The following is a 576,716-nucleotide window of genomic DNA, read 5'->3' on the forward strand; positions in this document are numbered from 1 at the left end:
GAGATGATTCACGGGGCCTTGAAACACAGTCCCTCTGGCTGCTAGCACCTACACATGCTCACCTGCTGTGGGGAGGAGTGGCTGCAGCTGGTATACTGTGCTCTTGCCCAGCCAGGTTGTACAGTGTGGAATGCACTTGAGGTGCTCCTGGCCTAGGTGTAGTGCAGCTGCTGTATGGGGAGGGCAGGATGCAGGTTCCTCTAATATTTGGCGAATTTCTTGTTTAAATGGTTTCTTTATCAGCTTGAGAGCTGACTCTGCTCTGTATGTTTTGGATGTGGTCGTTTCAATTTTATATCAAACTATTGATTTCTCTAGCTTAAATTTTTTATTATGGAAAATTAAAAACCTGTAAAAAGGTGAATAGAGCAGTATAACAAATCCACATGTACCTGATGCTCATCTTTAACAATTATCATCTCACATCTCCCCATTCTTTGTTTTTAACTTATTTCAAAATAACTTTAGACTTTCAGAAAGTTGCAAAAAATTATAGAGTTTCTGTATGCTTTTCACTTAGTTTTCTCCAGTGTGAACATATTACATAAGTATAGTGCAGTTATTGAAAGCAAGAAATTGGTTTTGGGGTGGAGTGTGATACTGAGAGTGGGGACACGTCTATAGTGTGTAGACATTTCTCACCCCTGGACTCAGGCTGGTCTACAATGGCCTATGTCTATATTTATGGGTGGAATACAAAACCGTCATGTTCAGATGGACAAATGGAAGGTGAGCCAGGTTCCAAGTCTTGTGCCAAAAGGTCAGGATGGCTGAGGAGCCTCCTGTGAGCCCTCTGTAAGAGCAAGGCCTGGCTCTAGTGGAAAAAATGTAGACTGTACACAAACAGCACTGTGTGAATCTCATCTCTTCCCAGGGATTGTTTTGTGACTTCTGGCAAGCACTTTAATTTATCCGAGGCTTGGTTTCTTCACCTGCAAAATGGGGAGGGTGATTCCAAATTGTCATGGGTGGTAACATTGCTGGCTCTCCGTAAATGCAGTGATGGTTACTGACACCCTCTGACAACTTTTTTCAAAACCTACTATGTGCAGGGTCCCGGGTGGGAGTAGTAAAGGTGAGCAGAGTCACATGGGGTCCCTGCTCTCATGAGGCTTGAAATTTGCAAGGCTTGGAATTTGACTTGGAAATGTCAGGTGTAGTGAGGTTGGCCTGCAGAAGTTCCCTTGGAGCACACACTGCAGAACCACGGAGGAGGTCCCTGCACCTTCTGAGGTCTTCCATCTCTCAGGCTTTGTATTTAGTGCTGGTCTGCTGTTGCAGAGGGGGCTCTTGGAACCTAGACCAGGCCTTGTGGTCTGGGAGGTGTGAGAGAGTGTGGCCTCGGCAAGAACAGGGCTTGCTGCTCTCGTCTCCCCTTTTAGGGTCAGCCACCAGAGCTACTGCAGCAGCCCTTTCCTTTGTTAGGGTCTCCAGGACTGGATGATGGCCTGACCTCTGCCTTCAGGGATGACCTAACTCTCTAGATGCCCAGAAAGTAGTGTGTAGGAGCCACGCAGCTTCACCATGGGTTCTGAGGGCACGGATACCAGAAGGGCCCAGGTGTACTGACAAAAACCCAAAAATGCCACAGGAAGGCTTCTGGACCAAACCAACACCTCTGGGCCAAGGTCACCATTGTGGAGGAAGGAGACAGAGGTGTGATGGTGATTAGAAGGGCTGAACCTGGAGAGGCTGGATGTATTGCAGCAAAAGGGGGAGAGGAGAGGGGCACTTGTCACTCATTTGATTATTCATTCAACAAACATTTATCGAGTACCTACTATGTACCCTGTGCCCTCATTGGTCAATGCCTTTTCCCAAAGCTGTGAGTAGGATAGTGCTGCTCAGCTGTCAGAGTGGTACAGGCTAAGGCACTTGCTGACAGGGAAGTGGGAGGGAGGAAAGATTTGGGACTCAGCACTAAATAAGACAGACCAAATCTGTCCTCATGGAGTTGACATGATTGTTAGAAGAGACACATAAGATAAATAAGTAAAATATATGATAGATGGTAATAAATGGTAAGGAGGAAAAATGAGGCAGGGAAAGAAGGGACAGGAAGAGTGGAGGAGATGCTGAGATATTTAGGGTGACCAAGGAGATCCGTGTTAGAAAATGTAAGACAAAGACCTGAAGAAAGCAAGGGAGTGACTGTGTGGCTCTGCAAGGGCGGAACACCCTGGTCATGGAACAGTAGGTGAAAAGGCGCTGAGGTGGAGTGGGCCTGGTGGGTGTGCAGCCTGGCTGGCTGGGGCTGTGTGAGGAAGTGGAAAGCAGTGGGAAGTAGGGGAGAGGTTAAGAAAACCAGACAAGGCATTCCTGTCATGGCACAGCGGAAACAAATCTGACTAGGAACCATGAGGTTGCGGGTTTGATCCCTGGCCTCGCTCAGTGGGTTAAGGATCCGGTGTTGCTGTAAGCTGTGGTGTAGGTTGCAGACACACCTCTGATTAGACCCCTAGCCTGGGAACCTCCATACGACATGTGGGTGCAGCCCTACAAGGACAAAAAGACAAAAAAAAAAAAAAAGAATCAGACACAGGATCTTCTAGGTCAAAGGAAGGATTTTACTAGGAGAAGTGACAAGACCTGCCTTAGATTTTGTTTTTTGTTGGTTTTTTTTTTTTTGCCTTTTTTAGGGTTGCTCCCAAGGCATATGGAAGTTCCCAGGCTAGGGGTCCAATTGGAGCTGCAGCTGCTGGCCTACGCCAGAGCCAGAGCAACTCGGGATCCGAGCCGCATCTGCAGCCTACACCACAGCTCACAGCAATGCCGGATCCTTAACCCACTGAGCAAGGCCAGGGATCAAACCCGCAACCTCATGGTTCCTAGTCAGATTTGTTAACCACTGAGCCACAACGGGAACTCCAAACCTGCCTTAGATTTTAACAGTACCATTCCGGCTGCTCTGTTGAGAACAGGCTATAGGGGGCAGGGGCAGAAGCAAGGAAAATAGTAGGAAGAGGCCCCTGCAATAATCCAGATGTTTTGTTTCCCTCCATGCCCCCAGCATGTGGCCTGCTTCCTAACATAGAGCAGACACTCACAAATACTGACAGAAGGATGTGTGAATTAATGATGCCCAGACAAGTGCCATGTGCATATACAGAGAAGGTATAGAAAAACAGATCCCAGGCACTGCTGCTGGGGATCCTGATCCAATAGGTTTCTAATGGCAATGAGGAATTCAGATTTTCAGTACAATCTGCTGGTAATTCTGGGCAGCCAGGCTGAACTATGTGTCAGTTAGGAATGCTTTTGGCTGCAAGGGACAGAAACCAGCAACAATGATTTAAACAAGGAGGGTTTTATTTTTATTTACAAGAATTCTACAGGAGGATGGCTTCTGGCATTGGCTTGGTTAAATAACAATACAGTCAGTGTCTCTGACACGCTCTTGGCCTTTTTCTTATTATAGCAAGACATCTGCTGTGGCTCCAGTCATCATGTCCTTAGTCAAGGTAGGAAGAAGAGAGGGCCAGGAGATGTTACCCATCTTGTCTGTATTATTAGGAAAACATAAGCTTTCCTACACGCTCCCATAGACTTCCTCTTAAATTTCACTGGCCATACCTGGTCACATGGTCATCCCAAGCTGCTTAGGCGGCTAGAACAGTAGGAATCTGTACTTCCAGCCTCTGTGGTAGGAGATGACTAGAGAGGAGTTGGGGCTGCCTATGGGAGTGAACAAGGGAGTCTGCCATGGCTCCCCTGGACGATGTGGTCCTTGAGGTCCCTTCCATTTCTGGGGCTTTATCTCCATGATTTGCTGCTTCTCTGATCTCCACTGAGTGAAATCCCAAGCATATCCTTGGATGGGGCCTACTCCATCTTAGATGCATTCTCTTGCTTCTCCTCTTATGTCTGATAGGCATAGAGGGTGACTTTTTGGGGAAGTGGTGGGTTTTATTTAGGGACTGCATTTTTAGCATTATCCTTGCGTAGCAGACATTAACAACAAACATCACCACCTTCTCACTACGACCGTCACATGATGAGAGCCTTTTAGAGCTCACACACTCATGTCCATATTCACGCCCCTTAGCCTGCACCACACACAGGAAAAGGACAGTGTCTATGGTCACCCTCCAACCACACACTTAGGAGTAAGACCAGGATGACCCTGTTCCTCCCACTTTTGGTCCAAGTATCAAGTGGCATCCCAGCGGCAGCTCTTCCTGGCAGTCTTGCAAGATAAAAGGAAAGGTTTTGCTAGCACTGTCCTTTCACCTTGAATGACAGATTTACATAGGGATTTTATGCTTCAGGGGCAAAAGAAACAGGCCTTAAGGTTTAGTCTCTAAATCTATAAAAAGGTCATAGGAACAAAAGGTTACAACATTTAGTCTTGTATGGGAAGGGATTTTTGAAGAAGAATGGGTGAATTCACTGGACTGGCTCAGGTGATAGAAACTAAGCAGGGGGTGGGTCTAGGTGCAGAGGCAGGAAATGGGGACTCAGCAGGGCCAGCCTGTAAGGGTGCAGTGAGGTCTTCAAACCATTTTTTTACAGTTTCAGAAGCCAATGGGAATCACTATATTTGCTCTTCATAAGCTTTAGGAAAAGGTTAACAAAGTTTTGTGGTTGTTTTTGTTTTTGTTTGGCTAGAATTGCATCCTAACAGTGTGCTAAGAAATGCAGATTGGCAATTATATACATCTCTGGTCACATAACCAACACAATTTGCTAGGCAAGTCTTCCTATGCCAGGAGTGCCTGGGGTGGGGTGGAAAATTAAGAGCCTTCTAGGGCTCTGGAGGTGGGGGAACCTCCAGGACAGAGGTCCACAGGGGTTTGGGGGGGCAGAGATGGCTGCAGGATGACTTAACCACCCCTGGATGCTCCAGCCTTGCTGAATAGTGTGGTCCTCAGACCCGCAGTCTAGAAGCTTGTCAGAAATGAGAATCTTAGCCTTCACTCCAAATCTACTGAATCAAAAGCCGTCTTGTAGCAAGATCCCCAGTAACTGATAGGCACAGCAGAGTTTGGAAAGCACTGTTTTAGACTCTGGAGCAGAAAGGCTGCCATCCTGGCTAGGTGCGGGTTACAAGGCCCCGACAGCAAGGGCGCTGGAGAGAAGATAACGGCACGGCGGTGGGGGGTGAGAGAAAGACAGGTAAGTTCCAAGAAGCTCTTTGTTAGTGCGTGTCCAGCCTGGCCTTGCATTAACCTGAGGGCCACGGAGGCTGTCCTTCCTCCCTGAGGACACTACGCACCTGACCTGACCTCTCCGCATGCGGCTTCCAGGGTGTCCCGAGGTGCTCCCTGAGCTGCCTCACCTGGCTGAGGGTACCACCATGGGCAGGGTGTTCTCTGAGACCTGGGCTGCCCAGAAAAGCAGGGCCCCAAGGGGGGTGAGCAGGACGGACGGCTGGTCCAGCCAGAGTCACCTGTTCCTTCTCAGCTCTGCCAGAAAAATCTTGGCAGGGCTCTGAAGCCCCTTTAGAGGGTGGTGCCTTGAAGTTCTCCCAGCAGTGGCTTCTTGGAGCAGGAAGGATACGTGCTCGGAAGGATACGTGCTCAGAAGGAAGAGCCTGGAGTTCAGGAGCTCCCGGCTTCTGGGGGTGGGGTGGAGGGACACAACCCTCTAGGGCCAGGCATTTTTACAGGAGCGAGCGTGAGTATCTCAGATGTGCCAAGTCGCGGGCCCAGGGCTGCTGTATACAAAAGGGCTGGAGGAGGGGGCCGGGGCAGGGGCGGGCTGCAGGGGGCGCTGGAGCTCCAGCAGCCAGCTCTACAGCACCCTCTCTTCACTGGTCAGGGTGGCAATTCTCCGCAGGTTTTCCCTGACTTTAATAAATTCGGGGGCGTGCTCCTCTTCCTTTTCCGGTGGTTTTTCCAGCTGAAGGACAGAGAAGCAGAGATGTGCAGTGGGTAGGGCTAGGGGAGTTCCTATTCTCGAAAGCCACTGGGTTTGGACCAAAGGACTCCCGCCTCTGGGGAAACAGAACCAGAATGTTTTGCCAATAGCCTAGTAGGTGAAGGGATGGAGCATTAGGCTGTGTTTTCCCCGTGAAGTCTAGTTCAAATCGCTTATCTCATCTCGGCCTTAGGTTCTGCATTTCTAATATGGGGATTCTACCAGATTTACAGGGCAGTTGTGAGCAAGAAATCAAGAGTCAGCATGCAATGGATTGGGCAGATGAGGAAACTTTTTCAGAGAAGGGAAGCCTCTAGCCCAAAGTGACACAGCAAAGGGAGTGGCAGAGTGAGGACTCAGACTGGGGTATATCCCTGGTTCAGTCCTCATTTTGTTCAACCTCCTCTGTTGTCAGCTGTAGCCACCTGCAGAGCTCCCTGGTCCAGAAGACAGACTGGGTCTGGGTCTGGGGGCCTCTCACCCACCTGGTTCAGCCTCTGTTGCCGTCTCAGCAGCTCTTGCTCAAAGGGGCACTGCAGCCGCTTGGCTTCTAGCTCCTCCTTCTTCTTCTTGATGAGCTGGTTCCGCCGACGGTGCTCCAGGACACGCTGCAGCTCTGGCTTGCTGTCCACGCCCAGGCCCCTGAGGTGGGAGAACTGTTAGGAGACACCAGCTTCTCCCCACCCCAGTCTTAGGGCTGCACCCTGCAGTAACATCAACCTATACCATTATATTGCATCCCTGGGAGGTGAAATCATTACTCATTACTGCCCAATTATACAGAGAAGGGAAGTGAGGCTCCTAGGACAAGACACCAAACTTGGACTAAGTCATAGCTATGAAGGGGCAGAATGAGGATTTGTACCCAGGACTGACTGACTGTGAAGACCAGGTTTTATGATAGTTCTGATTACTTTCTCAGGATAAGTCTCTAGAGGCAGAATTGCTGGATCAGGCTATTTTAAAAGATTTTGAATACATATTCCCATCTCCCCTTAGAAAAAGTTATCCAGGAGTTCCCATTGTGGCACAGCAGAAACAAATCCAACTAGGAACCATGAGGTTGCAGGTTCAATCCCTGGACTCGCTCAGTGGGTTAAGGATCTAGCAGTTTGCTCTGAGCTGTGGTGTAAGTCACAGATGCAGCTCAGATCTGGCATTGCTGTGGCTCTGGTATAGGAGGGCGGCTACAGCTCCAATTCGACCCCTAGCCTGGGAACCTCCATATGTTGCGGGTTCAGCTCCAGAAAAGACAAAAAAATAATAATAATAATAATAAAGTAAATAAGTGGTGGGGGGATGACTCTAAAAGGCAGTCTGAGAAAATACTCATAATACAGTCAGCCCTCTGTTTCTGCTGATCAAATTCACATTTGGCTGAATCTATGGATGCTGGCTACCTACGGATACTGAGGGCCGTCTGTACCATGCCATTTTATATAAGGGACTTTAGCATCTGTGGGTTTTTGTTTCCATAGGAATCCTGGAGACAATCCCCTGTGGATACAGAGAGACTCTTGGAGGGAAGGGTATACAACACTGAGGATGCAAAATGAGGTCTCTTGGAAGGTTGGTTGTACAGAGCTGAAAACAAGAACGAAAATCACAGCCAGTGCTAATGCAGAAAACGGCTAGTAGAGGGAGCTGTGAAGGCACTACACCTTTCATCTTGGTGCTCGTGAGCAGGGAGGTAGTTCTCAGGCCCCCTTGCAGAGGGAAACTCAGCCCCCAGCTCCCCTTCTCCACAGTCCCTCAATAATGGAGTCCCAGCCCCGATACCTCGAGCCTGCCTCTCTCATTGCAGCCCCCTGGCCTCCCTGCTCCAGTCATACCCCCTCCATGATTGTGACACTTCTGCTAGACCTTTCCCAGGTCTACATGTCTCCTCTAGCCTTACCTTACAGTCTTTGCTCCAGCCACACTGAGCTACTCCAGTTTCCTGTCCATCCACACATGCTCATCCATCTGCTAGGAACATACTACCTTCTACCAGCCAACACCATCCTCCTAGCCAGGTTGACTCCTGCCCCACCTTTAGGCCTTAGCTGAGGCATTACTTCCTCCCTGAGGTCATCCTGGAACCCTCCCCAGGGCCTCTTCTGGAGTCGCAGGCCCATTTGTGCCTCCATCAATGCACCCATCCTCCCACCTGGTTATGCATCCATCTCCTCTGTGAGGGCAGGAACTGGGTCCTAGTCCTGCTTACACTCATCATCTTGCACATGGTAAATGCATAGGGAGGGCAGGTACAGGTGGGTAGCTGAGGGGGAGAACTGGGGCTTTTGGACCTTCACAGTGTCTGCTGGTCACCATGTGGGGCACCCTCAGACGTCCTCAGCCTCTAGGAGACCAAGGATGGCCACTAGGCCTGCCCTCCACAAGGGGCATCGCCCAAGCCCCGCAGACCTGAGGAGGTACTTGCCAGGCTGAGGCAGCCGAGTGCTCCATCCTCACCTTTTGTGGTTCATGAGCAGCTCTCGGTGCAGCTCCTGGTGGCTCCGGGAGGCCTTCACAGGGTTCAGCAGCTTCTTGGGCTTGATGAGCTCTGGGTTCCACTCTCTGTACTCAGGCCGAGCCATCAGGCCTCCGATGTCTGCCCGCTCTCTTTGGATCTCTGAGTACATGGAGGCTGCAGGGATGAGTGGGGGAGCTAGTCAGAGCTGGGCCCATAGTCTCACCCATCCCCATGGACACAGGTGAAGGGCAGGGGTTTTGTTGTCTGACGGATCTCAGCTCCCTGCCACTTGTACAGACCAGGGCAAGCTATCTCACCTTCTGAGCCTTGGTTTCCTCATTTGTGAGACCTGTGCTCAGGGTTGTAAGGGTTGGAGATGATGATTGTAAAGTGGGCTATAGAAAAGTGCTACAGGTTGACACATGCATGTTTTTGGCCTTTGAAAAAAATTTTTCTAGCGAGTTCCCTTTGTGGCTCAGCAGTTAACGAACCCGACTAGGATCCATAAAGATGCAGGTTTGATCCCTGGCCGTGCTTCAGTGGGTTGGGGATCCGGCATTGCCATGAGCTGTGGTGTAGGCTGGCAGCCGTAGCTCTGATTCAGCCCCTAGCCTGGAAACTTCCATATGCTTCAGGTGCAGCCCTGATAAAGCAGAAAGAAAAAAAAATTCCCTCTTATAACAGGAATTATGTTTGAGTTTTGTTTCTCAGTGTGCTTGTATCAGTGGGCTTGGATAAAATGCAGGGATCAAAAGAAAATATCACCCCTTATTGTCCAACTTCCCTATCTGTAGTTCCAAATTCCCTCATGGATGTGTACCAACTTTTCACTTTCTCCAGATCAAAGAGGAGGGTATGAAATCCCATGACTGCTAGGTCTAATTACATAGTGATGGTTGTCAATTTTAATGCAGCTGTCTGACTTCTCGATGGCCTCAGTTCCACCACAGTAGCTTAAAATTTGTCAATTTACTTGAAATTCAGGCAGGAGAGCTCACTCCCCTCTACATTGGCTCCATATCCTTGAAATGCCCAAAAGCAAGTATGAGAGTGAGAGAGACAGAGATAGTCTTAAGAAAAAGTCTAAAGGGGATGACACAGCTTGGCTATTAGCTGCATATAATAGAATGAAAATTTAGGCATTGGCTCAGCTCCCTTTATGACTCCTGCTTTGCTGAGGTTGAGCCTCTACTGTATACTAAGCATACATACTGTGGCAGTGTCTGGTCTGGTATATAGTAGACACCTCACAGATATTTGTTGGTAATTAATAATAAAACTTTTGAGGTTGTACAGATGTTGAAATTGAGGCTTTGGGAGGCTGGTCTTGGTGAACCAATGCCTTAAGGCATGTGATTTCCATGAGGCACCTGAGAGAGGTGTGTCCCTAATTGCACAGCCCAGCCTCTGGTGCCCCACTTGAAACCAACCACTGTGTTGTCTGTGGACAGACCCTCACTTTTTCCCCCTCCCACTGGGAAGAGGAAGAAACAGCATTCTCTGCTTGATGAATGGGAGTTCTCCAAGTCAGCTAGACAGTGATGGTGGTCTGTGCAAGAACCTGTAAGTGGGTAATAGCTCAGTGGGATTGGAAATCACAGGAGGAAAGGAGCTGATGTGGCATAAATTGCAAGGTGACATGTTAGGGAATATAAGCGTCAAAGGGGAGATGACGCTTTGCGGATGGTAGCACTCCAGATGCATGCTTGGCATTTCTATTATTACCTATCACAGTATGCTGTTAGGATTGAGACCCTGTTTGTAAAGTTGCTGTGTAAACTGGAAAAAAGTGTTAATTATGTTAAGATGTTTTGGACGTAGCCAGATCAAGTGTCAGAGTCTTGAGATGTAGTTGCTAATTTTCTTTCTTGAATTCATGTTCTCAAAACTGTTTCTAAAATGAGAATTCTAACTAACTTTCTCTTTTTTCATAAGGCTATTTGTTTCTCTGGTTATATCCTTCTTAATTTTTTGGTCCTTAACAACTAATCCTGGTAGCATTTAGTAGTTTAAAATGGGCACTTGACAAAATAAACAGTTGGTTATACCCACTCCCTCCTTTAAAAATGTGGATATTTTCTTCATCTGTGAGATGAAGTTGTCTGGGAGCTAGCGTATTAGAACACCCTGATTCAGATTGGAGTTTGGGGAATTTTTTCCCCTTCTGCTGCCTTTTCCCATTACCACGTTTCACTGGTCCCTTTATCTGAATAATTCTTAGCGACACTCTCCTTTCTATGTCCTTAGCGCTCATCATACCCAGGCTATTTTCACACCACACTTAAATAACTGCTGCAGCACCTTGGCTGATGGTCCCGCCCTTAGTCCGTATGTCCCCCAAACCTTCCAGAGCTTCATACTTTTCACCAGTCACACCATCTTTAAAACTACTAACTCTAGGAGTTCCCGTTGTGGCGTAGCGGAAACGAATCCGACTAGGAACCATGAGGTTGTGGGTTCGATCCCTGGCCTTGCTCAGTGGGTTAAGGATCCGGTGTTGCCATGACCTGTGTTGTGGGTAGCAGACAAAGCTCAGATCTGGGCTTGCTGTGGCTCTGGTGTAGGCCGGCGGCTACAGCTCTGATTAGACCCCTAACCTAGGAACCTCTGTATGCTGCGGGTGCGGCCCTAAAAAGAGAAGACGACAAAAAACAAAAACAAAAACAAAACAACTATTAACTCTATATTGCCAAAGTGATGAAATAGGAGACAGAAAAAAATTATATAACTTTAGGAAGGGAGAGGGCAGAATTAATATTTGTGTAAGCTATCACTACTTACCCAGAATTTCCAAATGGATTAACAAAAGAGCATTTGGAACTAAAGAGAGTATTCAACCCTGTGGCCAGATACAAAATAAGTACACAAAACCAAGAGCGCCCGTGTAACAGGAATGGCCACTGAGAAAGTACACAGCCATGCAGTTATTCATTCATCCTACAATATGTTTGCGTCACTATAATTTGCCAGCTCTGGTGGTAGACACTGGACACACAGAGATGAACTAGGCCAGCAAGGCTCCCACTCCCACAGAGCTGACATTCTCCTAGAGAGGCAGACAGCAAACATGAACACAAACCAGCAAAAGTAAGCAAATTGGAGGAGGCCGCTCAAGAAGCCAGGGGGTGCTGGGATAGGGACTAACAGAAGGACGCTCCTTCAGCCAGGTGCAGCGGGAGGCCTCTCTGAGGAGGCGACCCTTAAGAACCAATGGTTGAGAAGGAAGAGAGAGGCTGTGTGGGGCAAAGGGAATAGCATGTGTGACTCACATACCTTGAACAAGCTTGGTCTGTTTAGGAAACAAAAAGGCACAGTGTGTCTGGAGTGGCATGAGGAAGTGACAGGGAGAGTGTCTGGAGGGTGGACGGGTGGTTTCAAGGAGAGGAAAGATCACGTCCGAAAGGTCATTCTCACTGCTGTGTGGGGAAATACTGCCAGCAGGCTTGGGGGAATTTTTTATTTGACTTTGGTTTCCTTTACTTCCATTGGGCAGCCTCTGTCTTTCCCTGTTAAATTCCAGAGGAAGAACATCTGATTGGCCCAGCTGAGGATACTTCTGTACAACGGGGTACTGCGTTTTCATTGAGCAGTGGGCTCTGCAAATTATGTAGCAAGTCCTGCAGCCCAGGTCCAAGCAATGACCACCTCTGGCTCAAGGATCTGCTCCAGGCTTTTATCTTTTTTAAGAATAACAACAGAGGTGAGGTGTGACAGATGGTGTTTTGCTGAGACCAGGGTGATGTGGTGGTTGAGGCAGGGGTCCTGGAGGAGGTGGCTGGTTCTTCAGCTCAGAGCTGCCAGCTGGGAAAAATCTCTGCCTTTGCCAGTTAGTGAGTGTTCTGAACTCCAGCAAACATGTGCGATCCATGGACGTGTGTGTGTGTGTGTGTGTGTGTGTGTGTGTGTGTGTGTGTGTTTCCAGGGTTTAGAAAGCTGCTGAGAAACCTTCCTGCCTTTAGTTTAATTAAAAGAGACCTTTGTGTAAAAGAGCCTCACATAGGTGTTGGAATAAAAGAGGCTGCCCGGGAGTTCCCAATTGTGGTGCAGCAGAAACGTGTTTCACTGGTATCTATGAGGATCCGGGTTCAATCCCTGCCTTTGCTCAGTGGCTCAGGGATCTGGCATTGCTGTGGCTGTGGCGTAGGCTGGCAGCTGTAGCTCTGATTAGACTCCTAGCCTGGGAAATTCCATATGCCATAGGTGCGGCTCAAAAAGCAAAATGAATAAAACAAAAGAGGTTGCTCAACAAAGGGCAGGTGCTTGGCCAGGAAAATAGGGTTCTCCTGGGTCCAGCTGGGCCTCCTGAGAAGAGGATGGATCCATTCCCAGGGCTGCTCTGACCAGGTCTCTCAGGCTGCTGGGGTATCTTGAAGGATCTGAGACTTTCAGGGAGGTGGCCATGATGGGGCAAAGAGGTGAGGTGAGCATAAGGTTATCTCTGGAAAGAAAAAGATGAATGCCCCAAGGAAGAGCTGGCAAGGAAGAAGGCCAACTGAGGAGAGAGTTGAGTGGCTAATGAATATCCTTCACTGGTTGTCAGAGGAAGGCAGAATGAAGCTGAGGGGTATGGTCACTTGAGTCATTAGAACCTAGACTGAGGAGTTCCCATTGTGGTTTAGTGGAAACGAATCTGACTGGCATCCATGAGGATGCAGGTTCAATCCCTGGGCTCGCTCAGTGGGTTAAGGATGTGGTGTGGCCTTGAGCTGTGGTATAGGTTGCAGATTCAGCTTGGATCTGGCATTGCTGTGGCTGTGGTGTAGGCTGGTGGCTACAGCTCCGATTTGACCCCTAGCCTACGAACCTCCATATGCCACAGGAGAGCCCTTAAAAAGAAAAAAAAAAAAAAAGAAGAAGGAAAAAAAAAAGAACCTAGATTGAATGTGGGCCCAGCCCCTTCCTAGCCTTGGGCAAGTGTACCTATCTTCTGCAGCAGGAGTCTGAAAACTACAGCCTCTGGATCAAATCCAACCCCTTTGGAACACCGATGCCTACACTCGTACTTACTGTGTACGGCTGCTTCTGCTAGAACTACAGTTTTGAACAGGTGTGACATCTGCTCTTGGTCAGCACAACCCCCAATAAACAACCTAACCTCACACCTTAAGCAACTAGAGAAAGATGAACAAAACTCAAAGGTAGTAGAAGGAAAGAAATCATAAAGATCAGAGCAGAAATAAATGAGATAGAGATGAAAATAATAGAAAAGATCAATAAAACTAAAAGCTGGTTCTTTGAAAATATAAACAAAATTGATAAACCCTTAGCCAGACTCATCAAGAAAAAAAGAAAGGGCTCAAATCAATAAATTTAGAAATGAAAAAGGAGAAATTACACCTGACACCACAGAAATACGAGGGTATTAACTACTACAAGCAACTGTATAGAAATAAAATGGACAACCTAGAAGAAATGGACAAATTTTTACAATGGTACAACCTTCCAAGACTGAACCCAGGGAGAAATGGAAAATATGAACAAACCAATCACAAGAACTGAAATTGAAACTGGGGTTAAAAAACTTCCAACAAACAAAAGTCCAGGACCAGATGGCTTCACAGGCAAATTCTATCAAACATTTAGAAAAGAGTTAACACCTATTCTTCTGTAACTCTTCCAAAAAATTGCAGAGTAAGAAATACTTCCAAGCTCATACTATGAGGCCACCATCACCCTGATACCAAAACCAGACAAAGACTCCACACACGGAGTTCCTGCTGTGAATCAGTAGTAACAAACCTGACTGGTATCCATGAGGACACAGGTTTGATCCCTGGCCTTGCTCAGTGGGTTAAGGATCCAGCATTGCTGTGAGCTGCAGTATAGGTCTGAGACACAGCTCAGATCTGCCATGGCTCTGGCTGTGACATAGGCCAGCAGCTACAGCTCTGATTCAACTCCAATCCTGGGAACCTCCATATTCCATGGGTGAGGTCCTAAAAAGACCCCCCCCCCAAAAAAAAAGACTTCACACACAAAAAGAAAATTATAAACCAGTATCATTGATGAACATAGAGGCAAAAAAACCCCAAATATTGGCAAACATATCCAACAATACATTAAAAGGATCATACACCAGGATCAGGTGGGATTTATCCCAGGAATGAAGGGTTCTTCAATATCCACAAATCAATCAATCTGATACACCACATTAACAAACAAGAATAAAAACCATGTGATTATCTCAAGAGATGAAGGAAAACCTTTTAACAGAATTCAACACCCCCCCAAAAATTTAAATTCAACACCTGTTTCTGATAAAAAAAAGAAAACTCTTCAGAAAATGGGCATAGAGAGAAACTACTCCAAAATAATAAAGGCCATATATGACAAACCCACAGCTAACATTATTCTCAATGGTGAAAAGCTGAAAGTATTTCCACTAAGATCAGGAACAAGACAAGGATGTCCACTCTCACCACTGTTATTCAACATAGTTTTGGAAGTCCTAGCCATGGCAATCAGAGAAGAAAAAGAAACAATCCAAATTGGAAAAGAAGAAGTAAAACTGTCACTGTTTGCAGATGACATGATACTATACATAGAAAATCCTAAAGATGCTACCCAAAAACTGTTATGAGTTCATTTTGGTCAAGTTGTAGGATACAAAATTAATACACAGAAATCTCTTGGATTTCTATATACCAACAACAAAAGATCAGAAAGAGAAATTAAGGAAACATTTGCATTTGCCATCATATCAAAGAGAATAAAATACCTAGGAATAAACCTACCCAAAGAGGCAAAGGACCTGTACTCTGAAAACTGTAAGACGTTGATGAAGGAAATGGGCCAATAATTCTCAATTTGCAGCCTGTGGGACTGGCCTCAGGTGGGAAATAATACGTCAGAGGAGAGACTGGGTGTGTCTCGATTGTGTCTTCCCCAGTTCTGCTGAAGACCCAAGAGGTCCCGAGGCTCCTCCCCCCACGATCCACTGCATGTTGGCCCCATACCAGGCACGGCTCAGGGAGGATCACTAACTGCTAGTGTTAGGGTGGCAACTTTGAAAGCAAACACTGGTGCCCGCCCTGGCCACAGAGAGACAGAAAGCAAGTGGTGCTGATGGAGACCCGAGTCCTGGTTCATCCTGAGAATGGCTATGAGACCCTAAGCTATCTATGGCTTTAAAGCTCCCTTCATCTGCCTTTCCCCTGCCCTGGTGCTTCTGGTTTTGTCTTTGATGGCATCCACTATAACAAATGGCACAGGAGGCAGTAAAGCAAAGGCAGATGTTTTAGAGGCGAAAGACTAGGTTTGGATCATGGTGGTACCTCTTCCCAGCTGTGTGACCTTGGGCACACAGCATAACCTCTCTGAGCCCCTGTACAGGGAGAATAATGGTAGAACTACTCATGGGGCTGTTTGGTGGGTGAAATAGTATAATGTGTGTGATGTGGCTGGCCCAGTGCCTGGCAGTGATGCCCACTGAAGCAAACCACAGTCCTCCTGTCCTGAGGGGACCTGTGTTGAGCACTTGACATTTGATGAAGGCTTACTTGCCTGTATCTGGATCTCTCAATCACTCCAGGAGCCAGCCAGTAGTACTATTTTATTATTTCCATTTTCTCAATGAGAAAACTGAGGCTTAGAAAGGCCAAGCTACTCGCCCAAAGATACACAAAATAAATGGCAAAGCTGGAACCTCACAACTCCAAATTCAGTGCTCTTTCTACCACTCACACTGTCTTCCAGATGCAAAGTGTCTTTCAGTCAACAAAACATGTTTACATCCCTTTTCTCTCTCTGGACACTCAAGAAACCCCAATAAAGAGGCAGTTGAGCCCATTTTATAAATGATAAAATGGAGACCTGATAACTGGAGGGTTCCTAGCCCTCTCACTGGGAGTCCCTGCCAAGCCCCAGAAGCTTCGGGCTTAAGCCAGAACCCACAGGCCTGTCTGCCCAAGGCTGACCTTCATTAGGAGGGGACCAGCTGGTGGCCTTCCCTCCTGGGGGTGTTGATCAAAGTCCTCACTCTTCTGCCCCTTTCCCCACCCCTGCCCTTGTTCCTCATTACTGTTCAAGCTGCTGGGTTCTTGTTGACTATTTCATGGGGTGGAGGGGCAGAGAAGAGAGGCTTTTAAAATAACTATTGGCAAAGGAGAAAGAGGCATTCAGGAAGAGCGACAAGCGTGGCCGCTGGATTTCCTAACCCTTCTTGCTTCTTTCCACCCCTGGGGAAAGTGCCCGTTCCTATTTCACTGATGAGCAAGAGATGAACAGTGCTATCTGGAAGCCTCCCCCAGGTCTCCAGCAGTCTGTGGCCAGTGCCCAGAAGCTGGAATCAGAGCTGCTTGTCCACTGGGAGGCAGCCTCCCCATATTTGAGAAAATGAGTCGGAAACTTCCTGAACATTTTGACTTGGGTCCACTGTGACTTCCTAGTTGGTGCGAAGGTCTAGGTGGGCCTTCAGGGTTCAAATCAATTCCAGAGCAGAGTCCAGGGCTGGGATCTGGAATGGAAGGTCCTTAGCAAGGTTGGAGAGTGCTGTGCAGTTGATCAAAGAATAGTGTCAACATACCAGACATCTGTGCTGGCCCAGCAGTGGCATGTTGCCAGCCACTCCACTTGGCAGAGGCCTCCTGGGGCGATCCCTGCAGGACTTAGCACCAACAAAGGTAGAGCCACTCAGGATCCAAGCCGACCAGAGACACAGGTACTAGGGCTGCCTCACAGCTGGGAAACCACTGGGATTTGTTTCGATTCCAAAAAGTGACACACCTAATCCTAGAACCCTTGCTTTTTCAATTTTCTTTTTAGGGCCACACCCGGGACATATGAAGTTCCCAGGCTTGGGGTCAAATCAGAGCTGCAGCTGCCAGCCTACACCACAGCCACGACAACGTAGGGTTCGAGCCATGTCTGTGACCTACATCACAGCTCATGGCAATGCTGGATCCTTAATCCACTGTGCAAGGATACTAATCAGGTTCTTAAACCCCTGAGCCACAAGGGGAACTCCAACACTTGCCTTTTGACCCAGTTCCAGCCTTGCCTCATACAGTAAAGTGCTATAGCCAAATCTACAGCCAAAGGCAGGCAAGTAACACGTTACCATGTGCCATGGACAGTGCTCAGCATCACAGCCACAGCCCATGAAATCCTTACAATTGATGGAGGAGGTGGGGTACTACTGGGACCACATTTTACAGAGGGAGAAACTCGGGCTCTGATGGGTCATCTAATTTCCTAGATCACACAGCCAGCAAATGAAAGCTCTAGACTCTGAGCTGAGCTATCCGACCAGTGTTCCCCACACAGTGCTACCCATAACACTCTAGCCTTTTATCTACAATTCTTAAGAGAATTACAACTGCTGTACTGTGTGAAAACGGACTTGGGTGAAGCCACGTCACACATGCATTTAGATTCACCTGAGGATTTAGGAGAAAGATGAACAAGACCAGACTGTTGGATCTGGACACCCTTTGCTCTTTGTCTCCTATCCTTGTCCCAGACCTGGGTGTAGGAGGCACCCTTAGGTCATTTCACAGAGAGGGGACGTAGCCCAGGTACTTGGGCTCAGAGCGCTCTGCCCCCTGACAGCCCACCCGGTAATGAGGCTGCCCTCCTTCCCCCAGCACCTCCTCCCGGCACCGCACCCAGCTCGGCAGCAGATTAAGCAGAAGAAGAATAGTCTTACTTCTCAGCTGTGCCTGTGCTGTTGGGAAGGGAACTCGGGCGCAGTGTTGCTAGGTCCTCACTCCACCAGAGTCCCAGGCTAGCAAGGAGGGCCGCCTGCAAAGGGCGGTTCTTAAAGCCCTGGGGATGAAACGTGCCAACGAGTGAGGCAGCTCCGCATTCCTGTTTATTCTGGTATCAATAAAAAGGAACTGTTACCATAGTAACGGGTATTGCGCTTGGTACTCAGCCACTTCCCTGATGCGGAACACTGTGTCCAAGCCACACTCCAGGGAGGCACAAATAAATACCGATTCTGTCAGACTGTTGAGGAATAAGAACATGCCAAGCTTTGTTCTGAGCAAAGCAGCTCAAAGAGAGGCATTTCCCTTGTTTCTAATGGGAGGATCAGTAGGAATGCATGCTGGCACTTCCCTGGCCTAGGGAGAGCCAACCTTCCTGCTGCAATGCCCAGCGCTTTAGGAGAAAATGGCTCTTGGAGCAAAAAGAGGGGAAGCCATGTTGGGTCAGTTCCAGGTCATCCACTGATGGGCTAAAAACTCCATCCATGTTATTTACTCCAAACCCTGAACTTCATCTGAACTTCAGAAAGGAGCCAACAGGACATTGCAGTGGGAGAGAGTAGGGGAGGGGAAGCTGACCCTAAGCCAGGCCAGTGCTTATTTCAGCTACCACTCAGCTCAGGCACCAGACCCTCCATTAGTCACTCAACATCCTTGAGCCTTGGCTTCTGCGTTTTTCTTTTTCTTTTTTTCTTTTTTCTTTTTTTTTTTTTGCCTTTTCTAGGGCCACTCCCACAGCATATGGAGGTTCCCAGGCCAGGGGGTCTAATTGGAGCTACACCACAGCCACAGCAACACAGGATCTGAGCCATGTCTGCAACCTACACCAGAGCTCACGGCAACATCGGATCTGTAACCCACTGAGCAAGGCCAGGGATCGAACCTGCAACCTCATGGTTCCTAGGCGGATTCGTTAACCACTGAGCCATGATGGGAACTCCAAGGTTTCTGTGTTTTTCAAATGGGAGCAACAGGCTGGCTGAGGTAAAACACAGATGAGATGACATTGCTGCTCAGCAAGTAGGATTCCTTCAGAGAGAACTGGACTAGCTGTGATCTGAGGGCAGGGCCCCAGCACAGAATCTGTGCTCCATAGATCTTGGCTCAATCAGTGGGTCTGTGAATGTGAAAATAAAAAATTGTGTAGATGCTGAAAACCAGCATGGGTACTTATAGATAACAGAGGCATTCTCCTCATTTCAGAATCAGTGTTCACTTGAAAATGTGGAAGTGTTTTCTAGCTTTTGTCATCATCCTTAAACTTGAGGGAGGAAGTTGGTTAAAGTTGACTCTCTTCCCTCCTTTACTTTCTCATGAAGAGGCTTGGCTGGCTGGGGGTTGATGAGGCCGAAACATACATCAACCATGAATGCAGGAATTAAAAATGCAATTTTGCCTTAACAAAATATTAGCTAAATGAATCCAACAACACATAAAAAAGGATCAACCACCATGACCAAGTTGGATTCATCCCAGGGTCACAAGGATAGTTCAACATACACAACTCAGTTAATGTGATATACAATATCAACAAAAGGCAAAAACCATATGATCATCTCAACAAATGCAGAAAAAGCATTTGATACAATCCAGTATCCATTCATTGATAAAAAGAATATCAACACACACATCAGTTGAGATTCTAATTTGGCTAAACCTGTTAGTAACTATGTGGCACTAAATAATAAACAGTATATAAAAATAGGAAAAAATATCCATTCATAATAAAGACTCTTGCCAAAATGAGTATATAGGGAATATAACATACTAAAAGCCATTTATGACAAACTTACAGTCAATATAATACTTAACTGTGAAAAGGCAAAAACCTTCTCAGTAAATTATGGAACAAGACAAGGATGCTCATTCTCACCACTTCTATTCTATTTGGTACTGGAAACCCTAGCCATAGCAATCATATGAAAAAAAGAGATAAAGATATTCAAATCATAAAGGAAAAGGTAAAACTGTTATTATATGCAGATTACATGATACTCTATATAGAAAAACCTGAAGACTTCACACAAAAACTATTAGAACTGATAAAGCAAGGTGGCAGGATACAAGATTAACATATAGAAATCTGCTGCATTTATTTACATTAATAATGAAATATTAGAAGAGAAAGTAAAAACAAACAAACAAACAAAAAACCCCCAAGTAATACTGCATTAAAAAAACCTCCTAGGAATAAACCTAACCAAGGAGGTGAAAAACTTACATGTTCATAATGGTAAAACATTGATAAAGGAAACTGAAGATGATTCAAAGAAATGGAAAGATATCCTATGTTCTTAGATTAGAAGAATTAATATTTAAAATGGCCTTATTACCTACCCAAAGCACTCTGCAGGTTTAATATAATTCTTATCAAATCACCCATGACATTATTCACCTGACTAGAACAAAGAATGCTAAAATTTATATGGAACCACTAAAGACCCAGAATTGCCAATGCAATTCTGAGGAAAAAGCAGAAAGCTGGAGGCATTACCCTCTCAGACTTAAGGAAATACTATAAAGCTACAGTAATCAAAGCAATATGGTATTGGCACAAAAACAGACAAATGGATCAATGAAATGGAATGGAGAGTGACAATAAACCCATACACCTATGGTCAGTTAATCTTCAACAAAGGAGGTAAGAATATCCAATGGAGAAAAGAGCCTCCTCAGTAAGTGGTGTTGGAAAAGTTGGACAGCCACATGTAAATCAATGAAGTTAGAATACTCCTTTATACTCTACACAAGAATAAGCTCAAACATAAGACATAAATACAAAAAATTTTGTGACACCGTAAAACACCATAATAATCTCAAGAGTAGAACATAGACAAAACGTTTTCTGTTGTAAATTGTAGACTATTTTCTTAGATTAGTCTCCCAAGGCAAAAGGAATAAAAGCAAAAATAAACAAATGGGACTTTATCAAACCTAAAAGTTTTTGCACAGCAAAAGAAACCATAAACAAAATGGAAACACAACCTATGGCAAATGATATGAATGACAAGGGCTTAATTTCTAAAATATACAAACAGCTCATACAACTCAACAGCAACAACAATCAAAAAGTGAGCAGAAGACCTAAATAAACAGTTTTCCAAAGGAAACATACAATTACCCAACAGGGCACATGAAAAGATGCTCAATATTGTTGATTAGTAGAGAAATAAAAATCAAAAGTACAGCGAGGTGTCACCTCACACCTCACACCAGTCAGAATGGCCATCACCAAAAAGTCTACAAATAATAAATGCTGGACAGAATGTGGAGAAAAGCAAACCCTCTCATACTATTGGTAGGAATTAAAATTGGTGCAGCCACTATGGAAAACAGTATGAAGGTTCCTTAAAATACTGAAAACAGAGTTATCATATGATCCAGCAATCCCACTCCTGGGTCTATATCTGGAAAAAAAAAAGAAAACTCTAATTAAAAAAAGATACATGCAGGAGTTCCCGTCGTGGCGCAGTGGTTAACGAATCCGACTAGGAACCATGAGGTTGCAGGTTCGGTCCCTGCCCTTGCTCAGTGGGTTAACAATCCGGCGTTGCCAGGAGTAGGTTGCAGACGCGGCTCGGCTGTGGCTCTGGCCTAGGCCGTAGGCCGGTGGCTGCAGCTCCGATTCAACCCCTAGCCTGGGAACCTCCATATGCCATGGGGGCAGCCCAAGAAATAGCAAAAAAAAAAAAAAAAAAAAAAAAGACACATGCAGAGAAAAAGTAAAAAAGTGCAGGCCAGTAACACTGATGAACATAGATGCAGAAATCCTCAACAAAATACTAGCAAACCAAACCCAACAATACATTAAAAGGATCATACACTGTCATCAAGTGGGATTTATCCCAGGGATACAAGGATTCTTAAGAGTCTGCAAATCAGTGTGATACACCACCTTAACAAACTGAAGAATAAAGCTATATGATCCACCTTGCCAAAGAAGACATACAGACAGCCAGTAGGCACATGAAAAAATGCACAACATAAAAAAAATGCTTAACATCACTAAATATTAGAGAAATGCAAATCAAAACTGCAATGAGGTACTACCTCACACCAGTCAGAATGGCCATCATTAACAAGTCAACAAATAACAAGTGCTAGAGAGGATGTGGAGGAAAGGGAGCCTTCCTACACTGTTGGTGGGAATGTAAATTGGTACAACCACTGTGGAAAACAGTATGGAAGTACCTCAGAAAACTAAATATAGAATTAACATATGACCTAGTAATCCAGCTCCTGGGCACATATCCCAATAAAACTTTCATTGAAAAAGATACATGTACCTCTGGAGTTCCCGTCATGTCTCAGTGGTTAACGAATCCGACTAGGAACCATGAGGTTATGGGTTCAATCCCTGGCCTTGCTCAGTGGGTTAAGGATCTGGCATTGCCGTGAGCTGTGGTGTAGGTTGCAGATGTGGCTCGGATCCCATGTTGCAGTGGCTCTGGCGTAGGCTCTGATTGGACTCCTAGCTTGGGAACCTCCATATGCCGCAGGAGTGGCCCTAGAAATGGCAAAAAGACAAAAAAAAAAAAAAAAGATACAGGCACCTCTGTATTCACTGCAGTTTGCACTATTCACAATAGCCAAGACATGGAAACAAGCCAGATGTCTAATGACAGATGAATGGATTAAGAAGATGTGGTACACATATATATATATATATATATATATATATATATATATATATATACATATATATACACAATGGAATACTACTCAGCCATAAAATAGACAAAATAATGCCATTTGCAGCAACATGGATAGAACTACAGATTTTCATAAGTGAAGTAAGTCAGAAAGATAAACACCATATGATATCACATATGTGGAATCTAAAATATGGCACAGATAATCCTATTTACAAAACAGAAACAGATCAAGGATATGGAGAGCAGACTTGTGTTTTCCAGGAAGGAGGAGGAAAAGAGTGGGATGGATGGGGAGTTTGGGGTTGGTAGATGCAAACTATTACATTTAGAATGGATAAGCAATGGGATCCTACTTAAGCACAGGGAACTGTGTCCAGTCTCTGGGGTTGGAACATGGTAGAAGAGAGTATGAAAAAAAAAAAAAGAATGTATACATGTATATGTGTGTGTGTGTGTATCTGTGTGGCTGGGTCACTTTGCTGTATAGCAGAAACTGAAGGAACATTGTATTTTTTTTTCTCTTTTTAGGACAGCAACTACAGCACATGGAAGTTCCTGGGCTAGGGGTTGAATTGGAGCTACAGCTGCTGGCCTATGTCACAGCCATAGCAATGACAGATCCGAGCCGTGTCTGCAACCTACGCTACAGCTCATGGTAACTCTGGATCCTTTACCCACTGAGTGAGGCCAGGGATTGAACCTGCATTCTTATGGATATTAGTTGGATTCTTAACCCACTGGGCCACAAGGGGAACTCTGAAGGAACATATTAAATCAACTATAATAAAAAATTTTAAAAACTAAAAAAATATGATCATCTCAATAGATGCACAAAAAGCTTTTGACAAAATCCAACACCCATTTTTGATAAAAGCCCTCCAGAAAGTGGGCATAGAGGGAACCTACCTCAACATAATAAAAGCCATAGATGACAAATCCACAGCTAACATTATTCTCAATGGTGAAAAGCTGAAACATTTCCACTAAGATCAGGAACAAGACAAGGATGTCCACTCTCACCACTGTAATTCAACATAGTTTTGGAAGTTCTAGTCATAGCAAAAAGAGAAGAAAAAGAAATAAAACAAATCCAAACTGGAAAAGAAGTGAAACTGTCACTGTTTGCAGATGATATACTATACATAGAAAATCCTGGAGTTCCCGTCGTGGCGCAGTGGTTAACGAATCCGACTAGGAACCATGAGGTTGCGGGTTTGGTCCCTGCCCTTGCTCAGTGGGTTAACGATCCGGCGTTGCTGTGAGCTGTGGTGTAGGTTGCAGACGCGGCTCGGATCCCGAGTTGCTGTGGCTCTGGCGTAGGCCGGTGGCTGCAGCTCCGATTGGACCCCTAGCCTGGGAACCTCCATATGCCTCGGAAGCGGCCCAAAGAAATAGCAAAAAGACAAAAAAAAAAAAAAAGAAAATTCTAAAGATGCTACCAGAAAAATCTTTGAGCTCATCAAGGAATGCAGTAACGTTGCAGGATACAAAATTAATACACAGAAATCTCTTGCATTTCTACATACTAACAATGAAAGACCAGAAGGAGAAATTAAGGAAACATTTGCATTTACCATTTCATCAAAGAGAATAAAACACCTAGGAATAAATCTTGCCTGCCTTAAGAGGCAAAAGACCTGTACTCTAAAAATGATAAAATGCTGATGGAATAAATCAAAGATAACACAAACAGATGGACAAATAGACCATGTTCCTGGATTGGAAGAATCAATACTGTCAAAATGACTATACTACCCAAGGCAATCTACAGATTCAACACAATCCCTATCAAATTACCAATGGCATTTTTCACAGAACTAGAACTAAACTTTTAAAATTTGTATGGAAACACAAGACCTCAAATAGCCAAAGCAATCTTGAAAAAGAAAAATGGAACTGGAGCAATCAGACCCCCAGACTTCAGACAAAGCCAGTCATCCAAACAGCATGGTACAGGCGCAGAAACAGATCAATGGAACAGGAAGGACAGAAAGCCTAGAAATATACCCATGAACCTATGATCAGTTCATCTACTACAAAGGAAGTAAGAATATACAATGGAGAAAAGACAGTTTCTTCAATAAGTGGTGCTGGGAAAACTGGACAGTACATGTAAAAGAATGAAAATGAGAAAATTCTCTGATGCCATATACCAACATAAACTCAAAATGGATTAAAGACCTAAACCTAAGGCTGCATATTATAAAACTCTTAGAGGAAAATATAGGCAGAACACTCTTTGACATAAATTGCAGCAATATCTTTTTGGATCCACCTCCTAGATTAATGAAAATAAAAACAAAAATAAACAAATGGGATCTAATTAAACTTAAAAGGTTTTGCACAGCAAAGGAAATCATTTTAAAAAAAAAAAAGAGGAGTTCCCACTATGACACAACAGGATGGACGGTATCTCTGCAGCACCAATGATGCAGGTTCAATCACTTGCCCAGCACAGTGGGTTAAAGGATCCAGCATTGCCTTAGCTGTAGTGTAGATCACAACTGTAGCTTGGATCTGATCCCTGGCCAGGGAGCTCCAAATGTCATAGGGTGGCCAAAAAAGAAAAAAACACAAACAAAAAACCCCATAGAATGGGAAGACATTTCTGCAAATGAAGTGACTGACAAGGATTAATCTCCAGAATATACAAACGACTCATACAATTTTAACCAAAAAATAAGCCAATTAAAAAATGGTCAGAAGACCTAGGAGTTCCTGTCATGGAGCAGTGGTTAATGAATCCGACTAGGAACCGTGAGGTTGCAGGTTTACCTGCAGGTTCCTGGCCTTACTCAGTGGGTTAAGGATCCGGCGTTGCCATGAGCTGTGGTGTAGGTTGCAGACGTGGCTCAGATCCCGCGTTGCTGTGGCTGTGGCATAGGCCAAAGGCTACAGCTCTGATTAGACCCCTAGCCTGGGAACCTCCATATGCCATGGGAAGTGGCCCTAGAAAAGGCAAAAAAAAAAAAAGTCAGAAGATCTAAATAGACATTTTTCCAAACAAGACAGACAGATGGCCAAAAAAACACATGAAAAGATGTTCAGCATCACTAATTATTAGAGAAATGCACATCAAAACTATAATGAGGTAGCACCTCATACCCATCAGAATGGCCATCATTAAGAAGTATACAAACAGGAATTACTTTGTGATTTAGCAGGTTAGGGATCTGGCACTGTCACTGCTGTGGTACAGGATTAATCCCTAGCGAGGAACGTATGCATGCTATGGGCCTGGCCAAAACAAACAAACAAACAAACAAACAAACATACTGGAGAGGGGGGTGGAAAAAAGGGAACCCTCCTATACTGTTGGTGGGAATGTAAATGGTTCAACTACTATGGAGAACAGTATGGAGGTTCCTTAAAAAACTAAACATAGAACTATAATATGACCCAGCAGCTCCACTCCTGGGTATGTATCTGAAGAAAACCGTAATTTGGAAAGATACATGCACCCCAGTGTTCACTGCAGCACATCTGACAATAGCCAAGACATGGAAGCATCCTAAATATCTATCCACAGTGGAGTGGATAAAGATGTGGTACATGTATACAATGGAATATCACTCAGCAATAAAAAAGAATAAAATAATGCCATTTGCACAACATAGATGGCTCTAGAGACTATCATAGTATAGTAAGTCAGAGAAAGACAAATGTCATATGATTCACTTATATGTGGAATATAATAAAAATGATACAAAAGAATTTATGTATAAAACAGGAACAGGGAGTTGCCACTGTGGTGCAGTGGTCTCAGAATCTTACTGCAGTGGCTAGGGTAGCTGAGTAGGTGCAGGTTTGATCTTCAGCCTGGTGCAGTGGGATAAAGATCCAGCACTGCCACAGCTGTGGCTCTGATTCAGTCCCTGGCTCAGGAACTTCCATATGATGCAAGTGTGGCCATAAAAAACAAACAAAAACAGAAACAGGAGTTCCCATTGTGGCTCAGCAGTAAAGAACCCAACTAGTATCCATGAAGTTGTGGGTTCGAGCCCTGGCCTTGCTTGGGGGGTTAAGGATCCAGTATTGCTGTGAGCTGTGGTGTAGGTTGCAGATGTGCTCATATCCTGCATTGCTGTGGCTGTGGTGGAGGCTGGCAGCTGCAGCTCTATTCGACCCCTAGCCCAGGAACCTTCAAATGCCATGGGTGTATCCCTAAAACAACCTTATGGATTTCTAAATCAACTTTGAGTTATCAAAGGGAAAACCATTGGGGGGGGGGGATAAATTAGGAGGTTGAGATTAACTCATAGACATTACTATAAATAAAACAGATGACTAACAAGGATCTACTGTATAGCACAGGGAGGCCTACTCCAAGTTCTGTAATAACTTATGTGGGGGAAAGAATGGATATATGTATATATACAGCTGATTCACTTTGCTCTAAATCTAAGCTAATACAATACTGTAAGTCAACTAATCCTCAATAAAAAGTTTTTTAAAAGATACAATACCCCAGTGTTCACAGCACTATTTATAATAGTCAAGACATGGAAACAACCTAATGTCTATTAACAGATGAATAGATAAAGATGGGATGTACATATTTATACAGTGGAATATTACTCAACCTAAAAAAGAACAAAATATTACCATGTGCAGCAACACAGATGGTCCTAGAGAATATCATACTGAGGTAAGTTAGAGAAAAACACCTAGGATGTTATTTAAATGTGGAATGTAAAAAATAATACAAATGAACTTATTTACAAAACATAAACAGACTCAGAGACAAAAAAAACAAATTTATGGTTACCAAAAGGGAAGGTGGGGGAAGGAATAAGTTAGGAGTATGGGATTAATAGACAGTACTCTCGGGGTTCCTGTCGTGGTGCAGTGGAAACGAATCTGACTAGGAACCATGAGGTTGTGGGTTTGATCCCTGGCCTCACTCAGTGGGTTAAGGATCCAGCATTGCTGTGAGCTGTGGTGTAGGTCTCAGACGCAGCTTGGATCTGGCATTGCTGTGGCGTAGGCCAGCAGCAACAGCTCCGATTTGACCCCTAGCCTGGGAACCTCCATATGCCATGGGTGTAGTCCTAAAAAGCAAAAAAACCCCAAACACAGTATTATCTATAAAATAGATAAACAACAAGGATTTACTATATAGCACAGGGAATAACATTCAATATCTCGTAATGACCTATAATGGAAAAGAATTTGAAAAAGAACACACACACACACACATATCTGAATCACTTTACTGTACACTTAAAACTAACACAATATTTTAAGTCAACTATACTTCAATTTAAACATGCAATTTTGGTTCTGTTTGGCCTATATTATTCATTTATCCAGCACTTATTGAATACCTACTGTGTTCCTGGCACTATCCCAAGTGTGGAGATAAGAGTGTGAATGAGACAGTGTCCCTGTGCTCAGGTAACCTACTTTCAAGGTAGGGTTTAGGTAAAATAGAAACAAAAAATGAGATAAACAAAATGTAGAGCTGCAATGCACACTATGATGAAAGCAAGACTGGATGAGGTACAAGGCAGGGACTGGGAGCTGAGGAAGGGTGAACAGTGGGGAGGTGATATTTTAGGGAGACCAGAGTGGTGAGGAGAGCATTCTAAGGAGTGAGAAGAGCTAGTGGAAAGGCCCAGAGTGAGAATAAGCTGGGCATGATGGGAGGAGGCCGGTGGGGCTGGAGTGTGGGGAAGAGGGGTGGTGGGAGATGGAAGGAAGAGGGGGCAGGGGCAGGTCTGCATTCCCTGGGAGCCTTGGCCAAGCCCACCGTTTGGAGCCACTTCAGCCTACAGGGTCATAGATTCTTCAGTATTAAACAATTTTTTGGAAACAATGTGTGTTCCTTTTTGTTTCTTCTTCAAGTGTTTCTCTTGGTGTCCTTTGAATGGTGCCTCCCTTGGCTCCCATCCTGCTGTCACTCCATTCTGATGGTGGAAGACTGTAACCAAACTCCTCAAACCACCCCTCGCTGCCACTGGTCCCCACCCACATGGCCTGCTATGTAGATAACTAGTATTGGGGGCATTTCCTGGGCCCACAATGGCTTGTCTGACCCAATCCCAGGGTCTTCTGCTAGGTGGAGAAATAAGAGGGACCTTGGACCAGGGGGACTGCTGAATACTTCTGCTCACTGCCTGGGCAGGAAGACCCCACAGTCCAGCTCACTCCAGAGAAGCAGACTCTGAGTCCCCATGCCAGCAATGCCCTCCATTTCCATTTGTGTTCCCTTTCTAGAAGGTTCTAATGGCTGCCCCAGAACAACTGAGAGCCAAGGAGAGCTGGCCAGGAATCCCACCAAGGTTAGGTGCCATTTTCCCCAGGCAGTTGGGGCTCACTCTACTTCTTTCACTAAAGCTCTTCTCAGAATCCAACCTGTGTACAAACTCATCAGGCTCAGCCACCAGACTGCCAGCCTGAGGGCAGTGGCCTCACCTTATTCTTTTTAGCATTCCTGTCCTAGTACCAAGGTGCTCAATAATTATTGTTGATTTGCAAAAACCAAAGACATTGAGATCCCTGAGCTTGTGACAGCACCAACTTGGGGTGTGTGTGTACACATGTGTGCATCACCATCTATGAGGTCAGCAGCCACCATTTCCCAAGTCACACCCCATCAGTAAGGAATTAGCCTATGCCCTGTAATGGGATGCACTCAATAGCACGTCTATTTATTGCCCTAAAAAGATGTCCGCTACATGTTTGGTGAAAAACCAAAGTGCAGGAGTTCCCATCATGGCTCAGCAGAAACAAATCTGACTAGTATCCATGAGGATGCAGGTTCAATTCCTGGCCTCACTCAGAAGGTTAAGGATCTGGCGTTGCCGTGAACAGTGGTGTAGGTTGCAGATACGGCTCGGATCCCACAGTGTTGCTGTGGCTGTGGTGTAGGCTGGCAGCTGCAGCTCCAATTCAACTCCTAGTCTGAGAACTTCCATATGCCATGCGTGTTGCCCTAAAAAAGAAAAAAAAGAGAAAGAAAGAAACAAACAAGGAAAATAGATGTCTTTTAAGACTTTACTCCAGGTAATGGCCAAATTCAACCCCAGCCACTGTCTCCTGCCTTACTCTGTGTGGCTTGCAATGGAGGACTTCCCATTCCCCTCTTTAGGCAGGATGCCAGATACAGGGGCCCAAGGATCAGAATTGGAATGTTCTCAGGCCCACGGAAGACTGAAGGGCAATCCCGGGGCCTGAGCACACCCTTCCTGTTCCTCTGAAGTTTGTTTTTTTGGGAACTAAAGGAGCTAAAAGGAAGAGGATAGTGAAACCCAGGAAAATGCAGTCATGAGTGGGAGCTGAGGAATTTTCCTGTACCTACAGTAGGCAGGGCTGCAGCTTGCATTAAAAAACAAATAGGATTTCCCGTTGTGGCACAGTGGAAATGAATCCAACTAGGAACCTTGAGGTTTCAGGTTCGATCCCTGGCCTCGCTCAGTGGGTTAAGGATCTGGCGTTGCCATGAGCTGTGGTGTAGGTCACAGATGCAGCTCGGATCCCGAGTCGCTGTGGCTGTGGTATAGGCTGGCAGCTGTAGCTCTGATTAACCCCTAGCCTGGAACCTCCATATGCTGCGGGAGCCGCCCTAAAAAGCAAAACAAAAACAAAACAAAAGAAAAAAACATAACACAATCCCTCCAAAAACCTCTTTCCTTTCATTTTTGGCCCCCTTTCTCCAAGCTGACAGGTGCCTGGAGCAGCTTATCTGGGCCCAGAAACATCAGAAACGAAGTTTCCATGGCAATCCAAACTTCCTCCTCAGCCCTGTATCCAGTTTAAATTTCCAAGGCCTCTGTTCAAGGCCTCAGTGAGGTTTTTGAGAAGCCACCTGGCAAAACAGCCTTGTGCTCTGCTGAAAGGACATGGCTGTATTTGCAGAAAACCTTGTCATGGGATCCATGGAGAGATTATAAAAGAAATGAGAGTCGCCTTTACAACAAGTTTGAACCAGGAAGAGTTTACCCAGTAGAGGGATTTCAAAGCATGAAAACAGCAAAGTGCGAGGGAGTGGGGAGGAACAAAGAGTCTTGTTACAAGGAAGCTGGCTCTCAACCCAGCCGCAATTAGGCCCAGCTAATCCAGTTTCAGGACCCTGGGCTACCCCAACCTCCAGTATATGTTAATTCACTTGTAGCCGGATAAAAAATGGTCAGTACATCAAGGCATAAGGAGACGGACGTGCGTGCGCATGTGTGAAGAGGGAAACCTGGGCAGACCGTTTAAGCCAAGCAAACTTCCATTAATTCCTGGCAGTGGGGTTGCCAAATGTAGCAAATAAACCTGGAGTATGTCCAGTTAAATCTGAACTTCAGATAAGCAACGAATAGTTTTTTAGCATACGTATACCAATAAAATATTTAAGACATACTTAAACTAAAATATTATTTGTTGTGTATCCGAGATTCAAATTCAACTTGGTGTCCTGTATTTTACCTGGCAACCCTACTTGGCAGGCAGGAGTGGGAACTGTGGCAGCCCTTTTGGGTGCAGAGAAGCATGGTTGCTGCTGTCCACAGGCACCTGGGTGGGGGGTGTCCCTTGGTCCTTGCTGCAGAGAGATGCTTCCCTCCTTGCCAGGGACCTGGCCTGGAACTCCAGGTAGGGTACAGGTAACAAACCTCAGGTGGGCCTTAACTACAACACTGCATAGGTTGCCAGGCATGGCCATGCATGAGTTATTCCCCAGAGGAGACCCTTCCAGCTCAGTGGCTAAAGATATGGGCTCTGGTACCAACCTGGGTACCAATCCTAGCTCCGCTGCTGGGCAGCTAGGTGACCTTCAACTTCCTATTTCCTCATCTCTAAAATGAGGCAGCCATTCTTTTCAGGAATAAATGGGATATGGCCTGGGAGGCCTTTCACACAGTGTCTGCCACTGCATCAGGGCTCCAAAATGCTATCTGTAATTTTGATAACCCATTTAAAAACAGTAAGATTTTTATCCAAGTGAAAAAAGTGGGATTAAAGACTAGAGTCAGTACAATCTCAACAAAGTAAAACAAAACACACAAACCTTGCAAAGCAAAGACTAGAAGGAGGCCACCTATATTACCAGTAGCCGCTAATGGATAATGGGATTATGGGTTAGACTTCCCAGAACCTCTTTATCCTTGATTTCCCAACATATTCATGATGAGCCTGTATTAATACTAAGAAATTAATTTAAAATAATTTGGAATGAAAATTTTTCTGAAAGTATTATATTATGTGGTGCAGGACTTGAGGCAAAGGAAAATGGCTGCCATCTTGGGTTTGAGTCTACAATCCTGTCCTTGGGAAATTCTAAGAGACGGAGGTTCTTGCCTCTTTCCCTAAGTGGCACAGTTGACTCCTCACCCCCATTCTCTCTTCCTGATCTTCCTTTTGTGAGATAGCCAGAGGAGTGGTTCCAGACCACATAGCCCTGGGTTCGAATCTCAGCTCCACCCTTGACTGGCTGTGTGACCTTAGACAAGTCATGTTACCTTCTGAGCCTCAGTTTCTTCATGTTTAAAACAGTGGTTAATACCATTTAACCTTCCTGATAGGAAGGGCACATCTGTTTTATTTATCAGAACAGCCCTGTGCCTTGCATAGGACCTAATGTCTAATAGTGGTCAATAAATATTGGTTAAATATATGAATGAATGAATAAAGGTGATGAGATGACAGACCTAGAGCATTTGGCAGAGAGGGTGGCAATACCTAGTGATCAGCAATCATTTGCATTATCACCGTTCTCAGGATGTGTGCAGACTTGGCATAGGTAGACCAAAGTTTGAATGTGTTTTCTGTTAGCAGGATAGAAAAGATCCATTAGCAGGACCGTGAGCGTGCTGGTTAAGCTTTCTGAGCCTCACTCTCCTCATCTGTTAAATGGGTTGACAGACATTGCAGGGCTGTGAAGACTAAGTCAGTGGCACAGTGCCTAATAGTGTTAAGTACTCCCTCCTGGAGGCCCTGGTGACCAGCCTCTTCTCTCTTCCTGACTTGTAGCTGTGTGTGATGCAGTTACCTGGCAAGCATGTGGCCCTGGAGACTGGTGGTCTGCTATTTTGAATGTGTTAGAGCAAAAAAAGGTTACCTCAAAGTGAGGCCCATAGCTACAGTTCCAGGTTAGAAGGAACACCGGATCTTCAGATTAGAGAGACCCTCTCATATTAGTGAGATGACAGGAATGGATAAGGATACTTGGGAGGGTGTTTTGTAGAGAAATCTCTGTAGCTGGGGTTTGAAATCAGCTTCTTCAAGTTACAGAGTTCCTTGTTTTCTGCCTGCCCTGGCTCAGCCAGATTTAAGACCCTCCCCCAGGAAGGCGCCAGCAGTCCTGAAGTCTTGGCCAGATTATGCTTCTGGGCTTAGAGAATCCTTGTTTCAAACTTCCTGAGCTGAAACTCCTTGGGGCCGAGGGGGCAGGGGGAGGGGCAGGCACTGGTGCTGAAGCCACACAACCTGTGGTTTCTACTCTCTGGCCTAGTGCTTTTGGCTGCAGGGGTCTGGGCAGAACAACCAGATGGGGAAGGTTCCTAGTCCAAGGCACAGAGTAGTTGCCTCATGAGCTCAAGTCCCTTCACATTTTCTTTCTTTCAGCCACCCAGTGGCATATGGAATTCTGCCAGGGATCAGTCAGAGCCGCAGTTGTGACCTACAATGCTGCGGCAACAACTGACAACCGGATCCTTTAACCTACTGTGCTGCTGGGGGATCGAACCTGCATCCTGGAGCTGCAGAGATGCTGAGGACAACCTTGCACCATAGCAGGAACTCCCCTTGACATTTTCTAAGCGCTACTGCCAACTGGACCGATTTTCACCTCTTCTAAACATCTCCAACTGGAGTTCCGAAGAAAACATCCCAAACACTTACTGCAAGCATTCTTTTTCTTCTTTCTACATCCCTGTGTTTTACAAATTATTTTTACACTGATCTTATATTGTTTGTTCCGTTTTCCTAAATAAAAAAAATCGTAATATTCTGAGTAGAAAAGTAGACTGTGCTTACTGAGAGTGAGCAAAACGACACACAGGAGAAAAAACACGTATCCACCTCGAATCCTCAACAACAATCACTGTTTCTTTCCAAATCACTTCCTCCTTCAATGCATATATACCAAAAAACGGTTCCTCACCTTCCTGTAACTTGCCCCCCAGCACAACTTTCCCCTCACCAGACATAGGAAGTCCTTCACCAGTAGACTTGTACTTTTTTACACCTCACCGGGCGCTCCCGGTTTACCCATGTCCGTTTTCCCACGCCCACCTATGCAGTCACGCACTTGTGCTGGGCGCTGCTTCAGAGGCGGGTTAGAAGTTCGTAGGATTGTTGTAGTTAGGAAACAACGAGTGAGAGAGAAAGAGCTCACAAAAGAAAAAAAAAAGATACATCTAAGGGTAAATCTCCAAAAGGATGAATGTAGGAAGGAAAGAATGAAGAAAAGGAAGGAAAAAGAAAAAGTAATTACAAACAATGAAAGAAGGGAGGGAGAAAGGAAAGGAGGAAAGCAGAGCAGCAAAGGACAGAAGCGCTCAGCGACGGGCTAGCCAGGGGCTGAGCACCGTACGCCTGCCGTGTCCTCCTTGCTTTCTGCACGCTCTGTCCTCTCTGCCCGAGGCGGACGGCTGGGTATCCTTCCCCTACTTACCCGACCTGAGCAGCACCGCCCGGTAGAGCCCCGTAGCCTCGGCCGGCCCCCGCGCTCGCTCGCCCAGCCTCTGCGCCATGCGCTGGCGCTTCTGACTGCACCACCAGCACCGGCACCACCAGCCAGAGCGCACCGCAGAGGGCAGACTCTGAGCACCTCCGCGATGGTAACGCGGATCGAGGTCCAAACCCCGTCGCGGATCAGATTACTGAGGCAGTCAGAGCGCCGGCCCAGAGGCGCCCGGGGGGGAGGGCCCGGGGCAGGGGCTGTGGCAGGTATACCCAGGCAGCGGACTGCCACCTTTTGGCTTTCTGGAGTCTAGGGCCAACGCGAGAACCGAGAACTGTGTGTCCTGATTTCCAGCCTTGGCCTCCTACCTACCCTTCTCTATTTACCTGGCAGCTGGCCTTGTTGAATGCTACAAGCGCGTGTGGGGTCCTGAAGGCTTCCTCAGATCAATCAGATCCCAGCACCACCAATTAATAGCTTTGCGACCCCACGATTTAGTTATCTAACCTTACAGAGCCTCAGTTTTCCCATCTGTAAAATGGTGATAACCATAGAACTTATCTCACAAAGTTATGAGGATATATCTATCTGGTATTTAAACAAAAATTGTTCCAAGGCATCCTGGGAAATTTACTAGAGGAAGGAAATCAACCAGGCAGTTTGGAAGATATAAAAAACCGACCATTTTGATTATCTACCCCGTGTCTGGTGCTGTACTAAGTTTCTTCTAAAACAAAAACGAAGGTGTGCTTTCTGTCCTATTTTGTTTTGTCCTATCTTCACAATCCTATCAGTTAGGGTCTATTAACCTTCCAGTTTTAAAGATGAGGAAACAGGCTCAGAGAGGTTAAGCAATTTCTTGGAGGTCACAGAGTGTAGAGCTGGGATACAAACTCAGGTGGTCTGACCTCAGAAATGGGCCACTCTGCTGCCGCTTTGTTATCGCATTTATTCTTTACCAAAGTACTGAAGGGCAAGTATGATAACATGAAAGTAGGAATCCCATCCAAGATCCTATCCAAGATACCACCTGAGAGATGATGTAATTGAGAATCAAGGAGGTGAAGTGGCCTGCTCTTGTGCAAAGAGCTATTTGGAGGAATCAACACCCAATCCAGTTCTCCACCCACAAAACCAATGCCCCCGAGACCCACGGGAACCCCTAACCCCCCCCCCCGGAGCTGTCCAGGGTTCTGGATGGACACTGTTTAAGGCTGAGCCTGTGGACAAGAGAGTCTTGAGCCTGTGGCTGGGGCCTCTGCCACACAGTACCACCTCCCTCTGCTTGTGTCCTCTCCAGTTTTGATGCCACCTAGACCAACCGCCAACCAAGTTGTCTCTGGCTTTCCCTGGACCGCTGCCCATGTCCAACTTCTGCTCTAACTCAGAAGTCCCTGTCACCACATAAAGTCCCAAGGTCCCAAATGACACACTTTGATCTTTGGAGACCTCAGTCATTAGCTACTGATCACATTTCTCATCCACAACCAGCTACCTTGAGTGCCAGCACAGAGTCAGACATTTGGCCTTCACTATCTCATATCCATTCTTCAGAGGATGAAATTGTATCTAATGTACCATTCATAGCCTTTAACCCACACTTTGATCAAGCATGATTATGTCCATTTTTAGAAACAAGAAAAATAAGGCTCAAGTGACTTGCCCATGATCATATAACTAGTAGTGAAGCAGGAATTTGAGCCCAGATGGTGCCAAATCTTTTACGAAAGGAGGAAAACCAAGCCAGCTGTTGAACAAAGCAGGGGTTCAGGAAAATTATGACCAAGGAATGTGCTTTTACTGAGCATTACTAAAAAATTAATTCTGGTTGGACCTCCAAGGAATTCTAGGTGGGTCTGACTTACCTGAGCCATTTAGTCTCTGCTTCTCATTTTTGTTATGAAATACAGCCAGAGGAGAGTATTCTTTCTGTGAATAGAAAGAAAGGAAGTGGAGGTGAGGACCCTCTGTTCCTTGCTGCGGGCGGGGGGTGGTGGTGGTTAAGAGATATTCATAGTATCCCTGAGTCTTTTGACCACAGAAGGGACTGGTCACTGTGGTCAAAGTCCTCTCCAGAGAAAAAGTACTGTTGTTCTTGGAGAGAGAGAAAAAGAGAGGAAGAGAGAGAATTTATTAGATTCCACATATTACAGATTCATATGATATTTATTTGTCAAGGCTCATGCTTTTTTTTTTTTTTCTTTTTTTTTAGGGCAGCACCCACGGCACATGGAAGGTCCCAGGCTAGGGACTGAATTGGAGCTGTAGCTGCCGGCCTCCGCCACAGCTATAGCAACACTGGATCCGAGCCTCGTCTGTGATCTACACCACAGCTCATGGCAACACTGGATCCTTAACCCACTGAGCGAGGCCAGGGATCAAACCTGCATCTTTATGGATATTAGTTGCATTCATTACCGCTGAGCTCACAACAGAACTCCCAAGACCCATGCTTTTTAAAAAAGACTATTTTTTAAAGAAGTTTTAGATTTAGAGAAAACTGAGTACAGAAAGTTCCTTCCACCCTGCATTCAGTTTCTCTATTATTAAGAATATACATGTATATAGATATTCATGCATGTAGTATGGCACATCTGTTATTTATTAAAAAAAAAACTGGGGAGGCCATGCTCACAGCATGTGGAAGTTCCTGGGTTGGGGATTGAACCTGTACCACAGCAGTGATCTGAGCCACCTCAGAGACAATACCAGGTCCTTAACCCAATAAGCCATTAGGGAGATCTAAGGCACATCTGTTATACTTAATAAATTATTAAATAAATTATTAACTAATTATGTTATTATTAACTAAAGTCCACATCTTATTCAGATTTCCTTAGTGGTTTTTATCGTTTTTGTGGGCCACAGCATGTGGAAGCTCCCAGGCTAGAGGTGGAATTGGAGCTGCAGCTGCTGGCCGACACTACAGCCACAGCACCGCAGGATCCAAACCTCATTTGTGACCTATACCACAGCTTACAGCAACGCTGGATCCTTAACCCGCTGAGCAAGGCTGGGGATCGAACCCACATCCTCATGGGTACTAGTTGGATTTCTTTCCACTGTGCCACAACAGGAACTCCCAGATTTCCTTAGTTTTTACCTAATATTCTTTTTCTCTTCCAGGGACTGATCCAAAGTACCACATCACATTTAGCTGTCCTATCTCCTTGGGCTCCTCTTCACTGTGATAGTTTCTCAGACTTTGTTTTTGAAGAACTTGACAGATTTAAGAGTACTGAGAACTATGTTCTTTTTATTTTATTTTATTGTCTTTTTGCCTTTTCTAGGGCCGCTCCCGTGGTATATGGAGGTTCCCAGGCTAGGGGTCTAACCAGAGCTGTAGCCACCAGCCTACACCAGAGCCCCAGCAATGTGGGATCCCAGCCACGTCTGCAACCTACACCATAGCTCAAGGCAACACTGGATCCTCAACCCACTGAGCAAGGCCAGGGATTGAACCCACAACCTCCTGGTTCCTAGTCGGATTCGTTAACCACTGCGCCACGACGGGAACTCCCCATGTTCTTTTATGTTGAGATCTCATCTACACTATTGTCTACCTCGACTGCCTTCTCCTTAACTTTCCTGGCAAATTCCTCATCCTTCAAGAGTGACTTCAGGAGTTCCTGCTGTGGCACATCAGAAACAAATCTGACTAGTATCCATAAGGATGTGAGTTTGATCCCTGGCCTCGCTCAGTCCAGCATTGCTGTGAGCTGTGGTGTAGGTTGCAGACACAGCTTGGATCCCAAGTTGCTGTGGCTCTGGCATAGGCTGGCAGCTGCAGCTCTGATTGGACCCCTAGCCTGGGAACCTCCATGTGCCATGGGTGTGGCCCTAAGAAGCCAGGGGGCAGGGTGGGGGGTGACTTCAGAAGGCTTCAGGTTTCGGTCCTCTATGTCAGTTCTTAGACATTTTTCTTCTCCATTTATTCATTCAGATGTTCAAGGGCTTGGGATGCTTCAGTGAGGAAAACAAAGGTCCTTAACCTTGTGGAGCTGACATTCTGGTGGGGAGATAGGCAATAAACATAATGAATAAGTAGATAATATGTTGAAAGAAGGAAAGTTGAGAGGAGGATTGGGTAGTGGTAAATGGGGCTGTGAGTGGTAGTAAATGGCTGTTTAGAGGGGCTTCACTGAGAAGGTGAGATGTGAGCAAAGACTTATGGGAAGTGGGGGAGTTAGCCACACAAAGAGCTTGGGAGAGAGGGTCATGGACAGAGCAAACAGAGCAACAGTCTTGAGAGAGGAGTATGCCAGAATGTTCAGGAAACAGAGGGTGGCTGGAGTGGAGGGATGCAGGGCTGGTCATGCTCGGGAAGGTCAGTGAGGAAGCTGACATAGAGGGGGCAGCCTTTCCCAAACCCACACTCCAGCCACTAGGAATCACTTGGGTTCCCTGGAAGCCATGCCATTTTTCACTTCCCAACTTTTTCATAAGCTGTCCTCTCTACCCAGGAGGCGCTTCCCAACTTGAAACTGAGCAGGACCTTGCAGGGCTCCTGGGCACAAGCCTTTCTGTATCCCCTATTTCTTGTTTTTAGAGGATAAGCTTCAGCCTCCATGACCTTCCCTGAGTTCCAAAGGGCAGGTTCAAACTGTTGCTAATGAGGTGAGGGAGGGGATGCAGAGATGAGGGAGGAACAGTAGTGCAGCCTTGGGGCAGGGTTCTGGTTCCTCTTCTGAGGAACACACACTACAATATCTTTGAGTTCTTCTGCATATCTAAAACCCCTAACAAATGAAAACCAGAGAGGAAGACCAGCAGATCTAGTCCTGGGGCCACTAAACACTAACTTAGAGGAAAAATGAAAGCTTGCATCTATCCTGTTTCTTATCTGTGGCCTTATTTTCTAGTCTCAAACTATAAAATCACATCCTGAAGCTCCTGTTGTGGTAGAGTGGGTTATGAACCCAACTAGTGTTCATGAGGATGTGGGTTCGATCCCTGGCCTTGCTCAATGGGTTAAAGATCCAGCATTGCCATGAGCTGTGTTGTAGATCACAGATGTGGCTCAGATCCCGTGATGCTATGGCTGTGGTGTAGGCTAGTGACTACAGCTCCAATTTGATCCCTAGCCTGGGAACTTCCATCTGCCATGGGTGCAGCCCTAAAAAGCAAGATAAATAATATTTTTTTTAAAAAATCACTTCCTAATCTCTCTCAAGGGAGTGCACAGTCTTTAGAGCATTAGCTTGCTGTGGCCTGGCAAAGCAATGAAGCTATTTTTTTCTCCTTCACCTAAAACTGTCTCTAAGTTTCTGTTCAGCAACGGAAGGCAGAGGCTGAGTTTTGGCAAATAACTGCCCGGTTACGCCTTTCGATCCTTTAAGTCTTGGCTGAAATACCACTTCAAGCAGGACCCCCATGAATTACGTGATCCCAGAGAAACAGGAGGGAAGGAGGTAGGGCACAACCTTTTTAAAAAAAGACATAGCCATTGAAGACCTGACAAAAACTGATTAGAACTGACTCGGTCCAAGATGGCAGAGAATCTGACATCCAGTAGACTGTGAGCCTCATTCTGGGCTCATCCTAACATATCAGCAGCTAAACAACCCTTCTGCAGGCACCAGGGCATTGGCATTTACAAGGTGGACCATAAAAAGCCAAAAAGTGGGCAGTGGCCCAATTCCTAGAAATCCCTGCCCTCCCCCCCCCCCAAATAGTTGGAATAATCCTCCCGCTCATTAGCCTAAGAAATTACCCAGCCCATAATAACTCACTGCCCCCACATTTCAGGGCCTCTCAACATCTGAGATGGCCCAAATTCTGTCTCTCTCAATGAATCTACTTCTTTCCTTGTGCACGGAGACATGAAGAACCTGAACTTCAGTCAGTCCTGAGACCGCATGTGTGATTTTAATTAAAAAACAGTACATAGGGTCCCAGCATGTGGGTTCAGTCTGGGTCTTGGTCAGGTCTGAGTCTCGGCCCATGGGTTTGAACCCCAATCTGAGTTGTGTGGTTTTGCCAGGGCATCCCAGATTTCCCTTATGTTGATATTTACCACACAGGTAAGATTGAGTCCTGTCTCTTCCACCAGACTGTAATTGCCTTAAAGGGGAACTGGCACTGAAACCAAGCAGGACCCTTGAGACCCTCCTGGGCACAAAAGCCTTTACATGCCCCCTTTGTCTTGTTTGTAGGAAATAGGCTTCATTCAACCTCCATGATCTTCCCAAATTTCCAAAGGGATGATTCAAATAGGAGTTCCTGGCATGGCACAGAGGAAACGAATCTGACTAGGAACCATGAGGTTGCGGGTTTGATCCCTGGGCTCACTCAGTGGGTTAAGGATCCAGCATTGCCGTGAGCTGTGGTGTAGGTTGCAGATGAGGCTCGGATCCTGTGTTGCTGTGGCTGTGGTGTAGGCTGGCAGCTGCAGCTCCGATTCAACCCCTAGCCTGGGAAGCTCCACATGCTGTGAGTGCATTCGCAAAAAGACAAAAGACACACACACACACACACATGATTCAAACAGTTGCCAAACAGGGAAGGGAGAAGCAGTCAAGAAATAATGGTGCAGCCCGGAGACAGGGTCCAGGTTCCTCCTCAAGGAATATACATAACAATATCTTTGAGTTCTCCTGCAGGAACAAGGTCCCCACCCAGGGGGAAGAGGGCAACTGGAGGCAGAACACCAGATTCTTGGAGCACTGCCCTGCTGCCTCACCACCAACCATTCAATTTTGCATATAAAAACTTCCCCCAAACTGTTGAGGAGTTTGGGTTTTGGGGGCCCTGCAATAAGCCTTTCTCTGCTTCAAATTCTGACATTTCGGTTTATTTGGCCTCACTGTGCATCGGACACATGGACTTTGGAAACAGAAACTGTTCACAGCTGTCTCTCCAGGACTGGTCCAAAGCAGGGCTTGGACTGGATGCCCAATGAATCTGAGAAGGGCCCTGTGGGGCTCCTGTGCACAAGCCTTTCCATGTCCCCCATTTCTTGTTTTGAGGGAATAAGCTTTTCCCTCCATGACCTTCACTGAGTTTCACAGGGCATGTTCAATAGTTACTGGAGTTACCATCATGGCACAGCAGAAATGAATCTGACCAGGAACCATGAAGTTGTGGATTTGATTCTTGGCCTCGCTCAGTGGGTAAAGGATCCAGCATTGCTGTGAGCTGTGGTGTAGGTTGCAGACGTGGCTTGGATCTGGCGTTGCTGTAACTGTGATATAGGCCAGCAGCTGTAGCTCCAATTAGATTAGGGACAAACAGTCAAGAAATAGTGCAGCCTTGGGCGGGGTCCTGGTTCCTCCTCAAGAAATAAATATAACAGTATCTTTGAGTTCTTCTGCAGAACTAAAACCACTAACAAAGGAAAACCAGAGAGGATGACACCAGAACCATTTCATTTCACAGAATGAAAGCTTGCATCTACCCTGATCCTTAACTGTGGCCCTAGTTTCCACTTCCAAACTATAAAACTCTGTCTCTGCATTTCTGTTTGGCGGCCATGGACAGAGGCCATGGACAGAGTTTTGGCAACACCAGCAATGATTTATTAGAAGAATAAATGAAGTGAATAAGTGGATGAATGGAGGCACCCATATGGGAGCCCTACCTTCTATGAGGAAAGTGGGTAGTTCCACAGAGAGTACATCAGGGCCAGCACCCAGGGAGGCCACCCCGCCCCCCACTGCCTGGCCAGGGATTATTTGAAGTGGACAGAAGAGCCTGGGGTCCCGATGTTTCCCTAGAGTGTTCCTGTTCTGAGCTCTGCCCTCAAGAAGGGCATAGAAAAGGGAGGGTGTTGGAGTTCCCGTTGTGGCACAGTGGAAACGAATCCAACTAGGAGCCATGAGGTTTCGGGTTAGATCCCTGGCCTCACTCAGTGGGTCAGGATCTGACATTGCTGTGAGCTGTGGTATAGGCCAGCGGCTACAGCTCCCATTGGACCCCTAGCCTGAGAACTTCCATGTGCTGTGGATGTAGCCCTAAAAGGACAAAAGACAAAAAAAAAAAAAAAAAAGAAAGAAAACGAAAAGGGAAGGTGTTTGGGATTCGGCCAAGCCTCTTCTATGGTTTAAACAAAAAGATTAGGAGGACAAGTAACCTCATCTGTAGAAGAAAATTCCAGGTCATAGAAAAAGGAGCGGCTCCAGGGGCCTCGAAGGGGACCCAAGCTTCTCACATCTCCCCACACACCCCTGGAAGTGGAGCTGTGCCCTGAGGGCAGCGTTAATATTACAAAGCTTCAATTTCACAAGGAGCAGCTTCTGGACTTGGAGTTCAAAGAATTACCCCTTGCACACCCGCCAACTCCCCTTGCATGAAAGGCTTATTGGAAAATCAGGCCAACTTCTGTCCAGTAAAAACTCAGTGACCATGGAAGAGTCCTCTCCCTGCAGTAACTGGAGTTTGGTGACCAAGAAAAAATTCCACTTGCAAGCAGTCACTTGCCAAGGCAAAGCTGATTTGAAAAGCCTCCTGGGTCTTTGCTGACGTAGTATGGGTAATTGAGAGTCTCATCCATGGACAGTGCTGATAAAAACAGCCAATTTTCATTTGTTCATAAATGAACAAAGCAAGGTCCCGTGGGTGTTACTTAGTACATGCATCCCGGGTAAAAGGCTAAGGAGGTTGAGAGATGGGGTCTTGGTCTCCTTGACGCCTGTCAAGTAGAGGCACCAGCCTCCACAGGAAGCAGTGGAGCAAAGTGGATAAAAGAAGACTTTGGGGATAGGCTCACTGAAGGTCATTGAGGACCAACCCCAGGAAATTTTTCTCTGCAGTGGAGGCATGAAAGGAAGCAGGTGGTGGCCACAGGAAGGACAGGAGAAATGCAAATGTCTTTGGCCAACACTGAGTTGTGTTCAGCCATAGTTGGGGATATTGTGCACTATACACTAGTATTTCCTGTGGAAATTTTGTCTTCTAGCTTCCAAAAATCAACATTATAACTGGGCTAGCATCCTATAATCCCTGAACAGTGTGAATATTTTGGAAATCAAGGTATAACACCTGCTCATCAAGTGCATGAATCTATACTTGGTGATTATACATATATGTTCACCCTTGCAGCCACCTCTAAGATCAAGATATAAAACATTCTCTACATCCTAGAGGGTTCCTTTGTGCCCTTCCCAGTCAATGCCCACCTTCTCCCAGGGTAAACACTTAGTGTTTACTAGAATTGCTAGAGATTTTTTTATCTTGTTCTAGAAATTCATATACACAGAATTGTAAAATTTCCTGTTTGGGGTCTGGTTTGTTTTAAGCAAAAGTAGGTTTGAAATTCATCAATGTTTTTTTCTGAGTCAGCAATTCATTCTCTTTATTGCTGAGTAGTATCCTGTCAGATGACATCACAGTGTGCTAGTCTGCTCTCCTGTGGATGGACACTTAGGTGGCTTCTAGTTTAGAGCAGGCTAATACAGCTGCTATGACCACCTTTCTATGAGATATTTGATAAACACAGTACTACTTCTGCTGAGTAAACACCCAGCAGTGGAATTTCTGGACTCTACGGTAGATGAAGGCTTAGCTGTGATAGATACTGGCAACAATGATTGTATCAATTTAGGTTGTGCTTTTGATATCTTTAAAACATAGGTATTTTTTGACACACTGAGGTCACTTATGTGCACCATTGTTTGGACTGGTGGGGGAAGGGTGGGGGTACTAGCAAAATGGCATCTTGGATAAATGTAAGGGCCTGAGTTCTAAACTTAGAAAAGATAAGGGTATGACCTCAGAGTATTTGTCCTTGTAACCAGGAGTGAATCAGAGGGAGGCATGTCTCTGTGTATCCTTTACTTAACCCCCATTACATTGTAAAATCCATGAGAAATAGGGACCGTGACTTATTGAAGGATGTGTCTTCAATGTCATGCACAATTCCTGGCACAGAGGTGCTTAGTAAAGGAAAATCACCTTAATAACTGTAGCACATGTTGATGGAGTATGTCCAGGAGCTGAGTACTGTGTTAAGACCCTTCAATATGGTTTCACTTCAATCTCCTAATACAGGGAAGGGGATTAAGATGGCAGAATAGAAGGACTGGAGCTCAACTTCTCTCCTAAAACCAACAAAATTTACAACTAAAGGCTGAGCAATCTTCAACCAAATGGACCAGAAACCTTCAAAAAGATATCCTACTCCAGAAGAAAAAGAGAAGGCCACATCAAGAGGTAGGAGGGATGATTACATGATATAAGCACCCCAATACCTCCCGGGTGGGAAGCCCCACAGACTGGAAACTAACTGGTTCACAGAGACTCACCTATAGGAGTGAGAGTTCTGAGACCCACATCAAACTCCCACGTGTGGGGATCTGGCACTGGGAGAAAGAGCCACTGGAGCATCTGGCATTGAAGGCCAGTGGGGCTTGTGTGCAGGAGCTCCACAAGACTGGGGGAAACGGAGACCCCATTCTTAAAAGGTGCAGACAGACTTTCACGTGCACTGGGTCCCAGGGCAAAGCAAAGTCTCCATAGGAATCTGGGTCAAACCTGACTGCAGTTCTTAGAGGACCTCCTGGGAAAACAGGGGTGAATGTGGCTTGTTGTGAGGGAAGGACATTGGAAGCAAAGCTCTCAGGAATATTCAGAAGTGTGCCTTTCTCTGGAGGTGGCCATTTTGGGAAAATCTAGTCCCACCCATCAGCATCAGGGCTGAGAGCCCCAGGCCAAACAGCAATCCAAGTGGGATCACAGCCCTGCCACTCAGTAAACAGGCTGCCTAAAGACCCCTGCCTAAGACTCTATTATCTGTAAAAATGTCACCAGACCAAAAACCTATAAAAATGAAAAGACAGAGAACTATAACTCAGATGAGGGAGAAAGGAAAAAACCCAGAAATCAGCTAAGTGATGAGGAGATTTTCAGCCTCCAGGAAAAAGACTTTAGACTGTTGATGCTGAAGATGATGTGAGACATTGCAAATAAACTGGAGGCAAAGATGGATAACTTACAGAAAACACTGAGCAAAGAGATACAAGATGTAAAACTTAAACAAGAAGAGATGCAAGATAAAATAACTGAAATAAAAAATTCATGAGAAGCAGCTAACAGCAGAATCCAGGGGGCACAAGAATGAATAAGTGAGGTGGAGGACAGATTAGAAGAAATTACAAATGCGGAACAGAAAGGAGAAAAAAGATTGGAAACAAATGAAGAGAGTCTCAGAGAACTCTGGGACAACATTAAACGAACCAAAATCTGTATTACAGGGGTACCAGAAGGAGAAGAGGGAGAGAACGGGACAGAAAAAATACTCCAAGAGATAATAGCCGAAAACTTCCCTAACATGGGAAAGGAACCACTCACTCAAATCCAGGAAACACAACGAGTACCATTATAAAATAAACCCAAGGAGGAACACCCCAAGACACATATTAATCAAACTGACCAAAATTAAAGACAAAGAGAAAATCTTGAAAGCAGTTAGGGAAAAGAAACAAATAACATACAAGGGAATCCCAATAAGGTTATTGGCAGATTTTTCAGCAGAAACTCAGCAGGCCAGAAAGGAGTGGCATGATATACTTAACGTGATGAAAGGAAAAAACCTCCAACCAAGATTACTTTACCCAGGAAGGCTTTCATTCAGGTTTGAAGGAGAAATCAATAGCTTCATGGATAAGCAAAAGCTAAGAAAATTCAGCAACACTAAACCAGCCTTATGACAAATACTAAAAGAACTTCTCTAGGCAGAAAAGACAAGACAGCAACAGGAAACAAAATTCCACAAATGACAAGGCTCACCAGTAAAGGTATATTATATATACAGTAAAGATACGAAATCATCCATGCACAATTATGCCACCAAAATCAGAAATCATGAGAAGAGGTGGCAGAACACTGGCGATGAAATTGCAATTAAGAGAACAACAACTTAAAACAATCTCATATACATATAGACTCTTATATGAAAATTTAAGAATAACTGCAAACCAAAAATCTACAATTGATACACAAACAAATAAGAAAATCAATGCAAATACAACACTAAAGATAGTCATCAAACCAGAAGAGGAGAGAACAAGAGAAGAAGGGAAGAAAAAAGCAACAACAACAAAAAAATCCAAAGCAATTAATAAAATGGCAATAAGAACATACATATCAATAATTACTTTAAATGTTAATAGACTAAACGCCCCAAACAAAAGACATAGACTGGCTGAATGGATACAAAAAAAAGAACCACATGTGTGCCGTCTTCAAGAGACCCACTTCACTTCTAGGGACACATGCAAATTGAAAGTGAGAGGATGGAAGAAAATATTCCATGCAAATGGGAATCAAAACAAAGCTGCAGTAGCAATACTCATATCAGACAAAATAGACTTTAAAATGAAGAATATTTTAAGGGACAAAGAAGGTCATTACATAATGATCAAAGGATCAATCCAAGAAGAAGATATAACAATTTTAAATATCTACGCACCCAACATAGGTTCACCAAAATATGTAACGCAACTGCCAACAACCTTAAAAGGACAAATTGACAATAACACAATCATAGTGGGGAACTTGAACACCCCACTGACAGCAATGGACAGATCATCCAGACAGAAAATCAATAAGGAAACACAGGCCTTGAATGAAGCATTAGAGCAGATGTACTTAAGAGATATTTATAGCACATTCCATCCAAAAGCAGCAGAATACACATTCTTCTCAAGTGCACACGGAACAGTCTCTAAGATTGATCACAACCTGGGCTACATATCCAACCTCAGTAACTTTAAGAAAACTCAAATCATATCAAGCATCTTTTCTGACCACAACCCTATATGACTGGAAATCAACCGCAAGAAAAAAACTACAAAAAACATGAACACGTGGACACTCAACAACATGCTACTAAACAACAAATGGATCACAGAAGGAATCAAAGAGGAAATTAAAAAATACCTAGCAGCAAATGACAACAAAGATACGACACTCCAAAACCTATGGGATGCAGCAAAAGCCATTCTAAGAGGAGAGTTTAGAGCAATACAAGCCCACCTCAGGAAACAAGAGAAAGCTCAAATAAACAAGCTAACTTTACATCTAAAGCAGCTCGAGAGAGAAGAACAGACAAGACCTAAAGTTACTAGAAGGAAAGAAATCATAAAGATCAGAGCAAAAATCAATGAAATAGAAACAAAGGAAACCATAGAAAAGATCAGTGAAACGAAAAGCTGGTTCTTTGAAAAGATCAACAACATTGATAAACCCTTAGCCAGACTTATCAAGCAAAAAAGAGAGAGGACTCAAATCAATAAAATTAGAAATGAGAAGGGAGAAGTAACAACAGACATCACAGAAACACAAAGGATCGTAAGACTACTATATGCAACTATACGCCAATAAAACGGAAAACGTAGAAGAAATGGACAAATTCTTAGAAAAGTACAATCTTCCAAGACTACACCAAGATGAAACAGAAAAGATGAACGGACCAATCACAAGAACTGAAATTGAAACTGCGATGTAAAAACTTCCAACCAACACAAGTCCAGGACCAGATGGCTTCACAGGCAAATTCCATCAAACGTTTAGACAAGAGGTAACACCTCTCCTTCTGAAACTATTTCAAAAAAATTGCAGAGGAAGGGATACTCCCAAACTCATTCTATGAGGCCACCATCACCCTGATACCAAAACCAAACAAAGGTACCACCAAAAAAGAAAGTTACAGGCCAATTTCACCAATGAACATCGATGCAAAAATCCTCAACAAAATGCTAGCAAAGCACATGCAACAATACATTCAAAGGATTGTACATCATGATCAAGTGGGATTTATCCCAGGGATGCAAGGGGTCTTCAATATCCGCAAATCCATCAGTATGATACACCACACTAACAGACTGAAGAAGAAAAACCATATGGTCCTCTCAATAGACGTGGAAAAAGCCTTTGACAAAGTCCAACACACATTTCTGATAAAAACCCTTCAGAAAGTGGGCATAGAGGGAACCTACCTCAACATAATAAAGGCCATAGATGACCAACCCACAGCTAATATCATTCTCAATGGTGAAAAGCTGAAAGACTTCCCGCTGAGATCAGGAACAAGACAAGGATGTCCACTCTTGCCACTACTCTTCAACATGGTTTTGGAAGTCCTAGCCACAGCAATCAGAGAAGTAAAAGAGATAAAAGGAATCCAAATTGGAAAGGAAGAAGTGAAACTGTCACTATTTGCAGATGACATGATACTATACCTAGAGACTCCTAAAGACTCTACCAGAAAACTGTTAGAGCTCATCCATGAATTTGGCAAAGTTGCAGGATACAAAATTAATACACAGAAGTCGATGGCATTTCTATACACTAACAATGGAAGAGTAGAAAGAGAAATTAGGGAAGCAATCCTGTTTACCATCACATCCAAACGAATAAAATACCTACCTAAAGAGACAAAATACCTACCTAAAGAGACAAAAGACCTGTATTCTGAAAACTGTAAGACACTGATGAAAGAAATCAAAGATGACACAACTAGATGGAAAGACATACCATGCTCTTGGATTGGAAGAGTCAACATTATCAAAATGACTATACTGCCTAAGGCAATGTACAGATTCAGTGCAATCCCTATCAAATCACCAAGGACATTTTCCACAGAACTTGAACAAAACATTTTAAAGTTTGTTTGGAAGCACAAAAGACCCAGAATAGCCAAAGCCATGCTGAAGAAGAAAAATGGAGCTGGAGGAATCAGGCTGCCTGACTTCAGACTGTACTACAAAGCAACAATCATCAAAACCATATGGTACTGGCACAAAGACAGAAATATAGATCAGTGGAACAGGTTAGAAAGCCCAGAATTCAACCCACACACCTACAGCCAACTCACCTATGACAAAGGGGGCAAGAATATACAATGGAGAAAAGACAGCTTGTTCAATCAGTGGTGCTGGGAAAACAGGACAGTCACATGGAAAAGAATGAAATGAGAACACTCCCTAACACCATACACAAAAATCAACTCCAAATGGATTAAAGACCTAGATACAAGAGCAGACACTGTAAAACTCTTAGAGGAAAACATAGGCCAAACACTCTCTGACATAAATGACAGCAACATCTTCTCAGATCCACCTCTTAAGAGTATTGACAGTAAAAACAAAAATAAACAAATGGGACCTAATCAAACTGAAAAGTTTCTGCACAGCAAGGGAAACCCTAAACAAAATGAAAAGACAACCCACAGAATGGGAGAAAATCTTTGCAAGTGAATCCACTGACAAGGGATTCATCTCCAAAATTAATAAACACCTTCCACAAGCTCCATACCAATAACCCAAACAACCCCATCAAAAAATGGGAAGAGGATCTAAACAGACAGTTCTCCAAAGAAGACATGCAGATGGCCAAAAAACACATGAAAAGATGTTCAGCATCACTCATTCTTAGAGAGATGCCAATCAAAACCACTATGAGGTACCACCTTACCCCAGCCAGAATGGCCATCATCCAAAAGTCTACAAACAAGAAGTGCTAGAGAGGGTGTGGAGAAAAAGGAACCCTAGCACACTGTTGGTGGGATTGTAAATTGGTGCAACCACTGTGGAAAGCAGTATGGAGATTCCTCAGAAAACTAAAAATAGAACTACCATTTGATCCAGCAATCCCACTCCTGGGCATCTACCCAGAGAAAACCATGACTTGCAAAGACACATGTATTCTGATGCTCATTGCTGCACTCTTTGCAATAGCCAAGACATGGAAACAACCTAAATGTCCATCGACAGAGGAGTGGATCAAGAAGAGGTGGTACATATACATAATGGACTATTACTCAGCCATTAAAAGGAACAAAATACCAGCATTTTTAGCAACATGGATGGACCTATAAATTATCATGCTAAGTGAAGTCAGTCATACCATGAGACACCAACACCAAATGCTTTCACTGACATGTGGAATCTGAAAAAAGGACAGACTGAACTTTGCAGAACAGATGCTGACTCATAGACATTGAAAAACTTATGGTCTCCAGAGAAGACAGTTTCGGGTGTGGGGCATGCACTGGGATTATGGGATGGAAATCTTGTGAAACTGGATTGTGATGATCATTGTACAACTACAGGTGTGATAAATTCATTGAGTAATTTAAAAAAATGTAAAGTATATAGCTAGATTGGTAACCAATAATGACAGTTTTGCACCATAGGACCCTTGTTTCTTTTGTGATGTTTGCTTCCAAATGCTCCTCTATGATTCAGAAAGCAACAAACTGGGGGAATTCCTCACTTATCCTTATGTTGATCCTGGAACTTTTAATCAACAAAAAAATATTTTAAAAAATCTCCTAATACAACGTAGTCCTTTGAGATTAGGGAAGAGTTTGGTTCCTGCTTTGCAGATGAGGGAGGAAGCTGAGCCCTTGGACAGGTTAAGCTACACAGTGGGCAAGGGGGAATGCTGCAGTTAGTCCGAAGGTAGTCTGACTCAGGAACCTGCAATCCTAGCCACATTTATAAATCATGTGCATGTGTGTGGTGGCCAGAGACTGCACCCCATTTTATAGAGAAAACAGGTTCAGAGAGGTTAGGGAAGGCTTTATCATGGATTTGATAGGGATAGTAGGGAAATTAAATAGTTTAGAAATCCCACTAGGGGATTAAAGACAGAAGGGGAATTTTAAGGGAGTTTGGGAGACTGTTGCAGACTACTGACCACTCAAGAAAAGAATCCAGTAACCTAGTAACAATCTACTCTACCATGAAGGAAGACCAGGTGCATTCCAGTCACAAATCCTGAGAGTTAGAACACAGGACAATAGATATGGGGTCTGAATTTTGTTACATAAAATCAGAGAGTTAATGGTCTTTGAAGAGTAGTGTTTCCGCATGTAGCCAAGAGAGGAATATAGGTGAAAGGGGACATTATACCTTAACCTGAGATGAATGACCCTATTTTAGTATATGTACCATACTTTTGCTAATACACATACGTCTTTTTTTTTTTCTGATCTTTTCAGGGCTGCACCCATGACACATGGAAATTCCCAGGCGATAGGTTGAATTGGAGCTGCAGCTGCCAGCTTATACCAGAGCACAGCAGTCCTTAACCCACTGAACAAGGCCAAGGACTGAACCTCACAGATACTAGTCGGGTTCATCACCACGAGCCACCACAGGAACTCCTTATACATATGACTTAAATAGCATCATGACAGTCCCAGTTAGACCACCCAGGGTTAAAGGAGGGACTGAGGCGGTAAGCCTTGATGTCTACCCCAAATGAGGAAGAAAGTGTCTTCTCCCCTCCCCATTTGTTCTTTGATTATAAAAACGTAGCCCTTTTCATTCTCAGGGCTGTGCTCCCTTGCCAGCCTGCTCGTATCTCCCTCAAGCACCCTGTGGCCAATAAACTCACTCTTTGCCTATTGCTTTGCCTTATGCTGAATTCCTTCTGCAATGAGACCAAAGGACCTTTGTTAAGTCCTGACACCATCTGAGCAGTTTCAGTTAAAAGTCAGTGGGTTTGAGTCCCAGTCTGGGTTTTGGCTGGGTTCAAGTACCATCTAGGAAGGAATGCAGTTTCAGATTCAGCTGGGCCAGCCTCCACAGCTAAATCCCCCCCCCCTTTTTTTTTTGGCCATGCCAGCAGCATGTGGAAATTCCCAGGCCAGAAAGCGAATCTGTGCCACCCGAGCCACAGCAGTGACAATGTCAGATCCCTAATCTGCTGAGCCATCAGGGACCTCCAAAGGTGGAAGACTTTTAGTGTGGCCCTTGACTCCTGCCCCCACACCCCTCCCCATTCTCCACCCCTGAGCCTGTGACCACCAGGCTCACAGGGCCTTCCGTGGGCCTCTGCCTTAGTGCCTCGTTCTCACATAGCCAGGTGACTGCCACTGCAACACCTGCTACTTCTCTTGCTTGCATCCCCAGGGAGAGAGAGAATTAAAGCCAGCCATCCTGTCTTTTAAGTGCTGGGCACTGTTTGGAGAAGGTTCCAAGCCTGGTGAGGCAGGAGGTAGATGGGCTCCAGGAGAGATGTTTGCAACTAGGCTCTTATTTACACTTCCTGAGGAAGGAGACAGGTGGGCTCCAGGACAAACACAACCAGCCATCTATCTATACTTCAAGATAGAAATAACAACAGGCACAAGGCAAATAACTGGTACTTGTCTTCTGTGAACTTGTTAAATAATGGTAATGACAGGATCAAAAGAAGTGCCTTTTTTTTTTTTTTGTCCCTGTTTGGACAAAAGAACGAAGAGGTTGCATACATACTCCCCATCCTCAGGGTCAGGGAGACGCCAACTACACATGTGCAGAGAGATCCCTCTGGGTCAAAAAGGGAGGGGGGGAGTTCCCGTTGTGGAGCAGTGGTTAACGAATCCGACTAGGAACCATGAGGTTGCGGGTTCGGTCCCTGCCCTTGCTCAGTGGGTTAAGGATCCGGCATTGCCGTGAGCTGTGATGTAGGTTGCAGACACGGCTCGGATCCCGCATTGCTGTGGCTCTGACGTAGGCCGGTGGCTACAGCTCCAATTCGACCCCTAGCCTGGGAACCTCCATATGCCGCGGGAGCGGCCCAAGAAATAGCAACAACAACAACAATAACAACAACAACAACAACAACAAGACAAAAAAAAAAAAAAAGGGAGGGGGTACCAGGCCATAGTAAGTCTAGATAACCTTCCCGCCATGATTTGCTTTGAAATCCATCTTGCCCAAAAGATGCACACACAGATCAGGGGAGGGCCCTCGGTCTGGTTGGGTGTAAAAGATAAAACAAGAGAAGACTAAAGAAGAAATACCCCATATAAGTGGTTTAAGTCACCTCTCTGGAGCATTCCTCATTGAGGGGGACACCTATAACCTCACTCCTTTGGGTGTGTATTACTGTTTTACTTTTTTTTGTGTGTGTGTGTTTTTGCCTTTTCTTGGGCTGCTCCCACAGCATATGGAGGTTCCCAGGCTAGGGGTCAAATTGGAGCTGTAGCCACCAGCCTACGCCACAGCCACAGCAACGTGGGGATCCGAGCCGCATCTGCAACCTACACCACAGCTCACAGCAATGCTGGATCCCTAACCCGCTGAGCAAGGCCTGGGATTGAACCCGAAACCTCATGGTTCCTAGTCGGATTCATTAACCACTGAGCCATGACGGGAACTCCTTACTGTTTTACCTCTGCCTTAGGTAAACAGACTAATTCTTTGCATTTCTGTGCTCTGTGTTCTTAACAATTGACTTTATGCCTATTTTTACAGTCTTTGCCTCCTTGAAACATTCTTGCTTTCAACAGGGGGCAAGAATCAGGGCAATTCTGCTTTCAGCCTCTAGCTAGTCTAGTGGCTAGGATTCCTGATTTTCATCCAGGCTACACAGAATCAATGCCAGAACAGAGAATAAGATCTCACTTCAAGCCATCACCCACTGCTGTCTTTCTGAAATCATGGACCTGATCCTTTCCAGGGGTCCACTTGGGTTCCCAGCCTTGGTGGGGTAATGAGGGCACAGCCTTCTATCAAAAGAAGCTTCCGTGATCCCTGCCTCCAGGGTCTTCTCACTGCTCCATCATTCCAGCCCCTCAGGCCTCAGAGGCTGAGCACTGCCCTCCAGAAATCTAAGCTGAGGCACTGGGTCAGGAGCCACCCCCCACCAAGGAGAAGAGGGGTGACTTTCCTTCCTCACCTGCACTTGGAAGGTAGGTTGCTTAATATTTCTTAAAAGCTTGTAAAATAGTTCACATAAGTAATCTAAAAACCCATGGCTGCTTTAAACATTTGGAACAACCCAACTGCATATAAATTTAAAACATTTCTCCTTACTCTCCCCTCTCAACCTCAATGTCACCCCTTCCCCTGGGGTTATCACTGTTTTTGATGCCACGTGTGTACATGTGTGTTTTCGTCATTTTTCTGCAGCTTGCTTTTTGAGCTCTACAATATGTCTTGTAGATATTTCTGTGTTAATATATGTAGATCTGCTTCTCTCTTTTGATCTACTGCACCATATAACACATCGTGATGTTTTGGTTCTCTTCTTCTTCTTCTTCTTTTTTTTTAGGGCCACAGCTGTGCCATGTGGGAATTCCCTGGTCCTGGGCTAGGGGTTGAATCCGAGCTGCAGCTGCCAGCCTGCACCACAGCCACAGCAACATCAGATCCAAATCGCAGCTTGTGGCAATGCCAGATCCTTAACCCAATGCGCGAGACCAGGGATCAAATCAGCATCCTTACGATTACTGGTTGGGTTCTTAACCAGCTAAGCGACAATGGGAACTCCCTAACAAGTCTTCTTTAATATTTAGGTTGTTTCCAATTTATCACTATTACAAATCATTCTGCTCCAAACATCCTTGTGCGTGCCTCTCTGTGCGTGGATGTGAGTGTTGCTATGGAGCAGACACAATGAAGTAGAAGTGCTGGGCCAAAGGGTATATATATTTTAAATTTTAGCAGCTGCTAAAACCTGAACTTTGTAACTGAACAGACCCCTCCCACGTATCTTCTGCTTCGGCTTCTCTCTAAAGTACCTAGATAACAGTATCTGATGCATATTTCCTGAGTGGTTTTACAGATGCTAAGACTCTCAACAAAAGGAAGAAACTAACTACTTGAGGATTATGAGCACACAGCCCTCAGAACTACTGGCACTTAAGGATTGATACTGTTAGCCCCTATGACACCATGACCTCACCATCAACCAATCAGACAATTGCACATGAGTAATCATCTACCCTGGGACTTCCCTCCCCAGCATCTTGCTAAAAGAAACAAGACGCTCACACTGGTTGGTTGAGACATCTTTGGTAAGCAATGGAGCTCATATGTGAGGGCACCATCGTATTCTTCCCTATTGTGTTGGTTTCACCCATGGTGGAACATTATTTGGGATTTTTCCCTTCCATACTAAGGTGTGATCACTTTGGCTTCATCTCTAATGGGACATTGGTTTGGGTTCTCCCCTTTGGAATCAAGCATGGTCATTTGGCTTCATCTCTGACTGCTGGGGCATTGGATGGGAATCTCCTTTCCTGGGACTAGGGCACTGTGATCCGAGAGATCATTTTGCATTGTACTGCATTGATTTGTTTGATATTGGAATACACTGCCATGAATAATTAAGTATGGGTAATCAGAGCCCTGTTTCATCTCGTAATTCCCCTAGACCGTATTTTGAAAAACTGGGAGATATTCAACTATGCTCCCATAAATGAAAGAAAATTATTACTTTTTAAATTTTAACACTGTTTGGCCTTAGTACTTCCTGAGATCTAGAGAAAAATGGTCCCTAGTGGCTCTGCTCTTCTATCAAAGTGAGCCTTTTGGAACTGGTTTGGCTTTTATCTTGGGTGTGTGTGTGAGTGTCTTGGTACCTGAGTCCAAATCCTGTGTTGTTTCTGGTTTTGACCTTCATTAAAGGGTCCCAGTAACTTCAGTGCTGATTCATGTTCCTCTGAAAGTGAGGCATGTGAATGTGAGTGAATAATATATATAGTTGTCCTTTACCATTATTTGTTTAAACTGAATTGAATATTTGGAAACTAGAAAAAAAAAATCCCTGAAATCGGCCACGATGACTGTTTTTTGCATATGTCTTTAGAGAAAGCTTGTTCTCTAGGAGAAACTTGCATTTTTCTTCCTAAGGCTTTAAAATGTAAATATTCTGGAGTTCCTGCTATGGCGCAGGGGTTAAGCATCCAGCATTGCCAGAGCTGTGGTGTAAGTTGCAGTTGTGGCTCAGATTCGATCCCTTGCCCAGGAACGTCCATGTGCCATGGGTGTGGCCAAAAAAGAAAAAAAAGTAAGCTCTTACAAATGAAATACTTCTAAATGTAAAAGAAACTGGCCAGAACAAATTTCAGATTTACATGATCTAAGAAATATTTAATATTACCTTAATTTCTGATATTAAAACTAGCTTAAATTTACTGGTTTAATCAATACAGATATGTCTCACTTTCATTGTACCTTGGTTTACTAATGGCCAAAAAAGTTTATTTCTGTTACAGTTTGTCAGAAAAAAAAAATTGACATGAATTTGTTATTAAATAAAGGTAAATAAGTAGAAGTTTTCAGGTGAACCCTTTCAAGAATAATATTGTTTTGTGTGTATGTCTATCTAAAATACTTTCCCTAGATTTTTGTAACCTGGATTTTAAGTTAAATGACAGGAATTCATTGAACATCCAGGACATTTCAGAGACTATGGAATATGTTCATTACTTCCAATGAGGAAGTGCTAGTATGACAGTTCACAATTGCTTGCTTCTTGATGTTTGCTAGCGATTAAGGTTTTTTGTGCTTAAAATGATAATATATATAATTTAAGCTACTAAAATAATAAAGGAAATATTTCAGTATGCCAGGAAGGAAGGAGGTATGTTTTCAGTAACTGGTATGAAAAATGAAAATACATTTTTTTGCCAAAGGGAAAATGGGTAATCTTATCCCAGAGCTGGTTGCTCTGGATGGAAAAATAAGGGACAAATTAATTTGAAATATAGAAAGTTACAGAAAGTTCGTAGAAGGGGAGCTCTGTAAAGAGTTTTGTGCATGGTCAGGCTGGGATCAGATTAATTTAATTAGGTAAGTGGATTTTTTTTTTTTTTTGGTCTTTTGTCTTTTTGTTGTTGTTGTTGCTATTTCTTGGGCCGCTCCCGCGGCATATGGAGGTTCCCAGGCTAGGGGTCGAATCGGACCCCTACCCACCGGCCTACGCCAGAGCCACAGCAACTCGGGATCCGAGCCGCGTCTGCAACCTACTCCACAGCTCACGGCAACGCCGGATCGTTAACCCACTGAGCAAGGGCAGGGACCGAACCCGCGACCTCATGGTTCCTAGTTGGATTCGTTAACCACTGCGCCACGACGGGAACTCCTGGATTTTGTTTTTAAAAGTCAGCTGGTGCAGGACTAGATTTGGTTCCTCTCTGTTAAGAGAATGAAGTTGTCTTAGAATGCTGCTTTTAATAATAGATTATGTGAACTTCCTTGCCTTTAAGTGATCTATATTTGCTGTCTAAATCTTTTGTCACTTTGGTTAAGTGAATAAACATTAACAGTGACCTATGGTCCTATTTGTTTTGAAACTTTTAGATTTTTTTTTTTTACTAACTTTGTATAAAATTCTAATTAAAGTTCCTTTGACTTCCAGTTAACTTTACGATGTTTCAGAGGGCCCCTAAGACATCTCAGAGAGAAATATTAAACTAACTAGGGTTGTTTGGTATGTTAAATTACACAGGAAGAACCATCAAATGAATGATAAGCCTCCTCGGATCACACTGTATAGGTAAATGTTATTAACATAGACATTCTAGAAATTACATAAAGTTTCTGAAGTTTGGCTATGTCCTGTAATAATGTTCAGCCATAACCCTAGTTATCTTAAAATGTATGTCACAGCAACTTGGTTAAACTTCTTTGTCAAAAACACTGTAATCAGACCTTTGACTTTGTCTCTTTTTAAGTCTTTCTCTTAGACAGTTAAGCCAGTGGTTTGCAAAAATGCTTCAGCTTCAAGAAAATTCATAGAAAGGACTTTTTGACAAATACTTTCATCTCATACTGCTAAAATGGGTAAGAAATTTGCTAAGTGTTAGAAAAAAAAGAAATTTAGTAAGTCTAACAAACTCTTATTTCATAAAACTGTTGGCAAAAATGATTATTTACATGGGATTGGGTAAACTAATGAATGTGGTTATAATTTTTTGGTTTTGTCTGAATTATTACTGGCTTTTAATTTGTGCTTTCTGGATGTAGGGAGGACTTTCCCCTTAAAGTGACTACGATTTGAAGCAACTTGGTAAATTACCTCTGTAAGTGGAATAAAAACATTAATCTTTTCTACCTGACCCATCCAGAAACTGGAAACTCTTTAGGTTTAGTTTTATCAAGTAAATAAGAGAGGCCCCCTCCTAACAAGTACAAGAATCTCAAGGTATTTTGGGGACCTTGGAAAGGAAGGAATTCACCCAAATCTGTAAGGTGAAATCTGTGACAAGCCTTTGGTGTGGCTTTCTTGGTATTTTAAAAGTTCAATCTGAGATTCCTCATGAAAAGTTCCAACACAGCCAATTTAAATTTTTTTTTTTTTTTTTTTGGTTTTTGCTTTTTCTTGAGCCACTCCGGTAGCATATGGAGGTTCTCAGGATAAGGGTCTAATTAGAGCTGTAGCCACCGGCCTACGCCAGAACCACAGCAACTAGGGATCCAAGCTGAGTCTGCAACACACACTACAGCTCACGGCAACGCCAGATCCTTAACCCACTGATTGAGGCCAGGGATCGAACCCGCAACCTCACGGTTCCTAGTCGGATTCCTTAACTACTGTGCCACAATGGGAACTCCCAATATAGCCAATTTAAAAGAGCCTATGTGATCAGTTAACTTTTAATGTGGCCATATTGGTAAAAATGAGGATAACTTTAGAGAGAAAAAGATTATGTTTCAAAATGGAAATTAAGTTCTAGTTTTTGTCTGTTTTTGCTTTTTAGGGCCACACTCACAGCATATAGAAGTTCCCAGGCTAGGGGTTGAATCAGAGCTGCAGCTGCTGACCTATGCCACAGCCACAGCAACGAGGGATCCGAGGTATGTCTGTGACCTATACCACAGCTCACAGCAACGCCAGATCCTTAACCCACTGAGTGGGGCCAGGGATCAAAACCACATCCTCATGGATACAAGTTGGGTTCATTACTGATGAGTCACAAGGTGAACTCCTTTAGTTTTTTTTTAAAGGGCCGCACCTGCGGCACATGGAGGTTTCCAGGCTAGGGATCGAATCAGAGCTATAGCCGCTGGCCTACACCACAGCCACAGAAATGCAGGACCCGAGCCGTGTTGGCAAACTGTACCACAGCTCATGGCAACGCAGGATTCTTTTTTTTTGTTTTGTTTTGTTTTGTCTTTTGTTGTTGTTGTTGTTGTTGCTATTTCTTGGGCCGCTCCCGCAGCATATGGAGGTTCCCAGGCTAGGGGTTGAATCAGAGCTGTAGCCACCGGCCTATGCCAGAGCCACAGCAACGCGGGATCCGAGCCGTGTCTGCAACCTACACCACAGCTCACGGCAACGCCGGATCCTTAACCCACTGAGCAAGGGCAGGGACCGAACCTGCAACCTCATGGTTTCTAGTCGGATTCCTTAACCACTGCGCCACGACGGGAACTCCGCAACGCAGGATTCTTAACCCGCTGAACGAGGCCAGGGATTGAACCCACATCCTCATGGATGCTAGTCATGTTTGTCAACCACTGGGCCACAACAGTGGTTTTAGTTTTGTTAATTGAGGTTAGTATTTGCTGCCTAAGACTCACTTCCCAGATGGCTCTTTGCTGCTTTATTATTGTAAAGTTGAGTTGAGTTACTGAGTTTGTTTCTGAAGCTTATCACAGTGATCTATCTTTGGATGCGGATTGAATGCCCCAGGACCTACAGCCGGGGGATGGTGCATGCCGGAAGGGGCATTATAAAGTACTGCCCTCAACCTAGATGAAAAGACCCCTGTCAAGTACTATTAACTAAGTCGTGTGCAGTAAAGCTAAATGGAATTGACTTTTGGATTTATATTTTCCACTTGAGAAGAGCCTTTGCATTGGATAGTCTGTAGAGGGGACTGACCCCAAAAGACAGCCACACTAGTATGAGAAAAAAACAACAGGAGTGGTGAGCAACTGACCCAGGAGTCTGGACCAGGCTTGTAAGACCTATCGTACTCATCTAATTAAACTGTTTACCAAATGTTTGTCTCTCTATCAACATTGAAAGTTATTTTGGGGAGTTCCCATTGTGACTAGTATCCATGAAGACGTGAGTTCAATCCCTGGCCTTGCTCATTGGGTTAAGTATCTAGCATTGCCATGAGCTGTGACGTAGGTCATAGAAGTGGCTTGGATCCTGTGTTGCTGTGGCTGTGGTGTAGGCTGGCACTGCAACCCCAGTTTGACCTCTAGCCTGGGCGCTTGTGCTGTGGGTTCCGCCCCCCTAAAAAAGGCCAAAAAAAAGTTATTTCTTTACTTTTTTTTTTGAACCATGCCCATGGCATGCAGAAGTTCCAGGCCAGGGATTGAGCCCATACCACAGCAGTGATTTGAGCCACAGCAGAGATAAACCCTGAATCCTCAACCCACTGAGCCACTAGGGAACTCCGACGACTGTTTTACTTTTAACCACACTGTTGCCCTCAATGTTTAGGATGCGATAAGTGGAGTTGTCACAGAGTCTAACTACTCATGATGTATAACACTGCTTGCTTTAAGTCTGTTGCTAGAAGCACATGTTCAATGCTTGTGTGACAATTGGGTATAACTGATAAAATGCATAGCCTGTGTAATATTCCTCTGTTAAACATACCTCTGAGCTACTTATTGTCTGATTAGTTTTTCTCCAATGTGTATAACTGGACAGATATATATAAACAAAAATTAGGCCTAGCACTGAAGGGAATGATGGACCCAGGGCAGGTGGTAGCCACCGTGGCATCTGGAGACAAACATGGTCTATCAAAAGATTTTCAAAAAGGGGAAATTAGGGAAAAATCTTCACATATTCAAGTATGGGGACCTCATTATGGCTTATACATGGTTTAACAAGTGGCCTGTTTTGTGTCTTATTAAACATACATTGTATATCTGGTGTGACCATTGAGGAGAAGAATGCATTTAAAAGTCAAAATAGAGTAGCTATAGTTCAGACATCCAAGGTAAAACCAGGTGGCTATTGTAGACGTGATTTCAAACAGATTTGTGTATTGCTGAGAACTTCAATTTTCTGAACTGTATCAGAATTTAAGGACATTACCAGCCGTTCTCAAACAGTACCTGCTGGAAGTTGCCAACTGCAACCTTATTGTCCAAAGGTCTCCTCTTTTAAGCAGGAAACTTTTCTCTTACTTTAAGAATAGTAGTGACAAGAGGAGTTCCCGTCGTGGTGCAGTGGTTAACGAATCCGACTAGGAACCATGAGGTTGCGGGTTCGGTCCCTGCCCTTGCTCAGTGGGTTAACGATCCGGCATTGCCGTGAGCTGTGGTGTAGGTTGCAGACGCGGCTCGGATCCCACGTTGCTGTGGCTCTGGCGTAGGCTGGTGGCTACAGCTCTGATTCAACCCCTAGCCTGGGAACCTCCATATGCCGCGGGAGCGGCCCAAGAAATAGCAACAACAACAACAGACAAAAGATTTCTTTGAAATCAACATCAATGACTTTCTCTCCCCAAATTCTGAAAAAGTGTCTTTGCCTCAGTTCAGGAGGAAGTAGCCAGAGCAGTCATCGCCCCTCTTCCCCTCCTCAGGATTGAAGATTATCACAGGAAAGTGGGGAATTGTAAAGGAGCAGGACAGTATAGGGCCATCGTGGCACAAAACCCTCCCCTGTATCCTCTGCATTAGCTCCTCTTTGAAGCACATAAACAATAGTATCTGATGCACATTTTTCTAAGTTGTTTTACAGATGCTAACACCCCACCAGGTGGAAAAAGTTAACTACTTGAGCATGCAGCCCTTAGACCTACCAGAGCCTAAGGATTGATAATGTTGACCCCTGTGACCCTACCCTGTTACCTCACCATCAGCCAATCAGAGAGTTGTGTACCAGCTGATACCCTGGGCCTCCTCTCCATCACCTGGCCTTTAAAAGTGCTTTGGTGAAACCCATCAGAGAGTTTGGGTTTTTTAAGTGTTAGTTGTTCCAGCCTCTTTGCATAGTGCCTTACAATAAAACGGCACTTTCCTTCACAACTCAGTGTCAATAGACTGGCTTTACTAGTCTAAAAGTGAGTGAGTGGGTGAGCAAACCAAGTTTTGGTTGCTAACACCTCCACAATGTCTGTACCATTTCAAACGCCCACCCCCCGGTGTCTGAGATTACCAGATACTCTCACTAACTCTGGGGATCATGAATCGAAGTTTGTCTACTTAAAACGAACCTATGGTATTAGAAGTCAGAATGGTGGTTACTTTATGAATAATGGTTGGGAGGGGCACAAGGGGGGCTTTGAAGCGCTGTTGATATTCCGTTTCTTGATCTGAGTAATAGTTACCCAGATATTTTCAGTTCCTCAAAGTTCACTGAGTGGTATACTAATGATAGGTTACGTTTCTATACGTTATTTTTCAATAAAGAGTTCAAACTATTTCTTCCCATCCCTCATTTGACAGGTGACAAAATAGCATCATCCAATGATTATTTTGTTTTGAAAGTTGAGCCTTCCTTTGTTGGTACAGATTCCTTCTTCTGGAATGTTGTATTTCCAGGTCTCATGAGGACACTTTACCTGACAGGCGAAACCCCTTTGCAGAAAGGGGAGAAGGGCCTTGACCTTCCCTGGTCACTGATTACATGCTCTAATATTCAAGATAAATGCCATTCACCCTGTTTTACAGCAAGAAAGCAGGGGCTCAGAGCAGCAAGGTAACCAGCCCAAAGTCACGAACTATATGACTACAGAGTCCTACCCTCCTTGCTACACTTTCAGCTGCTCATGTGACAGGCTTGGGGCTCACCAGGCAACAGGCACGAGCCTGTTGAGGTAGCTACAAGAGCCCAGTGAGGTAGCTATATTGCCATGCTGTTTCACAGTTGAGAACAGAGAGGCTCAGAAAGGTTAACTTGCTCGGTTCACCCCATTGGTAAGTGGGGGAGCAGGGCTGAGCAGTGCTAGCCAAAAGAATCCTGTACAGTGATGGAAACATTCCATGTGGGTGCTAATAATACAGCAGCCACTAGTTGTATGTGGCTACTTAGTGACATGTGACTAGTGCTATTGCGGAAATGAAGTTGTAGTCTTATTTCATTTTCATTCATGTATGTAGCCTGTATTGGACAGTCCAACTCTAAGAAGTCAGGTCAAGGGAAGGAGGAAAGCTGCAGGGCACAGGCAGAAATGACAGAGCCTACCAGGAGGGACCACCTGTAACAGCTCTGACAAAACCCACACACAACAAGGTGGAAGTCTCAGGGCACCAGACCCACTCCTTAAGAAGAGCACCAGGGCTTTGTAATCAGATGTGGCCTTAACAAGCCTCTTAAACCAGGACTCAGTTTCCTCATATAAAAAATAGCTATCAAAATAGGGCCAGTTTTAAGAAGCAATGACAGAATACATAGTACCTGGCACATAACTGGCATTTAATCAGCTATTTAACAGTCATACTATTATCACAACTATTACTAATGAGCATCTGCTCACTTTTAAACTTTTACGTTTCTCATTATATAAAAATCATTTATGCTAACAATTTCAACAATGCAGGTGTATATAGAGAGAAACTTAAAAATCTCCAAATAGGGAGTTCCTGTCATGGCGCAGCAGAAAGGAATCCCACGAGGAACCATGAGGTTGTAGGTTCGATCCCTGGCCTGATTCAGTGGGTTAAGGATCTGGCATTGCTGTGAGCTGTGGTATAGGTCACCTACAGGGCTCAGATCTGGCGTCGCTGTAGCTGTGGTATAGGCGGGCAGCTGTAGCTCTGATTGGACCCCTAGCCTGGGAACCTCCATATGCAGCGGGTGCAGCCCTAGAACAAAAGTGCAAAAAAAAAAAAAAAAAAAAAAAAAACAAACTTTAACCCCAAATCCCCCTCCTAGATGAAACCCTTGTAATTAGTTTCCTATGCGCCTACCCACGAACTGTCTCCATTTCCAGAAACATCTAGAACATTTCAATCTCTCCTTTTGACAACTGCCAACATGAAATGCACTCTTCTGCTACTTGCTTTTGTCACTTTACACATCTCCAGGGTATCTTTCCACACATCCACCTTCAGTTTCACTGCCTTATTTTACTGTCTGCACAATGTTTCCTGGTAAATGTCATTTGTAACTTTTTGGCAGGCTCTTACTGATGCACATTTAGGATGTTGCCACTTACTTGGCTACAGCAAGCACTTTACACATGTCCTTTTATACACCCACCTGGAGGGAAAATTCTTCCCAGTAGAATCACTGGATCAAGGGTGATAGATCTCAGCATTTGTATAATCTCCTTTTCAACCTCTCAGGAGCACTGGACTTGAAAGGAATGTTCTGAAAATACTCCTCAAGTCATGCTAATAATCACCCCTGGAATGTGTTTGCTGGTTGGGTTTGCAACTTTGGAGAAAACATTTTTTTTTTTCTTTAAGCAGATCTGGTTCCTAAAGACAACGTGGTACAGGGATGTGGAAAGGGCCAAGGGAGGGGACTTTGTGAGGGGGCACCTGGAGGTCAAGAGACTGGACCCCACTAATCCCAGCTCTAGCTGGCTGGGGGGTCTGAGGGTGAGAACTCTGCTTCTCTGGGAGGCCAGTCCTACAGGAAGTCAGGCTTTGCTGCTTACGAAAAAACACTCCAGGGGAGCCCCTGAGCCTGTGACCTGGGGTGGGGAATCGGGGAGGGAGGAGACACCCACAGTAGGCCTGGCCAAGGACCGGACAAGGGTGGTTCTCAGCAGGCGAAATCTGAACGGCTCACACACGTCAGAAAAGAGCTTGGCCTCTCCAGAAACCAAAGAAATGCACATGCAAACAATAGACTATTGTTTTTCACTTATCAGATTGGCAGAAATTAAAACAAAATGATACCAAAGTTGGAGAGTGTGGATAGGTGATGTGGGAGGTGGCCACACTGGTGCACTCCTGCTGCAGGGAAATGGTGCTTTCCAGAGTCTATGCCTTTCCCTTCCTAGCAATTTGTTTTGAGAAAATGACTGAACACATGCACAGAGATACACGGTCAAGGAGTTGCATTAATCAGCATCTTTCGTAATAGTAGAAAGATTGGCAAAAAGGTACATGTCCAGAGACAGGGGGGTGGTTGAATAAGCTGAACTATCTCCACAAAATATAACAGTCTGTGGCTAAAATGAACACTGCAGGGAGTTCTTGTTGTGGTTCAGCAGTAATGAAGCTGGCTATTATCCATGAGGATGTGGATTCAATCCCTGGCCTCAATCAGTGGGTTAAGGATCTGGCGTTATCAGGAACTGTGGTAGGTTGCAGACAGCTTAGATCCTGCGTGGCTGTGGCTGTGGCATAGGCCAGCACCTGTGACCTAAACTACAGCTCATGGCAACGCCAGATCCTTAACCCACTGAGAGAGGCCAAGGATTGAACCTGCGTCCTCATGGAGCTAGTTGGATTTGTTTCTGCTGCTCCAATATGGGAACTCCTAATTTGCTAACATGAGCTTAGGAAACCAAGCTGATAACCATCGAGTATATTAAGTCAGTCTAAATGCAATTATCTCCTCATATAAAGACAGTCACCAGCTCTTGTCCACATTAGAAGTCCCCTCTGATCCCAGGAATGTCTTTAATTACAGTAAGAGCAGGAGAATAGTGGTGTCTGTGTGTTGAGCACTAACCCTAACCCAGGCACTGGCTGGTACTTCATGCATGTTCCCTCCCTGGATCCTCACAGTGGCCCAGACACAGCCACTCTCATGTCTTTGAATTTCCTGGGAGAGCCTGAAATGGGCACTTGGGGCAAGTGATTTGTTAAGGGAGATCACTAATGAGACATCTGTAAAGGAGTAAGAGAGGGAAGCAGGATGGGGCAGGGAAAGGTAAGGAAAGATGTGGGTTTAGCTGAAGTCTTGTCTCAGCCTGATCCCATGGACTGTATGTGATACCATAGCACTGTCCCACTTTGAGGCAAGGACATTGGGCTTGTATCCCACCACCTCAGTCAGTCATTGGCTATAGGACAACGGTAAGAGTAAGCAGGGAGACAGGATCAACCTCCCCAGTATCTCTGAGTGAGGCGCTTCCCATAGCCAAGGGCAGTTGCTTTGACAAGAGAGCAGCTATAAGCAGCCAATACTCAAAGTAGCCAGGGGACAGATGTGCTGGACCAGTAAAAGGGATGTAAGCTGAGCACCTACTTCCTACATATTATTATTTTACAGATGGGTTGGAGTAGATAAGCAATGAGATCCTGCTGTAGAGCACAGGGAACTACATCTAATCACTTGTGATGGAACATGATGGAGGATAATGTGAGAAAAAGAATGTATTATATGTATAACTGGGCCACTTTGCTGTACAGTAGAAATTGACAGAAAATTGTGAATCAACTATAACACATTTTTTAAAAAAGTGAGCAAGTAATAAATCAAATTTTGAATTGAAATTCCATTTTGGAGGAGAGAGGAAAAGGATGAGATTATACAGAACACACCAAGGTATTCAAAATTAGTTTTTTTTTATTAGTGTATCTCATTGTTCATTTTGCTATTTTAAAGCTATACAAATATGTTCAATATTCCTCTGTGTGTATAAACTATTTCTCTAAGATAAAAATAGAAACAAACAAAAAACCACCCCAAAACACATGGGGAAACTGTGATTCAGAGAAGTTAAATAACTTGCCCAAGGTTACCCAGCTCATAAGAGTTGGAGCCATGTCTTGAACTCATCTGAAGTCTTGCTTTTAGCCATGAAACTACACTGTTGCTCATTTCACAGAGGGAAAGGGAATTGAAACTGTGAGTGGCCCCATGTCCTCTGCCCTACCAAGTGCCCTCACAATTTACTCTCTGTGCTTCACCTTATCATCTTGGCTGATAAGCAGTTCCAACCTGGGTTGTTGAAAAAGGGAGCCACAAAAAGCCTTTGTGCTTCTACAGAGATCCCTGAAGGTTGAATGTCAGAGCTGGTTGCTAGGAGATGTTTCTCAAGAAAGTTTCCTTTGGAAAATGAGCCCAGGCTCTGCCCACAGCCCCAAGTTATTGTACCTGGGAGAGAGACATCCCAGCATTGTGTTTTCCCCAAGGTACTAGGAGATCCGATTCCTTCTCCAACTGGTTCTGCCAAGCCCCAGTTCAGAGTGTATCTTGGCTGAAAACAGTCTTCAAGCCAAACTCAGAGCCCTAGAGAGTAAGGCCCCTTGGAGATGACCTATCTGCCCTCCTCATTGTGGGGAAACCGAGGCATGGGGGGGTTGAGGGAGTCACAGTGAGGTAGTGCCAAGTTTACGTTTTGTCCCTTTCAGTACTGGACCAGGCAGCTCTCCCACCCCCTGGGCTCTGACTGGTGAGGCAGCAGGGACTCAGGATATGAAGACTGGGTGCATTTCCCTTTATTAATCCTTGGGTTTCAAAATATTCTGGATACAGATGATTACTTGCTCAAATGGAAAAGAAGAGCTGCATTTATTGGGCATCTACTATGTGCCAAACCCTGGAATAGGTGCTTAAGGGTCTTCATCTACTTCATCTGACCTCTGGATTATTTTAGGATTAGTGTCCCCTGGCTGTTTTTTTTTTCCTTTTGTCTTTTTAGGGCCACACCCATGGCATATGGAAGTTCCCAGGCTAGGGATAGAATTGGAGCTGTAGCTGCTGGCCTACACCACAGCAACACCAGATCTGAGCCGCGTCTATGCCCTACACCACAGCTCACAGCAGTGCTGGACCTTTAACCCACTGAGCGAGGCCAGGGATTGAACCTGCATCCTCATGGATACTAATTGGGTTTGTTACTGCTGAGCCACAACAGGAACTCCTGTGATGTGTTGTTGAGACTCTGGATTCTGTTTTCTTCTTCTGAAGAGTATAAGATTTGGTTTTAGCAGGCAGCACAATTACTGGTTGATTCCTTTGAGATCCCATGGGAGGCTTGGTTTTACACTTTGCTAAGGAGAGCAAAGCCCAAGCTATTTCCCAAGCCTCCCTAACTTGACGGGAGTCACCTCCAAACTCTCTCTTCTGAGGATCTTGAAGGCTTTAGCTCTAGGCTGTGTCAGGGCAGGCCTAGGGCAGCCCTTACACTAGAGCGTGGTCCTTACTCCCAAGGCCTGGCCTTCCTGGTGTCTCAGGTCAACAACGCCTGGGATGAAGTTCTGTCCAGTGTCTTCCAGCATTGCTGGACTTGCAGTATCTCAGTTTGCTCTCAACCCCCAACCAGCTGCTCTGGTAAGCCTTGGATTGTCTTGCCCTGTGTGTGCATTGCCCCACCTTTGGGCAAGGACATGTGGGTCCTGGGAGACCACAACCTCTCCCTCCCCCAGACTTCTGGGGCCACCTGGCTGTGCAGCTCCCTTCTCGCCCATGTCCTGTCCTGTAGATTCCTTCTGCTTTTGCTGCTCCAGTGGTGCCAAACTCTGATTGCTGACTCCTGAGCTTGGAGGGACTGTCATGCTCCATTTGGCCTCCCTTGCACTTCTCATGCTCATAAAATTGTCCCAGGATGAGAGCCCAGGTGACGAGGGACCCACCTTGTGAGTTTCCCTTCCCTTAGAATCACAGCGCCTACGGTCCACTATCTGCTTTCCACTACCTGCCAACAGTTTCCTCTTATTTTGTCAAGCATTACAATATTTTGGGTTGTTTCAGAAACAGGCAGACCTGGTAACAGCCAGATGTGAAAGTCCAACTCATAGCTGGGCACTCTTTCCCTGTATTTACCTTGGAATGCTCATAAGCACCCTGAGAAAAAGGATTTAATAGCCTCATTGCAAAGTGAGGAAACCACGGTTCAGATGGGTGCAGTAAGCTGCCTGAATGGCAGAGTGGATGAGCCGAAAACTAGTTTTCTGGACTTCAGAGCTCATGTTTTGACCCAGTACTGCCCCCGCTTTCAGTGGAAAAGCTAAAATCAAAACTATCACTGTCGCCCTCACCAAAACAGCAGTGAGCCAATTTATACATTTTTCTATGTCCCATTTTTCACCATGTTGCTTTATTCCTCTTTCTGCCTTGACCCCCTGGTCTGGGTGATCATCACCCTTCACATGTGTGATTATAATCATTTCTTACAGAGCTTCCATTGCTTGTTCCCTACAACACTTTTGCTCCCCCTTTTTTTTTAATGGCTGCACGTGAGGCACATGGAGGTTCCTGGGCAAGGGATTGAATCTGAGCTGCAGCTGCGATCCTTTACCCTGCTGCACCAGGCTGGGGATTGAACCCTTGCCTCTGCAGCGACCCTAGCCATTGCAGTTGGATTCTTAACCCACTGAGCCACAAGAGAACTCCCTGACTTACTTTCTAACTCCCCTGCTTTCAGCGGCTCCCTGTGACCTACAGTGGCATTTCCTATAGTGCAGAATTGAGGACCAAACCTTCGGGAATGCTGTAGCCCACAGCTCTGCTCTTGAAGATTCTCAGCTAGAAGTGAGAACATTAGAGACTTTGCAGGAAAGAAATGTCTTTAATTGGGCTGAACCCAGCCTGTTGGCCCTGAAACCCTTGGCTCACTTAACACTTATTAAAATCTTGTGGAACACACTGGAAAATGTTGGGCCACAGAGTCAAGGCTAGTCTTTCTGTCTCCATTCCAGGCCTTCTACATTTCAACCTACTCTATTTCATTTCCCATGACTTCCTGTTACAAGCCAAATTCCCACCATACCTGTCTTCCCTTCCTTCTAGCTTAGGAATGATAAATGTCTGCATCTCCTGGGAGTTTCTGCAGTGGGAGACTGGTTCAGAAATGGGATCAACCAGAGGAAACTGAAACCATGAAGAAGAAAGGAACTAGGTTTTGAAGACTTAAGGTCCTGGATCTAGCTTTGCCTGAAGGCATCGTGCTGGGACTTTCAGCTTAGGGCTCCTGCAACCTTGCTTGGTATATCTTTCCAACCTCACGGTAAGTTTTCTGAGATTGAGCACTATGTCCTGTGATTTTCTTCTCTGCCTTTGAACGTGTGGTACCAAGGGTTAGGATTCAAATGTTTCTTAAATGTCATGAGCCACTGTCCCATGAGGGCCTTTTTCTTGGTCCTGGATATGACTAGATGTTTGCAATGTGAAAACAGCTTCATAGTTTCAGCTCTAAGTTTTCCCTTGGAGAGTGGGGAGTGGAGAAAAGAGCTGGCTATGGTGAAAGAAGCAGGAATATCCCAAAGTAGCCCTGCCTCCTGTGTTCACACCTGATGGGACCTGTGACTTGATTCTAACATTAGACTATGGCATAGGTGACAGCATGTCACTCTCACAATCATGGTAGTATGTTTTATGTGTCTGTCTTGTTAGCATGCACTATTCAGAGATTCTCCTTGCTGACTCAAAGTGAGTAGACATGTTGAGACACCCACATGGCCAGGAAGTGTGGGAAGCCCCTAGAACTCTAGGTGGCCTCAAGGACCTGAGAACAGCCTCCAACCAACAGCCAGGCAACATCTGGGGTCCTTTGCCCTATAACCACAAGGAAATGAATTCTTCTAATCACCTGACTGAGTTCAGAAGCAGATTCTTCTCCAGTCAAGACTCCAGATGAGAACCTAGTCTGACTAAGCCCTTGTGAGACTCTGAGAAGAGGATGCAGCTAAGCTAGGCCAGGGCTCCAGACCATGCAAACTGTGATAAATGTGTGTTGTTTGTGTGGGTTTGATCCCTGGCCTTGCTCAGTGGGTTAAGGATCCGGCATTGCCATGAGCTGTAGTGTAGGTCACAGACATGGCTCGGATCCTACATTGATGTGGCTCTGGCATAGGCCAGCGGCTACAGCTCTGATTCAACTCCCAGCTCTGATTCGACCCCTAGCCTGGGAACCTCCATATGCCATGGGTGCAGTCCTAAAAAGGAAAAAAAAAAAAGTGTTTTGTTTGAAGCTGCCAATTTTGTGGTAATTTGTTACGCTGCAATAGAGAACCAGTACAATGGACTTTGGGAAATGAGAGATGTGGGTTTTATTTCTGCCTCATTTGCCAGCAGTGTGACCTTACATGAGTTACATCACCTCTCCAAGCCCCAGCTTTTTCCCTCTATGAACAGGTGCAGCCTTGGGAGAATTAGAGCTAATGCATGTAAAGCATCCAGCATGGGGCTTGGAACAGAAGAGAAGCTAAATAAATAGGAGTTAAGAATTTTTGTTTTTGCTCTTTTTGGCTGCACCCATGGCTTGCTCAAAGTTCTTGGGCCAGGGATCAAACCTGTACCACTGCAGTGACCTGAGTCAGGAGTGATCACACCGGATCCTTAACCCACTGGGCCATCAGGGAGCTCATTAATTTTCATTCTTTTTTTCTAAATTTGTAATACCTACCATGGATTAGTTTGATACATAGAAAAAGTAATTTTTCGGAGTTCCCGTCGTGGCACAGTGGTTAACAAATCCGACTAGGAACCATGAGGTTGCGGGTTCGGTCCCTGCCCTTGCTCAGTGGGTTAACGATCCGGCGTTGCCGTGAGCTGTGGTGTAGGTCGCAGACGTGGCTCGGATCCCGTGTTGCTGTGGCTCTGGCGTAGGCTGGTGGCTACAGCTCCGATTCAACCCCTAGCCTGGGAACCTCCATATGCCGCGGGAGCGGCCCAAGAAATAGCAAAAAGACGAAAAAAAAAAAAAGAAAGAAAGAAAAAGTAATTTTTCTTAACATAATTATGGGGAGAATTTACTTATCTAGGAGCACGGAGCTGGTCAGCATACAACCAGGTGGCCCCTTGAGAATCCCATGCAGGGCTCCTTCCTCAACAGCCCCTTCCTCATACCTGGAATAACAGCATCAGCAGCACCATAAGAGCCAGGCACCTCACTTGGACCATACTTGCAAGATGCTATCTTTGTCCCCTTTTATGCATGGAGATACTGGGGCTCAGAGAGGTTGAGTCACTTGCCCAACGTCACACAGCTGGCAAGTGGCAGAGCTGGGATTTGCCTCCTGCATCTGGAAGGAACCACCTAGTCAACAGCATCCAAACCTGGCCTGGATTCTCCCTTCCCAGTTTGTGTGGGGGTGGCGCAGGGCACATTGGGGTTTTCTGGAACGGGGCAGGGGCAAGGAAATCATCAGAGAGGCCTGGCCCCAGATCCCATTACGCCAGGGGAGATCGGCTTTCCCCTGTTCTGGCGCCGTGAGCAGGGCAGAGAAGCGGGCAGGCAGCCACTTCCCTGGTTATTCAAGTAGAAAATTACAGGTGCCCAAAAATAGCCTGGGCATTCTTTTATTTATGAATAAGCAGCGAGTCCATGGACTTGGGAGGGGGGCTTATATCTATTTTTTCCACTGGCAATGTCTCTGAGAACTACAGGGATGCCTAGCTCTCTTAGGGAAGACTACCCCAGAAGCTGGGGATGCTGGCAGGATTGGGGTGTTTTCAGGGCATGGTCGTGAGAAAAGGAGACGTGACCATGTCCTTCTCAGTTCTTGATGTGTGATCTTGGGCAAATGGCTTAGTCCCTCTGGGCCTTCATTACTTATGTAAAATGAGGTGATTGCCACACTTACAGAAACGTTTATTTTCCTCTGAGCATAAAATTAATACTTGCTCATTGTAGACAATGTATAAAGGGAAAAAAAAAAACCCTCCAAACCCAACACAAAATGACCATTATATCCCTCCATTGCCCCTCCCTAATTAAGATCATCAAGGTTAATATGTGGTAATGTGTACTTTCTTTCTATGCATGTATTAAAGAAGGACTGGGAGTTCCCGTCGTGGCTCAGTGGTTAACGAATCCAACTAGGAACCATGAGGTTGCAGGTTTGATCCCTGGCCTGCTCAGTGGGTTAAGGATCCGGTGTTGCCGTGAGCTGTGGTGTAGGTCGCAGACGAGGCTCGGATCCTGCATTGCTGTGGCTCTGGCATAGGCCGTTGGCTACAGCTTGGATTAGACCCCTAGCCTGGCAACCTCCATATGCCGTGGGAGGGACCCTAGAAAAGGCAAAAAAAAAAAAAAAGACATACATACATACATACATAAATACATAAGGACTGGTAGAGCCCAATGCCTGAGCCACTGTGCTCTAAAAATAGAACCCTCACCTCCGGTCAAAAAGTGAGCTCATGTCTGCCCTGGGGAGGCTTGGAAGCAGGTTCCCCAACACCTTGCACATTCCCTTTCCATTTCCCCAGGCCTCTAGAGACAACCCCAACTCCAGCCCCCTGAGGGTTTGGTGAGGTGGGAAAGCCATTGCACGCATCTCAGAGGCACATGTGGGGCCCAGTGTCTCCTGGTGGGACATACCCAGGATTGGTGCATAACTGGCTGTCCTGGGCATGGTTTGTGGACCCCTGTCTCTCCTCCCTAGAGGGTCAGCACAGGAAGCTGCTGCCCTCTTCCAGGCTGTGTCTTGACTAGTCAATACGTGAAGCACTCAGAGTCGGTGCCTGACACGCAGTATGCTGTCAATACATCTAAGCTGCCTCTCTGACTATTACATCATTATTATTCCTAGTTGGGAGCTAAACAGCCAGAGGTTGTTCCCTTGTGGAGGCTGATTTGTAACGAACCTGAGGGCACAGCAGCTGAATCACTTGCAGGATGGAAATAACACAGCACCCATTACAGTCACTTCCTTTTATCGGGCACAGCACTGGGGGCCAGAGGCGCTTCTGAATCATCTCATTTGCTGCTTACAGCTACCAAGCTAAAGGGTCATCACTAGTCCCCATGCACAGATGAGGGAACTGAGGCTCAGAGATGTTAAGTAACTCTCCCAAGGCCACACAGCTGCCAGGGGGAAAACAGGGGCTTTAGCCCAGGTTGGTCCAATGTGGGATCCCTCATGCAGGAGGCTCAGCTTGGGGGGATGAGGAAGGGCTGGTCCTGGCCCCAGGGGAGCTCAGTGTGTGGTAGCAGAGGCCCAAATCTGTTACTTTCCCAAGTTCCCTGGGTGTGCTGATGGGTAGAGGGAGAAGGCTGTGGGCTCTGGGGTCAGGTTGTCTTGGTGTTGGCCTCTAACTCTGACACCTCTTAGCTCTATCACCCGCTTAATTTCTCCAAGCTTGTTTCCCATCTGGAAAATGAGGATAATCAAGCATTGCTGAGAGGATAAAATTAGGTAACATAAGCTCCCAGTATAAGTGTGGGGCATAGTAAGTGCTCAGTAAATCCAACTCTTACTAACTTTCTTGTTGTTCTTATTCCTGGAGGACCTATTGAATTTCTAAGGACCACCTTGCTTTCCATCTGACTGCTGGGCAGAGCCATGGCTGGTTCAGCTCAGGGAAGCCCTGGCCTTCTCCCAGCACTTGGGGTTGGCTGCTTCATGTCACATAATACGACCCTTGGTCTGGGCTGCTACAGACGCGAGCCCCAGTATGAAAAGTGGTAGCTGGGCACGGGGGTTCTGCCCAGACACCCAGCATCTGCTCCATCCACTCTGCTTCCCCCTCTTGGTGAGAGATCAGCACAATTTTGAAAGCCCACCTTATACTCTCAGTGAGGGTGCAGTTCTGTGTAGCAGGACAGTCAGGCCAATGTGATGTTTGTCCACCCTGGGTCAGGAAGATAATTTTGTAGCGTTTGATTACAGGCAGGTCCCTGATGGAAACTCAGCCCAGACAGCCGCTGCAGCTTGACTGAGAGAAGCAGGGGAACTGCTGCTTCAGGGATTGCTTCCTGGCTCTGGGAAGCACCTGCTGCACCAGGCAGTAATGCTGGGGCAAGTCCAGGCTCAGAGAGTGGGCTCTGAGATGGCTGCCTACCTGAATTTGATCCCTGAGTCCATCAGGGTCCACCAATGATGCGCTATGTGACCTTGTAGCAGGCACCTAACCTCTCTGAGCTCAGTTTCCCATATGGGAGTCACAGTAGTGCCCACTTCACGGGGTTGTTGTAAGATGGTACCCAGTACATAATAATTACTCATTAAATGGGATATTATTATTTTAATATTATTATTATATTACATTGTTTGGAGGAGCTACACACCCTCATGTACACACAGCATGGTGCACTCTTCTGCATAGGGACCCACCGCTGAGCTACTCCCTTCTCAGCAGTCAGTGGGGCACAGAGATCTGTTTCTATTACTCTCCCCCTTTCCTCCATTATCACCCCCATTCCTGGGCTTCAGTTCTCATCTCTTCGAAGGACACACACTCCTGATGGTTGGCAAAGCTGCCATCGCCAGCCCAAGGGAACCAACTGACTCTTTGATCAGATAAAAGGAATAGAAGGGAGCTCCCGCTGTGACACAGTGGGTTAAGAATCCGACTGCAGTGGCTCAAGTCCCTGTGGAGGTGAAGGTTCCATTCCTGGCCCAGCACAGTGGGTTAAGGATGTGGTGTTGCCACATCTGTGGCTTGGATTCAGTCCCTGGCCTGGGAACTTCCATATGCTGAGGATGCAGAAAGAGAGAGAGAAAGAAAAAGTAGCCGTTTGTTAAGCCCTTACTGGGTGCCAAGTACTGTGTTCTGTGGGTTCTATTATTTTATTTATTTTTGCTTTTTAGTGTCTCACCCACAGCATATGGAAGTTCCCAGACTAGGGGTCGAATCAGAGCTACAGCTGCCAGCCTATACCACAGCCACAGCAATGCAGGATCCCAGACTCACTGATCGAGGCCAGGGACTGAACCCACATCCTCATGGATACAGGTCGGATTTGTTTCCACTGCACCACGAAGAGAACTCCCTCATAGGTTCTGTTATTAACCCATTTCGTAAATGGGAAAGCTGGGGCCCAGAGAGATTAAGAAGGTAGCAAAGTTCACAAAGCTAGTGAGCAGAAGAGCCAGGAGCCAAACTGAGGTTCTTCTGACTTCATGGCCCAAGCTCCTAATGCAACACTAATACTGACTCCAACTGGCTAACCTCAGACCCCTCACTCTCAGCTCCTTGGCCTGGTTCCCTGGGAGCCTATCAACCTCTGGCCCCCACTGTCCTTTCCTCTCTAGCATCCACCTACTCTGGCCCTGCTTCTGCCTCTCTCCCTTCATCCGGAATGCTGTCACCCTCCTCTAGGCTTGGCTCATTCCTCCAGGGCTCTGCTTAGTTGGCACCTCCTCCAGGAAGCCTTCCCTGCCCCACCTCACCAGGGTTAGGTACTCTCAGGCCCTTAACTCCCTGTGAGGGGGTAAGCTTGGAGGAGACCCTGTTCTCTGGAAGAGACTCCCTACACAGCTCTCCCAATGACCCAGCCTCCCATGGCTGCCAAGTCCCTTCCCTGGGACCGCAGGGTCTTTGCAGGGCAGGAGGTAGAAGGCAGAAAGCTTCAGCCCTTACAGCCAGTCCAATGTATACAAGTCACACCTGCCCCACCAGGCCCTGGCTTAGCTCCCACAGGTGCCTGTGGCTTCCTGGGGAGGCAGGCCAGCGCTCTGCAGGCTGGAGACCCCTGGTTATGGGCAGAGGGGTGCCTGCAGACCGCAGTGCCAGTGGGCAAGACTGGGCCAGGAAATTCACCCTGGGACATCTCTCTCTCCAGTGTTCACCTGGCTGAGGGCCTGAATGGGACATCTCTGGAAAAACTGCCACTGGAACTTTCCACTGACTGGCCTGGCTCTGGAATGCCAGGATGCAGACAGGAAGCCCGTGGCCTTGTCAGGCTTGAGTCTCTTACCTGCTCGGGCCCAGGCTAGACTCAGAGAGGAGATGTCTGTAATACACGGGCTCTAAACAATTCTAGTGGCACCAGGACCTGACTGTGGGCTTTTGGAACCCTGCTTAAGATTTTTTTTTGGGGGGAGTTCCCATCGTGGCGCAGTGGTTAACGAATCCGACTAGGAACCATGAGGTTTCGGGTTCGGTCCCTGCCCTTGCTCAGTGGGTTAACGATCCGGCGTTGCTGTGAGCTATGGTGTAGGTTGCAGACGCGGTTCGGATCCTGCGTTGCTGTGGCTCTGGCGTAGGCCGGTGGCTATGGCTCCGATTCGACCCCTAGCCTGGGAAACCTCCACATGTCGCAGGGGCGGCCCAAGAAATAGCAAAAAGACAAAAAAAAAAAGATTTTTTTTTGGCCACACCTGGGGCATGTGAAAGTTCCTAGGCCAGAGAGCAAACCTGTGCCACAGCAGCGACAACACCAGATCTTTAACCTGCTGCACCACAAGGAAACTCCCTCGCTTAGGACTTTTTTCTATCAATGTCCAAGAGTGGACCTGCCTGTAATTTACTTTCCTTTCGCTGTCCTTGAACTTTGATGTCAAAGTTATTTTAACAAAAAATGAAGTGGGAAGTGTTCCTTTTTTTTAAACACTAAAAAACATTTCAAAAGTTCAAACATACTTAAAAATGTATTAGACAAGTAAAACAAGTAAAAGGCGTACATTTTGAAACCATCACTATTTATAGAAGACTTGGTTTTGAAAGAGGAAAAGCTGTGAAGGAGCAAGAACATACAATAGAAAAAGAGATAGCCACCTCACTAAGTGGTACCAGGGAAAACTGGAGAACAATGCAGAGCAACAAATTCACAACATTCCCTCATACCACAAAAATAAACTCAAAATGTCCCAGAGACCAAAATGCAAGACCCCAAACAAGCAAACTCCCAGAAGCAAAGGCAGAGAGGACCTCACAGCACAATCACAGCAATATTCCCCTTGCCTCCCAAGGCAAAAGAATAAAAGCAAAAACAAACAAATGGGACCAAACTCAAAAGCTCCTGCACAGCAAAGGAAACCATCAACAAAATGAAAACAATCCACTGAGAGAAAATACATGCAAACAACATGACCAGCATGGTTTCAACATCCAACAGCTCATACAACTCAATACCAAAAAAAAAAAGGAAACAACCCCATCAAAAAATGGGCAGAAGACCTAAACAGACATTTTTTCCAAAGATGACATGTAGATGGCCAATGGGCACATGAAAACACTCTCAACATGGCTTATCATCAGAGAAATGCAAATCAAAACCAACCACAATGATATATCACCCCACACCTGCCAGAATGGCTATCATCAAAAAGTTAACAAATAACAAATGATGGCAGGGGTATGGAGAAAAGCAAACCCTTGCATACTGTTGGTAGGAATGTAAATTGGTTTGGCCATTATGGAAAACAGTATGGAGTTTCTTCAAAACTAAAAATAAAACTGTATGATCCAGCAATCCCACTTCTCAGTGTAAATCTGGAAAAAAATGAAAACATTGATTCAAAAAGATTTATGTACCCCAATTTTCATTGTAGCACCATTTACAACAGCAGTACATGGAAGCAACCCAAATGCTCATCAACATACAAGCAGATTAAGATATATATGTATATATATATAGTGTATACACAATGGAATACTATGCAGCCATTAAAAAGAATGAAATTCAGGAGTTCCCATTGTGGTGCAGTGCAAACGAATCTGACTAGTATCTATGAGGATATGGGTTCAATTCCTGGCCTCACTTAGTGGGTTGGGATTCTGGTATTGCCATCAGCTGTGGTGTAAGTCACAGATGAGGCTTGGATCCTATATTTGCTGTGGCTGGCAGTTATAGCTCTGATTCGACCCCTAGCCTGGGAACTTCCATATGCCCCAAGTGCGGCCCTGAAAAGCAAAAAAAAAAAAAAAAAAAAAAAAAAGGAAATCCAGCCATTTGCAGCAACATGGATACACCTAGAGAACACCACACTCAGTGAATTATGTCAGACAATGATGAAAAGCCAAACACTGGAAGATGTCACTTATATGTGGAATCTAAAAAACAAATGTATATAGCAAACCAGCAACAGACTCACAAAGAAAACAAACTCTGCTTTACCTGCGAAACAGGAAGGAGGGAGGGTGTTGGCTGGGCTGCACCCTGCAGGCCTTGTAGTTGACCAGCAATGAGACCAAAGAGCCCAGAGACAGTGACAGAGACATGAAAGGCTTATCCAAAGCAAAAGCTCCTGGGTGACATCACAGTGGAGCCCAGCGCAGCAAGCTGGAGAGATGACAGCCATCTTTACTACTCTGGGGAGGAGGAGCCTGACACTTATAGGGGAACTGACGTCACCTTGGCTCATCAGTTACCAGGGAAACCAGAGCTGGGCACGTCCCTCACAGCCCTGTCAGGTTAATGAGCATCACAAAGGTGTATGTTTCCCTTTAATGAACTAGCAGGTGGAGCCATTCTGGCCTAAGGATTAGAACAATCACCAGCTGGGGCAGGGGGCAAGCACTTTCACGTGCCTAGGGTGTAGGTGAGGCAGGGACTGGTGGCACATGGGATGTACAAAGAGCAAGACAACAGCTGTCTTGAGTCGCCTGACCATCCAGTCCACTCCAGATACCCTGTACAACCCTTACAATCTTGGTCCTCCCCTCTTCTGTGATATTCCTGAGATCAGAATGACAAGGAGCACTGTAGCCAAACACAATACAAATACAACACAAACGAAACAGAGTCCAAGGGGTGGGCAGCCTTTGGAGCCAGGTGCTTATTGCGTCAATTTTTCATGGGAGTCCCAAGGAGGGTGAGAATGGAGGACTGCAGACCCAGCAGTCACACTCATTTAGCCCTGAGGCCACTACTGTCAGCCAGTGGCTCACAGCAGGGATGGAATGTAAGATGTTTAAACAGGCACAGGAAGGGGAAGATCAAGACCATTAAGCAAAGTTCAAGCAGAATAGCATTCTGAGATAACAGACTGCCCCTGCCCAGTTGTGTCCTGGCCTGCAGTTCCATACTGCCTGTCCACCCGCATCCACCCACAGTTCCCACAGCTGGTGCTGGATGCTGGAGACGATGTTAACAGAATGGCACCTTTCTCTAGTAAGGGGCAGAGATGAATTACCTTACAGTCTTAAGTGGGACTAGGGTAGAATACAGGTGAAATCTCTAAGTCCCTTTCTAGTCTTATTCCCCATGAGACAGCAAAGCCAAACCACAGGGATTTACCTGTCGATTCCAGGGCCGTTTTGTATGTCCCCCTCTGAGGGTAGATCCTGGGGCAAGAGCAAAAACAGCTGAACTCGGGGTGTGTTGACTATTTTTTTTCTCAGTTGACATAGGGTAGGAAATGGGACAATTGCTCCTGGTATATTTCTGCATGTTGAAAGAGCGAGTTTCTCTGTGTAGTTGCTGTTTAAGTAGTCCACCCATCCTTTCAGTTAGCCCAGGAGCAGTGGGGTTGTAGGGAAGGTGTAAATGACAGCATAGGTCAATTTATCGGCCTATTCCTGAACTTCATGGCTGGGAAAGTAGTTTCTGTGGGCGTTGTCGATGTCCCTAGGGCTTCTGTATGTCACGCACAGAGGTTCTAGACCTTGAATTTTGTTTTCTGCATCGCTCAACACCACGGGTAGACCTTTTATAACATCTTCTACCCATTGTCACACATTGTAGATGGCATCTAACCACTGTTCCATCACACTGTATCATTGCTCTGCCCATTTCCATGGCTAGGACCAGAAGCTCAAGGGTACTCATTATTTTGCCATTGCTACAGGCCCTCATCAAACCCTTCCAGGTGACTGGTCATGTCCAATTCACAAGACTGTCCCTAAGTTAATATTCCTAAAGCCCGTGTATGTAAATGTTTAGGGTGGTGGGTCGGGAGTATGCTTGTCTTATTCAACCAGATAACACCCAAGTATCTGATAGATAATCCTGGTCCTGGTGTTTTGTCTGTATTCACCAGCCATCCCTTGTGCAGTCAGATGAGCCACAGGCATGGGGCTGTTACTTTTAAACTGAAAAGAGACTCTGAGGTTAACAGGATATCATCAATGTGATGAAAGAAAAAGACCACTCTCATGGCGGTCAGTTGCCGCAGGGCCCCACGTGCTAGCCTTCCACAACCTGTCTTTATTTCCCAACATCTTGGGCGCTCATGGGAATTTCCTTAGTCTGCTGACTCGCTCACCAATTGTTGGAGGGCACCTCATGGGCCAGCAAGAGCAAAGGGAAAGAATAGATCCTCCCCCAGAGCCTTCTGTGGGAACATGGCTCTGCTGACAATTGATTCCAGGCTTCTAGCCTCCAGAATGTCAGCGAAAACACGTCTGTTGTGTTCAGCCACCCAGCCTTTCTAGTGCCTGGGTGTGATTGTGGAGTCTCCATGGGGCATTTACAAAAACCGACCCCTTCAGGGCTTTGGGGCCTGAAGGCAGGACTCCCATGAACACTTGCCACATCATACGGCCCCACAGTGTTCCCAAGAGATCAGGTGTATTAGGAAAACCCCACAGGGTGGCCCCTCAAGACAGCAGTCACCTCCCAGTTTGTGGCTGAGTTCTGCAGGTTCTGGGTGTGACACCCCTCATGGAAGACCAAGGCCCCATCCTGAGTTTCCTTGGGAGACATTACCAAGACCAAGCCAGCCCTTCTTGGTTTTCCTGGAGCAGTCTACTGATTGTTTTTGGCTCCTCATAGATTTTTATTTTATTTTAATTTTTTTAAATTAAAAAAAAAATCGGAGTTCCCGTCGTGGCACAGTGGTTAAAGAATCCGACTAAGAACCATGAGGTTTCAGGTTTGATTCCTGCCCTTGCTCAGTGGGTTAACGATCTGGTGTTGCCATGAGCTGTGGTGTGGGTCACAGACATGGCTTGGATCCCGAGTTGCTGTGGCTCTGGCGTAGGCTGGTGGTTACAACTCCGATTAGACCCCTAGCCTGGGAACCTCCATATGCCGCGGGAGTGGCCCAAGAAATGGCAAAAAGACAAAAAAAAAAAAAAAATTTGCTCTTTAGGGCCATACCTGCAGCATATGGAAATCCCTAGACTAGGTGTTGAATTGGAGCTGTAGTCCCTGGCCTATACCACAGCCACAGCTAGGCCAGATCCAAGCTGTGTCTGTGACCCATACCAGAGATCAGAGCAACACTGGATCCTTAACCCATTGGGCAAGGCCAGGGATCCAACCTGCATCTTCATGGATACTAGTTGAGTTTGTAACCTGCTGAGCCACAACAGGAATTCCATCCTCTTAGATTTTTAGATGAAGAAGTTTCAGCTCTTCACCTGCTGGTTTCCTCTGCCCCAGGCACTGAGATCTGATCTCTCACTTAAACAAAGCCCCTCCTTCATGTGGGCTTAGGAGACGCTGTGTTCTGAAATCAGATCTGGGGCCCCAGCGTGGGAGCTGCTTTTGGGTTTCTGACTTCTCAAAAGCTGGCTTTTGATTTGGCCCCTCCTGCCCCACCTCCAAGCCCTTTCACGACTGAAACTAAATTCTTCTGTACTTGAAGTTCCTTCTTCAGCCCCACTCCCAGCAGAACTGGAGCCCCTACTAGTTGGTAACTCTACCCACCAGGTGAAGATTTATTCTGGCTAGAGATGGCACGGTTTCATCCCAACACTCAGAAAACAAGTCAGTGAGGACATGGGCCAAGGAGCCAGATGGCTCTGGATTCAAGTCCCGGCTCTGACACTTGCTGGATGTGTGATCTTTTTTTTTTTTTCTTCTTTCTTTTTTAGCCACACCTGAGAATATGGAAGTTCTCTGGCCAGGGATCGATTTAGAGCCATAACTGCAACAATGCCGGATCCTTAACCCACTGCACCAGCCTGGGGATCGAACCCGTGCCACCTCAGAAACATGGGATCCTTAACCCATGCACCACAGCAGGAACTCCTGTGCTGTGTGATCCTGAGCAGTAAACTCACCTCCTTGAATCTGGGTTTTTGCCTCGGTGAAATGGAGAAGACGGGGCCTCTGGGGTGAGGGTTCTGTGGGAGTTCAGTTACTTTAACGCTTTCTTATTCTTCTTTGGGAAATGCCAATTTTACAGATGAGGAGGATGGAGGCCTGAGAGGAATTGTACCTCCTTAGGCTTCTGAACCACTTGGGGAGGTTTCAGTCCCTCTCGCAGGCATTGGCCACCATCCAGCAGTGCCGTGCAGTGAAGGTAGGAGGAAGCAGAGGGCCACCTGGGAGCTTCCCTGACTGCTCCTGGCTCTTTGTAGCTCCTTCTGTGCTCCAGATGCTCTCAGCTTCCCTCATCAGAGGACACAGCAACTGGCCTGTCATCGCTGTGACTCATTTCTCTCCTGCTGCGTTGTGCACCCCCAGGGCAGGGCCTCAGTCTTGTTCACTGGTCTGTCTTCGGTGCCTGAGACTCTGGGACCCAGTAGGTGCCCTGTCAATGTTTGTCCAGTGAATGATCAACAATCAATGAGCAATTTTGCATTGGCCAGGAAATTGTGTAGGTAGAAAATCTGTGTGTGTGTGCATGCGTGTGTGTGTGTACATGTGTGTGTGAGTGTGTGTATTGGGCAGGCGGAGGGCAAATGGGGAACATGGGAATGTGGATCAGAGCCTCAAAACCATTGGAGGGAAAGGAGGGGCTGTGTGGGAAGAGGAGGCACCCAGCTGTGTCCTCCCCACCTGACCTAGGTTCTGTGTGGCTCCTCAGTGAGCCTGGCCCTCAACCCCACCCTTGAGTCACTTCCATGAGACCCAGTCCCCCTTTCTCCCTCCCTTCCTTTCTCAATTTGCTGAGCACCTACTATGTACTAGGTACAGAGGACACAGTCGGAAATCCAACATTAAACTCAATCTCCCTTCCCTCATGGATAAGTCACTGAACTAAATATGAAATTACGAAGTGGAGAGAGCTCTGAGGGCGTAATGGGGTTGGCCCTAGTCTGCAGGACAGTGGGTGTCCCCTGGGGAGGCTGTACCCTCTTCTGACCTCCTTGGTCCCTACCCTGCTACCCCTGCTAATCCTCCAAATTTAGTAAAACAGGTGGGCCCAGTTATGCTAACGCAGCTCTGAGACAAGCTGGCCTCTACCCTGCTTATCTAAACCCCTCATCCTGTGTAGACATTTGAGGTCCACGCAGGGAAGGCTTCCTAGATGTGTCAGCTGAGCTGATATCTTTCTTTCTCCTTCAATTTGTTTCTCTCCCAAGCTGGACTTCCAGCCATAATTGTGGACAGGAAAAGTTTTAGTCTTGGAAAGGGTGATTGAAAAGCTTTTTATATGATTACAAAACAACACTCCTGCCTCTGGGCAAACCTAACCAGCACCAGGGCACAAGCCTCCACTGGTAGAGAGGGGGATGGATTTCCCCTACTCATCCCTGAACGCATTGCTTTTGTGCAGTGCCCAACCTGTACATCTGTTCAGGTGGCTCCTGAACCCAGCTTGGGGAAGGCAAGGGCAGAGGAGAAGAATTAAGGTGGCTTTGGGGGACAGGAAAATTCTGCCCATTTCCTGCTTCCAAAGGTCACTCTGTCTGCCTTCCAATGCCCCTTCCAGCTGCTGCCATTACACTCCCACTCTTCTCCTCCCCCAGTCTTCCACCCTCTCCCTCCCGCCCCTCCCCCCACTCCTCCACCCAAAATTCAACTCCAACTCTCTTCTTTCTTTCTCTCTCTCTCTCTTTCTTTCTTTACTTTTTAGGGCCACACCTGTGGCATATGGAGGTTCCCAAGCTAGGGGTTGAATCAGAGCTACAGCTGCTGGCCTACAACACAGCCACAGCAACATCAGACCTGAGCTGTGTCTGTAACCTATACCACAGCTCACGGCAATGCTGGATCCTTAACCCACTGAGTGAGGCCAGGGATCGAACCTGCAACCTCATGGTTCCTAGTCAGATTCATTTCTGTTGTGCCATGATGGGAACTCCAGACTCCAACTTTTTCAAGAGTTTCGGGCCAGGCCATACTGAGGATGGGGAGAATGAGGAGGGGAGGACAGTGTGTTTACCAATTTGCTCATGCTGGCCAGGAAAACAGGTTGAACAGATGGAACAAAATGGGGCCTGGAACTGAATGACAAAGTTTAGGGTTTGGAAAGCCACACTTACAGTCCAGCATGTGTGCTGTTCCTAATCCCACAATGCCCAGGGGTCTGGTATCTGTGCACTGTGTCCCCTGGCTGCCACTAATGGTGGGGGTTGGCTTTGTGGGCATGTGACCTGGGTGTGCAGTCACCCAGGGCCCATGTTCATAAGGGCTCTCTGTGCTTGGATTAATGCTCTGTGATCACTGTCTTATGCTTTTTTGTTTGTTTGGTTTTGCTTTTTATGGCCACATCTGCAGCACATGGAAGTTCCCAGGCTACAGGTCGAACTGGAGCTGCAGCTGAAGACTTCGCCACAACCACAGCCATGCCGGATCCCAGCCACATCTGTGACCTATGCTGCAGCTTACAGCAACGCCAGTCCTTAACCCACTGAGTGGGGCCAGGTTTCGAACCGGCATCCTCCAAACAGTATTTCAGGTTCTTAACATACTAAGACAAAATGGGAACTCCATGTCTTATGATTCTTAATAATTTTTGAGCAAAGGCCCCCCTCTCCCCCATTTTCATTTTGCACTGGGTCCTGCTCAAGACAAAGTGACAAGGTCAGTGGGTCCTTGAACTTCATTTCTGGGCTCCAGCCAATAGGTCCAGAAAGGTGTCCACCTCCTCCTAAAAGATGTTTGGAGTCTGTCATTTCTACCATTTGGAAGGAACAATGAGAATCACTGAATCCAACCCCCTTAGTTCCCAGATGTGGAAAGAGATTCAAAGAGGAAGGTGTGCCTCCAAGTCTCTTCAAGTGTTTCTCATTTAGTCTTTAAATCAGTAATAGCAATGCAGCACTATTTTCATCCCCATTTTACAGATGAGGAAACTGAGGCTTGGCCATCACACAGTATGTGAATGTCAGAGCCTCAATTTGACCCTAAGTCCTCTTATCCCCTGGTCTGGGTGCTTTCTAAAGAATCCGGATATGGAATTCCCACTGTGGTTCAGAGGGTTAAGGACCTGACATTGTCTCTGGGAGGAGGCATGTTGGATCCCTGGCCTCGCTCAGCAAGTTAAGGATCTGATGTTGCCATGGCTGGGGCAGAGGCCACAGCTGTAGCTCTGATTCAGCCCCTAGCCTGGGAATTTCCACATGCCTCAGACATAGCTGTAAAAAGAAAAAAAAGAATCCTGACCCTGACACAAGGGTCTCAGTTTCCCCATCTGTGTAATGGGGACTGCAGGGTGATGCAGAGGATTTGAGCTAAGGATGCCACATGCCCGGCCCAAGTGAGGGCTGCCTGGCTGGGCAGATGTCAGGGCAACCCCTTGGCCCTGCCACTTCCTTGCAGGTGTCCTCTGAGCCTCAGTGTCCTGATGGGTGAAATGGGATGAGAACATGGGGGGCATTCCTGAGGACTATAAGAGGAAAAGAAGCTGGTGTGCCTAGTTCAGGGTCAGGCAGGGTAGGGCAGAGCCTGCCCTGAGCCCAGAGCATCCATGACAAAGTGTGGCAGCCTCTGCCCTGCTGGGCCAGGAGGGCCGGAGGGAAGCAGTGGGAGTGCCTAGCCTGGTGGCTGCCAGGGGTCAGGGCTCAGAAACTGTTCCTGCTCCTGTTCCTCCTCCTCTTCCCTCATACTGTGTGATAGACTGTCAGGTGTGCCCTCAGAACCCAGGACACACCTGGCTCAAGAACCCTTACCGGAGCACTGCTGGGGCTCAAACCCAGAGAAGGGCTGGATGTATGGCTTGCCATCGGGAGAGCCTCCCAGGCAGCTGGCTGGGCGAGTAAAGGCGGAGAGATCAGGGCTCAGCAAGGAGGCTGCTGGTGGGAGCAGGTCTCTGCTTTTGTCAAGGTGAGGAGGGGACATCATCTCCCTCCCTCCCCATGGGCTGCTGACAACCTTCTCTTGTCCCCGAGCCTCCCATTCTGAGCCCAGGAGTCCTTTGGGGACCCAGGGGTACACTCCCATGGTGCTGTGTGTGGCCTTATTTTCCCTCAGGGAAGCAGCCTGAGCCTTGGACAGAGTGGAGGTGGTGGGTTGGCAAGGATGGTAAGGGTCTCCTAACGAGGTCCTCATGCCTCGCTCAGCTGGAGGCTGGCGAGCGGGAGCCCTTCTGGACCTGGGCTGGCGTGGGGCCCATCCATCACTGGTGGGGATAATTGTTCAGGGAGCCAGTGGGGCCTAGCCAGCTGTGTGCCTTTTGGGCTCTGTGAGAACAAACACTCCTTTCCAGGCCATTTATCAAATTTGGCCATATTTTCCCTATTTTTTTCCCCTTTTGTTTCAGCCAAGGAAACTTTCATCTAATGAAGATGAATGCAAAGCCATGAGTGTCTTGGCAAACGTCAACAGAGTCGTTTAGGGAAGTGAAAAGCCTGGGTGGTGCTGAGTTTGGAGGAATGTTTTCGTGAGTGCTCAGCGTCCAAGCCTTCAAGGGATTATTACACTGCCGATTTGGGGATGCAGATGGCCTCTCTCTGCTGAAGCTCCACCTGCAGCTTCCAGAGTGGCAGGAACAATATCCCCCACCATCCCTGAGCACCTATTGTGTGCCAGGCATCTCGCCTCATCCTAGTATGGAGGGTGAAATCATTAACCCATTCGACAGATGAGGAGGCTGAGGCTTAGAGAGGTGGGATCTGCATATAGTTCAGCCTGCTCAGGAACCCACGTTCATAAGCACCGATTGGATTTCATGGGCGAGGGGTCAGGCTCTTTAGACTGCCCGGTCTGAGTCTCCACTCCACTGCTTACTAGCTGGGTAGCCTGGAGCCTCTTGTCCCCTTTCTTCATGCCCCCTATGGTTTGGGCATAAAGCACACACTTCCAAGAGCTGTTGGAGAATTCAAATAGAGAACTGCTGCAAAAGCTGCAGTGCATGTGAGCTGTTATGGGTAATATTTTCTCAGGGTATCATTTAGTAGTTTTTTTTTTGTTGTTGTTTTTATTATCAGTCCCTTTAAAGGTAGAAATAAGATTCTGGCCTTGGGTGCTGGGCTTGTGTGAGACAGCCCATGAGGCAGTGGACAGAGTGGACAGAGCTTCCACGGAAGCTTGCGGCCTTGGAGGTGGGACATGGCTGATGATTGGGGGATGAGAACTGAGTACCCAGTCTCTGTTGGTCTCTGAATCTTCAGCTAGTGCCTGAGGCCCACAGGAGTTGCTTTTCCTGGATCTGTTTCAGAACAAGGTACTGCGATATCCCTGTGTAATGCAAGGACTTAAAACAAGGCCCCATACAGGGCATGTTGCCTGCACTCATTTCTATAGAATCAGTCCATGCCTGACTGGTCAATGGAATGTTCCAAACAGTTAGAAACACTGCTTCCATGTATTGAAAACACTTTCTTGCAAAAATCCTGACAGTGCCTTGGGTACTCACTTTGCAGATTAAAAAATGCTGAGTTCAAGGGAAGTTCATAACTTGCCCAGGAGGAATGGAAGCAACAATATTTGTGTTTTGATTCTTGGTCCAGCACTCTTTCTGCTATGCCCTTGAACTTTTCAATTTCCTTTCAGTCTCTCTATTCACACTGTGGTCAGAGATACCACCACCTCTCCCCACGTGGGACATTATGATTAAATGCCAGTGTCCATCTTACCCCCCTCATTGAGTTTTGGGAGAACATCAGTGGGGGATTGGGCTCCAGCCCCCTGGGGTGGGGCGGGGGGTGCTGGGGTGGGAAAGGCTCTGACTGGCCTCAGCCAATCACACGGTTTCATTTCCATCCTTTGCCAGCAACAGGTTCAGGATTCCAAGTGAAGCCAATGCCCTTAGGAATGGGTATGTGACTTAATTTGAGCCAGTTTATGGGAACCTTGGCTATGGGTTTCTAGGAAAAAGTCCTGGAGATATGACCAAGCCGTTGGACTTCCGCTTAGGAAACCCAATACAATTCCTTATTGTTTAGACCTGCTGGGGTTGGGCTTTCCATTCCTTGCAGTAGATGGCATTCTAAGTGAACTCCAAGTTATGGGGATTTAAGCACTGTCTCCAGCCTGAAGTCCTCAGGCCAGTTACCTGCTGGGGCTGGAGATGATCCTGACACTCACCTGACCACTCAGCCCCATCTCTACTGTCACAGGACTGTTCTCACCTATCATTACTTGAATACTTGTCAGTCTCCCCACCTAACAGAGAAGGCCAGGAGGGCAGGGACCATCCCTCTCCATCCTTGGCCAAGCTCCCATCCCAGGGCAGTGGGTACCCAGCTAATAATTTTCTGGGGGAGGCTGGGGTGGGAGTGAATGAAGATGTGGTGGATAGAGTTAGGTACCAGGAGAGGGTCCAATGAGTGGGCAGGAATCATCTCCAAGGGGCCACTCTGTCTCCCCTTCCTGGTACTGGGGCAGGGGATCCACAGTCCTCCTATGTGCCTGGAGCTGCCAGGCATTGCAGAAATGCCCTGGTTCTGGTTGCCTGGCCCTGTGAAAATCCTCTGCCTCTCTGGCCTCAGTCTTCCAAGCTGTTCAATGGAGAGGGGACTGGACCACATCACCAAGGGCTTTCCAGAGCTGTTAATTGAGGACTATGATTAAACCATAACTGTGGTCTGGGGATTAAGATGGTGGAATAGAAGGGCTGGAGCTCAACTTTGTTCCTAAAAACAACAAAATTTACAACTAAATGTTGAGCAATCTGGCATTGAAGGCCAGTGGGGCTTGTGTGCAGGAGCTCCATGGGACTGGAGGAAATGGAGACCCCATTCTTAAAAGGTGCACACAGAATTTCACATGCACTGGGTGCCAGGGCAAAGCAAAGTCTCCATAGGAATCTGGGTCAAACCTGACTGCAGTTCTTGGAGGACCTCCTGGGAAAACAGGGGTGAATATGGCTTATTGTGGGGGAATGACATTGGAAGCAAAGCTCTCAGGAATACTCAACAGCCATGCCTTTCTCTGGAGGTGGCCATTTTGGGAAAATCTGGCCCCACCCATCAGCATCAGCACTGAGAAGACCCAGGGCAAACAACAATCCAGGAGGGATCACAGCCCCATCCCTCAGTAAACAGGGTGCCTAAAGACCCCCTAGGCACACAGCTGCCTCTAATCCCATCCAGAGACAAAGCCTCGCCCACCAGAGGGATTAGAATCAGCTCCACCTACAGTGGGCAAGCATCGGTCACTCCCAAGCCTACACCAAGCCCCTGTACTAACTTCAGCCACAAAGGGGGCAGACACTAGAAGTAAGAGAGGCTACAACTCTATTATCTGTAAAAAGATCACCACACCAAAAAACCTATAAAAATAAAAAGACAGAGAACTATAACTCAGATGAGGGAGAAAGAAAAATCCCCAGAATCAGCTAAGTGATGAGGAGATTCTCAGCCTCCAGGACAAAGACTTTAGACTGTTGATGCCGAAGATGATGTGAGACATTGGAAATAAACTGGAGGCAAAGATGGATAACTTACAGGAAACACTGACCAAAGAGATACAAGATATAAAACTTACACAAAAAGAGATGCAAAATACAATAACTGAAATAAAAAATTCATGAGAAGCAGCTAACAGCAGAATCCAGGGGGCACAAGAATGAATAAACAGGGTGGAGGACAGATTAGAAGAAATTACAAATGTGGAACAGAAAGGAGAAAAAAGATTGGAAACAAATGAAGAGAGTCTCAGAGAACTCTGGGACAATGTTAAATTCACCAACATACGCATTATAGGGGTGCCAAAAGGAGAAGAGAGAGAGAAGGGGACAGAAAAAATATTCCAAGAGATAATAGCTGAAAACTTCCCTAACATGGGAAAGGAACCACTCACTCAAATCCAGGAAGTGCAATGAGTACCAAAGAGGAACACCCCAAGACACATATTAATCAAACTGACCAAAATTAAAGACAAAGAGAAAATCTTGAAAGCAGTTAGGGAAAAGAAACAAATAACATACAAGGGAACCCCAATAAGGTTATTGGCAGATTTTTCAGCTGAAACTCTGCAGACCAGAAAGGAGTGGCATGATATACTTAATGTGATGAAAGGAAAAAACCTCCAACCAAGATTACTTTACCCAGCAAGGCTCTCATTCAGATTTGAAGAAGAAATCAAAATCTTCACAGATAAGCAAAAGCTAAGAAAATTCAGCAACACTAAATCAGCTTTACAACAAATACTAAAAGAACTTCTCTAGGCAGAAAAGACAAGACAGCAACAGGAAACAAAAATTCCACAAATGACAAGGCTCACCAGTAAAGGTATATATACAGTAAAGATATGAAATCATCCATGCACAATTAAGCTACCAAAATCAGAAATTGTGAGAAGAGGAGGGTACGAATGCAGGACACTGGAGATGAAATTGCAATTAAGAGAACAACAACTTAAAACAATCTCGTGTGTATATAAACACCTATATCAAAACTTCAGAAAAACTGCAAACCAAAAATGTACAATTGATACACAAACAAATAAGAAAAATCAATGCAAATACAACACTAAAGATAGTCATCAAACCAGAATAGGAGAGAACAAGAGAAGAAGGGAAGAAAAAAAGCAACAACAACAAAAAAATCCAAAGCAATTAATAAAATGGCAATAAGAACATACATATCAATAATTATCTTAGGAGTTCCCGTCGTGGTGCAGTGGTTAACGAATCCGACTAGGAACCATGAGGTTGCGGGTTCGATACCTGGCCTTGCTCAGTGGGTTAAGGATACAGCGTTGTCGTGAGCTGTGGTATAAGTTGCAGATGCAGCTCAAATCCTACATTGCTGTGGCTCTGGCATAGGCCGGCAGCTACAGCTCCAATTCAACCCCTAGCCTGGGAATCTCCATGTGCTGCAGAAGTGGCTCTAGAAAAGGCAAAAGGACAAAAAGAAAAAATTACCTTAAATGTTAATGGACTAAACGCCCCAACCAAAAGACACAGACTGGCTGAATGGGTACAGAAATAAGATCCATATATATGCCGTCTTCAAGAGACCCACTTCACATTTAGGGACACATGCAAATTGAAAGTGAGAGGATGGAAGAAAATATTCCATGCAAACAGGAATCAAAAGAAAGCTGCAGTAGCAATACTCATATCAGACAAAATAGACTTTAAAATGAAGAATATTTTAAGGGACAAAGAAGGTCACTACATAATGATCAAAGGATCAATCCAAGAAGAAGATATAACAATTTTAAATATCTACGGCACCCAACATAGGTTCACCAAAATATATAAGGCAACTGCCAACAACCTTAAAAGGACAAATTGACAATAACACAATCATAGTGGGGGACTTGAACGCCCTACTGACAGCAATGGACAGATCATCCAGACAGAAAATCAATAAGGAAACACAGGCCTTGAATGAAGCATTAGACCAGATGGACTTAATAGATATTTATAGGACATTCCATCCAAAAGCAATAGAATACACATTCTTCTCAAGTGCACATGGAATGTTCTCTAAGATTGATCACAACCTGGGCTACAAATCCAACCTTGGTAACTTTAAGAAAATTGAAATCTGGAGTTCCCGTTGTGGTGCAGTGGTTAACGAATCCAACTAGGAACCATGAGGTTGTGGGTTCAGTCCCTGCCCTTGCTCAGTGGGTTAACGATCTGGCATTGCCATGAGCTGTGGTGTAGGTTGCAGACACGGCTCAGATCCCGCATTGCTGTGCCTCTGGTGTGGGCCGGTGGCTACAGCTCCGATTCGACCTCTAGCTTGGGAACCTCCATATGCCATGGGACCGGCCCAAAGAAATAGCAAAAAGACAAAAAAAAATTGAAATCATATCAAGCATCTTTTCTGACCACAACCCTATATGACTGGAAATCAACTGCAAGAAAAAAACTACAAAAAACATGAACACGTGGACACTCAACAACATGCTACTAAACAACAAATGGATCACAGAAGGAATCAAAGAGGAAATTAAAAAATACCTAGCAGCAAATGACAACAAAGATACGACACTCCAAAACCTATGGGATGCAGCAAAAGCCATTCTAAGAGGAGAGTTTAGAGCAATACAAGCCCACCTCAGGAAACAAGAGAAAGCTCAAATAAACAAGCTAACTTTACATCTAAAGCAGCTTGAGAGAGAAGAACAGACAAGACCTAAAGTTACTAGAAGGAAAGAAATCATAAAGATCAGAGCAAAAATCAATGAGATAGGAACAAAGAAAACCATAGAAAAGATCAGTGAAATGAAAAGCTGGTTCTTTGAAAAGATCAACAGCATTGATAAACCCTTAGCCAGACTTATCAAGCAAAAAAGAGAGAGGACTCAAATCAATAAAATTAGAAATGAGAAGGGAGAAGTAACAACAGACATCACAGAAACACAAAGGATCGTAAGACTACTATATGCAACTATACGCCAATAAAACGGAAAACGTAGAAGAAATGGACAAATTCTTAGAAAAGTACAATCTTCCAAGACTACACCAAGATGAAACAGAAAAGATGAACGGACCCATCACAAGAACTGAAATTGAAACTGCGATGTAAAAACTTCCAACCAACACAAGTCCAGGACCAGATGGCTTCACAGGCAAATTCCATCAAACGTTTAGACAAGAGGTAACACCTCTCCTTCTGAAACTATTTCAAAAAAAATTGCAGAGGAAGGGATACTCCCAAACTCATTCTATGAGGCCACCATCACCCTGATACCAAAACCAAACAAAGATACCACCAAAAAAGAAAGTTACAGGCCAATTTCACTAATGAACATCAATGCAAAAATCCTCAACAAAATGCTAGCAAAGCACATGCAACAATACATTCAAAGGATTGTACATCATGATCAAGTGGGATTTATCCCAGCGATGCAAGGGGTCTTCAATATCCGCAAATCCATCAGTATGATACACCACACTAACAGACTGAAGAAGAAAAACCATATGGTCCTCTCAATAGACGTGGAAAAAGCCTTCGACAAAGTCCAACACACATTTCTGATAAAAACCCTTCAGAAAGTGGGCATAGAGGGAATCTACCTCAACATAATAAAGGCCATAGATGACCAACCCACAACTAATATCATTCTCAATGGTGAAAAGCTGAAAGACTTCCCGCTGAGATCAGGAACAAGACAAGGATGTCCACTCTTGCCACTACTCTTCAACATGGTTTTGGAAGTCCTAGCCACAGCAATCAGAGAAGTAAAAGAGATAAAAGGAATCCAAATTGGAAAGGAAGAAGTGAAACTGTCACTATTTGCAGATGACATGATACTATACCTAGAGACTCCTAAAGACTCTACCAGAAAACTGTTAGAGCTCATCCATGAATTTGGCAAAGTTGCAGGATACAAAATTAATTCACAGAAGTCGATGGCATTTCTATACACTAACAATGGAAGAGTAGAAAGAGAAATTAGGGAAGCAATCCTGCTTACCATCACATCCAAATGAATAAAATTCCTAGGAGTAAACCTACCTAAAGAGACAAAAGACCTGTACTCTGAAAACTAGAAGACACTGATGAAAGAAATCAAAGATGACACAACTAGATGGAAAGACATACCATGCTCTTGGATTGGAAGAGTCAACATTATCAAAATGACTATACTACCTAAGGCAATCTACAGATTCAGTGCAATCCCTATCAAATCACCAAGGACATTTTTCACAGAACTTGAACAAAACATTTTAAAGTTTGTTTGGAAGCACAAAAGACCCAGAATAGCCAAAGCCATGCTGAAGAAGAAAAATGGAGCTGGAGGAATCTGGCTGCCTGACTTCAGACTGTACTACAAAGCAACAATCACCAAAACCATATGGTACTGGCACAAAGACAGAAATATAGATCAGTGGAAGAGGATAGAAAGCCCAGAATTCAACCCACACACCTACAGCCAACTCACCTATGACAAAGGGGGCAAGAATACAGAATGGAGAAAAGACAGCTTGTTCAATCAGTGGTGCTGGGAAAACGGGACAGTCACATGGAAAAGAATGAAATGAGAACACTCCCTAACACCATACACAAAATCAACTCCAAATGGATTAAAGACCTAGATACAAGAGCAGACACTGTAAAACTCTTAGAGGAAAACATAGGCCAAACACTCTCTGACATAAATGACAGCAACATCTTCTCAGATCCACCTCTTAGAGTATTGACAGTAAAAACAAAAATAAACAAATGGGACCTAATCAAACTGAAAAGTTTCTGCACAGCAAGGGAAACCCTAAACAAAATGAAAAGACAACCCACAGAATGGGAGAAAATCTTTGCAAGTGAATCCACTGACAAGGGATTCATCTCCAAAATTAATAAACACCTTCCACAAGCTCCATACCAATAAACCAAACAACCCCATCAAAAAATGGGAAGAGGATCTAAACATACAATTCTCCAAAGAAGACATGCAGATGGCCAAAAAACACATGAAAAGATGTTCAGCATCACTCATTCTTAGAGAGATGCCAATCAAAACCACTATGAGGTACCACCTTACCCCAGCCAGAATGGCCATCATCCAAAAGTCTACAAACAAGAAGTGCTAGAGAGGGTGTGGAGAAAAAGGAACCCTAGCACACTGTTGGTGGGATTGTAAATTGGTGCAACCACTGTGGAAAGCAGTATGGAGATTCCTCAGAAAACTAAAAATAGAACTACCATTTGATCCAGCAATCCCACTCCTGGGCATCTACCCAGAGAAAACCATGACTTGCAAAGACACATGTATTCTGATGCTCATTGCTGCACTCTTTGCAATAGCCAAGACATGGAAACAACCTAAATGTCCATCGACAGAGGAGTGGATCAAGAAGAGGTGGTACATATGCACAATGGACTATTACTCAGCCATTAAAAGGAAAAAAATACCAGCATTTTTAGCAACATGGATGGACCTAGAAATTATCATGCTAAGTGAAGTCAGCCGTACCATGGGACACCAACACCAAATGCTTTCACTGACATGTGGAATCTGAAAAAAGGACAGACTGAACTTCTTTGCGGAACAGATTCTGACTCACAGACATTTGAAAAATTTATTGTTTCCAAAGGAGACAGTTTTGGGGGTGGGGGGATGTGCTGGGGTTGTGGGATGGAAATCCTATAAGATTGGATTGTGATGATCATTGTAAAACTATAAATGTAATAAATTGAGTAATAAAAAACAAACAAACCATAACTGTGGGACGGGATCTGAGAACTTTACAGGACAAGCCAGTGGGAGAATAAATGCAAGGGTGAGGGTGATTACATTCTGCACAGCAAGCCTGTTACACATCACCCAGAGGCCAGTGGGATTGTTGCCTCCAGAAAGAGAAAGAGGTGGGCACATGGGGCTTTGGGTGGGGGTGGTTCACAGATGAAAGATCGCTCAGAGAGAGCCTGACCTAGCTTGCTCGCAGCCTTTGCTCCTCGATGGTTCACCACTGAGAAGCTGGGGAAGTTATGGCTGTTGGGATTCAGCTTTTTCATCAGCCATTGGGTGTGATATGGGTGCCCTCATTGGCTCAAAAGAAGACTTGTGAGGCTCAGAAGAGGATGTACTTATGAGAGGGTCCACTTCAGGAAGAGGCAATATTGCATATGTGCCTATTTTTTCCCAGGCATGCTATCATTTAGGTTTTACAACAATCTGAGGAGGATTATTATCTTTTGTTTATTTTTAATTTTTGTTGTCTTTTTGCATCTGCAGCACATGGAGGTTCCCAGGCTAGGGGTTGAATTGGAGCTATAGCCACTGGCTTATGCCACAGCCACAGCAACTTGGGATCCAAGCCATGTCTGCTATCTACACCACAATTCATGGCAATGCTGGATCCTTAACCTGCTGAGAGAGGCCAGGGATCAAACCTGCGTTCTCATGGATCCTAGTCAGGTGTGTTACCACTGAGCCACAATGGTAACTCCTATTATCTTTCATTTATTGAAGTAGAATATGAGACTCAGAGAGGTGTGGTGACTTGCCCAAGGTAACGAGGATGTGGAGGAACTGACTCAGGTCTGGCTGACTCTAAAGCTGCCGTTCCTATCACAGTTCCCTGCTTCTTTCTCTCTGGGAGGGCTTTTCCCAGAAGGCGTGGGAAGGGGCTGGGCCCATGGATAGCATGGCTTTCAACCTGGGGGCTAATTCTGACTGACTGTTAGGGGAGTCCGGTTTGCTGTATTGAGGACAGTGAGGCTCTCTAGACTTAGTGGGAAAATGTGCAGGGATCAATTTGTGATGTCTGCCACATGTGAGAGAATAGGGAGGTGGTACTCAAGGTATATCTTGCTAGACCTTGTTAGGGTCTTTTCTAGGTTTGGGAAGCTGGTCTCCAAGATGACTCTCCACCTTCATGGTCAGCACAGATAGGGTCTAGAGGCTGAGCTCATTCTCTTCTGGCAGAGAGAAGGAGCAGGAACAGTGCTCCTGAAAGTGGGGATTGGTTAGGGCGGGGGCTCAAGGCTTGGCTGGGAAGGCATCTTTGGGACTCCCAAAGGCTGTGTCAGGTCACCTACCTGCCTTGACTGCAGCTGACCCACACTGACCCCTGCAGGCAGGAGTAAGCATTGCATGGGGGAAGTGCCAGCCCCAGGATAATCAAGTTTTCAGGGGGAGATGTTTTTGGGGATGCTGAAGGGAGGCAGAAATTTCCAGGCCTGACTCTGCATATGAAGCAAGGGAGGTGGAAAGCAGAAGCCAGCACTAGAACGCCCTTAGGGGTCCTCTAGCCTAACACTCCCATTTTTGCAAATGGGGAAATTGAAGTCCGGAGTGCTTCCTCCTTGTGGTCCATGATGTGTTTGTCTCCAAATCTGAAAAATGTAGGATGGGCTGGGTTGGCCATAAGTTTGGAGTCAAGCAGAAGGGGATCAAAATCCTTCCCTTTTCTCCTCTAGCTGCATGACCCTGGCTAAGAAATCACGTCTTGCCTCTGAGCCTCAGTTCCCTGCCTTTAACGCAGCAGGTCATCCATCATGACTTGTTTGAGGATTAGAGCCTCTGTGGTATCAGGCTCTCTGCTTGTCAGGCAGCATCATAAGTGCTTGAAGGGCGACATTTCATGGAACCTCCCACGAGATGGGTACCAGCTCCACTTTACAAATGAGCTGGGATCCAGAGAGGCTTAGTTCCTCACAGTAAGTAGGTGGATGAGCTGGGACCTGGGCAGCCTGACCTCACTGCTGGGATCACAGTTGTGGCCGGCATGGGCTGTGAGCCCCCTGAAAGCAGGTGAATAGACTCAGAGTCCCAGTCCCTCCTCAGAGACTCTGACGTCAGCGTGAGAAGGTGACTGTTGACAAGCCCCCTCCCACACTCCAAGGAATGCTGCACTGACTATGCTATAACCTCCCCAGCTGAGATCCCAGACTGAGGAGGTGATGAGAAATAACATGAAAGTCCTGCTAACAACAGATCACAGCTTGTATATAGCCCACTCTGGGCCAGGCACTCTGTCAAACACTTCACATCTTTAAATTCTCACTGCCGGCCTCTAAGGTAGGGATTACTATTGTCCCCACTTCACAGATGACGAAATGAGTCACAGAGAGCGTCAATCATTTGCCCACAGCTTTACCACACCTGGTGACAGTTGGTTAGCCAGCTTAATTACAGTGATCATTGGTTTTTTTTCCTTGACCCTGCATCCACCTGAACCGAGGCTGGGGGTGGTGGTGGTGGTGGCAGGGGTTGGTTAGGGAGCCTGTAGCAGGGCAGTAAAGGGGTGTGTGAGTATAAGACCAGGAAGTCTGTTTCAGAGATGGAAGGATCAGAGGCTGGCCTTGCCCTGAGCCCCAGCCAGGTTTCTAGATGCAAATCTTTACTGTGAGCTCAGGGAGGGAGGTGGGCGGGCAGTGCCTGGCTGAGGCTTCAAGGAGCTGGTGGGTGCTGTGTGAGGACTCCCACCTGGTAGATGCAGCCCCCTCCCGTGTCCAGGGCCCCCACAGGACCCTTGGGAGCTCCTACCTTCTTCCCCTGGGCAGCTCCCATGGTATGACGTGGACACCCAGCCTGGCTGGACCCTGGGGGCCGGGCTGGGGTCTTCTCTGCAGCGCTGATCTCAGGAGCTGAGGTCCGAGGGGTTCCCGGGGTCCCCAGTCCTCTCGTGGCTCATTCTCCTCAGGCACAAAGGCAGCTTTCACAGCTGCTCTTAAGCCGGCAGCTCCTCAGACAGGCTTAGGGTGATTGATCCTGACGGAGGGGCTCGGTGTCCCCAGGCAGCCACATGCCCTCCCGGGGTCCCTGCAGCTCCTCGCTTCCTGCACCCCTGCCCCTCTCGGGGAAGAGAGAGAGAGGCAGCCGGCGTCAGAGAGAAGCAAAACCGTCCTCTCACCCCGCAGCCACAGTCGGCAGCTCAGGCGCCGCGGGTGACCCCTGGCGGGTCCAGAGGGCGCGCCTTGACCTTCTCGCCCCCAGATGAGAGAGAGGGGGCTGCGTGGGGCTGTCGCGGCATGGGGATTGGAGGGCTTGTGTGGGGCCGTGAAGCCCAGGGCTGCTCGGCCCCATGAATAATAGATTTTAGAAGGCACTCGGGCCCGGGTTCTCCCCGCACAGGGACAGAGAGAGCAGCAGACTTCATTCCACGGGGCAGCGGTCCAGGCGGGGAGGGCCGGAGGGTGGCTGGTCTGGGCTCAGGCCAGAAAAATATCTGGAGGCCAGATTCCAGGCCGGGGGCCAAGTTCTCAACGTCCCCCAGCAGTCGGCCTCCTCCTTGCTTTCACCCACTTGCTTCTCTATGTTGCCAGCGTGGGGCAAGGTTAAGGCCGGAGTCACCTTGAGCTGGAGTCATAGCTCTATTCCTCCCAAGATTTGACCTCTCTGAGCCTTAGGTCCTTCCTCTTGTGTGTGTGGGGTCATATAATCAGCACACAGGGCTGCTGTGAGGTTTGAAAGGGAAGGTGGGTGCAGCTGAAGCCTTTGTTTCGTTAAAGCATAAATCTGATCACGTCATTCCCCGTTTTATAATCTTCCTCTTGGCTAAAGCAGGATAACAACGGCCCCAGCCGACGGGGCTGTGAGGATGAAATGAGGTCATTCATGTAAAGCTGAGCAGAGGATTCCCCGTAGAATTTAGGTGCTGCTATTATGTTGGTAGTGATACTGGTGATTAACCCACTGCCCATTGGCAAGTCCCAGGAAACTAGTTTAAGCACAACGCCATTCCCCAAGAGCTGGGTGGGTGGGGAAACCCTTCCCTTTCCTCCAGCACAGTGCCTGGCACAGTGATGGATTATTACACAAATTGATGATTTATGAAGTGATAGTTGGGGGTGAAGAGGCAAATACTAGGTGTTCTAGATCTGATTTTGCCCATAGAATGGAATTCCCCATGGTTCTCAAGGTCTCATCTATCCAACCTTTCTTTCCCCTCAGACCTTGGCCCAACATCCCTCTCTCCCTGACAGTTCCTGGCCGTACCACCACCCCCTTTACCTCAGGACTTTTGTACTTGCTGTTCTTTCTGCCTGAAATTTGTCCTATCTCCCTCGACTCCATTCTTGATCTTTGCATGATTCTTTCCTCTTTATCCTCAGGCTCATGAGAAGCCTTCCCTGACTCGCTATGCAAAATAGTCTCCTGGGTTCTCTGTTGTTTTGTCACAGCACTTATCAGAAACGGGGATGATACTATTTCTGTGTTTATCATTGCACTTCCCCACTTGGAATGGCAGCCCCACAAAAGTGAGACGTGGTCTGTCTTGTTCATCAGTTTACCCCCTGTGTCTCAAGTAGTGCTGGGCACATTTCAGTCATTCAATAAATATTGGTGGATGGAGTTCCCATTGTGGCGCAGCAGAAACGATCTGACAAGTATCTATGAAGCTGCGGGTTCGATCCCTGGCCTCGCGCAGGGGCTCGGGGATCTGGTGTTGCTGTGAGCTGTGGTGTAGGTTGCAGAGGCAGCTCGGATCCTGTGTTGCTATGGCTGTGGCATAGGTCAACAGCTACAGCTCCGATCTGACCCCTTGCCTGGGAACCTCCATGTGCCGAAAGTGTGGGCCTCAAAAGCAAAAACAAACAAAAAAAAACATTGGTGAAGTGATTAAATAAGTGAAGGAGGATTAGATGAACTAGTCCAAGTATACAGAGTGCTCAACACAGTCCTGGCTCAACACAAGTGCTCCCTGCATGGAATTATCAGTATTTCTTATTGCTCTATTTTCCTCAACACCCTTGCCCCCTCCAGCCAAGCAAAAGTATGACTTCTTTATTTGCTGTTTCTCCTGGGTCCAGCCCCTGCCTCTACTGCTCTTCACTACTTGTTTCCCTGTTCCAAACATGGCAGGGGTATACATGTTTGTAGCATTTGATTCCCTGCAGTAAGGAGAGTCCACAAAATTGGAAAGAGCAGCAACTAAATCAGTAAAAGTGCCGTGAGACAACCCTGAAGATCAAATTCCTCTGTCAGCCATCCCATAATTATCCACTGGCTTGGCTCTTGGTGGGATAGGAAGAGAGAAAAGTAATTTTACACATTTGTTAATTTTTCCCCATCTGCTTTGGAGTTCTGCTGAAACATGGCTTATCAGCCACACGGAAAACCTGCTTGACTAGAGGACTTGATTGGCTGAAGCTCTGAAGCCTGGCTCCTGGCAGCATGTGGGTCTGAAATGCAAACTTCGGGCCCCATGCCACGTGCAGGAGGAAGGGCGTGCTGCCCCCTCCCCACCGATGCTTTATTTTAAGGCTCCAGGTGGCAAAGCCTGGCACAGGGGAGATGATTCAAATACAGACACTGATGATTTATGAAACGATGGTTGGTGGTCAAGGGTCAAGACCAGATGTTCCAGATCCAGCTTTGCCCAGTCTCCCTGTGTGGCCTGGGCACAGCTCTTGGCCTCTCTTTCTCTGTCTGCAAATGGGGATAAAAATCTGCTCCTTCCTGACCCACAACTTTGTGAAATATAGCAAGACCTGTAAAATGTGAAAGAGTTTTGAGAAGAACAAATCTCCCATACCTACCCCATCTATCTCTCCCAAGAATGATGGTAGATGGTGAGAATGTTCACACAGATTCTGAGCACTTTTCGAATGTCATCAGAGGCATTCAGGAGGAGGAGGAAGGGCAGGAGAAGGGGGAGAGAGGGGGATCGGGAAACACTGTTTACCTCAGAGTAATGTTAGTGCAGTGTTTTTGAATTACTTTTTTTTTTTTTGGTCTTTTCTAGGGCCACACCTTCGGCACATGGATTTTCCCAGGCGAGGGGTCTAATCGGAGCTACAGCTGCTGACCTACACCACAGCCACAGCAACGCGGGATCTGAGCCGCGTCTGCGACCTACACCACAGCTCATGGCAATGCCGGATCCTTAACCCACTGAGCAAGGACAGGGATCGAACCTGCAATCTCATGTTTCTTAGTCAGATTTGTTAACCACCGTGCCATGAGGGGAACTCCAGGGCAGTGTTTCTGAAGAAGAGTCTGTTTCCTATAGTGATGGAGATAGACTGTGATTCCAGTCTTTATTCTGAGGCTCCTTAGCTGTGTGACTTTGGATGAGTCACTTGACCTCTCTGAGCCTCATTTTTCTTATGTGTAAAAGGATAACATCGATCCCTACCCCAGGGGCTGTATGAAATGAGGTAATTCATGTAAAGGTCTTTGCACAGCATAGGTGGATGACAGCAATTCTCCATAGAAGTTAGGCACTGCTGTTATTTTTATTTATTTATTATTTTTTTAAGGGCTGCACCTGCAGCATATGGAAGTTCCCAGGCTAGGGGTTGAATTGGAGCTGCAGCTGCTGGCCTGTGCCATAGCCACAGCAATGCAGGATCTGAGCCACATCTGTGACCTACAGCCCAGCACACGGCAGGGCCAGGTCCTTAATCCACTGAGCAAGGCCAGGGATTGAACCCACATCCTCATGGATCCTAGGGTTTGGAACCTGCTGAGCCACAAAGGGGACCCCCTAGGCACTGCTGTTATGATGCTGCTAATAAAAGTAGTGGTAAGTCCATGTATATTGGCAAGTTCCAGGTAACCAGTCCATGAAGTGCAGTACCATTCCCAAGGAGTGGACTTTACCTCCCTTCCCTGTCTAGCTTGGGCTGCCACCTACTGGCGATGATCAGAATTACAGTTACTGGAAAGACCTGCTCGTGGCTGAGGGAACAGATACATCTCCTCCCCTCCTGCAGAATTCTCACTCCTGGGAGAGAGGGGTGGCATGTTGGGGAGCAGGGAGTAGGGAAATACAAGCCTCCAATTCCAAGGTCATGAGTATCTTGCAGAGATTCCTGAAGGCTTGTCCACCCCGAGGATGAGAAAATCAGTCCCCAGGTCTTATTCATTTTACTTCCTGAATATCCCTGAGATTGGTCCGTTTTTTTCTATCCCCAAGCCATCTCCTGGCCAGGCCACCACCCTCTCTCCCTGGATCATACAGCAGCTTCCTCACTGGCCTCCCTGACTCCACTCCCTTCTCCATACACAGCCAAGAGGAATTTTTTTAAAGCCTGCACATGTGATCATGTCAACCCCAGTCTAAGCCTCTCATTGGGTCCCTGCCACCTCTGGACAAAGTCACAGCAGACCCTTTGGCCATAAGGCCCTCCAGCCTCTCACCCTTGTCTGCTCAGCTCTTGGTACCCACCCTCTACCTCTTCCTGGCCTCTCCAACTTCCTGGCCTCGTTAATCCTCTTGCCTTGGCTGGCACACCCCTCCTCCCCTCTGTGCCTGGCAAACTATACATTCCCAAGGCTCACTGTGGAGGCTGCTTCCTCCAGGATGCCTTCCCTGATCTTGAGATCTTTCCCCCAACCTAGTCCTTATCAAGCCACATTGCCCCTAGACTATGAGCAAGAACTGTGCCTGGTTTTCTTCACCAAGTTGTTCCCACTAAGAACCCAGTTCCTGAAGCGTAATAACTTTTTGCTGAGTGAGGAAACTGACTCTTAGTGGGTAAGAGACTCAATGATATAGACTTAACTCTCTTTAACTGTTTTGGACTCTCTGTCCTACCCCAATCTCGAGCTGTCCCGGGGGTCCCTACAGTGGCCACACTGCCCTGAAGATGATGTAAAGAGTCTGATGGGCCCATTTGAAGTCCTGCCTGTCCCCAGAGCTTGGGCACCGGACTTTAGCCTCTGCCGTTCCCCTGCTCAGGGCGTTTGCGCTTGGGGCGTGGGCATCTTCTCCACGAGCCAGGCGGTCTGCCCAGTATACTCTCCAGGAGCACATGTAAAGGTGCTTCCTGCTCCCCTGCCCTCTCCCAGGATTTGGTCTCCTGCCTCTCCCCTCCCAGCCCCTAGCCCTGCTCAGAGACCCAAGGCAGGGCCTGACCACCATACCCCTTGGGCCTCACCACTTCAGTGGCCTCCAGTGTAGGGCACTGATGTGGCTAAGGACTCTCCGTAAAGCCAAGATGGCCGTGTAGGGCAGAGGGGACATGCCCAGGATTTCGCATCAGTCCCAACCCCAGAAGCCCTCAAACAATGGTCAACCTGAGTTGGTGTATAAGTACCCCTGCTCTCTCACCTCTGACTAAGAGATCTCTGAGGTGTGCTTTCTACTCTGATTCCTAGGGGTCACCTGTGCCATTAAGTCCCGCTCACCCACACACCCCTTATTGCTGCCTTCACTTCCCTGTCTCACTTCCGCATCCACTATGGGGGTTTACTGGGATCACTTCCCAAGTAAAGGACTTGCTTATCCCATCCTTATCTTGGGGGGTGCTCCCGGGGGAACCCACATGGAGGCATCCGGGATGTTTTCCCCGAAGCCTTTTGGTCTGGCTGTTCTTCCACCCTTTCTTGGATGCCCTGCTACCTCCCCTTCTCCAGCTCTGGATTTCCTCTAGCTCCCATCTAAACAGCAGGTGGTCACAGTATTCTCTGCAGCTGGTCCTCTGGCTGCCTGTTGCAGTAGGTCTTAAACCTCATGCCAGGAGCCAAGGACTCTTTCACACCTAAATGATATCCCTGTGAAATCGACCTCCTTTCCAGCTGCTTCGTTGGGTGCTTGAAGCCGACACTGGCCTGTGGGAACTCATGGCCCCAGCAAACCCTGTCGAGACCATTTCCATCCCAGGGAAAATGCAGTGCATTAAGGGATGGGGAAGTTTGTTCAAAATAAGCAAGAATAAAATTTAATTGTGCTCAGGTGTGGGCAGTCCATTCTGTTCTGCCTTGGGAGGGAGAGTCAGTCTCTGAGGGAAAGCACACCTGTTCTTGCCACATCAGCTGCTCCGGCAGGACCCCTGGGGCTGGCCACCTCTGGGTAGGTCACATCTGCCCAGGGAGGGTTTTGTTTCCAACAGGAAGAGTGCCAAGTATTTGAGGCCCTCAGCACTTTGCACACTGCTGCCCTCTTCCTTCTCCACTTCTGCTGTCTGTCAGCTTCTGCCAGCCTAGCTCGCAGTGACCTGGGCTCTGGCGCCCAAGGCAGGCAGGAGCATCCTCAGGCCCCGGTCCAGGAAGATCTGCAGCTGCTAATATACCTTCCGGGGCACACAGCCCTCCAGCTCCAACAGCTCTGGCCAGCCCTCGTATTTGTTTGTGTCTGGGTTGTTCTTTAAGAACTAGAGAGAGAGAAAAGTCACCGACAATGTTAGGACTCTGGCCTACATTTGCATCAGGATTTAAAACCTAAATGGCTTCACTCCATCCTCACCACTCCCCCACTGGGAGGCAGTGCAGGTTGGATAGTACCAGCCCATTTCACAGATGTAGAAACTGAGGCTCGGGAGGGGATGCGACTTGCCCAAAGTTTCCAAAATGAGACCACAGCCTTGTCATTCATGACTGTTATACCCTGGGTTGAAGGGGCACCGTGCATGGGTGGGTGGGAGGTCCTCGGAGAGCTTTAGCCCCTCTCCCCAGTCCTCTACCAGCTCTTCTAGGAAGCCCAAATGATAGTAACAACAACAACAAAAAGAAGCATCCTAGCAATTAATGAGTGCTTGCTCCTTGCCAGGCACAAACTGCCTTATGCATTTAACCATCATGATGGCCTTAAGAAGTACTTACTATTATCATCCCATGCTACAGATGGGGAGACTGAGGTGCAATATTAATATTAATGTATAAATTAATATTAATACATGTAATAATAAATGTAGGATACAATCAATTAAGAGTGTGTTGAAAATGTTCAGGCTTTAGTTTTTGGAAGAAAAAAATGTAAATAGTAAACTCTACCAGTGGGAAAACCGGCTAACTCTTACGAAGAAAAAGTAAATTCTAGATGCTGCTTCTTGAAATCCCAGGTTCCCACGTGTGAGAGTAAAAGACAGGATGGTTTTCACCGTGTTGCGGTCTTTGGCTCATCAGTGGGTAATGGGTTGTACTCAGCTGATTATAGGCACCACATCAAAGGTGGTGCTGATTTTTTCTACTTCCATGCCTCCTCTTTGCTGTCATTGGCCCAGTTTTGTTGGGTGTGGACGCTGCACTTTATGGAAGAATGTGCCTGCCCTGCCAGGTCAGCCTCAAGCATCTTCCCAGAGTCCAGCCCCTGGCACTTCCCACAGGGGGCACTCTGGAGCCCCCCGGCCCCTGCCTCCTCTGTCCTTCACCCACAGGGTGTAAACAGAGGGTCTTCTCTATCACAAACTACTTTGCACTATCCCTTGCTTTTTAAAAGTAATTTCTAATTACTTGAATACAGTCTCTTGGAAACACACACAGACAAACCAGACCAAGATTTTCCGTACAAGGCAGACCCTCCTGCAGCCCATGGTGGCACCTCCCCCGACCCCATCCCCTTGGGGTTCAGCTCAAGGCTTCTTGACTTCACCTCTTCTCTGCCTCCCACAGCCCCTCCTGCTCCATGCTGCTGGGTTTCTGGTCTGATTCCTGCAGCAGCCTCCCCACTGCCTTCTGACTCCTGCCCCTTCTGCAGTGCTGTCCCTGCACAGCCAGGGAGACTGTTCTCCAAGTATGAGGACAGGGAGTCTTTGAGGAGGCTGCAGACCCAGATCACAGAACAAGCTGGTTAAAACTTCTCCAAGGCTCTGACTTCTTGCACGACCATTGACCTACTCACTGTGGGTATAAGCCCTGCAGGGAAGGTGCTCACTCATGCCTGCATAGGGCCAGCACTTGCTGAATACTAGTCTTTTTTTGTTTTTTTAGAGCCACACCTGTGGCATAAGGAAGTTCCCAGGCTAGGGGTTGAATTGGAGCTGCTGGTGCCAGCCTACACCACAGCCATGGCAACACTGGATCCAAGCTGTGTCTGCAACATACGCCATAGCTCACGGCAACGCTAGATTTTTAACCCACTGAGCAAGGCCAGGGATCAAACCTGCATCCTCATGGATGCTAGTCAGGTTCATTACCTCTGAGCCACTAGGGGGACTCCTGAATACTAGTCTTTCTTATTAGCAATCTGATTCTGGTCACGCTCCTGCTTAAGCCTACCATGGCTCCCCACTGCCTTCAGGACAGAAGTGGTCCTCTATGTCTGAATCATTGACCCTTAGCTCCCCGTCTTAGATCTGGGCAGAGCTGAATGTTCTCACCACCAGAGACTGGCCAACTCCATACTGGGGAAGCCCAGCCAGTTCTCCCAGTTTTGTAATTGTTCTCAGCTGGGGATGCAGATGGTGACTGCCCTGCATAGGGGGAGAAGGTGCAGCATTTTCTTCCATTCACCCCCTTCCTCCTGTGAGTGCTTCTCAAACCCCACCTGGGGATGCCTCCCAGCTGCCCTCAGCTTGCGCCCCCACCCCCGCCCTGGGCAGTGACTGTGGAGTCCTATGTCATGGACCCCCCTGATTCCTTCCACATACTCAGGGGGCTTTCCTTGTGTCCCCTTCTTGGGGCAATTTCGCCTTCTCCATAGGGAACTTAGAAGGGAACTTGGGGCTCCCCTGGCTCAACCTCCCCTTTCTAGGTGGGGAGACTGAGGCTGGTGGGAGTGCTCCCAGCTGGGCCTCCCCCCCCTGCTCTGGCCCCCACCCTCTTCATGTGAGATTCCCCCTTGACATTCCTTTTGCTTTCTTCCCTCCACACCTTGATTTCCTGCCATGCTTCTTTTCTTTTTTTTTCTCTTTTTGGTGCTTGTCTCTGTATGAATATATGACCCACCTTCTTGTACAATGGTCAAGGTTGCTTCCAGGCGGGATGAGCCATTTGGGCCACCCTGACCTCTGAGCTGGGTGGTCCTCCCCACACTGCCCCACGTGTCCTTTCCAAGCCACCCCAGTTCTTGTCCGTCCATCCCTGGCATCATCACCCACCTTCCCCCACTTCACCGGGACAGGGAGACCGCCGGGCACGTACCTGTTCAAAGGGGCTTTTGCCCTTGAGGTCTTTGGCCCCTAAGAAGACCCAGCTGTCCCGGAAGCCCAGCTGATTTGTGTAGGCACTGCCCAGGTTTGAGAAGAGCTGCCTGATTTCATCATTCAACCTGCAGGGGCCCAGAGAGGATGGTGAGGTCGGAGGGCAGAGAGGAGCAGCTCAGGCACCTGGCCCACCCTTACTCCACCTCCAGCAGGTGGAGCAGCCTTGCTCAACTCAGGAGAAACAGGGCAGAGTGGCCAGGATGCCACTCCTGGAGCCTCTCTGAGGGACTGGAGAGGTGTCAACATGATTTTGCTTCTGTTTACAAATATACATTCACTTGAAAAGTATGGAACTTCTCAAGGTAATGAAAAATTACTTACACTTTCACCCCCACCTTGACATAGTCATTGTAAAATTTTAATTGATTCCTTCATGCCCCCACCCCCATGCACTGTGGGATCATGCCAACTGTTTTGTAAACTGCTTTTTTTTAAAACTTAATACTAAAGGGTGAACACTCTTCCATGTCCTAACTATTTTCTGCATCATCAATTTTTTTTGTTTGTTTGTTTTTGTCTTTTTGAGCCCACACCCGCTGCATATGGAGGTTCCCAGGCTAGGGGTTGAATCGGAGCTACAGCTGCCGGCCTACACCACAGCCACAGCAACACCAGATCCGAGCCGAATTTGCAACCTACACCACAGCTCACGGCAACGCCGGGTCCTTAACCCATTGATCAAGGCCAGGGATCAAACCCGAAACCTCATGGTTCCTAGTCGGATTTGTTTCCACTGCACCACGAAGGGAACTCCTGCATCATCATTTTTGATGTAGTATATCCTCTGTTATGATCATATGTAATAACACATCCTATATCACCATACATCATAATTTCCATCACCAGTTGGCTATTATTGGATGGGGAGAGTGTGTCCAGTGTTTCACTGCTCTAACCACAGCTGTGATGAACCTCCTCAGAACATCTCTTGTGCGCTTGTCTGGTTAGGAGAAGTTGCCAGAAACTGGAGCTGGCAGGATGGTAGGAAAACAGCTCGCCGTTTGGCAGTATGTGATCTGCTTCTCTCTTGGCCTGGCAGGCGGAGGTGCCCACTTACTTGGTTCCTGGGTCATCATAGGAGGCCACCAGCACCAGCGTGCCTGCTGGAATTTCTTTAAGGAATTTCACCAGGAGGCTAGGATCTGGGGGGAGGAAGGAAAACCAGGGTGCTGGTCATTTAGGAGAAAGATGGTGGGTCATTTCCATCTTCTCCTCCTGCCTGAGGGGCCTGACACCGAGCTCCATCTGTGCAGTGAGGGCATCATCATTTGGTGGGTCTGGGGTGGGTTCTGGAATATGAAAGTTCCCCAGGTGATTCTGATTTGCACCCGGGATAATAGCCTCAGGCTAAGGGTGCTTGGGGTTCTCTCCCCTCCTCCCCCTCCTCCCGGGGGACTGAGCACAATCACCTCTCAGGAGCGGTGGGTTCTTTGTACACTGCTGGCTGCCCCCTCCTACACAGTTCAAAGTGTACCCAGCTTGTCTGTGCTGACTTTAGAGGGAACACCCACTCAGCAACTAGGGTCACTGAGAGGGAACACTGAGCTCCCACAGTTTATGTTGAGAAGCAAGGCTCTCTTTGCATCTAAGTCCTGCCTGCACTTGTGAGGTCTCTGCATTTAGCAGAGAGCTGGTCTGTGTGTAGCACCTGAGGAGACACCAGCATACAGCTTGCTTCAACGACACTGATTATTTTTTCCCCTGTTGTGCCTATATTTATAGTCACTTTCTCTGCATAAAAAAATGATAATGGCTTTCTACTTGGGGCATTGATATAATTTCCTTTTGAGACATCTTTATTTTAGTTAAAAAAAGGAAGCGAGCCAATTCAAAGGAACATACTAACAATGCAAATGGTACTCTGAATATGGTGTAACTTGTACAGAAGGCTCTTGAACAGTAGAGGGAGTATGGGTAAGGTTGGCCTAGTGGGCAAAGCAGGGGATACATCTGTCAAATAAGGATGATGAATAGCCCTGCTCAGAGCACTTTGGTAAAGATAAAATGTGAAATGACTCTGGGTTTACATTAAGTGCATTTTAATAGAATTATAATTATTAGTAAGGTTTGCTACAGAATTTTTAGGGCCCAATGCCAAATGAAAATGTGGGTCTTGGAGTTCCTGTCATGGTGCAGCAGAAAAGAATCTGACTAGGAACCATGATGATATGGGTTTGATCCCTGGCCTCGCTCAATGGGTTAAGGATCCAGCTTTGCTGTGAGCTGTGGTGTAGGTTGCAGACGTGGCTTGGATCTGGCATTGCTGTGGCTGTGGTGTAGGCTGGCGGCTTGTAGCTCCAATTGGACCCCTAGCCTGGGAACCTCCATATGCCATGGGCCCGGCCCTAAAAAAAAAGACAAAAGACCAAAAAAAAAAAAAAACCCAAAAAACTGTTTCTGTTTCTGATTCCTTGCCAGCCATGGGTACATCCAAGTTCATAATAAGGCATTATGAAACTTGGTTTCATCCTTTTAATTTTTTTTCCCCTTTCATTTTCAAGGATGACCCCCTTACTTCTGAATCACATGGATGGAGTAAAGGAGGAGGGAAGCGAGGAGAGATGAAGACTAAGTGAACTTCCCCAGCTCCTTCAGCAGCCAGGCTGGCCCCTCCCCCTGATTGCTATGGTCATCATTTAACTGTCACATCCAGCTTATGAAGTAAACACTAAGGCTACCTCTTTTTATAGATGGGACAACCTGAGGTCCGAGCGTGTCACCTGCCTCAAGTCACACAGCCTGAAATCTCTGACCCCAGAGACTGGACCTTTTCACAATTTGGTCCCAGGCCACCCCAAACATCTGCAAGGTCCTTGACAGAGAACAAATGAAGGCCCTGACTCTCAGCCCATGGCCTGACCCACTCTCTTCTCACCCATCTCCAATTCCATCCTGGACCTGGAGGGGCTTTGCATTCCTGCAAGTGGACATCCAGCCTGCCTGTCCATACTCTGTTTAAGCCACCTTCCCCAGCAGCAGCAGCTGTCTCCCCCCCCATCCCTCTGGCCACTTCTCAGTCCTCTGGGTGTGTCTGCAGCATGGGGGGCACACCTGGAAAAGGTGTGTGGGGGCCCTGATGCAGGCTCCAGGTGGCAAGTCTTCCATCCCTGCAGACTCCATCTGTGTGGTGGGACTTGGCTGGAAGACAGCCAGCATGGGAAGCCCTGAGCCCAGGACAGCGACTGTCTCTAAGGGTGCTGCCACGGATCACCTTCCAAATACCTCCAGCCACCACTTCTGGGCAGCAGATCCCCGTTTCCCACATTTCAGCCCCTCCTTTGTTTGCAAAGCCAAGGAAGCTTCCTGCTCTCTGCCTCTTGCTGACTTCTCCCCTCTCAGGTTCCCATGGTTAGGTGGGTGCAGTGAGGTAGGTTCTCCCTAGAGGTGAGGCAAAGATGGGCGATTTGGGAGAGAAGAAACCAGCTGACTGGCAGCAGTGGGGCCCTTCCACCCTGCGGGGAGCTTCCAGGGTGCGTGGTCTCCTGCTTGGCACCCTGGATGCCTGAGCCTAGAGCTGGCCCTGTGATTGCAGGGACCTGGGGAGACACTGAGCTGAGCTGAGCTCCAAGAAGGAGGCTGAGCTCAGTTCATCTGTCCCAGACCTCAGCCACCTGCACAGGGCCGTCTGCTGCTCTTCACTCCCTACTGAGGCTCCCATGTTGGAGGGAGGCTGGACTACGACCTGGGCAGCAGGTGGCATGTTGGACCTGGGACCGATTCTACCACATTTGGAAGATGTTTTGAGCCCAGAATGAGAGTCCCGGCCCCACCCACAGCTTTGCCCAGTGGCCTATGGGTGAGGAAGCTGCCTGTGGGGACTTAGATGTCTGGGCCCCCTGCCCAGGTAGGTCAGTGCCCTGCTGCTGGGCTGTGTGGAGGACAAGGAGGAAGTGGCTTCCTAAATAAGGACTGTCCATGTGGCAGAGAAGCTCAGAAAATATGTCTGTGTAGAGAGAAGAAAAGACATGTGCAGAAAGATGCAGAGAGCTTGGAGCCTCAGAGCTGTCCTTCCTGGGCCTCAGGAGGCCTTGTCCTATCCTTGGGCTCAGTAATGACCCCATCGCCTTAAAATAAAATGCCATATGCAAGCAGGGCCATATGCTCTCGTCTTCAGCATTTCAGGGCACATATGTCTGGCCTCCCACAGCAGCATTAACATTTCTTTGCCTGAAGTCTTCTCTGGCCTTCAGGTCCTCCCTTGTGTCCCTGGGCGGGCTGTTGTGTGGGAAGAACCAAGGAATTAGGGTAGAAGCACCTGGCTCCCTTCCCCTTAGGTGTGACTCGGAGGCATGTGTTTGACACTGGCTGAGTTCCAATTGCCCGAAGTGTTCCATGGGTTGAACAGAAGGGGCTTGGCCCTGGCACACTCCCCCACTCCCTACTGCCATAACCTGAGATTACCTCCATAATAAAACATCACATTCGAATCCTTGCCTCGGGATCTGCATCGAGGAGAGCCCAGAAAGACAGTAGCAAAGAGTTTCAAAGGCGGCAGGATGACCCTCAAACCCCACCGTGCCTCTTTTTAATTGTGTCCATGAAAACAGGAGCCAGTCCCTGGCACCCCGTAGCCTCCCTGCAACAGGAAGGAGCTCAGCCCACCCTCACCTTCAGTGCCAGCAGAGGTACCTACCTCCGGAGTACATGTCGAAATTTTTCTGTCCCAGTATCGTTCCTGTGGTTCCTAAGGGATAAGAGAGAGCAGAACTATTATTTGCCGTAATGTGTCATTCTGCCCGTCTTATTGTGGACAATGGCTACTCTTTAGTCTAAGGTTTAAAAATAGAACAGAATAATAGAGGAATAAAATTAGGTTCTATAGAAAGCATGCAGGACTAAATTAGGTGCCCAGTGATTGCTTGGCTGATCGGGGAGGTACAAGCACATAAATGGTGGAGGGTCTCTGAAATGGAATGGAATCCAACCAATCTGTTTGTATTCTGCCCTGCCACTTCCTACGGCACAAGTTAGCATTTGATCTCAATTTCGGCATTTGTGCGAAATGGGTGGTGAGAACTAAGTGAGATGTATTTATTTATTTATTTTCGGCCTGCACTCATGGCATAAGGAGGTTCCCAGGCTAGGGGGCAAATGGGAGCTACAGCTGCTGGCCTACACTACAGCCAAAGCAATGCCAGATCCGAGCCAGTCTGTGACCTACACCACAGCACACGGCAACACCGGATCCTTAACCCACTGAACAAGGCCAGGGATCGTACCTACATCCTCATGGATATTAGTCAGGTTCATTAACCAGATGAGCCATGACAGGAACTCATGAGATATATTTGAAAGAATAAGCATGCAAGATAAAATTTACCTGCAGACTAGTGGCTATAAACTACAGTCGTCATCATTATTCTCATCTAAATAGGAAATTTGCAACTTGAGTCTTCCAACTCTTGAAGGCAAAGGAATTTGCCATGTCCTGAGCCCAGTAATCTGGATTGCTTTTGTGGGTTTTGCAAAGGGTCCAAAACCTACACGTGCTCTGGACGAAAATGGCAGTTCTTACTCTTGGCCACTAGATGGGGGTGTTGCAGAGAGGATGGCAGCTCTATTTCTTTGTCCCTGTCCCCCTCCCCCAATTGAATTTGTGGATTTGAGATGAGGGTGGAGACAGGGGCCTGGGTGGCGGCAGCTCTCCTAGCAGATGTGGGCAAGATCACACTGCAGCCCCTTTAGGATTCTTGGAGCCGCTAGTGTCCAAGCTCCTCCAGGCACTTCAACTCTGGGGTTCTTGGAAGGGAATCTTTAAAGCCAGTGAAAATGCTTTTGTGATTGTGCGCATCTGTGGATTTTTCTGGAACTGGGGGGAGGAAGGAAGTGTAGACCAGAACAGTTTCTCAAAGGAAGCCCTGCTGTCTAAAAGGTTGAGAAGCACCATCTTTAGCCATCTTTTTGTTATTCTGGCTCATTATGCAGATGAGGACCCTGAGCCCCTGAGAGGAATTCGTTAGAATTTCCACAGCTGGCATGCCATGGCAGGTGGCGGGGGAGGGGGGGGGTCTTTCGGCTGAGCGATTAAGACCTGGAGTCAGCCAGATGCAGGTTCAAATCTCAATGATTCTATTGGCTGTATATCCTCAGCAAGTTGCCTAGCCTCTCTGAGCCCCCAGTGATTTTCTGGAGAACAGGGACTCTGAGCACAGCTCCTTTCTAGCATTGTGATGAGGCTCAACCAAATAGCTAGCACAGTAAATGTTAGCGTTAGTGTTATCAGTGGTTGTCTTTATCTCTGAGAGGAATGGGGAAGGGGGTCCTGTCTGAGCCCATCTCATGGGAGCATATTCTGAGGTTTTCTAAATATTCAGCCAGGTCAGCTGTAGCTGGAGGACCTTACTGCCCTCCCCGCTGGGGGGGGGGGTAGGGGGAGGTGAGTGGAGATTGGCTGGAACAGTCATGTACACTGAGGCTGTTCCAGTCTTCCGGGGTCTGCAGGCCTGGAAGGTGCTCTGAGACAAGCTGAGCTGCCTGCATGCCTCCCTAAAAGGTGCAGCCACAGGGGGAACCAGGCTTCCCTCTCCCACTCAAGACTGAGCGAGGAGCAGCCCCCTCAGCTTCCTGCCCCTCCTGGCCCACACTCTTCTAGGGCTGCTCTCTGACCCCAGCCAGGAAAGTTCCATTGTTGTTCCAGGCTTTGACCTCTCTCTGACCCAGCAGGATTTCTTGGCAGAGGGGAAATGGCTCCTGTAAGTGCAGAGGGCCAATGTTCCAATCTTACCCCATTACTTCCTAAGTGTGGCCATGTGGTCACACCTCACACATGCTTGAACCTCCTTTCCTGCATCTGCTGTGCCTCCTTTCCATCCATCCTCACCTGTGTCCCAGGAATGAATAGCTCTTAGATCCAGGAAATGGCCCCTGCTCCCCATCTAAGAGCTGAAGGCAGACAGGAGGGGCTTGGCTGGGGCCAGACCATCTGGTCCTTCTTTGCCCCTATAACCCACCCTGTTCCAGGCTTGGCCTGCACTTCGCTTCCTGCGCAACGCCTGCTGAAGATGCAGGGTTAGTGAGACCCTGGGCCTCCCTGGGTCTCCCTGCCTCCAGCCTCCCTACTCCAAGCTGGAAGGAGGTATCTAGACTGCCTGGTCCTGGCCCTGGCCCTCAGGCCCTGCTCAAAGGCTTTACCAGGCTCCCTATTCCTCTCTGCTTCAGGTCCATCCTTCTTAGCAGGACACTCAGCCCCTGATCCTCTAGCTCTGCTGGCCCCCCCAAGCCTCACTTGTTACCACTGCCTGCTTCCATGTTGTAGCCAGAGAGAGCCCCTGTGGACCCCAAGCCCTCTCCTCCCTCCCCTGCTCCCAGCACAGTGTTCCCTTGCCTGGAGGGAGCCTCTCCCTCTTTTTTCCTGGTCAACCCCTACTATCCCTCAGGCTTCAGCTGACCATCACCTCCCTCTGGAAGCCTCCCCTGATTACCCATGCCTCCAGCTCTATGTCCCACTCCCAGAACTGTGTTTCCTTTTCCTCCTCCACATGTGCTTGCCACAGTGTGATTCTTTCTGAACTTCATGGATGTCCACAGGGGGCTGTGAAGCCAGCGACTGTCCTTCTAGATCACAGCTGACTCCCAGAGGCCCGTACAGGGCCTGCTGTTGCTATTTGCTGAGAGAATGAACAAAGTGTGCACTCAGTTTGTAATGTCACATTGTCCCCTATGGTTTCATGTGTGTTGGTTTAAGCCAGGATGGCCTTGAGGATGGGGTCACGTTTCATAGGAGCAGTGTATCCAGTGGGGGTAGGTGTAGGGGGCAGGGGCCTGGCCACAACTGCAGGTAGGACTGGGTTCCCACAGGCCAGCCAGGCTGAAGGGCATGCTGGGGCCAACTGGGGATGGGTCAGCAACTCACCATTCACCAGGGCGATGTTCAGGCCTCTGCCCACGTTGTTTTTCACGGGACTCATGATCCTGAAGAAGAAAGAAAACTAAATACAACAGTTGATCCCGAGTGTGGCATGAATGCTCTGCATTTGAGACTCTGGAACCTTGAGAGGGCCCACACAGTGTGATGCAGAAGCACCGGGAAACACACGGAATAAAGTGAGCCATCTGTTTTCTCCCAGAAACAGGCAGTGGGCTGGATTCTCTGAGGAGTCTCTCATGGCACGTTTGGGCCAGAACAGTCTGCTCAGGGAAGAGCAAGGGGCCCTGCCTGGGGCTCTGAGGTATTGCAGGCAGGGCCAGCCCATCTGCCCCAGCCAGGAGAAAGGCAGAGCCGGAAATGTTGCTGCCATCTTGAGGTGTCAGGGGTCCCCACGTGAAGCCAACCATGTTCCTGCCTCCCAGAATCTGTTCCCCTGTCATTTGGAGTTCCTTGGGAAAACTGTCCTTCTCTGTCTCGGGCCAGGAGGGTCTTAGGCTGGACCCCTCTCTCAGGCCTGGACGAGTAGTGGATCCTGTGATGCTGGCTACAATGGTCACATGACCTAAGCCAGCCAATGAGCCCCAGGCTCAGGACTTTTGCAGAGTTAGTTCAGATAGGAAAGCTTGACCCAGACTAGTGCTAGACCGAGCTGTTATGTCAGCACAGCTGGTGGCTCCCTCCTTCCCCACAAGAAGCCCATTTTCAGTAGAGAAAACTGAGTCTAATGACAGAGAAAAGTAGAGCTAAAGAGGGTATGAGAGCCCTGATGACATGGTTTGAACCTCTGGATTCAGCTGGTCCTGAAGCCCACTGACTCTGGTTTTTGGAGACATGAACCAGTAAAAATTTCTGTTTTGCCTAGGTGAGTTGGAGCTAGGTTTAGAATCTGGCTTCTTGTGTAGAATGAACTTGCTATTTCAGGGCCTTTACTACCTAGAAAGAATGGTACACAGTCTTTCTCCTGCATGTGATTGAAGCCCTGGCACCTGCTGCATCTGGGCTTTGATGCCTGGATCTTGATCCTGAACACTCCCTATAGGCATTCCCCTTCATAGGAAGCCAGCAGCTTGGCTGTCAGATAGACCTGAGCTCAAATCCTGACTTTCCCAAAGGTTAGCTGGGTAACACTGTCTGAGCCTTGGTTTCCTCATCTTTACAAAATGAAGAATTATGGCCCTGCCTCTAGTAGTGCTGGGGGCCTGAGGGAACTGATCCTGTGATGCGTTGAGCAAGGTCCTGGCAGATTCGCAAGCTGTTAGGATCATGATTATCAATGCCTCACCCACCTAGAATAAAAGGAAGTACGGGGAAGGTGTGGGCTGATCTCAGGTCTTGCCCCCAGGTCTCTGAACTTGCTAATGAGTGAATGAATAGAAGAAAAAAAAAAAAAACTCAGACACTCACACATGGTCTTCAAGGCACATGGAGGGGCCCACGACGTTGGCTGCCCCGCTGATGATTTTAAACGCAAAGAAGTTGGCTGGGCAGGATTTGCTGAGGCCACACTTAATCTTCACAACCGCTGAGGAGCAAACAGAACAGCTTTAGGGTGGGCTTGGGAAGGGGCTCAGGAGGAAAAGAGGGCCAAGGTGTGGGGTGGGGGCAGCTTGGGGACATCTTCCCAGAGACGCCTTCCCAGGCCACCTAAGTCTGCAGATTTGCCCCTTCTGTGCTTTCACAGTGCCTCCAACAAACCCTATCAAAGGCACAGCTCACCAGCTCTGTGTCTGAACATCTAGAGTTCATTTTTGGGTTTTCCATCACAGCCCCAGCCCCGGCACAGTGCTTGGCAACCTACAGGCCCCCAGTACCTGTGTGCGGAACAGTGAAAGGTGGAACAGAGTCAGTGTGACTAAGGGATTTTCTCAAGAGCTTTCTCCTGGGCCATAGCAGCTTTGTGATCTTGCAGAGTGCCCTGTGGATATCCTCCTGGGGGCCCAGCATGGTGGGTGGGAGTGCCTTACATCAGCCAGGTTCCCCTGGGCAAGGCTTGATCTTCCTCATCTGTGCAATGGGCTAACGATAGTACCTCCCCACTGGGTGCTCACTGGGATAAATGTGCCTGGGATAATGCTCAGTGCCCACTGACTATTCTTATCACTCCTTCATTGAGCAGCTGCTATGTATGGGCTGGACCCTGGGATTCAACAGGGACTAGGCAGGCAGTTCTGGACCTTCCCACTCTGTGCTCAGCACGGTCCCTGTGACCCACTGAGGACCTTGTATGTGGGACCTCTGATTATCTCGGCTGCCTGTTAAGACCTGCAGCCTCTCCACAGGGCCCTCCCAGAACAAAGTCAGGGGGCCTGTGAACAGCAGGAGAGGCAGAGGGTCCCCCAAACACGGCCACTGCAATGTCACCGGCGTTTTCAGCCTGGTAGTTTCTAATGAATATTAATGCGTGCTTTTTAGCACCACCTGACTAAACAGGGCATCAGAGAAAACTCACCTGCAGAGGGAAAGCTGTGATGGGGCAGCCCTTCTCTCTACCAGTCCCCTCACCAGGTGTCTGGCTGAGCTGAGCCAGTGCGTGCTTGGAGCACACCCACAGGTTTCCTAACAGAAGCTGACTCACACCGGGGGCTTGCTGTGTGCTAGGCTCTGTGGCCAGCACTTTATCTTTATTATCTAGTTAAATCATTCCGATAACTTCTGGGCCTGCCGCATGGTAGGGACTGGATCTGCCTTCACAAGAAACACCTAAAGTCCTGGGCGGGGCTGAGCCAAAGCTGGGAGAGTGATTGGGGTCTACAGGGCCCTCACCAGCCTAGAGGGAGCCTTCTTGGGATCAGGAAAAATGCCCATCTGGGGGGGACACAGCCCACTAGTGGCAAGCTTGGCAAGCCCGTGACCTCTGGGTAGGTAAAGATGCCCCCTCCTAGGAGCAAATGCAGCCCACACCAGGGCTCCCTCTGCAGAGTGGGCAGCCCTGATAGACTGAGCGGATCACCCATCCTAGGCTCTTGTTTGCCACCCTGAGTTTTGGCACACCTGTTTGGGGGGTGTAGCCAGATCTCCAACATGGCATGAGAGGGCCGGCAGTCAAGACACCCCTGAGTGGGTGTCCTGGCCTGTGTCTCAAGAGAGAGAGGGCTGGAGGTGTGGATCCAACCCCTCTCCCGCCCTCTGGAGAACGCCCTACAAAGGGTTTAGGGTGAGGCTGAGGGAGTCTTCATCTCCTGTGAGGCTTAGGGCTCCACCCTTGGCTCCCTTATAAAGATAAAACAGTTTACTAAGTTTACTATTTCCTTTTGGCCATTCCCACAGCACACAGAAGTTCTTGGGCCAGGGATTGATCTTGCACCACAGCAGCAACCCCAGCTACTGAAGTGACAATGCCGGATGGATCCTTAACTCACTGTGCCACATGGGACCTCTGAGAAACCCGTTTACTTTTCTTTTTCCTCTCTTTTTTGGCTGTACCTATGGCATGTGGAAGGTCCCAGTTGAGGGATCGAACCTGTGCCAGAGCAGTGACTTGAGCTGCTGCAGTGACAATGCTGAATCCTTATCCCTCTGAGTCACAGGAGAACTCCATGAGACCAGTTTGCTTTTGAGACCAGAGGTACTCACCTGTGCTGGAGGGGTTGTTCCAGGCCTCGGGGACCACCCTAAGAGTTTGCCCAGAGCCTAATCAACTGAAGTTGAGTCTGATAAACCTAATGTCAACAGGCTGGCTTAGCAGGCTTTTCCAGACTTGATTTTCTGACCATCCAGCCTTCATGGTCAAGCTACCAGATGAAGGGGGAGGAGGCCCCGGGTCTCAGCTGCTGGGATGCGGGGCATTTGCTCTGTGAGTTTGGGTTAGGGGGCTTCCTAAGCTGCCCAATCCCCCTGGGAACCCCAACTCTGTTGCTCAGCATGGAGCTGAGCACTGGAGGGGGTGCAGCCAGGGAACTTGGGCTGACTTCAGTAATCTGCTGTGTGACTTGCCAAAAATCTCCCCCTTTGGCTTTTCCAACTGTAAAAGGAGGGAGCTGGTTTAGATCAGGGTTGTCAAATAGGTTTCCTCTTAAATGTCAATGAATCTACTCTTATAGGCTTGATGATAAAGCCTTGCAGCTACCTGTGGGCTTGGAGGGAAAGAGAGCTGGGATTGATTGGTAATGTCTACTGTGGGAGCCATCAAGGCAAAAGGCAGTGTGTGTTGGATTTGCCTTCCCCTCAGTGGCTGGCATCTGTTTGTTCAAAACCAAGATGCAGTGACAATCTGTATCTACTTAGAATGCGACTCAGGAGGCTGCAGTGAGATAGGGCCGAGGGTGTGGGGTGAATGGTTTATGTTGGTGTATAGTCTTTGCTCTCTGTAATCCCCTAGTGCATGGGATCCCTTGTGCTTCTCAGTCAGGTAAAGTCCCTCTCCTGGAGCTGTATCCCCCTGGTCACCACCATGTTGGGGTGGAGGGGGACCTGCATGTGTGGCCTCTTGTAAGGAGGTATTGAGAAGATGGGCTCTGGGCTAGATGGGGGTGGGGATATGTGGGGGGGGGGTATGGGAGTGGGTTCTGATGGTTTGACTCCCACCTCACCACTTACAGCTGCCCTGCCTTGGCCAAGAGATTTCACCTCTCTGAGCCTCAGTTTCCTCATCTATAAAATGGGGATATTTACAGCACCTACACTGGGTTGTAGTGAGGATTGCATGAGATGCCTGTAGAGCTCTGAATACAGTGCCTGGCACACAGTAGGCACTCAGGCAGTGTTACTGTTACTATCACAACTGGCCCTTCCTTCCCCCTCCTCTGCACCTTGGGGGCCGGGCTCATCACTGCAGCTCAGTTCAGAACTCTCAGCATTTCTGACCTCCTTATGCTCTCTCCACCCCTCACACTCTCATCCCTGACTCTGCCACCACAATCTTCACCAGATCCTCAGCTTCCCTGCCCCTAGGCCTTTGTACAGACCAGTCCCTCCTCTACAGGCACCACTGAAAAGCCGCCTCATCCCTGAGGTCTTCCCTGACCCCACCCCACTGGAAGCAGGTGGTCCTTCTGGAGCCCAGAGCACTGTGCCCCAATTCTCTTGGCACATATAGCCCTTTTCCCCCAAATAGACAATCAGTACCTCTTCTGTTTGCCTCTGGGGGAGTCTGTAGTGCCCAACATGGCCCCAGGACTTTGGAGTAGGAACCATAAGCCAACTCTGGAGTCAATGCAGTGATGTTAATAAGCACAGCCTGCATTCTTGGGGTTCCTAGCTGGGTGGGGGGGGGTCAGAGAGGGGAGGCAGGGGTGGGGTGCAGTCCAGGCTGCAGGCTGTGGGGACTGGAGAAGGGAGACAGCTGAGCCTTCCCCATGAGTCTGAATGGCTGAGAAGGGGCCACAGGACTTGGGGTTTTCAGAAGGCACCATCAGGCCATAGGAAGGGAGAGCTGGCCAGCCTCTGGAAACAGGTTTTCCTAGAACCTGTAGGGCAGAGAGTAGAACCCTGGGGCATAGCACCCCGAGGGAAACAGGGGGATGGGTAGACACTCACGTTTCTCCTTGTAGACTGAACCTGCTGGAGAGAAGACAGGATCTGGTTAGAAAGTGCTTTGCTTTCCTCTCCCCCACCCCCCACAGGATAGAGGCTGGGAGCCGGGGAGCAGAAAGAATTTAGAGTGGGGTTGGGCTGGCCAAGCGCAGTCCCTGTCCCAGTGCAGGTACTGAAATGAGCTGAAAAGCTCATCTCATTTGGGAGGGTTCCTTTGCTTGTTGGCTGCCACCTAAACACACACACACACACACACACACAAGCATGTGCACAGATTCATGTACTTACACTTAATACACATGTACACAGACACACATACACACCAAAGATACACACATACACACATGAGTCTTTCCTGGTTAAAAAGAAGTGGGCCTCTATGGTGAGACCCACTGGACTTGGAGCCTGAGAATGTGTGCCCCTGTGCAAGTTTCTCTGCTGGAACTCCATCTCCTCCCTGCACAGCAGGGGCTGTCACACCCACTCTGGCTGGCTGTGGAAATGACCCAGTGAGAGGATCCATAAGGGCCCAGCCTAGCGCTACAGTTCTGGCCTTTGGGAAGGGCAGGATTGTGGGCTGTCACTGTCCAGCCACTAAATCCCACTGTACCAACTGTCTGCAAGAGGCTTCGCATATACTTACATTGCATGCTGTTTGTTTCTGCGGGTCTGCATCAGCTCTCCCACCAGCCTGGCATTAAATCCTAGAGGACAGGGTCCAAGTGGACACAGAAATGCTGGAAGGGTTAGGGGGACACCTGCAGTGACACACTCTCCATTTGGTCCTCAGAAGGTGGACCCCTCCCCCGCCTCAGAGGCACATGTGCCAGGCTGGGTCAGTCCCAACACTACCTTCCTCCTTCCAAGAGAGGGGGCCTTTCTTGGAGTTGGTATGTGCCCTGGGAGAGCTAGGCAGGAAAATGGGCATCTGCGAGCTGGCCTGCCCTGGAGAGAAAGCTGGCCATGGAATGAGGTTAAATAGCAACGAGCAGAGCCCAGGGATACACAGACTCTAGGGGTTTGTGGGGGCTTCTGGATCCAGCCATACCTGAAGTCTGATGCCATGGACTTCCCAATTACCTGACTCTAAAAAAGACATCCTATTTCGTTTAAACCAATTACAGTTAGGTTTGTCATTCTCACCTGAAAGAACCCTGCCCAATTTATCAAGTAAATGAGAAATTCTTTAATCATCTGATTTCTGTATCATATTCCTCTTTGGTCATTTGGAAAAGCCTATGAACTCTCCTTAGAATAAATTTATTCCCACTTCTCTTTGAGACAGTCAGCACTTCTACTCTCCCAGAAGTAAGTTATTAAATGCATACAATAAAACAGATTGGATTAAAAAGGAAACCAACTATCTATCAATATAGTAATAAGAACATTAAAAATGTGCCATAGTAATATATGTGCTCCTGTACTAATGCATTACATCATCAGGTGGGGTGTGTGCAACCAGGTCAGGAGCCTCTGAAGTAAACACAGTTTCCCCTTTCACCATCTGAACACCAGGGGCTTTGCATTGCCGCTTTTCCTGCCACGATAATCATTTTGCAAGACTTGGACCATGTTAGTGCACTTGCAGTTTTGTATATTTTGTAAATAAGTCTGTTTGTCCCCCCAGCTCAGACCATGACCTGGGGCCATGTGGTCCTCATTTTGGGGTCTTTGGGACTAATACAGAGCAGCTGCTTGATGATGGCTGGTTGGAGGTGTTGATTTCTTAAACTCAAGGCAGCTGAGTTCTGAGACGGAAACAACTCCTGCGGTGTCCTTTCAAACACTCCCCTCTCCTACCCAGGTCGTGGCTCAATCTTCTAGAGGATGCCCCTGAAATCTACTCCTGCTCCCAGCCTCCTGCACTGACCTGGGCACATCTCCTCCAAGGCTGGCAGCACAGCCAAGTCAATCTCTAGTCTGTAAAAGCATGATCCTCTCAGCCCAGGGACATGGTGGCCATCACATATCTATACAAATCATCCTGACCTGGGTGTGAGCCACGCTTTATGATGATGAGGTAAGGGTTCTCTGAGACTCCTCTGTGGAGAGTTTGCATTAAAGGCAGGGTGACTGGCTTCTCACTACTACGAAGCTGTGAACTGGCCTGGGCCACTAGAGGTTATTATGTTTGACTATGTCAATAAGCATGCTTCCTGGTCTTTAAGGAGTACAAATCCAGAGGTATAAGCTCCTTCCCTTTCTCTCTTTCCTTGGTAAGGATTTGGAACTGGGAAACCTGGGTTCCCATTCCTGTTCTGACTTCTAAAAAGGGACACTTGGGCAAGTTTCTTGATCTCCCTGAGATTCTCTTTTTCTCAGACCACAGATAAAACCACAATGTGAGGTCATATGTGAGTCCATTCCACAGACATGCCATGAATTGTCCCATGGGGAATTTGTGCAGATTAAATGAGACTATGCATGTAAAGCAGCTAAAATATATCATTCATCCATCACCAATCCATTCATTCATCACCGTCCACCCATCACCCATGTACCTACCCATCCATCCACCATCCACCCATCCATCCACCCATCATCCATCCATCCATCATCCATCCACCTACCCACCCATCCATTCATCATCCATCTATCCATCTACCCACCCATCCATTTTTCTTTTACTTATCAAATATTTACTGAGCATCTGCTCTGAGGTGTTAGAGAGAGATGGATGTACCCAAGAAAAATTCTTGCCTTCAGAAAGCTCACATTCCAAGGGGTGGAGAGAGGCAATAACCAAGTAAACAAACAACATAATGATGGATGATGACTGTGCTCTGAAGGAAACATGCTAACATGAGAGAGGCTAAGGTAGAAAAGGAAGCAAATGAGTGCAGGTATAGCTACGTGGTCAGGAAGGCCTCTCTGAGAGGTGATATTTGAGCAGAGGCCTGAGGGCTCAGAAGGAGCTGGCCACAGGGAGGTCTGAGTGAAGAGGGTTCCAGGCGGAGGGAAGAGCAAGAACAGATAGAAGGCACTCAAGGCCCAGGGAGGTTTTTCCATTTGTCCTTCCCTCCCTGCTTTTCTTCTTCTCTCTGTCCTTCCTTCTTGGGTCACATTTCCAAAATGGCCTTTGATGCAAGCACATGTTCTGGCCTCAGAATAATTTTCTGTTCCCCATGGGCTCCCAGCCTTCCTGACAGCCTGGGGATTGCTTTCTTGTCCTATCCTACATGCTTGGGGTCCCAAAGGCAGGCCCCACCCTGCCATATCTGGCCATCTCCAGGGTCATCTGGAGATGGAGGGGGAATAGATTGGTGACCCATAGCCCTGGTCTGCAGGGCTTTCCCCAGTAGTGAGCCCCACTCACCCATCCAGCGGGGCAGGCGGATGGTTTTCATGTTGAAGCTGATGTAGCTGCGGACAAAGATCCATGTGGTGACCAGGACAAAGATGAGGGCCAGGAGGCGAGGCAGACCTGTAGACAAGGAGATGCTGCTGTGAGACCACAACACTAGAACATATCTCAAGGCTATTCAGCAAGACTACATGCAAGTCCTCCTGAAATCCCCTCAGTGAGACCCACGTTATAAGTCAAGACCACATGTTATAGGGCTGTGGACCAGTCCAAGCCTGGGCGTGGCGAGACCACTGTGAATCCATGTGATAACTAAATGCTGAGATTGTGTTGCACGGTTACATGGCAACTTCCCCCAGAGTGGTGCTGATGGGAGGGAAAGCTAGAAATCCACCTTCCTGAGCTCCACTTAGCCCTCCAGAAAGCATCTCCAGGGATGAGGCCTGGGAATCAGCATGCTGAGGGGAGGCCTGAGAACTGTAGCAGGAGAGCAGAAGGCAGGCAAGCCCTGGCGTGCGAGGAAGGGACACTCAGGGCTTCCAGCTGCTGCTGTGTAACCTTATACAGGGGCTTGGCCCCTCTGAGCTGGAGTCCTTCAGTCACAGAGGACACATGGTAATGCCCTTGCCACTGAGCCCCAAGCCTGTTGGTTACAGTTGTCACCACCAGGCAGCCTCCAGGGTGGCTTGGGGAGTAGGATTGGTCCCTGCAGTTTCCATCAACTCCCCCTGAAAGCCACAACAAATAACACACATTTCTCTCTGCAAGGACACACAGTGGCCTCACTGTCACAGCCTCCCCTGCCTCAGCCAGATTGCTCTCTGACCCTTCATGCATCACTGGGGGGCAACCCTGCATGTGTGACAGAGCCCTCAAACTCCCTGACCTGCTCCCTTTCTCACTCTTCCGTGAGCGCTGAAGTGGGCTACACCATACTCCCACCTCGGGGCTCTGCTGGCCACCCGCCCCCAGCAGAGCCCAACTGTCAGGCCGAGCTCCATGGCTCCTGGCCAGACCTCTCTGTGCACCATCCTTCCTCCTCAGCCTTGAATGCAGCTGTGGCTTCATGCTGGCCTCAAGCTCCTTGTGGTGGAGGAGACTGCATCCTGGGTCCCAGGGGGTGTGGCTGGGTCTGTAGGGTCCCTTGTCTTCTAGGGCATCAGCTAACACTGTACAACACTCATTTTGTGTCAGGTACTGGGTGAACAGCATTTACATACATCATCTCAATTCATCCTCTCTGTCGCCCTCTGTATTGGATGCTATTAATTATCCCCCTTGTACAGATGAGGAAGCAGAAGCTCAGAGAGCTGGTCACTTGGCTAGTAAGTGACAGAGGTGAGCCGTGGACTCAGGGAACTGACTCTAAAATGCATGCTCTTCACTTCCTCACTGGTGTTTGGGAATATGAATGAATGAATGGTGTCACTTTCCTATTTGGTACCTCAGTTTCTCTATCTGTACAAAGAGGGTACAGCACGAGGGTGTAAACCAGAAAGCAAAGGCCTCTCCTTGTGCCCAATTCTGAGGTTTGAGGATTCCAACCCATCCATAGCCCTCCTGGAGGCAAATATTTTGTCTGTAATTTCCAACCAGGGTGAAATTTTCCAAGATAGGATCAATCTCCAGATGGCAGCCAGCTGGGGCGGTGGTGCCGGCATTTCTCCAGCCCTTCAGCCTAGAGGCAGGAAGTCACCTCTTACAGTCTTTCAGGCTCTCCTTGGGTTGGTTTCCTTCTGGCATTCTGGCCTGACCAGTTGAGAACAGATAAAGCCAAATGGCCTCTGAGACCACGATGGGCAGACAATACTGACAGAAAAATGATTCCCAAACCAGTTTGATTTCAAAAATTATTTCCAAACCTCAGCTTTGAGCCTCAGAATCCTCAGAGCCTGGCCGTACCTGACACTCTCATCCTGTCTGGGTGAAGAGCAGCCTGGGGTCAGTATCAGCCTGTGGAGAAAAGAAAATAAAACTGGAGGGAGTTCCTGTCATGGTGCAGTGGAAATGAATCTGACTAGTATCCATGAGGATGTGGGTTAGATCCCTGGCCTCACTCAGTGGGCTGGGAATTTGGCATTGCTGTGAGTTGTGGTGTAGGCTGCAGACACGGCTCAGATCATGCATTGCTGTGGCTCTGGTGTAGACCAGCAGCTGTAGCTCTGATTCTACCCCTAGCCTGGGAACTTCCATATGTTGTAGGTGAGGCCCTAGAAAGCAAAAAAAAAAAAAAGGAAAGAAAAAGAAAAGAAAATTGGAAACTGGAGTTGAGGGTTTGAAAGTGAACACGGCTGAAGAAGAGGGACTGGTGACGGGTCCATCTACTGGGGGGATCACAGTCCTTTGTCCTTGGTTCCTCACCATCTGCCATCTGTTCGCTCTCTGTCTCTCTTTCACATTTGCCTCTGGAATTGTATATTCAACTCAAGGTTTTGTTCTTTTTTTTTTTGGGCCATGCCTGCTGCATGTAGAATTTCCCAGACCAGGGATCGAATAGTGACCTGAGCCACGACAATGACATCACTGGATCCTTAACATGCTGAGTCACCAGGGAACTCCACAAAGTTTCTTTTTTGAATGCAGAGATTAGGAAGTAGAGGGAGTTACAGACTACCAGCCACCGCCCCTTGGGGGATTGATGTATTCATTCATTCATGCATCTATCCATCTATTTGTCCACCCATCCAACCATTTGTCTGTCCATCTATTCATCTGTCCATCCACCCATCCATGCACTCATTCAGGCAGCTGAGAGATGTTAAGCTGCCCAGTCCCAGGGAAACCATTAGTGAGCAGAAGCTCGAGTGATCTCTGCTGCTGGACCAAAATTAAGAGTAATAGGGACTGGGAGTTCCCACTGTGGAACTAGTATCCATGAGGATGCTTGTTTGATCCCTAGCCTTGTTCAGTGGGTTAAGGATCTGGCTCTCCTGTAAGCTGTGGTGTAGGTTGCAGATGCGGCTCGGCTGGGATCCTGCATTGCTGTGGCTGTGAACTTCCATATGCCATGGGTGCTGCCCTAAAAAGAGAGGGGAAAAAAAAAAAAAGCAAAAGGGGACTCGCATAGCACAGGTGAGCTCAGCCAGGTGCCATATGTACATCATTTCCTTTAATCCTCATAGTTCCCCAACTTTAGGGGTGAGCAAACTAAGACTCACTATTGTGAAGCTCAGGGCTATTCAGCCTCCAAGGGTCAGGGTCAGAATCTGGATGCAAGTTTCGGCTGCACAGTCTCCTGGTGCCCAGTCCCCAGCTGCCAGTGCTTTTTGTTTCAGAAGAGAGTTGAAACCATAGATTCCCCCCTTCTTTTTTTTTGTCTTTTTGCCATTTCTAGGGCTGCTCCCGCAGCATATGGAGGTTCCCAGTCTAGGGGCCGAATTGGAGCTGTAGCCGCCGGCCTACACCAGAGCCACAGCAACGTGGGATACGAGCCGTGTCTGCAACCTACACCACAGCTCACGGCAACGCTGGATCCCCAACCCACTGAGCAAGGCCAAGGATCGGACCCACAACCTCATGGTTCCTAGTCGGATTGGTTAACCACTGAGCCATGGCGGGAACTCCAGATTTCCCCCTTATTTAGTCCTGGGCAGGGGTAGGGTTACCCCCAGTCCCACCTCTCCCTGTGCTGCCCCCGGTGCTGGGCCTTTACCAGTCATTCCATGCTGTTGAAAACTTCCAGGAGGTCTCTTGAGCCTAAGAAGAGGGGAGGCAGGGCTGGTAGAAACTGTCCCAGGTCTCAGACCACCACCCAGAGCCAGCCGGAGGGTCTCTGATGGCAATGACTTGCTCCCACCACTCTCCTGCCCCCTCCCCAGCCCAGAATCCTCTTTATCCTAAGAATCTATCTCAACAGACACTGTGTCCAAAGTCCAACTGCCAAGGATCCAGACAGGAGATGAGACCTGGACAACATGGCTACTGAGGCCATGGCGCTGAGTCAGTCCTCACTGTTTCAGTGACAGCAACGGCAAATGCAAACCCATATTTCCATGGAAACCCTTCCACCCACCCTGGCCCTACCCCTCTAGACCTTCCAGGTGAGAGAGCTAAGCTTTCCACCCACAGGGATTTTGTAGAACATTAAATCCCCCAAATTCAAATAGCCAACACTTTTTCCTTTAGATACAAAAATATATTGTGCTCTTGAATGTTCTCAGGATGTGACCTATAGTCCAGGAGCCTCAGTCCCTGGATGAGGCTCGAAGGACATTCTGTGGGGTCCCCCGTGTGTGGAGAAGCCAGGAGACCCGGGGGCTGAACAAGCTAGAAGGACAGGGACAAGGTCTGACAGACGAACAGACAGATGTGGATCTTCATGGAGAGAATGTAATGGAGACAGGCTAGAGAGACCAAGTCAAGCACAAGGAGAGAGAGGAATATGAGAGAGATACAGAGACCAAGAGAGAAAGGAGACAGAGCAGAGAAACAGGAAAGAGGACAGGGAGATAGAGAACAAGTGCTCACAACACGCATCCACCCAGCTTCAGAGAGCGCGTGAGAGAGACAGAGGCTGTGGCACTCACGACAAGCAGAGGTCCTGGCTTCAGAAATTGGGGTGGAATGGGGGGCAGTGAGGGCTCTCCTAGCCTGACATCCCTCCTGGTCAAGTCCCCGATGACCTGCTCAGCCCTGGCAGAGCTTGCTGGCATCCTGGGTCCCCAGTCGACTCACCCTGGTGGCCAGCAGATGCTCTGGAGCTGGAGCCCCGGACTGGCCTGCTGGAGGTGGGCAGGAGGGAGAAAGGCACCTGGGACAGGTACGCAGGGTGGGGCAGGACTTCTCTCTGTAGACACCCAAACCTCAAACAGTTTCCTTCCTTCTTGTTTCTGGGATTACCTCAACCTGTTATTCAGGTTACGAAAATGTGAGGCAAAGGAACAGGAAGAGACATCCTGCTGCCCTGCCTGCTGGTTCCACTGGCCCAGGCACAAATCTGGTGGCCCTAGGCCAGTATTTGGTCACAAGGTAGGTGTGGGGGGGAAGTAGGAGATGGGGGTGAGGGTGAGGAAGTGGGAAGGCATGAATTACTGATAACTGCCCCCATTCTGACCTGACCAGAAAGCCCATTGTCCACTTTCGCTGTCCATGATCCTCTCCATGTGTCCTGCCCTTCTCTCTGGACCACTTCTGATTTCTGGCTTCAGGTCTAGCCCTGTGCATTAGCCCCAGGCATGCCTGGGTTTTCCACGCAGGCCTTAGCTTCTGCAGACCTAGCGCAACTCTGAGCACTGAGGAAATGCTTGATGTATGTTTGAAGACTGAATGAACTGGATTCCTACATAGTCCTGGAAGGTTAGGAAGATGAAACCACCAGGTAGAGAATGAAGCTAAAGTTCAGAGAGAGCAAGTGACTTGTCTAAGGCCACACAGCCTGTTGTGGATTTTATTCCTGAAGCGTTCTCTGGGTACCGGTTAGAAGGCAGGCTGGCCATGCACCGGGAATGGGGGAATATGATGTCAGCAAGGTGTGCCCTGGAGTGTCTCTGGGCCTTCAGTATTGCTAGTCCCTCTGTTGGAACACTGTTCCTCTGTTTGCCTGGAACATTTCTATTCATCCTTCAGGTCTCAGTGTAGAAGTCACTTCCTCTGGGAAATTTTCCCTGACCCTCCAAGTCAGGGTTAAACACACCTACCTATGGTTTTGAATGGGAGACTGTCCTTCCTGGAATAGCACAGCTGTCAAAAGGCCCTGGCCAATCAGAGCACTGTGATGCCTTTGATTGGTTCAGGAGAAAGCATGTGACCCAAGCAAGGCCAATTGGAGTTTTTACTGGGATGGGCCTTTGGGAACTGGGGAGAAGGAAAGCTCTTTTCTCCTTGATGAGGCTAAGCTTGATGTCTGTAATTCTGAGGCTACTGGGGTCCCTTTCTCAGCCACTGCAACACATCACCTCCTGTTGTAAACAAGTCTCACCAGAAGATACAAACATAAGGGCTGAGGAGCAGGGGAAGTGCATGTGGTCTTGGTTTTGAAAGAGTAAGGCAGCAAAAAGCATGTAATGCAAGGAAGGAGGATGGACCTGGGGATCAGACAGCCCTGGGTTTGTTACTTAACTGATTATGTGTTTCAGGGAGCACATCGCTAGGCCTTGGCTTCCTCCTTTGTAAATATGGGCAATGCTATCTACTGTCCTGAAAACAGTGTTGGGCAGAGAGGCCACCTGTCTGAAAGGGACTTCCTGCTTTGGCAGCATCTGCCCTATCAGCTCCTTCCTCCCGGTTGGCCCCATTCGCCCAGCTGCTTCCTGCTAGCACACCTCTGTGGCAGGATTCTTTTATGGATGTTTGCTCTTTCTGTGGAAACAAAATGCCATCACAACATTTTTTTGCCTGCTTGTTTGTGACATTTCTTAATAACCCTAGAGGAGATAGGATGTCAGCTTCTTTGTGTCCTGGAGCCCTCTGTACATAAAGTACCCTTCAGCTCAACTGTGACCTGTCCCAGAGTTCAGATGATAAATTGTTACTTTCAGTCCAGGGTGGGAGGGTTTGAGGAGAGCACCTCAGTGGAGATGTGAGTATTTCCCCTGCTTAAATCTGTCCCCCTGTTGGTCTCAAGATAAAAGCCAAAGTATTTCATGTGGCTTCTATGGCCATTCCTGATCTGAGCCCTGACATGAGGGTGACCTCGCCAAACTTATCACGTGCTGTGCCTACTTCCAACTCTGCTCAAACCCCCACAACTGCCCTGAGTGAGGCTCTCTCCCTCTCCAGCTTTGCACACGTTCTCTCTACCAGGACTGCCTGCCCTTCCCCGCCTCATCCCTGTCCTCCGGTCCTTACCCAGCAGCCCTTTGTTTTTGGAAAGATGGAACTCAGAAGTTTTTCCTAGCCCACCATAGGGCTTCAGGCTCAAAGTCACTTCCCAATCAGCCCTAGGTTGCAGGGTAAGGGGACACTGAGCTCTGTGAACATGTTCTTCATCTTTCCTGTCATGAACTTTGGCCACAGCTCAACTTCACTCTCTGTTTACCAGGTCATTTCTAAGGGGATATGAACTTGAGGCCAGATGAAGAGCTTGGAGAAATCAGGCTGCAGTTCGCACTGGCTCTAGCTTTATTTCTGCACTTTCTTTAGCTGGAGTCCTTGGCTTTTCTAGCACCTTCTGGCAATCACATTTCCTCCTGTTTGCCCAGAGCCACACCTTAAGTCACAGGCCTAGCTGGGGGTATGGCGGGTTCAGTTTCAGATCAGTGCAACAAAGAAAATATTGCTATAAAGCAGGTCACATGAACTTTTTGGCTCCCCAGTACATGTAAATGTATTTATACTATATCATTGTCTATTAAGTGTGCATTATGTTTAAAAAATATGCAGACCTTAGTTAAAAATGCTTTATTGCTAAAATGTGAACCACCACCTGACCCTTCAGCAAATTGTAATCTTTTTTAGAACTATTTTTTTAAATTATAGTTGATTTCCAATGTTGTGCCAATTTCTACGATATTGCAAAGTGACCCAGTCATATATATATATATATATATATGTCCCTTTTCTTATAGTATCTTCCATCATGTTCTATCCTAAGAGACTGGATATAGTTTCCTGTGCTCTACAGTAGGACCTCATTGCTTGTCCATTCTAAGTGTAATAGTTTGCATCTATTAACCTCAAATTCCAGGGCCACCCCACTCTCTCCTCTCCGCCATGGCAATCACAAGTCTGTTCTCCATGCCTGTGAGTCTGTTTCTGTTTTGTGATAGGTTCATTTGTGCCGTATTTTATTTAATTAATTAATTTATTTTTGTCTTTCTGCCTTTTCTAGGGCTGCTCCCGCAGCATATGGAGGTTCCCAGGCTAGGGGTCGAATTGGAGCTGTAGCCGCCGGCCTACGCCAGAGCCAGAGCAACACAGGATCCGAGCCGCATCTGCGACCTACACAGCTCACAGCAACACTGGATTAACCCACTGAGCAAGGGCAGGGATCGAACCCGCAACCTCATGGTTAAGGATCCAGCGTTGCCATGAGCTGTGGTGTAGGTCACAGATGCAGCTCAGATCTGGTGTGGCTGTGGCTCTGGCGAAGTCCAGCAGCAACAGCTCTGATTAGACCCCAAGCCTGGGAACCTCTATGTGCCACAGGTGCGGCCCTAAAAGGACAAAAGACAAAAGACAAAAAAAAATCTCTAGTTGCATCCATGTTGTTGCAAATGGCACTATTTTGTTCTCTTTAATGGCTGAGTAATATTCCAGTATGTATATGTATCACATCTTTTTCCATTCACCTGTCAGTGGACATTTAGGTTATGTCTTGGCTGTTATGACTAGTGCTGCAATGAACATAGGGGTGCATGTATATTTTTGAATGAAAGTTTCATCCAGATATATGCCCAGGAGTGGGATTGCTAGATCACATAGTAGTTCTATATTGAGGGTTTTTTTTTTTTTTTGTCTTTTTAGGGCTGCACCCACGGCATATACAGGGTCCTAGGTTAGGGATCCAGTTGGAGCTGTGGCTGCCAGCCTATGCCACAGCCACAGCATCATAGGATCCAGGACGTGTCTGTGACCTACATCACAGCTCATGACAATGTTGGATTCTTAGCCCACTGAGCGAGGTCAGGGATCAAACCTGCGTCGTCATGGATGCTAGTCAGATTCATTTTTGTTGAACCACGATGGGAACTCCTATGTTGAGTTTTCTGAGGAACTTCCATACCATTTTCCATAGTGGTTGTATCAGTTTACATTCCCAGTGACAGTATAAGAGGGTTCCCTTTTCTCCACACCCCCTCTAGCATTTGTTATTTGTAGACTTATTAATGATGGGCATTCTGACCAGTGTGAGGTGGCACCTGATTGTAGTTTTGATTTGCATTTCTCTAATAATCAGTGATGTTGAACATCTTTTCATGTGCTTACTGGCTGTTTAGTATCTGCTTTATAGAAATGTCTATTTGGGTCTTCTGCCCATTTTTTGATTGGGTTGTTTTTTTGTGGTTGAGTTGATGAATTGTTTGTATATTTTACAGATTAAGCTCTTGTTGGTTGCATCATTTGCAAATATTTTCTCCCATTCCATAGGTTGTCTTTTTAATATTTATTTTTTTTTTTGGCATTTTAAGGCTGCACCTGTGGCATACAGAGGTTCCTAGACTAGGGGTTGAATCAGAGTGCAGCTGCTGGCCTATGCCACAGCCACAGCAATGTGGGATCTGAGCTGTGTCTGCAACCTACAACACAACTCAAGGCAATGCCAGATCCTTAACCCACTGAGTGTGGCCAGGGATTGAACCTGCATCCTCATGGATCCTAACTAGGTTTGCAACCTGCTGAGCCACAATAGGAACAATAACTCCCACCTTTTCATTTAAAAAAAATTGTTTCCTTTGCTATACAAAAGCTTGTAAGTTTGATTAGGATCCATTTGTTTATTTTTATTTTATTTCTATTGCCTGGGAAACTGACCTAAAAAAACATTTGTGTGGTTGTTGTCAGAGAATGTTTTGCTTATGTTCTCTTCTAGGAGTTTGATGCTGTCTTATGTATAAGTCTTTAAGCCATTTTGAATTTATTTTTGTGCATGCTGTGAGGGTGTGTTCTAGTTTCATTGATTTACATGCAGCTGTCCAGTTTTTCCAGCACCACTTGTTGAAGAAACCACATTTTCCCCATTTTATATTCTTGCTTCCTCTGTTGAAGATCAGTTGACCGTAGGTGTCTGGGATTGTTTCTGGGTTCTCTATTCTGTTCCGTTGATCCATATGTCTGTTTTTATACCTGTACCACACTATCTTGATTACTGTGACTTTGTAATATTGTCTGAAGTCTGGGAGAGTTATGCCTCTTGCTTTTCTTCCCCTCAGGATTGTTTTGGGAATTCTGGCCCTTTTATGGTTCAGATAAAATTTTGGATTATTTGTTCTAATTCTGTGAAAAATGTCATGGGTAATTTGATAGGGATTGCATTAAATCTGTACACTGCTTTGAATAGTATGGCCATTTTAGTGATATTAATTCTTCCAACCCAGGAGCATGGGGTATCTCCATTTCTTTGAATCCTCTTTAATTTCCTTGTTTAATGTTTTATAGTTCTCAGCATATAAGTCTTTCACCTCCTTGGTCAGGTTTATTCCAAGGTATTTTATCCTATTTTATTCTATATTTGGTGTGATTTTTAAAAAAAGATATTTTAAATATTCCTTTACAATATTTCATTGTTAGTATACAGAAATGAAACTTATTTCTGAAAGTTAATATTGTATCTTGCTACTTTGCTGTATTTGTTGATCAGAGTGAGTAGTTTTTGTGTGGAGTCCTTAGGTTTTTCTACATAGAGTATCATTTAATTTTAATTTAATTTTATTTTGGGAGTTCCTGTCATGGCTCAGTGGTTAACAAATCTGACTAGGAACCATGAGGTTTCAGGTTCAATCCCTGGCATCACTCAGTGGGTTAGGGATCCCACATTGCCATGAGCTGTGGTGTAGGTCACAGATGCAGCTCGGATCCTGAGTTGCTGTGGCTGTGGTGTAGGCCAGGGGCTACAGCTCCGATTAGACCCCTAGCCAGGGAACCTCCATATGCTGCGGGTACGGCCGTAGAAGAGACAAAAAACAAACAAACAAAAACAAACCACAACCCCCCCCAAATCAATAAATTTAATTTAATTTAATTATTTAGCTTATTTATTTTGCTTTTTTGGGCTGCACCCATGGCAATGTCAGATCTTTAACCCACTGAGTGATGGCAATGTCAGATCTTTAACCCACTGAGTGATGTCAGGGATTGAACCGGCAAACTCATGGTTCCTAGTCAGATTCATTTCTGCTGCACCATGATGGGAACTCCCTGTTGGTTTTTTTTCAGTAGCATGTTACTCACTCTCCATGTGGTTGTGTTTTTCTCATTTTTTTTTTCCTGTGGCTGATTTCTAGTTTCATGTCATTGTGGTCAGAGAAGATGTTTGAAATAATTTCTATATTCTTAGATTTATTGAGGTCAATCCTAGACAATGTTCCCTGTGCCCTTGAAAAGAATGTGTATTCTATTTTTTATTAAAATGTCCTGAAAATATCAATTAAATCTAACTTGTAATTTTTTAAAACATCAAAAATCACTGATCACAGGTCAACAAAGTAAATCTAATCATGATGCATAAGTTTCAAATATTGCAAATGTCCAAAATGTGACACAGAGACAGGAAGTGAGTAAATGCTGTTGGAAAAATGGCACCGAAAGACTTGACAAAGTGTTGCCACAAACCTTCAATTTGTAAAAAATACAGTATTTGCAAAATGCAATTAGGCAAAGCACAATGAAATGAGACATGTTTGTACGGCTCAAATTCCATATCCTTAGTGTCCACAAAGCAAGAAAAACCAATTTAGATACTGCTGGGAGAAGAAATGGCAAACCCATGGCATGCATGCTGCCTCTTGGTCCTCCTGTGCCCATGGCAGACATTGACAACCCATCATGGTCATGGCCTCAGTACCATTTCAATCTAGCACTTTAGGTAGAAGCAATCTATCCCACTCCTATCCTACAGGTGTTCTGAAGTAGAAAATAGCAGACACTCACCATTTTAGGACATACTCTTAGTGTTCTACCGCAGAACCTGTGTCACCCCACCTGAGGGCTTTCTCTTGGCCCATCTGGGGACAGGTTGGAAGAGGCAGGGAATTAATGCTCCTGAAAGAATCTTTAGCTGGTATGGCTGAGAATTTGAGGATAACACTTTAGCTTTCTCATATCCACACAGGTGACTGAATTATGTCCCCTGAAAATTCGCATGAGGTACTAATCCCCTAGCAGTATCTGAGAATATGACCTTATTTGGAAATGGAATTTGGTTTAAATGAGGTCAGTAGGGTGGGCCCCAATCCAATATGACTGGTGTGCTTCTAAAAAGGGGACTTCGGGACACAGAGACACACAGAGAATGCCACAGGAAGACAGGAGTTATGCTGTCACAAGCCATGGAACTACCGGATTAGTAGAGAGGCTTCCTCCTCCTTCCCCAGCATCTTCCCAGACGCCTGGCCCTGCTGACACCTTGATCTCAGACATCCAGCCCAGAACTGGAGAGAAGGCATTCCTGTGGTTTATGCCGCCCAGCCTGCTAAACTTGATTACAGTTGCTGGAGCTGACTGACATGGCAGGTCTGCTCTGAGGGGTGCTCTGCTCTGTTGCCCAGACTCCAGCATGGGGATCAGGCCTCAGTTGCCCACAGTAATCTGCTGGACATGACACCCTCTATAGAGCCCTTCCCTTCCCTGTCTCACTTCCCCATCTGGGTTCACATCCTAAAGAAGCTACTTTCTCTAGAGTCTTTTTCTTAGGGTCTGCCTCTGTGGAAACCCACTCAAAACAGCATCAAACTGACCTGTCCTTCCTTCCTGTCTCTTGGGTTTTATGTTCCTGGGCCCATGTCTTCCTATAGCATCACCCTTCTCCCCACTTCTGACCACGGGCTGCCCTGAAGAACTAGCCTGGCCTGTGGATGGTGGGGTGACAGTGGGGTGGGGTCTTTGACTCTCCTGCCAGGCCCCTCTGGGTCTTCCCACCTGGGAAACCCCCTCACCTTCACTGGGGGCGACAACCTGTGTGATTCCACCCCCAGTAGGGCATCCAGCCACCTCCACCTCTTCCTGGGAGATTCTTTTCCCACTTTTCTCCTTTCTCCAGTCCCCGGGGATCCCCTCTGTGCACATCTATCAGGAGAAGATCAGACTGTTTTATGGGTGATCTCTTGAGTAAAGCTTGTTTTAGCAATTAATGAAAAATAATAAATTCTCCATAAAATGATAAAAAGAGTTACCATTTGTCAAGTGCTCACCACGCACCTGGATTCGGGGGAAGACTTCGCACATCTGTCCTGCCAAATCCCCATAGCAACCCTGTGAGTTGGGTACACTGTTATCTCCCCTTTCTGGAGGAGGAAGCTGAGGCTTGAAGAGGATGAGGAACATGCTGGGGTTCACAGCCTGACAGCAAATTGCAGAGGGTGAAAACACTGGGTGACCCGTCCTCTGGCATCCTCATGAGGAAAAGTGGCGGGCACGAGGGAGTTCTGTGTGTGTAGGAATAAGACTTGCCTCCTGAAAAAGTAGGCATTTTAATTTAAATTCAAAGGATGATTCCACCCCAAGAAAATGTCCTGGAGCCAGGGACCATGATTAAATGCCACTGAAGGCTCCAGTTTTCCTTCCTTTAGGCAAATGAATGTTAGGCAAAGCCATGGCAGATATGAGCATCAGTGCAGCGCCTCTGTGATGCCTGCCCATGCCACCTCTGGAGAAGCAGGCACTGCCCTCGTTCTGGCTGAGGACAGAAGAGGCCCAGACTCTTCCCCACCTTTCCAGAGGGGCATGCCCAATTTATCTTCCCCACCCTGGGGACTTCTCAGTGTGCAGTGGAGGTTTGGGCATCAGCGTGTAGGAATCAGGGGAAGCATAATGGGTGTGGCCAAAGATGCCCCCCTCCACCCCCCGGCAAGCCTGAGACATCACACCATCAAGTGCTGAGCAGGTCTGAGCCCATCAGGGGTTAACTGGGGACCTCTGTGACATCTTTTTTAAACAATTCAACTCAATTATTCATCCTACAATATTTCCTGAGACTCTCCTCTGTGCCATCACTCTGCTGAGAATGAGGGGGCTGGGGTAGAGCAGAGAACCGACAAGCTTCTTCCCTGTGAGAGACACAAGTGTAAGGGGGAAGGGACAAGTCTATGGATGCTACAGTGCAGTGGGACATATGGAGAATACTGGTGGAGAATAATTTGGTAGGGCTTCCTGGCTTGGGGGGATGTCAGAGAAGACTTCCTCTAGGAAGTGACATTTAGGCAGGTGAAGTTCTCCTGGACAGTGGCCCAGGCAGAGGGAACAGCATGTGCAAAGACTCAGAGAAGAGGCAGAACATGACACTCTGATGGTAGAGACCAAAGTGAGTGTGGGGTCTAATGAATTGAATCATTAGGGCCCTAAGGACTGGGGTAATGACCTTGGGCTTTGTTCTGAGGGCAGTGAGGTGGGCACAGGGCCAGTGATGGAACCTCTGTTGAATTTGAAGGAGATAGCACTTCCCTGAGCCCTGGCTCCTGGTCCTTCCTCCAAGAATCCTTCCATTAAGGTGCCTTATCATGCTTCATGGTCAGCCTGGATTTTGGGGGCTGGTTACCCCTCCAGGGGCTCTTGAGTGCCATCTTCATCCACATAGCCAAGGGACATAATAGGTGTGCACCAAGTGTTGTTAGAAGGGAGTGAGAGGCTTTCTGTTTGGGAAAGAAAACAAAGGAGGGGGAAAAAAGGGTTGCTCTCTCCAACTAAAGGGTTCCTTTTGTATTACTCCACACTCGACATTTTCCCCTCAAGTTGAACTCTGTCTGGAGGAGTTAGGCTGCGGAATATAACTAGCATCTTCGGAAAATTCCAACCCAGGCCGTTTTCCTCATCATCCCTGGAAATTCTGCGGACTAACTCTCCTCACCAAAGATGTGGTGTGGGGTGGGGGAAGCATTTGTTCTTCCCAGGGCTTCTTTCTGTTCTGCCTGTGTGGGAAGGGGTTCACTGCAAGGGATGAATTCTGCATGCATGGCTGCGGGGGTGGAAACACTACAGGAGGAGTGACAGGGCTGCAGGGAGACAGACTCAGGAAGAAAGAGATAAGACTGATGTAGAGACACAAACAGGACGAAAAAGACGCAGAGACACCGAGACTGAATGTGATCGACATACTGACAGACAATTGTACTCACACTGGCTTGCATGGAAAAGCACAAGCACACAAGTGTGCGAACACACACACACACACACACACACACACACACGAGGGGGCATTGCTAAGAACCTCCTAGAACCTGCAGCTGTGTGTAACCCTGCTTGGACCCAACTACTCCTACCCTGAGTTTCCATTCACTCCTTCAGTCTGTCCTGAACACCGATCATTGTGGTCCAGGCCTGTGTGAGGTCACCACAGTAACCAAAGGCTGCCTTTCATTCTCTTAAATGGTCCTTCTCGTAAACTCCCAGTATTTATAGGCAATTATTGATCATGCCACCAATACAAAGGGAGATAAACAGAGAATAAATCCATAAACAATAAGGCAGGTCGCTCGAACAATTTGTACCAGTGGCATTTATCTCAGAGGGAAATAAAGCCATTACTTCTATTATGTCCTGCTTTATTTATTGGTGTTAATGGTTTTCTCCAGCTCTGCCCAATGGGAGAATTACTGGGCCATGCAGAGCCGTGCAGCACAATTCTGAGGGCTTTTACTCCTGGGTGTTTCCTGGAATAAGGCAAACACACACACATGCCAGAGATTGCTATTTTAACTAATTTAATCCTGCAGCAGCTCAATGAGGGATTTGGGGAAACAGAGGCCAGAGAGGTCAGGTATTACAGCTGGTAAGAGTGGGAGGAAATGATCCAAGACAAACACAGGCAGAAATGAACGCAGAGCCCGCTCTCTTAACTGCCTTGTCCTGTTCCTCTGGACCAGGGCTTGGGAGTTTTTGGTAAAGCACCAGCAAGGAAATACTTGGAGTTTTGCGGGGCCCCAAATTCCTTCTCAGTCACGACTGTCCAACTTTGCCGTTGTAGCAGGAAAGCATGTAGACAGTATGTCGATGAATGAATGAATGACCGTGGCTGTGTTCTAATAGAACTTAATTTATAAAAACAGGTGGGGGGCTGGATTTGGCTAACCCCATCCACGGCTGTTGCCCCTCAGTGCTGCTGCGCTCTCACCTGAGCCTCAGCCAGCCTGGGTTTGGCTCTGCCCTGGTGGTGGAGAAGCAAGGCTTTCTGTGGGATAAAAGGGTGTCCAAGATCCTGTCTGTCCTCCATCCCTGCTGGCCTCTGCCTTCCTCAGGGCTCAGCTGCCTGTCCTCAGTCCCCATGTGGCTTTTTAGAGGGAGGACTTTCCTATCATTGACCTGACTGGCTTATCACCTGAAGGAGCCTCGCTCAGTGCCTGGCACCCAATAAAGCCCCAGGAAATGGTGGCTCTAGCCATAATTGCACCTCCAGGTTTGCAGAGGCCTCCTTTGTGTGACCTGGGCATTGTGTGACTGTGAAACACGGGGGCTAAGAGTGGGGGCTTTGGAGTCGCCTCGGATTCTGTGATGGGACTGTAGACACAACCCTCTGTCTGCTTCAGTCTCTTTGTTTATCTATGGCCAACACAATCCCTACTTCAGTGAAGATGAGGTGCAAGAATGCACCCAAAGTATGCAGCAGGGAGGGAGTGCTCTGTGACAATAGTTAATCAACAGGCCCCTTGCCCTCTCCCTTCAGGATGCCTCCCTGTGCTCTCCACCTCCCCTCCCCAGGAGACAGAAATCCTTCCAGGATGGGAGAAAAGTGTTCTCTGAATGGGGAATGGGTTCTTCCAGGGCCTGAGAGAGCAGCTGGAGAAAGGAGGAGATCATCCAGCTAAATGTGCAGGCTCTTCCCCTCCCCTCCAGTGGCTGAGGGGATGGGGTGACCTCAGACTGCTGGGCCTCCTTGTGTACATTAGCCCAAGAGGCCAGTTTCTGCCACTAAAGTTTTTCTTTGCTGAGAGCCTGGCTGTGCATCACCAGAGAGGACTAAGTGGGTCAGGGTGGGGCTGTCCAGAGTTTCTGAGTTCATCCTCTGAGCCATGGCAGGCCTGCCATTGGCCTTTCTGAATCAATTTGGCAGGTGGAGCAAAAGGAAATTCACCTCAGACCCAGTGGGTAGTTCTCTTCCTTTCCATCAGAGGCAGCCAGCTTGGCCTCTTTGATTAGATGGTGGCCTCCACAGTGACATCAATGGGATCTTGGGAAGGTGCTGGGAGCTAAGTCTTACCTAGGGAGGGGTGGGGTCCAGATAAGGAGAAAGAGTTCTAATAATAATAATATTAACGATTCTATTAAGTATTATTATTAGTCTACCAGTTTTGAGCCTTTCTGTTTCAACTTCACAACAATCTTGTGGAGCAGATTTTCTCTGAACTTCAGGAGGAAACTGGGCCGAGAGAGATGAAGTGGATCGCCCAAGGTGACACAAGTAGAATGGCATGTGATATTGCCTCATTACCTTAGTATCTAATTAAATTAAGGAAGGATGGATGGAGCTAGGATGGAGTGGCTATCTGTTGCTTTGGCCATCTGTGCAGCATCCATTCTCTCTTCTGGTGACCACCCTGACCTCCTTCGGGATCCCCATCCTCCCCATGTCACCTCCATGCAGTTGGGTGAGGCTGGCTTCATTCTCTGGCTCCAGGCCTGGCTATACGGCCCAGGTATAGCTAATGAGGGTGCTCCATCTCTTGGTCACAGAGGTAGGATCAGAAAGAAATAAAAAATGGTGCAGTCACTTTGGAAAACAGTCTAGCAGTTTCTCAAACAATTAAACATAGTTCCTTTTTTGGCTACACCTATGGCATGTGGAAGTTCCCCAGGCCATGGGCCACATAGCAGTAATGATGCTAAATCCTTAACTAGTACCATTGGACCCAGCAATTCCCATTTTAGACATATGCTCAAGAGAAATAAAACATACATCCACAGAGAAACTGGAATATAACTATCAGCATTATTTATAGTAGTCAAAGATGGAAACAACCCAAACAACCATAATGGCAAATGGATAAAAAAAGTGTGGTATACCTATACAATGGAATATTATTCAGCAATAAAAAAGAATGAAGTACTGGCACTGGCTACAAGAGGGATGAACCTTGAAAACATCTTGGGAAGTGAAAGAAGCCAGTCACAAAAGTCCACATATTATACAACTTTCCATTCACGTGAAAGTCCAGGATAGGGAACTCTATAGAGACAGGAAATAGATTCTGGGTTGTTTGGGGCTTGGGTGGGGTGGGTGGAAGGGTGGAGACTGGGGGTATGGAGGGTGACAGCTAAAAGACAATGAAATGAGGCAATGAAAATCTTCTAAAATTAATCATAGTGAGTAACCGCTCCACATACATGTGAATATACCAAACCCCACTATATTGTGCACTTTAATTGGGAAATTGAATAGTTATGTAAATATTGCAATAAAGCCATTTTTTTAAGGGGAAAAAAAAAGAAAAAGAAATGAGCAGATAACCCAAGCTGGGAGATGAGAGCTTTCCTGGGGCTTTTTATGGACTTGTCAGGAAAAAGGAGCTGCCTTTCTATTATGGTTGCTGAGTTGGGATGACTTAGATCTGGAGATGTTGATGGGTATCTTTGCCATCATGTGAGGAGATGCTGCTGAGAAGAAAGCCACATGGAGGAAACAATCCCAGAGATAGAGATGGAGTCTTGGGGAAGTCATCTGAGCCCCTGGATCAAGCCTTGGTTGAAGTCAGAATTACGTCTGGACTTTTCCATTATGTGAGCTGATATAGGTCATTTATTTAAAAAATTTTTTTTGGATGCACCCATGGCATGTGCAAGTTTCCAGGCCAGGGGTGGAGCCAGTGACCAGAGCTGCTGTAGTCACAATGCCAGATCCTTAACCCACTGTGCCATAAGGGAACTCCAGGTCCTTTATTTGTTAGACAAAACCTAAGTGGTTTCTGTCACTTGTACTGGAATAGTACTTACCACCAGACACATATTTCAAACCTTGCATCTGTGAGAAAGACTCAAATTCCCATCCCACCTTATCCCTCATGAAGTTTGGACACCTCAGCCCCTGCAGAGGCCTAAAAGTTCAGGCCATTGCTTGGCTTTTTCTCATTGGTCTCCTGATGACTTTCCTACCAGAAGCCATGCCATTTCTGACATTTTCCCCAGAATATTCCCCTAAAACAGAACCAACTGTGTCTGCAGCGTGATCCGAGTGCCCAGCACTGTATCTGCTCCCAGCCTCTCCCTCGCTCTCCTGTTGATTCCCAGTGCCCCCACCCCCACCTTCAGTTTTCTCCACCAGGGCTGCCCTTGCCTCTCCCCTGGGGGTCTTGCACTCTGTGGAGTGCTGCCTCCTTTGTGAAGTCTCCCTGCTGTGGCCTGTGTAGCTCTCTGTTCAGTGTATGTGTGTGGGAGGGACGTGGGAACAGGGGCAGTGGCGTGAATGGACCCTGGAGCTGGACTGCCCAGGCACAAAGCCTTTCTCTAACATCTTGGCCAGGTCAACTCACCTCCCTAGGCCTCGGTTCTTCATCTGTCAAATGGGGATATTAAGACCTACCATGCAGAGTTGTCATATTTAAATGAGAGCATCCACATAAATCACAGAACAGCATTCCAGACACACAGTCAAGGCTCCATAGGGGGAGCCTATGCTGATGACTGTTGTGGGTACTGATCACACAGAACTTGTACACATCTCTCTCACCGTGCCTCACCTGCATGCTCTGCTCGTCATCTGTTCACTATTTCGACTGACAGACTCTGAGCTCCTGAGACAGCGCCTGATCATTTCTAGATGCCCAGCATCTGTGGAGCACCTGGCACATGGTAGTGCTCCATTCTGATGGCAGCTCCACCCTGTATTCCTCACCTACTAGATGCCAGGCATCCTGAGAGGTGCTCTGCATCATCTTTTTCAAAATTCATATTAGTCGAACCTGCAAGGAAGTTAGGAATGTCCCCATTTTTTCTGAGATAAGGGAGTCTTAAGAGAGGCATTGTGCCCAGGGTAACAGCTGGAAAAGAAGCGAGCTGGGATTCAGATTCCAAAGGCAGCACCCTTCTCAAGACTTTTGCATCTTTACCTCCCTGGGCCATGCCCCTGGGGAGCAAACCGTAGTAGCATTTCCACCCCTACTTCCCGGAGCCTTCCAAAGCAAGCGAAGGGTACCACCCACAGGAAGTGTCTGCCCTTTTCCAGGGGGGCTGTCCAGGGGACTCCAGGCTGGGTGGAGGTTGCCACCCCTCACAGAGGCTAGCTACTGCCCACTGGAAGCCTTGCCAGGTTTGCCAATATTAGACAGGCTGGTGTCATCTGAGGAGGAGCAGCTAACCAGCCCAAGGACAGGCTGGCCAACCCAGGCTTCAAGCATCCCCAACCCAGCATGTTCCCCTTGGTTCTGCAGTCTCCCCAACTCCCAGTGGAGGTGATGGGCCTGAACGGAACCAGGCAGCTGAGCTCAGAAAAAGAGGTGTCAACAATGACCATAAGACAGAAACTCGGATGGCAGCTGCTTCTCCCAGATGAGGCCAGCATGGCTAATATCAGACAGACAGATAGACTAAAGCAAACACTGGACAAAGCCCTACTGCCCTCACAACCGTGCTTGGTTTGGGTGTGAGCACTTTGCTGACCTCACCTCTCCCCACGAGCTCCTATGGTCTACTCCTTCCCTTAGACTCTGCTGTGTACCAAACGCTCCCCTCCCTTCCATGCCTACCCTGAGAGCCCTCAGTGGCAATTTTAATCTCAGAGAAGTCTGTTCTGATTCCTGGGCTAGTTCCTTTATGTCACAGGTCAAAACTATTTTCAGAATACAGACCGATGGCCAAAAAGCACACGAAGAGATGTTCAACATCACTAATTATTAGAGAAGTGCAAATCACAACTACAATGAGGTACCACCTCACACCAGTTAGTGTGGCCATCATCCAAAATTCTCCAAACAATAAATGCTGGAGAAGATGTGGAGAGAAAGAAACCCTCCTACACTGCTGGTGGGAATGCAGATTGCGGAAACCACTCTGGGGAGCAGAATGGAGGTCCCTTAAAAAACTAAATATAGAACTACCATATGATTCAGTAATCCTCCTCCTGGGCATACCCAGAGAAAACCATAATTCAAAAAGATACATACACTCTGGGAGTTCCCTTCATGGCTCAGTGGTTAACAAACCTGACTAGGATTCATGAGGATGTGGGTTTGATCCCTGGCCTTGCTTAGTGGGTTAAGGATCCGGTGTTGCTGTGATCTGTGGTCGTATCCCGTGTCACTGTGGCTGTGGTGTAGGCAAGTGGCTGTAGCTCCAATTTCACCCCTAGCCAGGGAACCTCCAGATGCCACAGGTGCGGCCCTAAAAAAAGCCAAAAAAAAAAGAGACACCCTAATATTCATTGCAGTACTATTTACAAAGGTCAAGACATAGAGACAATGTCCATCAACAGAGGAATGGATAAAGAAAATATGATACATATATGCAATGGAATATTACCCAACCATAAAAAAGAACAAAATAATGCCATTTGCAGCAACATGGACAGATTTAGAGATTATCACACTAAGTGAAGTAAGTCAGACAAAGAAACATCATATGAAATCACTAATATGTGCAATCTAAGAAAAATGATACAAAAAACATATTCACAAAATAGAACAGACTCAAAGATTTCAAAACCAAAGGGGAAATGCTGGAGGGAGGGATAAATTGGGAGGTTGGGATTGGCATGTATACACTGCTATATACTAAATCTTTAAGTAGCAAGGGCCTACTGTATTGGACAGGGAAATTTACTGAATATTCTGTGATAGCGTATATGGGAAAATAATCTGGAAAAGAATGGGTATATGTATATTTATGACTTATTCACTTTGCTGTACACCTGAAACTAATACAACATTGTAAGTCAACTACACAACAATAAAATTAAAACTGTTTTGCAATGACTATCTGTTCAAGTTCTCTTTTACTTTCTAGCTAGAATCCTGTTTCGCTATCTTGTTAATCATTATATCCTTGTATGAGACATGCAGTAGGTGCTCAGTGGATGCTCATTGAATGAGTCATCTGGGAGGACATTCCTGCACCAGCTGTCTTCCAGCCATGGACTCACAATGCATCATTGAGGCTGCATAGAGGTGGGGAGCACAAATTTTGCAGCCGTACTACCTGGGTGAGCTATTTAATCTCTCAGGGCCTCTGTTCCCCATCTGCAACATGGGAGTACTGACAGCGCCTTCTTCACAGAGGGCATAGGAAGAGTAAATGTGTTATTGCATAGAGAGTCTGGCTAAGCACATAGGAGGTGCTATTTTAGGCTTTAGTGATCATTATCCTAGATGCCTGGACAATGAGAACTGCAGGGAAAAATCGGGGAGATCCAGACTGTCACTCCCATTTTATGGATGAGAAAATTGAGGCTTAGCAAAAGGAAGGGACTAGGCTGCCATTATACAGCCAGAAACTCTCAAGGCCATGCACCTTTTTTGTAACTTTTCAGGTGATTTCTTTAAGAGAAAAATGAGAGTTGGGGCAAAGAACAACACTCCTTCCTACTTCACTCATCCTTCAAGTATTTGTGTGACTCCTAGCTGATGCTCAAGTGTGTTTCCTTGAATGAATAGTTGAGGGAATGAGGAATGAATGTCAAGGGGCCCTTGTGGTTAAGGAAAAACAGCCCTCTGTGTGGGTTATGAACTCCCCGGCTTGCATGCCGCACAACTCATTCTTGTGCCCAAGCCAGATGTAACTAATCCGTCCCGACATACCTTTACACTTGAGCCTGAACACAGCCCCAGAAGCCTCATCATGGCCCACTGTTCATGGAGCCCACTTGGCTCTTCAGGTGAAATCTATTACCTTCCTGTGTCTGATCTCAGAAGTCTCTTAGATTATGCAGTTTCCTTCTTCCCCACCATTCATGCCTCCCTCTCAGGCTCATTCTTTATTTCCTACCCACCACACCTTCATGTTTCTTTCTCTCAATAATGCAGACCCAGAGGTCTAGCCCTTTCCATTCTGGAAGAAACATACCTGAGGGGTCAGGGCTCCCACTTCCCTGCTTCAGCGGAGAAGGCAAGAGGCCCAGCTGGTGCCTTGGGTTCCTGAACCCACCAACCACCACCCTGGACCAGCCTTGGGTTCTCGACAGGGTTAGGGCCTCTCCGGCAGGTCCTCTAGATGTGGCAGGCCTGGAGGGAGGAACAGAGTAGCTCTCTGCCACCTCAGGTGGCCCAGCTCCTCCTGGCCCTGCCCAGGCTCTGCCCTCCTAGGAAGAGGCTTGCCATAAACGCTCCTTGCCCTGTTAAACAATCTCACCAGGAAGGAGGAAGTTGATATAAGGGCTTGGTGGGAGGAAATGAGTCTAAACTCTTGTGTGGCTCTGGAGTGTCTTTTCTATGGAGACATTCGTGGCCTTGGCAGGGGAGACTGGGGTCACCCTGTGAGCAACTTAGGATTGAAGGACCGAAACTGCTGCCCGAAAAAGCAAAACAAAACACAATGGAACCATACTCCCTCAAACAAACCACCCCAATAAGAAACCCCCTCCCCCAGCAGGGATAGTAAATGGGTTAGGGGAGGTGCTCTCACCTGTTCTGGGGCTCTGGGACAGGGTAGGGCTACAGGAGGAAGCTGGGAGGAGGTGAGCCTTGCGGGATGGCGGGACACAGCCAGGTGGTGGGTGGGGGTGGGAACCACTGAGAAGGAGGGGTCAAAGGCTGCCAGAAGACAGTGAGCCCAGCTAATGGGGAAAAGGGGTCCCCTTGATCATAAGTAAGGAAATGGGGGGAGGAATTAAAATCATCGTAAGTCAGGGGAAAAGATTCTGGATTGGGGGGGCCCATCAAGTTAGAAGTTAAAGCTGGAGAGACAGGGAGGGAGGAGAATGGGGGTGGGGGGCATGCCAACAGGTGGGGTTTCAGTGCAGCAGCAAAAGCAGTTTCTTTTCTCTCTCTCTCTGAGGAATCAAGGTGCATTTAGAGGGGCTCTGTGTCCTCCACTCCCAAGCCAGCATGGCTTTGTCATGATTCTCATTCCTGAGGGCTTTTCCCCTTAGCAAGAGCTCTTTCCCAGGAGTCACCCCTGGGGGCTTCCTCACTTGTCTGCTGCCTAGAGATCATGCTGTCCTGGGTTTTTTTCCCTACCTTGACTGCTTCCAAAATAGGACACGCAGCCTCCTTGAAATGAACATCTAGGGACATGAGGTCAAATAGCTGGTGAGAAATAAAGGCGAGTGAAGGCCCTGCAGCTGGTGTGAGAGAAGAGCAAGGACAGTCCCTACCGTGTGATATGGCCAACAGGCTGGTGTCCAAAGTGGGCCTCCTGGGGGCGCATCCCTGGAGCAGACCCTGCTTTCCTGTGTCCTGACTGGTTTGAGTCCAGTCTGGGGTCTCCTCCCCTCCTTTCCCCTCCCCTCCCTTAGTCCTCTCCCCTCTCCCCTCCCCGGTCATTCAGACCTGACCTCCTGTTCACCTCCTTAGGGAGGCCCTCCGTCCTTGCTCCACAAAATAAAAAAGCAAGTCACTGAATTAAAATCATCGTAAGTTCTATGAAGTTCCCCGAGAGAGCCAAAATAGGAGAACTTCTGGAGGTCAGGAAAGGCCTCTCTGAGTGGCTTTTTTTCTTTTTTCTTTTCTTCTTCTTCCTTTTTTTTTTTTTTTTTTTTTTGCTTTTTAGGGCCACACCTGAGGCATATGGACATTCCTAGGCTAGGGGTCTAATCAGAGCCACAGCCCCTGGCCTACGCCACAGCCACAGCCACAGCCACACAGGATCTGAGCTGCATCTGCGACCTACACCAAAGCCCATGGCAATGCCAGATCCTTAGCCCACTGAGCAAGGCCAGGGATCAAGCCTGCATCTTCATGGACACTAGTCAGATTTGTTAACCACCGAGCCACGACAAGAACTCCTGAATTTAATGGCTTTAAACAGTACAAATATCTTACAGATTCTATAGGTCAAAAGTCTGACACAGGCCTCACTGGGCAAATATCCAGGTGCTGGCAGGAATTTTTTTTTTTCCCCTGGAGCATCTTCTAGTTCCCTCTCTCCTTCCCTCTTCTGCTCTTAAGGACCCTGTGAATACACTGGGCCCACCCAGATGCTCAGGGATAACCTCCCTCTGGTAAGGTCAGCTGATCAGCAACCGTAATTCCACGTGCAACTTTAGTTCCCTTTTGCCAGGTAGTAAGTATCACATATCCACAGGCTGCAGGTTTTAAGGCAGGAGGGTCATTATTCTACTAATTACAAGGGCAATCCTATTTTATTTTCTTTACCGTACTTAAAACAGCCTGAAAAGATATTTCCTGAATATTCTTGTCACCCATCTCACTCTCCTGCTATTAGAACAGGTCCTGGTCCTCAGTAGGTGCTCAGTAAAAGTTTTCAGAATGAATGAGTGAATAAATGAATAAGTGCCAGCTCACTTTTGTGTTGGTGTCAATACAGACAGCACTGGCCTGAGACCCGGGAACGGTGACCCCCAACTCTAAGCTGAGCACTGTGTGCCCCTGAGCCTTCCCTCTCTCATTCTAGCTCCCAGGCAGCCTCAAGGCAGCTCTGGGAGGAAGGGAAGGCTCCGGGCAGTCTCCATGGAGGCTTCATATCTTGGAGAAGCAAACTATTGCTGTGAAGTCATCCCCAGTTTTCCTTCCAAGGGCCTCCAAGGGGACACCCTCCCCAGTGTTCACTCAGAGAGAAACCAGCTGGGGCTTGGCTTTGGTGCTTCTTTCTGTGTGTGCCAGGGGGTCACCGCTGCCTGCCCACCCACCCTTCAGGGTGGAGAACGTGGGCTCTGGCCCCAACCAGCCTGGATGTTTCCTGACTGCTCTGGCCCTGCTGGGCCACTTTGGGAGGGCCCTCCCCTTTTCAAGGCTCAGTTTCCTCTTCTGTGGATAATCCCTATGTCACAGGCTGGTTATGAGAATAAAATCAGATGGCACGTTTGAAGGGCCTGGCCCATGGCAGATGCTCAGGTAACTCTGTGCTTCTGTTCACCCCTTATTGGTGTAATATTGTATGTGAATCTGACCCTCCTGCCTCTCACAGGGGATAACACTGAAAGAGAGAGGGCCTGTGTCCAGTCTGGATACAGGGTTTGGCAGGAGGTCTAAAGTGCAATTACTTGTGTTTGACAGTTGATTCACTTCTGTGGGGAGTGCTGGTGCCACAGGCTGTAGCAGTGGCTGGCCGGGAGGAGGTGGGATGTCATCATCCCTTGCTGAAAGCCTCAGGGTACTGGATCTGCTGCCAGCCAGCCTTATGCACCTGGGGGAGGAATTGGAGCTTAATAGCATATTCTTCTTATTTAATTATGAAAGGAACACAGCCCCATCATGAAAACTTTGGAAGACACAGGCCAGTGTAAAGAGAAAAACATCAGGCGAGGATAAACTTCCTTAGGGATGATGTTAATATTTAGGCCTGTTTCCTCCCCCTGGTTGTGTAAGAAAAGTCTTCCCATCCATTCATTTTGTACCCTTCTCTCTTCACTTGTCGCTGTAGCTGGGGCCCTGTTCATGTCACTGAAAACTCGTAGAAAGTTCTTAATGAACCCATGTTACAAAGCACTGTTTTCATTTACCCTCCTCAACTGCTGGGCTCTTGGATCATTTGTGTGTGTGTGTGTGTGTGTGTGTGTGTGTGTGTGTGTGCAGTTGTAAATACACTGCAGTAAATTTTTTGCAGGTACACCTTGTGACCTTTGCTTATCTTTCTCTTTTCTTTTTTAAAAATAAGACCAATAATTCCAGGCTTCCTACTTCACAAAGTTTTATGAGGCAAAAAGGAGAAAATGGTTATCAAGGTGCTTTCAAAACCGTGGGAAAAAGAGCCATCCAAATGGAAGGCCAGATGTCGACCACTACTTCTTCAAGCACCACCTCTAGGGGGGGTGTGTGTGCATGCACATGCGTGAGTGGGTGCGCACGTGCAGTTGTGAGTGTGGGACTAGGAATAATAGTAATAGCATCAGCATTTGTGGAGCATTTACTCTCTACCAGGTGGTCCATTTAAAGATGCATGTGTAATCTGAATTCATCCTAACAACAACCCTCGGAGGGTACTATTGTTACTCATGACTTGCCCATGAGGAAACAGAGGCACAGAGAGGTTAAGTAACTTGCCTTTGGTGACACAGCAAGCAGGAAGCTGAGGATGGACCCACACAAACACACCCCCTCTGAAAGCTGCAGGCAACAATGAGGGCCCTGCAACACTGGAGCAGCACCTTCCCTGGGGCTTCTGAACACCGAGAGGCTCCCAGCAGTTCCTGAAATGAGGTGCTTTGTAAAAATCGAGCATGGCTTGGTGTTCCTGGCAGGCAGACAAACCCATCTGAAGATTATTTATCCAGAGCTGGGGTAGCCTCTGAATTAGAATGCTGCATTCAGAGGGAACAGCCTAGAGGGGCAGAACCCACCCCTGGCCTGTCCGAGGCAGTGTCACTGTGTGTGCATGCATGCACATGTGTGTGTATCTAGATGTGTGTACCCATACGTGTGTGAGTGTGTTTCTTGGGGTCTCACAAGTCTATGTGTGTGTGCAGAGGGATACACAGATGTGTGTGCTTATATAGGCTGTATTTGGCCTCCTGGGTGCCCAAAGACAGAAGAGTTAGCTTACTCATGAAATAACATCCACCACACTCATTTTTCTAGTTCCCATCTTTCAGAAGAAACTGGACCAGGACCTAGGCAGGGATTTCTTGGACTCCCTTCAGCATCAGAGTGGCAGCCTTTTCCACAGCAACCACGGGTGTTGATAACAAAAGGAAGCCAGGGGTGTGCTGCAGAGAAGGTGCGCTGCAGAGAAGGGAGAGCGTTACTGCACAGAGGGGCATGACCAACAAACCACCACCAACATGCATTTTTTCTTCAGCCTCGTTAATTAACCAAATCCAATGTGGTCACTTGTGCCTTGATCCTCTATGTAATAAAGTCAGTGCCTTGGTGTGAGAGACACAGCTAACGACAGAATTCTAATAGAGTTTGAAATTTCCTTCACGAGCAGTAATAATTCATGCCTCCATTCACTTTTTTAGTGCTACTGCTGTTTCTTCACCCAACAACAACAAACAGTGGCAATGGAAGTCCTTTTCTCGATGCCAGGGCTGGAACTGGCAATGGGGGCAGAAGCCCTGGGATCAGAGGCCAAACTGCCCATTGTGAGCCAGCCACTTGGGGGGTGTGGAGGACAGGATGGGTTATTCAGGTCAGAAATCTGCAAAAATTGGAGTTCCCATTGTGGTGCAGTGGAAATGAATCCGACCAGGAACCGTGAGGTTGAGGGTTTGATCCCTGGCCTTGCTCAGTGGGTTAAGGATCCGGCGTTGCTGTGAGCTGTGGTGTAGGTCACAGATGTGGCTTGGATCTGGAATTGCTGTGGCTGTGGCATAGGCCGGTGGCTACAGCTCTGATTTGGCCCCTAGCCTGGGAACATCCATATGCCACAGGTATGGCCCTAAAAAGACAAAAAGACAAAAAAAAAAAAAAGAAAAGAAAAGAAAGAAATCTGCAAAAATCAAGGTATCTGTGGAGGCTGCATCCCTTTCTGGGAGGCACCTGGGAAATTGGTTTCCTTCCCTTTTCTAGTTCCTAGAGGCCACACACACTTCTTGGCTGGTAGCTCTTTCACCATCACATCTTCTCCTCTGACTTTCTCTTCCACCTTCTTCTTCCATTTTTAGGGACACTTGTGATTACATTGGGCCCACCTGGATAATTCAGGATCATTTCCCATTTTAAAGTCAGCTGATAAGTAACCTGACTTCCACCTGCAGCCTTACCCCGACCCTGTACCAGGCAACCTGACATAGTTATGTTTGCAGTGAGAAAGTCAATTCAAATGCTGTAAGAATTATAAAAGTCATGCCTGCTCAGGGTAAAATAATCAGAATAGTACTGAAGTAACCATTTAAATACCCACTTTTACCTACTCTTCACAATTTTTAAGTACTCTTCCATAATTTTCTATGCATATACAGACATTTATATGTGCCTCTTTTGTTCTCTTTCCCTTTCTTTTCCTCTCTCTGTTTCTCTCTTTTGTCTGCTCTCCAAACAGCCAGCCGTCAAGCCACCCATCCGTTCAGCTGGTGTGGTATGAATTTTACTCCACACCATGGGTGTACGAAATGTCGTATATCTTTATTTTTCTAAATCAAGTTAAATCTCACTCTAAGCTCTACTTGTCAGGGTGGTGAGAACTTCAGTATCAACCATCATTCACCTTGGTACAAACCATAATTCGGGAACTCCCCTCATCTTTCCTGGCTGCCAATAAATAGGAGAGGGAGGGGCTTACTGATGTTACAGAAATAGGGTCTGGTATCTCCTTTTCTTTCCACACAGTGACAGATTTCTAACTAGTATTCTGTGAAGGATTCCAATTCAAACAATGCAAAGAAACTGACACACATACAGAAGAAAGACCGCAGGGAACGTAGCAGCGTGGCAGTAGTGCTGTCTCTTGCAAGTGGGATTATGGTGATTTTAATTTTCTTCTTGACACAACTTTTCTTTTTCCCCCTACATTTTCTGCAGTTAACAGATACCATTTTTTTTTTGGTTTTTTTTTGCCATTTTCTTGGGCTGCTCCTGCGGCACATGGAGGTTCCCAGGCTAGGGGTCGAATTGGAGCTGTAGCCACTGGCCTACGCCAGAGCCATAGCAACTCGGGATCTGAGCCACATCTGCAACCTACACCACAGCTCACAGCAATGCCAGATCCTTAACCCACTGAACAAGGTCAGGGATCGAACCTGCAACCTCATGGTTCCAAGTCAGATTCATTACCCACTGTGCCACGACGGGAACTCCGCCATGACATATTTTTTATGTTTACTGCATTATGAATATTTCCCCATCACTTTCTTAAGTCTAGGGTCTAGACAATCAACAAAGCAATAAATCAAGCTCAGATTTCTAGTGTCTGCCAATTTCTGTGATATAAACATACATATGATGGCCAATCTAAACTACCACTGTGAAATCACTAAATGTGGAGTTGGGAAGACAAACCTGGCAGGACCCCACTCTATAAAATTTCCACCACCCAGGGAGTTCCTGTTGTGGCTCAGTGGTAATGAACCTGACTGGTATCCCTGAGGACCTGGGTGCGATCCCTGGCCTTGCTCAGTAGGCTAAGGATCCTGCATTCCTGTGAGCTGTGGTGTAGGTTGCAGATGCGGCTCAGATCCTGCATTGCTAGGGCTGTGGTGCAGGCCACTGGCTACAGCTCCAATCTGACCCCTAGCGTGGGAACCTCCATATACTGCAAGTGTGGCCTTAAGAAGAAAAAAAAATTCCACCATCCATATACAATATATGTATGTAACTTTAAGAGCATAGATAACAATAAAATGTAGGAAAACATTTAGGAACTGATGAGTTTTGAGTATTCATTACCTTTGTTTTTAAATATAATTTAGTTAATTGGTAAGTTTATATAACTTTTAGTGATGGTTATGTTTACCTACTGGATCACAAGATTACTAAGCATGTTAACAAGTGGCTCTTGTGAGCCCATATGAGAGCCCAGCCCCAGCTCTTCCTAATCTGATGACTCAAGCCGAGTAGGTCTTCATCATGTACGCTTAGTGTCTGCCCTCCTGACAGCCTTCTGTTAATACATGCTAATGAAGTTTGACCTTCATTAGCTGTTCTTCTAGTCATTAAGGTCCTTGAAAAAAGGGCAATATTATGGTTCTCTTTGTATCCTCAGCACTTAGCACAAGGCCTGGCACATAGTAAGTGGTCAACAAATTGATGAGAAGACTCCAGCCACTCTTCATGGGGGAAAGACCATTCTGGGAGGATGGACCGGATTATGATAAATTCTAGGCAGGAAAAGTTCTTGGTATGGGGAGAGTATAGTGAACAAGAAGGAAGGAGTGCTTTATGAGGGTCGCAGGGGCCAGATAATGAAGATGTATTGAATTGAGAGGATTTGATGGATTGGAACGGGAGGATAAGGGAAGGCAATCATGAATGACTCTGGGATGAGAACTGGGCAGAACCAGACTGAGATGCCTTCCAAACCCACATTCCTGCAACCTCCCTTTGGTATAAACCTGTCGTAAACAGGCTCCCACCTCCTTTCACCAAAAGCCCTGATGTACAGCATTTGCTGTTTCCTGTGCTACAGATGCTCTCAAATCAAGCCATCAACTAGCTTGTAAGAATCCTGAAGAATTAAAAATCAGATCAGAAAATGGGTAAAAGCCATCTCCAGCACCATAAACCATCACTGGTCTCAGCACCTTCCTCTCTGGGGAGTGAGTCATCAGGTGATCAGAAGCCTCTAATCTTTGCCTCAAAGAGAAAAGTTCTACTTTTTAATTTACAGCCTTTGCCCTTCTCAAAGCCGTCTTTATCAGATGTTTCCACTGTTCCTTTTGAATAACCCCCTACCCCATCTCACGTGTAATCCCACTATCTCTCAGCTGCTCCCATCCTATGCAGCCCATCCAGCTGTTTCAGAAGCATCTCTGCAATAGCAGCTGGTACTATTGGATGGATGCCCAATAGTACCATAAAGCAGGAGTACACTTAGAATTACCAAAAATACTTAAATGGGCCATTCATTCTCTCCACCCCAACATATGCCAATTGCTTCCTCTGGAAGCCAGATTGATGCGGCCCTTAGGACTGCTGAGAAAGCCGATGCTCTTATCTGTGACCTCTTGATATATATATATGCCAGAAAGTTGCCCTTTGCCTGTGAGCAGTGAGAGGGTGCTGAGAGATGTGCCAGATTCTTTCCTTAGGGGGCAGGGGGAGAATAAGGTAGTGTTGACACACATTAAAAATGGCCTCCAAAGAGTTCCCACTGTGGCTCAGCAGGTTAAGAACCTAGCTAGAAGCCACAAGGATGCAGGTTTGATCCCTGGCCTTGCTCAGTGGGTTAGGGATCCAGCATTGCCATAAGCTGTGGCATAGGTTGCAGATGTAGCTGGGATCTGGCATGGCTATGGCTCTGGAGTAGGCTGGCAGCTGTAGCTCTGATTCGACCCCTAGTATGGGAACTTCCACATGCCGCATGTGCATACCCGCCCCCTCAATGGCCTCTGGTGGCCAGTCTAACGGGGACTCCTACACATATCAGTGAAGCCCATTCTTCTGCAGGCAGCTTTGTTAAGGACACACAACTTCGGGGGTGGGGGGGAAGACAAAGAGAATGAGCATTCAAAAACAACTCTGACTTTCATGGTGGGTACAAGGTGGCAAAGAAATGAAGGCCACAGTCCCAGGGCTGTAGGGCATCCTGAGTTTGGAGCCCTGGATGATCTGGCCCCAAAAAGGCTGTGGAACTGAGACTATGCCTCCACTGGGCAAGGCCCTGGGCCCAGGCGGAAGCAGAGGCAGCTTGTACCCACCCACTCCTTCTAGTCCTTCCTTCTCCTTCCTTGCTTCTTGATCTTCCCTAGACATTTCTTCTGGAATGTCCCCAGAGGTAGCTGGGGCAGGTCAAGTCCTTTGTGGGTCAAGCCTGAGGCCTCTGCTCCAAATCCAGCCTCACGAGCCCCTCCTAATTTAAGGCTCAAGAAGAAATGTCCCCAATAGGTTCTAACATTCTTTGGGTGTTCCTGATTCCCAGAAGTGTCCCCTTGGATGCTGGGCACACTCTGGACAATCCAGAGGAACTGTGTGATGCTGGTGGGGGATGGGGAGAGAAGGAGGTTGGAGCTGGGTCCTTGCAGGCACTGAGATTCTTTTCAGCCACCTGTTTGTCAACCCACCCAGGATGGCCCATTGAACTCTGGTGGAGGTGAGTGTTTCCTGGGGCATGTTGCCCTTGACTACCCTGTTTTCCTTCTTGGCACTTAACACCTTCCCCTTCCTCATCCAAGACTGGTTCTGAGGTTTCCATCCCAGTCCTCAGATATTTTGTCATATATACTCTTGAGAAAACGTAGAGAGAGATGGCCAGAGAAAGGGAGAAGGACTTATCTGGAGAGGTCAAGATGAAATATGGTGTAAAAGGCTGGGGATGAGCGTAAGGAAGGAAGAAGAGAAAAATACCTGTGAGGCTTCAAGTGCAGGAACCTGGGAGATGTAGTTTGCAGAGGCTGTCGCCAAGTGTGAGAAAACTGGGGCAAAGAGGCAACAATACTTGGGGGTTATTAACAGGCCTCCTTTCAGTTCCTTGAGAAATACAGATAAAAAGAGAAATTCTTTAAAAATTTTCCCTTAAAAGCTGGACCTCTCTTATTTGAACATGACTCTGCAGAGATTTGGCTGGGAGGCTCCTCGATATTTTAGGGTTACCAAAAAAGTTCATTAGCTCCATTCTTCCAGACTCTGTGCTAGGTGCCAAGGGAGCAAATCTGAGTAAGAAATGATCCATGCCCTGGAGGAGTGGATGAAATTCAATGATTCCAAGAGGTGATGATTCCAAGATTCTAATATTTTAGAATTCTATTTTGCTGAAATTCTCAACCCCGCTGCGTGGCCTGGGCGTATATTGCTAGCACTTGAGTCAGGGGCAGAATTTCTGGGAGAAGACAGTTTGCGTCTCCTCCTCTCTCTCTCCCAGAAAGAATCTGGGCTCTGCAGAGGTTCTGGGAGCAAGGTTCAGCTAGCTGCCTTTGGATGGATCCCTATCACCAACTCAGAGACAGTTTCTTCTGGAACAGAAAACTCATTGTGGCAGGACTGTCGCTCTGGTTCCATTTCTGGTTTTGCTCCAGCTCTGTCTTCATTCTTGGCTGCCTCTCAGTTCACACTTGGCCCATAGAACAGTGCCTGAAATCCCCTGCAGAGGCCAACCTTGAACTAAATCCATAAAGAGAGCTAAGTAAATTCATAGGCCTGAGTCCTTTTCAGTCTCTGTTGAAGGATAATAGCTCGTTAGTTTAACTAAGACCTTGTACCTTGGTAAGAGATGTTGTCCAGAGAAAATATTGATTGACAGTTTGTCCCCATTAAAAGGCTTATATGCATGTACAATTTGCCAACACACTCTCTCTTTTTTTGTCTTTTTGCCTTTTCTAGGGCCGCACCTGCGGCATATGGAGGTTCCCAAGCCAGGGGTCTAATTGGAGCTGTAGCCACTGGCCTGTGCCAGAGCCACAGCGACACAGGATCCGAGCCGCATCTGCAACCTACACCACAGCTCACGGCAACGCCAGATCCCCAACCCACTGAACAAGGTCAGGGATTGAACCTACAACTACATGGTTCCTAGTCAGATTCGTTACCCACTGAGCCACGACGGGAACTCCCTGCCAACACTCTCTTGAGTCTAGATCTCTTCGGGAACAGCAAAGTGGCTGAGATCTTAGCAGATGAGTAAACAGGACCTAACTGAATGAATGTGCCAACTGTCTCTTTTTGCCTAACATTGGTCCCTTTTATTTGTCTTTAGTTTTCACTCATCTGACAATATTTTGGTTTACTTCTCCCCTTCCGGTGTGTGTATTACAAATATGTGTATCCAACACTGGCCTGCTTTGGACTGTCATTTTCTAGAAGTCACGGCCTTAACCTCTATAGCTCTTAGTTTATAAAAAGTTAATAACAATAAGAATCAGTCCTGATATCTGATTATCACTTTATGATTGACACAGTGGCTTCCCTCACGTTACTCAACTTGACCCCTCTGGGCAGGAGATCGTGTAGCCCAGTGATTAGTAGCATCTGTTTTGAGTTAGGAAGACCTCAGACTAAATGCTGGCTCGACTACTGGCTAGCAGTACAATCCAGGGCAAATTGTTTAACTCTCTCATTAGCTCTCAGGATCCAGGGGATTAGATATGATATTTGGCCTCCTGCCTGGTGCATAGTTGATGATCAATATATAGGATTATTTTTTTTTCCATTTTACAGATTAAAGCATAGAGAAGCTAAAGGACTTGCCCAAGGTTATACACCTCAGTCCTGGGTTCCTTCCTCCCTCATGGCGGCATTCCTCCATAAGGACAGGCACCAGTCCTGTGGCTTGAAATCCCTCTGAAAAGATGAAGTCCACACTCAGCAGTGCACTGGGGGACTGTCCTGTCATGTTTCCCAATGGGATGAAATATGCCGTCTGGTGATGTAAAGACGGTACCTCTCCCAACCCCAGGTCAGCAGTTCAGTTTACCCCCATCCCCTACCTCGGCGACAAAGGCTGGCCAGGGCTTGGTGGGGATCCAGCCCCTTCTGACCCCACTTGCAGGGAGTTCTCTTGCTTCCTGTTCTGCTCCTTCTGCTTCTGCCCACACCCACAAAGTGTAAACATTGAAAGCAAATGTTTGAGAATTTGTTCATAGAGCTGTTCAAAGAGAATGCTTGTTCATAGAGCTGGATGATTTCAGGTTATAGAGAGTAATCATTACCAAATATACTTCTCTCCTAATTTCCTTATACCCAACATATGTTTTATTGCTGGGTGGATTTTCTTCACACCTGACCCACCTCAATCAGAATGTGGGTTATCCAGGCTTTTATCAGGGCTTAGCTTTCCGCCCTTGCTGCCAACAGCACATGTGTTCCTGGAACTGAAGTAGAACTAGGCAGGAAAAAACCAGTGGTGTTTGGACAAGGGGAGGGATTCATGTGGCTTTTTTTTTTCCTTTTTTTTAAAACAGGCTAGACTCTTAGGGAAGAATGAGAGATCTTAAAGAGCTGTTGTTCTGGCTGAAAGTAATAGGGGGGAATTCTAGGCATTTTTGCCACTAGTATGGAGAGCCCATGAACTTGGATGTTCCTGTCACCTCCTTCCTTCTGCCCCTCACCACTTCAGGGACCCCATTCTGGGTCCAAGGTGCTTGATGCCAACTCATTTGATTGTACATTTTGGGATCTGACCATTAGGAGAGCACAAAAAGCCGGACCCCAAGCAGCTCTGTAATTCTCAACCTTCGGATTCAACATTGCCATTTTATGCAATCAGCTCAGCCACTTCCTGTAATAAGGAGCTTGACAGGCGGTGAGGGCCAGGGAGTATTTTGTGTATGTTCTTGTGCTCACTGGTCCCCCAGCTCTGACAATTTTGTTAATGGTAGCTCAGCTTTGGTGCATCCGTTATCTATTCTGTGTCACAAAATACTCCAAAATTCGGTAGCTTAAAAAGACAATAAATATTGATTATCTCTCAGTTTCTGTGGGTCAGGAACTCAGGAGCCGCTTAGCTATGTGATTCTGGCTTAGAATCATGGGGTATTGAAAGAGGTTGTGTTCCCCTGAAATTCATGTTAAATCTGAATGCCGCATGTGGAGTTTGAGGTGAGCCTTACTTAGGTCATGAAGGTAGAGCCGTCATGAATAGGATTAGTGTCTTCATAAAAGAGGACCCAGAGAGCTCCCTCAACCCTTCTGCCATATGAGGACTGAGCAACAAGGTGGCCGTCTATGAGCCAGGAGGAGGGCTCTCCTTAGACACCAAATCTGCCAGCTCCTTGATCTTGGACTTCCAACCTCCAGAACTGTGGGAAATAAATTTCTATTGTTTATAAGCCACCCAGTCTATGGCATTATTATTATTGCAGTGCCAAAGGTCACAGCTGTTTGAAGATTTGATTAGTATAGGATGATTCTATTCTAAGATAGCTCACTTACACGTCTGGCCTGTTGGCTGGCTTTCTCTGTGCTTCACCTTCTGGGTCTCTCTGTAGAGTTGCTTGAGATTTTCCACAACATGCCAGCAGGCACCTCCAGGGAGTGATCCAAGAGAGGGCAACATGATGCGGCATATCTTTTATGACCCTGCCTCAGAGGTCACATGCCATCATTTCTGCTACGTCCTAATGGTGACATAGGTCAGCCCTGCTCAGTAAGTGAGGGGATTATACACTGATATGAGAACTTAAAGGCCACCATTGTGGCTGATTACATTTGGTTTACACATTGTAACCCCAGTTTTTGTGTGCACCTTTTAATTATTTTCCTGAGCAGTGTTAGTTTTCAGACTCACTCTTGATTATACCTGCCTAGAAAGCTATACATGACCTTCCAGGCACTTAAGACCTCAGGGCGGGGGGGTGGGGGGGAGGGACTAATTTGGCACCATGGAATATATAGAAGAAGTAATAACAGGTCTGTTAGCTTCTGTTTATCTGTGTTTCTCAGGATACCATGTTGGTTAATGGAGATGAGCAGCAAATATTTGTAGGGGCTTGCAGGCAAGCAGGAAAAATAACGACATTTTATTGAGCACTTATTATATGCTAAGCATTGTGCTGAGCTGCTCACATGCTCATATAAACCTGTGTATATGATGTTATTAAAATCTTTTTTTAAAAGAAGGAAATAGAGGCGCAGAGAGATGAAGAGTCACAGCCCAAAGTCTCACAGTTAGAAAGCAGTGTGGTAAGAATCTGATCACAGGCCGTCTACCTGGGGCCCACAGTCATTTTCTCCCACAGTGAGAGCTCCCACTTGCTCAATCTACCCGGAGTGATGACTGCAAGGCAGACTTCCATCTTACCAAAAATACAGCCAAAATCAGGGGATTTTGACATAATTTGAATGTTTTACACTTTACAAATGGAATTCTAGGGAGTTTCTGTCGCAGCTCAGTGGAAATGAATCTGACTAGGAACCATGAGGTTGCGGGTTTGATTCCCTGGCCCTGTTTAGTGGGTTAAGGATCTGGCGTTGCCATGAGCTGCGGTGTAGGTCGTGTTGTAGGCCAGCAGCTACAGCTCTGATTTGACCCTTATCCTGGGAACCTCCATATGCCGTGGTGCAAAGGACAAAAAGACAAAATAAAACAAAAAAACCCAAAAAATGACCCCCGCCAAAGCCCCCAATGGAATTCTAAAAAATATTTTCCTTAAACAAGAACACTTTTTTAAAGAAAAATAATTTCTATCGTATTTTTCCTCCATAAAACAAGACATATTCATGTGCAGAAAACTGGAATGTAAACATATACAGAAGAATGAAAAGACCTGTGCCCCTGCTCACCAGAAAAAACACTGTGAAAACACTGGGGTTCAAACTGTGTCTCCTCATCTGGGTGGTTACTACCCATACATGCTTGAGACAAAAACAGACTAAGGTGAGAATTTTGTCAAGCACATTGCTCGGACATGTCCGAATGTGTAAATGTGCCGCTGGGTTGATGCACAGCTTAGACATGAGATTTATATGGGGGGGGGGGCATCATTTTTTCCAAATCACTATTGGCAGGTGATCATTTAAGTAAGTATACTCTCCTGCAAGACCAACCTCTTTGGCAAGGCCAAGGTCATAGCCAGTGGGAAAGAGGAAGAGGGAAAGGTCCAGGGAGGAAGGAAAGTTAGGAAAGGCACTTCGTGTCTCAGTGAACAAGTACCTGCCCCTCATCTGCTAGGAAAAGGGGTCTGCTTTCTATCCTTGGGGTGCAGTGCTCAGCTGAGCCCTGTGTGGCTGGAGCATGGTCTTCCACCTGCAAGGATGTGCCAGCACTTGGAGCAGCTCTGACAGCAGGGAAGCTGGAAGCCCTGTCCTGGGTGATGAGCGACAGTAAACTCAATTAATGACCATCGAATTGGGTTTTATAACGCCCTTGGGTGCTGCATACTAAAGTAAGGGACTTCTTATTGAGTTTAATTGAGACTTGTAGCTGGAGGTTAATCAAAATGTCCTTTCAAGTAGGGAACTTGCTGGAGGGAATGGATACAACCCTAATTGCTGCTGAGGATATTTGGAAAGCCCCTCACAGTCCTCACCCACAACCCTGCAGCTGTGAGTTAATTAATTGGGTGGGTGAGTGTGAGCCCGAGAGTTTTCAGTTTTATTATTCTCACTTGATGGATGAGGAAATTGATGCTTAAATGTGGAGTAGAAACTTATTTAAAATACACTTTCTGTTTAAATTTAGCTCCTATTCTTAAAACTATCTTTTTGTTTGTATGGTTTAATTTTTTTTTCTGAACTAGGTGAAGGTTATATATTAAGTGCTTATGATGTGCCTGGTATCTTTAAAAAATAATAATTATTATCTTTTTAAAGTATAGTTGATTTACAACACTGTGCCTTTTTCTTCTGTACAGCAAAGTGATCCAGCCATACATATATATACATTCCCTTTCTTCTATTATTTTCCTTCATGGTCTATCATGCCTGGTGTTTTGTACATTGCATTTCTAATTCTCACCAGGGTGCAAAAATTGAGATCTTATCTCCATTTGTGGGTGAAGAAACTGAGACGAAGAGGCATTCTGTGGCATGGCTGAGGCCCATTTAAGAAATATTTTAGCATTCTATTTTCTGGCTGTAACACATTACCACAAAATTGGTGTCTTAAAACAACACATATTGATGATCTCACAGTTACATAGGTTGAAGGTCCAATGCAAGTCCAAAGTCAAGGTTCTGACAAGGCTATGTTCTTTCTGGAGGCTCTGGGGAAAAGCTCACTCTGCCTTTTCAGCTTCTAGAGGCTGCCTGCATTCCTTTGTTTGTGGTCCTTTTCCCCCACCTTATGAGACAGCAATGTGACTTCTCTCTGACCCTTCTGGTCCTCACATCTCTTTCTCTGACCACATCTGGGAAAGCTGCTTTTAAGGACTCATGTGATTAGATTGTGCCCACTCAGATAAACGATAATCTTCCAACTCAGGGTCCTTAACCTTATCATATCTTCAAAATTCCATTTGCCATACAAGGTAACATATTCACAGTTTATGAGGATTAGGATGTGGACATATGGGGGGCATTGCTCTGCCACTGTAAGTCAAGGAACTGGGACTCAAACAGGGCTCTGTTAATGTTAAGGCTTACAGTACAAATATGGTCATCAAGGCACTGCAGTATTGAAAGGAAGATAAACACAGATATTAATTGAATATGAGAGTCCAAAAATAAACACACACAAGTTTGGCCAACTGATTTTTGCCAAAGGTGCAAAATGGAGGAAGCATAGTCTTTTTAATAAAAGGTGTTGGCCTCGAATAGCCAAAGTGATCTTGAGAAAGAAAAATGGAGCAGAGGAATCAGGATCCCCAACTTCAGACTTTACTACAAAGCTACAGTCATCAAAAGAGTGTGGTATTGGCACAAACACAGACATATAGATCAGGGGAACAGGATAGAAAGCCCAGAAATAAACTCAAGTACATACAGTCAATTAATCTGTGACAAAGGAGGCAAGAATGGATAATGGAGAAAAGACAGTCTTGGCAAAAAGTGGTGCTGGGGAAACTGACAGCTACATGTAAAAGAATGAAATGAGAACATTCTCTCACGCCATCCACAAAAATAAATTCAAAATGGATACTTTCTCAGGTCAGTCTCCCAAAGTGACAGAAATAAAAGCAAAAATAAACCAATGGGACCTAATCAAACTGAAAAGATTTTGCACAGCAAAAGAAACCAAAAAGAAAACAAAAAGACAACTTAAAGAATGGGAGAAAATAGTTTCAAAGGATGCAACTGACAAGGGACTAATCTCTAGAATATAACAAGCAGCTTATACAACTCAACAGCAAAAAAGCCAACACCCCAGTTGAAAAATAGGCAAAGGACATGAATAGACATTTCTCCAAGGAAGAAATACAGATGGCCAACAAGCACATGAAAAAATGCTCAACATCGCTGATTATTAGAGAAATGCAAATCAAAACTACCACGAGATACCAGCTCATACCAGTCAGAATGGCCGTCATTAATAAGTCCACAAATAACAAGTGCTGGATAGGGTGTGGAGAAAAGGGAACCCTCCTGCACTGTTGGTGGGAATGTAAACTGGTACAGCCACTATGGAGAACAGTATGGAGGTACCTTAGAAATCTATACATAGAACTACCATATGATCCAGCAATCCCACTCTTGGGCATATATCCAGACAAAACTTTCCTTAAAAAAGACACATGCACCTGCACGTTCATTGCAGCTCTATTCACAATAGCTAAGAGCTGGAAACAACCCAAATGTCCATCAACAGATGATTGGATTCGGAAGATGTGGTATAAATACACAATGGAATACTACTCAGCCATAAAAAAAACAAAATAATGCCATTTGCAGCAACATGGATGGAACTAGAGACTCTCATTGAGTGAAGTAAGTCAGAAAGAGAAAGACAAATACCATATGATATCACTCACATCTGGTATCTAATATATGGCACAAATGAAACTTTACACAGAAAAGAAAATCATGGACATGGAGAATAGACTTGTGGTTGCCCAGGGTGGCAGGGAGGGTGGAGAGGGAGGGAGTGGGAGGGATTGGGAACTTGGGGGTCAGTGGATGCAAACTATTGCTCGTGGAATGGATTTACAATGAGATCCTGCTGTGTAGCACTGAAAACTATGTCTAGATACTTATAACGCAGCACGACAATGGGAGAAAAAAGGATGTATACATGTATGTGTAACTGGGTCCCCATGCTGTACAGTGGGAAAAAAAAAGTGTGCTGGGGGAAATAACAATAAAAAATAAATTAAAAAAACAAAAATAAAGACAAAAACAAAATGGATTGGAGTTCCTGTCATGGCTTAGTGGAAATGAATCTGACCAGCATCCATGAGGATGTGAGTTCGATCCCTGGCCTTGCTCAGTGGGTTAAGGATCTGACATTGCTGTGAGCTGTGGTGTAGGCCAGAAACTATAGCTCCGATTCAACACCTAGCCTGGGAAACTCCATATGCCATAGTGCAGCCATTAAAAAAAAAAAGGATTAAAGACCTAGATGTAAGGGTGGATATAATAAAACACTTAGAGGAAAATATAGGCTGAACATTCTCTGACATAAACTGCAGCAATATCTTTTTGGATCCACCTCCCAGAGTAATGACAATAAAAACAAAAATAAACAAATGGGACCTAATTAAACTTAAAAGGTTTTGCACAGCAAAGGAAACCATAAAACAAAACAAAACCAAAAACAACTGAAAAGACAACCTGCAGATGGAAGAAAATCTTTGCAAATGAAGGGATTGACAGGGATTAATCTCCAAAGTATACAAACACTTTATGCAGCTTTATATTAAAAAAACAAATGACCCAATCAAAAAAAAAATGGGCAGAAAATCTAAATAGACATTTCTCCAAAGAAGACAAATGGCTAACCCCCCAACCGAAAAAACTCCAAAAACAAAAAGCCATGAAAAGATGCTCAACATCACTAATTATTAGAGAAGTCCAAATCAAAAGTACAACATGGTGTCACCTCACACCCGTCAGAATGGCCATCATCAAAAAAATCTATCAACAATAAGTTCCAGAGAGGGCATGGAGAAAAGGGAACCCTCCTACACTGATGGTGGGAATGCAGGTTGGTGTACCCACCATGCAGAGCAGTATGGAAGCACCTTAAAAAACTAAATATAGAACTACTGTATGATCCAGCAGTCCCACTCCTGGGATCTATCTGGAGAAAACTATACTTTGAAAAGATACATGCACCTTAAAGTTCATCACAGCTGTATTTACAATAGCCAAGACATGGAAGCAACCTAAATGTTCATCAACAGAGGATTGGGATAAAGAAGATGTAGTACATGTACACAGTGGAATATTACTCGGCCATAAAAGGGAATAAAACACCACCATTTGCAGCAACATGGTTGGAATTAGAGATTATCATACTAAGTGAAGCAAGCAGGACAAAGACATATCATATGATACCACTAAGATGTGGAATCTAATAAAAATGATATGAAAGAACTTATTCACAAAAGAGAAACAGACTCAAAGATTTCAAAACTAAACTTATGGTTACCAAAGGGAAAACACTGGGAGGAATGGATTGGGAGGTTGGGGTTGGCGCATACATACCACTCTATACGAAATCAATTGGTAACAAGGATCTATCATATAGCTTGGGGAAATCTATTCAGTACTCTGTGATACCCTCTGTGGGGAAAGGATCTGAAAAAGAATAAATATATATGTATATGTATGGTATATGTAGGGCTGATTCACTTTGCTGTACACCTGAAACTAACATTGTAAGTCACCTATATGCCAATAAAATTTATTTAAAAAAGGTATTGGAGCAATTGGACAGTCTTACACAAAAAAAATGAATCTTGATCTAAACCTCTCATTCTATACAAAAATAAATTCAAAATGGATTACAAATCTAAATGTAAAATGCAAAATTATAAAACTTTTAGAAGAAAATAGAGAAGGAGATCTTCGTGACCTAGGCTAGGGTAAAGTGATCTTAAACATGCCACCAAAAGGACAAACTCATGAAAACAAAAAAATTTGAAAATTGGACTTCATAAAAATCAAAAACTTTCTTCTATAAAAGCCCCTGATAAGGAATGAAAATATAAGCTAAAATATGGGGGGAAATATTTCCAAGTCACATATCTGAAAAAGGACTTGTTTGCAGAATATATAGAGAAATTTTTAGTTTTTACGTTATTTTTTTCCATTGCAGCTGGTTTATAGTGTTCTGTCAATTTTCTACTGTATAGCAAGGTGACCCAGTCACACACATATATATATATTCTTTGAGAATTTTTTAAACTCAAAAGTAAGGAAACAAATAATGCCATTGGAAATGGACCAATGACTTGAACAAACACTTCAACAAATGAGGATACAGATAGCAAATAGGCATATGAATTTATGTTCAACATCACTGACTATAAGTAAAGTGCAAATTAAAAACATGAAGAGGAGTTCCCATCGTGGCGCAGTGGTTAACAAATCCGACTAGGAACCATGAGGTTGCGGGTTCGGTCCCTGCCCTTGCTCAGTGGGTTAAGGATCCGGCGTTGCCGTGAGCTGTGGTGTAGGTTGCAGACACGGCTGGGATCCGGCGTTGCTGTGGCTCTGGCGTAGGCCGGCTGCTGCAGCTCCGATTTGACCCCTCACCTGGGAACCTCCATATGCCGTGGGAGCAGCCCAAAGAAATAGCAAAAAGACAAAAAAAAAAAAACCCAAAAAACCCCCCAAAAACCCATGAAGAGATACCATGACACATCTATTGGAATGGCTAAAATAGAAACTGACAGTATCAAGTGCCAACAAAGTTGCAAAGAAAGCAGATTCACTAATATATACCTGGAAGCAATGAAAATGGCACAGTCACTCTGGAAAACAATGTGGCAATTTCTTATAAAGTCAAGTATATGTTTACTTTGTAACCCAGCAACTGTACTCCTGGATGTTTATCCCAGGGAAGTGAAAGCATTATGTTCCCACAAAACCCCATATATGCATGTTTATAGCAGCTTTATTTGTCACAACCCCAAATTGGAAGTCAAATATCCTTCAGCAGATGATTAAACAAATTGCCATTTTTTAAACTCCATACAATAGAATATTATTAGCAATCAAAGGAAATGAAAAAAAAAAATAAAAGAGTTCCTATCATGGCTCAGTGGTTATTAACCTGATTAGGATCCATGGGGACACAGGTTTGATCCCTGGCCTCACTCAGTGGGATAAGATTCTGGCATTGCCATGAGGTGTGGGTCACAGACTTGGATCCTGTGTTGCTGTGTCTGTGGAATGGACTGGAAGCTGCAGCTCCAATGCGACTCCTAGACTGGAAACCTCCACATGCTGGACATGCAGCCCAAAAAAGCGAAAAAAAAGTGAACTGTTGATGCATGTAACAGTGTGGGTGGATCTAAAAGATACTATGCTGAGTGAAAAAAGCCAACTTCAGCGGTTACATATATTGACATTTATATAACTCTGAAAACAATACAATAATAATGCTGGTTGCCAAGGGGTAGGAGTGGTGGAGCATGTGATTATCAAGGGGGAACCTGAGGGAGTTTCTTTGTGGTGATGGAACAGTTCTGTGTTCTAATTGTTGCGATGGTGGTATAAATCTATACATGTGACAAAATTTTGCAAATCTATACACCAAAAAAGCAAGTAAAAACTGGTGGGATCCAAATAAAGCTTTAGTTAATAATGTGTCAATTTTTGTTAGCGGGGTTATGTTAGATGTTATCATTAAATCATGTGAAGGGGACATCGGAGCTCTCTGTGCTGTTTTTATAATTTCTTGTATTAAATTTTTAAAACAAAAAGTAATAAAACAAAACTCAAAAACAAAACACCCTGGCTCTTCTCATTCCATGTCCAGCTCTGTGTGGCAATACTACTCTCCATTTCATGCTTTCTTATTTCCCTTTGCTGTGAAAGCTGAACTGAAAAAGAGAGTAGAGCCAATATTTTAAGTAAAATGGTGTTTTCCAAAGGGCGTGGTTGAACAGTAATTCGCCAGGATTTCATGCTGGACAAGAATGAATATTCTGTGTCCAGGAATATTTGGGAAATCCTGAGTTACCTAGATTTCCTTCCTAAGAGAGTGCTTTGTAGAACATGAACACATGCTGTGGGTCTCTGAGAGGGGGCTACAGAATACACCCCTTCCCTCCATTTTGTGACCACAGAATCTTTTTTTCCTCCTCTAAGTATCCCAAGAGACTGTGGATTCGTGCAGTTGAGAAACACTGAGCTAAAGTATTCATCAGAGAAAAGCACTACGTGTGGAATCATTTTCACCTTCGAGCCAGGCTTCTGGCTTCAGACACTGGATCCTCTCAGCCTTTTGCCATGTGGTGAGTATAATAATACAGTGGAAATATGTTGGAAAGAAAGTGGATCAATCCTCCTCGTATGAGAGGTCTGAGTTTTATTTCTTTGACTTTCTACTTTGAGAAGAGACTTTGGAGACAATTCTTTCTCTCTGTTTCCATTCTTAGGGTGGGTGGCCCCATTCCCCATTTGAAGGTAGAACTGGATGGAATAGAGAATGACCAACAGTCCACTCCAGAAGCTCAACACGAGGCACTGGGCCTTTGGGAAGGTGAGGTGGAAGGTTATGAGGGCTCTGCAATGTCATTTTATTTTTATTTTTTGTCTTTTCAGGGCCATGCCCATGGCATATGGAGGTTCCCAGACTAGGGGTCGAATTGGAGCTTGAGCTGCCAGCCTACACCACAGCCACAGCAATGCCAGATCCAAGCTGTGTCTGCAACCTACACCACAGCTGATGGCAACGCTGGATTCTTAACCCACTGAGCAAGGCCAGGGATCGAACCTGTGTCCTCATGGAGCCTAGTCAGGTTCATAAACCACTGAGCCGCAACAGGAGCTCCTGCAACGTCATTTATGAGGTAGTCTTGGATGTCATGCTCCATCATTTCTGTGATATGGTATTGATTAGGCATGTCAGCTCCCTTCAGCCATATACAGTGTGGGAGGGGACTGACTACACATGGCATCGATTCCAGCATGAAAGGATCATTGGGTGCCATCATGAAGGTTGACTACAAAAGCTTAGAAAGAAACGACTGAACAAACAGCCTTCAGTGGATGATAAAGAGTTCTCAAATTGCCGAGTGATCCTTTCCCAGAGGCTGGACTACTTTCCTTTCCACAAGAAGCTGCATAATTCTGGAGTCACAGTTTGCTCCTTCTTCCAACAGGTATTTATTGAGCACCTATTCGGTGCCATCAGTTTGCTCAGGAGCTTTGTAGAGGGAGCCCTGTAAGAGATGCGTATTCCAGGCACACAGTCAGAAGCCAGCCAGACAAGCACAGGAAGGAGTACCATGTTGATTCATGACCAGACCTGCCGATTTCCCACTCATCCTAATCATTCTTCTAAGGAGGGGCTCCAGGTAATAGTACCGGCCTGAACAGCACTCTGTCCTTTGTTTATTTGTTGGATAATGACTTCATTTCCTGTGCTCTGCTTAAATGGATCGACTCTTCTCCTGCTCCTCTCTCTGGTCATAATTCTTCCTCTTCCCATTTCAGTTGAAGACAGGTGCCCTCCAAAACACACGCCTCACATTTATCAAAGCTAAATAGCTTCTTGCTGCCTTCTCCCATATTTCTAAAAGCAAGCTCCTCTTACCTTACACAGAGAGCCTAACCTGAACAGAAAACTTGATTAATGCACAACTTCTTTCCTCAGGTTATTTATGTCTCAGTCAAAATTCCCAGTTGCCAGCAAGAAACAGACTTGGGCCATCTTCAGCATAAAGGAATTTATTAGAAGGACAGCAGAGTTCTCAGAATGGAGAGGTGGTTTGAAAATCAAGCTTAGGAAACGGGTGAGAACCAAGGGCTTTCTGTGGCACCAGGCGGCTGGGGCAGCGTGGTCACTGTGACCACACACCTTCAAGTGCTCCTCGTATCCTTGCTTCACAGCCTTAAGATTCAAACTCCTGGGAAACAGAATCTGTTTGGCTTTGCCAAAGGCAATATTTAGCCCCAGGCTTCAGTGGTGGGAAGAAGCACGACCTGACCCATTTTGTCTTAAAAAAAAAAAAAAAAAAAGGGAAAATGTTTCTACACATTTGTTAATTCTCTAAATGGCTTTTTTTTTTTTTTTTTGCCATGCCCATGGCATACAGAAGTTCCCACACCGGGGATGGAACCTGCACCACAGCAGCTACCCAAGGCCCAACAGTGACAATGCAGGATCCTTAACCCACTGAGCCACCAGGGAACTCCTAAATGGCACTTGTTAATTTGTTACCATGCCATTCAAGTGGAAGCTCACCATTGTTCAATGGGGAGTCGATTATTGCACCATCCTTAGGTTCAAACCAAGGCTTGTATTTTCCATAAATGAACTCTCCAAAATGGCAGATACTCTCAAGAAGTGCTTCAATTGGATATTCTGGTTTGTTTGTTTGTTTGTTTTTGGCTTTTTAGGGCCACACTTGCAGCACACGGAAGTTCCCAGGCCAGGGGTCAAATCAGAGCTGCAGCCACAGGCCTATACCACAGCCACAGCAACTCGGGATCCAAGCTGTGCCTGGGACCTATACCACAGCTCATTGCAATGCTCCACTGAGCAAGGCCAGGGATCAAACCTGAATCCTCACGGATACCAGCCAGATTTGTTTCCACTGAGTCATGACAGGAACTCTGGATATTTTGTTAATTTACCAATAATCATCTTCCAATGCCTTCTATTAGGGAAAAGTAGGTGACTGTAACACGAGCAGAAAAATACTGCTTGCCATCCTCTGAATTTTTAATGTATTTGATTTATAAATTAATCCTTCATTTCATTAATTAAAGCAGTGAGGCCGTCTCTCAATTCAAGCTATGTTGCTGAGGATTATTGTGACTTTCTCATTAGCCATGTTAGGTAATAATGATTCATTAACATGAATTTCATCCCTAGTCCTGGTTTTGTGTCCTGCTCTAGCAAAGATCCTCACATTTGCTGGGTTTGTGGTTATGTTTCTATGGTCCATTCTTCATCCTTCATTTTCAATCAACTTGCCTATTTTGGCCAATTTTTTTTTTTTTTCTGAGCATCTTCCACAGGTTGACCTCTGCTTTGCCCCAGGATCTTATAACTTCATTCAGAAAAGGATGTGGTTCTTATTGGATCAAAGGGTCTCTAATTGTCCAAATATCTGTCCCCCAAATCTAGCCCCAGCTTGGTATGTAGCAGAGGCACAATTAATCACTTGTTGAATGTTTGAAAGAATGAGTAAGTGAACAAATGCTTTCTATTTTTCAAGCATCATCCATAGCAAGTATCTTATTCCATCTTTTAAAACATCCCTGAAGTGGATAAAATATAGCCCTGTTGATCAGATGTTCAGGTCTTGGAATCAGACAGAATCCTAATCTTTATTATATACCAGCTGTGTGATGTGAGGCAAGTAAATCTACCTCTCTGATCCTGTGTTTATTCATCAATAAAATGAGAACAATCAGATTCCCTACCTCATAGGTAGACGATGCCCTGTGTGGTTGCCCTGTGTGGAGGGCAGGACCAGCCTCCCCCAACCCCAAATTGTTATAACTGGGAGTGTCTGGGCTTTCTTATTGGCTTGCCCAGATGGGAGACAAAGGTAAATGGGAATTATGGGGGCTCGAAAGCTGTCAGTGGCCAAACATAAAAAATGAACTCAAAATTTTTATTATAGGGCTGTTGTGAGAAAATATCTGCTGAAAGCACGAAGCACACACACACACCTGCTAATAAAAAAACATAGCACAGTGTGGGGCTATAGTGTTTAATAAATGGATTATTAATGCAATGATTAGTCTAACCCTTTTAAGAAGTTTTTACGTCCGTTATCCCATTTCTTCTTTATAGAAACCCAAGAGATTGAGAGACCTGGTCAGAAATAGATTGGTACAAAGGAAACACTCAACAAGTCGTAGCTGTTGACCTCACTGTCACCATTCCCAACATCGTCCCCAGCTTTGCCATCATCACCACCACCATCATTACCAGAGTTATTGCCAAAATCGTCAGCAGCAGCACCAACACAGTGATCACTATCTTCATTATTGCCAGGTCACTATCCCCATCATCATCATCATCACTATCATCCTAAGATTTCTCTTAGATTATCCACTTTCTTAGGTTGGGGAACCCTGTTTTCTCTGTTATTGCAGACAAAATGACAATAAATACATAGGCTCACCTGGCTTAAAAACAGTGTCTCAAGTAGCAAGAAGTCCAATAAGGGTGATTCTTAGGGGCTCAAAGACACCTTTTTTAAAATTATTTTATTGTATTTTCAGGGCTGCACCTGTGGCATATGGAAGTTCCCAGGATAGGGGATGAATCAGAGCTGTGGCCACTGGTCTACACCACAGCTACAGCAACACCAGATCTGAGCCATGTTTGCAACCTACTCCACCGCTCACAGCTATGCCAGATCCTTAACCTACTGAGTGAGGCCAGGGGTGGAACCCACATCCTCATGGATACAAGTCAGGTTCGTTACCGCCTCATGGCTTACATGGTGGGAACTCCTTCAAAGACATCTTTGAAGACTCTGGTTCTTTTCTCTTTCTGCTCTGCCATCCTCATTGCATTACCAGGTTCTCAGCTGGTTCATGAGATGAAGTAGCAGCAGCATCAACACCCACACACAGAAATGTGTGTTTTGGTAGAAAAGGGAGTACTTCTATCATGGGTTTCTTCTCGTCGGCAAATATGTAAGTGTCTCCCCACGTACCCTCTCCTTAGCAGTATGGACTACATGAGAACCTCCTCTGAGGAGGGGTGGAGGTTTCTCTGGAGGTGTTCAGGTAGGGAGGAAATGACTATTGGAAGAAATTTGGGGCCCATCTCTTGTTGTGAATGACTAAGTAAATACACTGGAGTTTGCTCACCCTAGCAGTAGTCACAACTCATTTAGTAACCTGCTGGCGCAGTGGTGGCTCCCTCAAATGCATGATGTCTAGAAAGCTGAGACCCATGTGGATCAGTCCCCAAAAGGTGTTGCAATGAAAATAACGTAGTTTTTATGAAAGCTCTTTGGATGGTGTTGACTAAGTTGCTTTGTTTGTATTACTCTAAGCACTCTGATAATGACAGTCCTTACTCACATCCATGAATTTTGTTTGATGAGCCCTGTCATGCTGCCAATTCCCTACACCCTTGACCTTCCACACACACAAAAACAAAAGCCTCCTTCAGATTTTGCTCTGGCTGCCTCCTGCTATTCTGCTTCACTCCCCTTTCCACTCAATTTTCCTATCTCCAAACCCAGAGAACCCATATGGCCGGGCTAGGTGCTCCTTGGAAGGTGGAGTCAGGAAGTAAGCTGAAATGGTTAATTTTATGTGTCAATTTGGCTGGGCTACGGTGCCCATGTATTTTCTCAAACATTATTCCAGATGTTTCTGTGAAGGTGTTGTTTTTTTTGTCGTTTTGTCTTTTTAGGGCGGCACCAGCAGCATATGGAGGTTCCCAGGCTAGAGGTCTAATGGGAGCTATAGCTGACGGCCTATGCCACAGCCACAGCAACTCGGGATCCAAGCCGAGTCTGCGACCTACATCACAGCTCACTGCAACGCCAGATCCTTAACCCACTGAGCGAGGCCATGGATGGAACCTGCAACCTCATGGTTACTAGTCGGATTCGTTTCCGTTGTGCCACAATTGGAACACCTGTGAAGGTGTTTTTTGCACGTGGTTAACATTTAAATAGGTAAACCTTTGAGTAAAGCATTGCCCTCAATGATATGGGAGTGCCCCACTAATCAATTGAAGACCTTAATAGAACAAAACTGAACCTCCTCTGAGCAAGAAGGAATTCTGTGAGCCAACTGCCTTTGAACTTGAACTGCAACTCTCCCCTGAGCCTGCAGCCTTCCAGTCTTCCCTGCAGGTTTTGAACTTACCCGGCCTCCATAAGTGCATTATTTATTTCCTTATAATAAATCTCTTGGAATTCCTGTTGTGGCTCAGCAGGTTATGAACCTGACTAGTATCCATGAGGATGTGGGTTTGATCCTTGGCCTCACTCAGTGGGTTATGAATCTGGCACTGCTATAAGCTGTGGTGGAGGCCCAGGTGTGGCTTCGATCTGGCATAGCTGTGGCTGTGGTGTAGGCTGGCAGCTGTAGCTCAGATTCAACCCCTAGCCTGGGAAACTCCATATGCTGTGGCTGCGGCCCTAAAAAGAAAAAAATCTCTCCCTCTCTCTATGCATGCATCCTGTTGGTTCTGTTTTTCTAGAGAACTCTAATACATTGGGCCAAACTTGAACCCTCTTTTGACGGCAGGAGGTGGGAAATTAATGGTTAATTTTCATGACAGCCCAGGTAGAAAGATTCTGGAAACAGCATTTTGTTTTCTGCAGCTGCAGGCCAGATTTACTGCCCTGAGCAGATTCCTTCCTGGGCAGACACTGAGCACCCAGCCAGCTACACAGAACACCAGAAACATTGTGTCCTTTCTACTCGGTGTGTCCTTAACCCACTGATAACCCCTGAGGGTCCAATTTCAATATGGATGGTTTTGTCCCCTGGGGACATGTGGCAAAGTCTGCAGACATTTTTGATAACCAAAAATGGGAAGCAGATCATGTGACTGATATGTGCCTAGTAGGTGGAGGTCAGGGATATGCCTAAACATCCTACAAGGCACAGGACAGCCACACAGCCACCCCCTGACACAGAATTGTCTGGTGCATATGTCAGTGCCAAGATTGAGAAACTCTGATCTAGATAGCTAACAAATAAAACAGGCCTTCCTTTCAGCTCTCTCTTCTGAGAGGTGTCTGCTTTTTTCCCCTCTCTGTGTCTCTCTGCCTCCCTGCCTCCTGTTCTCTTCTCTGTCTCTTCATCTCTCTTTCTCTCTCCCCTCTCTGTCTCTGTCTCTCTCTCTCTCTCTCACACACACACATCTCTTTTTCTAGTGTTACTTTATAAACTGAGAGAATTATGATAGAGACCAAAAAGACAGTCTTTTATTTCGCTGTATCTCTGTCCTTAACACCTTGGCACCCACAGCCCTGAGCCCCTGGTGCCCCAGCATAAAATCTGTGAGATTTAAACGTATACTAGGAGGTGCCTTATAAAACATACAGAATAGGATTTGACAAGGTCCATTCCTGATGTCCTACTCCACACAAAATCTCCAGGCAGTAATTTAATATCAGGGCTCTTCTCCTCTTAAAATAGGTGTGTGATACCACCCAGGCCCTGGACTGAAGTACAGTCATGTAATTGATACTGGGTACTTCTTTTTCTGGGTAATGGATTTTATTTTGCCAAAAATGAGCAGTGAAGAGCAGCTAAAGACACACTATTGTTTTTAATAGTGTGTGCCTTGGAAAATGTGAGATGTTGCTGCATAATGATGATAACCATTAACTTCGGGTTTATTCTGGGGTTAATGGACTATTATAATGCTGAGGAAAATTATTTTCCAATATATGTTTATTTTCATTTTTTCTGCACCTCCTCTCTTTTGCCCCATGTTCAGTGTTTTCTTCTTTTGCTTTAAAATGTGCAGATCCCAGACAAATGGCCTGCTGTATTTTCCTTACCATTTCTGATATTAAAAAAAAAAATCCCATGTTAATTATTAGTTTGCACTGGGGAAAAGAAATGGAATTCACTGTCTTTCCTCTGTAGGATAAGTTTAGTGACCTTTCCTTAATAGAAGTCCCATTTCTGTGAGGCTCACATGCATTAAAAATTAGCCATTTACTGCAGGAGAGGAGGTGGAGAAAAGGGAACCCTCCTGCACTGTTGGTTGGGAATGTAAACTGATGTAGCCACTAAAGTGAACAGTATGGAAGTTCCTTAAACAACTAATAATAGAGGTACCATATGATCCTGCAATCCCACTCCTGGGCATCTATCCAAAGAAAATTCTCAATTAGAAAAGATGCACGTACCCCACTGTTCACTGCCGCACTACATACAATAGCCAAGACACGGAAGCAACCTAAATGTCCATCGACAGAGAAGTGGACAAAGAAGATGTGGTACATATACACAATGGACTGCTACATCATATGCTACCATTTATATGTGGAATCTAAAAAAAAGGATACAATAAACTTATTTGCACAACAGAAACAGACTTACAGACTTTAAAAAATTTATGGTTACCAAAAGGGCCAGGTTGGGATGGAGGGATGGACTGGGGGTTGGGATGGAAATGTTCTAAAATTAGGTTGTGATGATGGTTGTACAACTATAAATATAGTAAAATTTATTGAATTAAAAAATAAGGCGTCCTGTTGTGGCTCAGCGGAAACGAATCTGACTGGTATCCATGAGGATGTGGGTTTGATCCCTGGCCTGGCTCAGTGGATTGGGAATCAGGCGTTGCTGTGAGCTGTGGTTTAGGTTGCAGATGTGGCTCAGATCTGGCGTTACTCTGACTGTGGTGTAGGCCAGCAGCTGCAGCTCCGATTCCACCCCTAGCCTGGGATCTGCCATATGCTGTGGGTATGGCCTTAAAAACAAAGAAAAAAAAGAGATACACACACCCTGATGTATATATCTATAATGGAATGTTACTCAGCCATAAAAATGAAATAATGCCATTTGTAGCAACATGGATGGACTAGAGATTACCATACTAAGTGAAATAAGCCAGAGAGAGAAAGACAAATATCATATGATATTTAGATGTGTAATCTAAAAAAGGATACAAATGAGCTTATTTACAAAAAAGAAATAGACTCACAGACATGGAAAACTTAGAGTTACCAAAGGGGAAGGTGTTGGGGAGAGGGACAAATTAGGATATTGGGATTAAAATATACACATGCCTATATATCAAACAGATAACAGATGAGGACTTGCTATATAGCCCAAGGAACTGTAGTCAATATCTTATAATAACCTATAATGAAAGAAATGTAAAAAAGTATATTTATGTGTGCATGTATAACTGAATCATTTTATACCAGAAACACAACATTGTAAATTGACTAAATTACAATAACAAGTAAGATTAAAAAAATTGTCCAAGTACAACCTGGTAGATTGTAATGGCTTTGGTCACCAATGTAAATCCTTTTTAATTCATGGACTATTCATTGCAGGGTCAGGGAGGAAATCTAATGAACTGCTGGTACTGCTTCAGAGGGGCATTCAGCACCAGACAGACCTTTCCACCACCCTGGTGACAGTTGCTGGATGTTGGCTTAAAGGTTTCAAAATGGGATTGAGGAAATAGCCAGCATGCTGCCCCTTATCCAGCACCTTCTCCTGTTCTTCTATGTGAGGCAGATCACTTAGGGCTTCAGACCAACAGCCAGGGGCCCAAAAGTCAACTCCTAAGACGAATCAACCAACATTCATCCAGGGAATGTTTACTTACTACTATCAGGTCCAAAGCCACAGAGACATGAGGGCCTTGACCCCAAGGCCACTGTCCTTATTCTCACAGAATTTTAACACCCCAAACTCTCTCCACTGCTAAGCTAACACTAAAGACAGACGAGACTGCCAAATCCAACTCTGAGCATCAGAGGTCTTACCCACTTTATCTGGTGTCCAAATTCACTGACAATGTTCCTAACGCAAGTTATCTCCAGGCACAGGTAGAGCCAGGAGAGGCTGGGACCACTGGTGTAGTCCCCAGACCCCCTCTTCCTCCAGCAGAATTCCCCCTCCGCCAGATTAAACAAATGAACTCTCTAAGCAATGCCGTTGGGGGAAACACCAGGAAGAGAGGTGTTTTGATCATGAATCATTTCCATGTTACACTCCACTAAGTACAAAGGGTACGTGACATCTTCCAGGGAGCCAAGCCCCATAAATCTACGGATTCCAGCTTTGTTTTTCACGAGCAACCCAGACGCCTCTTGTACATCCTGCTGAAAGCCCTCCCTGGGTGAGGACACTCTCCCTGTAAATACCATCCGTGTTCTCCTGAAGGTCAGTCAGAAGCATGTTTAAGAGGGGCTTTGATTGGGTTGCTTTCCTTTCTTTCCCAAGGCATCCCCTTAAGTGGGAGAGAGTGGATGGCAAGCTCTGCTCACATGTCTCCCCAGGTGCCCCCACTGACAAGCAGCATCTGTCACAGGTGGATGCGGAGTCGGGGGTGGGGAGGGCTGCAGTTCTGTGGCTCCCAGCATCTCTGAGCAAGACTGTCCTGCTCATAGGAGGCCTTGAGGGAGCAGTGTGTGGTGAAAGTCATGACTGAGTGTTGGGGGAGAAGACCCTCAAACCAGAGTCCCTGGGCTCCAGGGCTTTCTACCCATGCTCTGGTGTATTCCAGGGGATAAAAGTTCAGACCCTGGAGTGAAAAAACCATGTGTTCTCCACTCCTTACCAGTTGTGATCTTGCTCAGGTTCTCAAGTCTTTAGAATTCCAGAAAGGAGAAGGACATTGATGCTGAAACTCAGCCTCTGTTCACCAGTGCAGAATCGAAATGCGGAGGTAGAGTCTTGGGCGAAGTAGAAAAAAATAGCTTTACTGCTTTGCCAGGCAAAGGAGGCCACAACAGACCAGTGTGCTCAAAACTGTGTGCCTGGGCCTGGAGTGGGTAATGAGGAGTCTTATAGTGTTCTAGGAGCTGGGCGTGGTCAGCTTGTGGACATTGTTTTGATTGGTTGGTGGTGAGGTAATTGGGAGTCAGCATCACCAACCTCCTGGTTTCAGCTGGTCTGGGGTCTACATGCTTGTGGGCAGCAGTTAACCTCTAACACCTGGTGGGGTTAAGCCAAACTGCAAGGCTCAGAATAATATCTATAGTCTATATTATCTATAGTCCTTCACTTTGTTGAATGGCTAGACTATTGTTATTTTGTCTTGCTTGATGATTTTCCTTTCTTTCTGCATTTTCACACCAGTCTGGTTAAGTTTCTTCTTCTTCTTCTTTTTTTTTTTTTTTTTTTTGTCTTTTTAGGGCCACACCTGCAGCACATGGAGGTTTACAGCTACAGCTGCCGGCCTACACCACAGCCACAGGAACATGAGATCCGAGCTGCGTCTGTGACCTACACCACAGCTTGAGGCAATGCCAGCTCCTTTAACCCACTGAGTGAGGCCAGGGATCGAAACCACATCCTCATGGGTACTAGTTGGGTTCTTAACCCACTGAGCCACAACGGAAACTCCATGAATTTAATCTTTGACTAAGGTTTTCCTCAGACAAAAGGCAGGCAGAGGACATTTGTGCAGGATGGTTCTGGGAAGGCCCTGTAGGGTCCTGCTCTGTTAACAACATTGCCGATCCCTGTTTTTCTAGGGCTTACTCTGGGCCTATTCTAATGCTTCCCAGTGCCCTGGGCCAAGGGGTTGGGACCCTACTGTTATCCTCACTTTGCAGAAATTGAGGCCCAGGGAGATTAAGTGACTCACCCACAGCCATGTACCTTAAGTGTGTAGAGGGCGCAGTCAAAGCCAGACAAACTCTTTTATTTTGTTTTTTGTCTTGTTTTTTAGGGCCGAACCTGCCACATATGGAAGTTCCCAGTCTGGGGGTCGAATCAGACCTGCAGCTGCTGGCCTACGTCACAGCCACAGTGATATGATCCAAGCCGAGTCTGCGACCTACACCACAGCTCACAGCAATGCTGGATCCTTAACCCACTGAGTGAGGCCAGGGATCAAACCTGCACCCTCATGGATCCTAGGCAGATTTCTTTTCTGCTGAAACAGGACGGGAACTCCCCAGACAAACTCTTGACTGGGGCAATTTATTCCCTGACTTGGTTCGATTAGTGGGGCTGCCTTTGCCAAAGTGACTTCATCAAGGACCCCAGCAGTTATCTCTAACCCCTCTTTTTCCCTACCATAAACTGTGTGAGTTTCCAAGTGGCTACTTTTCATTTCCTGTCCTATGGAGAGTGAATGGCTGTTATAAGTAGAAATAAAGCAAGATTTGTCAAAAAAAAAAAAAAATCGAAGGAAAAACAAAGTGTAAGCAAAGAGTTGAGAATGGATTTTATATGTCAGGATACTGTGTTGAAGCAACATTAATACCAGTTTGCTGGCAAAAATCCATGTTTGTTGGGCAGCCATCTAAACGCATGGATGGCCATCTAAATGCATAAAGTCCTTAGTGGGATCAGTGGCAATAAGAGCAGCCTAGCAAAAATGGAACAGGGTCTGGCCTCCAAACATGTCAGGACCCCTGTGACCCTAGCCTAGTCCCTTTACCTGCCCCTCTCCCTTCCACAGGCCTCTGTTTCTCTACCTGTTCAATAAGATGACCCCTGAGCAGGCCAGCCAGGTACTGCCAGCTCTGACCTGCTATGTGGCTAGCCATGTCCTCTACTGGCCCTTCAATAGCATCGTACATCTTTTGGGGAACACAGATGTCTCACAAAGATTAGGGTGAGTGGCTGTTTTTTTGGATTCTTAATTCCACTTAGGAATCTAATGAAAACTACAGATCCACCTCCCAGAAACATCTACGTACATACAACCTTTGACCCACAATTTCAGGAGATTCCTAGAAACTTCCGCCATTGCTCATGGATTTCAGGTTAAGAACCACTGGTGTTAGGCAACTGTATGCTTGCAACGTGAAGATAGAAGCACAAGAAATTGGGTTCAGAAACATAACACATGAGGAAAACATGAACAGAATTTCCCCAAACTCCTATTTTGGTGGGTACTTTCTTGGATAGCTCTCAGTGACCCTTGCTGCCTGGCACTCATGCTTGGTGTAATTCCTTCCCCTTGAGTGTGATCTGGACCCACTGGCTGGCACAGGATGCAGCAAGGGTGAAGGGATGTCACTCTGTGCCCCTCTGCTGCTTAGTCACTTGCTCTCTCTCATAGAAGCTGGCTGCCCTATGAAGAGGCCCATGAGGCCAGGAACCAGCAAACAGCCAGTGAAGAGCTAAGAACTTCAGTCCAGTGGCCCAGGAGGAAAGAAATCCTGCCAACAATCATGTGAGTGTAGAAGCAGATGAGACGTAGATGAGGTCATAGCTCCAGTTGATATTTTGATTGCAGCCTTGTGAGATGAAGTCCTTAGCTAAGCTGTGCCTGGGTTCCTGACCATAAGAGTGTTTATTGTTTTAGGCTACCAAACAACAATTTGGGTAATTATTTGGGGTAATTTGTTGCACAGCAATAGATACATTCACAGTCAAACTCCAGGTGCAAATACCATACAAAAGCCCAGGAAGCCTCTGAGAGGGATGCTCAGTAGGCTCAGTGCCCTTCAAAAGCATGAAAGCAGCCTGTATCTCTGGATTCCCAGGCTAGGATCACCAGGGGTGCAGGTGATCTTAACTCCTCAGGAGCCACATGCCCCTCAGCCTCTGCCAATGCCAAATCTCCCTTGGGTGTCTGAGATCTTCTGGCTTTTCCTTTCCAGGCTCTGGCTTTGTTCTATGGCCAAACACTACAGGAAAAGAAAGTTGACTGGCTTTCACCATCGAGAATGATGAAGTGGTCATCAATTTGTCTCTCTAGGGCAGACGTTCTGTTGCCACAGAGAAGAGGTGACCTTTGCTCAAACTGTGGATGTGACATATTATGTCTTTTGGCTCCCCATTCGGCTCACGGGAGTCATGTCACAAGAAGCCAAGAGGCTGCAGCCTGGACAAATGGCTCTGGGCAAATTGGCGGCTGTGATGAAGGACGGGTCGTTTAGAGGTTGGTTATGCCAAGTTGGATAACCATCAGAGTACAAATCATGCCAGCAGGAAGACATAACGTCAGCTACCATAAAGCATGGAAACAGCCAGTAAGGCGTGCACAGTTGCCCTGGGGAGGTGGGGGTTGCCTGAGATCACAGCACAGGTGGGGTAAAGCCTCCATTAATTTTTAAACTTCTCTGGCCCTGGGGGATCACATCCCAGCAGGAAGGAAGCCATTTTCCACTGCATCGCCTGAATCTTGTCCTATGAGTAGTAGGGAGACTCAGGAGGCAGAGACACTGTACCCTCCTGGGCACCTGCATTTCAACAGGAGACTCTTAGGGCCAGGAAAAAAAAAATTCAAGATTGAAGGGAAATGAGCTGTGAAGGTTGTTCTTGATTCATCAGCGTCTCTACTCTTGGTTCTAGAAATCATCACTTGTCAGAATTCCCCATGAATCAGCTAGCAAAAAATGGGGGGATCTGTTAGGAATTCTGCTGTGCACTTGCAAAGTCACTGTGCTTAACTCAATAAAATAGAGGTGTCTGAACCTTTTTGGTCAATGGCCTCCTCTGGCAGTCAAATGAATCATGTGGAAGAATGCTTTTGCATGCATAAAATAAAATATGTAAGATCATGAAGGAAGCCAACTATATTGAAATAGTTAACAAAATATTTAAAAGTGCAAATTTGGGTTATAGTAATAACTTTCTTTTCAAATTAATGCATTAAATAACTATATCAAACCATGAGTCTAATAACAAACCACCAGAATTTCAAAATATTGATGACTATGTGATAAATCAAGATAAAAGCGACAATTGTAATGTTAAATGGAAATACCTGTGATTTCTAGTGATGAAGTGTATAGGCATTGCTGATACTATTCTGGTTTTTTGCCCACATTCATAATGGAATGGGATGCTTGATCTTAGTTTGAGGTTTGTAAAAATGATGCAAATTTTCCCCCATTCAAGTTCATTAAACTGATTTCTTTCCAAGGATGGCTTGGGATAAGTAAATCCAGGGAAAGAAGCTTATTCTTTTTGTGTATAACATGTTCTGGAAGTTGTAGTCCAAGACTAGTGCAGCTACTCAAGGAAGAATTAAGAGCTCCCAGCCTTGCCTTCTTCCTTCCTTCCTTCCTTACTTCCCCCCCCCCACTTCTTTTCTTTCTTCCTTCCTTCCTTCCTTCCTCTCTTTCTTTTTAGGGCCACACCCAAGGCATATGGAGGTTCCCAAGCCAGGGGCTGAATCGGAACTGCAGCAGCTGGCCCACACCACAGCCACAGCAACACCACATCCAAGCTATGTCTGCGACCTACACCACAGCTCACAGCAATGCTGGATCCTTAACCCACTGAGCGAGGCCTGGGATTGAACCTGCATCCTCATGGATGCTAGTCAGATTTGTTTCCACTGAGCCATGATGGGAACTTCCCCTTCTGGCTTCTTGCTCCAATATCATTAGCATGTGACTTTCACCCTCATGGTTGCAAAATGGCTGTGGCATCTCCAGGCATTGCTTCTGCATTTCACTTAGGAAGAAGAGGTGTGTTCCAGCTGAGTCTGTCCCTTGCTATCAGGAAAACAACCATTTTCCTGGAAGCACCACTCTGTTTACTCCAGTTGACACCTCATTAGCCAGAATTGGTGACTTGGTCATATCTAGCTACACAGGAATCTGGGGAGGGAATATTCTAACACTGCTGCCTAAACCAGTGTTGAGAGTAAAATGAAGGGGAGAAGGATATTGGGTAGATCAACCAATGTTGGCTATGACTGATGTCTGACGTTATAAATTTTCTTCTCATAGCTTCTGACTTCCACCATTCCCATTTGGATTAGCTATAGAGGAATTCAAGGTTGGCCTCATTCATTTAATTCCTCACCCATATGTTCATTTGCTACTTAAGTGAAGGTCGATTTTGTGCCTGGTCTTGTTAGGCATTGGAGTAACTGTGTTGAACAAGATAGCCGTCACCAGGAATCCCTTGGATGCTATGGGGAGAGAAGATAAAAAACATAGTGTAGTGAGATTACAACATTCACTCCTGCTATTCCCAGATGGGGAAGAAAACACTACCTTTTATTTCCTGTAACCCATCTGATCTTCCCTGTGACTGCCTTCTGCTGGGGAGAGATGAAGCTTAACGAGCCAATAATATCTCAGGCTCTGGTGTTTCAATGGTCTCTCTACAGTTCAAGTATCCAGTTTGTTCAAATTTCATCTGCATCTGACAAAATTCTTTTTTTTATAGAATATTATTCAGGCTTTATTTATTTTATTTATTTATTGGTATTTTTAGGGCCGCACCCATGGCATATGGAGGTTCCCAGGATAGGGGTCCAATCAGAGCTGCAATTGCCAGCCTACACCACAGCCACAGCAAGGTGGGGTCTGAGCCATGTCTGTGACCGACACTACAGCTCACAGCAACGCAGATCGTTAATCCACTGAGCGAGGCCAGGAATTGAACCAGCAACCTCATGGTTCCTAGTTGGATTCCTTTCCGCTGCACCATGATGGGAACTCCTACCTCTGACAAAATTCTTAATTGGATCCCACCAGTTGGAAGAGGGAAACAGCAGGGCTCGACCATAAGAATGAAACGGTGGGATGCTTGGAATTCCTGACCTGCCTTGACTTTCCAGTCTTTACCCTGTGTCAACTCTGGTGTATCTAGTGCCTTGGGATTGGGACGATCAGCCTGATAGCTGATCCCACCCATAGTGGTGACTGTGAAGCGGGCAAAACCCCTGCTCCAGGGGCACTGTCACCTGCCAATACACCTCCTCGTGTCATGGCACAGTGGGGATGGCCCCACCCTGACCTTTCAATCTGTTCTCTTTGCCTCCCCTCGATTGCCTGCACCCAAAGGGGTGGGCACTCCTTTTCTGCCACCTCCCCAGTCCTCCCTCTCCTAGCGATGTGGGAACCCTCTGGTCTCATCCACCGGCCTGCTCTTAGCATTTAAGGACAATCACATTAAGTAAAAATACCCTCTCTTCCACCTGCAAAGCCCAGCCAGTAGGCTCAGGTCAGTTTTAGCATCCTCAGCAAGATGATGATATTGAAAGCCAGGAGCTCATCGGCAGGATTTAGATGTGTGTGTATGTGCGTGTGCACATGGGCAAGAGGAGGTGGGAATTTGGATTAAAAGACCTTGCTTTGCTATTTGTGGCACATCACCTGTATTACTTAAGAAAATCAGGTTTAGATACTGTGACTTTTTTTTTTTTTTGGCTGCACCCTTGGCATGTGGAAGTTCCTGAGCCAGGGATCGAAGCTGCATCACAGCAGTGACAATGGCCAATCCTTAACCACTAGGCCACCAGGGAACTCCTAGAAACTTTGATGTACACTTGTTACAATTGCTTCTAATAAAAATCCAATTAATCAATAAACAAAGAGAAAGGGCAATGCTCTGGTTAATTCTATGGCTAACCAAGGATTAACTTAAATTCCTTTTCTATAATTGTTTTTTTAAAAAATTATTTATTTATTTGTTTTGCATTTTAGGGCCACACCCACGGCATACGGAAGTTCCCAGGCTAGGTGTCAAATCGGAGCTGTAGCCACCAGCCTATACCACAGCCACAGCAACACGGGACTGAGCTGCATCTTCAAAGTACACCACAGCTCACGGCAACGCCAGCTTCCCTGACTTACTGAGCAAAACCAGGGATTGAACCCACATCCTCATGGATATTAGTTGGATTTGTTTCCATTGTGCCGCAATGGGCACTCCCATTTTTTATTTCCATAATTATATTGAAGAATCCTTATTCTTCAGGGTTTGAGTGCCCTTCCTGTTTCCTCTTCCTTGGTTGATAGCTGCTAGTGGGGACTCAAGTCACCGGCCTATAGATGAGGAGATAAGGATGGAAAGTGGGCTAAGGGCCGCTGCTCCCAGCCCTTCTTGGGAAAGCCGCTTTTTTGACTCCTTGATGCAAACTCATTTTGCCATGTGTCCCTTTATCCAGAGTTAGACAAGTTACATTCCCAGCTAGTTGAGTTCTAGTGATTCTAGGTCTAACTATACTGTCAGGTCCACACAGATGGGGCAGCACATATCTTGTGCAGCAGACTCAGTGCCTACCACACACCTAGAAGATGCTTTGCAATATTATTTAAATGAATGAATGAATGAAGTACGTAATGACTCATGTTAGTAAATACTTTGCTCTGCATGCATGGAAGAACTTTTGCTCTGCCCATATTTTCCATCGGCAATCCTTCAGGTATCTTTTTGTCAATAGCTCTGTTGGATAAGACAGAATCTTACCTGGTTGGGGCTGGGCTGGAGAGCCAGTTTCTGTCCAACTCTCTTTCCCCCACTACATTCTGTCTTTGGGAACTCTTGTCTTCCCAGAAGAGTTGGAACCCATGACTGTCGTCCCTCTTCCCAAGAACCAGCTCAGACTTCCCTGTGTTATTTCTTTTGGTATGAGGCTGTGAAGCACAGTGGCTAGGACCATGGGCTCTGGAGTTGGACAGAGGCCATGTCCCAGTGGAGACACTGGGCACGCTCCCCATCCATCACTATGAACAGCTACTGTGGCCTTATCCCATCCTGGAGCATGCCAAGGGCAGTCCTGTCTCTGGGTTTTTTTATCAGCTGTTTCCTCTACCTGGAAACTTTTTCCCAGAGCCACCCCCTCCTCAGCATTCAAACTCTGCTCATATGTCTCCTTAGAGGGGGCTTTCCTAATGCTCTCCAGTGGAAGCCCCCTTCCCTGTGAGTTCCTCTGTAACTGGCTCTCTTCCAGCGCATTTCCCCCTGTGTACTGTGGTCCATGTGCTTATGTGGATGCCTCACTAGGATGTAAGTGACCTGAGGACAGGGGGCGTTGACCACCTTGTTCTCTGTTGACACCTCAGCGCTCAGAACAGGGTTTGGTACACAGCAGGCATTGAAAACCTACTTGTTGAAACGAATGGAGGAATGAATAAAGGCATTTAAGCTCTCCTGGGCTCTGTTTCCTCATCTCTCAAACAAGTCTAAAAGTACCTTAGAGGGTTGTCATGAGGATTAATTGAGCTCATGTATTATTAAGGAAGTGATGGCCTTGATATCTTGCTACAAGATGGTGAATTCAAAGACTTCCTTGGCCACCTAAAACTCCATACCTTGTCACTGGCTCTGACTTTTAGCTCTGCTATGTGGATGGGCAGAAGAGATACTCCTGCAAACAATGAAATGGCTTAAAGGACAGCGCTGCCACTTGCATGCTGTTATTTCAAGCTGGTGCTTTGAGGGGTGTGGAAACAATCACACCAGAGGGCTTTCCTCCAGCTAGGCATTACAGGCACAGACAATAATTTCACTGTAAATACATCTTTCCTTTTTAAGCAGAGGGTCATTAAGTTTAACAATGTCAAAATGCTCTCTGTGCGACATACAACTTAATTAGTGCACACGGTAATATTAAACAGCCCATTCATACTGAGAAATATATTTATACATCTTCTTCCTTGGCTTCTACTGATTCGTCCCACAACACACCTTAAATGTAAATTACAAAGGAGTAATTATTTGCCCCTAAAAGAAAGGAGGAATTTGAGACTTGCTTGGCTGGGAGGGAGGGCTGGGGTGGGGGCAGTGGGGTGGGGAGAAGGGTCTCGTGAAAATCTCATTTTCTCAAGAAAACTTTCTCAGACTCTAGGCTAGGTTGGGTACTCTGTTTTTCTCTCCCAGAGCCCTTCTCTTTCATCACACGCATCCTATAGATTTATTTGTCTATCCCCTAGTGTCCAGAATAGGAGATGCGGGTTTGTCTCAGTAACCACTGTATTCTTACCTCTCACACAGTGTCTGGTGCATAGGAGAGGCTCAGCTACCATACAAATCTATTCCAACAAATGCTTTGTTAGCACCTTTTCTTGGGAATTCTGTAATTGTGTGCATGCTGGGGAGGGCAGATGGTTCCAGTGGTCATTAGAAACAGAGTTATGACCTCATTTACAGTCAAGATGAGGAGACAGACATTAAATATTAAAATAAAATTACAACTGTGATAATGGACTTGGGGCTCTGTGTGTCTATTCTGAGACTTTGACCTAGTCAGGGAGCTCAGAAAAGTTTTTCACAAAGAAATGATGTTTAAGCTGAGATCTGAAGGGTGCGTGGGCATTAACAAGCTGAAGGGGGGAGGGAGCAAGCAGGGGCTAAGGCCCTGGGGCAGAGGAACCCAGACACAGGTAAGAGAAACCAAAAGCAGGTCAGGGTGGCTGGAGAGAGAGGAGGTCATGTGACTCTGATGAGTCTGGGGTGGGACCATATCACATAAAACATTAATGGCCACGACATACACAGTAGTTTGTTTATTGAATGAAGAAATTTTTCCACAGCTGCCTTCCTTGGGCCTTCTATTCCTTTCTCAATGCTTCCTTTTCAGAGAACTAGGGCAGGGATCCCAAGAGGAGACAGACATCCTCTGGACATATTGTGGCTGACGGCGTTTTTCTTTTTCTTTTTTTTTTCTTTTAACACTGTGCCTTTCACATGTGAAAGTTCCCAGGCTAGGGGTTGAATCAGAGCTGCAGCTGCCAGCCTATGCCACAGCCACAGCAATGGTGGATCCGAGATTTATCTGCAACCTGTGCCACAGCTCATAGCAACTCTGGATCCTTAACCCAGTGAGTGAGGCCAGGGATCAAACCTGCATCCTCATGCACACTGCATTGGGTTCTTAATCTGCTTAGCCACAATGGGAACTCCGCTGATGGCATTTTTCTAAGATTGTTGCAACAATAGTTCCCACCTCTCAGGCTCTTCTGCAAAGTGCCTTTGCCACAGCCCTGTAGGAGCTGAGCTGGTCTGACCTGTAACTGATAGAATACAGTGGCCAAGAAGCTGTGTGACGGCTGAGGCCAGCTCCGAAAAGATGGTGCACCTTTCACCCGGTGCACATGGAACATTTACTTTGTGGATGTTCCCACTTGGGAAGGTCTAAGCCATGTGGCAACGTCACATGTAGGTGGCCTATCAATAGTCCCAGTTAGAGCTCTACCCTCAAGTCACCCCAGTCGAGGCATCAGACATAGGCATGAAGAAGCCTCCAGATGATTCCAGATGCAGATATCTGGTTCTCTCCACCCATTCGAGCCCTAGACGTCGTGAAGATGAGTTAAGCTATCCAGCAGACCTCTCTGAGTTTCTGACCCCAGAGACTCCATGAGCACAGTCTTGGGGTGGTTTGTTATCCAGCAGTAGAGAACCAGAACACATGTCCAAGAGACGAGATAGACAATTTTGCCAAGGAAGGGCTGCTTCAATTCCCTGGACACTTAAGGTCAGACTGGAACTCAAAGGTTCTCCTCGTTGGACTCTAATTCTGCTTTGTGATGGGTCTGACGACCTGAGAGATATCACCCACAACTCAAAAGCCCACCCCTGCACTTTCCAAGGCAGCAGGGGACCTTGAGTGGACAGGCCACCCTCAGAGTTCTCTTTTTCATTGCTCCAGGTGTGGAAGTCACCCACTGGCTGTGATTGTCTGCCTGGGTCCTGGTTTAATTGTTTGTTTGGGATCAGTTTTGGAAGGATCCACCAGCTGATACAGACTGCTGATGTTTTGCCAAGAGAAATAAACAGCCTCAGTTTGTACTGCAGTTGGATATGGTGTTTACAAAATACAGCAGCTGCCTCCAGGAAAGCCCTGGAATTACCTGGGCTGTTGGATTCCAACCCACCTTTCAAATCTCTACCTGTCAAATTTGGTAATGTGCAGCTGCCACGTTGGTTGTCATGTTTGTCACCAGGTAATCAGGTTTCTAAACTTTCAAACAGTTGCACTCCCTAAAAAAATATGCTGGCGAGAGACTCATCTTGATCATCCCAAACACTAGGGCTTATTTTTTTTCAGCTGAAAAATGGCAACAAAACCTGATGCTAAGCAAATGTTCACTTTTGTGGTCTTTAAAAATGTTATGAATTAAATTGAAAATCAAAATTATTCAGCACAATAATAAATGCTTACTGAGTGTTGTTATTTTGCAATCAGGTGGTAAAGCTGAAACTGTGAATAAATTGCTTATAGTAAGATTTCTCCCCCTCTAATGTTGTAGTGGCAGATGGGTTAATAAATATGCAACACTTTGTAACAACATTTGCAATTTTAGAGAGGTAAAGGCTTTCCCCCTCTCTTTCACACACCACAAAATGCACAATCATCCAATATTATCCTTTTTAATGGAAAAACTTCACTCATGGAATGGAAATAGCATTTTACTAGTTTAGCAAGTCATCATGTGAAAGAACATGTAAGCTGGTACTTAGGTTCTCTCTTCTATCTTGGTAACTTTCCTGACTTCGATTTGGGGGAGCAGTCTGGCACCTTCCTTGGTGACTAAAGGGGTTATTGATAAGTAGCAATTTATTACATGGACCTCTTTGCTTCTAGCTGAGAGGAGGTGGTGTGCGTGATGGCAAGGGGTGGACTGTGGTGACAGGCAGGTCTCCACTCCTCATTAGCTGGGTGACTTCTGGCAGATCCCTTCTGTCTCTGGTCCTCAGTTTTTGCATTTGCCAGGCGGGGTGTAAGTGGTGCTTTCCCTTTGGGGCTAGCGTGAGGATACAGTAATGCAAGTAATGCCTGGTCCACCATGGTCTCCTCAGTGACTGTTCATTTTCTTCATGATTAAGGTGGTGGAGTGGGGTAGGGTTTAATGAGTAGGAGGGACAACTGCAGTTAACAAAATGCTGGTGACAGCTAACAGGAGGGTCAGGCTCTGAAGTGTCCATTTTAGTTGTTCTGGGGACCCTAACATGGATGTAGGGCAGATGCTCATTTAATGGGCTGGGGGAAGTAGCCAAGCTACAAACTCTTTTTTTTTTTTCTTTTTTTCTTTTTAGGGCCTTACCAGCAGCTTACACAGGTTCACAGCCTAGGGGTTGAATCCGAGCTGCAGCTGCCAGTCTATGCCACAGCCACAGCAATGCCAGATCCAAGCCACATCTGTGATCTACACCGCAGCTCATGGCAGTGTTGGATCCTTAACCCACTGAGCAAGGACAGGGAATCAAACCCACATCCTCATGGATACTGGTCGGATTCTATTTTTCTTATCTTTTTAGGGACACACATGCTGCATATGGGGGTTCCCAGGCTAAGGGCCAAATCTGAGCTATAGCTGCTGGCCTATACCACAGCCACAGCAATGCCAGATCTGAGCCGTGTCTGCGATCTATACCACAGCTCATGGCAACTCCAGATACTTAATCCACTGAGCAAAGCCAGGGGATCGAACCTGTATCCTCATGGATACTAGTCGGGTTTGTTAACTGATGAGCCATGACAGGAATCCACTAGTCAGATTCTTAAACTGCTGAGCCACAAAGGGAACTCCCAGAGCTGCAAACTCTTCATCACAGGATGCTGTGGTTTAATTCCTTTGAAAGGAGGTGCTCCTGGCTGTGGAGAGGACTGGGGGGCTGACAGGTTGGTCTGTGGGGTCGGGGGGTGGGCCTCTTCCTCTTCCCCTCAGGGATCTGCTCAAGCCTGGGAGCTCCTGCAAACCTCATGTGTTGGCCTGAAGGTAGTGAGAATAGTAGTTAAATTGGGAGCAGGAGTTCCCATTGCGGCTCAGCGGGACAAGAATCCAACTAGTATCCATGAGGATGTGGCTTTGATCTCTGGTCTCGCTCAGTGGATTAAAGGAACTGTTGCCGCCTCGAGCTGTGGTATATGCTGCAGACCTGGCTTGGATCAGGTGTTGCTGTGGCTGTGGCATAGGCTGGCAGCAGCGGCTCTGATATGACCCCTAGTCTGCACTTCCATATTCTGCAAAATGCGGCCCTTATAAAAGCACTTCCCCCAGAAAAAGCTTGGGAGCAGCAATGGTTGGGATCTGGGGATCTGCTCCAGCAAGCAGTCGACTGAACTGGCTTGTGGAGCCTGTGAGCACTGTTGCGAGGGTCCCAGAAGGAGCTAGGCCACATTTTGATGGGGGTGAGAGGAACAGTGGTTCTGTCATAATTATTCTGGAGGGGAAATATTAAACATCTGGGTTATTTTAACATCAATGATAATTATGCCAACTGTAACTTGGAAGGTTCCAGCACTCTTAGAAGGCCAAATAATTGCTTTAAAGAATCATCACTTTCAGACTAAAACAGTCATCTACATTTTTATCATAGACACAAAGAGAGACTTTTCTTTCTACAATGTCCTTAACTTCATCAGGAAGGCAGATCAATGAAAGTTCATAGCTATTTTTGAGAGTTAAGGGGAATCACTGATGAGGGGTTTGGGTTGGGATCTAAGGATTTCAACATTGTTTTAGCCTCAGGATTCATTGAGTAAGGCACAGGACATCTTCAGAAGAATAATTTTATAGGGTAAATAATTGGAATTTCTCTAGAGATGAATTTATTTTTTTTAAAATAACCACACCCATAGCATATGCAAGTTCCCGAGTAGGGACTGAATCTGAGCAACAGCTGTGACCCATGCTGTAGCTGTGGCAATGCTGGATCCTTTAACCCACTATGTTGGGCTGAGAATTGAACCTGTGCCCCTGCAGTGACCCATGCTGGTGCAGTCAGATTCATAACCCACTGTGCTACAGCGGGAACTCCTAGAGATGAGATTCTTGGTTCCAGCAGTATCTCAGTGAGAACCAGGTTATGCTATAAAACCACACAATACTCAACTTTTAAGCTTAAAACAGTGAAGGTTTATTTCTTGCCCTCACTGCATGTTCACAGTCTCTCAAGGACCCAGGCTAACAGAACAATGCAGATCTCCATCCTAGAAAAGTGAGAAAAATGCTCAGCAGGAAAGTGATCCATCACTTTCATCAACAACTCATCGGTCAGAAGAGATGGTTTGGAGCCTCCTAAGCCCAGGGCAACAGGAAGTGCAACCCTGCCATTCTGGGCGGCAAACAGCTGGAAATACTGGTGAGCTGTATTAGTCACAGTCCACCATCCAGCTCAACAAATGTCCATACTCCAATCTGTGGGCCAAATACACTCATCTTCTGCCCAGGGGAAGACATTCCTCAAGTCTCATCATGCCATGGTGTTCAGCTTAAAAAGCAAGATCTTGGGAGTTCCTGTTGTGGCGAAGCAGAAACGAATCCGACTAGTATCCATGAGGATGTGGGTTTGATCTCTGGCCTTGCTCAGTGGGTAGGAGATTCGGCGTTGCTGTGAGCTGTGGTGTAGGTCACTGATTGATGTGTCCAATTCGACCCTTAGCTTGGGGACTTCCCTATGCCATGGGTGCAGCCATAAAAAGCAAAAAAAAAAAAAAAAAAAAAAAAGCAGGATTTTAGGATGATGGGCATGGTCTCTATACCAGATCCGAATTTGCCTTCTGGTAATCCAGAGATCTAGGATTAAAAAGACAAGTTACAGAGTTCCCATTGTGGTGCAGTGGAAATGAATCTGACTAGGAACTGTGAGGTTGTAGGTTCAATCCCTGGCCTCGCTTGGTGGGTTAAGGATCTGGCCTTGTCATGAGCTATGTATGGTATAGGTTGCACATAAGGCTCAGATCACGAGTTGCTGTGGCTTTGGCACTGGCTGGCAGCTGTAGCTCTGATTCAACCCCTAACCTAGGAATGTCGCAGGTGTCACAGGTGTGTAGCTCCCATTCAACTCCTAGCCTCCACATGTCGCATGTGTGGCCCTAAAAAGCAAAAAAATATTAATATTAATAATAAAACAACAAGTTACATACAACACCCAAAATAGTGTCAGGAGAAGGACAGAATAACTGCAAAGATGGTGGGCCAGCCTCTAGTCCACGACAATTCTGAATTTTGCTCACGGACATAGAGGGCCAGCCCCCGTCCTGGGAGTGGGGACTGTTCCTTGATTAGGTTTGGATTCTTCTGCTCTCCAGACCATTTGGGTCCGTATTCTGGGAGGTTTTCTTTTAACTTTAATTTCTTTTTTCTTTTGTTGTTGTTGTTGTTGTTGCTATTTCTTGGGCCGCTCCCGCGGCATATGGAGGTTCCCAGGCTAGGGGTTGAAACAGAGCTGTAGCCACCGGCCTACGCCAGAGCCACAGCAACGTGGGATCCGAGCCGCGTCTGCAACCTACACCACAGCTCATGGCAACGCCGGATCGTTAACCCACTGAGCAAGGGCAGGGACCGAACCCGCAACCTCATGGTTCCTAGTCGGATTCGTTAACCACTGCGCCACGATGGGAACTCCAAACTTTAATTTCTGTGGCAACATATGAAGTCAATATTGGAGAACATGCCTCCTTGGGAGCCAAAGAGCTTTCTCAGCCTGCTTCTTGCCTGAGGAAGAATGGAGGTCCAAGGGTGGTTTTAAATCTTCAGACATCATAAATGTTTTCAGTCCAGACCGATGAATTCTCTGGCTATACAACTCTCTCAAAAACCTCACTGGCTTCTTATCTATCTGATTCTAATCATCTTCATGTGCCCGTAGTTATATTCACAGTTCTTTTCAAGACACTCTGCTCTTGACTGGAACCTACTGGGCTCAACAGGAAAGCCATGTTCTTGGTTTGTTTCCCACGTAACTTTTATTCTTCTCATTCCAGGCTGCTGGAGAAGCCAGCACCTTGCGCGTTGCAGTTGCCAGAAAGAGGGAAGAAGTCAGTGGCCAAGTATGCCAGCTCTTATCACCTACCCATCTGCTCACATTTTATTGGCTAAAGCAAGTCATGAAGGTATCTTCACTTCTCGTGAGCAGCAGAGGGCAGGCGGCAGCATGCAGCCTGCAGAGAGAGCTGGGCTATTTGTGAACAGCATTAGGGGCCACAACGAATTGTTGCCATTTGATGAGCATGTAGCTGTGGAGTCAGAAAGTAAGAAACGAGAATAAATTGTAAGAGTCACTGATTATTCCGGTAAGTAGGCTAAGTTCAAAGTAGCATGCTTATGAAACATCTAAAGAGTACCAGGTACGTGTCTTGGAGGTTTTGACAGGGAAAACACTTTGACTGTCCCTTTGAGGAGGTAGTCAAAAGAGGTTCAAGTTCTCATGACACAGAAACAGCTGGCTAGAAGAAAGGATTCTTGAAAATTGGTTGTTCCATGGAATTTATACCAAGGACCAAAGAATTTTGGTCTCTGTGTTATTTGATCTTCTAGACAGATTATAAAAACTTCTTCACAGACATGTGAAAGGAAATGTTCTCTCAGATATTATTTGGGTTAACAAGGAAATTGGACACGACCTTGCAAGAAATTAAAGAAAGGCAAAGATCTAAATCAACAATTTTTATTTTTTTAAATTTTTTGCTTTTTAGGGCCACACCCGTGGCATATGGATACCAGGCCAGGGATCTGAACAGAACTGTAGCTGCTGGCCTATGCCACAGCCACAGCAACACCAGATCCGAGCCGCGTCTGCGACCTATATTACAGCTCACAGCAATGCTGGATCCTTAACCCAGTGAGTGAGGCCAGGGATCAAACCTGCAACCTCATGGTTCCTAGTTGGATTCGTTTCAGCTGCTCCATGACAGGAACTCCTAAATCAATAATTTAAAAAAAAAGTGAATGAATGGCAGCATTCCATCAATTTTAGGCTCTGATGGTGGAAATTGCATGCTAGAGCTCTGATACCATCTATCAGATTAAGAAAGTTTTATTCCTAGTTTCTAAGAGATTTTTTTATCATGAACGAATGTTGAATTTTATCAAATGCCTTTTTTGTATCTAAATGTTATATGATTTTATCCTTTTTTCTCTATTAATACAGTGAATCAAATTGATTGCTTTTTTAATGTTAAACTGAAACTTCATTCCTGAAATAAACCTAACTTCATTATGATGTTGGTTTACTACTGTTTATATGTCGCTGAATTGGTTTTCCTAATATTTTGTTGAGGAATTCTGCATCCATGTTCATGAGGAAGAACAGCCTGTAATTGCTATTGTAGCAATCTCGTGAAGTTTTTCTTTTTGTTTTTTAGGGCCGTAGATACAGCATATGGAATTTCCCAGTCTAGGGGTCAAATTAGAGCTACAGCTGCCAGCCTACACCACAGCCACAGCAACGCTGGATCCGAGTCACATCTGTGACCTTCACCACAGCTCACGGCAATGCCGGATCCTTAACCCACTGAGCGAGGCCAGGGATCGAACCTGCATCCTCGTGGATACTAGTCAGATTTGTTTCCGTGGAGCCATGACAGGAACTCTTTTGCTTTCTAATTTAATTTTTTTCCTTTATCGTTTAAAATTTTTTCTAATTAAATTCTTTATCTGTCATCTAATGTTGTGCACGTATTATTCACAGGTATTTGAGAGTCCAGGTCTGAGTCAGGTCATTCCAATATATGCTCTTCTTTCATGCAGATCTTCCTTTACCCATTTTCTCTCTTGGTTGTTGGTCATTTTGGCTTGTCTCTTTGTATGCCTATTCTTTTTGGATTAAATTTTGGAAGATTTGTAAAGGCTAATTTGAGGCTCTATGTGGTGTTATCTTCCTACAAAGAGCATTTATATTGGCTTGTGGCAGGCAGTTAAGGTAGATCACCTTCATGTAATCAGAAATTGGAAGGTAGATTTTTAGACTGTGAGGCCTGAATGAAATAACCAGTTCAACCTCTAGACCTAGGGCATTGTTCTTTAGGAATCTCCTGTAAGCTGTTGGCGATGAACAGAATTGTTCCTCCTTGGGAGGCTCTGAACTTTTGTCTCTCCAGAAGATTTCAGAAACCTCTGCTTATGTTCTGAGAGTCAGACATGGCCTGTGACACAGCACAGGAAAAAGTAGTACTGAATGTTGGGGTCACCTGTTTTTCCCATTGCTCTGTCCTCTTGTCATGGTTAAATCTCTGATGCTGTCAAAAGATTTTATTCATTTACTGCTATGGGTTGAATGTTTGTGTCCCTTCAAAATCCATATAGTGAAGCTTTAATTTCTAGTGTGATGATGTTGGAGGTGGGGCCCTTGGAAGGGAATTGAGTTTGGATGAGGTCACGGGGGTGGGGTGTCTGGGATGGGATTGGTACCCTTATAAGGGGGTGAAGAGACCAGAGCTCTCTCTGTCTCTGACATTTGAAGATATACAGAGAAGTGGTTTGTTTGCAAACCAGGAAGAGGGCCTTTGGCAGACTCTGAAACTACCAATATCCTCATGTTGAAATCTTGGCTTCTAGAACTATGAGAAATACTTGTTCAAGCCACTCAGTCTATAGTGTTCTGTTATAGCAGCCCAAATTGACTAAGTTTTTTTTTTTTTTTTTTTTTCTAAAGCCTTTTCAATTGTTCCTAATGAGAGGCTTGGTCTATAACAAGTTAGTTCCAACCATTATTGGAAGCTGAATCCCTTGGAAGGTTTTGAGCAGATGCATGACCTGATATACTATATTTTTAAGATTATGGCTGCCATGTTGAAAATAGGTTGGTGGTGGTTGCTGGGGTGATGGGTGAAGCAGGCAGAGTGGTGAGTAGGCTACTGCAGTGAGACAATGAGAGCGGATAGTGGCATTGGTCTAGGGTGACAATGGTGAGCCTGGTGAGAAGTAGTCAGATTCTGGATATATTAAGGGTCAAGTCTGTAGGATTTCCTGACCTTCTGGAAGTGGACTGTGAGAGGAGAGAATCAAGGTTCCTTCCTACTTTTTTGGCCTTAGCAACCAGAGGTATGGATTAGCCATTCCTTGAGACAGGGGAGACTATGGCTGGAGAAAAATTATGAATGGAGCTGGTCTAGTGAATCTGAATACTTATATTTGACAATCTTTCAATCCTTTCAAAGGACAAATGCAAGGCAACTGAGGTATTCAAAAAATAATTTATTTTTAAAGAAGTAATTCATCATACACTGCAATTGAGGTGGATCAGTAGTATGAGTTCATTTTGAAGTTGGAGGATGAGAGTACCTGTCGTGGCTCAGTGGTTAATGCATCTGACTAGCATCCATGAGGACACGGGTTCGATCCTGGCCTTGCTCAGCGGGTTGGTGATCCGGTGTTACCGTGAGCTGTGGTGTAGGTTGCAGATGCGGCTTGAATCCCACGGTGCTGTGCCTGTGGTGTAGGTCAGCGACCACAGATCTGATTGGACCCCTATCCTGGGAGCCTCCATGTGCAGCAGGTGCAGGCCTAAAAAGACAAAAATAAAAGACAAAAAAAAAAAGAAGATGGAGGATGACCAGTTTCTCTGCTGGAGGCTGTGGCATGTCCCTGCAAGTGGGTGCATAATCCTACTCGCAGATAACAAGTTAGGGTTAGGGTTAGGGTTAGGGTTGGTCAAAGGCTCGAATGGCTCTTCTGCCCCTTCTATGACAGGCTCTGAACATAGAATTCATTTGATTATTATGATGTGTCAAAAAATCCTTGTCATATCCTGTTCTGGAGATGAGTGAGCTAGAGGCTTTTGAGGGGGAAAAGACTCCCAAACACTGACCTTAGAAGAGATGTTTCTGAAACTTTCCTTTCTTGGACATGCCTGTATCTCTGGTCAGTGACGGCCTTCATGGTGGAAGCAGTAGGAGTGGGTAACAGGCATGAGTGTGTCCAGGTTGACTCCTAAGATCCTGGAAACCAGGCGAGTTCTTTTTTATTCCTTGGGAAACTGAAAGCTAAATCCTACAGCACCTCATTTCTTGATATTTTCGCTCCTCTGAACATGTGAGTTTAACTCAAGATAAGAAATGCTTCGGGTCTTGTTAAACTTACACACTATCTGTTGTATTATGAATTGAAAGGCACATTTCAGAACAAGCGGACAACTGATTATAAATGATCTTTTAGTGCCAACAAAAAGGTGGTAGCTGAGGATGCCAGGTTACTATAGAAACACCAGGGGAATGGAAAGAGTAAGAAGGATGCCTTGCGGAGGAGAAATAGATTTTTGAAAGGAGACCTGTACCCCATGGCTAGTGATTCCCTTTTATAAAAGGTGTAGATAATAGGGAGGAATGTTCCTAAGATTAATAATATCAATAGCCTCAAAATGTATTTAGATATATGTAGTAACTTTCTCACAGATTTAAAATTTAAAAAAATTAGACTCAAAAAATTTGGTATAAGGTGCAATGGAGAAACAGGAAAAATATTTTCCAAACTGCAACCATAGAGAGCTAACATCTAAGCAGGAGGCGAGGTGCTGTAATGAAAACTTTCCTTCCTTAAAAGGCAATATAGATTCTGGCTATCACAAGGACCACTGCTAGTCAGCAGTGCTGCCTCCAGATAAGTCATGAGATTTGATGCGAGCCAGTCCCAATAGGTCCCTGTGTTATCACCTAGGAGAGTTCCTGAACCTATCTGTGCCTCAGTTTCCTAATTTGTTAAGTGGCTAATGCCTACTTCAGAGAGATGTTATGAGGAATAAACAAGAAAATGTATACATACAGTTCAGTGTGATGCTTGGGAATGCAGTGAGAACTCAATAAAGGGTTGCAGTGAGACAGCAAAGGGGACAAGGACAACTCCAAGGGAGTCACTTTCATCCACTGGGAACGGCAGAACTCCTGGTAGCACTGAGCAGTCAACATCCAAAGCCTGTCCCAGTTAAATGAAAAAAAGGACAGTTTTCCCTTCACTCCATAACCTAAGGTATTTGTCAAATTCAGATCAGTAGAAGTGCTATAGGAATACTATAGGAATGCATTTTATTTTATTTTATTTATTTTATTTTATTTTATTTTATTTTTTATCTTTTGTCTTTTGAGGACTGCACCTGCAGCATATGGAGGTTCCCAGGTGAGGGGTCGAATCAGAGCTGTAGCTGCTGGCCTACACCAGAGCCACAGCAATGCCAGATCCGAGCCTCATCTGCAACCTACACCACAGCTCACGGCAATGTCAGATCCTTAACCCACCGAGCAAGGCCAGGAATCGAATCTGCAACCTCATGGTTCCTAGTCGGGTTCGTTAACCACTGAGCCATGATGGAAACTCCCATGAATGCATTTTAAAAACCACTGGGTTTGCGTAAAAATCTGAAACAGCAGTTGTTAGGATAAAGCTGTAGGTGGGATGTGCCCATGTGGCAGAGTGATGCCAGAACCTCAGGTGGCCTAGGATTAATCAAGAGATGCTGAAAATTAGAGTTCCCATCATGGCACAGTGGAAACAAATCTGACTAGGAACCATGAGGTTGTGGGTTCGATTCCTGGACTTGCTCAGTGGGTTAAGGATCCGGCATTGCCATGAGCTGTGGTGTAGGTTGTAGACATGGCTCAGACCTGGCATTGCTGTAGCTGTGGCTGTGGCTGTGGCTGGCAGCTGTATCTCCAATGGTGTGACCCTAAAAAGACAAAAGACCAAAAAAAAAAAAAGAGATGCTGTAAATGCCTTTTATCCCATCAGGTGGATGAAATTATAATGTCAGAAAGCACTACAAGAAGTTTATTGTACTGTTTTAGAGGCTGATGTGCACAATTTTTTTACAGCTTGGTATTGGAAATGGAAATAAAGCCTGATGGTGCTGGAATTAGTTGGAGAGTAAAGAGAGTCAGGAGAAAAACTGCTTCTCACCCCAACGGGATTATAACACCCACCATGGCATGAAAGCTGTGGTGAAAACAGCTACTGAAAGGATTGTGAATTTCCCCGCTTTTCTCAGTTGTCAAAGGCAGCAAACACCGCCCAAAGGGGTGGAAAACCATGGGTTTTAAAGATGTTGGCATTTCTTTGGTGAACTGTTCTGTATTATCTATAATTTGTAAAGAAATTCTAGTTAAAATTTTGAGGATGATACATTTGTAGAGGATGGCTGACCCTCTAAATAGCAAACGAAGGCAAAGCTGAAAATGGTTATTTCTATAACATCTTCAGATAATCTTATCCAATTATTAGAAAACCTCATTATTGTAGCTTAAGGGGAAGAAAGTCAGAATGAAATTACGTAAAATCTGGATTACAGATTCTTTTAAAACAAATACGGTTTAATTATTTCAATACTCTTCATATACCCTCAGATAAAATGTATATCAACAGATAAAATGAGTTGACCTAGAAAAACAGCTTTGAATAAGGCTACATCACACTATGAAGTATAAAAGTTAAAACCTTTAACATACATGAGCTGCTTGGCTTGGAACTGATCATTTCTGAAATCTCTGTTTCGAAAAGGAGCTCTTGATTGGTCTTTACTCAGGAGTAAGACTGAAAATTCATAGTGGAGTCAATTATTTGGGTCAGATCTGAGTTGTTACAAATACTGAATAAATACAGCTCTGAAGAATTTCTGGAGTGTTCATTTTGCAACTACATGGCCCCAGATAATAAATCTGTAATGAATGTTGGCTAAATTTCCCCCATTACTTAGGTAATTGTTAGTTTTTTTTTTTTTAATGGCCTATTGCAAGGATCTGATGTGTTGTTCTTTCAGAGTACTGACAAAACATTTTTTTTTAAAGCTGAACCTTATAGCAAAATATGGAATTCTAACTTACATATTGTATATATGTACCGTTCATACTTTTAGGAATAACGCCATAGCCATCATACATCACCAGAGGTCCAAATTCGAAAGCCCTTGGCCCACTCAGTCATAAGTAATAATCACACAATGAATATATACTAAGTGCTGATTATGTGCTAAGTGCATAGTTCATTTATCTGCATCTTAGATGTCTCCAAATTTTCCAGATTGCTGGTGTAAAATCCTTTAAGATTTTAGAAAAAAACTAACTTACAATCCCACTCTACAAATGGGTGTCACTCCATTTGCGCTCTGCTAAGATCCTTGGGCTGGGACCTATGGTCCTCCAAGTCCCTGTTGACTTGGTAAGAAGCCTTACCAGTTTATCCACTTCCATCCTTACTTTCCCTTCTCAGTCTTTTCTGCACCATGTCACCTCACCAAATAGCAACTGCCTTAAATTCTTCACAAGCCAAATCACCTCCCATTCAAAGAAGTGCACACAACAGACTTTACAGAAGGTTTATGGATGTTAAAGCAATGATTCAAGCAGGTTTTTAATCCCCAGTGCCTCTCCGGCAGTTTCATATTTAGAAGTACACCATATATACAGAGACATTGAAAGCCACTGCTCTACACCTTTGCTCAGATTGGGGGAAAAATGTTTTTTTTAATGAGGAAGAAAAATACATCCAACTCACTAAAAGCTACTATAAATCGGAAGATTCCAAGACTTCTTAACAGTATGTAACTTAATGATACTAAGGCATGAATGACTTTGTGCACTGATGGACTCTAGTTACAAAACACACACTCAGACACATGTATGCATGTTAATTTCATCATCTTAAGACAGAGGCTCCAATCACTTTTTCACAGCCACTCAATAAGCCTCCCTCCATTGGTTGATTTGGAAGCTGGAACCCAGATACACTCATCAACATAAAATGTAATCTGACACCCAGGAAGCAAGTGAATAGTTTAGCTTGGAATGTATACAAGACAGAATGAAGAAAACAAAACAAAAAAGTCATATCTTCCATTCTAGTGGTCATCAACCACATGGGCCAAAGCAAGTTTTTAGAACATTACTGGATTGCCCATAGATGAAATCCATCAAGTGATGGTTAGTTTGTTCATTGAAGATGTCAAAAGCCACTGACACCATATGCCCTTGGAAATTTTTACCTTCCTCATTCCGACACAGCTGGAAGTAAAGAGGAGAGGTAAAAAGAAGAAATGGGAACAGGTTAGGCCAGAGGGTCTCAGCCTTGGATGCTTTTAAACAGGTCACAGCCCAGGTCAGAGGAGGTAGGAATCCCCAGGGTAGGGGGTGGGGTGGCTGACCCAGGGAGCAGTACCCAAATAATGCAATGTGCAGGCAAGGTTGAGTTTTCAGATTAGACTGAAAGCAACAACTGGTGAAACATGGAAAGAGATCTCAAAAATTACAGGAAATGTAAAAAGTGATACGCCCCCCCCGCCCCCCAACCTTTTTTCTTTTTTGGCCATGCCTGCACCATGCGGAAGTTCCTGGGCCGGGGACTGAATCCACACCAGCCCAAGAGCCCAAGCCACCACAGTGACAACTCTGGATTCTTAACCCACTGTGCCTAAACAGTGATATCCTTAAATTAAGGCTACAGACATTGCCAGGGAAATGTATTTGCTAACCAGAGAAACTTATAATAGGAATCTCTGGAATTAATTTTTTTTCTGTTTATCTGGACTTTGAAGCATCTATAGATTCTTATGTTTAGCTAACAAATGCCACCACCATTTTTTCCCCCTTAAATCAAATTTCTTTTGATAATGGCAGTATATTGTGCAGATCTAGATACCTAGAAGAATTTTAGAAATATTCAGATATCAAAATTCAAATAAAGACAAGAATTAGGGGTAAAAAGATATCCTGCTTACTAGAATTAGCCCACAATAGGATACTATTGATACTTTGATCAGCCATAAGATTTTAAAGAAAAAAGAAAGCATTCTTCAATGGAATTGGCTAAAAGGTTTCTAAGTCTTCAGGGTTTGAAATGTATGAATCACTTTTGCATGTAGAAGGAAAAACAAAGGATATACATGTACATGTGACTGGATCACCTTGCTATACAGTAGAAAATTGACAGAACACTATAAACCAGCTATAACATAAAAAATAAAAATCATTTAAAAATTTTTGATGGATTTTCTTCAATTAAGATAATCTTGAGTTTAGGAAGCTGTAAAGTAACATCAGGGGATGGTTTTAATCTCATCTCATGATTTATTTAGAGATTACTGAAATGCTATCATTAATAGAAATTTTATTTCAGAATGATATATTATCAGAAATAAACAAAAAGTAATTTCCCCTCCTGGACTTCTTCAGCCATATACGCCTCATTGTGCTTATCTCAATTATTAAGGTCCCAATGGCAATCCTCTTTTTTCCCCATGACTTTGTAAGTATTCTTACAGCAAATTAGAAGCAATTTCTCCTGATCCACAGGTTAAAATATCAGGAACACTTATTACTATTAGGAGCAAGTTTATAGGCTTTAAATCTTGCCAGGTTCAGCATAAACATTGACAATGATAAGTTAGGCTGATAAAAACCAATCGATACCATTTCCTGCACTTCACTTCTGCAATGCTTCACAGGATTATAGGTGATTAACTACAGAAGAATATGTCAGCAGTAAAATTAGTGTTATCTGTGGCCCATGCTTATTGGTTATTTAATTCTTATAAGTCAAATTATTTTGACTTAATGTGATGCTAAATTATATTTAAACCACCCAAACCAGAACCAAATATTCATTAAGATGTAAAGCCCCAACATTCATGATGAATGAACTTTAACTTAGATTTATCCTTTGTCATAAGTTAACTGTGTTACCTACAGTTATAAGTTCGTATAATTTAAAATATGAGAAAGAAAATTTCTTCATTTTAGGTGACCAGGCTTTTTAGCTTACCTTGTTTTGGATAAAAAGTGAACCTGAAGAGTAATCTTACAGTGTGGTCAGGGATCTGTTAAATAGAAACAAAAAGCAAATCCTGCCCCCTCCCCCGCCCCCAACCACCACTACAAAATTAGAAGCACACACACACACACACACAACCAACCAACCCAGGGAGACACATTTCACATTTCTGGGAATTCTGGTGGAGTCTGGGCTCCCTGGCACTGAGCAAGTAATCTATTGCAGCATTTCTCAAAGGAGGTTCTGTGGTGGATCAGCCCTGTAAGATGCTTGACTGGAAAAGGGTTCCAAAGACAGAGAAATTAGAGCACGTGCCATTCCTTCTTCGACATTCTCTACGTTCATTAGCTCATTAGCCATAGAGAACTTCTCCAGTTAAGACAAATGACTGTTTATGCTTCTACAGTATTTTCCGACATTGTTTGACCATGGGCTTCTTTCCCACTCCAGATACATTTATTAACACTAAATGGAATTTGTTTCTTGAAATACATTTTGAGAAATGCTGATCCTTGAAGTGTAAAAAGGCTGAATATGGAAGGAAGAAACTGCACAACCACTGAGAACAGAGAAATCAAACTCCCAGCAGGCGCTAGCGTCCTCTAGTGGTCACTGTACAGTGTCTGTGAGTTCCACAACTCATTTGAATCTTCATCTTAACTCCCTCATGGTGGAAAAAGAACTTCACTGGAAATGAGTCATGGATTCCATTCTTCTCTCTGCAAACTGCCTTTGGATAATTACCTTCTCAATCTGAATTTCAGTTTCTCAATTGCAGAATCAGAGTTTAAAGAAATAATCCTTAAAAAAATTTTTTAGGAGTTTCTGTTGTGGTGCAGCAGAAATGAATCTAACTAATATCTGTGAGGATGTGGGTTTGATCCCTGGCCTCGCTCAGTGGGTGGAGGATCTGGCATTGCTGTCCATGAGCTGTTGTGTAGGTCACAGACACGACTCAGATCCCATGTTGCTGTGGCTGCAGCATAGTCCGGCAGCTGTAGCTCCAATTTGACCCCTAGCCTGGGAACTTCCATATGCCATGTGTGTGTCCCTAAAAAGAAAAAAAAAATTTATAGTTGATTTACAATGTTGCTCCAATTTCTGCTGTATAGCAAAGTGACTGAGTCATATATATACATTTAAAGAAATAATCTTTTTTTTTTTAATCTTTTTTATGGCTGTACCACCTGTGGCATACGGAAGTTCCTGGGCTAGGAGTCAAATTGGAGCTGCAGCTGCAGGCTTATGCCACAGCCACAGAAACACTGGATCTGAGCCACATGTGTGACCTACACCTCAGCTTGGGGCAACACCAGATACTTAACCCACTGAGCAAGGCAAGGGGTTGAATACTCATTCTCAAGAACACAATGTCGGGTTCTTAACAACTAATCTTTACTATCCTTTCTAGGCCTAATTAAATGATTCTATCTCAACTATTACAATGGAAGAAAAACATAAAATACAATTTGCTTGATAAGAGGTCTTTATGATCAACTTTTTTGGAATGCAAAATGAATGAGGTGTGAAATAGAAAACCTATAGTACAACCATATATAAATAGGTGATTCTTAATCCTCATTATTCTGGCCATTTTGACTAATGACTGAGAGTCACAGGAGGCAATCTAGAATAAACCCAGTTCAGCACAGTATTTGCTGTCATTAAACAGTTAAAAAAAAAAAAAAACACTCCAGAAAATTTCAGCAGCTTGATCTTTAATTAAAGCCAAAGGGCAACTTTAAAATTAGTTCTTTTAATTAATTGTTCTTCAGGTTGTACAATCTGTGATTACACTATTCTTGGTTATTAAACAGTTTGTACTTCAAAAAAAATCAAGATGTGGTTGAAATGACTGATTCAAATGAAGCTAATCTAAAGATATGGAGAACTACAATAAGGCAAATTATTATGCAAAAGTGTCTATGTATTTTGCACATGTCAGTATTTTTCCTTTAATTGAAAATAAAATTAGATTAATTAGAGAAATTATAATTGTCAGGGAAGTTATATCATTGATCTAATGCCACAAATGAGCTGACAGTTATTTTTATATAATTCCTGGGCTCTGTAATTAAATAATAATTTAGAGCTTTAAGACTTAAAAGTCACTTAAAGTTGCATCCTGAATCATATGAAACAAGAAAATGAATCAGTCCCTAAATTGAGACTAAATTATCTTGATACATTTCCGTACTGAATCAAACTTTTTTTCAGGATCCATTTACAATAGTCAGTTTCAGATATAATGTTCAGTACACATTTGATGAGAGAAGTAGAATGGAGGCTTGTTCTCTTTTGCTCAGGCCCACGGAACTAGCAGGATGGGCAAGTGCCTTGGTCTTGCACTGTTAGGAAGCTCTGTAGCCACCATTGTGTCCAGAAATGGCAGGACAAACAGCATAAGAAAGCCCCTTTGGGCACAGCTCTGAAGGCCAACCATTTTGGAAGTGGTTCTCATGCCAAGGAGATTGTGCTCAAAAAAGTAGGAGTTCAAGCCAAGCAGCCAACTTCTGCAATCAGGAAGTGTAATGGGGTTCAAGAAGAGCAAAAAACCCCCCACAGCCTTTGTACCCAATGTTGGTTGTTTGAACTTTATTGAGGAAAATGATGATGTTTTGGTTGCTGGATTTAGCTGCAAAGGTCATGCTGCCAGCAGAGTCCTCTTTAAGGCTGTCAAATATCCAATCTCTCTTTTGGTCTTATACAAAATCAAGAAGGGAAGATCGAGTTCATGAGTTTTGATGGTGAAAACATGACAGTAATAAATTTTCCTATGACAAAAATACAAAAAAAGGAAACTAATAATATAAACTCTTCCTTAGTGATACATGTCCCATTAGGCAAATCTGCCCTCTCATCACGTTGGATCTTATCTATAACAGCGGTTCTCAAGCACGACAGCACATTGGAATTGCAAGGTGAGGTTTTAAAAATTTTCCAGTGCCCAGGTTGCACCTGAGACCAAGCAAATCAGATGCTCTGAGGGTGGAACCTGGGTATCAGTCTTTTTATAAATCTTCCCAGATTCTCCTGTGCAGCAAAATCTGATAACCAGTGAAGCCATATAGCCCAGTCAACGAACTTCCAAGCAAACTGGTGATACCATTTTGATTTAAAATTGGAAGTGGGAAGCACACCTATTTCTATTTTCCAACTCTTCTACAGACATCTCCTTAAAAGAAATTGAAGCTACTCATTTTAAACAAAGTGTAAAAAGCAGATAAGACTATGTGATAGATAACTTTTGGAGTGTCTGCTTGATTCATGAGAAACTCCTTAACTGCCTTTCCCTCCCATTTAGACAAGAAGGTTCTGATGGCCATTAGGCTAAAGTGGGAAAGTTGGAATCCCAAGTATGAGATATCTGAATTGAAATTAAGAGCTAATACTTCTGTGTAGTTGGTTATACAGGCTGTAGCTGGCTTAGTGTCCAGGTGAGTGGACTGAATAGCTAACAAAATTGGGGAAAAAGAAGAGTGTAGAGATGGGCAAAATGGATCAGAGGTGAGCAGCAGAGACAATGCTTTTAGATGGCCAGGCCAGACATCTGTTGTTTTTGCCTGCTTGGCATCCCTCTTCATTTTGTTAACAGTGCTCTTTTCCTCAGGGACTCTCTTGCTCCCATTCCATGCAGTCCTGAGGATAACTGACAAGTCACGCCCACCTATCTCCCTCTTGTTCCTTGAGCAGAAACTCAAGGCAGAAAAAGGTGGCACTGCCATTTTGGTGACCAGTGTCAAGAGAAATTGTTAGCTCCTGCTATAGGATCCTGGGATCTGCCTGATTCCTGCGTCTTCTGGGGTCCGATTGTTCAATGCCCTTTTGAAATCTGGGATCCATGGTGTCTGCTGCTTGAAGTTCAAGAACCCCAGCAGAGTTCTGTAGGTCCTAGCTTGAATCCACTTGGAGGATTTGCAGAATTCTGTTCTGGGGTTCATGAGGCACTCCTGTACCCTTAAATATTTTTGGTTCACAATGTTTTTGATATTGTTAATGACACATCTTAACTAGTACAGAATTCTAATTGACTCCTCTTATTTATATGGATGATCTTGAGAATCACTGAAGCAGCATCAAGGCTTTCCGACTTCTACTCCAATCTTTAAGGTCATAACCAACTGTGTTATCATTCTGCATGCTTTCTGAAGTTGCAGTTATTATTATTATTATTATTTGAATTTTTAAAGTATGAACATCTTGGAGAAAAATTCCTTACAAAGGTATACTTTTGCAATAGGATTAAAAACTTATTGGATACCAACATGGTTCTAAATAATGTATAATCCTTTGAACAGGAGCCCAAATATACTCCTGAAAAAAAGATCTCTTATTTCCTCTATCAAGTAACATTAAATGAGATTACAGTATTGCCATCAAATTCAACTGTAAGCCAATAATTTTTCATTTCCACTGGTAGTCTTTTTTATTTAAAAACCTTTATTAATTAACAAAATATGCCAGATAATATAATAAGTACTTTCTTGAGCTCAACATTTATATAGCTGGCACACAATTCAAGGCTGGTCTACTCGAATTCGGGAAGCACACAATTTTTTCCTTGTGATGCACCGAGTTAGAGTGACATCACCTTAAAGACCAAAGGAAGCTTCCACCATTCCTCCAGGTCCAAGTTAAAGAAGTGATGAGGTGTGTGAGGTATGCAAATGCGTGACTTCTTGTTAAATGTGGATCCATGGAGCTAGATTTGGATCATATTATTAGACTTCAGAGGTAATTGGTAAAAAAATTTAAAAATAAAAGCACAGAGCTAAGCAGCTTAAGTTATTAACAACATTGTGATCTCTGGCAAACTCTAGATGATTATAATGAAATGGAAATAGTGAGGCTAGTGCCAAGAAAGTGTGATCATAAAGCCTGACAAGTTCACAGTAATTCCTTTTCTAAGAGTCTAAGGAGAGGTAACTATCATTTAGGCATATTCTGAAATGGGTAAATAAAAAGAAGCAGTTTAAAAGGTATTCTTCTAACCATCATATTTTATTTTTAATACAAATAGGTAATAAAAGGTTCCCAGGTATTTGCTAAACAAGAATACATTTTCTGAATATCAAGCCATCATTTACTGATTAACACTGCAAAAATTTTGAATTAATAACTCTTAATTTGTTTACACAAAATCATACGAAATTCTATGTAGGATGGGAACCCACAAATGAGAACCAATTCAAAGTCCTAAATTCTTGTCTCTGTATTATTTCCTTCACAGTTCCAAAAAAATCACAGGCATCTACTAAAAGAATGTAGGTAGTCTTAACATTGAACATTATGTACAAACTAACTCCATTTCTCTTAATTACTTTGGTTCCATGGGCCTGTCTAACACATGCAGTCAGAACCACTATCCTGCTCCGTTGGGGTGGCCATTCTCTGCCCTGGAAGGAAGGAAGCTTTATACCAACTCGTAATATTTCCCAGTCTGGGGGTCAAAGTAACAGTTCAGACATGGGTCATACAGCAGAGTCAGCACTTCCTCGTCCTCTTCCACACTCAGGTCTTCTTCACCTGTGGGAAGGGGAACCACAGACATGTTAGCCGCTGGCCTGGCCTGGAATTCTTAAAGTGCAACAAAAGGAAGGCACGGAAGCAGGAATGGCCATCTCTGCTGGGAGGTTTTCCTACTGTGGCAGGATGTTGATGCTGGAATGGAGGAGTGCTGTGGATGTGAAGAGTGTACTTGCCGCATAAGACAGCGAGGAAACGGTGGTCGTAGGGCCAGATTCCATAAAAAGGACAAAATGAATGTGGAGAAATGGCAGGGAGGAGAAAGGATTAAGGAAAAGGGCCAAAGGACTAAAGAATTATGTTAATTAGGGTTAAAGAAACTTGAACAGGATTCAAAATTTGATTATTACCGCTCTAGACATCTTCATGGGCCAGAGCGGCACAATGAACAAACGGTGCAAAGTAAATAATATAATACAGAGCTCAATCCCCATTTATACATCTTAAAAAGGTTACCAGATAAACATGAATTTAAAATAATAATGTAAGATACACAAAGCATAGAACACATATGGAAAACACAACGTCAGAAGATCTGTAATTTTATTAGTTATAGCAAGATCTGTCAAATTTGCTAGGAATAGTAACATGGCTTCATTTTTTTTTTTCTTGTGACAGCTATTTAGATGATTTGGATGAAGAGGATGCCTACAGCCTAAGTCATTAGCAAGGTTTGGTTGGTTTTCAACAAAAAGCATGGGATAAAAAAATGGTTTTACTGTTTCCTGAGAACCTTATACGTGCCCTGTGATGTAACACATTCCACTGGGAGTTAATATAGTGGGGGGATTTTAAGTATGGAAAGTAAAAACTTGTAAAGGTGTCTGACATTTAAAAATAACAGGTTTGGAAACAAAAGAACTTTGATTTCCCATACTTCAAAAACCACTGACAAAGATGAGAGTCCATGTGGGAGGGGCAGAAGAAACTAGTTCAATAATCCTAGAGAAATTGAGGTTATTATTAATTCCAGAAAAGGGAAAACTTGATAAAAGTGACAGGAGACCTTCTGGCTTCAATTATATAAAGGGTGGCAAATGAGTGAGAAATTAAGAAGATTCTGTGGGGTTCCAAGAGAAAGCAATAGGATCAATGGGTCAAAGTTACAAGGAGCCAAATTTTGGCTTAATACAGGAAGAATTTTCTAGACATTAACACTCACCAGGAAATGGAACCTGGACTCTAAGGAGGGTGAACCGGGCACTGGGGCAATCATTTGTGTGAAATTTTGCAGATAAACTCTGTGGAGGACAGGGGACCAGATCCAATGACCCCTGTGGTGTCTCTGATGAGTTTTTGTGACTCTTGGCTGCAGTGGCTTACATCTGTGAACTATGACAGGACTTGGCTAATGGCCACGCTGATAGTGGTAGCTGATCTGAGCACCCTGCACAGGTTCTAATTAAGAACAGGAACTCAGAGAAAGGCTGCCTTTCCTTTATTTTCTATTGTTACCTTAAGAGTGGTCCCCAGGGCCCTGCCTCCACCCTCTTCCTCTAAGTAGGAGAGGGTGGGAATGATTTTCAGGTGGCTGTTTCACATTGAAGATGATCCCCTTTAGGTGACTCCTGCTCATTAAATGACAGTGTGCATGTCCTTTACTTTCAGCTATTCAATCCATCGTCCCTTTCATACTGGGGCTACTTCAGAGAACAGAACAGAATCAGTTGCACCTGCTATGTGACTGAGCAGTCTGGTTGTGGATGAGGCAGTCTTCTTGTGCATGTGACTCACGCACATGAAACAAAAGCAGTTACTAAAGATTAATGAGGAGTTAAAATGGGAGTGGCTTAAGAGCATCCCTGGGCTCTGAATCCAACAAACCTGGGGAAGGATGGGAGTCCTGCTATTTACCACCCATTGCCCTTAGGCTGGCTACAGGTTATTTTACCTCATTGAATCTTCCTTCATTGGCTCCTTCATAAAATGGGAAAAGCCATGCTTATTTCACAGGGTTTTGTGCACTAAGTTGGATACTGGATAATATGCATAGCACAGAGCACTAGTAGTTTTCAGTAAATGATCATTACTATTACTATTGATGATAATAACAATTATACAATAAATAATGAACTATAGGCTATAGCTTTTTCAGTAACTCAGAAAAAGAGTACTGACAAAGCCTAAAGTATCAAGAAAAGCCTTCAGGGAGACAGGCAGCATGACATTTAGACAACAAAGTCAGACAGATCTGGATCCAAATCCCATTTCTGCTACTTCACAGTTGTGGGATCCTGGGAAAACTCACTACTCTAAGCCTCAGTTTCCTCATATGTAAAGTAAGGATAGTAAAGTATCTGTTATAGTACCTATGAGAACTAAATAAGAATATGCTCAGCACACACACACACACAGTAATACTCAGCAAATTTTACAATCATTATGGAAAATGTAAGATATCTAAGTTAGACATGAGAGGGCTATGGTCATTTATACCTCATTCTCTGACCCAAAGTATATCTTTTTGATTTTTTTACTGCCAAAAAAGGTATGAATGAAACACAAAGCCCCCTACTAATTTTATACATTATGATGAATTCATCTTTAAATAAAAAGTGCTTATATCAAACATCATGTACTTTTTCAAGAAGGCAACATTAATTCTCCCCATAAGGTGTGATGTTAAAACTACATTCCACTGAGGTAAGTGATTATGAATCAAACTGTCTCAGAGACCTGCCATCCAATGTCTTGTTTTTACTACATTAAGACATTGGGGGTAATTCTGACCTCTGGAACATAAGAGTTATATGCTATGTAATTGTTTAGTGCATTCTGTGCCTATATTTTCCGAAAAGATAAAATTTTAAGCTGGTGCTATTAAATTTGAAAACTCAATACATTTTACAACTAGTCAGGAATCTTTCAAGATGAGAATAGCTGTTGTAATGGACCATGGGTCTTTATCACCCAATTGCAAAGGGATCAAGGTGGATCCAATTCATTAGCAGAGGTTTGGCTACATAATGCATGCAAACTGAAGCAATAACTGCTATACAAATGCATTTGTTCCAATATGCATCACTAAGAACTGGAACTTCATGCATTATTACCAGGAGACTGAGGCAGATTTTGTGGTTTTTAGCACTAAAGCTTTAAATGGTTGAATTTTAAAACTCTATCAACAATGACATTCATACAAAAATTGGATGATATTATGTATAATTTTATATCGAAATAAGTGCTTTAAACCTGAGTAAAAGGTTTTGTTTTCATTATAACTTAATTTTCAAAGCCTGCAACTTACATCATTTTGCCATTGTAATCTCTATGTAATGAAATTATAATATTGTTAAGCAATTACCACTATGATGTCAAGCAATGGGAAATGTTTTGAAAGGTAATTATTGTGCATGAGTATGGGGTAATTTTCAATTATATTCTAGGATAGCACAGAGTTTGTTTTTCCCCCAAATGTTAAATCGCTCTATTTAAAGACTGGCTCAGAAACTCTAAATGGACAAATTAACAAATAAAACCATTCTCTGTTACCAGACTAAAAGCATCTGGACAGGGGTCCAAATTACATTTTTACTCTTCTTCACATAATAAAACCATTTCTAGTGAAATAAAATTGCCTTTCAGATAATAATCTATTTACAAACTTTCAGCTTCATCCACTTTGAAAGTGGTTAACAGCAATAACAGAAGAAAAACCAAAGAAGCCAGACCAAACACAGCAATATTAGCTGCCCTTCCCTTGGCTAGATCAGTGCAGACAAATAATTCCTCTAGCTCACCTTTTGAAAGTCAATTAATATAAATGCTTAATTATCTATATTTAATGCATTTAACTGTAGCTAATAGAAAACCTATATGCACAAGCTCAGTCTTCAAGCATGAAAATAAATGATGCAGCACAGTTTATCAGATTTAAAATCTCTAAATCAAGACACTGCACTTGATTTTCGATTTTCTGACGCTGCCATCTAGAATTTTTTTTTTACAAGTTAATGCATTTTCTCTCTTATAGATCTTCAGAACTGACTGACTGTATTTTTATGTGCATGCTAATACACTATTGCTTAAACAATTCAACGGTGAGGGATCACCACTGAGAACAGTCAGCCTTAGGATCAATAAAGATGACATTTTAGATAAGATTCTGCTGAATACCAGGTGCTTGCAAACTCTTCCACCAACTTATCTCACAGTAGGGCAAAATGAAAAACCCAAAAAAATGAACTGCTGAGATTGGCTCTTAGCAAATATATGCCTTCAAATGAGAGAAAGATAAATGACTAACAATGGAATGAAAAGGATGAAGAGGTACTTTCTTCTATTAGAAAGCTATATTGGTTTTTTTGGGAAGGCAAATGACATGCCATGATTATAGTTCAGATTTCATTTGGGAAATAAGCACATCACTCCTTCTGTAAAATCTGGTGGCTATATTTTACTTGGAAAATGCCATTTAAACCAACATGTTGAAGGATTTGGTTAGTTACTTAGGACTTACTGCAATTTCATTCTTTCTAGCTAGTCTCTACTTATAATGTGATTCAAATATATGTCAAATCATAACGTTGTACACCTTAAACTTACATAATATATGTCAATTACATTTCAGTAAAGCTAGGGAAAACCTCACAAAACATATGTGCACTTATAAATGTGTTGCTTATCACTCTGAATGTCTTCTCTTGTACATGAAGAAGATCCCTAGCTGGACTATTGAGCTTTGAATCCCACAGAGCCCATGGGGTCTCCAGGGCCTGATTTCAGGCAAGGTGGCAACACTGAAGTCAGGGGAAAATGCATCACAGTTCCAGCAAGGGAAGCTGGGATCCCTCCTGGGAATAGGTGGGGAGGATGGTTTTGGAAAAAGGAGAGAGCCTCAGACACACATCAGTACGTTTACTTCTCTATACTGGAGGGTTCACTTCCAGTTCACGTGAAAACGAGGCATTTCTTTAAGGTGAGAACACTGATTGCCCCGCTCCAATCACTTCTATGCAGAGAAGACACCGTCTCTCATAGCTACGTAAGAAAATATCTCCTTGCCTCAAGGTTAATCAGAGACCAAAAGCAACTAGTTGCCTCACAGGGGAAAGGGAAGGACTTTTTTATTGGTGCTATTTTCCCAATAGTACTTGCTCACTTTGTGTCACATTTTGGTAATTCTCAAAATTATTTCAAGCTTTTGCATTATTATTATATTTTTTATGGTGATTTGTCATCAGTGATCATTGATATTATTACTATGATCTGCTGAAAGCTCAGATGATGGATTTTTTTAGCAATAAAGTAGGTTTTTTTGTCTTTTTCAGGCCACATCCACAGCATATGGGGGTTCTCAGGCTAGGGGTCAAATCGGAGCTGCAGCTGCTGGCCACAGCCACAGCAATGCCAGATCTGAGCCAGGTCTGCGAACCACACCATAGCTTATGGCAATGCCAGATCCTTAACCCACTGAGTGAGGCCAGGGATCACACCTGCATCCTCATGAATACTAGTCAGGTTTGTTACCACTAAACCACGAGGGCAACTCCAGCAATAAAGTACATTTAAATTGAGGTATGTACCTTTATTTAGACATAATGCTATTAGACACTTAATGAACTACAGTGTAGTGTAAATATACTTTTTATATCCACTGAGAAACCAAAAAATTCATGCCTCATTTTATTGTGATATTCGTTTTATTGCAGTGGTCTGGAATTTCAGGTCTGCCTGAAAATACTAAGGAATCACTTCGCAAGCTGAGAGCTGAGATGGGGGCTCTATGAGTCTAAGGACAGTACGATTTTATTCAGAAATGCTCAAGAAAGAGAACTACCTAATTAAAGAAAAAATAAAACTGCATTGGACATTTCAGCTGTACCTAATCTAAATGGGAATTCTGGGGTCCCATTGCAGAGTGGGGCTCAAGGGTGGGGACAGTCCAATCAGGCCTCGGTCAGTGTTCTGCTCCACACTCAGTGGGGCTGGGGCCCAGGCTGTGACCTTAACCTTGTCTATACAGTGGGAATACAACATAGTCCTATGCCAGTTAAGTGTTGGGAGAAGTCATTGTGAGGGAACGTTCAGGAAAACCTGACACAGTGCTGGACACACGGCAGTTGCTTCATTAATGCTGGCTTCTATCACTATTTTCATCACTGGTGTTACTTTCTGGGGTGAAGTTCTCTCTTGCATTTTAAATAAATCTTAAAGATATAAGGAAGATCCAAAGAGCGGACAAATCCTCCTCCTGTGTCCCAGGGACAGACGATGCCCTCATTCCACTCATCAAACATTTTAAGTGTGTTTACAATGTCTCAGGTGCCATGTCAAGCACTATGGGTACCATGGTTGTTCGATGAAGCATAATGTCTGAAGAGATAACAATAAAACTGATTTTGGAAGACCAGTTTTATACTCCGAGTATTAGATAAATGTCATGCAATTGCGTGGTGGGAAATAGGACTGTGAAAGGATTCCTCTGTTGGAGCCAGGTTCCCCTCTAATTAACTGTGAGGAGTCATGAGATTTCTACAAAATTCTTTTATTTTCTTGTAACTCCCCCTTTTATTTTTGGCCACACCACAGAGTATGGGAGTTCCTGGGCCTAAGATCAAAACTGAGCCACAGCAGTGACAATGCCGAATCCTTAACCATTAGGTCACCAGAGAACTCCCTCTATAAATTCTTTCATAGTAATTTCGATATTATATCTATATAATAAGCATCCACTGCTTATTTATGTCTCGTGGGAGATTAATCAATGTTCATAAAAGAATATCTTCTGTGGCTTTGCTGTACAAAAGATATAAGAATGTTATTTTTATGAGACTCTGGTAACTCCAAAAGCCCATCTTACTGCCTTTCTTACTAAAAATCCATGCAAACTGCAAGAGGTATACAGGCCTGAAGAGTTATTATTATTCCATTTTGGAGCTGGTAAGTATGAATAATTTAAGGGTCATATCTGTAAAGGAACAAATGTCAAAAAGAAATTGATAACTATTCTTCGAGCAAAGTCTGGTTCATTTTTAAAAGGTCAGTTTGGTAGTTTTCTTGAGTAAGTTCTGAAATCTTAACTTCTCATTTTTACGTTTCACATGAGCTCCAGGAAAACACATTTTTAATAAGTGTTAAGGGCACCCGTGCCCATGGTAATTGATATCTGGTAAGTATATTATGGCCCAGGAGGAACTACAGAGAGCTGCCCATTTCTCCATCCAGTCAATGACATGGAGTACAGTGCTGCTCCTGCTGACTGGTCAGCTCTGCTGGGAGCTGGACTGTTCACTTCAAGGTGGCATTTACACACGAGACTTTCTGACCCAGCAGAAACTGGCTGTTACACAAATTTATACTGAATAAAGCAGGGATTCAAGGGATAGGTATAAAGCATGCATTTACTTTTGTATGGCTTGGGGCAAGTTTTCTAGAGTTCTGTATTGGTCAGGCCATCTTTCCCTGCTGTTAAAGTGCACTTATGCCTCTAGCTGCATGGATGCATCTCGGCAATAAATAAACAAACAATAAATAAAACTAGTGGTTGGGCCCTGGGGCCAGGCTGCTTGGATTTAAATCCCAGCTCTGCCAATGGGAAAGTTATTTGAAAGCTCAGTTGACCTTTGGAAAGTTATTCAGCTGCAAAAAATAACAACTACAGGGAGTTCCCTTGTGGCATAGAGGGTTAAGTATCTGGTGTTGTCACTGCAGCAGCCCCAGTCACTGCTGTGGCGCAGGTTCGATCCCTGGTCTGGCAACTTCATGTGACACAGGAGCAGCCAAAAAAACAAAACAAAACAAAACAAAACAAAAAACAAACAAACAAAAAACCCCCCACAACTACCTATACAAAATTAGTATCTTCCTTGTGATACTCTGTAAGGATTAAATGTAACCACTGAGTATAATGTCTGGGATGCAGTAGGTGCTGAGTTAACCGTACTGTGTAACAGAAACCCAGGAAGTTTTTCCCAGACTGCCCACAACCATGCTGCCCTTCTCCTTCTGACCATATACACTGGATATTTGAACCTGCTATTTTTCTTTGACAAACACTTTATCATATATTAACACTAGCTTGGTATATTTGTAAGCATGTTGTCTAAAATTAAGCCAATGACATGTAAAGATTAACCAAATAGGAAACACTACTTTTTGATGGTCTTAATTAGCTACAAATTACCCAAGCCTCTCAGAAAATGGAAAGGGATAGCACTCGAAGATCTAGGGTGACAGGGAGAAGGATTGCTAGATCTAGTTAACACTGATTGGAACATTTCTACAGTCCTGAGTTAAATTTGTTAACTTGCCCTCAATGCAAGTTCTGTTTACCTTCAACATAATTGAGCTCAAAACATTGCTCTGTGATGATGACTTTTGACTTTTTTTTTTTTTTTTTTTGGTCTTTTTAGGGCTGCATCCGTGGCATATGGAAGTTCCCAGGCTAGGGGTTGAATCAGAGCTGCAGCCGCTGGCCCACACCACAGCCACAGAAACACCAGATCCAAGCTGCGTCTGTGACCTATGTCACAGCTCACGGCAACACCACATCCTTAACCCACTGAGTGAAGCCAGGGTTTGAATCCGTGTCCTCATGGATACTAGTCAGGTTCATTACCACTGAGTCACGATGGGAACTCTGTGATGGTGACTTTGAGGCATCCTTTTAGCTACACATCACTACTATAGATCTTGGGTGCCTCTGCTTAAGAACCACACTCTCAGTTCCTGTGGCTTATTTAGGACACTTAACGTAACATATTATTTGTTCCCTCATAGCAAGGTCTCCTTTTCACTGCGAAGATCATATTTTTCTGTCATAAGTAATTATAAATGTACACCTCTAAAAAGATTCTCAATTTGAGGGGCACAAGCTATTTTAGATAGTAAATCACAGCGACATCTCCATCCCTTGGGCGGCCAAAATGTACAACTCAGATGTATGAGCGCTCACTCTGAATTCTCTGTACCTGAAGAAAAATGGGATGTTCCACTTTCTCCCTGGGGCAGTTAGGGAAAAAAACCTGGTACCTTTGTTGGAGACATTTATCCGGTTTCAGTTGCCTTTTTTTTTTTTAACTTTATAGATATAGAGCTTCCATCTTCACAATCCAACTTGGAAAACTCTCGCGGGGAGTTCCACTCTGAAGCTGTCTGGCACTCCAGTTACCCATTTTAGATCCCCCTCTACTCCCATCTCAACCCTTCTGTTTCCACCAAAGATTCTTCTCTGTTCCTTTCCTACACACTCCTGATAGACACCTTCACTGTTCACAGTCAGAAACTAATGGGGCATTTCTACAGCTCTCCCCAGGCAAATTTTCATTCCTGCTCCCTTCTAATTTTTCCATTACTAGTATAACTTAGTGCAGCTCCGTGCCAGTCTTTGCTTTAATGAAAAGGCTGTATTGTCTGTATTAATGAAAACATGGGTCTCGGTGATGCTGGAGTATTGGGTTTGCTTTGTAATAATACTAACAGCTGGTATTTGAGAGGTGCTATTCCAAGTATTTCATATATAGTACATCTTACCAAATCTTCATGAAAAACTTGCAGGTAGGCACCATCTATTATTAGTCTTACTTTATAAACCCAAAATTCATAAAAGGCATATAGAAGGAGTTGCCAGAATTCGGATGAAGGTCGACTTGACACCAAAGCCTTGCTTTTACACCTTAGACTATATTTTGCCCTGGGATTAACCTTCTGGAGAACAAGGACAATTTCTCTCTTAAATTCCTTTTAGTTGTAAAGAATCCTATAAAATGAGGCATAGATGATCTCATTTTGACTATCGGAGCCTAAGCAATTGGCATTTAATAAAAACATTGGCATCTCAAATTAACTGATTTTCTCTATTTATAGTTAATGATTTTTATTTATGCATGGCATTTTTCATATTCCCACCTTGAGCACTCAAGCTTCCAGAAGAATCCTGATGCTGCTCTGCTGGCTGGTGACTGGGAGGAACAATTGGTGGGCTCAGCATATTTAACCAGTCCCTAAAAAGAAAAGAAGAAAAATATGTCTGTAATTTCAATACAGATTTTACCTTTCCCCTGATTTTTTAACTCCCTCAGGCTTCCACAAAGAAATATTTTTCCTCCTTTATGTTTCAGAAAATAAGGTATCGAGGAAGTAATATTCAGTTCTATAAATCTATAAACACAGAGTCAACTACTTAACTAACTAGTTGTTCAGTAAATACGTGAACTGAATGATGACTATTCTTCTCAAAAGTTTATTACTGTTGATATTTCAACTATAAGCACAGCTCCTTTCACCTAAGAAATTTATTTCAACAACTCAGAAGAAATGCAACAGAGACATAGCTCCTTAGGACCTTTGGGTAAGAAGGCCTGACAAAGTCACATGTTGTGGATGACAAGACTCCATTTCATGATTCAGAACAGAAGTTAGTCTTGGAGCTGTCATGGACTACGATGGTGGGAGCTGGTATGCATTAACTCAGGGCTTTAGAGCAGGAGAGGGAGTGTGAGGGCCTCTGGAACCCGGAGTGACTCAATATTTCAGTTTTCCTGGTACAAATGGGGGCAAAACCACTCCAGAAAGCCTCCCCTACACTCCCAGTCCCTCTGCCTCTAACTGCCAACTTCATTTCCCAATCTTTTCCCTTCTTTCCATTCTTTTTCTGTTTCCCAGCTCCCTCTAGCAGATACCTGGGTGGGTGTGATGCAAGTCAGTGACATCCAGGAGGCCTGAGTCACTGTGTTTTCTACTTCAAATCCTTCTCATCTGCAAACTTGCTACCGAGCTTCTCCAGGGGAACACAGCAGGCAGGGGGATGCGAAAGATTTTCCAAAGTGAATCTATTTCTTGCATTGTTATTAGCACTCTGTATCACTGACCTTATTCTTCTCAATAGGAACATGTCCTCATGGCCAAAAAATTTCTTCCTAAATTTCTGTATTTCCTGCTGTCTTTTATTTACAATGGGAGACAGACTTGACCAGTAACTAAGAACATCAGTTTTTCTGGTCAATCCTGGCTCCATGCTTCTTAATGTAAGAACTTGGGCAAGTCACTTACAACATTGCTAAGCCTTATCTATAAAAAGATGATAGTAATAGTACTCCATAGTTTGTTGTTAAGATCAAATGAAAAACATGAATGAAAAGCATTTGGCATGGATCTGGGTACAGAGCTGCACTCAAAAAATTTTAGCTATGGCCACTATCACCCTCATTATCAATGAAGATAACAGTATGGCTTTAGCTACAATGATAAACCAAGGTAGGAATTGGATTCTGTTGGAATTAAACCAGGAAAGGATTGTAGAATGATCACAAGTCTGAGAGTTCCCGTTGTGGCTCAGTGGTTAGCGAATCCGACTAGGAACCATGAGGTTGCAAGTTCGATCCCTGGCCTTGCTCAGTGGGTTAAGGATCTGGTGATGCCGTGAGCTGTGCTGTAGGTCGCAGACGTGGCTCGGATCCTGTGTTGCTGTGGCTGTGGTGTAGGCTGGTGGCGACAGCTCCGATTAGACCCCTAGCCTGGGAACCTCCATATGCCATGGGTGTGGCCCTAAAAAGACAAACAAAAACAAAAACAACCCCCCCAAAAACAAGTCTATACAGTAGAAGTTTTCTTTGCAAGCCATTTGCTTTTCCTGTATAAAAAGTACATTAATGTAAAAATTACCCAATTCCTATTTGTATTATTTTAAGATACTTTCATTCACTGCTCACTTTAGCTATCACTAGATTATGGCCAGTGAAATAAGCAAGGTGAGCTTGCTGTGTAACTGAATTTCATAATAACACATTAAGGACATCAGAAAGGATCTGTCACAGACTGCCAAGCTAATGGGGCATTTTCTGATAAGCACCTTTTATTTAGCCCATTTAATTACAGTAGACCAAAAAATTCCTACATTATAGAAAATTACAAAGTCACATACAAATTACCAGCCCAGTGACCTCATTACTCTGTAAGAGTGATGGAGAACAAGGATGAACAGGAGAAAAATAATGTTATCACATGCTGACACTCTCAGTGACAAATTATAAACTCTACACAACAGCAGTAGTAGCTTCTACTTGTAGTCCATGGATGTGTAGAAAAATATAGGTGTTATGAAAGGTAAGATATTACCTCTTAGGCCAATGATCTGGAATGTATTTTTTTTTTTTTTTCTCAGCAGTAGCTATGGGAAGTACAGAGGTTTTTTTGTTTGTTTTTTCAGATTGTAATTTCAGATTGTAGAAAAATTTTTAAGAAAGTACAAAAAAACTCCTATATATTCTTCACCTTGATTCCCCAATTTAAACATCTTATCTCATTTGCTACCTATCTATAATCTAGCAAGCTAGCTATATCATAATCTATCTAAACAGGGGTTGGCAAGGTATGCTCATGGGCCAAGTCTGGCCCACTGCCCGTTTTGGTAGGGTCTGCAAAACAAAAATAGTTTTTATATATTTAATGGTTGAAAAAATTAAAACAATAAAGTTTATATATTTTATTTAATTTTAAAGTAAATGAAATTAATTTTTTTTTTTCTTTTTAGGGCCTTGCCTGCGACATATGGAGGTTCCCAGGCTAGGGGTCGAATTGGAGCTGTAGCTTCTGGCCTACACCACAGTCATAGCAACTTGGGATCCAAGCCATGTCTGCGACCTATACCACAGCTCATGGCAACGCCAGATCCTTAACCCACTGAGTGAGGCCAAGGATCAAACCTGCGTCCTCATGGACGCTAGTGAGATTCGTTTCTGCTGAGCCACGACAGGAACTCCCCAAAATAGTAATGTTTATAAATTATAAAAAAATCATACTTCAGTGTCCATAAATAAAGTTTTATTAGAATCTAGCCATATTCACTTGGTTATGTATTGTCTGTAATGACGGAGTTAAATATTTGTTATGTGGCCTTGTACAGAGAAAGTTTGATGGACCCTGATCTATAACCATGAGCTGGTATTGATTTCTCTAATACTAACACAATACCACAGAGTCATTTTCATCTTTTCCCATATTTGTAACTCCCTCCCAATGCTGAGGAACCTGACTCCCATTAGCCTCAGTATATTTACTTATTTTCTGAAGTACAGAACACACCAAAAGTAGTTTCAGAACTGCTAAGCAAACAAAACAGAATAACAAATAAAACATCTCAAACCTACTTTCCAGGATTCTCTGTTTATGGCTCTTTCTATCTTTAATCAAAATACCATGTTCAAAATTTACTTAAGCTAGTTCTTTTCCCCAAATCTTCAGTGTGGTTATATTATTCATTTGAAATACAGTTAGCATCATCTGCTTCTGTTGGTATTACATTTTAGTTTTTCTTCTCCATTCTTGATTTGTATTACTTTTGTTATTATGTGTACACAAAATATTAACAGTCTAAAAGTCAAAATTACATAGAAAGGCATATTCAGGTAAGAGTTAGATTTCCCTCATTCCTTCTGATCTGTTTCCACTCCTGCATCACTTCAACACCATCCCCACTCACTCCTCCAGAGGTAATCAATTGCATTAGTTCTGGTGTCTCTTTTCTATGTTTCTTTTTTGCAAAAACTCAGCAGATACACATCTATGTTTTCATTCCTCTTCTTTCTAATGCAAAAGGAAGCATACTATAATTACTTTTTCAGTTTTGTTTTTTCAAGTTAAAATATATCCTGGAAATCACTCATACCAGTTTGAAGAGAGCTTCCTCATACTTTTTTATAGTCAGACAGTACTCCACCATGTGGATGTATGTTTATTTCACCACTCACTTATGCTCGGGCAAGTTTTCAATATTTTGCAATCATTGAAATTAATGTAACAATGAATAACTTGGGGCATATCTATTTTTGTATATTTGGAGATGTATCTTCAAGGGAAAATTCTTGGAAATGGGATTCCTGGGAAAAAAGGTAAATGTATACTTGGTTTTGTTAGATACTGACACATTGTCTTCACAAGGCTGTACCCATTAGCATTTCCACCAGCAATGTCTGAGAGTGCTCGTTTCCCTACAGACATGTCACAACACTATGTTGTCAAGTTTTCAATGTTTTCCAATCTGAGAGATGAGAACTTATATCTTAAAGTAGTTTTGATTTCCATTTTTTGGGTATTTGTTCTCATTGTGAACATTATGAGTGGAGTTGACTCTTCACATGGGAGAGGCCACATATGTCATATATATGTGCACATACATGTATCATGTGTGTTTTATATCTGTACCTTTTTTCTTGTCTGTTCTTGTCTGTTGCCCCTTTACTATCATTTTTTGTCTCTTCCCTTCATTTTGTCATCTGTGCTTGTTTATGATGTTTTTTTCCACACAAAAGGTTTTTATTTTTCTATAGTTGAATATATCAATCTTTTCTTTTATTGCCACTGTATTTTGAATCATAGTAAGGAAGTTTCTCTGTACAATCAGGTTCTGTAGAAATTCATGCATGCGTTCTTCCAGTTACTTGCATGGTTTCATTTTTCTGGAGTTTATTCTGGTATATGGTGTGAGCTTATTCTGGTATAAGATGCATCTAATTTCATCTTCTAAAAATAACTGCAGGATTCTTTTTCTAAATGATTTTTTTGGGGGGGTGCACCCATGGCGTGTGTAAGTTCCCAGGCTAGAGGTCGAACTGGAGCTGCAGCTGCTGGCCTATACCAAAGCCAGAGCAATGCCAGATCCAAGCTGCGTCTGTGGCCTACACCACAGCTCATGGCAACGCTGGATTCTTAACCCACTGAGGAGGGCCAGGGATTGAACCTGCGTCCTCACAGATACTAGTCAGGTTCATTATCACACAGCCACAATGGGAACTCCTACAATGATATTATTTTAAGTTAAGATTTAGAGATTTTATTCAATCAAGAAATTTTAAAAGCAACTCACTTTTATGCTATAAATAAAAGGGTTTCATGTTAATAAAATATGAAAAATGTTTAGTTAAAGTCAACAAGCAGTTTTCCTTGCAGGACTTTTGAGAGCCTCTAACACACAGTGAATCTCCTGGGAGGAGGGCAGAATATGAAGACTGCCTACCTCAATGCATCTGCAACTGTTCCATCTTTTTGGATCATGAGTCCACAGATTACATATTGAGAAGAGATGCTTCAGGTTACACCACTTTCCTACCCTGATGACACTTTTTGTTTTTGATTTTTAAATTTTTATTTTATTTTTATTGAATTAGAGTTGATTTATAATACTGTGTTAATTTCAGGTGTATAGCCAAGTGATTCAGTTATACATTTTTTCCAATTATTTTCCATTACAGGCTATTACAAGATATTGGATGTAGTTCCCTGTGCTATGCAGTAAGTCACTGTTGCTTATCTATTTTATGTACAGGTATTTGTAACTGTTAATACCATACTCCTCAAATTTATACCTCCTCCTTTCTCTTTCCCCTTTGGTAACCATAAATTAGTTTTCTATATCTGTGAGACTGTTTCTGCTTTTTTTTTCCCCCCCAGCCGCATCCACGGCATATGGAAGTTCCTAGGCCAGGGATAGAATTCAAGCTGCAGCTGGGACTTATGCAACAAGTGTGACAATGCCGGATCTTTAACCCACTTCGCTGAGCAGGGAATGAGACCCATGCCTCCGCAGCAACCTGAGTTGCTGTAGTCAGATCCTTAATCCACTGTGCCACAGTGAGAACTCCTGCCTCTGTTTTGTTTGTAGAGTCTTTGGCATTACTTTAGGGATTCCACATATAAGTGATATACAAAATTCATCTTTCTCTTGTTCGTTTTGCTTTTATTTTACTTCATATGCATTTAATAATTTCACTTTTTTCAAGAGCAAAAGTTTTTTGGGTAACCTGTGAATAAGCAGAAATGTGTAGTCTAGCGTCTGCATCTTACATGTTTCCACTTTTATATATGATATTTAATACTAAGCCACTGTTCTGACCCTTGAGCAACCAATTTAAACCTCCATTCCTTCCTAACATAGGCAGCAAACAACTAGAGAAGGAAGAGTGGCAGCTGAGGCTCACTCACACATGTCAAGCCTTAGTCCTTACCTGCTTCTCACCCCAGCTTCCTGTGCCCTGGAACCTGCTCTTGCTCTTTGTCCTCCCATTTCCATATCTGCTCTGTCCTTCTGACTTATGGTCTGTTTTGTTTGGTTTCCTCAGTTCTGACTATAATCTTTTTCTCCCAAGGACTGATTCTATCTATCTGTTATGAAAACCTCCTGGTAACTGGTGGATAAGCATCCTTTTCAGTCAGGCTTGCTCCCTGAGCAGGAGCAGGTGCTGCTTCCTCTTCCCTCCTCTTGTGAACCCAGGCAGGCCTCCTATCCCTGCCTCTCCTCTTGAAACTGAACAGAAAGGACTTGCAGGCATACCTATACATGCTGAGTACTGTCACCAGAGAGAGTGTTTAAGAGTCAAAACAATGAATTCACTTCAAATATCGCATAACAAATACGGTGCAGGTGAAGAAGAAATACCATTTTGTGAATCTTCACAGTGGATACATTTATCACTGAAATCTCGCCCTCCCCCGCTCCAGAAAAAAAAAAAAAAAAAAAAAAACCACCACACACAATCTTTTCATTCACCTTGCACGCTAGATTTTTTAAAGTTTTGGCAGTGAGCATTAACTGAGTCAGAGCTAACAGATGTTTTTATAAGTGAGGATAATGTCCTCACTTAGGATAGACTAGATTTCAGTTCCTTCATTTAAAAACAAGATTTTGTTTACAAGATAATTTTACACACATTTATTTCATTCATGTATGTCTTATAAATATATATGTGTGTGCAAACATACCCATATATATACATAAATACGTACATGATATGAGAGCAACAGCTAGCTTGATCACCCTTCCACATATACTGCAACCATTTACTGAACTGCTGTATGTCAGAGCCTGGAAATCAGATGGAAGAAACATTCTAATCAACAGAAAATGACACGGGCTGCTGTGCGCTGGTTAGCTTATTTGTTTGTTCTCTTCAAGGAATTCCTCATATGGAAACTGTCTACAATCTTGTATGCATAAATATTTACTTGGGGAGTTCCCGTCGTGGCGCAGTGGTTAACGAATCCGATTAGGAACCATGAGGTTGCGGGTTCGGTCCCTGCCCTTGCTCAGTGGGTTAACGATCCGGCGTTGCCGTGAGCTGTGGTGTAGGTTGCAGACGCGGCTCGGATCCTGCGTTGCTGTGGCTCTGGCGTAGGCCGGCAGCTACAGCTCCGATTAGACCCCTAGCCTGGGTATCTCCATATGCCGTGGGAGCAGCCCAAAGAAATAGCAAAAAAAAAAAAAAAAAAAATTTACTTGGGGGGAGTAATTATTTGAGAAATCTAAAACATATTAGATATAATTACTCTATGTATTTGTGTGTATATATTGTGTGTATATATATCACAGAGCTATCATAAAGCTCTGGGTCAGAGGAGCTGGCCAATGTGAAATACTTACACAAGAGAGCTTATATAAGGAATTCAGCAATCTGCAGCAATTTCTTTTTTTGCCTTTTCTAGGGTCACTCCCACGGCATATGGAGGTTGCCAGGCTAGGGGTCTAATCCAAGTTGTAGCCAACGGCCTACGCTAGAGCCACAGCAACGCAGGATCCGAGCCTCGTCTTCAACCTACACCACAGCTCATGGCAACACCGGATCCTTAACCCACTGAGCAAGACCAGGGATCGAACCCTCAACCTCATGGTTCCTAGTTAGATTCCTTAACCACTGAGCCATGACAGGAACTCCTCCTTAAACTTCTTTTATATATTTATCATACCTATTTCCTTGTAAAGTTCTTCAGTTGTCTGAACTAAGAAAAAAATCACCCTTTTTAATACTAAATAATCCTAAGTAAATTAAACTTATAAAATACTGTTTACCCAAAAGTATTATAAATGTTCTACAACTATACAGAAATTTAGCAAGGTTTCAACTTACCACAAATCTAAATGGATTTCCTCAATTGCACGTCTCTGAGTTACAAAATTACAAATTTAAAAGGCCCAAATCTCTCCTATGTTACAAGGTCATAAAATATCACATTGCACAAATTCCTTCTTAAAAGACACAAAAAAATGTGTGCCACACTTAATTCTAAATCTTCCTCTGGTCAGAAGACACCCACTCATAATTACATCTTCATTTGTTTGATCATTGGATGAATGTAGTCTTCCCTGTCTGACTCTACCTTGCACCTAGCAGAATGTCTGGCAAAGAACAGGCACTTCCTCGGTATTTACTGAATGCATGAGTATTAAAAGAGTCTGTTAGAATAATGAGAGCTACTCAGTGCTGAAACTTTCATAACAGTAAATAATGCTGCTGCTGCAACTCACTCTTGCATATGCCTTGATCTTATTCTTTCTTTACCTGCTAGGAGCATGCTATTGTTTTCTCATCATGTGCTCGGTACATATACAGGTCAGCCTGGGGACACATGCCTGCCTCTTTATAGCCAAGACAGAAAAACTTAATTTTCTGCCTCAGAAGGCAGAATGGTGGTTCAGAAATATGTTTACTAGTTTAAAACACTAAGGAAATAAATGTTTCTTTTTTAAAAAATTTAAACCTATACAAAGAGCTCTTGATAGCTTTCCTTCTTAAGATTCATCATTCATTTGAGGCAAGAAGCTCAAACAATAAGCTGAACATGAACTATATGTTGGGAACTCTTCTGCATGTTGCTTAACATGGACTGGAATAAGTATTAAGATGCTAGTGTTTAATTTTGGTTAGTTTCCACAGGAGGTCTCTAGCCAGATTCTCAACATTCTGGTTCTGAAGGCATTCTACAATGTGCCCACCAAGTGGTTATCATCAGTAACTTGTGGACTTACTACTTTCAAAGACCACAATTCACCTTCACAACTCTGCATAATCTGATCCTTACTATCTCTGCAACATATTTTTTGCCTTTCCCTCCCTGTTACTGCCACTCTAGGCTTCAGAGGAAGAGCCATATCCTTAGTCTCTTTTCCCATAATAGCCTAGTGCTTATAGACTGAATGTTTATATCACCCCCGACATTCGTATGATGAAATCTAACCCCCGATGTGATGGTGTCTGGGGACAGGGCTTTTGGGAGGTGCTTAGGTCGTGAGGGTGGAGCCCTCACGAATGGGATGAGTGCCTTTATAAAAGAGGGCCCAGAGAGTTCCCTTGCCTCTTCTGCCATAAGAGGTCACAGTGAGAAGACAGCTCTTTATTAAGCAGGAAGAGGGCTTTCACCAGACACCAAATCTGCCATACTTTGCTCTTAGACATCTCTGCCTCCATAACTGTGAGAAAGAAATTTCTATTGTTCAAAAGCCACTAATCTATGGTATACTACAGCATCCCAAATGGACTAAGGCACCTTATTTATTTTATCTTTCAGCTCAAATTTTATTTCGGAGAAGCCGTGTCCGAGTTCTAAGTGTATAGCAAGTTTATTAACAGTCAATGTCCCAGCAGGAAACACTTGGCACACTCAAATTGGGATGAATTGAGGCAGGTTTAAGAAAGGACTCCTTACAGAGGTATGGGCAGGTATAGGGGACACACAAGGAATGCTATATACATAGTATAGAATCCTAGGGCTTTTGCCCCCCACCTCTTTCAAGCGTTAAGGCAAAAGGAAGTGACAAGAATTCACAGAGAAGGCCTTCTTACGAGGACCTGTGCCTAAGCTGCACGCTCCATAAGGCAATCAACCCTGTCTTTCTTCACCCTGGGCTTGACACATACAATACACTGAATAAATGTTCACTGTATGAATGCATTCATTCATTCTTGAACTTGTCGAAGGCCAGGGCTATGGGAGAAAGATGTACAGGTGAGAGTGAAAAGACAGGAAAAGGGATCAGTTCTCTGAGGAAGACCTTGTAGAAAGAAGGTCAGGAGAACAGTGAGAGCAGTGGGAGGAATAACAGGCGTCAGAAAAGGCAGCCAGTTGAGAACATTATGAGAATTACTCTTTCCAGACATTTCCTCTCCCCTCCTAAAAGTGCTCCCAGAGGATGTTTACATTATGGTGACATCTGGAATAGGATCGAGTCTCTTCTACAGCAAAAGCTGGGAACCACATTACAAAGCAAGTACTATATTTTTACCTCACATCAATCCATATTTACTTACAGACGTGAAACAAACAGACATAAAAGGAAAACCATATTTTTTCTTTCTTCTGGCCTCTACAAAATCACCTCCCCTGCCCATGTCTTTGCAAGAAGACTCACAAAACAGACAGGACCCTGCTCCCTCCAAGTTCTTTTTTCTGTGGTGTTTTTTTTTTTTGCCTTTTCCAGGGCTGCTCTGGCATCATTTGGATGTTCCCAGCCTAGGGGTCTAATCAGAGTGGTAGCTGGCGGCCTTTGTCAGAGCCACAGCAACGCAGGATCTGAGGCACATCTTTGACTTACACCATAGCTCATGGCAACGCCGGATCCTTAACCTATTGAGCAAGGCCAGGGATCGAACACGCAACCTCATGGTTCCTAGTTGGATTCGTTAACCACTGTGCCATGACGGGAACTCCTCCCTCCAAGTTCTTAATGTTAAAAGAAACCACAAAAATCAACAACTTCTTTTACTCTACTAAATATACTTTATACATTTTCTGCAAAACTGAATATCCTTCCTGCTCAGCAGATTTTCCTTTAGGTTAAGAAAATATTAATGGCATAGCATCTTGAAATTATTTTACAGACACTGGCTTATTAGATATAGCAGCTAATTCGATTCTGGAGGCACAAATCCAGGCATGAGCCATCAAATTCAACTGTAACACATGAACAGTAATATCCCATCTACTAGAAAAAACATGGGAAAGGCTTTTCTACACTGCTATCAGCACAGCTGCTTCATAATCTTACATTGAATAGAAGTTTATTGAGCCCCTGCAGTGTTGCAGACTTTATCCTGTGTATTGAGGAGTAAAACATGATTCCTACCCCTGAGGAATTCAGCAGTCTCCTGAAGACAGACTGTTACATAAACACTTATAAGAGACTAAAGTAGGTATTGTTAAATAGACATAAGCCCAAGGAATCTCGTACAGTTAGGAGAAGGGTTGTGGTAAGGTTTTTTAAAGCAAAAGTGATGACAGGATTCCTCCTAAAGGATGAGAATGAGGCCACAAGATAGAGAAGAAGAGATGTAAGGATATTCTAGAAGGAACAGCATGCACTATAGCAGAAAGGTGTAGAGAGCTTGAGGTACCTTTAGTGGTGTGAAATGATGGGCCCTGGGTGTTTATGTGTGACACGTGAGGAGACACTACAATTACTGAAGAAGGCAGTGCTCTTAGATGGCCAGCTAAGAAGTTCCTACTTATTGTGAAGGCGCTGGGAATCTATTGAAAGATTTTAAGCCAGAAGAATCCTGGATTTACACTTTAGAAACATCATGGTGACATCTGTGTGGAGAATGGGTTGGTAGGAAATAAGAGAGGGACCACAAGGATCAGATAGGAGTTTGTTGTTATATAATCGAGACAAGAAATAATGGTTTTGTTTTGGAAATTTAGTACATATGTGTATGAAAATACATATGAGGAACATGGAATCCTTCCTTTGACAAAATTAATTTCTCATTGTACCAAGATAAGGTTGGAATGTATAGCAACCTCCTAAGAATACGTCTTGTTTCTGTCATCCCATGAGAGTGAAGGTCTCCAGATATACCTCAAGCATCTTATACTCTAATAAAGACTATTTCAGATTCTTTCTGTATGTCCCACGTACTGTATAAGTTAAATTTATTTATTTATTTATTTAGCCTTTTTGTTGTTGTTGTTGCTATTTCTTGGGCCGCTCCCGCGGCACATGGAGGTTCCCAGGCTAGGGGTTGAATTGGAGCTGTAGCCACCGGCCTACGCCAGAGCCACAGCAACGTGGGATCCGAGCCGTGTCTGCAACCTACACCACAGCTCACGGCAACGCCGGATCATTAACGCACTGAGCAAGGGCAGGGACCGAACCCGCAACCTCATGGTTCCTAGTCGGATTCGTTAACCACTGCGCCACGACAGGAACTCCCTGTATAAGTTAAATTTAAATAGTTGCTGAATATCCTTGTGCCCAACAGTGTATCAGACATATGAGGAAGCTGAAAAATACAAAACTTGGTTCCAGGAAAGTAGTCAAAGATATGAATAGGCAGGTCAGAAGAAAGACATATAAATGCTTCCTGCCTCCTCCAAATATTGGAAGATATTTGACCATGTATACAATTATAGAAATGCAAATTAAAATAATGAGATACTATTGACACACAGCAGCTTGGCAAAAGCTCTGAAGTTTGATGGCATAAGTGTGAGCTGCAGGAATGCAAACTTGTGAACAATTTGGTAATATCTATCAAAATTACTTTTGACCACATAATTTCACTGCTAGAAACTTACTGTAAACACATACTTGCCCAAGCGCATAGAGCTATGTGCATGAAGATGTTTACTATCGCACTGTCTACTGTAACATAAAGCTAGAAACTACCAAAATGCCCATTAGCAGAGAACTGGTTGAATAAATTACGGTACATCCAAACAATGAAATAATATCTAGCAGTTAATGAAGAAAGTGTTGATCTACATGTGCAAAATCGGAAAGAGGTCCAAAAATCTACCCAGTAAAAATAAAAAAAATCAAGTTGTGAAACAGCATGTCATAGAATTTACATTGAAAAACATACATAAATGAAACATATCTTCTTATAAATGCATAGGAAGTTTTTGAAGGATGCACAAGAAACTGTTAACTGTCATCACACCTGGGAGTCGAGAGGTGAGGTTGGGGGTGGAAGAGTAAGAACTGATTTTTACACCTATTTCCCTGTTCTGGTTGCTTTTTTTTTTTTGCTTTCTTTTTTAAAGGCAGATTCTTGCTCTTCAAGAGCTTCCAATTTGATGGTATCTATAAGAAAACTCTTCCGAAGCACAGCTTAAAAATATCTATAAAAAAGTGTTTTAGGTGACAATGGAAACAAGACCGGTCCCTCAACTAAATGAAGAAGAGAGGAAAATGAGGTTCCTTCCTCATGCCAACACGTACCATCTGAGCTGATCCTAGCAGTCTTCCTTGTTGGAAATATCAACTTCAGCAATGAAAGCAGAACATTTTGGGTCTTTATAAATGTTGGTAATGTTCCTGGAAATTGTCAAGATTTCATTTGCATAAACATCAGTTGTTTTATCTAATGCTATAGATATGACTAAAAAATGGTGGTGGCTTATTATATTTAATGCATCATTCATGAGCCTGATTAGAAAAAAAAAAATGGTTCCTGGGCTGAAATCTGCAATGTCATGTCTGACAATTCAATGATATAACTTGACAAAGAATGGTTACAATGGGAAAGTTGAGACACACTCTACAATAGAGGGGAGGCCAGACTAAAAGCTCAGAGGGAACACATAGCCTTTTCTCATTCTAGGAGATGTATTCATGTGAGTATATGAAAATAAATTTAATATTATATTTTAATCAGTTTCTTCAAAGGGTTTTTCTTTCGTTTCTTTTTAGTTGCTAGAAGATAAAAGGTCTCCACGTCATGGAAAACTAAGCAGTGATTCACTTATCTTTACCTTTCATTGGAGGGGAATCATTTTGGGTGAAAATTCTCAAAGAAGTCAGTTTATCTCCTTGAAACAGAAAAAACTAATCAAGCATTGTCTGATTAATTAGAGACACTTGAAAAAAATGTTATCAAGGCCTACAGCTGTAATCAATTTAATCAACATGCAGCAAGCCAATCTGGTTTTCTTGATTAACAAAGCTGAATGTTAAACAGAGTGTGACATTGCGGTGCCATTTGCTAAGGCTACAAATTGAGCATTTTCCCTAAATATTCAAAGTCAGGTCAGGATAAAGTGAAAACTTGCATATGATGAGGATCATGGATGTGATCATTTCAATTCTTTCTTTTGATATTTTTGTGCCAGAAGAAGTTTCATCTAGGTGTTAGAAATTGGTAGTAACTACAGAATGCTTTGATTAAGACACATAAAAAAATTAACTATCTGGGAAGATCACACAATAGTAAAATGAAGACACAAAGTGAAGTGAGATTGCTCTCAGCTTAGGTGTCATCCAAGTTGGTAATGGAATTGTAGGGACAGACTTCCCAGATACAAAGAGGTGATTTTTCTTATTACATTTTAAAGATGTGAATGTGATATGTATCTATATGGTGTCTGATGAGTAAACTGGGAAATTCAGTTTGCTTATATTATTTGCATGAAGTCAACTTATACATCAAGATGTCTAATGCAAGACTGGCTTATTAACTGTTTTTTGCTCTTAAAAATCATTGTTATAACTGTATGGAGTTCCCATCGTGGCTCAGCAGTTAACGAACCGAACTAGCATCCAAGAGGATGCAGGTTAGATCCCTGGCCTTGCTCAGTGGGTTAAGGATCTGGCATTGCCATGAGCTGTGGTGTAGGTCAAAGATGTGGCTCGGATCCTGCGTTGCTGTGGCTCTGGCGCAGGCCGGCGGCTACAGCTCCAATTCGACCCCTAGCCTGGGAACCTCCATATGCTGTAGGTGTGACCCTAAAGAGACAAAAAGACAAAAAAAAAATATTGTTATAACTATAAGATGATTCTATTTTGTACAGCAGATTTTTGCAAACAGTGGAGTTCTTACATGTTAAAACGGCAATTCTCAATTTTTTAGGGGATAAAATCCTCTTTTTTGTGCTTGGAATATAGTAAGAACACAACTAATCCTATGTTACAATCAAATATTATATTTGCTGCATGTAATGTTACCAAAATAGGTTCATTATGGAAATATGTAAATAATTTCCTTAAAAATACACTGAAAATAATTCAAGGTAATCTCAATTTCATCCCCATTCCCATATATTTTCTTGAAGAAAAGTGGAAAGGGGAGTTCCCATTGTGGCTCAGTGGAAACAAATATGACTAGCATCCATGAGGACACAGGTTTGATTCTTGGCCTCTTACAGTGGGTTAAGGATCTGGCGTTGCAGTGAACTGTGGTGTAGGTTGCAGATGTGGCTCGGATCTCATGTGGCTGTGGCTGTGGTGTAGGTCAGTAGCTATAGCTCTGACCTGACCCTTAGCCTGGGAACCTCCACATGCTATAGGTGCAGCCCTAAAAAGCAAAAATAAAATAAAAAGAAATGAAAAAAATAAAAAGTGGAAAAGAAAGAGTTTACATGGTTGTTGAAGAGTTAAAAGCCTATTTGTACATACATATTGTGGTAGCTATGATTTTGTTGGTTGAACATATTTTTCTTCTCTCTCTCTTGAGAACCTACTTCTTCTCTCCTATAGGCAACTCACTCCATGTGGTCTGAGGGAATAAGCCTTCCTTCATCCCCAGTATGGGAATAGGCTTAAGACCAGGATAGGCCAGTGTCTACTTTGTGGCTTTTGTTGAGTTTATGAGGAGGATTCTGACTCATGTCCACCGAAGCATGAATAGGTGAATGATGTCTATTGAGTATATTTTTCCAACAGAAAAAAAAGGGTGAGGAAAACTGTAAAAACTATGGTATTTCTCAAGAGATCCTTTAGAACCTCTACACTTCTATAGAAAACTTGAGTATTATTTTACCCAGGAGAAGGATGCACACAGAATGAGGATTTTTCATTCCAAATAAATATCATTGAAGATGCAGAGGAAGCAACTACCCTTCCAAATAACAGGTTTTATTCTCATATCTTTAGGGAACATTCAAAAAATATCTGAATGCCTGTTCTATGCCCCTTTATACTTCAGTACTAAGTGTTGACAATAGAGTGGTGACCAAGCCACAGTCCTTACTTATATTGGAGCTTACAGTTTAGAGGCAGAGACAGACAATAAAAAATATACAAAGAAGTAAAGGGGTTCAGAACTTGCTGTTAGCAGCTCTTTGCCGAAAACCACCCTCAGCAGGAAACCCCTTTTGCTTTGTCACCTTAGCAAAGCTCTACTGTACCTTCACCTAAACCAGGCACCCCCATGCTCTGCTCATCTCCAGCCCAAGCACACTTCAAAACTTTTGATCACAAAATACCTTGCCTAACCTGTTGATTCTTCCCATAGATCAAAGAAGTAGAAATGAAGCAGAGGGAATTAACAGATGACTAGATCTCTCCTCTAGCTTCCCCTTTAGTAATATCGTAAACAAACTGTGTGAACAAGACAGCACAGAAAGATCACAAGAAATCAACAAGTCTGCATGCAGTGGGGCATGGGAACGACTCTGACCCCAGACTCATGATTCACAGAAATTACTTTCCCCCTTTCCTTTTAAAACTTGCATGGCTGAGCAGAATCTTTGGAGATGGTTTTTGGGGACCATTAAGTCCATCTCCCTAGACTGCTGGCATTCAGATTGAAGGCAACTTTCCTTTCCACCACCAACTACCTCTTGGATATTAATTTTTGAGCGGTGAGCAGTCGGACCTGAGTTTGGTAATAATGCCACCCCAAAATATGTCGATTTGATATAACGATTATTTTGAGCTGAAGGCAATGAGAAGATGCAGACACAAGAAAAACTCTGCTCTCTCCATCTCTTCCAAGAAGGGGAGGATGATTCTTAATCACTGGAGACAACTCTAGATTCTTACCAGAGGGATGTATACAACACACCTTACTAACTAGCCCTCATCTCCAATTACTTTCCCCCACATATTTATACTTTCATAATTTGCCACCTCTAGAGGCTCAAAGTCCCTTTCCTTTGTTTTATCACTTTCCTATACAATTCACTGTTCTTTGGTTAAGGTACTGTATAAGCTCAAGTTCTAATCACTCCTTTGAGATATGTATCCTGAAGGAGCCAGTAAGTTTTGTTTTTCTGTTTACTTTATCAGTTTTCTTTGCAGGAAAACCTAGAGGGGAGAGGGAAAAAGATTTTCCTCCTCTACAGAAGCACAAAGTGCTATAAAAATTTAAACATAAAAGATTTAATGAGTATTTTATACTAACAGCTCTAGCACAGGGTAAATGTGCTACGTTCTCCTAAAAACTCCAATCTATTGCATACGGACTGATTCCAAATGCACAGGGAGAATGGGAACCACAGAATGTCTGATTTGGGGCCATCTCTTAGAGATGGATGTTTCTAATAAAATGGGACTCTCAGATGAACAAATTCAATTCATATTTACAAGGGAAATCCTACTGCTGGGAATCCATACATAATTTCATATGCAGAGCACTGTAACAGGAGTAATGGAGAATCAAAGAGAAAAATCCCATGACTTTAGACTGACCACCTCAACTTCTAGGATTGATTTTCTAAAACCCAGCAAGGCTTGGTTGGTCACTAAATGGAACACCAACATACCCCAATGTTGTATATCTGGATGAACAAATAACTAGGGTGGGACTGTAGCAACAGTGACGACTATCATTGCCACAATAGAAAATATGCTGATAATCCAGTGTGGAGCTGACTTTAGATGTACATTTGGGGTACCAACACAGCACATGATTTAAGTTGCACAGATTTTGATTTGAGCTTAAATTTCCTCTTAAGCCTTGCAATCTCTGGGTTAAACTCTGGGCCTCTCTTTCCTCATTTAGAATATTGGAATTATAGGACTGACAACAGTGGGTTGTGGTAGGGTTAAATAAAGTAATATAGCATATGGACATTCTCATCACTCAGTGCCTGCTACAGAGATGAAGTCAGTAGTGATAGGTGTAGTAACAGCAAGAGTGTGTTAGTAGTTATTATTATTTGAAATTACGGAAAAAGATTCATTATCAAGCAACTTTATATAACACTTTTAGAGAGTTATAAGACAACTCTGTGTTAAACATTTTGTAACTAAGTCTTAAGCAAATCAACAGCATAAAACTTTGCAGCCTTTTCTAACTTTAACTATAGAATAATTGCCTTAAACTTAGAATTCAAAATAAAACCATCTAAACCTTTTTACTGAGTGATTGGAACTTAATGGTGCAGAAAGAGTAGGTGGAGTTTAATATAATGCTCTAATTTAGCTCTCTGGGCTTTTGTAAAGAATAACTACAGGGTATCATTTTCATCATTAAGTGTGTCAGATTATCAGATACCATATTTATGTACTGATTTCCATTTTCTTTTCAAAGTTTGGTTATTCTTTTATGTTCACTAGTCAAATAAAACAATGATATGCTAAAAAGAAGGCTCTGTGAGGCGAATGACAATTTAATTTCCCCCCAGTGTTGGCTGGATGCACAAGAAAATAAAAAACTGGAGGAAGTTGACAGGATCTTTACTTGATTTATTTCCCAGCAGTTGCAGAGTGTGTTAATTGTAACGTTTCAGTTAATGAAAAATATTGTGATAGGAGGCTGATGTGGGTGATAAACGGACTTTTGATCAGATGTGACTACAAAACACTTTTTAAAAACATTGCAAGGAAATAATCAGAATTCTTTTGTTGCTGGGACCATTCTAGTGCATATACTGGGCTTGCCAAAGAGGGCAATAATGCTCTCATGTCGTGATGCTTCCATCAGCATCAAAATAATTATTCATGGTGTTACTCCAGCGGCAATTCAAACTAAAGATGTTCCTTGTTCTGTAGAAAGCTTACATGCTAAATTGTAAAAAAGGCTGGAAGATACAGAAACACTGAAAAATCAGAAAAAGAAAACTGACTGTATTAGACTAAGAATTTCACTAATGGTTCTTACCAATAAATTGGTAAATATATTTTATAAAATAATATATATTTTATGAAAGTGTACTTTACACATAGAAAAGTGCACAAATAATAAATGTACAGCTCAGTGAATGATTCTTAAGTTACTATAACCACCACCTGGGCCAAGAACAGAAGCTTCCTTCATTCCTCCTCCTAATCATTACACTCTCTGCCCCCTAAAGTAGCTCAGATGAGTGACTGATGGAAGATGGTGACTTCCAACACTACCAATTAATAGGCCTGTTTTTGAACTCTGTATGAATAAAATCATACAGTATGTATTCCTCAGCTGTCTTCTTTCCTTGAATATTACATTTGTAAAATTCATCCACAGTTTTGAGTGTAAAGAGTATTGCATTGTATGAATATGTCAAGATTTACTTATGCTTTCTACTATTGAAGGAGATTGGGTTGTTTCCAATTTGAGGCTATCATGAATGTGTTTATGTTGAAAAGTTTTTCCTCTTCCAACTTGGGTCCACTGGTGGAGGCCTGCAGAGTAACTGATAATAGCCAGATTAGCAGGAGAAAAGACAAAGTTTATTTACATGTGTACAAGGAAGTTGCTCAGTAAGAAGTAAATCACTGGAGAGTCAGAGATAAAAGTTTATAAAACAACAAAGTTTGGCGGGGAGGATGGGTTAGGTCTTCAGTGGGAAAGTTTGGAAGGTCCTAGTGAGTTTGTTGATGCTATTGGAAAAGGCCAGTCTGTCTTCTTGGCAGCTAAATGGTAGCTGTATTTTCAGAAGGCTCTGCTTTAGTCAGATAAAGGAAGTTCAGATAAAATTTATTCCTGCATTTCTGTAGCTCAAATGTTTTCACTTTAAAATAAAATAATCTCTACATCAACTCTGGGGGGACTGAGTAGGTCTCCACAGTTTATGCATGTCTTTGGGTACACATACATATGTGTTCTAGTGGCTATTATATCTAGGAGGTAACTACTGGGTAGAAGAATATGGTATGTTCTGCTTATGGAGATGCTGCCAAAACAAGTTTTCTAATAGTCATATCAATTTACACTCCCACCAGCAGTGTGAGCTCCAGTTCTTTGGTATCCTTAGCAAAATTCTTGGTATTGCATATTCTAGCCATTGTTACAGGGTGTAGTGAGATCACAATGTATTTTTAATTTGCATTTCTCTGATTTTCCTATGTTTACTGGCTATTTGGCTATCTTGGCCATTTTTTATTTCTTTTGAATTGCTTCTTTTTTCCTACTCATTTATGGTTCTTTATATACTCTAGACATACATATTCTGGAGCCCTTCCTGATTTGAAAATGCCATCTTCTGCTCTGTGACATACCTTTTTATCTTCTTAAAGTGTCCTTTAATGAATTTTTAATTTTAATATAGTCTAATTTATCAATATTTTCCTTTGTGGTTACTGAAATTGAGCCCTATTTACAAAATCTTTTCCTACTGCAAAACCATGAAGTTCTTCAAAATTGCTTTCTGGAATTGCATTGTTCAATTTGGTAGTCACTAGTCACAGGTGGCTACTGAGCACTTGAAATGGAGCTAGTCTGAACTGAGATGTGCTGTGAATATAAACACACACTGGATTTCAAGGACTTAATATGAAAAAAAGAATGTAAAGCATCTCATTAACACAATATTTTATGATGATTATTTTATAAGGGATCAGAAAAGAATGAGAAGTCATAAAGACGGGTTTAAACTGAAAATTTATGGACAGATGAAAAAATAAATCTTATCTAAATTTCCCTTAGCCGACTAAAGCAGAGCTTAGCAAGAATCAGCTGTTACAAACTCCCAACTCTGGGAATGTCTCTGGTCAAGGAGATGACTGACTTTAAACAACTAAAATTGTGTAAATAAGCCTTATCAGAACCTTCTATCTTTTCCCACTGAAGCCCTAGCCACTCCAAGAATCTCCCTTATTAAGCTGATAAATAAACCCTTTCCTCTGGCTGTTCAATAAGAGAGCTTCTTCTTATTGAATGCTTCCACACGCATGTGTAACAAACCTTTTCTCCTGTTAATTTGTTGTTAATTAATTCACAGTGGTCAAGCCTGTAACTCGAACCTAAGGTGGAAGAGAAAAAAATTTCCTCTACTGTTATATGTTGAAATGATATTTTGGATGTACTGAGCCAAATAAAATATATTTTTAAAATTAGTATTTCTAAAATTTTTAAATGGGTTACTAGGAAGTTTTATTTTATATGGTACTCATTGTGCTTCCTGGATTTGAGTGAGTGGTTCCTTTCCCATGTTAGGGAAGTTTTCGGCTATTATCTCTTGGAATATTTTTTCTGTCCCCTTCTCTCTCTCTTCTCCTTCTGGTACCCCTATAATACGGATGTTGGTGCATTGAACGTTGTCCCAGAGTTCTCTGAGACTCTCTTCATTTGTTTGCAATCTTTTTTCTCTTTTCTGTTCTGCATGGGTAATTTCCATTAATCTGTCCTCCACCTCGCTTATTCATTCTTCTGCCTCCTGTATTCTGCTCTTAGCTGCGTCTAGTGAATGAATATTTTATTTCAGTTATTGTATTTTGCATCTCTTCTTGTTTAAGTTTTATATCTTGTATCTCTTTGCTTGGTGTTTCCTGTAAGTTATCCATCTTTGCCTCCAGTTTATTTCCAATGTTTTGCATCATCTTCAGCATCAACAGTCTATAAAGTCTTCTTCCTGGAGGCTAAGAATCTCCTCCTTGTTTAGCTGATTTTCTGGGGTTCTTCCTTTCTCCCTCATCTGAGTTATAGTCCTCTGTCTTTTCATTTTTATAGGTTTTTGGTGTGGTGACCTTTTTATAGATAACAGAGGTGTAGCCTCTCTTCCTTCTGGTGTCTGCCCCCCTTGTGGCTGAAGTCAGTATGGGGTGCTTGCTGTAGGCTTCCTGATGGGAGGGACTGATGCCTGCCCACTGGTAGGTGGAGCCGATTCTAATCCCTCTGGTGGGTGGGGCTTAGTCTCTGGATGGGATTAGAGGCAGCTGTGTGCCTGAGGGATCTTTAGGTAGCCTGTTTACTGAGGGGTGGGGCTGTGACCCTACCTGGATTGTTGTTTGGCCTGGGGTTTCTCAGTGCTGACTGATGGGTGGGGCCAGATTTTCCCAAAATGGCCACCTCCAGAGAAAGGCACTGCTGCTGAATATTCCTGAGAGCTTTGCTTCCAATGTCCTTCTCTCACAACAAGCCACATTCACATATGTTTTCCCAGGATGTCCTCCAAGAACTGCAGTCAGGTTTGACCCAGATTCCTATGGAGACTTTGCTTTTCCCTGGGACCCAGTGCACGTGAAAGTCTGTGTGCGCCTTTTAAGAATGGCGTCTCTGTTTCCCCCAGTCCCGTGGAGCTCCTGCGCACAAGCCCCACTGGCCTTCAATGCCAGGTGCTCCAGCGGCTCTTTCTCCCAGTGCCAGATCCCCAAACGTGAGAGTTTGATGTGGGGCTCAGAACTCTCACTCCTGTAGGTGAGTGTCTGTGAACCAGTTAGTTTCCAGTCTGTGGGTCTTCCCACCCGGGAGGTATGGGGTTGTTTATATCGTGAAATCACCCCTCCTACCTCTTGATGTGGCCTCCTCTTTGTCTTCTGGAGTGGGATATCTTTTTGAAGGTTTCTGGTCCATTTGGGTGAAGATTGCTCAGCCTTTAGTTGTGAATTTTGTTGTTTTTAGGAAAGAAGTTGAGCTCCAGTTCTTCTATTCCGCCACCTTAATCCCATCTCTAGGAAATTTTAAATTATATATGTCGCTCACATTCTATTTCAATTGATTTTTTCCTCTAGATGTGATTGCTTTTCTTCTGGCAGGCAATTAGGGTAGGGTCGGGGGCTATCAGTGATTAGAATGGTTCAAAATAAATGTATACTGAGTCCTTCAGAGAACTGGTCTATTTCTGGTTAATTTTTCCATCTAAGGTGTAGCTCTTTGGAGCTTACTATGGCCTCTTCTCTTCATAGGTCTTGAACTCGAAGTTTTGTCCTTCAAGTCCATGTGGCTGTTGAAGGCTATGTTCAGGCCCCTAGGCTCTCAGCTACTACTTTCTGAAGTGAAATTTTTCCTGAGAAAAGTGTCACAACAAGCAGGCTGTCTTTCCTGGATTCCCTTCTCTTTGGAGCAAGATCCCATAAACTTTCACTGCCTTAGAAGTTCTCCAGTGGCTTCAATCGGATGATTCTCGGACTTCGTTTGGCTTTTCTGGTTGTTCTCAGAAGGAAGTTCAGTGTGAAACAACCAAGCTGGTCACTGCCACAGGCAGAACTCATGTTAATTAATTAAAAAACATATTATGCCTGTCATTTAATATTGTAGGATTTTAATCATGGTTGATGTGGAAAATGGAGTAAGGGTTTTGGAGAAGAAGCAGTACTAATTTCACTTCACCAAGGAATGTTTTACAGAAGAAGAATGACTTTTAGAGTAGGAGATACTGGTAGTCAGGTGATAATTTCAGAGCTAGGGAGTCACATAAGGCTAGGAATAAATTCCATTCAATCATCTAGATGACTAAAGGAATAACAGAAATTCTAGCTTAAGGAAGACAGATTATAAATGACATGCTAATTCTGAGGGATAGTATTATCTAAAGTCCCTTTTTTTAAAAATGGTTGTACACCCAGCATGTCGAAGTTCCTGAGCTAGGTGTCAAACTGGAGCTGCAGCTGCAGGCCTATGTTGCAGCTTGCAGCAATGTCAGATCCTTATCTCACTGAGCAAGGCCAGGGATAGAATCCGCATCCTTACAAAGACAATGTTGGGTCCTTAACCCATTGAACTGAACCTTGTAAAGAAGGAGTTTATCATGGGGCTCAGGGGCAAGAGGATTCTGATTCACTAGCAATGTCTGCCATGGACAAAGGATGGGGGATAGCTGCACATGACTGTGAATCATAACATCCCAGAAATCATATGCTAGTGATTGAATTATCATGTATAATACGACAGTACTGGCCTGTTTGTAAATTTAAATACTTTAGATTTATTATGTAGGGATTCTGAACATACCACCCAAAATATGCTGGCTTTGCATACTGATTATTTTCAACTGAAAACACTCAGAAACAGGAGATTCAGGAAGGTTCTCTGACCTCCCCTTTTCTACTTAAAAGTAGGACAAAAAATTTCCTGTAAGGTGCTCTTGCTAGTACAGGTGTGACTCTTAATCACCAGAGACTATTAACAGCCCAGAGAGAGGCCTGAGAGGAATCTACAAAACAACCTTTACTAAAACAACACTTATCTTCCATTAGTTCGTCCATATATTTACTGAGAGTTTGCCATTCCTAAAAGCCTAAAGCCCTTTTCCTTTGTCACTTGTCCACGAGTTTATGGTTCTGTGTTAGGATGCCATCTAAGCCCCAAGTTCTAACCATCCCTTTGAGTGACTTTCTCCCATGTGTATGTGCACAGCACACATAAATAAATTTTGTATACTTTTCTTCTGTTAGTCTGCCTTTTGTCAGTTTAATTTTCAGGGCCCACTGCAGAACCTAGGAGGGTAGAGGAAAAAAGGGTTTCTCCTTCTCTATAATTACGTCCCTTTAAATTGGCCGTTGATCAATATTAACCTGACGGAAGATTTTTAATGGAGGACCAAAGGACTTTATATTCAGCTAAGATCTATTTAAGGCTGTAATAAATGTTCTGTAGGGACAGTGAGCATACTTTTCAAATTTACGGAAGAATTGGGCTGAGAGAGAGAATAGGTTGGATGACAGAGTTGAGATTCAGAATGCTCTTTAAAGTTAAGAAAATGGTTCAGATACCAATATCTCTTTCACAAGTGTTTACCAAGATTCAGTTTTGTGTCAAATCCTGGCATGAAATGCAAAGGCGAGTAATTACTGTCCTCTTAGAGCTAAAAGTATGGAGGGTAAGATCAAAATCAGTGAGACAGTTACACAAAAATGTGTACATTTTGTGGTGGTGCTTGAGGGCTCCCTAGGGGAAGTGATACTTGAAAGAAAATCTAATGGATGAATAGGTATTAACCGGGCAAAGTGGAGGGCAAGACAGGAGAAAGCATTCTAGAAAGAGGGAACAGTGGGCAGTGGCCCTGAGGCAGGCAGATTTGAGAAAAAGATAGGAGGCAGTGTGGCTAAAGTGTAAAATTTCAGAGGGAAGATGGTACAAAATAATGTTGGCTCAGTAGGTACGGGCCAAGACACTTAAGCCTTGCTGGTCATTGAAAGATTTTGGTCTTTACCCAATGGAAAGTCAGTGAAGGGTTTTAATATGGGGGTGTCACAGTCAGATCTGTGTTTAGAAGAGGTTACTCTGACTACTTTGTAGGGACTGGGTATAGGTTGTGGGGAAGAAGCACATGTAGATGCAGGGAGAACACTTGGGAGGTTACATTAATGGTCCGGGAGAAAAATGGTGATAGTTTGAGATGACCGAAAGCCAAATACAAGCCATTAGTGGGATACGGGCACTAAAAAAATTAATTCAAGTTACACTAATACAGTGTTCTAGTCAATAGCCTAATTGGATGATTTTGTTCAATTTAAAGGATCGCAATTTGATAAACTCAAAAGTGTCTAAAGGAAGGCAATGAGGACAATGCCAGGACCAGGAATGGCAAAGTGGTGTTGAGGCTGGAAAAGTGAGAGGTTGGAGGAGAAAATGAAACAACCAATCAGCAATATTAAAAAAATGTGAATGGGGTATTATATGAAAGAATGATGATTCAAAAGGTTGTTCTAGAAAGAGAACTAGGACCAAGGGGGAGAAGTTATAGGGAAACCTGTCACCTCAGTGTAAGGGATACTCAATAATGAAAACCACATCAAGCCTGCTTCCCTGGCAAAGATGTGCAAAGATGACTTTTGAAGAGATGCTGGGTTACATCATGTTGATAATCTTTCGAATTTAGGATTCTCTGATTCTCTGAAAGTGTGATCTTTTTTAGAAATTTTATTCCTAATACTCCTAATAATATCCCTACAACCACTGCCATCACTTTCTACCATTTAATGAAACACATGTGCCAGTGCCTACCCCAAATTCTTTATACATATATCTCACTTAATCCTTACAATAACAGTATAAAGTAGGTAGTAAAATATAACCCCTATTTTTTATACAAACTAATTGAGTTTTAGAGAAATAAAGTAATTTCACAAGGATACAGATCTGGCATTTTAATTCCATCAACTGTGCTTTTAACCAGTACACTACATCACTTTCCAAAACCACTTATTCTCCTATATGCTAAGGAATCACATACTGAGCTCAACAATTTTAGCCAATTTCTAAACCTTTAAATATGGAAGTATATGAAACGGTGCATTTCTAATGATGAAACATATTCAATACCATTTCTAGTAACTCTGTCTATCAGGATAAGGCTATGTATGTTATTCTTGAAAATTGGCCACCTCCAAATCTTAGTGGCTTAAAAACAATAAATGCTTATTTCTTGCTCATGTTAAATATCCATATCAGATAATTGGTAGAACTCTGTTTATCACAGTCTTTTGGCAACCAGGCTGACAAAATAGCTACCATCTTGAATGTTTCTGGTAGGTGTCAGAGGAATTAAGAGAGCTCTGGAAAGTTTTATACCTGCAATTAAATATTTCACCCAAGTAACAACATAAGCAATCTTGCTCACAATTCATTGGCTAGAACTAGTTGGGCTCATTGGCTTCACCCAAAAATAAGTGGACTTAGAAGTACAGTCCAACAATGTGCTTGGAACTGGGAGAGCTGGGAACATCTGGCAAATCCTGTTAATAATTACTGCAGACAATAAATATGTAAGAAGGCCAGAAAACATGCAGACAACTTTTGCTGAATACATTTAAGAATTTCTACCAAGAAGAATATTGACTATCTCTTCATATTAGTTTGCTTACTTTCCCCAAGTTGAGAGTATTAATGTATTAGAAGAGGGGAAATGTCTAAAACATGCTGAATAAAAGTCTTCCCTATATATATAAAACAAATTTGGGCCATAATCATGTCTGGGATTCAAGCCTTGGGCATGCAATATTAGTATATTTATTTGCATTTGGGTGAGATACAAGTGTTTAGACAGAAAATGTAATATTTTACTCCCTCACAAGTTTCATTGTACCTAATTATGTAAAAAAGCTATCACTGGTGAGCTGAGAGAAGATAATATGAAACAACTCAAAACTTATATTAGGTTTTGAGTATTAAGATGTTAGAATAAAAACCATTTAAGTGCATTATAGAAATTTTTCTCTGAAAATTCTTGGCAATGCCAGTTCATCACTGTCAAATTAACTAAGAGTATGATATTCAAATCCAAATTTTATTTATATAAAAATGTAAACTTCTTAAAAAGTTTTATTTTCTGATAAATATTTATAATAACATAAAACAAGTAATTCATCATTTCTTGCTGTGACTCAGAGACTCAATTCAAATTTGAACTACTTTTATCCACTATTTATGGGTAAATATAATATTTATATTCATAAGTACTCCATTATCTCAACTACAAAACTAAAAACCTGAAATGAAAACATGAAGACAAATCAGCAGCATCCATAGAGTGTTTCACTGGAAATGGTTGTTAGTAGATAATTTTTTTGTTGTAAGTGATTTAAATGACCAAAGAGAAAGTATATGTGGTGTTAGTGTGCTTAAAACATAATTAAAATTTGTATTACAAATGCTAGTTTAGGAAAGAACTGATTTTAAAAGCTGATGATACTTCCTGTAAGTGATATTTAAGATGATACCTTTTTCTAAAATTTGAAAGCTACATATTTTAACAGAGAATGATCCAAAATATTTTTAAGGTCAAACTGGAAATATGTTGATGATTTAAAAATGCAAACAAGGTGCTTTATTATACTATCAGAGTGTTATTGTAGCTTAAAAATATCATTAAATCAGCACAAACCCACACTTATCATTTCCTGCACATTTTTCATGCCAAGCTGCCTTCTGACTATGAGTAATCTGTTAATCTGCTCTTTGCTTCACAATCTGTCAAACTGACAGATTCATTCCTTCTCTAATACATAATATCTTCATTTACTGTATGCCCTGCTGCATCTTTCTTTTTTTGCTAGCACTGAAATTTAGAAAATCATAAGCAAATTTAGAGAACGTAACATGGCTAGTTGTTCTTGCTTGTTTTCCATTTCTTCCATTATTCCAGCAGGAGAAATGAAAACTTTCTGGACTTCTAATGTGAATTAACAGTATTTCCAAAATGAAGGCAATTTTTGGTTTCAGTAAAAGTATTGTGGGAGGGCAAGTGATAAAATACAAAGTAATTGTACCCTTCACCAAGTCAAGACACTGATCAAAATCAAATTTTCTTTCAATGCTACTGGCCAATGAATAGATTCTCACTTTCCACCTCTAAACCCTTGATGTAAAGAAAAAGATATCATAAAAAAAAGAATATAAGCCATTGACCCAGAAGTTTAGGGATGAACTGCCCCCTCAAAGATAGGGCTTCAACAGCATAAAACCACTGCTTAACTGAAAGGCACATGGTGATTTTATCTAAGCTGAGACTTTCATTTCTATCAGGATGATGCTCTCAGGCCAGGCCAGGCCAGATCTCAAGTTTCATGTTCTTTGTTATTATGGTAATACAAATGGTTCTGCTGTTTAAAAATAGTTCACTACTAATTCAAGGGAAGATATTTTACCCTCTTCTCTTTTCTTGCTTTGATTCAGTTGCTTATTAGCCTCTAAGTTCTGCAAATAGAGAATTAAGAGGTGAAAAATATTAGAATATGTAAAATTCTAATTTAGCTAGTTTCCTTTCATCTTAAATAAGTGATAAAGTTTATTAGCTTATTAGCTACAAATCACCATTTGGTTTCACTTGTTACCAATCCAAGCTTTCATATAATAAACAAAGGTTTATTATTAACCTCAAAAGTCAAAAGCAAGAAAGTTTTTTACAGAAAAATTTGAGAAAATGCCTTCCAACCAGTCTCATTTCAACACATATATAATTTTCTTCCATGCACACAGCCAACACCCAACAGCATTTTCTTGTCCTGAGCACCAAATTGCATCTGATTTGCCTTAATGGATGGCAAGGGAGCTAAAGGCTTTTAAAAAATCAATGGACAAGAAAGAGTCAATAGAACAATAATGTTAGTGTTAATTCAATCAAAGCAACTAAAAGTTTTTTGCCTTTTCTCCTTCAAGTAATTTTAAACAGGCTGGACGTCTGACTTGTATTTATTACACTGAGTGGGTTTTTATGAGGCAATGAACAGCAAACGATGAAGCTGTGAACTCCGGTAAACATAATATATTGCTAGAGTGGAAAATTATGTGTTCTAAGTTTAATCAATTTCAAAATGTAATGGTTTTCATTAACAAGAGAAACAAAAGAATGACATGGGAAAGGTAAAACCAACTGCCAACAAAAGCAGAGTCTGCTGGTGGGTACTGGTTGGGAAAGGCTTTGATTTCTCTGTGCGAAGCTTGCCCTGTGCTCCCACACTCTGAGGCATCTTTCCTAAAGCATTCACCCCCTGCCTTAATGACATGCAGTGCTGCCCGTGCTGGGAGGCCACAAGCTCATTAAAGTTACCTCTCCCTGGTGCTCTGCGCATAGTAGGTGCTTCAGAAATGCTCTCTGAATGTTGCCAAAGGTATGAACTGCAACACACTACTATAGTATTTCATGCTGTAGTGTTCCCTTGTTAAAATAACAAGGGAAGCTATTCTGCAGTAGGTTACAAAGTGAATGGTGAGGCAATGAGTCTATAGATGTGACTGGCTGTGGCCATTTAACCATAATTATGGTCTTCCATTTCTTAGGATTATGTCATTATTATGGACCTTGGCCTGCAGTCCTCTCTCCTCCCCCCTCAGACAGAATAGAGGTGAATGTTATAGAAAGGAATTAGTACTTCGATTTTTTTAAAGGTGCTCATTTCTCTAAAAGAGGAAGTAGAATATTTTAATTAAAAGCTGAAACCATAAAATGTTGGAATGGTAAATAATTGTTTTAGTAATTACCTTCTTTACACTGGACCCTGGGCCAAAGGTAATCTGAGTTCATCATCTGGATGGATAACAGTGACTGGAAAGGCCTGGGTAATTGCAGGACCCTCATATTCTGCTAGTTAAAAATGCTATGATTCTCCAGGGAACCATCATTTTGGGCATAGAAGCTTTGGGGATGTGAGAGCAGAAGACATAATTTGTTGTTCTTGTGAAAATGCGTTTTGTGAGCTCGTAATTTTGGAAAACATGACAATACTTAAAATATTGATGAGTATTTCTTCAGCCCCAAAGGCTTTAAGACTCTTACACAGTACAGCTGTAAAAGACTCAGGTTGAAGTGCAAAGCCCTAGTGTCCCTGAGAGACCTGGTCAGAAAGCATCTCAAGTGAGAACCTGGATGGAGCATCACTGGGTGCCCAGGCAGACTAGGCCAGAATGATCAAGTGGACAGAGTGAAGAAAAAGAAATACTGGTCAGGTGGGCAGGTGTGGCACCCAGTCTTCTGGGTTAAGAGCTAGTTAGAGCCTGGGGCAGGGTGACTTAAGCAGGTATGTGATCTGAACTAACAGGATCTGGTAGAATAAATGATCAGAACAGGAATTAAAATGGGCTGGGCAGGCCAAAAGCAAAGGAGGAAGGAGAAGGGATGGGGCAGGGACTGCCAGCTGCACAGTGCTGCTGATAGATTGTTGGGTCCTCTGAAACCCAAAGGGATCAATGGCCATGATGTTGTGTAGGGCGGGTTCCTGGGTTCAGGGTGGTCAGAGATGGGAAGCAGGATGATTCCTTGGGGATTTCATTTGCTAACAAGGGTGACTTTAACATGGGTTTTCTTTGGAATAGGGCTAGAGGGGCTAGAGAAGCCACTCTGAGCCTGGACTTCGATGTAAACTGGGGAGGAAAGCTGAATTCCTTTCTACAGGTGTTTTTGTCTTTTGTCTTTTTTTTTTTTTTTTTTTTTTTTTGGTTGTTGTTGTTGTTGCTATTTCTTGGGCCGCTCCCGCGGCATATGGAGGTTCCCAGGCTAGGGGTTGAATTGGAGCTGTAGCCACCGGCCTACGCCAGAGCCACAGCAACACGGGATCCGAGCTGTGTCTGCAACCTACACCACAGCTAACGGCAACGCCGGATCGTTAACCCACTGAGCAAGGGCAGGGACCGAACCCGCAACCTCATGGTTCCTAGTTGGATTCGTTAACCACTGTGCCACGACGGGAACTCCCTCTACAGGTGTTTTTAAAGTCTGTTGTGAAGGTTAGACCAGTGAACTGAGGATCTCTCCAGGAGCATGACGGTCAGGGAGCCACTTAAGAGGGTCTCTGGAGCATAGGCTCAGATTCATTCTCTTTTTCTCTCTGTCTCCCACTACACACACACACACACACACACACACACACACACACACACTCTATTCCATTTGCCCATCCATATTCTCTTAGTTGGTGAGGGTTAAGTATGCATTCGACAGCAGTGCCAACTCAAGCAGATTTCTAGTGAGTGGCACCTTACCTCCATAAAATGGGCGTGAAAAGGCAAATACAGATAAGCAAATTCCAAAAGAATACAAATAAAAATTCTCAAATTTGATTAAAAACTGTTTCTATTTAAAGGTTTAATGATAGTTACCAGAAACTTTAAGTTTGTGGATCTCTTCTTAGGGATAATTTGAAACAAATTCATGAAAGAGATTTCATTTGTCACAAGTAAGAACAGGATCAGATTTCAGACACCCTCAAGGGAGAAAAGTAGACAAGGGCTCCTGGGTTCCAGCTAGCAGTTAAGTATGCAGTGATGGAGCTAGTGGAGAAATGGGGGAAAGTCATTTTTGTGAGGTGAGAGTCAATAAATTCAGCACACACTTTCTTGAGTGTCTCCTTTGTGCCTGGCACTGTTTGAGGAGCTAGGGATGGAACGAGTAAGAGGGAAAAGGCCCCTATGCTCCTGAGGTTTACATTCTGGCATATTTTAGAAATGTGTGTATGTGTGCGTGTGTGTACTCAAAAAGCGACAAATAAGTATCAGCTAGTGAGGAGCACTATGCTTAAAAAAAAAAAAGCATAAGGTAATGAGGCTGCCTGGGGCTATTTTAGGTTGGATGCTAAGAAAAGGGCTCTCTGAGGATGTGACATTTAAATGGAGACCTGAATGACAGGAGGAAGCTGCAACTCCTTTTGAGGGTAGGGAAACTCCAGGTAGAGGGGCCATCTCATGCAAAGCTCTTAAGGTAGAGCCAAGCCTGGAGTATTTAAGAAAAAGAGGCAGGCTTTTCTCTTTGGAGCCACAGTGGTGGCTGATACATGGTGAGCAAGTGCACAATGGTACGAAACATGGTCTGAGTGGGGGGCATTCAGGATAAGCAGTAGGACTTGGCCCTAAGAGCAGAGGGAAACTTTTGGGATGTTTTACATGGGGGAATGCTTCAGTCCACTTTAGGTATAACACATAATTCTGGCTGCTGAGTGGAGTACAGGCCAGAGGGGAAGAGAGCAGAGAAAGCAGCTGGGAAGCGGTAGCATTTACCTGGGCAATCTGGGCTATGCCTGCAGCAGTGGAGTGAGAGCAAGGGCTGGATCTGGCATATACTCTGATTGGAGGGAGCGCAAGTACAACTTGCTGAGGCTGGGCATGGGATGGCTTAGAAAGAGAAACCAGAGATTGCTCTTGGTTTCTGGCTTGAGTAACAGAGGGAGAATGGTGGCATCTTCTGAGATGGAGAAAACTGAAGAAAGAACAGATGGAGAAAACTGAAGAAAGAACAGATGTGCAGAGAGAAAACCAAATTATGTTTTGAAAGCTTGGGTTCCAGATATGTACTAGAGATCCAAGTGGCAGCTTGGATAGATAAGTCTGGAATTCAGGGGTGGGTCAGGACTAGACATATAATTTTGAAAGTCATTAGAATATGGAAGGTATTGAACAGTATTATTAAATAGCTTATATTAAGTAGTGCATATTATATTATGTATTAAAGATTAGAGCTATTCTGGGAGTTCCCATCATGGCTCAGCAGAAATGAATCTGACTAGTATCCATGAAGACGCAGGTTCGATCCCTGGCCTCACTCACTGGGTTAAGGATCCGGCATTACAGTGAGCTGCGGTGTAGGTTGCGGACATGGCTCAGATCTTGCGTTGCTGTGGTTGTGGTATAGGCCTGTGGCTACAGCTCTGATTCAACCTGTAGCCTGGGAACTTCCATATGCCATGAGTGTGGCCCTAAAAAAAAAAAGAAAGAAAGATAAGAGCCATTCTAATGGTTACAGTGTCTATGGATCTCTGGGTTGCCAGGGAATGGAACATACATGAACATTAGATTTAAACTTTGCCAAACAAGAACCTTTCACAAAAACACAATTTTATCCTAATAGTAAATAAAGCAATACTCTTGTCCTTCTAAGAGGAAGGGGCAAATCTTGTGAGGACGTAGGAAAATATTTGAAATTTAACTGGCTTACATTCAGGATGAAGATTTTCATTTCTCCATGGTGTCTGGGCATACCTCCACCCTCCCTTGGCTAACATTCTGATGGCACTCCTACCTGAGCCAGGCCAGGTGAACACTGCAGTGGGGAGAGGTACCACACTGTCCCCAGGGAACATGGAACTCAGAGAACAGCTTGAGAAATCATCACCCAAGGAGCTTAAGTAAGACCCAAGGGTTCTAAGTATGGAGAGTCACTCCCCTCAAACCAGCAGGTGTGAATCTGTGGGAAGGGGATTATGAAGTGAGAGGCACAAATATGGATAGCTTGTCCTAGTTAAAGCTAACCAGGGAAGTGGTGAAAGTAAAAAATGATGGTTTTGGTTTTATAAACAAATCATTAAGAATTGACACCAAAATATGATAAATGGTAGAAAACAACAACACTACATTTAGAGAAACTGTGTACATAGTTAATTAGGAAATCCTCTGTTGTGCTTTGGTCTAAGGAGGAATATTTGTTAAAAATCCGACTTAACTTGTTTTAAAATGATCCAAACTTAATCATATGAAGAGGAACATGACATACAAGTTTCTGTATTTAATTTTACTTATTTATACATTTTCTCCCTCTTGTGTTGGTGGGAAAAATAGCTTAAGCAATAGAGGAGAAGCTCATCAGGCCGAGTCCCGACAATTGGAGAGAAAAGAAAAATGAAGCCCCTGTGATCAGTCCAGAGCAGTGCTTGTAGGTTATAGTGACAGGCCAGCTCGCCTCACTCAGGCCGGCTGAACCAGCGGGAACCCAGGTCAGTGGTTATTAATCATTTGTCAAAGTCTGTAGGGATTCATCAGATAATTATAGTTAAAAGTGCATTTATATCACACAAACATGTGGCGAGGCTGTAGAGGATTCAAGCCCTTACACAATCTTCAATGACATTTTAAAAAACTACAGATAAGCGATAAATCATAAAGCAAACACTTTAGAAAGAAAACTATGCCGTCTATGACTGTTGGGGCAGTCTAGAATTATTTCCTATATTATTTCCATAAACATTTAGAACCTTAGAGAGCCTCTGACTACCTTCCATCCACCCCCTCCAATTTTCCAATGAGTTATAAAAACAGTAAGCATAATCATCATCTGAAATGAAAGACTGGCTATCAACTTCATCCATATGAACGGACAACCAGAACATAATCACAGCTTACTTTATAAGACCCATTCCTGAACAAAAATATCTCGAGTGCTTCTGAAGAATCTACATAAACACATAAACAGATGTGCCTAAGGGACAGCTCTAAACCCCACAAACCAATAGATGGCATTTTAAAATAGATGATTTAGAGCTATAAACAGCATCCATTTTGCTCAGTTTGGCAGCATGTAAGTTTACATGCTAGGAAACATTTCTCAACATGAATCAACTGTGAAATTGTTTCCTCCTGCCCAACACTCCTCTAAATTGAATTAGATTATGTTAGCCATATCTGCACCTTGTCATAGAGGCTGTCAGTGCCCCAAGAGGCAGTAGGGATGGACAATGCACTCAAGGTCCAGACTCTTGAGATGCTGCCTAAATATTAGTCAGTAATGCTGGGCAAAAATAATGGTAGATATCACTCTCATGCCTACCAATGAAAAGGGAAATGGCTTTGTTGCAAATCTAGACACACATGGTGATATGACACGGTACCATGCAAATCTAGACACACATGGTGATATGACACGGTACCATGTTTTTTTCGATCCCTAGATTGTAAATTTCTCAGGAAATGATTACCACTGTATTCCAGGTGTATATCTTAGGCCCCTAGGTTTCTGGAATAGTTGCAGATATTTCACTGAAGCTAAAGTGGCCATTTCACCTTCCAAAGGGAAACATAATGCTCTCCTCTCAATCGACCTGCATACATACACGTCCTCCATCCCTATCACGTTTGCATTACCTTGATCACAATCACATTTAATTTAGAAAATCAACAGCCTACTTGCCTCTCCTGTACTGTTCAGAGCCTTTGCACACCAAGCTTTCAACAAGATTCAGGCTTGATGCTTGTTTATCCAAGGAGGGTAGACTGAGAGACTTATCTTTCCACTTCTTTTTTTTTTTTAATATTCACTACCTGTATCTTTTAACTTTGAAGTCTAATTTCAAAGTCCTATATTTTAGGGTCTAAATCATGAGATGCTATTTATTAGAAATACAATAAATATAAATCTTAAGAAGAATCATAGCTTTAAATTTTAAGTTAAATTACATGTATTAATTACATTTATCCATTTTTATATGATCTATGCTGACCTCATAATTTTATCATCTTCTTTATTTGTGGTCCAATAATGCCTTTCTGCCAATTCTCCAAGCTGCTGGATTTATGAGCCAAAAGCCAAGCCACATAATCCATAGGTTTTTTGAATAACTATATAATAATTTTCTAGGAAACTGGTAGATAACCCACTGGAAGATAGGAATGGGGGCATTTTATTTTTGGCTCTAAAATTTGGCTTTAATTTTATTATGTAAAAATGTAAAATAACTTTCCCAAATGAATATTTAATTGGTTAAATAAAACATGCTGTCTGTTTAGTTGGTGAATTTTCTTATATTCTATCTTTGGGAATCACATTGTAAAAGAGATCATTAAAATTATATACTACCACATCGAAACATTAATTAATCAAACCAATATTATGAGGTATGTTTTCTATATAGGGCCACTATTGAAAACCAATTCAATAGTGGAATTGGTTTTCATGTGTAAAGTCTATAATAAGTCTAAAGTCACAGAATCATATGTCTGGAAGTGATCTCAGAGTGCTTGTGACTCAAATTCTTTCCTTTATACATGAAGGTGTTCTTATTGTTAGAGGAAGTCTAAACAGATTGAAAGGCTTGTCTGAGATCATATACTGGGTTAGTAGCAGAAGCAGGATGAAAATTAGGTTCCCCTTTTCCTTTTATTGAAACAAAATGCTCCACTTCCTTTTTTTTTGGGGGGGGTGCTGCCCCTGCTGCATATGGAAGTTCCCAGGCTAGGGGTCAAAATGGAGCCGTAGCTGCTGGCCTATGTCACAGTCGAAACAATGCCAGATCTGAGTCATGTCTGTGACCTACACTGCAGCTTGTCACAATGCTGGATCCTTTTACCCACTGAGCGAGGCCAGGGACTGAACCTGCATCTTAATGTATCTTAGTCAGGTTCTTGACCCGCTGAACCACAATGGGAACTCCAAAATGCTCTACTTTCTAACATCACTTTCTAATCACTTTCATTTATTTAGTCTACAAGTCCTGACTTTGTTATAATTTGGACCAAAGTTGGATTTCCAGTTACCTTGAAGTTTATTCATATATAGATAAAGAGTTTGGTGGTCAAATCTAGATGAGCTGAAGAATATTTGAATACCTTTTTAAAAACACTGAAATTATAATCTCAACTTTCAACTCCTTATTAAATCTATTTATGATAGTGACAATTCCCCTAACATGTAAGAATGACTGGATCAAGTGTATAGAGCAGGAACACTCAAGAGGTTACTAATGAAGAATATTTACTCCAATTATATCATTAATATTCTGTCTAGTCACTTATTTTTTATTTTATTTTTTTTGTCTTTTCCAGGGCCACACCCACGGCATATGGAGGTTCCCAGGCTATGTCTAGTCACTTATGATGGAGCATGATAACGTGAGAAAAAAGAATGTATATGTGTATGTGTAACTGGGTCACCATGCTGTACAGTAGGAAAAAAAAAACTGTATTGGAGAAATAACAACAACAACAAAAAATTCTGGGCCCCATTAGCAGTCCTGTAAACCATGTGGTTTCACATGGCTTCGTTGGCTCTTTATTGCTGAAAGGACCAGCCTGCCTGCTTCCCTGCTTTTCTAGTTCCTAGTTTCAGGCCCCTCCTAAGGTCTGGCTGCTCTTGGCTTCCAGGACACAGGCCTGTATTCCTACGGAACAAGCCTCTCCTGTCTATCTCTCTCTCCTTTTCTCTTCTTCTTCTCTCTCTCTTTAATACTAGCTAAGTTGATTTTGGTATGTTCAACCTGTGAGTCTTAATTTAGACATTATGTAATGGATATCACAATCTGGAGTCAGGGCTACAGAGCTACTGTTGGGGTTCTGGTCCATTCCATGGGATGACACACAGTATAGGTGAGAGAGATTGATAGACAATGAGATGCATTTAGATAATGAGAAGCATTATGATAACTACGATTCTGGGGGTTAAGGTCAAGATAAACTGATTTTCAGGAAATTCTTAGTATTTAATAAATTGTAATAAAGTGATAATTCATCTATACTGATTAACTAGCTTATTTAGCTATTTTTTATTTTATTTATTTTTTTGAAAACTTTATTCCCTCTTTGTTACAAAAATTCTTTTCGTTTTCTTTTTTAATGTTTTTTTTTTCATTACTCAAATGAATTTATGACATCTATAGTTGTATAATGATCATAACAACCCAATTTCACAGGATTTCCATCCCATAACCCAAGCACATCCCCCCACCCCCCAAACTGTCTCCTCTGGAGACCTTAAGTTTTTCAATGTGTATGAGTCAGCATCTGTTCTGCAAAGAAGTTCAGTCTGTCCTTTTTTCAAATTCCACATGTCAGTAAAGAAATTTGATGTTCGTGTCTCATTGTATGGCTGACTTCACTTAGTATGATAACTTCTAGGTCCAGCCATGTTGCTAAAAATGCTGGTATTTTGTTCCTTTTAATGGCTGAGTAATAGCCCATTGTGTATATGTACCACCTCTTCTTGATCCACTCCTCTGTTGATGGACATTTAGGTTGTTTCCATGTCTTGGCTATTGTAAATAGTGCAGCAATGAACATTGGAGTACATGTGTCTTTGCGAGTCGTGGTTTTCTCTGGATAGATGCCCAGGAGTGGATTGCTGGGATCAAATGATAGTTCTATTTTTTAGTTTTCTGAGGAATCTGCATCCTGTTTTCCACAGTGGTTGCACCAATTTACAATCCCACCAACAATGTACTAGGGTTCGTTTTTCTCCACACCCTCTCAAGCACTTACTGTTTGTAGACTTTTGGATGATGGCCATTCTGACTGGGGTAGGGTGGTACCTCATAGTGGTTTTGATTTGCATTTCTTTAATAATGAGTGATGTTGAACATCCTTTCCTGTGTTTTTTGGCCATCTGCATGTCTCCTTTGGAGAACTGTCTGTTTAGATCTTCTGCCCATTTTTTGATGGGGTTTTTTGTTTTTTTGGTATGGAGCTACAGAAGGTGTTTATTAATTTTGGAGATGAATCCCTTGTCAGTGGATTCACTTGCAAAGATTTTCTCCCATTCTGTGGGTTTTCTTTTTGTTTTCTTTAGGGTTTCCTTTGCTGTGCAGAAAGTTTTAAGTTTGATTAGGTCCCATTTGTTTATTTTTGTTTTTACTGTCATTACTCTAAGAGGTGGATCTGAGAAGATGTTGCTGTCGTTTATGTCAGAGAGTGTTTGGCCTATGTTTTCCTCTAGGAGTTTGACAGTGTCTGCTCTTATATCTAGGTCTTTAATCCATTTGGAGTTGATTTTTGTGTATGGTGTTAGGGAGTGTTCTCATTTCATTCTTTTCCATGTGGCTGTCCCGTTTTCCCAGCATCACTGATTGAACAAGCTGTCTTTTCTCCATTGTATATTCTTGCCTCCTTAGTCATAGATGAGTTAGCTGTAGGTGTGTGGGTTGGATTCTGGGCTTTCTATCCTGTTCCACTGATCTATATTTCTGCTTTGTGCCAGTACCATATGGTTTTGATGATGGTTGCTTTGTAGTACAGCCTGAAGTCCGGGAGCCTGGTTCCTCCAGCTCCATTTTTCTTTTTCAGGATGTCTTTGGCTATTCTGGGTCTTTTGTGCTTCCAAACAAACTTTAACATATTTTGTTCGAGTATTGTGAAAAATGTCCTTGGTAATTTGATAGGGATTGCACTGAATCTGTAGATTGCCTTAGGCAGTATAGACATTTTGATAATATTAACTCTTCCAATCCATGAGCATGGTACATCTTTCCATCTATTTGTGTCATCTTTGATTTCTTTCATCAGTGTCTTATAGTTAGTTTTCAGAGTACAGGTCTTTTGTCTCTTTAGGTAGGTTTACTCCTAGGTATTTTATTCTTTTGGATGTGATGGTAAACGGGATTGCTTCCCTAATTTCTCTTTCTACTCTTTCATTGTTAGTATATAGAAATGCCGTCAATTTCTGTGAATTGATTTTGTATCCTGCAACTTTGCCAAATTCATGGATGAGCTCTAACAGTTTTATGGTAGAGTCTTTAGGAGTCTCTAGGTATAGTATCATGTCATCTGCAAATAGTGATAGTTTTACTTTTTCCTTTTCAATTTGGATTCTTTTTATTTCTTTGACTTCTCTGATTGCTGTGGCTAGGACTTCCAAAACTATGTTGAAGAGTAGTGGCAAGAGTGGACATCCTTGTCTTGTTCCTGATCTCAGTGGGAATTCTTTCAGCTTTTCACCATTGAGAATAATGTTCGCTGTGGGTTGGTCATCTATGGCCTTTATTATGTTGAGGTAGGTTCCCTCTATGCCCACTTTCTGAAGGGTTTTTATCAGATATGGGTGTTGGATTTTGTCAAAGGCTTTTTCCGTGGCTACTGAGAGGATCATAATATGGTTTTTATTCTTCAGTTTGTTAATGTGGTGTATCACACTGATGGATTTGTGGATACTGAAGAACTCTTGCATCCCTGGGATAAATCCCACTTGATCATGATGTACAATCCTTTGAATGTATTGTTGGATGCGGCTGGCTAGGATTTTGTTGATTTTTGCATCGATGTTCATCAGTGGCATTGGTCTGTAGTTTTCTTTTTTTGTGCTATCTTTGTCTGGTTTTGGTATCAGGGTGATGGTGCCCTCATAGAATGAGTTTGGGAGTGTCCCTTCCTCTGCAATTTCTTGAAATAGTTTCAGAAGGATAGATATTAGCTCTTCTCTAAATGTTTGATAGAATTCGCCTGTGAAGCCATCTGATCCTGGACTTTTGTTTGTTGGAAATTTTTTAATCACAGTTTCAATTTCAGTTCTTGTGATTGGTCCACTCATCTTTTCTATTTTGATTTGGTTTAGTCTTGGAAGATTGTACTTTTCTAAGAATTTGTCCATTTCTTCTAAGTTTTCCATTTTATTGGCGTGTAGTTGCAAGTAGTAGTCTCTGATGATCCTTTGTATTTCAGTGATGTCCATTGTTACTTCTCCCTTTTCATTTCTAATTTTATTGATTTGAGTCCTCTCTCTTTTTTGCTTGATAAGTCTGGCTAAGGGTTTATCAATGTTGTTGATCTTTTCAAAGAACCAGCTTTTCGTTTCATTGACCTTTTCTATGGTTTCCTTGGTTTCTATTTCATTGATTTCTGCTTGATCTTTATGATTTCTTTCCTTCTACTAACTTCAGGTCTTGTTTGTTCTTCTCTCTCAAGCTTCTTTAGATGTAAAGTTAGCTTGTTTATTTGGGCTTTTTCTTGTTTCCTGAGGTGGGCTTGTATTGCTATAAACTTACCTCTTAGATCGGCTTTTGCTGTATCCCATAGGTTTTGGAGTGTCATATATTTGTTGTCACTTGCTGCTAGATATTTTTTAATTTCCTCTTTGATTTCTTCAGTGATCCATTGGTGGTTTAGTAGCATGTTTTTTAGTCTCCACGTGTTTGTGTTTTTTGCAGATTTTTTTCTTGTTGTTGATTTCCACTAGTACAGTGTTGTGGTCGGAAAAGATGCTTGGTATGATTTCAATTTTCTTAAAGTTACTGAAGTTGGATTTGTAGCCCAGGATGTGATCATTCTTAGAGAATGTTCTATGTGCACTTGAGAAGAATGTATATTCTGTTGCTTTTGGATGGAATGTCCTATAAACATCTATTAAGCCCATCTGGTTTAATGAATCATTCAGGGCCTGTGTTTCCTTATTGATTTTCTGTCTGTTTGATCTGTTCATTGCTGTAAGTGGGGTGTTCAAGTCCCCCACTATTATTGTGTTATTATCTATTTGTCCTTTTAAGGTTGTAAGCAGTTGCCTTATATATTGTGGTGAACCTATGTTGGGTGCCGTAGATATTTAAAATTGCTATATCTTCTTGGATTGATCCTTTGATCATTATGTAATGACATTCTTTGTCCCTTAAAATATTCTTCATTTTAAATTCTATTTTGCCTGATATGAATATTGCTACTCCAGCTTTCTTTTGATCCCCGTTTGTGTGAAATATTTTCTTCCATCCTCTCACTTTCAATTTGTATGTGTTCCTAGAAGTGAAGTGGGTCTCTTGAATACAGCATATATATGGATCTTGTTTTTGTATCCATTCAGCCAGTCTATGTCTTTTGGTTGGGGGGGTTTAGTCCATTAACATTTAAGGTAATTATTGCTATGTATGTTCTTATTGCCATTTTATTAATTGATTTGGATTTGTCTTTGTTGCTCTTTTTTCTTTCCTTCTTCTCTTGTTCTTTTCTGCCTATAGAAGTTCCTTTAGTATTTGTTGTAAGGCTGGTTTAGTATTGATGAATTCTCTTAGCTTTTGATTATCTGTGAAGGTTTTGATTTCTCCTTCAAATCTGAATGAGAGCTTTGCTGGGTAAAGTAATCTTGGTTGGAGATTTTTTTCCTTTCATCACGTTAAGTATATCATGCCACTCCCTTCTGGCCTGCAGAGTTTCTGCTGAAAAATCTGCTGATAATCTTATTGGGGTTCCCTTGTATGTTATTTGTTTCTTTTCCCTAGCTGCTTTTGAGATTTTCTCTTTGTCTTTAATTTTGGTCAGTTTGCTTAAAATGTGTCTTGGGGTGTTCCTCCTTGAGTTTATTTTATATGGTACTCATTGTGCTTCCTGGATTTGAGTGAGTGGTTCCTTTCCCATGTTAAGGAAGTTTTCGGCTATTATCTCTTGGAATATTTTTTCTGTCCCCTTCTCTCTCTCTTCTCCTTCTGGCACCCCTATAATATGGATGTTGGTGCATTGAATGTTGTCCCAGAGTTCTCTGAGACTCTCTTCATTTGTTTTCAATCTTTTTTCTCTTTTCTGTTCTGCATCGGTAATTTCCATTAATCTGTCCTCCACCTCGCTTATTCATTCTTCTGCCTCCTGTATTCTGCTCTTAGCTGCGTCTAGTGAATGAATATTTTATTTCAGTTATTGTATTTTGCATCTCTTCTTGTTTAAGTTTTATATCTTGTATCTCTTTGCTTGGTGTTTCCTGTAAGTTATCCATCTTTGCCTCCAGTTTATTTCCAATGTTTTGCATCATCTTCAGCATCAACAGTCTATAAAGTCTTCTTCCTGGAGGCTGAGAATCTCCTCCTCACTTAGCTGATTTTCTGGGGTTCTTCCTTTCTCCCTCATCTGAGTTATAGTCCTCTGTCTTTTCATTTTTATAGGTTTTTGGTGTGGTGACCTTTTTATAGATAACAGAGGTGTAGCCTCTCTTCCTTCTGGTGTCTGCCCCCCTTGTGGCTGAAGTCAGTATGGGGGCTTGCTGTAGGCTTCCTGATGGGAGGGACTGATGCCTGCCCACTGGTAGGTGGAGCCGATTCTAATCCCTCTGGTGGGTGGGGCTTAGTCTCTGGATGGGATTAGAGGCAGCTGTGTGCCTGAGGGATCTTTAGGTAGCCTGTTTACTGAGGGGTGGGGCTGTGACCCTACCTGGATTGTTGTTTGGCCTGGGGTTTCTCAGTGCTGACTGATGGGTGGGGCCAGATTTTCCCAAAATGGCCACCTCCAGAGAAAGGCACTGCTGCTGAATATTCCTGAGAGCTTTGCTTCCAATGTCCTTCTCTCACAACAAGCCACATTCACATATGTTTTCCCAGGATGTCCTCCAAGAACTGCAGTCAGGTTTGACCCAGATTCCTATGGAGACTTTGCTTTTCCCTGGGACCCAATGCACGTGAAAGTCTGTGTGCGCCTTTTAAGAATGGCGTCTCTGTTTCCCCCAGTCCCGTGGAGCTCCTGCGCACAAGCCCCACTGGCCTTCAATGCCAGGTGCTCCAGCGGCTCTTTCTCCCAGTGCCAGATCCCCAAACGTGAGAGTTTGATGTGGGGCTCAGAACTCTCACTCCTGTAGGTGAGTGTCTGTGAACCAGTTAGTTTCCAGTCTGTGGGTCTTCCCACCCGGGAGGTATGGGGTTGTTTATATCGTGAAATCACCCCTCCTACCTCTTGATGTGGCCTCCTCTTTGTCTTCTGGAGTGGGATATCTTTTTGAAGGTTTCTGGTCCATTTGGGTGAAGATTGCTCAGCCTTTAGTTGTGAATTTTGTTGTTTTTAGGAAAGAAGTTGAGCTCCAGTTCTTCTATTCCGCCACCTTAATCCCATCTTTTATTTAGCTATTTTTTAGAAAGCAATATAATACCATATATATTTCAAAGCTCTAATTCAAGTTTACTTGTCTCTAATGAGCCTAAAATAATGAGGTTTTTCTATATTAAGAAATGACTTGTATGTTAATGAATTTTTTTGAAATAAAATAATTTCAGAGTTATGAACTTTGAAATTATGAAAAAAGAGAATGGCCATTTGAATACATATAAGCTTATTGCGATAAATGTAAAGGCACCAGGCAATACAAAAAAGATTCATGCCTAAAATGCACTAAACATCATATACCTATTAAAATGAAATATCTATGCAAACAGAATAATGCTAACACTTAAAGCAAATTTGCTAGGTGCAAGAACTATGGTAAGAATTTTCCATGTATTTGTACATATGATCTTCTCCAAAGTACTCTGAGGGAATTATTATGCCTGGATTACTTTGATTTAAATGATTTTCTCAAAGTTCCATAGCTATTAAAAGGCAGAAGTGGTATTGAAACCCAGTTAGACTGCACCGCATGACACCAGAGTCTGAATGAGAAACGTAGACTGCACTAAAACTTCTAAAGAAAAGAACTTGGGAAGCTCTGTGGATGTTTAGAAAGTAACTGCATGAAACCAAGAAAAGTACACAATTCCTAAATAACCTTTTAAGAAATTTTGCTTATTAATAATTCTTACCGGGGGTTAGAAGGAGAAGGTGGATTCATTTCTTTCTGATAGTGGCGACCCTGGTTGACAGGCTGAAAAAGACAAAACATTTATGAGGTAGTAAATCAGCATAATGCTCTTTACATATACTTTCACATGCACTCTCATTACTGTAATTTTTTTTTTTCTAAAAAACAATCTGAAAGTAGGGGCTGGTTTGTCTTGCAAAGAGTCAAAGGTTATTTGGGAGATGCAGCAAATAATAAAGTAGTATATGTGAGAAAACACAGGTTATTCGAATGGCTAGTCATTGGACTAGATCGCATCTACTGTGTAATTCAGGCTCATGTATGGAATCCTCCCTGAGGAATTTTTATGCTGTTAACATTGGTTGATATCTCCAGATACAACAACACAAAAATAGTGTGGAACTAATGCCACATGGCAAGTATTAGCAATAACTCAGAGACCCAAATACATAGGATATATACATTTTATCTCCATGTCATTAAGTTCGCAAGAATGACTTCTATTTTCATTAATGGAATTACAAATGTAAATCTTGGGTCAAGGTGGTCATTTTCTCCGAGTGTGTAATAAAAGCTCAAGCATTTTCAGAGAATGCAAAAAAGTAATGCCAATATCTAACAAAAATGTAAGATCTCAATTTTCCCCTCCACAAGAAATCTTTAAGTTACTGTTTTTTTCAAAACATAGCTAAACAACTACATCCCATGTAAGTCTTAAACACTTGCCTCTAATCGAACTTAGTATTTTTCCTTTGTTCTATAAAGGGAGAAAATTCCATTATATTTGATAGAAGTTCTCTATTTGAACATCAGCTCAAAGTATGTGGTTATTTAGCAACCATGTAATTCTAATATGAAAATCATTTTCAACATTCTCATGTTATTATAATCTGGAATTTGGGATATATTTTTGAATTGCATTTAAAGGGCTTCAGTTACTTCCTTACCCAATGGAGTTGGTTTTATGGTTTTCTCAGCCATAATGTGGCCCCGGAGCGCTGATCCCAACCAAAGAAAACAATATAGAAGTGACACCTATACATAAAATGCACTTATCCCTTATTTCCACATACTCCTTATTTAATGTGGGTACTAAAATATTAATGACATGGGTGATGGGAATTCTTTAAACAGTCTTCCTCTATAAATAATCTCTTGGAAGTGTTCCTTTAATTTAAATCAAAACCCTGTCTGATAATCACAGTCACTTAGCCTGACTATCGGTGATGCACCATGAATTTAAATGTACTCAGATACTTTGGTAATTGAACCAATATCAATGCATCACCATTTCAGTAATAAGAAAAAACAGCTGGGAGAACAGTGGAAGGAAAAACATGTCATAAGACATATTTGATCTCACTGGGGAAATAAGACTTCCAGCAATTTGCAAGTGAAATTTAGTTTTATGATTTAGGCTTTATAATTTCACAGCAAAAAAGGAATTAGCAGCTAAAGGGTCTAACAGGTTCTCTAGACCAAATCACAGTGGCACAGAAATGCTCCCAATAATACATTCATTGGTATTCGTTCAGTATTTCAGCTGTACTTAGGCCTCCACAGAATGGACCTCTGCCTATTTATTTTCAGAGACATTTAAATAACTTTCTAAGCATTACAGTCCTGATATTCAGGCAAATTTCCATTTTCTTAATTTTATACTATTAATTCTAGTTATATTTTACTGAATTACTACAACTGACTTACTCCATCCTTGGGAGAATAGAACTGGTTACAAAATCCTATTTTGCTTGTGTTTTGGTTTTCACTTAGATTACACAGACTGGCCCTTCCACATTTACGCATGTTTATATAAAACAGATCCAATGATACAAGAAGTGAAAAAGAACATTATCAATAAAAGACTCACATTCAAATTATTTGTGTTAGAATGTAGAAAAATAACAGGTAGAAACTTTTTGAAGTAGTAAGAACTCCTAACATGAATAGATAGAAAGGTAAACAAAATAATTGAGTTAAATAATTGTAGGGTAGTGGAACTCAGTCTGAATACCCAATTTCTTAACTTAATTTTTAGTACTGAAAACTAATTACTAAGTTGTTACCCCAAGCATTTTATTCAATAACCAACTTAAATTTAATAATAGCACATCATGGCAAGAGCACTCTGACTCACACATGTAACTGCTATAAAGTGACTCATGAACCCTGACTACTAATGACTCTGTTGGGGAAGGATGCAAGTCTTGCTCTGGAGTGGGTACCACACAAAACTGGATGGCCCCAGTTCCCTTTCTCTGTACATGTCTTCTAATTTCATGTCAGACTCAGGGCCAGGAAGGGATTACGGCAATGATGCAGCTAAAAAGCTCCCTTAAGATATTTCAATTCCCATAACTTTGCTTTGATGCTTCGAGAGGGCAGAGCTTTCATTTGGATGAGGTCTTTTTGTTTTTCCAGGCCCAAATCAGCATAAATGTGTGTGTGTCTAATGGTTTCTAAAAACTCTCTAAACATGGTGGGGTAGAGCTTTAAGATACTTCAATTCCCATAATTTTGCTTTGATGCTTTGAGAGGGCACAGCTTTCACTTGGATGAGGTCTTTTTGTTTTTCCAGGCCCAAATCAACATAAATGTGTGTGTGCCTAATGGTTTTTAAAAACTCTCTGAACATAGTGGCGTGGAGGTAGTGGGAAAACATGGATGGGGTGTCTGAGACCAGATGTCCCCATCCACAAATGGAATAGATACATTTCTGTACATATGCAGCAATAAACCTATTTCTACTATTTCTAGATAGGTATTTTCAGAGGCATTTAAATAACTTGCTAAGCGGTCAATGAAAGCACCAGTTGAAAAAATAAGAGTGACTTTTTGGATTTTGGATTCAGCCATATTTAGAGAATTCCGTAAGAAGTAAAAGAATAATAACCAAACCTACAAATAACTATGGCAGAAATAATAAAAGCAGTAACTAATATTTATTAAGCACTTACTCTGGGTTAAATCCTTGACAGGTATTATCTCACTTTATCCTCATAGCAATTCTATGAAATAGATAGGATTAGCAACTCCATCTAACGGAGGAAATTCAGACACTGGGCGCTTACCCAAGGTCTTGCCAGTCAGAAAACAGAGGGCTAAAATTTGAACCCATGTGGTCTGATTCCACAGTTTACTCTTTTAACCAGTAAGTTACAGTGCTTAGTGCAGCTCAGTGGTTCAGGGAAAGTGGTGAATACATAAGTTTTTGAATAACAAAAATGACAAACACAGTTCAGTTAATGGTACGAACAAAAGTGCTCCTGAAATACATTTGTTTGAGATATACAAGACTATCTTCTTACCATAAATTCATTTGATTTCATTCTTATGACATGTCACTATATATTTAAAATTAAAGAAGTTTTGCTACACTACTAAATTTGGGACAGCATGAGGTATAACAGACAATACTCTAAGAATGAGAAAAGCTTTTTCATGGAGTGATTTTCATTGTCACTAAACAAAGAACAACTCACATATTTCAATATTTTCTCCTGACTGCACAGATATTATGCTGACTCTAATATTAGTTTTCATACATCATCTTTTTTTGTTTGTTTGTTTTTTGTTCTGTAGGGCCGCATCTGCAGCATTTGGAAGTTCCCAGTCAAGGGGCTGAATTGGAGCTGCAGCTGCTGGCCCACACCACAGCTCACTGCAATGCCAGATCCTTAACACACTGAGTGAGGCCAGGGATCAAATCTGCATCCTCATGGATATTATTAGCTGGTTTTGTTACTGCTGAGCCGCAAGGGGCACTCCTAGTTTTTGTGCATTATTTCTACACTGTTATAAAGATCAGCTGCTCAACTGATTTATCTGCAGCTTAGCACCATCAACTACTTACCTTTTTAGTTCAGGAGGATTAAAAGAAAACTCATTATATGCAAATAGAGCTGAGAAGTTAATGAATCTGAGATCAGAGCAAATTAAGACCTAGTAACTATAAAGAGCCTGAAATGCCAACATGTTATATATTGGACACACAGCAGCTGGTGATCTTCCTGTAAAAAACACTGATGTGCTGATGAGCCAAGAAAGAACAGATCCTACAAACTTGGGACCTTGTCCTTTTGGTGGTGCTGTTGCTATGCTAGACTAGTGTTGGGAAAACCACACTCATGTGAAACTAACCGCCACTGAGAGCAAGAAGCTTCGCTTTTCCAGGATCAAGCTGCTAGAAATTTTGGGGTGAGGGAGAGAAGTGAAGGCTAAATAAAAGTAAAGGAGATAAGATGAAGCTGCCCATGTTAAAAGGTTAAGGCAATATTTTTTGGTTGTTATGTAAAATCTATGAAAACAGCAAAAATATTGCAAGGCTAATCAGGATCATAACTTGTCCGAGAACCTAACCATATCCTTGTGATTTTATTAAGTGCACTTTGCTTTGTTTTTCTCCAAATATTATGCTCTGCAGTGTGCCATGTTGATGGATGTATATGAGGATGCTTTGTTTGTTTGTTTTAACAAACTGAGGAAACCTATGTGCTCAATTGATGTTAAGTTACAGGAATTGTTAACCTGGAGAAATAACGGCTTCAGAGCATCAGCTTACAGGTGATAGCATGTACATGAGGCCTGCTTTTCCTAAATCTAGGTTAGAGGTGGGACAGAGAAATATGAAATATTGAAGCAATGAGTTTATGTGTAAAGCTCTGGGGGTCAGTCTGGATTTTAATGGTTAAGCTTACATCAAAACAAACACAACAGAACCTCTGCCCACCTTATGGCCCCTCAGTGGTCCTAAAAAGGGAAAATGTCCCAGAAATCTTTTCTGGTCACTCAGGGGCCCACTGAGGGGAACACCACTGGGGGAGCAGCGGATGACTGTTAGCGTGAGCTTATTCTTTCAGGTGCTGGGCACCTGGAGTCCATGTATTCCTTCAATTCCGACCAGGCCAACGGGAGGAAGGGTCTTTACTATTCCCACTTTACAGATGATCATGGCAGCAAGTGGTATAGTTTGAGCCCAGGTTGGCTGAAGTACATTCTAAATTTTTTTGGTCATTACTTCAAGCTGTTTCCACTAACAGCCATTCCTCTTTCTTAAAAAGAACAACGCCCCTCCCCCGCCCCCCCGAAAAAACCCCACACACTTCAAGACATGGTTTTATGCTATTGTCAATAAAAATCCTTCACCAAAATAAAATTCACTTAAGAATCTATTATAGCCAACTCCTAGCTCTCTTCCTAAGACTGCCTAGAGCCCAGTTTTTGAATAAATCTCATGAGGGCTTCTCCTAACAGAACCTTCCAAAATTGATTACTTGTAGCCTGGTTTCCACAGAAGTTGTAGAAGTATTGTTTTAATTGAATTTGGTTCTAAGTTAGAGACTTTGAAAAATCTGTCTGTCAAAGGCCAATGGATTTCTCAGTGGGCTTGATTTATTTAGCAAGAGATGCCTACAAAAGCCAATTTGCTATGAGAAATATGGTTACATTTAATTACACTTTTAAATGACTAATTTATTATATCTAAACACCTTTTAAACAGCACATATTACTCTGAATTGTACAGATGCTGAGGAAAGCTGAGAAATCAAAGCTTGTAGTAAACACAATAGATTTCACTAAAGACTCTTCATTTTGCTCTGTGTAGGCTTCCTGGTTTGACTGCAATGTATGTTAAGTCATTAGGTAAGGATGCTAAACTAAATGTGACCTGCCTAAGTCTCCTTATAACTGTTGATCATCAAGCCCTGACCAGAGGGAGACTTTCCCTTTGTGTGTATATTTAAAATCCATTTATCAAATCTTGAATGTAAAATATTACCTGTATCATTAAGAATTTATTTAAGCAAAGCACAGCTTATGTTTATTTTAGAATTTTGATAAAATGACCTTATTTTAGAGGAAAAAGGACTCTTTTAATATTACTGATTGATTTATTCAACCAGTGACTAAAAACCAGCAGTGATGGAGGGTGACCTCATGCCAGGCTCTGTGCTCAGCATAGGCCTGTCTTTAAAGAGCTCACAACCAGGCCTGGAGGATACTGGTGGCAACGGTTACCTGATGTGGTAAATGCACTGAGTCTGAAGATAATGGGAACCACAGAAGGAAGAAAACAGTTCTGTGCAGAAGGGAGGGTTTCGTGATGAAGTTACATTTACGTTGGGCCTTGGAAAACAAGGAGAGAAGAGGGATGGAAGGTCTCTAGCAAGAGGAAAGGGTATGGCCAATGGTATCAGTGACATGATTTGGACAAAAAGCATGACAGTGATGGGAAAGCTGCACAGTGTAGCTAGAGTATGGAGCAGTGTTGTTGGGTGGGGGTGGGTACTGATTATGAGAGAAGCAAAAATTCATTTCAACTCCTGTTCAAGGTGATGGAGAAACAAAGACACGAAGAGGAGGTTAACTTGTTAAAGTAGAGAATTAACTCTCCTTCATTTCAGAACTTAGAGTTCTGTTCCTCTTCTTTCTACAAAATGAGATTGCACTCATTTTTGAACTCTGGCTTAACTGTAGCCTTCTCTGTGAAAGTATCTCTGAAAACGACAGGTAGAATTAACTGCTCCCTCTTGTGTGTTCCCTTCATTCTACTATCACTCACTAACCTGACTTACAGTGAGCTGTCTACCTCCGATGTGGTAAACATGTCAAGGCTGGTAAAGTCTTATTTGTATCCCCAGCATATTGTACCACTCAAAAAAAAAAAAAAAACCCAAAACAAACAAACAAACAAAAACAAAAACAAAAACAAAAAACCTGTGAAATAAATTAATAGGGGACAGATAAGCTGGGTTGTGGTGAGAGTTATGATGTTGATATTCCGGGCTCTATTGGCAGGAAGGAAGGTATGTCTTTTAATGAGAAGGGTTAAAGGCTTTAGAACTAAATCTTAAGGGATGATCAAGTACAAGGTACAAAGATATGTGCAGAGTCCCTTTAGGGAATTACAAAAGGGATTAAAGCATGGAGTGAAAGGTGTGGAGCAGTATGAGCCTGGAGAGGGAGGGAGGTCTCAGACTGAAATAGAGCAGGACCCCCTGGGGCCTTCCCAGGAAAGATTTTCCCCTTCCCATGTCTTTCACCTGCCTTTTGTCTTCAGAAAAAGTCTAGTCGAAGAGTAAATTTAACCACAGAAGTGAAGAGATGCAAAAAACAAAAGAAAAAACAGTCAAATGGGACAGAATAATAACAGTTTTGGTCAGTCGACAAACAAAGTCAGGCACCTTTAGTTTCTCCTCAAAGGGTATAGATAATATTTTGAGCCATAGCCTTTGAGCTGTTTTGTAGATATTTCCCACCAGGTGGAAGATGCTAGCTATGTGATGACCAGATTATAGCCATGACCTAAGCTGCCACCATTCTAAGAACTGGGAACTAAGCCTAGAAGTGAGGATTAACTGTACTTAGAGCAATCAAGATGACGCTGATCAGATCACTGCATGACCAATTTTAAGATGATTGTTAGAGCTGACGGGTGCTGTTCTGCATGTGGCCTCTCGCCACCACCTATAAAAGCTCTTGCTCCCTGATCAGCAGCAGGGAGTTGGCCTTTGGACATGAGTCTGCCTTCTTCCCTAGCTGCTGGTCTCCTGAATAAAGCAACCTTTCCTTTCTAACATTTGTCTCTAGAGTATTGGCTTTTGAGTGGGGAGCAGCTGGACCTGAGTTTGATAACAAGATCATAAGAAGTCCTACATGTCAAACTAAAGAGGCAATGGGGAGTTATGAAAGGACTTTATGCAGGGAAGAGATAAGACCACATCAGGGCTTTAGAAAGATCGTGAGTATGAATAATAATGATGATAATAATGAAAACTAACCTTAATTTAGTAAATGTTTATTACAGATACAGTGCCAAGTGCTTTACAAGGGCACAGCCTGGATCAGAACCTTGGCGATTTGACTTCAGAGCCAATGCTCCTAACCATCTGGCTATGGTGCCTGGACTGAGAATTCCCAGTTCCCCTGGTATTTGGAAACTGCTGAAGGAATTTGGATAAAAAATAAAGTTCCAAGCTAAGGTATTAGATAGAGAGGGTTATGAGGTAAAAAAGAAAGAGGATTCTTAGGATTTGGAGACCAAATGGGTATGGGAAATGAAGGAGTGGCGGCAATGTGGTGAGCATCAGTGGGAGGAGGACTGTGCCACCACTGAGATACAAGAAAAACAGTATATCACTGTGATAAAGTTATATCTTCTTTCATTTCTTCTTTTTCACTGTCCTTGTACAAATTCTAAAGAGACAGTCATGAGCTCTCAGAAAAACCATAGTGGTTCTTGTAAATTGCTCTATTTAAACTCTATATGAGGAAAAAGATGCAGAGTTCATTAAGGAATGCAATTTTCCATTTGGTGATAGTTCCAATATTGAAACAGACTGAATTTGATGCAATAATAAGCATATCTTATGAATACCAAAGTTAGGCTTTTCAATTATTTTCTCTGTCTAAAAAATAGACTGTTTTCAATTTCTCATTTGGTCAAATAGAGAGGTTATTAAGTTTATTACCAATGGTTATTTTTGGCTGCATACTTTTAGAGCGAAGCCGTTGTCATGCATAAGGACTTCAGCCCTTGCCAGGACAGGACAGTGATGAGGACACGGTATCCAGGGCAACCAAGAGTTCAGCCTTTTCAGTCCATAAATAATCATTTCCCAGCTTGCCCTTTGTGATATTGGGTCTCTGAGCTACTTCACGATAGAATGAGCTTGTTTAGGAGGCTAATGTTCTCTTTCTTACTTTTGGTTTAAATGACTGCTAAGGAATATTTCATAAGGGCAATATTTCGATTCCATTATAAATTGAATTGGCAAAAATCTGCAACTTATTCTTATGCTCATAGCTCTGGCTACAAGGATACTCTGAATAACCAGCACATAGGGGTATTTTTTCTGTGGGTAATACTCTTTGGCACTAAGGTTGCTTGAGGTATTATGCATGCTTGATCATCCAGTTTAATGAAAACACAGTCAAGTAAGGCAAGAGAAACCTGGAGGATGGGCAAGGTGGGAATAAAGAACACTGAGGAAAAATTAACACCATTTTCTCCCCACATCCCTTAGAACCAATCTGAATTCCTCCTCTACGAAGATTTGTAAGTTCTCTCCAGAGTAGAAATCTCAACTTCTGCTAGATCCTGGTGGCACTTCCTTGACAATTAAGTCACATATCTCGTGGTTAGAGGCTCAGACACAAGGGTCATGCCAACCTAGTTCTGAATCACTTCACTCAAGAGACTCAATTTTCTCATCTGGAAATGGGAACTCAATAGTGCTTACCACATAGGGGAGCAGTAAGGAGTAAGTTAGAAACACATGGCCGAGTGCCAGGGCCTCTGAGATTTCTGAGATCTACAGAGATGCTAAAGACTTGGAAAAACAACTGGCTTTAAAGTAGAAAAAGAAAACTGCAAAATTAATAAATATCTACTTATATATTTAAAATATAACATACTGACTGTTAACTAAACCACTTAAACTCAAACTTTATGTAATGTTACATAAGTATGAACCCAAGTTGCACAATTTGGTCTTTCCTTTCAAAAGCTGTGTATTTGAAAGTTACATTTACTGTTGGATGAAACTGCATTTTAATATATTTGATCTAATGTTGAATGTAGCCTTGTAAGTAAATGTTCCTTGAGTCTATGGGGATTTTAAAATGTCTCTAGGTACTTAAAGAAATGGTAGATCTAATTACTAGTATAGTAATGATTTTATTATTCTGCCTCATGACATTCTCTGTGTTGTATAGGACCAATCTGTTGATGTTTATGCTGTGTCTGTTCCAATTAAACCATAAGATTCTTGAGGATCATACTGGAGAATGGACTGAGTCAAAACACTGGGCTCTACCACGGACCAGACATGGAAGCCTCGGCCCAGGATTTAGTTTCTTCATGTGAAAAACAGGAAGACTTTGACCTGTTCTAGGTCATTGGCTCTCTATTGGCTAAGAGAGAAAATGATGGGTCATATTTACAAGTGCTGTAACTGTATAAATAGACAAGAAAATATAAGCTGCTGAAGCCACCTGCAGTGCCTTACACACAGGAAGGAGTCATCATCACCTTTTCTGTTGTCATATTCAAGTAATGTTTCACATCTTGGTAGTCTCTTACTTTTTGTTCATTCATTTAACACATACTTATTTAACAAGTATTGAGCCCCTTCTATGTGCCAAGGCTTGTGCTAGGAGTTGGGGATGCAATGAAATACTCATAGTCTATAGTGAAATCATTCTTTTTCTTTCACTGTATGGTTTTATACGTCACCACACAATTAATATAGAGTATCTGAAGGTAAATAAAACAATCTGAGGCAAGACAGTACCCCTAGACTTAAAACACTAACTTCAGATTAGCTTTCATTTGGCCCTAGTTTTCCCAGGTAAGGCTGGGCTTTGTTAGAGATAAACGCGTGCTCCTTGTTTAAGGAAGTAAACAAAGACACAAAACCCTGGACTCACGGGTGGCAGGCAGGAGTTCCAGGTGGTTGTGTCGTCACTGCTGGTACTTATGCTGACATTACAGTTGTCAACCTGGGATGCACTCAGGCCATGGGAAGCCCCAGTGTCCTCCAGTTCTTCATTCTGTTGCCGCCGTAGGCTTGCCAGCATCTGCAACTCGGATTCACTCATTGGGTTGGGTTGATAGTTTCTCCAGTCATATTCCTGACCAAGAGAGAAGACAGTGACAAAGTAAAGTGTTACTTGCCCTTTCTTAATTTTATGGGCTACCAATAAGTGGTGCTCCATAGTCTTAACCCCTTCAATTGGGTCCCTATGGACAGAGGCCCCACTGACAGAGAACCCCATCCTGAATATGCCTTTATATGATGTCTCCCCTGCTGCCACACCTTGTCTTCTCTCCTGACGTGTCAGCCACACAGTCCTTCATTCAGGTCCTCAAAAAGCATCAAACTCACGTTTGCCTTAGTGCCTGTGCACATGCTAGTCCTCTATGCCCCATGTGTTAATTCTTAGGTGTCCTTTAGAGCCCAAAGTATGTGTCACTTCCTCAGAAAAGCTTTTTCTGACAACCCAAAACTGGGTCAGTTCTTCCACATTATGCGCTCTCATAGAATCTTAAAAGTGTTCATTTTTAGCATTATCACAGTTACAGTTATGTAACTGGTTTTGGAGTCCACAGGTAGTCTATGAGTGCTACAAAGGCAAGGACTATGACTGTCTTACGTCCATTGTATTTTCTACATCTGGTGCCCAACCAGTATTTGAGGATTGACTAAATAAACAAAAATTCAAAGCAGTTTTTTAAAAAAGAAAAATCACTTTCTATAAAAAGTCCAGTTTACAAGAGAACTGCTGAGTTTCATCATTGTGAACATTATCACCAAACACAGTCAACTTACAGTAAGACTGGGAATGACTGATGCTGACAAAAGGCATCAAATAAAACATGAACTTAATATGGGGACATGTAAGGTGTGAAAACCAGAAAGACCTCACAGCTACCATAAACACTTACATGGATTTCACTATATAAGTAATCTATCAAGACTACTGCCAAAAATCTTCAGAGGTTAATATAAATATTATTTCAGCATATAGAGAAGACATTGACATATGGAATTTTCTTTTTTTTTGTTTTATTTTTATTTTATTACTCAAATGAATTTATCACATCTGTAGTTATATAATGATCATAACAATCCAATTTCACAGGATTTCCATCCCGACATATGGAATTTTCAAAACCATTCCTTTTTCTCTAGCCTAAACCAAGTTTGGTAACTAAAATTAATTTCAATATTGCTAAAATGTTAGCATCACATATGAATGAGCAGTGTGATTTACATTCATGATTGGTATATAAAGTAAAAAAACCTTTAAATATTTCTATATATCTGGAAACACTGGTTATGCTCAGAGAGTTTTTTCCATGACATATTAGAATTTTTAAGATATTCAAACCACTATACTTATTTTCCTGCAAGACCCTTTGAGATAGCTATTGCCGTCTCTTCTTTTCTGCCTCATAGGGACGTAAAAAGTTAAGAAAACACACTTTTTGAAAAAAATTCATGGTGTTTCTATGACATTAAAAGCTTTTTAATAAAGCATTACCCTCATCATAATTTGGGGGTTATGAAAGCTTGTGATCTAATAATGTGATGTGGAGATTTCCTGGAAAGTTGTCAGTGGAAACTCACTTAAATTCTAATAGCTCATGGCTCCAGCAGCTTGGACCCTAAGAAGTCATGCAATTTCTAATAGGAGATTTCATGAGTATTTAATATGCCTGGAGAGTTCTTGTGACAAAAGAGATATAAGAACAAAGTTTATATTCCAATTAAGAACACTTACAAAAAGAGAAAAATAAAAATAATTTAAATTTAAAAGAAACAGGGGAGCAATAAACACAAGATGCTCAACATCACTGTCAAGAGAAAGTAAATCAATGCGCCGTTGAGATACCATTCACACCCACTAGGATCATCATAAGACAAAAGACAGAAAGTAACAAGTACTGATGAGGATGTGATGAAATTGGAATCCTCGTACATTGCTGGTGAGAATATAGAACGGCGCAGCCACTTTGGAAAACAATTGGACAGTTCTTCAAAATGTTAAGCACAGGCCATGTGGCCCAGCAACCCACTTGTAGGGATATATCCAAGAGAATTGAAAATATATGTGCATACAGAAACTTAACACACAAATGTTCAGAGAAGCATTATTCATAATAGCCAAAAAGTGGGAAATAACCAATGTCCATTGACTGATGAATGGATTTTTGCTTATCCAAACAATGGAATATTATTAGCCACAAAGAGTAATGAAGTACTGATAGATACTGTAACATGAATGAACCATGAAAACATTAAGCTATGTGAAAGAAGCCAGGGACAAGAGGTCACCAGTTGTATAATATTCATTTCTGTATATATGAAATATACAGCAAAAGCAAGGATATAGACACAGAAGGGAGACAGGCGATTGCCCAGGGACTGGGGATAGAGGGAATGCAGAGAGACCTCTAAATGGTATTGGGTTTCGTTCTGGGGTGATGGAAATGTTCTGAAATTAGGCCGCAGTAGTGGTTAAAGAATCCTGCGAATATACTAAAAACTCCTGAAGTTTATGGTGTATGAGTTATACCTCAGTTTAAAAAAAGTAGTTTAGTAATCACATGTGAAAATGAGACAAGCCACTTGACTTTGCTCAACAGTGACCTGTGACTTGCTGTCCTTTACTTCAGTTTTTCTGTCAAGAAATGGAACTAAACATTCTAACGTGTAAAGTAGGTGTGTTATTTGGCTTGTGTTGCCAATAATCTGCTTTTACAATGAAAAAGGAAATTTTATTTTTATTTCCACAATTTTTCTTAAGAATAAAGCTTTCATATGTATGGTTAATTCACCCATTCATTTATTTAATCCACAAGCCTATACTTTGCCTGAGGTACAACCTCAAGTGATAAGACATAAAAATGGCAGAATGGAGCAGTGCTTAAGTCACATAGATCTAAGCTTGGGCCCCGGTTTCACCACTTTCCAGCTGTATGTGACTGGGCAAATTATCTAACTTCTCTGTGCCTCAGTTTATTCATCTGTAAGATGGAACCATATTATACAACTTAGGGGATTTTTTTCAGTGGACTAAATTAAATAATATATATCAAATGCTTAGTATCATACCAGACAAACAGCTATACTGACTTACGATTTGTCCCTTTATCAGAAAGTGTATACCTTCCAATATATGTTTATTTATAAATTAAACACATGTACAGCTATATTAAAATAGTATATATAGGATAAAACATATATACACAAAAAATGTAAATTAAAACAATTGAGCTTAAAAAAAATAAATGGAAATAATGTGAAGCCCATCCGACTGTTTCTGATATGTCTCTTTTTGGATGAGTATGTCCCTCTTAGGAGAACTCTGGGTTGGCAATCAATACATACTTTCCCTGTTATTACTATTCTTTCCTCTCATTTTCTCTGGCCCTTTTCATTCAGTCTTTTATCCATGCTGTACCATGCTAGGAGCTGGGAGTATAAAGAAAATGAGACACACCTCTGTCCTTCTGGTGCTTAGAGTCTAGAGAGGGAGACGTAACAGGTATTAATAATCAGGGTATTATAATGTACCATCATCAATACTACAACAGAGCTATGACTAAGATGTAACTGCCCAGTATAATTAGAAAAAGCCTCACAGAAGCCTAAGGTGGCATATGATAGTAACTATATTTGTTGAAGAATGGAATGACTGACTTCAAAGAGAGTGACCTCTCTCCACCTCTGGAGATATTGGAACAGAAGCTGGGGAAATAAATACTTGCCTGGAATATTATAGTAATCTGTAGTGGTGGAAATGAATTAATTAGCTCCTTATTCCACAAATACTTACTGAGACCTTATCATGTGCAAGGAACTGGTGGTGCTAAGTTTGCTTAGAACACCGTATTTCCATGATTTTCTTTGTTACAACAGTAAAATGTATTCTGACAACACCCTGGAAGGGGCAGCCAAAAATGAGCAGAGAGAAAGAAGTGACTTTCTTCAGGGTCATGAATAGAGCCACTGGTGGCAGAGAGAGGTAATTAACTTAGTCTCTTGATACATTCTTGATCTCTTAAACCATTTCAAAATCACCAGAAAGGCTAAATCATTTATTATTTTTTTAAAAAGAAGGCTTGCAATAAAGTCTTCACATTAAAGTAGACACCTGTACAAGATGTCATCTAACTAAATTATGCAATTTCTGAGAGGCAAAGAGCCTTATGTAATTCTATCTCTGAAAGGCTCAAACTGTTATGTATAGCCCAATTTTGTCTCAAAATATCCTTGTAGGAAAGAGGAGAGAGAGTATCAATCAGATTTGTTTTAGAAGCAAGATAATGGGTTCAAAGCTATATAATTCAGCTGTGCTCAGATTTCCAGGCAAGTTTTCCCTTTATAGCCATTCAAGCCATTCATTTACATTGATCTTTCTTTCAGGCAATTTTGGGAGACTAAGACAGTGAGGTTACAAAGGTAAGTAAGATGTGGACCCTGCTTTCAGAGGCCTTACAATCTAGTAGGGCAATTAAGAACTTTAAAGTAACATAGAGGTGCAGTATTAATAATCACGCAGTGCTCTGATAATGATTAAAAGGGAAAATGATACCTCCAACAAAATGATAAAACACAATAAACAAAAAAGGGCATCTTTCAACTTGATGCCCTTCGCTTAATTTGTCTTCTTGAGATTTTAAGACAGAATAGCTTAATTGATCAAACATCTGTCTATAGAATTTTGTGAGCCTCAGTTCAATTCTACTGAACTGTGGTGGATGGACACAAGGCTGAGTTTACAATGGGGATGTAGAGCCAAAATGAGACATGGCCATGGGTTCAGAAGATCAGATGAACCTCATTCTATTTTATACGAATGGGAGAGTAACAGAACTGAGAGAAAATTGGGTTATTATTCTCTTTCTGGAGCCTATAAAATCTGAGACTCTCTTTCTGTTGTGAGCCACATGGGAAGTCCAGAGAGACTCTCTTTCTAAATCACATTTGCATTGTGACAGTGCCTAACACCTATGGCATAAGGGGACATCATGTTGGAAAAAACTCTTAATAAAACGTCTAACAATCCTTGACTCTTGGTATTCTTTTAAGTTACACCAAGACTTGAAAGGTGCTACTGCAAAAGAGAGGGTGGCTGTTATAAGAGAAAGGTAATGTGTGGAGAGGGAGATATACAAAATAGTCTGGCATTTCAGAAAAGAGAGAGGTTGCTTCCTGAAGGATGAGTCAAGGCCTAATGGAGGAGATGGTCTTTAAGTTGGGCCTTGAAGGATAGGAAGGGTGATATGTAAGCATATTCTAAGCATCAGGCAGGAAAACACAGGGCAAGTTAGAAGTATGGAGCTTATATTCATAGAAAGCATTATACTTATAGTTTTAGAGGTGGAATCAGTAATACTATTCCAAAGCAACAAGGATGGAAATATCTAGAATTAATCTAAACCTTAGAAGACCAAATAGCTTCCACTTTCTTGTGATTTATCTTATTAAAAATCTAGGAATCAGGGGATAAGCAATGAGATCCTGCTGTATAGCACAGGGAACTATATCTAGTCACTTGTGATGGAACATGGTGGAGGATAATGTGAGAAAGAGAATGTACATATATATGTATGACTGGGTCACTTTGCTGTACAGCAGAAATGGACAGAACACTGTAAATCAACTATAATAGAAAAAAATCTTAAAAATAAAAAAGAGATATGCACAGGAAAAAAATCTAGCATTCTACTAAAAGGTATACTTTTAGAAGCTCTCCAATGGAGACTACCCAAATTTCCATCAACAGCAGAACAGATAAATAAATGCTGTGAGTCACACAACAGGACACTATACAGCACTGGCACTAGTGATATACTGAAGCTCACAAATGCAATGCTAAGTGAGAGAACCCAGGCACAAGAGAGTATACATGGTAAAATTAGGCTTGAGGGCTAGGGGAGGTTGTGAGGGCACAGTTACAGAAAGGGATAATGACAGGGAGAGAGCACAGTGGGGTGTTGGCACTGTTTTCTTTCTTGATTTAGATAATGGTCACATGAGCTTGTTCAGTTTATGAAAATTCATCAAAGTGTATGTTTATAATAGGCATGCTTTTCTATGACTAAACAACAGCAAAGAAATCTAAGCCTCAAAAAGACTTTTCCTAGAAAGTGATTAGTCATTAATCACTGGCACCTTACTCTAGATGGTCTTAGTAGGGGGAAGAAAAAGCAATTTGTAAATGTAGTTGGGAGTCAATATCACTGGAGTTTTAAGTCTGTATTTATTATTAAGAGTTTTGAAGCTGTAATTAGAAAGTTTCAGAAGTTTTTTTGAACTTCAACATATCAGCAAGAAAAGTAGAACTCCATTTTCCAAAACTAATTTTAAACTTTAATTGGCATTTTAATTTGAAGATTAATCTCCCTATTGCTATTTCCAGTGTTTTAATTTGTACATTGACATTATTAATGCTAAGAGCTGATGGAAAATTAGTGTTCTAGGGCATCTCTTCTCCAACTAGCACTCCTTGAAGACTTGTTTTAAATTCCTGCATCCCACTTATCCCACACAAGAGTTTGCTCTGATTCACTGGGGATTAAAGGCCCATTAACAATAGGAAGGAAGAGAAGACAGAAGCCACAAACATGAAATGTAAGCGACATATACTTGAGTACATAACTCACTCACAATAAATGGGTAGCTTTCAGCATGTGTCTTCACCATGCAAAAAGATAAATCCAAACTTAAAGATTAAGCCACAGTACAACTCAAAAAGCTTTGCTAAAGTTAAAGGATGCTACACCAATCTGCACAGCATAAATCAGGAGGCAGTCTATTTGAAAGAACCAACTGGTCAAAATCTGGATTGTGTTTTATATCAATGGTGTTCATGTGGACCTAGGCTTACCCAGACTCAGTGCTGCCTCTGAAATGTCTGTAACAAATATTTCAGCATGAGACCTGGAGACACTTTAAAACCTCTGACTCAATCCATACTTTGTTATCCAGGCATGCTAATCTCTCAAACCATCTCAAGTGGAAAATTCCTGGGTAATTAATTCCAATAGTAGCAACATTCCTTGCAAAGAGACAACTTTCTGTTTCATATATGTGGCTCCTTCTCTTCTTTTTTTCAGTATGAAAGGATTTAAAGAAAAATTCTTTATATTCACGTGCTATATTTGTGTGGAATATCCTTTTAATCAATGACCTAAAAAGAAATATATTTCCATACATTTTGCCTTGGTAGTCAGCTTGCTAATTTTCATAAAGAATTCTCTGACAAGCATAGCTAAATTCTTATTAACCTTAAAATGAGTTGATAAACTCTTTGTAATTTTTCAGTATCTATCTTCTGAGTTCAGGGTACTTTCTGAGTCTAACAATAAATATACATTAGACGGAATCTAGTAAAATCAAACTGAACAGGTTTTATATTATACTCAAGAATATGCCGTCTACAAGGTGACTGTAGCCTTGCACATGGGACAAGCATAGCAGTTGTTGTAGTTTAAAGTATTATTTAAGGAACCAGGATGTTACCGAGGCTGCTCATAGAAATGAAAAGAGCAAAAGTTAGCCAAATGATGTTTCTGGAGTGGGAAGACAGCTTTAAGTAAGTTTGAACTGTTTTAGAATATAAATCTTGTAATATGGTAATGATATATATTAACATCTGTATATGTTTCTGCACATTAAAATACTGCAAAGCTTCAAGTGGCAATAGAAGTTAAGTTGCCAAGTGATCACAGAATTTTTTCAGTGGTCTTTAATTGGGGGTGATGGTCCAATGTGGTAGCAGATGCACAGGCTTTTCTGGCCAAACATCCTGGGTTTGACACTCTGCCTTGTCACTTATATATGAACAAACTAAACCTCTCGCTTTCCGTGTATGTAAAATCAGTAAGGCCTCTTCAGAGGGGTAACGATAGAGTCTGGAGATAGTGTGGGGCACCCTGTAAAGGGCCCTGGGGCATGGCAAGTAGCCCAAATCCTTAAAGTTAGAAATGAGGTTCTTAATCAAAGACCAGATCTCAAGAGTTACCATTGTGGCTCAGCGGAAACAAATCCGACTAGCATCCGTGAGGACGCAGGTTTGATCCCTGGCCTTGCTCAGTGGGCTAAGGATCTGGTGTTGCTGTGGGCAGTGGTATAGGTCGCAGATGTGGCTCGGGTCTGGCATTGCTGTGGCTGTGCTGTAGGTTGGCAGCTATGGCTCTGATTTGACCCCTAGCCTGGGAACCACCATATGCCACAGGTGCGGCCCTTAAAAGACAAAAGACCAAAAAAAAAAAAAAAAATCTCATCCCAATGTGTTTAAAAAATAGCCTAGTGCCTCCTACATAAAATAGGAAAATGACAAGTCTGACTTGCTCATCTTTAAAATGAGGAAAACCAAGACATAAAAAAAGACAGATTTCTCCTATAAACATTAGACTAGTAGGATGCTAATTTTAGTATTAGAATATTGGCGAACTGACAATGAAATGTCAGTGTGTTGATTAAATAACAATGTATTTTTCATTGACTCATACTTCTGATAGTCTCTTAATTTTTGTCGTCTTCCTAGCTACAATTTATGAAACTTTTGAGAATTTGAAATTGTTCCTCTTCATTAAGTAACTGGCACACTGTTCACATAACTAGCTACTCAGATACGGAGATATCAAAATGTCCTAATAGTTTTTGCAATTCCATAACATCACCTAAATTTATTTTTATTTTTATTTATTTGTTTTGATTTTTAGGGCCACAGGCTAGGGGTTGAATTGGAGCTACCACTGCCAGCCTATATCACAGCCACATCAACATAAGTTCTGAGCCACATCTGTGATCTACACTACAGCTCACGGCAACGCCGGATCTTTAACCCACTGAGTGAGGCCAGGGATTGAACCTCCAACCTCATGGTTCCTAGTCAGATTCACTTCTGCTGCACCACTACGGGAACTCTCATCACCTAAATTTTAAATCATAATTCAAAATGAATTATTTTTACATAAAAAATATACTCTAGACCATTTTGCCTTGGTGAACTAAATTAGACACTAGATACAAAGAAAGTGAAAGAAATAATCCCTATAGCGTCAGCAGGAGTGCAGAATGAAAAATACTCAAAAAGAAGGCAGAGGGCTAGGAAAAAGTTACACCTGGGAAAATTTTTATGTCTAATTCAAATACTTTTACTGGTCACACAAATGTTACTTAATCACCAAATTCTGTAGTTTCAGCAATATCCCCAGCAGTACATTGACAGGTAAGATTGAGATAATGACCTTGTTTTTTCAGAGTGCAGTTTCAATAAAACATCCAATATCAGACTCTTTTTCAACGACTATTAATTGGCAGAAATATACAATTTAATAAATGAAACATTCTTCCTAAGGTTTACATTTTGGTTTATTAAATACTGCTAGTCAACTTTCAGTTTGCTCCATCAATTGTGAAGCTACGTACCTACATACCTAATTTAGCTCTGGGAACAGGGGCATGGAGGGTGGTCTGGTCTCTGGGGTATAACTGAAGAGATACTACATCCCACTTCTAAATATTTTTCTCTCTTCAGTGCATCCTTGAAAAATACCAATATGTTACCTGGCAGAAGTGACCCATTAATTTACTCTTATGTGAACACTTGATCCAACTATAAGCACAGGACAAGAAGCATATATTGAACAACCTCAGTTATTAGTTTCTAGAATTTTAAAGGTTTGCTTTAGAATGCTAGGCATACCGGTTTACGTTTCTAACTACTTAGAAATAGGTACAAGAAAATGCACTATTGGATTATGGGCTGTTTCACATGTAGTATCTCATTCAATACTCATGACAACACTACAGAATAAGTTATTATAATTTTCTCCAAGTTTGTTTTGTTTGTTTGTTTTTTAGGGCTGTACCCGTGGCATATGGAGGTTCCCAGCCTAGGGGTCGAATTGGAGCTGTAGCCACCAGCCTATGCCACAGCCACAGCAATGAGGGATCCGAGCTGTGTCTGCTACATATACCACAGCTCACGGCAACATTGGATCCTTATCCCACTGAGCAAGGCCAGGAATTGAACCTGCATCCTCATGGATCCTAGTTGGGTTTGTTAACTGCCGAGCCATAAAGGGAACTACTTCAAGTTTATTTATGATGTAACTGAGGCTCGGAGAGGCTAAGAAATGTGCCCAAGGTCATATAAGCAAAGAGGGACAAAGCCACAACTCAAATCCAGGTCTGTCTGATTTGAGTTGGTGCTATGCACCATGGTGTCCACTGTTCTTGACTTCTAGTTTTGAAGAATGATAATGTGGCGAGACATGACATAGAACTCTGTTTAGGAAAGGCAAGGTGGCAAAGGGGAAGGCTCAGGGCATCATGAGGCCAGTGGGCACCTGTGGTGGAAGCTGCCAAAAGAGGAAGAGTCACCCCTATGTAAACCTGCACAACTGGGCCTGGGTGATGGACATATGTATAACACAAGAGGCAATGGGACCTCGAGACAGGTGTTTTGCAACAATGGAATATTGTTGCAGATAAAGCAAGTCAGGGGTCAGAAAGACATTTATGAATTCTTCAAACAATGCAATATTGTTAGAAAAATCAGCTGCAAACGGCATACTTGAGTGGCAAATTTAGAGACAGATGGCTTCCCTTTGAACAAAGAGTATTATATACCCTAGAAAACAGAAATTTATGTAATGGAATAATGCCTTTAGAACTCTCAAATAATTTACAAATTGATTTTCCTCTAAGTCTGTTGTTCCTCTAAATTTGTTGAATAGTAAAGGTTTATAATGCAAAAAATATATATGATGATAGATATTTGCTACTCCAATACTGGGTTCAAGTTTATCAGGGAGATAATGAAACTAATCTTTTTTTTATTATCCAAAGAAAATGGTTTGATAATTAAAAATTTGCTCATATTATACCATGGCCTAAAATATCTTTTGTTTGATTTTTTTTTTTTTGGGTCACACTCACGGCATATGGAGGTTCCCAGGCTTGAGGTCAGATTAGAGCTGTAGCTGCCAGCCTACATCAGGGCCACAGCAACACAGGACCTGAGCCGTGTCAGCAATCTACACCACAGCTCTTGGGAATGCTGGATCCTCAATCCACTGAGCGAGGCCAGGGATTGAACCTGCATCCTCATGGATGCTAGTCAAGTTCGTTAACCACTGAGCCATGATGGGAACTCCTGGTTTTGTTTTTGTTTTTTTTTGTCTAAAATATCTTTAAAGATGTCCTTCCATAATTCAGTTTTGATTTTCAAAAATGGAAATGTGAGAATTAAACTCAGAAGTTATATATGATTCATTTTACAATTTTCTTCCTATAAAAAGTCACATCTTTTTTTTCTAGAGAGAATACCTGAATTTGTAATTGTTAGGATATTTTGTCCTTCTTATGAAAATAACAATTCTTTAAGAGGATCTAAATTTTTCTGGAACCACCAAGAATGTTACGTGTCTTGTTTGTTTAAATATGCACATAATGCCATTTGCAGGTTTAAAATGATTCATTGAAAATTACTGGAATGCAGTAATACACATGGAAAAGTTTAATTACCAGCTATCTATATGGTTGCAATATTACCCAGAGGGCTGTACTTCTTTCTTAATTAAAAATATTTTAACTTAATAATAGAGTACTTTATTAAGATATGAATAAAACATTCCAAGAAAGAAGTTTACCAAACAGTAAATCAATTTCAATAAGCATTTCTGAAAAGTTACTAATAAATACTCTTCCATATCAAGGGATTAGGAAAATAATCTTCTTGCACCTCCTTTTGTAAGCGTTTTTAATTTTCTTTTGTCATGAAGTCACTTTGCATTGGCAGTTTGTGAGAGCACAGATTTTCAATGGGATGTCCATTTACAATTCCTGATTGTAGTACCTTGATGCCTAAGTTGATGGCTCAGATATGTCCAGTCTGCCACAGTCCAGTAAATGACATGACTATCTGGTTGCTCAAGTCTTAAACATAAGCACCATCCTTGATTCTGCCTGTTTCCTCTTTCTTATATCCTATCAGTCCTACCTCCCAAGTATTCTAGAGATTAGCTGGTTACTTCCTTCATCTCCACTCTGAACTAACAGAGTAATGCCTCAACTGCCTTCCCTGCTTTTATGCCTGCACAGCTGGATCCATTCTGGATGCAGCCAGAGGAAAGAAACTTTTTGAATACAAATGTCATTGCCTTGTTTAAAAACCTTCAAAGACTTACCAACCTCCAGGACCTGTCCTACCTGACTGTACATGATCTGGGCCTGTTTACCTCTTTGATCTCATCCTCTTCTACTTTCCCCTTGCCTATATGTCCCAGCTACATGGGCCTCCTTTATTCCTCAAAGAGGCCCATTTCAGGAGTTTTGTACCTACTGCTCCCGATGCCTAAAACATTATCCCACCACTGGTTCTTGGCAGTGCTGTCTTCTTCTTAAACTTTAGATCTCAGCTCGGATGTTACCTACTCAGTCAGATAATATACAAAGTAACCACAATTCTGCCTAATCCTGCTACTCTATTATATCATACTGTTTTTTCCTTCCCAAGTCTTCATCATAGTTTTTAATCATTTTATGCACTTGTTTATTTGTTGGCACTGCTTTCAAACAAATGAGGAGAGAGGCTTCATCTGTCTTGGTCAGTGTATCTCTAGCAACTGGAAGAATACTTGACATCATAAGTTCTCAACAAAAGAGTTCTTATTTATTTAAAAGTAGAACCAGAATAAATATATCCCATCACCTGGAAGCCTTTTATTTTGGAATTTCAGCCTAGGGGGTAGAAATTCCCATACATGTCACATATGGACTACAGAGCTAGCCAGCAAAGGTGATTTCACACCTTTATTCATATTAATATTAGGTGTACTTCTAGTCCCAGGATAATTCTCAAAATGTTCTTCTTGCATCAAGCACATTTCTTATGAGTTATACCAGTAGAATCTTTCTGGCTTATCTGAGCTCAAAATGCCTGTGTTATAATTCAATACTGGGGCCAGACTATTAAGTATTAAATCTTAAATACACTAAAAGAAAAAAAGGTTTTCATTCAAATTAAATCCATTTGTGCAAGCAATTAGGTAAGAAGGAGAAATAAAAAGAATCAGATTGGAAAGAAAGAACTGTTTCTATTTACAATGACATGATATTTTATATAGGAAATTCTAAGGAATTCACAGAAACATTATTAGAACTAATAAATGTTCAGTAAGGTTGCAAGATACAAAATCAGTTGCACTTCTACATACTAGCAATGAACAAATAAAAAATGAAATTAAGAAAACAATTACATTTTCACAATAGCATCAAAAAGAATAAAATAGGAATACACTTACAAAAGAAGTGCAAGACTTGTACAATGAAAACTATAAAACATTGCTGAAAGAAACTAAAGACATAAATAAATGAAAGACATCCCATGGATTAGAAGGCTTAATATTAAGATAGAAATATTCCCCATTTTAATCTATAGATTCAAGGCCATCCCTATGAAAACCCCAGCTGCCTTTTTGTAGAAACTGACAGGCTGATCTACAAATTCATAGGGAAATGCCAGGGACCCAGCACAGTAGAAGATAGAATATGAAAGAACAAAGTTGGCAACCTCACACTTCCTGATTTCTAAGTCTACTACAAAACTAAAGTAATTAAGACAGTGTGGTACTGCATAAGGATAGACATATAAGTAAATAAAATAGAAGTCAGAGGTTAGAAATAAACCCTTACTTATATGTTTAATTGATTTTTTAAAATGGTGGTCAGACAATTCAGTAGGTTAAGAATAGTCTTTCAACCAAATGAATATCCACATTCAAAAAAGTGTAGTTGAAACCTACTTTCCACTATACACAAAAATGACCTCAAAATGGATCATATAAAGTGAAAACTATAAAACTCTTAGAAGAAAACAGGAGTAAATATTTGTGACTTTGGATTAGGAAGTAATTTTTTAGATATAATTCCAAAAGCAGAAGCAAAGAAGAAAAAAAATAAACTGAACTTCATCCAAATAAAAATATTTTATGTTTCAAAAGACACCATTGAAAATGAAAAGACAACTTACAAAATGGGAGAAAATATTTGCATATCATATATCTGACAAAAAAACTTGTATCCAAATTCTTACAACTGAGCAATAAAAAGATATAAAACCCAATTAGAAAATAGGCAAAGGATTTGAATTGGCATTTCTCCAAAGGAGATATACAAATGGATAATAAGCATGTGAAAAGATGCTCAATATCTTTAGTCATTAGAGAAATGCACACCAAAACTACAATGAGATACCATTCACACTTAAGTAAAAAAGACAGACAATAAGAAGTATTGATTATGATGTGGAAAAATTGCTCCTTCCTGTCTCCTATTGCTAGTGGGAATGTAAAACGGTGCAGACTTGCAGACTTTTTAGAAAACAGTTTGGCAGTTCATTATAAGTTAAAAGTAAAGTTCCATAAGACCTAGCAATTCCCAAGTATATACATAAGAGGACTGAAAACATATGTACATAGAAAAACTTTCACATGAATGTTCATATCACCATCATTCATAATAGCCAAAAAGTGGAAACAACCATCTATCAACAGATAAATGAATAAACAAATATGGCATACCTATACAGTGAATTACTATTCCTGCATAAAAATGGATGAAATGCTACAAAATGGATGGTCCTTGAAAACAATATGCTAAATGAAAGAATTTAAACATAAAAGGCTACATGTTATATGATTCTTTCTGCTTGAAATGTTCAGAAAAGGCAAATCCAGAGACAAAAAATATATTAGTGGTTGCCAGGAGTTTGAGGTGGGGTGGGGAGGGATGAATACGGAGTCACATTTCTTTTGGGGTGATGACAGGTGGGGATACTCACCACTATACTAATGAGGATGCACCACTCTTTTGGGGTGATGAAAATAATCTAAAATTAGATAGTAGTGGAGTTCTCATCGTGGTACAGTGGAAACGAATCCAACTAGGAACCATGAGGTTGTGGGTTTGATTCCTGGCCTTGCTCAGTGGGTTAAGGATCTGGCATTCCTGCGAGCTGTGGTGTGGGTCACAGATGTGGCTCAGATCTGGTGTTGCTGTAGCTCTGGTGTAGGCCAGCAGCAATAGCTCCAATTAGACCCCTAGCCTGGGAGACGCCATATGCTGTGGGTGTGGCCCTAAAAAGACAAAAGACAAATAAATAAATAAAAAAAATAAAACTAGATAGTAGTAATGGTTGCACAACTCTGTAAATATTCTTTAAAAAAGTTGACTTCTATATTATGTGAATTAAATCTCAGTAAAGTAATCATTTTTAAAAAAGTCACCCTGTAGGTTTCTGGGATTTGAAGAAAAATCCCTTTGTGAGTGAGTAAGCATATAACACTCTTTCAAAGAAACTTGTTTTCACAGATTCTTAGTAGCAAACATTAAATGGAGAGAATGTCAATTATTAGAACCCTTCCACTATGACCATGAATTTCTTTTTTAAATTGTTATCTCTGGAAGAACACTTCATTCCTATTGTAAATTCACTTTGAAATGGGGCAGAAAGCCTATGCCTTCAATCATTTTATAGCCTATTAACCTGAGATGATCACATTCACAAATGTGAGCCACAGATTGTAGCAATCACATGGGTTGTTAGAAGGTAAATTTTATTAGCCTGAATTTTGACACTGAGGTCAAAGCTCTCTGCACAAAAGGGAAGCAATGTCCTTTTGCTTTTCTCTCTTTATCAAAGATAAAGCTTCTACCTTTCATCCTTTTGAAGTGATTGCTCTGTCAGTCTCCTTAGCTGTAAAATGGAATAGTAATATCTCAGAGGGCTCCTGCACAGAAGAGACACATGTCAGGCTTGTTCTTTGTAATCTGTAGTGAGCAGCTTTAAGAAAGGTCTCTTGAAATAACCAAAATGGTTTCTGGGAACTGTCATCCTAAAAGCTTCTTAAATGAAGAGAATGGGTGAAGAAAATCCCCCGCTCTCTTTCTCCAAATTTTGGTCCCTTTCCTCCTTTCAATATTCCCTGGTATTATCAGAGAGCACTATCTTTTAGGCAGTGGATTTTGCTGAGTGGCCAGGTACTTAAAGTCCATTTGTGCCTGATGCTCCCAAACTGATTTTCATGCTCTGGTTTTATATCTACAGAAAGATAAAATGATCAAAAAGAAACTATCTTTTGGATACATAGGATGACAGATTCTATCTAATAGAAGGTGGTGGCAAAGAAATTAGGGGGAAAATGTAGTGGAATTCTTCTCACAGACTTGTTTTTGTTATGTTTTTGATAGCCCAGTATGGACTACAAGTGAAGTGAAGTGAAGTAGCATCATAGGATAAATGTGTAAGGTTAATTTATTCACTGTATTCCAATTATTAGCACATTCAAAGAAGAAATTACGCTTAAGCAGGACAAGAACATCAATTTTAGAAATATTTTCAAAAATAAGAAACATGCAAAAAATATTATTGACCATTTTCTTAAATGACCATAAAGAAAATCCATTTTCATTAGGTTAAGTGATCTACTATTTTCTTATATACACACATACACTAATGCACACAAGCATGAGAAATACAGGAAAATATATTTGTTTTATCTTTGGATGTTTCTTGAATAGAGGCTATCACTTTTCTGACTTAGTGCATGTTTATGTGGCATAGCATGGTATGGAAGACACAGGCAGTAGCTCCAGGTTCAGACAGTCTAGGTTCAAGCTGTGACTCCCCTACTAACTGTTATCCTTGAACAAAGTGCATAATTATTCTGGACTTCATTTTCCTTCTCTGAAAAATAGGGACGTTGATAGTTTTTAACCTCTCAAGGTCACTGTGAGGATTAAATACTGCATATAAAAAGTTTTGCCATAGTGATCAATTCTGATCACAATGGTATGAAATTAGAAATCAACCATGGGAAGAAAGCTGGAAAAATCACACATATGTGGAGACTGAACAACATACTGCTGAACAACTACTGAGTCAATGAAAAAATAAAAAGAGAAATAAGAAATACCTGAAAACAAATGAAAATGGAAATATGATACACCAAAATCTATGGAATACAGCCAAAGCAGCACCAAGAAGGAATTTTATAGCAATAAAAAGAAATAAGGAAAATATCAAATAACTATATAAACTTATACCTAAAGGAACTATGGAAAAAAAGAACAAAGGAAGCCAGCCCAAAGGTCGCAGGTAAAAGGAAATAAAAAAGATCAGAACAGAAATAAATGAAATAGAGTCTAAAAAGACAACAGAACATGTCAATGAAATTAAATGCTGGTTCTTTGTAAAGATAAATAAAAGTGACAAATCTTTAGCTAAATTTAGTAATAGAGAGAAGGCTCTGATAAATAAAATCAGAAATTAAGGAGGTAAAATAACAACAAGTACCACAGAAAGACAAAGGATTATAAAAGAATATTATGAACAACAAATTAGACTACTAAATAAATGGACAATTTTTTATAATCATACAACAGTCTAAGACTGAATCATGGAGAAACAAAAAATCTGAATAGACTGATCATTAGTAAATAGATTTAAACATCAATCAAAAATCTCTTCCAAACAAAAGTCCAGGACCAGATGGCTTCACAGGTGAATTCTATCAAATATTCAAAGAAGATTTAATATATACCCTTTTCAAACTCTTCAAAAAATTATAGAAGAGGGAATGCTCCCTAACTCATTTTACAAGGTCAGTATTATCCTGATACCAAATTCAGACAAACACAACAGAAAAAAAGAAAAGGCCCATATCTTTGATGAACATAGATGCAAAAATCCTCAACAAAATATTAGTAAACCAAATATAACAATATATTAAAAAGGATCATATATCATTATCAAGCAGGAGTTACTCCATGGATGCAAAGATGGTTCAACATTCCCAAATAAAAAAAAAACATGACACACCACATTAACAAAATGAAGAATAAAAAGTATATAATCATCTCAATAGATGCAGAAAAAGCATATGACCAATTCAACACCCATTTACGATAAAAATCTCTCAGTAAAATGAGTATAGGGAGAACATGCTTCAACATAAGTCATATATGACAAATTCATGGGTAACATTACACTCAATGGTGGAACACAGAAGGCTATCCCTCTAAAATCATGAATAAGAAAAGGACGCCCAAGAATCCACACTCTCACCCCTCTTATTCAACACAGCAGTGGGAGTCCTAGCCAGAGCAATCAGGCAAGACAAAGGAATAAAAGGCTTTCTAATTGGAAAGGAAGAAGAAAAACTCACTATTTGAAGATAACATGATATTATATTAAGAAAATCCTTAAGACTCCACTAAAAAAACCAAATTATTAGAAATAATAAACACAGTAAAGTTACAGGGTACAAAATAAACACATAAAAAATCTGTTGCATTTATATATGTTAGCAATGAGCTAGCAGAAAGAAAAATTAAGAAAGCAATCCCATTCACAATGACAATAAAGATAAAACACTGAGGAATAAATTTAAATGAGATGAAAGACATGTTCACTGAAAACTTTAGGACATTGTTGAAAGAAGCTGAAGAAGACACAAATAAATGGAAAGATATTCTGTGCTCATGAGTTGGAAGAATTAACATTGTTGAAATAGTCATATTGCCTAAAGCAACCTACAGATTTAATGCAACCCCTATCAAAATCTCAAGGACACTGTTCACAGAAATAGAACAAAAAAACTCCAAAATTAATATGGAATCATAAAAGACCTCAAGTGGCCAAAGCAATCCTGAGTAAAAAGAACAAAGCTCGAACTTATCACATGCCCTGATTTCAAACTATATTACAAAGCTATAACAATCAAAACAGCATGCTATTGGCAGAAAAACAGATGAAAAATCAGTGGAACAAAACTGAGAGGCCAGAAATAAACCCACACATTTGTGGACAATTAACTTATGACAAAGGAGCAAAGAACATATGCTAGAGAAAGGAAAGTCTCTTCAATAAATGGTGTTGGGAAAACTGGATAGCCACATGCAAAAAAAAAAAAAAAAAAAAAAGAAAAGAAACCAGACTATCCTCTCACAACATACACAAAAATCAACTCAAAACAGATTGAACAAAGACTTACATTTAAGATCTGAAACAATAAAATTCCTAGAAGAAAAAACATAGGCAGCACTGACATTGGTCTTAGCAGGATCTTTCTAAATATGTCTCCTCAGGCACAAGAAACAAAAGCAAAAATAAACGGGACTATATCATACTAAAAAGTTTTTGCACAGCAAAGGAAACTATCAACAACAAGAAAAGATGACCTACCAAGTGGGAGATGCATTTGCAAGTCATATATCTGATAAGTGGTTAATACCTCAAATACACAAAGAACTCATTCAACAACCAAAAATCCCCTCAAATAACCCAATTAAAAAATGGGCAGAGGAAGTGAAGAGACATTTTCCCAAAGACATATATAGATGGCCAACAGGCACATGAAAAGATGTTCAACATTGCTAATTACCATGAAAATGCAAATCAAAACTACAAGGAGAGATCACCTCACACCTGTTAGAAAGGCTGTTATCAAAAAGAGAAAAAGCTTCTGATGTGGTGCAATGGGTTAAGGATCCAGCATTTCTCTGCAGCAGCTCGGGTTGCTGCCAAGGCATGGGTTCTATCCCCAGCCTGGCACAATGGGTTAAGGAATATAAAAAAAGACAAAAAACCAAAACAAAACAAAAAAATGAACAAACCAAATCAAAATAAAACAAGCAGATACAGAGGACAGAACTGTGATTACTAGAGGGGAAGGTTTTGGATGGGGGAGAGTGAATGGGTCAAGGGGATTAACTCTGTGGTGACAGAAACTAAATTTTTGGTGTTGAGCGTGCTGTAGTGAATATAGCAGTAGAAAACAAAATGCTATACATATGAAACTTACATGAGTTTATAAACTGTTTCTCAATGCAAAATAAAGAAAATTAAAAATATGAATTGATGGTAATGATGTATATGCCTATTACCTGTACTAGGTAAAAATTAATTCTCTCTTAACATGTTTAGGACATAACTGAACCAAAGTTTTACACTGCAATGCACACAAAATAGTTAGGAGATAAATTTAAAAAACCTTTAATATTTTAAAAAATGGAATATAAGTGTCATTTGTTCTGCATAGCCTCATTTGTTCTCCAGTTTCCATGTAAGCTATGGGGGAACTGAAGGAAGAAAAGTATTCACATAGGAAAGCAAAAAAATCAATCTGATGGACATGAATATAGCCACCAAACTAGCCTAGGGATTTATTCAATGACACTGCTTTACTGTTAACCTTCACTCACATCATTTATTATTTGGGGAATGGCTGCAAAGAGACCAGAAAGTGAATAGAATAATGATGTTTTTATGGGCCCTAATGTAGATTGTTATTGAAAATCTGTCAATTTTACTGGCAAGCCTTTGGCTCAGAAATAAGATCTTCATTTATAATTTGCAGGCAGTGATAGCTCAAATTATGAGAAGTAACTGGGAAATAAAAAATAACTATTATGATAATTACCACTCTCATTAAAAACATGAGGCATTCTATTATCACTGGGATGTGCAAGATACTTTTTAACAGCTGCTGTTACTGAGCTAAAACACATCTAAATAGGGAAGCAAATACATTACTGATCACCCAAATGATGAAAAATAGATACTGCTGAAAATGTGTACAAAGTGGAACAGAACAGAACACAGCAGGATGTACTGCCCACATATGTAAACCAGAGTGAAACCACTTACAGATACTTCAGGAATCGGTTTCAACATCTCCCCTGAAATTTCCTTTCCAGAGATTTTGTATAGTGAAGCTGACACTTGATGGGCTAGTAGGTCCTTTGCCTTGATAATAGGATCTGGAATTTCTGGAGAAGATTCATTCCTTATTCCAGGGGGAGAAAGGCATGGTGTAGGCACCAAACTCATTTCAAAGTCTCTTTTATCTATCTGCTCCATCAAGGAATTCTGGCTTTCTGATGCTCCTGCTTCAGCGTTGGCACTTTTTTGATATCCTTCACTTGTCCACTTTGCAGCCTTCCCCAGCATGCTCTCTAATAACTGAGTTAAGCCTGGAGGACTAGTTGCTGGGGCTGGAGAACCCTGGACACTGTGGTTACCCTACATAGAGGAACAAAGTGACATCATTTTGAGAAGAAACTTACGGTGAACAAGTTATTGAGTATAAGTTATTATTCTCAGTAAGTTAATATATTCTCTGAATAAAGCAAAAGTATAATAAATATATATATATATATACACACACACACTATTTTATTCTGTAATAAAAATATGAGAAACTAAAAAGCGCAACACAAACAGGTATAAATCTTTTGCTAAGATGCCTTGCTATGTTTGCCTCTGGTCTTGGTAAGGCGTGTTTTTTTTTTTTTTTTTGTCTTTTTGCCTTTTCTGCGGCTGCTCCCACGGCATATGGAGGTTCCCAGGCTAGGGGTCTAATCAGAGCTGCAGCTGCTGGCCTACGCCAGAGCCACAGCAATGTGGGACCCAAGACGCGTCTGCAACCTACACCACAGCTCACGGCAACACGGGATCCTTAACCCACTGAGCAAGACCAGGGATCGAACCCGCAACCTCATGGTTCCTAGTCAGATTCGTTAACCACTGAGCCACGACGGGAACTCCAAGGTGTGTTTTTTTTTTTTTTTTTTTTTTACCAGTGAATGAGAAGAGAATATTTAGGAAATAGTTGTTGTAATATTCATTCCAAAGAAAGCCTGAAAAAGAAAAGGATTCATAAGATGTTACCTAAAACATCTAAGAACTATGTACTTTGGCTGCCTGATAAGCTAACTCCATTAGAAAAGAAAGAACTAGAACTTATGGTATTTATCTTATTTAAGTAGGGAAATGCTATTCTTAAAACAAGTTAGCCTATCAAGGTATTTTTGCTTTAATTGTTGTAGGGAAGTTTTATTGTTCAATAGTAATAGATAATAAAGCATAGCTTGTGAAATATTTTTCTCACATAAAATTTTCAGTTATGGAAGGTATTGACATAAAACAGGACCTTCATTAAATATAATTATTTGGAAAGATGAAAACAAAAACCAGAAGCATTTTTACTAATGTATAGTTCTGGAATTATCTCTGGAAAGAAAAAATTCTAATTTTTAAAATCTGAGAAAGGAGGAATTACAAACAAATGAACAAAATCAATGGCCATGAAAATAAATAAGAAAAAATGATAAATATGGTACTATCTCAGCTAGTAAATTTTTTCTGCTATAAAACAATATATCTAAAGAAAAAACTAATGTGATAATTGCTTATACTTGCCACAAGATTTTTCTAACTTATCTATTTAAATATATAATAAACTTAGAATAGAAAAAAATCAATAAAAGCAGAGTATATTTAAAAGACATTTATTTGTTGTCTGGGAATGTACTATCTTACATTTTGTTTCAGTAAGCTATCCCCTTATCCTTTCATGTATAAATAAACCAAGCATCTGTTTATTTTCAAAGTTTGGTATTTTTAAAGAGAATAATTGAATGACCGAACAATTCAGCTTCTTCCTGAATGTTTGGCCATCATACACTTCAAGACAGAGATTACTATTTAAGGTGAAATTTCCCTTTCAGTAGAAGTGCAGTGTGTGTAAAGGTGAGAAAGCCTGCTTTAGCTGGGCACAGGGCAAGAGAGGAATTTATTAAACCTTTTAATTAGAAGGTATCTGTGTGTATGCCTATCTATCACTGTTCTGCTTCTCCTCCTTCCCCACCCCTGGCTAGGTATTGCTCTAGGTGCTGCACATGCTGGGAATATAAGGATAGACAGAAGTTAATCCCTGCCATACAGGGACTTTATCCAGAAGGCAACAGAGGTCTTTGAGTGATCTGATGGAAGGGATTGTTGTGAAGGCACAAAATAGACGGCATGGGAATGAGTTTGCATAGACATTACAGGGTGTCTGTGGAGAGAGTAGTAAGGGGGAGCCAATTAGGAGACTATTAAATTGTAATGATTAAAATGCTGAGCTGGCTGCCTTAATTCAATGGTGGCATGATACAGAGGCTTGACTGATTTAGGAGTTCTGTAGAAGGCAGAGTATGTTGTACTTAGTGACTCTGGAAAGCTTTTACATAGACTCTGTAATCCCTAATCCTGTCATGTTATGATTTTCTTTTCTTGTGGAAAGCAGTTGGGTTTATCGGACAACTACGCTTTCGAGAAAGGTACATTGGGTCTCAGAACCTCTCCTAAGAAACAGCCTGTCTCTTTGCAGTAAAGAAAGAGCTGCAGTATCTAAGGAACTTTTACAAACCTTTCTTCTTAGTATTCATTCTGGGCCTCAATTTTCTTTTGTCTATGTTGGCTTGATCTTCTGATACTTATATATCATTTTAAATGATGGAGAAATTTATTTTTCAGAGTCCCAGATAGGGTAAAGAAAAGATACTGATTGGGTGTCAGTCCATGGGTCCTTGCTCTATGTTCCAAGTGGAAAAATAATTAGAGTAAAAAAGTTCTGCCCTGTGACAGTACCATGTGGCCTGAGATGCAGGCATTAGGCAACTCTCTCTGCTGTGTATTTATTGAGTGAGTTGTGTCCTTCACCACCATCCTGGGACCTCTCAGGATGTTCATATGATTGGAAAACTCTGCCTTCAGACAGAAAACTGGAAAGAGTGCAAGAGACCTGAATAATGCCTGGTGTTTTGAATTACTACAGAATGGAGTAGTGACTCTTGCAATTTTTGTTTCACAGAGACATAAAGAGAATAAAATTTTAGTCAATTTTCTAGAAAAAGGTAAAGAGAGAATAGAGCAAACATCCTCAAGCCTTAATTTGAAAAAGGTACTGGTGGAAGTAGGATAGATTGAAAAAATTTGATCTGGGAGGCAGGATCAGGATGTAATACATGGAGGACTAAGAGATGGAGCTCACCTTCTCCCACAAACACATCAAAAAAAAAAAAAAACCCAAAAAACAAAAAACTGTACATGTAGAAGATTTTGCACAGGACACCTACTGAATTCTGGTAGAAGACCTCAGACTTCCAAAATGGCAAGAAACTCTCCACATAACTGGGTAGAAAAAAAGGAGAGGGAGAGAGAAGAGAGAGGAAAAAAAAAAAAAAGGAAATAGGACAGGACCAGCACTCCTGAGAGAGAGATATGAAAGAGGAAAAGAATCCGAACCCAGGGAGGCCACCTAACTGATGGGGAGATCAGATGGGACAGAAGGGGAACCTCAGAGCCTCAGAGAAAAGCACAGCAGCTTGACTGAGGAGGGTAAAGCCAAGAGAGTACAGTACAGGTGATAGGTACTAACACCCAGGCACCACAGCCTGAGGCACTAGGGTGGGGGCTGGGCACTGAGACTTGGGCTATGGAGGTCAGTTCTGGGAAGAGGACAAGGGTTGTCTATGTGGAAACAGCCGGAGGGAGTTAGGGAGCAGTATGCCACAGCTGGCAAGAGGTGGTGAATATCTTTGATGAATACAGATGCAAACATTCTCAACAAAGTTTTAGCAAACTGAATACAACAACACATAAAAAAGATCATAAACCATATCAAGTGGGATTCATCTTAAGTTCACAAGGATGGTTCAACATATGCAAATCAATGTAATACACCCCATTAACAAAAGAAAAATTAAAAACCACATTGTCAAGCATTTGATAAATCCAAGAAACATTCATGATAAAAACTCTTACCAAAGTGGGTATTGAAGGAACATATCTCAATATAATAAAAGCCATTTATGACAAGTCCACAGCCAATATAATACTCAACAGAGAAAAGCTGACAGCCTACCTGCTAAAATCTGGAACAAGACAAGGATGCCCATTCTCATCACTTTTATTCAACATAGTATTGGAAGTCCTGGCCATGGCAATCAGACAAAAAAGGAAATAAAGAAATAAAAGTCATCCAAATTGGAAGAGATGAGGTAAAATTGCCCTTATATGTAGATGACAGGATACCATACACAGAAAACCCTAAGGACTCCACACAGAAGCTACTCGAACTGATCAACAATGAATTCAGCAAAGCAGTGGGATATGAAATTAATATCAGAAAATTCATTTCTGTACAGTGACAATGAAATATTAGAAAAGGAATATAAAAAAACAATACGTTTTAAAATCACACCAAAAAAAAAAAACCGAAAAACAAAACCTAGAAACAAACCTGACCAAGGAGGTAAAAGATTTATAGGCTGAGAACTATGAAACATTAATCAAGGAAATTAATGAGAATTCCAAAAAAATGGAAAGATATCCCATACTCAAAGGCATTTTCCACAGAACTAGAACAAATAATCCTAAAATTTATATGGAATCACTAAAGACCCAGAATTGCCAAAGCAATCCTGAGGGAAAAAAAGCAGAAGGCATAACTCTCCCAGATTTCAGATAATATTACAAAGCTACAATAATCAAGAGAGTGTGGTACTGATACAAAAACAGACATACAGATCAATGGAACAGAACAGAGATCCCAGAAATAAACCCAGACATCTATGGTCAATTGATCTTTGACAAAGAAGGGAAGAATATCAAATGGGAAAAAGACAGTCTTCAGCAAGTGCTGTTGGCAAAATTGGACAGCCTCATGTAAATCAATGAAACTAGAACATACTCTCACACCATACACAAAAATAAACTCAAAATGGCTTAAAGACTTAAACATAAGACAAGACATCATAAAACTCCTAAAAGAGAACACAAGCAAAAGATTCTCTGACATAAACCGTACAAGTGTTTTCTTAGGTCAGTCTCCCAAGGAAATAGAAATAAAACCAAAAATAAACAAATGGGACCTAATGAAACAGCAAAGGAAACCATAAAAAAAAAAACTGAAAAGATAATCCATGAGATGGGAAAAAACAGCTACAGATGATGCAACCCACAAGGGCTTAATCTCCAAAATACTTAAACAAATCAACAACTCAAAAACAAAAACTCAAACAACCCAATCAAAAAATGGGCAGGAGACCTAAATAGACATTTCTCCAAAGACATACGGATGGCCAACAGGCAGGTGAAAAAATGCTCAACATCACTAGTTATGAGAAATGCAAATCAAATGAGGTACCACCTTACGCTGGTCAGAACAGCCATCATTAGTAAGTCTACAAATAACAAATGCTATAGAGGGTGTGGAGAAAAGGGAACACTTTGTTGGTGGGAATGCAAATAGGCACAACCATTATGGAAAACAGTATGGAGGCTCCTCAGAAAACTAAGTATAAAACTACCATATGATCTAGCAATCCCACTCCTGGGCACACACCCAGACAAAACTATAATTCAAAAAGATACATGCAACTATATGTTCATAGCAGCACTATTCCCAATAGCTGAGACATGGAAACAACCTAAATGTCCATCAATAGATGAATGGATTAAGAAGATGTGGTACATATATACAATGGAATACTACTCAACCATAAGAGAATGAAATAATGCCATATGCTGCAACATGGATGCAACTAGAGATTCTCATACTAAGTAAGTCATAAAGACAAAGACAAATACCATATGATACCACTTACATGTGCAATCTAAAATATGGCACAAACGAAGCTATATACAAAACAGAAACAGACCCACAGACATAGAGACCTGTGGTTGCTAAGGGGGAGAGGGGAAGAAGTGGGATGGACTGGGAGTTTGGGGTTAGTACATGCAAACTATTACATTTAGAATGGATAAGCAATGAGGTCCTACTGAATAGCATAGGGAACTATATCCAATCACTTGGAACAGAATATGATGGAAGATAATACGAGAAAAAAAATACATGTATGTATGACTGGGTCACTCTGCTGTACAGCAGAAATTGGCACAACATATAAATCAACCATATTTTATTAAAAAATCAGTCTGGTCACTAGACAGTGCTACATCTGCTTCAACTCTTTTTTAAAATTCCAGTTTAATTTACTATAATTTTTATATACAATAGATAGTGGGATATGTGTGACCACTTATTCACTTCCATCATATTTTCACAATAAAAAAATAAAGACATGAACTGTGGATTAAAAACATTCTGGCCCTAAATACAGGCTATTTAAGGGGAAAAGGAATAATTTCCTCTTTGGGCCAGAATCTCTGGATCACTCTGGGATTCCATTTTGTATATGACATGTGTAAAATTAGGAGCTTTTCCAATAACCATTAATTCAATAATTATTTATTGAACTCCTTTTATGTGTCAGGCATTTTCTAGGGACTATATAAGATACACTGGTAAGAAGAATAAGGACAGTGCCCTTGAGAGGTATAAAGTCTAATAGCAGAAAGATAGATACATACAAGGGTAATAATTTCATAAGCTATAAACTAGTAAATTTCATTTAAAAATTTCAGATATACTATTATGAGAATTTAGAAGAACACACGGAGAACCAGATGTTTGCTATATCATTTAAAAACAACTTTAAAAATCAATGTATTTTATAAGAAGTGTGACTTTTCCATCTGTAAGTTGGTCAGAGTACAGCCTTTTCTTTCTTCAGGTAGTTTACTTAGGAGTATTTCTTTTTACATGGCATGAGCAGTGATTACATACAGGGAACTATTCTCGAATAAGTATATGGACATTCAGCTCACATCTTCCCAAAGATATATCCTGGTTTGGAGATGAGTTGAGAAATGAACAGATTTAGCTACGTTCCCTGGTAAGCACTCATTTTCTTGGTTATTGCATTTCCACATTAATATGTTTCTATGGCATTTTAAGTACATGGAAAAGACAAATAACTGGGGCATCTGGACAGAACACAAAAGGCTTGCTCCCTTTGGCTGTCCCAGAACCACTACTTCTGGTTTATCTCAGATTTTCAAAGGGGAATTAGGATAATTGGGAAAGATAAGACAATATATGAAGCTAACATTTTAAGTGAGGTCAGCTCCTATTTTTGAGAGGAAATAAATGGAGAATAAAAAACAGTATAGTATTTGCTAGCAGTGGTACACCTATAAAATCTTACTCCTTTCTTTAGTGATGCTTTTGACTTACCAAAATAGATAATATAGTATAGATGATGTTTATTGCTTTTATATGTGTAAGCTCAATATGCTTTTGGATTAATTTTGTCCTGTGTAACATATATATTTATTATATGTATAAGAATTTAGTTTACTATAATTTGATTGATATATAACCACTCTCCTTAATTTGGTTTATCATTCAGCTACTGAAAAACTGCAGAGCAACTGAATATAATTTGTCAGAGTAGTCAAGAATTTGTTATGCCATTTTCATATTCCAATCATCTGTTCATCTGTTTCTCAGAAGAACAAATACAAAATGTTTTTGATTTAACTTAATATATTTTTTTTAAAGTCCCCAGTTTTTTGAACCATTTGTCTTCTGGGCTCAGAAACATTTGTTTGTTAAATATTCAATCACGCCCCAGTGCCAGGAACATCAATAGAGTTTGCCTGATTAACTGTAGCACAGCATATGTACGCTGAAGTTGAGAATGATTTCCCCAAGGACCCAACACTTTCTCTAGTGAACTACGTTTCTTAAAAGGACATGCAGATGGGCATTTGGACAATAATTTCTGGATGCGCAAAACGAATTGCTCTTGCTGAGTTGTAATTTTAAAAAGATAATTTTAATGACTCTTGAGGGCCACCTACTTGGAGCAGATGGGACCCAGGCTCTTTGTATTACAACTTTAATGTTGAGTGAGTCAGGATAGAACTCTGTTTTAGCCTTTGTAAAAGTGGATGATCATATTTATTTACATTTCAATTGTTTTTAAAATCAGTTCACCATGAAAAAAGTCTCATATAACATTTTTAAAGGTTCTGAAGAAAACACATCAGCAATATTCCAAACACACTTTTGATAGCAATTTTGAATTTGTAATTGAGATAGTCAGCAGGAATTCTTTACTTTTGTCCAAAATTTCAGTGACTAAATATGTGTACTGACAGCAGCTTTTAGTTGAACTACAGTGCTAACAGTCACTAGAGATGATACAGGTATATACTTTGGTTGCCAACTAAAGATCACAGTTTTTTTGTACAGATACAGCTAAAGATATTAGTTGTAACAGAATGAAAAAAATCATTTCTTCTTTGATGATAGCAGGCTGGCCATTCGAATGCATCTTAAGTGTCTTTGCTAACAACTATCCCTACAACCATTCCTTAGAAGTATTTCTACTTCTACCTCCTGAATTCAGAAACTATTAAAATAATAGTTCTCTCTGGGTGGCAAAGGTAATTGATAGTGGTATCTGAGAAATCACTTTATTAGTTTATGAACAAATAAAATGAAAGAAAGATGCGACTGTAACTAACCCACAGCATGCTTGATATAACAAGGACTTGGGCAAACTACCTTTTTAAGTATCTTTACCTGCAGCTAATGATGCCTCACAGATAAATCATAGCAGAAGTTACAAGGACTGAAATGGGATGGGCAAACACGTCATGTGAATATTTGGGGAAAATGAAATTCCTTTAATTGTTCAAGACAAAATATGTTTTCTTATATGTTAGACTTCATGCTCTTTAAGTGGTAAAACAAATACTTTTTATAAAAACTCCTATTTATAACCAAATATTTATCTGCTCATATTTATCTTTTAGCAAAAGTTGTATGATGTTATTCTAAGGAGACAAGAGTTTTATAACCTTCTTTATCTGCCTCTAACAATGAAGGGCTAAGTTATAGGAACCAAGGGGCCTGAGACTTTTTCAGAGAAGAAGAAAGCTTCAAAAGATAATAAAGATATGTAGATATGAATAGTCTAAAAGAATTACTCACATAGAATAAATATTAAATTTGCCTGGTAGGTTTAAAGAGTATGTTATGTTGTAATTCATAATATACAGAAATAAAAAATGCAAGCAATATATTAAAAATAGAATTCTTCCATTTTTTTTCCAACACATAAGTTAATATTTTAATTTTTTTTTTTCTTTTTAGGGCTGTACCTGCGGAATATGGAGGTTCCCAGGCTAGGGGTTGAATTGGAGCTGTAGCTGCTGGCCTATGCCACAGCCACAGAAATGCCAGATCCGAGCCATGTCTTGTGACCTATACCACAGCTCTTGGCAATGCCAGATCCCCGACCTACTAAGTGAGGTCAGGGATCAAACCTGTGTCCTCCTGGATACTAGTAAGATTTGTTTCCGCTAAGCCACGATTGGAACTCTCGCATTTAAAAATTTTTAAAGGCTATGCAGAAATACAAGCAGTGCCACATGGAATAAATATTTCTATTGTGTGTATGTAAGTGTAAGTGAGGATGCAATTCAAAATTATGATGAGCCAAGCATGTAGGGGTGAGTGGTTAATAGTATAACCCAGAAATATATATCATCAGAAAGAAAAAAAGAAACAAAATACAAAACTCCTGAGTGCCAAAAAAAAAATACCTTGAAAGCAGCAATACCAGGAAACATGAGAGGAAGGAATAAAATGGTCCTTTTAGGAGTTCTTGCTGTGGCACAGTGAAAACAAATCTGACTAGTATCCATGAGGATGCGGGTTCAATCCCTGGTCTTGCTCAGTGGGTCGGGATTTAGCATTGCTGTGAGCTATGGTATAGGCTGGCAACTGTAGCTCTGATTTGACCCCAGCCTGGAAACTTCCATATGCTGCAGTGTGGACCTAAAAAAAAAAAAAAAAGAAAAAGAAAAAACAAAAAGAAAGATGGTCCTCTTAATCTGTTGTTTGTAAATTTGTCCTTTGTAGGTCTCCACAGAGTTAGATGAAGAGAAGGTGTGGAAGCTTCCTAGCTAATTTGAACACCACATGCAGTCAGCCCACATAATTCATGTCCCAATATGGATAATTTTTTGGCTTAAATGTTCTAATTTGGACTGTTATATAGGACAAATTACCTAGCTTTGCAAATACCTACTTTAGTACATGATACACAGCCAGAGCTTGGAAAAAAATGGCTGTTATTTCTAAATGAAAAGTTGAATTAGAGAAGAAAATATCAATATAAAGCTAACTATTTCAAATCACAAACTGGTGTATATATACTTGATGCCACTTTGGGAATAATGGCATAAAATACTAAATAAGATAATAGTAACATTTTTTTTTCCCTTTCAGATGCTGCAATTGCATAAAAAGTACTCTGTTTTAACAGCTTTCCTAAGATAATCCATTTTACATGATAGTCTTGATTTTATAACTCATCACAAAATATATTTCCATAGTGTGCTTTTCAAATAAGTACAAATTCAAAATTAATTATCAGGAAAATTAGTATATATGGTTGCCTAGGGAATAAAATATTTAGTAAAGCAAAGACTAAGATGATATATGCAAAAAAATAATCATACATTTGAGAATTTTATATTATTGAAGATCTCAAATGAGAACTGATAATTGGGAACTTAAATTACAAAGACTGCTGAAAGTATACCTTATTTAGCCTTTACTATCATATGTGTATTTTTCCTCTGTATAATATGATTTTGCCTAGTTTTTGCAACTAAATACATTTAATTTCCCTTTAAAAATACTCAAATGGCCTAAGAACACCAAATAAAGCCTTTCAACTACAAGTTATAAACTTCAAGGATAAGTAATATATTACCAATTTGTTCACCATTATAACATTTATCCACCATTATAAATAACATTACATTATGTTTTCCTTAGGTACAGTAGTGTTACTATAAGTATATAATATTCTAAAATAATGCAAGTAATAGTAAGGATGCCTAAATCAACTCATTTTTTTTCAATGACTTTATGTAAATGAACATTTTAAAAATATGACTTAATTTCCCATTGACTTATACAATTAATAAACAGAAGGAATAATCCCTCAGAAATGAATTTATATAAAAAACTCTAAACAAACCAATTTGATAAATAAGGGATCATTATAAATTCTAGGACTTGTTTAAATATAGCCTGGCGTTTTTGTCAGTCATCTGTTTGTATTTTAATTTGTATCTTGTTATTGCTTCTAACTGCAAACCTCAATTTGGCAAGGCTTCTGTCCCCTCTGGCTGCCGCTCTTAGTAGACTCTGACTAAAGGTGGGCCGGGGCAGGTGTAAGCAATGAGATGGTCCCATCGCAGACTCAAGCCATATTTGGATGAGCCTGGCACAGGGGTGACCAGAGAGCTATGCCAATCAGAGTTTTGAAAATGCATAATAAATAAATTTTCCATTTCATGTAGTTGGTAATAAGTACATGTCTGCATAATTAACGTTGAAGGATGTCAGAAGTAGAGTAGCTGGTGGTAGAAGAAAGCACATAAAGGGACAACAAATTAAAATATGAACTAATATTCTTCATTTTCCCATAAAGGTCTACTACTTCATCTCAAGGCTTATCCTTTATAAAGATGGAGAGGTAAGTTCCTCACCTGGTTGTATAAAGGGCAGTTTCCTCATAGTCCTTCCTTCAAAGTCTTCCAGAGAACTACCATTTCCTACCTGCTATGAAACTGCCACCATTACAGTAATTTTTTGGGTTAGGTAAGAAAGATAGGGCTCTGTACATGGGAAAGGGATGGGCCTACCCCATTAATGCAATGGTATGAATTAATTTGTCAGATTAGCCAATTAATACCATAGAAGAATTGATAGCTAGGATGGGGGCAATACTAGATGCTGAAGACAAATGTTCATTTTACAGTTTTGTAGCCTACTTTTATTCAAAGTGAAAGGCACAAAGTTGTTCACTGAAACATTTAAAATGTACTATCTATGAATTTATGCATAAAGGGGTTTGTAGCAGGTTTATGTAGAGTATGACGAACAGTTTCATCACATTCAGAAGCAAAGATATTATAAAAAAGGATTCCCCCAAGTACTTTGCTAAAGAAACTCATTAAAAGTTACAAAAACCCATTATTACTGCCTGAACAATCTCACCATGTTTTCAACTGGCTCTGAAGATAGTTAACCTATCTTAATCTACCTTAATCTACATTCCACAGCCCAAAAGGGTATTCTTGATCAGTTAGAGTTGTTAAAACAGTTTTGTATGCATACAAAATTTTTTTGTAATTATTTCTATAATTTCCACACAGAAATGATTTGCATACTTTTACTTAACCATAACTTGACTGTAATCTATTTTTAAAATAATTATTTTTTCTAGAATGCCTATTATGAAAGAATAATACTAAAGAAATTTACAAATAGGAATTTCCTCTGTGGCACAGTGGGTTAAGTATCTGTTGTCTCCTTGGTGGCATGCGTTTGATTCCTGGCTGGTGCAAGTGGGTAAAGGATCTGGTGTTTCTGCAGCTGTGGCATAGATCACAGCTGTGGCTTGGATTTGCTCTCTGTCCTGGAATTGATCTTCCATATGCCGTGGATGAGGCAAAAAAAAAAAAGAAAAGAAAAGAAATTTCATAAATAAATCCACTTAATATGGGGAAAAAGAGTTATCATAAAACATTAAATTTTAAACTACATTCAGTTTGATATTTAACAAGTTTTTAAAAGTCTTCTTATGAATTTACTGATTTATGTGATATATATTTGTAGTCTAAATAATTCCAAGCAGAAACCTCCCTGTAAAGCAAGTCCCAGCACTAACCCATGATTCATTACCTCAACTTTAATTGGTACAACTCTTAAAATTCTGGGACCATATGGAAAATAATTAGTCCTAATAGGTCTAAGGTGAAAAGATGGCAGGGGAGTAAGGAAGCCAGAAAACCATCAATTCAGAATGCTTAGCAAACGCAACCCAGTTTCCCCAGAGATCTAGAACAATGTGTTCTCAATGTTTTACTGATCATGCTATCATACAACCAAACTGCATATTATTTCTCATTCTGTGAGACGCAGATTAAAACGAAAAAACAAAATCAAACCAAACACTGGTTTCCATAATTAAAAATGAAATTGTCTGACTGTTAATAAAAAAGGCAGCAATAAAAAGTTACCATAACAACCTGAGGAACTGTTGAATGACATTGCAATCTGCTGCATTTTTATAAATAGCAGTTGATCTCTCCTCTTTCATTTCAACTAGTTTTACTGCTTAGTTGGAGCTAATAAGAACAACTGTGCTTTAGAACTACTTCTCTAATCATGCAGTGTACCTCTTCGCTGCTGTCACCACCATAAAAGTCATCTTCCAACTGGGTGTCTCCCATTGTCACTCTGGTATCCTTTTTTAGATCCAAAATAAATGGGCATCCCTCTGGGGACATATTCTGTGTCTTTCCATGAGGTGCTGATCGTGGTCTTGATGAAAAAGTGAAAATATCCTTTGGAAAAATCTGGGTTTCCTCTGCCTGTTGGTCATGTTCATTTTCCTTGCTGGCTTCCAGCCACAGATGTGAGGAGTGGCAGGAGTCTTCATCCAGAAGTAGAGATTGTGTGCTGGACACCAAATGGGGAATGTGATCATCATTTTCAGGAAATATCCATTCATCTGACACTTGGAAAAGATGACAGAAATTAGTGTTCTGCAAGTGTTATTTTAGGCATGTAGTTAGGCTAAAATTTCTCGTTGAAACAGAGATTTATCAAATAAAGCAAAAGCCAAGGAATGCAATTTATCCCCCATCTTGCAACCTACAAAACATTTAACCCACTGATAGTGCTTATAGCTATGGGCAATTCATTTGCATTTCCTCTCTGTCTGAGTTGAAACTCTGGTCGGAAAATTTCTAAGTCTGAAATAATTATCACCTGTCTTGCAGAAAGTTCTTTATAGCACAGCCTCATTAATTTGATATTCCAGAGGGGGGAAATCTTCCAAATTTAAAAGATTTGCATTACTAGTATCTTCTTTTAACTTCAGGAGAAGAGTACTTGAAAAACTCTTTAAACAAAATAGCTGTGTCCTGTTCAGATTACAAAACATGGAGGAGAGGAAACTATGAAAAGGCTGACAGTCTTTCCCTCTCCATTCTACTAACTGGAAAGGTACATCTCATAGACTAAAATGAGTAGACTTGTCAAATAATAGTAAATCCACAGAAATATGTGTTAATGTGACAGGGGAATTCTGCTGGTGAAAAAGACATTTCTGTTTAATTAAATTTAATTTTAGAAGAGAATGTTTCAATATGAAAATCTTTTTGTACGTTTTTTGTTTTCTTTAAAAACATTGTACACTACCACTGAGATATATTTTTATCAAAACTTTAAAAAATTTTAATTTTTTATTCAATATTGAGACAGATTTTTTATAATTCTATGACTCACAAAAACTGGAAGGGACAGATCTTTAAACATCATTAAAAGTAGGCTTACATTCTTCTTTAGGATGACAGCAGGAAAAATTGAGCATTTTCTCAATTGAGTCTTTTTTTTATAATTTACTTTTACTGCTGCATTATGGCAGTGGTAAAAATCTTACAAGAATCTGTGTTCTGCAGAACCACAATGTGGACATGGTAATTTTACTCAGGAGTAATATAATAAATATAAATAATCCTATTATATTTATCGTCACAAGAAGAGTAACCAAGAGTTAAGACTTGCTAACTTGAAACTTTAAGACTGATGCTATGAAAGCAAAAGCAACCAACAAAAGGCCTTTAATAAAAATTACATTGATGTCACAAAAAAATTGTGTTTTTCTTAACTATACACATCTGTTTCTTAACCTAAGGCTATGATTATACAACATAACTTGCCTATAAAAAGGGCGATAAATACATATTTTTGGTAGGTGAATGGCCAATAATTGGCTGAATCTACTTCATCTGACCCCTTTCACAGAAGATGTGGAGGGTCCTCTCCTGAGTCAGTGTAGCTGTGGGCAGCTGAAATGAACAGACTGACTGGGTTGACCTCTTTTGGACAGCAAACCCTCTTTCTTGGTGCTAAGCACCTAGCAGATGCTTTGTTAACATAGCAGGTGCTTCAGTAAATTTGAAAAAGATTACAAAAACCAATGTGTTCCATTATGTATAAGGATATGCAAAGAAAACTGGAGGAAAAGATCCTAGGAATCTTCATTATGCAAATTAAAAAACTTGTATGACCTAGCACCAAACATATTATTAACTGTCAAAAAGTCAAAGTAAAAGAAGCGATTTTACACCAAAAGAACTCTAATTATCTCACTACCACATGCTTTCTTGGAATTTGTAGTTTTACCTCAAGTATTTCCACATCAATTGTAATGAATAATTTGGTGTGTTTTCTTAGGAAAATATGTAAATTACTGTGTAATCACAATATTGCAGCAAACAAGATAAATGCAAGAATGATCACCTAAACATCTAATTAGTTTTTCTACACAGTCAGATTTATGCTAGAGACACTAATTGCACCTAACATTTTAATGAAGGTTTCAACACTGCATAAATAAGACTGACAAACTACAAACAATTTTCATTTATTTTCCTTTTTCCCTAGCTCAAAAACAATTTGCCTTTGTAAAAGTACCACACACCTGCTAGGTGAGATATGTTGATGGGCTCAATGCTCTATACTCCAACCATCTCCATTATAAAGAGGACTGGAGAAGTGCAACAATAGATAATCTTTAGGAAGGGAAACTTAAAAGTTTTAAATTCTCATTCTGAACAGAACAACTTATGCATTAAAACTTGAAAATAAAATACTCTTTCCGCCATTAAAGTCTTACATAAAATTGAGGTTAAAAAAGGGATATACAAAAAATGATAAATTTTAGCAAGTGACTGTATCATGACTTTTCAAAATGATCAGGTTTGAAATATTTAACATATTTATATTCTATTTTTAGCAATTATGGTATAATAAAGATGCTAACCTGCTTGATCAGGAGACTGGGGATCTGGAGAGCTGGTGTTCAATGTCTCTGCTCTCTGTTGGTGGACAGCTGGGAGGACAGTTGTTGCTTTGGGTTCATTCCTGTTAGTTCCTAAAGAATTGCCTTTATTGGAATACATATATTTTCCTCTACATTAGTTCTTTTGATATATATATGTATATATATGTGTTTGTGTGTATACATCTATGTATTTGATACACATATAATTAATTTTTGGAGAATGGTTTTATGGTATGCTTTTCTCTATGATTAATGAAAAGCAAGTTAGAGGTGATAATATAGATTATATGCAGTTTTTTCTTTTTCAATAGAATATTTAAAGATGAACTCAGCTGAATTTCTGTAGAGGTTCATCTTAAATTCCTTGATATCTGCATGGGGACACTTTAAATTTAAGTTTTATGATATGTAATAAAAGGAATTCTAAAGCCCATATAATTTTTAAAGGGTCCTATATTTTCCCCTTTTGTTCCACATAAAATCGAGTGTGTTTTCTTTAAATTACAATTTTTACTGAACTCAATTTTTTTAAACTAAGCTCTTTCCTTCACAGACATTATTACAGAAGTAATTTTTCTATCTACTATTTTATAAAAATAACATGAAACCTAGCCAGTAGAATTCTGGCCTACACAAGAACTCTGCATTTTTTGAGAAACTATGCTAACAGATGTGTACCTGATACATTCTGGGCCTGATTCAGGATAGACTAATGCATGTGTATACAAATCTACTCATATATGCCTCAAATCTAATATTTAAAAGAATAACTATATTAGCTGACTATATTTGTCTAATGTTTTATTGGTTGCAAAGAATTGAAATTTTAGCCTACATTATAACATATGAAAGAATCCACAAGGAGAGATAGTCAATGTAACACAATCTAAAAAGGGCCCAATTTAAAAAGACATAAATGAAACTTAAAAAATTATGATTTAAGTTCAGTTTTAGTAAAGTCTACAGGCAGGAACATATATAGAATTTGGGCCATTTTGAAAAATCAATAATTTAAGCTTATCCAGCCTTTGAAAGTGGAAGTAGGAAGTCCGTTATTTTTGTGGTATTGTCTATGTAATCCAGCAAATCTCTGTTAGGGCTCTAGAGCAATTCTTTTGCAGAAAACTTGATTTCCATAATCCTTGCAGAAGAGACTTTTACAGTTAAATGAATTGGTTCATAATCCTTTGAAATTTACAGCCTGCAGAGAGAGATTTCATTGCTGTGAATAATATACAGATATAAGATAGTATTGAATTAGTGCCATACCGCTGGGTGTCTCTGTCCTTTCTCTGCTGGTGCTTTTTAACCGTAATCTTCTCCTGTTATTATTCTTATCTGCTGATGGTTCTTGAGGGGGATGTGGATGTATAATATGCAGATTGGCTGGTACATTTTAATATCAAAGAACAGAAAGCCAGAAGAGAAAGTACTATATGGTTTGAAATAACTCAGTAAATATAATTATAACTATAATGAGAATTTTCATGCATTAGTTTGACAAAATGTAAATTTGTATCAAAACCACAACTTATTCCTTTATAGAAAATAGGTGTTTATTCCTATTCCAATGTTAGAATTGTATCAGGCTTTTAAAATTACTAATACATTTTATTCATGCAATCTAACTATATAGAGAGCTACAAGTAATTTGATTAATATTCATCATGTAACATGCTATGTTAAAAAATACAGAAAATGAAATTGACAGTACAGAAAAATTATTTCTTCATTTGAAAAGGTGTAGCCAAAAAATACAACACAATACAATACAATAAAATAAAAGGGTATAGCCAAGAATGATTCAACAAGAGCTTAGTGGGTAGTTTCCATAAGAATCCTGGATAACTGAGATCAAATTTGAATTCTTAAGTGTAATTTAATTCTGTAACAACAACAACATTATTATTATTCATAGCAGCATTTGATATTTACTGAATACTTAAATTTATGGTACAATATGATATGCTTGACTGATTGCTCCCATTGAATCCTCATACTGACCTCTGAGGCAGCTGTTACTTCTTGCTACTATTAGTGCTAGTAGTAACTGTATCCCCACTTACAGATGAGGAAACTGAGGCTCACAGGGTTTAAGAAACTTAATCAAGGTCTCACTGATAGTGGTAGAGCTGGGACTGAATATCTATGTCATTCATTTCCTCATCTCAGTTTTATACTCCATGGGAGACCGTCTTTAACAGTGATCATTAATTTCTTTTGTGTTTTTTTTTTTTTTGGCTATGCCTGTGGCATATGTAAGTTCCTGGGCCAGGGGTTGAACCCATCCCACAGCAGCAACCCAAGCCGCTGCAGTGACAACACTGCATCCTTAACCCACTGTGCCACAAGGTGATCATTAATTTCTGCATCACATAAAATGAACCCAAATGCCTCCTCTTTTCAGTACTCACAAAAGTCAGACCAGTAAAGTGGACAAACTGACAGCGAGTGATAAACTTGGGGTTCTGGTTCCAGTTCTTTAAAATTATTATAAATTGCTAATCACTTTACCTCTGTTAGTCTTGAACTCTCAGTCTACAAAATGGGACAAAAGTCTTTTGTTTATCAATAGGGTTGTTTTTGTATCAATGAATAAAAACAAAAAGCACTTTACAAATGGAAGAGATTAATCTAAGAAAACTTAAAATGTATATGGAGTTTCCGAAGCATAGCAATAATAGCATCCTCATTATTTTCTTACTAGCTGTTGGAAAGTTAAAACACAGGGTACCATAGCAATTTAAAATAACAGAATAAATAGGATGATAGGTCCTGGAAAAAAATATATGCATAAGAATTCTAAAAATATTTCAATATCCACCATTTTTTCATTTTTAAATGGTAATTATCTGGACTTGAGATCTAGTCAATAATATAGCTTCAGATTTATCTTAACATTTCTCCCTGTTTTCATTAGCTATCAATCTTAATGCATGATTCTTACCATGAATAGGTACAGCTTGCTTTATTTGGCGAATATTTTCTTTATCTCCTTGCTCCTCAGACTCAGATAACAGCAAGGTTGACATTTCTGTACTGTTAACACACTTCTCTACTGTAGACTGCTGGCATGATCGGTTATTTCTGGACCCAATGGATCTTACTGTCTATAAGGAAAAGGAATTAATCTGTACATTGCAAAATATAGGTGCTTCGTTTACTTCCTGTGGAATCTACATAGAAAAAAATAATAGTTGGACAAATAAAGAGTGAGGTTAAAAACAAAAACTAAAGGAAATGAGATTAAAAAGTTGGTAGAGAGGGAAATTATGGTAGAAAATTAGAAAGAAATGGAAGGATTAAATATAATGTGAGATAAAATCGAAGATAAGCAAGTCTCCTAGACACATAAATTAAAATGTGCTTATTTGCCACATGCCATCTTTAGTAGGTAGGAGTTGAAATAAAAACCACTGCATATGTCAGAAATTCAGGAGAAATTAAAAATAAAAATATAACATTTGAGAATCTGTTCATTGTAAGGTGTCTGGTGATGATCCAACTCCTTTCTGAAGGAGACCGCAAAATGTGCTCACATATATTTGCCTTTAAGTTTTGTGAATATATTTAATGGAAAGAATACTCAAAAATGTTAATTGTGTTGACATGATGAAAAGAAAACTGTTTTCAGGTCTTTAAAAATCCAGAATTTCTGTTCCAAATTTATTCAAGCCTTCTGCTTTTGGCACATAATCTCCCTGCCTCTTTTCACCCCTCTGCATTGGGAAAAAAAACCCTTCCTTTTCCATGCCATCCACACTTAGCTTAAATAAGCTCTTCAAACCTTGCTCTTACCTCACTGGATATCCTCATGTTAGTTCTTCTGCCAGAGAGTGGAGGTGGCCCAAGAACTTTGGATCCAAAGGCAATATGACAAACATCTTGATTTTTACTGTTCTGTGTGCTACGTGTTCCTCTGCTAATGAACTGATCTGTTTTGTTAAAGGAAGGTAACAAGAGTCCATTAATGGCCATAATGACAAACACCATGTTGCAATATTTCTCAAAGTACAGTCTAGGTGTCATATGATCTGAATTTTCCCCTGCTTCAACATTCTCTCCCTGCCACACAGATACTGGGACCTAACAGCAGGCCTATAAGCATCCAGAATTTAGAATCTTGGGAGGCGGGGGCAGCAAAAATTTATAATCTGTTCTCCAAAGTGGTTCTTAGGCTAGCAATCACTGGAGAACCACTATCACATTTTTTTTTCTCATAAAAAAAGAAAAAAAAAGTAAAGCTACTGAAAAATATATTGCATTTTTTCTTTAAGGAAATAATTTAAATAAAACTACTTAACTCTATTGAACAAATATTTGGTTGAGCACTCTCAGGCATTTCTGAGGGGTTGTCAGTGACAAAAAAGTGGGTAAGACGGAATCTGGAGGGAGGCGACAGTACAAGTAAATAGGAAATTACAATATAAGGTAGACCAGTGTGAATGAAGATTCTTGAATGACCTTGAATTACTGATAAAATTTCAAGAATAAGAGATGTAGGGTGCTCAAGCCAGAAGAAAGTGCCTGGAAGAGTGAATGGGTAGGGTATTCTTGGGGTAGTCAAGAGCCTGTTCTAAATTTGGTAGACAACAGGGAATCACTGAAGGTTTTGGGGAGAAAGAGAACAAACTGGTATCATTTCCAGAATAAGGAGGGCGTGCTCACCAAATCTTCCTGCCTTTTCCTTCTGGGCACACAACTAAATTACAGTGCTGAGCCTTCTCTGCAGTCACATGGGTCATGTAACTGAGTTCTGGTTAATGGGAACATGAGAATCAGAATGTGTGAAGTGTAAACCATTTACTGGCCCCTAAAACCTCCTGTATAATTCCCATGCTCTCTCTCATCTTTCGACAAGATGCAAAAAGATCCAGTGGAGGACCTCCATCTAGGAGTCACCAGATGTAAGAAGCCTGAATGTCTGAATCACCATAGGATCTGATGCCCAAGGAACTCCTGATTGGACAGGACTGTGGGGTTCTGTGTGAGTACAGGCAGCCTTCTCTGACTAAAAGAGCAGGTGAGATAGATGGCCCTTAACTCAAGACACTGCCCACAGCCTAGAAAGCCTTCTGCCATGCTCCACTTGTAAAACAGGACCAACCTGAATATTATAATCTGGGCGCTGAATAAGTCTACATTTGTCCTACAGTCCCAGACATGTATGAGCCACTGGCCACTTCTTGTCTGATCTATTCTGAAAAAATTCCTATGGTTATCTGCTAGAGAGCTTTAATTTTATAAGGGGCAGAATTAAAAACCATTCCTATATAATAGCTATGAGAAAGGGCACAAAAGTTTGTGGAAACATACCATGTTTAGGAAGCCCCAGATATTTAGATATTTGAGTGGAAGTAATGTGTGTTGGGTATACGGGTATTCTTGAAGGGGCGGTCTGTTTCTATGTGTGTAATAGATAAAGCTAAAGAGATGGACAAGGGCTACACTGTCAAATTGATCTGAAAAAATTTTCACTGGACAGAGGATCGAAGGTGGCTGGCAAACTTCTGGGGAGAGATATACTATTCCAGTTTTCTTCAAATTCCTGAAGCCCCCATTAGGTACTTATTCCATTTGTCCAAAGGGAAGAATCAGAATCAGTGAGCAAAATTTACTTCAAAAGGCTTTCGGTCCAACATATGGTACATCTTTCTTTAATTAAAGCATGTCTGGTTGCTGCAATGGTGAACCTTCTATCATTTTGAAGGTGTTCAAGCAGAGTCTGGAAAGCTATTCTGGATATGATAAGGCATATCTGCATATTAGATGACTCTCAAATTTCTATTTCTAGACTAGTTCTCTCTTCTGAGAGCCACTCATCATGTCCAATGGCCTTCTAGACCAGCTCCTCAATGTCTTGAAAACACCTCAAACCAAAAACCTGATCTAATGAATGGTACAATAAACCACTCAGCTTGAGAAGTCAAAATCAGGTGTCATCCCTGATACTGCCCTCCATTCTTTCCATACTAAATCCAGATCCACTTGTCTCCACTTCCCCCACCAGCACTTCAGTCCAAGCGGCCACCATCCCTCTCCTGGATGATCATAAAGCTTCTCAAGTGGTCAACTATGTCCACTATGGCTCTCTGCCCCACCCTCTCTCCAAAATGTGGAGTGGTCTCATATAAACATTAAGCCTGACTGAATCGTCCCTTTCTTCACTTAAAACTTTTCAATATCTTCCCTGCTGCTCTTAGGATTAAGAAGAAAGCCCTGAACACTGCCTGCAAAAAAATACTTTAATGTTCTGGCTTCAGTTCAACGCCAGCCCCCCAACCCCATTTCTGCTCTCAACTGACTTGGCCCACTTAGTTCTTCCTGTCAGAGCATTTGTCATGCTGTTCCTCTTCCTTCCCCTCTCGGCCTTATATGTTTCCGCTCATATGTCACCTCCTTCCTGGACTGCTCTGATCAGGGTAAATGCCCCCAGCTTGGGTACTCCCATAAGCTTTCCTGTATAGAACTTGTCACAAGTGTACTTTTACATGTGGTTATGGGATTCTCTGATAATGTATACTTCAGTGACAGAAACTCAGGGGTCTGCTTTGTCACCCCTGAATTGCTAGCACTTAGCCTGGTGCCTGACACAGAGTAGTAATAGATTCCTCCCAAGAAAACTGAACGAATCATTAAATATAAAGAGTCAGAAGGGAAGATGGATTCAATAACTAAATAGTTCTAACTATTACTGGAATTCATTTTTAAGAAAAATTATCACAAATTTTATATGTGAATTGATGAGGGAGACTGGACTGGACTGGACAATTCCAGGATGTGGGGGATGAGAGAGAAGGGTCAACAGTGACCAAGATGTTGATATTTACAAGAACCATGTGGCTTTCAACAGCAGCAGTGCTATGGCACCACAATCAGATGCCTACTCAGCTTACATATGACATTTCCTAGTGTTAGCAAATAGACTTGGCTATGAGTGTATGTGCATCTTTTTCAGTTATTTATAAATATCCATTTGGAGCCAACAAAACACTGTCAGTCTCTCTGGATCAATAACAGAAAAAAAAAAGACACTCAAATTCTGGGCCAATAGGAAAAATCTATTACAGACTCATCATTTGTGCCTTTTGTGATCAAATAGAACAAATCCTAGACTAATGGTTTTGTTCTCGAGTGCGGATTTTCCCAGAAAGAAACAGCCACTGAGGGTCCTGAAGGGATGTACAGGACATGGCATAGGCCTATGTGGGAATTTTTAGTACCAGAATTGATGCCTTTTTCTTCTTCTTTTTTAAACTTCCAATCACGGAAATCATTTGGCTATGGGCATATCTCTATGTTTAAACATTGCACAGGGGAAGTTTCCTTGATTTTTTTCCCCCATAGTCCTCATCTCTATATAGGTACCCCACCAAACAAATGAAGTTTCTTTTGAGTAGAAGGACCATTTATTTGGTACTGCATGTACAGTCACGTGCTGAGCTGAGCACAGCCCATGGTAGACAATGTGTGCGTCTCACCAAAATTGTGGATAGTATCTAAATTAAAAGCAAAACTTTTTTTGGGATGGAGTATTTTAAAGATCATAGTGACATAGTTCCAGCTATAATTTCAACAAAATGAACAAATTAAATAGCTCATAGCTATTTAAAAATTAAAAATTCCTAAACATCTTGAATTTCTTAGAAGAATCTCTTACTTAGGAGTGGATTGCCAGTGCTTATTAAAGATACAAGTAAACCTGATATGATATAATCCTTTAAATCACAGAAAGATGTTTTCTTAATTTTATAAGGATCTACTATAGGATTTCTTTAAAGAACAATTTACCACTATGTGTTTAAATTGAAATCTATTTTCTAAATTTTATAAATTTTAGTATAACATTTTTCCTCAAAGCAAAGTGTACAATACTCCACTATTTAGTACACTTTCTCTTTAATTAGCAGGGCATTTAAAACTTGTTAGTACAATTAACACATAAACACTCTTCTTTTTTGGCTGCACCTGCAGCATGTGGAAGTTCTTGGGCCAGGGGTTGAACTTTCGCTACAGCAGCAACCAAGCTACTGCAGAGACAACACTGGATCCTTAATTTGCTGTGCTACAAGAGAACTCCAATACATACACATTCTTAAAGCCAGTTTCACTTTAGTAATTCTGTTTATAATCATATTAATGATCTAATTATCTCTAAACGTGTATTATGCTTTGTATCTACTATAATTGGATCCTAATTAAAACCTACAAGGAAAAGTAATTTGGACCTTTGGTTTTTAAAATAAAAAGTAGAAGGGACAAAGTTTCTATAATGAGAAAAATCTTAATGAAAGAAAACTACAATCAGAAATGCATGCCTTTTGAATTCTAAAAGGAGTTCTCTTAAGAGCTGATATCAATATGCATAAAATAAAGTTAAAAATCAAGATTAGATTAAAGTCATGCTCTGGGCATTTCATTTTCTTGAGTTTGCAGAAAATGAACTTAGTGTAGGTCAGAGATGTTACCATTAATTATTTTGCTATTTTACTGAGGGGTACACGCCTTTGTAGTTAAGATTATAAAACCTGAGGGTCTACTCTCTAATTGTCTTTTAGAAAAATAAACATTCATTTTTGTCTCAAGATAACAATGTTCTAATTATTATAGTCATTTAAGTTTGCAAGGTTTTCAAAGTTTAACCAGAAAAATCTGCTGAATTTTCAACTCTAATCACTGAGAGGACATATTCAAGACTTAGATCTATTATCTGACAGTCAGAATTAAAATTAAATTAATTCAGAATTAAACCTACTACCAGAATCCAGATTTTGAATCAAATTAATTTTGATTTCATTATATGTTCATTGTTATAAAGCATGTCAAAAATGTAAAAACAACAAAAAAAGGCTGATCTGGTAGAGCAATACTATTTTAGACAAGTTACTTAAACTTTCTAAGCCTTACCTTCTTCATAAGACTGAGCTAATAACAGTAATTAGGGTGTTTTTGTTAGATTATATGAAACAATGCGTGTAACCTGATAAATACTGTGCTTAAGAGGGAGTAAATGCTCAGTAAATATGCTATTAATATCTTCCATCTTGAATAGCATTTAACAACTTATGAAGTCCATTCACAATCGTTTATTCCTTCATTCATCCATTCATTCAAAGGGTCAGTAGTTAAGTGGATCATATTGCACCAAAAATTTAAGTGTTCAGTAAATATCAAATGCTTCTATGAGGAACACAAATTTGAGACCTCTCCAGACCATCACAAGCAGATCAGGTCAGCTATAAAGCTGCATATATAATATCTTCTTGTATGGATATTTAATTCTTTATTATGCACAAGTAATATGTGTTCAAGTTTTTGTTATGATAAGCAATGCTATGACAGACATCTAAAGGAGAAATGCAAAGTTTGGAATGAGTCAATCCTGTGAAAGTAGCACAACTGTTCAACTGGTTAAACATATTTTTCATATTCAGTATCATGTTTTATATATCATAGTTTTTCAATATTTGGAATATCACAGAAAAATGAAAATTTACTCTATTAATGATTTGCGACATACTTGCTTTAACATATTTCACAGATACTGATCAATATCCATACTAAACTCCTTTTACATAAAACAAACTTTAATGAAGAAATGTGACCAGTTATGCCTCAGTTTTACTAAAGATGGGAAATGGGGTTATAAAATTGAAATGTAAGAGATAGCTGAGTTTTCTTTGTATTATTTATTATCAGATATTGAAACTAGAAATTATGGCATTTCTTTAACCAACAATCCTAAGACAAGGCTTACCAAAAGTCTGAGTTTAGAAGAGAAGAAATTAGAGTGTTTTGTTTTCTCCTGAAGTGAGAATTTAACTCCTTTTTCTTTTAGGTTCTACTCTACAATAGATTTTGTTGCTTGACTTGAAGTTTGTTTTTACAATGTACAAAGAAGAAATTCTAATAAAGATCTCACCAATGCCAACTACAGCTATATGACTATTATGGTTTTGATAGCTCCTTTAATTTATCTGTTCGTAATTCTGCTAGGAAAATAGGGATGTCAGTCTCTTCTTATTTAAAAAAAGAATAAAAATTGGTAAGGCTGCTGCTGTGGAAAGGTGGGTACCTGGTAACACTGCCTCTTAATTTTTAAGCCAATTATTAGTTTTGATTTGTGCTTAGTGGACCACTGCATCTTGTCATTAGTAGCTGAATGCTCAGTTTCAATAACCAGATCTGATTCTCTGGTTCAATTAAAGTGGGGTCCCATTAATGAAAATAAGATCACCAGTTCCCATAGCCCTCTGCAGACTAACAGTCATTAGCTAATGCGCAGGAAAAGTAGACAAAGAGAACAGTGCAAATGTGCGGTAACACTGACTTTTTGGAAACACAGTTATTTTATTAATGTCATTAAATGCTTCTGATTAAGTTACATGACATTCCATAAAATGCCCTCTAAAACAGAAGTTTCAAGGCTTCCTTTTGGGAAAAAAAAAAAAAAGGCTTCTTTTGAGTTTGAGTGAACACACTAGGAAGCATCCATAGGAAGCAGCTACTTCTTTCTTAGTGGTGTCACTGGAATCTCTAGATTTGTGCTTTTATAATAAAATATCACAATTTGCATGAGTATTGCAAGTCAATTACAAGAGCACACAGTCACTTTTCATACAATTCAAATCTCATTGCAGGGAATCCATATTTGAGAAAGACACAAAAACAAATAGCTCAATTGAAGAAATAGCTCTTGATTAAAAAGTCTGTCCTTGAAAAAGATTAAGATGGCATAACAGAAGGACTGGAGCTCAACTTCTCTCATACAAACAATGAAATTACAACCAAATGCTGAGCAATCTTCAACCAAACTGACTGGAAGCTTTCAAAAAGATATCCTACTCCAGACACCAAAGAGGAGGCCACATCAAGAGGTAGGAGGGGCGATTACACAATATAAGCAACTCCATACCTCCCAGGTGGACAGCCCTACAGACTGGAAAGTCACTGTATCAAAGAGACTCACCTACAGGAGTGAATTCTGAGCCCTACATCAAACCCCCATGCATGGGGATCTGGCACTGAGAGAAAGAGCCCCTGGAGCATCTGGCATTGAAGGCCAGTGGAGCTTGTGCACAGGAACTCCACAGGACTGAGGGAAATGGAGACCCCATTCTTAAAAGGTGCACACAGACTTTCACATGCACTGGGTCCCAGGGCAAAGCAGAGTCTCCATAGAAATCTGGGTCAGACCTGACTGCAGTTCTTGGAGAACATCCTGGGAAAACAGGGATGAATGTGGCTTGTTGTGGGGGAAGGACATTGGAAGCAAAGCTCTTGGGAATATTCAGCAGCCTGTGCCTTTCTCTGGAGGGGGCTATTTTGGGAAAACCCAGCCCCACCCATCAGTCAGCCCTGAGAAGCTCCAGGGCAAACAACAATCTAGGTGGGATCACAGCCCCGCACTCAGTAAACAGGCTGCCTAAAGACCCCGCCCCTCCCAGGCACACAGCTGCCTCTAATCTTACCCAGAGACAAAGCCCCACCCACCAGAGGGATAGGATTCAGCTCCATCTCCCAGTGGGCAGGCATCAGTCCCTCCCATCAGGAAGCCTACAGCAGGCCCCCGTACCAACTTCAGCCACGAGGGGGGCAGATGCCAGAAGTAAGATACCTATTATCTGTAAAAAGGTCACCACATCAAAAATCTATAAGAATGAAAAGACAGAGAACTATAAGTAAGATAAGGGAGAAAGTAAAAACCCCAAAAAATCAGCTAAGTGATCAGGAGATTCAACCTCCTTAGACTGTTGATGTTGAAGATGATGCAAAACATTGAAAATAAACTGGAGGCAAAGATGGATAATTTAAAGGAAACACTGACCAAGGAGATACAAGATATAAAACTTGAGCAAGAAGAGATGCAAAATACAATAACTGAAATAAAACATTCATTAGCAGCAGCCAACAGCAGAATACAGGAGGCAGGATGAGTAAGAGAAGTGGAGGACAGATTAGTGGAAATCATGGATGCAGAACAGAAAAGAGACAACAGATTGAAAACAAATGAAGAGAGTCTCAGAGAACTCTGGGATGACGTTAAACACACCAACATCCATATTATAGGGGTGCCAGAAGGAGAAGAGAGAGAACGGGACAGAAAAAATACTCCAAGAGATAATAGCCGAAAACTTCCCTAACATGGGAAAGGAACCACTCACTCAAATCCAGGAAGCACAATGAGTACCATATAAAATAAAACCAAGGAGGAACACCCCAAGACACATTTTAAGCAAACTGACCAAAATTAAAGACAAAGAGAAAATCTCAAAAGCAGCTAGAAAAAAGAAACAAATAACATACAAAGGAACCCTGATAAGGTTATCGGCAGATTTTTCAGCAGAAACTCTGCAGGCCAGAAGGGAGTGGCATGATATACTTAACATGATGAAAAGAAAAAAAACTCCAACCAAGATTACTTTACCCAGCAAGGCTTTCATTCAGATTTGAAGGAAAAATCAAAAGCTTCACAGATAAGCAAAAGCTGAGAGAGTTCAGCAACACTAAACCAGCTTTACAACAAATACTAGAGGAACTTCTCTAGGCAGCAAAGAAAAGTCTGCAACCAGAAACAAAAATACCACAATTGACAAGGCTCACCAGTGAAGGTATATATACAGTAAAGATACGAAATCATTCACGCACAATTATGCCACCAAAATCAGAAATCGTGAGAAGAGGAGGGTACAAATGCAGGACACTGGAGATGCACTTGCAATTAAGAGACCAACAACTTAAAACAATCTTGTATGTATATAGACTCCTCTATCAAAACTTCAGAAAAACTGCAATCCAAAAATATACAATTGATACACAAATAAATAAGAAAAATCAACTCAAATACAACAGTAATGATAGTCATCAAACCACAAGAGAAGGGAAGAAAAAAGAGCAACAAAACCAAATCCAAAGCAATTAATAAAATGGCAATAAGAACATACATAGCAATAATTACCTTAAATGTTAATGGACTAAACGCCCCAGACAAAAGACATAGACTGGCTGAATGGATACAAAAACAAGACCCATATATCTGCTGTCTTCAAGAGACCCACTTCACTTGTAGGGTCACATATAAATTGAAAGTGAGAGGATGGAAGAAAACATTCCATGCAAACGGGGATCAAAAGAAAGCTGGAGTACCAATACTCATGTCAGACAAAATAGACCTTAAAATGAGGAATATTTTAGGAGTTCCCATCGTGACACAGTGGTTAACGAATCAGACTAGGAACCATGAGGTTGTGGGTTTGATCCCTGGCTTTGCTCAGTGGGTTAAGGATCCGGCGTTGCCATGAGCTGTGGTGTAGGTTACAGATGCGGCTCAGATCCCGTGTTGCTGTGGCTCTGTTGTGGGCCACCGGCTACAGCTCTGATCAGATGCCTAGCCTGGGAACTTCCATGTGCTGCTGGAGCGGCCCTAGAAACGGCCAAAAAAAAAAAAAAAAGACAAAAATGAGGAATATTTTAAGAGACAAGGAAGGACATTATATAATGATCAAAGGATCAATACAAGAAGATATAGCAATTTTAAATATCTATGCACCCAACCTAGGTTCACCACAATATATAAGGCAACAGCTAACAAGCGTAAAAGGACAAATCAACAATAACACAATAATAGTGGGGGACACTTATAGCAATGGACAGATTATCCAGACAGAAAATAAATAAGGAAACACAGGCCCTGAATGAAGCATTAGACCAGATCAACTTAATAGATATTTATAGGACATTCCATCCAAAAGCAGACATAGGAGTTCCCGTCATTGCTCAGTGGTTAACGAATCCAACTAGGAACCATGTGGTTGCAGGTTTGATCTCTGGCCTTGCTCAGTGGGGTAAGGATCTGGTGTTGCCATGAGCTGTGGTGTATGTTGCAGACGTGGCTCGGATCCTGTGTTGCTGTGGCTGTGGTGTAGGCCTGTGGCTACAGCTCCAATTTGATCCATAGCCTGGGAACCTTCATGTGCTGTGGGGAGCAGCACAAGAAATGGCAAAAAAAAAAGAACCCAAACAAACAAACAAGAAAAACAACAACAACAACAAAAAAAACGAAAGCAGACATAGAAACAACCTAAATGTCCATCGACAGAGGAGTGGAGAAAGAAGATGTGGTATATATACATAATGGAATATTACTCAGCCATTAAAAGGAATGAAATGACAGCATATTTAGCAAGATGGATGGACCTAGAAATTATCATGCTAAATCAAGTCAGTCAGACAATGAGACAGCAACATCAAAAGCTATCACTTACATGTGGAATCTGAAAAAAGGACACAATGAACTTCTTTGCAGAACATATACTGATTCACAGACTTTGAAAAACTTACGGTTTCCAAAGGAGACAGTTTGGGGGGTGGAGGGATATGCTGGGGGTGTGGGATGGAAATGTTATAAAACTGGATTGTGATGGTCATTGTACAACTATAAATGTAATAAATTCATTGAGTAATAAAAGAAATGTCATGTAAAATAAATAAATAAATAAATAAAAAGAACACAAAAATATAAAAAGTGTCCTTGGGCATCAGCCATTAGTTATAACTTTAAAATAAAATACCTTACACAGAGAACAATAATTGTTATTATAATCACTTAAAGTTCAAAGCCCACAAATGTCAAAATTAGCAACTGAAAAGTATTTGTAGGAGAACTACAAAACTCAATGTAAGTTTATGTACTCTTAGATGCCATACATGAACATTGAGATTTACTTCAGAGGACAATCATAAACCCTATGGTTATAAATGAATATGAATATAACTGAGATTTATAGGGCAGAATAAATATGCTATTAGATAGTGATTAGAATTATGATATGAATTGATATATATGGCTCAAGTTGACTATCCTTATGTACTGAAAGCCCATTTATAGAATTTGCAAAATATATACTAATATACTCTTCCATAAGTTGGGATCAAACATAGCCTATAAAAAAAGTGTATTTAATTATAAAGTTGAATTAATGATGCAATTAATATTTATTCATATTTCTCTTTACTCTCTGGTGTTACAAGTGTCCTTGAACTTTAAATTAGAAAGAAAGACACTTAAAATATCTGGATATAGACTTGCATTTTGATTTAAAGACACAATTCTTAAACCATTATGCCAAAGAGAAGAAAAAAACAACTTCAAGGAGTTATCTGACAGGCTCCACAGCTTAGTCATTTATGACTAAACTATCACAGCCTATTAGAAATAGATACAATGTTTGGTTATTGAAAATACTTTTACTCATTTTATTCTGTGGAGAATCTTCAATTAAGACAGAATTATGACCTGAGGTGTTTACAATGGCTATCCAGGGAGTGAGAATTTTTTCATTCTTTTACATATTTTCCAAAGGTTCTGTAATGAACACAGATTGTACATATTCTCTTTCTCTCCCCTTCTATCTAAAGACAGTATATATAATAAATATGCAATTTCTCAGTATCTGTGTCCTCATTACTATCATAAATTCTTGTCTAAACTTAGCAACTATAGAAGCAGGTGATAGGGATATAAGAGTATAAAAGGTTCCTTATGTTTTCTCTCTATTTTTCTCCAAGTTTGGAAATTTTATAATAAGGCGTTTAAAAATGTAGTGCTTATTCACAAAAAATTCTCTGGTTTATACCGAAAAATTTGGAAAATGGTCCCAATTCTCTAGTTTACAATTTAAGACAGGTAATGCTGATGAGGATTTACATGTAGAATACAATACTCCAAGAATAAATGGATACTGGATAAACACAGAGAGTAAAAGTGAATCTATTTTTGGTTCTCATTCATCTCATCATGGTTATCTTTCTCCTGTTTCTACTTTGACCACTCTCTCTTCCCCATCTATTATCTAAGAACCAACAAATCCTGCCAGTTTCTCCCCTGAGCTTTCTCTCAGGGTCAACACTTTTCATTTTCACATCCACTTGTCATTTTATGCCTAGATTGCTTCAAAGATATTTTAGCTATAATCCTTAATCTCTGGTCTCACTTGACTAAAAATTTATCTTGAATCCTGAAGTCAAGTTCAACCTCCTCAAAAGAAGTTATCATTACTCTATTTTAGAAATATGAGGCACACCTTTCTCATGGTCTTTGAACATAGCCATCCTTCATATTAAGGCCATTCCTCTTATTAGTCCCTCAGGAAACTCAGCCTTGCATTTGCTCCTCTTTGTCTTTGCTCAGTCTTCTGCACCATCTACATGTCCATCTAATCTTTCATTTATTTATTATATACAAGTATTTACTGAATACTTCCAAGAACCATTTGATTTCACCTTCCTCTGAATTACTTCAGTGTTTATGGGTGTCATTGGAACTACAGGACCTTTGTGGTGATAAGTAATCCAGTTACTCATTCAGAGTTCTCAACCCTGGATGCATGTATTGCTGGAGAAGTAAAAAAAAAAAATCCATCCTAGGACAATTAAATCAGAATTTCTGGGGGTGAAGCATAGACATAAGGGAAAAAAATTTTTTTCTTTTCCTTTTTTTTTTTTTCCTTTTTCTTTTCAGGGCCGCACTTGCAGCATATGAAAATTCCCAGACTAGGAGTTGAATTGGAGCTATAGCCACTGACCTACACACAGCCACAGTAATAACATGGGATCTGAGCCACATGTGTGTACCTACACCACAGCTTACAGCAATGCTGGATCCCTGACCCACTGAGTGAGGCCAGGGATCGAGCCTGCATCCCCATGAATACTAGTTGGATTCATTTCTGCTGGGCTACAACGGGAATGCCAAAAGAAAATTTTTAAAATATCATTTATTTTTCAAATGTCACAAGTGATTCTAACATACAGGAAGTTGAGAACCACTCAATTGAATAACAGGTTTCTTGATTCATAAATACTACTCATTTATCTGATCAATAGCTATGGGTATATTACAGAGGTATAAAACTGGCAGCCCTGGCATGTTGGGTTTGGCCCACAGAGTGTTTTCAAAAAATTTTAGAATTTAGACAGTATTTTAAAATGGGGAGACTTCTCATAAGCATTGGGATATAGAGATCCTCTTGAAAAAAATGGGAGATCTGGTGTTATTAGGCCTGAGTTCTTACAAGGTGACACGACTGGAACGAACTGCAGTTGCCCGTTCTAGACCCAGAATGAGAATGAGAATCTAGTTTGCTGCAGTCCTCACCACTCCCTACAGCTCTCTCACAGAGGCTGAATGCTAACTGCCACTTACTGTACCATTTGCATAGTTGTTAATACCACTGTTTTAATAGTAGAGAATAATTTCTATGAAGCATGATCTCATTCCTGCTCCCTAATGGTCTACCTCCACTCCTAATAGGGTTCATTGTTGAAGCAGAACATGTTTCTACAGGTCAAATATCCAGGCATTCAGTCTACTTTACTCATTTATGTTATCTGACTGACCTCTGTGGTAATATGAGTTTGCAGTCCTTGGCCTAATTAACATATGGCAAGCACTGTGTTAGATGCTAGGGATATAGAAAAATGAGATATAGTGTCCTTTTTGGAGGAAATCACATTTTACTGGGAAATGCAGACATTAATTAAAAAGCCCTGAAAAAAATAAAAAAGGAAAAATGTAATAGAAAGACAAGAACAATGTTTGCTAGAATTAGGGAAGGCTTCATAGAAGAGGTAGCATTTGAATTGGATCTAGAAAGATAAAGTGGGAGTATTTCCTGGCAGAAAGGCAAAGAACTCATTTTGGGTCAACAAAACAGCAATCCCCAAATATGAGCATATGAAAGCCCAGAGAGTGGTCAGAAATTAACACATGGGGGATAAGAGAAAGGTTCTGGAGATGAAACTGTGGAGTATTTTGGAAGAGGAGAGGTTGGCTTTGTGTGAGTTCCAAAGGGTTTTTCCATTTTTTCTTCTAAGATAGTGGGAAAGGCATTAAAAGTCTTCAATTAGAGTGACAAGATCAAATTTCTATTTCTATTATCAGAAAGAGAAATCTGACAGCAATGTGGAGATTTACTGGGAGGGTGAGTTGAGTGACAGGGGGCACCCAAGCAATCAAAGTAGCAATAGGATTAGATGTGAGAGATGTTTGGGAGGTATAACTGGCAGGGTTTGGAAGGATATACGAAAAGGAGAGGAATAACCAAGGCTGTTGTAACATCATGTGAAAATCCAGGAGATATTTTAGTTGCTAAAATGGATATTTAAAATAATTATTTATCACTGACATAAGTTGATGTTAAAGTGACATAATACTGAAACATAAGCTATAATTACCACAATCGCAAGGTTCTTCCAGCACCCCCCAACCCTGCTCCGCTTTGGTCTTACAAATAAATATGCTTATAATCTAGGTAATTGAGTGCATACCTGATTCTGCTGAATTTAGCAGATGACCTCCAAATTTTATTTCAGTTTGGCGGAGTTTAGTCATGTTAAGCAGCTGTGTGACTTGTGGAACATCTGTTGTTAGTTGGCAGCTTCGTGGAATAATGTCTGTAGGTTCATCTGTTGTAAAGGGAACATCATATCCAGCTGGAAATAAAGACATACATTCATGCCCAAAATGTGAGCCATTTCTGTCAAATGGATCTATCTTATAAATGCAACCAATTAAAATAAAACATTTTAGAGTATGACTTTGGATGAGTTACTCAACCTTACAGCCTTGGTTTTCTCATCTGTAAATTGAGCATGATAACTTTACTATTTACTTTCTAGGACCATAGAAAGGATTAAGTGAGATAATGTATTTAACATATGGAACACATTCAGAGACTTCTGTAATAAAAAAAAACCACTGATTGAAAATATTTTATATATATTTTTAATATTGGAGTGAACTTGAAAGAACTAGCTAGATATGTTCCAGTGAAGATGTCTGTGAGTACACTGCCTCATTTATACAAGATCACTAACTACAATGACATTATTGAATAAGCACCTAGAGGCACTGTATGATTCAATTTTTTAATTCTGAAATAATTTTAGACTTACAGAAAAGTTACATAGTATAGATATACCTTTTACCAAGCTTTCCCTAATGTTAACATCTTACCTTTAAATATTTTTAAATAAAAAAATAGTTATAATTAAAATAGTATTTTTATTATTATAATTTGTATTTCTAATGAGATTTGACTTTTTTATATTTTATATGGATATTTAAATTATCATTATAGTAAATTTTCTGTTTTCGTTCTTAACCCATTTAACTATTAGAGAATTTTAAAAAGCTATTTTATGACCTATTTTGTGGCAAATATATTAGGCCTTGTCATGTGTAGCAAGTAGGAATTAAGTTACTATTAGCATTACAAAAAACAATTTTACTATGTGCATCAAAAGCCTTAAAAACATCCACATTTTACTCAGTAATTTTGCTTTATGAATCTCTTCTAAAGTAAAAAGTCAGAAGCTCAAATGAAGATCTACATAAGTGTTAATGTTTTCTGAAAAAATAAACAACTTGAATTTCCAGAAAAGAGTCACAAGAAACTGCATCTATGAAGAAGGCTTAATGATATAGAGAAGTCTCAAAATAAGAAGTTAAATGAAAGTAATATATCCAAAACTCTATCTCAATTGTAGAAAATCAATAAATGAAATGTACGAATGACAAAAGGATTAGAAGGAAATATACCAATACGTAAAATAATTTTTTGTGGTTAGTGTAAATATAGTTTTTAATTTATTCATAATTATTTATGTTTAATTTTTATTAGGAAAAAATTTCTCTTTTTAGAATCTAGTAGAAAATAATTGGAGTGTGTATATGTGAATGTGAGTGGTAAGAAAAATTCAAAAAAATCCTTAAGTAAGTAAAAACTCTAACTATGTTTATAAAGGCAAATGATGTTAGGTTTTAGAGCATCTAAGCCATTGCAGTTCTCTAATTAGATCTTAATGTCCTAATTGTGAAAAGGAAAATGAATCATTTAACTAAAAACTTAAATACTCATCAGCAATGTAATGGTTTCTAATGTCCTAATACTCCAGTCATTACAAATGCCATTGGGTTTACAAATCTTAGTTTTTAGGTGTTCGTTGTCTGTTCATTTCTTACTTGTCATCGACATTTAAAAAAATCAATGAAAAGTAATTGAGTAAATGGATTCTCAAGATAGAAAACATTTGGAAAATAAGTTAACTAAATCTAGATACATATACGACATGTCATTCCAGACTTACCTAAGGTAGAAAAAGATAATTTCCATACCAATGCTAATATTGAAAAACTAAGATTTAATTTTAATAGAGGAAGAAAATTCTGTAGGCTAATAAGAACCTGAAATAAAATGCTGTATTCTGAATCCTATAAGAAGAAATCATGGAACTTTGGCTTATAGGGTTTGTGTGGATGGTACAGGATGTCATACAAATTTGGAATGTATCCAAAAGAAAAGCTGAGTTTCCAACTAACAAGGTATATACAGCATATTCTAGCAAAACTCCATTAGCTTTTATGGAAGACAGAACAAGGCAGAGACTACAACAAAGTTCCAATCTGAATCTTGCAGGAATGTGGCTGTCATGAGAACCAGATTTCACATTAAAAGGCTCTAATCCCCTCTGCATCATTTTTCCTTTCTCTATATTCACTCTCTCTTTGCTCTCACAACTGTCTCTCTACCCCTTGGATTATTCACAGAGGAAAACTATGGGCAATATAAAACCTGCAATAAAAGGAGAAATCCAAGAAAAAACTACTGGTTTATTATTTTAAAATTGAGCCTAATCATTAAACAACTACTGACTGTCAAAATTTTTGATACTTTGTAGAAAAAGTCTCATGTTTGAGAAAGAAGAAAGGGGCTTTAGTCTCATTTTAATGAACCAAAACTATGAAGGAGCTTTAAACCTAGTAGTTGGATGTTCTGATGGACCTAAATAGAAGTTAACTCATCTCCCCATCATTCATCTCCTCACTAACTGCTCCCCTTCTCCATGTCCAATAACCAGGTTATTATTTTATTTTATTTTTATATCATTTACAGCTTAATTTAAAAATAAGGATTAATTCTGAAAATAGCAGAGATCCCATGTAAAAATTAAATAGTGCTAAACTGTGAGTATTTGAGGGCATGGTCTGTCTGCCTTCATTCATTTTACTTCTTTATTTATTGAGCCTCTACTGTGTGCCAGGCACTCATCCAGGGGTGGGGGGAAATCCAGTGGTAAGCCAGAGTGACTCTCTGCTGGCCTTACTGAAGATTATACCTAGCAGAAAATATGAAACAAGTTATATCATAAATAACTATTTAATTATAATGGTGTTAAGTGTTCTGAAAGAAAAGTTCAAGGTGTTAAGAAAAATGTGGGAATCCAACATTACAGGGTGTTAGGGAAAGCCTTTTCTGATCAAGAGACATATAAGCTGAGTCATAAAGGATAAGTAGAAAGTGGCCTGGTGAAACGGGGTGGGAATATTCAGGTAGAGGAAACAGCTTTTAAGACTGAAGGCAGAAAGACTTTGGTGTATCTAGGAACTGAAAGACAGTTTTGCTAGGGTGTTGCTATAATGGAAGAATCCTAATGATATATCTAGTACAACACCTGGTTCAGAGGGGCTGCCTAATAAATGATCATGCACCAAAGGCCCTTAATAAGGGCCAACCTTGATTAAATGCAGCTGCCCAGTCTTCCATTTTTCTTCTTTGGTGGTTTTGTTCAGCTATATCCTGAAAAGTACTCTATGCACATTTTACTTGGATATCACATTTTTCTCCCCAGATGGCGAGAAAATAACAAATCAAGCTGGCAATCAGATACTAAGGGACTAGGGCATTTCTGCATTGTTCTTTCAAACAAGTCCTATCTTTGGGAAGGGACCATGTATGGAAACATGCAGACTGTTTGATTAACATCTGAAAAATGATACAGTAGAATTTAAACTGCTTTTGCTAATACATCTGAAAGAATACAGTTGGCTGGAATGGTTAGTGCAGAATGGCAAAATGGTACAAGAAGGAGAAGGCTATGAGAAAGCTAACAGATTTGCTCATGTAGCATCCAAACACAACCAGATGGTGGTGGGGGGGTTTGATGTCTTTGGTCCCAGTATGAGTTAGCATTATTATTACAACACTGGAGCAACTTTGTAAACCTGTTCTCCTTTCTTTGGCCAAAGAGCCATCATAAAATGAACCACTCTGTAGGTGTTTAAAACCCTTGATGAGGACCTTAACTAGCTTTGAAAATTAATTCATTAATTTAAATTCTATATATAAAGCACTTTACACATTAAAAAATCATCCCTATTTTACTGGGGGGAAATGCCTCATGAAATAGTGAAATTTATGGATCTGTTTCTACTTAAGGCTTCTCATAATTCACTGTAGTTTAAATATGTACTAATTTTTCATTAACTAATACTTCATTAATGGACTCACCTATATTCATCTTATTTATTTGCAGTGCCTAGCACAGAGCCTTATTTATATCAAATCTCACCTCTCTGAAACACCAGTGAGAGCCAAGCAGAAAACACAAAAGTTTCTAAATGCCAAAATATTTCCTTTTGATGGGCTGCTATAATAATACTGTGGACTGAGTAGCTTATAAATAACAAATTTATTTCTCATAGTTCTAGGGGCTGAGAACCCCTAGATCAAGGCACTGGCAAACATGAGGTCTGATGAGGGTCTTATTCCTGGTTCATAGATGGCTGTCTTCTTGCTATATAACCTCACATAATGCAATGGGAGAGGGAGCGTTCTGGGGTTTCTTTTAGGGCACTTAAATGAATAAGGGCTCTGCCCTCATAATGTGATCACTTCTCAAAGGTTCCACCTCCAAATACCATCATATTAGGAATTAAGTTCCTTTTTTAAAAAAAATTTTAATTTTACTTTATATTTTTGTCATTTTAGGGCTGCACCCATGTCACATGGAGGTTCCCAGGCTAGGGGTAGAATTGGAGCTGTAGCTGCTGGTTTACATCACAGCCACAGCGACACAGGATCTGAGCTGTGTCTCTGACCTACACCACAGCTCATGGCAATGCCAGATCCTCACGCTGCTGAGTGAGGCCAGGGATCGAACCTGCATCCTCATGGATGCTAGTCAGATTTGGTTCCACTGAGACACGATGGGAACTCCTAGGGATTAGGTTTCAACATAAAAATTTTAGGGGAACACATTTAATCATTAACAATACTGGTACAAAGTTGGTTCATTTTTTTGTTTATTCATTTATTCACTTAGCATAAAACTACTGGATTTTCTCTAGGCCTGGCATGGATTCAAATCCCTGCTTTCTAGAATTTATTCCTTAATTATCAAAGATTTTAAGCAGTATATCATAGTGGTTAAAAACATAGGTTCTAGAGCAAAGCATACTGGGTTCACATTCTGGCTCTACCACTTATTGTCTGTGTGACCTTGGCACTGTAATTTACCCCAATGTGCCCTCATCTCCTTATCTATGAAACACTGATATACAAATAGTGCTTTCAAAAAAATTTAGCACTTTCCTTATAGGATTATCATGATGATTAAATGAGTTAATATATATAAGAAGCTAAGAATAGTACCTGGTACAAAGCAAGTGTTACCTAAGTGTTTATTATTAATAATAGACTAATACTTGTGTAAATTATTTCATCACAATGATGACAAAACCAACATCTTAGTATGTTTTGTTTTATTTTGTTCTTAGTAATAAGATGTTTTGATATTTATGGAGACTACAACAAAAACTTGGCTAACCTGAATAAACATGCATTGGAGCTTTTTAAAAAAATTATGGAGGAGAAATTCATTTCAACATAAATTTAAGCATTTTAAAGTAAAGGATTACTGGCATTTAGTACATTCACAAGGTAGTAACCCATTAAACAGTATCTCTGGTCTCCCATCCCTGGCAGCCACAAATCTACATACTGTCTCTATGGAATAATCTATTCTGGGTGTTTCATATAAATGGAATCCTACAATATGTGACCTGTGAAAAGTAATTACTGAATTTTGTTTATTCATTCATCACTAATGAACACGTGGGCTATTTCCACATTGTGGCTATTGTGGATAATGCTGTTATAAACATGCATGTTCATATATTCATTTTCCGTTTTGGGGGTTTATACTTAGGAGTGCAATTACAGGGTCATATGGTAATTCTATGTTTAACTTTTTAAGGAACTGCCAAAGTGTTTTCCACAGTAGGAGAGCAATTTTGCATTCCTATTAGCAATGTAAGAAGGTTCCAATTTCTCTCCATATTTGCTAACACTTATTTTTCCATTAAAAATTATAGCCAATCTAGTGACTATAAAGTGGTATCTTATTGCAGTTTTAATTTGCATTTCCCTAAAGACTAATGATGCTTAGCTTCTTATGTTTGCTGACTGACATTTGTATTATCTTCTTTGGAGATATACTTAAGTCTTTTTTTTTTTTTTGTCTTTTTTGCCATTTCTTGGGCTGTTCCCGCAGCATATGGAGGTTCCCAGGCTAGGGGTCTAATCGGAGCCATAGCCATCAGCCTACACCAGAGCCACAGCAAGGCGGGATCCAAGCCGTGTGTGCACCTACACCATAGCTCACGGCAATGCCGGATCCTTAACACACTGAGCAAGGTCAGGGATCGAACTGAAACCTCCTGGTTCCTAGTTGGATTCATTAACCACTGAGCCAAGAAGGGAACTCCTTAGTCTCTTGATGACTTAAAAAAATTGGGTTATTTACTGTTTTGTTGTTGCATTATAAAAGTCCTTTATATACTCCAGATAGTAGAATATATAAGGAATATATATATATATATATATATATATATATATATATATATACTCTCTTCATTGAAGAACCAGATGTATATCCTATCAGATATATGATTTTTTATAAATATTTTCTCCCATTCTGTGTTGGCTATCTTTTCACTTTTTTGATAATATCATTTCATACACAAAGTTTTTAATTTTGACAAAGTCTAATTTATCTATGTAAAAAATTTTGTTTCTATGCTTTTGGTATCATATCTAAGAATCCACTGCCAAATCCAAGATCATGAGAATTTATCTCTATTTTTTCCTGAGTTTAATGATTTTACCTCTTTGTTTCATTGATCCATTTTGAGTGAATGTTTGTATATTGTGTAAGGTTCCACTTCACTCTTTTGTTCATGGATATGTAACTGCTCCAGAACCATTTATTGAAGAAACTATTCTCTGCCCACTAAATGCTCTTGGTATTATTGTCAAAAATCAAACGCTTTAGTTCTGGACTCAACTCTGTTCCATTGGTTTCTATTCCTGTCCTAACAGCCAAGCCTTTTGATTTTTGTAACTTTGAGCTAAGTTCTGAAGTTGAGAAGTGTGAAAGCTTCAACTTTTGTTCTTCTGTTTCAAGAATTTTTATTTTTATTTTTATTTATTATTATTATTATTTTTTGTCTTTTTGCTATTTCTTGGGCCGCTCCCGCGGCATATGGAGGTTCCCAGGCTAGGGGTCTAATCAGAGCTGTAGCCACCGGCCTACGCCAGAGCCACAGCAACGTGGGATCTGAGCTGTGTCTGCAACCTATACCACAGCTCACGGCAACGCCGGACCCTTAACCCACTGAGCAAGGGCAGGGACCGAACCCGCAACCTCATGGTTCCTAGTCGGATTCGTTAACCACTGCGCCACGACGGGAACTCCAAGAATTTTTAGATATTTAAGGTCCTTTTGCATTTCCAAATGAATCTGAAAACTGGCTTTTCCATTTCTGCAAAAAAGGCTACTGAAATTTTGAGAGACTGAATTTAATCTCTTGATCTCTCTGAAAATCTTGGAAGTATCATTTATTCCAATCAATGAGTGAGGGATGTCTTTCCATTTATTTAGGTTTTCTTTAATTTAACTATGTTTTAGGAGTTCCCGTCTTGGGACAGTGGAAACGAATTCGACTAGGAACCATAAGGTTGCGGATTTGGTCCCTGATCTCGCTTGGTGGGTTAAGGATCCAGCATTGCTGTGAGCTGTGGTGTAGGCTGCAGACACGGCTCAGATCTGGCACTGCTGTGGCTGTAGGCTGGAGGCTACAGCTCCGATGAAACCCCTAGCCTGGGAACCTCCATATGCCGCAGGTGCAGCCCTAAAAAGACAAAAGACAACCAAACCAAACCAAACCAATGTTTTATAGTTTTCAGTGTACAAGTCTTTACGTCTTTGATTGAATTGATTCCTAGCTATTTAACTATTTGGGTGATACTGTAAATGAAATTGTTATTCTTAAGACAAGGATGCCCACTCTCACCACTTTTATTCAACACAGTATTGAAGGGCCTAGCCACAGCAATCAGACAAACCAAAGAAATAAAAGAGAAGAGGTAAAATTGTCACTCTATGAGGATGACGATGTTATATATAGAAAACCCTAAGGACTCTACACAAAAAGTATTCAAACTGATCAACAAATTCAGCAAAGTAGCAGGATATAAGATTAACATTCAGAAATCAGTTGCATTTCTGTATACTAACAATGAAATATTAGAAAAGGAATAGAAAAATACAATACTTTTTAAAATTTCATCCCCCAAAATGAAATACCTAGGAATAAGCCTGACCAAGGAGGTAAAAGACTTATATGCTGAGAACTATAAAACATTAATCAAGGAGAGTAAAGAATATGCAAAGAAATGGAAAGATATTCAATGCTCCTGGGTTGCAAAACTTAATATCATAAAAATAGCCAAACTACCCAAAGCAATCTACGGATTCAATTCAATCCCCATCAATTTACCCATGACATTTTTCACAGAACTAGAATGAACAATCCAACAATTTATATGGAACCATAAAAGACCCAGAATTGCCAAAGCAATCCTGAGGAACAAAAACCAATCAGAAAGCATAACTCTCCCAGACTTCAGGCAACATTACAGAGCCACAGTAATCAAGACAGTGTGGTACTGGAACCCAAACAGACATACAAACCAGTGGAACAGAATAGAGAACCATAAACCCACATGCCTATGGTCAATTAATCTTTGACAAAGGAGGCAAGAATTTAAAATGGGAAAAAGACAGTCTTTTCAGCAAGTGGTGCTCTGAAAACTGGACAGCAGCATGTAGATTAATGAAGCTGGAATACACCTTCACACCATGCACAAAAGTAAACTCAACATAGCTTAAAGACCTAAACATAAGACATGATACCATCAAACTCCTGGAAGAGAATATAGGCAAAACATTCTCTGACATCAACCTTATAAATGTTTTCTCAAGTCAGTCTCCCAAAGCAACAGAAATCAAAGCAAAAATAAACCAATGGGACCTAATCAAACTGACAAGCTTTTGCACAGCAAAGGAAACCTTAAAAAAACAAAAAAGATGACTTACAGAATGGGAGAAAATAGTTTTAAATGATTCCATTGACAAATGCTTAATCTTAATCTCTAAAATATACCAACAACTTATACAACTCAACAGCAAAAAAGCCAACAACCCAATTGAAAAATGGGCAAAAGACCTGAATAGACATTTCTCCAAGGAAGAGATACAGATGGCCAACAAGCACATGAAAAAATGCTCAACACCCCTGATTACCAGAGAAATGCAAATCAAAACTACCACGAGATACCAGCTCATACCAGTCATAATGGCCATCATTAATAAGTCCACAAATAACAAGCTCTGGAGGGGCTGTGGAGAAAAGGGAACCCTCCAGCACTATTGGTGGGAATGTAAGCTGGTATGACCACTATGGAGAACAGTATGGAGGTACCTTAGAAAACTATGCATAGAACTACCATATGACCCAGCAAACCCACTCTTGGGCATGTATCCAGACAAAACTTTCCTTGAAAAAGACACATGCACCCACATGTTCATTGCAGCTCTATTCACAATAGCCAAGACATGGAAACAACCCAAATGTCCGTCAACAGACGACTGGATTAGGAAGATGTGGTACATGTACACAATGGAATACCACTCAGCCATCAAAAAGAACGAATTAATGCCATTTGCAGCAACATGGATGGAACTAAAGACTCTCATCCTGAGTGAAGTAAATCAGAAAGAGAAAGACAGATACCGTATGATATCACTTATACCTGGAATCTAATACATGGCACAAAGGACCCTTTCCACAGAAGAGAAAATCATGGACGTGGAGAATAGACTTGTGGTTGCCAAGGGGGAGGGAGAGGGAGTGGGATGGATTGGGAGCTTGGGGTTAATGGTTGCTGACTATTGCCTTTGGAATGGATAAGCAGCGATATCCTGCTGTGTAGCACTGGGACCTATATCTCACTTATGACGGAGCATGATAATGTGAGAAAAAAGAATGTATGCATGTATGTGTAACTGCGTCACCATACTGTACAGGAGAAAACTGACAGAACACTGTAAAACAGCTATAATGAAAAAAAATAAAGATCATAAAAAAAGAGCTTTTCTAAAAAAAAAAAAAGAATTTAAGGATTTGGTGACTGGCTGTGTTGAGGTGTTTATATTATAATAAGTGATAATTGTCCCTTTGTCTTTTTCACTGAAAGAGGAGTCATTTTCTTCTGCAAAGATAGATTAATCAGACGTAATGTTGAGGGTTTTTTGTCTTTTTTTAAGGCCACGCCATGGGATATGGAGGTTCCCAGGCTAGGGGTCAAATCGGATCTGTAGCTGCTGGCCTGTGCCACAGCAACAGCAACACAGAATCCAAGCGGCATCTGTGACCTACAGCATAGCTCACAGCAACACTTGATTCTTAACCCACTGAGAAAGGCCAGGAATCTAACCTGCATCATCATGGATGATAGATTCATTTCCACTGAGCCAAGATGAAAACTCCTTAATGTTGAGATTTTTATTGAAGGAAACTTTTCTGTGTGTTTGTTGTATTCGATTCTCAGGCTCAGTTTTAAAATACTGTATTAATAGAGATGTGTTGTCCTTGGCTTATGGAAACTGCTGTCATTTCACTCTATGACCTCTCAAACTCACCCAAGCTAGGAAATCCTGCCCAGTTCCTTCACTGTTCTCTGTTACACAGTGAGTTATTAGAATCTTAAAACAAACAATTAACCAGTTTTTCAGTTGCCTAGAGGAATGATTTGTGCTCGACAAGTATTAAAGCACACTGATTCAATTTAGTTTATTATTTTTATGGTTCCCAAAGAGATATAGACTGGAATTTTATGTATCTGCATGGCTAAATTATTGATTAGCTTATATCACTCTGCATTAAAAAAACAGAATGTATCTGTAGATAGATAAGAGAAGAGAGAAAAGAGCAAATGATTTATTAAGCATGAGTTTATGTTATACCTGTGACAGTTTTACAGGTCTCCTGACTCCCCAGTCTCTCAAGTTCATTGTTCTTTGTAAAACATCAGGACTGGCAAGTTTGTGTTCTGTGTTTAGAAATGCAGGAAGAATTTGGGGTTAATAGATGGAAAATATCACCTTTGGAATGGAGAAGCAATGGGATCCTGCTGTATGGCACAGGGAACTATGTCTGGTCACTTGTGACAGGGCATGATAATGTGAGAAAAAAAGAATGTATACATGTATATGTGACTGGGTCACCTTGCTATGCAGCAGAAAATTGACAGAACACTGTAAATCAGCTATAATGGAAAAAATAAAAATCATTATAAGAAAAAAGAAATGCAGGAAGGTTAGATTTAAAACTGTGATTTCATAGTGAAAGCCCACTGAGGGCATAAACTGGATCACCACCTTTTGGATGTGGGGGTGGATCTCCACATTTTTGTCTCTAGCATATAACCTGATACCTCATAAATGTTTGGTGAATTAATAAAGTAAGAGCAAATGAATTGTTTGTATAATTACCATTCTTTTACTGTCTCTACTCAGTAAACCCTCATTGGTTGTCAAGCAGTGTGAAGAAAATTATCCCTTCTAATGCCACAGAAAAAATTAGAAATACTGATGTCTTGCCTTAACAGGCTCATTGATCAGAAGAGGGCCCTAGAGGTCATCTAATCCAGTGTCTTAATTATACAGATAAGAAAAACACGGCTCATGGAAATGAGGCATATTGTGCTGAAGTCACAGAAGGTAGAATTCGAGGCCAGGCCTCTGACTGTCCTTTCCACAGTGATGCACAAATTTTCCTTCCTCAGTAAGTGGAATTATTTGGTGTTTTTAAATAATTAACATTATTGAGTGTTTTCCCACCTCTTCTCCTCACTTCCACGTCAGGTGAGTGCACATTGTACCCAAATCTTGTCAGTTTCCTGCTCCTTCCCAGAGAAGAGTTGAACTCCCAGTACCCTTGCCTAGCAAACCATCCCAGGGCAGATAAAGAGAGTAAGATCTCACCGTAGCAGAGGTACCCAGCATCTTATAGTAGATCCCACAAAAAGGGGTCATGAATATCTGCGTATAAAGACTCAGAATCATTCTGATTAAAATATCTAATATATTTTAATTATAAAATACTATTTATAATAAAATCATTTCTCAAAACCTCTAAGAACAATTTTTTAAAGCAGTAACATTTATTTACTTTTTTTGTTTGTTTTGTTTTTTTGTTTGTTTTGTTTTAGGAGATAGCCCACCAGAGGTAAGGATCCTGCCCACTTTATTTTTTTTTTTAATTTTTATAATTTTTTTTTTATTTTCCCACTGTACAGCAAGGGGGTCAGGTTATCCTTACATGTATACATTACAATTACATTTTTGCCCCAGCCTTTCTTCTGTTGCAACATGAGTATCTAGACAAAGTTCTCAATGCTATTCAGCAGGATCTCCTTGTAAGTCTATTCTAAGTTGTGTCTGATAAGCCCAAGCTCCCAATCCCTCCCACTCCCCCCCCCTCCCATCAGGCAGCCACAAGTCTCTTCTCCAAGTCCATGAGTTTCTTTTCTAGGGAGATGTTCATTTGTGCTGGATGTTAGATTCCACTTATGAGTGATATCATATGGTATTTGTCTTTGTCTTTCTGGCTCATTTCACTCAGTATGAGATTCTCTAGCTCCATCCATGTTGCTGCAAATGGCATTATGTCATTCTTTTTTATGGCTGAGTAGTATTCCATTGTGTATATATACCACCTCTTCCGAATCCAATCCTCTGTCAATGGACATTTGGGTTGTTTCCCTGTCTTGGCTATTGTGAATAGTGCTGCAATGAACATGCGGGTGCACGTGTCTCTTTTAAGTAGAGTTTTGTCCGGATAGATGCCCAAGAGTGGGATTGTGGGGTCATATGGAAGTTCTATGGATAGATTTCTAAGGTATGTCCAAACTGTTTTCCATAGTGGCTGTACCAGTTTACATTCCCACCAACAGTGCAGGAGGGTTCCCTTTTCTCCACAGCCCCTCCAGCACTTGTTATTTGTGGATTTATTAATGATGGCCATTCTGACTGGTGTGAGGTGATATCTCATGGTAGTTTTGATTTGCATTTCTCTTATAACCAGCGATGCTGAGCATTTTTTCATGTGTTTGTTGGCCATCTGTATATCTTCTTTGGAGAAATGTCTATTCAGGTCTTTTGCCCATTTTTCCATTGATTGATTGGCTTTTTTGCGGTTGGGTTGTATAAGTTGTTTATATATTCTAGAGATTAAGCCCTTGTCAGTTGCATCATTTGAAACTATCTTCTCCCATTCTGTAAGTTGTCTTTTTGTTTTCTTTTGGGTTTCCTTCATAAGGCATCTTTTAAGGCCTTCTGAAAACATAAATTATGCCAATGCTTGTTCTTGGAAATTTTTAGAGATCATCCATTAACTTAAAAATTACTCATAAAATTAAATATATGTATATTGTTCAAAGATTCAAATAGTACTACTCCAACATTTTTTGGGGGATGAGTTATGTCAAGTGAAAATATCTGGCCTTCAATTTTGGGATATCTTGTATTTTGGCCTATTTTCTCTTAAACTCTCATCTTGGAATCCTATTACTCTGATGGTGAACCCCTTGGACTAACTTCTAACATTTCCATCCTCTTTTCAGTTTTTTTTTGACTTACCCCCTTTTTAAAAATGCTATTAATTTTTAAAAGAGCTTTACTGAGATACAATTCACAGAGCATATAATTCACCCACCTAAAGTTTTTAATAGTTTAATAGCTTTTAACAGTTTTTAATGTATTCCTAGATAAATGAAACCATTCACTTCTAGAACATTTTCATTACCAAAAAGAGAAATCTTGTTCCCCCTAGCTATCAGCTCACTATTCCTCCATCTCCCCAGTCCGAGGAACTAATTGCTTTTCTGCTTCTACAGATCTGCCTTTTCTGGACATTTCAGAGAAATGAAATCATATAATATATGATCTTCTGAGACTGGCTTCTTTTACCAAGAATGTTGTTTTTAAGGTTTATTCATATTGTAGCATGGATAAGTACTTCATTCATTTTGATGGCTGACTAATATGCCATTGTATGTCTATAACACATTCTGTTGAACCATTCATTCATCCATTTTTCATCATTTCATTTCCCACTGGACAATCATTCCATATACCAGAGTGTGCATACGCCAGTCCCAAACTCCTAGTCCCTCCTTCACCCAGTCTGTCCCCTTTGGTAGCCATAGATTGTTTTCAAAGTCTGTGAGTCTGTTGCCATTCTGCAGATAAGATTATTTGTATCCTTTTTTTAAGATTAAACATATAAGTGATTTCATACGATGTTTGTCTTTCACTGTCTGACTAACTTCACCTAGTATGATAATCTCTAGGTCCATCCATGTTGTTACAAATGGCATTATTTCATTTGTTTTAATGGCTGAGTAATATTATATTGTGTGTGTGTGTGTGTGTGTGTGTGTGTGTGTGTGTGTATACACCATATCTTCTTTATCCATTCCTCTGTCGATGGGCATTTAGGTTGCTTCCATGTCTTGGCTGTTGTAAATAATGTTGTATTGAACTCTGGGGTGAATGTATCTTTTTGAATTACAGGTTTCTTGAGATAGATGCCCAAGAGTGGGATTGCTAGATCAATCAATAGTTCTATTTTTAGTTCTTTGAGACACTTCCATACTATTTTCCATAGTGGTTGTATCAATGTACATTTCCACCAACAGTATAAGAGGGTTTCCTTTTATCCACACCCTCTCTGGCATTTATTGTTTATAGATTTTTTGATGATGGCCATTGTGACTGGTGTAAAGTGGTATCTCACCATTGTTTTGATTTTCTTTTATATAATAATTAGTGATATTGAGCATCTTTTCATGTGGTTTTTGGCCATCTGTATGTCTTCTTTGGAGAAACGACTATTTAGACTTTCTGCCATTTTTTTGATTGGGTTGGTTGTTAATTTGAAATTGAGCTGTATGACTTTTTTGTATATTTTGAAGATTAATCCCTTGTCAATTGCTTCATTTGCAAATATTTTCTCCTATTCTGTGGTTGTCATTTTGTTTTGTTTATAGGTTTCCTTTTCTGTGCAAAAGCTTTTAAGTTTAATTAGGCCCCATTTATTTATTTTTGTTTTTATTTTCATTACTCCAGGAAGCGGATCTGAAAAGACATTGCTGCAGTTAATGTTAGAGAGTGTTCTGCTTATGTTTTCTTTTAAGAGGTTTATAGTATTTGGTCTTATATTTAGGTCTTTAATCCATCTTGAGTTTATTTTTGTGTATGGTATTAGAGAGTGTTTCAACTCATTCTTTTACATGTAGTTGTCCAGTTTTCCCAGCATCACTTACCGAAGAGACTGTCTTTTGCCCACTGTATATACTTGCCTCTTTTGTCATAGATTAGTTTACCATAGTTGTGTACATTTATTTATGGAATTTCTATCCTTTCCACTGATTTATTTTTCTGTTTTTGTGCTGTTTGTGGATGCCATAATACTATACATAGAAAATCCTAAAGATGCTACCAGAAAACTCATCAATGAATTCAGTAAAGTTGTAGGATACAAAATTAATACACAGAAATATCTTGCATTTCTATACACTAAGAATGAAAGATCAGAAAGAGAAATTAAGGAAACAATCCCATTTACCATTGCAACCAAAAGAATAAAATGCCTAACTATAAATCTACCTAAGAAGGCAAAAGACATGTACTCTGGAAACTATAAGACACTGTTGAAAGAAATCGAAGATGACACAAACAGATGGAAAGATACACCATTTTCTTGGATTGGAAGAATCAATATTGTCAAAATGAGTATATTACCCAAGTCAATGTACAGATTCAATGCAATCCCTACCAAATAACCAATGGTGTTTTTCATAGAACTAGACTAAAAAAATTTCAAATTTGTGTGGAAACACAGAAGACCCTGAATAGCCAAAGCAATCCTGAGAAAGAAAAAAGGAGCTGGAGGAATCAGGCTCCCTGACTTCATACTAGACTACAAAGCTACAGTCAACAAAACAGTATGTTTTGTTTTTTTAGATTTTACATGTGAGTGAAATCACACAGTATTTTTCTTTCTCCATCTGAATTATTTCATTTAGCATAGTACCATCAAGGTTCATCCAATTATTGCAAGTGGCAGGCTTTTATTCTTTTCTATGGTTGAGTAGAATTCCACCGTGTTTATACGCCACATCATCTTTATTCATCCATCAATAGACACTTAGGATGTTTCCATACATTGGCTATTGTAAATAATACTGCAAGGAACATGGGGCTGCATAAATTTTAGTATTTTTGTTTTCTTTAGATAAATACTCAGAAGTGGAATAACTGGGTCATATGGTAGTTCTCCATACTGTTTTCCACAGTGGCTATACTGATTTACAGTCCTACCAACAGTGTATGTGGGTTCCTTTCTCAAAACATCCTCTTCAACATCTGTTATTTATCTTTTTGATAACAGCCATTCTTACAGGTGTGAAGTTACATATCATTGTGGTTTTGATTTGTACTTCTGTAATAATTAACAATGCTGAACATCTTTTCACATGCCTGTAGGCCATCTGTATATCTTCTCTGGAAAACTGCTTATGCACATCCTGTGCTCATTTTAATTTTTTCTTTTTCAGATTCTTTCTGTATCCTCTGTCTATTGTAAAAATCAGGTGTTTTGTTGTTGTTGAGTTGTCTGTATTGTTTATATATTTTAGATATTAGCCACTTACTGGATATATGACTTGCAGATATCCTCTCTCATTCACTAGGGTGCCATTTATTTATTTATTTATTTATTTTGAGAGGTAAGAAGTAGATTTATTGAGAAATCTAGACTGTGAGCCATCTCAGAAGGTGAGAGCAGTCAGAAATTTACACATCCTATACATAGAATGTAACTCCCCTTAAAAGGTGAAGGAGTGGCCCTGAGAGAAGACACACTCCACAGACAGAGTGTGAGCCATCTCAGAAGGTGAGAGGCCCTGAAATATGATGTGGTGACTTTTAATGGGCTGGTAATTTCATAGGGAAGGATTATTCCAACCATTTCAAGGAAGGGGCAGGGATTTCCAGCATTTCCAGGAATCTGGGTACTTTGCACTTTTTGGAGGGTTCCTTTTTTTTTTGTTTTTGATGATTTCCTTGGCTGTGCAGAAGCTTTTTCATTCGATGTAGTGCCAACTTATTTATTTTTACTTTTGCTCCCTTGCATTTGAAGTCAGATCCACAAAACATCACTAAGACTGATGTCAATGAGGTTACTGCCTGTGTTTTCTTCCAGGAACTTTATGGGTTCAGGTCTTACATTCAAGTTTTTAATCCATCTTGAGTTAATTTTTATATGTACTGTAAAATAGTGGTCCAGTTACTTTCTTTTGCATGTGGCTTTCCAGTTTTCTCAATACTGTTTACTGAAGAGACTATCCTTTCTCCATTATATATTCTTTGCTCCTTTGTTGTAAATTAATTGTCCATATATGTGTGGGTTTATTCTGGGCTCCCAACTCTGTTCCACTGATCTGTATGTCTGTTCTTATGGCAGAACCATTCTGTTTTGATTACTATAGCTTTAAAGTACAGTTTGAAATCAGGAATCAAGATACTTACAGATTTGCTCTTCCTTCTCAAGACTTTTCTGGCTATTTGTGATCTACTGTGGTTCCACATAAATTTTAGGATTATTTAACCTAGTTCTGTGACATACGTCCCTGGACTTTTGATAAAGCTAACACTGAAACCTTGGACTGCTTTCAGTATGAACTTTAACCATGAACACAGAATATCTTTCCATATATTTGCATCCTCTTCAATTTCTTTCATTAGTGATAGCTTTCAGTATTCAGGTCTTTCACCTCTTAAATTTATTAGTAGATGTTGTATTCTTTTTGATGCAACTGTAAAAAGATTATTTTCATAATTTCTTTTTCTTATAGACCATTTATTAGTGCACAGAAACACTGCAAATTTTGTATACTGATTTTCCTTTGTAAATTTACTAAATTAATTTATTCTAACATTTTCTTTGAGGAGTCTATAGGGTTTTCTATATATCACATCATATCATCTGTAAAGAGAGACACATTAAATTCTTCCTTTCCTATTTGAATGACTTTTATTTCTTTTTCTTCCCTAATTGCTCTTGTTAGGACTTCTGATACTATGCTAAATAAAAGTCACGAGAGTGGGCATCCTTGTTTTGTTTTTGGTCTTAGAAAAAAAGGTTTTGGAGTTCCCATCATGGCTCAGTGGTAATGAACCTGACTAGGATCCATGAGGATGTGGCTTTGATCCCTGGCCTCTTGCTCAGTGGGTTAAGGATCCGGCTTTGCCATGAGCTGTGGTGTAGGTCACAGACACGGCTCAGATCCTGCATTGCTATGGCTATGGCATAGGCTCTGATTCAATCCCCAGCCGGCCTGGGAATTTCCATATGCTGCACCCTGAGTGTGGCCCTGAAAAAGAAAAAAGATTTCATCTTTTTCACTGTTGAGTATGATGTTAGCTTGGGCTTGTATATACAGTCTTCATTATGTTGAGGTATGTTCCCTCTATACCCACTTTGTTGAGAGTTTTTATCATAAATAAATTTAGAATTTTATCAAATGCTTTTTCTGGGTCTATTGAGAAGATGGCTCTTTTCATAGCTCTCTATTTTTCTTTTCTTTCCCTCTTTGTATTTTAATTGTTCTTTAGTGTTATGTTTAGATTCATCTATCATTTGCCTTTGTGTATTTGCTATAAAGTCTGTGTGCTTGTGGTTACCATGGGGTTCACATACAGCATCCTATGTTAATAGTAGCCTGTTTTAAGTTGGGAGCAACTTAATTCTGAACACATTCCACAGCTTTATCTTTATCGCATTCTACCTTCTCCATGTTTTGTACTTTTGTTAACACTTTTTACATCTTTTTTTATGCTACCCTTAATCATAATTTTAGTTAATTTTACTACTTTTGTTTTTTTAACCTTCATGCCTGCTTTGTAAGTGATTGATCCCCTACCTTTATTATTGAGATTTTTCACTCTTGTACACTTTCTATTGAGATTTTTACTCTCATATGTTTTCTTATTAATTAGTGCTATTTCTTTTCAGCTTAAAGAAGTCCTATTAATATTTCTTTAGGGTTGGTTTAGTGTTGTTGAACTCCTTTAGCTTTTGTGTAGCTGAGAAATTCTTGATCTCTCCTTCAATTCTGAATAATCTTGTTATGTAAAGAATCCTTGGTTGGATGCTCTTCCCTTTTAGCACTTTGAATATGTCAAGCCACTCTCTTCCAGCCAGTAAAGTTTCTGCTGAAAAATCTGATAACAGTCTTGTGGGGTCTTCTTTGTATGTAATAAGTTGTTTTTCTGCTTTTAGAGTTAACTCTTTATTCTTAACTTTTATCATTTTAATTATAATGCGTCTTGGTATGGGTCTTTTTGGATTCATCTAATTTGGAACTCTCTATGCCTCCTGGACCTGGATGCCTATTTCTTTCTCCATATTAGGGAAGTTTTCAGCTGCTACTTCAAATAATTTTATGGGCCCTTTTGTCTCTCTTCTTTTAGGACCCCTACAATGTGAATGTTATTTCACTCGTTGTTGTTTCAAAGGTCCCTTAAAATATCTTCACTTTTAAAAATTCTTTTCTCATTTTGCTGGTCTGAGTGATTTTCACTGCTTTGTTTTAAGCTCACTGATTCATTCTGTACCTCATCCAGTCTGCTGTTGAATCTCTTTAGTTTATTTTTCAGTTCAGTTACTACTTCTCTTTGGTTGGTACTTTCTTATATTTTCTATCTCTTTGTTGAATTTCTCGCTGTATTCATTCATTCTTCTTCCAAGTTTGATGAACAACCTTATGACTCTCACTTTGAACTCTTTTTCAGGTAGACTGCAAATCTCCACTTCATTTATTTCTTTGGTGGAGAGTTTGTCTTATTACTTCAGTTGGAACATATTCCTCTGTTTCCTTATGCTTAATTCTCTGTTTCTATGTATCAGGTAAATCATCTATCTCTCCCAGTCATGAAGGAGTGCCCTTATATATAACATCCTATGACTGAGAAACACAATCCTGCTTGGCCCCCAGAGTCAGGTATTCAAGGGTTGCCCCCTATGTGGACTGTGTGTACCTTCTAGTTTTGGTGGGGCTGTGGCTATTGCTATGGTACACTGGTGGGTGGGAATGGTCCTCAGACTAGCTGCAGTGCCCTGCCAAAGCACAGGCCTAAAGGTGGGGCTCCAAGCAGGTAGGTCCACTGGCATAATAAGTTAGAGGGAGAATTCCAAAATGGCACCCGCCAGCATTGATGTTACAAGGTAGGCAGAGATTGGAAAAATGTCTACTACTAGTGTTTCAGCCCCCAGAGAGGGTCCAACTGGCTCCTGCCTCTCCAGCAGATACATGAAGATTAATAAGTGGGACTCTTTTACCTATGATCCATGTGCTTTTCAACTGCAGTTTGTGTCCAGTTGGCCAACTGCTTTTTGGGTCTGGTGGTTCTGCATGCAAGTCCTTTAAGAGTGGATTTCTAGTCCCTGAAGTTCTATAGTTTTCCTGGACATATCTTTCACTGGTTTTCAAAGCTCATCTCTCTGATGCAGGATTTAGGGGTTGGGGTATCTGATGTGGAGCTAAAATATCCTGATCCTCAGGGAAAAGATTCATTCCTTTGAAATCTCTCCCATTTTGGACTGCTGTGGCTGAGGTGTGGTTTTTTTTTTGTTTTTTGTTTTTTTGTTTTCCTTTGAGGAGACTTTATCACTGCCTCTTCTACCTGTCTTGGTGCTGTCCTTAAGTCCTTTGTTGTGGAGGCTCTATTCACCCAGTTTTCAGGTCCCTTTCTGAGGGAATTAATCCATATGCAGCTGTAGATTTGTTGTGTCTGTAAAAGGAGATGAGTTCAGGCTCTTCCTATGACATTCCACTGACCCTCTCCTGGGGAAGCCAATTCCTTATACCTCTGGGGTCCTATGTTATGAATCTTACTGGCAAACCTCTCTGTAAACCCAAAGGTTTCAGCCTTCTCTGATCTTCTAAGTCAGTTGTCACTCCTAAATCTTACAAAATTTATGAACATCTTTTTATCTATTGTTTTCTCTTCACCCTGGAGGGTTTATACCATTTTCATTCCCATGTCATAATTTTGCTGGGGCTTAAGGAATAATCAGAGATAAAAACATTTATTTAACCTGCCAGCTTATGATTTACTTTTTTCTTTACATTTATTAAAAAATTTTAATTGGTTATGATTTACTTCTTATGATCTGAGTAGAATTCACCTATATTTCTACACATTTTGAGGATTCTTATTAGCTGGGTGCTATTTTTTTAATGAAATCTTTCACTTTCTTGTACAGCCTTTAAGTGGTAGATAAGATGAATGGCTGTACTTCCTGGGTTGTGATCTCTTTGGGGAGCTGTAAATGCACTGCTATGTTTTATTATCAAATTAAATTTATAGGCACAGTGTCTTGTTCCACAGAATGAACCACAGAAGGATTTTTTAGACACTCATCCAGATGGAGCACAAATCTAAAGTCTACCTACAAACTTTTAAGAAATCACCTTTGCCATCTAGATGGAGCCTTGTTGCCTGGGCTTCTAGAAGAATTGATTTTGTTAAAAATAATCCTAGATGAAAATCAAAAAGAAGCATCAGTATTCTCTCAACACTTTCAGTTAAGACTATCTTAGCAGCAGAATTTTTGCTGCCTTATGAATTCTAGATGGATGCTTCCTGCAGAGTATATTTATTAATTATTTAATGAATAATTAATGTATATATTTCCAGTCTCACTAGAAATAATACAAGGAATAATTCAACTATCTTTCCATTTTAACATGATCATTAGAAAATTAATGTTTATATAATTTCAGTCAAAATCAATTAGCTCTAGAGAGCTGCTGTACAACACTGTACCTACAGTCAACAAAAACATATATGCCTTAAAATTTGTAAAGATAGATCTCATGTTAAGCGCTCAATCTAAAATTAAAGATAAATTAAAAAACCTTACTACGTACTATTACTACTCAAAGTCATGTTTAAATTTTTAAAAAATTGGAGAATTTAAAAATTTTGATAGTAGGTTGAACATACCACCTTTATCAGCAGTGTCTTGAGGCTTGGATTTTAAAGTAAAGATCTTCCGTAGCTTACAAGTGGCTGAGACAATAATGCCATCCAGTGACTGGAAAACCGCTCCTTTGAATATTTCACTGGTAAATGCCACCAAGTCAATGCATAGATTGCACCACTAAAATAAAAAAAGGAAAAGAGGAGTAAGTACTTTTTATAATTACATAAATGAATGAGTCATCCATATATAGAAAGTCCAGAGAGTTGAGCAATCATTTGGAGTAACCAGCCTCAAACCAATTTCCCCTTTCTATCTGTTTTGGCTTCAATTTGTTTATGTTTTGATTCATCTAAAGGAATAATCATAATCTAAACTATACATTGGTCTTGTAGCTACAGAGTTGCCATCATGAGATAAGGCTTTGACAACATAGGGAAATAGATCTAGATCTGTAGGCAGTATGGTAGAGGGAAGCTAATTGCAGGTGCATTAGACCACTTAAATCTTGAAAATCAGGGATAAGTAGCCAATTGTTTCTTCAAGAGGACTAATTTAATCACAATTAGCCACTTATATTTGTTTTAAAAAAGCATGGATGAAACTGAAATTAGAAGCTGGGTCTAAATTGTGGCTGTGCTGTCTACTTACAACCAATTAACCCACTGTACAGAAACAGATTCTTATAAAGAATTTGTAATTATGGCTGGTATTTGCCAGTTTTTAAAGTACCCTTGCAGGGACTAATTTCTGCCCATTAGACAATTAGACCCCTTAATACTTCATAAAATGAATTCTCTAAATAGTCTGACTGAGTTAAAGAAAAGGAGAAAATAATCATTTAGTAAAAAATTAAGACATATTGAAGACTGCAGGACAAAAGCAGACAAGAAATTTTTGAAATTACAAAAGCAGTATTTAAAATTGTCTGTGCTTTGCAGGCAAATTCTACCAAACATACAAAGAGGAACTTATACCCACTCATCCTCCTTAAACTTTTTCAAAAGGTTGAAGAAGGAACACTCCCAAAAACCTTCTATGATGCTACCATCACCCTCATTTCAAAACCAGAAAAGATAACCACCAAAAAAGAAAATTATAAGGCCAATATCTTTGATGAATATAGATGCAAAAATTCTCAGCAAAATTTTAGCCAACCAAATCAAACAACATATAAAAAAGATCATACACCACAACTAGGGGGGATTCATCCCAGGTTCACAAGAATGGTTCAACATATGCACATCAATCAACATCATAAACCACATTAACAAAAGTCAAAAACCATATGATCACCTCAACAGATGCAGAAAAAGCATTTGACAAAGTCCAACATCCCTTCATGATCAAAACTCTTACCAAACTGGGTTTAGAGGGAACATGCCTTAACATAATAAAGGTCATTTATGACAAACCCACAGCAAATATAATTCTCAATGGAGAAAAGCTGAAACTTCCTGCTAAAATTTGGAACAAGACATGGATGCCCACTCTCACCACTGTTATTCAACATAGGATTGGAAGTCCTAGCCACTAGCAATTAGACAAACAAAAGAAATAAAAGGCATCCAAATTTGAAGAGAAGAGGTAAAACTGTCACTGTATGCAGATGACATGATACTATATATAGAAAACCCTGAGGGCTCAACCCAAAAACTACCTGAACTGATCAACAAATTCAGTGAAGTAGCAGGATATAAGATTAACATTCAGAAATCAGTCACATTTCTGTATACTAACAATGAAATAGTAGAAAAGGAATACAAAAATATAATACCTTTAAAATTGTACCACAAAAAATCAAATGCCTGGTAATACACCTGACCAAGGAAGTAAAAGACTTACATGTGGAGAACTATAAAACTTTAATCAAAGAAATTAAAGAAGATGTAAAGAAATGGAAAGATATTCAATGCTCCTGGGTTGCAAAAATTCATATTGTAAAAATGGCCATACTACCCAAAGCAACCTACAGATTCAATGCAATCCCTATCAAATTACCCAGGACCTTTTTCACAGAACTATCCGACAATTTATATGGAACCACAAAAGACCCAGAATTGCTGTAGCAATCCTGAGAAACAAAAACCAAGCAGGAGGCACAACTCTCCCAGACTTCAGGCAACTTTACAAAGCCACAGTCATAAAGACAGTGTGGTACTGGTACCAAAACAGACAGACAGACCAATGGAACAGAATAGAGAACCCAGAAATAAACCCAGACACCTATGGTCAGTTAATCTTTGACAAAGGAGGCAAGAACATAAAATGGGGAAAAGACAATCTTTTCAGGACGTATTGCTATGAAAACTGGACAGCTGCATGCAAAGCAATGAAACTAGAACACACCCTCACACCATGCACAAAAATAAACTCAAAATGGTTTAAAGACTTAAATATAAGGCAAGACACCATCAAACTCCTGGAAGAGAATATAGGCAAAAAATTCTCTGACATCAACCTTATAAATGTTTTCTCAGGTCAGTCTCCCAAAGCAACAGAAGTAAAAGTAAAAATAAACCAATGGGACCTAATCAAATTGCCAAGTTTTGGCACAGCAAAGGAAACCAAAAAGAAACCAAAAAGACAACTTATAGAATGGGAGAAAATAGTTTCAAAGAATGCAACTGACAAGGGACTAACCTCTAAAATATAGAAACAACTTATACAACTCAACAGCAAAAAAGCCAACAACCCAATTGAAAAATGGGCAAAAGACCTGAATAGACATTTCTCCAAGGAAGAGATACAGATGGCCAACAAGCACATGAAAAAATGCTCAACACCCCTGATTACCAGAGAAATGCAAATCAAAACTACCACGAGATACCAGCTCATACCAGTCATAATGGCCATCATTAATAAGTCCACAAATAACAAGCTCTGGAGGGGCTGTGGAGAAAAGGGAACCCTCCAGCACTATTGGTGGGAATGTAAGCTGGTATGACCACTATGGAGAACAGTATGGAGGTACCTTAGAAAACTATGCATAGAACTACCATATGACCCAGCAAACCCACTCTTGGGCATGTATCCAGACAAAACTTTCCTTGAAAAAGACACATGCACCCACATGTTCATTGCAGCTCTATTCACAATAGCCAAGACATGGAAACAACCCAAATGTCCGTCAACAGACGACTGGATTAGGAAGATGTGGTACATGTACACAATGGAATACCACTCAGCCATCAAAAAGAACGAATTAATGCCATTTGCAGCAACATGGATGGAACTAAAGACTCTCATCCTGAGTGAAGTAAATCAGAAAGAGAAAGACAGATACCGTATGATATCACTTATACCTGGAATCTAATACATGGCACAAAGGACCCTTTCCACAGAAGAGAAAATCATGGACGTGGAGAATAGACTTGTGGTTGCCAAGGGGGAGGGAGAGGGAGTGGGATGGATTGGGAGCTTGGGGTTAATGGTTGCTGACTATTGCCTTTGGAATGGATAAGCAGCGATATCCTGCTGTGTAGCACTGGGACCTATATCTCACTTATGACGGAGCATGATAATGTGAGAAAAAAGAATGTATGCATGTATGTGTAACTGCGTCACCATACTGTACAGGAGAAAACTGACAGAACACTGTAAAACAGCTATAATGGAAAAAAAATCAGCATATACAAAAAATAAAAATAAAAAAATAAAATTGTGCTTTGATTAAACTATCAGGCTTTTCCCCTATTTGCTTAGAAGCACAGTTTATATAACGATTATTTTATTAATCTATCAAAATTGAAAGCTATATTAATTGATAAAGGACATGTTATTTTAAAATTCTGTTTAGGATGACTGATTTTAATATGGAGGAGCAAAGAGAGACTGCAGCAAATTATTGATTAAATATGTAAACATTATTTTTTTTGTAGATATCTCAATAGTAACATTATATTCCCAGGTGATGGGGATGCTCTGATATTTTGGGGAAAAAGGAATCTGGTATAACGAAAGGTAGGAGGTGGGACTGACTGTGTGGTAACAATGAGACTGGCTTGATCAGTGGGATAGTAAGCTCTGGGTGGGGTGTTGGAAGTGATGTAGGATAGGGCAGTGAAGCCAGGTTATGGAGGGGCAAGAAAATAAAGAAGAGAAACTTGGATCAAGTCTCATTATGATTCTTGAAGGAGAATGTGAGAAAAGTAGAATATTAGAAAGGTTGCACTAACCCTAATGCAGAAATATCTTGGTTGGTACAGGGGTACTGGGAAGAAGACTAAGGCAGAATAGAGACAGACTGAAGCAGAGAAGGACTAGTTAGTCTCCCTCAGTCATTTAAGCAAAAAATGAGGAGGATCTGTTTAGAAGGCTTTCACAGGAAGTGAAAAATAAGGGACAAATCTAGTATACATGTCGTAAGGAGAAACACCAAGGTTTGGTAAAATCCAGGCTGGCTATAGAGAATGGAGGTGCTAAGGGTTCCAGCTATTCAAAACTATTAACATTATTATTATACTAGCATTACTACCATTGTTACAAATTTGTGTCCTATTCCTAAAAATACTTAACATTATGCCCAATTCCAATTTTTCAGCTAGCTCATCCCATCAGTAACTGCATTCATCCATTCTGCCCATAGGTGCTAGGAACTCATCAAGTGTTAGACACTGGGCTTGGCTCTCGGAATAGAGCATTGAGTCAGACAGTCCTTCTGGTCTGGGAAGGGAGTCAGACACGTGGCATCTATTACATACAGTTAATACAGAGGGGTCTCAGGGTGGGATGGTGAAGACATTCAGGAAATGTTTCTTTTAAAAAAACATTTGGAATTCGTGTTGTGGCTCACCAAGTTAAGAACCTGACATTGTCTCCTGTGAGGATGTGGGTTCAAACCCTGGCCTTGCTCAGTGGGTTAGGATTCAAGGTTACTGGAAGCTGCAGTGTAGGTCAAAGATGTAGCTTGGATCTGGTGTTGCTGTGGCTGTGGCATAGGCCTGCAGCTGCAATTCCAATTCCAGTTCCTAGCCTGGCAACTTCCATATGGCACAGGTGTGGCCATTAAAAATTTTTAAAATTTTTTTCTTATCATGGTATTATATGCAAATATAAGCCAAACAGTGCCAACTATTTTAAACAAAATTAAGTCCTTTGTCACCTTCCACTCATCTAATCATAATGTCAATTCTTAACTGTTTCTTCTCTCTGTATTTTAAATAATACCTCAATTCACCAATTTTAGACATTTTCTGCTGACCTCCTATTAGACTAGGTAAGACTTTTAGCTCACTTAACACACCTTATTCCCCAACTTCATCCTTACTAGACAGTTCTCTTATTCTTTCTTTCTCTCTTTTCCTTAAAACCTACATTGTATATTTTCCTTATTGTGACTATATAACTACCATACACAGCTGAGTCAAGGGATGCTGTATGGTTACCTTTCCTTTCCTTATACAACTTCTTCTAAAGTTAATAACTGCTTTTTAAATTTTCTGCTTCATTTTCTTTGAAATAAATATTCTGAGTCATCCTATATCTAGGAAATTCTTGGAGGTGGCATTTGACTTTGGTTTTGAACAATTAATAAGGGCTTCTAGGTTCAGGGAGGCATGGGAACATGCTAGATGTTTTTAGGACCCTGCCCCTTTAATTCCCTCCACAGATGAACTCTGCAGAGGGCTGCCCCTGAAAACTCCATCAGACTCTATTGGCTCTGCTTGTGAACTGGTGTCCACCTCCTTCAGACAATGCGAGTCCAAGAAACCAGGCTCTTAGCTATTACATTTTTTCCCCTACAGTTTCACTGAGAAATAATTGCCACCACTATTTAAGGTTCACAGAATGATGGTTTGATTTATACATACGGTGAAATGATTACCATAGGTTTAATTAACATCAATCATCTTATATAAAATTTTCATAAGAAAAGAAAAAAAATACTCCTTGTGATGAGAACTCTTAGGATTTACTATCTTAACAACTTTCCTATAGATCATACAGCGGTGTTAATTATGGTCACCACGTGGTGTGTTCCATCCCTAGTACTCGTTATAACTAGAAGTTTGTACCTTTTGATTACCTTCCTTCGATTTCTGCTCCCCTCACTCTTCCCAAAGCCTCTAGTAACCACAAATCTTATCTCTCTCTTTCTCTCTCTCTCTTTCTTTTTAGGGCCTCACTCATGGCGTATGAAGTTCCTAGGTCAGGGGTTGAATCAGAGCTACAGCTGCTGGCCTATGCCACAGCCATAGCAATGCAGGATCCCAGCCACGTCTGCGACCTATACCACGGTTCATGGCAACACCGGATCCTTAACTCACTGAGCAATAGGCCAGGGATCGAACTCGCATTCTTATGGATACTGGTCTTGTTATTACTGCTGAGCCAGAATGAAAACTCCACAAATGTTATCTCTTTATGTTTGGTGGGTTTTTTTGTTTTGCTTTGTTTTGATTAGATTTCACATATAAGTGAGATCATATGGTATTTCTCCTTATTTATCTGACTTATTTCACTTGGTATAATGTCTTTGAGGTCCATCCATGTTGTTGCAAATGGTAGGATTTTCTCATTTTTTATGGCTGAATAATATCCCATATACGCCATTCATCTATATAGATGGACACTTAGGTTGTTTCCATGTCTTGGTTATGGTAAATAATGCTGCAGTGAATATGAGGGTGCAGATATCTTTTCAGTTAGTGTTTCTGTTTCCTTTGGCTATATTCTCAGAAGCCAGAACTGATAGATCATTTGGTAATTCTATTTTTAATGTTTTGAGGACCCTCCATACTGTTTTCCATAGTGGCTGTACCGACTTACCATCCCACCACAAGTGCACAAGGGTTTCCTATTCTCCACATCCGTGCCACATTTATCTCTTGTCTTTTTGATGACAGCCATTCTAATAGGTGTGCAGTGATGTCTTAACTGTAGTTTTAATTTGTATTTCCTTAATGACTGATGATGTTTAGTATTTTTTATGTACCTCTCGGCCCTTTTGAATAACTTCTTTGGAAAAAATGTCTATTCAGGTCCCTTGTCCATTTTTTAATTGGATCATTTGTTTTTTTCCTCTTGAGTTGTTTGAGTTTTTATATATTTTTGCTATTAACTCTTTATCAGACAGTTTGCAAATGTATTTTCCATTTCATAGGTTGTATTTTCACTTTGTTAATGGGTTTCTTTCGTTGTGCAGAAGCTTTTTAGTTTGATGTAGTTCCACTTGTTTACTTTTGATTTTGTTGCTTGTGTTTTAAGTGTGATTTACACACTTTCTTATCTATCACAGTCAAGCTGCTTTTATTCCTTCTGCCTGGATTCATGCTTCATGGACAGTACTCTAGTACTCAACAAATAATGATAGGCACATGTGACATACATATACACACATGCCTACATACTTACTTTCAGTTTTCCTTTTTTTTTTTTTTTTTTTTTTTGGCTGTACCTGAGGCAGGGATCAAACCTGCACCACAGCAGTGACAATGCCAGATCCTTAGCCCTCTGCGTCACCAGGGAATTCCAGTCTTCCATTTTATCACCATTTAACAAACCCCATAAGAGTGTGAGAACTGATAAGTTATTTAGTGAATCCATCTCTCAGAAATACAGATGGGAGTAGTTCTTGAAAAAGATGGGAATAACTTTCACAAATTTCCCTTGGTTAGAGGAAAAAGAAGTTTTTTTTTTTTTTTTTTTGGTTTGGCTGATATTTATAAAGTTATAATTTTCACAAGCTTTACACAAAACTCATTGTTCATATAAATTCTGTGATATATTTTCTAGAGTTTTAGAAGAGTATGAACTCTCTACTATCAAGAAGTGGATTATCTGAATTATAGTTGATGTTTATAAAATATTTTCATTATTCTCAGTGACATCATTCACTCTTAAAAGTTTTTTTGATATTTTTCTTGATCTCTGTAGCTACTTTATTCTTACATGTAACTCTAGTAAAGCGGGGAAGAGCTTTTGATCTAAAATATTCATAACTGTGGGTCCGTAAGAATATGCACAAGAAAGATAGCAATTTGACAGACAAAAATATAGTTCTATTAAGTTTGTTCCTTGGATTAATAAGAGAGTTTATGCTATTTACTTACAGCATGGAATTCTACATGGAGGAACTAAATGCCAAAGGGTGAAAGCATGATCCAAAGCATTAATTTCTAGTTTTGACTGAGTCACATTTTGGCAACATGGCTTCACTGTACTGGTGAAACACACACACACACACACACACTCCCTCTCTCTGAGATGCATTCAATAAGTTCATGGCTGCCATTATTGTAGGAAAAATCTGAATATAACTGGATCTGTTTTGCCAGTGTAGAAAGAGCCCTGGTCACTAACAGTACACAGTTCTAAACAGCACTGCCTTGATGAAAGGAAACGACAAGTAAGAAACCACAATTTCATAACCTAGTGATCCTAAAGCACATCTCTTCCAGAATTTTAGAACGTCATTCTGTCCTCATGTTCCCCAAATAATGACACATTCCTGTGCCTTTTAAAATAATTTTTCATTTCAGTTTTATTTCTCAATAGAGTATCTGCTTACAATGACTTTATCCACCTCTATCACCATCATGCTGTATTTATTAAGTGGTGTAAGCAGAACTAAAATAGTAATTTTCACATGGTCAGGACAAGTAATTACCTATTACTAGCGTATTAAGAGCAATTTCCCCAGGAAAAGCAAACCATGATAAGTCCTTACATTGAGGGGGATATTGATGATGGAAGCCTGGGGCTGCCAGAGCTGCAGCTCTTGGCTGAAACAAGAAAAGGCAAGTTCTTTGTAGAAGTATCATTAAACCTGCTCAGTAATCAACCCCTATCTCCCAAGTCCCACCTTCTCCAGCAAGCTATCTCTTCCCAAAACAGCTGTCCCATCTTTCTCTTGCTAATCCTCAAGTAACCCTTTCACTGTGCCTTTTGAAATCCTTCCTTCTGGAAAGTACTCCTATACTCTATATTTTTCTAAGGATCCTGCACACCATTCCTTACCTGAAATCTGGCTTTTCTCTGAGGTATTACTCCACCTTCAAGTCTGGAGTTGAAGTTTATATATGGAGTTCACCAGTGCTTCCACGGTCCCCTATTTGGAGGTCACATGGCTATGTGGCACTGGGAGAGGGGTTTGTGCTTCTGATTTGGAAACCTATCTTCTTCGAAGCCTGATTGATAGATTCTACACACAGGCTCTTTCAACTGCTCCCCAGTCATTTCTTCTACCTTCTCAGACACACTCATACCGTCCTGTAAAAACATTCCTAGAAAACACCAGGACTGGGTTCATCTTACTTTCTGAAATACAGTTCAATACCCCGACAGTCCCTTAACCTCCTTTCCTACAAAAGCCTTCTCTTCACTCCTTAAATCACTTACATGGCCACACCTTGAATTTCAATTTCATTACCCCAAAACACTTTTAAAATTTGGAACTGCAAATTATTTTCTATTATTTAATCACAATATTCTATTCCTTAATCTGTCCACCAACACTACAGTTAAACCCTACTGGCATCATTTTAAAAATATATTCCTCCTAGGGATTCAAGAGTTTGGGCTCTGGAGCCAAATTGTCTGAATATGAATTCTAGCCCCAACACTAATTAGTTATACAATCTTTGCAGTCCTCTCTCTGCCTCTTTCCTCATCTGTAAAGTGGTGATGATAATGACACATCTCTCAAAGAGTTTAGGATTAAATGTTTAAACACATGTAAGCACCTCTAACAGTGACCAGAATATGCTTAGTGCTCAATATGTTAACCATATAAACTTTTGGACCTTCATACCTTGGAATGCACAGATTTTAAGGATTTGATAAGTTTTGATTATTTCATTGTATACCTGCACACCAGGCTTCATCAAGATATAGGATGTTTTAATTACTCCAGGTAGATCTTTTGTGCAGCTTTCAAATCAATCTCAGCACTCATACCTATAATTCCTCTCACCTTAGATTAATTTTGTCTACTCTATTACTTTATATAAATGGAATCACAGGAAAGGGCTTCTAATACTTGGTATAACATTTGAGGTTTATCAATGTTTTCATGTGTATTGGTAGTTCATTATTACTTTGCTTAGCAGTTCCCCACTCTGTGAAGAGACCATAATTTGTTTTTTCAGTCTTCTGTTGTTGGATATTTAGGTTATTTCAAGATCTTGGCTATTATAAATAAAGGTGTTGTGAAATTCAAATTTGGGTACACATATTTTCATTTCCTTGGATATACACCAACAAGCAGAACTGTTGGATCAAAGGGTAAATATTTAACTTTATGAGAAACTTCCAAAGGTATTTCCAAAGTAGTTATTCCATTTATGAAATTGCTTTACATCTCAACAACATTTAGTATTTCTTGTTTCTTTTACTTTAGCCATTCTAGTGGATGAAGTAGTAGTGACAACTGTGTTTTTAATTTGAAATTTCCCTAACTGATGGTATAGAGTCTTATTCTTATGCTTATTTAACCAATTACATAATCTCTGATCAATTATTTTTGCTTGAAAAGAAAAAGTTACATCTCTTATTAGAGAGTTGTAGGATCTATTTGGAATACAAGCCTTTTGGTTCAGTGGTATGTATTAGGAATATTTTCTCCCAGTCTGGGTCTTGCTTATTCATTTTCTTAATAATGTCTTTTTGACGAGCAGTTTCAAATTTTACCAAAGCCCCCTTTGACAATTTTTTATTAAGGATAATGCTTTCTGGGTCCTAAGAAATCTCTTAAAGTAGCTTCAACTTTTTAGTATTTAAAATTATATCTATGATTCATCACTAATTTTTTTTCTATAGGAATACTGAGAAGTTTTAGTTCTTAAGATCTTCCTATCCTTATTGAATTGCTCTGATATCTTGATTGAAGATTAACTGACTATACATGTGTGGGTGTAATTCTGAACTTTTTAATGGTATCTATGCTAATAACCTAATATCTGGATTACTGCAACCTTATATCAAGTATTGAAATCATGAAGTATAAATTTTACATTTAAAAATGATTTTGGCGGGAGAGAGGACAAGATGGAGGAGGAGTAGGGGGACACGCTCGCCCTCTCCCACAAACACAACAAAAAAAGCACATCTACAGAATAAATGACTTGCACAGCACAGCAACCAATCGCTGGCAGAGGAACCTAAACTCCAATAACGGCAAGAAGTTCCTGACATTACTGGGCAGAACGGGAGAAAAGAAGAGAGTGAGAGAAGGTGAATCCGAGCAGGACGGGCGCTCCCGAAAGGGAAGTGCGGAAGAGAAAGGGATCCCGCACCCTGGAAAGTCACCCACACGGGGGAAAGATCAAACGAACCGGAGGAATCTCCAGATGCAGAGAAGAGTGTAGCAGTAAGTTGGAGTACGGAAAAGCCGATCAAGAACCGAACGGACCATATGAACTATGGGCATAGTCACCAAAAATTGAGACGCCTGGGTGGGGGCTGGGCACCGAGACCTCGGCTCCAGAGGTTAGTCCCCGGGAAAGGGACTGGGGATGCCTAGATGGGGGCTGGGCACCGAGATCTTGGCTCCAGAGGTTAGACCCTGAGAACGGGCTGGGGGGCGGGGCGGAGCGGAAACTGCTTGGGAGGTCTAGAAACCATTTGACGGGGCAGAGACTGCCTGGGAGACTAGAAAACAAAGCTGTCACAGAGGAAGGGAGCAACACTCTAGGGGCGGGGAAGTGGAAAGCCGCATCAGAGGGAATCTGGGAGAAGAGCCTGGTCTGTGCCCCTGCTGGGGAGGGGAGAGAAGAAGAGGTGGGTCCCCATAGAATACCCCCACGCCACAGCAAGCTTACAGGCCCGCTAGCTAGCTGAAAGCTGTGCTTCCCAGTGCATCCCCTCCCCCCACCCCCGCCACCCCCTACGCTCTCGCCGAACCTGGGGCTGCCTGCCATCCAGGAGGGCTGGCCTCAACAATTGTCTGAAGCCTACCATCACAGGGGCTGTCCCTGCACAGGCCTGCTTGCCCTTTGGAGGGGCTACACTTCCGCAGAGCAGCACCAAACACCACCAGCCCCCGAGAAAAGGCCTGCAGCCCAGAAAAGCTAGAACAAGCCTAGCCAGGACGTGAATAGATCTGCCTAATTCCCGGATGGTTTTTCTGAGTTGGGCTGCCTGGAGGAGGAGCCTCTTGGGTTTCCAACGGCCCTGCTACCTGCCCAATCCCCTAGGGGGTGCCAAGCTCTAGTGGACCAGCTGCATAAGACTGCCAGCTCCAGGCAGGACCGCCTGCAGCCCAGAAAAGCTGCAACAAGCTTGGCCGAGCCGGGAAAAGATCTCAGATGGTCCTTCTGAGTCGGGATGCCCTGGGGAGGAGCCTCTTGGGTTTCCAGCGGCCCTGCTACCCGCCCAAGCCCCCAGGGGGTGCCCTAGTGGATCAGCTGCATAGGACTGCCAGCTCCAGGCAGGACCCCCTGCAGCCCAGAAAAGCTGCAACAAGCCTGGCCGAGCCATGAAAAGATCTCAGACAGTCTTTCTGAGTCGGGCGGCCCTGGGGAGGAGCCTCTTGGGTTTCCAGCAGCTCTGCTACCCGCCCAAGCCCCCAGGGGGTGCCCCACTCCCACGGAATAGCTGCTCAGCACCATCAGCCCCCTGGAAGAGCCCCTGCAGCCCAGAAAAGCTGCAACAAGCTTGGCCAGACTGTGAAAAGATCCGCCTACATTCTCAGGCCGTCCTTCTGAGTTGGGCTGCCCTAGGGAAGAGCCTCTTAGGTTCTCAGTGACCCTGATAGCTGCTCCAGCCCCCAGGGGGTGCTGCACTCCTGAGGAACAGCTGCCCAACACCGCCAACCCCCTGCAAGAACCCCACAGCCTAAAAACACCAGACCAAGCTCTGCATGACCAAGTGAAATCTCCTACCATCGTGGTGTGGACCTCCCAGTCCTGTCTGCCCTCAGGAAGTCCTCCTTTGCTTCAAAGAAACACTGTCAGCCCCATCAACACTCCACAAAAGCCACACTGCCTCAAAAAAGATTGACCAACAACGCCAGCCCTCAGGAAATAGTGACAAGGCAAACACTGCCCGATGACGTAGAGTACAACTCCCTCAGGAGAAAGCAACCAACAAGCAAGATGAAGAAGTTGAGAAACCACCCCCAGTCACACCAACAGGAGAACTCACCTAAAACAGTCAACAATGAAACAGATCTCTGCAGTCAGACAGACCTGGAGTTCAAAAGAGAAATAGTGAAAATACTGAAGGAATTAAGAGAAGATATGAACAGTAATGAAGACACCCTCAGAAAGGAACTAGAAAATATAAGGAGGAGCCAAGAAAAACTAGAACACTCATTTGCCGAGATGCAAACTGAACTAAGGGCAGTAAAAACCAGAATGAATAATGCAGAAGAACGAATCAGTGATATGGAAGATAGAATAATGGAAATCACTCAATCCGGTCAACAGACAGAAAACCGAATCCAAAAACTGGAAAGCAATATAAGAGACCTATGGGATAATATAAAGCGGGCTAATCTACGCATAATAGGAATTCCAGAAGGAGTAGGAAAAGATAAGGGGGTGGAAAATATATTTGAAGAAATTATCGCTGGAAACTTCCCAAATCTAAAGGATACTGGGCTCAAGATACAAGAAGCACAGAGGGCCCCAAACAAACTGAACCCAAACAGACCCACACCAAGACACAGCATAATAAAAATGGCAAAAGTTAGTGATAAAGAGAGGATCCTAAAGGCAGCAGGAGAAAAACAGAATGTTACCTACAAGGGAACCCCCATAAGAATATCAGCTGATTTCTCTACAGAAACACTACAGGCCAGGAGGGACTGGCAAGAGATATTTAAAGTGCTAAAAGGAAAAAATATGCAACCTAGAATACTCTATCCAGCAAGAATATCATTTAAAATAGAAGGGGAAATAAAAATTTTTTCCAACAAACAAAAACTTAAAGAATACTGCAACACAAAACCCAGGTTAAAGGAAATATTGAAAGGGCTTCTCTAAACCAAAAAGAAAGGAAGGAAAGGGAAGAAAAAAGAAAAGAAAAACAAAATAAGAAGAAGAAGAGGAAGAACTAGGACTGAGGAAACCTCAATCAGAGAGCAGTCACTCAAATAAGCCAGCATACAGATTTAATCATGAACATGCTTCAAACAACATAAAATTAAAAAGAAAAAAATAAAAAAGAGTCAGCAAAACCATAAAATGTGGGCAAGGGATGTTAGGAAGTAAATAACCCTTTTTGTTTGTTTCTATGTTTCCCTTCTTAATTTTAATATAGTAATGAAGTGTTTGAACTTACAGGACCATCAGGCTAAAACACACAATTATGGGAAGGGGTTAGCATACTTAAAAAACAGGGCAACCACAAGCCAAAACCAAATATTGCATTTGCAAAAAATGAAAAAAAAATACACTCAAGCAGATAATAACAGGAGATCATCCAAGCAAAAAAAAAAAAAAAAAAAGGAAGAATGGAGAACCATAGAATCAACTGGAACACAAGGTCCAAATGGCAATAAATAATCATCTATCAATTATCACCTTAAATGTCAATGGACTGAATGCCCCAATCAAAAGGCACAGAGTGGCTGAGTGGATAAAAAGGCAAAAACCTTCAATATGCTGCCTACAAGAAACTCACCTTAGGACAAAAGATATATATAGATTGAAAGGGAAAGGGTGGGGAAAAATATTTCACGCCAATAGACATGACAGAAAAGCAGGAGTCGAAATGCTCATATCAGACAAAATAGACTTTAAAACAAAAGACATAAAGAAAGACAAAGAAGGACACTACTTAATGATTAAGGGATCCATTCAAGGAGAGGATGTTACTATCGTCAACATATATGCCCCACATACAGGAGCACCCAGATACACACAACAAATATTAACAGACATAAAGGGAGATATTGATGAGAATACAATCATAGTAGGAGACCTTAATACCCCCCTCACATCAATGGACAGATCCTCTAGACAGAAAACCAATAAAGCAACAGAGATCCTAAAGGAAACAATAGAAAAGTTAGACTTCATTGATATCTTCAGGACCCTACATCCAAAAAAAGCAGAATACACATTCTTCCCAAATGTTCATGGAACATCCTCAAGAATCGACCACATATTGGGACACAAAGCGAATCTCAATAAATTTAGGAGCATAGAAATTATCTCAAGTATCTTCTCGGACCACAATGCCATGAAATTAGAAACCAACCATGGGAAAAGGAAAGAGAAAAAACCTACTACATGGAGACTAAACAACATGCTACTAAAAAACCAATGGGTCAATGAGGAAATCAAGAAGGAAATTAAAAACTACCTTGAAACAAATGATGATGAAGACACAACCTCTCAAAATCTATGGGATGCTGCGAAAGCAGTGCTCAGAGGGGAATTTACAGCAATACAGGCCTTTCTCAAAAAAGAAGAAAGATCCGAAATTGACAACTTAACCCTCCACCTAAATGAATTAGAAAAAGTAGAACAAAAGGCCTAAAGTCAGCAGAAGGAAGGAAATTATAAAGATCAAAGAAGAAATCAAAAAAACAGAGACTCAAAAAACAATCGAGAAAATTAATAAAACCAAGACCTGGTTCTTTGAAAAGGTCAACAAAATTGACAAACCCCTGGCCAGACTCACTAAAAAGAGGAGAGAAAGAACTCAAATAACCAAAATTAGAAATGAAAAAGGAGAAATCACAACGGATACAGCAGAAATACAAAAAACCATAAGAGAATACTATGAACAACTATACGGCAACAAGTTTGACAATCTGGAAGAAATGGACAATTTTCTAGAATCTTACAGCCTGTCAAAACTGAATCAAGTAGAAACAGACCAACTGAATAGACCGATCACTAGAAATGAAATTGAAGAGGTCATAAAATCACTCCCTACAAATAAAAGTCCAGGACCAGATGGCTTCATAGGTGAATTCTATCAAACATATAAAGAGGAATTGGTGCCCATCCTCCTTAAACTCTTTCAAAAGGTGGAAGAAGAAGGAATACTCCCAAAGACATCCTATGATGCCACCATCACCCTCATTCCAAAACCAGAAAGAGATACCCCCAAAAAAGAAAACTATCGCCCAATATCACTGATGAATATAGATGCAAAAATTCTCAACAAAATCTTAGCCAACCGAATCCAACAACATACCAAAAAAATTATACACCATGACCAGGTTGGGTTCATCCCAGGTTCACAAGGATGGGTCAACATATGCAAATCAATCAGCATCATACACCACAGTAACAAAAAAAAAAGTCAAAAATCATATGATCATCTCAATAGACACAGAAAAAGCATTTGACAAAGTCCAACATCCATTCATGATCAAGACCCTCGCCCAAGTGGGTATAGAGGGAACATTCCTGAATATAATCAAAGCCATTTATGAGAAACCCACAGCAAATATAATCCTCAATGGGGAAAAACTGAAAGCCTTCTCACTCCAATCTGGAACAAGACAGGGATGCCCACTCTCACCACTGCTCTTCAACATCGTTTTGGAAGTCCTAGCCACAGCAATGAGACAAACCAAAGAAAGAAAAGGCATCCATATAGGAAGAGAAGAGATCAAACTGTCACTCTATGCAGATGACATGATCCTATACATAGAAAACCCTAAGGACTCAACCCCAAAACTCCTTGAACTGATTCATAAATTCAGCAAAGTAGCAGGATATAAGATTAACATTCAGAAGTCAGTGGCATTTCTGTATACCAGCAATGAACTATTAGAAAAGGAATACAAAAATACGATACCTTTTAAAATTGCACCTCACAAAATCAAATACCTCGGAATACACCTGACCAAGGAGGTAAAGGACCTATATGCCGAGAACTATAAAACTTTAATCAAAGAAATCAAAGAAGATGTAAAGAAATGGAAAGATAGTCCATGTTCCTGGACTGGGAAGATCAATATTGTAAAAATGGCCATCCTACCCAAAGCAATCTACAGATTCAATGCAATCCCTAGCAAATTACCCAGGACCTTTTTCACAGAAGTAGAACAAACAATCCAAACATTTATATGGAACCACAAAAGACCCAGAATCGCCAAAGCAATCCTGAGAAACAAAAACCAAGCAGGAGGCATAACTCTCCCAGACTTCAAGAAATACTACAAAGCCACAGTCATCAAAACAGTGTGGTACTGGTACCAAAACAGACAGACAGACCAATGGAACAGAAGAGAGAACCCAGAAAGAAACCCTGACACCTATGGTCAATTAATCTTTGACAAGGGAGGCAAGAACATCAAATGGGAAAAACACAGTCTGTTCAGCAAGCATTGCTGGGAAACCTGGACAGCTGCATGCAAAGCAATGAAACTAGAACACACCCTCACACCATGCACAAAAATAAACTCCAAATGGATGAAAGGCTTAACTATACGACAGGACACCATCAAACTCCTAGAAGAAAACATAGGCAAAACACTCTCTGTCATCAACATCATGACTATTTTCTCAGGTCAGTCTCCCAAAGCAATCGAAATTAGAGCAAAAATAAACCCATGGGACCTCATCAAACTGAAAAGCTTTTGCACAGCAAAGGAAACCCAAAAGAAAACAAAAAGACAACTTACAGAATGGGAGAAGATAGTTTCAAATGATGCAACTGACAAGGGCTTAATCTCTAGAATATATAAACAACTTATACAACCCAACCGCAAAAAAGCCAATCAATCAATGGAAAAATGGGCAAAAGACCTGAATAGACATTTCTCCAAAGAAGATATACAGATGGCCAACAAACACATGAAAAAATGCTCAGCATCGCTGGTTATAAGAGAAATGCAAATCAAAACTACCATGAGATATCACCTCACACCAGTCAGAATGGCCATCATTAATAAATCCACAAATAACAAGTGCTGGAGGGGCTGTGGAGAAAAGGGAACCCTCCTGCACTGTTGGTGGGAATGTAAACTGGTACAGCCACTATGGAAAACAGTTTGGACATACCTTAGAAATCTATCCATAGAACTTCCATATGACCCCACAATCCCACTCTTGGGCATCTATCCGGACAAAACTCTACTTAAAAGAGACACGTGCACCCGCATGTTCATTGCAGCACTATTCACAATAGCCAAGACAGGGAAACAACCCAAATGTCCATCGACAGAGGATTGGATTCGGAAGAGGTGGTATATATACACAATGGAATACTACTCAGCCATAAAAAAGAATGACATAATGCCATTTGCAGCAACATGGATGGAGCTAGAGAATCTCATACTGAGTGAAATGAGCCAGAAAGACAAAGACAAATACCATATGATATCACTCATAACTGGAATCTAACATCCAGCACAAATGAACATCTCCCTAGAAAAGAAACTCATGGACTTGGAGAAGAGACTTGTGGCTGCCTGATGGGAGGGGGAGGGAGTGGGAGGGATTGGGAGCTTGGGCTTATCAGACACAACTTAGAATAGACTTACAAGGAGATCCTGCTGAATAGCATTGAGAACTTTGTCTAGATACTCATGTTGCAACAGAAGAAAGGCTGGGGGAAAAATGTAATTGTAATGTATACATGTAAGGATAACCTGACCCCCTTGCTGTACAGTGGGAAAATAAAAAAATTATTAAAAAAATGATTTTGGCTATTCCAGGAGCTTTGAATTTCTATGTAAATTTTAGAAATAGCTTACTAATTTCTGTAAAAAAAAGCCTACTGGGATTCTAACTGGGATTAGATTGAATTTACAGATTTATTGAGGAGTACTAATATCTTAATAAATATGGTCTGATCCATAAATACCCGGTCCCCATTTATTTAGGTCTTCAACTTTCCTCAGCACTGTTTTACAGTTTTCAGTATTAAAATATAATATATATTTTGTTAAAATTATTACTGAATATTTAATATGAGTTTTGAGGTTACTGTAAATATTTTTAAAAATTAGAATTTTCAATTGTTTATTGCTATCAATACATTTATATAGAAACAGTGTTGATTTTGGTATATTGACATGGTATTCCATGACCCTGCTAATAAACTCACTTATTTTGCAAGGTTTTTTAGTTTCTGTAGTTTCCTTAGAATTTTCTACATAGATGATTATGTTGTCTGCAAAGGGAAACTTTTCCTTCTGTTTCAACCTGTATGCTTCAAAATTTTACTATCTTATTGCACTTGCTGGGACCTCCAATATAATGCTGAAGGGAAGTGGTCAAAGTGGATAGCTTTGCCTTGTTCTCCATCTTAGATGGTGAGTAGTCATTATTTCACCATTAAGCATGATTTAGTTATAGGTTTTAGACAGAGGCCATTTATCAGGCTGAACACGTTTCCTTCTATTACTAGTTTGATGTGAGTTTTTATCATAATGACTAATGAATTTTTGTTAAATGATTTTTCTACATCCATTAAGATGACTGTATGATTTTTACCCTTTATTCTGTTAATATGATAAATTACACTCGCTAATTTTCAAATGTCAGACTAACCTTGAATTCCTGGAATAAATACTACTTGTTCATAATGTTAAAGACACATGTGTCTATGTTCAATAGTAAAATAGATTTATAGTTCTTTTGGGAATTGTAACATCTTCACTAATTTTGGTATGAGAATTATGCCAGCCTCATTTTATTAAGTGAATTGAAAAATTTCCTTGTCTTTTATCAGCTGAGAGAATTATTTTTCCTTTAATGTTTGCTTATAAAGCCATCTGACCTAGACTGACTTTGTGCGAATGTTTTAAATTACAAATTCATTTTCTACAAATAGATATAAGGCTACTTGGATTTTCTATTTATTTTAGTATCAGTTTCAGTAATTTGTGTCTTTAAAAGAATTTTCTTACTGCATCTAAGCTGTCAAATTTATTAGCATGAAATTGTTCATAATATTCCCTTATTTTCCTTTTTCCTTACATTCATTCTTGATATTGACAGTGTGTGTGTTCTTTTTTCCCTTGATTAGTCAAGATTTATCACTTACTAAATATTTTCAAAAATCCAAATTTGGTTTCACTTATTTTTCTTCATTTCCATATTTAATTTCATTGATTTATTCTTTTGATTATTTCCTTATGCAAAGTACAGATAACTCTAATGCAACTCACAGATTTTGGTGTGCTTTATTTTTTTACCATTTAAAATTAGTTAAAAATATCAGTTAAAATATTTTCTAATATTCCCTATAATTTTTCTTTGACTTACAGGCTATTTAGAAGTATGTTACTTTATCTTTTTTTTGGGGGGGGGGCATACTCATGGCTTATGGGGGTCCCAGGCTAGGGGTTGAATCAGAGCTGTAGACGTTGGCCTATGCCACAGTCACAGCAATGCCAAATCTGAGACGCATCTGTGATGTAGAAGTGTGTTACTTTATTTTCAAGGACTTGGGGATTGTCAATTATTTTTTTGTTATTGAGTTCAATGTAATTCCATTTAGTCACAGAACATACTTTTTATGATTTCAGTTTTTAACTTTGCTAAAATTAATATATCCTAATATACATCTTGGTGAACATTCAGAGTGCACTTGAATTTAGTGTTATTCTGCTACTTTTAAATGAAATATTCTAGAAATGTCAAATAAGTCAGGTTGATTGATAGTGTTTTCAAGTTTAGTAATTTTATGTCAATTTCTGAGAGGGGAGTGTTGAAATCTTCATCTATAATTGTGTATTTATCTTTCTCCGGTTCTATTAGTTTCTGCTCCATGAACACTGTTACTGGTGCGTAAATATTTAGGGACTGTTACATCTTCTATGTGATTGTTATAACTTCTAAATGATTTGACAACATTATCATTAAGAAATATGCCTCTTTACATAACAGTCCTTGTCCTGCAGTATACCTTGAAAGATATTAGTATAGCCACTCTAGCTTCTTTATAATTCATGTTTGCAACTGACCTAAGAAAACATTTGTACAGTTGATGTCAGATAACATTTTGCCTATGTTCTCTTCTAGGAGTTTTATGATGTCTAATGTTTAAGTCTTTAAGTCATTTTGAGTTTATTTTTGTGCATTGTGTGAGGGTGTGTTCTAGTTTCATTGATTTATATGCAGCTATCCAGGTTTCCAGCAATACTTGCTAAAGAGACTGTCTTTTTCCATTTTAAATTCTTGCCTCCTTTGTCAAAGATTAACTGACCATAGGTGTCTGGGTTTATTTCTGGGTTCTATATTCTATTCCATTGGTACGTACATCTGCTTATGGAACAGTGCCACACTGTCTTGATTACTATAGCTTTATAATATTGTCTCAAGTCTGGGAGAATTATGATTCCTGCTTTGTTTTTTTTCCCCCTCAGGATTTCTTTGGAAATTCTGGATCTTTTATGATTCCATATAAATTTTTGGTATGTTGGTTCTGGTTCTGTGAAAAATGCCACGGGTAATTTGAAAGGGGTAGCATTAAATCTGTAGCTTGCTTTTGGTAGTATGGCCATTTTAACAATATTAGTTCTTCCAGGAGCATGTACATTTTTCATTTTTCTTTTTTTTAAGGGCTGCACCCCAGCATATGGAGGTTCCTAGGCTAGGGGTCAAATCAGAGGTGTAGCCACTGGCCTACACCACAGCCACAGCTGTGCTAGATCAGAGCCATATCTGCAACCTACACCACAGCTCATGGCAACACCGGATCCTTACCCACTGAGCAAGGTCTGGGATCGAACCTGAGTCCTCAGCAGATTCATTTCTGCTGAGCCATGACAGGAACTCCCTGGAATATCTTTCCATTTCTTTGAATCCTCTTTAATTTCCTTGATTAATGATTTATAGTTCTCAGTGTATAAGTCTTTCACCTCCTTGGTCAGGCTTATTCCTAGGTATTTCATTTTGGGGGGTGTGATTTTAATAGGTATTGTACTTTTGTATTCCTTTTCTAATATTTCATTGTTAGTATACAGAAATGTGACTGATTTCTGAATGTTAATCTTGTAGCCTGCTACTTTGCTGAATTCATTGATCAGTTTGAATAATTTTTGCATGGAGTCCTTAGAGTTTTCTGTATATAGTATCATGTCATCTATATAGAGTGACAATTTTTTTTTTCTCTTTCAATTTGGATATCTTTTATTTCTTTTGTTGGTCTGACTGCTATGGCTAGGACTTCCAATACTATGTTGAATAAAAGTGGTGAGAGTGGGCATCCTTGTCTTATTCCAGATTTTAGCAGGAAGGCTTTCAGTTTTTCACCATTGAGTATTATATTGGTTGTGGGTTTGTCATAAATGGCTTTGATTATGTTAAGGTATGTTCCCTCTATACACACTTTGGTAAGAGTTTTTATCATGAATGGATGTTGGATTTTGTCAAATGCTTTTTCTGTGTCTATTGAGATGATCAAGTCAATTTTTACTTTGCTTTTGTTAATGTGATATATGACGCTGATTGATTTGCATATGTTGAACTTGGGATGAATCCCACCTGATCGTGGTGTAAGATCTTTTTAATATGTTTTTGGATTTGCTTGGATGAAATTTTGTTGACAATTTTTATGTCTATATTCATCAAAGATACTGGCCTATAATTTTCTTTTTTGGTGGTATCTTTGTCAGGTTTTGGTATTAGGGTGATGGTGACTTCATAGAATGTCTTTGGGAGTGTTCCTTCTTCTTCAGCCTTTTGGGAAAGTTTAAGAAGGACAGGTATAAATTCTTCCTTATATGTTGGGAGAATTCGCCTGTGAAGCCATCTGGTCTTGGACCTTTGTTTGTAGGGAGTGTTTTTATTACATATTAAATTTCATTTTTTAGTGATGGGTTTGTTCAAATGATCTATTTTTTCTTGAATCAGTTTTGGCTGGCTGTATGTCTCTAGGAAGTTGTCCATTTCCTCTAGGTTGTCAAATTTGTTGGCACATAATTGTTCATACTATTCTCTTGTATTTCTGCAGTATCTGCTGAGATTTATCCTTTTTTATTTCTTATTTTGTTTCTTTGGGTTCTTCCCCTCTTCTTGGTGAGTCTAGCCAGATGTTTGTCAATTTGGTTTACCTTTTCAAAGAACCAGCCCTTGGTTTTATTGATTTTTTTCTATTGTTTATTGAAGGTCTATATTATTATTATTTTCTTTTTAGGGCCGCACCCACAGCATATGGAGGGTCCCGGGCTAGGGGTCCAATCAGAGCTACAGCTGCTGGCCTACACCACAGCCACAGCAATATGGGATCCAAGCTGCGTCTGTGACCTATACCACAGCTCATGGCAATGCTGGATCCTTAACCCACTGAGTGAGGCCAGGGATGGAACCCACAACCTCATGGTTTCTGCTGTGCCATGATGGGAACCTGAATGTTTATATTAATGATTTCCTCTCTGATCTTCATGATTTCCTTCCTTCCTTCTGCTGACTACGTTTTTGTTTGTTCTTCTTTTTCTAATTTTTAAGGGCTGGATTAAGTTGATTTGAGATTCTTCTTCTTTTTTTGAGGAAGACCTGTGTTGTTATGAACTTCCCTCTGAGAAATGCTTTTGTGGCATTCCATAGATTTGAATGGTTGGGTTTTCACTGTTATTTGTCTCAAGGTACTTCTTAATTTCCTTTTCCATTTCTTTGTTGACCCACTGATTTTTTTTAGCAGCATGTTGTTTATTCTCCATGTAGTCAGTTTTACTTCATTTATTTTCCTGTGTTTATTTCTAGTTTCATACCACTACAGTCAGAGAAGATCCCTGAAATAACTTCTACGCTCTTAAATTTGTTGAGGTTAATTTTGTGCTCCAGTATGTGGTCAATCCTTGAGAACGTTCCGTGTGCACTTGAAAAGAATGCACATTCTGATTTTTTTGGATATAATGTCCTAAAAATATCAAATAAGTCTGTTCTATTGTGTCAATAATGTGCCTTATTTATTTTCTGTCTAGAGGATCTGCCCTCTATCTGGGTGATAGAGGATCTGTCTGTCTGGGTGCTACTATGTTGAGGCATATATACTGATATTATTATATTATACATACTATATTATATATAATATATACTATATTGGGGCATATATACTGATGAGCATAATATCCTTTTCTTGAATTGATCCTTTTATCATTCAATAGTGTCCTTCTTTGTCTTTCTCCATGGCCTTCATTTTAAAATCTATTTTGTCTGATATGAGTATTCCAATTCCTGCTTCCCTATCTTTTCCATTGGTACGAAATATTTTTTTCCATCCACTCACTTTCAACTTATATGTATCCTTTGCCCTAACATGAGTCTCTTGTAGGCAGCATATCGTATGCTCTTGTTTTTGTATACAGTCTGCCACACTACATCTTTGATTGGAGCATTCGGTCCATTGACATTTAAGGTAGTTATTGATAAATATGTATGTAATGCCATTTTAGACCTTGTTTTTCAGTTGATTCTATGTTCCTCCTTTGTTCCTTTCCTTTTTTGGTTGGATGATTTGCTTTTATTTTATGCTTGTGTCCTCTTCTTTTTAGTTTTTGTGAATGTATTTGGTTTTGATTTGGGGTTGTCCTGTTAACCCCTTCCTATTATCTGTCTGCTTCAGCCTGATAGTCATGTAGGCTCAAAAACACTCTAAAAAAAAAGCAGTCTAAATTTTCTTACTTTCCTTCCCCACATTTTATGATTTTGATGTGCTTTTTTTTTTTAAAACATCTTCATGTTTATCCTTTTGCTCTTCCTTATGTTTATCATCACTTTTACAAACAGTATTTTTTCCCCTTTTAGATCTATATACTGGCTTATTTAAGTGATTACTTTCCAATTGTGATTTCCTCCATCCTATTTCTTCTTATTTCTTTCCTATTTAGAGGAGATTTTTCAGTATTTCTTTTAGAAGGGGTTTAGTATTGTTGTACTTTTTTAGTTTTTGTTTGTTGGAGAAATTCTTTATCTCCTTCTATTTTAAATGATAATCTTGTTGGGCAGAGTATGCAAGGCTGCACATTTTTCCCTTTTAGAGCTTTGAATACATCTTCCCACTCTCTTCTGGCCTGTAGTGTTTCTGTAGAGAAATGAGCTGACAGCCTTGTGGGGGTTCCCTTATAAATAACTCTGTTTTTCTCTTGCTGCCTTTAGAATCCACTCCTTATCAGTATCTTTTGCCATTTTTATAATATGTATTGGTGTGGGTCTGTTTGGGTTCAACTTGTTTGGGGCCTTCTGTGCTTCCTGTATCTCGATATCTTTTTCCTTTAGGTTTGGGAAGTTTTCAGCCATAATTTCTTCAAATATATTTTCAATCCCCTTTTCTCTTTCTTCTCCTGGTAGAATCCCTACTGTGCATAGATTGGCCCGTTTTAGATTATCCCATAGATCTCTTATTGCTTTCATGTTTTTTCATTTGGTTTTCTGTCTGCTGTCCTGATTGGGTGATTTCCATTATTCTACCTTCCAAATCACTTATTCGTTCCTCTGCATTATCCATTTCGCTCTTCAGTGCCTTTAACTCAGCTTGTGTCTCTGCAAATGAACTTTCTAGTTTTTCTTGGCACCTCCTCCAATTTTCTAGTTCTTTTCTAAAATAATCTTCATTAATGTTCATATCCACTCTTAATTCCTTCAAATTTACTCTTAATTCCTTCAGTATTTTCATTATTTCCTTTTTGAACTTGGTCTGTTAGACAGCAGAAGTCTATCTAATATCACATTTCTTTATGGCCGCTATTAATTCCTTCATATTTGCTCTTAATTCCTTCGGTATTTTCACTACCTCTTTTTGAACTCAGTGTCAGTTAGACTCCAGAGGTCTGTTTCATTGTTTTCTCCTTCTGGAGAATTCTCCTGTTCTTTTAACTGGGAATGGCTCTTGAGCTTCTTCCTTTTGCTTATATTTTTCTTATTCTGTGAGTTTAGTGAAACAACTACTGTAGTCTTGGAGGGCTATTTATATGTGAGAGTGCCCCCTGTGTAGTTTCTGAGGGCTTACTATTTTCTTTCTTTTCTTTTTTTTGGCATGAGGGCTGCTTTTGGTTTGGATGCTTGCTGTCTCTTTCCTCAGTGTGTTCAGGCTGTTATCCCCTTTATTGGGGGGTGCTGGTATACAGTCTGGGAGATGGAGGCAATGGGCAGGGCTACTAGCCAGTCCTGGAAGATGGAGGCAATGGGCAGGGCTACTAGCCAGTGCCTGGCTGCTGGGCCCTTGACAGTGGTGAGGACCCATGGAGAGGTGGTACAGGCTGCTCATGATTGCAGGACCCTGGGAAGTGGCAGTGACCCTCAGGAAGGTGTAGGCAGTGCCCAGACCATTTGGCAGTGGCAGCAACAGGGCATGTGTATTCCCAGAAGAATGAGCAATAATGGGTGGCAATCAGCTGAAATGCCCTACTCTGTGCTGACTCCTGAGGTGACTGGGGCTTCAGGTGGTACCTGTTCACGGATCCCTAGTGTTGGTGGGCTATGCCCACTTCTAGAGTCTGAGCTGGCTGTGGCAGTTTGCTTATGCTGCCCGTAGCCTGAGCAAGAGGCGTCTTGTTGACTATAGCCCATGCAAGAGGTGCCCCATCACCCATATCCTGCACCAGAGGTGCCCTGACACCCATAGCCTGCACAAGAGGCGCCCTGCCACCCAAGAGCCTGCATGAGTGCAGAGAAAAATATTCTTATGGTGGTTCCACCCCTCTTCCTTCACTCTCCCCAGCAATGGCTCCTTGCTTCTCCTGAAGGTCCAGGCTGCCTCCCAGGTTCCCTTGCTTGAGGTGGTCCACTTCCCAGCATGTGGCGCACTGCTCCCTAGCCCCTCAGGCTGTCTCCACACAGCCAACCCTAGTCCTCTCCTGGAACTGACCTCTGGAGCCTGAGTATTAGTGCCCAGGCCTTGCCAGAGTGTCTCAGGCTGCAGTGTTTGTGGACAGTGGTACCAATGGTCTCTGCAGTTCTCTCTCTGCTTTGCCTTCCTCTGCCTGCCTGCTGTGCTTTTCTCTGAGGCTTTGAGGTTGCCTCTCCATCTCTGGCTGATCTCCCCATCAGTTAGGTGGCCTCCCAGGGTGCAGATTCCTTTCCTCTTTCACTGCTTTCTCTCAGGAGTGCTGGTTCCACCCATCCTGATTCCCTTTTTTCCCTCTTCTTTCTCTCTCTCTTTTCCCTTTTGTTCTACTCAGTTATGTCAGGGTTTCTTCCCTCTTTTGGAAGTTTAAGATCTTCTGCCAGCTTTCAGTAGATGTCCTGTGTGAATAGTTCTACATGTAGAAGGTTTTTTGTTTTTTTTTTTTGATATGCTTGTGGGGGAAACTGAGTGCCATGTCTTACTCCTCTGCCATCTTGATCCCAATCCCTGCACAGCCTCTTAACTGGTCTCTCTGCCTCTAGCTATCTCCCTTTTGACATTGTACTTATTTTCTAGAACATAGATTATATCATGAAATTTCTTCATGTTAAAATTTAAAAAGAAATCTCTAATGGAATAAAAATTCAAACTGACTAACATTGCTTTCAAGGAACTTCATGCTTTCATCTAGACTTCTTTTCCAGCCTTTTGATTCTGTACATTCTCATTATATATCCTACTTAAGGGATTAAATATGACATGAACTTTCATGCTTTTATTTTTGTGTATTCACGATTTAGTACAAATATCTCTACTTATAACAAGCTCCAACTTGGTTAGACAAGTCTGATATCTCCCTTAGCAGCACTTGCTTCCTAAGACTAGCTTGGTCTTTACTACAGCCAATTATCATTAATATGTTTGCCTCATCTGTCTATTATAACGTCCTTGATGAGAAGACTGTGTCATTCACCTCTGGGTTCATATTATCTGGTACAGACCTTGGCCTACACAGGGGATTGATATTTGTTAAGTGAAATAAACCACAAGTTAAGATGTTAATTATGATAACATTATTCACAAATTAATAAACATGAATTCATGTCAAGAGAAAATTACAAAATAATAACAATTTCAATTAACAGTAACTGAGAACTTACTATAAAGCTTGGCTCTGTTCTAAGTAATAACGCCTTTAATTCTAACCTCGCAGTTCCCGTCGTGGCACAGTGGTTAACGAATCTGACTAGGTACCATGAGGTGGCGGGTTCGGTCCCTGGCCTTACTCAGTGGGTTAACAGTCCAGCGTTGCCCTGAGCTGTGGTGTAGGTTGCAGACGTGGCTCGGACCCCGCGTTGCTGTGGCTCTGGCGTAGGCCGGCAGCCACAGGTCCGATTCAACCCCTAGCCTGGGAACCTCCATATGCCACAGGAAGTGGCCCTAGAAAAGGCAAAAAGACAAAAATAAATAAATAAATAAATAAAATAAAATTCTAACCTCTATGAAGTAGGTTCTAGAAATGTCACTGATTAACCCGTGAGGAAACTGAAGCACTCAGAGATAACTAACTTGCCAAAGGGCCTACAGACAGGAAGTAACAACTAGGACTGGAACCCCTATAATCTAGCTATAGAGGCCACACTTCAACAATATTCTGCCTATTGATGTGATTTGAAATAGGGTGATTACCTAGCTTAGGTAATCATTCATTTTCCAGAACAAACATTTTTTAAAAAAGTAGAGTATAGTTGATTTATAGTGTTGCATCCATTTCTGCTGTACAGCACAGTAACCCAGTCGTACATATAAATATATTCTTTTTCTCATACTATCTCACACCATGTTCTGCCCCAAGAGACTGGATACAGTTCCCTTTTTATACAGTAGGACTCCATTGCTTATCCATTCTAAATGTAATAGTTTGCATCTACCAACCCCAAACTTCCCATCCATCCCAATTTCTGCCCCCACCCCCCTGGCAACCATAGGTCTGCTCTCCATGTCTGTGATCTGTTTCTGTTCTGTAGACAGGATCTTTTGTGCCCTATTTATGTAGCTGTTCCTATTTCACATAACCATTCATAGTCAGCAGAGAAGAGCATGAAACTGCTTTTCTTTTCCTAGATCTTTTCAACACCCATATTAGACAGTTGAGTAGTGAGAATGAAAAAGAGTTATTTTTAAATGATATGTACATGGGTAAGGTGAAAACATTTACAAACCTCAGATAAGTATCATAAACATTACAGTGAGGAGTTCCTGTTGTGGCTCAGCGAGTTAAGGACCATACTGGTATTTATGAGGATGCGTGCAGTTTGATCCTTGGCCTTGCTCAATGGGTTAAGGATCCATGGTTATTGCAAGCTGTGGTGTATGTTATAAATGCAGCTTGGATCCCAATGACACCGTATCTAAAAAATATTGGCCTCTTCCATTCTCTGTTCATTTAATGACACTCAATAAATTAAACACTGTTAAGAACCAAAAATTTCTATGAGAAAAAAAATCTTTGAGGGGAAATTTTAAAAACATTATGTCACACTTTGAGTTTGTAATAAAACCTATAATATATTCCATCAGAGTTGTGGTTCAAGAAAGTACAACTCCTAAAGAGTAATTCTATTTAAATGACATACACTGGGTATTTGAGTGGTAAAGGTTAGTAAAAGAATTTGGCATTGTAATACATCATACTACGTTGTTATAACTCCAATGAAATTCATTCTCAGTGATATCTCACATCTTAACTTCCTATTCAAATGGAATTAAATTTACTGTGCATTAATATATACTTTGGTGGCAAGACAATGATGTTCATCTGATACCATCACCAACTAATTGAAATTATATTAAAGAAGTGAGATTGACTTCAGTGAGTCTTGACTAAGTGGCTACCTCCACTGTTTAATATGATGGTTATTAATTTTTAAAACTGCTCTTGTCATTGAAAACCTAAATTAAATGTCTAAATTGTTATAATTTAAATGTTAAAATTTATTCTCCATAATTAAGAATAACACAAAAAATTTTTTGAGAGGTTGAATATTTTATGGTAACTGAACAGTAAGCAGCCTCTAAGTAAATATTCATGTTGTTGTATTGTGGCTATAAAAAGTATTAACTTCACTTGCTGCCTCTGGTTATGTGATGGCTTTAGTGAAAGAATGAAGGCAAAGTGGACCATCTGGCAATTATCCTCAGGGGTTGCAAACTATATGCCTAGAGACCCCAGACAGTACAGTTAAATGAGTGAAGCAGGAAGGGTATTGAGTGCACCCACATCCTTCTGAGTAGAGAGGACAACTTCACAGGAGAGCTTAATGCTCCGTCAGTAGTATGTAGCAGTAGTCAGCTCTACTCGCTCGCTGTGTAAGTAAACAGAGTCAATGTTACCTATTTTTTAAAAAAAGAGTTCAGAAATTTTATGTGAAATCTCCTGATTTATAATTGTTAGCTGAGTGCTTTTAAAATACTGTAATTTGAGACTTATCATCAAAATATCTACAGCTCTTAAAAAGTGGAAAGAAGCAAGTGCTTTTGCAAAAAGCAGAGATCTAGGGCCAACATCACACCAACACCAGGGAGGATCCCAGGCATGGGTGGAATGCTCTGTCACCTTGCTGCTTTCTGCAGAAATTTCTCTTCAACATGACTCAGCTTTAATTCAATAAGGGCTCATTTGGAACAGATTATGTCAGGTGTGGAAAGAAAAGATCCTTTGTTGCTATAGAATCTCCTGGATCAGGAGGAAAATGAGGGGAAATAAGAACAAGTTTGAGAACTGAATTTCTTAGTGTTTGAGTGTTCCTCAAACAATTTCTGGAACAGGCAAGCACATTTCCTCCTTTTACAAATGAGGAAAACAAACCCCGGAACTTGCAGGGTCACATAATTAGTTAGTCCAGAACTCAGATACCCTGCTCTAATCTCCTACATATTATTTACATGTTTCTATTTCACAAAATATAGAATAATCAGGACATCTCGCAAGTAGTTATGATTTGATGATTTCATTGGGAAGGGAATACTATAGAAATAGATACTTTGTCTTTGCTTAAGACTGCCTCAGATGAAGTGAAAAATTTTTCTCAATTTAATTACATTCAGAAGAAAAATTCTAGTTATGTTGTGACTATTTTGCATTTTAAAATTTAGCATGAGCTGAAGTCATCTAAGAGAACACATCAATTTTATTTTTTCCCACTTGGATTTTTCTAACAACTACATGTAACTTTCAAGCCTGCATCTCCTCTCCTTTATATTCTCTACTGAGCTGTCCTGCTGGGGATGAGAAGATGAGGTGGATGATGAGTTAAGATGAGTTAAAACACACTGTCCCACAGGACCTATTACGGCTATTTTTTGTTTAGTTTAAATAGCACAATTCTTAGATCATTAGATACCTGGTACTGCTACTATATATTCCTAAGGACTCATTTATTAAATATGAAAGACTGTTCAATGAAGCTAACTTTCCATCTCAATGAGATATCTGTGTGGTTTACTTTTTTACGGCTGCACCTAAAGCATATGGAAGTTTCTAGGTTGAATTGGAGCTGCAGCTCCCAGCCTCCGCCACAGCCATGGCAACACTGGATCTTTAACCTGCTGAGCGAGGCCAGGGATTGAACCTGCAACCTCACAAAGATTATGCTGGTTCTTAACCTGTTAAGTCACAATAGGAACTCCCTGTGTGGTTTACTTTTAATAGAAATTATTTCATTTTCAAATACTGTATTACCACAAATGCCACTGAATGCAGGGTATACCATATGTCTGTGTGCGTATTAAAATTGTATACAAGGGAGTTCCCGTCGTGGCGCAGTGGTTAACGAATCTGACTAGGAACCATGAGGTTGCGGGTTCGGTCCCTGCCCTTGCTCAGTGGGTTAACGATCCGGCGTTGCCGTAAGCTGTGGTGTAGGTTGCAGACGCGGGTCGGATCCCGCATTGCTGTGGCTCTGACGTAGGCCGGTGGCTACAGCTCGGATTCAACCCCTAGCCTGGGAACCTCCATATGCCGCGGGAGCGGCCCAAGAAATAGCAACAACAACAACAACAACAACAAAAATTGTATACAGGATGATCAGTTCAGATTTTAATAAAATATACAGAAACTTCAGAGTTAGTTAACTGACAAGGGTGAATGAACTCACAAAAGCAAGGAATGACAAAATGACTTATTAACCACACACACAGGATACTGTAGTGGTCTTGTGCATAATTTACACTTAAACAATCTTAGATGAATAAGGAAATCAACTTAAATATAAGAAGATGAATATAATTTAATTTGCAAGGCACTAAACCACTTCCTTAATGTTTTATATGATTAACTTAAATAACTGGAGTATTTTCATTTAATCTATGTGCATTTATGAATGTTTAGTATACAATGAATTAAAATAATTCTACTGCAAACAGAAATCATCAATTTATTCCACAGTGCAGTTTGTTACCAAGCTCAGTCTCTAAATTCTCCAAATTCAAAATCTCAGAGTTATCTTCGACACCTATCCTCTATCAGCTACTTGAACATCAAGCCCAGTGGATGTGGCCACTGAAAGCAATGGTCAGGATGCTCTCATGTCTTCACCTTCCAGCTGCTTATCCCACTGCCTTGCCTCTTTCCTCATACACCAAAACTTCTCGATGGTGTTACTAATGTCCTCCTGATGGTCACATCCCCAAATATTTTCACATCTTTACTTTTCTCTCTTACTGAAACGCCCTCAATTTCTCCCACACTCTACTCTGAGTCATGCTTCACATCACTTTCTCATTGTTGCCCTGTCTCCTTCATGGATTCTTCTTCCTTTGCCCATTTCTTTTCTCAGGTAGGCCCCTGCATTTCCTTCTGTAGCCCCTTTTGTTGTTGTTATTTTTGCCATTCTGTTTTCTCCCTGCAGGCAATTTCATTCATTTTCATGACTTTAACTGCCACCTGGATGCTGAAGAAGCCCAAATAGCCAAGAAATACCTCTCTCTAGGATTAGCATCCATATATGTTACAGCATATATGCACTTCCTAAATTCTCAATGTGAATCTTTAAAGACTCTTTTATCAACATTTTCATCTTGCCTTTCTAACTCTGCTCTTTCTCCTGGATTCTTTCTATGTATTGACTGTGTCATCAGTCATCTGAACTAGAAAGTCAACTGAGAGTCATCCTCAATTTTTCCTTCTTCTTCATTTCTAACATCTAAATAAATAATCATCAGTTAAAAATCTTAGTTATTGTTCAACTCTGTTCCCTCATCACCACTCTGATTTCTATCTTCCAACTCTAGGACCTCATCTCTGTTACACCCACCATTCATCTCACCATCCATTCATCATACATCCATCCACCCACTTACATAATTACTGAGCGCCTAAGATAAACCAGGTACTGCTATGGGAACAAGGGATAGAAGAGTAACAAAATGATACAAAACCTCTGCTCTCGTGGAGCTTACCTTCTTGTGACTATAGCACTGACTTTTTGACTGGGCCTGCTAGCCTCTGGTCTCATCCTTCCTACCCATCTTCCAAACAATGTTCTATCTAAAATGCAAATCTGACTATGACTTCCTGCGGCAACCCCTTCAATAGCTCCCTATCACCTATGAGATAAAAGTCCAAGCTCCATGGCTATAAATACAAGGTCTACAAGGAAGTTGCCCTGCTTTCCTCTTCAGCCTTAAGACTTAACTGACTTTTCTTGTCTTTTTTCAGCAACAATGGATTGTTGGACTTGCCTGCATATTTCATGGAGCTACTCTTAATGCTACCCTTTCTAGGAATGCTGCCCCCATCTGAACTAGTTAATGCCTTCTCATCCTTCAAGGCCCAGCTCAGGCATTCTCTTCTGAAAGTCTTTCCATGACCACTCCCTTGGTGCTCCACAGTTCACCATGGGTCCTGCTCTTGTAGCATGTAAAACATGTTATGGAAAATATCTGTTTAAATATGTATGGCTCATTGAACTATAAACTTGTGACATTATCTTACAACTATTTCTCTACTGGCACTGACCTAGTCTTCATTTACCCTATCTGGAAATATTCTCTTCATCTCTACTTTCTAGCCCTTCCAACCCATTCCAAATGTCACTAACCAGAGCAATCTTCCCAAAGCACAGAACTGACTCTCCAAACCAAAAGCTACAATGGCTTCTTTTTCTTTGCTATAATGGTTTCCAAAGAGTAGAACATGCACCATTTGTGAAATGGTTTTAGATGGTACATGGGCATGGTATTAAATGATTCCAGATCATGAAAAAAAATTTCCCTTTATCCTAAGTTTGCTTTCAATCCTAATAATGGCCCAAGAAAAAGTTTGAACATGTATATAACCCTTGAAAAACCCTTGTTAACAAAGAATAGGCCTCTGGACAGAGCCCTAAATAGGAAATAGTACTTAGCTGGATTTTAAAATATTGTTTTGTTTTCAGTATGTTTATTGTTTCAGTTACTTTTTAATTCTGGAAAGTTATACTCATTTTTCATTTTTCTGTATGATATAAAGTTTAAAAATAAATTTAAGTAAAAAAAAGTTACGTTGATTTAAAGGAAAGTATTAAGTACATACTGGAACAAGTACTACACAAACATAGTAAAGTCATGAGAGCAGTACTGAAATGATCAACGTTTGAGAAACACTAGTTGGTTGTACCAGGCCCAAGCTTACTAGCCTGTAACCTAGTGCTCACCTACTTACACATTATGCTGTTTTGGGCCTAAGAGATAATACAAATCTCCCAACCTATTATCAGGCTCTTGTATTGTAGGACTGATGTTTCCTTAAGGCTATTTTTTAAAATCTGGCAACAACAATAAATCCTTCTCTGTTCTCCAAATATGTACAACCTTCTAGCCTCCATGATTTGACTCATGCTGTTCCTTTTGTTTGGAATGCTCAGATTTTCATCTTTCCCTGTTAAAATTCTAGTCCTTCAAACCCTATGCCAAGCGATCTCCTTTATGAAACCTCTCCTCATCTTGTAGTCATATGGATTTCTTTCCCTTTCACTGCACCAATAGCCCTTTCTTTCTGTTCTGTGCTTCCTGTAACAGTTTTGGTGATATTCCAGATATTAAAATAATTATATTTGCCCGCCTCCTAAATTTTTTTTTTTTGGTCTTTTTGTGTTTTTCTAGTGCCGCACCTGCAGCATATGGAGGTTCCCAGGCTAGGGGTCTAGTCGGAGCTGTAGCCGCTGGCCTATGCTAGAGCCACAGCAGCACCAGATCCGAGCCGCATCTGTGACTATACCTCAGCTCATGGCAACGCTGGATCCTTAACCCACTGAGCGAGGCCAGGGATCAAACCTGCAACCTCATGGTTCCTAGTTGGATTTGTTAACCACTGAGCCACAATGGGAACTTTGCCCACCTCCTAGATTTTAACGTTTACTGAAGGGAAAGAAAGAGTACAAATTTTTATTCATTTTTTAATACCACCATGGAAATTAACAAAATGCCTCATATACAAAGTAGGCCCAGAGTTAATATTTGCTGAAATGAATTTAATATTTTAGGAAATATTCATGTGATACTTACAATTTTGCGCTTGATCATGAAGAGTGGGATTTTTGCATGAAGAGGGGTTGAGGACACTTCTTTATGGACTGTTGATAAATATAATCTTCTTTTTATGTTCCTTAAATCAGTAATTCTGAAAAAAAGAGGAAAGAGAAAAAGATTCCCATCACCATAATAACTACATCTCTGGATAATCATCAAAATGATATAATTTATCATATAGGCCTTTTCCAACAGGGAGATCAAACACAGAATTTTAAAAGTGCCCTTTTCTTTTGAGAAGTAATAAAATTTCTCCCTTAAATTCAAAGTGCTCACAAGCCTGAGTGTATAAATTTACTTAATATGCTAATTTATTTCAAGGCTTTACCCTAGATTTCCACAGTCTTCTAGCCTATGAAAAAATTCAATTTGTATGAACTGAGAAAATGCTGGCCTTTAATAACCATGCTTGTTCCAGCCCCTTAAGCTTGTGTTATCTTGGGACATACTGTCACCTACTAAATAGGAACACATTATGGGTTTCTTTCCCTAAAAATGCACCTGTCATTTTATATAGGCCCTTAGTCCGCCTAGAGACAGACACAAAACACTGACTGTCAGTTTCACTTCCCAAGCACATATCTTTGAACCAGAATTATAATACACAAGTTTATTGCTCACTATTCAGGTTAACCCACAGTGATACCAAGGACACTGAATTTGAACATCTTTAATAGATTTAGACCACAGCCATGATCACAAAGATTAGGTCTGCTTCAAATTGATAGAGGCTCATTTTTATGTTCTGCTTCCTTTAGGTCTCAGAGGTAACAAAGCAAGCTTAAAATCTCCAAACCTGTCTCAGGCTGTTATATTGAAGAATTGATATTGCCTTAAGTGATATTTCCTCCATTTTTAAGCAACATTGTCTACATGTACTGATAATTTTCTATAATTTGCAATTCCTCAAGGAGACTACATTTCATTCAGAAATACTACTACCAATATTTACAGTGTAATTAACAATTTAAAAAATCAACATAGCCTTTTCTAGAGCTCTTCTTTGTCTTCCCACTTTTCTAATCTCATTTCTTTCCTCTAAAATACTACACATATTTTTCTATAAAATATCATTGAACAATGTTAAGAATAAATAAAGTAAAAATTAGGTGATATGATTTCAGAATATGCCCCAGACCTAAACATTCTACCCTACCTCCACTAAACAGTAGCATAAATTCATTAAAAAACAATAAAGCCTTTCAATCCATAGTCAGAGGTAAGGTTTAAAATGCAAAGATGTTAATGCCTCTCAAGTTTTACACTTAGATGTATAAGTAAATGTGGAATATTTGCCCTAAGGTAGGAGAGTCTTCAAAGTGGGATAAGCACATGGGGGAGGAGGAAAATATTAGAACTAGCTTTCATACCATCCTTTTAAAATGTTTTATTTGTGCATGTTTCATTATACAGTGGTACAGCATCACATTTATAAATTTTTGAAATAAATATACACACACATTTGGTTAGTGTGCTCAAACATTTTAACAACAGGATTTAGGATCAAAATTTTTTGGAAGGCACTGTCATAAGGGATGCGACTGTTTCTTTTGTAAGAAGTTCTAATTAGGAAATAGAAGGAAAGACTATATAGTAATTCTGGAAAGAAAAAGAGAGACAAAAATTCCTTTGCACCAAACAAAAAGTTTGATTACATTAACCAAAAACTTATTTGAGACACAGTTTTATTAAGGTTTGCTTTGTCTGTAGGGATAAGACTATGTCTGAACTGGTAAGGACCAAACTCCAAACAGGAACATTTGAGTATATTCTCACTTTGTCAACATATGGAACAATAGGAACATTCATTCATTCATATATCCAACAAATATTCCCTGAGTCAAGCAATATCCTGGGAATATACCGGGGAATAGAATAGTGAAAAATGTAAGGTCCCCACCCTCCTGGAGCTTCTATTTTAGTGGAAAAAAGGCAGGTGAAAAAATTATTAAGAAGCAAAATAAATGCAAGTTAGCCTAGATGAAATGAAGAAAATAAAAGATATTTAACTAAAAAATATCAAAAAACATCCATACGTTATGAGGGAGTGGGAGGGATCGGGAGCTTGGGCTTATCAGACACAACTTAGAATAGACTTACAAGGAGATCCTGCTGAATAGCATTGAGAACTTTGTCTAGATACTCATGTTGCAACAGAAGAAAGGCTGGGGGAAAAATGTAATTGTAATGTATACATGTAAGGATAACCCGACCCCCTTGCTGTACAGTGGGAAAAGAAAAAAAAAAAAAAGACAAATGCAAAGACGTTCCATATGACATATGATAATAATATGTGTCAAAATAAGTAGCATGTGGTAGGCACTCAATAAGTGTTTTTATTAAATAATAATATTAGTAATAATAATAAAAAATATCAAAAAACAAACTACTTCAGACAGTAAAGCCAGAAGAGCTAGGACTTAAGTAGGTAATGGAGGGACATGAGGTAGAAAAGGGAGGCAAGATCAAATCATGCCAAGGTCTTTACAATAAGGTCAAGAAAGGGTTTATAAATTTATTGTGCACAATAGGAAGCTGTAACTGAGTTATTCTACCATGAATGATGAATGGATATCATAAAAATAAACAGATATGGTCTCTTTTATTTATATATTGGGATAAAATCTGTGTAACTGAAATGTACAGATTTTATTGTTCAATCTCATGTATTTTGATAAATGTATATACTCAAGCCATCACCACTTCAAATAAAACATAACTTTTCCATTACCCTAGAAAAGTTCCCTCCTGGTCCCTTTAGTCAACCCTCAGTCCTGATTTTTATCACCATGAATGAGTTTTGTCTGTTATTAAATTTCTTATAAATTGAATAATGTAGAACAGACTCTTTTGTGTTTGGCTTCTTTCACTTGACATGAAGTGTTTAAGATTCACCCCTAATGTAGCAACAATCAATACTTCTTTTTTCAAATTGCTGAGTCTTGTATAGCAAGACAACAATTTATTCATTCTCCTGTTGAACATTTGTTTCCAGTATTAGTTTCTTACAAATAAAGCCTGTAAGAATATGACTGAAGAGTCGTCTTGCGGATGTGTCTTTTCATTCTCTCGTTAAGGAGGAGTGGGTTTGCTGGGTCATTGGGAAAGATATACATATAACTTTATAGAAACAGTTCTTCAAAGTGGTTACAGTGGTTCCACATTCTCACCAAGTTTTGGTACTATCAGATTTTAATCTTAGTTCTGGGGGTATGAATTGGATACCATTGTAATTTTATTTGTATTTCTCTTATGAATGACACTGAATACTTTTATGTGTTTATTGGTATGTCTTGTGAAATATCTGTAAAGTCTTTTACTCAATTTTTTTGGGTTGTCTTATTATAAGAATTCTTTATATATTTTAGATACATGTTCTTTGATCAGATATATGTACTGCATTTTTCTTGCCTATTATCTGGTGTTTGTTTTGTTTTGTTTTTTGGCTGCACCTGCAACATATGGAAATACATGGGCTGGGGATTCATTCTGGACTGCAGCTGCAACCTATGCCATGGCTGTGGCAATGCCAGATCCTTAACTCACTGCGCTGGGCTAGGGATCAAACCTGTGCCACTTCAGAGACAATGCTGGATCCTTAGCTGCTGTACTACAGTGGGAACTCCATCTTGCCTATCAGCTTAATGGTATCTTTTAAAAACTTTTTATTTAGAAATATCTGTAAGTTAGAGAAAAGTATTAAGAATAGCACACAGGACACTCGTATGTGCTTTTTCTAGATTAGCTTCCTGCCTGATGATTTTTGCTTAGCAGTTTTTAATATTCATGAAGTCTGATTCATCCTTGTTTACAGTAGTGCTTTCTGTGTTTTAAAAAAATTTTCTCGGGAGTTCCCGTCGTGGCGCAGTGGTTAACGAATCCGACTAGGAACCATGAGGTTGCAGGTTCGGTCCCTGCCCTTGCTCAGTGGGTTAAGGATCCGGCGTTGCCGTGAGCTGTGGTGTAGGTTGCAGATGCGGCTCGGATCCTGCGTTGCTGTGGCTCTGGCGTAGGCCGGTGGCTATAGCTCCTATTCGACCCCTAGCCTGGGAACCTCCATATGCCGAGGGAGCGGCCCAAGAAATAGCAAAAAAGACAAAAAGAAAAAAAAATTTCTCTTGAGTTCCTGTTGTGGCGCAGTGGTTAACGAACCCGACTAGGAACCATGAGGTTGAGGGTTCGATCCCTGGCCTTGCTTAGTGGGTTAAGGATCCGGCGTTGCTGTGGCTGTGGTTGCTGTGGCTGTGGTGTAGGCCGGCAGCAGCAGCTCTGATTAGACCCCTAGCCTGGGAACCTCCATATGCCGTGGGTGCGGGCCTAGAAAAGACCAAAAAAAAAAATTTTCTCCTAGCCCAAAGTTTCGAAAGTACTTTCCTATGTTTCCTTCCAGATCTTTATAGCATTAGTTTTACATTTAGTCTATGATTCATCCTATGTTAATTTCTTTGTATTGTGTGAGTTACTGGGTGTGTTCTTTATGTTTATCCAGTTGTCCAAGCACCATTAAAAACTTTACTTTGCTCACTGAAATACCTTGCTACTTTGCTGAAAATCAACTGACTATAAGTGTGTGTGGATATGTTTCTGGACTATTGATCCATTTGTTTCATTTTTCCATTTGTCCATTCTTACACCAACTGTCACACTGCTTTGATTACTGCAGATTCATAGTAAGGCTTAAAACTAGATAAAGAAACCCTTCAACTTGGTTTTGTTCAAGGTTTGTTTGGCTTTTGCTTTTCCATATAGATTTTAGGATCCACTTGTCATTTTCTGTAAAAAGATCTGTTGATGCTTTAACCTGGATTGTGTTTAAGCTATAGATAAATTTAAGGAGAAATGTATGAAGTCTTTCAATTTACTTATTAAGGCCTTGTTTAATTTGTTTCAAAATCTTTTATACTTTCATTTTAGAAGTCTTGCATGTTTTGTTACATTTGTTCCTGCTTTGTTTTTTGACATGACTGAAAATGAATTTTAAAATTTCACTTACCAGTTGAATACAACTAGTATATAGAAATACCACTGATTTTTGTATACAGACCTTGTTTCCTGGGCCCTTACTTAATTCACTCATGAGTTCTGGTAGCTGTTTGGTAGATTCTTAAGAATTTTATACATACACAGTCATTCTTTAGTAAATAAAAACTTATTTTCTTCAATTTTTATAACTTTTATTTTTCTTGCATTACTGCTCTGGCTAAGACCTCTGACATATACTGAAGAAAATCTTGCCTTGTTCCTAATCATAGGGGAAAAGTGGTTCCTAAGTTGCTAATAAACATGGTGTTAGGTGTAGGTTTCTTTTATCAGATAGAGGAAGTTCTACTTCTAGTTTTTTTCAGACTTTTTTTTTTTTAATCAGGAAAAGTTGTAGAATTTTGTCAAATGCCTTTTCTGCATTGATTGAGATGATCCTATTATATTTCTCTATTCCGTCCATACGTTGAATTATACTGACTGATTTTCAAATGTGAAATCAACCTTCTATTCTTGGTCTAAATTTCAATTGTGCTAGCATTTTTGTTGAGAATTTTTATACTGTCATGAGGGACACTGGTGTGTAATTTTATTGTAATATCTATGTCAGGTTTTGATAATAGAGTTTAATTCCATAAAGTGATCTAGGAAGTATTTCCACCTCTATTGTCTAAAAATTTATTCAAAATGCTGCTAAATATTCTTCACATGTTAATAAAATTAATTTAAGTCTGAAGTTTTCTTCGTGGGGAGATTATGGCTACACATTCAATTTAATAGATTTATAGGGAAATTGAGATTCCTAATTTTTCTTGTCTCGGTTTTGATAAGTTGTGATTTTCATTTAAAGTTACTGAGTTTACTGCCATAAATTCCCTTTATGTAGGATTTATGTATCCCTTCTCTCACTCTTGACACTGGTAATTTGTGACTTCTCTTCTTTTAAATTAATCTGTCCTATGGTGGTTTATCAAGTTCATCCTTTTAAAGAAACATTTTTTTTGGCTCTGAAAAACTTCTCTATTCTTTGTTTTCAATTCTAATTTAATTTAATTTAATTTAATTTTGTCTTTTTAGGGCTTCACCTGCAGCATATGGAGGTTCCCAGGCTAGGGTCTATTCAGAGCTACAGCTGCCAGCCTATGCCACAACCACAGCAACGCCAGATCCAAGACATGTCTGTGAACTACACCACAGCTCATGGCAACTCTGGATACTTAACCCACTGAGCAAGGCCATGGATCGAACCCGCAACCTCATGGTTCCTAGTTGGATTCGTTTCCACTGTGCCACAACACTCCTTCAATTTTATTGATTCCTGATTTTATTTTTCTTATTCCTTCCCTCTACTTATTTTCGGTTTAATTTGCTTTTTCCTCCTAGTTTCCTTGGATGGAAAGATAGATCATTAATTTTATTTATTTTTATTTATTTTAATTTTTAAAATTTTTTAATTTATTTTTTATTTTTATTTTTTTTAATTTTTTTTTGTCTTTTTGCCATTTCTAGAGCCACTTCTGCGGCATATGGAGGTTCCCAGGCTAGGGGTCTAATCAGAGCTGTAGCCGCCAGCCTACGCCAGAGCCACGGCAATGCAGGATCCGAGACGCATCTGCAACCTACACCACAGCTCACGGCAACGCCGGATCCTTAACCCACTGAGCAAGGCCAAGGATCGAACCCGCAATCTCATGGTTCCTAGTCGGATTCGTTAACCACTGAGCCACAACGGGAACTCTAGATCATTAATTTTAAACCTTTTTCTTTTCTTATATAAGCATTTAAAACTACAGGCTTTCCTCTAAACATTACCTTAGCTGCATCCCACAGATTCTGATTACGTTGTATTTTACTTTTTATTCAGTTTGAAATATTTTCTAATTTCCCATATGATTTCTTCTGTGAATCCTGGGTTACCTAGAAGAGTGCCATTCAATTTCCAAAAAGTATAGACTTTTGTATATATTGCATTGCTATTGATGTCTAATTTAATTCCATTGCGGTCAGAACACATACTTGGCAAAGTTCGCTTTTTAAAAAAATTGAATTATTGCTATTTTTATGGCCACACCTGTGGCACACAGAAGTTCCTAGGCCAGGGGTTGAATCAGAGCTGTATCTATAGCCTATGACACAGCCACAGCAACACCAGATCTGAGCCACATCTGCAACCTGCCTGCACGTGGTGGCAATGCCAGATCCTTAACCCAGTGAGGCCAGGGATGGAACTCGCATTCTCACAGAGACACTGTTGGGTCCTTAACATGTTGAGCTACAATGGGAACTCCAAAAGTATGATTTTATTTAAAAAAAAAAGTAATAAGACATTGTATGACTCAGCAAATGACTAGTGAATGGTCTATATGCACTTGAATTTCTTTGATGCTAACATTTTAAAACTTTAAACCATTAAAAACTATTTTCCCTTAAATTTAGCCAATAATGACCTACCATCTATAGCTCTTTGGGCATTCTTCATATTTTTGGGTAATTTTGGCAACTGAATCACATTTTTCCTCTTCTGCCATCATTCTGGGTAACTTTAAATGTCTACATAGAGAGCAAGTTTTAATCTAAACCTAACTTCTTTCACTATGACAACTAATAAGTCTATTTCATTTTAATGACTTTGATGAACAGTCTCACTCTGCAGTCTATTATCACTAGGAACTACTCAACTTTGAGGTCTTCTATCCAAATTTTCTTCCTGAACCATCAATTCACTCAATTAACATTCAGCCAATGCCTTAGGGGCACAATACAAGGTATTGGCGACACAGAAGTAGCTAAGACATGGAAATTATACTCTAGTGTGGGTGTGGGGGAAAATTAGTATTTTAAGTACTCGCTTCTTTTTAAATTTTTTTTTTTTTTGGCCTTTTTGCCTTTTCTAGGGCCGCTTCCTGCGGCACATGGAGGTTCCCAGGCTAGGGGTAGAATCGGAGCTGTAGCCGTCGGCCTACGCCAGAGCCACAGCAACTTGGGATCCGAGCCGCGTCTGCAATCTACAACCATAGCTCACGGCAACGCTGGACTGTTAACCCACTGAGCAAGGGCAGGGACCGAACCCGCAACCTTATGGTTCCTAGTCGGATTCGTTAACCACTGCGCCATGACAGGAACTCCCTAAGTACTTGCTTTTAGCACATTCCATATACATTATCTTATTAAGTCTCAAAACAATACTTCACTGAAGGTAATATATTCATTCTTCAATTTGTAGATGAGAAAACGAAACCCTAGGAAATAAGAAAGCTGCTGGTCCATAGATTCATAGCTACTCAGTAGCAAAGACAGGCATTAAAACTTTTCCACTTTAAAATCCACTGCCATTTCTGTCATTCAGCTGTAGGTCCACTACTATGCCAGGCTGAACCTCTTTCATTCATTTCCGCTGAGTGACCACTATTTGTCAGATTCTATGCTAAGAGTGACAAGAGTGCCCGGTTTATATCCTTGAAGTACCAGAACCAAATATTTTCAATAGAATACTTGTTTATTGGATGAAAAACATGTACCCTTTCACTTCTTCCTCTTTCTCACTCTTTTAGAATTGTTTTCTGCTCCATTCTGGATTCCATTCTGAGTCTGATCTTCTGATACGTAAAAAATGAGGGCCTTCCAACCATGATCCCATATAAAGCCTCCTGACAGGGTGATCTCAAAGCTTGCAAGACAGGAGTGTAAGCTCTTGCAATGTTGGAATTCATCTAAAGAAAAAAAACTACCAAGTGTCAGAAGGTTGTCTGCTTAGCATATCATCAGAACAAGTGATGTACACCTCAGTACCTGATGCACACATTCCCCAAAGGAAACGTAGTATTATCATTATTAAATATCTATCATTTATTGAATAGTTTCTATATGCTAATACTACATTAAGCACTCTATATGCACTATCTCACTTAATCCTCCCATTAACTCTATAAAATATCTACTATTATTATCTCTATTTTAACAGATGAGGAAACTAAAACTTAGTATGGTTAAGTGACTGCTAGACCTATCTAGCAGTCTAGATTTAAACTCAAATCAAATCAATTCCAATATCTACATTCTTTTTTTTTTTTGTCTTTTTGCCTTTTCTAGGGCTGCTTCCTGCAGCATATGGAGGTTCCCAGGCTAGGGGTCCAATCGGAGCTACTGCCACTGACCTACGCCAGAGGGACAGCAACACGGGATCCGAGCCACATCTGCAACCCACACCACAGCTCACAGCAATGCCGGATGCTCAACCCACTGAGCAAGGCCAGGGATCGAACCCACAACCTCATGGCTCCCATTCGGATTCGTCAACCACTGCACCACGATGGGAACTCCTCCAATATCTACATTCTTAACCACATGCTTTCTTTCTTCTGGGGCAGGTATTGCTTATAAACATAACCAGAGTAGGGTAATTTTGCTCCTGGGGAAATTATTTAATATCGGATGGCTAAGACTCTTACCCTTCACTGTGTCTGAGAGAAGAGAGCTCATGTTTATCTTTGTGAGGGTGTTTGTGTAAGTATATATTCACTTATTTTCCACTGACAAATTCTTCCTTTATTATTATTAGCACCACACTCTAACCAGTTGAGCTAACCGGCCGCTGGGACAAACACTTCCTTTAGATTTGCTTAAAAAATAACTCCTCTGATTCAAGAACTATTATCTTACAATTAAAAGCTCAGAGGCTAATCTTACTTTACTCACTTCCATGTCTTTCAGGTCACTTCACTGTCTCACCACCAGCCTCATGTACTTAAAATCCTCTCAGCTATTAGTGAGGACCCCTGAGAACAACTTTTGGCACCCTGTCTTTAACATCTGGGCTTTACCAGCCCAATTAGCTGTAATATTCTGTCAAAGTCACTTCCCTAGTAGTTGCGTATCTGTTTCTTTCTTTGGTTTTCTACAGCTGTAACGCTAGTTTAGGTCATTTGTTGCTTTAAATATTCTCCCTTACTATTCTTTCTACCTCTAAATTTTTTACTTCTCAGTCCATTCTTCATGTGGGCCAGCCATGGGGACTGAACGTCACTCTTTGGCTCCAATTTTTTCTCTGGCACCCTAGAGTCTAAAGAATAAAGTCCAAAATAAAGTTCTTTATCTTGTTATTCAAGGAACTCCAAAATCTTATCCTTAGCCACTACTCCAATATCACCTTTTACCACATTCTTCTATTTATCTTCTTCTTGTCATACCTCATATAATAAGGAGTGTAAGATACAAATCAGGGGGATTTCAGAGATATCAGGACAAAATATTAGGACTGGGGTGAGAGAAAGAGTGGAGTTGTAGAATAAAGCCAAGATTGGTTCTTATGTGTAAGGGAGATATCAAGGCTATAATTACAAATAGGAAAGGATGGAAAACAGAAGAGCAACATTTAAATCCTTACCATGTTCCAAAACCTGTGTACCATTTCTCCAACATTATTTCATTTACTCCTCCCAAAAACTCTTTGAAACAGGAAGTAATATTTACATCTTACTAATGTATCAAAGGCTCAGTGACACTAAGCCACTTGTTCTAGGTCTCAGAGCTAGTATGGGGCAGAGTCAGGAGTCAAAGCAAGAGAAATAAAAGAAGGTAGCTGCCTGCCTTAGTGTTTTTGTTTGTTTGTTTGTTTGTTTTGCCTTTTCTTGAGCAGCTCCCGCAGCATATGTAAGTTTCCAGGTTAGGAGTCTACTTGGAGCTGTAGCCATCAGCCTATGCCAGAGCCACAGCAATGCGGGATCTGAGCCGCGTCTGCGACCTACGCGACCTACACCACAGCTCACGGCAACGCCAGATCGTCAACCCACTGGGCGAGGGCAGGGAATGAACCCGCAACCTCATGGTTCCTAGTCAGATTCGTTAACCACTGCACCACAATGGGAACTCCCCTGCCTTAGTGTTTTTGAAAGGCCACATGCTTATTAGGAAGGAAAGGCTGAGTTACAAGCCTGCACCCCTCTCTCCCCCTTTACCAAGGGGCATTTCAAAAGAGAAAGGGGACCAGCCAAAGTTTCTTATAAACATGACCCATCTTTTGGCAAATACACTAATGGTATTCATTAGGGGGGAAAGTCCTTAATGAAATACTTTTTGCCGGATGTACCTGATCTGTCTACGATTGCTTATGGTTAACAAACCTGGAATTCATGCACTCATGGGGTGTAACTCCTTGGAAAATGTCACATAAGCCATAAATTTAACAGCTCCCTTTGGGTGATACTCTCTCAGGTATCATTAGAGAAGGTACAGCTTACAGAAGTCATCTGTTAAATCTGGGACAAAGTGCATACAGAAAGGACTAGAAGGCTTCAACAGCAGTCCTGTATCTCTTTCTGCTTTACATGTACTTCGAAACTGGCTAAAATCCCTGATTCTTGTGAGTCTGTTTGACAATCCAATCCTTTGAGCTATCTCATACCCTGACTGTGCTGTGCAGCCTTTTGAAAAGCCACACACTCAAAAGCAGGGTCTGAGAAAAGGACATAGGTGCCAGGAGTTTATTTGGAGAGATGATTCCAAGAAGTAGAAATGAGGGAGCAGCAAGAGTAAGACAACAAAAGAGGAAAGGCAAAGATAATGATGCACTGTCAACAACACTCCTATAGGGCCACAGGAACTCCATTCTACCAGAAGATCTGGAGACACATACAGAACACTTTCTAGAATCATCCACTTGAAGAGTGGGAGGTAGAAGCCTATGTCCACTGATTCCCAACTCCCAATGGTTAAGGGGTACCTCTGGGGCCTTAACTCCCCAGTATTTCCAGGCTGTGCTTATCGAGGAGTAGAGCAGGCTTCCACTACATCAAAGAGGCCCTTGGGTGGCACTTGATACGGAACGCTGTCCAAGCAAGCTTGTACCAAGCTGTCTACTCTAGCTGCAGCTGATACCAGAGGTGGTTCCAGAGGATATAACATGGGGTGCTGAAGTGGGCTGCCACAATGACAATACTAGCATTCTTGCTGCTACTTAAAAATATTCCATCCTTTTGTATTTTCATGCCTTTGCTTATACATTTCCCTTGGAAAGCCTCTTCATGTCAATTTAAATTATATTAATCCATCACAGTTTGGGTTAGAAATCCACCTCCTCCTTGAAAACATCTTTGCTCTCCAAATTAAGAATAATCATATCCTTTTTTCCCCACTTAAACAGCATATTTTTAACCTTTATCACTGAAATTTTCATTCCCCCTTGTTGGAGGTCAGTAACTGTAGTTCACTTTACAGGCCATAATAAGGTACAAATCTTTTCCTTTGTTTTTATAGGTGAATAATATGTAGTCCCATGTATTTCAGTTTTACCACTTGCTAGTAACATTTTGATTGAGTTTAAAAAGGTAACTAGGGAGTTCCCGTCGTGGCGCAGTGGTTAACGAATCCGACTAGGAACCATGAGGTTGCGGGTTCGGTCCCTGCCCTTGCTCAGTGGGTTAACGATCCAGCGTTGCCGTGAGCTGTGGTGTAGGTTGCAGATGTGTCTCGGATCCCGTGTTGCTGTGGCTCTGGCGTAGGCCGGCGGCTACAGCTCCGATTGGACCCCTAGCCTGGGAACCTCCATATGCCACACGGGAGTGGCCCTAGAAATAGCAAAAAGACAAAAAAAAAAAGGCGTGACAATTTGTGAAGTCCCTAATACACAAATGTGCAAACAAAAGAGAGGTAGAATTTCTGCAATTTGGGGGAAGGACAATTTGTTACAAATTCATCATCAATGTTGTTATCTTGAGTTGTCATTTTCAAATATTGGTATTTTTGTTTTTTTAGTGACAAACTGTTATTATTTTAGACCAACATTATCAACAAGTAGGGAAATAAGCCTAATGATTAAGAAGATTATGAAGCCAGTTTTTTGGGGGTTCAAATTCTGGCTTCACCGTTTCTTAGCTGTGTGACACTGGGCAAATTACTTAACCTTCTATGCCTTTGTTTCTTCATCAGTAAAATGTGGAAAAATAGTACTTAGAGGATTGTTATGAGGACTGCTTAAGTGAATACATGAAAAACGCTGAGGACAGTGCCTGAAACACAGAAAACTCTACTTAGGACTGAACACCATCAACTTGGGTGGCTACGGATTGTTTACCAAACCCTTTGTATTTCTGGCCTTCGATTTTCTAATAACTAAAATTTGGCCCACATATGACTATGAAATCCTCTATCAATGTTCCAACCTCCAAGCCAGAAAGTGCATATGGGTGGGGACCCATGACATCTTTCATCCTTCTGTCAAGTCCTAGTGGAAAAATATGGGTCTCACCATAGCTGCTGTTACAATCTGTCTCTTCTACTGGCCTGTAAGGTCCACGAGGGCTGACCACGTCCTGGTTAGCACAGCATTTTACAGAGATTGGTTCAGAGCTTTGTAGTTAATTGGGAGATATTTGCTGAGGTGTCTGTGTTTCCTACTGGGAATCATATATTTGCTTATCTATTTATTAAGTACTTACTGAGTGCTAAGCCTGGAAGGAGATACTGGGGATATCACAGTGAATAAAACAAAGTCCTGCCCTCATGAAGAATATGTTTAATGAAGGAAGACACTAATAAACAAAAAACAAGTAAACAAGAACACCTGTCAGCTCTCAAAAAGAGCTATAAAGAAAAGTAAAGTACAATCAAAGTGATAGAAATGGGATGGAAAGTAGTATTTCAGAAGAGATAGCTTTTCAGAAGGGAAAACTTCCCAGAGAAGCTGCATTTGGGCAAGAGTTGAATAAAGTGAAGGTTGGAACCAGGCAGAAGTCTGGGGGGAAGAATATTCCAGACAGAATACTCCTAAGCACTATGTAAAAATCTTTTCCTCTCTATAGCAGCTCTTTCAATGTAATCCAGCAAATATATATTAAGGGAGGTGAGCTCCCTGGGCTAGAAAGCTCAGTATGGCATGACTTTGCCCTTGTGGAGGTCGAGTTCTGATTTGCACAAAATAGTTCTCAGTGAAATCTAATAATTACAGCTGATTTCTGGAAGAATTTCTAAATGATAACATGTTCAGCTTAGGACAGAGGTATTAGGACTCAGCCACACATATGGTGATGAGATTTTATTCTACTGTCTTTGCAAAAATAAATATGCAAACTTTCCCTATCTCATAATCAAGAATAGTTGGTTTTGGAGGGAAAACAAAATCATGTGCTAAGCTTAATGGTTCTGAAAGTAAGTTGAATTGCTACTTAAAAAATTAAAATTAGTCATTCATGAGAGAGAGAATATAAATGCGTATGTGTGACTACTTAAAAGCTTCATTATGCTTATGTGCTTTTTTGGGGACAATTTAGTTGCTGTAAGGAAGGCTGCTTGTAAAACATCTCTTCACTTGTAATACAGGCTTGATTTTCACCATCTAAAACCTCCTGTGACCTAAAAAAGCAGAAAAAGACAAGCAACACTGGCATAACTTCTCTTGCATTTAAAGATACAGTCTTTAAAAAAAATATGAGTTAATACATTTTTATATCTGCAAGTGAGCATTTATAGCTAAGGGCCAGCAATGTGATAGAAAAAGTAATGAGACCATATTGAGAAAAAACGGGGTAGTCAACAAGAAAATCAACCTCATTTATTATAATATTCTAGTGATCAGCAGGTGTATAACTCTCCCAGCTATGGTCATTAAGGACATTCATTCCAAACTTAACATCTATATTTGCAAACCATTTGAAAGTAAAATTACTTTTCAATTCAATTTTCAAATCACTTTTATATCTTTATCTTTGACTGACATTTTTTCCCCACAATGGCAACCTCAGTGAGTATTTGAGTAAATGGTAGTAACCATCCGAGAGTGTAGATAAACTCATTTATTCAGATCATCTACTCAGATTACCTATTCACTTTTCTTCTGTATGTACAATCATTTACAACCATTTGTGAATGTTCACTTCAGGTCAGAATGAACTTGCAAAACTAATGTCAGACTTCTGATGATTTGATTCATTTATTAGAATTGTTTGCTATTAAAGGCAAAACGGTATTTGTTTTTCTTATCATGACCTAAAAATTAAAAAGAATTTAAATGCACATCTTTAGTGATGCTACCAAATAGCTCTAGAAATAATTACAAGAAAACAGTGAGTTTGCAAAATGATATATTTAAATATGTGCAATATTTAGGTATATAGTTAATATGGCTGTGTAATGAAATTTAAAGTTTTATAGACAGTGGTTCCATGTATAAGGATTCCCTCACATGTTTATTCCTAGACTTCACAATCACCAAGGGGAATTTCATTCCATTAGTTTTTCCTGGATCACTTCTGTTAAAGTTTAAATTCATTAAGAATTCTTTTGTCCTTAATAGAAAAGAGTAATTTTTCACCTAAGATGCTTATTATTAAAACATAATATATCTCTTTTCTATTATTAACATTTGTTAAAATGCATATTTCACATATGTGATTTTAAATTAATAATTAGTGCTCTTGGAACTTTTCTTTGAATATCACTTAAATCTCTTTTTAAAAACAGCTTTATTGAAGTATAATTTATATGCCATAAAATCTACCAGTTTTAGTGTACATTTTTTGTATATTTAAGAAGTTATGCAACCAACCAGAATTCAGTTGTCAAACATTCTCATCATCCTAAAAAGTTCCTTTATGTTTGTTTGCAGTCAATTCCCACTCTCAGCCACAGCCCCAGGCTATCATTAATCTGGTTTTGGTCTCCAACTATTTGCATTTTCTGGATATTTCATATATACATAATAAAAATATACAATCTTTTCCATCTGACTTCTTTTATTTAGCATAACATTTTCAGGATTCATCATATTGTAGCATGTATCATTACTTTTTACTGCAGAACAGTATTCCAATATATGGATGTGTCACATTTTGTTTCTCCATTCACCAGCTGAGTTTCAACAGCGGAGTTGATGGAGCTATAGATTATTTCTAGGTTTAGCCAATTTAAATATCAGTACTAAAAACATTCATGTTCAACTCTGTATATGGACATAATGCTTTCATGTTTCTTACCCAGGAAGACAGTCATTGTGGTGGATATGAGGCAGTATTTCATTGTGTCTTTAATTTGCATTTTCCTAATGACAACTGATGTTGAGAGTATTATCATGTACTTTTTAGTCATGTGTCCATATTTTTTAATGAAGTCCCTATTAAATCTTTTACCAAGTTTTAAATTAATGTTTTCATGTTAATGAACACTAAGTTATTCCTATATTCTGAATATAAGAACTTAATCACATACACATGATTTGTAAATATTTTCACCAGTCAATAGCCTGTCTTCACTTACTTAATGGTGTCTTCTGAAATGTAAACTTTTAAATTTTTATAAAGATCCAATTTATCACTTTTTCTTTTACTGACTATGTTTTGGTGGAATATCTAAAAATGTTTTGCCTTTATAGCAACACAAGGTCATGAAGATTTTTCTATGTTTTCTTCCAGAAGTCTTACATTTTTAACTCTTATATTTAGGTCTATAGTCCATTTTGAACTAATTTTTGTAATACTGTATGAGGTAAGACTCTAAATTTTTTTTTTTTTTTGCATGTGGATATCCTAATGTCCCAGCACCATCTGCTGAAAAGACTATTATTATTATTATTATTATTATTATTATTTGGTCCTTTTGTCTTTTTAGGGCCACACCTGCAGCATATGTAGGTTCCTAGGCTAGAGGTCTAATCAGAGCTGTTGCCACCGGCCTATGCCACAGCCACAGCAATGCCAGACCGAGCCGCATGTGTGACTACACCACAGCTCACGGCAATGCTGGATCCTTAACCCACTCAGCGAGGCCAGGGATCGAGCTTGCAACCTCATGGTTCCTACTCGGATTCATTTCCACTGTGCCATGATGGGAACTCTGATAAGGTTTTATTTCTCAACTCTGAATGCTTCTTCATTATTTTCCTCATGCTAGGACCATGCTGCCTTGATTACTGCAACTTTATAGTAAATTCTGGAATCAAGTGTGAAGTGTGAATTCTCCATCTTTGTTCTTCTTTTACAAAACTCTTTTAGTATATTTTTGAATTTAGGAAAGGTCATACATTCCTACAAACAAACAAAAAACCACCTGCTGGTGAATTTTTAAATCAACCGGGGAGAACTGTCAACCTAACAATACTCAATCTTCCAAGAAAATGGGTCTCCTTTTATTCAGGTCTTTAGTTTCTCTCAGCAGTGTTTTCATATTTTTAGTATACAAATCATACACTAACTTTGTTAAAGTATTCCTAAGCATTTTAGTCTTTTTTATGTTATTGTGAGTAGAACTGTTCTCTCAATTTCAATTTCAGATTGCTCTTTGCTAGTATATATAGAGATACAACTGATCTGTGTATATTGATTTTCATATTCCTCAACCTTACTGAACTCATTTATTACTTTTCTACAGACATTCATGTTGTTTGTGATTAAAGATAGATTTGCTTTTTCCTTTCTAATATAAATGTCTTATTTATTTTGTTCTTGCTTTATTGTATTGACTATAACCCTCAATACAATGATGAATAAAAATGGTGGGAGAAAATAGATGTGTCTTATATTCTAATCACAGGAGGAAAGAATTCACTCTTTCCCTATTAATTATGATAAACTATATGTTTTTCATAGATATGCTTTAACAGAATGAAAAAATTCTCTTATACTTTGTGAAGGGTTTTTAATCATTAATTCAAAATGAAACAAGTATATAAATAAAAGGGCATAAATTATATGACAACTAAAATATACGCAACAAAGAGAAAAACATACACTGGGTTTCACAAAAATTTAAAACTTTCGTTCTTCAAAAAGCACAATCAAGAAAGTTAGAATGAAAAAAAAATTTTACAAACCATATAACTGATAAGGGTCTAGTGTCCAAAATGTATAAAGAATTCATACAACTCAAAAATAAAAAGACAAATAATCAAGTTTTAAAAAATGGGCATAGAACTTAATTAACATTATCAAGAGAGGGTATAAAAAGGCCAGTAAGCTAATGAAAATATGTTCAACATTATTAACCAGCAGAAAAACAAAAATCAAAATCATGAGATAGCATTTCACAACCGCTAGTATAAAAAAAAAAATAAAAAAAACAAAAAACTAATGAGGATGGGGAAGAACTGGAACACTCATACGTTGCTGGTGGTATAGTGGTATAGCTGCTTTGGAAATGGTTTGGCAGTTCTTCAAAAGTTAATCATTAAGTTCATATGATTCAGTAAATTCACTCTTAGTTAGGTACCCAAAAGAACTGAAAACATATCTCCACACAAAAACTACTAACATGACTGGTCATAGCAGCATTATTAATTACAGTCCTAAAGTGGAAACAACCCAAATGTCCATCAACTGATAAGTGAATAAACAAAATATACAATGGATTATTATTCAGGGGATAAAAAGGAATGAACAGATACATGTTACATGTAATGAACAGATACATGCAACATACATGCTACAACATGGATAAACACTGAAAACAGTACGGTAATAGACAGAAGCTAGACATGAAAGACTACATATTGTATGGTTCCATTTACACAAAATGTTCAAAACAGGCAAAGAGATAAAAAGAAAGGGCTAGGGGTAGCAGGGAGTGGGGAGCAACTACTAATGGGTACAGGTACTTAAGAGGGCAATGAAGTATTTAAAAATTACATGGTGGTGATGGTTGCATAACTATGAAATATATTAAAAACCACTGAATCATGCTCTTTGAAAGGGAGAATTTTATGGTATGTAAATGATATCTCAATGAAAAAGAAAGCTGTTACTAGTTACTAAAAGAAAGTATAGAGGAGTACAAACTATTATTTCTATTTCGTTAGCATGAAACACCTAAGTTTATTGGTGATGCTCTTATGCTTCTGAAAAACATTCACTCAATGATCCACAGTCATTATTAAAGGTTGAGTTGTATCCCCCAGAAAGATATGCTCAAATCCTAATTTTTGATACCTGTGATTGTGACCATATATGAAAAGAGGGTCTTTGCACACATAATCAAATTAAGACAAAGTCATGTGAGATTAGAGTAGGTTGCAATCCAATGATTGGTGTCCTTTAAGAGGAGCAAAATTTGGACACAGACACAGGCAGGAAGAGGACGCCATGTGACAACAGAGGTACAAATTGGACTGATGTATCTACAAGCCAAAATAATGCCAAACACTGCTGACAACTGCCAGAACCTAGGAGAGAGAAGCCTGGTACAGATTCTTGTTCAGTGTTTTCAGAAGGAACCCATCCTGCTGACATCCTAATATGGAATTTTTTAGCTATGAGATGATAAATTTCTATTCATCTAAGCCATTCAGTTTGTGGTAATTTGTTATGGCAGCTTTAGGAAACTATTACAGCAATATTTACATACTTTTTATTAAATAAAAAGGGTTATAGGGATTAAAAAGTCAAACCCTTGGAGTCTCAATTCCTTCACTTATAACTTGGAAATAATAACACCTGACTTTCATCTGCTGAGAGAAAATGACTGTGAAGTACTTTATAAATATAGAATATTATTCCTCCAAATGTATACTTCTCATTCATTTATCAGATCTAATTTCCTGGGTTTTCTCTATCCCTTTCTCCATGATCATCTGTTTTCATCTAACATTCACTTTCCTTAGAGAAGCTACAGTTTGGGTCCAAGTTGCCTACTTAAAAGATAAACAACCCTAATAAAAAAGTGAGAATTAATACCATGGAACACTCACACCTCTCACTCTCCTAATCCTCCCCCCTCCAAACTCCCTCCCTGCCAATATACCTTGCTGTATATTCCCAACAAACTCACCTGTAGTTTAGGAAGTACAACACCAAAGACTATAACCTTATAATGTTTTGTTTGCATAAAGGGTTAGGGCATTATTTGTTCCAGTTAGTTGGTTATTCTGTTTAACTGAATAGTTCCCTCATAAATGATCACTTTCTAAAGACTATGATAAGGAAGATATCTGGCACTAGAATTAATACCTTTTTCACAAATCACAGACCGGTTAGGATGATCAATTACCAATATAAAATACTATACAAATTCTGATTATTGGAGATTTCCAATGATTTAGTTTTGAAAACCTAAAAATTGCTCTAAATTGCCTAACAGTGAAAATTGGACAGTGTCCAACAAAGGGTGGGGGAACATGTCAAATGTCTTTGAACACCTTCAACATTTAATTTGGAGCCATTTTCTCTCCATCCTCACCTCTACTCTCCTAAATGTACCACTACAGCTACAGAAGAGTTTGACTTTTAGGATACATATATATATATATATCTCCTCCTGTTCAATTATTTTTTTATGAGAATCTCACATCTTTAAATGGAGGAGATTTCTTAAATACACAAAGGAACACTTATATGGTTGTTCATTATAACAGTAATAGAAAAATGAAGAAATGGGAAATTCAGAGGTCTACCATAAGGGATTAGATAAATATACTATGCTCTACCCATGCAATGATACATATGGCAGCTATTAAAAAGAATAAGATTAATATATAGTATTACAGAAAGAGTCCCAAGACAAAGTAGAAAGCCCCACTGTCATCACACCACACAAGTTCCCCAACAGTATGAATGGTATGATTCTATTTGTGGAAAAAAGGACTGTGACATCATACACACAAACACACACACACACACACACACACACACACACTTGTCTGTGGAGAATGATTCCAAATTTTCTAATTTTTTATAAATTATATATAACATAAATGAAATAGTTTTAGTGCATAAGAACAAAGCAGTGATTAGTGCTATCTGAAATAAAATAAATATTCTACGCAAACAATAATAAACAAAAATGTTTAAAAAGTTCTTTACTTATGGGGAACTCAAAAAAGATGTTATGCAATATTTTACAAGTACCACAAGGGAATTATAGCTAGAGTCATTCTGCTAGGCCCACACTCATGTGGGGAATCAATAGACTATCCTTCGAGGAAAGAGCACAACAATTTACTTACAGTGGTTTATCGAGTGCTTAGTTCAATATGAGGGGACATTTTGTCAATAACATTCTATTGGATGCTATAGATGACAGTTCAATGCTATAATACACAAGCTAGAAGGCCACAGAATAAAATCTACAGGTCCCAGGAGTCTGAGTGATCATTTGTAGACCTAAAGAGGAACACCAAGTAATGTCTTAGTGCCTAATGACTGTCTTGAAGTAAAAAGATTTGGCTATTATGGATTGCATTAGTGGTAACACATTGGTGCCATTTTTATGTATTCTTTTATCTTAAAAAATTCTAGTAAATGAAAGGTGAAATTAGAAAGCTTTCCTTCATTTAAATTAGGCTGGAAGCTTATCAATGTAAACACATTTCCCAATTAGGTTAGATAATATGCATAATTTACCACCTGGCATACAGCATAACACCTATTGGTTATAAACAAAGAGCTTGAGATGAGAAGGCAAATTAACTCATTCAGTTCTACAGCCAATTCATTAAGTTTCCAGCACAAAGCTAAAGCAGCCCAATGAGCTATACCCGTGCTAATGTTCACAGCAGAAGTAAAGCAGTGTTCCTAGAAGGCAAAGGCCTATTATTCTTTAAAAAAATATGTCCAATAGATATCAAGCTTATTTTAGAGGGAAAAGTATAATACACAGCATTTTCATATTTGATTTCTCTCATTAATTTTTTCCTCTAAAGGTGGATTTATATATTATTTAAGCAATATTTTTGGAGGAACTAAAATGGGCATTCAAATAGCTGCTAGACTTTAAATCTGGGAGCTTCTCGGTTCTCCTCTCTATTTTTTTTTTAAACATTCTTTTCCTTGGGGACTATTTCCATTCCCACATCTGATTTTAAATGTTATCCCTATGTTGATAATTCAATCCACATTTCTAGTCCTGACTCATTTCTCTAACTCCAAACTGCTTACTTGAACCTTTCCCTGACTATTTCGTAGACATTTCAAATGGAACTCAATAAGAAAAGAGCCCAGTTTCCCCATCCTCATCACTTCCTAGTGGCTCAAACCAGAAAGCTAAAAGTCATTCTTGATTCATAATTCCTCTCTGCAAATCTATCAGTTCTTTACTGAATCCACTTGTTTCTTCATCTCTTAGGCTCTCTCTCTGGTCCAAGCACACTGTTCCCTGCCTACACAATCTTCCAACGGGCTTCCCTGCTTCCATTCTCATTCCCCCTTACAATTCACTCAAGAACAGCCAGACTGACCATCTTAAGTGGGGATCAATTATCCCATCCTATTTCAGTGGCTTTATGCTGCTCTGAAAAAAAAAAATCTTAATTCCTAGCTCACAAAGTCTATAAATTACCTACACTTCCTCACTCATCAGGCCTCATTCTCTAAAGTCAGGGACCTCAAAAGAAACTGAATTCACTTCACATTTTTCAAACTGAGAGGTAATTATGAAATGACTCCTTATAGAGGTTGGTGAAGGGTTGAAGAAACAAAGAATAGTTATACACAGAAAATTAGTAAGAGCAGCAGCCATTACTATTCCTAGGTCTGTAGGGGAGAGGCAAAGACTGGAGCCAGAGCAACTGCATCTTCATAGAAGTGAACATCAGAAGGAAGAAAGGGAAGAAATATACTGACTTCTCTCTTCCTCTCCTCTGAGATCCTGTTAGTACTTGCTGCTGGTTGGGAAACCTGGAGGTCAAAGGAACCTGGGTGATTAACACAAGTGTGATATGGGACAACATGCAGGATCTACCTCCAAGGACACAAAGCACATGAGAGAAGGCAGTGCATGGATCTGGAGGTGTGGAGAGAGGTTAATCAGCATACATGCAAATCTCATTCATGACATTATCCTCTTCCATACTGCTCTCTAACTTTACACTTGGTATGTTCTTGTAACAAGAATTTGCATAGGCTTTTTCTTTCTGTGGGTATTCTCTTCCCTTCTACTCTTGACACAGCTAGCTCTTCATCCTCCTTCAAGTCTTAATTTAAATATCCTTATCACTCGATCAAGATGCATGTACATCCTTGGTTAATCATTTGCCCTTTTCCTTCAGAATTACCAAAATTTGTGTTTTATTTACTTGCTTTCCCTTGTCTTCTCCTGTGGAATATAAGGACAGTGGTGATGTGTCTAGCAGCTACTTGCCATATAGTAGGTATTTAGTAAATATTAACTGAATGAATGTTGTCCAAATTATATAGCAAAATCATTAAAAGACTGTGCCTAGGGACAATAAGTTTGCAGAAAACATCTGCATGAATTCTAAACTGAAGCAGCATTTAGAAAAACCTAATTAATTTTTATTTTTCTATGTGGCATGGTTTTAGTTAAAAAAAGAGGTCTTTGTATAAAGTAAAAATCTACATTGATGGATGCTTCATTCCTTGTCCACTTAGAAGGGGAATGTCTATTATGGCACCAATGGTGTAAAAGAGAATAACTAGATCATTTGAAAGCAAGGTTTTACATTCATTTATTTTACTGCTGTTTCTATAGCAATAGCATACAATCACCTGTTTTGGTCTGTGATGCTCTTGGTCCTAGAATATTAGTCATTTCAACATCTTTTTTTTCACTTTTTATTTTTAAGAAATGGAACAAAGGAATAGGAAATAGCTTTGAATGTAGGAATATATGACTGTAGATATCAATTTTTTAGATGTGACAAGATGGCAACTGTAAAGCACAATCTACAGTGGTGACAACACTTCCACATTATTGTATATTTAAACATCTAAATGCTTCTCTTACCTCCTCTGAAAGAGGAGCGTCAGTTAAACCCAAATTTCAGAGCATTTTAACCTTCATTATGAATGACAAGGGCCTATTTATTTTGTAGAAACAGTTTGTAAAAAGCAACCTTTGGCTTCACTGATGCATGTTATTTTTTTCTCATTCCTTTTTTATTTATAATGATTTTTATTTTTTCCATTATAGCTGATTTACAGTGGTTCTGTCAATTTTCTGCTGCACAGCAACGTGACCCAGTCATACATACATGTATACATTCTTTTTTCTCACATTATCATGCTCCATCACTGTGACCAGACATGGTTCCCAGTGCAATACAGCAGGATCCCAACAGCATGTTATTTTTAAAGGCAAATGCATTTATAATGGGCACCTCCATTTAAGATTCATTCAAACAAGTGCATCTCAACATCTAAGCAGTTAACTGAGATTAAAAATAATTTTGAGTGTTGGCAGGAGAGGGAATGCCAGGAAATTCTCTAATTCCAGAAGGAGGTAAAAGAGGAATTACAAGCAGGCAAGGAAATAGCAGAGGATCAAGGAACGTTAGACTAAAAAGTAGATGAGAAAGAATGTTGCCAAGACACTAGGTTGCTGCTAGCTGGCTTGATGGCATCATCATGTTTGCTGAAGGAGCAAGAGCAGCGGCACCAACTGAGAAGAGCTGTCCATGTTATGGTAATCATCACTAGGACTATTATTGTTATCACCTGGCATCCTGTAAGAGTAACTGGAGTGACCACAGGCCACAGATGCAGGCCAAATAACTTTAAATTGTGGTTCTACTAATTATCTGTGAGACTTGAGCAAGTAATTAGTTGCTACAGAATTAGTTTCTTCAACTGTAAAATGAAGCTAATACCTAACTTGCCAGGTTATTGTGAAAAAAGGCACTAGCTTCAATATCATTTGTTCCTATGCTCAACCAAGCCCTTGCTCCCTTCCTTCCTTTGATACTTAAATTGGATCAAAATACCTGAACCATAACATTAACCTTTCTTGACTAAAAATTCCTATGTGGGTGTATCAGACTAAAAGAGGTCAAATAGTTGAAGCAAATATTTTTCATAAGCAACAATACCAATTAAATACAGAACAATTTCTTTCAAAGACAGCAGCTATTCTAGAAAACACTGGGCTAAAGTCCTGTAGCTGGCACACTGGCCTTGTGGGGAGCCTGTGAGTCACAGACAGTATTCTCTGAAACCAAGCACTTGACTATGTGGGAAGATCTCAGGCACAGAAAAATTCTGGAGAGAGTTTACGCCTAGGTAAAAGTTTTACAGCATCTTGTTCGACATTTGGAGTGGTAAAGACAAAAAAGTAAAGTGGGTGAAAGGAGGGAGCAGATTTAAAAACCAGTGGAAATAAGATGAAAGTGAGATAATATGAAAAGAACTGCCCTTTGGCAAAGAAGAGCTAACCTTATGTATCCCCTTTATGTCTTTCCCATTTCACACTGTTGGTGCCAAGGCCAGCTAGCTAGAAACCTACAGAAGAACCTGGAAGATGAGAGAGAAGGTGAATGCAAAGAGAGGAGAGTGTTATCTCACCAGAGCAATTCTGCCTGAGGAAACCCCTGCCCCCTCCTCTCAGGAACTGAGAAGGGAAAGACATGGGTGGTTCCTTCTTGGAATTAATGGAACCTAAGAAGACAGGGTCTAGAGATGCCTGTACAGCTCTTTGATCTGAGGTGGAATACGGAGGGGCCAAAACAAAGTGACATGGGTGGCTTCTCCTTATATTCACCTTCCTGCTCTTCTTTCAGGTTCTCAATGTTTCCCTACTGTTCTGCATTCTAGTATCTCATGTCTCTGACCTTCACCTTCTTTCTAAGCTTCAGAAGCCAAAAGCTTGTCCCTTTTTCCTCTTTTCTCAGGTTGCGAATATTAACTAAAAACAATCTAACTGCCTCATGGTTGATAGCTCCTCAAATGTGTGAGTGTTAAGCAAAGTCTTACTTTTTAATTAAAACAAAGCAATATGGGGAAGATATTGCTAAATTGGGGACTTCCTAGTACTTTGGATGTAGGTAGTCCAAAGACCACATTTTGAGAAACATGGCTGACTTCACTGGAAAAATACTTCTTCGGTTTTTAGTTCTCATCAGTCCTTCCCTCTTCTTGGCTAAATAATAAATATCCACTCTAATCCCAGGCCCTGAAGCATTCTTACTATATTCTTTGAGCCTAACCTTAACTGGGGTTCTTTATTATCCCGGTAATGGTGGTGGTGAGGGTATGAGTCATCAGTATGTTACTCCAGGGTTAAAGTTCTAGAAGTTATTACCAAAGAAGGTCCTGCATGACAAAAGGGCTTACTTCTTTGAAACCAGAGCCAAGACTGAATGATATGATCCTTCAAACAAAGAGAATTATAAAGCCTATAATTCAAACAAAGGGGGGGGGGGAGTTCCCATTGTGGCTCAGTGGTTAACAAATCCGACTAGAAATCATGAGTTTGCGGGTTCAATCACTGGCCTTGCTCAGTGGGTTAAGGATCCGGTGTTGCTGCGAGCTGTGGTGTAGGTTGAAGACGCGGCTTGGATCCCGTGTTGCTGTGGCTTTGGAGTAGGCCGATGGCTACAACTCCAATTAGACGCCTAGCCTGGGAACCTCCATATGCTGTGGGAGCAAAAAGACAAACAAAACAAAACAAAACAAAAACCCTAAACAAACAAAGGAGGGGCAGTGTAGAAGGTAAAAGAAAAAAGGCTTTAAGCACAGGAAACCATATTCAATGTCTTATAGTAACCTATGGTGGAAAAGAATCTGAAAAAGAATAAAATATCTCTACACATTTATATCTCCATATAATCAAATCACTTTGCTGTACACCTGAAACTAAAAGAACACTGTAAATTAACTGCATTTTGATTTAAAAATGGTTAATTATAAAAAGGGAGAGAAGAGGCTTTACAGTCACATTGTCTAGACCAAAATCATGTCCACTTAGAAACTTTAGACAAGTTAGGGTTCCCTCTTCTCAATTTCTTCATCTTCAACCTAGGAAAAAAAGTAGGGTCTACCTTATAGAAATTACATGAGGATTAAATGCTATGAGGATACTGTATGCAAAATGCATAGCATAGTCTAAATAAAGCATCTATGTGCTTTATGTGTTAGCTGTTATTAACTAAATTTTGTACAAATTCCAGAACTCGGAGGTTATAACAAAGTATTTATCCAAGTGTTTGGGCATAATCAAAGCTCCTGAGAAATGGGCCACTCCTGTTAGTGCATCTTTGTACAAAAGATGAGGACTCTCGGTCTGACAAGAATGAAATTCAGGTCAACTTTGCTTCCAGTTTTGTACCTAAACAATATTGATCTCATCTGAAGCAACAACACTGAGTTTCAGCACTTTTGATACTTGTCAGAAAATTCAACTTTCTAGCACTAGCCAAAGGCTTGCTTGAGATATCTAATGTTCTGTACCATATTATATTTTCTCCTAACGAAATGACTTCATGAAGTTGAGATTTAATGTTTTGCCCTCAGTTTTTTTCCTTCTTTTTTATGGAGAATCGATATAAGAAAAATCCATCTGAAGAAAACTTTATGCTCTGCAAAAGTCATATCCTGGACATCAAATAGATTTCATCTTAATTTCAACATCAAAAGACTGGTAGTAATTATCTGGAGTGTCTGTTAAGTAGACCAAGTGTCTGTCATGACTGAATAGCGCTGTCAGCCATGGACATCAATAAGTAAGTGTGGTGCCTTTGTGATGTTTGACTACCACCATTACCAGAGCTGAAAGCATGGCACATATGCTAAACATATATGTCCCTTCTTAAATTCAATACCATAAACCTCTTAGCACTGGGTCTTTGTACATCTTAATCCCTCCGTTAAACTGCCCTCTTTCCACAATTAAGAAACTCTCAAAGCTTGAAGATATGGTTATCCTAAAAGTTAATAAAATCAACTCACAAAGGAAGAAATAAGAAGACAGGATGTTTTTCAAATCAATGCCAAATGAGAAGGACAAGGAAATCTAGTAGAAGATAGATAATAAGAATTAAACTTAAGCCTGATTAGTGGTATTAAGAATATGCAGATGAAAGATGTTTTGAACAAAAAAAGGAGAGCCAGAGGGAGGAAAAATAACATTGGAAGAAAAATGTTCTGACCATGGGTCATTAGGATAATGATGGCATTTCAGACAGCTCAAAATGATAAATCATCACAGTTTGTTTTAAGGAATTCTTTACCAGAACCATTTTAGTGACATTAAATTGTTTAAGTGGCCATATGTGGAATAGTGCAGCAACTAGGTGGGTTTATGGACCAGTCTGGTACATCCATTAAAATAGCTACACCTGCTACACGGAAGCTGTTCACAGCTTTCCTTTGCCAATCATAAATCTGGTTAATCCCACCCTTTTTGTCATTTTAATTTTCTATAGGTTACTTAAAGCAGAAGGAATGTGGGTGTACTAAACTGTTTCAAATTTAACAATGAATACATTGTTTAAAATCACAAAAGCCATACTCAATTTAGATAGCAGTTTCAGAACTTATGGTTCAGTTTTAAATCTTTTCTATTTGAAAGGTTTACACAGCAAAATCAGAGCAAAACATCATAATGGGTAGCATAAAAGAGACTATTATTCTACTCAAAAATTTGCTTACTGGAAATAAGATATCAAATATCTTACTATATAAGTTTAATAATAATCACTATGGCACCTTAAAATAGAAATTATTGCTTATAAATATCAAGACTGATAGTAACAACAATAACATTTATATAGGACTTATTCTGTACCAGACATTGTTCTAAGTTTACCCATATTGTTCAATCTTCAAATAAGCCCACGAAATGTGTCTTATTATTCCCATGTTATAGATCAAGAAACTGAGGCACAGGGACAGTAAGCAAATTGCCTAGGATCACAGGGCTAAGGAGTGTCAGAACCATGGTTCAAATGCAGAACTAGGGTTCAGACTATTTCTGAACTCCACAACTGCCTCTCAGTGTTCCTTTAGTTTCCATCATTAGTCTTTAAAGGGAAAAAGGGGGAAAATGTTTGTGAGTTTGGTTGGGGAGAAAAGGAAGCATCCACTCGACAGAAAAAGCAGGATATAGTATTTCAGCCTGCTTATTATCATCAGATCTCCTCCACTTACTTACATAAAACTTTTCATTTGAAAGGCCCAAAAGAACTTCTCCTGCAATAAACCATCAATAATTGTTGCTGGCTTCCTATTTCTTCAATTTTGGGTGGCACTGTATTTGTTAGACATTCCTGAGTGATCACTGTTTTCTGAACTGTGAACTAGCTTAGGGATGAGGGTACAGCTTCTGAATTCATTTCTGATAAATTTCACCAGAGGGTCTGGAAATAATTATTACCTTTAGCTCTACAGCCTCACCAACTACATGTCGACACTAATACAAAACGCAGGGTGCACAATTGTCACATTGCAAAGATAGATGTAGTCTAATGACATAGAAGGAGGTGCCAAATCGTTTTCAGCTTAAGAAGGGCTGGACTCACAAGATTTAATTAGCTTATAGTTAAGAAGTAATTTTAAGCTTCAAATTACAGTTATTTAGAAACTCTTGAATAGCTCATCATTTTACTTTATAAAACTACAATATGAGGCACACTTTCATGGGGAAAAAAAAAACAATTAAAAGTAAAAAATAAATCCCAGAGAGAAGCAATGAAAGGAGTAGAAAGAAAAATGAGCTTGGGAGTTGGATAACCCTAGGTTATAACCCTCAGGTGTGACGCTGGTCTATACATGAACTTCTCTGAACCTGTTTTCTCATTTATAAATTATCACCTATCTTCCAGAGTTGTGAGAATTAAGGGCACCTGTTGGTAATAGCCTAGCATGGTGGCAGTGCTTAATAAATTTTGGTTTCCCATTCTCTATTTATACTAACTCTTAAGTTTTCTCTTAGAACCCCCATTTTTTAAATCCACAGCAACTTCCTCTTCATCTTCACTTCTACTCTTGCTTTTCAAAAATCCATTATCACTTCCCTGACAGCAAAAGCCTCCTAACTTGACTCACTGCTTCTAGTTTTTCTCTCAGCAACTTAATATGTCTTCAGAAGATAACCACTAATGTTATCTTCCTAATTTAGAAAAACAATGATCCCCTTGCCTACAGAATAAAGTCCAAAAACCTATGCCTATTTTACAGATTTTTCTGTCACCATTTTGTCACCCACTAACCAAACCAATACACCCCACTAGTATATATTTTGCTCTTGTCCTAAAATGCCCTCATTAACTTTTGTAAGTTATTACTTATTCCATAAGGCTCAACAGTAATTACATATATTTCTATTAGTGTTTCTACTGATTCTATTTGTTCTACTATCATTCTCTCTGATAGTTATGAACTCCCTAAGGAAAGAAATTATATCTTATTCCTCTTTGTATCTCTACAAACTAGAATATTACCTTAAATGCAAGTAGCCTAAATTCTCCAACCCAAAGACATAACTGACTGGATGGATACAAAAACATGACCCATATATATACTGCCTATAGGGGAGCCACTTTAGTTCTGGGGACAGACACAAATTGAAAGTGAGAGGATGGAAGAAAATATTCCATGCAAATGTAAATAAAAAGAAAGCTGGAGTAGCAATTCTAATATTAGACAAAATACACTTTTTTATTTAGAAAACTTTTATTTTTTTTAATATTACTCAATGAATTTATCACATTTCGTTGTACAACCATCATCACAACCCAATTTTAAAATAAAAACTCTTACAAGAGACAAAGAAGGATATTACATAATTATCCAGGGATCAATCCAAGATGAAGATGTAATAATTGTAAATGTATATGCATACAATGCAGGAGCACCTCAATATACAAGGCAACTGCTAATAATCAAAAAAGAAGAAATAAACAATAACACAGTAATAGTGGAGACTTTAACACCTTGCTTACAGCAATGTTCAGATCATCCAGACAGAAAATCAACAAGGAAACGCAGGCCTTAAATGATGCATGAGACTAGATGGACTTAGTAGATATTTATAGAACATTTCATCTGGAAATAGCAGAATACACATTATTTTCAAGTGCACACAGAACATTCTCTAGGATAGATCACATTCTGGGAAACAAGTCAAGCCTTGGTAAATTTAAAACTGAAATCATATCAAATATTTTGTACAACCATAATATGATAAAACTAGAAATCAACTACAAGGAAAAAAAAACTGCAAAAAACACAAACATGTGGAGACTGAACAATATACCACTAAACAGCCAATGGATCCTGAAAAAATCGAAGAGGAAATCAAACAATATCTAGAGATAAATGAAAATGAAAACACAATGATCCAAAATATATGGCTTGCAGGAAAAACAGATTTAAGAGAGCAGTTTGCAGCAACACAAGCCTACCTGGAAACAAGAAAAATCTCAAATAAACAACCTAACCTTATACCTAAAGCAACTAGAGAAGGAACAAAGAAAACCCAAACTTAGTAGAGAGAAAGAAATCATAAAGATCAGAGCAGACAACATCGCTGATTATAAGAGAAATGCAAATCAAAACTACCATGAGATACCACCTCACACTAGTCAGAATGGCCATCATTAATAAGGCCACAAATAACAAGTGCTAGAGGGGGTGTGGAGAAAAGGGAACCCTCCTGCACTGTTGGTGGGAATGTAAACTGGTATAGCCACTATGGAGAACAGTTTGGAGATACCTTAGAAATCTATCCATAGAACTTCCATATGACCCTGCAATCCCACTCTTGGGCATATATCCGGACAAAACTCTACTTAAAAGAGACACATGCACCCACATGTTCATTGCAGCACTGTTCACAATAGCCAGGACATGGAAACAACCCAAATGTCCATCGACAGAGGATTGGATTCGGAAGAGGTGGTATATATACACAATGGAATACTACTCAGCCATAAAAAGAATGACATAATGCCATCTGCAGCAACATGGATGGAAATAGAGACTCTCATACTGAGTGAAATGAGTACAAAGACAAATACCATATGATATCACTTATAACTGGAATCTAATATGCAGCACAAATGAACATCTCCACAGAAAAGAAAATCATGGACTTGGAAAATAGACTTGCGGCTGCCCAACGGGAGAGGGAGGGAGTGGGAAGGATCGGGAGCTTGGGGTTATCAGATACAACTTAGAATAGATTCACAAGGAGATCCTGCTGAGTAGCATTGAGAACTATGTCTAGATACTCATATTGCAACAGAACAAAGGGTGGGGGAAAAATGTATACATGTAAGGATAACTTGATCCCCATGCTGCACAGCAGGAAAAAAAAAAAAAAAGATCAGAGCAGAAATAAATAAAATAGAATGGAAGAAAATGACGGAAAAAATCAATGAAACTAAAAGCTAGTTCCTTAAAAGATCAACAAAACTGATAAGCCTTTAGCCAGACTCATCAGGAAAAAAAGAGAGAAGGCTCAAATCAACACAATTAGAAATGAAAAAGGAAAAGTTACAACAGACATCACAGAAATACAAAGGATCATAAGAGACTACTACAAACTAAATGCCAATAAAATGAACAACCTAGAAGAAATGGACAAATTCTCACAAAGGTACAAACTTCCAAGACTGAACCAAAAAGAAACAGAAAAGATGAACAGAAGAATTACAAGTAATAAAATTAAAACTGTGATTAAAAAACTTCCAATAAACAAAATTCTAGGACTGGATGGCTTCACAGGTGAATTCTACCAGACACTTAGAGAAGAGCTAACTTCTACAATTGTGAAACTATTCCAAAAACCTGCAGAGGAAGGAAAACGTATGAACTCATTCTATGAGGCTGCCATCACCCTGATAGCAAAACCAGACAAATATACCACAAAAAAGAAAATTACAGGCCAGTATCATTGATAAGAGAAGATGCAAAAACTCTCAACAAAACACTAGCAAACTGAATTGAGCAGGGCATGAAAAGGATCATTCATACACCACAATCATGTGGGATTTATCCTAGGGATACAAGGATTTTCCAATATCTGAAAATCAATCTGTATGATATAACATGTTAACAAACTGAAGAATAAAACCCATATGAGTCATCTCAAATATATGCAGAAAAAGGTTATGAATAAATCCATTTCTGATAAAAACCCTCCAGAAAGTTGGCACACAGGGAACCTACCTCAACATAACAAAGATCATTTACGACAAACCTATACCTAACATCATTCTCAATGGTGAAAAAATGAATTTCCACTATGATCAGGAACAAGACAAGGACGTCCACTTTCACTACTTTTATTCAACATACTTTTGGAAGTTCCAACCATGGCAATCAGAGAGGAAAAACAAATAAAAGGAATCCAAATTGAAGAAGTAGTAAAATTACCACTATTTGCAGAAAATCCTAAAGATGCTACCAGAAAACTGTTAGAGCTCATCAGTGATTCTGCTAACATTGCAGGATACAAAATTAATAAACATAAATATCTTGCATTTCTATATACTAACAATGAAAGATCAGAAAGAGAAATTAGGGAAATGACCTAGGAATAAACCTACCTAAAGAGAAAAAAGACCTGTACTCTGAAAATTATAAGACACTGATGAAAGAAATCAAAGATGACACACCAGATGGAAAGATATACATGCTTTTTTTTTTTTTTTTCCTGGATGACATGGCGATTCTCTTTTTAGTTTTCATTTTTTTTTGTTTTTTTTTTCATTTTTTTTATTACTCAAATGAATTTATCACATCTGTAGTTGTATAATGATCATAACAATCTGATTTCACAGGATTTCCATCCCATAGCCCAAGCACATCCCCCCACCCCCCAAACTGTCTCCTCCAGAGACCTTAAGTTTTTCAATGTCTGTGAGTAAGCATCTGTTCTGCAAAGAAGTTCAGTCTGTCTTTTTTTCAGATTCCACATGTCAGTGAAAGGATTGGATGTTGGTGTCTCATTGTATGGCTGACATCACTTAGCATGATAGTTTCTAGGTCCATCCATGTTGCTAAAAATGCTGGTATTTCGTTCTTTTTGATGGCTGAGTAATATTCCATTGTGTATATATATGTACCACATCTTCTGGATCCACTCCTCTGTCGATGGACATTTAGGTTGTTTCCATGTCTTGGCTATTGTAAATAGTGCTGCAATGAACATCGGTGTACATGTGTCTTTGCGAGTCATGGTTTTCTCTGGATAGATGCCCAGGAGTGGGATTGCTGGATCAAATGGTAGTTCTATGTTTAGTTTTCTGAGGAATCTCCATACTGCTTTCCACAGTGGTTGCACCAATTTACAATCCCACCAACAGTGTACTAGGGTTTGTTTTTCTTCACACCCTCTCAAGCACTTCTTGTTTGTAGACTTTTGGATGATGGCCATTCTGGCTGGTGTAAGGTGGTACCTCAGAGTGGTTTTGATTTGCATTTCTCTAAAAATGAGTGACGCTGAACATCTTTTCATGAGTTTCTCGGCCATCTATATGTCTTTTTTGGAGAACTGTCTGTTTAGATCTTCTGCCCATTTTTTGATGGGGTTTTTTGTTTTTTTGGTATGGAGCTGCAGAAGTTGTTTATAAATTTTGGAGATGAATCCCTTGTCAGTCGATTCATTTGCAAAGATTTTCTCCCATTCTGTGGGTTGTCTTTTTGTGTTGTTTAGGGTTTCCTTTGCTGTGCAGAAACTTTTAAGTTTGAGTAGGTCCCATTTGTTTATTTTTCTTTTTATTGTCAATACTCTGATAGGTAGATCTGAGAAGATGTTGCTGTCGTTTATGTCAGAGAGTGTTTGGCCTATGTTTTCCTCTAGGAGTTTGATAGTGTCTAGTCTTATATCTAGGTCTTTAATCCATTTGGAGTTTATTTTTGTGTATGGTGTTAGGCAGTGTTCTAATTTCATTCTTTTTCATGTGGCTGTCCAGTTTTCCCAGCACCACTGATTGAACAAGCTGTCCTTTCTCCATTGTATAGTCTTGCTTCCTTTGTCATAGATGAGTTGGCTGTAGGTGTGTGGGTTTAATTCTGGGCTTTCTATCCTGTTCCACTGATCTATATGTCTGTCTTTGTGCCAATACCATGCAGTTTTGATGACTATTGCTTTGTAGTACAGTCTGAAGTCCGGGAGCCTGATTCCTCCAGCTCCATTTTTCTTCTTCAGGATGTCTTTGGCTATTCTGGGTCTTTTGTACTTCCAAACAAACTTTAAAATATTGGAAGAATCAATACTGTCAAAAGGACTATACTACCCAAGCCAATCTACAGATTCAATGCAGTCTCTATCAAATTGAAAGACAAAGACCCCAAGTAGCCAAAGCAATCCTGAGAAAGAAAAATGGATCTGGAGGAATCAGGATTCCAGACTTCAGACAACACAACCAAGCTACAGTCATCAAAACAGTAAGGTGCTGGCACAAAAACATAAATATAGATCAATGGAATAGGACAGAAAGCCCAGAAATAAACCCAAGCACCTATGGTCAATTAATCTATGACAAAGGAGGAAAGCATATACAATGGAGAAAAGACAAGTCTATTCAATGAGTGGTGCTTGGAAAACTGGACAGCTACATGTAAAAGAATCAAATTGGATGAAAATGGATTAAAGGCCTAAACATAAGACTAGAGACTATAAAACTCTTAGATGAAAACAGGCTGAACACTCTCTTACATAAACTTCAGCAATATCTTCTCAGATCCACCTCTTAGAGTAATGAAAATAAAACAAAAATAAATAAATGGGACCTAATTAAATGTACAAGCTTTTACACAGCAAAGGAAACCATAAACAAAACATGAATACAACCCACAGAATGGGAGAAAATATTTATGAATGAAGCAACTGACAAGGGATTAATCTCCAAAATATACAAATACCTACTGCAGCTCAATATCAAAAAACAAACAACCTAATCAAAAATGGGCATAAGATCTAAATAGACATTTCTCCAAAGAAGACAGACAGATGGCCAAAAAACACATGAAAAAATACTTAACATCTCTAATTATTAGAGAAATGCAAATCAAAACTACAATGAGGTACCACTTTACACCAACCAGAATGGCCCTCATCAAAAAGTCTATAAACAATAAGTCTTGGAGATTGTGCAGAGAAAAGGAAACTCTCTAACACTGTTGGTGAGAATACACATTGGTACCACTACGGAAAATAGTATGAAGGTTCCTCAAAAAATGACAGTAGAACTAGCATGTAATCCAGCAATCCCACTACTGGGCATCCATACAGAGAAAACCATAATCCAAAAAGACAGATGCACCCCAATGTTCACTGCGGCAATATTCACAATGCCAGATATGGAATCAACATAAATGTCCACTGACAGAGGAATGCCTAAGAACATGTGGTACATAAATACAATGGAATATTACCCAGCCATATCAAAGAATGAAATAATGCCATTTGCGGCAATACAGATGGACCTAGAGATTTTCATATTAAGTTAGTCACACAGTGAAAGACAAACATCATGCTATCACTTTTATGTGGAATCTTAAAAATAATAATAAAAATGAACTTATGTGCAGAACAGAAACAGACTCGGACTTTGAAAACAAACTAAGGTTATCAAAAGGGACAGGTGGAGGGTGGGATGGACTAGGAGTTTGGGATTGGCACAGGCACACTGTGGTATTGGAATGATTAGCCAATGGGGACCTGCTGTATAGCTCAGGGAACTCTACCCAATATTCTATGATAGTCTATGTGGGAAAAGAAACTGGAAAAGTATAGATGTACGCATAGCTGAATCACTTTCATAAAGCAGAAATTATCACAACATTGTCTATCAACTACATTTTACTAAAACTTTAAAAATGAAAAAAACTAATAATCTAAGGAAATTACTTAAAATGGAGTTCTGAGAGGTAATGAAGAAATGATGAGATGGGTGGGTGCAAACAGAGTAAAAGATTTCTCTTGTTTTGTAAGGGGATGAGCTATTTATTTGCAACACTGTTACATCAAATATGAATGTTATAAATTTAAAGATAACCACTAAAAGAACAGAAATGAAACATAATTTCCAAACTAGCCAAGATTAGATTTCAAATACTACATGTAAAAAGCTGATATGCAACTAAATGCATAGCCTTAAACTGCTTATAGAAAAGTAAGATTGAGCTGCTTCTTTTCTTTATCTTTTTGGCTTGTCCGTAACACACAGAAGTTCCAGTCCAAGAATTGAAATGTGCCAGAGCAGGGACCAGTACCACAGTAGTGATAACAGTAGATCCTTAAACTACTGTACCACCAGGAAATTTCATAAGATTAAGCTTCTTGAGTTAAATATTCAACTCAAAAAGTCGGGCAAGAATATACACATGAAAGTAGAAAGAAGGTAAAAATTAAGAGAATAATTAAAATAGAAAATGAAGTATCAACTAGAGCAAAAAATCTAATTTTCTAAAGAGACCAATGAAATAGAAAGCTTCTGAAATGACTAGATAAGAAAAATATATAATATTTGACATAAAAGTACAATATCAACATTGTACAGATACAACAAAGCATACAATTTTGTGCATATTTTTCTATATATAATGTACACTATATTTCTACATAAGCTTCATATAACTTTCATAACTCTATGCTATTGAATTTGAAACAATCTGACACTATTCTAGAATACTATAGTTATAAAATTTGACTCAAGAGTAAATAGGAAACCTAAAAACAGCTATAACCACTAAACAATTGTTATCAATGGTCAAAAATCCACCCACCAAGAAACACCAGGTCCAGATGTTTTAAAGACAAATTCTATCAAAACTTAAAAAAATTCATTAAGTAATAAGAAACAAAACAAAACCAAAACAAAAAAGTATTATCACAATTTGTTTATCCATTCTCCATCTGTTTGATGGACATTTGAGTTATTTTGTTTTAGACTACTAACGTTGCTATGAAGACTCTAGTACAAATCTTTTGTGGCCATATGCTCTCATTTTTTTTGGGGGGTGGTGAATATCTAGGTGTGGAACCGGTGAATTATAGTGGATAAAGGTATGTTTAATTTTACAAGAAACTTCCAAACTCTTTCCCAAATTGGCTATACCACTTTATACTCCATGGGTAATTTATGAGAATTCTGTTTGCTCCACATCCTCAGAAACACTTGGTGCTATTAGTCTTTTTAATTTTTAGCCGTTCTAGTGGGGTCTACTGCTCACTCTGGAAGTTGGTGTCAAAATGGAATTCCATCACTGAACACCCCATTGAGATTCTGGGACTATCACCCCCCCACCAAACACACATTAAAAGCCTGATAGATGATTATTATATATACTAGACCTGAGAATCAGTGCATTTAATTATTTACTATTATATTTCTGTACTTTCCGATGGTCCTAAAGGGGGAATATAAACATACAATATTTAGACATCCTCTAAATTTTCTCCCACTTTTATTGTTTCTGAATCATTATTTTTCATTTAAAAAGTACTTCCCACCTTAGTAAGTTTTTTTTATTATTATTAGTTTGCAAATGGAAGCCTGAAAAAAATAATTAGCCAAGAGAACATCAATACCTATAGTTTTAAATGTTATAATGTCTTCTTCCAGAAGTTTTAGTAAACTTTTCAAACAGTTATTATTTCTAAAATATTTACATACTGTGCTTTTAAAACCACTATTTTTCAACTTAGATAACAGGATATGAAGTTAGTGTATTACATTTTAACAAGACTCAAAATTAATGATAAAATGCTTAAGTCAGGAAAGTCATGGATAAAAGGTCAGTGAACATTTTAAAGTATTTTATCACTCAAATACATTAAAAATTGAAATTCACATATTTATTTTTTCCTTTTATAGATTTACTGTTACTAAAATTGAGACTAGTTAAAAAATCTAGTTGATGATTATATGACGCATAGAATCTAGATCATTCTATTCTAATTGGCATTAGATCTGCAAGTTAACAACAGCACATCTTATGTAAATAAAGCAAATACATAGAATTAAAATAGCAAGGATGCTAAAGTACTGAGTAACAACATTCTGCTTTTAGAATTTTTGCTAATGATGATTACACTTGAAATTCTTCCTGGAATTTCACTAGATACAGCATTACTCATATCCTGTCTGTAAGAGGTATTCAGTATCAATGAAGTATGTAAAGAGGACATTGTAAGTAGCTCATGACCAAAGTTTTCAAGATTCATTGATGAACTTTTCTAGGAAGGTATCCTCTCAAGGAAGATAAAATTTTGTAATTTAAATCTCTGTTCCATAATAAACCCATAAAAATTTACAAATCAAAAAGAAACATTTCACCAGCATACTTTCAAAAAATAAGTCAAAACTTACTTTATATTTAACAAAAAGATGATTATTTTTCAATAATGGAAGGAAATTGATTTCTACTGTTCATGTACAAATTTCAAATAGCAATAGGATTTTTGGACCAAGAGAAAAAATTTTAAATTAATGCTTACCATATATAAATTCATTTGGATCAGAATAAGAAATAAACAATTTTTTGATTCATTATTAGCAAGGACAAGGCAAGGAATGAGATACAGCAGAAATGGAAAGCATTTTGACTTCTGAGAAGGGTGTTAGTTAAGAGTTTCAAAACCAGCTAATCCTGTGGATAATGTATAAAAATTACAGTAAATGAAAGTAATTTGTATCAAGAAAAACTCTCAACAGAATTAAATGCCTGAGAGGTGCCTGCACTGTACTGATGGATAGCATGTAATAAAGTCAGGAACTCATGGAACGCATTTTGTGCTCTCACAATGCCTTGGGAACTCTGAACTGTAGCCTTGATCAGCCCTCAGAGAGGTCCTGATTGGATGTGGTAGCTGATGAAGAAATGAACAACTCCAAAGAGGCAAAAATACTGGCATAGTATATTACAGTAGAAATGACCAGTGTTTTTGTTTTTCGTTTTTTGTTTTGACAGTGACTGCTATATTCTTCCACCGCAGGTTATCAACAGCTGGAGAAAAGACATAGCAACTACCACTACTGATGAGTTCTTGGATGTGCCTAGAACAAGGCACTGCACAGAGTAAACATCAGTTTTCCTGCAGGAATTTTCTTAGCTCTTCACAAGGCTTGCCTTCTCTTGCCCTTTGGGTGTCTGTTCAACTGTTACTCCCTAAGAAGTGCTTATCCTGACCATTTTTCCTAAAGTAGACCTTTCAATGTACTTTCTTATTACTCCATGTATTTACTCCTTAATACTTACCTTATTTTATTTTGCTTTATTTAAAAGAATGTCCTTTTTTTTTCTTCCTCCCTACTATAATGTAAACTTCAGGAGGACAAGGATTTATCTCCCTTGATCACTGAAAATATTCCCAGCACCTAGAACCATAATTGGTAGGCACTAATTAGTATTTATCAAGTGAATGTAAGAAAAAAAATTATGTAGGCACACAATCGCAAACAGATGAATGGATAAGTGTTTTTTTTTTTTTTTTGGTTGTTTGTTTTTCCAAAGGAAGGCACTTATAATATTTTCTACACCTTCTGGACTATACTGTATCAAGCCCAATTGTGCCTAAATCCTCAACCATTTATAGTCATTTCTTTAAGAAACAAATATTCATCAGTTCTCCCAGAAGAAACATCAGTAGTTACCTACTAAAGAAGATAACTCATCATTGGCAGTGGCACATCACTAATGCAAAACTATTAGTGATATTTCATCAAAAATAACTCAGAGAGCTACTAGCATTTGCTTTTGTCTTTACACGACCAAGCTTGCCAACAAATGTTTTCAAGACCAAATAAAATAGTTCAAACTAAGGAACTAAAAATAACACCTTTGTGACTAAGAAAACAGATATAGCCATCTCCAGCCAGATTTCTTAAGCTGTGACCTCAACAGAAGCTCCATGACAAAGGGCTTACCCTCCTTGGGAAGTAATGATGTCCAATAGAGGTTGAATAAAGGTGTGTTCAATACATATTCATTAAATATCTAATGGTACTTAATATTTAAATCATTTATTCATGTTGAATGAACTAATCATATCCTCCCAAAATAATACTTTTGACTTAGATTACTTACTTTCATGGTCTAGATTTGCTTAAAATATAAGCTTTAATAAGTAAATTAGATTTCAAAAATTATTGGAGATTAATTGGCAAAAGATGGAAATTTCAAGTAGGTTCAAAATTCAGCATGGCCGCTTTACTAACACTATCACTGCTGCTAATATTACTATGTGCTAAATACACAGTAAGCAAACTATTAAGTTACTAAAAGACTAAGTAAGTACTTTGGTCATATAATGCTTACGGCAACCCTATGGGATGAGCTAGTGTTGTTATCCCCATTGCACCAATTCGGAGCCTGAGTCACCGAGAAGTTAAACGATGTGCCTGGGGTTTTACTGTCAGCAAATGGCAAAGCTGGAATTCAAATCCAGGCAATATGGTTCCAGGATGTGTGTGGTTAATCACTAATCTGTTGAGTGCTATTTTAAGATGCTTGCCTATAAGCAAATTATCAGTCCATGACCAAGTAGGATTCAAAATTGAGAGAAAGTATTCAGAAACTTACATAGCAACTTGACATAGCTATGACATCCAAGTATGCAAACACTGGAGTCATCAAGTTGGACAGGATATAGACTAGTTTAGGGGTCATCAAAGGCACATAATTAGCACATAACCCTAACTACGCACTGGTACTATGTATAGTCAGTCAACATATCGGTCTTAGACAAACAGGAAATTAAAATAAAAGAAAAAAGGTGAAAAAAAAAAACCTCGTACTTCAATTAGTTTGAGAAGCCCTGATCTACACTAACTTCAGCTGAATTCTCAGAAGATTTTTCTCTTCTCAGAAGAAGGGAAAGGTCACTGGGGATGCTGCTTCCATCAGAAAATAACTTTTAGAAATTATTTTGAGATTTGTTTATAAATTTAGTATATATTTTCATGAAGATGTTATATGAAAGCATTTAAATATGAAGTATATAGTGTGTTGCCCTTACTGCATGAAAATACTATGCTTAGTCATTTAAGGTACATAAAAAATACCTACATAAACATCCAACCAGTTCTATCCCTAACAGAAAGATTTTTTTCAAAAAGTCAAATACAATGAAAAATAATTTACATTTTAATTTTCTAAGAAACATACCTTCTGCCCCCTCAAAATCAGTTTTCCAGAATCTAACTCCTTGTTTTGGGTTTACAGTGATTTGGAAAGTGATTTAAATCAGATCAGAAATCATAAAGAAGGAAACTTGGGGAGTAATTTCCATTTAATTGAGGAAGTCAAAATATATCTAAAATAATACAGTGATACTGAATGTATCTACCATCATGTAGGAAAAAAGATAACTCATACACGATGATTTTCAACATACATGATACACAAATCTTTAAAGACTTTTTAAAAAAGTAGAACCTTTCCTTAAATGCAGGGCAAATTTCTCTGTATAAGAACATTCTAGACATGATTTAGCAAACTTTTGTTAAGGCCAAAAACAGATACATAATACAGCAGGATTAACTGAAATTCAGAGAGTTGTTTACTCTCAATTTTAGCCTTAGCATGCTGCTGGGCTTCTGAGATCTTGCCTCTGGTTACTTTCATGATGCATTTCTAGGAAGAAATTTTTACTTGCCTCCACCATCCTTTCCTAGCTTTCCAGTGTAAAAAATCCGTTCGTTGTTGCCTCCACCATCCTTTCCTAGCTTTCCATTGTCAAAAATCCGTTCGTTGTCCTAGGCAACTACAGAAAAGGAAGAACTACAGGGACGGACACACACACACACACACACACACACACACACACCACACACCCCAGCTTTAAATCACTGACTTACTTTTACACAAAATCTCAAGTCAATGGATTTTGCTTTTCTTAAAGCATCCAGTCCTCTCGTGGCTCACAAGCCTTTTTCTGCCTGCTTCTGAGATTCTTTACAGATGGCTGAGGCTGGAAGCATGATGGTTGGATAAGTGGGACATTACTTGATCTTCTATCATTCTGATAAGAATTCTATGAAGCAGAGAAAAGGCATATGCCATTATGCTCATTTTTTTAAATGGAGAAACTGCAGCACACAAAGAAAGTTGAGTAACTTGCCCAAGGCACCAAGCAAATCAGTGTGAGAGAATTCAGGTCTTTAAAATCCCTGCTCTTCTCCTTATCAAATGACAATAATGCCTTCCCTCTTCTTGGTCTGTCTCACATATTTTATTCAAGTATGATAGATAACTAAATTTTACTTTATGTGATACATTTCCAGACACTTCAACCAGATCAAATTATAATTTCCTATTATGTTTTCTTTAAAATGTCAGCTTTTGAAATGATACCCGTAAATCTTTGAAACATGAAATTAGTAGGAAGAGGAGAGAAAGAATGATTGAAACAAAAAATAAACACAGTTTCAATGACTTTGCTTGGGTAAAGAACCAAAAGATTAAAAAAAAAAAAAAAATCCTGGGGTTGGGTGGGGAAGAAGGTTCTTTCTGACCACAAGTGTTTTGCCTCTTTGCCTGTTTATGCAGTAGGTGGAGCTATGGTACTATTCATTAGGGTTACAGGAGGCTGTAAGGGAAAAATAATCTAATTCACTGCTAGGATATTCATTTTCTTTTGCACTTTAAAATGGTCCTTTTTCTGTTTTTGAAACATTTTTCCTCCATGCCCTGAGAACTGTGCTACCTACATTCCTTTTTCTTTCTTTCTTTCTTTCTTTTTTTTTTTTTTCTGGTATAGCAGAGGGTTACCACCTTTACTACATATTCTCACGATGCCATTTTGAGGAGAATACTCAGTGATATAGTTGCACAAAGCAGCCTGCCTTTCTCTGCCCCATCACTGAAAAGGTTTCCTCTATAATCTATCAAATATATTTTTTAGCTAGGAGAAGGATTCTCCTGCAATTGAAAGTCTTCCAGAACAACCAATGGCATATGTCTTTAGGTTTTCAATTTTAATGCAGTATAAATGACTGTTAATAACTTCTCATGAAAATACACTACTTATTGAAATTAAAAAGAGAACAGGAGTTCCCGTCATGGCGCAGTGGTTAACGAATCCGACTAGGAACCATGAGGTTGCGGGTTCAGTCCCTGCCCTTGCTCAGTGGGTTAACGATCCGGCGTTGCCGTGAGCTGTGGTGTAGGTTGCAGACGCGGGTCGGATCCCGCGTTGCTGTGGCTCTGGTGTAGGTCGGTGGCTACAGTTCCGATTCAACCCCTAGCCTGGGAACCTCCATATGCTGCGGGAGCGGCCCAAGAAATAGCAACAACAACAACAACAACAACAAAAAAGACAAAAAAAAAGAGAACAAAACAAATTTTATTCAAAAATAAGGAATTAGGAGTTCCCTTCGTGGCAAAGTGGAAATGAATCTGACTAAGAACCATGAAGTTGTGGGTTCGATCCCTGGCCTCACTCAGTGGGTTTAGGGTCTGGAGTTGCCATGTAAGTTGCAGATGCAGTTCAGATCCTGTGTGGCTGTGGCTGTGGCATAGGCCAGCAGCTGTAGCTTGACTGGACCCCTAGTCTGAGAATCCCCACATGCCGCAAGTGCAGCCCTGAAAAAGCAAAAAAAAAAAAAAAAAAAAAAAGAATTAAAATCCAAAACTAGACTAAATAACTGATCTTTAGTAGGGAAAATATTCATCCCTAAGAGTATACGGGAATCAAATAAATTCATCTATTACATGGGGATGGACACTGTTTCTAATACTACTGTGTCAACTTGACTGGGCCATGGGATGCTCAGTTATCTAGCTGAACATTTTTCTGGGTGTGTCAGTGAGGGTGCTTCTGGATGAGATGAACATTGGAATTTGTAGAGTAAAGCAGACTGCCCTCCCTGATGGGAGTGGGTCTCATCTAATCTGTTGGAGTTCAGATTAGAATGAAAAGGCAGAGGAAGGGAGAATTCTTTCTCCTTGACTATCTTCAAACTGGGGCACTGGTCTTCTGCCTTTGGACTTGAACTAGGCTCTGACTCTGACTTGGACTCGGTCAGACTAAAGCTTATACCACCTCCTGGTTCATGTGCCCTTAGACCCAGATTTTAGAACTATACCATGGGCTCTCCTGGATCTCTAGCTTGCCAACCTCAGACTGTGGGGCTTCTCAGCCTCCATAACCTGATGGGATAACTCCTTATAATAAGTCATATATATAATATTTAGTAACCTGCAATACATAAAAAATTATAGATTACATATATAACATAAATATTATATAATACTTTATATTATAGGAAGGTAGTCAAAAGGTACAAACTTTCAGATATAAAATAATAAATAAGTACTAGGGATATAACGCACAACATAATAAATATAATCAACACTGCTGTATGTTATATATGAAAGCTGTTAAGATAGCAAACCCTGAGTTCTCATGCCAAGGAAAAAAAATTTTTTTCTCTTTCTTTAATGTTGTATCTATGTGAGATGACGGATATTCACAAAACTTAACAGTAAGCATTTCGTGATATATGAAATCAAATCATTATGCTGTATACCTTAAACTTATACAGTGCTATCTCAATAAAACTGGAGGAAAAATTACATAGAGTATTGGTTCTGTTTCTCTGGAGAACCCAGAGAATAGTAATTACTATTACTAATTTAACAGTAAATTGCTTTGCTATAAATGAGGCCAAAAAATGTTGACTTATTAATTTCTTCCTAGGTAACAACACACATACATTTTTGGGTAAACATCAGCCATAGTATCAAACTAATTTACATAAATAAATCTTAATTGTAAAAACTGTGCTTAGTTTTCTGTATTTGACTCTGTAAATAAACGCTAACTTGATGACAAAAGAAAATGAAGATGTTACCTCTATGTTGTCCTGTTATCTGGAAAAGCCCATTCATTTCTAGACTTCAAGTGATGACCCATATGTCTGCCTTTATCTATTTACTGCTGTAAAAACATTCAGTTTTTACAAAAAAAAAAAAAAAAAAGGCTTGGATTTACCTTGCTTGTAAACTTGAAGATACAGAAAGACTATAAAATAGATTTATAATCTGTGACACAGGGAACTTCAAATCTACAAAATTCATTAAATAAGAAATGTGTTCATTCGCCTTTCTAGGATGTCTTAGGTAGAGGGTTTTTTCAGGCTAAAGTATACAATTAAACAAATTCACTGACTGCCTATTATGCCCTAGGCCAGGGAAACAAAGGGTGTAGCTGTGAAATGTTTGCTAGTGTTTACAGAGAAGACAAGCAACTAGAGCCAGAATATAAGTCAGCTTTTATTTTTTTCCTAATAAGAGTTTTTCAAAGAAGGAAGGAGAGTGTTGATTTCCATCATGACCCAAGATCCTTAGCTCACTGCAGATGGCCACTTTGAGTAGCACTGTTCTAGGTAATTCTTAGGTGCTTTCATGTGTGTTATTTTGTTATTTATAATAGCTAACGTTTCTTGAACCCTTACTATGTGCCCAAGACTTGTACTAACATTTAATCCTCATAATAACTCTGTAAAAAAAAGTACTAAAATTATTTCCACCTTATAGATGAGAAAAATTAAAGCTCAAAGTTTTCATAGACAGTGAGCAGTGAGCTGTGATATAAACCAGGCAGTATGGCTCTAAGGCCTGCTCTTACCACTTCATTATGCTCCCTTCTCCTTGAATCCTCATTTTAGTGAAACAAACAACTGTCTCTATTTCAGAGTGAAAGACAATGCTCCTAGACTGTGTGATGCCCAAGACAGGGGCCATAACGAGGTCATCTCTGCATGTTCTCTCTGGCAGCCTTTAACTATGCCTCTAAGTTTGGAGGCTTTGTGAGGAAATGCAAAAGGATTATGAAATATGGTCTTTCCCCTCATGAAGCTCATATCCTCATGGAAAAGTACTGCCAATAAGCGAACCAAGTGCAAGGTGGAAGAGCTGCCCTGCCCTTGGCTTGGAAGAGTGAGGGACAACATGTTCTTTTAAGGATATACTCCAAACCCTAAGCCTTGGAAGTAGACAGGTTTAACCTCACAGGACTGCAAATGCCCACATGTGTTTTTCTGCCACTTGGCCACTAAAGAGATACAGAAAGAGGGGCATACAGGTAGTTTTCTCAATAACAATGTCTAGATAGACTCCTTTTGGGGTCTGGCTTCTGTCTTGGGGAGAGGGCATGGGGGGCCCAGCAGAGAATTAGCCAAGTTAGAGTCCACAGACAGCAGAGTCAGGGATGATATATAACTTCCGCTCTCCAAACATGGGGTTGAGAGGTTCAGAGTCCAAGTACCAATTACTCAGTTGGCCTGCCACAGACTCCACCTCTATGGTGTTTGAATGAGGTAACCAACCAGTGACCAACTTGAAAGTCCCTATAAGCAAAGTTTTGGGACTCTGGCTACTGTGTTTCTATAGGTGGGCAGCTGCCTAAGGAAAAGTCCTTCGAAGTCATGGCAGGGTCTGCAGGGGTGGTATAGATTGTAGCAGCATCAGTGAAATAGGCTCATAAAGTTTAGGAGGAATTTTCCCACTACATGTTTACTAGAATAGTGAAAGGTTAGGAGCAAGTATTTTTGAAGGAAGGGCTGGTTTAAATGTCCATTCTATCTCTTGCAAACAGTGTGACTGTGGGCAATTATCTAACCTCTATAAGCCTCAATTTACTCTTATGTAAAACGGGGATAATGATATCAACCTTAAGGAGTAAACTATGAGATACATGTAAAGTGCTTATCACAAGACTTAACAATAAAAATAACAACTGACACTTTTTGAGTCCCTATCATATGCCAGAACCTATTAACTCATTTATATTCTGCAATAACCTTTTAAGACAGGATAGTGAATTGTATTATTATTCACGAATATCCGGGTCCCTTCTGTGCAGGAGAACATTTTCCTATCCCAGTGACTCTAGGGACAGTCATGGGACAGACTTTGCCAATGAAGTGAGCCAACGTGACCCAGCCCAGCTGAAGTTCTAAGAGGCACCCGGAGTTTCCATAACAATACTGATCCTGATGATGGCACCAAAAAGGCAGGTACAATAGAGCAACAGCCTACCCACAGGCTATATATATCATAAGCAAGAAATAAATGGTTGTTGTCATAAGCTACAGAGATTTGGGGAGTCATTTGGTATTCTTAATATCCTTTATATTTTCAGCTGGGAAAACTGAGGCAAATTATGGTTAAGCCATTCATCCAAATTCATCCATAGAGCAGGTAGGCACAGTGACACTGTTAGTGCTTATTACCAACATCATCATCAATGAGGACTCAGATATCAGGGAAGGTTAATTAACAGCTACACCCAGGAAGGAGACTCAATGATGGCTAGAGACAGAGAAGAAAGCAGAACAGGAGTGACAGTGTATGTCTGATGGAGAGAAGCAAGATCTTCACTTGTGGCAAGAGTGGCTGCTAGTGTAAACACAGATAATGGATTATGTGAACAACGTCAGTGGAACTTATGCTTTATGTGGTGGAAAATTAGAAGCCACTGAAGTTTGGGGGGACAAGGGAGAAACCATAAAACCAAAAGGGATCCGAAGAGTCTTGGAAAAAAAAAAATGAACCAGAGTTTGAGTAAGGAGGCAGCTTCAGGTTTGAGATAAGGACCTAGAACAGTGAGCACTGGCAGTGTCAACGAAGAGGACAAGACGGAAGATGGCTAGTGACTATAGAGATGTACAAGAGTCACATATGTATCCATACTTGTTAAATGGAATGAGGGGAGGGATGAACAGAGGGACTCTTTAAAGTATCGAGCCTGGGGGAAGTGCAATAATGATTGTACCCAGGCCTGGGAGATATGGATCTTGCAAATTTAAGTGGACCCTCAGCCCTCTCTAATTTTTTTCATTGGGTTGTTCCCAGAAAAGGACTATGCCATGATTAGTCACTAAAGCAAACTTAAAAAATGTTTTAACCAGTTTCGTGAGGTATCAAGAGTTTGGACTTACTGGTATTTTGTAGCTGAAACACTAGAAAATCCAATTTCAACTGCTTTTTAATATATAAATGCCATATCTGAATTTTTACTTCTTCACTCTTTTGTACCATATATACTTATTGCTGCACTATCCTCCATGTGCCTGAGTTCCCTGCAAAGGCAAGGAATGGGTGTGGATAAAACCTGGGGGCAAAAGTATGGGGGTGAAGAAATGTTTCAGCTCTAAAATGCCAATCAAAATGTTTAGCAATCTAATTTGGTTGATACAGAGAAACTGAGCTATGACAACAGTAAGGACACTAACATGGTGTTAGTTTTTTTCAGTGGAGGAAGAATGATCGGAAAAATAAAACTGTTATCAAAGTGGACAGGGGAAGATTGCGGTGCATGCTAGGAGATTTGGGAACACTATGGAGGTCTTCCAACAAGGTGTCAGCAGAAACTGGAAACATTTCAGGACCTGTCAGTTCACGAGACAGTGGAGACTCAAGTGGAATACAAGAGGACTTGAGGCGTTGGAGAATTGAGACTGATAGAAATGGAAGAACAGCTGGGCAGCAAGGGAGGGATGGGGTAAATTGGAGGCCTGAAGGAAGTGATCAACAGTACAAGAAGTTTTATTCCAGGGTGCAGAGCAGAGTGCTGATTCCCTTCAAAAATAGAGGTCCAACATAAAATGGGAAAAAGACAGTCTATTCAGCAAGCATTGCTGGGAAACCTGGACAGCTGCATGTAAATCAATGAAACTAGAATACACCCTAACGCCATGCACAAAAATAAACTCAAATGGCTTAAAGACTTAAATATAAGGCAAGACACCATCAAACTCCTGGAAGAGAACATAGGCAAAACATTCTGACATCAACCTTATGAATGTTTTCTCAGGTCAGTCTCCCAAAGGAACAGAAATAAGAGCAAAACTAAACCAGTGGGACCTAATCAAACTGACAAGATTTTGCACAGCAAAGGAAACCAAAAAGAAACCAAAAAGACAACTTACAGAATGGGAGAAAATAGTTTCAAAGAATGCAACTGACAAGGACTAACCTCTAAAATATAGAAGCAACTTATACAACTCAACAGCAAAAAAGCCAACAACCCAATTGAAAAATGGGCAAAAGACCTGAATAGACTGTTCTCCAAGGAAGAGATACAGATGGCCAACAAGCACATGAAAAAATGCTCAACATCACTGATTATTAGAGAAATGCAAATCAAAACAACCATGAGATACCACCTCACAGCAGTCATAATGGCCATCATTAATAGGTCCACAAATAACAAGCTCTGGAGGAGATGTGGAGAAAAGGGAACCCTTCAGCACTGTTGGTGGGAATGTAAGCTGGTATAACCACTATGGAGATCAGTATGGAGGTACCTTAGAAAACTATACATAGAACTACAATACGACCCAGCAATCCCACTCTCGGACATATATCTGGACAAAACTTTCCTTAAAAAAGACCCATGCAGAGTTCCCGTCATGGCTCAGTGGTTAACAAATCCGACTAGGAACGATGAGGTTGAGGGTTCAATACCTGGCCTTGCTCAGTGGCTTAAGGATCTGGCGTTGCCAAGAGCCGTGGTGCAGGTTACAGATGCGGCTCGGATCCCATGTTGCTGTGGCTCTGGTGTAGGCTGGCAGCTACAGCTCCAATTAGACCCCTGGCCTGGGAACTTCCATATGCCTCAGGAGCAGCCCAAGAAAATGGCAAAGGCCCCCCAAAAAAAAAAAAAAGACACATGTACCCTCATGTTCATTGTAGCACTATTCACAATAGCCAAGACATGGAAAAAACCCAAATGTCCACTGACAGATGATTGGATTAGGAAGATGTGGTATATATACAATGGAATACTACTCAGCCATAAAAAAGAACAAAATAATGCCATTTGCAGCAACCTGGATGGACCTAAAGACTCTCATCCTGAGTGAAGTAAGTCAGAAAGAGAAAGACAAATACCATATGATGTCACTTATATCTGGAATCTAAGGCACAAATGAACCTTTCCACAGAAAAGAAAATCGTGGACTTGCAGAATAGACTTGTGGTTGCCAAGGGGGAGGGGAAGGAGTGGGGTGGTTGGGGAGCTTGGGGTTAACAGATACAAACTATTGCCTTTGGAATGGATAAGCAATGAGATGCTTCTATGTAGCACTGGGAACTATGTCTAGTCACTTATGATGGAACATGGTAATGTGTGAAAATAGAACGTGTACATGTATGTGTAACTGGGTCACCATGCTGTACAGTAGAAAAAAAAATTGTACTGGGGAAATAACTATTAAAAAAAAAATTAAGGCCCATTTGGGGAGTTCCTGGAGCAGAGTTCACGAGGATACAACTTAAACTATACTTCAATTTTTAAAAATTGTGGACAAGGAACAATTACTGAGAAACACATACATGCATGCACACACACACACACACACACGCATGAGGTACCAACTGAGTTGGAGCTTAGGTGACTAAAGTAGGAAAATACCACCATTTTGAACTAAAATTGAAGGTACTGATTAGAAACTGAGCCGTAAAATAACATCACCCCTTGAGACAGTTAAGTGGGGTGAAGTGAACCTGATGGAAAAAAACAGAGAAAATGGGATTTAAATTAGGGAATGAAAAGTAAGAATTCACCTATTTTCTTATTTCTAAGAGCCTACAAAAATTAATGTTACTACAACTAGAATGCATGTTGGAATGAAAAAAACAAGAGTTAGAAAAAAGAGTAAATCCAAAGGGGTGAGGCCCTCTGGATGGAAACAGAAGAAAAGCAGAGAGGAGACCCAGGAGATTTAAATCAATGGTAAAATAATTAATATGGCACTGTAAGTTATATCTACTTAATCTTGACATTTGAAATTCATGGATTCTTTGATACCACTGTAAAAACCTAGGACCCAGTACACTGCTTCTACAGGACAACAGGGATCACCAAGGATACACACAATGGCAAACGTGGTGTTTACCCTGATGCTTATGGATGTGGCCTTCGAAGGAGAAAGTCTTCTAATCTCTGGAAAGCAGAGAACTAGCCAGGCCTAATGAGGGGCAGCCTGAGGGAGAAAGGGGAAGCACCTGACGTTACAATCTGGATTCAGAGGGGTCAGGGGCTCCCCAGGCCCTCAGCTCAATTAGTGTGGCTAGAGGAGAAGGACAAAAAGGTGACTTATAGTACAGAAAGAGAAAGAGAAATACCATATAACACTTATATGTGGAATCTAACATACGGCACAAATGAACCTAGCTACAAAATAGAAACAGACTCACAGACATAGAGAACAGAACTGCAGTTGCCAATAGGGAGAGGAGGGTATGGGATGGACTGTGATTTTGGGGTTAGTAGATGCAAACTACTGCATTTAGAATGGAAAAGCAATGAGATCCTACTGTACAGGGAACTCCACCCAGTCTCTTGGGATAGACCATGATGGAAGATAACATAACAAAAATAATGTGTGTATGTGTATGAGACTGGGTCATATATATGTAAATGACTAGGTCACTTTGTTATGCAGCAGAAACTGGCACAACACTGTAAATCAACTATACTTTTTTTTTTTTTTTAAAGGTGACTTATGGTAAAGAAAAGATTCTAAAACTGAAAATACTCCAAGTAGAAAAAGTGAACTACTAAGCAAGACTTTAACTTTTGATATTAAATAGACTAACTTATACTGGACACCATCTTAACAATTCGCCTAGGAGGCAGAATAATAAAGTTATAAGTGCATGGGCTGTCAGAACCTGACAGAACTGAGTTGGGGGTCCAAGCTCTGTTTATCTGCTGAGAAGCCTTGGGAAAGATACTTTAAGAACCTCAGTTTGCTCATTTACAAAAGGGAACTAATAAATACTTCTTATTCCAAGTGGTCGAGAGTACGCCAACATGGGTGCCTCTCATACACATGTGAATAAACATTAAAGTCCTTCCTATAGGATATGTGATCTTACCCCAGGGGTCAATTTTTAAATAAAAGTCACCAGGAAAAATTAGTATTTTTTAACAATGTGCTTTATATCCAGCGTAACTAAAATGGCTTTAAGCAGAAAAAAACAGAAAACAAAAAACAAAAAACCTAGTGGAAGCATTTTTAAGTGTGAAATCATTCATTCACTGAAGAAATTTTATAAAGTAACTGTTAATTAAAATCTCACTCAAAATTCTAAAAAAAAAAAACTTGGTAGTTTAGGTATTAAGAATTATCATTGATGATACTACAATTATGGTCATAAGGAATACTGATGTACATGTTGAATACCGTAGGGAAAAAAATAATACAAGTTACTCACAAATTAGTACCGCAGAGACAACTACTGAATTATACATTCTATTATTTCTACTCTCAACCACAAATCTGATGTGCTTGGTGTGAAATCTAGGTATAATGAAGGATGCCAAATCCATTTCTTGGGTTTATCAATTGCAGTTGGTTCTATTTGTCTTTTCTCTTTCTCTCTCTCTCTCTTTTTTTTTTGTTTTGTTCTCTTTTTCTTCACCTTTCTCCCTTATCCAAGAGGCTCTTAAAGTTTATATGAAAAGGAAAGTGCTTGTGGCCTTCTTTTAACAAGAACATCTGCACAACTTAAAAATCATTTTCTTTTTGTCATTAAACTTAATCCTCACATTAAGTAGCCATTTCTCCTTTTGCACATAAACTGGAGTCCCTAGAAAATTAAATTGTTTGCCCAAGGTCTTGGTTAAAGATAAAGCTGTGAGACAACCAGGATTTCTGACTGAAAAATCTTAGGTTCTTTCCTGAGGTTATATGATGAATCAAAAGACCTATTGTACAAGCATTTCAAGAGTTATCAGAATTCAGAGAAGGCGGCAGCTGCTGACCTACACCAGAGCCACAGTAATGCGAGATCCAAGCTGCATCTTTACCTACATCACAGCTCACAGCAACATCGGATCCTTAACCCATCATGCAACGCCAGGGATTGAACCCACGTCCTCATGGATACCAGTCAGGTTTATTACTGGTGAGCCACAATGGGAACTCCCAAGAACTTCAGCCTTAGAGAAGCTGAAGCTATTTCCTTCTACATGTAATAGATAACAACAACAACAACAAAACTCTTGATAATGAGGATGTAGAGAAAGGAAGATGATACACAAGGTAGTGTTATTATCAATAAAAATATTTATAGTATTCCTGTATTAAATAATACATATATATATATTTGTTTATATACACACATAAGCATGACTGGCTAGATGGATGACTAGAAGGGCAGAGAGAAAGAGAGGGAGGTCACGATGTAGAACATGGCAAAAGGCTGTTACTCTCACCCTAACAACCAAAACAAGCCTGATAAACTATGAAATCAGTTTTAAAAAATCTATCAGAGAGCTGAGGATGCAAAAACACCTAAATGAATTAAATTCCAGAAGTGAATGAGCACTTTACAGGAAAGGAGAGACTTGTGGCTGTCATTTCTAGCAGGTCAAAAGAAAGACAAAGAATTGACCATGGATGGAAGTAAAGAGAAACCAGCCTAATTTTTAATAGCTGCATACAGGCTGAAATAATGGATCAGAATCCCAAGAAGCCCCATTAAAAACAAGCCTCCTTCCATCTGCCAACTTTTTACCATGGTCTTCACCAAGTCCAGGGGGTAGTACACTGAATATAGAGAGTGGGACAGGAAAGGAGAGAAATTCATCTAAGGCACTCTAGGATTTCAGCTACTTGAGGCTATGGGTGGCCAGGAGAACAGAGACCCTTCTAAGGAATTCTAAGCTGTCACAGAGTATATGGCAGTCTTTCTCAGTGGGCTTGGGTCAGGCATCAGGGGAAGAAAGTTCTCCCAAGACAAAGAAAGCCAGGGACAGGACTGAGAATGGAAACTACTGGCCCAAAGACCTGGCATCCAGGATATGAAGCAGAGATCTCTTACAGTTTGGAAAGCCATGCCTCTGTAAATCTGTTAAATCTGCTGATAGTCAGAGCTCAAGCCTTGCTGAAGGGTAGATCTGCCCTTGCCCTCAAAAGATTAGTAATAAAGTGAATCACATGAAAGCTGCAAAAAAGCCTGGCTCCAGCCCAAGTGGCCTAAAAGAAGGGGCATGCTCTTTTTTGGAGGTAAAGGCTGTGTATGTCAGGTTTTACTATTAACATGCAGTGTATGGTAAGTAATCCCACATATTTGTATAGGCAAAGAAGCAAGACAGTCAGTCATAGGTCAATAAAAGCAAATGCAGAGATGACCCAGATGGACAGGTATTTGTTATGCAAGTGAAAAATATTCTTTAATCAATAGCAGCATAGTCTTCACAGAGATACATTTAATTATCAGGTAAATAATACTAGTACTCAAAAAGAGGTTCAGAAAATTTAAATTTTTTATTTTCTTATTATAAAAACTTACCAAAATTTCTTAGTATTTACTCCATTCCAGATACTGACTTAAGATACTGGCACTGCAAAATAAACCATAGCTCATCTATCTCTTGATGAAACTCATATTTTACTGGGAAAGACAGATCTCTAAATAACTATAACCTAACCTAATAAATGCTATCATAGAAAGGCAGAAAGAATGTTATAGAATCACATGTGAAATTGGAAGAGTCAGGGATAGCTTCAGAGAGAAAGACATTTGAACTCAGTTTCTTTTCGAATAAGTAGAATTTCACAGATGGAGATGAGAGAAAGGGCACAGAGTGAAAGGGTAAGGAAGGATATGAAAAAATGAAAGTGTGTGATAGTTTTAGGATCCTACCAATATTCTAGTAGTTTTAGACAGCACAGGGCTAAGGAAATGTTTGGAGAAGGGAAGGGAGGAAGGAGATGTGATTGAACAGGACAACTGGAGCCAGAATGAAGCAATCTTTAATATCAGAAAGATCAGGGAAAGCTTTTAAGCAAGGAAATAACAAAGTCATATTTATCTCTGTGATAGGTATTTACAGAACTTAAAATACTATGCTATAATTGTTTATAAATTAGCCTCTACCTGATTATGAGCACTTAAAGGGTAAGAAAAGATGATAGGGATTGATAAGAGACAAAGGGAAATAAGATTTGAGAGATGAGATTATGAAAATTCTCTGATCTTTTCCTGAAACTGTGATCTTTATTACTAAAATTATTAATCAACACCACTCTTACATTGAGCAATAGTGAGGTTTATTAATATGGCAATTCTAGTTCAATTTATTTCCTTATAAGGACATAAGTAAAAGATATTTTTGTAATTCCAAGTAGATGCTTTTTAAAAACACAAAATGCATAATTTCATTCTGACTTAGATAACTCAGAAAGAGAAGTTTATCAGTTAGGAATGTGTTATGCTCTAAGAAACCCTTAAAAACAGTGGCTTTAACAAGAATGAATATTATTTACTCATTCAAGTCTAAGGATAGGCAGTTCAGGACAGGTTAGTGGCTCAAAAAAGCCATCAGGGATGCAGATATCACTTCCATTTTCCCACTAGGCCATCCTTAGAATACAGCTTTTGGATTCATGCTTGCAAACAAGCTGCTGTACTTCCATGTTTTATATTCATATTTTATCCAGAAAACAAGGGAAGAGCAAAATGTCAAAGGGCATAGGGCTAAAAGAGCAGGTTAGCTGAGCCTGCCCCTTTTAGAAAGCTTGCCTAGGAGTACTACCAAGTGAATTCCACTTGCATTTCATTTGCAATTAACTAGGTTGGCCCACTTTAGCTATAAGGGAGTCTAGTAAAGTGAGTCTATTTAGCTGGACCCATGGCTATCCTGACCAAAATTCTGTTAAAGGAAGATGAGAAAAATGGATATGGGTAAGCAACAAGCAGTGTTTCGCAGAAAAAGAAACATAAAATCTTGCCCAGCTTTTCTGTCAAGTTGCAATCCAACAACTAAGAAGTACAAGCTGCTGAACACCCTTGTGTGCCTCTAAAGAGAGACAAATAACTACTTTTCTCTTTGGTAAGCAGTTCAAGTGTGTTATTAATGTGGCCTTAGATACACTGTCTACTTGAAAGAATGTTCCCAGAATAATACAATGTGAAGAATAAACTTAAGACACGGATAGCAATTTTAGAAGTTTACCTAAATGCATTACACAGAAAAGGCTCCTTGAAGTCACTACAAATGCTTGGCATTTTATCTATTGCATACATCAATACCAGTGAGAGCATGCACACTTGTTACAAATCCAAGTAGCAGAAGAACAAACACCTGCACATATTCAATATTCTAGATGCTTACCAGGAATGGTAGGCAAAACCAGCTGCTGCTTTCATTCCTGCCCAAATATTTTCCAAATATTAAGCTATTTTTGTTATTGCAAAGAGGTAACAAAATTCACAGAACTAAGCATTTAACAATTGGCTACTATATTTATGACAGATGGCTACATTTACAATTACTAACAGTCTTCCTACTGTTTGAATATAAAAACCCCAAAAGCTACATAAATTACATGCTCGGTTGCCGTACTTCTAATCTAACCTGAGCGAATAAGAATTAATTTGATCTAGCTATTTTAAATATTTGCCAACAGGATGAATTCAATGACGTATGGAAAGATAATACTGTATTCACTGTCTTCCACTTCTTACCACTCAACAACATATCTGCTTGCTTTTCCACTAAAATTGCATAAAATAGATAGGACAGCTAATTTAAACAGTTGTTTGCACATTCAATATTTATAACCTGAATCTTGCATGACTGACTGGAAGCAGTGAGTTAGAAGGTTTAGCTCAGCTGCTGCCTGGAGTGATGGATGGCCTCGAAAAATTTCTTGTTCACTGACCAGATCAATCACATAACAGAATAAAAAAAATAAGATCAGTCTTAAACTAGATTCCCAACATTTCCATCTGTATGCAAAACTGTTGCAGGAAGAAATGTATCATAAAACACAATGTGAAGCTACTTAAAAATAATAAAAATCCACCAGAGATGCTGTGGAATACAAATAAAAAAGACCAGGCAACTGGATGATATTCTATGTTTTAACTGAATATTAACTCAAGCCTTACATATACATATACATAGACATATATACAGGTATATACGTATACACACACAAAATCCAAAAGGTGTTATCAACTTACAGTGATATTTTGATTGAACTTAGATCCATAAATAAAAAGGCTTGACAAATCATTGAAAGGACTGTAATTTGTGTTTTTTGGAGGGGGAGCAGTATTTACAGTTGATTTTATTTAATTAAACTAAAAGGCAGTGTTGTGGCAATTATTATATACTGCGCTGCTGGTTTTAATTATTCCAATGGCTGTCCTAAAAATGAATCTGTTAAAGAGTAAACAAACATGTGATGGTTCAACTTACAGTAATTCATTCACTAATGGTTAACCCTAAAAAATCTGCACTGATGAGGGAGGCAGTAGGACTGCATCAGGACCATGGCGATGGAGGCCCTCCTTAGTTTATGCTCAAACAGGTTTGACTGGTTTATGAGAGGTCCTCTGAGCATCTTTCTCCAGCTCATTCAGTGAGGTAAGGTTGGTAGCTTGATAGTGGTCATGGTGGGAGTATTTACATTACAGAGATTAGTAAATTCTAAACATGAGGGGTCCTCAGTATTCTACTTATACCCCAGAGATAAATGGGTATAAGGTTAGTGTGAGCTCGTTCCTAGGCATGGATGGGAGTGGGTGGTAGGCTGAGGGGACTGAGGCCTAAAGGGCATAAGAATGAGGTCTTTCTGAACAGGGTTAAGGAGAAGGCTGGCTTGGACTCCAGATAATCCTCAAGGTGCCTTAGGTGTCTGAGGATAAGTAACCAGGACTACAGAAATGGCATTTACCACTATCTATGGCCCTTGGGCATCCACCTCTTCTTAAGTCTGCTTGTACTGGGAGTAGAAGTGAGAGGAGGAAGGTGAGGAGCAGGTAGAGAATGAGGAGGAAAAGAAGAAGGAAAAAAATAAGAAAAAGGGGGAAAAAAGTAGAAGACAAAGGGCAAGAGCAAAAAAAAAAATGACAAGAAAAGATAGGCAAAGAAGTAAAAGATGAGGAAGAAAGAAAAAGAGGGAAGGAAAGGGGAGAAAGAAGAGCAAGAGAAGGAAAAAGGAGTCAAAAGGAGGAGAAAGAGTAGGGAGGTAGAGAAGGCAAAGGAGATAATCATATTTCTAAGGACAGGCAAGAAAATGTCCAAAAAATGCTGGACACATGAAAGTCTCCTGGTAAACTGAAGAGATGGCCACTTCAGAACAGGGAACAGCAATCTTTTTGCTACTAAATTGTTTTACTCTTTAGAGGCCAGAAACTAGGTTTCTCTTTTGAAGTGAAGGGTGCACGTTGGCCACGATTCTATATTCAAGCAGTACCAGTGTGCTCAATTAGGAATAGATGTTGGGAAGAAGACATCCCAGGTTGGCCACCTTTTGGATTTTTAAGAATTCCTTGTGGCAGTGGTTTTCAAACTTCAACTGCAGCACCATCAACCAGTAGGACTTGTGAAAATAAGGATTGGTGGGCCCTGCCCCTAGCTTTTTTTTTTTTTTTAGTACTTCAGGGGTGGGACCCCAAAATTTTCAGTTCTAACAAATTCCCAAGTGGCTGATGCTGCTGGTATGAAACACTGCCTTATTAATTTTTTTTTTAATTCTGGAAATAACAACTCAGATCTTAAGACCTTACTAGTCTGAGCAAGAAACTATTAGTTCAGCAAGAAATCAAATAAGAGAAACATGGGCTAATAATGAGAACTGCCATATGACCCAGCAATCCCACTCTTGGGCATACACCCAGACAAAACTCTACCTAAAAAAGGCACATGCACCCACATGTTCATTGCAGCACTATTCACAATAGCCAAGACATGGAAACAACCCAAATGTCCACTGATAGATGATTGGATTAGGAAGATGTGGTATATATACACAATGGAATACTACTAGGCTATAAAAAAAGAACAAAATAATGCCATTTGCAGCAACATGAATGGAACTGGAGATGCTCATCCTGAGTGAAGTAAGTCAGAAAGAGAAAGACAAATACCATATGATATCACTTATATCTGGAATCCAATATACGGCACAAAGGAACCTTTCCACAGAAAAGAAAATCCTGGACTTGGAGAATAGACTTGTGATTGCCAAGGGGGAAGGGGAGGGATTTGGAGGGACTGGGAGCTTGGGGTAAATAGATGCAGAATGTTGCCTTCGGGATGGATTAGCAATGGGATTCTGCTGTGTAGCACTGGGAACTCTGTCTAGTCACTTATGATGGAACATGTAATGTGAAAAAAAAGAATGTATACATGTATGTGTAACTGGGTCACCACGCTGTATGGCAGAAAAAATATATATATAAATAAATGATTAAAAACATAATGAGGGGCAGGAGTCTGAGGGAAGACAAAAGGCATCATGGACCAATTTTTCCTGCTTATACTTGACACTCTCAACTGGCTACTGTGGCATCCATAAATGTTCCTTTAGAAACCAACTCTGGAGTCTTTTTCTGAATCACCCCCTGAAATCTTCTCCATACCCTCAGGGATAGGTCTTCTGAAACCATTTCTATACCAACAAGCACAAATGAACTGAAGAGGAGTGAATGCCTGACTCAAACTAACACAATCATATTCTCTCTCCAGGTATTTGAAATTGCCTGGTAAAACTAGAAATGAAGCAGAAACACAGAAAAAGCTGAGATGAAAAAGAGACTGTGTGCTTAGGGCCTTCTAGTGCTAGTTTCCATGCCCAGATCATTACTCTCCTTGGAATTGATGTGACATCCCACACACTTCGCATCCGATGCCCCCACTACTGTGTTTTAGTTCACTCAAGTCAGTCTGATTAACTGAAACAAGTCCATGTGATTCTAGCCCTCTCCACACCCATTAACATCTTTACTCCTAACATGAACTCATGTGCCCTTTGGAACATGGGATATACACTGCAGAGTTTGACACATTAACTTTCCTAGTAGCCTGTGTCAGGGTTCTGTCACAAAGCTGGTGACAGACAAACAAAAAATCAGACAAACAACAACAACAAAAATCCTTATATGCAGTTCTTTTTGTTGGGCATTGAAAAGGTCTTATGCATACATCCTTCTTACCATTTTAAAAATATCAGGTAAAACAGCTATGAATATCAGTTAGGATTTGTAACATCAGAAGTTAACAAAATAACTAAGCTAGCTCACTTAATAAATGGAATTTATTAGTGCATATAATTGGAAAACAAGCAGGGCAGTCTTCAAAGTTGACTGATGTAACAGCTCAAAACAGTCATCAATGACCCAAGTTTTTTTTATTTCTTCTCTTCTGCCACCTGGATCAACTTTATCTTCATGGTCACAAGATGGGTGCCAGATACAAATAGTGCTCCTAGTCCAGCATCCTAAACAAGAAGAGTTCTGAAATTCACTCTGATTGGGCTAGAGTACAGTATATTCTCACTCCTAAAAGAACAAATGTAGCTAAATGGATGGAATGTACTAATTAACTTACCAAACAAAGCCCACACCAAGAGCTGTGTTGTAATCACTTTTACTGGAATATATAAGCTGCTATTAGGTAGGGGTAGTTACCTAAGTAAAACAGATGATCTTAGGAAGAGAAAAATATGGCAAAGTATGCTGCAATATAGTTATAGTTGGTTCAGGCAAGAAGCACCCTGCTAAACCAGTGAATGAAAATTTTTTGAGGACAAGACATTTATATAGTATCAGAGTATGACCCCACAATTGACTTACTAATTTTAAAAAGAAAAATAGTAACTTCATCATGAGGAAGCCTAGCAGACATCACTTTAACCAAGTGATAAAAGCTAACATCACCTACAATGAAACATATTGGAGTTATGTGCCTTCCGATAAACAGCACTAAGGGCCCTACATCTCTTTCACAGTATTTCTGCGAAAATGTGTAACCTAATCTAATCATAAGGAAAACATCAGAGAAACTCAATTAAGGGGCATTCTACAAAACAACTAGTCAGCACTTTTCAGAAATGTCATTGATGTGAAAAACACAGAAAGACAAAGTGACCATTCCAAATTGATGGAGATTAAAGTCACATGAAAATTAAATGAGTGTAATGGTAGACCAAAATAATTGTTATAAAGGACAATGGGTCTGTACCATAGATAATAGTATTGCATCAATACTGAAATGTCCTGATTTTGAAAACAGTACCATGGCTATATATGTGAATTTCTGTGTTCTTAGTAGATAGACCCTAAAGTATTTAGCAAAGGAGTATGAGAGCTGCATCTTACTCTCAAATAGTTTGGGGGAAATATTTGTATGTACATGCATACACTCACACAATTATGTATATACACAGAGAAAAGTAAAAGCAAATGTGACAAAATGTTAATAATTGGGAGAACGTGGGTAAAAGATAAATGGTGGTTCTTTGTACATTTTTTGCAACTCTGCTTTAATTTGAAATTACTTCAAAATAAAAAAGTTTTAAATACTTAAAAATTAAATTTAGACTGTATGTCCCTACAACTTTTCAAAGCATGGTGTAGTACTGTTGTGTACTGTGTACCACTTACGTTTCATAGGGAAAAAGCTGAAAAGAAATCATAAAGTTTTCTTTTAACTTGTTTAGTAAAACTTAGTGGCTTATTCTGTAGAGGATAGTATGTCTTGGAGATACACTGTTGAGCCTCTAGTACTGTCGTGGAGGTATGTGAGTTCTGGCAGAGGAATGTGACCTCCTATCTTCCCATGTGATTCGCTAGGCTCTCTCTTACCTTACCTGCTGACCAGGTAAGAAGAATCCACTAGAAGACTCTGAGGCCGTAGATGGAAAATGAAAAGGGCCTAGGTCCCTAAATGGCTCTGTTAGGGAGCAGAGCCTCTACCACTGACCTGCATTGTGATTGTGATATAAACAAGAAATGAATGTGTTAAGCCATTCAGATTTGGGGATTATCTCTTATAGAAGTGCACTTATCTAACAAAGTTACCTAACTTACAAAATAAATTAACAGAATGATGATGCTCCAGGAGAATACAATAAATGAGGATGTCATGGATTTCCTTTCAGAATACACTTTGGAATAGCAGTTCTCAAAGTGTGCTTAAGGGATACTTGAGGGTCTCCAAGACTCTTTCAGGGGTCTGGGAGGCCAAAACTATTTTCAGAACAATACCAAGATGTTATCTCTCCATCTTACTCTCATTTGCTCACCAGTATACAGTGGAGATTTCCAGAGATGAAATGATATATCATGAGAGAGTGAATGTGGAAGCAGATACAAGAATATACCTGTCTTCTATTTAGCCAGATATTAAAGAGGTTTACAAAAATGTAAAACAATGCCACTGTTGACTAAGATTTTTTTTGCTTTGGAAAATACAGAGATTTTATGCTATAGCTCCTTAGAGTTACTTATGCTAACACATAATGCGGTTATTATTTATCAATAATATGTATCTTAAAATACTCAGTTTTATTTTTAATATGATACATGCTGCCAGATATAACCCATGTAAACAAAACTTTTGGGGTTTTCAATATTTTTTTAGAACGTAAAGGAGTCTTGAAACAAAAATTTTGAGCACTAATGTTTTACAACAAAATGTATCTCTGAGTCACAATGTTTTAAGTAAACTCATACTGTCAAAATGTAAGAATAGGATATAAGAGAGTCCCCAGGTGACCCTTACTAACTCAAGAGCCCAGTGTCTAGGACATGGTAGGTGATCAATATGTAATTGTTAAATTAATAAGTTGTAAAATGGTGATGATATTCACATTTAAGAGTGTTGTGATAAGTGAATGAGATGATGTATGTTGGATTCTATATTATCATTGCTAATAATTATTCACTATTTCTCTTTTACTTAGGATGTTTATCATCCCTGCTCCACTGATTCTAAACTTGGCTATATGACTAGCATTGGCCAATGGATGTAAGTAGAAGTGATATGTGCCACAAATATTTGAGGAGAAGCTTTAAATTAGATTGTGTGGTTCTGTTCAGGTGCTTGCTCTTTTGCCTTTGCCTCATGAACAGCATGTCCCAGAGAAAAGCTGTTTGTTTAATCCAGGTTCTGGAATGAAAAGACATATAGTCGGCCTACAGCTAAATCAGAGCTGCAACTCACCTATAGCTCTGAGGTAATGTGAGACACAAATATATGACATTGTTGTAAGCCACTTTAGCAAACCTGGAAAACACAGTATGAAATGAGCCTTACGTATTGCAGATGTTCAAAACACCATTCTAATGTGCTACTGTTCAGCTAAATAAGCCCTAAAGTCCTTGTGTAACTGCATTACAGCAGAGCCTACCCTGATTAAGATAGCTGATACAATACTATTTAGATAACCATAGGATTCCAGGTAAATTAAATACATGACCTAGGACAATCATGGCATCAAAGTAGATCTGACTCTAATAAAAAGTTCTGGCTACAATTTACTTCTAAATATCACTAGAAGGGCTCAGGAATATCTATAGAGGTCACTGGCAGGACTGTGAAAGAAAGAGGTTCTACAGTGACTACCAAGTGTCTATACTCAAAGGGTAGTGCAGTAGGTCTATCAGTCCATCTTCTGCCCTGCCCACATCTTTTCTTAGGAGTCTGGTCCAGCTTACAACCTCTCAAGATGAAAATAAAGATGGAACACTTGGCTGAATGTCAATGATTGGCCAAGGACTAATCCTGATTGTTCTTCCAAATCTTTGAACTGGAAGATGCACAGAATGAACCTGGTCTAACAGTCATGGATACTGGAGTTATAGGGTCACAAAAGAAATCTCCTGGCAGCAATATCTGCCCACACACACAATGACAAGCAATTAGGAAAGCTAGTTTATAGGATGAAACAGAAGAATGAAGCAAAGTTAGAGAGAGATTGAGAGAGTAGCTATAGAGAGAGAGAGGGAGGGAGAGAAAGGACTGCTAACAACTATCACCTCCAAAAAGGCCTGTATCAACTTCTGCATTAGGTTTCTATATGGTCTCTCCATGGTTTTCTTTTTACTTAACATAGCTTAAACAGCATTCTGACCCTAACAATGAAATGATCTGTCAAAGAAGTAGTTGTTTCATTTTGATCTTGGCAACCCTAACCGAGACAAATAAGTTAACTTATTTCAGATGATTAATTTTAGAGGGCAGGACTGGGGTAGGAGTAGAAATCTGGATTACAGTAACAGAATTAACATTCTGCAACTGAGAGTCCAAAGTATTTGCAGAAATAATTTCACTTTATAAGTGTCAGAAACTATGATTATAAAATCATAATACATCTTCACCTTTTTCATTGGAAAGCACTAAAAGGCAGCAATATATCAAGAAAAGATGCTAGAGAGTCAGAAGCTCTGAATTTTCGTGTTGGTTTTGCTTTTGTATGCTGAGGAACATTCCTTATCTGGGTTTCAGAGTTTTTTCCTATTAAAAATAGGGAGTTAGATAAGATTTGTAGATTCCCTATGGTAAAAGAATCTTGAGCCACTTAAATGTTTTAAACTTCAACGCTAATGCAATTTCTAAAATACAGTGGTTTGTACATTTATTACAAATCACTGTTTATGGTATATCAATAAACCATATTTGGCCCTAAATAATGTTTAAGAGATATATTATTTTCAACTTTATGAATCAATGGTATTTAACCTTAGAAAAAAGGACTTTGTAATATCTACATGTAACAAACATAACAGCTGTTCCTACTTACTGCTAACAAATGCAACCAAACTCCATCTACACTGGGTATTTCATATCACTGTCATTGTTTCAAACAGCTTACTGTAACAGCTTTTTCAGTAAGAGACAGATATAAAATGCAAGATCACTAATCTGTTCCAGTAAAAAAGAGCAGACTACTGGTTTCAATTAAAATTCTTTGGGAATTCTATAACGGGCTTATAATCAGAGTTTTCATCTAAGAACCAAGTGTGTTGTTCCTTAGCCTTAGTCCAGTCTTGAAAATATGTATTTGCATATAACTCCTCACATTTTGAGGAAATGCCAAAAAAAAAAAAAGTTAGATGCAAACTACTGCATTTGGAATGGATAAGCAATGAGATTCTGCTGTAGAGCTCAAGGAACTATATCTGATCACTTGTGATGGAACATGATGGAGAATAATGTGAAAAAAAGAATGCGTATATATGTATTGCTGGGTTACTTTGCTGTATAGCAGAAATTGACAGAACACCATAAATCAACTATAATAAAAAAATTTTAAAATTACTTCTCCTTACCTAAGTTCTCTTGTCTTTACTCATTCTTTGAAATAGCTACCATCCTGCCAGTAGAGGTGTGGCTAAGAGAAATGAGCTTTAGACTTGGCAGGGGAAATAAAACCTAAATTAAGACTCAGGGAGTTCCCGTCGTGGCTCAGTAGTTAACGAATCTGACTAGGAACCATGAGGTTGCGGGTTCGATCCCTGGCCTCACTCAGTGGGTTAAGGATCCGGCGCTGCTGTGAGCTGTGGTGTAGGTCGCAGACTTGGCTTGGATCCCGCATTGTTGTGGCTCTGGTGTAGGCCGGCAGCTACAGCTCCAATTGGACCCCTAGCCTGGGACCCTCCATATGCTGCATGAGCGGCCCTAGAAAAGCCAAATAATAATAATAATAAATAAAAAAGGAAAGCTGGATACTTTCCTAGTTCTGTTCACCTACTTTTTACTCTAATTCTTTTCTCTTCCTATCTTCTTCTAATCAAAGACTGCTCTGATAGTATATCAGCACATTTCAGTATAATACAATATAACAAGCATTTTTTTAGGACCCATCAAGCATACAGAATTCTAAGTGCTGTGCAGATCGCAGTGATGAATAAGACAGCCTTACCATCAAGGTAAGCACATACACTAGTATGAGAACCTGAAAAAGTGAAAAAAATGAAAACACTTACTGCAAATGGAGGACATGGGAAGATTCATGGAGGATATGCACTTGACGTTGACTTTATAGAATGATGGGGTTTCAAAATGTAGAGAGATGTAATTAGTTATATGAAAACTTAAGCCAAAGGCATAAGAGCCTGTGAGGTGTTCAGCAACCAGGATATCTATGGCCAGGAAGAGGAGTGAATTGCAAGTTTGAGATAGAAAGGTAAATGAGTTCAGATTCAGAAAAACCAAGGCTGCCCAGTGACCACCAACTTTGTGAGCCATTTAGATGAAGAAGCTTGGGCTGCAGCATATCTAATGATTGTTTCATGGACCTAGGCTGCCTAAGACCAAAATTCTAAACTTAAGATTCAAATACTGATTGTTTAAATACTGATCATTTACTAGAGCTTCTGACAACAGAGAACTTAAATGTACATAGTTGAAGTTTGCAGTGTCAGCTTTGTTTGGCTATGTATTATTAGCCAATTTTAAACAGAAAGCCACACCATGGCAGTGGATTTCAACCTTTTGAGAGAGCACTAGCATCCTCTGTTGAAATAAAACATGTAAACACTTTCATTCCAAAATGTATGTAAGAATGAAAAAAGGGAGGATGGAATGTTCTACTTGAAGTAACGAAATGACTCAGAACTGCATAAAAACCAATGGATTAGATAATTTTAATTGTTCTTTCCTAGCTCTAAAACTATTCCTATGAATGGAAATTCTAATGTAAGCACCACCATCTTACTGATTTTAAACTACCCATGTCTTCACTTCTTCACCCAAAAGAAGAAACACATGACACCACAAACTGAAACCAACTTGATGAAGTCTAACAATGCAAGGCATTAGAAATTGCTGAAAGAAGGAAATGAACATTTACTGATCATGCATTAAGTACTAGCTACTACGTTTGGTCTCTGTATACAACTGAAAGTCCAATCAACTGTGCTGCTGCCTACTGTAACACCTGGAGATGTCTTTTACAAAGGCAGCTTAGAAAATTCAGTGGGTGTCCAAATGCATTGGCCCTTGAAGATCTCATGGTACAATGTGGGCGAAGAGCTAGTTGTGGTGATACATAAATAATAAGACCATTTTATGTGATAAATGCCATAACAAACTTGTAAGTGCTATTATAAAATATATTTTTATTTACTACATATATTTCATTCCACCAAAGTCATTTCTGTGACTCCAAATAAAGATTCTAAAATATCTATAATATCCAAATGAGAAACTCTATAGGAAAAAAATTATAAAAATCAGACTGCTAGAGATATCAGCCCTCCCCAGAGGGGGGGGCTTCTTTTTGTATTTATTACTGGCCAACCTAATCAAAGCCAGATGACTTCATAAAGTTTCATGATATATTTTAATTGCTAACAAGGACTTTTCCCTCCCTATTAAATAGTTCTAGAATGCTCAATTAAAGTGTCCTAAATTATTATAAATTTTATAATGGGAACTATATGTGTTCCTCTGCTTTTTAGGTGCTTAAAATCATTTTTATTTTGAATAATTAAAGTAATTGCCAGAAAAAAAAAACAAAATATAGTGAGAGGGAAGGAGAATCAAACCAAAAGACTATAAAAGTGAGCTACTATTAATGACAATGAAGAAACATCCTCCCAGCCCTTTCATATTAAAAGGAGAGCATCTGTAAGATCTGTCATTTGCTGTGAGTTATCTTCAGTCATCCCAGTTAGTAAGGGAACATGGGCAATGGAAACAGCAAGGCCTGTTTCTTGCACCTTAAGTCACCGGACATCTATCTACTTTGTCTATTTTTCACAGATAAACATTCTCTTGTCCCTCCCTTTGCACCAAGTCTCTGATGCCAGGAGTTCCTCCAAGTTGTCTTTTAAATAAATCACTAGCAGCCATACCCAAACAATGCGAGTCATGTTTCTTTCCGTGTTTATGTTGATCACTTTCTTCCAGACAGAGAAACTGCATGACTCAAAAGTAAATCAGACTCCAAAAGAAAATCTGCTTTGCCACCTCTTTTCAGGAACGTGTACCATGGAAATTTCACAGGGAATGGAGTCATGCCCGACCTGTCTCAAAATGTTTCAGAAGGGCAATTTAAAAATTAAAATCCCTGCACTCCTATCTACATTTAGAAATGTAAAATTAGAAATTACTATTTACTGTACAATTACTTTTTGGCACTATCCAATTTAATCCTTATAATTACTCAATAAATAGGTATAAATATCAACCTCATTGTACAGATGAGGCTGTAACACACCGAGTCACCAACTTTCCCAGGTTCATCAAACTAATACATGGCAGCCAGTGACTCCCAGGCTTATAATCTGATTCATCACAGGGCCTTGACTTGTGCCCTGCTAATGGATATAGCAATCATTTAACTGCACGGTGCTTTAACAAATGTATGGCCTTTTATTATGATTTTACAGAGGAAGAAAACTTCCAAATATGTATTTTTCTTTTGCTAGTATTTTAATTAGCTTTTAGCACATACCGAGGTTATCTAAAGAGTGCTATAAAAAATAACTGAGAAAAGTAAAATGAACCAAACTAAGAACCAGGAAGACAAGATTTTTCCAAGAACATTTATTTGATAGACTATGGCATCTGATTTGTATACCTATCACATGTGTTACCTAAAACTTCCATATAAAATATCTATTTTAAGGCATGCAAATTTAATATATTATGAAAGTCAGTATGCAAAGCATCTTAAAGTGCTCTCTTTACTAATGCATGTAACAAAATATACTGATTATGCAAACACATTTAATTGGATATAATTAAAATAATGAGATTTCAATACTGATGATTTTAAAGAGAAAAAAACAGAAGTTGGAATTAGCCAGGCGATGCACTCAAAATGTTAATAAAACTTACAATGTCATTACCACTTTAGTATATAACATCACTAGTTTAAAAAAGAGTAACCACTGGCCATTTTCACCTAGTTCTAAAAAAGACACAATTTAGAGATGTATTCACTCAGTGACATAAAAGATTTCATTGGATAATATAAGACTTTGAGCTAGGGTAACATCTTTTTTCCAAATAACTTAAGAGCTACAGCAACCACTATTTTCTTCAAAGGAAGGCATCAAAATGACCAAAAAGATAAGAAAGTAAATTTTCCACAGGAAGAGTTGTGCTTGGTAAATGGACATAATCTAAAAAGCTCTCACCAATGTCATTCTGACCTAAAGATATCAAATTTAGGTATTCTCTCAACTCTGGTGGCTTTAAAGCGGCTGAAGACCAATGACATGTGAAAAGAACAGGTCTGCAGCTGTGAGGCCATATTCACTTTCCTTGGTTTAAAGTTTCAAAAGGGTCTACTGTCTCCAATGTCACTGAAGAAGGGACAGTAGGAGCAAAATTCAATAGGGAAGAAGGACTTGAAACTTCTATTAAATTTCTCTTCTGAACTCTTTGTCTAGCTTGTTAGTAACAATACAGAAAAGTGATATCAGAGTAATTTTCAGTAAATTATCCTGAGACTAAAGTTTTGTTTTGTAGGATGGGTATGTTTCAATTTTCCATCTTACAGAAATGGAAAAGGAAGCTTTACGATCCATATGAACCTAAATATCCTAAAATTTCTTAGAAAAAAAAAAAAAGCCAATATCACCGATTAGCTCTGCCAATTAAATGAAAAAAGTTAACATTATGGTTCACAGATGAGGAAACTGAGACAGAATTCAAGTGTCTACCCCAGAGGCATCAAACTAAGGGGTAGAGCCAAAGGACAAGACAAAAACTCTGGAATGAGCATCTTAAATCCTAGGCTGGATCCTAAGTTAAAATCATTAAATTCTATTCAGATATAATTTCAAATTCAGAGTACTGCAGTGAAGAGTGCAAAGGATCAGTTAAAATTTCTAAGGACTAGGGGCCCTTTGTGAATTTGTTTGTTTTTTTTCTTTTTAAGCATTTATTAGATTCCAAATAAAAGTAGTACTCCAAATAGCTAAGGGTTCAACTTGTGAAACCTCCTGACAATAATATTCCCTAGGATCTGTGGGCTGAGTCCCAACCTCTCCAAAATAGCACATGAAGCCCACAACTGGCTTCTGTAGTGTTTTCACCCCAAATATTAAGCATTGGTTGAGCTGAGTAAAAATGATAAAAATGTCAATTCCCTAGAGGTATTAACAGTACAAAATATCTCTTATAATTCATCACGATAATGACAAAATCAAGAGAAAGGAATTAATGCAGCTCAACAACATTCAGTAAAATATTCCTGTTAAAAATGTAATATTCCAAATTATCTAGTGTTATGGGCAGTATCAAAGACAGTGAAATGGATTTCTATTTCAAGATGCACTTGGTTCTTTTCCAAGAGCTCAGGTTCTTGGTGCTCCTCCTGTGCAGCACATGTCTGCCGCCAGGCTCTGAAACACCTAACTACGCACCCAGGGGAGCACTGGCTTCCTATAGTCATGATGAAGGAGTTTGGAAGATACCAGAAAATGAAAGAATTCTTAAAAACCTGTTCTTTATTAAATCTTTTAACTTCAGATCAAACAGTGAGACATAGGTACATTAAAATACTTAGAAAGTAGAAACTGCAACTAATACAAAGAAATAAACATGTCAAAATGAGGGGTTTATTTACAAAAAGCAAAAAAAAAAGGCTATTTCCTTTTGTGGGTTGACAGTGAAAGGGAGAAGTATGAGAGGATTCTGTGACTTTAATGTTATATATATTGCATTAGCACAGTAAACACTCTCTTTGCTCTACCTTGCAAAATGCAAAGTGTTTGGATAATTTCTGGTCAGGTTACGAAGCTCTGAAGCTGCTTTATCCATAGGTGCAGGATTTTGAATAATACAATCTGTATATGTTAAAGAGAAAGAAGGCCTAGGCATGGACCAAAGTAAAGAAGCAATGAAGAAGGAATCAAGTTGTTTCTTAGCTCTCATTTTTCAAAAAAAGAAAAAAAGTGTAATGTGAGTATTGTCAAAAACATTTAGGTAAAATTCTTCCTCTAATTCTCAAGCATTTACCTCTTAAAAGGCTAATACAGAAATAGGAACATCTCAGAATGAAAGAACTTTCCTTCCTGGAACTCTGATATGTTATGGGAAGCCCCTAAAGAAGATTTAGAAGGCTGACCACTTTGAATCTTGTTCTAAGATTCGAAATTAACTATCTCTACTACAAATGTATGTATGTATAGTTAGGAAGAAAATGTACAAGTATGGCAGTAGGCATGGTGGTAGAGTTAGAATACAAGTTTGATTCCTGGCTCTAAGATTGTTAATAAGTCTACAACCTCTAGCAAATTCCTTAACTTCTCTAGATTTCGGTTTCCTAAATGGTAATAGAGGCAATATTTATGACTAACATACAGGCTTGTTTGGGGGATATAGTAAGTATATAGTAAGTATTTAATAAATGTGAGCCACTATTACTTTGTTAATTTTCTCATTTAATTCTTATGTCACACCTGTGAGGTGGGTATTACTGTTTTCCCATAGGTGAGGAAAGCTAAAAAACGTGCCCAAAGTCCCACAGAGGTAAACAGGATTTGATTCCAGATCTGTCCATTTCTAAGCCTATGCTTTTACTTATACCTAATATGTCATGTGTTCCCTATGTCTTGCTCTTATGTCATCATAACATTTATCAAGATGTATTTAAACTGCCGTTTAACTGATCTTCCACCCTCAAAGCAACTATATGAGGACAGAGATTGGGTCCTGTTTACTCATTCTACTCCTGCCCATTCATACATATTTCAGAGCTTTTGTTCCAGGCATTCTGTTAGGTGCTGGAATATCATGGAACTCAAAAGCCCACGAAAATGACCAATAAATATACAACTATAAATTGGTATAGCTGTAATGAAGGAAAACAACAGAGTGTTAGACAAGAGCATAAGGTTACTTCTCATTTATTTGGGGAAAATAAAAGAAGAGTCCTTTGAAAAAGACAAGCAGAGGTGAGAAGACTGAGTAAGAGAAAGCAAAGCAAATAAATGGAGATATAAACCACTTGTGCGCAGGACCCTAAGAAGAGACCACTTGATATGTGAGGAAGGGAAAGGAGCCAGCATGGCTAACAGATGGTGAGCTTGGGGCAGAGCGGTATGAGATGAATAGGGAGAGTAAGAGATCAGAGAACATGGGAATCTGTCCTTGGTACAAGGTAAATTCCAGTTGGTTTTTAGAGTGACCACTGTAGCTGCAGTGGACAGACTAGACTGGAAAAGGGAAAGAGAAAAATCTGGGAAATCCAATGGGAAGCTCTAACAGTAGGTCAGGGGAAATGTGATGGTAGTTTGGGACTAGTAGGGTAGTGAGGGTAGGGAGGTGAATACAGATTCAAAGATTGACTCCCTCCATACCTAACACATTGTATGACAATAATAGGAATTCAATAATTTGCTGACTGACTAAATGAGTGATTCCCCATGCAGACCTATTGTTGGTTCCAAGGAATCTACTAACCCACAGATGTATGACCTTCCTCTGGGCAGTAAAATCTTCTGTGAATAAGAGAGACACAAGAAGATGTTGAAGAAATGATTATTAAATCCATAAACCAGCTGGCAAGATTCCGTTAATGAAAAATTCTCGATGTGTAAGTGCATCTTTGTGAAACAAAAAGCCTTTCTCATTCTGACAATGAAATATTTTAGAAGCCAGATATCTTTCTGCTATGTGACTTTCCAAGCTTGTTAGAGAAATATTTTGTTTAAAATAGCCCGCAGCTATACTGCTAGAAACACAGTAAAACACCAAGGGTGCTGAAAGAAAGCCCTTTAATTTGAAGAAAAGAAAAAGCTGTAGTTAGAAAGACAATCAATACTCATCACTCTACTATCTTTCTTGTAAAACATGGTCTCTGTCATTACTTCCCAAAAGAGCAAAATATTTTGATTACCTATTAGCAATAAATCCAAATTCAAAGTTGATACATTTTCTTATAATCTGATAATTTCACAAGATCAGGACAGAATGTTTTCTACACTTTTTTAATAATGTTGGCCTTTTGTCCACAAGACATTTTGATGAAACTATAAAACTAAAACCATCTGGAAAATCCAAATGTTTCTGTCCATGTAGCTATGAGAATAAGATAATCTATGATTATAGTCAACTGAACTGAAAATCTAACCATTAGTCCCATCAGCTCAGAAAATGTCTTTCTATCCTTCAAGAGCATTAATCACAGAGTAACAAAGAGGTATGCAGGCTTACTTAGAAAAACTGCTCCTCTGCTAGAACTAAGTTAAACCTAAGACACCTGTTGATTTTGTAATAATAAAGCTTTACTTATTATTAACTTAGTTAAAATAGTATATTGCCTAGGCCAGGGTAACAAGCTCAAGTATTTGGGAGCACAATTAAAGCTTAATTTTGCACAGGAAGAGTGCCCATCAGTAAAGGATTCTGTCTCAAGATTCCGACAAGTGATCAAAAGGCCAGCTACCAGGATCCCCATGGCCACTTCCGTAGAATCTCGAGGTATAGGTGGTAGAGATCAGGAGAATAAGAGGGTTGGATTAGATTTCTTTGTAAGGAACTTAACAAACTTAAAAATAAAATACAATGTGCCTTCTTCCATTCGATAGGAAACCACTTTTCCCTACACTGAAATAAAGCTTTATATGGCACTCTGTACTTTTAGAATGTGTTTAGAGCCTTAAAATTGCTTTTTCTGCAGAACTAGAAGATGATACATGAAAGTATCAAATGTTACTTTGGTCTTGTTACTATAAGAACTATTTTAAAGAATCTTGATTAACATGGCAGATGATAATAGAAAAGCTTAGTTTACTGAGATTTAAAGTTGAATAAAACAAAAATATAAGCTGTTTATATTTTTATCCTTCATCATTTGAGAAAACAAGATTATTAGCTAATATTAATATTTTACCAACATATGCACAAATTATTAATATTTTAATCCACATAAATTAAGAGAATTTTTTTTTTTTTGCCATTTCTTGGGCCGCTCCTGCAGCATACGGAGGTTCCCAGACTAGGGGTCTAATCAGAGCTGTACCCGCCAGCCTACACCACAGCCACAGCCACGCCAGATCCTTAACCCACTGAGCAAGGCCAGGGACCAAACCCGCAACCTCATGGTTCCTAGTTGGATTCGTTAACCACTGAGCCACGATGGGAACTCTGAATTAAGAGAAATTTATAACCCCAAATTTATTTTATTCCCATTTTTTAAGAAAGCTCTTCCTTCCTCTTAGTTTGCACCAGTGTAACTTGTACAAAATTAATGTGATTAATAGGAAAGGTCACTTACTCCCACAGGGAAAATAAAAGGCTGAGCTTTGACTTTGGATAGCTATTAATTACAAAGAAATATTAGAAAACAGCATACTCTAAATATAATGTTTACTAAAAGTATACAAATTCATTACTGAAATTGTAAACAATATTCCATTCTATATGCATATACAAACCGAATGTTATTTTCATTCTCAGAATCATCTCAGACAACAGATAGCTCAAATGAGTAAAATCTGTATATTCTCATTTCTTGCTAAACAATCTGTTCACTGCAAGGCCATTTAAAATAAATATATTCCAAGCCATTTATCTGTCAACAGAAAGGACCACTATTTCTCAACTAAAGTAAATAACACTAAAATGAGGTATTTCAATTAATTTTAAACCAAATACAGTTTCCAGTAGAAGACAGTATAAAACATAACATCACCCATTATTTAAACTAAAATCTCAAACTTTTGGATTACTTACTTCTTCAAGTTATAGGCTCTTTATTGTCAAACTTAGAATCCTTTGATATTTTCTTAAACAGATGAAATCTGCTTTCCTCCCTTAGGGAAATGCCAGACTACAGCATAGTTGAGAAATACTATTAAATTAGTTTAATTACTTCATGTCGACTTGATAAGTCACTGCTCTTTAATGCAAAAACTGCCACTTATAATTAATGACTGTTCATACTGCTTCAATTGATCAAATGCCTAAAACACATAAAACATTGAAAGAAGTTCTGTTTATCTTACAGCAATTCGGTGGAGAAGTCTTGTCCCAGGGGTATGTAAATCTGAAGTACAAGAAACCTCTGGATCAGTCCAACTAAAATGAGAGGAGGAAAATATACATTCATATGTCCAAAGCATTTATATATGCATATAAACAAACACAATCACAGGCCATCAACAAGCTGAAACTTTTAGTATTTTAGTAACATATAGAACTGTAACCGTACTACCCGAGTTTCGACCTCACTGTAAAAGCAAAAAAAATTGAGAAAAATCAAAACAAACTCTTAACAACAAATGTTGTCTTCTATTTTTATTTTTCCTTTTTCAGCCACACCCACGACATAGAGAAGTTCCCTGGCTAGGGATCAAATTTGAGCCACAACTGAGAACTAAGCCGCAGCTGCACAAGGTGGATCTTTAACCCACTGTGCCCAGCTGAGGACTGAACCGGTTCTTCCACAGAGATAAGCCAGGTCACTAACCTGCTGCACAACAGCAGGAACTCCCAAACGTTGCCTTTTAAAATCCCATCTGTAGGCCTGGTGAAATTTTTATGAAAAGTTAAAAAATAGTATTTTATTTACTATTTTAATTAGATTGTAAGAGAGTGTACACATTCAATAAACACATATAAAATATATGAACTATAGATTCTCACAAAGGCAGTTATAAAAGCATGTAGCAATTATTTTTATTCACTGACAATTTTAACTGTACTTAATGACTGAGCAAAAAAAATAGATCAAAAAAAGTTCTAATTATGACTACTACAACTGAAACTTTGATGAGCCATATCTAGTTCATATGGTTTTAAATGTGTCTATAATAAGATGGGTGGAAGAACACTATTTTCATTCACAATACCTTTTGTTAATTTAACATATTCTTAATTGATTTTAGTGGTCACAAATTAAGAACTGACAGCTTTTATTCTCCATCACCAGCTTCAACAGAATTAAAAATATTTGGAGAAAGACCCACGAAACTTTAGAAAAATTAAGTCTACAACTCTTTCATAAATAACTGATTTTATATTATCTCTTCAGACACATTCATTTAACTCCTATCCTCTGTGCTTTTGAACGTTTGCTTGATCTCTTAATTATGATGCTCTTAATGGATGCTTTAGTAACACTTTCTCCTAAAATATGCCCTTTAGGAACTTTTTTCCTGATGTGGGATATTTGGGTAGGAAAGGGAGATGTCTTGACATATCTGTGAACCTCTATTACAAATCTGATAGTACAGCCCAAAATGTGAAGGCAACTGGTCTGCACATTATTTTCTCTTCATTCCAACTTAGTAGGCGTAACAAATCTGTTATTTTGAAGTAACAATACATATTTTGGATAGTCTATATATAAAGATCTTCCAGTTTAGAATTTTTTTACAAAATTCCTGAACAACTTAAATAGTTCCTATATTTACTTGAAATCTAGTTTCTAAACAATAATAAACAATAGAGATATTTGATCAAATATGCTTAACATGTTACAAATCAAACATACGAGAATAACTTTTACTTAAAATATTAAGTAAATAATGGCTCCAAAGAGCCATCAGCAGAGCAAGCAATAGGGGTAACAGTCTCTGACCTTAGAAAATTCTCTAGGAATCAAATTCTTGAGAAATATTTTTGGGAAATGCCAACAAGGCAACCAGAGTTCTGGACTACAAAACTAAAATGAGATATCAAAATGAGGCCAACTTAAATAAACCACCATTAATCAGTCTCTCTTTCCCATCTTCCATTGATTGGCCCTAGAGTATTTTTCCATCGCACAAAGGCCTCCATAAATAGAGCTGAGAGAGCATCAGGATAAATGAAATAGTCTTTACAAAAGGTCCCTAATTTATATCACAAATCTCACTGAATCAGCACTCTTCTCCTCAAACACAAAGAGCCACACATATAAGGCATTTTCGTATGAACATTTTTAGTTATGAAAGATGCCTGGCCTCAAAAAAAAAAGAATGCTTTGTAATTCAACTTTCTCATATATAGGAGCCCTAGTTTCCAAAAGGCTAAACCTTCTAAGATTAAAAGAAATATGATAATACCATATGGTGATGATCTGACAAAAAAAAAAAAAGTACTTTAATAAGGTTTGACATATACTAATCCTGCGTGTCAGAAGTACTAAATAAACTATATAGTAACATTTCCCCCTGCCAGTGTCCTAGACTTTTCATGTCTAAAGTATATTTTAAATCACTCTAAGTAATGCTGAATGTGTCGCTACTATTAAAAAAAAAAATCCATCGAATACATAAAATTCATAAAAATTTAGTCTTTTTACTGAAATATGCAGGTTTTTGCAGTTTTATACATCTGTTCTCTGCCTGAGATAAAAACTTACTCTATTTTTTAAGGGGTCAGATCCTTTTTCTTCTGAATATTTTAAGACACATTTATCTGGTAAAACATCAGATTAGATTTTTAAACAGTGGTTTTACAGTTGTTTCATCAGAGCAAAAGACAGCTGTACACCTTAATATATATTTTGCAGGTGTTACACTGCCCAAAGAGGTGGGACTAGACAATCTGATAAGTCTGACTGAGTATATTTCCTGGCTTTTAGCCTGGTCCTGGCACAAACAGTACATTAAGGCACACCTTTCCCATTGCAACACAGAAAACAGGAAAGAGTTATGCCTTTCTTTTGGGTTATTCCATATCCCTTGTACAAATCAGACAACCTGCTTGGGTCCTTTTACTTTTCATGTGTAAAACTGGGTTGATAACTTAGGTTTACCCCTCATAGGATCATTTGTATAGATTAAATTAGATGTATCACTCAATTAAGATTTACTGAGTATCTACCATGTACAAGATTTAATGGTGAAGAGAGGGAATATTCCATTATGTGAAGGAAGAGGCTATAGTATACTGGATGGCCTAAAGGGAGAGACAGGAGAGGAGAAGCTGCAGGAGCTAAGTCTGGCAGATAGCCAGGAACTCCATCCAACATGCAGGGCCTTGAAAGCGATATGAAGGATAGAGGTCACTTTGCAATCAATGGAAAGTCACTCATCCACTCATTCATTTATTGAACAAAGATTTACTGAATGTCTACTATGTGTCAGGCACTGTTCTAAGTGAACAAAATAGACTAAATTTCTATCCTGGTAGGCCTCGGTTTTTGGTGATTGTGAGAAAAACAATAAAAGAACATAACAAATGACATTTTAAATAGTGATAATTACTACAGGAAAAGGTAAAGAGGGTAAAAGGATCAAGGGTGGAGAAAGTGGAGTTCCCATTGGGCTCAGCAATTAACAAGCCTGACTAGTATCCATGAGGATATGGGCTCAATCCCTGCCCTCACTCACTGGGTTAAGGATACAGTGCTGCCATGAGCTGTGGTGTAGGTGCACATGAGCTTGAATTTGGTGTTGCTGTGGTAGTGGCATAGGCTGGCAGCTGTAGCTCCGATTTGACCCCTAGCCTGGGAACATTCACATGCCTTGGGTGTGGCCCTAAAAAAAAAAAAAATGGAGAAGGGACATAAACACAGGTTATAATTTAAGTACAGGTCAGGATGGGTCCTCACTTTTTTTTTAATGATCACACCAGCAGCATATGGAAGTTCCCAGAGGGTGGACTGAATCCAAGCCACTGCTGTAACACCAGATCCTTTGACTGGGCAGGGTCAGGGATTCAACCCATACCTCCGCAGCAACCCAAGCCACTACAGTCAATTCTTAACCCACTGCACCACAGTGGGAACTCCGAGAAGGTGACATTTTATTAGGTAAAGGCCTGAAAAAGGGGAGAGAGTGAGCCATGTAGCTATTTAGGAAAAGAAAGCCCTATATAGAGGGTAAAGGCTGTGAAAAAATGCTAAGGTGCTAAGGTACCAAGCTATGGTTGAAACAGAAGGGAAATCTGTATGGTGGAAGCAAAGTGAGCAAGGAGACAGTAATAGGAGATAAGGTCAGAGAGCTAAGAGGGCAGCAGGTATTACAAGGTCCTTTAGGTCTATGGGTTTTACTCTGAGAGAGATCGGGCATTTCAAGCAGAAGAGTGCCTTATTTAAAAACGTCACTCTGGCTGCTAAGTTGACAACAGACTGTAGGGAAACAAGTCAGAAACAGGAAGACTAATTAGAAGACTATTGCAATAATCGAAGTATAAGATAAGGGTGGCTTGGACCACGATGGTTCCGTGGTTGCAGAGAGGTGGCAAGAGGCAGACTCCAAATCCAATTTAAAGACAGAGCCAACAGGATTTTCTTAATGGTTAAATGAGAAGAAGGAAAAATCAAGCTGATTTAAGAGAGTTTGGTGTAAGCAGCTGAAAGACAAATTGCTAACAACTAAGTTGCGGCAGTCTTCAGGAAAAGGAGGAAAATTTTCTAGAGTAAAACTGTCCATGTAGAAATGTCAGGTAAGCAAGTGAAAATGCAAGTCTGGATTTTGGGGCACAACTCAGATATGTAAATGCAGAGGAGTCAAAGCTGGATAGAAATGGAAGCAGCTCAGGGATGGGATTAAGGTGGTGGAATAGAAGGACCAGAGCTCAACTTCTCTCCTAAAAACAACAAAATTCACAACTAAAGGCTGAGAAATCTCCACCCAAATGGACCAGAAACCTTCAAAAAGATATCCTACTCCAGAAGAAAAAGAGGAGGCCACATCAAGAGGTAGGAGGGGTGATTTCATGATATAAACAACCCCATACCTCCCGGGTGGGAAGCCCCAGACTGGAAACTAACTGGTTCACAGAGACTCACCTACAGGAGTGAGAGTTCTGAGCCCCAAATCAAACTCTCATGTGTAGGGATCTGGCACTGGGAGAAAGAGCCCCTGGAGCATCTGGCATTGAAGGTCAGTGGGACTCGTGCACAGGAGCTCCACATAACTGGGGGAAATGGAGACCCCATTCTTAAAAGGCGCACAAGGAGTTCACGTGTACTGGGTCCCAGGGCAGAGGGAGGTCTCCATAGGAATCTGGGTTAAACATAACTACAGTTCTTGGAGGACACCCTGGGAAAACAGGGGTGAATGCAGCTTGTTGTGAGGGAAGGACACTGAAAGCAAAGCTCTTGGGAATATTCATCAGTGTGCCCTTCTCTGGAGGTGGCCATCTTGGGAAAATCTGGCCCAACCTGTCAGTCAGCCCTGAGAAGCCCCAGGGCAAACAACAATCCAGGTGGGATCACAGCCCCTCCCCTCAGTAAACAGGCTGCCTAAAGATGCCTCAGGAACACAGTGACCTCTAATCTCCCCAGAGACTAAGCCCCACCCACCAGAGGGATGAGAATCAGTTCCACCTACCAGTGGGTAGGCATCAGCCCTCCCATCAGGAAGCCTACAGTAAGCCCCCATACTGACTTCAGCCACAAGGGGGGCAGACACCAGAAGGAAGAGAGGCTACAGCTCTATTACCTGTAAAAAGGTCACCACACCAAATACCTATCAAAATGAAAAGATAGAGAACTATAACTCAGATGAGGGAGAAAGGAAAAACCCCAGAAAATCAGCTAAGCGAGGAGGAGATTCTCAGCCTCCAGGAAATAGACTTTAGACTGTTGATGCTGAAGATGATGCAAGACATTGGAAATAAACTGGAGGCAAAGATGGATAACTTACAGGAAACACCAAGCAAAGAGATACAAGATATAAAACTTAAACAAGAAGAGATGCAAAATACAATAACTGAAATAAAAAATTCACTAGAAGCAGACAACAGCAGAATACAGGAGGCAGAAAAACAAATAAGCGAGGTGGAGGACAGAAATTACAGATGTGGAACAGAAAAGAGAAAAAAGATTGAAAACAAATGAAGAGAGTCTCAGAGAACTCTGGGACGACGTTAAACACACCAACATCCGTATTATAGGGGTGCCAGAAGGAGAAGAGAGAGAACGGGACAGAAAAAATATTTGAAGAGATAATAGCCAAAAACTTCCCTAACATGGGAAAGGAACCACTCACTCAAATCCAGGAAGCACAACAAGTACCATATAAAATAAACCCAAGGAGGAACACCCCAAGACACATATTAAGCAAACTGACCAAAATTAAAGACAAAGGGAAAATCTCAAAAGCAGCTAGGGAAAAGAAACAAACAACATACAAAGGAACCCCGATAAGGTTGTTGGCAGATTTTTCAGCAGAAACTCTGCAGGCCAGAAGGGAGTGGCATGATATACTTAACGTGATGAAGGGAAAAAAACCTCCAACCAAGATTACTCTACCCAGCAAGGCTCTCATTCAGATTTGAAGGAGAAATCAAAAGCTTCACAGATAAGCAAAAGTTGAGAGAATTCAGCAACACTAAACCAGCTTTACAACAAATACTAAAGGAACTTCTCTAGGCAGAAAAGTCTGCAACCAGAAACAATAATACCAATGACAAGGCTCACCAGTAAAGGTATATATACAGTAAAGACATGAAATCATCCATACACAATTATACCACCAAAATCAGAAATCATGAGAAGAGGAGGGTACAAATGCAGGACACCAGAGACGAACTTGCAATTAAGAGAACAACCACTTAAAACAATCTCATATACATATAGACTCTTATATGAAAACTTCAGAATAACTGCAAACCAAAAATCTACAACTGATACACAAAGAAAAATCAACTCAAATACAACGGTAAATTTAGTCATCAAACCAGAAGAGGAGAGAACAAGAGAAGGAGGAAAGAAAAAAGAGCAACAAAACCAAATCCAAAGCAATTAATAAAATGGCAATAAGAACATACATAGCAATAATTACCTCAAATGTTAATGGACTAAACGCCCCAACCAAAAGACATAGACTGGCTGAATGGATACAAAAACAAGACCCATATATATGCTGTCTTCAAGAGACCCACTTCACTTCTAAGGACGCATACAGATTGAAAGTGAGAGGATGGAAGAAAATATTTCATGCAAACGGGGATCAAAAGAAAGCTGCAGTAGCAATACTCATATCAGACAAAATGGACTTTAAAATGAAGAATATTTTAAGGGAAATGTAAGCTGGTATAAAAGAGAGACCACCTTTAAAGCAAATAAAACTAGAGCCCCAAACCAAGGGAGTGAATGTAGTTCAAGATCAAGAAGGTCAAGGACTGAGTCCAGAGTCACCGTAGCATTAAGGTGGGTTGGAGGGAAGAGGAAGAACCATGAAAGGAAACTAAGCAGAAAGACCACTGAAGTAGGAAAAAAACTAGGAGTATGCACATCCTGGAAGATGAGTGAAGAAAGTACTATACCAAGGAGAAGCGTGTTAGCTTTGTCAAATGCTGCTGGTATGTTAAGCAAAATGAGGGCTGTGAAGTGGCCACTGGATTCAGCAAAACAGAGAGCATCAGTGATCTTGACAAGAGCACTATCAGTACAGTGGGAAAATCAAAGCCATTGAAAGGTTTTAGAAAGAGGGAGTCATAGTTTATTTTTTAAAAAATACCAATTTGGGCAGGGGGAGGCTGAGGGGAACCTTATAAAGATGACCTCATTCACCAGAGCGGCTGAAACTAAGATCAGCACAAGATTCCAGGGATGCTGATCCATTAGATTCAGATGCCACAGGCAGAGAATACAATGGTTTCAAGCATAGCCTCAAACAGGCAGATCATCCAAATGACAGATGTTTATGTGTAACAGGTGCTTCTCACATGGGCAACTCTAAATAACAAATTACAGGGTTAAGAGTAGCATGGATTTATTTATTTAATTGTCTAATGATTTACAAGTCTCATTATCAAGGCCAACTGGTTACAATTAGAAATTATAGAGAAATGCAAATCAAAACTACCATGAGATATCACCTCACACCAGTCAGAATGGCCATCATTAATAAGGCCACAAATAACAAGTGCTAGAGGGGGTGTGGAGAAAAGGGAACTCTCCTGCACTGTTGGTGGGAATGTAAACTGGTACAGCCACTATGGAAAACAGTTTGGACATACCTTAGAAATCTATCCATAGAACTTCCATATGACCCTGCAATCCCACTCTTGGGCATCTATCCGGACAAAACTCTACTTAAAAGAGACACGTGCACCCGCATGTTCATTGCAGCACTATTCACAATAGCCAGGACATGGAAACAACCCAAATGTCCATCGACAGAGGATTGGACTTGGAAGAGGTGGTATATATACACAATGGAATACTACTCAGCCATAAAAAAGAATGACATCATGCCATTTGCAGCAACATGGATGGAGCTAGAGAATCTCATACTGAGTGAAATGAGCCAGAAAGACAAAGACAAATACCATATGATATCACTTATAACTGGAATCTAATATCCAGCACAAATGAACATCTCCTCAGAAAAGAAAATCATGGACTTGGAGAAGAGACTTGTGGCTGCCTGATGGGAGAGGGAAGGAGTGGGAGGGATTGGGAGCTTGGGCTTATCAGACACAACTTAGAATAGATTTACAAAGAGATCCTGCTGAATAGCATTGAGAACTTTGTCTAGATACTCATGGTGCAACAGAAGAAAGGGTGGGGGAAAAAATGTAATTGTAATGTATACATGTAAGGATAACCTGACCCCCTTGCTGTACAGTGGGAAAATAAAAAAAATAAAAAAAAAGAAAAAGAAATTATAACCTGTGGGAGTTCCCACTGTGGTTCATCAGGTTAGAAACCCAACTAGTAGCCATGAGGATATGGGGTGGATACCTGGCCTTGCTCAGTGGGTCAAGGATCCAGTGTTGCCAGGAGCTGTGGTGTAGGTCACAGATGCAGCTCGGATCCTGAGTTGCTGTGTCTGTGGCTGTGGTGTAGGCTGGCAGCTTCAGCTCCTATTCACCCCTAGCCTGGGAACTTCCATATGCCCCACATGCGGCCCTAAAAAGTAAATATATATATATATATATATATAATCTAAATGGTTACAGTTTCTTAGTATGGTTAAGTTTAACAAAATTACTAAACACCAACTACATATGATACACCAAATTAGGGGTACAAAGTAGATGATTTATGAGTCCTGCCCCAGAGAAGTATACAATCCAATAATCAATATCACACCTTTATTTAATAAGATGCTGAGTTTAAAAAACAAAACAAAAAAAAACTTTGACATATTTAGAGATGCTCAAATATAATTCAGAAATACTACTATTTAAAATAAAAAGTTAAAAATGTTGGATTTCATTATTAAACTTTTTACATAGGTACTTAATATAGCAGGCGATACATATGAGGTATTTAATGTCAAGCTGGCATAAATAAAGTGGATGTTTACTCTTAAAATAGGAATACATAATGATAACTGAACCTAATTTAGAAATGTTAACTAAAAGCCAATTCTCTATTCAAGGCATGCCATTAAATTTAAATTTAACCATAACAACTTCACATGGAAGGTCATTTTATACAAGTGAAATAAGTGTAAATTTCTATTATCAAAAAATCCAAATAATTAATCTTATAGGCATTAATGCGAGGCAGACTATATAAACTGTTTCATTTGTTACAGTGCTGCACATACCACAGAAAAGCTAGATTAAATTTTTAATTACAGGGCATTGTATAAGAAATACATTAAAAGATTCTCCTGTTTCTTCCAATTAGAAGTTTCCTGTTTATTCCAATTAAAGCTATTATCTTTCCATTTCAAAAAAGCAACTATAACACACTAAATCTGTTTTATTTCTAAAAAAAAAAATCAGATAAAAGTAAGAACGGGGAGCTTGTTAATCACCGAGCCTTTGGTAGAGGAGAAATTTTTCTCAGAGCCAAATGAGAAAGATTACTAGAAGTGATTTGATTTTGTCAATAACATCATCACATGCATAGATGCTAAAGGCATTGCATGGAAGGAGAGGACAACAATAAGAAAAAAAAAAAAAAAGAACACTGGTTTAGAGCAAAGTCATGTTCCAGCAAATCAAAAGTGTCTATTTCACAAAGTCAATATTCTTAAAAACAATGGACTATGTTTCTGTTAAAGAATACTCTATAGTTTCAGACATATTTCCATGGCTCATCTTAGCTTACCTCACTTATCAGTATAAATTTATGCAGAAATGAAAAAAACCCTCAGCTATTAAAAACAGAGGAACTATGAAACAAATTGTGATTTTTAAAATGATAGTAAATTAATAAAAATTATTTTAACAATGAGAATACCTTCTCTTTGAGGATCTGTTTCACACCTTATTTAGAAAGATACTATTTTAAATAAATCATTTTCCATCTATAATTTCAATAGCCTGGTTTACATTTTAGAAATCTAAAACATGCACATAATACACTGAAATGGTAGATAAAACACAGGGCCTATAAAATCTTAGAAAATTGAAATAAAATGAGAAAAATCAGATACCAAGAAGGGGTCTTTTAATAGTACTTGGTACAAAATAGGTTTTCAATAAATGCTCTTAATAAATGAAAGAAGTAAATAAAAATATTAAAAATAACTGGTTACTTACAATTGCTAAATCACCTGAAATTTATAGTTAAATATTGGACAAAGAAGATGAAAATCTTAATAATGACTTTGATAAATTATATTTCTTAAATCACATCAGTGTATGCAAAGTCTAAATTGGTGGCAGAACTCTGAATTTTAACCCCAGTTGGCTAATAACTGTGCTTCTGACTGTAAATTTATGGGATCTCTCAGCGACCCTTCTGATTTAAATTTCTGATCCTAATTTCCAAAATAGATGAGAATTAAAATCTATTCTTTGGGTTTTTGTTAAATCACATTTTATATCTTTACTTATTAGATATTAATATCTCTAAAGATTTGTTAAAGGTTTGTGATGGTTAAAAAAAAATAAAGATTTCTAAGTGGATATATTACTAAATAAATGCCTTATGTAGTATTTTACATAAATTTTTTTTCTCACAAATTAATTTACTATCATTTAGTAACTCATGAGTTTATTTCAAAGCTTAGCCTTAACTATCTTAAATCTTTATGAGGAACCAACCTTGGTGTGTTTATTCATAAAAGAGCTATGGTAAAGATTAAAAAGAATTAAAACATATAAAATGCTTAGAAAGTCATTGGCACACAGTAAGTGCTTAATAAATGCCACTACTATTCTAAATTAATGGCTATCAAATAATCCTCTAAATCTTTAAAACACAATTAGATTTCTAATGAACAATGAAGCAGAATCTATTTTCAAAAGCCTGGCATAAAGTTACTTCCTAAATTTAAAAAAAATTTCATTACTTTACATCAACGGATGTCAGTAAAAATCAAACTAATATGCCTATTTATGATTCTTAAAAGTGTAACTTCAAGCATCAAATGTTAAGCTTCAACATTAAAAATCTCACTTACGGATTTGCTTATTCTCTTTCGGTAACTGAATTTTATTTGTTTGGCTGCTGCCTTCCAGAACAAACACGAAACTTTTAACTTCTTTATCATATTCCTACAGAAAAATAAAAACAGCCGTATTTGCATATTTTATTTGACTTTTATTATAAAATCAGAGGATCAAGCCCACAAAAAAAAAGCCCCACATTCAAATGACTTAAAATATGCTCAGATCTTGATCATACTACTACACTAAGACTTGCTGGGGATTGGAATATAAAAACCACACTTAGCCACTTAGCAAATCCTCTATTATATCAAGACACTCTTCATCCAAACGATAAGAAGCTCTCCAACTTCAAGGATTCCCAAGTCACTGTTCTATGTATTTCTGTCTAATAGTAGAGGCTGAATATCACTTCCTCTTAACAGTACAATAAACCATCTACAGTCTGGAAGTTCCTCAGTTTCGGGCTGCGTCTCACATAGAATTAATCATTGCCTTATTTTGCTAGTGCTCTAACTTGAAGTTCTATACATCATTTACTTAAAATCAGTACAAATTAAAATGTTATAATTAAGATCATCTAAAAAACTAGCATAAACAAAACAAACCTGGAAATGAAAAACTTCTATATGAGAGTCCAATGGAAACATCATTAAGAAATGGTTACTTTTATTAATCTTAGAGCAATTTCCAATCTTTAAGTATAAAGACCCTGTTTTCACAATAAAATATTTCATAGATCCTCCCATTCTTCCTTTTTGTATATGTTAAGAAATGCATTATAACTGATGGATGCTAAGAATTAAGTAAGATTTAAATAAATTTGTATTATATCCATCACAATAGCATCTCTTATGTATTTAAAATGAGCATAAGGGAGTTCCTGTCATGGCTCAGAGGAAACGAATCTGACTAACATCCATGAGGATGCAGGTTCGATCCCTGGCCTCACTCAGTGGGTTAAGGATCCAGCATTGCCATGAGCTGTGGTGTAGGTCGCAGATGTGGTTCAGATCTGGCATTGCTGTGGCTGTGGTATAGGCCAGCAGCTACAGCTCCGATTCGACCCCTAGCCTGGAAATCTCCATATGCCATGGTGCAGCCCTAAGAAGACAATCAATCAACCAATAAATTAAAAACAAAATAAAATGAACATACATTCATCAAGTGTATTATTTATTTCATTTATACACAAGTTCAGCATATACTATAACCTTTCAACAGCTTACCAAAATCTTGATCATGGCCATACACCCTTATGTAGTCTAGCCCCTGCCCAGTTTTTCAGACTGCATCTCCTGATTCACACTCTCCCTCACTCTGCATCCTAGTCTCTATAACCTTCTAGCAGTTTCTTAAAGACCCTAAGCTCTCTCCAAAGCAAGGACTTTGTAACTGCTTTTCTCATTGCCTGAAATGCTCTTCTCTCTACCACCTCCATGTGGTACCTAATTAGCTCTTAGAGATCAAGTATCATTTCCTTAGGGAAGCCTTTCCTAATCTCCCTGCTCTATACCCTCACAGCACCATTTAACTTTCACTTATTGTAAGAGCTAGGTAATTCTCAAGAAGTCTCTTAATCCTACGGTGCCTCAGTTTTATTATCCATAAGAAGGGATAAGGGTACCTTGTGAGATACAGGCTATTATATAGATTATACAACATGCCATGTGCTCAATCCTATGGCTGGCAAACACTAAGTACTCAATCAGCAGCAGCTTTTAAAAGTTATCCATAGAAAAACTACCCATAGGTCCTTAGAAAGGTATTTTTCTCACAATTGTACAGGAAGAAAGAGAAATGGAGAAAGAATCATTTTAGAGACTATGAGAACATGAGAACTTCCTGGGCCATTCACATTTAATTTATAGTATTATTGATTGGAGAGACTGTAGATATTTTCTCCAAAAATACTGAGAAACCCAGATTCAGCCACAAAAAAGAGTGATAACTGGAGATTCAGAAATAGCTGGCGTTAGCTAGGCAGGCATGATGAAAGGACAAGGAGTAGGGGTATCCAAGGTCTTCACTAGAAAGTGACTGAAATTATGGACCATGGACTCTGGGCTGGAGAGAAAAGAAAGTGAATACAGAAAAAATAAATACCCAAATAAGCAAACAAACAAATAAATAAATCTAAACACAGTGGAAAAGTAAAATGGTCAGTGGCCTGATGGTCTCTATTAGGTTGAAGAACAAATATAGTGAAAGGAACCAGGCAAGCCAGCATTAAGAATCAGAGAATGTAGTTCCCGTCGTGGCTCAGTAGTTATGGAATCTGATTAGGAACCATGAGGTTTTGGGTTCGATCCCTGGCCTCGCTTAGTGGGTTGAGGTCTAGCATTGCCATGAGTTGTGGTATAGGTCACAAAGCTCAGATCCCACGTTTCTGTGGCTGTGGCAGTGGCACAGGCCAGCGGATATAGCTCAGATTAGACTCCTAGCCTGGGAACCTCCATATGCCAAGGGTGCGGCCCTAGAAAAGACCAAAAAAAAAAAAAAAATCAGAGAATGGAGTTCCCTTCATGGCTCAGTGGTTAATGAACCTGACTAGGATCCACGAGGATGCAGGTTTGATCGCTGGCCCTGCTCAGTGGGTTAAGGATCCAGCATTGCTGTGAGCAGTGGTGTAGGTTGCAGATGAGGCTTGGATTCCATGTTGTTGTAGCTATGGCAGAGGCCAGTGGCTACAGCTCCGATTTGACCCCTAGCCTGAGAACCTCCATATGCCAAAGGTACGGCCCTAAAAAGCAGAATAAATAAATAAATAATCAGAGAACGGGCTCAGAGGCATGTCTCAAGGTCTCAGTAATTCCACAGGTTCTGAAATTTCTGGTGAAAAAGTACAAAGTATGAGGGTAGGAAAGGGTCGTGATATGGAGTGAAAGAGGTAATTAGAGATGAAGAAATCAAGAAACTGAGAAGCCTAGGGTTTGGAGATTTTCCTCGTAGATATTTGAGTCACCTAAAAAATACGAACAGCAGGAGTTGGAATACAGAGAAGGGCTGAGCTGTGCCGCAAAGTCTTCAACGACTGAGGAAAGATATCTGAGGAGGCTGCAGCCAATAATGTCATGAAAGCGTTTTGAAGTGAATGAACAGAAAAACTGCTTCTGAAATCTTACCAAGCCTTTTTTGTTATAACCTTCACTCATTTCTTTTCAGGATTTAAGTGGCTCTAATTTCTAACACTTACTTTCCAAATCACAGATGGACTGCCAACAATCTTCCATTTTGCTCCAGGATTTTTTCCCTGAGCACTAAAGATTTCAACAAATGCACCTCCCTAGAAAACAAAAAAGAAACATTTAAAGTGAAAGACCATGCTGAGAAGTAAATAGTATCTACCATACAGTCTACAACCACTGTTCTAGCCATCTGTCTGAGAGGAAACATTATCAGATCTGTCTGTGTGCTGCTTGTAATTCAAACATGTCTCAGATCTGTCTGTGCGCAGATCTACCCTAAGTAGATCTGAGAGGAAACATTATCCCTGTCATTACTCCTACTTTATACCTAGATTGTATCTAAGCCACAACCATTCTGATTTAGGTCACCATGGATTAATGGTTTAAGAAAAAAATTTTAAAGCGTGATAAACATTAAATAAATCCCATGTCAAACAATCTTGTAGAGTAAGGGCTCATTTATGCCACATGTATAGATCATACTTACAAAATATTCTATTCAACACAATCTAAAGGGTTTAAACTCAACTCTCAAGCCAGGCTAATAAATTCTGATAACTATTCCTGGCTACAAACTTTAAGTCACACTAACCTCAGTTCCAATACCAGCTTTGCCCATTGATTTAACTATCTGACCTCGGACTGACTGACTTCTTGATTTTCTATCTATAAAATGGGTTGTTAGATTACATAAGGTACAAAACATAAACTCTCAAGCACATGGTAAGGGCTCATTAGTGCCATAACGATTATTCAAAAAAGGGTAAACTGAATAGTTTAGTAGTGGGTCAATAAAAAATGCTTTGGCTGGATTTGGAGAGGAAGTGATTTCTACTTTGATTCCAATAAGATCTTTTTATAAAGTTAGTATGAATTAATTTGGAGATCGGTAAAATCTGTATAAGAAAAACAGAGACTAGTTTCTATAGATATGCTACATGTTCCCTATTGTAAATCTGAGAACATGGAAGGAAATGCTCATGTAAAAACTCAATACATTACTGAAGGTCCATAAGGAATTAAAGTTGATTGTCTCTGAGAAGGGTTAATTGCAAGAAATGGAGAATCTGAAATATGATTAAACATAGGGTTTTTTGTGGCCTGTTTGAATTACAAGCAGCACACAAGCAAATCTGATTTTTCTCAATAATAAAAAGCTGAGTTTTAACACATAATCACTTAAAAGTTAGACATTTAATTTCTTTTTCCTTAGGCAGTATTATGTGTAAACTGTGGAACAGAATTACTATTGCTTCTGGGATCAGGTAATATCTCACAATGATTTTAGGTCTGAGTCTGAGGAAGCTTTCTTTTTTATTTATTTAAGACAAAAATCCTTACATCTGCTCGGATAGAAAACTACTCTCCCCTTTCTGCCATCTCCTGGCTATCAAGTTTCCCACAGCGGACATATGTTCTTTTATAACTATACTTTACTGGCATTAAATGAAAGACAGTCTCTAAAATTATTCTAACACATTTAATGACATCAAATGGATGAGAAGAAAGAAACTGCAGAATATTCTAAGGACAGTCACAAGAAGGCAGGCAGTATTTGTTGCAAAGGTAGAAGCTACGAGGAATGACTAGAGAAGGACTATTCTGGCACAGGGACAAAATTGTTCATCTTAACAAGAGAACTAAGATGGCAAACATTAGGAAGCGTGTAACCTCAGACAGAGGGTAGGAAAGGAAGGCAGGAGATTAGGACTGAGGGGGATGCCCAGTGAGATGAGGAAAGCAGCAGACCCTCCAGGATACTCAAGGTGACTGAGGGAAGACCCAGAGCAGTTTCCTTCAGTGCGAGCTTGACCCTCAGAACGAAGTGCAGTAAGTTGCTATGAAGGTAAACAAACTAGCTCCATCTACAGAGATTCTGATTTATGCAATCTGGCGATAGGGTCAGGAAATTTGCAGTTTTAAAAGCACTCCCAGTGGTCCTAATGTAACTCAGTATTTGAGAATAACTGATCCCCAGTTTTTGGGAAAGTGACAATAGTCCATGGCCAAAGCGCTTATTTTCTTTCTTGGCTTCATCATTCATTCCTTCACTGATTCGCTCTCTTCTAAATAGCTTTGGAATTACCAATGTGCCTCAATAGTGTTAAAACTCAAGGTTTATGGGTCCTGCCCTCAAGTTGCCGATTCAGGAGGTCTGGCTGGAGTTTAAGATTGCATTTTGGTCAAAATCACTGGCAATCCCTACACTTTAAGAAGTAATGTGCTGAAGACTGAACAAAAGTTAAAAATCACATACCCACATGTCGGTTGCTTTCTTTTTTCTGAGTCAACACTATTTATCTATTAAGTCCTTCTAAACCCCAGAAAGACTGCATTATGGGGGGGGGGGCGTCTTTGGCTACACCCTGAAAATGAGCTACCTCACCCAAGAGGAGAAAGTTATAGACAGGGAGAGACGTTTGGGGTTACCTGGTACTCATTTTTGAACATTCCCGCAGGGAGCCCGGGGCTTGGGGGGCACGGAGTTCAGGGCTTCCAGCGAGTAGCGCGACTCTGAATGATGGAAATTAGCGGGCTGGAACCGGGGGGCCCCACCGGCGGGGAAGAGTTCAGTACTCGGCCCCGACGGGGCCAGGCTTTTCACAGCCCCCGGTCAGCTCCACCTAGGGCCCTCGACCCGAACCAACGCAGTGCCCGCCTCCGTGGTGCCCGAGTCGGGGCAGGCACACTGGGCGAGCTCCGAATGGTCCCGAGGAGTGACTGCGCGCGTAGCCTACGTTACCGTGCGCCCAGACGCGGAGAATCAGACAACCGCCCTCCCGCTCTACCGGGAAAAGCAGCGCGTTCCCCCCGCCGCCGCCCCTCCCCCCCGAACTCGATCTGAAAAGGGAGGAGCCGAAAGGGACCTGATGTTCCGACCTCTCCCATTGGCTCTCACGAGGCGCCTGCGCATTGCGCTATTTGAGGCTCACGCCAAAGGACACGTGAGGCCACGCAGTGACGTAGGCGTTGCCCAGGCAACCAAGGGGCTCTCCTGGAAAGCTTGAGTGGCAAAATCTGCAACCAGAACTTGTTTTAGTTTGGAGCTGTGCTTGCCGAAAGGACTAAATTTAACCTGGTTTAAGAGCTACTGCAGGTACTGGATTCTACTAGGAAACCTGTCACCTGGTCATAAACAGTGATAACTCGTAGGTTGCTGAGGGGAAGAGCCATGGAATCATGGAACTGCTCAAGTGGCCTTTCTTTGGAAGTTTCCAAAATTTGTCTTTGTTGAAGTAGCGATAGGGGCCACCAGCCCTTTCACTGTTACAGAAAGCCCAAAGAAGTAAGGCTTGAAAAGCCAAGATTTTTTGCTCAAAATAATAACTACATACATTATTAATCTGTTACCAACCTGGGTTTTTGGCCTTCCTTAATCAATAAAAATTGATAAGAGGACAGACAAGAAATTCAGACAAGGCTTTATTTGGGGGCCCTGTTGCAGCAAGTTGGGGAGAGGTGGTGACAAGCAAGTTTCCCTTGCTCACTCCTCCCCTGAGGGTTGAGGGAGGTGGCTCCTTATAGGGAGTGAAGGTAGGAGTGGGGTCAGGAGTCAGGCCAGAGGGGCGGCTTAGATGGTTTGCCCATCCCTCTGGTGGTGTGGGCAGGAAGCACATGGAGTACCTTGATTTTGCCTCCAACACCCTCCTTCTGCTATTTGCTCTTCAGAAATGGAGTTGGTTTTAGTTTTCAGTATTTTGTTGCTTACAGTTTGCCTCAGCTGCATGTGCTTGCAGCTGTTTTTAGTCCCATATAATTTCTTTGTATTTCCTTGCTCCAGGAGATGTTTGTCCAGGTGCAGCCACTGCAGCAAAGGGTCCTAGGTCCTAGCCTGTTTCAGAGCCAGGTGCTCTCTTAAGTTATCTATCTGGATACTTACTTAGTTTCTATTTCAGAACCACTCTTACACTGTAGGTTTTATTTCAGTTTTGGGCTAAGGACCTGTATATTAGAAAGGTGAAACATCTTACCCAAGCTCATATGGCCAGTAAATGATGGAGCTGGTTTGGAGCTTGTGTCTGATGAGGTGAGTTAGGTCAGAGGCACAGGGTTATTGGTAATCAGGTACCACTCATGGAGCCCTTGCTATAGGACACGTGATTCACAGCCTTGTGAGGTATCAAATCTTTCAGTTGAGATCACTGAGATTCAGAGTTGATTAGGAATTTGCTCAAGGATGAGTTGACTTTTGGCTATGGCTGAGCCTGATATTCTCATTCACCCAAAAGTCTCAAATATGTGTTGTCCTTACAATAACCCAAGCACCATGAATGGCATACAGCATGAAAAAGTGAATGCTTTCTGGACCACTCTTTGTCAGAGCTAATATGAACAGATTAGGAGAAAATTTATTTGAATACACTAATATTTGATGTATATAAGAGAGGTGGGCTGTCATATAGCTGTAAATTGCAGTACAATATCTAGAATTCAGACTTGATTTCTAGAGCTCAAACCTAGTTCAACAGTGGTTTTTGGCAGACCCTGTGCCTGGGCCTTCTTGAAGTATGTCAGTAGACTTGGTCTCTATATTGTTATATAATGGGGGATATTTATCCACATTTAACAGATAACTCCTAGGAATGCAGTGTATTCTAGGCACTGTGCTAAGAGCTAAGTGTACAGGGAAGGCCCCGTCTTTGTGGAGTTTACATATAAATGGGATGAGACACGATATACAAGTGAACAAACAAATAATTAAAGCCTTTGATAAATGCTATGAAACCAATGGTAGTTGGAATAGCATTGGGAGGGTGTATTCATTTCCTGTGGCTGTTGTAACAAATTATCACAAACTGGGTGGCTTAAAAACAACACACATTTATTCTCTCACAGTTCTGGAGGCCAGAAATCCAGAATCAATCTGTCAGCAGGAAGCACTCCCTTTAGAGGTTTTATAGGAGAATCTGATCTTTACCTCTTCCAGCTCTGGTGACTGCTGGCATCCCTTGACTTGTGACTGCATCTCTTCAATCTCTGCCTCTTCCTCTTCTGTGTGTGTCTTCTCTTCTGCATGTCTCTTAAAAGGACAACTGTGATGGCAGTTAGGGCCCACTTGGATAATTCAGGGTAATCTCCTATTTCAAGATCCTTAATTATATCGAAAGCCTTTTTTTCCAAATAAGGAAACATTCACATATTCCAAAGGGTAGATGTAGACATCTTTTGGAGGAGGCACAGAATTTTTTGGCCTAACACAAAGAGTTACTTGCACTCTAATACAGTTTTTGATAAATACTGTAAGAGAGGCAACAAGTACAATGAGAGTACAGGAACAACCTGGGAAACATCTTAAGGCTTTTAACAATCCACTTAAGTCTCTGAACATATTTGACACCACAGGTGGAGAGAAACCTACATTTCGTCTTCTGTTATTACCCCTCATTGTCTGAATTTATTTATTTGTGTGTTTATCATCTATTGTCAGGTATTAGAAGGTAAGTGCTGTGAAGGCAAGGACTTCTATATTCATCCTTATTTCCCGTGTTCTAGAGTAGTGCTTGGCACATAGTAAGTATTTTATAAATGAATATTTTTTGATTGAATTAAAGGCACCTGTGCTTTCGAACCCACCATATCCAAAGCAAAACTCCAAACTTGGGCCTTACCTGTCCTGCCCAATCTGGCTAATATGACAGTGTCTCCTGCTTCCTCACTATCTGGGAAGGACAGCCTCTAAAATTGCCTCCAATGGTCTTCATCTTCTGGTATGCATGGCCTTTGTGTAATCTTTTCCCCTTTTGTGTGGACTAACCCTAGTGACTCACTTCTATACAATATGGCAAAAGTTCTGAGTGTCATCTCCAAGATAGGGTTATAAAAGGACTCTGGTTTTCTTCTTACTTGCCTTCTTTTCACTCCTTTTCTCTGGTTCCTCCCTCCCACCCCCCACCTTCTACCACCATCACTCTGAATGAAGCAATTTGCTGTGTTGTGAGTAGTCCTTTGGAGAGATCCATATGGCAAGGAATTGATGTTTCTGGCCAACAGTCAGTGGGGTCTTGAGACTTGTCAACAGCCACATGAGTAAGCCTGGAAGTGGCTCCTTCTCTGGCTGAGACTTGGAGTATCAGCACCTAGTCAACACTTAGACTGCACTCCAGTGATCCTGGGTCAGAGGCACCCAGCTGAGTCATACCCTGATTCCTGATTCACATAAATTATGAGATAATTATTGTAAATTGCTTAGATTTAGGGTGATTTTTTGCTCTGCAATAGATAACGTGTATACTCCTCATGCTCAATCCATTACCCAAACCTTCTCATTTTATCTAAATACTTCTAAGTCTATTCACCTTCCCTCCACCGTTGTCCATACTCTAATTTACCTATAATCTAATGTTCTCTGAACTACTATAATTGCCTCCTAGTTCATACACTATGTTGGCCCCCTTTCAACTCTATCTCCACATTGCAGTCAGAGTTATCTTTGTAAAACACAAATCCAATCATATCCGTCTCCTTCTTCTAACTTTTCTGTGACTATAGAGCCTGTCTTCCTCCCCAGTTTCATTGTACATTACGTGGGACCCTTCATTTCAGTAGCACTGAGTTTTCCCATAGTTCTTCATGTTCAACATGTTTACTTCCACCATAAGGCCTTTGTATTATTCTCCAGCATGAATTACCTCTGCTCCCTTCTTTTTGGTTGAGCCCTACTTATCCTATAGAGTTTATACCAAGAGTCCCTTTCTCAGGGACTATATGTTCTCACAGAATCCTAGCTCTTAGCATTTTTGAAATTATTCTTGAAATATAATATGTGTTTGTAATATTGGCCATCTCTTTTGAATCGTAGATTTCAAGAGAGCAGGGATTATGTCTATTTTGTTTACCCTTGAATCCCTAATGCTTACTACTTCAACCTTATACCAGGCATTTAAAAAAATAATAATTGAGTGAATGAGTGAATGAAGGTGGGAGGAGGTGAAAGACAAATATATTCTTAAAAGACTACAGTAGGTTTTGGTGTTGAGAAAACAAGAAGAAAGCAACTGAAAACATATTACAGTAAAAGAGTGAATAAATTCCCTCAACTTACTGATGGAAAAACTGGTTACAGAGTTGAAGTGATTAGCCACAGCATATCAGTAAGTCTTATTACTCAAGTGTTTCATTTTTTAAAATAACCTTTTTATTTAATTTAATGCTGAAAAGAACCAGTATAATTTACTTCGATCTCCTTATTTCCTTGAAAGAAAGGAATTGTTCAAGGCCTAGTTGTCCAATGGTTAGACCGTCTTCTAACCTCCTTACTCCTAATAAGTTCAGTAGACTTATAGCTGCATTTTCATTAGCAAGTGCGGTATAGGGTCTGCCAAGACAATGGGCAACTCTGAAAGTTGCCTGACTCAGTGCAAAGTTGTTTTGCCTATGGAGAAAATTACCCTTAATACTGACAGTGGTGGCTAAATAAGCAAAAATAAGCAAAAATAAGAATGTGTCCTACTTTAACAATATGAACTCAAAACCAGATGTAGGAAGAGATCTGAGATTATAATATCAAGCCCTCTTGTTTGATTTGGATGAACTCAAGCTGAGACCCAAAACTTGGATTTGCCTATGACTTTAACAATGACCACTAGAATTCAGTACCAACCCCCTACCCCCAACCCCTGAAAAAAGCCAGCCCACAGCAACAATTTTGCTTAAGCCAAGGTATTTACCTACATTATAAATGGCAGTGAAACAGTTTCTCTAATTGCTACAATTTTTAAAGAAGCTGGTACAATTAGTAATTGCATTAAATTGCTTAACTTAATTTGACAACATTAAGAATTAGTCACTTACAAGCTTTAAAGTGCTTGTCTTTATTATACAAAAAAAGTAATTTGGTGGTGTATTAATATTATTAAAGTATATTGGGTGGTATTTAAAATGGAATAGATGAGAAATAGTTTTTAAAGTGTGGCAGAGTCTGTATGCCAATGCAGTAATTCAAGTTAAAAGAGGTGGTGATTAATTTGGCAAGAAATAGTATTTTTTTGAACTAAGAATGTTTGCTATTTAACGCAGTATATTTGTAGTTTATATTTTGGTTGCAGTTCATAATCAAATTATTTGTCGTAATGAAAAGAAAAAGGATACTGTTTTGATGATTGGATTTTTTTTTTGCTAGATAATAATCTAGAAATATTTAATACTGGGGGTGTTATTTTGTTCCACATTAGGAACTAATTTCATGAATGACATTAATGCCAAATTGATAGAATAATTTTAAAACTGTGCCTATTTATAGTTTCAAGCAAGTTGAGAAAAATTAGTGATTCTTGAGTCAGCTATTTGACTTTTGATTTGGGGGTAGGATGTCTTCTTTTTTAAGGAAAGGGTGGTATGGGAAAATTTTTGAGTGCTTTACTATTTGTAGGTTTTCTCCTAAAATATTTTTTCTTTTTTCTTTTTCTCTCTGTTCTATGAGATTCTATACCATTTCCTGCTTGTACCTTTAGATAACCAAAATTCATGAATAAACCTGAAATTTCCAAAATGAGCTACTCCCTGAAGATTTTCTCAGGAAAAAAAAATTGTTCTAATAGGTGAATATTTTCCTATGTAGGCCCTATTAACACTTCCCTAAATAAATTAGTTTTATATAGCAAGAACCTAAGCTTAGAAAAATGAACATAATTGTAAAATGCATGTTTGAAAAGATAAAGTGAAATGAATTGATACTCAATGCTAGTTTGTTTTTAAATGACGTAAATGCTCTTATTTTGTCAGGAAAAGTTAAGTTGGATCTAAGAAGCAAGTTTTCCCTACATAAATATTTCTATCTTTTTTTTAATGATTTTTTTTCACATTATAGCTGGCTTACAGTGTTCTGTCAATTTTCCACTGCACAGCAAGGTGACCCAGTCACACATATACACTCTTTTTTCTCACATTATCATGCTCAATCATAAGTGACTAGATATGGTTCCCAGTGCTGTACAGCAGGATCTCACTGCTTATCCATTTCAAAGGCAATAGTCTGCCTCTATTAACCCCAAATTCTCAGTCCATCCCACTCCCTCTCCCTTGCCCCTTGGCAACCACAAGTCTGTTCTCCAAATCCATAAGTTTATTTTCTGTGGAAAGGTTCATTTGTGCCATATATTAGGTTCCAGATATAAGTGATATATGATATTTGTCTTTCTGACTTATTTCACCCACTATGAGAGTCTCTAGTTCCATCCATGTTGCTACAAATGGCATTATTTTATTCTTTTTTGTGGCTGAGTAGTATTTCATTGGGTATATATACCATGTCTTCTGGGTTGTTTCCCTGTCTGGGCTATTGTGAATAGAGCTGCAATGAACATGCGGGTGCATGTGTCTTTTTCAAGGAAAGCTTTGTATGGATATATGCCCAAAAGTGGGATTGCTGGATCATATGGTAGTTCTATGTATAGTTTTCTAAGGTACTCCCATACTATTTTCCATGGTGGTTGTACAAATTTACATTCCCACCAACAGTGCTGGAGGGTTCCCTTTTCTCCACATCTCCTCCAGCATTTGTTATTTGTGGACTTATTAATGATGGCCATTCTGACTGGTGTGAGGTGGCACCTCGTAGTAGTTTTGAGTTGCATTTCTCTGATAATCAGTGATGTTGAGCATTTTTTCATGTGTTTGTTGGTCATCTGTATATCTTCTTTGGAGAAATGTCTATTCAGGTCTTTTGTCCATTTATTAATTGAGTTGTTTGCTTTTTTGCTGTTGAGTTGTATAACTTATTTGTATATGTCAGAGATTAAACCCTTGACAGGTACATCCTTTGAAACTATTTTCTCCCATTCTGTAAGTTGTCTTTTTTTGTTTTGTTTTGTTTTCCTTTGCTGTGAAAATGCTTGTCAGTTTGATGAGGTCCCATTGGTTTATTTTTGCTCTTATTTCTGTTGCTTTGGGAGACTGACCTGAGAAAATATTTGTAAGGTTGATATCAGAGAATGTTTTGCCTATGTTCTTCTCTAGTCATTTGATGGTGTCTTGTCTTATATTTAAGTCTTTAAGCTATTTTGAGTTTATTTTTGTGCATGGTTTGAGGGTGTGTTCTAGTTTCATTGCTTTGCATGCAGCTGTTCAGGTTTCCCAGCAATGCTTGCTGAAAAGACTTTCTTTTTCCCATTTTATTTTCTTGCCTCCTTTGTCAAAGATTAATTGACCATAGGTGTCTGGGTTTGTTTCTGGGTTCTCTATTCTGTTCCATTGGTCCGTATGTCTGTTTTGGTACCAGTACCATACTGTCTTGATTACTGTGGATTTGTAGTATTGCCTGAAGTCTGGGAGAGTTATGCCTCCTGCTTGGTTTTTGTTCCTTAGGATTGCTTTGGCAATTTTAAGCCTTTTGTGGTTTCATATAAATTTCTGGATTGTTTGTTCTAGTTCTGTGAAAAATATCCTGGGTAATTTGATAGGGATTGCATTGAATCTGTAGGTTGCTTTGGGTAGTGTGATCATTTTTACAATATTAGTTTTTCCAACCCAGGTACATGGAATATCTTTCCATTTCTTTGCATCTTCTTTACTTTCCTTGATTAATGTTTTATAGTTCTCAGCATATAAGTCTTTCACCTCCTTGGTCAGGTTTATTCCCAGGCATTTGGCTTTTGGGGGTGCAATTTTAAAGGGTATTGTATTTTTGTATTCCTTTTCTACTATTTCATTGTTAGTATACAGAAATGCGACTGATTTCTGAATGTTAATCTTATATCCTGCTACTTTGCTGAATTCGTTGATCAGTTCAGGTAGTTTTTGGGTTGAGCCCTCAGGGTCTTCTATATGTAGTATCATGTCCTCTGTATACAGTGACAGTTTTACCTCTTCTTTTCCAATTTGGATGCCTTTTATTTCTTCTGTTTGTCTGATTGCTAGTAGCTAGGACTTCCAATCCTATGTTGAATAACAGCAGTGAGAGTGGGCATTCTTGTCTTGTTCCAGATTTGAATCAGAAGGCTTTCGGCTTTTCTCCTTTGAGTATTATATTTGCTGTGGGTTTGTCATAAATGACTTGATTATGTTAAGGTATGTTCCCTCTAAACCCACTTTGGTAAGAGTTTTGATCATGAATGGATGTTGGAATTTGTCAAACACTTTTTCTGCATATATTGAGATGATCATGTGGTTTTTGACTTTTCTTTTGTGAATGTGGTTATGACGTTGATTGATTTGCATATGTTGAACCATCCTTGTGCATTTGGGATCAATCCCCCCGTCATGGTTTATGATCATTTTTATATGTTGTTGAATTCAGTTGGCTAAAATTTTGTTGAGAATTCTTGCACTTATATTCATCAAAGATACTGGCCTATAGTTTTCTTTTTTGGTAGTATCTTTGTTTAGTTTTGGAATTAGGGTGGTGGTGGCATCATAGAATGTCCTTCAGAGTGTTCCTTCTTCAACCTTGAAAAAGTTTAAGGAGGTTGGGTATAATATCATGGGTATCCTCTTTGTACGTTTGGTAGAATTCGCCTGTGAAGCCATCTGGTCCTGGACTTTTATTTGAAGGAAGTGTTTTTATCACATATTCAAATTTTTTTTATCTTTTGTCTTTTTAGAGCCACACCCATGGCACATGGAGTTTCCCAAGCTAGGGGTCCAGTTGGAGCTGTAGCTGCCAGCCTATGCTACAGCCACAGCAACACAGCATCTGATCCGTGTCAGCAACCTACACCACAGCTCTCGGCGACATCAGATTTTTAACCAACTGAGGGAGGCCAGAGATCGAACCTGCATCCTCATGATGCTAGTCAGATTCATTTCTATTGAGACATGGTGGGAACTCCTATGGATTAGGTTTCGACCTAAAAATTTTAGGGGAACACATTTAGTCATTAACAGTAACCACTGAGCCATGACAGGAACTCCCATATTCAACTTCATTTCTAGGGATTGGTTTGTTCAGCTGATATATTTCTTCTTGATTGAGTTTTGGCAGGCTATAAGTCTCTAGAAAGTTGTCCATTTTTTCTACGTTTTCAAATTTGTTGGCATATCATTATTCATAGTATTCTCTTATTTTTTTTGTATTTCTTATTTTATTTTCTTGTTTTTTTTCCTCTCCTCCTCTTGGTAAGTCTGGCCAGAGGTTTGTCAATTTTGTTTACCTTTTCAAAGAACCAGCTCTTGGTTTTATTGATTTTTCCTTTTTTTTTTTGGATCTCTATTTTATTGATTTCCTCTCTGGTATTTATTATTTCCTTCCTTCTGCTGACTTCAGGTTCTGTTTGTTCTTCTTTTTCTAATTCATTTATGTGGTGGGGTAAGTTGTCAATTTGAGATTTTTCTTCTTTTCTGAGGAAAGCCTGTGCTACTATGAATTTCCTTCTAAGCACTGCTTTTGCGTCATTCCATAAATATTGAATGGTTGTGTCTTCATTATCATTTGCCTCCAGATATTTTTTAATTTCCTTCTTGATTGCCTTCTTGACCCACTGCTTTGTTAGTAGCATATTATTTAGTCTCCATGTAGTTACTTTTTTCTCATTTCTTTTCCTGTTGTTTATTTCCAGTTTCATGCCATACTGGTCAGAGAAGATACTTGAAATAATTTCTATACTCTTAAATTTGTTGAGGTTAGCTTTGTGCCCCAGTATGTGATTGATCCTTGAGAATGTTCCATGTGCACTTGGAAGAATGTATGTTCTGATTTTTTTGGATGCAATGTCCTGAAAATGTCAAGTCTAACTTTTCTATTGTGTCATTTAGGATCTGTGTTGTCTTATTAACTTTCTGTCTAGAGGATCTGTCCATTGATGTGAGTGGGGTGTTAAAGTCTCCTATTATGATTGTATTCCCATAAATTTCTCCTTTTTTTGTCTGTTAGTATTTGTTGGAGGTATCTGAGTGCTCTTATATTAGGGGCATATATATTGATGATTGTAATATCCTCTTTTTCAATGGATCCTTTTACCATTAAATAGTGCCCTTCTTAGTCTTTCTTTATGGCCTTCATCTTAAAGTCTATTTTATCTGATATGAGGATTGCACCTCCTGCTTTGCTGTCTTGTCCATTGACATGCAATATCTTTTCCCATCCCCTCATTTTCAATCTATATGTGTCCTTTGCCCTAAGGTGAGTCTCTTGTTGACAGCAGATTGAAGGTTTTTGCTTTTTTATCCAATCTGCTACTCTGTGCCTTTTGATTGGAGCATTCAGTATATTGACATTTAAGGTGATTATTGATAGATATGTTTTTATTGCCATTTTAAACCTTGTTTTCCTGTTGATTCTATATTTTTCTTTTCTTCCTTTCTTTTTTTGGTTGGATGATTTCCATTTATTTTATGCTTATGTACTTTTCTCTTTAGTTTTTGTGAATGTAATCTTTGGTTTTGTTTTGTCATTGCCCTGCTTTTTAAGTCTGTTAACCCCTTCCTATATCTGCTTGCTTTAGCCTGATAGTCATATAGTCTCAAACACATTATTGAAAAAAAAGTGTCTATATTTTCTTACTTTCCTTCCCCACATTCTATGATTTTGAAGTCTTTTTTTAACAACTTCATTTTTGTCCTCTTGCTGTTCCATGCATTTATCATTGCTTTTACAGTATTTTCACCCCACTTTTAGATCTGTATGCTGGTTTATTTAAGTGATTGCTTGCCAAGTGTGGTTTCCTCCATCCTATTCTTCTTACTTTTTTTTTTATATTTAGAGAAGCCCTTTCAGTATTTCTTTTAGAATGGGTTTAAGATTGCTGTATTCTAATATTGCTGTACTCTTTCAGCTTTTGTTTGTTGGAGAAATTCTTAATTTCTCTTTCTATTTTAAATGATATTCTTGCTAGATAGAGTATTTTAGGCTGCAAATTTTTTCCTTTCAAAACTTTGAATATATCTTGCTACTCTCTTCTGGCCTGTAGTGTTTCTGCAGAGAAATCAGCTGTATGGGGATTCCCTTATAATTAATGCATTGTTTTTCTCTTGCTGTCTCTAGAATCCTCTCTTTATCTTTAACTTTTGCATTTTTATTATAATATGTCTTGATGTGGTCCTATTTGTGTTCAACTTGTTTGGGGCCCTCTGTGCTTCCTATATCTTGATTTAAGTTTCTTTTAGATATGAAAATTTTTCAGCCATAATTTCTTCAAATATATTTTTCAATCCTCTTTTCTTTTTCTTCTCCTTCTGGAATTCCTATTATGTATAGACTGGCCTGCTTTATATTATCTCATAGATCTCTTATATTGCTTTCATGTTTTTTCATTTGATTTTCTGTCTGCTGTTCTGATTGGGTGATTTCCATTATTCTATCTTCCATGTCACTAATTAATTCCTCTGCATTATTCATTCTTCTCTTTAGTGCCTTTAGCTCAGTTTGTGTCTCTGCAAATGAATTTTCTAATTTTTCTATGTTCCTCATTATATTTTCTAGTTTCTTTCTAAAGAAATCTGCATTACTTTTTATCTCTGCTTTTAATTCCTTGATATTCAGCCTTAATTCCTTCAGTATTTTCACTGTCTCCCTTTTGAACTCAACATTCATTGATTGCTGCTTCAGGTGAATTCTCCTGTTCTTTTAACTGGGAATTGTTCCTGAGCTTCTTTTTGCTTATATTTTTCTGTGAGTTTATGGAAGCCAAATTATAGTCTTGAAGGGCTACTTATATGCAAGAGCACCCCTTTTTATTTTGTGGGGCTTACTATTTATTTTTGGCATGGGAGTTTGAATATTTGCTGTCTTTTTGTTTGGTGTGAGAAGCTCTTATCCCCAGGGTGCTCAGTGTATTTCCAGGGAGAAGGAGGCAATGTGTAGGGGTAGTAGTCAGTGCCTGGTTGCTGGGCTCTTAACAGGAGCAAGAACCTGCAGGAAGGTGGCACAGGCTACTCCTAGTTGCAGGGCCCTTGGAGGTGATAATGAGCCTTAGGCAGATTTACGAGGTGCCCAGAGCATTTGGTAGTGGCAGCAGCAGGGTGTGAATTCCCAGGGGAGTGAGAGTAACAACAGATAGTGTTTGATTGCAGTGCCCTCCTCTGAGGTGACTGGAGTCCAAGTGGTGCCTGTTCAAGGACCCCTACTGGTAGTGGGCTATGCTGACCCCTGGAATCAGTGATAACTCTGGTGGTTTGCACCTGCCATCTGTAGACCACATAAGAAACACCCTGTCCTACTTAGCCCATGCAGGAGGTGCTGCAAAGGCTGCTCCTAGTTGCAGAGTCCTGGGAAGTGACAGTGATCAAGTGTGGGTGCTGCCCAGGGCGTTTGGCAGTGGCAGCAGCAGGCCTGGTGTGTTCCCAGGGTCATGAGAGCAGCAACAGGTGGTGTTCAGTTGAAATGCCCTCCTCTGTGATGTCTTTTAGGTGATTGGGGTTGCAAGTGGTGCCTGTTCAAGGACCTGTAGTGGTGGCAGGCCACGCCCACCTCTGCAGCCAGAGATAACTGCAGTGGTTTTTCCCCACCACCTGTAGCCCATGCAAGAAGCACCTTGTCCCACTTAACCCCACAGGACGTGCTGCAAAGGCTGCTTCTAGTTATACGTTCCTGGGAAGGGACAGTGATCAAGTGTCTAGGCACTGTCCAGAGTTTTTGGCAGTGGCAGCAGCAGGGTGGGTGTGCTCCCAGGGGAGTGAGAGCAACAACAGTTGGTTTTCCATCACCGTGTCCTCCTCTGTGGTGCCCTCTGAGGTGGTTGGGGCTGCAAGTGGTTCCTGTTCAGGGACCCCTAGTGGTGGTGGGCCATGCCCACCTCTGGAGTGAGAGGTAACTGTGGTGGTTTGCTGCTGCCACCTGCAGACCATGCAAGGAGAACCCCATCTTGCTTAGCATGTAATGTCTGTGCATTCATTCTGATCATGTATATATTCAGAATAAACAAAAACTTATACAACTACATTAACAATAAAAAACAAACAACCTGATTCAAAATGGGGCAAAAGACTTGATTAGATATTTCTCCAGAGAAAGTATACAAGTGGCTGATAAAGCTCATGAAAAAGCTGTTCAGTATCTCTAATCTTTAGGGAAATACAAATCAAAATCTCAATGAACTATTGCCTTAGACCTATTAGTATGCCTACTGCAACGCGGAAAGTAGCACGTGTTGGTAAGGATGTGGAGAAATTGGAACCCTTGTGCACTGCTGGTAATGTAATGTAAAATGGTGCAGCAGCTATGGAAAACAATATGGCAGTTTCTCAAAAAATTAAAATAGAATTACCATATGACCTAGCAATTCTACTTCTAGGCATATACCCAAAAGAATTGAAAGCAGGGTCTCAGGGAGATATTTTTATACACATAGTCTTAGCAGCATTATTTTCAGTTGTGAAAAGGTAGAAGTAACTGTGTCCATGGGCGGATGAATGGATAAACAAAATGTAGCATATACAAACAGTGGGAAATTATTAAGTCTTAGAAAGAATGGAAACTCTGGCATATGCTACAGCATGGATGAACCTTAAGGACATTATACTAAGTGAAATAAGCCAATCGCAAAAATCAAGTATTGTATAACTTCACTTATGTAGGAATCTGGAGCAATCTAATCATAAAATTAGAGAGTAGAATGGTGATTGCAAGGGAATGTGTGGCAGAGGGAGAATGAGAAGTAGTTTAATGGATACAAAGTTCCAGTTTTATAAAATGTGAAAGTTCTGGAGATTGATTGTACAACAAAGTGACTATATTATAAATACTGAGCCATACATTTTAAATGTTTAAGATGGCAAATTTTATGTTATGCACTTTTTAAAACCATAATTAACTTTTTTTTTCATAAGGAGAGGGAAATTAATTAGGAAAAAAAAATTTGGAAAAGTCTCCTTAGAAACAGCTTGAGAAACACTAGTATACAATAAATGTGTATATGTATGTATTTTAGCTGAACTGTTTAAATTACTATGGCATAATAGCATGTATCTCCTAAGAACAAGGATAATCTCCTACATATCACTATGTATCATAACACTACATGTATACTGATTCTCTGTATCGTTATCTCATTATCACATTCAAGAAATTTAATATGGAACAATAAGATATTATGATATACCAGTCTATACTCAGATTTCTCCAGTTCTGTTAATATTTTTTTCTGAGAGTTCACATCATGGCACAGCAGAAATGAATCCAACTAGGATCCATGAGGTTGCGGGTTCGACCCCTGGCCTTGCTCAGTGGGTTAAAGATCTGGTGTTGTCGTGAGATGTGGTGTAGGTCACAGACATGGCTTGGATCCTGAGTTGCTGTGGCTCTGGCATAGGCTGATGGCTACAGCTCCGATTAGAACCCTAGCCTGGGAACCTCCATATGGCTCAAGTGCAGCCCTAAAAAAGACAAAAAAAAATTAATTTTTTTTCCCATGCAGGATCAATCAAGGATCATACTTTGAATTTAGTTGTAATGTCATTTTGGGTTTATTTTTCTTTTTTCTTTCCTTTTTTTTTTTTGCTTTTTAGGGCCACAGGTGTGCAATATGGAAGCTCCCACACTAGGGGTCAAATAAGAGCTGTAGCTGCCAGCCTATGCCACAGCTCACAGCAACACCGGATCCTTAACCTCTTTAGCAAGGCCAAGGATCAAACCCACATCCTCATGAATACCAGTTGGGCTCTTTACTGCTGAGCAGAATGGGAACTTCCATTTTGGGGTTCTTTAATCTAGAATAATTGGGGTCTTTCTAAGACATTGACATTTTGGAGAGTTTGGGCCAATTGTATTGTAGAATGTCTCTCAATATGGATTTATCTAATTGTTTCTTCATGATAATTAAACATTCAGGGCACCCCCCCCCCCAGATATAAATGATGTAATACATTTCTTTTGCAGGTACATAATATCATTTGTCCCATTACTCTGATGTCAAAATTGATTATGTGGTTAGTTAAAATGGTGAGTAAACATTTTTATTAATATTTTCTATTTGTTTCTAACTTAAAAAGGCTTACTTAGTTCAAAAAACTTGAAAAAATATGAAGGAAAATAGAATCACTGTAGTTTCACCATATAGAAAAAGACATTGTTAATATTTTTATGTATATCCTTAAGCAGTCTTCTATTGTTGATCATCTAGTTATTCTAGCTTTTTGCTGTTTAAAATATTTGCTATTGTAAATAACCCAATAGTGGACATTGTCACCCTCCTCCAAATCTTTGTATTATTTATAAAAAAAACTTCTGTAGGATTTCTAAAAAGTCAATTGTTTGATTAAAAGGTATTAACTCCTCAAAGATTGTGTCATATTTCCTGACATTGTCTTCTCTCTGAGGTTTTGTTTGGGTATATAGTATTCAAAAATTCCTCATCAAAAATAAACACTATTGTTTCAACAGAATAAGCAAATTAATGTAAGAACCTAGTAGATGCTGACTATTCCCATTCAATGCATCTAGTAGAAAACATCGTGCTTAACCCTAGTCTATGGTAAGGTTTTTCTTTTTATCTTTTTTTTAATTACTCAAATGAATTAATCACATCTGTAGTTGTATAATGATCATAACAATCTGATTTCACAGGACTTCCATCCCACAGCCCAAGCACATCTCCCCACCCCCCAAACTGTCTCCTCCAGAGACCATAAGTTTTTCAATGTCTGTGAGTCAGCATCTGTTCTGCAAAGTTCAGTCTGTCCTTTTTTCAGATTCCACATGTCAGTGAAAGCATTTGATGTTGGCGTCTCATGGTATGACTGACTTCACTTAGCATGATAATTTCTAGGTCCATCCATGTTGCTAAAAATGCTGGTATTTCGTTCCTTTTAATGGCTGAGTAATATTCCGTTGAGTGTATGTACCACATCTTCTGGATCCACTCCTCTGTCGATGGACATTTAGGTTGTTTCCATGTCTTGGCTATTGTAAATAGTGCTGCAATGAACATCGGAGTACATGTGTCTTTGCGAGTTGTGGTTTACTCTGGATAGATGCCTAGGAGTGGGATTGCTGGATCAAATGGTAGTTCTATGTTTAGTTTTCTGAGGAATCTCCATACTGCTTTCCACAGTGGTTGCACCAATTTACAATCCCACCAACAGTGTGCTAGGGTTCCTTTTTCTCCACACCCTCTCTAGCACTTCTTGTTTGTAGACTTTTGGATGATGGCCATTCTGGCTGGTGTAAGGTGGTACCTCATAGTGGTTTTGATTGGCATCTCTCTAAGAATGAGTGATGCTGAACATCCTTTCATGTGTTTTTTGGCCATCTGCATGTCTTCTTTGGAGAATTGTATGTTTAGATCCTCTTCCCATTTTTTGATGGGTTTTTTTGTTTTTTTGGTATGGAGCTACAGAAGGTGTTTATAAGTTTTGGAGATGAATCCCTTGTCAGTGGATTCATTTGCAAAGATTTTCTCCCATTCTGTGGGTTGTCTTTGCATTTTGTTTAGGGTTTCCTTTGCTGTGAAGAAACTTTTAAGTTTCATTAGGTCCCATTTGTTTATTTTTGTTTTTACTGTCATTACTCTAAGAGGTGGATCTTAGAAGATGTTGCTGTCATTTATGTCAGAGAGTTTTTGGCCTATGTTTTCCTCTAAGAGTTTGATAGTGTCTAGTCTTATATCTAGGTCTTTAATCCATTTGGAGTTGATTTTTGTGTATGGTGTTAGGCAGTGTTCTAATTTCATTCTTTTTCATGTGGCTGTCCAGTTTTCCCAGCACCACTGATTGAACAAGCTGTCTTTTCTCCATTGTATATTCTTGGCTCCTTTGTCATAGATGAGTTGGCTGTAGGTGTGTGGGTTTAATTCTGGGCTTTCTATCCTGTTCCACTGATCTATATTTCTGTCTTTGTGCCAGTACCATACAGTTTTGATGATTTTTGCTTTGTAGTACAGCCTGAAGTCCGGGAGCCTGATTCCTCCAGCTCCATTTTTCTTTTTCAGGATGTCTTTGGCTATTCTGGGTCTTTTGTGCTTCCAAACAAACTTTAACATATTTTGTTCGAGTATTGTGAAAAATGTCCCTGGTAATTTAATAGGGATTGCATTCAATCTGTACATTGCCTTAAGTACAGTCATTTTGATAATATTAACTCTTCCAATCCATGAGCATGGTATATCTTTCCATCTATTGTGTCATCTTTGATTTCTTTCATCAGTGTCTTATAGTTTTCAGAATACAGGTGTTTCATCTCTTTAGGTAGGTTTACTCCTAGGTATTTTATTCTTTTGGAGGCAATGGTAAACTGGATTGCTTCCCTAATTTCTTTTTCTGCTCTTTCATTGTTACTGCATAGAAATGCCATCAATTTCTATGTATTAATTTTGTATCCTGCGACTTTGCCAAATTCATGGATGAGTTCTAACAGTTTTCTGGTAGAGTTTTTAGGGTTATCTAGGTATAGTATCATGTCATCTGCAAATAGTGATAGTTTTACTTTTTCCTTTCCAATTTGGATCCCTTTTATTTCTTTAATTTCTTTGATTGCTGTGGCTAGGACTTCCAAATCTATGTTGAAGAGTAGTGGCTAGAGTGGACATCCTTGTCTTGTTCCTGATCTCAGTGGGAATTCTTTCAGCTTTTCACCATTGAGAATAATGTTCGCTGTGGGTTTGTCATCTATGGCCTTTATTATGTTGAGGTAGGTTCCCTCTATGCCCACTTTCTTTTTTTTATTTTTTAATTTAATTTAATTTTTTTTTGTCTTTTTGCTATTTCTTGGGCCGCTCCCATGGCACATGGAGGTTCCCAGGCTAGAGGTCGAATTGGAGCTGTAGCCACCGGCCTACGCCAGAAGCCACAGCAACGCGGGATCCGAGCGTGTCTGCAACCTACAACCACAGCTAACGGCAATGCCGGATTGTTAAGCCTACTGAGCAAGGGCAGGGACCGAACCCGCAACCTCATGGTTCCTAGTCGGATTCGTTAACCACTGCGCCACAACGGGAACTCCTATGCCCACTTTCTGAAGGGTTTTTATCAGATATGGGTGTTGGATTTTGTCAAAGGCTTTTTCTGTGTCTATTGAGAGGACCATATGGTTTTTATTCTTCATTTTTTTAATGTGGTGCATCACACTGATGGATTTGTGGATTCTGAAGGACCCTTGCATGCCTGGGATAAATCCCACTTGATCATGATATACAATCCTTTGAATGTATTGTTGGATGCAGTTTGCTAGTATCTTGTTGAAGATTTTTGCATTGATGTTCATCATGAAATTGGCCTGTAGTTTTCTTTTTTTGTGGTGTCTTTGTCTGGTTTTGGTATCAGGGTGATGGTGGCCTCATAGAGTGAGTTTGGGAGTATCCCTTCCTCTTCAATTTTTTGAAATAGTTTCATAAGGAGAAGTGTTAGCTCTTCTCTAAATGTTTGATAGAATTCGCCTGTGAAGCCATCTGATCCTGGACTTTTGTTTGTTGGAAGTTTTTAAATCACAGTTTCAATTTCAGTTCTTGTGATGGGTCCATTTATCTTTTCTGTTTCATCTTGGTTTAGTCTTGGAAGATTGTATTTTTCTAAGAATTTGTCCATTTCTTCTACTTTTTCCATTTTATTGGCGTATAGTTGCAAGTAGTAGTCTCTTATGATCCTTTGTATTTCTGTGATGTCTGTTGTTACTTCTCCTTTTTCATTTCTAATTTTATTGATTTGAGTCCTCTCTCTTTTTTGCTTGATAAGTCTGGCTAGGGGTTTATCAATGTTGTTTTTCTTTTCAAAGAACCAGCTTTTTGTTTCATTGATCTTTTCTATGGTTTTCTTGGTTTCTATTTTATTGATTTCTGCTCTGATCTTTATGATTTCTTTCCTTCTAGTAACTTTAGGTCTTGTCTGTTCTTCTCTCTAAAGCTACTTTAGATGTAAAGTTAGCTTGTTTATTTGAGCTTTTTCTTGTTTTCTGAGGTGGGCTTGTTTTGCTCTAAACTTTCCTCTTAGAACAGCTTTTGCTGCATCCCATAGGTTTTGGAGTGTCGTATCTTTGTTGTCATTTGCTTCTAGGTATTTTTTAATTTCCTCTTTGATTTCTTCAGTGACCTATTGGTTGTTTACTAGCATGTTGTTTAGTCTACATGTGTCTGTGTTTTTTGCAGTTTTTTTCTTGTTGTTGATTTCCAGTCATATAGCATTGTGGTCAGAAAAGGTGCTTGACATGATTTCAATTTTCTTAAAGTTACTGAGGTTGGATTTGTAGCCCAGGATGTGATCGATTTTACAGAATGTTCCATGTGCACTTGAGAAGAATGTGTATTCTGTTGCTTTTGGACGGAATGTCATATAAATATCTGTTAAGTCCATCTGGTTTAATGCATCATTCAGGGCCTGTGTTTCCTTATTGATTTTCTGTCTGTTTGATCTGTCTATTGCTGTAAGTGGAGTGTTAAAGTCCCCCACTATTATTGTGTTATTATCTATTTGTCCTTTTAAGGTTGTAAGCAGTTGCCTTATATATTGTGGTGAACCTATGTTGGGTGTGTAGATATTTAAAATTGTTATATCTTCCTTTTGGATTGATCCTTTGATCATTATGTAATGTCCTTCATTGTCCCATTTTAAAGGCTATTTTGTCTGATATGAGTATTGCTACTCCAGCTTTCTTTTGATCCCCGTTTGCACAAAATATTTTCTTCCATCCTCTCACTTTCAATTTGTATATGTCCCTAGAAGTGAAGTGGGTGTCTTGAATAGAGCATATATATGGATCTTGTTTTTGTACCCATTCAGCCAGTCTATATCTTTTTGTTGGGGGGTTTAGTCCATTAACATTTAAGGTAATTATTGCTATGTATGTTCTTATTGCCATTTTATTAATTGCTTTGGATTTGTTTTTGTTGCTTTTTTTTCTTTCCTTCTTCTCTTGTTCTTTTCTGCCTAGAGAAGTTCCTTTAGTATTTGTTGTAAAGCTGGTTTAGTGTTGCTGAATTCTCTCAGCTTTTGCTTATCTGTGAAGCTTTTGATTTCTCCTTCAAATCTGAATGAGAGCCTTGCTGGGTAGAGTAATCTTGGTTGGAGGTTTTTTCCCTTCATCACGTTAAGTATATCAGCCACTCCCTTCTGGCCTGCAGAGTTTCTGCTGAAAAATCTGCCAACAACCTTATCGGGGTTTCTTTGTATGTTATTTGTTTCTTTTTTCTAGCTGCTTTTGAGATTTTCTCTTTGTCTTTAATTTTGGTCAGTTTGCTTAATATGTGTCTTGGGGTGTTCCTCCTTGGGTTTATTTTATATGGTACTTGTTGTGCTTCCTGGATTTGAGTGAGTGGTTCCTTTCCCATGTTAGGGAAGTTTTCGGCTATTACCTCTTGGAATATTTTTTCTGTCCCCTTCTCTCTCTCTTCTCCTTCTGGCACCCACATAGTATGGATGTTGGTGCATTTAACACTGTCCCAGAGTTCTCGGAGACTCTCATTTGTTTGCAATCTTTTTCTCTTTTCTGTTCCACATCTGTTAATTTCTACTAATCTGTCCTCCACCTCGCTTATTTGTTTTTCTGCCTCCTGTATTCTGCTGTTGTCTGCTTCTAGTGAATTTTTTATTTCAGTTATTGTATTTGCATCTCTTCTTGTTTAAGTTTTATATCTTGTGCTCTTTGCTCAGTGTTTCCTGAAAGTTATCCATCTTTGCCTCCAGTTTTATTTCCAATGTCTTGCATCATCTTCAGCATCAACAGTCTAAAGTCTATTTCCTGGGGCTGAGAATCTCCTCTCGCTTAGCTGATTTTCTGGGGTTTTTCCTTTCTCCCTCATCTGAGTTATAGTTCTCTATCTTTTCATTTTGATAGGTAGTGTGTGTGGTGGTGACCTTTTTACAGGTAATAGAGCTGTAGCCTCTCTTCCTTCTGGTGTCTGCCCCCCTTGTGGCTGAAGTCAGTACGGGGGCTTGCTGTAGGCTTCTTCATGGGAGGGACTGATGCCTGCCCCACTGGTAGGTGGAGCTGAATTCTATCCCTCTAGTGGGTGGGGCTTTGTATCTGAGTGAGATTAGAGGCAGCTGTGCCCGGGGCATCTTTAGGCAGCCTGTTTACTGAGGGGAATGGGCTGTGTGATCCCACCTGGATTGTGTTTGCCCTGGGCCTCTCAGTGCTGATGCTGACAGGTTGGGCCAGATTTCCCAAAATGGCCACCTCCAGAGGGAGGCACGGCTGCTGAATATTCCTGAGAGCTTGCTTCCAATGTCCTTCCCTCACAACAAGCCATATTCCCCCTGTTTCCCAGGATGTCCTCTAAGAACTGCAGTTATGTTTAGCCCAGATTCCTATGGAGACTCTGCTTTGCCTGGGACCCAGTGCACGTGAAAGTCTGTGTGCACCTTTTAAGAATGGGGTCTCCATTTTCCCTAGTCCTTGGAGGTCCTGTGCACAAGCCCCCTGGCCTTCAATGCCAGATGCTTCAGGGGCTTTTTCTCCCAGTGCCAGATCCCTACACATGAGATTTTGATGTGGGGCTCAGAACTCTCACTCCTGTAGGTGAGTCTCTGTGAACCAGTTAGTTTCCAGTCTGTGGGGCTTTCCACCTGGGAGGTATGGGGTTCCTTATATCATGAAATTGCCCCTCCTACCTCTTGATGTGGACTCCTCTTGGTCTTCTGGAGTAGGATATTTTTTTGAAAGTTTCCAGTCCATTTGGTTGAAGATTGCTCAGCATTTGGTTGTAAATTTTGTTGTTTTTAGGAGAGAAGTTGAGCTCTGGTCCTTCTATTCCACCATCTTAATCCCCTCATTTTTTTTTATTTCTTTTATTTTCATTACTTTAGGAGGTGGACCTGAAAAGTTATTTCCTGTGGTTTATGTCAGAGACTGTTCTGCTTATATTTTCCTCTAAGAGTTTTACAGTACCTGGCCCTAGGTTTAGGTCTTTAATCCATTTTGAGTTTTTATTTGTATATGGTGTAGGAGAATATTCTAAATTCATTCTTTTAAATATAGCTTTCCAGTCTTCCCAGCACCAATTGTGGTTTGGGTTTTGTTTGTTTTTCTTTCTATAGTTGCTTTACATGTAAGGTTAGGTTGCTAGAGATTTTCCTTATTTCCTAAGATAAGCTTGAATTGCTATAAACTTCCTTTTTAGATTTGCCTTTGCTCCATCATGTAGGTTTTTTGTTTGTTTCCATTCGTCTCTAGGTATTTTTTAATTTCCTCTTTGATTTCCTCAATGATCCATTGGTTGCTTACTAGCATATTGTTTAGTCTCCACGTGTTTGTGTTTTTTGCAGTTTTTTTTTTTTGGTAGTTGATTTCTAGTTTCATAGTATTGTGGTCAGAAAAGATGTTTGATATGATTACAATTTTCTTAAATTTACTGAGGCTTTATTTGTGGCCCAGCATGTGATCTTTTTGGAGAAATGTTTCATGTGCTCTTGAGAAGAATGTGTATTCTGTTGCTTTTGCATGGGATGTTCTAGAAATAGCAATTAATTCCACATGGTCTAATGTCTCATTTAAGATCTGTGTTTCCTTGCTGATTCTCTGTCTGGATGATCTGTCCACTGATGTAAGTGGGGTGTTAAAATCCCCCGCTATTTTTGTTTTATTGTTGATTTCTCCTTTTATGGCTCTTAGCATTTGCTTTATGTATTGAGGTTCTCTTATGTTGGATGCATATATATTTATAGTTGTTTTATCTTCTTGGGCTGATCCTTTCATCATTTTGTAGTGTCCTTCTTTGTCTCTTGCAACAGTCTTTAAAGTCTATTTTTGTCTGATATGACTATTGCTACTCTAACTTTCTTCTGATTTCCATTTCCATGGAATAGCTTTTTCCATCCCATCCCATTCAGTGTGCATATGTTCCTAGATCTGAAGTGGGCCTCTTGTAGACAGCATATTATGACGGTCTTAATTTTGTATCCATTCAGCCAGTCTATGTCATTTGGTTGAAGCATTTAATCCATTTATATGTAAGGTAATTATTGATATGTCTGTTCTTATTGCCATTATGTTAATTGTCTTAGATTTGTTTTTGTAGGTCTGTTCTCTTCCCTTCCTCTTTTGTTCTATTCTCTTGTGGTTTGATGACTAATCTTTAGTATTGTGTTTGGGTTGCTATTTCTTGTGTGTGTATCATTGCAGATTTTTGGTTTGCAGTTACCATGAGGTTTGATATAGCAGTGTAAATATATACAAGATTGTTTTAAATTGCTGGTCTAATAATTTCAAATGCCTTTCCAATATCCTGCATTTGTACTCTCCTCTTTTCATGATTGCTGGTTTTGATATAGTTTGCCTGTTGATGATTTCTTATGTTAAGTATATGTTTGCCTTTACCCTTTCTTGTTTCTAGTTGTGATCTTTTCTTTTCCATATTGGGAAATTATTTCAGTATATTTTTTACATCCACAACTGTGGCATACGGAAGTTTCCAGGCTAGAAGTTGAATCAGAGCTGCATCTGAGGCCTACATCACCCCCATGGCAACACACCAGATCCAAGCTGCATTTTGCCCTATGCTGCAGCTTACAGTAAAGCCAGATCCTTAAACCACTGAATGTGGCAAGGGATTGAACCTGCATCCTCACAATGCTGGATACTCCTACTATTTGTTTTAAGGTGTTTTGGTGGTGCTGAATTCTCTTGGCTTTTGCTTGTGTTCAAAGCTGTTGGTTTCTCTGTAAAATCTGATCGAGAGCCTTGTTGGTTAGAGTATTCTTGGTTGTAGGTTTTTCCCTTTCATCACTTTAAATATATCCCAACATTCCCTTCTGGCCTACAAAGTTTCTGCTTAAAAATCAGCTGATAACCTTATACAGATTCCTTGTGTATTATTTGTTTATTTTTCCTAGTTGTTTTTAATATTTTCTCTTTGTCCTTAATTTTTGTCAATTTGATTGTGTCATGGTTGCGTTCCTCCTAGGGTTATCCTGTGTTGGACTCTGTGCTTCCTTTACTTGAGTATTTCCTTTCCATTTGTTAGGGAAGCTTTTGGCTATTATCTCTTCAAATATTTTCTCAGACCCTTTCTCTCTTCTTCTTCTGGGACCCCTATCATGTGAATGTTGGTGCATTTAATGTTATCCCAGAGGCCTCTTAGACTGTTCTGATTTCTTTTCATTTTTTTTTTAAATTCTGTTCCACAGCAATGATTTCCACCAATCTGTATTCCAACTCACTTATTCATTCTTCTGCCTCATATATTCTGCTATTGACTCCTTCTAGTACATTTTTCATTCACCTTTTTTAAATCTTCTGGCTCTATATGTCCTATTTTTCTTCTGACATCTTGGATCATCTTTTCTATCATTACTCTGAATTCTTTTTCAGGTAGGTTTCCTATCTCCATTCAGTTGTTCTGTAGTTTTGTCTTATTCCTTCATTTGGAATATATTTCTCTTCAATCTCAATTTGTATAGCTTTCTGTGCTTGTGGTTTCCTTTCTGCAAGCTGAAGAGTTGTAGTCCACCCTCCCCTCCCTCCTGCTTCTAGTGTCTGCCCCCTGTTGAGTGACATTGATCTAAGGGCTTCCTGGTTGATCTAGGAAGTCCACAGGCTTCCTGGTGGGAGAGACTGTTGCCTGCCCATAGAGAGTGGAGCTGGGTCTTGGTCCTTTAGGGGGAAAGTTCATGTCAGGGGGTGCATTTAGAGGCAACTGTGTGCTCAAGATGATTTTAGGCAGCCTATCTGCTGATGGGTGGGGCTGTGTTCCCAGCCTGTTATTTGTTTGTCCTGAGGCTTCCCAGAACTGGAGCCTGCAGGCTGTTGAGTGGGGCCAGGTCTCATTTCCAAAATGGCCACCTCTGAGGGAACTCATGCTGATGATAATTCCCTGGGGCCCTCAATAACTGTTCCTGCCCCCATAGTGAGCTATAGCTGACCCTTGCTTCCCCAGGAGACCCTCCAAGACATGCAGTTAGGTCTGGCCCAGATTCCTACATAGCCAATACTTTGCCCTGGGACCCAGTGCATGTGAAAACTTGTGTGTACCTTCCCAGAGTGGAGCCTCTGTTTCCCCTAGTCCTTTGGCACTCCTGCTCTCAAGCTCAGCTGGCCTTCAATGCCAAAAGATCTGGGGGCTCCTCCAGTGCTAGACCCCCAGGCAGGGGAGTCTCACACAGGGCTCAGAACTCTTACTCCTATGAGAACCTCTACAATATAGTCATTTTCCGGTTTATGAAATTTGCTTATGTTGCACAAGCACACCTCCTACCATCTCCTTGTGGCTTCTTCTTTGTCTTTAGGTGTAGAATATCTTTTTTGGTAGTTTCTAGTCTTTTTTGTCAATGGTTGTTATGCAGTTCATTGTGATTTTGGTGTTTTTGTGAAAAGAGGTGAGCTCCAGTCTTTCTACTCTACCATCTTACCTCCTCGAAAAATTCTCCACATTTGTTTCTGATAATTAAAAATATTAACATAATCTTTTCATATTTAAAATAACACTTGAAAAGATTTTTTCATAGGCACTTTCCATTTTATATTGTCTGAAAAATGTTTACTACAGTTATAGTCTAGCCTTGAACAAACTTCTGTCAGAGTACTACTCATATTACAGAAGAGCTTGATACTAGATTTTTATAAATTGGAATGTTTTCTCCTACAGGTAACATAAATCTCAACACTAGCTTAAATAAAAATGAAATTTATTATCTCAGATAAAAGGTAGTGCAGAGATAGGGCAGGCCCCTGAGTTAGTAGATTCGGTGGCAGGCTGAGGAAAGTACATAGCCCAGATGGAAGGCATATTTTCCAGAGCCCTCTTTAGATGTTTCTAGGAAGGATAATGCAAAAGAAGGGAACAAAAGTCAAGGAAAAAATGTACTGAGAAGTTACCACCAGAAAGCAGAAATGGTGACTAATATAGAGTTATAACTCACCCCTAGAAGTTTTCAGGATTTCAGATTATAATGACATAGCTATGTCTTTCATTATTCCTTTTTTCAGGAAGCGGAGTACTTATTGCTGTTTATTGCAAAGATATATGTTCTATCTTTGTATATTGTATGTATAGAGAGTATATATTTTATCTTTTTTAGTTCATAAGTCTCTAAAACAAGAGGAGTCTCATCTACACTTTATAGGGAAATTATCCTAATATCCTGAAATTTGACCTGGAACTGTGATTAGAAGGGGCTATGAATTTGTCTACCTTGGGTATGGAATGAGTATATTTTGCATGTATAAGGGAAGGAAGTGAATATTTGAGACCAAGAGGGTGGAATATGGTCAATTGTATTGTACTATTTTTCAAAATACTTGGTGCTTCTCTCCAAGGGAAGTTGATACATCCCTGCCCACTGACATGAGGCTTTGCCATATGATCTCATTTGGCCAATAAAATGTGAGAAGTCACATATGCCATTTCCAAACTGAAGCTTTAAGCATCACTGCATGATTCTACTTTACCATGAGACTGGCAATGTTCCAGGTAGAGGCTGCTCCCTCAGCATTAGTCTTAGGATGAAGACATCATCAAACTAAGTTACAGCTGACCAATATGAAAAATGTTACAAGATCAGGAAATAATCTTTTGTTGTTTTAGCTTCTGAGATTTTTGAACTGTTTTGTCACAACACTAAAACTCAGCTCATTCATTATAAAATAACAACTATTTTACAATTATTTCTGAATTTTTGATCCTTTGAATACAACTAAGAAGGCCATAATATAAAAAGAAACACTTTATTTTATTAGATAGACTCAATTCCAAAGCCTAAAAAAATTAGAAAAAGATTTAAGACAAAGCCTGGTACAAATCTTATCTGCCAATCTAAATATACATAAATTAGTATCATCTTTCCTATTTAAATATCTTTAAGGTTATAACATCTGAATAAATGATGCTGTCATCCCAAGATTCAACTAGATAATTTATAGTTCTCAATATGCTCAAACATATAAAAGTTACATTACAATAAATAAGCCCTGTATACTGTGCTTATTTATATTTGCATAAGTATATCAAAATTAAATAATTTTTATTGATAAAAATCCTAAATGTATCCATGGGGTTTCTTATAAAGAACTGGATTTTTAATGTCCTACATCGAATATTTTTTATACACCAAAAATCTTCTAAAATGAAGCCATTCAATTCTCAGTATGTTGTGACTGAGTTCAACTATTTGAAGCAAAAGAAGAAGACAGGTAACCTATAATATTACCTACATTATGTTAAATATGGCAACAAAAAGAAGAGGTTTGTGAGAGTAGTAACAGCATATTTATTCATATATTCTAAACTAAAATGAAAATTTAAATGTGCAAATTTCATATTTTATTATATTAACATTATCTACGACAATAACCAGATGTTTTTTGTTTTTTTTTTTTTTTTGGTTTTTTTGTTTTTAGGGCCATACTCACGGCATATGGAAGTTCCCAGGCTATGGGTCAAATCGGAGCTATAGCTGCCAGCCTATGCCACAGCCACAGCAATGCCAGACCCAAGCTGTGTCTGTGACTTACACCACAGCTCACAGCAACACCAGATCCTTAACCCACTGAGTGAGGACAGGGATCGAACCCACAACCTCATGGTTACTAGTTGGACTCACTTCCGCTGAGCCATGACAGGAACTCCTAGATGATCTTATAGGTCGAAAAGCTTTGCTTATAATTATATATTATAGTTTTAAAGAAAACCATCATTCTGACACTGGTTCTACTATTTATAAAGAGAATTTTTTTCTGGCAAACTAAGGAACAATTTCCTAAACGAGTAAACAGACAAAAACTAAGCTCCTATAATCCCTTTGCAGATTTATATTTTTCTATATAGTGTTTACATTTTAGCCTAAAGGAATTAGAAGGAATATTATTGTAAAAAGTACAAAGATCTAAAAAGGCTCAAGCAAGTCAACAAAGAGTTAAACAAATGAGACAAATAAATGAGGAAAGAAAACTAAAAAGTTAAAACAGTTTGATAAGTATTAAGTAACTTAATTCTAATGGCACATCAGGAGAGTAGCAAGCAGATTCCCTAAATAATATGACATAGAGATTAAATTTTTCTTCTATAGAAATGAGCTTTATTTTCCATAGAACCATTTTATTATCTAAATATAGCTATAATTAATTTTAATTTAGCTGAGTGTACTACACATGATTATCCACTTGAAAGACCATTTTTAGAACCTGTCAGGCCAACAGAGAAAGAACAGGATTAGGAAGAGACCAAGGAGAACAATAGAGTACAGTTCTAATGCTTGTGCATTTCTGACCATGCACCCAGCAAATGCAACACAGCATCACTCACCTAAACTTCTTGGGATCTGAATTATAAAATATTTTAAAATAATCTTACTTTATAATTTTAGATATATGAAGTAAAGCTAATGGATGACAGCCAAAAAGAGATATGATTTTTTGAGTAAATACATTTCAGTACTCAGCATATTATATGTAAATGGTACATCTCATCCCCATGCTCAATATAAGACATACCAACTCCTCCTACAAAGCCTAACTTATACCTCTCATGGCATTTTTCAGAAGAGCAGTGTAAGCAGCTTAGAATGGGTTACCTTTTACTGTATGACTTTTAGCAAATTGTTTATCCTCTCTCCTCCCTACCCTGCTTATTTGTAAAATGAGGACTAAATTAAAACCTACTTCTTAGGGTGGTTGTGAGGATTACAAGGAAGAATATCCTTAAGGCACTTAGAATAGGGCATGAGATACATTAAGTTCAAGAATAATTTGAGCTCTTTTAGTTATAGGGAAAGAGAGGATAAACTGCAATATTTATATTCCATACCTAACAAATTGCCTGGCACCTAGTAGCTCTCAAATATCTACTTTTGAATGACAAAAATAATTCTTCCTTGAGAAGTACTTCCAATGAGAGAGTAAGAGGAGTAAGAGTAAGGAAAGGAGTTCAAGGTGGAGGCAACAAGTAATAGCTTTTAAAATTGAAGGACATTAAGTATGGGGACTGGTGGGAAAGGCACTGGGTTCTATGGTCAGTGCATTAAAGTAATTGTTTCCCCTTGGGGATTATATTAGGGGTTTTATTAGGGAAAATGGGTCATAGTAATAAATATAAAGAGACCTTTAATCTCTGGTTACATATGGTTGATTAATAGAAATTTTATGTCAGGGAAGAGCAGCAAATTTATATAAACATAAATTGTGTGGTAAATATTGTTTGTATACTTTAGTTATACCTGAAAACAATTTTTTAAATGATTTTGCAAAAATTTAGAGAAATTTTAGTCTTTTCAAGAAAGGCTGTCTTAACCAAATTACCAGTGAAGAAATCTTTATCTTGTATGCTTGCTTTGACCTTTTCTCTGTTTTTCAAGAGCTCTTCAACTGATTAAAGACTATGATTATATATATATATGTGAATATGTATGCATTATGCATATGGTATAAGTGCACGCATGGAAGTCTATGAAGAGAAAAAATTCCCTTTCTTTTAACTGATCACAAACACTCAAAGATATTAGATGTCAGAAAACCATGCAGGATGAGTATCCCAGAATCTCTTCTATTGCCCTTCATCCTCTTTATTGTCGTCTCTCTTTTTTTGTGGTTTTTCTACCCATCCTGAACTCCCTCTATTATCCCAGCTCCATTCTATAAGTCAAACTTAAGTAGAATGAGTAGTGCATTCTGAACTCCACCCATGCCTTCATACTGTTGGTCATGGCAGATTCTTACCCTATGTAAATAGAGGGGAGGTAGAAGTCCCTCCAACTGGATCTTCTATGAGACAAACAAACCCTTCTCTTCCTATTACCAACTATAGACATTTTTCTAAATTTCAATTATTATACTAAACAACATATGACTAATATTGGATGAGAAAGGGTAAAAGAGAGAAGGAAATTCTATACTGTTGCACATATTTTTGTTAGTGAAATAAGAGCTAGCAAGAGGGCACTTAAGTAGAGTTGGAGCCCAGATGCTTTTGGTCAGTGGAGTTAGACAACTTCCCTCTACACATGTGTCAATTTGGGTGAGTATTAGATGTTTCGGGGTACTAAAGTGGAGTAAATTCCTTCAAACATAGGTCCATTTTCATCCTGTAATTTGCACTGGGGCCAAAAACTCTCCAGTAGAAGAATATTTAAACTATCCACTACAGAGGTTGAGATATACAGAGTAGAGAATTAAGGGCCTTAATGGAAGTAAAATTTTTAGAAGATTTGCCAGAAAAGAATTTGTTATAAGGGAAGGATATACTGTAAGAGTTAGATGTAATAGCACCTGAAATGACAGGGGATATTAGTTATGGGTATGGGAAATAGGCAAACTTGTCCTAAGCCAACTACCCTAGTGAAATAAGTGTATGAACATATGTGTGTGTGTGTTTCTAAAATTACAGGACTTTGGGACTCAATCAACTTCACCCCCAACACCTTTTCTTACCTCGTACTTAGACAGTATTTACTTACTTGTACTTACACTGCAGTGTAAATAGTATTCAGAGAAAGATGGTGTAGTGACTCTACTGAAATTGTTCCACTTGGGGTCTTAGCTTCAAACCTAACGGCTTGACTAGCTTCAGCATTTGAATGAAAAAACTTTACTGCTGACACTGTATACTGGAGCTCAAGTAAGACTCCCCTACCTCCAATCCTGCCAATTGTGTGGAATTTGCTGTCAGTATTCCCTTTTCTTCCTAAGAATGCAAACACAGTTGTAGATTTACTGGGTTAATGCCCTCCAACCAAAGATCAGGAACCAGTAGCTAATGAAGTTAATTTCACTGCTTATTACAACAAGGAAGAAAACACACCAATGGGGAACCATACGCATCTTAGAGAGAGGGTGTTAGAGCTCATTAGAGGATTTGGGCTTATGTTAGCTGATTTGGGGGAGGGGTTAGAGAAGCATATCTTTGCTCTGGGTTGGATCTTGTCAGGGAACAGTGATAATTCAGTAATTGTGCATAGTAATAAATCTTATCTATATGACAGAAGGCATAGCTATAATTGGTAGAGAAAGAACAATTATTCATACTACCAAGATGGGGAAATGTTTGATTATTTGTGGTTTAGATAATGTTCATGTTTTTGTCTATATTTAGATATGATTATGGAATGTTCTTGTTTTGGTCTTGATCCATCATGGACACAGAGTAGCCTTTTCTGATGTTGGTATTAAGTGCAAAGGTTCATGCACAACAGCAACAACAGCAACCTTCCAAGGCCTTGCTGAAAGTGGCAGGCCATCTACTCAAAGTCTCTTTTTTATTGGTGACAACACTAGCTAAACTAGTTATATTCTAATTTCAACAACTTCAAACATGACAGATATTCATTGGCAATACTGGCAACCAGGTAGAATCCTTTATAAAAATTTAGGTCTGAGGAAAAATGCAGCCAAGTAATCACTTTCAAAGTGATTCCTTGATACCTAGTATCTCCCTAAATATCTTAGAAAATACATGGGCATCCAATAACACTGAATTTACTGTGCCTGGCAAATGGGGCTGTGGAGAATCTAAGAGTTATATGAAGGCTGGGACAATGAAATGTGTGGTGATGGCTCTGATATTTGAACTAAACATAACTACATCATTTAAATCAATGATATCATTTAAAGAACGGTAGAAAAACTTTCTTTCATGTTAAATTCTTTATTATGATTAGAATTTTAAAATATTGATTTATCTGTTATTTCTAAAAAAATTACCATACATACAGTGACACTAAGGTAGACATCTACTTTTGGATGCCCAACATCCATCTTCCTCTTCCTTGTAAGAGGACACAGAGTTTCCTTTGGGAAACAATCTCTCCCCATTCCTGGTCAGGGTTTGGGTGGGACCCCATTCCCAGTCAATTAATATAGCTCATCTTTTTGGCTACAGTGACTGACTTAAAAACAGATACAATTCAGCCTTAAGCCAATTCGGATGCACATTTATCTGACCATATTGCTAGGTTCAGAGGTAAGCACATGACCTCAGATGATGCAAATAAAGGTGAACTTCAGGACTTTGGCTCCAAGTGCTCTATTTGATGACTTAAGATTGAGAATGCTAGAGCCCCAAGGAGACTTAGCTTGGGGATTGGAGCCAACCTAGAGGAAGGACGGTAGAGAAAGGAATCTTGGCAATGCTATTTGAGCTCCAGGTACAGCTGGATATGCTCTGGTTTGCTAAGTTACATGAATTGATAAATAATCAACCTTTTATTGTTTGAGCCAGTTATAGTTTAGTATTCAATAACTTGAAACACAAAAAGTGATGATAAAACATACAGGTTAGTAACTTCTGATTTGGAAAATTCACTCAAAGCAAAATATCTATCATAAATATATAATAGCAATATAATAGAAAAATAATAATATGATCATCACATCAATTCAAACACCTTCAAGATCCAAAACTCTGTATGCTATAATGTGGTTTTGTTTGTTTTTTAACATTATGATCTAGCTCACAAGTAATAACATCTTCATAAAAACCTACTGTTGCAATTTCCTCTCCAAGGCTGACAAAGACTGAATGACTTTTAAAAGTACAAAATAAGCTATTTTATAAAACAGTAAAATAGACTATTTTTTAAATTGTGAGTGTTTATGGGTTTTTTTGATAAAGTATGAAAAAGATAAGTTTCTGAGAGAATTTATGATTACAAATAAGCTCTATCAGCTGTCCTTTGATTTTTAGATGAATTTATTACAGTATTTTGACCCTTCAAAAGTTCTTGCACTAAGCCTTTTATTTTTACCTTAAATTACAAATTCCCCTATAGTTCTACAGAACTGTGACAGGGGGACAGTTTTTTAGAGATCAGCACATATACATTTCTATTGAAAATACTTGAACAAAAACATCCAATAGCAGTTTGGATAACAAGGTTTTAATATTCAGTCAACCCACATTAATTTAAGGCTCTGATACAAAAAATTTTATTTTGCTTTTATTCTTTTTTTGTGGAAAAAGTATATTATGATTGTAGCCTTCAAAAAAGCTGGCATACTAAAATTTTATTCAAGAATATCAAACCAAATTTCAAATGATCTCACAGGAAAGGAAGTAACAGTTCACATGCTAGCTTATCTATACATTATACATCTATACATTATACACTGTCTTTCATTAACATGGGCCATATACTCCTCTTCCTGACTAAGCAAAATCCTCCCATCTGCACTCTAAGTCTCATTCTCTTCTTCCTTTTCAGGCATCACACAGTGATTATTCTTTGTCTTGTCTGTATCTTCAAAATTCAAGCATCTCCCATTGGGAACAAACTGTAAAAACTCTCTGTAAACTGCCCTAACAATGTAGCTGTTGTAGCTCCTCTACTTCCTTCACTGCCAAATTTTTTAATTGTTGCCTTTGGGTGCTAGCACCACTTCCTTATTTGCCAATCACTCCTCGATCTCTGGAATCTAGCATCTGCATGAATGGCTTTACAAAAGTAATCTTGCAGAGGTCACTGTTGATCTTTGTATTACTTTTCATTTTAGAAGCACTGATTTGCTGACCTATCCCTGTTTATTGTCTCTTTTACACAATCAGTAGGAGTATCACCAAATACAGGCAATCTTTCTCCTACTTTTTTTTAACTGCTTCATTTTTACCCACTACCCATCTTTTAGATGCCATTTCTCCCTGGCCATCTTTACTATTTGCAATCATCTTAGTTTTACTTACCATTTATATTTTAATAACTCCTACTTCTGTATCTCTGACCCAAATCTCCATCAAGGGCTTTAGAATCATATATCTGTCTATTAGATAGCTCCAATCGTATGTCTCATAGGAACCTCAAATTTAGTCCATCTGAATTTAATTCATAATATGCTCTTCCTCTTGAATGACTCCACATTCACCAGTTATCTGAGCAATAAACTGTGACATAATACTTGAGTCCTCCCTTTTCCTTATGTCTGTCATCCAGTCAACCATCATGCAGGGTCTTGTGACCCAAGCCATTGTTTTAGCAGCAATAAGAAATCACTTAATGACATTAAGCAGTGAAGGGAGAAGATCGTATTTGTATATTAGAAAGATTACTCTAACTAAAGAATGGAGGATGAAGTGGAGGTAATCAGAGAGAAGAAATTTTTTTTGACCTAAACTGAGGAAGAAACCATGGGGGAAATGATACTATAATGGATGTTGTATGTCAAATATGAAAACAAAAACAATGAGGAAGAATGTTTCTTTTTAAAGCAATTGTTAAACTAAACATACTAGAAATATTTCTTCTCACTGCATCATCTCTTTAGAAAACACTGCCCCCTTATAGCCCTGTTAACACCCTATAACCTTGTACTATCCCCTCTTTGCCCCATCCTACATTGACTGTATCACCTATGGATACTTTACTTCAGAAAAACCTTGGGAGATGGGATTAAGATGGCAGAATAGAAGGAGTGGAACTCAACTTCTCTCCTAAAAACAACAAAATTTACAACCAAATGCTGAGCAATCTTCAACCAAATGGACTGGAAACTTTCAAAAAAATATCCTACTCCAGAAGACCAAGAGGAGTCCACATCAAGAGGTAGGAGGGGCAATTTCATGATATAAGGAACCCCATACCTCCCAGGTGGAAAGCCCCACAGACTGGAAACTAACTGGTTCACAGAGACTCACCTACAGGAGTGAGAGTTCTGAGCCCCACATCAAAATCTCATGTGTAGGGATCTGGCACTGGGAGAAAAAGCCCCTGAAGCATCTGGCATTGAAGGCCAGGGGGCTTGTGCACAGGACCTCCAAGGACTAGGGAAAATGGAGACCCCATTCTTAAAAGGTGCACACAGACTTTCACGTGCACTGGGTCCCAGGGCAAAGCAGAGTCTCCATAGGAATCTGGGCTAAACATAACTGCAGTTCTTAGAGGACATCCTGGGAAAACAGGGGTGAATATGGCTTGTTGTGAGGGAAGGACATTGGAAGCAAAGCTCTCAGGAATATTCAGCAGCCGTGCCTCCCTCTGGAGGTGGCCATTTTGGGAAAATCTGGCCCAACCTGTCAGCATCAGCACTGAGAGGCCCCAGGGCAAACAACAATCCAGGTGGGATCACAGCCCCTCCCCTCAGTAAACAGGCTGCCTAAAGATGCCCCGGGCACACAGCTGCCTCTAATCTCACTCAGAGACAAAGCCCCACCCACTAGAGGGATAGAATTCAGCTCCACCTACCAGTGGGCAGGCATCAGTCCCTCCCATGAAGAAGCCTACAGCAAGCCCCCGTACTGACTTCAGCCACAAGGGGGGCAGACACCAGAAGGAAGAGAGGCTACAGCTCTATTACCTGTAAAAAGGTCACCACACCAAATACCTATCAAAATGAAAAGATAGAGAACTATAACTCAGATGAGGGAGAAAGGAAAAACCCCAGAAAATCAGCTAAGCGAGGAGGAGATTCTCAGCCTCCAGGAAATAGACTTTAGACTGTTGATGCTGAAGATGATGCAAGACATTGGAAATAAACTGGAGGCAAAGATGGATAACTTTCAGGAAACACTGAGCAAAGAGACACAAGATATAAAACTTAAACAAGAAGAGATGCAAAATACAATAACTGAAATAAAAAATTCACTAGAAGCAGACAACAGCAGAATACAGGAGGCAGAAAAACAAATAAGCGAGGTGGAGGACAGATTAGTAGAAATTACAGATGTGGAACAGAAAAGAGAAAAAAGATTGCAAACAAATGAAGAGAGTCTCAGAGAACTCTGGGACAGTGTTAAATGCACCAACATCCATACTATGTGGGTGCCAGAAGGAGAAGAGAGAGAGAAGGGGACAGAAAAAATATTCCAAGAGGTAATAGCCGAAAACTTCCCTAACATGGGAAAGGAACCACTCACTCAAATCCAGGAAGCACAACAAGTACCATATAAAATAAACCCAAGGAGGAACACCCCAAGACACATATTAAGCAAACTGACCAAAATTAAAGACAAAGAGAAAATCTCAAAAGCAGCTAGAAAAAAGAAACAAATAACATACAAAGAAACCCCGATAAGGTTGTTGGCAGATTTTTCAGCAGAAACTCTGCAGGCCAGAAGGGAGTGGCATGATATACTTAACGTGATGAAGGGAAAAAACCTCCAACCAAGATTACTCTACCCAGCAAGGCTCTCATTCAGATTTGAAGGAGAAATCAAAAGCTTCACAGATAAGCAAAAGCTGAGAGAATTCAGCAACACTAAACCAGCTTTACAACAAATACTAAAGGAACTTCTCTAGGCAGAAAAGAAAAGTCTGCAACCAGAAACACAAAATACCACAATTGACAAGGCTCATCAGTAAAGGTATATATACAGTAAAGACATGAAATCATTCATGCACAATTATACCACCAAAATCAGAAATCATGAGAAGAGGAGGGTACAAATGCAGGACACTAGAGATGAACTTGCAATTAAGAGATCAACAACTTAAAACAATCTTGTATGTATATAGACTCATATCAAAATTTCGGAATAACTGCAAACCACAAATCCACAATTGATACACAAAGAAAGAAAAATCAACTCAAATACAACAGTAAATTTAGTCATCAAACCAGAAGAGGAGAGAACAAGAGAAGGAGGAAAGAAAAAAGAGCAACAAAAACAAATCCAAAGCAATTAATAAAATGGCAATAAGAACATACATAGCAATAATTACCTTAAATGTTAATGGACTAAACGCTCCCACCAAAAGACCTAGACTGGCTGAATGGATATAAAAACAAGACCCATATATATGCTGTCTTCAAGAGACCCACTTCACTTCTAAGGACGCATACAGATTGAAAGTGAGAGGATGGAAGAAAACATTCAATGCAAATGGGAATCAAAACAAGCTGGAGTAGGATTACTCATATCAGAAAAAGTAGACTTTGAAGAATATTTTAAGGGACAGGAAGGTCACTACATATTGATTAAAAAAATAGAAGTAAACAAATGAGGCCTAATTAGACTTAAAGCTTTTGCACAGCAAATCAAACCATAAAAAAAAACAAAAATACAACCCACAGAATGGGAGAAAATATTTGCAAATGAAATAGCTGACAAGGGATTAATCTCCAAAATATAAAGATAACTTATGAAGCCCAATAGAAGAAAAAATCAATAAAATGGGCAGAAGATCTGTATAGAATTCTCCAAAGATGACATATGTATGGCCAAAAACACATGAAAGGATGCTCAACAGCAGTAATTATTAAAGAAAAGCAAATCAAGAATAAAATGAGGTATAACCTTATACCAATCAGAATGGCCATCATCAAAAATTCTACAAACAATAAATGCTTGTGAGGGTGTGGAGAAAAGGGAACTCTCCCACACTTTTGGTGGGACTGCAAATTGTTACAGCTGCATTGGAGGACAGTATGGGGGTTCCTCAAAAACTAAAAATAGAAGTATCATATGATCCAGCAATCCCACCCCTGGGCATATGGCCAAGGAAAACTCTAATTAAAAAAATATATGCATCTCAATGTTCATTGCTGCACTATTTACAAGAGCCAAGGCATGGAATCAACTTAAATGTCCACTAATAGAGGAATGGATAAAGAAGATTAGTGTATGTATACACACAAGGAAATAACATTCAGCCTTAAAAAAGAATGAAAGGGAATTCATGGTGAGGTGCAGTGAGTTAAGGCCTGGTGTAGTGGGTGAAGAATCCAGCATTGCCACAGCTGTGGCACAGGTCACAGCTCTGGCTTGGATTCAGTCCCTGGCCTGGGAACTTGCATGTGCCATGTGTGTGACCATAAAAAAATAGGGAGAGGATGAAATGCCAATTGAAGCAACACAGATGAACCTAAAGATGATCACACTAAGTGAAGTAAGTTGGACAGAGTAAGACAAATATATGATATCATTTTGTGTGGAATCTAAAAAATGATACAAATGAACTGAGTATAAAACAAACAGACACAGATTTTGCAAACAAATTTATGGTTACCAAAGGAGAGTGGTGGTGGGGAGGGATGGATTGGGATTCATAAATCAACTGTACTTCAATAATATTTTTAAAAATGAAAAAAAAGTGAGCTACTATGTGTTTCCATGGGTTAAGTACTGACAGTGTCCATAAGAATGTGGATTTGATCCCTGGCCTTGCTCAGTAGTTTAAGGATCCAGCATTACTGCTGCAAGCTGTGGTGTAGGTCAGAGATGTGGCTCATGTCTGGTTTTGTTGTGGTGTAGGCCTCAGCTGTAACTCCCATTCGACCCCTACCCTGGAAACTTCCATATGCTGCAGGTGTGGCCCTAAAAGAAAAGAAAAAAGAAAAAAAGAAAGAAAAAAGAGACATATTGCATAGTATTACCATTATAACATTTTAAGTTGATGTTTCATTGTGATTCATTATGATGGTGTAAAGATCAGTCTCTAAGAATAATCTTTTGAATAAATGATGCTTAGACTAGTGGACATATGCAAAAGAATGAAAGAATGAAAGAATCCGTATTCCAAAATTAATTCACAATGGGTCAAATACCTGAATATAATAGTTAAAACTACAAAATTTTATAAGAAATCATATGTGTAAATCATCATGTTCTTGGATTAAGCAGTGGTTGTTTAGAAAGATTACCAAAAGCACAAACCACAAAAGAAAAATATGGATAATTATATTATCAAAATGAAAATATTTTTGCACTTCATAGGTCATACAATCAAAAGAATGTGGGAACATATTTGAAAATCATTTATCTGATAAAGGATTTGTATTGAGAGAACATAAAATACTCTAACAAATCATTAATAAAAAACAAATAACCCAATTTGAAAGTGAGCAAAGTATCTGAATAAACATTTCTCTAAAGTACATAAGTGGCCAATACACACATGAAAAGATGTTCAGCATCATTAGCTCCCAGAGAAAAATCAAATCCTTAGTAATATACCACTTCACACTCACTAAGATGACTGTAATATTAAAGACAAATGTTGGTAAGGATATGGAGAAATTGGAACCTTAGTACACAGCCAGTGGTAATGTAAACAGGTGCAGCTACTTTTGAAAACAGTTTGGCAATTCCCCTAGAGGTTAAATGCAGAGTTACCATATGACCCAGCTTTTCTACTCTGAAAAAAGGAAAGTGTGTGTACATAAAAAGACTTGCACATGAATGTTCATAGCAGCATTATTCATAGTAACCAAAAGGTTGAAATAAACCAAGTGCTCAAACATTGTTTAATGTATAAATATCCATATAGAATATTAATTGACCATAAAAAAAGAAGGTGGTGTTGACACATATTACAATATGGATGAACATTGAAAACATTAGACTAAGTGAAAGAAACCAGACATAAAAAGCCACCTATTCTATGATTCTATTTATTTGAAATGCCTAGGGTAGGCAAATGTATAATGAAAAGAATTAGTCATTGCCAAGGGCTGGGGATAAGGGAAAATAAAGAATAACTGCTAATGGTTACAGGGGTTTTGGGGGAGGGTGATGAAAATATTCTGGAATTAGTGATGTTGGTTGTACGACTCTGAATTTATTGAGAATTACTGGACTATACATTTTAAAATAATAGATTCATGATATCTGAATTATATAGCTACAAAACAAAAATTCAGAGCTATGTGTGCAACTGAAAGATATTAAATTGTATTTCCATGCAATGATAAATCAGAAAATAGAAAATATTTTTCTATTTAAAATAGTGTCAAAAAGAATAAAATACATTTGGAATAAATTTAACAAAATAGGTGTAAGACGTGTACACTGTGGAGTTCCCGTTGTGGCACAGTGGTTGACGAATCCGACTAGGAACCATGAGGTTGCGGGTTCGATCCCTGGCCTTGCTCAGTGGGTTAACGATCTGGCATTAACGTGAGCTGCGGTGTAGGTTGCAGACGCAGCTGGGGTCCCGCATTGCTGTGGCTCTGGTGTAGGCCAGATTCGACCTCTAGCCTGGGAACCTCCATGTGCCACGGGAGCGGCCCAAGAAATAGCAAGAAGACAAAAAAAAAAAAAGAGACTTGCCCACTGAAAATTATAAAACTGTATTGAAAGCTGTTAAAGACCTAAGTAAATGGGAAGGCATTCTATGTTCCATTGAATTGGAAGATTCAATATTGTTAAAATGGAAATCCTCCACTAATTGACCAATAGATTCACTGTAATCCCTATCAAAATTCTGGGTGGCTTTTTTTTTTTTTTTGCACAAATTGGCAAGCAAAATTTTTGTGTAAATTTAAATCTAAAATTTATGTGTAAATGCAAACCATCTACTGTAGCCAAAACAATCTTGAAAAATTTGGAGGATCTTGACTTCTCAGTTTCAGAACTTACTCTAAATATAGTTATTAAGGCATTTTGGTTCTGATATACATGTATGTGAATAAAACAATTGAGAGTCTAGGAATAAATTTTTATATTTATAATCAATTAATTTTTGACAAATATACCAAGGAAATTCATTGGGGGAAATGTAATCTTTTCAACATTTGATATTGGGATAATTGTATTCTCATGCAAAAACATGATCTTATACCCTCACTTCATGCTGTACATAAAAATCAGTCTTAATTTTTTATTAAAGTATAGTTTATTTACAATGTTCCTTCAGCAAAGTATACAGCAAATTGATCCAGCCATATATATACATTTTTTTTCTTTTTTTTCATACTATCTTCCATTATATTCTAACCCAAGAGATTGGATATAGTTCCCTGTTCTGTACAGTAAGACCCCATTGCTTATCCATTCCAAAGTAATAGTTTGCATCTGTCCATCCCACTCCCTTCCCACTGCCCCTGGCAACCATTGTCTGCTCTCCATGTCCATGATCTGTTTGTATTTTGTAGATAGGATCATTTGTGCCATATTTTAGATTCAACATATAAATGATATCATATGGTCTTCATCTTTCTCTTTCTGACTTCACTTGGTATAAGAATCGCTATTTGCATCCACATGGCTGAAAATGGCATTTTTTTGTCCCTTTTTATGTCTGAGTAGTATTCCATTGTACATATGTACCACATCTTCCTAATCCATTCATCTGTTGACAGACATTTAAGTTATTTCTGTGTTTTCCATGAATCATGCTGTGATGAACGAAGGGGGTGCATGTATCTTTTTTGATACATTCATACAAAATGAATGTTTTGTCTGGATATATGACCAGGAGTGGGAATGCTGGGTCACATGATAGTTCTATATTTAGTTTTCTGAGATACCTTCATGCTGTTTTCCATAGTGGTTGTACCAATTTATATTCCCACCAACAGTGAAGGAAGGTTTGCTATTCACCACATCCTCTCCATATTTGCTATTTGTCAGTTTGTTAATGATGGCCATTCTGACCTGTGTGAGGTGGTACCTTATAAAAATCATAGTCTTAAATGTAAACGAAAACAGAACTTTTAGAATAAAATATTAGAAAATCTACAATACCTTGGGTTAGACAAAGATTTCCTACCTATATATTAGCTTACCAAAAACACAGACCATATAAGAAAAAAGTGCAAAATGGAACTTCATCAAGATCAAAAACTTGTACTTCAAAAGTCACCATTAATAAAATGAAAAGATAAGAAATAGACTTGGAGAAAGCACATTTCCAATAATGGACTTGCATCCAGAATTTACAAAGAACTCTTAAAACTCAATAGTAAAAAAAAATTTAAAAATGAGAAAAGATATATATGATTCACCAAAGAATGTATAGAAATATCTATTGAACATATGAGAAGATGCTCAACAGCAGTAGTCATTAGAGAAATGCAAATTCAAACCATAACGAGATACCACCCAAAGCATTTTACAGATTCAATGCAATCCTTATCAAAAGTACAATGGCTTATTTCATGGAACTAGAACAATTTTTTCTAAAATTTGTTTGGAACCGCAAAAGACCATAAAGAGCCAAAATAATCTTGAGAAAGAAGAACAAAGCTGGAGGCATCATACTCCCTGATTTCAAAGTATACCATATTGTCCTTTGAACAATTATGATACAGGCACGAAAACAGACACACAGATCAATGGAACAATTGACAGCCTAGAAATAAACCCCCACACACAGACAGTTATTTTATGGCAATGGTGCAAGGAACATACAATGGAGAAAGAACAGTCTTTTCAATAAATGGTATTGGGAAAATGGGGCAACAAGACCACTGTCTTAAACCATACACAAAAATTAACTCAAAATGGATCAAAGATTTGAATGTAAGACCTGAAAGTAAATGGCATTGGGAAAATGGGGCAACAAGACCACTGTCTTAAATGGGGCAACAAGACCACTGTCGTAAACCACTGTCTTAAGACCACTGTCTTAAACCATACATAAAAATTAACTCAAAATGGATCAAAATGGATCAAAGATTTGAATGTAAGACCTGAAAATAAGCTCCCTGACATCGATGTTTTTGTGGATATGTCTCTGAAGGCAAAGGAAGCAAAGGCACAAATAAACCAATGGGACTATGTCAATCTAAAAAAATTCTGCATAGTAAAGAAAGCCATCATCAAAACAAAAAGGCAATCTACTGAATGGGAGATATTTGCAAATTGTATTTCCAACCAAAGAATTAAAAATTGAGCAGAGGATCTGAGTAGATGTTTTTCCAAGGAAGACATACAGATGACCAATAAGCACATAAAATGATGCTAAATATCACTCATTATTAGGGAAACGAAAATCAAAATCACAATGAGATATCACCTTACATCTTTTAGAATAGCTGTTATTTATAAGAAATAAATATTGGAGAGGATGTGAAGAAAAGGAAAACTTTGTACACTGTTGGTAGGATTGTAAATTGGTGCAGCTACTATGGAAAACAGTATGGAGATTCATAAGAAATTAGGAAAAGAAATACCATATGACCCAGCTCTTCTACTTCTGGGTCACCATCTGAAGAACACAGAAACACTTATTCTAATAGATATTTGCAATCCCATGTTCATTGCATCATTATTTATAATAGCCAAGACACAAAAACAAAGTGTCCATCAGTGGATGAATGGATAATGAAGATGTGGATAATGAAGATGGATAATGAAGATATCTGTATACAATATATCTGTATAGTAAATATCTGGATAATTGGTCAAAATTTTTAAAAATATAATGTTAGCCAACCAAAAATTAGGAGAACATTAGGAGTTCTATTATAAAGCATCTTAGTATCACGAAAAGCCCATGGAGCTAGCCATCAGAAAACTTCAGTTCAAGTCTAGTTTTAACCTAACCACTTTTCTGGGGCCTTATTTTCCATTATTAAAAGTACACTTCTATGACCCAGTGTGAAGCATAATAATTACAATTTTATGAAATACTAGGATTTATTAAATCCAATGTTAATTTGAACCATATGAAATCACTGATAATTGGCTGATTTGTATCTACAGAAACATTTCAAGTGGTTCCATCTACAGTTTTGTTTTACTCTTGAGTTTGAGGGTATAATGAATCAGGCAGTGCTGTGGCAAAACATGTTAGAGCCTAAGGAAGAGGAAAAATGTGCTCTCCTGCGTTGTACAGCAAGATCAGGAATTTAGCCAGAAACCTCTAATCAGAGGACAAGGGCATGATGGGGACAGCACAACAACTTACTTTTTTTCTTGCCATAGCAACAGTTCATTTGAACTGCGCTTCTATTCCCAGGAGTCTCACCTGTCACTCATTCTCTCTACAAGCCTGTAAGTGGCTCATATCTGAGTCCATTTAAGGATTTCTAACTTGGATCTGAGTGATTTATATGTTTAAAGATCTTAAGCCTTCACGGTTTGAAAATAATACAACTTTGAAGTAAATAGCTCAATTTCAATGTGAAAAGAAATGGATGAATCTCTATTAACACTTATACATTCAATTTAATCCAGAATATTTAACTGAATTTGGCATTAACCAAGCATAAAATATAACTATGCACCAACCTCTTCTAATCTGAGTGCAACTACTCAGGCATACCAGGTGTAGGACACTTACAATGATTATCTCATTAGTTTAAAGTGGGCCTTATGGTACTCCACATTGTCTTTTTTTTTCCCTATTCCCCTAGGCAGTTAATTTTAACATACAGCTAAAGCATGCAATCCGGATATACATTAATTTCAGGTTGGGTTGCTTGTCAAATTCAGTTTAATTCTTTAGTTCATAAGAAACATAAGAGTCTTATAAGAGTCAGTGCAATACCTTGTGCTTAAACAGATAGTATATGTTGATAAAATATGCAGAATCTCCTCATACACATAAGAATATTAGAGAGCTTTTAATTCAATTCAAAAACATATGTATTTAGTACATATCTGTTGAATAAATAAACATGTATTGAATACTTACTGTATGCTTGGTGCTGTGATAACTATAAAAAACCCTTCTCCAGGTGAAAGTAAGGATCTATCAGTATATGTGAATGACATTGGTAGGGCAGCAGCAGTGGTGGTAGTTTTTCATCTTGTCAGTTTTGCAGAATGATTTTAGTCCCTTATGCTAGTTCTAAGCCTCCTCTTAGTCCTAGTCACTAGTCATTCTAGCAATTCTGTGAGCTTCCCAGTATCTCTTTAATGACTGCTTTTGACTAGATAAAGTTAGTTTCTGTTGCTTGCAACTAAAAGCTCTGACTGATTCACAGGAGAATCTCCAGTGCAAGGGAGATGCCCATTTTTATAGATAGAATATTTTCACAATGAACAGAGGAATATACCTAAGTAGTAAATCAGGATGGAGAGTTTTGAAATAATTGGGACACAAAGTTTTTCCATCAGGCTTTCTAAGGGGAAATGAGAGCACCTCTGCAGGGCACCCACTGTGGCAATAAAGTTCATCAACGCTGTTGTCAGCAGAAATGTTCAATTAATGAACAAGCTAACTTTTACTCACTTCACTAGCATCATTATATGGAATTTTAAAATGATCCTGATTCATCAACAACTTTTAAATTACGTTCATCTGTTTGCTGTGACAGTGAAGCAACCTTTGACACATTTAGAAAAATTTTACTGAAACATGGTTCAAGATAAAAAGTCTCTGTGTGTTGATTATAATAGCAGCTTATTAGAAAATTCATTTGCACAGCGTAATTCACTCCTCAGCACTGCAGATAAATCTGCTGTTGCTGTAGTTGCAAGATATTAGATTCATTCATTTTGACTAAATTCAGTAGTAAATTATTGCTGGTAGCCATATATAAGCTTTTCATGGATGGTTAGTTTGTTTAATAGAGAAGAAACTGGATTCCTGACTTCACTGAGGTAATTTACTTTATTTACACGTGAAGATAAAAATGAATTAATACACACTTTTGACAAGATTATTTGTAAGATTAACTATAACTTATTTAAATGTTAATTTCTTTTTAGTATTTTTCTTTAGGTATAGCTTCAAAATATTTGTTTTTAAGCATCCACTAAAAATGTTAATGTCCAAAACAAGTCTTCAGAGATGTCAAAATTCCAATATATCCTTATTAATAAATGTTTAACATTAATAGGATGTCAGATCTGACTGACTACTTATAAAAACTGTTGTAGAAAATAATTTAATCATTAAATAAAATAATAATTTTAGTCATTGGACTAAATAGTGACTTTTAGAATCCTTCAAATCTTGGCATTTTGTGAGCATCTATAAAGTACAGAGTTACCAAAGTAGGACTCAATAGTTTAACAAATATATTTCACTTTTGTGTGATTTTAATTATATCTCAGAATTTAAAAACTGAATAACATTTTAGTAATATAGTTATTCTTTGTAGCAATTACTTTTATTAAAAAATAGTTAAATTAATTGAGTCCTAGGAAATTATCTAGTCCATTACAGATTCCTATTTAAATAAACATTGTACTTTAAACAAAACCAACTTTTTCAACAAATACTTAAAATTTTTGTTTCATTTATTTTATATATAATTCATATGTATGTTTATAAATATTGTTTTCAAAACTTCTTTCATCTATTTCTCTCCATCTTGCTTGTAACATCTCCTAATTCAAACAACTGTCATATCTTACCTGAGCTATTTCTGTAGCCTTCTATTGCTCTCCCTGTTTCTAATTTTACCACTCTCCAAGCCATTTTCTAGACAGTAGTCAGAATGCACTTTTAAAACTGTCAGTAATATATCATTCTTCTTCTTCAAATCCTTCTCTGGCTCCCTTCTGCCCTTAGTATAAAATCCCCATTCCATAATATGGCTAATAGAGCCCTCCAAGCTCTCACATGAGCTTAAGTCTGCAATCTCACCTACCACTAGTCTCCTTTTTTCCTTCTGCATTATTTTTTTAATACAGCAGTATTGAATTATAACTCACACGGCACAAAATTCAACCACCTAAAGTGTGCAATTCAATGGATTTAAGTATATTTAGAGAATTTTGAAACCTGTTAGAAAATTTTCATTACCCTGAAAGGAAACCCTGTACCCACCCTTTAGCAATCATCCTCAATTTCCCTCAACACTCTCAGCCCTAGGTAACCACTTATCAACTTTCTATCTCTATAAATTTGTCTATTCTGGGTTTTTGTTTAAATGGAACCAAATCATACAGTGTGTAATTTTTATTATTGGCTTTCGCTTAGCTTAGTGTTTTCAAGGTTTATCCGTATTATATTATCATTCCTCTTTATTGCTGAATAAAACTCTATTGTGATAAAGTATCACATGTTATGTACCCATGCATAGTTGATGGATATTTTAGTTGTCTCTACTTTTCAACTGTTATGAGTTATGTTGCTATGAGCATTCATGTACAAGTTTTTATGTGGACATATATTTTTATTCCTTTTGTTTATATAGCTGGGAGCACAATTAATGGGCCATATGGTAATTCTACATTTAATCTTATGAGATTGCCAAATTGTTTCCCAAAAGAGCTATACCATTTTATATTCTCACCAGCTGTATATGAGTGTTAAGTTTCTTCATATCCTTGCCAACACTTGTCACTACCTGTCTTTTTTATTATAGCCATCTTAGTGGGATAGAGTGTCTTATTTGGAGTTTAATTTGCATTTCTCTGATGGCTAGTGATGTTGAACATCTTTTCATGTACTTATTGGCTGTTTGCATATCTTCTTAGGAGAAATGTCAGTTCAGAATCTTTGCTCATTTAAAAAATTGGATTGTCTTTTATTAATTGACTTGTAAGTGTTCTTTATGTATTTTATTTTATTTTTTTTAATTTATTTTTTCCCACTGTACAGCATGGGGATCAAGTTATCCTTATATGTATACATTTTTCCCCCCACCCTTTGTTCTGTTGCAATATGAGTATCTAGACATAGTTCTCAATGCTACTCAGCAGGATCTCCTTGTAAATCTATTCTAAGTTGTGTCTGATAAGCCCAAGCTCCTGATCCCTCCCACTCCTTCCCTCTCCCATCAGGCAGCCACAAGTCTCTTCTCCAAGTCCATGATTTTCTTTTCTGTGGAGATGTTCATTTGTGCTGGATGTTAGATTCCAGTTATGAGTGATATCATATGGTATTTGTCTTTGTCTTTCTGACTCATTTCACTCAGTATGAGATTCTCTAGCTCCATCCATGTTGCTGCAAATGGCATGATGTCATTCTTTTTTATGGCTGAGTAGTATTCCATTGTGTATATATACCACCTCTTCCGAATCCAATCCTCTGTCGATGGACATTTGGGTTGTTTCCATGTCCTGGCTATTGTGAATAGTGCTGCAATGAACATGCGGGTGCACGTGTCTCTTTTAAGTAGAGTTTTGTCCGGATAGATGCCCAAGAGTGGGATTGTGGGGTCATGTGGAAGTTCTATGTATAGATTTCTAAGGTATCTCCAAACTGTTTTCCTTAGTGGCTGTACCAGTTTACATTCCCACCAACAGTGCAGGAGGGTTCCCTTTTTTCCACATCTCCTCCAGCATTTGTTATTTGTGGCCTTATTAATGATGGCCATTCTGACTGGTGTGAGGTGGTATCTCATGGTAGTTTTGATTTGCATTTCTCTTATAATCAGCGATGTTGAGCATTTTTTCATGTGTTTGTTGGCCATCTGTATATCTTCCTTGGAGAACAGTCTATTCAGGTCTTTTGCCCATTTTTCCATTGGTTGTTTGGCTTTTTTGCTGTAGGGTTGTATAAGTTGTTTATATATTCTAGAGATTAAGCCCTTGTCGGTTGCATCATTTGAAACTATTTTCTCCCATTCTGTAAGTTGTCTTTTTGTTTTGTTTTTTTTTTTTTTGGTTTCCTTTGCTGTGCAAAAGCTTTTCAGTTTGATGAGGTCCCATGGGTTTATTTTTGCTCTAATTTCGATTGCTTTGGGAGACTGACCTGAGAAAATATTCATGATGTTGATGTCAGAGAGTGTTTTGCCTATGTTTTCTTCTAGGAGTTTGACGGTGTCCTGTCGTATAGTTAAGTCTTTCAGCCATTTGGAGTTTATTTTTGTGCATGGTGTGAGGGTGTGTTCTAGTTTCATTGCTTTGCATGCAGCTGTCCAGGTTTCCTTATCAGATAAAATTTGCAAGTGTTTTCTCACACTCTGTGGATTGTCTTTTTTCTTTCTTGACAATATCCTTTGTGGATCAAATGCTTATAATTTTGATGAAGTTCAACTTATTTTTCTTTTATGGCTTGAGCTTTTGGTGTCATATTTTATAAACCATTGTTCAATCCAAGATCATAAAGGTTAAACCTATGCTTTCTTCTTAGAGTTATATGATTTAGCTCTTACATTAGGTCTTTGACACATTTTAAGTTAATATTAGCATATGTCGTGAGGGAGGAGTCTGACTTCATTCTTTTGCGTGTGTATATCCAGTTACCCTAGTACCATTTGTTGCAAAGACTTCAGTGATCTTGACACCTTTGTTAGAGATAAGTTGATCACAGACACTTGGTTTTATTTCTGGACTCTCAGATATATTCCATTAATCCATGAGTATCCTTATGTTACTACCACACCATCTTGATTACTGTGGCTTCAAATTTGAAAAGTGTGAGTCCTATTTTGTTCTTCTTTTTAAAGACTGTTTTGACTATTCCGGTTCCTTTGCATTTCCATAAGGTCAACTTGTAAATTTCTGAAAAGAAGCCTGCTAAGATTTAAAGAGGAATTTCCTCCAATCTGTCCATCAATTTGGGGAATAGTGCCATCTTAACAATATTAAGTCTTCCAATGATATTGTCTCACAACTTAACAATATTAAGTCTTTCCGTTTATTTAGGTCTTCCTTTCAATGATGTTTTATAACTTTAGTGTACAAGTTTTAAAATTCCTTGTTAAATATACTCCTAAACATTTTATTTCTTTGATTCTTTTGTAAATGAATGTTTTCTTAATTTCATTTTCCGATTGTTCATTGCAACTGTATAGAAATACAATTCAGTTTTGTATAGTGATTTTATATCCTGCTGTGTTCTTGAACCCATTTATTAGCTTTAATAGATTTTTTTGTGGGCACTTTAATTTTTAATCTACAAGATCATGTCATCTGTAAACAAGGATAGTTTTACTTCTTCCTTTTCAATTGGTTATTATTTTTCTTGCCTAAGGACCTGTGTTGGATAGAAATGATGAGATCTGACATCCTTGTCTTCCTCCTGATCTTAAGGGAAAAGCTTTCAGTCTTTTACCATTTTTTTTAGTAGTTTCATTCAATATTTGTCTTTCTCTCCCCATCTCCCAGTTTTATTGAGATACAATTAACATACAGTACAGTATAAGTTTAAGGTATACAACATATTGTTTGGACTAACATGTATTGTGAAATGATTACTACAATAAGTTTAGTTAACATCTACCATCCCAAATAGATACAAAAAAAAAGAAAGAAAAAGAGAGTCTTTCATTATCACAAGTGATGTTAGCTGTGGATTTTTACCTTGAGTTTCTTATTCTAACCACACACAGTTTTCAGAAATTTGCTGAACATTCCTACCTTAGAGCCTTTGCAAGCCTGGTTCTTCTCATGTTTGTCTTCTTCTCATCCTTCAGATTTCAAAAAGGCTTTTCCTGGCTACTCCAGGTAAAATGGAGTGCCTCTTCTGTTCATTTTTCTCTAAAAGAACATCATCCTTTCTTTGCAGCATTTAACCCAATCTAGCTATTTTGTGTATTTTTTTACTTGTTCATTTTCTGTCTCTTTATGTTCAACAGAGACAGAGACTATTTCCATCTTGGTTGCTTTTGTAGCTCTAGTGTCTAGAACAGTAAATACTTCATACATTATGTTGAGTGAATGAATGACTAAATATGCACCACCATATATCATATGTCTTTGATGTCGAGTGATAGATTTGAAAAACAAAAATACTTAACCTTATCCATTAAAAAAACTTCCCTCAGCTAAAGAAACTACCAGTTACTTCATGATGTTACTATTTTTTGGAATGTTTCTAAAATTCTTCTTTTGCAATTGGCCTTATAGTTTGTGACATTTTCTTTGCATTGTATCAGTTTTTAAGAAAAATATGAGTTGTGATGAACCTGAATCTTTACTATGAGACATTTAAATGCCTGATGAAATGACACAGCAGTAGATTTGGCAGTGACAGTTTACATTCTTCAAGTTTACAGAGAGTCATCCTTAGCATGCTCATAAAGAGAGCAGTCATATGTTTCTTCTTATAACAGGTTGGAAAACTCAGTGTATGCTTCTGGAGTTAGCACTTAGGTATGTGAAAAAAAGAAAACTTACAGATAGCCTTTGTCTGAGAGTCACATCATAGATTGCTTTTCAGTTAGCATTTAAACATGCAAGAAGAAATCCCAGATAGACTATTTTTTTTTGTCTTTTTAAGGCCACACCCACAGTACATACAAGTTCCTGGGCTAGGGATCAAATCAGAGCTACAGCTGCTGGCCTACACCACAGCCACAGCAACTCAGGATCCCTAACCCAATGAGCAAGGCCAGGGATCGAACCCGTGTTCTCATGGATACTAGTCGGGTTCATTACCAGTGAGCCACGACCAGGACTCCCCCCAGATCAACTTTTAAGTGAGATCTCTGATGATATCCTGGCTCTTATATCTATAGTTCTAGGGCCCTGGTAGGTTTTTTGACCCATCCCAGCTTCAGCTTCTCTCCCATAAAATCACTCACTTTACTGAACCTGTGAGAGTAACATAAGATAATGTAATTGTAAGTGCTCAACCCAGTACTAGGTACACATGTTGTCAATAAATGGCAGCCCCTCCTACCCCCTTACAGTTAAGGAAACTGAAAGACTTAAAATTGCCAAGAATATGGACAGTTGTTAAAAAGCTAAAACTCAAAACTGAATCTACTGGCTCACAGTTTACTTTTTTCCATTTCAACATGCAGAACAAGCCTTAGCTTGCAGAGCCTTACAGCTCTGGGAGGAGCATGCTCATTTCATGGCTGTAAGATAATCAGAAAAGAATGTGACAGGTATACTTTCCTAATGAAAAGTAAACTGGAGGATCTTTTTTTTAGACCTTTGGCTGCAAATCAGAATCCCTTTGTGCAAATTGAATTCATTTTGTTTTTGCTTCAGGATAAAATAGATTCCATTTCCATTTTCCGTCACTCTTTCCCCATTTTCCTTGCTCTGAGTATATCCTACCTCTTTGAATTAGAATGTGGGACTTTAGTTGTTCATTATAGCCACTGGGAAGTCATAGGAGAAAGAAATAAAAATAACCTTCACTGATGCAAAAATAGAAGTAAAAAATAACCTTCAGGGTAGCAATAACATTTTAATTTGAAAAATTTCCATGAGATTAGAATAGAAAGTCTTTGTGACCATATATATTGTATGTATATGACCCTTTTTATTTCACCTGGCCTTCAGGAAAAATCATATTGATAAATAACAGGTTGAAAAACACTTTGACAGAAATTAGAATTTTTAACATTTGAATACATTCTATTAGTTTTTTTTATAACTATTGATTATATTATTTACTAATAGAATCTAGCCTGAGGGAAATGATTCCACAAAACACAATATCAAGAAAGTTTTGAAATTTGTTCCTTTCTTTATAGTTATTTTGTGTTTTTATAGGCTGGGCCAAGGTTATACTACTTATGTTTTCAACAAAGATGAAGTGAAGGGAGTGGAAATCCAACCCAATCCCTTTCCACCTCTCCAAGTCTTCCAGAAAATGGGACATCTTTTAGGTTTATCCTGGGACTCCATCTTTTCACCAAGTCGCATGCCGAAGTTGCTGCATTAAGGGACAACTTATTTACCTTATACAATAAGGTAGCATGGCTTTGATACAAGGTAGAATGGCTTTGATATTATAGCCATTATAAAAAATGGCATTTTAACACACTCTGAAATTAGCTTATAGGGCAAAATCTGTTTTGCAAGAATGAGCAAATACTCTTCAACTCTTGGATACATAAGTTCATAACAGAAAATTAACCCGTGTGAAAACTTCTAAAGGTCAGTCACTAGTTAATGCACTTCTTTCATGCATCTATTCAGTCAATACATACAATACAAAATAATCACACTGCTGATCTGAAGATAAGGAATTTCAGAAAGAGTTCCATAAACAGTGATGGAAATTTAACCCACTGCTATTATATAATATCACTGTGTGATTACATGCATATTATTGTGGTTATCCACTAATTTATAACACTGCATATTTAGTGGATTTAGTGGATTGTTGAAAAGTTGCCCAGAGTTTTCTGAGTAGGCTCTAAGAAGCAGCTAGCATTTTCCACGACCCTATGATTAGCCCCTGGCTGCACTGTTTTTTTATTTACCTTTTGAAGAAAATCCCTGATGTGTGTTCGCCTTTCTAGCAATTGTTAGGTTCTCTGGATTGGACCTTTTGGGTGGTTGCCTGAGCTCATTAGGCCTCCACTCCCAGTTCAGGCAGCATTGGCCAGTAGGTTTATTTTAATACAAACAATGTTATTGAATGTGCTCTATTATATTACTTTTCTTGAATCTTTACCTCTGTATGAGCTCTCTTTTAATTTCTCTTTAGTCTCACAGAGAAAACATTTCAGAGCTTTTCAATGAGCAGCCAAAACTTTTCAAGATCACAGCTCTGACTTCCACAGGTGCCCTTTGTGAAATCATAGGGGTTAGTGCTTTATGTATTAATCATGTCAGCTCAGCTCTTACTTCACAGATTAATTAATCTCTCCAGTAAAAACATTCTAGGCAAATCAAGCTTCCCTTTTCTTCCCTTTATTTGAAGGTTTTTTTTTTTTTTTTTTTGCGGGGGACATTGCTGAGAAATACTCCCTACTCCAATGAGAATAGGGTGATACTGACATGGGTCACCCTTGTGTGGGAGTCTTTATAGATTAGCCAGGTTCCCTAACTCTTAGTACTTGACGAGGTTACTGATGGAGGTTACTGAAGTTTTTTGCTTCACAGTACTTATTTTCCCTTCTCCTGGTAAATATATCTCCATTTTTTTTTTTCTTTCTTTCTTTCTTTTTTTTTTTTTTTTTTCCTTTTTAGGATTGCACCTGTGGCATATGGAAATTCACAGGCTAGGGGTGAAATTGGATCTGTAGCCACCAGCCTGCACAACAGGTCATGGTAATGCTGGATCCGTAACCCACTGAGCAAGGCATCATTAGCATCTGAGGCAACTTGTGGAAAGATAGGAGACCTGATAAAAAGCTATCTCAGCTCATTATTAAGTTAGCAAATTTTAGTCTGGAATTGGGTGGGGTACCTAATGAACTAGGGTGAGGCATAAGCTCAGTGTCACATTTTCAGTTTATCAGATAATTTTATCTTTTTACAATTGGGTCCAACTTCTGAAAATTGATAGGTGAAAGAAGAAATTCAGAAAAGGTGAAAATTGTTACATATTTCTAAGGGATAATAAAAATACCAGCACTTTTTTTGATAATATAATATATGAAGATGTATATGGAATGCACTCATAATATTTAAAATATAGTTATTAGGGTATATTCAGTGTGTGAAAAATTGCCACATATAGTCAATTAATTTTGACAAAGGAGCAAAACCAATGCAATGGAACAAATAAAGTCTTTTCAATAAATGGTGCTAAACAACTGGAGCTCTGTGCGAAAAAGTGAATCTAGACACAGACTTACGTGCTTCACACAAATTCACTCTAAATGGGTTGTAGACTTAAATGGAAAATGCAAGAATATAAAATTCCTGGAATATAGCATAGGAGAAATCCTAGATGACCCTGGACCTTGGTGGTGACTTTTTAGAATTGATAAGCTGAACTTTATTAAAATTAAAGAACTCTGCCCAGTCAACAGAATGAGAGGACAAGACACAGATTGGAAGAAAATATTTGCAAAAGACATCTGATAAAAGTCTGTTATCCAGGAGTTCCCGTCGTGGCTCAGTGGTTAACAAATCCGACTAGGAACCATGAGGTTGCGGGTTCGGTCCCTGCCCTTGCTCAGTGGGTTAAGGATCTGGTGTTGCCATGAGCTGTGGTATAGGTTGCAGACGCTGCTCCAATCCTGCGTTGCTGTGGCTCTGGCGTAGGCTGGCGGCTACAGCTTTGATTCAACCCCTACCCTGGGAACCTCCATATGCTGCAAGAGTGGCCCAAGAAAATGGCAAAAAGACAAAAAAAAAAAAAAAGAAAAAAAAGTCTGTTATCCAAAATATAAAAAGAACTCCTAAAACTCAACAATAAGAAATACAATCTAACACATGGACCAAAGGCCTTAGCAGATACTTTATCAAAGAAGATATGCAGATGACAAATAAGCGTATAAAAACGTGCTGCACATCATATGTCATCAGAAGTGTACAAAATAAGACGAAAGTTAGATACCACTACATGCTTATCGGACTGGCAGAAATAGAACGCTGTTAACGCCAAATGCTGGAGTGAGAGTGGAGCAACAGAAACTCTTACTCATTGCTGGTGCAAATGCAAATGGTATAGCCACTCTGGATTACAGTTTGACCATCTCTCACAAAACTAAATACACTCTTACCATGTGATCCAGGACTAGCACTTGGTATTTACCCAAAGGAGCTGAAAAATTTGTCCACACAAAAATGGATGTTTATATCAGCTTTATTTGTAATTGTCAAAACTTGGAAGCAACTAAGATGTCCTTCAATAGGTGAATGGATGAATTAACTGTGGTACAACCAGATAGTGGAGTATTATTCAGTGCTAAAGAGAAATGAGCTGTGAAGCCATGAAAAGACATGGAGGAAATGTAAATGCTTATTACATAACTGTATGATGTAATGCATATTATGAAGTGAAAAAAGTTAAAAAAAAAGTCTATCTGAAAAGACTACACACTGTATGATTCCAACTACGTGACATTCTGGGAAAGGCAAAACTATGGGGATGGTGAATATATCAGTAATTGTCAGGGGCTATAGGGGAGAGAGAGATGAATAGGTGGAATAGAGAGGAATTTTAGGGCAGTGAAAATACTCTGCCATTATACAGTGGTCCAAATCCATGAAATGTACAACACCAAAATTAACCCTAAGGTAAGCTATGGGTGGTAACAGCTTGTCAGTGTAGTAATAGTGGTAATAGTGGTAATTTCATGTCAGTGTAGGTTCACCAATTTTAACAAACATACTACTCTGGTAGAGGATGTTAATGTGGGAGAGGGGAGGGGCTATGCATTTGGGAGACAGGGAGAATATAGAATATCTCTGTGTTTTCTGCTCAATATTGCTGTGAACATTAAACTGCTCTAAAAATAAAATCTGTGATAAACAAATATTTAAAAAAAATCTTTGTCATTACAATGTCAAAATTGAATAAAAACGTCTGGACATATTTATTTATTTAAATAGAATAATTTAAAACATAGATACTACATGTGCCCTATCCCAGTAAGTTATATGGCCTGCATTAAACCTGTCTTAAATTTTGAGCTGTGTGAAAATATTTCATTTATTTACTTCAGAGACAATTACTAGGGAAATCCAAATGTGATAGTTATCTAAGTTTCTGTTATCAGTCAGGGGACCATCTAAAATAAAGCCTACCAGTCCCCTATCTTGTTCAAATTCTTCATTTTTTTTTGTTTCTAGCTTATGATTCTTTTTACTATTAAAATTTTTTTAATGTCTTTTAGAACAATCTCAGCATGCCTTTCCAGGTTTTCACTGTAACTTTTCTGTGTTGCACCAAACACTCTACTAGGAATATATTTGGCTCAGTCTTTTTTGCTGTGTGCTTTTGAGCAGATTAGTTTATTTATTCATGATGCTGATTCCAACTTAATTCACTAGGAGTGGGACTGACATTACATATAAAGCACTTTAAGGTTTTCAGAAGTCAAGCACTGAAAAAGCTGTAATGTTTTATTGCAGTTGTTTTTCTATTGTTTATTTAAGCATTCCTATTGTGAGTTTCAGAAAAGATCTTTTTTTAAAAAATTTTTTAAACTATTGAATATTACTAACTGAAGTTTCAGATTTGATTCCTAGAACACATTTATTACTGTTTTATATCTATCTCTCTGTTTGTCTGTCTAATCTATCTTTCAATCTTCTATCATCATTGCATTTTAATTCTTGTATTTGTCAGACTTATCTATCAATCGGGACCCTCTGAAAAGTTGGGAGTTCTTATTTATTTATTTTTTAGGAACTTTTTAATGAGTATTAATGCAGAGTTCAGCTGTTTGCTGGTTGTAATGGATGGTATTTATTTTGTGTGTGCCCTTACAAGTCTTTGTTGCATGGTTCTCCATGCACATTTGTGACTCTGCCATGGTTGTGAGCTGGCACTTAACCATGAGAAATAAACCATGGGTTGGATTAAAAGATATCTAAAGCCATTAGGTAAGAGTCCTCTATTGATACCTTCACACCTTTTCCTTCTCCTTTTTTAACCCCTGTTTTCTTAAATTTATAGTAGTGTGTATTATTGATTTTTCTGGTACAGTCAATAATATTTATCAATGTCCATTTTACATATTTTTATTCATACTTTAAAAATTATCCCTGATTGAGATAATTTATGTGAAAGCATCTGTTACTAGTCTGAACTTCATAGACACCTAACAAATTTTTTTTTTAAATGCCTTTCCTTGTTAAATTTTTTGCTGGTTTGAACTAATGTTTAGAGAACTTTGTAGAAAAACTTATCCCTTGGTGAGAGGTAGTCAAAGCTAAAAAAAGCTGGATGTGGGCAGAGAACTTGATCATTCACAGGATTACAAATATGTCAGTCATCTGTATTATGCAAAACAGCTTAGAACTTGTGGCATTCCTCTGATCACTGATAGAACTTTGTCCACAGGAGATGCAAACTTCGAAGCAAGAAATAACATAGATTTGCTGTGGATAATGGAAGGGAGCTGATTGATATTGACATATTTCAACAATGACGGCCCTACCGATCAGGACCAGTGGTCCACATTGTACTTGGATCAGATAATTATCAAATGCAGTGTATAATTTTCAATTGATATTGACCTCTAGACACAGCAGCAATATCAAGTCAAATAAATGTTAGGCTCCAGTGCAGAGTTGATGATCTAGCCTCTAGTCCTCACTTCATAATGCTGTTTCAAATCATCCCTTCTTCACCTTTCTGTAAAACCTCCACACTCCATTGAGCCTCATGTCATCCAACTTCAACACTTGTTACCTCCACTGTCTTTTGGTGATAACACACTGATCATCTAGCCACTCATTCTTATTCATTAAAATTTTCTCTTAAACTTTTTATTTTGAATGAATCTTATTTACAGAAGATCTGTGAAGAAATATACCAAGTTCCCATAAACTTTTCCTTTAGCCAGCTTCCCTTCTGATGCCACTATCTTATCTAACCATGGCACATTTATCAAAACTAAGAATTCATCATTGGCACAACACTATTAGTAAAGCAACAGACATTATTTGGACTTCACCATTTTTTCCACAATTGTCCTTTTTTCCAAGATCGTATCTGGTACCACATTGCATTTAGTTGTCATGTACCCTTAGTCGCCTCCAATCTGTCTTTGTTTCACAGCCTTACAGCCTTTCCTTATTTCTCATGTCTTTGACACTTTTGAAGATCCCTGGTCAGTGTTTTTGTAGAGTGTCCCTCAGTTTGGGTATGGTTGATGTTTTCATGATTAGATTGGGATTATGTATTTTAAGGACATCTACCTCAAAAGTGAACTACGCTTCCCATCACATCATGTTAGGGGGTGCATTATGTCATCATGACTTAGTACTGGTGGTATAAACATTGAACACTTGGTTAAGGTTGTGTTAGCCATGGGGAGAATTTTTCTGCTCTAAAGTTACTATTTTTTCCCCCTTTTCATGACCTCTTGAAGTGAGTCACAAAGTGTAGCTCACACTTAAGGGGAGGAAAATTGAGCTCCATTTCTGGAGAAAGGAATATAAAAAAAAATGGACATACATTAAAACTACCATAGTAGTTAATGAATATATTTGGAAGCTTAGTTTGAGCTATGGAAACATCCTATTTCTTCTTAATGTTTTGTCGGCTTTTAGCATTCATCCATGGATCTTGCCTAAAGCAAATATTGTGGTGATTTGCTATTTTTATCATCCCTTTAGAATTATTCTGTATAGAAGGTTTGTTACTTCTCTCATGTTATTTTTATCATTTATTTATAACAGTAGAATCCTATAGATTTTTTTTTATTTTTTGTGCTATAATCCAAAACTATTGTTTTTTTTTTCTCAAAAAATTTGGACGTTGGAAAATTTTCAGATTCCTTTTTTGTCCTTATATCATCCCACTCCCCCCCCTTTTTTTTCTTTTTAAGCACTTAAATTTTGGTATTCATCACAGATTATCTACTTGTTAATAAAATACACTCTGTCTTTTTAAATTTCATTTTGAACCATTGTTCTGAGTGACTTCCAAGCCTATGTGAACAACTTATCCAGTAACAGTAGTAGCTCAATTCTGTGGCCTTATCAATTCTCATGATCCTTGTCTCCTCTCAACTTCAGCCACCTACTCTAGTGGCCAATCCTTGAATCTTACCATCACCTGGAATTGCTCTACCTTTGTTAAGATTAAAATTAAATGTCTAATTCTTTTAGGTCTCTCAGTCTCTTCCCCCAACAACTATTCTGTCATCTTATGAGGATCCTCTAGTTCCTTCACTTCCATATTTTCTCCCAGTACACAAATCTTAGAACTTAAAAGCCCGTGAGTCAGCACCTTAATCAGTTGTTGGTAAAACCCACACGACCTTCTTAGGCTCTTGGCAGAGTTTGCCAAGGCTTCTGTGTGTATGGAATCAGCTCTCTCTTCCACTCTGTATTCTCCTCGAGGCAGTTGCTCTGTACCTTCTTACTGTCACCCCTCCTCTGCTGATGAGCTCATTTCTTGCTGCACAGAGACAAAAGAAATCATCAGAAAGAACACCCTCGACTCTAGCCAACAAACTTATTATTTTACCTGTCCTCCCCTTACATCTTTCTCCTTTTATTCTGTTGTTCCTATGAAAAATGTACTTAGTCCTCTTCCCATCTAAGGCTAAGTCCTTCTGTCTGGGCTCCAAATCCCATTCTGTCCTTCCTTTATAACTCCTTCAGTTTCTTGACTGTCCCTCTCGCTCTTCAAATCTCTCTCTTTTGTTACTATCTCTCTATGTATCTTCAAATTTTTCCTTTCTTTTGCTGACTCCTTTACGTGAGTAAGTAAATAAAGCAAAATGAAACAAAATATCTCCCTCAAGCCCATATTGCCCTCCCAGTACTTCTTAACAGGCACAATTTTGAAAATTGTCTACCCACCCACCTCTGTCCACCACAATACATTTTCTACTCCCTTGTACCCTCCCACTGTGTCGATCTTGCCAAAGTAGCCAATGGCCCCCCTGTAACTCAATCCAGTAGATACTTATCAATTGTCATTTTACTTGAACATTCTTGTCGATTATTCCTTTCCTTCTTGAAATCCTCCTTTTATTTTGCTTCAGGGGCATCTTTTGTTTTTCCTTCAACCATTCTGGCCATTTTGTGACCTATTCTTTGTGGTTCTGGTCTAGGTCCTCTTCTTAAATTAGTACTTTTCTGAGAGGTATTTGTTTTCTCAAAGCATCCAATTACTATTTCTATGGCTTAAAAATCTCTACCTCCAGTCGAAAAGTCTCTTATGTGTCTCAGCTTTCATTTACCTACCTGAACGCTAGGACTACCACATGTTCCTTTAGTAATTCAGGCTCATGCATACAAAACTGTATGTCTTCCTCCTCAAGCTGGACGTACTTTTTGTTCCTCTTTTGGTGAATGATACAACTTTCTCCCTAGAGATAAAACCAGAAGCCTGGGAGTCTTCCTAAGCTCTTTTATTTTTCTTGCTTCTGCAAGCATTTTATTTTATTTTTTGCCTAGAGTACCCTTGTTTGACCTTTATTTTCTTTCAATTCTCTCAAATCATTGCCACCTATATCTTCTTTAACTATCTCTCTACCTTTACAAAGATTAGTTTGGTGCCCCTTCTTTATGCTCCATGGCACCACACATCCTATTAAAGCACTTAGCAGACAGATGCTTTGTTTACTTGCCTGTACCCACAATTAGTAGGGGAAAATGAATTAATTCCTTTTTTTAAAAAAATTAGCCTTACTATTATTTTACTACTCTTTATATTTTTCTAAATAAAGCACATTTCATTTCAGAAAATCATTTCAGACACATTCCCCATGGAAACATTATTACTAGTGGTAGTTGTGTTCTCAGATAATCCAATACCATAATTAATTTATTGTGTAACTTACATTAACTTATAATTTCCCTTGGAGTTTTCCTGTGTATTACCATTGCTCTATAGAATCCCATTTTTTTTCTTCCTGCCCCTCCCACAGTTATCTCATTTTCTTCTCCCACAGCATTTCCATCACATAATGGGTTAAAGAGGCTTTTATAAGTTTGTATGGGACCTCTTTGTAACATTGATTTGCCTGGGAAATGGCAAATTGCATTTCTTTTTTTTTTTTGTCTTTTTGCCATTTTCTTGGGCCGCTCTCGCAGCACATGGAGGTTCCCAGGCTAGGGGTCGAATCGCAGCTGTAGCCACCGGCCTACACCAGAGCCACAGCAACGCAGGATCCGAGCCTCATCTGTGACCTACACCACAGCTCACGGCAATGCCAGATCGTTAACCCACTGAGCAAGGACAGGGATGGAACCTGCAACCTCATGGTTCTTAGTCGGGTTCGTTAACCACTGTGCCATGAGGGGAACTCCGCAAATTGCATTTCTTAGCAAGAATAGAATGCGTTGACACAGATAATGTTTATGCCTCTAGTTTAATCTTCATCTATAGATTATTCTTTTGTTTATGGAAAAGTGGAATGGCTAGAGGTTACAACTGCCACAATGCCTATGACCCACTATTTATCAGTTACTGAAATGGGATCTCAGTTTCTTCATACACATTTTCTCTAGACAATTGCTAGGGTAGTTGATGGCCACTAAGGATAAAAGCAGTGATGCCCTAGACATAGGCCAGGTCAGCCATTTATATGTGTAAATGTTGGCTATTTATGAAATTTTGAGGAGTACACACACACACACTCACACACACACACACCCCTTTTATAATTAAAAACCATCTTGTGATGATATTGCTGCTTGGGCTATCAGAGTAGAAGAAAAATCTGCTGTAATTGAAAATTTCTTCTGCTTTGAGGTTGTGACTCCTTGGTGAGAATCATCCAGTTAAAACCTCCCAGACTGAATTTCAAATAGACTTATACTGGAGTGGTTAATGCTCAGATTTCATTCAGCTGTGGGACTCAGCTCAAGAGTACCCTTGGACACCCACTAATTAGCAAAAATGTCCAGAACTGGATATTTTCTTCCCTGTCCTTCACCTAGTTAGGTTGCCTTATGCTTTTGCTGAAACAAAAGGGCTGCCAGGTACCAAAGTTATCTGTCTCCTTGTGTTGATTTCTGGCAGTCAACAGGCATACTGCTGTGCCTCTCAGTGTCCTTATGCAGAAGCAAGGGCTTGATTGCCACTGTGCAAACACAAAGCTTGTATATATCTGTCCATCATGTACATGCAGCTACTATACTGCTCCTCTTACTTGGACCTAATTGCCTAAGATAAATTTTTCAGTTCACATTCTCGATGTAGTTTTTCAATCATCTTTATGTCCTGTAAGAATTTGTGTTCAAAAAGAATTGTTTGGCCTTCATATTTCAGTGGTAGCAGCTTATCCTAAACTGTAGCTTATATTTTAGATGTGTACTTGCCAAGTTGTGTGAATAATAATTTTATCCATAAGTGTAGCCTGCTGCCCAGGAAGGAGGGGATATTAAGAACAATCACTGGTCAGGTCCTTCACCTGTAAGTGGATCTAAAAATTACAATTTGTTTTTCAACTAGTGTGTATTAAACCTGTGATATTATAGGGAGGTTCAAGACTCTATCTTTGATTTAGCCACTCCAAACACATACTCGTGAAATGCTCCTAAAATAATCCCTGGACAATTGTTCATCAAGTACAAGCTCATAAATTGAATGTATAGTAATTACTGAGGCTAGAGTTAAGAAGTGATCAGAGTGAGGAAAGGTTCATTCGTTCAACACATTCTAGAAAAGATTTATTGAGTGCTTGCTTTGTGCCAGACACTGTGCTAGATCAGATACTAGGGATACCAAGATAAGTTCATACTTTCACTTGCCTCAAGATCTTTAGAGGAAGAAGATAGCATCTAAAAATGACAAGGGCAACTGTTGGAAGACTGCAAAGAAAACTCTGAGGAGGGGTGTAGCTTTCAGAGGAGGGAAGAGAATCCATAAAACCCTGTGTCTATAGTTCTAAACAGAGATGCAGCTTTCGGTGTTTGGTTCCTAGTTACCTTGGGTAGAAATGATTCATCATGCCAAACTGTCTCAAGCCTTCTGCCAACAAACTAACCATTTAGATTTCAGTTAAGTAAGAAAGCTGAACTTTACAAACTGTATGTCAGCTTTTAGAATACTAATTAAATAAAAGCATGAGGAGGGGCTTTGAAACTCAGTTTGTAAGAATTGTTTGACCAAGTGGGGTGGTATATTGAACAAATACTTGGAAGTGTGGTGAAGTAGCACAGGTACAGCTGAATAGGCTGGGTGGCAGTGGGAGATTGAAATACATTTCTAACAGAAGATTCTTCATGACTTCTTACGGTGTTCAAATCCATATCAACAGCTTGTCTCACGGTGTTGTACCTATCTTTAGGCAGCATCATCCTGAAACACCATAGAACATCATAGTCTAATAGAGATACAGTATGAGCGGCACGTATTTTAAATTTCCTAATAGTCACATTAAAAAAGGTAAAAAGAAGCAAAAGATTTATACAATGTGAAGAGAAACATTGCCAAGGGGGAGGGGAAGTAGTGGGATGGATTGGGAGCTTGGGGTTAATGGATGAAGACTATTGCCTTTGGAATAAATAAGCAATGAGATCCTACTGTATAGCCCTGGGGACTTTGTCTAGTCACTTATGATGTAGAATGATAATGTGAGGAAAAATGAATGTATACATGTATGTGTAACTGGGTCACCATGCCATACAGTAGAAAACTGACAAAACACTGTAAAGCAGCTATAATGGAAAAAAATAAAAATCATTATATATATTAAAAGTAAAAAGAAAGAGTATAGTTAAGTTTAGCAATGTATTTTTTAACACAGTATAACCAAAATATGATTTCAAGTGTAATTGATATAAAAATAATTAGATTTTTACTTTTTTCAGGTCTCTGAAATCTGTTGTATATTTTATGCTTATAGCACATATCAGTTAGGATTAGCCACATTCCAAGAACTCAGTAGTCACATGTGGCTACCATATTGGGCAGTGCAGCATTAGACAGATACAAATGTATCATGTTATGTCTCCACAGGAGATAATTCTTCGGCCTTTTTTGGGAACCACATTGAAATGTTCACTGATGCTTAGAAAATGCTCTTAAATGTAACCCATATTCCCTCTGCCAACATTCAACTATTTCTTCTCATCCCATGCTGTTATTATGCAACAAATATTTATCGAATTTTTACTATATACTCAGTTTTATGCTAGTTATTGGGATATAATAGTGAGCAACACTATTATTATTCCTGTTTTCAGGGAGCTTACAATGTGATGTAGAAGAGAAATATTAAATACAGTAAATTAAGTATATACTTATGACATATGTTGGGACAGAAAAGTGCATAGAGCTATGAAGATTGATTATTTATTTATTTTAGCCTTTTAGGCCCACAGCCATGGCATATGGAAGTTCCCAGGCTAGGGGTCGAATCAGAGCTACAGCTGTCAGCCTACACCACAGCCACGGCAACACAGGATCTGAGCTGCATCTGTGACCTACATCACAGCTCATGGCAACACCAGATCCCTGACCCACTTATAGAGGCCAGGGCACAAATCCACATCCTCATGGCTACTAGTCAGATTCGTTTCTGCTGTGCCACAAAGGGAACTCCAAGACCCATGAAGATTTTTAACATAGCTCCTGGTCTGGTGGGGCTGGCAGACTTCCTCCAAGAAAGAAACCTTTGAGCTGAAATCAGAATAATGTCCATGATGGGGGCTCTAAGGCAAAAAATAAATAAATGAATAAAAAATAAAGTTTGGCACTTCTAAGGAACTAACAGGGGAACGATGTGGCTCAAGTGGAAAGAGAACAGACAAGAGTGGTTCAAGGTGAGGTTGGGGAATGAAGCAGAAGCCAAAACACATATGACCGTTAGCTCATGTTAAGAACATCTTAAGAGCAAAGGGAAGCCACTCTGTTTTCAAGATAGAAAGAGACATTATTGAATTTGAATAATAGAATATCCCTTCAGACTGGAGAATGTATGTAAAGGAAAAAGGGTGAATGTGGCGAGAGCTTTCAGGAAGATATTTTGTGATCAAAGTAAGAGGATTAGCACAGTGACTACTTTTAAAGCTCTAAACTGATGACTTTGAAGCATATTTAGTATATAAAACTGATAGGACTCAGTGATTGATTATATGGTGGGGAAGGAGCATGGGGGAGAAGAGTGTCCAAGCTGACTCCCAGCTTTTCTGACCTACCTGCTTAATTAAGTGGATGTGAGTTCTTTGAAGAATTCTCTAGTTCTCCCCGGGCATGCTGGGAATTTTAGGGTGAATTATCTAAGTATCATTATCTAAAATAGAAAATACAGTGTTAATTTGCCTGTCTTTTTTTTTTTTTTTTTGCTTGAATCAGAAATTTATTTTTCTTTGGTATTAATGCTAGGATAGTATAAGGAAAAAAAAAATCAACAGTAAGCTCTGTCTGTATCTCTTAAACTATACTTACCAAGTAATCACAGGGTGAGAGTCACTTAATGATTTTATTGCCTTGAACATCATTGTCTTTCTCCCTATAAATTACACAGACTTTTCAATGACATGGAGTATTTTTGCCATAATATTGTCATGTGTAGAGGTTGATGACAGACTTTAGAGAGGAAGGCTCAAGGGCAACAATAAAGGAAATAACTCTTCTGACCTTGAAGTTTCCTAAACCAGTTAAGAAACCACAACATAATATATAAAAAAAAAAAGATTGTATATAAATGTATGACTGAGTCACTTTGCTGAATAGCAGAAATTGGCACAAATTGTAAATCAACTATACCTTAATAAAAAGATAAAAAGAAACCACAATAATAAAGATTTTGCTTTTTTTTTTTTTTACTATTGATTTGTATATATTTGTAATTCTTCTTAGCTAACCGTTAAAAGATTACATTTTGGATTCTATTCGTTTTTTTTTTTTTTTTGTCTTTTTGCTATTTCTTGGGCCGCTCCTGCGGCATATGGAGGTTCCCAGGCTAGGGGTCGAATCGGAGCTGTAGCCACCGGCCTACGCCAGAGCCACAGCAACACAAGATCCGAGCCGCGTCTGCAACCTACACCACAGCTCACGGCAACACCGGATCGTTAACCCACTGAGCAAGGGCAGGGACTGAACCCGCAACCTCATGGTTCCTAGTTGGATTCGTTAACCACTGCGCCACGACGGAACTCCCATTTTTTTTTTGTCTCTCTTTTATTTTATAATTTTTTAAAATTTTCCCACTGTACAGCAAGCGGGTCAGGTTATCCTTACACGTATACATTACAATTACATTTTTTCCCCCACCCTTTCTTTTGTTGCACCATGAGTATCTAGACAAAGTTCTCAATGCTACTCAGCAGGATCTCCTTGTAAATCTATTCTAAGTTGTGTCTGATAAGCCCAAGCTCCTGATCCCTCCCACTCCTTCCCTCTCCCATCAGGCAGCCACAAGTCTCTTCTCCAAGTCCATGATTTTCTTTTCTGTGGAGATGTTCATTTGTGCTGGATGTTAGATTCCAGTTATGAGTGATATCATATGGTATTTGTCTTTGTCTTTCTGACTCATTTCACTCAGTATGAGATTCTCTAGCTCCATCCATGTTGCTGCAAATGGCATGATGTCATTCTTTTTTATGGCTGAGTAGTATTCCATTGTGTATATATACCACCTCTTCCAAGTCCAATCCTCTGTCGATGGACATTTGGGTTGTTTCCATGTCCTGGCTATTGTGAATAGTGCTGCAATGAACATGCGGGTGCACGTGTCTCTTTTAAGTAGAGTTTTGTCCAGATAGATGCCCAAGAGTGGGATTGTGGGGTCATATGGAAGTTCTATGTACAGATTTCTAAGGTATCTCCAAACTGTTTTCCATAGTGGCTATACCAGTTTACATTCCCACCAACAGTGCAGGAGGGTTCCCTTTTCTCCACAGCCCCTCTAGCACTTGTTATTTGTGGCCTTATTAATGATGGCCATTCTGACTAGTGTGAGGTGGTATCTCATGGTAGTTTTGATTTGCATTTCTCTTATAACCAGCGATGTTGAGCATTTTTTCATGTGTTTGTTGGCCATCTGTATATCTTCCTTGGAGAAATGTCTATTCAGGCCTTTTGCCCATTTTTCCATTGGTTGTTTGGCTTTTTTGCTGTTGGGTTGTATAAGTTGTTTATATATTCTAGAGATTAAGCCCTTGTCGGTTGCATCATTTGAAACTATTTTCTCCCATTCTGTAAGTTGTCTTTTGGGTCTCCTTTGCTGTGCAAAAGCTTTTCAGTTTGATGAGGTCCCATGGGTTTATTTTGGTCTAATTTCGATTGCTTTGGGAGACTGACCTGAGAAAATATTCATGATGTTGATGTCAGAGAGTGTTTTGCCTATGTTTTCTTCTAGGAGTTGGATGGTGTCCTGTCGGGTATTTAAGCCTTTCATCCATTTGGAGTTTATTTTTGTGCATGGTGTGAGGGTGTGTTCTAGTTTCATTGCTTTGCATGCAGCTGTCCAGGTTTCCCAGCAATGCTTGCTGAACAGACTGTGTTTTTCCCATTTGATGTTCTTGCCTCCCTTGTCAAAGATTAATTGACCATAGGTGTCAGGGTTTCTTTCTGGGTTCTCTCTTCTGTTTCATTGGTCTGTCTGTCTGTTTTGATACCAGTACCACACTGTTTTGATGACTGTGGCTTTGTAGTATTTCTTGAAGTCTGGGAGAGTGATGCCTCCTGCTTGGTTTTTGTTTCTCAGGATTGCTTTGGCGATTCTGGGTCTTTCGTGGTTCCATATAAATGTTTGGATTGTTTGTTCTAGTTCTGTGAAAAAGGTCCTGGGTAATTTGCTAGGGATTGCATTGAATCTGTAGAGTGCTTTGGGTAGTGTGGCCATTTTTACAATATTGATCTTCCCAGTCCAGGAACATGGACTATCTTTCCATTTCTTTACATCTTCTTTGATTTCTTTGATTAAAGTTTTATAGTTCTCGGCATATAGGTCCTTTACCTCCTTGGTCAGGTGTATTCCGAGGTATTTGATTTTGTGAGGTGCAATTTTAAAAGGTATCGTATTTTTGTATTCCTTTTCTAATGTTTCATTGCTGGTATACAGAAATGCCACTGACTTCTGAATGTTAATCTTATATCCTGCTACTTTGCTGAATTTATGAATCAGTTCAAGGAGTTTTGGGGTTGAGTCCTTAGGGTTTTCTGTGTATAGTATCATGTCATCTGCATAGAGTGACAGTTTGATCTCTTCTCTTCCTATATGGATGCCTTTTCTTTCTTTTGTTTGTCTAATTGCTGTGGCTAGGACTTCGAAAACTATGTTGAAGAGCAGTGGTGAGAGTGGGCATCCCCGTCTTGTTCCAGATTGGAGTGAGAAGGCTTTCAGTTTTTCCCCATTGAGGATTATATTTGCTGTGGGTTTCTCATAAATGGCTTTGATTATCTTCAGGAATGTTCCCTCTATACCCACTTGGGCGAGGGTCTTGATCATGAATGGATGTTGGACTTTGTCAAATGCTTTTTCTGTGTCTATTGAGATGATCATATGATTTTTGACTTTTTTTTTGTTAATGTGGTGTATGATGCTGATTGATTTGCATATGTTGAACCATCCTTGTGAACCTGGGATGAACCCAACCTGGTCATGGTGTATAATTTTTTTGATATGTTGTTGGATTCGGTTGGCTAAGATTTTGTTGAGAATTTTTGCATCTATATTCATCAATGATATTGGGCGATAGTTTTCTTTTTTGGGGGTATCTCTGTCTGGTTTTGGAATGAGGGTGATGGTGGCATCATAGAATGTCTTTGGGAGTATTCCTTCTTCTTCCACCTTTTGAAAGAGTTTAAGGAGGATGGGCACCAATTCCTCTTTATATGTTTGATAGAATTCACCTGCGAAGCCATCTGGTCCTGGACTTTTATTTGTAGGGAGTGATTTTATGACCTCTTCAATTTCATTTCTAGTGATCGGTCTGTTCAGTTGGTCTGTTTCTACTTGATTCAGTTTTGGCAGGCTGTAAGATTCTAGAAAATTGTCCATTTCTTCCAGATTGTCAAACTTGTTGCCGTATAGTTGTTCATAGTATTCTCTTATGGTTTTTTGTATTTCTGCTGTATCCGTTGTGATTTCTCCTTTTTCATTTCTAATTTTGGTTATTTAGGTTCTTTCTCTCCTCTTTTTAGTGAGTCTGGCCAGGGGTTTGTCAATTTTGTTGACCTTTTCAAAGAACCAGCTCTTGGTGTTATTAATTTTCTCTATTGTTTTTTTGAGTCTCTATTTTATTGATTTCCTCTTTGATCTTTATAATTTCCTTCCTTCTGCTGACTTTAGGACTTTTTTGTTCTTCTTTTTCTAATTCATTTAGGTGGAGGGTTAAGTTGTCCATTTGGGATCTTTCTTCTTTTTTGAGAAAGGCCTGTATTGCTGTAAATTCCCCTCTGAGCACTGCTTTCGCAGCATCCCATAGATTTTGAGAGGTTGTGTCTTCATTATCATTTGTTTCAAGGTAGTTTTTAATTTCCTTCTTGATTTCCTCATTGACCCATTGGTTTTTTAGTAGCATGTTGTTTAGTCTCCATGTAGTAGGTTTTTTCTCTTTTCTTTTCCCATAGTTGGTTTCTAATTTCATGGCATTGTGGTCCGAGAAGATACTTGAGATAATTTCTATGCTCCTAAATTTATTGAGATTAGGTTTGTGTCCCAATATGTGGTCGATTCTTGAGAATGTTCCATGAGCATTTGAGAAGAATGTGTATTCTGCTTTTTTTGGATGTAGTGTCCTGAAGATATCAATGAAGTCTAACTTTTCTATTGTTTCCTTTAGGATCTCTGTTGCTTTATTGGTTTTCTGTCTGGAGGATCTGTCCATTGATGTGAGGGGGGTATTAAGGTCTCCTATTATGATTGTATTCTCATCAATATCTCCCTTTATGTCTGTTAATATTTGTTGTATGTATCTGGGTGCTCCTGTATTTGGGGCATATATGTTGACGATAGTAACATCCTCTCCTTGGATGGATCCCTTAATCATTAAGTAGTGTCCTTCTTTGTCTTTCTTTATGTCTTTTGTTTTAAAGTCTATTTTGTCTGATATGAGCATTGCGACTCCTGCTTTTCTGTCATGTCTATTGGCGTGAAATATTTTTCCCCACCCTTTCCCTTTCAATCTATATATATCTTTTGTCCTAAGGTGAGTTTCTTGTAGGCAGCATATTGAAGGTTTTTGCCTTTTTATCCACTCAGCCACTCTGTGCCTTTTGATTGGGGCATTCAGTCCATTGACATTTAAGGTGATAATTGATAGATGATTATTTATTGCCATTTGAACCTCGTGTTCCAGTTGATTCTATGGTTCTCCATTCTTCCTTTCTTTTCTTTTTTTTTTTTGGTTGGATGGTCTCCTGTTGTTATCTGCTTGAGCGTATTTTTTTCTTTCATTTTTTGCAAATGCAATATTTGCTTTTGACTTGTGGTTGCCCTGTTTTTGAAGTATGCGAACCCCTTCCCATAACTGTGTGTTTTAGCCTGATGGTCCTGTAAGTTCAAACACTTCATTACTATATTAAAATTAAGAAGAGAAACATACAAACAAACAAGAAGGGTTATTTACTTCCTAACATCCCTTGCCCACATTTTATGGTTTTGCTGACTCTTTTTTATTTTTTTCTTTTTAATTTTATGTTGTTTGAAGCATGTTCATGATTAAATCTGTATGCTGGCTTATTTGAGTGACTGCTCTCTGATTGCAGTTTCCTCAGTCCTAGTTCTTCCTCTTCTTCTTCTTCTTTTTTTTTCTTTTTTCATCCCTTTCCTTCCTTTCTTTTTGGTTTAGAGAAGCCCTTTCAATATTTCCTTTAATCTGGGTTTTGTGTTGCTGTATTCTTTAAGTTTTTGTTTGTTGGAAAAAATTTTTATTTCCCCTTCTATTTTAAGTGATATTCTTGCTGGATAGAGTATTCTAGGTTGCATATTTTTTCCTTATAGCGCTTTAAATATCTCTTGCCATTCCCTCTTGGCCCGTAGTGTTTCTGTAGAAAAGTCAGCTGATATTCTTATGGGGGTTCCCTTGTAGGTAACATTCTGTTTTTCTCTTGCTGCCTTTAGGATCCTCTCTTTATCACTAACTTTTGCCATTTTTATTATGCTGTGTCTTGGTGTGGATCTATTTGGGTTCAGTTTGTTTGGGGCCCTCTGTGCTTCTTGTATCTTGAGCCCAGTATCCTTTAGATTTGGGAAGTTTCCAGCGATAATTTCTTCAAATATATTTTCCATCCCCTTATCTTTTCCTACTCCTTCTGGAATTCCTATTATGCGTAGATTGGCCCGCTTTATATTATCCCATAGTTCTCTTATATTGCTTTCCAGTTTTTGGATTCGGTTTTCTGTCTGTTGACCGGATTGAGTGATTTCCATTATTCTATCTTCCATATCACTGATTCGTTCTTCTGCATTATTCATTCTGGTTTTTACTGCCCTTAGTTCAGTTTGCATCTCGGCAAATGAGTGTTCTAGTTTTTCTTGGCTCCTCCTTATATTTTCTAGTTCCTTTCTGAGGGTGTCTGCATTACTGTTCATATCTTCTCTTAATTCCTTCAGTATTTTCACTATTTCTCTTTTGAACTCCAGGGCTGTCAGACTGCCGAGATCTGTTTCATTGTTGACTGTTTTAGGTGAGTTCTCCTGTTGGGTTGACTGGGGGTGGTTTCTCTGCTTCTTCATCTTGCTTGTTGGTTGCTTTCTCCTGAGGGAGTTGTACTCTCCGTTATGGGGCAGTGTTTGCCTTGTCACTGCCGTGGAATATTTCCTGAGGGCTGGCGTTGTTGGTCAATCTTTTTTGAGGCAGTGTGGCTTTTGTGGAGTGTTGATGGGGCTGACAGTGTTTCTTTGAAGCAAAGGAGGACTTCCTGAGGGCAGACAGGACTGGGAGGTCCACACCACGATGGTAGGAGATTTCACTTGGTCATGCAGAGCTTGGTCTGGTGTTTTTAGGCTGTGGGGTTCTTGCAGGGGGTTGGCGGTGTTGGGCAGCTGTTCCTCAGGAGTGCAGCACCCCCTGGGGGCTGGAGCAGCTATCAGGGTCACTGAGAACCTAAGAGGCTCTTCCCTAGGGCAGCCCAACTCAGAAGGACAGCCTGAGAATGTAGGCGGATCTTTTCACAGTCTGGCCAAGCTTGTTGCAGCTTTTCTGGGCTGCAGGGGCTCTTCCAGGGGGCTGATGGTGCTGAGCAGCTATTCCGTGGGAGTGGGGCACCCCCTGGGGGCTTGGGCGGGTAGCAGAGCTGCTGGAAACCCAAGAGGCTCCTCCCCAGGGCAGCCCGACTCAGAAAGACCGTCTGAGACCTTTTCCCGGCTCAGCCAACCTTGTTGCAGCTTTTCTGGGCTGTAGGGGGTCCTGCCTGGAGCTGGCAGTCCTATGCAGCTGATCCACTAGGGCACCCCCTGGGGGCTTGGGCGGGTAGCAGGGCCACTGGAAATCCAAGAGGCTCCTCCGTGGGGCATCCCGACTCAGAAAAACCGTCCGAGAATTAGGCAGATCTATTCACTGCCTGGCTAGGCTTGTTCTAGCTTTTCTGGGCTGCAGGCCTTTTCTCGGGGGCTGGTGGTGTTTGGTGCTGCTCTGCAGAAGTGTAGCCCCTCCAAAGGGCAAGCAGGCCTGTGCAGGGACAGCCCCTGCGGTGGTAGGCTTCAGGCAATTGTTGAGGCCAGCCCTCCTGGATGGCAGGCAGCCCCAGGTTCGGCGAGAGCGTAGGGGGTGGCGGGGGAGGGGGGAGGGGATGCACTGGGAAGCACAGCTTTCTGCTAGCTATCAGGCCTGTAAGCTTGCTGTGGCATGGTGGGTATTCTACAGGGACCCACCCCTTCTTCTCTCCCCTCCCCAGCAGGGGCGCAGACCAGGCTCTTCTCCCAGGTTCCCTCTGATGTGGCTTTCCACTTCCCCGCCCCTAGAGTATTGCTCCCTTCCTCTGCGACAGCTTTGTTTTCTAGTCTCCCAGGCAGTCTCTGCCCCTTCAAATGGTTTCTAGACCTCACAAGCAGTTTCTGCTCCACCCCACCCCCCCCAGCCTATTCTCTGGGTCTAACCTCTGGAGCCGAGGTCTCGGTGCCCAGCCCCCATCCAGGCGTCCCCCGTCCCTTTCCTGAGGACTAACCTCTGGAGCCGAGGATTCGGTGCCCAGCCCCCACCCAGGCGTCTCAATTTTTGGTGACTCTGCCCGTAGTTCAGGTGGTCCGTTCGGTTCTTGATCGGCTTTTCCGTACTCCAACTTACTGCTACAGTCTTCTCTGCATCTGGAGATTCCTCCGGTTCGTTTGATCTTTCCCCCGTGTGGGTGACTTTCCAGGGTGCGGGATCCCTTTCTCTTCCACAGTTCCCTTTCGGGAGCGCCCGTCCAGCTCAGATTCACCTTCTCTCACTCTCCTCTTTTCTCCCGTTCTGCCCAGTAATGTCAGGAACTTCTAGCTGTTATTGGAGTTTAGGTTCCTCTGCCAGCGATTGGTTGCTGTTCTGTGCGAGTCATTTATTCTGTAGATGTGCTTTTTTTGTTGTGTTTGTGGGAGAGGGCGAGCGTGTCCCCTACTCCTCTGCCATCTTGTCCTCCCAGATCTGTCTCTTTTTAATATTAGTTGTAAATTGTTCATTTATTTTCTGTTCAAATTTTAGCTGACACAAAATGTGAAAATATTATATAACTCAAAATAGTTAGACATTAGCAGTTTTTTTCATTCATTCACAAGATAATTATTAATATTCTGGATGCTTAACAGGATAGACAACCCTTGAGGCACTTACAGTATCATGGTGGAGTCATACATAAACATAAATAATTGCATAATATCAGTAGAGGTAAGTGCTGTTAAGAAAAGAGAACATGACAAAGAGCTATAGAGAAACAGTAGGGCTGTGTAGATATGGTGATGGAATAACTTTCAGCAAGGGAACATGTGAACAGTGTCATGTAGGAGGTGAGGAAGTGAGCTGGGCTAATACCTGGAGTAAGAATGTACAAAGATTCTCAGGAGGTCATGTGTATCTTTGAGAAACAGCAAGGAATTCAATAATGCTGAACTCCTGTGAAAAAGGGAATGATGGAGATCAAAAAGGTGATGAATGAGAAGTCTTATGGTGAAATAAATATTTTGGCTTTTATTCTTAGTATAATGGGGGGTCATTGGAAGCTTTTGAACAAGGGCAGATTTGAATGTGATGTAGGGTATATGAGAAAGAGGAGAAACAGTTATGATTCCTAGGTATTTGGCCTGAGCAATTGGCTGCATGGTGATAGCATTTATTGAGGTGTGGAAAATTGTGGTGGGGGGGAGGTTATAGAAGAAACCAAAGCAGCTCAAGTTGGGATATGTTACATATTAAATGCCTATTAGAAAAAAATATGAATTCTCAGTCATAAACATATCATTGTAATGGTAGCATGTAGTAGAACAAAGACACATGTTGCCACAGTGCTTTTAATAGGAGGAGTAATGTCTTGGTATGAAGGTCAAGGAAGGCTTCCTGATGGTATGCCTATATGTTGTTCTGTGAAAGGTGAGTAGGAGTTAACTAGGCAAAGAGTGATCTGGGAAAAGGAAACAGCATATACATTGACCATGTAGTAGGAGGCAATATGGTACATACTAACATGTAAAGAAGACCCATGTGGCAGGATCCCAGAGGATGAAGTGTAGCACTATGCAAGATGAAGATGGATAGTCTTGTGACAAATAGATAGAGGCTACATGGTTTGAGAAAAATCATTGTGTTTATAGCTTGGAGAATGGCTTGAGGCCAGGGGAAGGGAAGGAGGAAAGGGACTTAAAGAAAGGATTAGGAAGACCTGAAGATCCATAGATAAGAGTCTACTACAGTAGTCTAGGTGAGAAATGAGGGTGTTTTGGACATAGTGGCACAGAACTAGAGGAAGTTCAGCCACCCAAGGGTAGCTGAATAGGGGAGGGAACAAAAGCTAATTCAGCCTTAAAGACAAGCACTGATATTAAGACACGTATAGAAAGATGGTTAAGATTAAGGCTCTGAAATAAGTTTTCCTTATTTGGGTTTGAAACATAGCTCTTTTGCCTACTACTATGTGACTTTAGACAAGTTCCTTTAAATTGGGAATGATAGCACCTATATGATAGGTTATTACAGAGATTGTATCAGACTATATATAATAAAATGCTGAGCCAGGATTCAATAATTATAGTATTTCCACTTTCTGGAATTTAGCAGTCACCTCCAAGAAAAGATGTCAGATGGAAAAAACAGTTTTTCTATGTTTGTTGGAAATCTCTAGAGAAAACAGTCCATAAATACACAAATTGACTGGGCATCTACTTTGTGCAATCACTTACAAGAACAGTATATGTTGATTATTGATTGTAGTTTTGATTTTATATATGCTTTCATAGAAAATGTGCCCTATGTAAACATACTGACATATATATTAAATTTGTGATCTTAACATCTGTGATCAGTGTGATTAAAATTTTTATTTATCTTTATTTCATGTAATATAAAAAGCAAACAAAACTAAACTGTGGAAAAGAGTCCCTTTAGACAAAATTACATGCTATCATTTTCTAAACCTCATTATTTACTTACTATTAAAGGCTTATATTAGTTAATTAATGTCCTGTGAATCACAGATCAATTATTTTACAATGAAGCATAAAATTAGTTTAAGAGATTTATGTATAGTCAGGACATGGTGTATTTGGCTTTTCCTCAGAAGTGGATCAAATAAAAATGTGTGACAAGAAGAAAATATAGATAGCATGTTAGGAGGTAGGTAACTAATTATGCTTTTAGTGTAAGAGCAAAAAATGCCTGATCAGAATTCTAAAAAGCATGCTTTAGCATTTTTGCTTTAAACTTACAGTGGCTTTATAAACATAAATTACTCTCCAAATGTGATTCAATTCAAGGACTTTCTTATTTTACACACCTAAATGAGATAATGTATGTTAAGTGCTCAGCCCAGTGGCTAGTATCTAGTATCTGTAGAATAAATGTTCTTCCTAGAGTTTCTGCTGTGCAGCAATGGGTTAGGAATCCAACTGCAGTGGCTTGAGTCACTGCGGAGGTGTGGATTCAACCCCTGGCCTGGAGCTGGGTTAAAGAATCCAGCATTGCCTCATTGAATTGATGGAATGTAATCCCTTACTCAGGAACTTCCATATACCACAGGTGTGGCCATAAAATGTTCATCCTTTTTCTTCTAAGGTGCCCTCTACAGCACATGAACTTAATTCAGTTATTTAATTGCAAATTTTACCAAAAGCAGGTTTTCCTTTATTAGTATTATGTTGCTTTTTAAAATTATATGTGTGCTACATGCTTATTGAAGGTAACTTGGAAAATACAGAAAACAGTAACAGAGTTCACCTGTGATTTTACCCTAAAGGTAACTACTTTTGATATTTGGGTATATGTACTTTTTATACATTTTTCCCTAGAATATTCAACTTGGAAAACATAACATTGGCTTTTAGCCTGTTTAATAAAGCACATGATAAGGAGATTTAGCTAGCTAGGGTCTATGTTGTTAATTTTGAAAAGGAGAATAGACCCTAATTGCTAAATTGCCAATCTGTCCATATATTTTTCTCACTTGTTCACAATTTGAAAAATAAATTTTATTTTTAAAAACACTTCTAGATTTATAGAAAAGTGCAAAGATAGTATAGAAAGTTTCCATGTACCCCATGCCCATGATAGTAACATCTTAACATTAGCATGGTATATTTGTTATAATTAATGAACTAATATTGATATGCTATTTATAACTAAAGCTCATACTTTATTAAGATTTAATTAGTTTTTACTTAATGTCTTTCCTCTGATCCAGAATCTCATTCAGGATATTTCATTGCTTTTAGTTGTCATGTTTCCTTAGGCACCTCATGGCTGTGACAGTTGCTCAGACTTCCCTTGTTTTTGATGACCTTGACAGTTTTGATGAGTACTGGCTATATATTTTGTAGAATGACCTTCAAATGAGGTATTTTGATGTTTTTCTCATGATTAACCTGGAGTTATGAGTTTTTGGTAGGAAGATCATAAAAGTAAAGTACCATTTTCATCACATCATATCAAATCAATACTATCAACATGCCATCAGTATTGATGTTGACCTTGATTACTTAGCTGAGGTAGTGTTGGTCAGGTTTCTCCACTGTAAAGTTACTTGTTTTTATTTACCCTTTCCATAAAGTACATTTTGGAAGGAAGTCACTATACACAGCCACAGTAAAGGGGAGTACCTTTACTGTGCAGTAGCTATTTAAATTATTTGAAATTCTATTGCTTGGGAGATTTGTCCTTTCTTCCTGTCATTCAGTCTATATATCTTTCTATATCAATATGGACTCATGGATATTTAATTTATACTTTGGGTTATAATCCAAAACTACTTTATGTATTTTTTTGCTAAAATTGTTGTAACTCTGGCCACTGTGACCTTTTTCAGTTGGCTTCTGTGTCCCTTTGACATGCACCCATTATTGGAATTCTTTTTTTTTTTGGAGCACTGTCTTATGTTCTGCAAAGTGCTCCAGAACAGTCTGGTTCTGCAAAATGCTCCAGATTCATTTTAGAAATTTCTTGCCCTTTAATTAAAATTAAAATCAGTAGGCTCTAGAATCCAACTGCCTTATTTCAAATTCTGGCTTAACCATTTGCCAGCTTTGTGACCTGGAATTGTTTTACCTTTTGAGGAGGTAGACAGTTTCCTTTTCTATATGAGCTCCTTTAGTTCAGGGATCTTTTGGTCTCTTTTTTTTTAATGTATCCTAAAAACCTAATACTGTGTCTGATACCTAGTGGTGTTCAGTAAATAAATATATGCTGAGTGAATACATAAAAAGTAGATGGGAATATTAATTTATAAATTCCGTTAAGCAGTAAATAGACTATGACTTTGTGTTCTTATTTTGTCCTGAAGTATCTGTCTAGTCTATTATTTTCAGTTTAATTTCATTATTATCAAAGTTACATATGCATATAGCTTAAAGTTTCCAATAGTTGTCCAGGATTTTAAACAAAAGGACGATCTTCCAACTCATTCTCTAAGGCCACCCCTTTCAGTTTACTTAGGTGAATCTTTTGATACTTAGTTCCATATGTCTAAATAACATGGTTTCATTGTTATTTCTTAATTTATAAATTTTATGCATTACCTATTCACTTCAAATTATGGAAGATAAGGATCTATCACCACTCACTGTATTTCTTTTGTCTTCCCATTCTTTCTATGTCAGCCAGAGACAGTTAGGTACACATCTGAAATCCACAGCTAGGTTTATTATTTGCTGCAGTAAAGAGGCCGCCCATTTTGCAGAACAAAGGTGAGTCTCAAAAGGAGGTAGGGAAGGGGTGTTATAAAATTTACAGTGATCTTAGCAGGAATTGGACAGAAATTGTAAATTAGGGGAGCTGATGGAATGTCAATGGTTTTTTATGAGACTATGCAGAACTATCCTTGCATCAGTTTATTTGTGGTCTCATTTTACATACAGAAGTCTGAATGAATTGGTTTTAATTGTGAGAATCCAATGAGTATCATTGTTTGGTTTGGTATAATTCTATAATTCAGTGTACATTTTACAGGATGTGAGTCCTGATTTAATTCTCAATTCCTCCTTAACATCCTAGCTTCCAGAAGATACAGAGTGTTTCAATTCGTCACTCTTAGTATAGTTCTATCACAACTATTAAAATAATTAATGATATAATTAACATTCAGTGTTTGCGTTTTTACTACTATGTTGGCTGTCAAACCCTTATTATACTATTATTCCTTTCTTTTTCTAACTTTTCTATCTTACATACAGACTTTTAGTTGATAAGCACTGATTAACGAAGCAGATGCAAACCAATTCTTATGACCTGGTCTCTAAACTTGATGAAGTTTCTGCTTTCTATTTTTCAATTTGTTCCACACTGTGTGTGACAGGTTGAATAAAACGAATTCAACAATGTATCTGGAACTAGACACTTTTGCCTCCATCAGTATCAAGCAGTCAGAAGTCCTTCTAAGCTAGTAGCTGGTAATGGGATCAATTTTGGACTCAGATAATTGATATCAATTCATAAAAGGTATAGGGTAGAGGTCTCACTGAATTCTTTAATAAAATCAACTTTATTTTTATTGGTTGATAATCTCTTTTTATTGAGTTCCAATATATTCTTAATAAAATATTTTTCAGATATATTTATTTAGATATTTTCTTATTTTTTACTTTGAAAATTTTCTCTTACTCTGTGGCTAACAGTTTCACTTTCTTAATTGTGTGTTTTGAAGGGTGGAAATTTTACTTTTATGAAATTTATAACTTTTTCTTTTATAGTTTTATAGGAAACTACTGAATTTTTTACTGTCCCCATAGTTTTACCTTTTCCAAAATTCCATATAATTTTACAGTATATAGCTTTCTCAGATTGCATTAATATTACATATAGCATTTTCAAATGGACTTTGTGTGTGTGTGTGTGTGTGTGTGTGTTTTAGGACCACACCCACAGCATACGGAAGTTCCCAGCTAGGGGTTAAATTGGAGGGGCAGCTACTGACCTATACCACATCTGTGACCTACACCTCAGCTATGGCACACTGTATCCTTAACCCACTGAGTGGGCCCAGGGATTGAACCCACATCCTCATGGATACTAGTCAGATTCATTTCCACTGTGCCAAGATGGAAAATCTTCAGATATACTTTTTTCACTTAGTTATATACATCTAAGTTTCCTCTGTGTCTTTCTTGACTTCATAACTCATTTCTTTTTACCACTGAGTAATATTCCATTATCTAGATGCACCATGGTTTATTCATTCACCTGCTGAAGGTCATCTTGGTTGCTTCCAAGTTTTGACAATCATGAATTAAGCTACTATAGACATCCATGTGCAGGTTTTTGTCTAGGCATAAGTTTTCACCTCCTTTGGGTAAATACCAAAGAGTGAATGTGAGGACAGGATTGTATGGTAAGAGTATATTTACTTTGTGAGAGATTGCCAAACTTTCTTCCAAAGTGACCATATCATTTGCATTGCCACCAGCAATAAATTAGAGTCCCTGTTGTGCCTCTTTCTCTGTGCTTCTGTCCTCTGAAAAATAGTATAAAGAATTGGTATTATTTATTCCTTAAATGTTTGGTAGATATCACCAGTGAACCTGTCCTGGTGCTTTAAAAGCTTATTAATACTTGATTTGATGCCTTTAATAGATATAGGACTCACTAAGTTGATCTATTTCTTCTTGTTTGAGTTTGGCAAATTGTGTCTTTCAAGAAATTGGTCCATTTTATCCAGGTTATCAAATTTGTGGGCATAAAGTTAGTTGTTCATGTTATTCCTTTATTATCCTTTTAATGTCTGTTGGATTTGTAATGATAGCTCATCTTTCATTTATAACATTGATAATTTGTGTCTTTTTTCTTTTTATCTTTGTCCAGAAGTTTATTAATTTTATTGATCTTTTCAGAGAAGCAGATTTTGGTTTCATGGCTTTTTATCTATTGATTTCACATTTTCAATTACATTGGTTTCTGCACTAATTCTTATTATTTCTTTTCATCTGATTGCTTTGGATTTAATTGAGTCTTCTTTTTGTAATTTCCTAGTATTGAAATTTAGATTATTAATTTTACATCTTCTTTTCTATTATATGCATTCAATGACATAAATTTCTCTCTAAGCACTGCTTTGACTGCATCCCACAAACTTTAATTTGTATTTTCATTTTCACTTAGTTCAAAATACTTTAAAATTTTCTTTGAGATTTCTTCTTTGAACTACATGTTATTTATAAGTGTATTGGTTAATCTCCACATATTTTGGAATATTCCAGTTATCTTTCTGTTATTGTCCATATAAATTTTGAATTAGATTGCCAATTTCTTTTGAAAGCATGCCAGGATTTTGAGTATGATTTTGATATAAATCAGTTTGGGAAGATGTGATAACTTATTAATATTGAGTCTCTTAATCTGTGAATGTGTTATATCTTTCCATTTACTCAAGTTGTCAGTAATTTCCTATAGCAGTGTTTGTAGCAAGTGTGTAGTTCTTGCACATATTGTGTTAATTTTACCCCTAAATATTTTATGTTTTTTGATACTTTGGTTATTAGGATTGCTTCTTAAATTTTACTTTCCAACTGTATATAAGTATCCTGACCCATCCTCTTCACTAAGTGTAGAAAAATTCATTTCACCTAAAAATGAGTACCAAAAAGGGATTGCAGCTATTAAAAGAAAAAAACTCTAGTAAAGTGAGAAGAATAATGTTTCTATAGATAAGAAGGCAATACTTGGGACATATTCGTACTCAGAAATTTGTCAGTGTTTTTCTGAAATTCCATCTTAAGTGAGCATCCTGCATTTTATCTAGGAACCTTAAGCACACTTTCATTTTACATTGTGTTGAGTTACTAACCAATGCACTTAGATAAGAGAAAACATTAAAAGCATAAGAATTTTCAAAAAGAAAAATGATCCCTATTTCCATATGATATTCATATATATTCAAAAAGCCATAAGTATCAGTGGAAAGCTAATGCAAGTAATAAAATAATTGAATAAGGTAGTAGATTATAAAATCAATAATCAAAACCATAGCCTTATTATATAGAGAAGGAAACTGTGTAGAAAATGTAATAGAAAGGAAGATTCCATTTATTATAGCCAAAATAAGATAATTAGGTGTATAGTTAGACTGTCCAAAACATATAATGAAGGAAATTATAGTCTTGAAATACACAATCATTAACTTAAACATATGGATGGTCATGCTATATACTTATGTACAGAGAGGAAAATCATAAAGATGTCAATTTTCCCTAAGTTAATTTATAAATTTAACATGATCTCAATGAAACTACTATTGGATTGTTTTTTCTGGGAGATAAAAAGTTGCTCATAGGAGTTCCTGTTGTGGCTAAGGGGTTAACGAACCCGACTAGGAATGATGAGGTTGTGGGTTCCATCCCTAGCCTCACTCAGTGGGTTAAGGATCCAGTGTTGCCATGAGCTGTGGTGTAGGTTGCAGATGTGGTTTGGATCCTGCATTGCTGTGGCTGTGGCATAGGCTGGCAGCTACAACTCCAATTTGACCCCTAGCCTGGGAACCTCCTTATGCCGTGGGTGTGGCCCTAGGAAAGACAAAAAGACAAAAAGAAAAGTTGATTATAAAGTTCATTAGTGGAAAATGATGAACTTTAATGAGTGGTATTGGGGTAAACTGAACAGCCATGGGGAAATATATAAAATCAGATATATTTTTCATATGAAATATTAGGATAAATTTCAAATACATGAGAGATTTAAACAGTTGAAAAAAATTGTATGAGTAGTAGGAGCAAACAGGAGTGAAGTGCTCATGAAATCCAGAAGGGAGAAGATTATTTAATTTTATAAAAAGAATTTAGCATAGCAAAAATAAAACAAATGTTTTGACCATATGTAAAAAGACAAAAGATAGATTAAAAAAATGCAGCTTTTATCACAGACCAAGTGTTAATATATAAAGAACCTCTAAAATGAAGAAAAAGATAACCACTCTACCACTCTATAGAAAAATGGCTAATAATTTAAATTGTCAGTTCATTAAATGAATTGCAAATGGTTCTTAATAAAAACAATGCTCAGCCTCATTTATAATGGGAGAAATACAAATTAAAATACCTTGAAGCATAATTTTCAACAATCATATTGGCAAAAATGTAAAAGTTTCATAACCTACATTATTGGTGAAGCTATGGGAAAAATTTTCAACAATCATATTGGCAAAAATGTAAAAGTTTGATAACCTACATTATTGGTGAAGCTATGGGGAAAATATATTCTCATATATTGCTGATAAGAATCAAAATAATACAATAATTTGGAGGGTGATTTGTCAACATCTAGCAAAAAATTATATATACATTTATACTTTGACCTAGCAATCTAACTTCTAGAGTTCAAGAATGTAGAATAGAAAAATATAGTAAAGTATCAAAAATGCAAAGAGCATAAGTGAGAAACTCTTCACTCCAGCATTATTTGTGATAGCAAAAATCTTTAAGTTTCCAAATGTTCATCAGCAGAGTACTGTGGACCCTGCACAGTAAAGTATCATGGAGCTGTAGAAGAGAATGAGGAATATTTTCTATAGGGGCTCTCTAGTATATGCAGTATAAATGAAAAAAAGGTAAGGTAGAGAAAGGTGTGTGTTAGTGTTATATTTTAAGGGGAGACTGCAAGAATACATACATATTTTGGTATATGTGTATATATTTATTTTAATGGAAGATTAAACAAAAATGTTGAATATTACTAATGAAATTTTGAAGTTCCTTTGTGGCCCAGTGTGTTAAGCATCCAGCGTTGTCACTGCAGCAGCTCAGATTGCTGCTGTGGTATGGGTTTGTTCTGTGGCCTGGGAACTTCCACATGCTGCAAGTGTGACCAAAAATTATTTATTTTATAGTTAATTAAATTGAAATTGACTTTATATCCCCAGTGGAATATATACAAAGGCCCAAAGGAAGAAACAAAAAATACAAAATAATCTTAAACTGTTTTTGGTAAATCATATTGTTTCTGGCTATGTAGGTACTATTTAGGGAAGTTAGGGAAGTGTGTATTTTGGGATAAAGTATAATAATGTAATATGTAATATAATAATTGGATATTGGGAGTTAGAATATTTCATATAGGGGAATAAAGGAGAAAACAGATTCAGATAGTAAGATTGATAAAGTTAATAAAAGTCCTGTGGTTCTGAATTAGAATTGGAAATATCAGTATGAACATATGCTTCTTTATTATATCTTTTTTTTTGGCTTTTTTAGGGCCACACCTGCAGTATATGGAAGTTCCCAGGCTAGGGGTCTCATCAGAGCTATAGCTGCAGGCCTATGCCATAGCCATAGCAACATGGGATCTGAGCTGTGTCTTCAGTCTATACCACAGCTCACAGCAATGCTGGATCCTTAACCCACCGAGCAAGGCCAGGGATCGAACCCACATCCTCATGGCTACTAGTCAGATTCACTTCTGCTGAGCCACAACAGGAACTCTGTCTTGTATCATTTTAAGAAGTTTACGTTATTTAAAAACTTACAAGGTACGGAGTTCCCGTCGTGGCACAGTGGTTAACAAATCCGACTAGGAACCATGAGGTTGCAGGTTCGATCCCTGCCCCTGCTCAGTGGGTTGACGATCCGGCGTTGCTGTGAGCTGTGGTGTAGGTCGCAGACGCAGCTTGGATCCTGCATTGCTGTGGCTCTGGATAGGCTGGCAGCTACAGCTCCGATGGACCCCTAGCCTGGGAAACTCCATGTGCCGCAGGAGTGGCCCAAGAAATGGCAAAAAAAAGACAAAAATAAATAAATAAATAAATAAATAAATAAATAAATAAATAAAAATTTACAAGGTAAGCCTGAATCTTGTCATACCAGAAAGTAATTATCAGAGACACTAGTGATAAAAGGGTGGAGGAATCATCTTGAATCAATTCTTTTTGGACAAAATAGCGAACACTTTCAACATCATTTGAAAAAAATATGCAATGATTTGAAGCATATCAAATTGATTTAAATCCATGAAGTCATATGATAGCAAAGTAATCACTGGTTACTTTTGGAGAATTCTAGGTTATCGACTCATCATTCTGGAAAAAGTAACTGTTAAAGTACCAAGCATTTATACTTATTTTCCAATTCAAAATATATACCTGGGTAACCAAATGTGGTGAGGGGAAATGTGTATTTACAAGTATTCCAGCTAATAAATGAAGGTAGTATAAATAGAGTATAACTGTTTTTTATAATGGATCTCAGTAACGGTCTTCATTGGTTTCTGACATCCCATATTAAGAATCATCTAGGTGCTATGTAATGAAGTACCTTATATTGCTTATGAGATATCCTTGCCAAGAAACCAAAAAACCTCTAGATCTAACAGCCAATTTACAGGAAATGCTAGAGGAAGACAAACATGCTGAATTATACCTTGGGTGTATAATTAGCAAAATCCATTTTGTGGGATACTCCCCAGGGGGGAAAAAAACACTTGAACAAATAAATTGAAAGAAAAAAAAAGAGGGACAAATGAGGCCACATATCATCCAATTGCAATATATTTGCCTTATTTGACTACTGTTTCTAACATGAGAACTATAAGGAAAAGAGGGACAGGCAGAAAGAGAAAAAAGAGGGAGACATTTGTAGAAATTTTACACTTACAGAGATTTGAACATTGCCCAGATATTCAATAATATTAATGAATTATTATAGACTAGAAGCAAGACACCTTAGTAGAAATAAGCACATCTAGTGTCCAGATCATGGTTTTTCAATATTGTTCTCTACTCAAAAGATGTCTGATTCTAGGTCTGGTTCAGAGAAAATCCAAAATCAATCAATCAATCAATCAATCAATCTAGTGCTAAAAATTAAAGTGTTCAACGACTAATTGTGACATTTCAAAAAGACACAGAAGGAGTTCCCGTTGTGGCTTAGTGGTTAACGAATCCGACTAGAAACCATGAGGCTGCGGGTTTCGTCCCTGGACTCTCTCAGTGGGTTAAGGATTCGGCATTGCCATGAACTGTGGTGTAGGTCACTGATGTGGCTCGGATCCTGAGTTGCTGTGGCTGTGGTGTAGGCCGGAGGCTACAGCTCGGATTAGACCCCTAGCCTGGGAACCTCCATATGCCTCAGGTGCGGCCCTAGAAAACACAAAAAGACAAAAAAAAAAAGAAGAAGAAGACATAGGAGCTTATGGGAATGTTCTTCATTGTCCAAATTTGGGATATTGAGCATCAAAAAATGATGAAAGTAATGGCTTACAGTAAATTAAAGAAATTTCTGAGTCCATAATGTACTTAAAAAGAGATAAATGTAAAACAAGAAGGGGAAAATCGAGAGGAAGTGTCTTTTTTGGGAGAGAGAGGCAAAAAGATGAGTTAATACAAGTAGAAGGAATTGTAGAATTAGGAAATTCTTCTCTTAAAACTATGCAATACTTGAGTTAGGCAAGGATCTTTAATAGATGCTTTAACTATTAGATGAAAGATTGTTGGGAAATAGTATATTCATGCAATAATATGGTTTCTTCTCACAAGCCAACTTCTAATTACAAAAAGAAAAAGTGTACCTTCAGCAAGTGATCAAATTTATTATTCCTGATAAAGGTACTGCTACCAATGACAATACTATTGCAATCTGATATGATGCAGTAAGTACATATTACTTTCCAGTGTTCTTGGGATAAAAAAGTTTCAACTTGAATCTGGTAATGAGAAAATAATCAGACATCTCCATAATATGAGGTAGTTAATAGGACAAGTATCCTGGACTCTTCATAAAAAGTCAATGTCTTGAAAAAAAGACAATAAAAAAAGCTATTCTAAATTCTAAGAGACTACTAAGACATAACAAGCAAATGCAATGTATAAAACTTGATTAGACTTTGAATGTGGGAAAAGTGCTATAGAAGACATTTACGAGGCTTTGGGGAATATTTAAATAAGGACAGTATATTATATGATATTATTGAATTATTATCAATTGTTTAAATATGATAGTAGTATTTTGGTTACGTAGGAGAATATCCATACTCAGGAAATTCTGGCTGGAGTGTTCAGGGGTGAAGTGTTGCAATATTTGCAGCTTATTTTCAAATGGTTCAAAAAACATACACCTGTGTATATATGTATATATGTATGGAGGCAGATGTAAAAATCTGGTAAAATATTAAGATAGGTGAAACTTTGTGAATATATGCAGGTGCTTATAGTACTATCAATTTGTTTTTTCTATAAATTTCAACATTTTTCTAACAAAAAAATGGAAAAAATTAAAACCAAAAAATATTACTTTATAAACCTTAAGAATTTAATGTTTGCATAAAGTTCTTTAGTATGTATAATTAAAACTATTTTTATGTAGGAACACATGCTTCTCTTTAGGTTAGAAATAGCCAATTGGGGGAATTCCCATTGTGGTGCAGCAGAAACGAATCTGAATAGTATCCATAAGCATGTGGTTTTGATCCCTGGCCCCGCTCAGTGGGTCAAGGATCCGGCATTGCTATGAACTGAGGCTGGGAGCTTTACTTCTGATTTGACCCATGGCCTGGGAACTTCCATATGCCACAGGTGTTGACCTAAAAAATAAAATAAAATAATTATTTATTATATTAATATGTATAAAATATATTAAATAGATAATTGATTGTTTAAATAATAAAATTATTATTAAAATTTATTTATATTAATAACATTATTCTAAATTTATTTATTTTTTCCTCTAATTCTTTACATTTCTCTCTTATAATTCACTTTTATTTGAATCTTTCCAAGGCATTTAGGCTGGTTTTTGCAGAAGAAGGAACTCTTTTCTTTTTCATCTGAACATGATATGCAATTAAATATAATTAAAACAACAGGTACAACAAATATTAGCAAGTTTGAGGACAGATACATTTAATGCTTGGTAAACATACAATTCAGCTAGTGGGAATTTAAAAAGTACATGAATGTCCAAAAGAATAGCCTAACAGCTGTAAGGCTTTAGTGTGCTATAGTATCAATTGAGATGTTTCACAGTGACGCTGCACATAGTTGGTTAATCCAGCACTTTGCTTGAATGGAGACTGGTTAGAGAGGGTGAAATACTCACTGGCCTATGTTGCAAAAAGATTCAATATTGTTCATACATAGTTGAATCCTGTCCATTGTCATCCTGTGGTCAGATTAGGTTATGAATAATGTCTTCTGTTTAGACTACTGCCAAGGCCCTTCCTCTAATCAAGCTAAATAAAATGGCTTTAGACTTCGTTCTTGTCACAAATAGGTACATTTAGGTCACTTTCTTTCCTTTTATTCTGTACTGCCCCCATCCCCGATAATTTGAAGCTGTTCATTTAGAAATTGTGTTGCGTAGGCACTCTTTCAGTATCTGCTGGGAGTGTTGCAGAGAACCTAGAATCTTAAGAGTTGTTAGTAGCAGTTGATTGTTTCTGAGGCAACGCCAGTGAATTTCTGAGTCTGATAATGAAGTATTGAAAGTTATAGCTCCCACCTCAGAATTGGGGCTCTCAGAAGTAGGGCTTATTGTGAAGGGAATATTGCTTTTCCTGTCACCACTCCCCCTTAAGAGAAAAAGGTTTTCGAGCTTTGTGAGCCCTGGGAATGCTGTCCTGAGGAAGATGGGGGTCTCTTAGCTGTGAGTGGCACGCCAGACAGTGGGATTAAGTTTCTGTCTCGGTTCACTGAACTCAGTACTCTGCTCTCTGAGGAGGCAGGGACAAGAAAACTGTTGAGGGAGGGTTTCAGCAGGTTTGTAAGAGCCGGCATTTCTCATCTCTGGAGCATGTTGTGCGTAAATGCTACTCATCCCTGAGGGCGCCTTTCAGGTTCTGGCTTTTTCAGGCAAGGCAAGAGATCCTAATTATTTCACTTTCAATCAATTCTGAAGCCTCAAAGACCAAAATTGTCTCTTCAGATCCACTCAGATGCCAAAGAGAGGTGTGGGAAAGAAATTGCTGCACATCTTTCAGCTGCTGTATAAATCAAATCCATCTCTGGCTTTCATTTTCTATATGGTGGTCAGGAATTGAAGCTAACACTCAAATTAGCAAAAATACAACGCTTCCAAAAATAGTTGGAGAATACAGTTGGTTTTGCACTGAAAAAACTCTTATAGTCATTGTGACAGGCTTTATTACTTACTATTCATTGACCAGTTTACTTTTCCTTGTACAAGGGGAATTGTACTCCCTCCACCCTTACAGTCAGATATGGTAACGGGACTTGACTTTGGCCCATGAAATGTGGAGGCATTTAATTTCCAAAGCTTAAATCTCCACCTCTGCCTTCTCTAGACTATTGACAAACACATCCTTATGTAACCTTTGTAGATAAACCATCCATATTCTCAGTCTGATTACTTGTTCTTCTATTAACTTTATATGAACTTGTTATCCATTTATACATGTACTTCAGTTTACTTCTCAGAAAGATAATAGGTATAAATGAAATTTTTAAATGCTATATATGGCCAAAGGTAGTCTTAGTGAGTTATTTTGTAAATCAAATATATCAGTTAGCATATTTCAACATTTTCATACATTGACTTGAAGTAAAGCAGAGCATATCAGATAAACTTTTCTTAGCTGTTTTGTAGCTTTGTTTTCTAGATGTTTGTGTTTTACTCATCAAACAAATTCTTATTGAGTACCTGTCGCCTTCAAGGTACTGTGTCAAGTCCTGGGTGCATATGTTTAAATGTAGCTATAGTTGTACCTAAATATTGTGTGTAGTTTGCTGCTCTGCACTGAATTGATCCCCCTGCCACCCCCTCCCCTCCAAATTCATTCATTGAAACCTTAAACTCCAATGTGAGTGTATTTGAAAATAGAGCTTTGGGAAGGTCATAAGGGTAAGGTCCTAATCTGATAGGATTGGTGTCTTTAGAAAATGAAGAAGAGTTCTCTCTCTGTGTCTCTCCATATACACATGCCAAGGAAAGTTCATGCAAGCACACAGTGAGAAGGCAGCAAGCTAAGAAATCTGCAAGCTTGGAAGAGGGTCCTCCTCAGAACCCAATCATACTTGCACCATAACTTTGAAATTCTAGCTTCCAGAGCCGTGAGAAAATAAATTTCTATTGTTTAAGCCAACTAGTCTAGAGTGTTTTGTTATGGCAGCCTGAGCTGACTAATACATTTGTCAAATCCAATCATTTTGTAACTATAATATCTGTGAATCTTGTAGAAAATAAATCAAGACAACAAAATAATATAGAACTATCCTTTTATGACTGACTATAAACTTATGGAATTTGTAATCCTAAGAGGTACTAAAGGAAAGTAAAACTATGACAAATCTAAAGAAAAGACAGATAAGTTTATGAGTGTCAGATTCACAGTAACATATTAAGGGAAGCCAGAATTCCAACCTTTAAAAGATAAAATGGGGAACAACAACAACCAATCAACCAGTGTAATCCTTTTCTCATTTTTTTTTAGGGCTGCACCTGAGGCATATGGAAGTTCCCAGGCTAGGGGTTGAATTGAAGCTGCAGCTGCCAGCCTACATCACAGCCACAACAATAGAGGATCTGAGCCATGTCTGCAGCCTACATCACAGTTCACAGAAATGCTAGATCCTTAACTGAGCAAGGCCAGGGATCAAACCTTCATCCTCATGGATACTATTCGGGTTCATTACTGCTGAGCCATGACAGGAACTCCTCATTTTTTTTTTCCTTGAACAAGTTCTCAGGAGTGTCCTTAGACAATAATATCTCACAGTTTGGTTCAAAACTATCTGTATCAGAATCACATGGGCGTTGCATGTAGGATGTCTAGATCCCAGAATGGTGTCCTAGTCGTACTCAAATTTCCCTGAGGTGAAGTCTGGGGATCTTCATTTTAAACAGTTCTCCAAGTAACACTTAGGTGCACTGAAGTCTGGGATTGCATATTTTGGGCATTGTAGGGCTGCATAAAAAAATATTAATCTTTGTCCATGCAATGAGATATGTACTGATGAATGAAATAAAGGCAGACCAAGATGAAATGTGATCAAGTGCTCCAACTTATGATACAACTTATGATACAGAGGATAGGAGCAATATTTTTAGAAGAGATCAACAAAGAATACTCAGGATCTGTTGTCAGCACTCTGAGGACTGAGAAAGAGGAATAGAACAGTGGACCAGAGGAGTCTGGAGTCAGGGAGGCCTCAGAAAGGAAGTGACATGTACCATCACTTGAAGAGTAACAAGGCTCTCTCAGTTAAACGCTTTTTTTTAGAAAAAGACAGTAGAGGAATAAAACAAAGTTTTTCTTTCACAAGGATAGGGAGCACAGAAGGAGATGGGAGTGATGAAAAATTTTTAAAAGAGAGAAAGCAGACAAGGAGGTGGGACTGAGTGGACTGGAAGTATGGTGATTCACCCTAAACACCCTCTGGAGGCTCAGCTCTTGGAACTAAGTGTTGTAAAAGGTGAGGGACAGGTACATGAAGGGATAAAAAGTGAGGACATGTAAGTGGTTGGACCCTCACCTTCTGCATTTCAGGAGAATAGGTTTATTCTCTAGAGGCTTTAAACTGGAGGAGACTTGAAGTCAGTGACATTAAGCAGAGTAGAGAGGCACCAAGACAAACAGGGATTATTAAGTGAGCGCACTTACTGAACAGCAAAACTTTCAGCACCATCTCTCATCTCCACTCTAATCTCGGAAATCTCACAGCCAGATATATTCTCTTAGGCCCTCTACCTTCATCCTTAAATCTAAATTGCATTGATTGTCAAATCTAAGATTTGATGCTGAACATATTGGAGGAATATCTTTGAAATTTTAAAAGTATATGCTTAGCCTCTTAACCTATTAAGAGATTAATCAAGTAGGATAAATGGTAGAATAAAGCCATTTTTCAGGTACATATGTACTCAAAACATTTACTTCTTAGGAGATGACTGGAGGATGTATTTTACCCAAAATGAGGAAATAAACCAAGAATAGGAAGACCCTGAATACAGAAATGGATTTGAAAATGGGAGAATTGCAAAAGGAAATTTAGCATGCAACTATACAATCAGGACACAATTAGATGTAGAGCACAGCTGAACATAGATTGAAACAGGGGCTAAGGGAGAGGGGAATGAGGAAAAAAAAAGATTCGGATGTTCAGAAGTTTTGAATCATATGTACGTTTAACAATCTATAAAGAGTCTGCTAGCAGTGTTCCATACTCCCATTTTCTTTTTACTTTGCCCGGTCCTATATAAAATAAATGTTTTTATTTTTTCATCTCTCTTTATCCTTTCTATTTTTGATATAAGAAGTATACCTTTCTAATGGAATGATATAATCAAACATTATCAGTGATTAAAGTAATTAGCACATAGTTTTCATATTTCCATTTGAGTCACTTCTCATGGACCTAAGTAAAAAGTAAAAATAAAAAGTACTAACATTTATATTGATAAATATAGGGGGTTTTATATTACCTTTTGTTTACAGATATTTTAGAAGTTTACTACATGATTCTCCAGGTTGTTCACTAACTTGGTAAATTGGGTAGACTGATTTTCCATTTTTATGGGGGGAAAAAAAAAGTAACCACCATTTACAGCAGAGAATTTGCATTGGGCAATGCCTTAAAATAATTTTGAAATGTATTTATTTACATCTCAAATATGACTTCTTTCTAAAATGTTCAAAGTCTCATTTCACAGCTGCAATTAAATGACTTCTTAGGATAATGTTTCATTTGGCTGTATTATGTTAATAATCAGCTAGATGATGTAAATCCTTTCCATCTTTATGTACCCATGAATTATTCAGAAGTGTTCTCTTGCAAATGCACAGTGGAGGAATTCAGTTCCTTTTTTACCAAAAGGGTCAAACATACTTTAGTTTAGAAGAGAGTGAGAGAAAAAGATAATTCTTTCCTTTCTTTTTTAATCTTTTAAAGTTTATTGAAGTGAACAGTTAGAAATTATCTAAATATCCAATAATGAGAAAATGCCCAAGTAAAATATAATACTTTTACTTGACAAAATGATGCAATTATCAAAAACTAATGGCTGGAAAGAAAACATAGCTATATGGAAAATATTTATATCAAAAATAAGTTAAAAACATGATATAAAATGTATGCACATTATAATTTCAAACAAAAATTGTCATAGGAAAAAATTCTGAAAGAAAATATAATAAAATAGTGATGACAGTCCTGTTACTATGATAGGAAAATAGGCAATTTGTTTCTTCTCTGTATTTTCCAAATTTTCTTTAGTGGGATGGTAGATATTATCTTTAGAATAAGAGAAAGCAAAACAAACAAGCATACCCTTATTGAATGACTAATGTTTTCTAGAAATTGGGCTATATTCTGAGGATATAAAGATGAAAAGGTATGCATAGCAATACATAAGATATATCAAGTTTTCCCTAGTGATGCTAAAATGTATACTGTGCAATTAACACAAATTTTATTGAGATCCTATTAAGGAGAAATGTCGTTAATTAAATACCTGGTAGTTGCTTTTCATGTGTATCTTGTCCAATTTACTCAACAATCATACGAAGAAGGTAATTCTATTTTACGGGAGGGAAACTAGGTCATAGAGAGCTATGCAACTTGTCCAAAGTGATGTAGCTAATAAGAGATTGAATTTGGCTTGATTAGAAGTTCATTCTCTGTCATTTAACAAGAATTTATTAAATACTGGCTATGTACTGGAAATTGTTCTAGATTAGGGATACTGAAATGAGCAAAAAAAAAACAAAAACAAAAAAAACCCACCTTGTCCTCCTGGAGCTTACGTTCCAGTGTGAGAAGATATAAATAATAGCAAGAAAATGAAAAATGGTATATTAGAAGCTCAAAAGTTCATTAGGGTAAAATAAAGCAGAGACAGGGTGTAAGGATGTGGAATAAGGAGGAAGGAGTTGCAATAGGATAATAGGAAGGAATTCGAATAGGATAATGAAGGTAGGCCAGGCTGAGAAAGAAGTGTTTGGGCAGAGGCCTGAAGGAGTTGAGGGATTAATCCAGCTCTATCAGAGTGCATTAAAGACAGAAGGATTGGTAAGCATTAAGGTCTTGAGCCAAAAATGTTCCACAGCTGGAGCTCATGTTACAGTGGGGCGAGTGGGACAAAATGAGATAAAGGAAGATATCAGGGAGCCAGAGATTTACAGAGACCTTTTTAAGGCAGGAGACTGCTGGAAGGTTTTAAGCAGAGGAGTTGCTTTATCTGACTTCATTTGAATGGATTACTCTGGCTTCCATGGGCAGAAAAACCTGTAGGGGAAGCAGGGTGGAGGCAGGATTTGGGTTAGGAGGCTACTGGAGGGAAAGATGCTGGTCAGTTGTGCCAGGATAGGAGTGGAGCACTGCTGGGAACTGTGAAGATCTGAGATTTTATCCTACTACTTTATTGTAAGCCATCAAGTTAGCAGGTGTCTTGCATGCTGGCAGTAAGTATGAACCTCATGTTTGTTTCCTCCCCCAGTTCAAAGTGATAGTAATATAAACATCTATCTGCCTTCACTACATTTCACCAGTTGTAATATTTTGTCACTTTTGTTACCTCTCTCCGTATTTACATACATATGTATACACATATGTGTATGTTTTATGAACCCTTGAAAGCATGTTGTAGACACTGCAATACTTCACCCTAGTCTCTTGGGGGATGCAAAGTAGCCCAAGTAGATAATACTCTGTATACAGTGGGTTTGTGTCACAGCTGAGGGACCCCAAACATAGGAAACCTCAATCTTTTATGATGGACTATAAGCAAACTTGCCTAACCTTTGCTTTCTTTTGTGGGGCAACATTATTATACTGGGAGGCAAACAAACCTGTCTTCTGTTTCAGAGGGGATGTTATCGCTATCTTCAAGGCTGTTTGCTACACAAACCTTGAAAAAATAGTCCAGAACAAAATCATTAGTGTCTTTCTTTGTGAGATGGGAAGAATTGTAAAAGATCTGTGGAGAATTGTGTTTCAACAAAAATGTAGAGGAAAGTAGCTGAATTCTGGAGGTATTTTTCAGGTACAGCCCAGATCATGTGGGTTGTAAGAGAAAGAGAGTCCAGAATGATGCTATGGTTTTTGCCAGGTTCTGTGCTTGGTGCTGGGGGTATGGTGGCAAATGAGACGTTCCAGGCCTTGGCCATGGGACTTACCTTCCATTGGGGTGACAGACCCAAAGTAGCTAAACATGTCACGTGAATGAAATGATTGTCTTATGTTACATATAGTTTCTAGGGATTTCAGTTCTGTTAAAAGAAAAATCTGATTTTATTTAAACAAGATAAAATTATAACTTAGATTAAAAGAGAAGAGATAGATTGGACCCCAACAGTGAAGTCAAGTGTGCTTGCTAGAGTTAATTTCATCCTTGTCATCTTTTTTTTTTTTTTTGAGAAATAGAATTTCCTCGAGTTTGTGCCTTCTTGAGATAGATACACTTAACATTTATTTTGTCAGTGATTTAGACATGTGTAACTTGGATAACACGTATTAAAATTTTAAAAGAGTCTCTTTTAGGAAAAAATTATTTTACTCTATATTTGCTTACAGACATATATTTATTTGGAGGTTGACAGTAATGAGCTCTTGTCATGGGTGGAAAATCACCATCAGTTTTATTTCTTAGAGGTGTGTTGTCTATCCCTACCAACTAGAGTAAAAGCTCAATAAAGGAAGTTAGTTTTGTTAATGGTTAAAATCTCGGCTCTTAGAAGAGTGTCTTTTATACAGTAGGTGTTCAATAAATAGCTCTTGAATGAATGAATGTATGATACATGTATTATTTTGTAGTTTGCTTATACTAAACATTCCTTTCCCTGGTGTTCATTTCATGTGCAGAAGTTTTAATGTTTGCTAACTTTGCATTACTTTTTTGTACTGTAACCATTCCTTAAGTATTGGACATTTTGGTTTACAATTATACAAAATACTGAAGTAATGTTTTTGTGTTTATTGTTAAATTTCTTTTGAATTATCTCTTTGGTATTAATTCAAGGGAATAGGTCGAAGGTAATATCATCATTACTCTCCTTCCATGTTATCTTTTCCAAAAGGGTAAGGATAGTTTTTAATGGATGAGTGTACCTGTTTCACCTCAAACTCAAATCCATTAGCACTAGTTGTATTATTTATTTATTTAACTTACTTATTTACTTTTTACGGCTGCACCCACAGCATATGGAAGTTCCCAGGCTAGGGGTTGAATTCGAGCTGCAGCTGCCACCCTACACCACAGCCACAGCAACACCAGATCTGAGCTGCATATGCTATGTATACCACAGCTCACAGCAATGCTGGATCCTTAACCCACTGGCCAAGGCCAGGGATCGAACCCACATCCTCATGAATACTAGTCAGTAGTCGGGGTTTTAGACCCGAGCCACAATGGAAACTCCATTTTTTTTTAATCCTTTTTTTGTAGGTTGAAATAGAGGATCAGGTATGCTTTTATTAGCTTTTATTTCGTGTCTCTCGATGTTGTATGTATATCCATGTTCATTTATTATTTTTTTTTCCTCTGGTGTGAACTGTCTGTTCATATACTTTGCCCAGTAGAGCTGCTTGTTTATCCAGTTCCTAGGTTCTCAGGAGAATGATGACATTTAGGTTTTTATGAAAGTTTCTCCTTGGTAGTGGGGTTGTCCCAGATGACAGCTTCAGGTGAAGTTTTCCTGGTGGGGCTGAGAGACAGGAGGTAAGAGGGGGGCTCTTTGAAGGCAACAGCCAAACCTGGAGGGTTTCCTTGCCTGGTGGAGAGGACCTCAAGGAGCTACCATTTGATTACATTCTCTCTTTCAAGAGATATCTATTGAATTTTCTGCTATGTAAACAGAGAAGTAAGTATCTAGTCACACTGTGTTATAAGTATGATGAAAAAGGGTATGGTAAGAGACAGTAATGCATTTATTTATTGAGTGTGTGGAAGCCTTACTCACATCAGGGGTGTCTTTCTGAGGAAGTGGCACTTTTCCTAATACCTGAAGGAAGAGGTGTCTATAAGGTATCTCTGCTATGTAGAAGCCTGGTGTAAAATGCCATTACTCTAGCCTACAGGAGCAGCCTGTTCAGCTGAATTGTAATATCCTGTGGGTCAGGAAATTTCTTTCATCTTGGTATCATTCAAGATGACTGTGCTGGGTCAGAGGGATGAAAGAATAATGTTCCTCCTTAAGTTCCTAACATACCTGGGCACTTAGTGAGATATAGGAAATCACCTGGGCTTGTTTGAGGCTGGCCACTTAGTGAGATAACCTGTGCTTGTTTGAGGATCAAATAATAAGATTATCAGTGTGTGTCACTTCCCCCTTTCTTTCCATATGATTGAAAATGTTACAAGTATTAGTATTCAGAAGAATCCACTTTCTCCTGATTTTATGAATCAGCTGTAAGAATGGCTAACACAGCATAATGCACAATACAGTCATAATGCAGTGTGCATAAAAGCATTCTCAAGTCACAGAAATGCTTCATAAAGAGTCCCTTTCTATACACATCTCCTACAGTACAGAGAAAAAAGGAAAATTAGTATCTTATAGCTGACTTCATTTGGTTTTATAACTTTGATTACTTCTTCTATCATTTTAGCCTATCTATTTGAGCTTATTCTTAATATATAGATACTTGGGGACCCAGTTTCCTTTAGTGGTTAAGGATCCATGTTGCTGTGAGCTGTGGTGTAGGTCCCAGACATGGCTTAGATCCTGCGTTGCTGTGGCTGTGGAATAGGCCGGTAGCTACAGCTCCAATTCAACTCCTTACCTGGGAACCTCCATCTGCTGCAAGTGTGGCCCTAAAAAGCAAATAATAATATAATAATAATATTCTGAAAGTCCACATTGCAATGAAGCAAGAATACTACTGTGTGTAAAATACAAGATTTTATTTTCCAAACATTTTGCAGTTTATTTCATATTCTACATGTAACCCTATGAAGAGGCATGCATGTACAGTCCATTGCCAGGGGGAAAATATAATCTTACTAGGAGCTGACTGCAGACAATCTGAGTCCAGAGTACAATA

General features: G+C 40.3%; 3 protein-coding genes across 18 annotated transcripts; all 3 read right to left on the minus strand.

Moving 5' to 3' along the window:
- Window positions 1–309: 309 nt before the first annotated feature.
- On the minus strand, window positions 310–98,828 carry FAM107A (family with sequence similarity 107 member A). 4 transcript variants are annotated; one of them, XM_047778257.1, is made up of 5 exons: window positions 98,339–98,828; window positions 36,153–36,216; window positions 8,314–8,488; window positions 6,345–6,501; window positions 310–932 (listed from the first exon to the last, which is right to left on the minus strand). In XM_047778257.1, exons 1-5 carry the CDS (start codon window positions 98,360–98,362, stop codon window positions 909–911), a joined length of 444 nt encoding a protein of 147 aa, XP_047634213.1. In that variant the 5' UTR covers window positions 98,363–98,828; the 3' UTR covers window positions 310–908. The 4 variants fall into 4 exon arrangements, with proteins under 4 accessions (XP_047634213.1, XP_047634192.1, XP_047634202.1 ...); XM_047778236.1 differs by lacking the exon at window positions 310–932 and adding an exon at window positions 3,292–5,841 and having other exon boundaries at window positions 98,339–98,800; XM_047778246.1 differs by lacking the exons at window positions 310–932; window positions 36,153–36,216; window positions 98,339–98,828 and adding exons at window positions 3,292–5,841; window positions 34,279–34,479.
- Window positions 98,829–104,440: 5,612 nt separating this feature from the next.
- On the minus strand, window positions 104,441–147,108 carry FAM3D (FAM3 metabolism regulating signaling molecule D). 4 transcript variants are annotated; one of them, XM_047778285.1, is made up of 10 exons: window positions 146,880–147,108; window positions 126,210–126,260; window positions 124,320–124,427; window positions 121,007–121,030; window positions 116,936–117,053; window positions 115,517–115,575; window positions 112,298–112,348; window positions 108,722–108,806; window positions 107,603–107,729; window positions 104,441–104,895 (listed from the first exon to the last, which is right to left on the minus strand). In XM_047778285.1, the coding sequence occupies exons 2-10, from the start codon at window positions 126,220–126,222 to the stop codon at window positions 104,806–104,808; spliced, it is 675 nt and encodes a 224-aa protein (XP_047634241.1). In that variant the 5' UTR covers window positions 126,223–126,260; window positions 146,880–147,108; the 3' UTR covers window positions 104,441–104,805. The 4 variants fall into 4 exon arrangements, with proteins under 4 accessions (XP_047634241.1, XP_047634256.1, XP_047634234.1 ...); XM_047778300.1 differs by lacking the exon at window positions 146,880–147,108 and adding an exon at window positions 128,982–129,199 and having other exon boundaries at window positions 121,007–121,027; XM_047778278.1 differs by lacking the exon at window positions 146,880–147,108 and adding an exon at window positions 128,982–129,193.
- Window positions 147,109–209,816: 62,708 nt separating this feature from the next.
- Window positions 209,817–479,565, minus strand: CFAP20DC (CFAP20 domain containing). Of its 10 annotated transcripts, none has more exons than XM_047778319.1 (17): window positions 479,181–479,565; window positions 476,759–476,848; window positions 473,577–473,670; window positions 462,330–462,402; window positions 387,001–387,115; window positions 351,837–351,990; window positions 329,841–330,005; window positions 315,312–315,448; window positions 314,461–314,623; window positions 312,783–312,899; window positions 311,493–311,615; window positions 308,839–309,179; window positions 295,543–295,917; window positions 274,735–274,938; window positions 264,305–264,366; window positions 220,210–220,304; window positions 209,817–210,360 (listed from the first exon to the last, which is right to left on the minus strand). In XM_047778319.1, exons 1-17 carry the CDS (start codon window positions 479,199–479,201, stop codon window positions 210,248–210,250), a joined length of 2,442 nt encoding a protein of 813 aa, XP_047634275.1. In that variant the 5' UTR covers window positions 479,202–479,565; the 3' UTR covers window positions 209,817–210,247. The 10 variants fall into 10 exon arrangements, 9 of the variants coding, with proteins under 9 accessions (XP_047634275.1, XP_047634282.1, XP_047634269.1 ...); XM_047778326.1 differs by having other exon boundaries at window positions 311,493–311,603; window positions 351,834–351,990; XM_047778313.1 differs by having other exon boundaries at window positions 351,834–351,990.
- Window positions 479,566–576,716: the final 97,151 nt, after the last annotated feature.

The sequence above is a fragment of the Phacochoerus africanus genome, chromosome 1, assembly GCF_016906955.1.
Source record: "Phacochoerus africanus isolate WHEZ1 chromosome 1, ROS_Pafr_v1, whole genome shotgun sequence".
NCBI lineage: Eukaryota > Metazoa > Chordata > Mammalia > Artiodactyla > Suidae > Phacochoerus > Phacochoerus africanus.

Bases quoted from the DNA above. Each gene is read 5' to 3' on its own strand.
- FAM3D (XM_047778285.1), bottom strand. The intron at 108,807-112,297 runs GTAGGTACCTCT...TCCTCCCCCCAG, and splicing joins TTTCGACATGTACTCCGGAG to ATCCTAGCCTCCTGGTGAAA. The intron at 107,730-108,721 runs GTAAGTGGGCAC...GGGCCCCTGCAG, and splicing joins TATGATGACCCAGGAACCAA to GTTGAATGATGAAATCAGGC.
- FAM107A (XM_047778236.1), bottom strand. From the start codon at position 98,362: ATGGGAGCTGCCCAGGGGAAGAAG. The intron at 36,217-98,338 runs GTAGGAGCTCCC...TTCTATTCACAG, and splicing joins GAGCTGCCCAGGGGAAGAAG to AAAGAATACTCTCCTCTGGC. The intron at 5,842-6,344 runs GTGGGTGAGAGG...TCTGTCCTTCAG, and splicing joins GGCAACAGAGGCTGAACCAG to CTGGAAAAACCACCGGAAAA.
- CFAP20DC (XM_047778313.1), bottom strand. From the start codon at position 479,201: ATGTTCAAAAATGAGTACCAG. The intron at 274,939-295,542 runs GTAAGTGGTTTC...TCTCTTGGTCAG, and splicing joins AACCGATTCCTGAAGTATCT to GAATATGACTGGAGAAACTA. The intron at 210,361-220,209 runs GTGGGAATATGA...CCCTTCCCACAG, and splicing joins TGGAAGCTTGAGTGCTCAAG to GTGAAGAAGACCTGAGTGTG.